General features: G+C 51.1%; 2 protein-coding genes across 2 annotated transcripts; both read right to left on the bottom strand.

Moving 5' to 3' along the window:
* Nucleotides 1-33,112: 33,112 nt before the first annotated feature.
* Nucleotides 33,113-37,776, bottom strand: RPP25L (ribonuclease P/MRP subunit p25 like). The gene is made up of 2 exons (XM_077816601.1): nt 37,446-37,776; nt 33,113-34,586 (listed from the first exon to the last, which is right to left on the bottom strand). The coding sequence occupies exon 2, from the start codon at nt 34,575-34,577 to the stop codon at nt 34,020-34,022; it is 558 nt and encodes a 185-aa protein (XP_077672727.1). The 5' UTR covers nt 34,578-34,586; nt 37,446-37,776; the 3' UTR covers nt 33,113-34,019.
* Nucleotides 37,777-104,413: 66,637 nt separating this feature from the next.
* CNTFR (ciliary neurotrophic factor receptor) lies at nt 104,414-531,900 on the bottom strand. Its single transcript, XM_077818087.1, is given in 9 exon segments — nt 104,414-104,559; nt 110,568-110,748; nt 145,140-145,303; nt 164,016-164,182; nt 165,524-165,641; nt 250,597-250,827; nt 320,028-320,109; nt 478,830-478,935; nt 531,755-531,900. Coding segments are annotated over 9 exon segments (1,341 nt in total).
* Nucleotides 531,901-576,716: the final 44,816 nt, after the last annotated feature.

Here is a 576,716-nt window from a genome sequence, read left to right as displayed (position 1 = left end):
GACTAGGATGTGTCAGGGTTCATTTATGACCCTTCCTTTAATTACTTTTGGTCTGGAATGAACTAAAAGCGCTGTCCTGTCCTGTTGTGCCATGTTGCTGTAAGCTGTTGTGCAGCTGCCATGTTCTACCCAAGAGGTGGCTGCCTTTCAGTGGTGGGTAAAATGAATCCTTTGTATAAAATGTGCCTACTGCTTTAGGATATTTAGATAAAAGGTACTGCATGAAGGTTGGGCACAGTGTGCCCGTTATGGATATTCTGTATATTGCTTCATATAGAGAGGTCACTAGAGTCCAGCACTTGGTGAGAAGAAGCAGGGTCTTGCAGTTAGCGCACAACACAAACCATCAGTATTTTCAGCCTGTTTTAGGTTAAAAAGTTGGACACAGGACTGTGCGACAGAAGACCTAGGTTCTAACCCCATCTCTGATGCTGAGTTGCCGTGGGAATCGCTGTGTATTCATTCTCTGTCTAGGTTCTGGTATGGCCCCATCCATACAGGGTATGAGTATAATGTTGTGAACCTGGGAAGATTCAAAATCAACTCTGATTCTGAAACCCTGGCATTCAGAGACTTTAAGGCCAAAGGGGACCATTGTGATCAACTAGTCTGACCTCCTGCCCATTGCTCCTCGGAGCCACATGCAGGCCGCATAAGTATATGCGGCTCCATAGAGATTAGTGGAATTGTACTCAGTGACACTAACTTTGCCCCTCTCCAGTATTACAGCTGTGACTTGCAATGACTTCCTTAGCAGTCATTAAAATGTGCTTAAAGAGCAAACAGGCTAAACTCTTTGACTCCCAGAATGAGGAGCTGGAAGTCCTTAAAGCCTGTCTAATTGAATGCAACCCACAGAAAATATCTAACATGATCTGCCTTGGCCACGTCAGTTTCCATTAGTGATTCTGACCGATTATCTCTGCTGCCATCTGGATAGCACATTCCATGCTGCTCTTCAGGTAGTAAGGCTGCAAGGAGAGCAGCATTGCGCAATCAGCCCCTAGCATGAGACAAGAAGCAGAGAGATTAGGGTGACCAGATGTCCCGATTTTATAGGGATAGTCCCGATTTTGGGGTGTTTTTCTTATATGGGCTCCTATTACCCCTCACCCCCTTCACGATTTTTCACATTTGCTGCCTAGTCACCCTAAGAGAGATTGAAAGGGGGTGCAGGGGTTTTGAATTAGACAAAACTCAGAGCAGCAAGAGAGTCCAGAGAGAAGCCGGTCTGAGTGCAAGGCTGAAATCTGGTGTGCTCCCAATGATATATTCCAGGTCACGTGCACTTGGGCAAAAGTCACTAGTGATTTTAGGTGCCCAATCTGAGGCACTTTTAAAGGGGTCTGGTTTTTCAGAGGAAGGGCGCTCAGCTAGAACTGGCTGGCACTATTGATGATAAAAAGTTGCCTTGTTGAAAGGAATGAACATTGTTATGAAACGTTTGGTTCCTTTCAAATTTTTGTTTTCAGTTTGTTTCCTAAAATAAAATTGTTTCCTTTTTGGGTTTTCTTTTTTCCTTTTCTGCTTCTTTCCTTTTCCTGATCCACCCCCTTTTTCCAGCGAGGAAAAGAAGGTTAGAGGTGAGGGGTATTTGAAACTGAAATGGAAGTTTTTGTTCAAATTTAAAAATTTTAATTCATTAGAAAACTCCTTTAGCAACGTGAAGGCCCCCATTCAGGTGTCTCTGATTAGCCACACAAAGGTCAAGTCACCTAACACTGGAGCAGGGAGGTGGGATAACCTCTGCACGTGGCTTTCATGAGCCCATTACCGGATACTGTGCCCACTTCTGGTGCCCAAGCTTCCGAAAGGGTGCTGACGATTGGAAAGGGTTCAGAAAAGAGCTCTGAGAATGATCAGAGGGTTGGAAAAGCTGCCTAACAATGAAAGATTAAAGGAGCTCAATCTAGTTAGGTTAGCCGAGAGATGGTTAAGTGGTGACTAGCTTAAGGTCTGCAGGTACCTACATGGGGAAGAGCTTGGTGATACTAGATGTTTTTAATCTAGCAGAAAAAGGCATCACACGATCCAATGGCTGGAAGTTCAAGGTAAATTCAGACAAGGAATAAGATGTACATTTTTAATAGTGAGTGTAATTAACCGATGCAACAACTTACCCAGGAAGGTGGTGGATTCTCCATCATTTGGAGTCTTTAAATAAAGGCAGAATGTCTGTTGAAACAGCTCAAACAGAAGTTATGGATTTGATGTAGAAATTAGCAGGTGAGGTGTGGCCTGTTCTATACAGATCACACCAGAATGACCATAATGGTGGAAGCCAGGGTTGGAATGAGCTCTCCCCGGCCATCTACTGATGAACTGGGGGAAGGAAAAGACCTTGGAACGTGGAACGTATCTGCACAGACACACCTTGGCGATCAGCAGACAGACCTGCTTTGCCAACGTGATCAGTTTTGGCTGTTTTGGGTTAAAATTCACCTTAGGGGCAATCAATGTTACTATCCTGATAGCAGGACTAAAGAGCCACAGAACTGTACGTACTAGGCCCTAACTGCGGGGCGGCGCGTATCGTAACTTGAGCCTGTCTCGCTAAGCAGGGGTGGTGATGAAAAGCCAAGGGGAGTACCCAAGAGGCGGGCAGAGGTGTTTCTATATGGTGTTAGAGAGGCTGTTTAAAGAACTCTCAGAGGTGACACGTGAGGTCACAGATGTTAGGGGGCTTATTCCTTCACCCACTTACTTCCCTGGGCCTTCTCGCATGAACAAAGAGCAACAATGGTGTCCAAAGGTGCAAACAATTCGATGTTTATTGGGGTGAACTTCCAGCAAGCATGATTCCAGTTTCCTTCCTTAGTGTCCCCCTTCCCAGTTCTGACACCACAGAGCCTTACACCTGTGTCCCTGTTCCCATTCCTGCCCTTAGCCAAACATGATTCCAATTGCCCCACCCCCATTCCCTGTTCCCATTTCCCCCTTTAGCAAAACATGATTCCAATTTCCTCACCCCCATTCCCTGTTCCCATTTCCCCCTTCACACACACCCACCCACTCACTTCCTGATTGTCTGTAGACTATATAGTAAAACTTGAGTTCAGCTTAGCTATACCTTAATCAATCATTTTCCTGAAATTTAACTAACCAATCCTAACATATTGTAACATGATTATGTAACCAATTATATCCCACCACCTCAATTAGTTTACACCCAGCAAAATTAATTATACAGCAGACAGGAACAATCACAGAACCAGACAGAGATTATACAGACAAACAATCGCAAAGTGGGAACTATAATGACAAAACAATACAGAAGTGAGGATTTCACATCCCAGCTATTGATAAGTGAGTTCTTGCCAGACAGGATGCTATCAAACTAAGTTTTCTTTTACATTTTCTAGGCACTTCCCTTTCTCTGGAGGGCATTATCAGGACAGGATTGTATCCTAACAGCCCAATAGCACCTTATTTCAATGAGACTAGTTTGGAATGGGAGGATGTGACCGGCCGCTTCCCAGCTTATGGCTGCCTCTGCTGCTTAGCCAAAGGCCTTAGCCTAAGCACAGGGCCTCAGACTGTCACAGTAAGAGAAGGCCCTTACACCGGCAGACAGTGATTTTGATTCTCTCTTTTATACCTCTATAACTAGCCAAGTGATAAGAATACACCTAAATTCTTAGAGTATTGGCCTTTACCGACAGGCCTGAATATCTATATCCTAACAACGTCGTACCCCCGGATTTCTGCCAGGGTTTGCCTGCCGGGCTCCCTCCCTTTGCGGCAGCTCCTGGAGCTGGTGAGCTGCAAGCTGTGGCTGCGAGAAGAGGCAGCAGCAAACAGCTGGGAGCTGCAGGGGGGGCTGCTGAGGGCGGGGGCGAGAAGTGGCTGTGTGGGACATGACTCAAGCTGTTTGGGGCGGAGGGACCTTTACGTTGTGCCTCCCCGCTATCAGCAGGTACCAGTCATCATTTGATGCACCCCATCCAGTGTTTAAAGACAGAGCTGATCAGACAACTGAAAATCCTTGTTCCTGCTCAGTTGTGACAAGAGCTGAACTTACTCATGAGCAGGTCGAGGGGCTGAGCCTGGTGTGCGGATGGCGCTGCAGTGAAAACCAGTGCAGAGGATGCAGCAGCAGTGAGTTCCCCACACCCAGTGAAACCCCAAAGAGGCAGCAGAGACAGTGGAGGTGTTCCTTGACTCCTCCCTCTCCCTCCCCCCCCCCAGTTCAAGGGGTGGAGACGAACCCACGTCAACGCATCCCTGAATTCTGGGACTTCACTGACTTTGGCCAACCAACGGTGAGCGGGGTCCAGCGGAGGGAAAGGGCAGTGGCATGATAAAGGGACTTTTATCTGTTGGAGCTTCACTCCGCAAGGTGGGAAACTGAGGCACTGCCCAGTGTTCTGTGGGGCAGGTATTTACATATGGTTTGCCTGCTTTTGAATAGCGGGTGAGGTGTTTGCCCAGATTGATGCTGCATTCTCTCTCCCTTTTGTTAGGCACACAGCGCTGCCCACGCATGGGGCAACGTGGCCTCATAGAGGCGCCTGGGATGGGGTTTAGTTTGCCCAGAGTTCTGGGTGGGAGCCCAAGCTGGGTCTGGTTTGTAATGTTAAGAGGCCCCGCAGATATTGAACCCAGTCCTTGGTGCTGCCAAAACCACCTGGCAGAAGGGTTACACTGGTTCCTTCTGGCCTGAGACTATGAAAATCACTGGTCACCCTGGGCTGTTTAGGCCACAAACATCATTACAAACATATTTTTAAGTCCCCCTTGACATGTTCAAAGTGATAACCCAGATGCTTTCCAGACAGAGACAGGATGCCTGAGAGATCAAATCCTCCACGAACTGTAACTCGCTGCTCACCTCCTACAACCAATCGCGGCAGGAAGATGGTGGAGCTATAAGACATCCTCTGAATGAGATAAGTACCCTAAAGAAAAAAACCGCCCACCCTCCAGAGGGCTGGGGGCGGGTAAGGAACACACCAGAGCAAGCCCTTTGGTCTGTCTGCGCCTTGCTGACGTCTCATTAGCTACCTCATCAGAATCTTCCCATCTGCCGTTGGCCAGGTGGTGAGGGCACTAGCCGAGGACTTGAGACCTGAGGTCAATTCCTTGCCCTGCTACAGGCTTCCAGTGTGACAGCCCAGTCCCCTAGCCTCTCGGTGCCTCAGTTTCCCATCAGTAGAATGGGGATGACCGCACTGCCCTGCCACAGAGGGGCGCAGTGAGGCAAAATACATTAAAAACTGTGATGGGCTCAGGTGCTATGGGGATGGGGCCAGATAAGTAACTTGACTGGAACCTTCCTAACACAGATTTCGCTCTCTGGTGCCTGTAGCCGTGGGCGAGCGAGCCAGGGTCCATTCTGACATGCCCCACAGGGAAGGATTCATCAGCCAGCCGCGACGTGCCAAGGCCAGCAAAGGATGGCAGAGGCAGGAGAGTTTGGTTTTCATATCCCAAGTGGAGTTTGCCACATCGGCAGCTAGAAGTTTTGCACCATTTACTGGATCAGCCACGCCTGGCTGGTCTGGAACCACTGGGAGTGGAGGGCAGGGATGGAGAGCTCAGAAGGGTCCCTTTCCAGACAACCCGCTCCTTCAAATTCTCTCTCTTCCCTTCTCAGCCTGGGATGTGATACCCTAGCAAAGCTCTGGTATTCTGCCTGGACCGTGTCAGAGCAGTAGCTGGGGGTTACACCGCGTGGTCCCTCCCGCCAACAGAAGGCAGTGAATAGAAACACTGGCCACGAATGGAAACCGAGTTCACTCAAATGGGCATGGCAGACCCTGATCGCTCTCGGAGCCATGACCCCACTGCCATCTGCCCGTCCACGGGAAGGCTCGAAAGGACACATGCTCATGGCACGCACACGTCAAGTGTGTGCAGAGGTCAGTGACCATCCCCAGTGGGGATACTGCAGCCACGTGAAATAAAACAATGAGCCTCAAGTCATCTGGACGTGGAGGCATCAGGGCAGACCAGGGCACTGGAGTGGGACCTTGGAGATTGGAAGGCCCTTGTCAAGTCCCTTCCCCTCTCACCCTTTGTCTGTTTCGCTTGTCATCTCTTAGAGGCCAGGACTGTCTTGGATTAGGTGTGTGTATGTAACACTGACAGACCCTGGGCGGCGGCAGCCGGGATCAAACCTGGGACCTCTGGAGCTTAATGCATGAGTCTCTACTACATGAGCTAAAAGACAAATCTTTTTTAGCCAAGGCTGTAGCAGGCTCATCAATCTCTAGCTAGCCACTAGAGAGGAACAGAGAACCACTCCACGCAGGCATGGATTACACATACAGCCCCTTGCACAACAGCTGGGAGCTCCTGTGCGATATCAGTGTGGTGTTTAGATGTTGCTTGTAATTATTAGAATTGGGAGCACTGGCTGTTGGGAGTCTGAAAGGACAGGAAACAGGAAGGGGGAGGGGAGGAGTTGAGAGGCTGGGAGAAAGCTACAGAGGGTGCAGCAGCATCTTGGGAAAGAGGTTTCCACTTTGAAAATAAAGTCCTGTTGAAGCTTGTTAGTACCTTGCCTGGTTGATATAACATTTTGGGGATGAGGATGGATCTTCTGCCTCTGAACCCACCTGCACCCTTTCTGCAAAGCCCAGGTGAGCCTCCAATTGCTTTTACTACCTGGATCCATATGTTTGAGACTTATCTGCTGGAAATCAGTGCTACAGAGATTTCTGAAGTAAGAAAACATGCTCTGCTAATCCACTGCCTTGGAGCAGAAGGGCAGAATATATTTTACACTTTTCCCCTTGCAGATGATAAATATGAGTCTGCACTCACTGCATTAAAGAATTTTTTTGTGCCAAAAGTGAATGTAGTAGCTAATCGCTACAGATTTCACCAGCATGAGCAGAAACCAGGGGAAACTGTAATGCAGTATATTGCTTCTCTGAGGAGTCTGATTGTAATTTGTGACTTTGGGAATATGGCAGTTGAGATGATTAGAGACCAGCTCATTGAGAAAACAACCATGCTTAATGTAAGAGAATGCTTACTCCTAGAACCACAACTTATACTAGAAAAAGCAATAACCATTGCTACTCGGATTGAGTCAGCTACAGCTGAAGCCAAAATAATGAGCATGGATATAGAGGCACAGTCCAGGCTGTGACTCCTTTGCAGAAAAGTTCACTACCGCTGCAGACACACAATTGTAAGAGGAAAACTAATGAAAAACCACCAAATCAGAAAATTCAAAATACATTAAAAGCATGCTTTCGCTGTGGATCCCCACAACACCTTGCAAGCTACACAGGATGCCCAGCAAAAGTAGCTCAGTGCAATCATTGCAAAAAGATTGGACATTTTGCTAAAGTATGTCGCAATAGCCAGTTCAATCAACAGGTGCATGCAGTTACAATACCAGATGTTACTGTGCTGAGCGTGGACAAAATCACAACTGCACATATTCCAGAACAAATAAAGTGCACTGTAAACGTTTCCGCCATACCCTCAGGCAAACCACACTCTATTCAGCTAATGTTGGACACTGGTTCAGCGGTATGTATACTACCTAATTCCATCTATCGGCATTATTTTAAAGATGTGCCTCTTACTGAACCCAAACTTCACTTGGTGTGCTATTTGAAAAACCATATTCCAGTATATGGCTGCCTGCCAACAATAGTTACTTTTGGTGATTGCTGTGTAACTGCAGAGTTCTACATTGTCCACAAAGGCACTTAGGGATTTATTGGCTGCTTCAAATCTCAGGGTAGTTAATGGACGAATTGATCTTCCTCAGCAAAGCACTCTTACGGTACACACACCAGTTTCAGCTGGGACCCAACACCAGGTTGAGGAGAAACTCGGCTGTGCTTATAGGTTTCTGCATAAAGTTAAAATGCGGAATAATGTGATGCCTGTACAACAGAAATTACAGCACTTACCATTTTCAGTCAGGGAAGCGGTTTCAGAGGAACTTAGAAAACTTGTTCAAAAGGACATTATTGAAGAGATTGATTCCTCAGAATGGGTTTCACCTGTAGCAGTGACGCAGAAGAAGGGTGGAGGCATTCGCCTTTGTGTGGACTTAAGGGAGCCAAATAAAGCTATTGTGATCGTCAAGGTTCCTTCCCCACTCTGAACTCTAGGGTACAGATGTGGGGACCTGCATGAAAACCTCCTAAGCTTACTTTTACCAGCTTAGGTTAAAACTTCCCCAAGGTACAAATTAATTTTATCCTTTGCCCTTGGAATTTCCACTGCCACCACCAAACTTTAACTGGGTTTACTGGGAAACATAGTTTGGACATGTCTTTCCCCCCAAAATCCTCCCAACCCTTGCACCCCACTCCCTGGAGAAGGTTTGGTAAAAATCCTCACCAATTTGCATAGGTGACCACAGACCCAAACCCTTGGATCTTAGAACAATGAAAAAGCATTCAGGTTTTTTACAAGAAGACTTAATAGAAGTAAAGGAATCACCTCTGTAAAATCAGGATGGTAGATACCTTACAGGGTAATTAGATTCAAAACATAGAGAATCCCTCTAGGCAAAACCTTCAGTTACAAAAAAGATACACAGACAGGGATAGTCATTCTATTCAGCACAGTTCTTTTCTCAGCCATTTAAATAAATCATAATCTAACACATATCTAGCTAGATTACTTACTAAAAGTTCTAAGACTCCATTCCTGTTCTGTCTCCGGCAAAAAAAGCATACAGACAGACCCAGACCCTTTGTTTTTCTCCCTCCTCCCAGCTTTTGAAAGTATCTTGTCTCCTCATTGGTCATTTTGGTCAGGTGCCAGTGAGGTTACCTTTAGCTTCTTAACCCTTTACAGGTGAGAGGATTTTTCCTCTGGCCAGGAGGGATTTTAAAGGGTTTACCCTTCCCTTTATATTTATGACAGTGATTGACAGCCATCCTCTTTCTCACATAGAAGAAGTATTTGCAGAACTCCGTGGAGCAAAGATGTTTTCTACTCTTGATCTGCAGACCGCATACCACCAGGTTATGTTGCATGAAGATAGCAGAGACCTCACAGCATTTATTACACATGAGGGACTATTTCGTTTTAAACGTGTTCCATACGGTCTCGCATCTGCCCCAAGTGCCTTTCAAAAAATGATTTAATTGATTCTGAAGAATCAACATGGAGTTCAGTGCTATCTGGATGATATTATCGTGTTTGGAAATACTTCTGAGGAGCATGACAATAACCTGCAGTCTGTACTAAACTGCATCAGCACAGCCGGCCTCCAGCTCAATAGGTCCAAATGCAAATTTAGACAAACAGAACTCTCCTTTCTGGGGCATACAACTTCACAGGCTGGACTAAAACCTGATCCAGACCATATCCTGGCAATTTCAAATGCTCCTCCTCCAACAGATTTGCAAATCTTACGTTCCTTCTTGGGTCTTACCTCCTGGTATGCAAAATTCATTCCCAATTATGCTTCTGTCATTGAACCATTACGGGAATTACTACGGAGAAATTCAACCTTAGTGTGGACAACCTTAGTGTGGAGGCACAAGCTGGTTTCGAAACGGTGAAAGACTTGATTGTACATAGTCCAGTACTTGCACTATTCAGTCCTGCATTGCCCACAATTGTAACTGCTGATGCTTCTGATTATGGACTTGGGGCTGTTCTCACACAACTGCATGAGGACAACACAGAGAGAACTGTTGCATTTGCTTCAAGGACACTAAGTAAAGCTGAGAGTCCCCAGAAAAATCATGGAGCAGGTCCTCAAGGAATCAATCCTGAAGCACTTACATGAGAGGAAAGTGATCAGGAACAGTCAGCATGGATTCACCAAGGGAAGGTCATGCCTGACTAATCTAATCGCCTTCTATGATGAGATTATTGGTTCTGTGGATGAAGGGAAAACAGTGGATGTATTGTTTCTTGACTTTAGCAAAGCTTTCGACACGGTCTCCCACAGTATTCTTGTCAGCAAGTTAAAGAAGTATGGGCTGGATGAATGCACTATAAGGTGAGTAGAAAGTTGGCTAGATTGTTGGGCTCAACGGGTAGTGATCAATGGCTCCATGTCTAGCTGGCAGCCGGTATCAAGTGGAGTGCCCCAAGGGTCGGTTGTGGGGCCGGTTTTGTTCAATATCTTCATAAATGATCTGGAGGATGCTGTGGATTGTACTCTCAGCAAATTTGCGGATGATACTAAACTGGGAGGAGTGGTAGATATGCTGGAGGGCAGGGATAGGATACAGAGGGACCTAGACAAATTGGAGGATTGGGCCAAAAGAAATCTGATGAGGTTCAACAAGGATAAGTGCAGGGTCCTGCACTTAGGACGGAAGAATCCCATGCACCGCTACAGACTAGGGACCGAATGGGTCGGCAGCAGTTCTGCAGAAAAGGACCTAGGGGTGACAGTGGAAGAGAAGCTGGATATGAGTCAGCAGGGTGCCCTTGTTGCCAAGAAGGCCAATGGCATTTTGGGATGTATAAGTAGGGGCATAGCGAGCAGATCGAGGGACGTGATCGTTCCCCTCTATTCGACATTGGTGAGGCCTTATCTGGAGTACTGTGTCCAGTTTTGGACCCCACACTACAAGAAGGATGTGGATAAATTGGAGAGAGTCCAGCGAAGGGCAACAAAAATGATTAGGGGTCTGGAACACATGACTTATGAGGAGAGGCTGAGGGAACTGGGATTGTTTAGTCTGCAGAAGAGAAGAATGAGGGGGGATTTGATAGCTGCTTTCAACTACCTGAGAGGTGGTTCCAAAGAGGATGGTTCTAGACTATTCTCAGTGGTGGAAGAGGACAGGACAAGGAGTAATGGTCTCAAGTTGCAGTGGGGGAGGTTTAGGTTGGATATTAGGAAAAACTTTTTCACTAGGAGGGTGGTGAAACACTGGAATGCGTTACCTAGGGAGGTGGTGGAATCTCCTTCCTTAGAAGTTTTTAAGGTCAGGCTTGACAAAGCTCTGGCTGGGGTGATTTAATTGGGGATTGGTCCTGCTTTGAGCAGGGGGTTGGACTAGATGACCTCCTGAGGTCCCTTCCAACCCTGATATTCTATTATTCTATGAGAGAAAATATTCTATAGTTGAAAAAGAAGCACTTGCTTGTGTCTGGGCTACTGAAAAATGGAGAACTTACCTGTGGGGCCGCACATTCAAGTTGCGCACAGACCAGAGCCCTTTGATGACATTGCTCACCCCAAAAGGGCTGGGAAGAGCAAGATACCATATCGCTCGATGGTCTGCAAGACGACTCTCTTTCAATTATGAACTGGAATATGAGCCTGGAAACCAAAATGTGGTCGCCGATTGCCTTTCCTGCCTGCCTTTGCCTTCACCAGATGGTCCACCGGAGGATGAGGATGTCGTGCTTGCGCTTATTACAAGCACTCTCACTGCAGTTACTGATACAAGAGAACAATTTCAACCTGCTTGTTCAGCGTGTCCAATTCAACAAAAACTATGGGAATGTCTGACAAAGAGATGGCCCAGTCACCCTAAAAACCTTGACCCAGTTTTGCTGCCTTATTTTAGAGTTCGGGATGAACTTGCTTTGTTTGATGGTTGTGTGCTATGAGGTACACACCGGCTACTTGTGCCAGAAGAATTATAGTCAAAACTCATACACCTGGAACACGATACTCATCAAGGTATTGTCCGACAACTATGGGATCTGTATTGGTGGCCAAGGATGGACTCTCAAACTGAAGCACTCATAAAATCCTGTGTCACTTGCCAAATGCATGATAAGACAGCAGTGACATGTACCCCTCCATTACAGTCTGTTCCTCTTCCTGAATCTGCATGGGAAAAAGTGGCGATTGACATTATAGGACCCTTTGATACTGCTCCAATTGACTGCCGTTATGCCATCACTTTAATAAACTATTTCAGTAAATGGCCTAAGGTAGCATTTACATCGCAAATCTCTTCTGCTACAGTAATTAAGTTCCTCTCTTCAGTTTTTAGCAGGGACGGTAACCCCAAAGAACTGGTTTCAGATAGTGGTAGTCAAATTACTTCCCTGGAGTTTGAAACTTTTCTAGCACAGAGAAACATTTTACACAGAAGGTCATCCCTATATGACCCTCAAGTCAATGGGGACATCGAATGGTTTAACAGAAGTTTGAAAGAGAGTTTGCAAACGGCTAAACTGGAAGGGCGATTGTGGATACTCTTCACTCCTGATTTCTTGCCAGCATACCGGGCTACACGACATGCCACAACGCAAAGATCACCCGCAGAGTTACGGCATGGGAAACAGATGAATACTAAACTGAACATTGCTGGATTGTTCAAGGCACGACCTGATGCCCCAAACAAAGATGATGTGAAGAAAACAGTTGAACAGAACCAAGCAAAGTCTAAGGCTTTCACGGGGAAGCGGCGGGGTGCTAAGGAACCAAAGTTTGAGTGTGGTTCCTTCGTTAGAATACGAAAACCTGGAATTTTACGCAAAGGGGACCATAAATTCACAGCTCCTCTTAAAATCATAGAGAAGGGACCTGACACCTATCGACTTTCTGATGGGCGGGTATGGAATGCTTCTTATCTTGCACCTGCCTATGCACCAAGAGGAGATTATGCCAACACCCAGTCTGCATTGGATGACTTCACCGTAGTACCAACATAACAAGACATTGACCTGGAACTGGGGCTTGAGAGACAGCCTGTCAGACCCAGACGACCACCTGTCTGGACTAGAGACTATGTTATGTATCAGAGTAACAGCCGTGTTAGTCTGTGTCCGCAAAAAGAAAAGGAGGACTTGTGGCACCTTAGAGACTAACCAATTTATTTGAGCATAAGCTTTCGTGATGCATCCGATGAAGTGAGCTGTAGCTCACAAAAGCTTATGCTCAAATAAATTTATTAGTCTCTAAGGTGCCACAAGTCCTCCTTTTCTTTATGTTATGGAGTATCTACAGTGATTTCAGTGTAATATTTCTGCCAACAGTATCGTGTCTTGTTTCATATTTGTTCCTGTGGTTAGAACACTAATGTCTATTTTAATTGGGAGACTTTCTTAAGAGAGGAGGGAATGTGGTGTTTAGATGTTGCTTGTAATTATTAGAATTGGGAGCACTGGCTGTTGGGAGTCTGAAAGGACAGGAAACAGGAAGGAGGGGGGAGGAGTTGAGAGCCTGGGAGAAAGCTAAAGAGGGTGCAGCAGCATCCTGGGAAAGAGGTTTCCACTTTGAAAATAAAGTCCTGTTGAAGCTTGTTAGTACCTTGCCTGGTTGATACAACAATCAGTAAGAAGCCACAGCCCTTGGGAGTGTCCTCCACACACAGCCCTGGCGTTTCCCGGGGGCAGGGCTCGGCACTGACACATCTAAACATTGAGCAGCAAGAGCCCCGCTTCTAATTCCCGGCAGCTTCCACTGATACAAGAGACAAACCCCCTGCCGGCTGTCCCGACTGCAACAAGAGAACGAAGTCCCCTGAGAAACAAATGATGCAATTTCTCCTCCTGTCTCTATCTCAGACTGTGGCCCACAACCCACTGGGGTGGGCAGCCAGCCTGGCGCAAAGCTTCCCAGCAGGTTGATTTGCCTGCCTGTCCCGATACCGTCCTCATCCAGCAGACCACAAGCCTCATTCACTACAGGGAGGGGGAAACGCTGGGAGGGACGTAGTCAAGTGGGGTGGATCAAATGGGGTAGCAGATACAGCCCACCCTGGAGGAAAGCTGCTAGTCAAGGGTGTCAGCGAAGCATCTTTCAACTAGGAAGGAGGATGGATACACAGCTACATGGCAAGTCACCTGGCCTCTCTGTGCCTCAGTTTCCCCATCAGTACAATGGAGATAGCAGCTCTGCCCTGCCTCACAGGGAGGTTGGGAGGATACGTTAAAGATTGTGAGGGGCTCAGTTACTACAGCGATGCAGGCTGAGGAAGTACCTAGACAGAGTGACAGGGAACCAGCACTAAATTCACTCCCAGGATCAAAAGGAGGAATAAAGCCCAGAGAGCCATTGCATAGACAATCCTGCCGCCCGCCGGGAGTCCCAGTGCTTGGTGCAGTGTGGGAACCCCACTGCCGGGTCTTCTGCGTGCACTGCTGTGGGTGCTGGAGCCAACAGCCTTGGGCTCGGGTGAAAGGATCTGCCTGCACTGGCGGGATGAGATTCCAATCATGAGGCTGATCTCTGAGGAGGATGGTCTCTGGCTCCTTGGACAGAGGCCATGGGGGCAGAGGGCACCTCGGGGAGGGGAGAGAAAAGATAGGAGCTCATGTCAGGGGCACAGGGACCCCAGAATAAAGAAGGTGTGGGGAGATTGCCCAACAGCCAACCCACATGAGATCAGGAAGATCAAACAGGGTTGCTGCAGCGTTCCTGGAAAAACAGCAAATCCCAGATTATTGTAATAAAACTAGGGGGAAAACAATTCTTCAGAGACTAAGTGCTTGTCAGCCCTTCTCGCTAGGGAAAATAACGGGAGAGATGTACCCCACATTCTGCCCTACACCAGCGCCGGTCCATGCAGAATTGGGTGGGTTTGCATCACCCTACCCTTTGCCTGACTGCCCCTGGGGGGCCGTGCTGGGAGCTGCAGGGTAACAGGTGAGAGCCAAGACTGGAGAAGTGCAAAATCAAATGAAGTCCTGATGGTTTGACTCGTGGTGCGGCGGAATCAAATATACACAAAGCAAAGATGCTGAGGACCCATTCGATCAGCCACTCCAGCTGGCGGTCAGCACAGGGTTAGGCCCTACAATCTCCTCCTCCGGCTTTTGCCCAGCACAGTCCCAAGCTATGATGTTTACACCACATCTCTTGGAGGGCTTTTCTACAACCTAATTATTTGTGTTGCAGTAGCACTGGCTGAGACCTGGGTCCCAGTTTGCTAGGCTGTGTACACACACACCCCCACACACCAAGAGACAGTTTACAACCTAAAAGGACAGGACAGACAAAGGAAAGTGATTATCCCCATTGTACAGGTTGGGAAACTGAGGCCCGGGGCGATGACGTGACCAAGAAGCCAGTGGGAGCAGAGTTCAGATCTGTATCCCAAGTCCAGAGCTTTCCCCATCCTCCCCACTCAGACACATTTAATCAACTTCACCTTTAGGACACTCTCCCTGGGACTCACCTGCCACTTCATTTCACCCCATTACTCCCCGTCTGCCCCGAATCTCCCCTCCCCTCCTGGATCTTTCCGTGCCTTCCTGCTCTTAGCACAGCTCGCTCTACAGTCCTCGGAGAACAATCGCCCCCAATTTTCTAACGAGAGGAGCTATTTTTGTCTCAATCTGCCTGCCATTCCCCTGCCATTGATTGGGGAGGGCTGCTGAAGCTGTCAGGCTGCAGTAGCATGCACTGGTGCGTGTGTTAACCAGACAAGAGGAAGGAACGTGGCCTGTCATAGCTCAGGCAGCCTACAAAGCCCCGCTGTCTGGAGCTTGGGCTTTTTTTAGACCCCGCTGCACAGAGACTTCAAGGGGATCTCCCTCGTCTTCGCCTTGCTTTCCCCTCCCATGGCACTCCTTTTCCTGACAGCCAAGATTTTCAGCACAGCCGCCTGCAGCCTAAACTTAGAGATGGCCATTTGTGCTAGGTGGTTTCTAAGATGCACCCCGACGGTCAGGTTTTCGCACAGAGAGTTTTAACTCAATCCCCTTGAAATCCTTGGGGCTACTGCCTGGATCCAGCACCCCCTTCTCAGTAACAGCCACACACATTAAAGGGCTGGAAGGACAGATTTATTGAGGAGGGATTAAAAGGGCTAAGTATGCATAGTTCATTGGGAGACAAATAAAGGACCAGCTATTCGTGTCTGAAGGAGATGAACATCACAGGAAGGAAGGGAGACTTGTCTAGGGTGGTAGAACTAAGGGCACCTGGGTACACCTGGGTTTGGGACAATTTAGCCTGAATTTCAAGACATATTTCTGATTGTGAAAATGTGCTGAGCTCCAGAGGGAAGAGGTGGGAGGTGCATAGCTTGGGACATTTCCCTGCAGTAGCCTCTGCAGTTTTAACAATCTAGCATGGGCCACCATGGGGCGGACTAGACAGGACACAACTAGACGTCTCGCTCCGTCTCTGGAGGCAAGAGGGAGAGAGACGAAAACTTTTAAAAGGGCAAAGGGGTTTCCATTTCTAAGGATGCAAAACAGGCCCACTGGGTAGGTTATTCCACAGTTGCCAGCTTGGGCTTTGGGGCACCTTCCTCTGAAGAAGCTGCTGCCGGTAGGACCCCATTATATTAGTCGTAGATTTTTTTGGGCCGGAAGAGTCTATTTTGATCATTTAGTCTGACTTCCTGGATAACATAGTTCCAAGAACCTCACCCAAACATTTCTCTGTCAGCCTATAACTTCTCTTTGAGCTATGGCATATCTTTTAAAAAGACATCCTGTCTTGATTTATAGACTCCAAGTGAAGGAGAATCTACCATGTCCCTAGGTAAATTGTCCAAGAGCTAATTCTCTTGCCTGTTAAAAACGTGTACCTTATTTCTAATCTGGATTTTTCTAGCTTCAGATGCCAGCCATAGGATCTCCTGGTGCCTTTTTCTGATAGATTAAAGAGCCCACTACTATCAATAATCTTTTTCCCTGTGTAGGTATTTGTACATCAGAACAGCCACACTGGGTCAGACCAATGGTCCATCTAGCGCAGTATCCTGTCAATGCCAGGTGCTTCAGAGGGAATGAACTGAACAGGGCAATTCTGAGTGATCCATCTCCTAGCTTCTGGAGGTTTAGGGACACCCAAGCAGCCCTATGGCTCATAGCCATTCCTGGACCTGTCCTCCAGGAACTTGTAGATGATGATGAGTTACTCCAGAATAGCTATTCTGGTACATTTCCAAATTTCCTCACTCTCTCACTACAAGGCATGATTTCCAGACCTCTATCCTCAGAGCAAGGGAGATCCAAAAGCCAACAGCCCCTCCTTAGGCAAAACATCTCCCGTTGTCTCAATTTTCATAATCAATTAAAGTTTAAAGCTAGAGCTGTAATAGTCAATAGTTTTTCTGTCAAAGCGAGTCTCCCCCCCCCCCCCGTGACAAATAGCTTTTCAAACTATTTTCAGATTTTTCATCACATTAAACCAAAAATAAAAAGGGGGGGAGGGCTAGGTTTGGGGTCCCCCACCCTTTTTTCCTCTCCTCCCCACCCTTTTCCAAAGAAGGAGAGGGGGAAAATTGATTTTGGGTTTTTTTGTTGGTCCATTTGTACATCTTAGGCAAACAAAGTATTACACTAACAAGTGGGGGCGGGGAGGGGAGAAAGAGCATGGACCTTCCTTCATCCCAGACTCCGTCCTGCCTTCCTTACAGCTTGAATAAACTTTCCTCTGAGAGGCGACCCTCGGAAGAATCCATTTCAGCTGTTCACTGTTCTAGAAAGACAGGGAGCTGAATCTCAGGTGATAAACAATCGAATCAACTGATTGAATAGACTATTAGTGTATCAAGTAAGGTCTTTTATGAATGCCTGTAACACGCTAGAAGTGACAACCAGAAGGTATGTCTAGCCTCACGCTCCAAGAAGACGTGTCTGTCCATGCCCTATGAAGGTTAAAATCTTCGCGTGCCCCACGTTCATGCCAGTGCACACACATTCTGCAACTGCATTTGCTGTAAAGAGTATATCCCTATTAATGTCACAAAAGCAGAGAGCCAACCACCACAGACACCGTTGCATTAACGCAGAGGGGCAGGAGTTTCCTATTTGGCAGGGAGGAAATGCGGTGTTAGAGTCTGATGCGATACATCAGTCTCACGCACACTGAGGGTCATCATGGGTTCAAAGGGTTTCTTAGATAACTGCGGTTTAGCTGGACGGTTGCACTCATCTGGTTTCTTGACTCCCTGCAGCCTCCATGACTTTCCTGGTCTAACATCTACCCAGGGAGCGGGGGTATTCTGGCCTCCCCAACTAACTTTAGCCAGGTCACTGGACAGGTGTCTGCCTTTGTCTGGGTGGACCTGATCCTCCAAGTCATTCATTGGCTTCTGGGAGGTGAGGTCTCTCCACATGTCACAGATTAGGGCATTAGTGACTTTCCAGGTTCTATCTGGCAAGCGTTTCCCGTTCCTAATGCTATGGGTGTGTTTGAGATACCGTGCACCTTGCCACACACAGACTAATTAATCCTCCTTCACCACGGAGGATGGAAGAGGTAGGGATTCCTGAGACAGAGCTGTATTAATCCCTGTCCAGGGAAGGGGCACACTGCTATTCTTCAGCTACTGAGCAAGATTTAAGCACTTATTGCAATAAATCAAGGCTGTAAAATCCTATACGATACAGGGAAAAGAGAGCACATGGCCGTGGGGCCAAACTCATTTTGGGGAGGGCGAGTTACTAGATCTGTGGAGAAGGATGTGAATTAGGACGACATAATGCCCCCAGCCTGCAGCTGAGCTCCCACTGGCACCAAGGGATGGTTTAAGCAAGGCTTGAAATGACTATATAAAGAGTCTAAACTCAAAGATATTTGTCACATTTGACATCACTCAGCAAGAAATTCTGTTCCTCTTTCAGACCACTGCTATTCCTGCCCTTTGCTTCTCTAATTCATCCCTATTTTTATGTCTCTATACACTACCTTCCCTGAAACAGCCACCCCCATGCCATCCTGAGAGTGTCACTCCTAAAGTAATCAACAGTGAAATAGTTAATGCTGCTGTGTGAGGGGACATCGTTAGGCTTCAGAGTTAACATTGAATGGGGTATGTGATAAATGAAGGGGGGAGCTCCCTTTTATGGACACCCAGCCAGCCAGTAGCTATAAAATCCCTCTTAGTAGCTGTTCTCTAATTGTTCTACCTGTAAAGGGTTAAAAAGTCTCTCTGCTATGCATAGGTAAAAGGAATTGAGCAGACACCTGGCCAAAAGAGTCAATGAGAAGGCTAGAACTTTTAAAACTGAGGAAAAGACTTTGTCCATCTGTTGTTCTCACGGGCAGAGGAGGGCAGGGCAGCAGCTATGCTGGAAGAAGCTTGGGCCAAGTATGAAAAAAAATAATCAGATCATACCTAGAAACTATTCATTTAAAACCCCAGCTATGTGAGTAGGTCAGGAAATGTCTAGGAAGATGCAATTCGGTTTATCCCTTTTATTTCATTATAGCTTGTGGATTCCATTGTGCTAACCCCAGGTGCTTTTGTTTTGCTTGTAACCTTTAAGGTGGACCTCAAGAAAGCTATTCTTGGTGCTTAATCCTTGTAGTTGCTCTTTTAATATCTAGTAATAGCCTGAGTTGCCAGATGTAGTTTCTTTTTCTTTTTAAATAAAATTTACCTTTTTGAAGAACAGAATTGGATTTTTGGGTCTTAAGAGGTTTGTGCACGTGTTGTTTAATTAGCTGGTGGCAACAGCTAATTTCCTTGTTTTGTTTTTTTCCTCAGCTCTTCCCCGGAGGGGGGTGACAAGGCTTGAGGGTACCTCACAGGAAGGAATTCCCAAGTGCACCTTCCTGGGCTCTTATAGGGGTTCTGCACTTAGGTGGTGGCAGCTTCTACCAATCAGAGGTCAGAGAAAAGTTAAAAGAAAAGGAGTACTTGTGGCACCTTAGAGACTAACACATTTATTAGAGCATAAGCTTTCGTGAGCTACAGCTCACTTCATCGGATGCATACTGTGGAAAATATAGTGGGGAGATTTTATATACACAGAGAACATGAAACAATGGGTATTACCATACACACTGTAACGAGACTGATCAGGAAAGGTGAGCTATTACCAGCAGGAGAGCGGGGCGGGGGTGGGGGAGGACCTTTTGTAGTGATAATCAAGGTGGGCCATTTCCAGCACTTTACAATAACAGTAGGAGGGGAAATAAACAAGGGGAAATAGTTTTACTTTGTGTAATGACCCATCCACTCCCAGTCTTTATTCAAGCCTAAGTTAATTGTATCCAGTTTGCAAATTAATTCCAATTCAGCAGTCTCTCGTTGGAGTCTGTTTTTGAAGTTTTTTTGTTGAAGAATTGCCACTTTTAGGTCTATAATCGAGTGACCAAAGAGATTGAAGTGTTCTCCGACTGGTTTTTGAATGTTATAATTCTTGACGTCTGATTTGTGTCCATTTATTCTTTTATGTAGAGACTGTCCAGTTTGGCCAATGTACATGGCAGAGGGGCATTGCTGGCACATGATGGCATAGATCACATTGGTGGATGTGCAGGTGAACGAGCCTCTGATAGCATGGCTGATGTGATTAGGCCCTATGATGGTGTCCCCTGAATAGATATGTGGACACAGTTGGCAACGGGCTTTGTTGCAAGGATAGGTTCCTGGGTTAGCGGTTCTGTTGCGTGGTGTGTGGTTGCTGGTGAGTATTTGCTTCAGGTTGGGGGGCTGTCTGTAAGCAAGGACTGGCCTGTCTCCCAAGATCTGTGAGAGTGATGGGTCGTCCTTCACGATAGGTTGTAGATCCTTGATGATGCGTTGGAGAGCTCTTAGTTGGGGGGTGAAGGTGATGGCTAGTGGCGTTCTGTTATTTTCTTTGTTGGGCCTGTCCTGTAGTAGGTGACTTCTGGGTACTCTTCTGGCTCTGTCAATCTTTTTCTCTGGAGTTCTACATAGAGTGCTTCCGCCGACATGCACAGACTGAAATTGTGGAAAAGCAGCATCACTTGCCCCATAACCTCAGCCATGAAGAACACAATGCCATCCACAGCCTCAGAAACAACTCTGACATCATAATCAAAAAGGCTGACAAAGGAGGTGCTGTCGTCATCATGAATAGGTCGGAATATGAACAAGAGGTTGCTTGGCAGCTCTCCAACACCACTTTCTACAAGCCATTACCCTATGATCCCACGGAGGGTTACCAAAAGAAACTACAGCATCTGCTCAAGAAACTCCCTGAAAAAGCACAAGAACAAATCCACACAGACACACCCCTAGAACCCCGACCAGAAGTTGCTGCAGTTCTGTTTGTTTACAATGAAGGTTCACAAAGTCTGTTTCCTGAACAGGTTAGGAACAAACAACAACAGGCAGTTTCCTTGTTTGGAAATCCAACCCTGTTTCCAGTCAGCACTCTGCCCCCCAAAAGCTCTCTCTCTGGGTTTCTTCCCAGGGTCACACTACCAGCACTTCTCTTGCTGTCTCCTGGCTTTTCTGTAGCTGACACGCAGCTGCAATCCAGTCAGTGCTCAGTCCCCCAGCTTCTACTCCCGCCTTGTCCATGATTTGGGCAGTAGCTTCTACTGGTTCAGCACTCACTAAACAAAGGGACAGTTACTTGCTCCCTTGATTAGGCTGAATGAAAGGCAGCTAGCACACACTTAACAAGGTCTGTGATTGCCCATATAGAAAAGACACACTTAATGGCTGCTACCAACACCCTCCAGCATAACAATATTAGGATGCATGCATTTGTCCCATTAGATCATTGGCTCTTAATCTGTGGCCTCCAGGGCACTTGGGAGCAGTTCCAGGTGGCCTGCAGAGATGCTTCAAAACTGCAGCAACTGTGATATTGTAAATGCTGATGCTTTAAGCAATTTGTAACCTAGCCCGGGATTCTTTGGGGTTTGCTGAGGCTTTTTCTATCATTTACACTCAAAACCCACAAAGTCCCTCTCTGCCCCCTTTGTGTGCGGGTCTGTTAGTGCAAATGAACTGTGATTAGCTATACAGATGACCCCAACATTTGAAGGGAAGCATACAGCTAGGCAGACAGAGGCACAGAGACCTGCAGTGATCCGGGTCATAGAGAACACAAATCATGGGAGAGACAAGATCCTGATAAATGTACAGCCCTAAATTCAGGGAGAGGAAGAAAACAGCAGAGAGGAGAAAAGCGGGTGAGAGGGAGAAGTAACCAGCAGCTGTAGCTCACGAAAGCTCATGCTCAAATAAATTGGTTAGTCTTTAAGGTGCCACAAGTACTCCTTTTCTTCTTCCAGCTAACATTGTGATAGTTTAGTTTCATCTTGTTTTCTTAATGACCTGTCCAGAAAACCAATCATTGCTATCTGCATCAGGAAGTGGAGGGGTCAAGGTTGGGAGTGGAGATGGGCCTAAAAGGATTTTGATTTGAAATTGTCCGTGGCATGAGAGAATTTGCAAACCACTGTGTAAAAGCAGGACAGTCCTACCCCTTCTGAGCCCTGGTCTACACTGGGGTGGGGGGGTCGACCTAAGATATGCAACTTCAGCTTCGTCCGTGTATCTTAGGTTGACTTACCTGGCCGTGAGGACAGTGGCAAGTCGACTGCTGCTGCTCTCCCGTCGACTCCGCTTCTGCCTCTCGCGAGCTAGAGTACCAGAGTCGACGGGGAGCGCGATCAGAGATCGATTTTATTGCGTCTACACTAGACGCGATAAATCGATCCCCGATAGATTGATCACTATCCGGCGCGTAGTGAAGACCTGCCCTTAGCGAGGGCAGCCATCAGGGACGCTGGGGTGGTGCGATAGGAGGTGGGGGAACTGAGAGGGTGAATCGGGACAAACACAAATGCCACATTGTCATTTAAAAATGTTTGCTGCATTTGGCTAGGGTTGTGTATTCATCTAGCCGGAAGCAGCTCCTTTCTTTTTGGTATTTTACGAGCTGTGTTTAACAGCCTGAGTGCAAAAATAAACCACATGGCAGGGTTGCAATAAAAGTAGGCCAAGAGCTGTGGTGCATTGTCTGAATGTAAAAAGCAGGCGCCTTGGGCCATCTCGTGGTTGCAGAGCTTGCTGATGAGATGCTATGCTGTTTAACAGTTTTTCACAGCGAGTGCGTTGGCTTCTCTGTAGACACAGAATAGGGAGCCTGAGCATCTGGGACGGGACCTACTAGAGTAGAGTGTGATGTTTGTTTGATCTTTTGATGCTCCCTGTGAAGGGAAAGGACCATGTGTCTCCAGATTAGCAGGGGAAGGGGACAGACACGTGAGCAGAGCTAGGCACAGCCTCAGGAAACTCACACCTGACAGCCCAATCCTATGTGGTGCAGAGCACCCCACAAGTCAATAGGAGTTCAGGGTACTCGACACTTTGCAGGACTGAATGTTGAGAATATAGGGGTGGGTTTTCCAAGATCACTCAGCCCTGGCCTAAGTCTGCTCCCACTGATGCCAATTATGGGACTATTACCAGTGGACTGTCCTAGTTTTAATTCTTGAGCCTGTGCACACATCCTACTAGATCTGACCCACTGCGGCCGAAGGGATCTTTGGCATGACTTCCAAAGGGCGTAGGAGTAGGGCCTGGATTGCTGGGCTGTCGCCCACTTCAGTCTTTTCTTTTTACTCCTTCTGTGGAGCTTTGCAGCCATTAATATCAAGGCAAGAAGCACAAATGTCCCTAACCTTATATTTTGAAGACAGGAAAACAGAGGCACAGAGAGGGGAAAAGACATGAAGAAGAGCTCTGTATGGCTCGAAAGCTTGTCTCTCTCACCAATAAAAGATATTCCCTCACCTGCCTTGTTTACCTAGGATCACACAGCAGAACAGTGAACAAAGCCAGGAACAGACCTCAGTTTCACTGATTCACAGTCCCATGCTCTAGCCTGTTACTTAGCCATTCTGCCTGTTACTTACATTGTGACAGTGCCCAGAAGTGCCAACCAGTGTCGGGGCTTATTGAATCAGACACTGTACAAGCACACAGGAAGACAGTTCCTTCTCCAAAGAGATTACAATTTAAGACAAACAACACTTGAATGATGGGAGGAGGAATGCAACCACAGTATGGTCAATTTTAATATCATAAACTGGTGGTTTAAAAAAAATAAGAAAACAATCAAATAGGTCCATCGATGGCTATTAGCCAAGATGGTCAGGTTTGCAACCCGGTGCTCTGGTTGTCCCTAGCCTCTGACGGCCCGAGGCTGGGAGTGGATGACAGGGGATGGATCACTCAACGATTGCTTGTTCTGTTCATTCCCTCGGAAGCACCTGGTATTGGCCACTGGTGGCAGACAGGATATGGGGCTAGATGGACCGTTGGTCTGACCCAATAGGGCCGTTCTTATGTTCTTAAACCCAACTGCTTGTCAAGCTGTCCAGAATTAGCTGGCTGATGTCTTAAAGGTGTCACGGCAGGAGTAGGCCTTGCAAATGGATTTGGAGGTGGAGAGGGTACAGGTTTATCCATCAGTTCAGTGAGGGCAGGAGGAATGTGGAAGAAGGCATGAAGACAGCAGTGGGAAATGCAGACAAGGGGCAGATGAGGCAAGTCTTGTTGGCAGAGAAACATGGGGAAGGGCCATGTCTATTATACATTCTTACCATTTTAGTATTGGGATCGCAGAGCACAGTATTAGGACACTAACCCCAGCACTGCCCCAGAACTTGAACTCTGTAGAGACATTTATTCCAAAGCTGGAAGAACCCAATTAAAGTCTCATGGACCAGGCCTGACAGCAAAACAGCTCTTCACATCTAAAGGGATTTCAAAGATTTTGTTTGAAAGGAGGGAAACCCCTGCCTCAGATGAACATCCTACTAATAAAAGCAAACCTGGCTCTTCCTTCCCCTTGTTTTCCTGGGCGAGGCTTTCGCTCTGCTTGAGGGATATTTTAGGAGGGATCATGAAGCCTCTGCAATTGAGGGAAAGTATGTGATCTTCAAAGGGAGGAAAAAGAAAAGGAGTACTTGTGGCACCTTAGAGACTAACCAATTTATTTGAGCATGAGCTTTCGTGAGCTACAGCTCACTTCATCAGAAGGGAGGAAAGTGAACGTCTGAAATTCAAATGAAAGGAAGACGCCTGCCTTCAGGCACACTGCAGCTCTCAATGCAAGGGTCTCGGTGGCAGCACTTGAAATAGAGGACTTCAGACCGACAGAAGCGAAAAATGGGTAGGCAACAGACAACAGCACTGAGATTCTGTCCATCCAACCTGGAGCTAGCTTACGTGGGCCCAACACAGAGTACCTGTCCATACCAACCCAGTGACATCATCATTACGTGATGTATCACTAGGGGCAGTTGCACATTTAGCAGCCTAAACAGTTTGTCTCTTTTGATTGGTCTTCTCAGAGGGACAAGAGTAGTTCTTAAATGCCCTTCTCTCCCAAATACATATAGTTTAAGAATCCAGTGCACAATATACAGTTGCCCACCTTCCAGTCTAACACCAGAGCAAACTCCTCATATGATGTCAAATAGTTCAGGGTCCAAGTTGCTTGGGCAGGAGTGCTGTGGATGCTGCAGGCTGATCGGCACAGGAAAGAGAAGGGAATTCTGGCTGATTTACAAAAGCTGGCTTTACAGGCTTCAAGGGGCATGTCTACACTGCCTCTGGGAGCGAGTCTCTCAGCCCTGGTCCACAGACTCACCCTAGTGCCTTAAAAATAGCTGCAGACATGTTGCATTGACAATACAGCTCGGCCTGTCCAGCACACCCACCACCCTCTCCCGTGGCTTCAGAGCCTGTGTTCCAGCCTGGGCCCCAATGTTTACATAACTATTTCTGGAACATGAGCAGGAGCCCAGCCCGGGAGGCTCACTCCCAGATGCAGTGTAGACATGTTCAAGGAGGCTTACCACAACCTGGAACCATTCCTTCCTGACCCCTGTAGATTAGCAATTTGAACCTTGAAGCCAGAGATTGAATTAGCCTTTGATTATCACTAGATTGTGAGCACTTTGGCGAAAGGGCTATTTTTCTGTTTGTGTAGCACCTAGCAAAGCAGGGTCCTGGTTTGTGACAGGGGCTGCTAGGCTCTTATGACAACACAAATAATTCTTAAACTGTGGTCAGCAGAGAGCTGGCTGATCACATAAGGGTGGCTCTGCTCCTTGTTTCCAGCTGCCAAATGGCACTGAGAGCTAAAAATCCATTAAATAATTTCCTATCTCCATTGCCCATGAAAGCAACTGCGGTAGTTGCCACAGGGATATTATAGGGGAGCAAGTGAGATGAGGGGTATCCACAAAACAGTCCATCAAACGGGGCCCCTCTATGCGTTTGAGACCCCTTGGTTTGGTGTGCACAATAATATGCCATCGAGAGGTAGAACACTGAATCCAGACAATGTTTGTGTGTGTCTAATGTTGACAAGAATGACACACTCTCTCTCCTGTATCTCCTGGGCAGCAGCAGTCTCAGTCCCTGTCAACCAATGGACAGAGGAAAGAGTACAGAACCAGAATCAAACTATCACCTGCATGACAGAACAAAGCAGAGCAACAATTACAGGGTGACCACGCCAACCGATTCCATTCTCCCAACAGAAAGAAGCCACGTTCACTGCTCTGATTCAGCCGTGAGGAAGCAGGACTTGCAACTGCCGCATAATTCTGTGGCTACATTTGTGGGGTTCTCAAAAAGAATCAGAAGCATGGCTTCCTGCTCTGTTAATAGCAAGTTTGCCAAAGTGTGTAGGTGCTGGAAAATTAGAGACAGCCACAGCTTCCCAGAGAAAGATTCTTAGCAGCACTGGTTCAAAGTAATTCCGTCTCTGGGTTCTGGGGCCATCACAGAGCTCATATGGTGTAGGAAGTCACAAAAATCCTCACCTGGGAATAACAGTGCAGCCTCTGTCTTAGTTTCTATAAGTCAAAAACAGTCATAAAGGGTGGGTTGATATAGTAATTTGATCTGGTAGTTTTCAAACACCTACTTAAAACTAAAAACACTTTGCAACTTTGATTAACAGGCATTACCTGCTAAGTGGTACACTACAAAGAGGATTACACATGCCATTTTTGGATCTGGCTTACTTTCAAAAGAGAATTTTAGTAGAAAATAAAAGCAATTTGAGACCTCTGGCGATAGGTTCACTAGACACACTCAGCTTGATCAGTCCCTTGTGCTTGCCTCTTTCTTTGGCACTTGTTACTTATCTCTGCTAATTAGTAACAAAAACAAGCTTCTCCCTAGATTTAAGGAAGACAGGAGCTCTGTGCCAGCAGCTAGGACTAGCATGCCTCTTCTGAAAACAAGCTACCTCAATTTAAATGAAATCTTCATCTTCAAAGTATCTCCAGCCATCATATACCTTGTTGCACTTCCACCAGAATAAATTTGCTCATTTATTTATATTTAGTCTGCCAGGTTTTCTCCATTTAAGTACCTTGTTGAATTGAGGCCTAGAGCATGGAAATACTCACACTGAAGCCAATGGGACTACTCATGTAATTAGTTATGTACATGCTTAACCTCCTTGCTGAACTGGGGCCTCAATTTGTATCTGTCTGCTTTGAAGACATACAGACACTTCATTGACACTGGGTTTTTTTTTTTTTCTTTTTTAGAGTCTGAAAACAAAAAGAGAACTTCATAAGCAGCTTCTGAGTCTCGCGAATTTCTCTCACACAAACACACGCTAGGCTGTTACTCATGGCATAATTACATGGATAAATTCTAAATCTGCATTACAGACTTCATGCAGCTTTAACTCCTGTTATAATTTCTAATCACACAATGATCCTTAAACAAAGCATATAAGATTGAGTACGTTTGTCTTCAGACCAAATCTTAATAAAAATCAGTTGAGCCTCAAGCTCTGGGAACCTGAGTAATGGGATGTAGCCAGCATCTTCAGGTCATAAATTTCAAGAGAGGCACATTATCGTATCAATCTTTGTACATCTGCCTTATAATGTGATTTAATTATTCCGGTAGTGGAGGACAGGAGAGGCAACAGAAAGCCTCTGAAAGGGAGCAATTTGTGAAAGTTTCATTTTTAGCTGGTGAAAATGATGTTACCAGGTTAAAAACCATAAGTGACATAAGAACATAAGAGTGGCCATACTGGATCAGACCAAAAGGTCCATCTAGCCCAATATCCTGTCTTCCGGCAGTAGCCAATTCCAGGTGCCCAGAGGGAATGAACAGAACAGGTTATCATCAAGTGAGCCATCCCGTCGCCCAGTCCCAGCTTCTGGCAAACAGGCTAGGGACACCATCCCTGCTCATTTTGGCTAATAGCCATCGATGGACCTATCCTCCATGAACTTATCTAGTTCTTTTTTGAACCCTGGTGTAGTCTTGGCTTTCACAACATCCTCTGGCAAGTTCCACAGATTGACTGTCGTGTGAAAAAATACTTCCTTTTGTTTTAAACCTGCTGCCTGTTAATTTCATTTTGTGACCCCTAGTTCTTGTGCTATGAGTTACACTTCCTTATTTACTTCCTCCACGCCAGTCATGATTTTATAGACCTCTATCATATCCCTCCCTTAGTTGTCTCTTTTCGAAGCTGAAAAGTCCCAGTCTTATTAATCTCTTCTCATACAGAAGCTGTTTCATACTCCTAATCCTTTTTGTTGCCCCTTTCTGAACCTTTTCCAATTCCAATGTATCTTTTTTGAGATGGGGCAACCACGTCTGCACGACGTATTCAAGATGTGGACGTACCATGGATTTTATACCGGCAATATGATATTTTCTTATTATCTCTCCCTTTCTTAATGATTTCCAACATTCCGTTTGCTTTTTTGCCTACTGCTGCACACTGAGTAGATGTTTTCAGAGAACGATCCACGACTCCAAGATCTCTTTCTTGACTGGTAACAGCTAATTTAGACCCCACAATTTTATATGTATAGTTACCTGCATGCCTCCAGCTTTCACCCTGACCACACCACACGATCCATCGTCTACAGCCAAGCTCTGCGATACAACCGCATTTGCTCCAACCCCTCAGACAGAGACAAACACCTACAAGATCTCTGTCAAGCTTTCTTACAACTACAATACCCACCTGCAGAAGTAAAGAAACAGATTGATAGAGCCAGAAGAGTTCCCAGAAGTTACCTACTACAGGACAGGCCTAACAAAGAAAATAACAGAACGCCACTAGCCGTCACCTTCAGCCCCCAACTAAAACCCCTCCAACGCATTATTAAGGATCTACAACCTATCCTGAAGGATGACCCAACACTCTCACAAATCTTGGGAGACAGGCCAGTCCTTGCCTACAGACAGCCCCGCAACCTGAAGCAAATACTCACCAACAACCACATACCACACAACAGAACTACTAACCCAGGAACTTATCCTTGCAACAAAGCCCGTTGCCAATTGTGCCCACATATCTATTCAGGGGACACCATCACAGGGCCTAATAACATCAGCCACACTATCAGAGGCTCGTTCACCTGCACATCCACCAATGTGATAGATGCCATCATGTGCCAGCAATGCCCCTCTGCCATGTACATTGGTCAAACTGGACAGTCTCTACGTAAAAGAATAAATGGACACAAATCAGATGTCAAGAATTATAACATTCATAAACCAGTCGGAGAACACTTCAATCTCTCTGGTCACGCAATCACAGACATGAAGGTCGCTATCTTAAAACAAAAAAACTTCAAATCCAGACTCCAGCGAGAAACTGCTGAATTGGAATTCATTTGCAAATTGGATACTATTAATTTAGGCTTAAATAGAGACTGGGAGTGGCTAAGTCATTATGCAAGGTAGCCTATTTCCTCTTGTTTTTTCCTACCCCCCCCCCCCCCAGATGTTCTGGTTTAACTTGGATTTAAACTTGGAGAGTGGTCAGTTTGGATGAGCTATTACCAGCAGGAGAGTGAGTTTGTGTGTGTATGGGGGTGGGTTTTTGGAGGGGGGTGAGGGAGTGAGAGAACCTGGATTTGTGCAGGAAATAGCCTAACTTGATTATCATGCACATTGTGTAAAGAGTTGTCACTTTGGATGGGCTATCACCAGCAGGAGAGTGAATTTGTGGGGGGGGGGGGGGGGGGTGGAGGGTGAGAAAACCTGGATTTGTGCTGGAAATGGCCTAACCTGATGATCACTTTAGATAAGCTATTACCAGCAGGACAGTGGGGTGGGAGGAGGTATTGTTTCATATTCTCTGTGTATATATAAAGTCTGCTGCAGTTTCCACGGTATGCATCCGATGAAGTGAGCTGTAGCTCACGAAAGCTCATGCTCAAATAAATTGGTTAGTCTCTAAGGTGCCACAAGTACTCCTTTTCTTTTTGCGAATACAGACTAACACGGCTGTTACTCTGAAAGTTGAGGTTATGTTTTCCAATGTGCATTACATTGAATTTTATCTGCCATTTTGTCGCCCAGTCACCCAGTTTTGAGAGATTTTTATAGCTCTTCGCAGTCTACCTGGGACTTAACTATCTTGAGTAATTTTGTATCATCTGCAAATTTTGCCACCTCACTTTTTACCCCTTTTTCCAGATCATTTATGAATGTGTTGAACAGGACTGGTCCCAGTACAGACCCCTGGGGAACACCAGTATTTACCTCTCTCCATTCTGAAAACCAACTTTCTTTCCTGTACTATAAACAATCCTTCTAATTTTTTGAAAAAAAAGTTTCACAAATCTGGTTCACTTTTCACCATTGACGCTATGTATAATCTCTCTGGTCACTTGATTACAGATCTAAAAGTCGCAATCTTACAACAAAAAATACTTTAAAAACAGACTCCAACGAGAGACTCAATTGGAATTAATTTGCAAACTGGACACCATTAAATTAGGCTTGAATAAAGACTGGGAGTGGATGGGTCATTACACAAAGTAAAACTATTTCCCCATGTTTATTTTCCCCCCCTTCTGTTCCTCACACATTCTTGTCAACTGCTGGTGTCAAGGTTCCTTCCCCACTCTGAACACTAGAGGACCTGCATGAAAAACCTCATAAGCCTATCTTTACCAGCTTAGGTCAAAACTTCCCCAAGGTACAAAATATTCCACCCTTTGTCCTTGGATTGGCCGCTACCACCACCAAACAAATACTGGTTACTGGGGAAGAGCTGTTTGGAAACGTCTTTCCCCCCAAAATACTTCCCAAAACCTTGCACCCCACTTCCTGGACAAGGTTTGGTAAAAAGCCTCACCAATTTGCCTAGGTGACTACAGACCCAGACCCTTGGATCTTAAGAACAATGAACAATCCTCCCAACACTTGCACCCCCCCTTTCCTGGGAAATGTTGGATAAAAAGCCTCACCAATTTGCATAGGTGACCACAGACCCAAACCCTTGGATCTGAGAACAATGAAAAAGCATTCAGTTTTCTTACAAGAAGACTTTTAATAGAAATAGGAGTAAATAGAAGTAAAGAAATCACCTCTGTAAAATCAGGATGGTAGACACCTTACAGGGTAATTAGATTCGAAACATAGAGAACCCCTCTAGGCAAAACCTTAAGTTACAAAAAAGATACACAGACAGAAATAGTTATTCTATTCAGCACAATTCTTTTCTCAGCCATTTAAAGGAATCATAATCTAACGCATACCTAGCTAGATTACTTACTAAAAGTTCTAAGACTCCATTCCTGGTCTATCCCTGGCAGAAACAGCATATAGACAGACAGAGACCCTTTGTTTCTCTCCCTCCTCCCAGCTTTTGAAAGTATCTTGTCTCCTCATTGGTCATTTTGGTCAGGTGCCAGCGAGGTTACCTTTAGCTTCTTAACCCTTTACAGGTGAGAGGAGCTTTCCCCTGGCTAGGAGGGATTTCAAAGGGGTTTACCCTTCCCTTGTGTTGAACAGGACTGGTCCCAGTACAGACCCCTGGGGAACACCAGTATTTACCTCTCTCCATTCTGAAAACCAACTTTCTTTCCCATACTATCAACAATCCTTCTAATTTTTTGAAAAAAAGTTTCACAAATCTGGTTCACTTTTCACCATTGACGCTATGTATAATCTCTCTGGTCACTTGATTACAGATCTAAAAGTCACAATCTTACAACAAAAAATACTTTAAAAACAGACTCCAACGAGGGACTCAACTGGAATTAATTTGCAAACTGGACACCATTAAATTAGGCTTGAATAAAGACTGGGAGTGGATGGGTCATTACACAAAGTAAAACTATTTCCCCATGTTTATTTTCCCCCCCTTCTGTTCCTCACACATTCTTGTCAACTGCTGGAAATGGCCCATCTTGATTATTACTACAAAAGATTCCTCCCCCTCCCCTGCTGGTAATAGCTCACCTTAACTGATCATTCTCGTTATAGTATGCATGGTAACACTCATTGTTTCACGTTCTCGGTGTACATAAATTCGTCCTACTGTATTTTCCACTGCATGCATCCGATGAAGTAGGCTGTACCCCACGAAAGCTTATGCTCAAATAAATTTGTTAGTCTCTAAGGTGCCACAAGTACTCCTTTTCTTTTTGCGAATACAGACTAACATGGCTGCTACTCTGAAAACTTTCACTCTGTCTCTCAGATATTAGCACTGGAACACAACACTGGCAGGCAAATGTTTAAATCCTCACAAATTTTTTCATGGGATTGTTTGTGTTTCAAGGAAATATTATTTATATTTATTAGAGATGAGAGCACCGAGTCATGACAAAAATAAGCTACGCAAAGTGTGTGTGATCGTGAATGCAACTTGTGTTGTGAAACATGACTTTTGTGATATGATTGAAAAGACACTTACATACTTACCTCTAAAGTTGAGCATGTGAGTCAACCTTGTGTGCTGGTGAGCATGCAGATTGAAAAAACCTTGTTCTTGATTCTGAAAGTCTCACACATAATGTGACATAAGACACACTCATGCTTCACTTCAATACTGACTTATATAAATCCTTGATTTTACAAAAGTTTACATTTGATTTCAATTGACCTAACAGTGTTATTTTAGATAAAGAGTGGCTCTGGCAGGCTCTGAAGGGAGTATGTTAGTGTCTCATTGCAGATGCATTTAACAGAAGAGAAAGTGGTAATTATGGACATCATCCAGAAAGCAATTTATAAGATTCATTCTTGCAAATAACAATCTTTGAATTACAACTACAGAATCTTTTTCCTGACCCATATTTAACTGAAACAGATATTCATAAAATGAAACAGCATAATAAGGAAACTATGAAGTGAGCTGTAGCTCACGAAAGCTCATGCTCAAATAAATTGGTTAGTCTCTAAGGTGCCACAAGTACTCCTTTTCTTTTTAAGTTATTTCCTCTGCTTCTTTCAGCAAAGTTTTGAAGCTTCAGAACTATTTCAAAAGTACGTAAACAGATTTAAGAACACTTAACTGCAAAAAGCTGCCCCACAATCCCTTTAGAGAACAGAAGCATTAACCTTTTCTGAGGCTTTAAAGATGATTTGTAATGGGAAACAACCTGTTGGACCCTTTTACAATTCTTTAAGAAGAATAAAAGTTCAACATATTAACCCTTTCCTCCTCAATCACAGCTGAGTGTGCTCAGGTTTCAGCCTAGAGTGATGCCTCTAGTCCAGTCCTCTGAACGTTGGGCCTCTGGCAAAAAGAGGAAAGGATGGAGACAAGATTTCTGATGTAAAACACAAGAGGGAACTTTATTTTAAACGCTGCTTTAAGAATCATAAAGGAATGGTAAAGGGAAAAATAATTTTTGCTTTGGTGTTCACTATTAACAATTGTATTGAACACATATACAGAGCTGTATGTCAAGATGATTTATACCAATTACTATCCTCACAAAACCCCTATGACGTACATACAACATCCCCCATCCTCCAAACAAGGAAAATGAGGAATAGAAGGGATGTGACTCCCCGAAGGTCACACAAGCAGTAACTGTCAAAGCGGAGATCCCAGCTCCTTATTCAGATCACCAGTTTCTCTCAAGGGATTAGCAGAACATACCTAAAAAAAGGGAAACTGAGCCCAAAAGCTCTGTTAGGAGGTCCAGTCCAATAAAATGCCATTGCAATAGCTAGGTAGGAAAGCCAAAAATGCAACCTCAAGCTCAGAGTTCTACAACACAGCCCACTACCCTTTCATCTCTAATACAGACACATGGCTCACTCAGACGGCGACATCTTCAAAGCCGCATCCAGGGCAACTGAAACCTACTCCATTTAATGCAGATTAGTTTTGGCTTCATGACTCCTGGCAAATTACCATTAAACAGAGTTTGGGCAATTCTGGTCTACCTGGCCTCATTTTTAAACCATAAGCCACAGAGTATCACCAGAGAGGTCTTCAACAAAAAACCTCATCAAAATAGAATGCCAGACTCGTTATGAGAATTTATTTGCCATGGCTATGACCATATCTGTTTTCACATGGCCCTCGTCCCTCTCCCAATTGTGCTAGGTTTCAGCTCTTCTCTACCAAGAAGCTCAGTCACTCTGTGTTTGGTGGTAGCTCTTGAGCCACACTAGGTGGCTTGGTTTTTTGTTCTTGACGCCATTAACAATTGCTTCTGATATATCTTTGTCTCAAGGCTTTTTGTAGGATTCTCCACGTCCCCCAACAGATCTAGGATGTTTTCCTGTGTGGCCAGGCCCCCTTCCTCCACCCTGCTTTCTCTTAATTTGTCCCTGGGACTCTGCTTTGAGCGTCTCGATCCAGAAGGCATCAAAAGAGCCTGGTGCCTGATACCCAGGCTCTTGGGAATCTAGTGCATCTTTGCTCAGCAAGACACATATGGCAGGAATGTTTCTCTTCACTGTCAAGGCATCTAGACCAGCCTCAGGGACGATGGGCTCCCAGATCTCTTCGGTCTGTTTGAAGAGCACTTTGGTGATTTGGTGGAGTCCCTTGAGCCGTCGCTTCATGATTTCCACGCAAGTGATAGTCTTGCTGATGGCTTTGCCAGAGCCAGTGAAAAGAATCTGCCTAACTGAGTCCGACTCCATCTTGCCGATGGCATAACCCATAAGATTTCTGATTTTGCTGCCATCCTTCACTTTCATCTCAATAATATCTGAAGGCAGGTTGGTGAATGGAAGGGGAGAGGGCTTCTCCACAATCTTGGATTTCTTATAATTCTCCATTACATACCACTGTAAATTAGAAGAACAGTATCAATGAATACTTCTAATTATGATTCACAAAGGCAACATACCTAAATTTACGGACTACATTATCGGACTGATAAAAGTTAAGTAGAATCCACACTTTATTCATTTGTGTTACCATGCTACCTACGAGACCTCGTCATGGACTGGGACCCCATTGTGCTAGATGCTATATTCTGACTTCTAGCATGTTCTGGAGTAGCAGTTCTCAACTGGGGCTCCGTGGGCCACTGGGGGTCCACAAGCCGTTTCAGGGGGTCCACTGAACAGGGCTGCTTGGAGCCCCAAGCCCCAGCAGCTGAAGCCTGGAGCACCGGTGCCAGAGCAGAAGCTCCCCTGACTACCCCCCTGCCAGCCCCATGCAGCTTAAACCCTGAGCCACCCCAAGGGGCAGAAACCTTGAGCCCCCCAAGGCTCCCAACCCTGCTCCAGTGTTGGAAGCCCAAAGACCCCCCCTGTGGAGTTTATATAGCATGTTGGGTGGGGCTCCAAAGGAAAAAGCTTGAGAACCCCTGTTCTAGAGTACCTAGCTGAACTCAATAATCCAAACAGTATCTTAATTCATATTTAACTACTTGTATTGTGGCAGCACCCAGGGATCTCATTCTGCTAGAGACTTCCCAGACACACAGAAAGACAGTCTCTGCTCTGAAGTTATTTACTCATGCTGCTTAGATTTGCCTCGAAATGATCAGGACACTTTTAGGCACTACAGCTACCATGTTATAGAACAGAGGTGGGCAAACTATGGCCCACAGGCCAAATCCGGCCCGCGGGTCCCTCCTGCCCGGCCCCTGAGCTCCTGGCCTGAGAGGCTAACCCCCAGGCCCTCCCCCGCAGCCTCAGTTCACTGCGCCGCCGGTACAATGCTCTGGGCAGCAGGGCTGCGAGCTCTTGCCGGGCAGCGCAGCTGCAGAGCTGTGGCCTGACCCGATGCTCTGTGCTACACGGTGCTGTGGCTGGCTCCAGTTTGGCGGCCCGACTGCCTGTCCTGGTGCTCTGGGTGGCACGGCTGTAGTACCGCCAGCCACCAGTGTTCCAGGCAGCACGGTAACGGGGCAGGGGGGTTTGGGGTGGTGGTCAGGGGGCGCGGGTGTGGTCGTGTGGATAGGGGTCGGGGCAGTCAGAGGGTGGGGAACAGGGGCTTGAATGGGGGCAGGGGTCCCGGGTGGGGGAGAATCAGGAAGGGGGTTGGATGAGGCGGCAGTGGTAGTCGGGGGCGGTCAGGGGACAGGGAGAAGGGGCGGTTGGATGGGGCGGGAGGGGCAGTCAGGAATGAGAGGAGGGGTTGGATGGGGCGGCGGTGGGCAGTCAGGAGCGGAGAGTCTGGGGGCGGTCAGGGGGCGCGAAGCAAGGGGAGCCGGATAGGGGGTAGGGGCCGGGCCACGCCTGGCTGTTTGGGGAGGCACAGCCACCCCTAACAGGCCCTCCATACAATTTTGAAATCCGATGTGGCTCTCAGGCCAAAATGTTTGCCTGCGCTCACGAGGGTGGGGGCGGGAAGGGGGTGGACGGCAGGGGGAGGAGGGGCCCCGCTCACGAGGGTGGACGGCGGGGGGGTGTGGATGGATGGCGGGGGGGGAGGGGCCCCGCTCACGAGGGTGGGGGCGGGGGGTGGATGGATGGCGGGGGGAGGAGGGGCCCCGCTCACGAGGGTGGGGGCGGGGGGTGGATGGATGGCGGGGGGAGGAGGGGCCCCACTCACGAGGGTGGGGGCGGGGGGTGGATGGATGGCGGGGGGGAGGAGGGGCCCCGCTCACGAGGGTGGGGGCGGGGGGTGGATGGATGGCGGGGGGGAGGAGGGGCCCCGCTCACGAGGGTGGGGGCGGGGGGGTGGATGCGGGGGGAGGAGGGGCCCCGCTCACGAGGGGGGGGGCGAGGGGGGTGGATGCGGGAGGGAGGAGGGGCCCCGCTCACGAGGGGGGGGGTGTGGATGGATGGCGGGGGGAGGAGGGGCCCCGCTCACGAGGGGGGGGGTGTGGATGGATGGCGGGGGGAGGAGGGGCCCCGCTCACGAGGGGGGGGGTGTGGATGGATGGCGGGGGGAGGAGGGGCCCCGCTCACGAGGGGGGGGTGTGGATGGATGGCGGGGGGAGGAGGGGCCCCGCTCACGAGGGGGGGGGGTGTGGATGGATGGCGGGGGGAGGAGGGGCCCCGCTCACGAGGGGGGGGGGGTGTGGATGGATGGCGGGGGGAGGAGGGGCCCCGCTCACGAGGGGGGGGGCGGGGGGGTGGATGGATGGCGGGGGAAGGAGGGGCCCCGCTCACGAGGGGGGGGGCGGGGGGGTGGATGGATGGCGGGGGAAGGAGGGGCCCCGCTCACGAGGGTGGGGGCGGGGGGGGTGGATGGATGGCGGGGGGGAGGAGGGGCCCCGCTCACGAGGGTGGGGGCGGGGGGGGTGGATGGATGGCGGGGGGGAGGAGGGGCCCCGCTCACGAGGGTGGGGGCGGGGGGGTCTCTGATCAGAGGTGCGGGGGGGGATGGATACGAGGGGGTGCAGGGGGGGCAGGAACAGGGGAGGGGGCATGTCTGCTTAGGGCTCGGGGAGGGTGGATATGGGGGGTCCCTGCTCGGGGGTGATACTGGGGGGTCTCTGTCCGAGGGCTGGAAACAGGGGCTCAGAGAAGGGGGGGTCTCCTCTCGGGGGCGCGGGAGGGGTCGGGCTGGACGGACGGGGAGGGGGCAGACACAGGGGAGGGGGCAGGCTGTGAGCGGCCGCGGGGGGGGGGGGGGGGCGGGAGGGCTCTGTCCCCATCCCGAGGCTGAGGGGCCGGGGTCTGCAGCTCGGGGCCCGGTGGGTGCGGGAGGGAGACGCGGGGAGGCCCCGCCCCCGCCGCTCTTACCGGTCCCGGCCGGAGCGAAGGGCCGCACGCGCCGCCGGCCCCGCGAGCCCCAGGCGGCGGTTTCCGGCTCAGGAGCGGGTCGCGCGGGCGACGTCAGGGGGGCGCAGAGTGACGGTTGGGGGCGGGGGGCGCGTGCGCCAACGGCCGCCAGTCTAGCCCCGCCCTCTCACGTGAGCATCCCGCGCCTTGTGCCGCCCGGCGGTCGGCGTCGCTCACGCGCTCGTCCCCAACGGCCGTTGTTGCGTCATGGCGCCCGCGCTCGGTTCCCGGCCGGAGTCCCTGCCCGCCGCCTGCCAGGGCAGCCAGCCCCGCCCTCCCGCGCCGTGTCCGTGGCGCCCTTGCTGCTCAGCTGCCCAGTCAGGGCACCCCTGTGACATCAGTGGTTACTATGACAACAGGTTGTGAGTGACGTCTCCCGCCGGGGATGCTCCTAGGCAGCGCCGGGCGCCCCCGAGCTGGCCGGTGCCTGGGGCAGGGGTCAACCCGCCGCCCACAGGCGTCCGCCTGGAAAAGCCCCTGCTCCTGCCTGGCCACGCAGAAGGGCCCCCAGCCCCTCTGGGGTGAACGGGGGCCAGGGTGGAGCCGCTCCAGGGCTGCTGCGGGACAGTTTGGGACAGGAAGTGACGAGCGTGTCCGTTGAGCACCAGCGCGGCGGTCCAGGTAGCCGGAGAGAGGCTGGATAGGCCAGTGGACTGGGAGTCAGGAGAGTGGGGTCTTATGTCTGGCTCTGCCACATCTGGCTGTGTGATTTGGGGCAAGTCATCTTATCCCTCTCTTGGGGACACTGGGGCACGGCCACTGGGTAACTGGAGGGGATGGAAGACCACGAGTGTGGATGAAGCCCCCTCGCACGAGGCCCAGGTGTCCTCGGCCCCCCGGCCTGGAGGCACTCACAGCAGTTATGCTGAGGATCTGCAACAATATGCTGCAGAGTCAGACGGCCTGAAACTGAGCAAGGCCACACAGGGCAGATATGGAAGAACAATGCTGAATAAAGCAGCTTTATGTATAGTTTAACAAATGATACAGAGAACCAGGGAACTAGCTGGGAACTGGATTGGCTGGCTATATGGATACTTGGGGCAGCTTGCTATTGGATAAGTATGCTGGGAAAAAGGATGTATAAAAGCCTGTGTAACTTCCTGCTCTGTGTACAGGATTTGAGATTCAAATCTCCCTGTACCTATTTGAAGCTTCAAATAAACTTTTCTGCTTCTCCACCCCGTTGTGATTATTGGGTGTAGCACACCGGGTAATGAACCACTCAAGCTGTTGTTCAGCCTCTCGGCACTGGGTGCTGGCAACACCTCGTGCCTCCGTTTCCCCCCTTCCCATCCTTTGTCTGCGGTATTTAGATTAAGCTCGTCAGGGCCGGGACTGTCTCTTGCTACCTGTGTGTACAGTGCCTAGCACACTGGGGCCCTAATCTCAGTTGCGGGCTCAAGGTGTCACAGTAATACGAATAAATGATAACAGCGACAACGTGTCACCCAGTCTGGAATCTGGCTGGGGTACTAGGATTTATATATCCTCATCTCAGAGAAAATGTCATGGGATCTTCAGTGAAGACAGGTGTTTAGGGCCTTTTGGTTTTACATTTCATTCAGAAGAAAGCACCTTCACCAAAACAGGGCCCTAGATCTTGGTCCAGGCACATTTGTTTGGTTCTGATTGAGCGAGAAGAGCACCAGCTACTCTATCACCTCAGCAACTTGGATTTTCTTTGGATGTTTCAAATCCAACTACTGACTGTCTGCCCGACAGCCGTTACGGCCCTGCAGCTGGGCCGCTGTAGTGTACAGTACTGTAGTGTACTGTAGTGTAGATGCTTCCTGTGTGGATGGAAGGAGTTTTTCCATTGCTTAATCCACCTTTCTGAGAGGAACTAGTGAGGCTAATGGAAGAATTTTTCTATCGAGTTAGCTGTGTCTACATAGGAGGGGTGAGTTGACATAACTATGTAGCACAGGATGTGACATTTTGTACAGCCTTGAGCGTCATAGCTAGGTTGATTAATTTTTAAGTGTAGATCTGGGCTCAGTCTGAAACTGCTTAGCTTTTGAGATGCAACAAGTTGTTAGTCTGAGCTGATATTACCGCAGGGCTTCTAGAACCTATGAATATCTTAGTAAAATATGTTATTTAAAGACTTAACTGCAGTAACACCACTGAAAAGGCTGATTACCAAAATAGATATAGAGTAATGAAATCATAGTTTCTTAGAGCAAAGGAGTCTTAAAATGAAATAGTAGCAATGATGAATTATGGGGAACTTAGTTTGTAGACAGTTTACCAAGACTGAATTAACTGTACAGATTATTCGATGATTAGCGGCAAAAATATAACTTCCATCTCAACATCAGGATTTTTAGCAGCACATTATTGAGTCATTATTTTTGGAGACCCCCAGACTTCAATGTGATGTGAGAAATGGGGATTTCATGCCACTTAATTGTAGCAAAGCTCTATTGGACTGCACCATGCATATTACCTTGACGGATTTTTTATTAGCTTTCCTCAACTACTTCTCTGTGTCTTGGAAATTCCAGACCAATGAGCTGATGCTGACTCAATCCATGGGGTTTCTCCATCTGTAAACTGGGCATAATAGCACTTACCCCACAAGGGTGATGCAAAGATTAGTTAATGGACTAGTTTCAGAGCTAGTGTAAATGGGTGCTTTTCAGGGACGAATTCAGAGGAGATAGTTTCATAGAGTTTTAAGCCAGAAGGGACCATCCAGTCTGACCTTTTGTACGTAACAGGTCATTAATTTTCACCCAGATGCCCATATATTAAGCTCAAAGACTTTAGTTTCACTAAAGCATTTCAAACCTCAAGAGGCTAAACAGCGTGCCATAGATAGAACAGGAAAGATCAACGTGCCACCAATTCCTGAGGCTCCTGCAATGGCAGGAAACTGATTAGATGAGTATTACCAAGAGGTCCACATACCATACTACAGAGGAAGGTGAAAAAACCCTCACAGTCACTGGCAATCTGACCCAGGGAGACATTCCTTCCTGACCCCAGATCTGGCAAACAGTTTGACCCTGAGCCTGTGAGCAAGAAACACCATCTGGTCAACAAGAAAGGATTCTGTGTACCACCTCAGAGCACTACTCTGTCCCAACTCCAGCTGTGGTCAATCTCTGATCCTTCAGAGGATGGAAAAAACAACAATTACTATCACCCAGAACACATCTAGCCAATTGTGCATCGGGCTGAAAAAATCCTTCCTGGCCCTGGAAGGTGATGTAAGCAACGTAAGTTACCTGTCAGGTATAAGATGATCAAAAAACTGGTGTAAGTGCCCAAGTATAGTAACTTGAGGAATAGAGTGGGCTTTAAAAATAGTGTAATTTATATACTAAATTAGAGTATTAGAGTAGCATCTAGAGACTCCGGTCCCATTGTGGGAGGCACAAACAATGGAGAAAAGACAGTCTCTGCGCTGAAGAGCTTACAGTTTAAGTATAAGATGAGGGACAACAGATGGATACAGCAGACAGATGGGGGGAGCACAAGAGAACAATGAGACAACTGTGAGCAGCATGATAAGCAGTGGTCACAGCAAACCAGCTGTCCCGCCTTTCCTATCACAGAATCATAGAATATCGGTGTTGGACGGGACCTCAGGAAGTCATCTAGTCCAACCCCCTGCTCAAAGCAGGACCAATCCCCAACTAAATCACCCAGCCAGGCCTTTGTCAAGCCTGACCTTAAAAACTTCTAAGGAAGGAGATTCCATCACCTCCCTAGGTAACCCATTCCAGTGCTTCATCACCCTCCTAGAGAAAAAGTTTTTCCTAATATCCAATCTAAACCTCCCCCACTGCAACATGAGACCATTACGCCTTGTTCTGTCATCTGGTACCACTGAGAACAGACTAGATCCTTCATCTTTGGAACCCCATTTCAGTAGTTGAAAGCAGCTATCAAATCCCCCCTCATTCTTCACTTCAGAAGACTAAATAATTCCAGTTCCCTCAGCCTCTCTTCATAAATCATGTGCTCCAGTCCCCTAATCATTTTTGTTGCCCTCCACTGCACTCTTTCCAATTTTTCCACATCCTTCTTGTAGTGTGGGAACCAAAATTGGACACAGTACTCCAGATGAGGTCTCGCCAATGCCAAATAGAGGGGAATGATCACATCCCTCGATCTGCTGGCAATGCTCCTACTTATACATCCCAAAATGCCATTGGCAACAAAGGCACACTGTTGACTCATATCCAGCTTCTCGTCCACTGCAACCCCTAGGTCCTTTTCTGCAGAACTGCTGCCTAGCCATTCAGTCCCTAGTCTGTAGCGGTGCATGGGATTCTTCCATCCTAAGTGCAGGACTCTGCACTTGTCCTTGTTGAACCTTATCAGATTCTTTTGGCCAATCCTCTAATTTGTCTGGGTCCCTCTGTATCCTATCCCTACCCTCCAGCGTATCTACCTCTCCTCCCAGTTTAGTATCATCTGCAAACTTTCTGAGGGTGCAATCCACACCATCCTCCAGATCATTTATAAAGATATTGAACAAAACCGGCCCCAGGACTGACCCTTGGGGCACTCTGCTTGATTCTGGCTGCCAACTAGACATGGAGCCATTGACCGCTACCCTTTGAGCCTGATGATCTAGCCAGCTTTCTATGCACCTTATAGTCCATTCATCCAGCCCAGCCTTCTTTAACTTACTGGCAAGAATGCTGTGGAGACCGTATCAAAAGCCTTGCTAAGGTCAAGGAATAACACATGCTTTCCCCTCATCCACAGAGCCACTTATCTCGTCATAGAAGGCAATTAGGTTAGTCAGGCATGACTTGCCCTTGGTGAATCCATGCTGACTGTTCCAGATCACTTTCCTCTCCTCTAAGTGCTTCAAAATTGATTCCTTGAGGACCTGCTCCATGATTTTCCAGGGACTGAGGTGAAGCTGTGACATATGTTTAATAGCAACTCTGAAGAGCACAGCTTCCTGAATAACCTTTTGTCCTTGGATTTGGCAAGCAGGACACCCTCCTCTTCCTAACGCTTGACCACCAGGGTCCACTAACCACAGCACTGCTCCAGAACCGCCTTGCAGGGCCCTGTGGAGGCTTTTATCCCAAGGCTGGAAGAACCCAATTAAAGCTTCAGGGATCTGACTTGACAGCAAAACAACTCTTCACATCTAAAGGAATTTCAAAGATTTTGTTTTAAAGGAGCGAAACCCCTGCCTCAGATGAACATCCCACTAATAAAAGCAAACCTGGCTCTTCCTTCCCCTTTTTTCCTTGGGTGAGGTTTTCACTGTGCTTGAGGGGGCCTTTGTGAAAATTTTAGGAGGGATCATAAAGCCTCTGCAATTGAGGATGACAAGCAGCATAAAATGTTAAGGGAGATTGATCTTCAAAGGGAAGAAATTGAACTTCTGAAATTCAAATGAAAGGAAGATGCCTGCCTTCAGGCACGCGGCAACTCTTAATGCAAGGGTCTTGGTGGCAGCACTTGGAACAGAAAATCTTAGACTGAGAGAAGCCAAAAAGGGTAGGCCACCGACAGAATACTGAGTCTGTCCATCCAACCTGGGCATAGCTCAGATGGTCCCAATACATAATATCTATAATGAATGTGTGTATTATTTCTCCTGTTGTGGGATGCCAGGCAGGAGGTGGGCTGTGGAAGGTTCGAGACAGAATCTCTACTGCTTCCCGCAGCTCCCATTGGCCAGGAATGGTGAACTGCGGCCACTGGGAGCTGCTGGGGACCATGCCTGCGGACGGTCAATGTCAGCAAAATGTCTCGTGGCCTGCAATCAGATTACCCTGATGGCCGCAGGTTGCCCACCGCTGCTCTGTGGTAATGTTTTCAGTTTCTCTTTATGAGAGTTTGTCCATTCCCCTAATCATTCTCACCACCCATCTCTGTACTCCCTCTACTTCTGCAGTCTACTTATCTCTACATCTGTTTGAGATGGGGTGACCAGAACTAAACTCAGTATTCCAGGTGACAACTTGCCATTGCCTTATATAATGGCATTATAATAGTTTAAGTTTTATTCTCCCTTCCCTCCTTTATGCACCTTAACATTGTTTAATTTATTGACCACTGACTCATATGCCATAGAAGTCTTTCTTGAGGTGTTTACAGTGATGCCCAAATCTTTGCCTTCAGTTGCTACAGTTAATTTAGACCCCATCAAGATGTACAAGTGATTCAAACATTCCTTTCTATGTGCAATTAGCGATGGCTGCCAAAGTGTGTCCCACACACTGGGGAATGACCCAAGGACCTCCAGAGCTAAAAGTGGGAGTTGCTACAGTTTAAGATCAAGGGCCAAACCTCAGTAGTTGGGAATTGTAACAACTCCTATCCTTTCTGGATTGGCACAGTGGGGGAACCTGTAACACAGATTCATCAGTGGGTTAGGGTTATACATTGTCATGATTCAGGGCTATCTGCTCCTTTAATCACCCATTCTCTGTGAGTGCATCCCCATCAGGCATTTGGCATCTTGCCTTCACCTGTCCTGGGATGAGATTCTGCAATTCTCCCACTCTTAGACTGGGTCCTGGGGGTGCAACACCCTCTGTTCTAACCCTGATTGCTCAGTAAGTTCCCCTGTCTTTGGCTACCTGCCAGTCTTCCCTGTGGGAGCTGTGGCCAATGTTGAATGCAGTGACCCTAAAGAGCTTTTTCAGAACAAAGTATTATTTAATCTCAACAGTAGGACACAGCACAACAAGTGAAAAGGGTTTTAAAACAAAAAAAGGCATCGACGTATATCCTTCCTACCTATTGTCTAGGTAGGCTTAGCTTATCCCAGACACACCCCACCTCTGGTCTGCTCCCACAATCTGCACCCCGGCAGTTTTTACCTCTCTCTCCGGCTCAGAGTGTACCCCTTTACACAATTCACCACGTCCTTTGTTTTCTCCTCTGCCTCTTGAGCCTCACCATACTGGTGTGTTTGGCTTTTCAGCAGGCTGGGTATGTAACAGAGGCCTCCTGATCACTGAATTTAGGGCAGCACAGAAGAGGCTAAAGGGCCAGCTGGGAGCAAATGAACACTTTCTGTCTGGTGGTTATGAGCACCTGGGTGGTAATTACATAATTATGTAATTGGTAGAAACAGGATGGACACAAGAAGAACAAATAGGGAGCAAGGGATGCTCAGAAGATGAGCTGGGCTGAGCTGAGGAGAGACGCTATGTGGAAAGTTCCTGCTACACAATGTCTGTGTTATGTGTCATGTGTAAAAGTGAAGAGGAATAAAAGATACACGTGGTGAAAGGAAAACAGGCTGTGTGTGTGTGTGACTGGGAGGTAACAGAGATAGGCTAGACAGCGCGGCACACCGGGTAGCCATGGAGGAGCCCTGTGATGGTGTAGACTGCAGAGCAGTTGATTTTCTGCATTGTCTTTTGTGCAAGTCAGCTTCTGCTGGAATTGACCCCCTGGTAGTCGTATAGAAAACACTGCAATAACAATCAGGCAAACAGACTATATAATAATCACAGAAATATTCCAGGCAGCTCCCATGTGCTTCTCATTCATTATTTTACATTTGTTCACATTGACTTTCATCTGCCATTGTGTTGTCTATCTAACTTGGTTAGGTCCCTCTGAAGTGCCTCACAGTCTTCTAACCTAAATCGTTTTATGTCATCTGCAAAATGTTGCCACGTCGTGGCTCACCATCTTTTCCAGGACATTCATATACTTACTATCAGTCCTAGTTCAGAAGCTTGTGGCATCTCACTGTTAACCTTTGCCATGAAGAAAATTAACCATTCCTACTCTTTGATTTCTACCTGTTAGCTAATTTTTGATCCATGACAATGCTTTGTTTTTTACCTCATAGCTAATTAATTAGTTTCTTTAGTAGTCTCTTGAGAGGGATTTTGTCTTAGGCCTTTTGAAAGTCTCATTAAATTATTCCCTTTCTTCTATTCCTTTATTTTACTTTGGAGCTGGCCTGCCATTTGTTGTGTGTTTCCACAGCACCAAGCACAATCGGGCTGATCCTCACTGTGGCTTTCGAGTGCTACCGCATTAACAACAATAATTTTGTTCTAGAAATAGCAATTTGGTGGCCGTCCTAGGCTGCCAGACAATGACTAAGCTCACCAGGAATGGCAGTGATTCCTTTCCTATGTAGAGCTTTTCCTCAGACTAACTGACTGAGCAGTGAATCTCTTGGAAGTAGAAAGGGATGCGCTGGGTTGTCAGCCAGAGACACGCTTTCACACAACACTACACTTCTGCTTGGGGATGTCTGCTCTCTTCTAGTCTTGCAGCTCCCTCTTGTGGGCAGCGCAGAGGTCTGTGGATGCAGGTTCTTTAGGCACAGTGGCCCTCAGTTCAACAAGACATTGGTGGCATGACAACCTCTGTAGGTTTTGCAAAGTATACACACACACAAAAGACAGACCCATCATGTATATTTCAGAGATAAGTAACATCTGCCAATGGTAGGGCTGCACATTGCCTGGGATTTGGTCCTCTGTGTCTGTGTGTCACTGATATCCATTCCTGACATGGTGGCAGGTTGCTACCTAGCAGGATGACATCTCTGCCATCTCTCTCCTTTCTCCCAGGGTCAGGGACAGGTTAGGAACAGTTTTTCCTTATCACTTTTTGATGAGAGGTCTTTTATCAAGACCATAATCAGAGCCTGTGGAATGAACTCCCACAGGAACTAAGGACCATCACAAGACATCTCCATTTCTCTGACCTGCCTTCTCCAACATCAGCACAGAGCAGTGTGTACATTAAAAAAAACAACAACAGCCAACCTACCAAAACAAAACACTAGCCCATCTGCAATCCCTACACAATTCACAGTTGTCTCCCTGGGGAGATGATATGAGGAAGAACAAACTACATCAGACAGATGTCAGTCCCATCAGTCAATGCACTCCTGGAAGGCACATAGATGCTATGGTGCTAAGGGCGGTATGTGAACTGACAGAGAGAGACTGAAGAAATCTTTCTCACATTTCCTTGTACTTGAGACGCTGGATTAGAAAGAATCATCTCAATCTCCTGGCCCCATGGGTGGGTCGATGGGGGGCTGGAGCAGAAGGAGATGGAGCCATGAAAAGTCCTTCTCTCCCCATCCTGGCTGCGTAGAAAGAAGTGCCAATGGTTTCAAACCACCTGCCATCTTCTGTCAAAGACACTAGCGCCTTCCGTGCTGGTGCAATACAACGGCGTGAGTGACAGCTGAGGCACAGGGCAGCACCCCAGGCAGGAGTGGCTGTGTGGAGGAGGTTTAACTCACAGTGCCTTGGGGTTGGAGGGGGCAGGGCGGGTCAGTCACGTTCAGCATTTGTTCAATCCAAATTTCCTACAAGCTGTTGCCACAGTTTCAATGTGCCTCCGACTGAAGCAAGCCCCTGCCGGTTCCAGTGCTACCGGCAGCCCAGTTTCAGCTCTGCTCGCGGTTGAGGGGCCCGTCTAAAATGCAGATAAAACAGACTGGAAGGGGAGAACATGTAGAGAATCAGGGCGACAGAGAAAGTCCCGCTGTGGAGGTGCCCATGGGAACAGAACTGCAGCACAGTGCAAGAGTGCGGCTTGTGTGGGGAAAGCCCAGTATTTGTATCCTCACGGACAATGCTGCACTGGGGCCAGGAGTCAGTGGCAGATCCTGGAACTAGCCCCTGAGAGCTCAGACAGTGACTAACTGCCAGCCCTGACTCATCTCTAGCCCTGACTCATCATCTAGCATTGCCTAGGGAGGTGGTGGAATCTCCTTCCTTAGAAGTTTTTAAGGTCAGGCTTGACAAAGCCCTGGCTGGGATGATTTAACTGGGAATTGGTCCTGCTTCGAGCAGGGGGTTGGACTAGATGACCTTCAGGGGTCCCTTCCAACCCTGATATTCTATGATTCTATGATTCTATGATCTCCAGGAGGGGGTAGTCACTCGAGTTAGGCTTGGATCATTCCAAGGCCTACTTCATTCCTGATGGCTACCTGGTCTGTGCAGCTGAGTCTATCTGCTCTGGAGCTAGGAGTCCAAAGAAACTGTTCAGAACCAGTCAGTCCGGTCCATCTCACACCTACTTGCTTTCACTAGGGGGAACCTCAGGAAGAGCATGCTAAGCAAAGGCAGTGGGCAATCCCACTGTACGGGAGACTTTGGCAAACTAGTGAAGTGCCTGAAACCACTATGGCTTATTGCTACAAGTAGCCAAGTCAGCAGGCTGTAAATTAGCCAAGTCAGCAGGCTTAGCTTAACCAAGGCAGGAGGGGAGGGGGGTTTTGGGTGCCACAGAGAGGGCAGCTTGACCCCACGTCCTTCCTGATAAGAATTGTGTTGAAATTGCTGATACATGCATCTTAGAAGAGCAGGATGTGCCCCAGGAATGTCTATTGGGGCCTCAAGCCTGCAAACTCTGGAAAAACCCACACCTGGTTAATCGATAATCAGAAGGAGCCTCTTGCTTGCCTGTTGGAACTGGTTGCTCTCTGCCCCCCAGGCTAGCACTCCCAGAGCTGGAGGGGGGTGATGCCCCACACCCTCCAAGCTGCGCTGGCCAACTCCAGGCACTTCTGCCGAGCAGAAATGTTGCTTCCGGCCCAGGGAGGAACCCAGTCCTGGCTGCCAGTCAAAGTGGGGGAAGCCAGGGATCACAGGGCAGGTGCCAGAGTGCTACACGGAGAGAGAGCTGGGCAGCAAAGAGGAGCCCAAGCCCCTGGACCAAGGCGCTCCTGTGACCACAGTGCCCTGGGGAGTCGCCCAGGTCACCCAACCCTAAGGCCAGCCCGGGGAGCAAGCACCCACGTGAACCTTTCTCAAGGAAGCTCTGGGCTCAGCCACTGGGGACAGGCCAGGTGCATCACAATGAACAGGTAGCCCACAGCTGCCATGGCAACCAGAGAAACAACCCCTCTCCTTGGAGACACTTGGATTCATGCATCTGAAGGCCAGAAGGGACCATTAGATCATCTATTCTGACCTCCTGTCTAGCACAGGCCAGAGAATATCACCGAGTTACCCCTGTACTGAAGCCAGTAACTTGTGTTTTGGCTAAAGCATCTTTCAGACAGGCGGCCAGACTGGATTCGGAGACATCAGGAGATGGAGAAGCCACCACGTCCCTTGGGAGGTTGTTCCAGTGGTCAATCACCTTCCCTGTTAGACATGTGTGCCTTATTGCTTGTTAGAATTGGTCTGGCTTCAGCTTGCAGCCGTTTGTTCTTGTTCTGCCTTTCTTGGTTAGATTAGCAAGGAGCTACCAAGTTCCTGGCATTTTCTCCCTGGGGCAGGTACTTCTACACCATAATCAACTTATCTCTCAATCTTCGCTAAATGGATGGCACTCCTTACTGTGAGTTACTGCAAGGCATTTTGTTTCGCCCTCGAATCATTGTTGTGGCTCTTCTGTGCACCCTCTATAATTGTTCATTATCCTGTTTAAAATGTGGACACCAGAACTGGGTGCAGTATTCCAGTATCTGTCTCACCAATGCTGTAAACAGAGGTAACAAGTCCCCTGCCTGCTGGTTGTCACTCCGCCCTCTTTATACATCCCAGGATCTCATTAGCTCTTTTTGCTACACCATCATACTGGGAACCCATGTTCAGTTGTTTGTCCACTGTGGTCCCTAAATTCTTTTCTGAGACACTGCTTTGATTTCCCTAATCCTGACTCTTTGGGACTGAAGGCTCCATTATCCCCAGCATGGGGCCTCCTGGCTGGCTGATGGATCCTGGAACTCTCCCAAATCTCTCAGACTTCTCAGCAACAAGGCTAAACCCTTGGGAGTGTCTGGAGAGTCCCTGGCTTGTGTAAGATTTATTATTCATCTACCCAAGTAAGCCATCTCCATATGAAACCTCAGGGCTGACTTTGAAAGCTCACAGCTGTCACAAGTCGTAGGGCCAGGGACAAAAATCATTATCAGAGCAAATTCTGTGTCAGCTTTCACAGATGTAGAAGCGCTGACCATACCAGGGGTGGGTAACGTACCCAGCATTCATAATCAAAGGAGATTCAGACTCGGGGCTCCTGTGATTTGGATGATACGTGGATCCCAGAATCTAAACACCCATTAAAGAATATTCACTAAAAAAAATCAGATGGAAAGTGTTTTGATTTCAGTGTGAAAATTTCAGTTTTTAAAAACCCAATTCCCCTCTGCCCCCCAACCTCCTCTTCCCCTCCCCCAACAACTTTTTTCAGTTTTCAGTGAAAGTTCTTGGTGCTCATGGCTTCGATGGGTCTTCTCCTTGCGCAATATAAGGCACAGGTGACGTCTTCCAAAACTTTGCCCTGGCCTTTTAAGTCCAGACGGTTTGTCCGTTTCATGTCTTTCACAAACCCACATTTGATCTAACATGCAGCATGTCCCTCCAGCCCCAGTTTGCCTCGTTGAGCCAAGTTCTGCCAGTTATGAAGGTCCATCTTCCTGACCCTGATGTGGATTAGCCTGTTTAATTGTCTCCCAAGGGAGAAGTGTGAGCTTCATTGTTTGGCAGTTTTAAAACCAGATAGGACAAATTCAGTGGAAAGTGTCCTGTCGGAACAATCCTGCATTGACCTCAGGGAGATGGACTGGGAGGTTTATCAGGCCTTTTCAATCTGTATTACCATTATTGCTGTTTATTGTATGTGTATGACAGTTATGCTTAGAGGACCCAATCAGGGGTCAGGGTCCTGTTTTGAAGGGCGCTGTACACACACATAATGAAAAGCCAGTCCCTGCCCCACAGAGCTTACAGTCACATATAGGACACAAGACCATAGGTGGCTAAAGCTCCATCTCTAACGTCTATGGGTCTATGGACAAAATTCAGCCCTCCTGGTGCCACTCTGTTGAAGTCCATGGAGAGGCACATAGCTGAGTTTGGTCCCCAGGCAATGCTTGTCCCAGTATAGCTGTGTTGTTTAGGGGTGTGATTGGTTTACCACTATAGCTGGACTAGTACAAGCCCTCGTGTGGATGTAGTTATACACGTATAAAGGGGCCTTATTTCACCACTGGCTCGAATATGCAGGCTCCTCCCTGCAGCCCGGCTTTACCTCCGTATGCCAATTAATGAAGAACCATCGATTTCTATAAAGGTGCCTTATCTTGGTGTAGTTTATTCCCCTTCCCGCATGGCAATAAGCTATCCCAAGATACACACATTTGCATCCATGTAACTGCATCCACACTCGGCGGGGTGGGACCACTTTAACTGTGCCCTATAATTAACGTGGTACAAGGTGAGTGTAGACAAGCCCGCAGTGCTGAGTCCGATGAACAACTGCAGTTCTGACATGCCACCGCAAGGGGGCACTGTGACACTGCTTCAGCCACCAGGAGAAGGTCTATGGAGCTGAATGTTATTTCAAGGACTTGGCTCCTGGTTATGTGTTTTAGTGGATCCTGCCACAAGACTGCTAGTGGGCGTGAGACCCTCCCACCCTGTTGCCATCAGTGCTGGCTAGTCCCCAGCTCACCCTGGAAAGTCTCCTGAGCTCTTGGAAAGGTGCAGATGGGACTTCTGGGATTTTATCCCGAGAGCAGCCACCTAACTTTTTGCTCTGCCTCCAGCTCAGATTGGTAGCAGCAGCCTTCCTGCTGCTTCCCTCCACCTGAGCCCTGCTCCATGCCATGTTACAGGAGTTTCCTTGCTCCTCCTCCTCCCGTCTATTCTCTCCTCCCCAGCATTCAGGAGCCCCTGAAACACAGAGAGCAGGGACTCTGCAAGGTGGGTGGGTCAGCGCCCAGCTGAGACTCAGGTCCTAGCCCTGTCATTTTGCAGTGTGGATACAGCTTAAGCCGCAGACCCGAGCCGGAAGGTCTGCGCAGTGCAGTATGGACGCGTGAGCATGGCTGGGAGACTTGGGTCCAGCAACTGTGAACTCCGGTTTACACTGCAGCATGGACACTCAAGTGCAGGCTTGGAAACATCAAGGCCACAAGCCTGGGTGCCCCAGACCTGGGGTTGCCATGCAGTGCAGACAGGCGCTGTGGAGGCCGTGGTTCTGAAACGCTCAGGAACTGAGTACAACCACGAGCAGAGAGACTCCTGCTAGGAGGCAGAAGAGCATCGAGGCATGCACAGCTGGTTATCATCTGCAGAGGAGTAACTGGGGCTAGGAATCAGGCATCTCAGCAGAAGTTAGAAGAAAGAAGGGCAGGGACAGAGAGTTGGGATGCTCCACAGGGGAGGAGGAAAAGCCTCCACCTGGAGCAGGTAGAAAGGCAGGAATTGAAGCCGAAGAGATGTCAGTTTCCTAGAACGTGGGGATGGGCCGGGCCTGTTAGGTTGGCTAGTCCAGCCAGCCCCATGGAAATTAGTGCAGATTCTAAAACACAAGCCCTTTTCATAATGCTCCAGGGAGAATCAAGCACTTGGGAAGATCAGTCCCAGGGAATGTAAAACACATGTAAAGATGAAATAGCGGCAACCTTCTAACAAACACCGTGAGCAGATGGGAAATCTCAGTATTATCCCAGCTGGGGCGAGCTGCAGTAATTACAGAGAACCTCTTCCCCACCCCCCAGCTGGCGTGCCTAATGCAAGTATCGACCTTGGATTGGAAGTTTAGGGTCTCAAACGGACGGGAGGGGCGAAACCCCAGAGTATGAGCTGTCAAGAGATGGTGGGGGACAGGGAGGGCTACTGGGTTTTAGCCAGAACTTCTGGCTCAGAATGGGCCAGATCGTGACTTTAAACCCAGCCCTCAGCAAAGGCTGGTGCACTGGGCCCCAGCAACACCCGTGTCTGTTTCCCCCCGGACTGTGCGGGGCGGGAGTAATTTGCTGTTGGCCTATTCCAGGAGCAAGTTATGGCACCTACCCGTGCTGGTTCTCCGTTGTCTCCACCTGCAACCCCTTTGACACCTTCTATCCACCTGTCCTGGCGATGGATAATGGGCGCACAGCATCCACTTACTCCTGCACGCCCAGTGCCAAGGTCTGGGCAGTCCATGTCAGGGTGCAAAGCAGCGCTCCTACACCCCTCGCTCCCCAGTGTGGGTGTGTGGCCCAGTGGTGCGTCTACACTGCAATCACTGGCTGCAATGGAGGTGCCTTCCTCTCCCACCTCCCAGCAGCTCTTGTATCTCCACCCGAGAGGTTTCCCGGAGACATCTCCGAGTTGCTGGTCTTCTTGCAGGAGCTCTGCAGGACCTGGGAGCTTATCTCGGTGACCAGGTCTGTAGCGGCCACCGAGGGGAGGACCTCCTAACAGAGCCCCTGCTGCACAACCCAAACCTTCGTGTGCAGCTGGCGGAGTCCCCCCGGTGCGCTGGAGGTTGGTCCTGGCTGGGGCCGCTAGAATTGGAGACCTCCTGGGCTACGATTGGAGGGACTGCGTGGCCCCCCATAGCACTGGGCCAGGGCATGGGGCTGCCCCCCCCATGTGTCTCCTGCCCCCCCCCCCCCCGCATGTGTCTCCTGTGTGCTCTGGGAGGTGAGGGCCGCCTTGCCTCAAGTGGGTCCTGCGGAGGGTGCTCCCTGCCGACCTCTAATCCCTGGCCCTCCAGAATTCATCACCAGGTCCTGGCCCCGCGAGCCTCTCCTGCCACCCCAACACATGTCCTGAGTCATGTAAACAACATCCAAACCATGCCCGGAAAACACCTGCCCATGCTCCTGCTTCACACCTGCCACCTCCTTGCCCTCCTGTCCTGTCCTGACACCATGTGACAGGACCTGCTGCCACTGGTGGAGGGCCAGGAGCCCTGGGGGGCCCGTCTGCGCCCACTCTGGTTCCACGGCCCGCCGGGGACGTCAGCTGGCAGCTCCTCCACAGAGCCGTGAACGTGGGCGTGTACCTGGCACGGTTCACGATCTCCCCAGCACCGCTCCCTTCTGCGGTCAGAGGGAGACACTAGCAGCCACCTATTCAGAGTGTGTCAGGTTGCAGCCCCTCTTCCGGCTCCTCACTGAGGGTCTGGCTGCATTTTTCCCTGCACCTCCTGATCCTTGCACACGGCCCCACCAAGTCGCGGGACTCCCTCCTGGTGTTGGCCGAGATGCCCATCCGATCACCTGCCTCTGGTAGTGTCCACCCACTCCTACAGAGTCTCCACACCCCCCGGATTCTTAACCTTTGACCTCACTCCTGCTCCCGTTTTCTCCTTCATTGTCCCGCGTACTCACTTGTGGACTGGCCTAGTGGCTCCTCCCCATGGCCTGTAGTTTTGGGTGGGCCTAAACGCCTGTCCCAGCACCTGCAAACAGTACAGGTGACTGCATGAGTAATTAGCCAGGGTTAGGGGCTGGCTTGTACCGTGTGCAGTGATGCATGTGTAGCTGCTAGTAATCTCATTAGCTAGATGAAAACCAGCTCAGGTTTGTCCACACAAGCTGCAGCTGCGCCCCATGAGTGCAGGGTAGACACACCCCTAGTGAAGATCTAGCCCAGCGGTAGTCAATTGGCAGACTGTGGCCCGAATCCGGACCTCCAGATGCTTTTGAATGGATCCCAAAATCTTTTTATTTACTTATTATCATTATTGGTTTTTTATTATTTTCTCTGGAGTCTGGACCTTGACAAAGAAATTTGGACATTGACAAAAAATAATTGACTACCCCGACCTAGCCCACAGTAAAGGCATTGGGTCAGTCTGTGAATGCCTCCGTATAGCGAGCAGTTACTCCCGTGAGTAATCCTGTTAGATGCAATGGGATGGCCTGTGTGAACAACTGCTCCCCGGGAGAGCAAGGCGCTCACAACCCGACATAGCATTTGATAAAATAGTTATTTATTTGGGCCTTTGGGGGCCATCCTGCCACACAAGCAGCATTAAATCTGGCGTGGAATGAGGAGAAGAGAAATGATCACAGCTGCCTGCCCAGCATGGAAGTCCCTTGGGGAATGGGTGAAGCCAGGGTTTGGGGATGTTACAATTTCCAGACAGTTCACAAATTGTCACATTCCCAGCTGTGGGATTCCTGACAAGTTATTCTCAGCAGGCTGGAAGCTTTCTGGTTAAATGCTTCCACGCCAATAAGTTGTGACGTGAAATACACTCCCGGAGCAGCTTCCCCAGAGAGCACTAGATTCCAGGGATTTCTCACTGCAATTTATAAAAGTTTTACTAGAAGTAATCCAAGTAAATACTGCAAATCTCCTGGCCCTGCCAAGCCAAGCTCTTGCCACATAAATTACTGCCACACAAGAGGTTAGAAGCTCTAAAACATAAAGCACTTCCCCAGCTACAAACAAGGCACAGACACCAGCTCAAAGATTTGTTCTGCCTCAAAATTTTATTGCTCCCCCAACTGTACGAGACACTATGCCATGAGGAAACACGTCGCTGACCCATCTGCTGCAGACATGTTGAGCTGTGCAATCCGTTTGGAACGAGGCAAAGGAAACTATGAATAAAAAGGTGGGATTAGCGACTAAACATGTGTTTTGGGGTTTGCAAAGGGAGATGAAATGTTCTGACAAGAAAGAAACAGCTTCTCCTGCCACTAGGTGTTATTATTACAATAATACCAGAGGCTCCAGGAGAAACTGGCTCTCCCCAACCCTGCTAGGTGCTGCTCGGTCTACTCCAAAGGCTTTGCGTTCTAAATGGACAGCACAAAGATTATTGTCCGCAGGGAACGGACCTGGATCTCTGTCAGAGCTCAAAATCCCAGCCCCAAAGACAGTCCATTCTGAGCCCATGGGGGACGTTTCCAGCTGCTCAGCAAAGGGACAAACAAATCTGCTGATGTTTCCCGCTGATGTTTTGGTCCAAGTTTTTTTCTCACTGTGTATTTTCCAGTGGACTCTTGTTACATCGCGCACGCGCGTGTGTGTATGTCTCCAAGCATCCTCCACTGGCCACTGTCACAACTCCCCCCTCTCAAGGGTCTCAGCAATACTCCACGTGACACATGGCTAACATAGGAAGCATCCCGTTGGGGGTTCATTTATTTAATATCCTCAAGAACTCTGCCCCACGTCTTCAAGCAAATCTTAAAGTCCCACCGTGAAATCCTCAACTCAACCCCATCTTTTCTACACCAGGTCTTCAGGATCTTGGCTCTCTTTTCCTCCAACATGCCTTCATCAATGGACCAGTCAGCCCAAGTGACCTCCTCCCTTCCCGGGGTTACCACAGTCCTCATCTGCCCTCCATGGGCTTGACTTCATCCCAAAGGATGGCAGCTTCCCAGCCAGTCTCTTTCTGGCCCCCAACCCTGGGTCATCACCACAGAAGCAAATTCCCCTCCTGCAGCTTTTTTCACTGGCTCTTTGACCAGCTCTGCCCCCGCAAGCTTCCTCTCTGCAACTGCCTTCTTAGCTTCTAATTCAGGCATCGCCCTGCCCCACATTAACCTCAACCTGGGTGCAGCCGTCTAGGCATCGGGGGAGCTGGGCCCATTTCACTTAAAGGGGCCACCAGCCTGTGACCAGGGCCCTCTCCATGCATTCAGGGAGCACCTCGATAGGGATGTGCCCTGCTGGGCACGGTCTGGCTACTGGGGCTCAGAGAAACACACACAATGGAGCAGATCCCAGCATGCAGCTTGCAGGTTTGGGGGTGGCTAGAAGAAATGCTGGGATGTCAGCAACAGCCTTGCAGGGCTGCAGTAATCTGCCCCCGCCTTGGAGCCAGAGCGGAGCTCGGCGGATGTGACCGGGGTGTCACGGAGTGTGGGGGAGTCCAGGCCCTGCACCCCTCTTCCTGGGATTCATTGAGACTCTCAGCCAGCCAGTAAAACAGAAGGTTTATTGGACAACAGGAACACAGTCCAAAACAGAGCTTGTGGGTACACCCAGGACCCCACAGTCAAGTCCTTCTGGGGGACCAGGGAGCTTAGACTCCAGCCCTGGGGTTCCCTGTGTTCCTCCACCCAGCCCCAAACTGAAACTGACCCCCCGCAAGCAGGCTCTCTCCTGCAGACTGTCTTCACGTTCCTGGGCAGAGGTGTTACCTCCCCCTCCCCCTCCTGGCTCAGGTTACAGGCTCACAGGTCTCCCATCCCCAGGGCACATTCCCAGGTCAACACTCCCCTCTCCCTGCTGCGTCACATAGTCACATCTCTCCCCCCTTCGAGACTGAACTGAGCGGGGTCACTGTGACCAGTGACCTGAGGAAGTTCGGGGCCCCCTCTCCGGGACAGCGCATCCGCTATCAGGTTGGCACTTCCCTTCACGTGGACCACGTCCATGTCGTAATCCTGCAGGAGCAGGCTCCATCTCAGGAGCTTGGCGTTGGCTCCTTTCATCTGGTGCAGCCAGGTCAGGGGAGAGTGGTCAGTGTACATGGTGAAATGTCGCCCGAAGAGATAGGGCTCTAGTTTCTTGAGGGCCCACACCATGGCCAGGCACTCCTTCTCGATGGCCGCGTAGTGTTGCTCCCAGGGTAGCAACTTCTTGCTCAGGTACACGATGGGGTGTCTCTCCCCCTTTTCATCCTCCTGCATTAACACTGCCCCCAGTCCCGTGTCTGAGGCATCGGTGAACACCACAAAGGGCTTGTCAAAGTCTGGGTTTGCCAGAACTGGGCCACTGACCAGAGTCTCCTTCAGCGCCCGGAAAGCCTCCTGGCACTGCTCGGTCCAGACCACCTTGTCTGGCTTCCCCTTCTTGCATAGCTCAGTGATGGGGGTGCCTATGGCGCTAAAGTGGGGCACAAATCTTCGGTAGTATCCTGCCATCCCAATAAAGGCTTGGACCTGCTTTTTGGTGTGGGGGGCGGGCCAGTCTCTGATCACCTCCACCTTGGCTGGTTCCGGCTTTAGGCGGCCGCTCCCCACCCGATGGCCCAGGTAAGATACTTCAGCCATCCCCACCTTGCACCTCTCTGCTTTTACAGTCAGCCCAGCCCCCTGGAGTCGGTCCAGCACTTGTCTAACCTGGGACACGTGGTCCTCCCAGGTCTGGCTAAAGACACAGATGTCATCAATATACGCCACGGCAAAACTCTCCATCCCCCTCAGTAGCTGGTCCTCTAGGCGCTGGAAGGTGGCTGGCGCTCCCTTGAGGCCGAAAGGCAGGGTCAGGAACTCATAGAGCCCCAGAGGGGTGATAAAGGCTGATTTCAGCCGGGCATCTGCATCCAGCGGCACTTGCCAGTAGCCCTTTGTAAGGTCCATGGTGGTAAGGTACCGAGCTCCTCCCAGCTTGTCTAGGAGCTCATCAGGCCTGGGCATGGGGTAGGCATCCAATACAGTGATGGCATTGAGCTTCCGATAGTCCACACAGAACCGGACCGACCCATCCTTTTTGGGGACCAGCACCACCGGCGAGGCCCAAGGGCTGGCCGATGGCTGGATCACCCCCAAAGCCAGCATGTCCCGGACCTCTCTTTCCAGGTCCCTGAGCTTCCGCAAGGAGGGATCTTTCCTCAACTCGGCCTGGAACTCAGCGGCTGGGGAAGGGATGGGTCCTGCGCCTCCGGTGTGGTACCCTCCCCAAGGTCAGGGTGCAGTGACCCTCGCTGGCTCTGGCTACGGGTCACAACCAGGGCGGTCTGGGGGTTGCTTGGCCAGTCCTCTAGGTCTCCCCCCATCAAAACTTCAGTGGGCAAATGGTGGTGTACCCCCACATCCTTGGGGCCCTCCTTGGCCCCCCATTTCAGGTGTACCCTTGCCACAGGCACCTTAAATGGGGTCCCGCCCACCCCTGTCAGGGTCAGGTAGGTGTTGGGCACCATCCGATCTGGGGCCACCACCTCGGGCCGGGCCAGCGTCACCTCCGCGCCCGTATCCCAGTATCCATTGACCTTCCTCCCATCCACCTCCAGGGGAACAAGGCTCTCGCTCCGGAGGGACAGCCCCGCGCCCACCCTGTAAACTGAGCACCCGGAGTCCAGAGCCTCCAGCCCTCTGGCGGAGCTGGCCTGGGGTACTCTTCCCTCCTGAGCAGGTGGTAAGCTGGCAGCCCCCCTTGTCTGGGTCGTCTGCCCCTCGTCCAGCTGAGTCCCTACCCAGTTAACCCTGGGTAGGTTGGGTCTGCTCAGTTTGTCCCTGAGCCCGGGGCACTGGGTCCGTACGTGGCCTCTCTGGCCACAGTGATAGCAGCTCAGGTCACTTTGGTCCCCTCGAGCAGGTCGGAGGGGCCCGACGCCAGGCGTTCCCCTTGGGAGGGGGTTCTCCCTATTTCCCCACTGGGAGGCCCCATGGTGACTCTCTCTCTGCATCGGGGGGGGCCTGTTCTTTTGGGACTCCTCCTGGCTACCCCCTGACCGACTGTTCACAAACTCGTCGGCCAGCTGCCCTGCGTGCTGGGGGTTCTCTAGCTTTTTGTCCACCAACCACAGCCTCAGGTCGGACGGACACTGTTCATACAGTTGCTCCAGTATGATTAGGTCAAGCAGGTCCTCTTTAGCTTGAGCCCCAGCTGTCCACTTCCAGCATATCCCTGCATCCGGTTGACCAGTTGTAGGTAGGTGACCTCAGGCGTTTTACGCTGACTCCGGAACCTTCTCCGGTACATCTCGGGGGTCAGCCCAAACTCACGGAGCAGGGCCTGTTTGAACAGTTCGTAGTCCCCTGCCTCCGCCCCTGTCATTCGGCTGTACACCTCCACGGCTTTGGGGTCCAGTAAGGGGGTGAGGAACTGGAGCCTATCTGCAGGGTCAACCCTGTGCATCTCACAGGCATTCTCAAAAGCCGTCAGGAAGCTATCTATGTCCTCCCCCTCCTTCTGCTGGGCCAGGAAGCACTTATCAAAGCTCCTTGCAGTCTTGGGTCCCCCCGCACTCACCGCAGCCGGGGCCCCACTGCTCCTCAGCCTGGCCAGCTCCAGTTCATGCTGCCTTTGTTTCTCCTTCTCCTGATGTTCCCTCTCCTTCTCCTCCTGCTCATGTTGACGTTGTTTCTCCTCATGTTGACGTTGTTTTTCATGATCCTCCAGCTCCCTCATTTTCATCTCCCTCTCCCATTCCAGCCACATCCGCTCCAGGGATGGGGAGCTCCACCGGGACGATCCCCTGCTGGCTGCCGGGGTCAGGGTGCCCTCGGTATTCGCAGGGCTTCCCCCAACCCCTCCCCCAGGCATAGGTAGGCAGGGTCTCGGGATGTCCTCTGCAGCAGTCTGACCCCTCCCAGCCCGGTAAGGCCCCAGGGCCCAGGCTGCGTCCACCGGGCGGCTTCCCTCAGGGACAGGGATCGGGTCATCCAAGTGATCCCTCTCCTCCAACTGGGCAATCAGCTGTTCCTTGGTGGACCTCGCGATGCGCAGCCCCCTCTGCCTGCACAGCTCCACCAGGTTGCTCTTCAGGCGTTTAGTGTACATCTCCCTGCTGGCCACTCGCAGGCCGGGCAGCTTCCCACGGTTTCCAGGAAAAGCCCCTCGTGTGCCAGTCCTTCTTGAGGTCACCGACTCTTTGCCAGGGTCAAGCTGCAGACTCCTCCGCCCCGGGACCGCTCGCTGCAATCCCCCGGGGGACCCTGTTACTGCAAAAGTCCTTCTCTCTGGTCACACACTCCCAGGGGTTAACCGCCCCCTGGAACCGTCTCTCTCTGACTCTTCAGCACGCCTGGTCCCCGTCAATCCCCCTTCGTTTTACTGTTCCCCAGTCACTTACTCCAGGAAGCGCCGTTCACGGGGTGCAGTACATCCCACCTCTGCCACCAGTTGTCACGGAGTGTGGGGGAGTCCAGGCCCTGCACCCCTCTCCTGGGATTCACTGAGACTCTCAGCCAGCCAGTAAAACAGAAGGTTTATTGGACAACAGGAACACAGTCCAAAACAGAGCTTGTGGGTACACCCAGGACCCCTCAGTCAAGTCCTTCTGGGGGAGCAGGGAGCTAGACCCCAGCCCTGGGGTTCCCTGTGTTCCTCCACCCAGCCCCAAACTGAAACTAACCCCTCCCCCCCCCCAGCAGGCTCTCTCCTGCAGCCTGTCTTCACATTCCTGGGCAGAGGTGTTACTTTCCCCTTCCCCTCCTGGCTCAGGTTACAGGCTCTCAGGTCTCCCATCCCCAGGGCACATTCCCAGGTCAACACTCCCCCCTCCCTGCTGCGTCACATCGTCACACAGGGTCCTAGTGAGGAGCCAGCTGTGGTCACTCAATTAGTGTGAACTGCAAAAATGGAGCAGACAATCCCCATAAAGCTGGTGGATATTCCAATACTTAGATTCACCAAACCAGCACAAAACAGCTTCTTTATTACCTCACTGGTTACTCAGAAGTGCAAGCAACACAGTTCCCTTAAAGTGATCCAGCCTCAGGCCTCCATCCAGGTACCCACGTCAAATATGATGAAAATTTCTGTAAATCTTATTTCATCGTATTAAAGAAAAGGTTCAACCAATCCCCAAGGATTGGACACGTCACCGCCCAGGTTAATGAACGTTTCAGATCTTACCCAAAGACACGCTCCAGCCAATTCTTATTAACTAAACTAAAATGTATTAAAAAACAAAAGAGAGAGAGTAAGGTTAAAAGATCAATATTCATACAGACATGAGTTCAATTCATTGAGGTGCAGATTCCTAGCAGAGATGGTAAGCTTCGTAGTTGCAAAGAGTTCCTTTGGAATTCAGTTCACAGGTCATAGTCCAATGTCCAGATCTCATATTCAGGGCATACCAGCATAACTGGGACCTCAGACTTGCAATTCAAACTTCCCCTGATGAAGCGTAAGCAGATCTGAGATGACAGAATCAGGACCCAAGGATACAATTTCATGTCTTTTGACAAGCTGGGATTCCCTCGGGGAACAAAAGGTAATTAGGATGACTTTGAAGGAAGTCCATCACTGGTACTTACCTATATGAATTATCATAAGGCCATTTGTGTGTTCCTCCACCATTCACAGTACATTTCAAAGAGAGATGAATACCGAGATATCCTGTCTTTTGAGGATTATTTATTTTGCAGGATGTTTAACCCTTTCTAGCCATGCGTCACACCCCCAATGAGAGACTGGTGTGGAAGGGTGAAATTGGAGCTCCTGGATACACCTTAAATACCTTCCAACATTGATAGGAGCTGTGTTTACATTGAATTCTTTGTAAGGCCAAATTATTGATGCATGCTTTGGCCCCAGCCAAAAACTTAGTCCATATTTTGTGAAACACTTTAGTGATTCCAGGGTTTGGTCTATATGTTGACTTAACATAGCCATTAATGTTTTTCAAAGAGCACTTACTCTGGCATTCAGCCATGAAGGCTGTGAGGTGTTGTACCTCAGTTTCCCTTTGTGCACAGCAGTTCAAGCTTGTAGTGGGTTTTCTGCTGTGTACAGTTTCAAGATTAGATACATGCACTAACTGTGGAATATCAGTATCACTAGGCCTTTTAACATAGTGTGTGTTGTCATGTAATGAAACAGTCTAACCAGGAAGGTTTTTACAACATGAGTTCTTATGTATCAGCCCCAACGTGTTCAAGGGTTTTTCCCAAAAAAGAACCTGCACTTTGTACCTTTTTACAGTTCTTGGTATCAGCAGCAAGTTAGTTACTATCATTAACAATAATATCAGTTTTATCACAAGTGTACTTTTACAATTTTTTTTGTCATGCCAAGCCTTTGGTTTAGACAAATCATTCTTTAGGTCAGCTTGTTCAATATCCCTTTTGAATCTTTGTAGCTTTCTCTTGACCTCAGGGTCTTCCTTAACATAGGCTTTGAGTTTAACCACTTCCTTGCGGTTTTGGTATTTTTGGGTTAACCTGTGGCTTTTATTTGCAAGGTTTAATCCTTCCCTTCCTCCCTGTCCAGTAGGTCAAAATCTGAACTCTTTGGTGTAACAGAATCCATTGGCTGGCTGGGTGTGTCCTTTTTGCTAACAGCTACAGGCAAGTCTTTCTCCCCCCAGTCAGTCAGGTAATTTGCATCAACACAGACACTAGCCTGTTTACTAGTTTTCAGATCCTAAACCTTTACCAATTCCAAGGCTGGATTCTGTCTTAAAGAGGCACCATCCATTTTCACTAGCATGTTAACCATCCATTTTCACTAGCATGTTAGACTCAAGGTTCTTTTGTCCTTCCCTTACCAAGCTCTGCTTCCACCTGGAATCAGATGTCAAGTCCATGAACAGACTACAAGACATATCCAAAATATCTAAAGATGAGAGTTTGCCTGCTCTCCCCTGTATTCTTGAGAAATTAACTGCACAACTGTCCTCCTGCTCTGCAGATTCAGCTGTCCAGTCTTCCCTCTGAACCTGAGATACAGACTGCTCACTCAAAGAACCAACGTGGAGACAGTCCTGTCCCAACACCATTGTCTCCCCGACAAGCTGGTTAAGCTTATAGGGCTGTTTAAACTCCCTAACAATTTTTATTCCATCTGAAATCTCCTCAAAGCTATCCACGATGGATTTTTTCAAAACAAATTCAGTGGCTTCATTTTTATTTCAAAGACTTTGGCCCCTAGGCACCAACACACTTTCCTCAGAAGAGAGACTAAAAGAAAAGGAGTACTTGTGGCACCTTAGAGACTAACCAATTTATTTGAGCATGAGCTTTCGTGAGCCACAGCTCACTTCATCAGATCAGAGAGACTGTTTGCTATCCACAATGGCCCATGAAGAGTCAATGGAAACAATTCCTTTTCACAGACATCAAAGACTTCACCCAGAAATTCCTTTCCTTCTGCAATATCCTCCACTGCAACAGATTCTTTCTGAGCTTTATTTATGTCCAGAACCGACTTTGGCACAACAGACAAATCACCAAACTCCTTCTGAGTTTCACAGACATCCAGAATCACCTCTGGCCCATCAGGAGGATTTTCACACAGCCCCGTTTCAGGCAAACTGCTAGACTTCATAGTCACAAGATTAGAGGCATTCTCTTCCTTGTTAAAAGTTTCCACACTGTCAGCAGGTAACACAGTCTAATCACCCTCATGCTCTCCTTGTGCCCTGGCAATGATATCACCCTGATCAGACAAGGTTGTCATATCTTTACCCAGTGACACACTAGCAACAGGCAAAACAGAAGCACCAAAATCGCTTGGTCTCTGGGAGCTATTTATGACATTAACTGGACGCAACCTAGCTGCAATGTCATCATCCCTAGCAGACACAAATTCAGGACCACTTCCTTCCTGGGCTTTAGTTGTATCCAGAATCAGCTCTGGGTCGGTTGATAAATTTTCAACCATCATAGGCTGACAAACTTCTTCTGTCTGCTCTACAAACAGAAAAGAGCTGGAAAAACATTTCCCTTTCACAGACAAACAGCTTGGGATCTCATTTTCCTTGTCCAAGTACACATGGCTGTTCACGGACAATTGCTTGGAGATTGGGGTAGCTCCCTTCATGGGCAAGTCATTACCCCTAACAGACACAGGAACATTTCCTTCACTGTCACCATTCTCCACACTGGTAACAGGTAAGGTGTAGGGATACCCATGTTGCACTAACTTCGCTTTCCCAAACTGCTGATTACACAAAGCCATCAGCTCAGAAGGCTGCTTATGCTCATCTAAACTTTCTTTCCCTTTCCCTCCCTTAACAGATAAACTGCTGTTTCCCACAAATAGTGTCATATTACACTGACCTACCTTAAGCACATCACTTTTACCTGGGACAGGCTTACTTTCCCAAGCTTTACTAGCCAACATTCCATCACCCATAAAAACATTACCCTTTTGTTCCTCAATTAGGGCTTTAACCTGATCACCAGCTTTAATTTGCTCTAGAGAAACATTTCCCTAAGCCCTTTCTAATGCCAGATTCACTTCTGAGATACCAGACAGACACTCAGAAATGCCTTCCACATATGAACTGCTTCTTTGCACAGACAGACAGCCATCTTCCTCAGACAAACATTTGGAGAAACCCTCCACAGGCAAATCTTTGCCCCTAGTAGACAAAGGTTCAGAATTATTTCTTTCCTGTGACTGGTTTATGTCAACCTGACTGAGCAAAGCTTTAATATCATCCCAATCAAAAGATCCTTAGGCAATAACTTTCTTACACCAGAGATAACTTCATGTTTAACACCATTCCATTCAAGAGGGATTCTGGCTAAAGGCACACTGACAGTAAACTCATAGAGGATTACAACATTCACACTCTGATTTGGTATATAATCTTCCTCTTTGACAAGATCTGCTTTAACAAGAGTGATGTTAGAAGCTGTAATTTTCCCTAAACAGCGTTTATCATTGACTTTTACATTCTCTGCACAAGTTATGGGGTTACCTTCACCCGAGCTCATAGCAAAAACATTTACATAAAAGGTGGCAGTGTTGGGGTACATTTGGTTACACACAGACAACTGCTTAGAGTCAAACAACATACCAACGTTGTCACAAACTGGATAGATTCTATCCTCATCTTTGTTGTTGAGAGGAACTGTTTTCTCAGGATGATACAGTTCCTGTTGTTCCTTTATTCTCTTGAGTTGGAGTTTAAGTCTGTCCACTTTTGCCTTAGCTCTAGTTCCTGCAATCAAATATATGCCATTTTTTGTTCAGGTTCAAAACACAGGCATTCTCTTTCAGCAGCTTCTCCTTCCTCCTATCAGCTATTTTTTGCTTTTGTTCAAGTTCTAGCTGCTGGTTTCTCACTGCAAGCATTTTCGCTGGGTCTGCTTCCTTATCACTGGCAATTAACAGATTTTTCAGTTCCTGCTATGGGCCTTTTGCTTAAAATACAACCTTCTCTGTAAGCACAATTCTTCCAGGCTTTTTCTGTCAGGATCTTGATCATGGGTCACTCACTGTAACTGATTTTTAACTCTTAAACTCTCCAATATCGAAATTAAATTTTGACAAGCATGTGGTTCTGATCCATAAACCCAATTAACCTGTGGTAATGTGTATCCAAGCATGACTACGCCACTGTGACCGGGGTCCTAGTGGGGAGCCAGCTGCGGTCACTCAATTAGGGCGAACTGCAAAGAATGAAGCAGACAATCCCCATAAAGCTGGTGGATATTTCAATACTTAGATTCACCAAGCCAGCATAAAACAGCTTCTTTATTACCTCACTGGTTACTCAGAAGTGCAAGCAACACAGTTCCCTTAAAGTGATCCAGCCTCAGTCCTCCATCCAGGTACCCACGTCAAATATGATGAAAATTTCTGTAAATCTTATTTCATCGTATAAAATAAAAGGTTCGACCAATCCCCAAGGATCGGACACGTCACCGCCCAGGTTAATGAACGTTTCAGATCTTACCCAAAGACACGCTCCAGCCAATTCTTATTAACTAAACTAAAATGTATTAAAAAAACAAAAGAGAGAGAGTATGGTTAAAAGATCAATATTCATACAGACATGAGTTCAATTCATTGAGGTTCAGATTCATAGCAGAGATGGTGAGCTTCGTAGTTGCAAAGAGTTCCTTTGGAATTCAGTTCATAGGTCATAATCCAATGTCCAGATCTCATATTCAGGGCGTACCAGCATAACTGGGACCTCAGTCGTGCGACTCAAACTTCCCTTGATGAAGTCCAAGCAGATCTGAGATGACAGAATCAGGACCCGAAGATCTTTTATACAATTTCATGTCTTTTGACAAGCTGGGATTCCCTCGGGGAACAAAAGGTAATTAGGATGACTTTGAAGGAGGTCCATCACCGGTACTTACCTATTTGAATTAACATAAGGCCATTTGCTTGTCCCTCCACCATTCACAGTACATTTCAAAGAGAGATGAATACCAAGATATCCTGAGTTTACAATTCATTTAAATTATATCAGAATACAGCATAAACAGGGACTGTTGATTACATTGTCCACCCTACTCATACATATGTAAATACACAAAAACACAAACATTATCTCCCCACATGTCTTTTGAGGGTTATTTGTTTTGCAGGATGTTTAACCCTTTCTAGCCATGCGTCACAGGGGGGAAATGTGACTCTTGTGATTCTCTGCTGCCCCATCAGCCCACCGCCCAGGGGGCAGGAGCAAGCTTCTGGATGCAAGCTGGGCTCTTCCGCTCCCTTATGCCCCATGCAGGCACGCAGGTCTGGTCACAGTCTAGCTCCAAGAGAGGTCGGCTACAGTCTCTACAGCCAGGGCCCGACCCTTCCACAACTGCAGTGCAACTGCACCGAGTGTGTTCAGCACCAGCCTGCTTCTCCAGGATGTGATGGAAACAAGCCATCTTCTCCTACCTTCGGTGGACATGGAGATCAACTGATCACCGCTCTCTGTATTCCAGCCCTTAGCTTCCCCTCAGGCTGCTTTCTTCAAGACTAAACATGCCCAGTATTCTCAACCTGTCCTCACAGGTCTAAACCTTGGAGCATGTTTGCTGCTCTCGTCTGAACTGTGTCCAGTTTGTCCACAACTTTTTTACCGTGCGGTGCCCAGAACTGGACACAGTATCCAGCTGAGACCTCACCAGTGCTGAGTAGAGCAGGGCAGTGACTGCCCGTGTTTGAACCTACGGCACTGCTGGTAATACACCCGGAATGATACCTGCTTTTTTGTACAACTTCATTCAATTTGTGAAGCGCTATCAGCCCCAGAACCTTTTCCGCGGCACTACCCCTAGCCAGTGTGTAACTGGGCACTTGATTTGTCCATCCTAGGTGTAGTACTTTGCACTTATGTAACCCTTCTGCCAGCAACACCGGCCAGGTTCAATACCTAGGGGCAGTGGTGAGCTGGAGCCGGTTCGCTCTAGTTCACGTGAACGGGTTGTTAAATTTTGCAGCTGGTTTAGAACCGGTTGTAAAAGGGATTCGGCAGACTCCGGCCCGCGGGCCACATGTGGCCCACAGGACCGTCCTGTCCATCCCGCCTGAGCTCTCGGCTGGGGAGGCTCCCCTGAGAATTTCTACTCGCCCAGCGGCCCCACGGTCCTTCAGCGGCACTTCGGCGGTGGGTCCTTCAGTGCCGCCAAAGACCCAGAGCGACTGAAGGAACCGGTTCTTCAGCTTCCGGCAGCTCATCACAGTGTAGGGGTTCCTCTAAACAGGACAACACAGACTCAGCTCCAGCCCCTACCTAGGAACCTGGGGAAATGACACACCACCCCGGGTGCCTCTGAGAGGCAATACTTCCCCTCTTGCACGCGCTGAGTCTGCGTATAGCAAGGAAAACTTTTAATAAAAAAGGGGAATGGAACCCGGCATTAATGGGGGGAAACCCCACAGCCATGATTCGAAAGCATGTGACCAGGAGCCAAACACCCCCCCCCCCCGGGCAATGGCCTTGGCCTCAGTTTACCACCTTGTGATGCAAAAGGCCGACAAACAAATGTTCCTTTAACACCGTTCCCCTCTCCCTCCACCGCACCCCACTCACAGTGGCTGGCCTGGGCCAGCGAAGACCCGGCGTTCCGAGGTGCATTCCCATGAGTCCATTCATTCTGCTGTGCTGCCTTTCACTCCACTGCTGGCCACCGGGCCGCCGGCCGCTCCGCTGCCCTCAGCGACTGCATGGCTGGCCGCTGTGCCCGCAGCTGCTTCCACCCCTCTCTCTCCTGCCACCCCTGCAAGGCCCTGGGCCCTGCCACTCAACGCGCCTCTCAGGGGTTGCAGCAGGTCCTGCAGGCTGGGCAGTTGCTCTCACTGGGCACACTGGTCCCCAGCGGCCTTCGCCCGCAGACCTGGCTTTCAGTGCTTGCAGGGCTAGTGACCACATAACAAAACAAACAACTCTCAACTGGGTCTAATGTGCTCTAATCAGTGAGTAGGGGAAGGGGTCAAATGAGACCCAGAACAGCACCCACACCAGGAGATGACAACACCTTACTGGGCCCGGGCACCCTTACGCCCTGCTTAGCGAGTGCAGCCCAGTTGAGGGTGACGGGCTAAGCACAGTTCTGCTGCCATTTACTCATACCATAAGGCTAACGAGCTTTCTTTACCCCTGCCACTGACTTGCAGGCGGTGGGTAACCTAGGTGTCAAATGGACAGGCGGTGAGGTGGGCGCCGGATGGCCGCAGACCTGGAGCCCATTCCAGCGTCTAATTCAGCCCAGTGAGCAGTGGCTCAGAGCAGCTCCTGGGACTGGACGGCTTAGCCCGGTGGCAAAGCCCAGCCCTCAGCTCGCTCCCTCGTTGGCCATTTCAGCCGGGAGAAGCCAAGGGCGGACTGGCCGCAGCTCCACTGGTGGTGGGTGAACCTCCTAGTCCCCGACCGAACTGCTCGAGGACGCGCCCCCTTTCCTCTGCCAGAGCTCCCCTGCGGCTGCCAGCCCCCCGCATCCCCAAGGGCCCCAGGGGAAAGGGCAAGCAGGGCTTCAGGAAGGGCTTTCTGGTCTCTGCTTTCGCTGAACGGACAAGCAGCCAGGTATGGCAGCCAGCGGTGCCAGCCGCAGTTGCAGGCCCAGGAGGAGACACAGCGGAGAGCAGAGAGTCTGCATTTGCTGGAGGGTGAGATGGAGCTGAGCGTATACACAACGGGCCAAATTCTGCATTCACGGGGGTAGAGCTGGAGTAACCCCACCGAGTTCCTCTGTTACTCTGGATTTACACTGATGGCAAAGGGAGCAAAATCAGCCTCCGATGGTGTGTCTGCACTGCCTGGTAAACCCGGGTCTGGGGGACCCAGGCTTGTAGATTCCGTGTTTCCACACCCGTGCTTCAGTGTCCACACTGCAGTGCAAACCCGGGTTTACAACTGCTGGCCCCAGGCCTCACAGCCATGCTAACATGTCCACACTGCACTACACAGACCGTCTGACTCAAATCCGCAGCTCATGCTGTGACCACACTGCAAAATGACAAGGCTTGGACCCGAGTCTCAGCGGGACTTGGGCTGGGAGCCACCCACTCCTTGCAGAGTCCTAGGACCCAGTTCCTGAGTGCGTGCTGACCTGAGTCACACTGGTTTATGTGCAGACAGAAGGGGTGGGGGGGTTGGGTTCAAACCTGAGTCTGAGCCCAGGGCGAGCGTGCAGTGTAGCCGTCCCCATAGGCTGCAGCCTTCCCCCGATCAGCAGTGGCCCCTCGGTAACGAATTAGGTATGCCCTGGGCACAGGGATCAATCAGACCCTCCCCAGACAGCAGCTGGAGGGCACTGTGACAGCAGAAGCCGAGAGATAAATTCCCTCTCACAAGGACAAGAGCACTATGTTTATGAAGATGATTTACCTGCCGACTCTAAAGCTGGATGAGCCTGAGAGGCAGAAGTGAGACAGGGCCAGCTCGGAGCCACTCCATACGCTGGCTCCGGGGCAGTGCTGGGACTCGGCGGGTGGGGGCCTGGCCCCGGGGAGGGGGCTCCCCAATACGGCAGGACACCTGGAGGCAGAGGGGTTACTGAGATACAGTAGCTCCTCCAGGAGATCTCACCTTGGATTGCGCCTCCCTGTGACCTGCGTTCCAGCCGTGGGGAGCAAATGGAGACAGGGCAGGAAGCAGAGGAGGCCTCTGAGCTCAGGCAGAGGCCCCACAAAGGCAGGCATTCCTGTCTGCCTCAGATCTTCAGCACTGCCGGTCAGGGTCATTCCGCCCTGCTGCTCCAGCCCTCAGCAATTCCAGGGGCTCTTAGCAAATCTGCAAGCCAGGGGAGTGAGGGGCAGCAGGTACCGCACTGGTAGGGGGAATAAAAATCACCTGCCCGTGTAGAAACACAAACCTCTCCACCTTCTGGTAGTGGAACAACCGGGAGAGTTGCAGGGCACAATTCCATCCTGAGCGCTGTGTGAGGAGGCCAGGACTGGGATAACAGGGAGGGCTGTGGGTCGGGATGGATTGGCACCGGCCGTGCTGTGTGGGGTACCCAGGGTTGGGGTAGCAGAGGGGCTGCTCGTCAGGATGGAGGGGCATTGGCAGAGCTCGGGGGCTGAGGGGGGCAGATCTAGAGTAGCAGGGACGCTGCAAGTCAAGATTGAGGCGCATTGGCAGAGCTGTACGTGGGGTGTTCTGGAATGGCCTGGTCGAGGTTAGTGCATGGTCAGGGTGGCAATACAATTCTGCGGCAGCTGGGGGTGAACAGGATTAAATGCTGGGTGAAGGCACCAGGTGGAATGCAGGCTGGTGAGATCAGGCAGGTGAGGCGTGCGTTGCAGTGACAGGGATATGGGGAAGCAGGACTGGAGCGGCGAGGGGTCAGCAGGGAATTGCACTAACAGATCTGTGCAGGCAGAACGAAGCCAGCAGCTGGCTGGCACTAGCCGGAGCTGTCGGACCCAAATGCTTATAAACAGGGCTCCCTGTTTATGTGTGCGAAGGCGCAGGGCTCAGAGACAGGCACATATCTATTACACACGGAGTAACGGCTGTATATTACAGGGCTGTAATTCTGTCAGGGAGCCCTCTGGCCACACCATAAAGTATGGGAGTGAAGCTCAGGTCGTTTATCAGCCTTGCCAGAATCCCCATGGTGGGATTAACCGCCAGAATGTGCTGCCGGGGCCCTTGAGGTGCATGTTCCTCATTACCAGACATGGGGAAGTGAATGGTTCCCGGACGCCCTGGATCCAGATTCCCATTTGGCCAATCCCACTGCAGAAACAAATGCCCCGGGCCAGAGGTCCCCAGTTGCGCACCGTGGAGAACCAAGAGCAAATAGGTGACCAGCAAGCTGCAGGCCGGAAGAGAGTCACGGGAAGGGTCTGTGGAAATATTCCATCTACCGGACACGTTCATGGGAATCGGAGGGTGAACAGTGCCACAGTGTCTAGCATGCTGCCTCAGGGCATGGTGATCCTCTGTTCCCTTCCCCCTGCTCTGGCCCGGTTCCAAGGAGGTAATAATTGGCTCCTGGCCTATACCAGCATCGCCCCGGCCCTGCTTTACCAGCTGGTGCACTGGCTGAGTAGAACCATTTTCCCCTGCCTCTCCCATCTGCTGGGAGGGAAGCCGGTGTGTTTAGATTGATTGTTACTTGAGTTTCAGGCACTTTGGTACTACAATGATGGGGACCATCAAAGAAAGCAAGCATGGATGGATGGATGATGGTTTATTAAATCTCAAGGGATCAGTAATTCCAGCAGGAAAAGAGAAATACCATGCAGCCGACAATGTTAATGCAACATTCCACTAGTGGTTCTACTCATACAAGGTCAGATGCCAGCGGCTCCTCAGCTGGCGTTGATGGACACAGCTTTCAGTGGAGCCATGCTGATTTACACCAACGAAGGATCCGTACCGGGAAATTGACAGTTTAGGCTCCCATTGAAATGCAGCTGCTTCTGGGCTAGAGGGCAGCAACCAACCAACATAGCAGCAGGAGGACAAGGTTTTGGCCAGGGACAGAAGGGCAGCCACCTGCTTTCACAAAGAATGTCAAGGGATCTTTGCAAAAAGAAAAGGAGTCCTTGTGGCACCTTAGAGACTAACCAATTTATTTGAGCATGAGCTTTCGTGAGCTACAGCTCACTTCATCAGATGCATACCGTGGAAACTGCAGCAGACTTTATATATACACAGAGAATATGAAACAATACCTCCTCCCACCCCACTGTCCTGCTGGTAATAGCTTATCTAAAGTGAGCAACAGGTTAGGCCATTTCCAGCACAAATCCAGGTTTTCTCACCCTCCACCCCCCCACATAAATTCACTCTCCTGTTGGTGATAGCCCATCCAAAGTGACAACTCTTTACACAATGTGCATGATAATGAAGTTAGGCCATTTCCTGCACAAATCCAGGTTCTCTCACTCCCTCACCCCCCTCCAAAAACCCACCCCCATACACACACAGACTCACTCTCCTGCTGGTAATAGCTCATCCAAACTGACCACTCTCCAAGTTTAAAACCAAGTTAAACCAGAACATCTGGGGGGGGGGGGGTAGGAAAAAACAAGAGGAAATAGGCTACCTTGCATAATGACTTAGCCACTCCCAGTCTCTATTTAAGCCTAAATTAATAGTATCCAATTTGCAAATGAATTCCAATTCAGCAGTTTCTCGCTGGAGTCTGGATTTGAAGTTTCTTTGTTTTAAGATAGCGACCTTCATGTCTGTGATTGCGTGACCAGAGAGATTGAAGTGTTCTCCGACTGGTTTATGAATGTTATAATTCTTGACATCTGATTTGTGTCCATTTATTCTTTTACGTAGAGACTGTCCAGTTTGACCAATGTACATGGCAGAGGGGCATTGCTGGCACATGATGGCATAAATCACATTGGTGGATGTGCAGGTGAACGAGCCTCTGATAGTGTGGCTGATGTTATTAGGCCCTGTGATGGTGTCCCCTGAATAGATATGTGGGCACAATTGGCAATGGGCTTTGTTGCAAGGATAAGTTCCTGGGTTAGTGGTTCTGTTGTGTGGTATGTGGTTGTTGGTGAGTATTTGCTTCAGGTTGCGGGGCTGTCTGTAGGCAAGGACTGGCCTGTCTCCCAAGATTTGTGAGAGTGTTGGGTCATCCTTTAGGATAGGTTGTAGATCCTTAATAATGCGTTGGAGGGGTTTTAGTTGGGGGCTGAAGGTGACGGCTAGTGGAGTTCTGTTATTTTCTTTGTTAGGCCTGTCCTGTAGTAGGTAACTTCTGGGAACTCTTCTGGCTCTATCAATCTGTTTCTTTACTTCCGCAGGTGGGTATTGTAGTTGTAAGAAAGCTTGACAGAGATCTTGTAGGTGTTTGTCTCTGTCTGAGGGGTTGGAGCAAATGTGGTTGTATCGCAGAGCTTGGCTGTAGACGATGGATCGTGTGGTGTGGTCAGGGTGAAAGCTGGAGGCATGTAGGTAGGAATAGCGGTCAGTAGGTTTCCGGAATAGGGTGGTGTTTATGTGACCATTGTTTATTAGCACTGTAGTTCACACAGCAGGCAGGTGTTATGTGGGAGGCTCCTAGGCAGAATGCACATTGCATGCAGCTCAATCTACCTGTCTCAGGTGATTCTTCTGCTGGAATTTGAACCTGTGGTTGCAGGGAATCAAGGTATTTTAAAGGTGAGTCCCAAAACCATTGCAGCAATGACAAAGAGATAGACTAGGAGTCACAGGAGACGGGATTCCATCCCCACCTCTGCTGTGCTGCGGGGCCTGGTGTGAGTCACTCACCCCTTGTCTGCATCCAGCTCTGGGGTGTACTTTCAGGCCACTGGGTTACAGTTGCTTAGCCTTATTCAGCTAATTCCTCATTTTTATGTGGAAGGGGGTGAAGGGGGGATTGCAAGTGGATTTTCCAAAGGAGGTTCTGCAGGAAATGAAACAGCAGCTGCAGCCCGTTGTACCAAACCTCCCAGTGTCCCATCAGCTCCCAGATGCCTCGCTGGAGGCCTTCCGCCCAAATACTAACCAGGCCTGAGATTCCCTAGCTTGCGCTCACAGCCTGGGCAGCTCAGCGCGTTGGTTCTAGTCACTGAAGTCCCTAAGAGGAGCAAGGACCAGCCCCAGCTCTCCCAGGCAGCCCTGCAATTAGGCCACCAGGCAACGCTGCAGCTGTGTATCACCCTGCACCATGAAACCCTGGAATAAAACATGGTTTAGAGCAGCCACGGCTCTCCCAGGCCTGGAACACCAGGTGCACTTAGGTGGTCTCTTGATCTGGTGCTTAGCAGGGCCAGAACAAACACAACCACCCAAGACAACATCAGGCTGTCCAGAGCAGTGAGCCCATCTGGTTCCAAGCGTACAGCTGCTGTCCCTTCCACTGAAAATTCACTCTGGCTCTTATAATTTATTCATCCCAGGATGCAGCTTATCCATCTGCAGTGTCATTACTGGAGATACCATTAGCTTTAAAATTTTATAAACTGCGGCGCAGGTGACAAGCTGAAAAGTTAAAGAGGGTGATTGTTGCAGGAGAAGAGGGGGATTGTTGCAGAAGAGGGTTATTGTTGAGCAGTTCTCTCCCCGGCTAAGAGATCCAAGCTCTTTAGAGGTGGTGGCAGAGATCTGTATCTACATGTGCTGGGCCTACCAACATCTCTAGATCTTTTATCTCTCTCCTGGCTGTAAAGCTGATAGTGCCCCTGGTGAGACTGATTGCAAAAGCAGCTGTTTACACCTAGAAGCATCAAGCTCCGGTGCCTGGCTGAAAACACGAATGCAGCAAGCACAGGAACGCAGGGTTGTCTGCGTATGAAGACATCTGTGTTTTGCTCCCTAGTTTGCCGTGAACTGGGATCAGGGAGACTTTGGACGGGCGACTGCAACCTAATGTTTCCTAAATACCCCATCATATTTGGATGCTGCAGTTTTGGGTTGTTCACTCTGAGACACCCAAACGTCCCCAAACCCAAACCCCCTGAAACCAAGACAGCCAAAGTGAGTGGGCTTCATTCCTTTGTGCCTCAGGCTCCTCAGCTGTGGAATTGGGATTATTTAATAGTCCACCTCATCCCGGTGCTGTGCAGTTAATTCTATCTGTCCATCCATCCTTGCCCGTCTGTCTCGGGACTTCTCTAGCCGCTGGCTGTATGCCTTGAGCAGAAAGTGCTTTGCAGTCGTTAGGTGGCATTCTCTTGGGAGGGCGAGATATTGGGCTCAGTTGTCATTTTCAGTGGTTCACAGCACTGCAGTTTCCAAACAGCCCCAATCCTCACGCAGCACCAGGCGGGTGCCCAGCGGAGGAGTTTTAGAGCAAAGCCTTGGGGCAGTTGTCTAAGGGGAGGCGAACACTCAGACTCTGAGGAACTCTCTGCGAGCGCAGGCCAGCTTCACAACCCATCCTTGCAGTGGGATTCCTCTCCACCGCTTGCCCTTAGCTCTGGCCTGGGCTTGCTGTGCCCTGTTTAAAGGTTGCTGCGGCCCCCATCCCAGGGGTTATTAATTATGGTTAATTATTGCTTAATTCACTGAGTGGCCAAGCCCAGCCCTGGGCTATTTCAGCTCAATAAGGAAGTTTAAAAGTTGCATTTGCCATTCAGTGAGGGCTGGGGGTCGCAGAGTGGGCTATACAGCAATGCCTGTAAACATGAACTGCAACCTCTTCCTAGGGTGACCAGAGGTCCCGGTTTTAGAGAGACAGTCCCGATATTTGGGGCTTTTTCTTATATAGGCTCCTATGACCCCCCACCCCCGTCCCAATTTTTCACACTTGCTGTCTGGTCACCCTACCTGTTCCCCCTGCTCCCCCAGTAATGAATTAGGCATGTGCTGGGAGTGGGGATCAGTCAGACCCTCCCCCGACAGCAGCTGGAGGTGGCTCTGACAGCAAGATTGGGGGATAAATTCCCTCTCACAAAGGACAAGAGAACTATGTGTATGAAAATGATTTACCTGCTGCTTAAAAGTCTGGCTGCACCTGAGAAGCAGCAGCTAGTCAGAGCTAGTCCACATCTGGCCCTGGGGCGATGATGGGACTTGGAGGGTGGGGAGTGGCCTGGATGACACGCCTGGGGGAGCAAAGGACAGGAAGGAGGATGCAGGGTCCCCAGGGATGGGGCATTAACTGAAGCACCTCCAGATCTCTCTGTCTCATTGCTTTTGTTTTTCATGGGAGAGAGAGTGTGATTTAGGGCAAGTTTCCTCTCCAGAAGGTTGTCCTCATTCACCCTTCATCGGGACCCCTCAGACTCGTGCCCCCCAGGCCCACTGACTCGCATGGACATGGGAGCACACCCACCCACCCAGACATGATCTTCCATACGCACATGCATCATCCTCATGTGAAAATAATTCTCCACCACCTGCACTGGGAAGGGGAGTCCGGAGTCGGCGTGGTGGCTGTGAAGCACTCCCTGAGGACAAGATGGTGCTCTCCATGTTTGAGCTGGGTGGGCCAGGCCCACCAATGGTGATCCTGCTGGGACATCAAGCAGCCAAGGACAAGGGTCAAAAGCATGAGTGGTGGGGGCTCAGAGAATCCACAAAATCAGGAACATTCAAATGACAAAGGAAGTTGACCGCACCATGAGCAGATAATCCACCCGACAACCACGGCTGTCAACCTAGAAGGGCTTGGGGAGATTAGCACAGAGCCAGATTGCTTTAATGTGATGCATATAAACTCATCCCACCAATTAACTGAGCAACCGTAGTATCTCTTCTAGACTAGGTCTTACCTCGGCCTCATTACCGCAATATTTGAGTATCTTCCAGTCGTGCATTAAGCGACATGACTAATATCTGTCATGTGCAGTTCTCTCTTCCTTTTTCTCCCCCAGAGGACAGCCATAGGAGAGTTTTGTTTTTCAAATGTTATTTTTCATGTGTCAGAGGGGTCGCCGTGTTAGTCTGGATCTGTAAAAGCAGCAAAGAGTCCTGCGGCACCTTATAGACTAACAGCCGTATTGGAGCATGAACTTTTGTGGGTGATACCCACTTCGTCGGTTGCATCCGACAAAGTGGGTATTCACCCACGAAAGCTCATGCTCCAATACGGCTGTTAGTCTATAAGGTGCCACAGGACTTTTTGCTTATTTTTTATGTATTGATCACCTGCTTCCTGCCCAACACGTGTTTGTTATTGATGGCTAGTTGAAGACATGTGCCTTGCCGTTGGAGCAGAAGGTGGGCAGCTTTGGGATGGTCCTTCATTCCTGGGGGATTTGTTCCATAGTCCCGGACCAGCCCCCAAGAAAGTTCTGTCTCCTGCACAGACGACCTTTACCCTTATTGTAGTTAGTTCCACTGTGCAGGAGGAGTGAAATTGTCACCCACGTTCCGCATCCTGGAGCTTTTGGTGACCTTTTAGATATCATGGCTTCCTAGGTTCCAAGGCCAGAAGCGACCGCTGTGAACATCTAGTCTGCCTTCCTGTAGGACACAAGCCAGAGAACCTCACTAAGTAATTTCTGCATCAAGCCCATCACTTCTCTTTGCGCTACAGCAGGGATTCTCAAACTGGGAGTCGGGGACCCCTCACGGGGTCGTGAGATTATTACATGGGGGATCGCAAGCTGTCAGCCTCCACCCCAAACCCCACTTTGCCTCCAGAATTTATAATGCTGTTAAATATATAAACAAGTGTTTTTAATTTATAACGGGGGGGGGGGGGTCGCACGCAGAGGTCTGCTATGTGAAAGGGGTCACCAGTACAATAGTTTGAGAACCACTGCGCTATAGTGTCTCTTTTTGAAAGACATCCAAGATTGAAAGACTCGAAGCAATGCAGAACCCGCCATGTCCCTGGATATCTCCTGGGCCCAGACTATTGAAAACCTTGACGATAAGAGCCAAGAAGGCCTTGAACTTCACTCTTTATTCAACAGGAAGCCAGTGTAGAAAGCAGAGGACAGGTGCAAGGTGCTCACGGCCTCCCATGTTGCCAGGGAGATGCGGTGCAGCCTTCTGTTCTAGTTGGAGTTTCCTAAGGGCGGATGGCTTCGTGCCCAGGTGTATTGCGTTGCTGTAGTCTGGGTGCGGGGCAATAAAGCCGTGAATATTGGAGGCCAGTCATCGTCTACCAGAACAGGATGGAGTCTCCTAGCCAATTGGAGATGGTAGAAAGTATGCTGAGAGCTCAGCATCATTCATGAGTCCCCTAGCCTGATACAACCAAAAGAGATCACACCCTGCCAACCATCAGAACCTCCGTCTTGCTCTTCCGTTACATTACCTTCCTACTCCCACGTGGCACAACCTTCAGCCCCAAGAACCCCAGGTGAAGTCCTTGTTGAATTGTTCCTCCCTTCCCATGGCTGCCAGATACATCACGTGGACACGAGTCGAGATGAGCAAATAATGTGTAATTCATCATCTAGTTATCACGTTTGCCTCTTCTCCCCTTTGTGAGCAGATTGCAAAATCCTTCACAGGTGCTTTCAGTGTGGAACGAACTGTGAGTTTCTCTCCCATCTGGTTCAAAGCACGTATGAATTGCGCTGAAGTGAATAGTCAAGGTCTGACATTCCAAACTCATGCTATGCTGCTGAGTCGCACAAGTACCGTTTCTAGCCCACGAACAGATGACTTGCAGGCCTGACCAACACAGGGAGAATCTGGAATATTATAAATGAACATGTGCACTTTGTCCCTCACTCACTCACTGGGACACATCTGTAAAGTGTGTCTGGGCCACTAGAGGATAAGAACGTACTAGTGCTGCTAGCTAATAGAGTCCCTTGTTTAATTTGGGTGGTAGAGGGAACAGTGCTGAAGCCTGAAGTTCAAGCTCCACTGATGATACTTGGGGAGGAGGGTGGCAATGCATTCACATTTACTATTTGTGCTAGTAAAGTGCAACTGCTCAAATATTAGGGGGAAGTGAGCACAGAAGGGCCATAAGCCCAGTCGGATGAAACGCCATCCTGAATTCAATTGGCCAGTCCCTGGGAATGTTTCCCAGCATCCTCTCATCTCTGTATATCACCCAAGCGACCGATGGTACAAGAAATGCACCCAGGGCTTGATCCAAACCCCACTGACATCAACCCAAAGCCTTCCACTGACTTCAAAGGGCTTTGGGTCAGGCTGGGGTTTAGCCATGCGGGAAGTTTATCCAAGTACTCTGCTGCCAACTATGTGCTTTACATGTTGAAATCAAAGATCAAGGCTCCGAGTCTCCCTGGCCTGCCTCTTAACGCGGCCGTCGACCCCCGGCAAAGCACGTAGAAAACTGCCTCGTCCCAGCACAACCGCCATCTTGCATTGCCATTGCAGCGGGGTCACGGGCTGCGCAAGGGGGAGGGCAGTGGAGACTCAGGCCCCAATAGGCCTCCTGTCCTCTTCTGCTCAGTCTGAAGGGCCGGATTCCAGCAGCCTTCCACAAGGGACATTCCCTTTCTTACCTGTGCTGCTGACCCCCCATCTCTGCCCCTTCCTGCCGGCTGCCTTGCGGGCTTCACATGTTTGGCTTGCAGCCGGGGAAGAGCGGGCTCTGTTCCCTTAGCAGCCCCCAGGGCAGCAGAGGCAGCACCCCACAGGCTGGCAAGTCCTCTCCATAACGGAGTCGCCGTACAGAGCTGTCTCCTCTGAACTGGAGCTGTTCAAGCACCGCCCAGCCGGCCCGTCTCAGCTCCCAGCACCCTGCCATTCCACGACTCTTTGGCGTGAGTCAAACGGCACCTCGTCCCCCTGCTGCGGTCTCGCTGCCTTTCAGTTACCTCCCTTCTGATGTGAATTTTACAGGAACTGGCTTTCCAGCCCACAGCCGCTCAGTGTCTGTTCTCCACGGCATGTCCCTCTTTGGCGCTTCGAGTCCCACGGCCTTTGGGAATCAATTTCCCCTGGAAAAACACGCTTCCCATCTACTCGGGAATCACCACTTCGCATCAGAGCAGGGACAGACATCTAGACTAGAGTCCCATCTCTCATTACAACCAGCATCTGGGGTGGCTGAGGAAGGTGCAAGACACCCCATAATGGAAGTGCAGACAATGACCATTCTTAGAGGGAGGGGCTTCCTGCCTGTTAATTAGTGGTTGGCTCCAGCTCTGAAGCAGTAGAGTTCCTAACCCTTCACATTTCAATCCTAACTCCTTCTGAGGCCCCTATCTGGAAAACAGGATTCAAAGGAGCTGGCATCTCCTTGCAGGCAAGAGTCTGTGGAACTCATTGCCACAAGCCATTATAAAGGCCCAGAGCTTAGCAGGATTCCAACCCGTTAAACCGTTATTTTTCCTATTGAGAGGTCAAATCCTTGTTTGAATCTCACTGAGCTCTTGACCTCAAGGTCTCAGAGGAGCACATGGGAAGTTTCCATGGGGCCGGAGGGGAGGGAGAGATGCACGAGCAGGCGCTAACCCTGAGCCCAGTGCAGATCCCTAGTGAACACGTCCCTGCTTGCTGCTCCTTCCTGACTCTTCCAGCAAGGTCGTGACCCGCCCCTGCGATACCCGAGCCGCGTGCTGTGGGGCAGCGCTGCAGGGAGCTGATGGGGTGAAGCGATGGGCCAGGGACGAGGCTGACGCAGCAGCAGGACCCAGCGTGGTGTCTGGAAAGGCGGCTCGTGGGTGCCAGCCCGACCTAGCGAGCAGGGGGCCCCGCTGGCCAGCAAGCTCTCCGTTCCCTGGGCAGCCAGCTCTCTGCTTTGCACTGCCGTGCCCTGAGCTGCCCTTCCACTGCAGTCTGGCCCCGTCCTGCCTCCCTAGCTCTAGCGGCTGCTCCTGGCTTTGCTGGTGCCTTGCTGGCCCCCGCCGTAGCTCTCGCCAAGCCTGGCTGCCGGTGCCAGCGGGAGTCGTCGCTCCCGTCGAGCAGCAGGACGAGTCCATTGCAGCGCGTGGCTCAGCGCCGAGGACTGGCTCCCCCTTCCCGGATCCTGGCGTGCATCTGCGGCTCCATCCCCCTCCGGCGGCCCCGCGCACCTGCACTCCCAGGCGGAGAGGGATTTACCCTGCCTCAGGCTCTCAGCACCAGGGGTCAGCCCTCATAAACCTCCACGGCACCGGAGCCCGGGCCAGCTGACTCGCCGGCGCCCACGGGGACAGCCCCCCGCGCCCCATGCTCTTCCAGGCCCACTCCTGCGCTGGGCTGATGCACGGGGACCGGGGTCATTCCCAGGCCAAACAGCCAGAGGGGGCCCCCATCCAGCGAGTTCAGATCAAGCTGCCTGGCTCAGGTGGTGCTGTTGGGGTCTGTGTTGATGGCTGCGTGTCCCCCCCATTGCTCCCCACTCCCCCCCCAGGAGCACTCTGGGTAACCCCGTTCTGTGGGAGGCAGGATGAAGTCATGCTGGTCCACAGTGAGCTCCTCCAGCTGCCTGGAGCCAGGGCAGATTGTGGGACGTGTCTGGTGACTGACGAGGCCTGAAAGCCACATTTATGCGAGGTGATATCAAGAGTTTTAATTTTTTATGAGTGAGGGGGAGCGCCCAGGGAGCCGGGGGAGGGGGGGAGAGCGGGACGAGGGACGGGGGCGAAACGCGCTTTGGTTTGGTTTGTTGACCCGCAGCTGCAGAAATGCTGCTCGGATCAAAACAACATCCCGTCCCGTCCGAGGCACAGGGAGCAGCTGGGGCCCGGCAGGGAGGAGGCTGGGCCGTGGCTTGCAGTGGCCGGCATGGAAAGGAGCCGCTACAGCAGAGAGCGGAGGCCGCCTGCGGGCAAGAAGGAGCCAGGCAGCACGTGCCAACAAGTACGCACTGGGCGTCTGTGCCCGAACACAGCTGGGAGTGACGGCTTTGCCGGGGTAGCGAGAGCCCCCTGTTATTCCAGGCCCAGACTCCCCCCCGAGACCCCGCGCCCGAACACAGCTGGGAGTGACGGCTTTGCCGGGGTAGCGAGAGCCCCCTGCTATTCCAGGCCCGGCTGCCCCCCGAGACCCCGCGCCCGAACACAGCTGGGAGTGACGGCTTTGCCGGGGTAGCGAGAGCCCCCTGCTATTCCAGGCCCGGCTGCCCCCCGAGAGCCCGCGCCCGAACACAGCTGGGAGTGACGGCTTTGCCGGGGTAGCGAGAGCCCCCTGCTATTCCAGGCCCGGCTGCCCCCCGAGACCCCGCGCCCGAACACAGCTGGGAGTGACGGCTTTGCCGGGGTAGCGAGAGCCCCCTGCTATTCCAGGCCCGGCTGCCCCCCGAGACCCCGCGCCCGAACACAGCTGGGAGTGACGGCTTTGCCAGGGTAGCGAGAGCCCCCTGCTATTCCAGGCCCGGCTGCCCCCCGAGAGCCCGCGCCCGAACACAGCTGGGAGTGACGGCTTCGCCGGGGTAGCGAGAGCCCCCTGCTATTCCAGGCCCGGCTGCCCCCCGAGACCCCGCGCCCGAACACAGCTGGGAGTGACGGCTTTGCCGGGGTAGCGAGAGCCCCCTGCTATTCCAGGCCCGGCTGCCCCCCGAGACCCCGCTCCCGAACACAGCTGGGACTGACGGCTTTGCCGGGGTAGCGAGAGCCCCCTGCTATTCCAGGCCCGGCTGCCCCCCGAGAGCCCGCGCCCGAACACAGCTGGGAGTGACGGCTTTGCCGGGGTAGCGAGAGCCCCCTGCTATTCCAGGCCCGGGCTGCCCCCCGAGAGCCCGCGCCCGAACACAGCTGGGACTGACGGCTTCGCCGGGGTAGCGAGAGCCCCCTGCTATTCCAGGCCCGGGCTGCCCCCCGAGACCCCGCGCCCGAACACAGCTGGGAGTGACGGCTTTGCCGGGGTAGCGAGAGCCCCCTGCTATTCCAGGCCCGGCTGCCCCCCGAGACCCCGCGCCCGAACACAGCTGGGAGTGACGGCTTTGCCGGGGTAGCGAGAGCCCCCTGCTATTCCAGGCCTGGGCTGCCCCCCGAGACCCCGCGCCCGAACACAGCTGGGACTGACGGCTTTGCCGGGGTAGCGAGAGCCCCCTGCTATTCCAGGCCCGGCTGCCCCCCGAGACCCCGCGCCCAAACACAGCTGGGAGTGACGGCTTTGCCGGGGTAGCGAGAGCCCCCTGCTATTCCAGGCCCGGCTGCGCCCCGAGACCCCGCGCCCGAACACAGCTGGGAGTGACGGCTTTGCCGGGGTAGCGAGAGCCCCCTGCTATTCCAGGCCCGGCTGCCCCCCGAGACCCCGCGCCCGAACACAGCTGGGAGTGACGGCTTTGCCGGGGTAGCGAGAGCCCCCTGCTATTCCAGGCCCGGGCTGCCCCCCGAGAGCCCGCGCCCGAACACAGCTGGGACTGACGGCTTCGCCGGGGTAGCGAGAGCCCCCTGCTATTCCAGGCCCGGGCTGCCCCCCGAGACCCCGCGCCCGAACACAGCTGGGAGTGACGGCTTTGCCGGGGTAGCGAGAGCCCCCTGCTATTCCAGGCCCAGACTCCCCCCCGAGAGCCCGCGCCCGAACACAGCTGGGAGTGACGGCTTTGCCGGGGTAGCGAGAGCCCCCTGCTATTCCAGGCCTGGGCTGCCCCCCGAGAGCCCGCACCCGAACACAGCTGGGAGTGACGGCTTTGCCGGGGTAGCGAGAGCCCCCTGCTATTCCAGGCCCGGGCTGCCCCCCGAGACCTCGCGCCCGAACACAGCTGGGACTGACGGCTTTGCCGGGGTAGCGAGAGCCCCCTGCTATTCCAGGCCCGGGCTGCCCCCCGAGACCCCACGCCCGAACACAGCTGGGACTGACGGCTTTGCCGGGGTAGCGAGAGCCCCCTGCTATTCCAGGCCCAGACTCCCCCCCGAGACCCCGCGCCCGAACACAGCTGGGACTGACGGCTTCGCCGGGGTAGCGAGAGCCCCCTGCTATTCCAGGCCCAGACTCCCCCCCGAGAGCCCGCACCCGAACACAGCTGGGAGTGACGGCTTTGCCGGGGTAGCGAGAGCCCCCTGCCATTCCAGGCCCGAGCTGCCCCCCGAGACCCCGCACCCGAACACAGCTGGGAGTGACGGCTTTGCCGGGGTAGCGAGAGCCCCCTGCTATTCCAGGCCCGGGCTGCCCCCCGAGACCTCGCGCCCGAACACAGCTGGGACTGACGGCTTTGCCGGGGTAGCGAGAGCCCCCTGCTATTCCAGGCCCGGGCTGCCCCCCGAGACCCCACGCCCGAACACAGCTGGGACTGACGGCTTTGCCGGGGTAGCGAGAGCCCCCTGCTATTCCAGGCCCAGACTCCCCCCCGAGAGCCCGCGCCCGAACACAGCTGGGAGTGACGGCTTCGCCGGGGTAGCGAGAGCCCCCTGCTATTCCAGGCCCGGGCTGCCCCCCGAGACCCCGCGCCCGAACACAGCTGGGAGTGACGGCTTCGCCGGGGTAGCAAGAGCCCCCTGCCGCTCACCCCCGAACCCACCGCCCCAGCGGCTGCTCCAGGCTGGGTCTGCACCTATGCAGAGGCAGCGGCGTGTATTGTGGGCACTGGGCGTTTGGGAGACGACATTGCTACGTTCTGCCGTTCTCCTGCCTTTTCACTCCTTTGGCACAGCTTTGTCCGGGATGCCCATCACCCCAGCAGCCGAGCCCGCTTGTGCGAGCCTGCTCCCTAACATGAGGGGGTAACTGGAAGGCCAGGGCCTGTTCACATACCGTGGGCAGCCGTCTCATGACATCTCCTGCCAGGCGCTTCCTGAGAAACCGGCCATTTTGGACCCAGCCAGCTCGTCTCCCTGTGAGATGCCTAGCGCGGTACTCACATTTCAGCCTGAAGCCTCCCCCAGCCCTTGCGGAGTGGGTCAGTTATCCACCCCCTGTCACCGACAAGGCCTCTGGCTTCTCCAGGGTCACGTGGCCGCAAGCCAGCGGCAGAGTCAGGACGTGAACCCAGGAGTCCTGCGGCCTGCCCCATCCGCCAGCCCCCGCAGGAGTGTGATTTATACCCAGAGGCTCTGACAGGGCAGGGTAGCATGCTGGCGTCTCACGGGATCACCCCAGAAAGGATCACACGGGCTGGAAATCTCCAGGTCCACCACCGAGGAAGGCTTTCGGTCGCTGCATTGGGCCCTGATCCCCTCGGGGACGCGGCCTTTGGAGACGCGGACATAGGCGTGGGCACTTGGGCAATTTCTTGGGAGCGTTTGACCCCTTCTCTTGCTCTCCACCTGCCCCTGCTACTTGGACCAAGCTATCGGTAATGCCAAAGCATGCAAGGAAGTTTTTACTGGGGGGCAGGGAGGGGAGTAGCGGGGATCCATATACCGAGAGGGCTCTGTCAGCTGGTATCCGAGCCATGCGCTAAGACAGCTGAAGCTGTGTCTGCCCCCGACTGCCTGGCCTGAGCACTCCAAATGCCGGGTGCCCGGGAGGCGGTCAGCTGTCAGTGATGTGCCCGTGGTCAGCGGCACTGGCCAAGCTTTGCTGGTGCAGAGAGGGCTGAGGGTGGAACGGCCCTAGTCCAGCAGTTCTCAAACTGTGGGTCAGGACCCTACAGTGGGTTGCAACCCCATTTTAATGGGGTTGCCAGAGCTGACGTTACACTTGCTGGGGACCGGGGCCACAGCCTGAGCCCCACCACCCAGGGTCAAAGCCAGAGGCTGAGGGATTCAGCCCTGGGTGGTGGGGCTCAGGTTACAGGCACCCCACCTGGCCCCGGCCGGGGTGTCAGAGCTCAGGCAGGCTCAGGCTTCGGTCCCCCTTCCTGGGTGGTGCAGTAACTTTTGTTGTCAGAAGGGGGTCGCGGTGCAATGAAGTTTGAGGACCCCTGGCCTAGTCACACCCTGCCTTGAGCCAGCGGAGTGGCCTGTGTGTCCCGGCTCTGGCCCTCAGGTCTTTGGAACAGAAACCCTCCTTCCTAGGCCCTTTTGTTGTTATTCAACTTGCTTACTGATGCCCCCCCAGGACAGCTCGTCAGGGCTAGAATAACGGGTCTTGATTGTCGGGGGGGCAAGCGGAGACCTCGGCCCATCTGGGCTCACCGAAGGGAGCAAACGATGATGGTTTATAAAACTCCACTGCAGCTTGCTATGTTTGCGGACGGAGAGACCCCACATCAAAGACTCTTTCTGCTCCCTCCGCTCGGAGGCCCCTCCATCAGGGTCAGCTATAACATCCTGTGACAGCCCCCCGCCTCTCTCCAGCCTGGAGCTCATGGAGAGGCCATTGCAAATAATACTGAGCAGGGAAGTATGGGAGCTTTGAGTGCTCCCCGCCCTGCAGGGGTGTTACCCCTGGACTACATCTCGTGGCGGTTACAGCCAGGAGGAGGCAAATACAACAGGGCTGCCTGTAGGGCCCTGGCTTCCCCTTGGCCCCTTGACGTGCTGCGGGGAGGCACCTGGCATCTCGGTGCACGCTGCCGCCCCATCCTCCGGCTCCTTCTGTCTGGGGAGTGAGAGCAAATCCTGCGCGGGCACCGCTGCGTGAGACTGAGCTCCCCTCAGCTGCCCCTGCAGGGAGCGTGCTGGGGGACGCTCCACAGCTCAGCCCTCCGCCCTTTTGGTGGTGCGTGCTCTGCACCTCGACCTGCCTTTGCTCCTGGCAGGGTCCACGTCCGGGATACATCAGCCCAGCGTCCTAGTGCATGGAAGGCAAGGTTAAACGCTGGCAACACCACCGGGCACTCGAGGGCTCTGTGTCTAGCAGGCAAAGGCAGAGCGAGATCCAGCAGCTGGATGTGGAAGCTAGAAAATTTCAGGCTAGAAATGAGGCGCACATTTCTGACAGGGAGGGGGACCTCCCTGCTGGAACACCTTACCCGGGGACAGGGTGGATTTTTCGTCACAGGGAGTCTGGAAATCAAGACGGGACGTCCCTTTCTTACAGATCCGCTGCAGCTCAAACAGAAGTGACGGGTTTGATCCCGGAATCCCTGGGGGAGGTTCTCCGGCCTGTGATACGCAGGAAGTCAGTTCATTAATTATCCCTTCTGGCCTTGGAATCTACAAATCCTGCCTCTGGAGGGACCCACTCAAAGTGGAAGTGGGAAGTCTCTTCCACACCTTGTTCAGTCCTTGGCCTCTGTGCTGAGATTGTCAAGGGCCAGTTAGTGCTAGGGGTAGGGTGGTTTGTGCCATGTGGGAACAGACCTCACGACTAGAACTTTGACTGGAACCTACCAAGCTTGTCCTGGGCAGAGGCCCTTGACCAGAATGCGCTGGGCATAGCAGCGGGGAACGTTATCACAGAGGTTGCTGGTTCCCAGAGCTGGTTGGGAAGCCATTTTCCATCGGCGAAGGACCTGCCTTCAAAATCACGCTGGGTTTGCTGACATTGCATTTAAGGGAAAAGAACAAACAACCGCAAAAAGTTCTGATGGTGTCAAACCGTCCCGTTCCTGACATTATTGGAACGAAATGTTTTGATCTGTCATTTTTGCAACAAGTTTTCATTTAGCTTCTAAAGCTCTATTTGAATGTAACATAACATTTGAACATGTGAAATTGGAACAAACCATTTCGATTAACCCCCAAAGGAAATCCTCCCCCCCCCCGCCAGAATTTTCCCACATGGAGGATTTCAAAGGTTTCCGATTCACAATGAAGCCAGATTTCAAAATCCTTCACAGGGTGGAGCAGTCGTCCGCTGGCCAGCTCTGCTAGTTACACACCGATGTGTGGTGGAGATAGGTTTGCTAGGGATTAAGGCTATCTGGATTGAGACGCGGGCAATCTGGAGTCACTGCCCTGCTCTGTCTTGGGCAAGTCGTGGCAGCTCTCCGGGCCTCGATTCCCCAGCGGGAGAAAGGAGATAATAACGCTTCCTCAGCCTTGGTCTGAGCTGCAGGCTCCTAGGGGCAGGGGCAGTGTATCGCTTTGTGCGGGTACGTCTGCACGGGGGCCGGAGGGATAACGCCCGGGTCGTGTAGGCGTACCTGCCCTCGCTCTGATTGCACCAGCACGCCCAACTTAGTGGAGTAGCTGCAGCTGCCCGGGTGGTGGCTGCTTGTGTGCGTGCCCAGTGTGCCAGATGGGCTTGGTCTCAGGTCGGCTGCTGTGGCTACGCTGCTATTTTTAGCACGCTAGTTCGTGTCTGCCCACCGGAGCTGCAAATTACACCGCCCGGCGTCAGAGCAGCCATTCCCTGAGCGGGCAGTGCCCAGCACAGTGGGGCCCAGATCCGGGCTGGGCCCGCCGCGTGCCACCGTAAGACATAATACACTAGAATACAGTCAGCCATCCAAAGGGAGGAGACGAGACCCACGTGACCCGTCGGGGGGCTGGTTCCCCTCAGGGGCCGGCGGGTTTTGGAGCATGGCACAAGCCGTGATAAGCCCTATTTGCCACGTTCCCCTTTATGTTTTCCCCCACTGTGCTGCTGTAATGAGTCTGAATTAGACCTGTGCCGTTCCTGCTCAGCCTTTGTGGGGCTTAATTAGCCCTCTGCATTCTCCCAGCAATTAGCACGGCCCATAATCTTCCCTGGGAGCCATGCAAACAAACAACAACGAAAGGAGGCCAGACTTCCGGGAGACACTTTCATTTCATGCCTAAGCCAGTACCAGAGCACCAATTACTCTGCTTCTGAGCCCACACAGCTGCATTAGCACCCTTCAGGCTGTCTCCTTTCCATCAATCATGCAGTCTCTCTGATCAGCCCAGACAGCAGAACTGGGTTATAAAGACAAGAATCAATCAGAGATGCTATTAGATAAACAGAGTGGCAAAAGCCAGATTAATGCTCAGCTGTTTCTTCAAAGCGATTAAAAACAAACCAGTTAATTGCTCATTAGGTGCCTTCAGCTCAGTCGGATCAACCTCCGGAGGGCGAGTGACTCCACACGGGGTTCAGATGCTCAGTGTTTGGGTGCCATGAGGTTCATGGTGCCATCCTTCTTCCCCTTTGGAGCGCCAGCCTCGTGTGGGATGGCATGAGAAAAGCCTGTCTGCTTAATGACTGACAACAAAAATTAGTACACCACCCCAGGAAGGGGGACCAAAGCCTGAGTGCGCCTCAGACCCGCTGCCCTGGGTTGGGGGACCAAAACCAAAGCCCGAGCTCCACTGCCCTGGGTGGGCGAAAGCTGAAACCCAAAGCCTTCGACACCAGGCAGGGGGCTGGTAACCTGAGCCCCAAAACCTAGGGCTGAAGCCCTTGGCCTTCAGCTTTGGCCCCAGGCGGTGGGGCTCAGGCTTTGGCTTCGGCCCCAGGCCCCAGCAAGTCTAAGCCAGCCTTGGTGACCCACTTTGGGGTCCCAACCCACAGTTTGAGAACAACTGGACTAAAGCATCTCTTCTGGAGAGGGAACTAGCCTTGATCTGAAGGCAGCAGGAGAGGGAGAACCCACCACTTCCCTTTGGAGCTTGTTGCTGTGGTTAAGCGCCCTCCTTGCTAAACCATTGTGTCTTATTTCTCACTGGACATGGGCTGGCTTTAACTTCCAGCTATTGGCTCTTGATATAGCCCCAAGGTTACATACCTGGCCCAGTCACTGACCCCCTGTGAGTCCTTGGCCAGGGCACCTGAACTTCCTGGCCGTGGTCCTGCCCCGGGGGAGTTTTGCGGTTGCCTTCAGTGAGTGCAGACTAAGCTCTGTGTCCTTCATTGTCTCCACCTGTCCCATGGGGATGCTCAGACTCTGTTTGCCTACCTCCCAGTGCCTACCTGGTCAGCCTGGAAAGGACCCAGGGCATGTCTCAAGGTCAGTGACCTAGTTCCGTGGTACCCTGATCAGCCCCGTATATTTTTAACAGCTGCCGGGCTGGCATGAGTATCCAGTGGCTTGCTCTGCCAATGCCATGGCTCTCCAGCCAGCCCCAAAAACCCAGATTCCTGTGACTGGCAGAGATATTGGAGGTTCAGAGACACATCAATACCCGGTGGGGCTCTTGTGAGCCTGCTGGGTCTCTAACAGGAAGTGGCTAGAGAGGTGCACGGAGAGGGACAGAGTTTAGGGGTTCACCAAGCCAGGCATGCAATCTGTTTCCATCCATTGCGCTGCTGATGGATCGGTTAAATGAAAGCATTTGAATGCACGGAGCCTTGTCTGTTTGCTCTGGGAGACAGTATCATTCCCAAGAGCTCCCTGTCCACCATTCCCATGGGATGGGCCTTTCCCAGCGGGACACGAGGAAATGCACCAACATGCAGCAGGGAGACAAACATTTACAAACACCCACCAACCAGGTTTGAGCTTGGGATGACGACTCTGCTCCTTCCATCCAGCCCTGGTTCTAGACCCAGTCTTGGCTTCCCCTGCTCACTCCTATTTCAAAGGGGGTGAAGCCAGCGGGTGGTTGGAGCGCTGGAGAGCAGCCAAGTGCTGAGGTTTTCTGACTGGGAGGAAGAGACATGTCTTGCCACGTGTGCTGAGCACACACAGCTTTCCAAGGGGAGAGACGGCAAAACATACATGTCTTGAGATCTGCAAAGTGTCCTGCTCTGCACAAAATGTCCTGGCTTTTGCACCGCCTGCCCTCAGCCGTGGATGTCTCCATTAACTGAGATTAATGGGACCTCCCCTGGCCCGTCGCTCAGCTGCTGAAGCAGCCTTCAGTATTACAAAATCTTGCCTAACATTTCAACTATATTTGCCTCTTTGACTCCTCTGCCTCTCAGTGCTTGGCTCTGTCCTTGGGTGCGCTCTTTGCAGTTCTCATGATTCCCCCCAGCTGCCTGTCCTCCAGACAGATCAAGGCCCGGTGCCCTCCACCTTTCCTTCCTTTCCCAAACCCCTCATCATTTCTGCTCCTCTCGGCTCCGTTCTCTCCAATTTCCCTGCTGGAATGCAGCACTCAGGGCTGAACCCAGGGCTCCGAACAAGAAATCAAGCATAGCCGGTCGAGTTCATCACACATTTCTCATATGGCGCTTCCAATGGCTTTCTGGAATAGCACCCCACTGCTAATGCCTGTTGCATTTCTCCTCCAATCTGTCCCCAGCCCCAGATAACCCTCTGGCTACGGATGCCCAGGGCCATCACTCCTGGGGAGTTTCCGTATTCCTTCCAGTGTGTAACAACCTTACATGTGTCAGCGTCAAATCCTGGGTGAGTGATCAAAGCCCGTTTCTCCAGTTCATCTGTTTCACATGGCATTTATGGACCCATCCATGGAAATATTTGCAGGTCGATCCTGGGGCCGGGTTGTCTGTGGGTTTAATTACCCCTTTCCCCGTTTCATGTCATTAAAGGAACTGATCCACAAATGACTGGCCTCCATTTCAAAGGCCTTTCCTGGCTTAGCCCCAGCCCTGGCCACCATCCCAGACTCTTTCAGGCCTTTGAGTCCCTTCCCATCTCAGCCCCGGAGGCCTCTACTCTGTCAGTGATCCCTGCCTTCATCACTCATTTGTCAAAGTGTCTGGCCAGCCCCCCAATCCACCAGAAAGAGCCCCCCTTTCCAGTGGCTTGGCAGTCAGCGCTCACCTTTTGGGGTTCACACTCTAACTCCCCTCTCCCTGCCCAGGATTGCAGCTCTATCCACTGACATCACTATGCCCGCTGCCTCGGCTGTATCGACTGCCTCGTTACCCCGGCAAAGGAAGACGGTTAAGTGAGATGGGCCTGATTTGTTCTGGCTAAGCCTGTGCCTTGCTTGTTGCCTTAGGACACGGTGGGTACTCGCCCATGGGCTGTGTTCAGTGTCGTTCCAGCCATTTACCAGGTCTTGACGTAGTGTCTTCTGTGCCTGCCATAAAGCAAAATCTGGGTGGGAGCATCTTCAGCCAGAAACACGCGGCCATTTTGCTTCGTGCACAAGGTGCTTACCCGCGGGAGAGATTCGCGCAGGTGAGTCACAGCATCGGAAATGGGAACCACCCTTCAGGGCTGTGAAGCCCAAGATTCATCTTAGGATGGAAGGTGCAGAACACCTGAAGCTGTGCCAGCCAGCTCCTACTGCTGCCCCAACAGCTAATGCCCTCCTTGGCTGTCCAAACGGGGGAATCTGGAGTAGGCACAGGGAGGTTATTTTATCTCTGTATTGGGCACTGGTGCGACCGCTGCTGGAATCCTAGGTCCAGGTCCGGTGCCCACAATTCCAGAAGGATGTTGAGAAATTGGACAAAGTTCAGAGAAGAGCCACAAAGATGACTTAAGGACCAGACAGCATGTCCAAGTGAGAGACTCAAGGGGCTCCGTCTATTAAGCTTATCAAAGAGAAGGTTAATGGGTGACCTGCCCACAGTCTATAAATACCTACGCAGGGAACAAATATTTAATAACTGGCTCTGCAGTCGAGCAGAGAAAGGCATCGAGAGATCCAGTGGCTGGAAGTCACAGCTAGCCAAATTCAGACTGGAAATAAGATGCAAATTTGATGACAACATGGTGGCTTCTCCATCACTGGAAAGTTTTAAATCGAGTTTGGAAGTTTTTCCAACAGATCGGCTCTAGTTGGAACAGGAACTAAGGCAGGGAAGTCTTGCGGCCTGTGTTAGACAGGAGGCCAGACTAGAGGAGCACAGAGATCCCTTCTGGCCCTGGAATCTATGAATCTGCCATTTGGTTCTGCACCTTCCATCCTATGGTGGATCTTGGGCTGCTGCAGGCTGGCACCTAAACACTGTGGGCTGGGGTAGGAGGCGAGCAGCGGTGATGCACTCACCCAGAACGGAAACCTAGTGTGGCGTCTCACCTGGGACATGGACCACCCCTTCTGGGCTAGCCAGTCAACTGACCAGCCTCGCTCCAGGTGATGGAGCTCCCGCCACGTCCTTAGGGGTGCAGATACCATAGTCTGTGAGAGCTCACTGCCGGCAAACATCTCCAGCCACTGAGCCTCAACTCCTGAACTGTCCACGGCCCTGCTCCCCCAGCCTCTCTCCTTCCAAAGCAGCACCTGGGATGGGATTGACTGTGGGGAAGCCGTGGGGACCCATTCTGCACAGTCTGGATTTCATGTTATGTGACACAGCGGTCTCTCTGAACGCTGTGATTCCCGCTTCCTCCCTCTACGGGATCCTTCTGTGAAGTGGAAGGCCGAGACGCCAAAGTTTGTAACATTCATGCACAGCTGTGCATAATGCTGCTGGGATGCTCGGCGTCCAGGCCTCTACCATTCTCCTTCCCGGGCTGCCTTCACGCGGCAGTAGGGTTTGGCATTTGTCACAGGGTAGCCAGCACCCTGCCTACCTGTGCCAGGCTAAGCACTGGGCCTAATAAAGGCTTGTAAGGGCTCAGACGGGAAGGCCCAGAACACGGAGGAAGCTCCCGAGCAGAAAGACGTCTTGAGGAGCCGGGTAGGGGGCTCAGCGGGAAAGGGAACCTCGGAAAGGCACTGAAGGTTTCCGACAGGACGGAGCTAGGCGGGCCAATGCCGTAGGGAGACCTGGTGCCAGTGAAAGGATTTTCCCAGGCAGCGGCAGGCAGGCCAGGCCACAGAGGAACTTGATGCTGCTCCAGAGAAGAGCTGCAGTGGTTTGAGCTCTATGGGTCCCCGACTCCAGAGAGGGAGCCCTTTCCTGGGTGATGGTGCGAGGCCTCGCTCCAGAGGCCTTACTGGTAAGGAGCCTGGCAGAGGAGATGGATGACTCGGGGCGAGGGGTGGGGCAGCCAGACAAATATTACTTCGCGCCCCCTCAGCTAAAACACTGGAGTTAAGGCCTGTTTTGCAAACCATATTCAGCCTTTGGTTAAATTAACTAGGCCCTTGAAGGGGCATTGCTCACTATACACAAGACTGGTTTACTTATTGATAGCCCCTAAGGGGAAACTGAGGCAGGGATAGCCACTGTGATTCTGCATCAGGCCACCAAGGGGGCATGCAGGGAGACAGGCTAGCTTCAACTAAAGGGGGTGCTTCAGGTGTGAAGGCCCCACCAGAGCTGTACATCAAGCAAACTGCTTCCCAAGCGTCATGTCAAAGATGCGATGCTCGGTGCTGCAGGAGGGTGCCCAATCGCTGAGGGAGAACGACCTCTTACCTAAGTTTTCAGCACGGTGGTAGCTGCTACCCAGGGAAGTTAGGCCCCAAATACATTTTTGGCTCTTGGCCTGAGTGCCTTTCCATGGTATGGGCACACCTTTGCTGGATCATTCTTTGGTTAAACAGCTGACCCAATCTTCTACTCAAGGGCTCGGTGTGGTGCTCCCCAGCCCCGCCGGTATGGCCCAAAACCTCTGGCCCAACTGACGCTAGATCTGTCTGCTTAGCTGGACCCAAGAGACAGCTGCTATTCTAATTGCTTTCCCATTAGGAGATGCGTTTTCCCTGCCAGGTCCCCGCCCAAAGAGCCGGCTGACATTGTAAATCACCCTGGCTTTCGGGGCTGTGAATCCATAATTAGTGCATAATTAATTAGCAGCTGTTTTCCACACTAATGACACATTAATAAATGATGAAGGCATGTTGTCGGGTAATGGAACATTAACGATGAAACATGATCCTGTGTGAAGCCTGCTGATTCCCCACGCTGCTGCAGCGGGCAAGCGGGGCGTGTAGGAAGGTGAGTTCGGAGCTAACAAGCCCCTTGCCAGGCTCCACCCCCCATGACCATGGAACCTTCCGCGAGACCCTGGCTGGCTTCACGTGTCCTTCACATGTCGCAGCTGGGTGTTTCTGGTCACCTGCCTCAGTGCTCTGGTCACCGCCAGCTTCACAGGCAGGACTAGGCCTCCCGGGCCAGATCCTGACCTATGCTACAGCCTCTTTGTCCTGCACCCGGTGTAAGGGGTGTGGCTAAGGAAAAGGGGTGTGGCTGGAGCAGGGCAATCCCCAGCAGGCACAGCAGCCCTTGAGGGAGGAGGGCTGTTACTAGTCCCCATCCCAGAGGCTGCTCACACTTAGTTTGGGGTGGATGAATTGGCCCCCAGCAGCTCCAGGGATCAGAGAGAGAAAAGTAGCATCCAGCCATTTTCCAACTCTGACCTCACGTCCTGCCCTGACTGCAGCTTGGTTGGACCCCAGGATCGCCACCCTGATGGAAAAACCCGAATATGGGCAATTTCTACACTGGGTAAAATGCTAAAAATCCCTTTTGCAAACTCGAGCGTTTTGGAGTGCTCAGAAACCTGCTTGGTTGCTACCGGGACCCAACCGCCAAGCCTGTCCGGGTTCATCCAGCCCTCGGCGAAATCGCCACTGCTGGCAGGAAACCAGCTGGAGGCTTACCGAAGAGGGCTCTTGCTCGGCATGGAGTTGTCTCTGCCGTTATGCTCTTCGGCACTAGGCGACGGTCCACCAGCACTGCGCAGCCCGGGCACCTCAGAACGAGAAAGAAGGCTGCTGGCTTTGAGCCGCAAGCCGCTGTGCAGAGGGACTTCTCCCAGACTGAGGGCGGGCTCTCCATTTTGGGGTATTTCCCTGGGGGAGGGTTGCACTGCAGCCCTCTGGCGCTGATTGTGGGGACAGCCAGACGGACAGCTAGATTAGGTCATTTCTTTTGACAGCCAAGTGCAATATTCATTTTTTCCCCAGTTTGGGCCCCGATTCAGCAAAGCATGTGCTCAGCTCTAAGCATCTGCCTAATCCACCGGATGCCACTGGGGCCGCTTGTGCGCCTAAAGCTAAGTGTCTGGGTCAGGGCTTTGCTGAGCTGGGAGGAGAATCCGTTTCCAGACTTGCCAATTTACTAACAACCTGGTTCCTTCCCCACCGAGCAGTAAGTACGCGGATTAGCATCGCTCCTGCACCTGCCACGGCACTATCATGGGGCCATGTTTGTTTCAGGTAAGAGGCAGGTTTCTGGCCAGTCCAGAAAAGATGTACTAGGAGCAGGGGCTAGCTCAGGGGTTCTCAAACGTTTGTACTGGCGACCCCTTTCACACACCAAGCCTCTGAGTGCAACTCCCCGCTCATAAATTAAAGGGGGGGGATTTAATGTAATTTTAATTTCACGGGGGCCAAGGCATAGGGCTGACAGCTTGCGACCCCCAGGTGATAACCTCACGACCCCCCCCAGTTTGAGAACCCGTGGCTAGATCCTGCCGCTGACACGCTCCCTTTGCTAAACCGTCCTCCTGGCTTGGCGAACAGCCACTTCCCCTCCGAACGCTGGCTGTGGGGCCTGCCAAAATTCCTGTTTGGGGTGAATCAAAAGCCACTGGAGTCTTAGGCGCCATCCCTGGGATCCGCCAGAGGCCAGACCCAGGGCCGTTTCATACCCCCTGCAACCATGGGTCACACTCAGAGACACCTTTGCTCTGTATTTTTATTTCCCAGCAGCAGCCAAAGTAGCCTGGAGCTGGAAGAGCTGCAGCAAGGCCCCAGTGTCATGCTTCTAGGGCAGGGCAGGAAGAGCAAACGCCAACGCGGTTGCATGGGGCGCGGCTGGGGAATGGCAGTAAAGGGACGGGCAGCCTCCAGCATCCTTCTGGCAGACTCAGTGCAGCCCAGGTAGGCCCCATCCGGCCGTAGGGCGTAACCTGCCCCATACCTGTAGAGCACATCTGACCCCCAAGCTGTAGCTTTAGGGATCACTGCTCCCCATAATGTAGACAGGTGAAAAGCAGCAACCCCGCACCAGGGATCCATCCCTCATGGACCAGCCCAGGCTCTGTGTTCTGGTTACAAGCCAAGCTGGAGCACGGCCCACATACTTGCTGGGTGGCACCATTTGACAGATACTGTCAACCCATTGGGTGTTGACCTCACCTAGCCGCTCTCCGTGGCACATCACCTGAGCCACGTGGTCTGCACCCAGCAAACGCCCAGCGCTGGCTCAGCGTGAAGGGCAGCCGTGCCCCAAATGTTGACAGAAAGTTTTGGGCAAGGGGGCAGGGCATGGGACGTGGCCCGATCAGAGAGCTGCTTGGTACTGCATTTTTCCTGGGGGCAACAGATTTCAAAATACTGGGCCCCCCAATGGAAACTCTTGCAGGTCACCTTCATTTCACCTGTACCAGCCATGGCATAGTGAGCAGCATCGCGGCAAGAAGCCCACTAGGAGCCCAATGGAACAATCAGCCCGCTGCCCGTCATCTCCCTGCCACCGCGTGTGCCAGTGGAAAGGTGCCAGGAACCTAGCAGAGAATGGCAGTGGGACAAAGCCAGCGTGCTGCACGAGGCGACCCACCGTGGCCATGCCCTGGGCTGGCGCTGGGGTTCCCCGAGGATTTCACACGCGCTGGGTCAAGCCTCCCTCCGGTGTGTCTGCTTCCCCCGGCCAAGGCCTTCTGCTCTGGGAACGTCAACTCCGAAACAATGCCCGAGGTGGGGAGAGGTCCCCATGGCAGCCTCAGCGCAGGAGCCCCATGTCCCGGGTGGCCCCAGCCAGCAAGCCGGGCCTGTACGCATGGGTGAGCACGCTCGCATCCGAGCCACGCTTGAGTCTTTGTTAGGCCTTGTGGCCGGTGCGTGGCGACTCTTGGGCACCAGCTGTTGGGTGAGGGGAGGCTAACCGCTGCAGGGGACCGTAGAGGAGGGGTTCACACCAGACCACGACTAGGCTGTTTCCCAGTCCTTAGGTGGGGCGTTTTTAAGGCACACAGAGGCATGAACACTCAATCGCTAAGTAATAAGTCTCTGCTGCAGTGGCCTCCATCTGCACTGAGCCCAGCTCGGGGGGGCTGGCCTGCACGGGATGGGGCTCTGCTCAGGGTTAACCCTGCTGACCCCAGCCAGCTGAGCAGGGCGCGGGGGAGATAAGCGGGGCTGTTCCCGGCCAGAGCCCTACTCCCAGCAATGGTGGGGCGCAGAGGCCAGGATGGGGCTTAGCAGCCAGCACAGCAGAGTTAATTAGGGGCTTGTGCTGGGATTTTATTGCCCAGTTAAACATTTAGTGCACCGCGGTGGGAGGGACGTGGCTGCAATGGCTGGAGCCTGCAAGGGGCGTTCTGGGAGCTCGTCCCAGCTCCGGCCTCTGCACCTGACTGTGCTAGAGAGTGCATGGGCCAGGGTGACACCCCTGGCCCCGCCGCCCTCCAGCAGCCCAGCCCCTGCCCCCCGTTGGCGTCTCCCTCGCTCCTCGCTCGCTGAGCGAGATTAGAGACTCCCCAGTTTAAAATCCAGCTGTGGATCTGGCCCTGAGCGTCATGGCTCACTGGGCAGAACCAGCTCCCTGGAACTGAAATCTCCTGCACTTGGTGGCTTGGCAAGGAAACCCCTAAGCCCTCACCCACATCAGATGAGAAATCAATTCAAAAGTGCCCTCCTGGGCCTTATTTCCCACACTCCCCCCGCCAGCCACAGGAGACCAGCAGCTCCCATCTACTCCAGTGGGCGTCCCAGGATGGGGCCCCAGCCCCTTCTCACAATCCCACCAGCTCTGTTGCAAAAGCCATCTCCTGTGCAGCTGCTGGCCCGAGGACACCCTTCACCCGCTCGGTCTGCACATCTCCTCTGCTCAGCCACCTCCTCGCCCGTCCCGCGCTGTCTTTGTCTTCCCCACCCTCACGGCATTTGGATTCTGCTGCTGGCTTCCCCTCCTGTTCATTGGCTGGAGAACAAATTGGTCCCACTGTATCGATGGCAGTTATTTCTATTGAGGTAGTGCCCAGAGGTTCCATCCCCAGCTGGCACCTCTTGCACTTGGCACTGTTCCCACACTGCGAGATGGCCCTTACCCCAAAGAGCTTACAATCTAAGCAGGTGAGACAAAGGGGGAGGGGAAACTGAGGGTCACCAGCTGAGCTGGGAACAGAACCCAGGCCTCCTAACTCCCAGTCCAGTGCCCTGTCCACCAGACCCTACCACCTCCCTCTTGACACCTGCCTTGTTGCAGGAGGTGGTTATTACTGGGACAGAGACCAGCTAACACACCTGCCCCTTGTGAAAGTTTAACTAGGAACGGCTGAGTCAATGCAACTTTACCATGAAATTACCCCAGACACGGATGCTGCAGTAACTTGGGGCGTCTGCGCTTCTGCTCTGTCTTCCGACAGTGACCAGTGCCAGGTGCCCCAGAGGGAATGAACAGAACAGGGAATCATCAAGTGATCCATCCCGTCACCCATTCCCAGCTTCTGGCAAACAGAGGCTGGGGACACCATTCCTGCCCATCCTGGCTAATAGCCATCGATGAACCTATCCTCCATGAACTGATCTAGTTCTTTTTTGAACCTTGTTATAGTCTTGGCCTTTACAACATCCTCTGGCAAGGCGTTCCACAGACTGACTGTGCGTTGTGTGAAGAAATACTTCCTTTTGTTTGTTTTAAACCTGCTGCCTATTTCATTTGGTGACCCCCTAGTTCTTATGTTCTGAGAAGGAGTAAATAACACTTCCTTATTTACTTTCTCCACACCAGTCAAGATTTTATAACCCTCAATCATATCCCCCCATAATGGTCTCTTTTCCAAGATGCAAAGTCCCAGTCTTATTAATCTCTCCTCATACGGAAGCTGTTCCAAACCCTAATCATTTTTGTTGCCCTTTTCTGAACCTTTTCCAATTCCAATATATCTTTTTTGAGATGGGGCGACCACATCTGCACACAGTATTCAAGATGTGGGCGTACCATGGATTTATATAGAGGCAATGTGATATTTTCTGTCTTATTATCTCTCCCTTCCTTGATGATTCCCAATGTTCTGTTCGCTTTTTTGATGGCCGCTGCACATTGAGTGGATGATTTCAGAGAACTATCCACAATGACTCCAAGATCTCCTTCTTGAGTGGTAACCGCTAATTTAGACCCCATCATTTTATATGTAGAGTTGGGATTATGTTTTCCAATGTGCATTACTTTGCATTTATCAACCCTGAATTTCATCTGCCATTGTGTTGCCCAGTCACGCAGTGTTGCAAGACAGTGTGATTCCAGTTCCAGCAGCACCAGTGTTCAGCTTCCAGAACTAGGAGGGCTAAAGGATCAAGACTGGCCTTGCACTGGGAGAGGTGCCAGGCAGAGCCGTCCCTTGGATAGGGTGTATCGGCCCCACGCTTTGGGGGACCCCGCGGGCCAGTGCCATTGACCAGCACAGTTGGTCCCAGAAGAGATGAATCCATCACTTCCACCCCGGGCCCCGCACCCCCTTTGGGATGGCCCTGGTGCCAGGTGTCTAGAATGACGTGGGGCTCTTAATCTAGTTTGATTTCCCCATCCTGATAGGTATCAGGGGCTTCTTCTAAAACACAGGGGGGGTCTGTAGAATGCCAAGTCTCTTGAACTCTGGGTAGTGCTAGAATGCCCAGAACTCCGCAACTCCAAAAGTCTCTAGAACGCTTGGGGGTTCGAGGGCTCCAAAGGGATCTAGAACTTTTTCGGGGGGGGGGGTCCTAAGGACTCCAAAAGGCACTAACACTCTTAGGGGTTCTGGAACTCCAAAAGCTCTAGAACTCTGGCTCTGGAGGCTTTTTCAATCAGTCTAATCTCTTCCCCACCCACCAGCACTGGACGGTGGGAATGACTGGAAGCATTCTACCCTCTTTAGCCCCCCATCACTGGGGTTCCCAATGGTCTAGAATACTTGGGGCTCAGCCCTGACCTTGAGGTGAAATAATTCCAGGGGCCGACAGTCATCACGAAATGATCACGTTTAATGAACAACCTCTTTCCTGGGTTGTTTTTTGTTGTTGTTGGCTGTTTTGGGGTGGGGGTGTGTGTGTGTGGGTTTTTTTGTTTGTTTTTTTATATATACATCTATAAAAAATTCAAATACAGCATGTTAACTTTTGGAATACTAGGACATCAGGTATTAAATACTGCGCTCGGAACGGGCAGGGTGCTGTCTTACAAAACAGGACCGGGGTGTGGCGGGAGTGCGGGGAGGAGAGAACGAAGGATGGGGGCAACGGACGAGCGTGGGGGGGAGATACGTTCGTACAGTTCCATTATGAATATTTGTTTTTCGGTAATAAGACAAATACAGAAACCGAGGCGCTTCCCTGTAGAAATGGAAGGGAGGTGATAAAAAGAGAGACAACCAGGCAACGGGACGGGGGAGAGTCGCAGACTTCACTGTAGCTATTGTCTCCTCGCTGATTTCGCCCGGGCTGGGGGGCACGGGTGGGGGGCTGGGAGGCGCCGGGAGTCCAGTGCAGGCGGACGGCGGAGGGAGGAGGGTCGGTGTGGCTGTTGTTCTCAGATTCCTGTTTCCTGTAAAAAAGAAAGCCCCCAATGCGCTCGTCTGCGCTCGTGAAAACAGTGCTTATGTCCTCTGTCGCACGGGGGCTGGGGGTGGGGAACCGCATCCGGGGGGACTAAACCCCCCGCTGCCCCGCCAGCCTGGGGCTTCTGGAAGCCAGTTCAGTTCTTCGGCGCCCCCCCTGAGGAGCGGGTGGAGGGGGTCGCTCCCTTACGAGGCTCATTGTGGTTTCGAGGCCCCTCCCCCGTCCCGTGTGTGTTTGACACGTTTTGTCACCCGTGTTGTGGCAGCGGGGGCAGCAGGGCGCCGTGGGCGTGAAGCGAAGTAGCGAAGCATCTTTGGCATGGCGGTTTAGCTGTATGATCCGATCTCTCGCCCAGGGCGGCTGGCGCTCTCCTCTGCAGCGCGGCCGGGGTTGGCGTCTCGCTGTTTTTTTTTTTGGGGGGGGGCATCAGGGGAGTGGGGCCGTCTCTCTCTCTCGCTCTCTCTCTCTCTCTCTTTTTGTAAAGGTTCCGCGGTCCCCCAGGCAGTTCGGGGCGGGGAAATCCTCGCGGCGCGGCAGGTCTGTCCTTCTACAAAGTGAAGCGATGAAGAGAAATGTGATACGTCCGCCTTAACGTGTGCAAAATAGAAGAGAAAACAGATTCAGATGCGGGGGGGGGGGGGGTGGTCTCCTCCGGGGGGGGGCTGCGAGGAGGGGATCTGCAGGCAGGGAGAGGAACAGAGAGAGGGGTCACCGCCTGTGCTCAGGGGGGCTCCGAAAGCAGCACACTCAAGCGCGGTACAGTCGAAAGCCACAGCGTCACAGGCCGGAAGAGACCCACCAGATCATCCCATCTGACCTGCTGTATAGCACAGCCAGCCCCCCGCATGCTCCCCCCAGAACCTGGATTAGAGCAAAGTGTTACAGGCCTCGGGAGCTTTGTATGCCACAGGCAGAGACCAGGAGTCACCGAGGAGCACCAGAGGCCAACACCTCGGCAATGGCAGGGAACTGACTAGGTGAGATAGACCCAGATGATCCCAGCAGGCGATCCATGCCCTACAGAGGAAGACAACCCCCCCACCCATCAAGAACACTGCCAATCTGACCTGGGAGAAAATGATCCCAACCCCAAATCTGGTGCTCAGTTAGACCCGGAGCAAGACTCACCAGCCAAGCACCCAAGAAAGGGAATTCTCAGGGCCATCTCAGGGCGCCAGCACACCCCAAATAGACACCCCAAATAGACACCCCAAATGTCTCATTTCCACCCCGGCCATCTCTGATGCTTCAGACCAAAAAACCCACAAACCCCGGAATACAATAGGGAAAAAATTCCCTCCCAAAGCCCTCCAGGTGGTGGCTGAAGCCCTGAAGCATGAGACAGGTAGATTTATAGCTACACAGATTGGCCCTTGCCCCTATCCCTGGGGTGCCCCCACTTTGCATCACAGCGAAAAGAATCCACAGACTGCCGTCAGAGGGCAGGGATCCCAGAAATCCTGGCCCCACTGCAATTACTGGAAGTTTTGCTATTAACTTTAATGAGGTGAGGAGTTCATCACTCTGGAAAACGGAGATCTCCCCTCACTGGTAGCAGTAGGGGGTCCCTTATTCTTTGAAACTCCGCCTCCAACAGGGAGTGCACTGCTTCAAGGCTCAATGGCAGAGCGAAGCCTTTGATTCTGAACCGTCCCCGTGTTCCAGGCTAAGCAGACTGCGTGCACGCAGGCCGGGTAGAGTTGCCAATTTTGGTTGGACGTATTCCTGGAGGGTTTCATCACATGACATAATCTTTAATTAAAGATTAATCTCTAATTCCTGGAGACTCCAGGACAATCCTGGAGCACTGGCAATCCCAAGTTTGTGTGCGCATCACGCTGTGTGTGGACGCATACGTGAATGTGTGAGTGTGAGTGTGTGTGTCCATGCATGGGCATGAGTGTGCACGATTGTGTGGTTGTACCTATGGGCATGCATGCATGCCTTTGTGTGTGTGTACATTTGTGTGCAGGGCTGTGCGTGCGTGTGTCTGTGAGTAGATCCGTATGAACCTCACAGACTCATCGACTTTAAGGCCAGAAGGGGCCATCATGATCATTTAGTCTGACCTCCTTCACGTTGCAGGCCACAGAACCTCACCCCCCACTCCTGTTACAGACCCTCTGGCTGAGCTGCTGACGTCCTCAAATCTTGCTTTAAAGACTTCAAGTGACAGAGAACCCACCATGGCCACTAGTTTAAACCAGCAAGTGACCCACGCTGCAGCGGAAGGCGAAACCCCCCCAGGGTCTCTGCCAATCTGACCCAGAGGAAAATTCCTTCCCAACCCCAAATATGGCGATCAGTTAGACCCGGAGCATGTGGGCGAGACCCACCAGCCAGACACCTGGGAAAGAATTCTCTGTAGTAACTCAGAACCCTCCCCATCTAGTGTCCCATCTCTGGCCATTGGAGATATTTGCTAATAGCATTTGCGGATTGGCCATATGCCGTTGTCGGCTACCTCTTTATACTGTCCCCTCCGTAAATTTATCAAGGTGAGTCTTGAAGCCAGGTAGCTTTTTTTGCCCCAACTGCTCCCCTTGGCAGGCTGTTCCAGAACTTCACTCCTCCGATGGTTAGAAACCTTTGTCTCATTTCAAGTCTAAACTTGTTGATGGCTAGTTTCTATCCATTTGTTCTTGTGTCCACACTGGTGCTTAACTTCAATAACTCCTCTCCCTCCCTGATATTTATCTCTCTGATGTATTTAGAGAGAGCAATCAGATCGCCCCTCAGCCTTTGTTTGGTTATGATAAACAAGCCAAGCTCCTTGAGTTTCCTCTCAGAAGGTAGGTTTTCCATTCCTCTGATCATCCTAGTCGCGCTTCTCTGCACCTGTTCCCGTTTGAATTCATCTTTCTTAAACATGGGAGACTAGAATATGTATGTACAGGTGGGTATGTTTGCTTGCTAAGCTTTCTAGTTAATTTTTAAAGTAGGTGGGAAAAGTTTTAAAAATTGTTTGGGAGCCTTTTGAAAAATTTCAGACCATTTTGTGCCTCTTCCCTTGAGAACGGCTGAATTTTTCTTTTGCTTTTTTCACCTTTTCTTAAATCCATATCTTTTTAGATTTAAAAAAGTTGCAGTTTTTCCAAACAGAAATGTTTTGGACATTGAAACCAACATTTTTTTCAGCCCAAACATTTTCAGTTTTGCAAAACACCACGGTGTGAGTCGGCTGGCCCAGCAAACGGGTTCTGTGTGTGTGTGTGTGTGTGTTTGTATCTGTGTGTGTGATTTCTGTTTTTGAAAAATGATCAAATTTAGTCCAAAAAACTCCACCACGTTTCAAACAAACAATCTTATCACGCTCTTGATTTGGGACCCAGCTCTCATTTTAACTAAGGCCCTTTCCCCCTCGCTTGCCCAGCAGATGAGATTAGAGTGAAAACGCCTCTAGGAAACCCTGGCAAACCTTCCTTCTTGAAATACCCTTTAGTCATGATGATACTCACAACACTGACCCCCGTCCCACCCCCAAATCTGAGCACTGACACCCCCTTCTACGCAATACTGACATCCTTTTGTACTGCAAAGCCCCACTGCGAGAAACAAGATTCAACCTGTCCCCCCAAACAACACCAACGAATCAAATCACCCCCCCCAATCAGCACTCTGACCCGCAAAAGAGAGATAGGCCAGAGACTTTACTACTGCTCTTGATTTTACATGAAAGGCACCCAGACACCGTGGTGATGGGCAGCAGGCTAAAACAGATTAGAATAGACAGACAGACAGATGTGCATGGGGGTTAGGTAGATAGATAGATAGATAGATAGATAGATAGATAGATAGATAGATCTAACAGGCATCTTGTGTCTCCAGTGTCCCGGGCTACATCTCCACTGGCAAGGTGTGTTTTTCTCCCAGGATACCTAACACCCGTTATCTCTGCCACTGTGCAATCCTGGTGGAGACAAGGCTCCACAGTGCGACTGCGAGATGAACTAGGGGAGGCCGACCCAGCACAGGGGTCTAGTGCTGGCCTGGCCTAGCTCCTTGCTGGTAACGCTACCGGTGCCTTTTGCGGGGTAGTTACACACACTTCGGTGCCAGTGAAGAGCACGCCAAGGACTCTGCGTACTGCGCTGCGAGTGTGACTGTCCCATTCTGGCGGCCCGTGCGTGGCTAGTTTGGCTCCAGCCCAGTGAGGACGGGCAGGAGGGATCTGCCGGAGCTGGTGAATACTTACTAAATAAACAGAACGCCAGCTGCTGCCAGTACCAATCCCGCCGCCCAGGACATGGTCACGGCCCCGCTGCCGACAACGGCCTCCTGGTCGCAGATCTTGGTGGTGGGGGGCGGCACGAAGGAGGAGCTGCTGGTGGTGGTCGTCTCTGGAGCGAGGGAAAGGAACAGCCTGCAGATGGGCCAACAGGCAGCTACGGTCTGCATCGCCTCCTGCCCGCTTCACCTTCCCTCCAAGCTACAGGCCCGCCCTGGCACAGCACGGACGGCAGCGCCTCTCCCAGGCCAGGGCTCACCATGCCAGCCTGTCTATTAAAAGCCCTTTGCCCATCCGGCAGCCTCCTGACAATACTTTCCTGGATTAGGAAAATCTGTCTGCCCCCCCATCATCTCACCAGCTAGCCTCTTGCTTTGTTTAGTCTCTCTGTGCACTTGTGTATCCAGCCCTCCCTCACCACACTAGCCATGAGCCCCGATTAATTTCCCCTTTACCTCCTCTGGCTGAAGGGGGCTGGGCATGGCTCCCTTTGCTCTGGGCACTGCCCTGGGAACTGGACATTGGCATGACCTGTCCTCCCTCAGCCCCCCACCCCCAATCTGAGGGGCCTGGCGTGCAGCCTCAGCAAGAGCTCTGCGCCCCCGCTGGGCTGGGTTATGAGCATTGCAGCCTCCTGGGTGGGCCTCAGCTCTGCACAGCTCCTTGGGGTGCCCGGTCTTTGATGCCCGTGTCTGCCAAGGGACCTGCTCAGAGCTTTCTGCAAGCCCAGCTCCACTGGGGCCCCGTGTTAAACAGAACGGCCAGCAGAGGGCACCATCCCCCCACAGAAATGTCCCCGAGGGTGCCAGGGCGGATTTGGGGATGCCCAAAGGCAGAGTGGCCAAAGCCTGCGACGGGAACCGGCAGGGGTTCTGGGGCGCCGGGAGGCGCAGCACAGGCCGTTGGCCCGCCCACGTGAAGGGAGAGCCACGGCCGGGCTGCACCTCGCAGGTCGGGGCTGGGGTGTCCTCCCCAGGTCGAAACGCGGAGGTCTCTGCTCTGGGGGGACCGGCTGGTGATAGCGGCTCGAGGGGGGTAGCTCAACTTTACTGCCATACGTGGCTGGCGTCCTCCGTGAGGGGGCCTGGGTTGAGAGAGAGAGCTCCCGGTGGGAGTGCACTCGCGTGGGTGGTGATTTGGGCTCACCCATGGGAAATCTGACCAGCCCCATCTCCCTTTGGGGTCATCCCCCATTTTAGGATGCTCCCGACTCCCATGGGCATGTGCCGTGTCCTGCAAGGTGGCACCTGCAGAGGGTGAACAGGGCCGTGACTCCACACAGGGGCCCAGGCCCTTCGCTGGGTCTGGGCAGGGGAACGTTGTGGCCCAACCGGGCTGTGATGAATGAGGCGCGAGCAGGTGCTGCCTCCCAGCCTGGTTTCCGGAGGCCTCACCTCACCATATGCACCGACCCCCCTGACATCACTGGCCTATGACATCACCAGCACGGTGGGGGCAAGTTTCATGACATCATCAGACATGTCAGTCTTCATGGTGTCGTCAGGGCTGTGATGCAAGGTCTCTGACATCACCCTCACAGCACGTCACGTGCTTTGAGACGCCCTTAGCATCAGCGAGGCCTGTCAGGAGCTTTATGACATCATGAGCACAGCAAGTCACAAGTTTCATGACCTCATCAGCCTGCGCCCCTGGATCAGCTACAGCATACTGTATCCTGGCATACAGCCCCCCCCACCCCACCCCCCAGCCTTGCACTTGGAGGTCAGTCCTCCAAGGAGGTCAGACATTCCCGTATTCCCCCCCAAGAGCAGGTCCGGGGGGGCCCTAACCCGGAATTCCCTCCGGCCCTTCTGGGGACCCCACTTCCATAGCGCTGCCAGAGTTGAATCACTGCCACTTTCCTAGCAGCAAGCAGCTGCTCATGCTTTTAGATCTAACTGGTGCCACCGGGCAGGAGCCAAGGGCCAGCAGAGTCAGTCCAACAGCTGGAGAGCAGGCCCGGGGGAACCAGGCCACTCGTCACACGCTGACTGGAACTGTCATGGGGGGCCATGGGCCAATCTTGGCGGGGTGGGGGGAGGATCTCAGCAGGTGCTTAGCCAAACCTCTCCAAGGTGTCCAGGAGACAGAGAAAGGGAGGAGCAGAGGCTAATTCAGAGGGGTCCGTTGCAGCTCAGCTATTTCAGAGCGATTGTCATCAAGAGGTGTGCAAACGGGGGGTGCGTGTGAGAACTTTGTGCGTGTGTGTGTGCATGCAAGTCATGCGTGTGCATTCAAGGTGGTGTGTGCATGCATATGGAGAGGTGTGTGTGAGTCAACCTGCAGCAACACTTGTATAGTTTGTCACGCTCACAAAGGATTAGTTAACTGAACAGGAGAAAACCAGGCGTGTGTGTGTATTCATGTGAGCGTTCACACGCCCCAGGGAGTGTCTGTGAGCGAGTATAGCTGTGTGTGTAAACGGGTGAATGCCTGCATGTTTGTAAGCATTTGGGTGTATGTTTGTGTGATGTTGGGGTGTGTGTGTCTGTATGTGTGTGACTTTGCAGGGGTTTGTGTATGCGTCCGAGGCAGCATGTGTCTGAACGGCTGCAAACTCCCGGCTCTGTCTGATAAGCGTCAGGCAGCAAAGTCCTGGCAGGTGCCGCAGCCTCCAGAGGGCAAATCTCAGTGTATCTTCCTTCAGCTTGAGAGCAAGCTGCCTGGGCTTCTTCCTCCGGACTGCAGCATCGAGTGCCTCCTCGCTCGCCTACATGCCCCATGTGAGCGAGGCTCCCTTGACTCACACAGCTAACAGCCCAAGGATTTGCACACACACACACACACAGAGTGTCAGCAGTGCCAAGGCCTTGCACACCCACGACCGGTAGTGGCAAAGATTTGTGCAGTGCTGAGAATTTGGACGCTGTCCTAGTTCTCTGTGAGAAGCAGTGATTTGTTTGCTCTGGGGATGTGGATTGCCCAACCTCCTGGCAGTCAGTGCCAGTTGGGGGAACCAAGCCGGGGTCCGCTCCAGTCCTTCTGGGAAACCGAAGGCCGACGTCGTGAATTTGGATGCGGTCCCAGCTCTTTCCTAGAAACAGGGGCTTGTTAACTTTGTGCCTTTTCTTTCTAATTGGTGTGGCTCTGAGCCATTGTGCGGGATCAGGGGAGCTGGGGGGCAGCACTCCACTGAATAATAACCTTCCTATGAATCCTTAGTGCTTCTTCGCAAGCTGGAGGCCAGAGCTGGGAGGAGCTGAGTCAGCAGAGGCCAGGCCACCATCTGACATGCCGGCTGAAACGCTGTAACGCAGCTGGGGGGAGTGCGCCCGCCGTGGGGATGGCACATGGCCCAGTCCCGGTGGAGGCCAAACCTAGTTGGCTCTTAGCCAAACCTCTCGAAGGTGTCAGGGCAAGAGACAGAAGCAGAGGCTAATTCTGAGGGAGCCTGTCGGGCTCCGTTGTTTCCGAGCAGCGTGTGTGTGGATTTGTGGACAGGTGTTTTGTGCGTGTGTGAGCAAACAGGACATTTGCACGTGTGTGTTGTGTGTCAAGGAGAGAGAGAAGCACGGGCAAGTGCTTAGCCCAGGGACTGGATAAGTTTGAATCCAAGCTCGGAAGCTGCGTCACTCTGGCCGGGGGTGAATTGCTGAGGTCCAGCTGGCAAAGGTCTCTGCTAGTTTGGGGAGGCTGGAAATGCTGCGAGCTGGGCACCCACATCTAGCTGGCTCTTTGAAACCTTGGGCTTTAACCTTCCTGTGCCTCAGTTTATCCATCTGTCCAATGGGGAAGGGGGGGAGGCGCTCTTAAGGTTAATTAGCCCGTTTGTAGGTGTGTGTGACCAGAGATGGACAAAATGCAACAGCTCGAGGTGGAGGGAGGAGGCGTCTGGCCCGAGTCACGGCCTGGGACAGGCTGGAGGGAGCCCCGTCAGATGCACTGACAACACCAAGGGGCTTGGGCCTTGTCTCACGTTTCGTTCCTCCCCACTCTCTGGCAGGAGCCCCAGTCTCACAGCTGGGCAGAGCCAGTGTGGACAGCATAGGCATTATGGGCCCACACCTAGGGCCCCAGCCCCTGGAGGCACGTGATGAATCCGAATCTCAACTGCCATTTAAAAGTAAAAACAACGAGGAGTCCGTGTGACACCTTAGAGACTAACACATTTATTTGGGCATAAGCTTTTGTGGGCTAAAACCCACTTCATCAGATGCATGGAGTGGAAAATACAGTAAGCAGTATATATATCACAACACATGAAAAGATGGGAGTTGCCTTACCAAGTGGGGGGAGGAGGGGGTCAGTGCTAATGAGGCCAATTCAATTAAGGTGGAAGTGGCCTATTCTCAACAGTTGACAAGAAGGGGTGAATATCAAGAGAGGGAAAATTACTTTTGTAGTGTTAATGAGGGCAATGCAATCCAGGTGGACGTTGGCCATTTCCAACAGTTGACAAGAAGATGTGAGTATCAACAGAGGGAAAATTACTTTTTGTAGTGACCCAGTCACTCCCAGTCTCTATTCAAGCCTAATTTGATGGTGTCCAGTTTGCAAATTAATTCCAGTTCTGCAGTTTCTCTTTGGAGTCTGTTTTTGAAGTTTTTTTGTTGAAGAATGGCCACTTTTACATCTGTTATTGAGTGTCCAGGGAGACTGAAGTGCTCTCCTACTGGTTTTTGAATGTTACACTTCTTGATGTCTGTCTTCCAAGATCTGTGAGAGTGAGGGATCGTCCTTCAGGATAGGTTGTAGATCCTTGATGATGTGCTGGAGAGGTTTTAGTTAACAGAATGCCACCAGCAGTCACCTACAGCCCCCAACTAAAACCTCTCCAGCGCATCATCAAGGATCTACAACGTATCCTGAAGGATGGTCCCTCACTCTCACAGACCTTGGGAGACAGGCCAGTTCTCGCTTACAGACAGCCCCCCAACCTGAAGCAAATACTCACCAGCAGCTACACACCACACAACAAAAACACTAACCCAGGAACCAATACCTGCAACAAACCCCGGTGACAACTCTGTCTGCTTATTTATTCAAGGGACACCATCACAGGACCCGACCACATCAGAAACACCATCAGGGGCTCATTCCCCTGCACATCTACCATTGTGATATATGCCATCACGTGCCAGCAATGCCCCTCCGCCATGTACATTGGCCAAACCAGACAGTCTCTACGCAAAAGAATAAATGGACACAAATCAGATGTCAGGAATCATAACACTTCACTCTCTCTGGACACTCAATAACAGACTTAAAAGTGGCAATTTGATCGCATTGCCCTCGTTAACACTACAAAAGTAATTTTCCCTCTCTTGATATTCACCCCTTCTTGTCAACTGTTGAGAATAGGCCACTTCCACATTAATTGAATTGGCCTCATTAGCACTGACCCCACACTTAGTAAGGCAACTCCCATCTTTTCATGTGCTGTATATATAAACTGCTTACTGTATTTTTCACTCCATGCATCTGATGAAATGGGTTATAGCCCACAAAATCTTCTGCCCAAATAAATTTGTTAGTCTCTAAGGTGCCACAAGGACTCCTCACTGTTTTTGCTGATACAGACTAACACGGCTACCACTCTGAAACCATTGAAAAGTGATGTGTTTCTGTCCTTCATGGATGCAGAGAAAAGCTTGAAAATGTGCCCTAAGTTAACTGATGCCTACCTGAGTATGCAGAGAGCCTGAAACAATAGCTCCAGGAGCTGGGGACTGCCCCCTGCACCTGGATCCTGAAACCTGCTGCCACCGGAAGGGCAGGGCCCCGGGGGCCCTGGGCTGCTTTCACTCAGTCTCATGACTGCCAGTGCTCCTGGCCTCCAGCTCTCCCATGAGGCAGTGCGCCAGCTTGACAGAGTGAGGTCTAGTGGGTTAGAGACTGGACAGCAGGACTCCTGGTTCTATCCCTGGCACTGGGAGGATAGTGGTGTCTAGTGGTCAAAGCAGGAGGCTGGGAGCCAGGACTCCGGGCTTCTCTTCCCGACTCTGCTCCTTGTGGTGTGAACTTGGGCAACCCCCTTCCCCACCCTTCGCGGGGCCCGCCTCCCCGCCTCCCATCAGCTGTGCAGCAGCGGTGAGGCCAAGCCCTTGGCAGGAGAGGGGTCAAACCCCCGGGCCCTGCTGCACCGTCCCGGCTGGGCCCCCTGCTGCCTGGCACCCTCACCTGCCACCGGGGCTTCCGTGGTGAGGTGCTTGGGCTCCTCCGTCCAGGGCGTGGCATGCACAGCGACGCTCCAGTCGCTCCACGTGCCGATGTCGTTGTCCTTGGCGGCCACCTGGATGATGTACTCCTTGCCGGCGTAGGCGTCGGTGATGGTGTGGGACGTCCCGTCGGACAGCTCCACCTGCATGGGGAGAGGGGAGGGGGCGGTCACCGGGATGCGGCCGCGTCCCTAGGGGAAGGCCTGTGGAGAGACCCTAGAGGGGAGCGGGGGGCTTGGGCAGGGCCTCTCCTTGAGTGTGGACGGGGAGCTAGGACCATGGGCGGGGGGGTGGAGCACCGTGGAGCAGAGCAACTGACCACGGCTAGAGCAGGAGGGGCCTGGGCCACATCCCCATTACAGGGCGACATGAATGCTACAGCCTGTCACTTCTGCAGGCCAGTTTCACAGGGAGCCCGAGATCCCCTGGAGTGGGACAGGGCTGGGGGGCTGACCTGGGCAGCCCTCCATGTACCCAGCTCCCACCAGCCTCAACAGGGCCTGGGGGCTTCAGGATCAGGCCTGGGGAGAAAGAATGGAAAAGGGAGGAGGATGGAGGGATGGGGATGGGGGAATGGAGTGGGAGAGGGAAGGGGAGGGACACAGGGATGGGGGAATGGAGGGGGAGAGGATGGGGGACAGGGATGGGGGAATGGAGGGGGGGATGGGGAAATGGAGGGGGAGGGGATGGGGGACAGGGATGGGGGAATGGAGGGGAGGGATGGGGGACAGGGATGGGGTGATGGGAGAATAGAGGGGATGGGGCACAGAGATGGGGGAATGGAGGGGGAGGCGATGGGGGACAGGATGGGTGATGGAGGAATGGAGCGGGAGGGGATAGGGCACAGGGATAGGGGAATGGAGGGGGGGATGAGGGAATGGAGGGGGAGGGGATGGGGCACAGGGGTGGGGGAATGGAGGGGGGGATGGGGAAATGGAGGGGGAGGGGATGGGGCACAGGGGTGAGGGAATGGAGGAGGGGATGGGGAGGGGGAAATGGAGGGGGAAGGGATGGGACACAGGGGAGGGGGGATGGGTGAGGGGGGAATGGAGGGAGAGTGGATGGGGCACAGGGGTGGGGGAATGGAGGAGGGGATGGGGAGGGGGAAATGGAGGGGGAGGGGATGGGGCACAGGGGAGGGGGGATGGGTGAGGGGGGAATGGAGGGAGAGGGAATGGGGCACGGGGGTGGGGGAATGGAGGAGGGGATGGGAGGGGGGAACGGAGGGGGAGGGGATGGGGCACAGGGATGGGGGAATGGAGGGGGGATGGGGCGACGGGGGAATGGAGGGAGGGGGGATGGGTGAGGGGGGAATGGAGGGAGAGGGAATGGGGCACAAGGGTGAGGGAATGGAGGAGGGGATGGGAGGGGGGAACGGAGGGGGAGGGGATGGGGCACAGGGATGGGGGAATGGAGGGGGGATGGGGCGACGGGGGAATGGAAGGAGGGGGGATGGGGCGCAGGGTGGGGGAATGGAGGGAGAGGGAATGGGGCACGGGGGTGAGGGAATGGAGGAGGGGATGGGAGGGTGAACGGAGGGGGAGGGGATGGGGCACAGGGATGGGGAGACGGAGGAATGGAGGGGCAGGGGAGACAGGGAACTGGAGCCGAGAGGAGGAATCGTAGCTCGGCAGGGGATGGGGGGTCGTCATGGCTGCCCGTCTGTCAGGTGCCAGAGGCTGGGCCAGGGTGGTGGCGCGAGTTCTGAGCAGCCGCAGAGCGCGCGCCAGGCGCTGCACAGCGGGAACAGGGGGACGGCCAACCTCCACCCCCAAGGCTGGTCACCGCGTCCCTGACACCAGTCTGGCGGCTCCTCTCCGCTGGGGATGGGGTGGGGACCAAGGCAGGGCTGGAGCCAGCCGCCTCCTCTGCCCTCCCCCCGAGCCCCGCGCAGGAGGGTCCGTCATTCCCGGTCGGGCTGGGCCCAGGATGCATCAGCGCTGGGGCGGCTTAGCTCCGGCCGCCGGGTCCCCCCGACCAGAGCGCGGCCCGACGGACCGGCCGAAGCAGCAGGCCAGCCGGCCTGCCCGGGCAGTGCCCGTGAGCACCAGAGTCAGCGAGACGGGCAGACACGGCTGGGGAGAGACCCGAGAGCCAGAGGGGAGGGACAGAGACAGATCGCAGAGGGGGCCAGGGCTCCGCCGGCTGTCCCTCCGCCCCGCTGGCAGTGCTCAGCCCGCAAGGCAGGGAGCGAGGGACCCTGGCCGTGCCCCGGGCACCCCCAGCCCTGCCTGCGGGGGACGCTGCGCAGGGGGAGCTGGCTGCGGAAGGCTGGGAGGCCAGGCCCGGCGTGGTCTGTCCCCACACCCGAGAGGCTGAGCCCCAGCCGAGCACTGTCTCAGCCCCAGATCCTCAGCCCCTGCTGCCCTCTGGTGCCCCACTCCCAGCCACGATGCCCAGGGCACCCGGCACCAGCCCAGAGGGGCCCAGGTCAGCCCTAGGGCATCCCTTACCCAAGGCTTTCTTTCCGGGGGAGGAGGGGGCTTTACACAGACGACGCACTCTGTGGCTTCTGGGCCGATGCAGGGAACGACCCCTCCCACTGTCAGGCAGCGCTTGGGGCGGGGTGGGGGAGCCGACGTGGCCTGTTTGTGAGGTTTCCTCCTAGCCACGAAGCCTGGAAACTCCATTGTTTTCAAATGAAAGCGGGGAATTTGGAGCACAGCTCTGGGGCGGGAGGTGAACTTGGCAGCTGCTGTGGGACCAAATCCAGGGGGCTCTGCTCCGTCATAAGCAACCCTACCATAACACACCTGGCGCTCAGCCCTGCGCGAACGAGCGACCCTCCGGTCAGGAGCAAGCCCACAGCAACGGACGGTGGCTGGCATGCCTAACCCACCTACAGCAACATGAATGCCCAGCACTCCGGCGCACCTTACGACAACAAATCAGCGCGTGTAGCCCAGCGCTCAGGGACAGCCCGCCACTAACAAAGCAGCCCGCACGTGAGAGGGAAGGAAAAGCACTACAGGGCAAGAGAGCTCGCAGGTTTAGGCTTTCGGGGGCTCAGCATAAAGGGGAAAGGAAACCGCTTCGTAAAGTGCTGGGGAGCTGTTGGTGCCAGGATGTCGGACAGACGGGGTGGGGAAGGCAAGGCCTTCCATTGGCCCCACTTCTGTGGGAGAGAGACACGAAAACGCACGGCATTCCTGCTCAAGCGAAGGCCGGACAGACTGTGGAAAGGACCCCCTGGCGGACTCCCGGAGACAGCCCCTCTCCAAGCCCCACTCAGGATTTCCGCTGCGAGCCCACGTCCCACCATACTCCAGGAGCTGGCTCCCCGGGGCTGCGGGAGGCACCATGACCACCCCGCGTTACGGGAGGGTTGACCAGCGGCTGCACGGCACTCTTGGTGCGATGGGTTAACGCCGAGCCATTCTCCCTCACGACCTCTGGGACCCTTGAGTTCGATCTCGGCCACAAGTCAAATGGGCCAGTGGGTCTCGCCTCACCCCCCAGCCGGTGTCTGTCCACACAGGTGCCAGCTTTCTTCTTGCCGGGTGGGTGCTCCACCCCTACTCTGCCCCCGAGGCCATGCCCCCACCCCGCCCCTTGCCCCAAGGCCCCACTCTCGCCACCTCTTCCCACCCCCTTCCCCCAGCGCCTCCTGCCCACTGCCAGCTGATCGTTGGGTGGTTGGCGGGTGGTGAGCACCCACTATTGAGGGGATCAGCAGAAAGGGGGAGGGGGACTGCGGGGGGGCAGATTGGACAAGCAGGGGGGCTGCAAGTCAGAATGGAGGTGCATCGGTGCAGCTCTGGGCGGGGAGGCTATGACTGGAAAAGCAGGGGGGCTGCAGGTCAGGGCTGGGGGGCACTGACAAGGGGAGTGTGGGGGAAGCTGGAAGACAGAACTGAGGCATGCTGGGAGTGCTGCACGGGGACGTACCTGTGCTGGGCCTTACTGATATGGGAGGGTCACGCCGGTTACACGTACACTGTGTTTAACAACCAGCCCTCACGTTGCGAAACCAAAGAGGCGAGGCTCATTATTCTGCACGGACAATGGCAAATAGTGAAGCCAGGGGAAATCTCTCTCCCTCCTCCCACACCACCTGGGGCAGAGCAAGTGGGTTCCTCGGTGGCAGCTGGCTGAGAACCTGGGTGGTGCAAGAAGCGGGTTTGCTCGAGGCAAACGCTGGCTTGAAGGCCCATCTCCGGAGCACAGTCTATTAGACACACAGCGCAGTAAGAGCTCAGGCCGATCGACTCTTACAGGATCTCTTGGCTTTTGCCCTTGGGCACATGACATTGGGCATGTCGACACTACAATCTTCAGTCCACCTATGTACAGGGAGAAGCCGCCCGTGGCTTCTTGCCTCCGGTGGGGAGATCCACGCCTAGAGTCCGGTCAGCTGCCGTGCTCCCAGCGGGGAGCTGGGACCCCAGGGGGCAGCAGCCCACACCAGGAGCCTGGGTGGCAGCAAAGCTGGGGAGCTGGGAGCCGGCCTTCTTGTCAGTGTCCCCGCTCCAGCTGCCTTATGTCGACCTAACTCTGTAGCGTAGACCAAGCCATTGACTGAATGCAGGAACAGAGTCAGCTACATTTCCCTGAAGGCTAGCTCAGCACCCTGGGATTTTGCAGGCTCATATCTGAGATCTCCTCGGCTGAATTCTGCACTGGAGTTCGGGGCTGGTTCTCACTTCATCCAAATCCACTTGCTTGGCCCTACTTGATATGTCTTCAGTGCTGTGCATCCCAGATCCTCCCCAGGTGTGACCCGGCACCACGGCACTGGCTTCAACGGCGCGATGTCAGTTTTTACCAGCTGAGGATCTGTCCCATTCCATTTAAAATAACACAGGGACATTATGACTTGCCATAAAGAAACAGAGCAATGGTCCATCGAGCCTGGTGCCCTGGCTCCCTGCAATGCTGGGTCAGGCCAATGGCACATGGAGTCAGATGTCCCGTCTCTCTGGCATACCCGACCAAACACACCCTCCACTCCTCTCATGGCAGGTCCAGTGCCAGGCGTGTAGGAATTAAATCCCCTGCATTTGCCCACTCACCTCCCCGCATGGCGCTTTCCTGGCCTTGGATACAGGTCAGTGTTACGTGACGCATGCAAAGTGTTTGATCAAATCCAGGGGCCATGCACTGATTCGCCTGACGCGCACGTCTGCATGTGTGGACACCATGGGACTTCCACGCAGGCAGAAGGAGCGAGGACGTGCACCGTTATCTTCCCGCCTGCCTTCCAATCACACCACATCATCTGGTGTCAGTCCCCCCGGCACCGCAGCCAGAAACCTGCAGCCCATGGACCCCCTAGATGGGCGCTGTCAGATGGCCGTCATGTCTGTCACAAGAAACCTCCGGATTAACAGGACGATGGTACCCTCCTGCGAGCCCTGCGTTTAACCCACGCGATGCCACTGCAGTTCCCATCCGCGGCACGGCCCCATGTGCAACCGGCAAGACTCGCTCACATCCCCTCCCTTCCTTCCTGGCCTGCACTGACACAAGCCATCTTCTCTCCAGACACATGTGGATAATAAACATGTCTGAGCGGATGAAGGATTGCGAGGGGTCTGACATGACCCATCTGCTCGGCTCGGGGGGAGGGGAGGAAGTTGGCCTCTGCTCTCAATTCTGGAGCTCAGGAGGCCAATGGAGAACAGAAGCAGGAGGGATAGAACCAGAGCTGGGACATTGACCATGAAGCTCCCACGTCCTTCCACCCCTCTCCCTGGCAGAGAGCACCAGCCAGATCTCAGCTCAGCCGTCAGAGGGGGGAGAGGAAGACGCTCCCTTTGTGGCTGGGGGTGCTCAGCGTGAGCCCAAATCTGTGCAAGAGCAGAGAGGGACATTATGAGCTGGCGCCCCAGGGGGGCAACTTGGATAGTGGGTGTGTGAGGTGGGAATCCGCCGTGAATCTGGAAAGCCCCTGTCAGTCTGAGGCTGCCGATGAACTGATGGGATATTCTGAGACTTCAGCTGTTGTCTGGGGAGTAACAGTGAGTAATGTGAATGACCCAAGTTGTGGAAGAGTAACTCCATCAAACTCCCTGGGGCCCCATCTGAACAAACAGCCAAGTTTTTAAAGAGCTAAATTCATCTACAGCAGCAAGGTGGAGCGGAAAAGTCCTGCCTCATTTTAGATCTCCACCCTCCCAGCACACTGCGTAGCCGCACATTGAGCCAGTGAAAACGAGACAGACACATTACACCATTGCAAGCAATTCCCGCTGGCCTGACACCCTCCCAAGGGTAAGGAAACCATTATCCAGTATGTGCTGAGAGCTGGTGACTGTTTCTGGGGGTGCACCTGGGAGGACGACTGACGGACCAAGGAGATGTGCCCGCTGAGACAGCCGGCCCAGGAATAGTGCAGTGCAAGGCTAGCAGTGTGCAAAGGGAGGCCCCCGTGTGTATCTGTGCATGCCACACAAAGCCTGGAGCAATCAGAAATTGATGAGAGCCATGGAAGAAGGGGGGGGAGAAGAGCACCCATGGGTGGGGACTGGATGGGAGAGGAGTTAGGGAAACTGAAAGTCGCAGGGGTGCTAAAGGGGGAAACAAGGGAGAACAAGGCATTGAATTTGTAGGCGTTGTCTTGATGCTGACCCGAGTAAGGAGACCCATGGGCTGGGCTGATGGAGAATGATGTCTCATTGTTGCAATGCAACCCAATGGAGATACTACAGAGACCTGGTACCCCAGAGACGGTGGTAGACAAAGAGCCAGAGGGTAGCAGTGGGGGTGTATGAGTGCTGTGCGGTACGGCTGTTGACGTGTGGATGGCATTGTGCGCAAGTCAGTAGGAGTGTTGTGCAATAGACTGTGTGTGTGCGCGTGTTTTTAAGCGTGTATGTTTGGGGGTAACAACATGTGTATACTGAAGCGGTGTGTTTGTGTGTGCCACGTGCAATAGTGTGTGCATGAGTGAATGAGAAGGAGGGTCAGTGCACACACGTGTACATGAGTGTTAATATGGATGGATGGAAATTTGGTGCGTGAAAGGTTATGGGTGAGTCTGAGAGAACGTGTGCGCGGTGGGTGTTGTGTGCATGTGAGTGTGTACAAGAGTGTGGCAGCATGTGTATGTGGGCGTGTGTTGCTGTGAGTGCAGGGCGTGTGTGAATGGAAGTGAGTCAGTGTGTGCACGGGTGTGAGTGCAGGGTGTGTGTGTGTATAGAAGTGAGTCCGCGTGTGCATGGGTGTGAGTGCCGGGCGTTTGTGTATGGAATTGTGTCGGGGCGTGGGCATGGGCGTGAGTGCCGGGCGTTTGTGTATGGAATTGTGTTGGGGCGTGGGCATGGGCGTGAGTGCCGGGCGTGTGTGTATGGAATTGTGTCGGGGCGTGGGCATGGGTGTGAGTGCCGGGCGTTTGTGTATGGAATTGTGTCGGGGCGTGGGCATGGGTGTGAGTGCCGGGCGTTTGTGTATGGAATTGTGTCGGGGCGTGGGCATGGGCGTGAGTGCCGGGCGTGTGTGTATGGAATTGTGTCGGGGCGTGGGCATGGGCGTGAGTGCCGGGCGTGTGTGTATGGAATTGTGTCGGGGCGTGGGCATGGGCGTGAGTGCCGGGCGTTTGTGTATGGAATTGTGTCGGGGCGTGGGCATGGGCGTGAGTGCCGGGCGTTTGTGTATGGAATTGTGTCGGGGCGTGGGCATGGGTGTGAGTGCCGGGCGTTTGTGTATGGAATTGTGTCGGGGCGTGGGCATGGGTGTGAGTGCCGGGCGTGTGTGTATGGAATTGTGTCGGGGCGTGGGCATGGGTGTGAGTGCCGGGCGTTTGTGTATGGAATTGTGTCGGGGCGTGGGCATGGGTGTGAGTGCCGGGCGTGTGTGTATGGAATTGTGTCGGGGCGTGGGCATGGGTGTGAGTGCCGGGCGTGTGTGTATGGAATTGTGTCGGGGCGTGGGCATGGGTGTGAGTGCCGGGCGTTTGTGTATGGAATTGTGTCGGGGCGTGGGCATGGGCGTGAGTGCCGGGCGTTTGTGTATGGAATTGTGTCAGGGCGTGGGCATGGGTGTGAGTGCCGGGCGTTTGTGTATGGAATTGTGTCGGGGCGTGGGCATGGGTGTGAGTGCCGGGCGTTTGTGTATGGAATTGTGTCAGGGCGTGGGCATGGGTGTGAGTGCCGGGCGTGTGTGTATGGAATTGTGTCGGGGCGTGGGCATGGGTGTGAGTGCCGGGCGTTTGTGTATGGAATTGTGTCGGGGCGTGGGCATGGGTGTGAGTGCCGGGCGTGTGTGTATGGAATTGTGTCGGGGCGTGGGCATGGGTGTGAGTGCCGGGCGTTTGTGTATGGAATTGTGTCGGGGCGTGGGCATGGGTGTGAGTGCCGGGCGTTTGTGTATGCAATTGTGTCGGGGCGTGTGCGATGCAGAGAGAGCGACGGGTCCCCCTAGGGAGTGAACAGGAATTATTGATGGCATCTGATTTCCTCTGGGAAGCTGGAGCGTTCCCCCTCCTCCCTGGAAATAACAAAATCTGCCCCCCCCCCATCAGCTCACCCTCCCCCGCCCCAGGCTTACGTAATCCTTTCGGGATGTAGCTTGGAGCCACGGCGGGAGCCCATGGTTTACAGCTGCGGCGCATTCCTGGGCCTCTCGCTCTGGGCCGCACATCCTGGGCTAATTCAACACTGACTTTCAAAGCCACGCACATGAGGAGATTAACACCCCCGCCCCGCCCCATGGAGGGGGAGCCCCACACGAGCTGCGGGGAGGTCACAGGCTCACAGCCCCACTGTAAGGGCCCTGCTAATGCCCCCTTGTCGGCCTGGGGCCGTGGCTATTGTGTGCTTGATCAGCCCCAGCGTGGTCCCTGCTGCTGTGGACGGGGCCTGTGGCCTGGGGATGTGGCTAGGTCCGGTCTACATGGCAAAATGCAACAGTGCAGGCCGACTGCCTGCCGATCTCCACACCTACAGCCAAAGTGTGAAGGAGACAGACCCCATCCCCGGGGTACGCCCCCCCCCCCCCCAGCATAAGGGCACGTGCTGCGTTTGGGGCTGGAGCCTCTGTTTCCATCTGTCAGCGGGGTCCATTCCGGACCCCGTGGCAGGTTGCTGCCATCTCTGCTCGCTCCACTAGCTAGATAACCCCGCCCCCCCCCATCAAACTACTGCCAACATTAACTGATACTATAACCGATTCCCCCCTCCCCCTGTGCCGCCAGACAGGAGGGAAGTCTGGGGCCCAATTCTAACAGCTGACAACGCTGATTGGGACCAAACCCCAATGCAATCCGCACAGCTGCTGCTCCGCCAGCAACGCCCCCCACACCCACAGGACTCCAGCAACCACAGCTGCAGAGCAGAACTGGGCCCGTTCCCCCCGCTAACCAACATGCAGACAGGAATATTCCACTTCTGGGGCCACCTCAGCCGAAGCAGCAAATCAGCCCTCTGCCACAAAGCACCGGAGCAGAAAAAATTCATTCGGTCTCTCTCGAAGGTACTTTGAGAGATTCCAAGGCCAGAAGGGACCGCTGTGATCATCTCCTCTGCCCTCCCGTAGAACGCAGGCCAGAGACCTGCCCCACACTAATCCCTAGAGCAGAGCTGTTAGCAAAACGTCCCATCTTGAACTGAAAATTATCCGTGCTGGAGACTCCACCACGACCCTTGGGAACAGTTAATCGCTGTCACTGTTAAAAATGGTTTCAGAGGAGCAGCCGTGTTAGTCTGTATTCGCAAAAAGAAAAGGAGGACTTGTGGCACCTTAGAGACTAACGAATTTACTGGGAGTGACTAGGAGAGGCTAAGTCATTATGCAAGGTAACCTATTTCCCCTTGTTTCCCCCCCCTCCCCTCCTCCTCAGACGTTCTTGTTAAACCCTGGATTTGTGCTGGAAATGGCCCACCTTGATTATCATACACATTGTAAGGAGAGTGATCACTTTAGATAAGCTATTACCAGCAGGAGAGTGGGGTGGGGGGAGAGAAAACCTTTTGAAGTGATAAACACCCATTTTTTCATGGTCTGTGTGTATAAAAACATCCTCACTGCATTTTCCACTTTTATGCATCTGATGCAGTGAGCTGTCGCTCACGAAAGCTTATGCTCAAATAAATTGGTTAGTCTCTAAGGTGCCACAAGTCCTCCTTTTCTTTTTACTGTTAAAAATGTAGGCCTTATTTCCAGTCTGAATTTGTCTAGCTTCAATTTCCAGCCATTGGATGGTGTTGGACCTGCCTCTACTAGACTGAAGAGCCCATGATTAAATATTTGTGCTCCATGTGGGTACTTACAGATTGCAATCAAGTCACCCCGCACCCTTCTCTCTGTAAAGACTGAGCTCCGTAAGTCTATCACTGTAGACAGTCTCACACCTGTTTTCTAACCCTTTACTGCTTCTCGTGGCTCTTCTCTGAACGTTCTGCAATTTATCAGCATCCTTCTTGAACCGTGGGCACCAGACCTGGATTCCAGCAGCGGTCACATCAGTGCCAAAATAACCTCTCTGCCCCCACTGGAGACTCCCCTCTTGATGCGTCATGGACTCGCATTAGCCCTTTCAGCCACAGTGTCACTCTGGGAGCTCAGGTTCAGCTCATTACCCATCACGATCCCCAGGCCCTTTTCAGTGTCACTGCTTCCCAGGGCAGAGTCCCCCCCAGTGGAAGTGTGGCCTGCAGTCTTTGTTCCTAGACGCTCCCAGTACCCAACAAAACCACACCCCCCTTCTACTGTCGGCTCTCTGGGGCCGGGACCACGTCTTTGCTCTGTGTTTGTACAGCAGCAACGGGCTGCGGGGCCAGGACTGGGGCTCCTCCTGCGACAGAAAGACGCCATGAACTTCCCAGCTGACCCAAGCCCGCCCCAGACTGAAAGATGCTGAAGATGCCAGTGATACAAGTCAGGGGGAAGAACAAAGCCAAAGCAGCGCCAAGCTAGCCTGCTGCGCAACCCTGCTCAGAACAATCGCGCCAGCAGGCGAGCGGCAGAGCCCGAGCACACCGTCCCCAAGCACGGTCAGGGACCCGAAACCAGAGGTGGAAACTGGAGTCACCAAGCACAGTGCAGACGCAGAGACGAGACACTGTCTGGCCAACATGACAGAGGCAAGCGTCCTCAGCTGGTGTGAACCGGAGCCGGCCTGAGTTTTCGTGGCGCAGAGGCTGGGATCTGACACTTCTACACAGTCCCGCTGCTCGGTCTGTGACAGTCCCGGAGCGTGTGCGTGTGAGCGTCGGGCGGATGGCTGGCCTGGACCGGGGAGCTGTGACTCCCCGCTCATTTGGGCCTGCCTACGCTCGCTCTGCTGGTGCCCCCAGACGGCGCTGTGTCCACGGTGGCACGGACGGTGGTGCAAGCCCAGGTCTGCACCCGCGTCGGTTAGCCCAAGAGGCCGCCCGTTCGCTCCCAGCGCAGGTGCACGTACAGGACCTGGGAACTGCCCCTCTCTGCCCAAATGTAGCCCTACCCTGTCTGCGAGCAACTGGGCCTGCGTCTCCTTCCAGGGATGTGTGAGACTCGGCAGTGCCGACGCTGGGGAGTATTCGTGTGAGGGGTGCGTAGCTGTAGCACGTGTGTTTGTGATCGTTGGTGTGACATGGGTGTGACTACGGGCGTTTGTGGTGCTGGCCGCTGCGGTATATTTGTGGTGCTGTGTATTGGTGTGTATTGCTTGGGTTGCACGCTGCTGTGTATCTATGGTGCTGTGTATTTGTGGTGCTGCACAATGGTGTGTATTTGTGGTGCTGTGTGTATTTGTGGTGCTGGGCACTGGTGTGTATTTGTGGTGCTGGGCACTGGTGTGTATTTGTGATGCTGTGTGTATTTGTGGTGCTGTGCACTGGTGTGTATTTGTGGTGCTGTGTGTATTTGTGGTACTGTGCATTGGTGTGTATTTGTGGTGCTGTGTGTATTTGTGGTACTGTGCACTGGTGTGTATTTGTGGTGCTGTGTGTATTTGTGGTGCTGTGCATTGGGGTGTATTTGTGGTGCTGTGTGTATTTGTGGTGCTGTGCATTGGTGTGTATTTGTGGTGCTGTGTGTATTTGTGGTACTGCAAGCTGGTGTGTATTTGTGGTGCTGTGTGTATTTGTGGTACTGCGCGCTGGTGTGTATTTGTGGTGGTGTGCATTGGTGTGTATTTGGGGTGCTGTGTGTATTTGTGGTGCTGTGCACTGGTGTGTATTTGTGGTGCTGTGTGTATTTGTAGTACTGCACGCTGGTGTGTATTTGTGGTGCTGTGTGTATTTGTGGTGATGTGTGTTGTTTCATGTCGCCCATGCTGCCCCACGCAGCCTCCCCCTGCCACCCCCAGGCTGGTCCCAGGGAGGCTGGGTTCGCCCTGGGACCCACAGGGCATCGGCCCCTTGGTTCGCCCTGAGCCAGCCTGGGCGTGGAGCCGCTGGGGAGCCGTGGAGGCAGGTCCCAGGCCCCGGGATCTGCTGCAGTGGAGGAGGGGATGCGGGGGGAAGATGGAGTCTGGAAGCTGAGATTTGTTTCACAAACGCTCTGATTCCCTTCGTGCCCATCCCTCGCTGTGCTGCCAGCCGGCACCCCCAGCCAAGCCCCACGCTGCGGGGCCGGCGCACGGAAAGCCTCCCAGCTCCGCCGCTTGGGATTTACGGGGGCACTCTCAGCAGCACCCCCCACCCTGCTCTGGGCTCTCCCCTCAGCATGGCTGCTGGAAGGAGCTGAGGCTTGGGACACGACGGGGAACCGGAGCCAACGGCAACAAATAGAAGTTCCGTGGAAGACCCTGGGGACTTTATTCAACTACCCCCAAGCACGGCAAGATTTCCAATAGAAACGCAGCCACACACCCCCTTTCCCTGCAAAGCTTCCCCCCCTCCTGCAGCCTCAGCTGTGCCTCACCCTCTCATGGGTCAAACTGGTCCTCGGATCTGAGTCCGTCCCCCCCCTTTCCTGTTTGATGTTGGGAAGAGGCTGGGGCAGTGCCAGGGGAGTGCTGCCGGGTGTCACTAGTCATTTGGAAACGAGCATGAGATGAAAGGGACCTTGGCTGCAGGCAGCTTAGACAGCAACAGCGGATCATTGTTCCTGGCCTGGGAAAGGCCAGCGCTGGGGTGGGAGTGGGGCTTTGCAGATTAAAGGACCAAGTTAGAGGCCCAACTGCGTGCATCACAGAGGAGGTGATGAGCGGGTCCTGCGGGGAGGGGCCGGTGAGGTGATCCCGCGGGGCTATCGAGGGGGCTGTTGTGCTGACCCAAGGTGGGTCACTTGGAGGTGGGACACAGAATCGTAGCATAGAACTGCAAGGAACCTTGAGAGGTCATCTAGTCCGGTTCCCTGCACTCAAGGCAGGACTAAGTATTATCTAGACCATCCCTGACAGGTGTTTGTCTAACTTGCTCTTAAAAATCCCCAATGATAGAGATTTCACCACCTCCCTTGGCAATTTATTGCAGCGCGTAACCACCCTGACAGTTAGGAAGTTTTTCCTCATGTCCAACCTAAACCACCCTTGCTGCAATTTAAGCCCATTGCTTCTTGTCCTATCCTCAGAGGTTAAGAAGAACAACTTTTCTCCCGCCTCCTTGTAACAACCTTTTATGTACTTGAAAACTGGTATCATGTCCCCCTCAGTCTTCTCTTCACAAGAATAAACAAACCCAATTTTTTCAAGCTTTCCTCATAGGTCATGTTTTCTAGACCTTTAATCATTTTTGTTGCTCTTCTCTGGACTGTCTCCAATTTGTCCACATGGGGGCTGCAGATGGAGGTGGGACATAGGGCCGCGGATAAGGCCCCAGAAATCTCAGCTCGTTTTTAACCCCTCTGGAAGCGCCCCTGTGCAGATAGCAGACCCCCAGCAAGTTTCCCGTCCACCAGCTTGTTCATCTGTCTGCCTTGGCTCCCGATTACTCCTTGGTGGTCAGTGCCCTCGGCAGTTATCTGTCACCAGCTGGTCCCTTCCTCCTGGACAATCTTTGCTAGGCAGCGCATATCCCCCTTGGTTTGAATTCACACCCCTCTTGGCCAGCCTGCAGCATGCAGACCTGGAATGGGCTGCCCCTGAGAACATCTCTCTCTCTCCAGGAGACATCAGCCTGCAGCTGCCAAAATCCACATTCAGTTCAGAGCAGACATGAAGTGGAGTGAATGAGCACAGCTGGATCTGCATCTCCTGTCCGCACAAGCAAGAGGCTACTGGAGTAGGGGAGAAGGTGGGGCCACCAGACAGTTCTCTCTCTCTAGGTTCTTCTCCAGCTTCTCTCATTGGGGTTGTTAAGCACCATACAACACCCGTAATGTGGGGGAAATAACATTATTCCCATTATTCCCAGCTACTCTGAAACCTGTCATTATTCCCATTGTGCAGATGGGGAAACTGAGGTCCAGACAGAGGAAGTGACTTGTCCCCAAAGTCACATATGGTATTGGTGGCGGTGCTGGGCACTCTCAAGTTCCCAGCCAAATCCTGTAACCACAGGGCCAATGCACATCCACGTGAGTGACGGAGCCAGCTTCCAAAGGGCTCTCAGCAGCAGCCACAGTGCAAGGGAACACAGGAACGAAAGCCATTTACTGGAGGAAATGGACTGAGTCCTCACGAGAGACGGGACGGGACACAGAGAGGTGACAGCTCTGGGGATGGCCCCTCTGTGTTAATGCCTTTGTAGGGAGAGAGACATAAGAGAGTCTCCCGGGGGACGGAGATAGGGGATGGGAGATGGATGACATGAGATGTCTGACCGAAAAAGCCGGATTTTCCCCTTTTTTTGGATTTACTTCATTGACTACTCTGCAGCAGGATGAACAGGACCCCGATCAGGCTGCTGGGTCCGCAATGCAGCCAGGGTTGGAAAAGCAGAGGGAGGGGGAGGAGACCATGGGCAATACGGGGGGAGTAAAATATTGCTATCCTCTACGAAGAGACCTCACCTCAGCGGAGCAGCGCCAGGTCTCGGCTGAGATCTGTCAGACAGACCGCAGCTTGGGTTCTAACCAGGCATGCAAACCTTGGCTTGTAGCTTGTGGCTTCTTTTTTTGATCCGCTCCCAGCAAGCAGGGGCCGGGGGGGGGGAGAGAGTCAGGGGTGCACAGTGGGCCCACCACAGTCCCAGATTGCATGCCGGGGGATCTAGTCACGTAGAGTGTTGGGGTTCTTAGGCATTGGCTTGTTTTGGCCTTGTTTTGAAATGGGATTAGCTTAATTTAGTCTGCAGAAGAGAAGAGTGAGGGGGGATTTGATAGCTGCTTTCAAGTACCTGAAAGGGGGTTCCAAAGAGGATGGATCTAGACTGTTCTCAGTGGTAGCAGATGACAGAACAAGGAGTAATGGTCTCAAGTTGCAGTGGGGGAGGTTTAGGTTGGATATTAGGAAAAACTTTTTCACTAGGAGGGTGGTGAAGCACTGGAATGCGTTACCTAGGGAGGTGGTGGAATCTCCTTCCTTAGGGGTTTTTAAGGTCAGGCTTGACAAAGCCCTGGCTGGGATGATTGAGTTGGGGATTGGTCCTGCTTTGAGCAGGGGGTTGGACTAGATGACCTCCTGAGGTCCCTTCCAACCCAGATATTCTTTGATTCTCTGATTTTTGGCTTATTGCGAAAGTCGGGGTGCTTATTTACCGCGTGAAAGTTGGCAGCTGTGGTTCTAACCCAGAGTTTTCTCTCATGACCAGAACCAAAGCGGAATCCAGGTCCGTGGAGGCGAGGGGTTTCCGCTGGCATCGGCCCATCATACCGCGCGTGAGATTCCCCGCTGCATTCGTGAAATGGAGACAGGCTCCACGCACAGGAACGCACAACACCCAAGCATCTGGGGATGTGCAGCCGGGACCATGCATATGCCAGCCCTTGGCTCTCTCCAGACCAAGGAATGCCTTCAGCAGGCCATGTAGCAATCCCCATGCCTCCTGGAGCCAAAGGGCACCTGAGGGGTACTCAGTGCCGTGCAGGATTCGTCTCTCGGTTGACGTGCTGTTAAACAAAAGAGGAAGGCTCCCCAGAATATCTCTATCCAGCCCTCCGCCCCCGTTCCGTGCTGCGCCTTTGTCAAAACAGACCCCCACGCTGCATCGCGCACTGCAGCATAATGAGGGTAGATTGTAATTGCAGTCATTACGCTTCCTCTCCCGCACACGCTCCCTCGCTGCTCGGATGGAAAAACACGGGCCTCGGTTTCTCTCCCGGGCCCTTCCCCCACCCCCGTGGAGTCTCTCCTGCCTTGGGGAGAAAGGAGAGCACGTTCGTCTGGCTTTGTGCTCACCTGGTGCAGAGACACCAGCCAGCGCCAGGAAGCAGGCCTGCTTCACACCAACTCGGAGTCTGCATGGGGCATTTTCAGCTACCTCGAGCCCTGCCTCTGTCCCGGGTGCCCGCTGCCCCATGCACGCTCCTGTGGGACTGCGCTGCTCAGCAAACACCTGCACTTTGCTGTGTGTCAGGGTTTCAAGCCCCCTGCCATGGAGGTGACACCGGACAGAGCGGCAAGCCGGTGACGGAGCATTTAAAGCCGCACTTCACAGTGTGTCCACTTGATGGCACCAAAGAATTTTTAAATACATTTGCCACTCACCAGCCACAATAACCCAAACTAACTGGGAAAGCCACCTGGTGCACGTCCTGGGGTCTCGGCAAGCACACAGGTTCCCCTCGGCTGAGCCCCGAGGGGCAGCGGGTGTGCTTGGAGGCAGAGAAACACAGGACTTGGTTGCAATGACGATTTAGGGGATTCCTGATTGTGGCTGCTGGGCACAGACAGACCTTGGGGTTCCCTCGGGCACCTTAGCTCCCAGCCCGTGCTGTCTAGAGTCACCAAGGGGGTCGCGGCTGTCACCAAAAGGACTGCTGAGTGAGGCACAGTAGGGTTTCTACCCCAGCCAGAACTGGGGCACTGTGCTAAGCGAGGCAAGCGTGAAGCACAAGCTGCTGAGTACTGAAAAAGGGCAGGTGAGGCCACCAGGGGGCGCCAGCCAGGCCTATTCTTTCCCCGCCTCCGTCGGTATTTGCATGTTGGACTAGCTCTGCCAATCTCCATCTTCCATTTCTTTGCCATGGCAACAAACGTGAAGGTGGAGCAATGGAGAGCCAACCAAAGCACAGGCTGTGGAAAGCAGCTTGTGAGCCCCAGTGAGCCCTTCTGGCTGCTCCCTGAGTCCCCTCTGAAGCCCGTTCCCATTGCGCCTCTCCCTCCATGGGGTGCACGACCCCTAATTGCAAGCTGCCGAGGGGCAGGAAGAGCCCCGCGGAGCCGGCTTTTGCTTTCCCTGGGGAACCATGTGGGGCAGTGCCCTCAGGCTGGGATGTGTTGGGAAGAAAAGAGATTTCCAGACTGACCGTGCAGGATTGAGACAGGCAGCCAACCCCCCAACCCCCAGGCACCTGGCTGACATTCCCCCAATACTAGCTGTGCCCACCTCTTATGCAGAGACCCAGAAAGAGGGAGCAGGGGGAGAGCGACGCTAAAGACAGCAATCCCTCCCTGTGCCCCAATCCCCAGCTTGATCCTCTGTCCTGCTACCACCTAGCTTCCTGCCCTCTGCCTTATCCCACCCCGTCACTGGTGACAAGCATCCCCCCCAGCTGCCAGACCCTTCCTCACCCCTTCAGGGATGATCCTCTCCTGCCCCAAACCCATACCCTTCCCAGTTGCCAAAGCCTCCCTCACCTCATGTGTCCATTCCCCATGGCAGGGAATCATACAAGTGGTCCTGGTTTCAAACATTGGGCCACCTTAATAAATTCAGGTGTTTTGTACCTCTCTGGTCTTTCCCCAAGCCCTGGTCAGTGCTTTCCAGGGAGTGCCCCAGCCTAAAGCAAAGAGTCTGAGGGAAATGGAAGGCAGCACATTTAAAACTGAACAAAGGAACACAAAAGACACACCTAGCCGGTGGAACTCATTGCCACAAGATATCAGTGTGGCCAACAGCTAATCAGGAATTAAACCTATCCAGGAATAGGATATTTGCATGGATAACAAGAATATCCAGTGTTATAAGAAAAATAACCGAAGAAACCCTCCTTTTTCAGGGCAAACCTCTAAACACTAGCAGGAGTTTCCCCCGGGTTGAGGAGGTTGAGTCTATTGCAGGGCTCTCGCACCTGCCTCTGATGCAGCTGGTACTGGCCATTATGTCAGACAGAATGGCAGGCTAGATGGACCCCTGGGCTGATTCTGTCTGGCAATTCCTCTGTTCCCAGGACTAATGTCTACCAGATAAACAGAGACCAAGAATTACCAGGTATTCAGTCACTCTGGACCAGAGCCATCCTGGGAACTTACGAGCTGCAACAAATTGGGCACATGCATCGTTTGATTCCTGGTTCCGATCCCTGCCTGGCTGGGAGTCACCGAAAGCCATCCCCCATCTGGCTCAGCAGCCCTGGGGAGTGGCAGTCCACTCCCTCGCTGGGCAGTGGCCACAGGAGGTTTGGTGTCCCATGTTGTTGGCATTGGCAGAAGAGAGCCAGGGCACCAAGTGGGCCAAAGAGACTGAACCTGCCCTCCCAGTCAAGAGAAGCCATGGGGCAACGCTATCATCGGGGCAGCGCAGATGGAGAGGAGGCAAGGAAGCAAACTCTCTCCTCTCAGATAACCCATCGCTAGTGAGATCTGCAGGGACGGGGCTCCTTGGCAGGCTTGGACGCCCTCTGTAGAGAGTGGGCCAAATTCTGCACTTGAGGCACTAATGGAAATCCAGGGGAACTCCAATAGGAAAAGGCTGTATCTACACCAGGGTAACTAATGGGGCTCACTGGGAGCAGTGGTGTAAAGTAAGACCTGACCTGAACCTTCACCCAAAACTCCAGCCCAACCTGATGGGCAGACAAGGGTCCGCGCTGCCTCGGTGCCCCACAGCGCTGGCTGGGTGTGGAAAGGGATTCCCCCAAACACAGCGACCCAGGCCATCCGGATGGCATTGCTGAGCTGGAACACCAGAAACAGGTCGAGGAACCCAGAGGCTTTGGGGGAACAGCCGAGGGTGGCAGGCCATGGGAGAATGGCTGGGCCTGAGTAGCCGGAGAGTGGAGTAGACGCTCCTTAGGAAGTGGTGGAGCGCTCGTGACTGCAGTGATTCCAGGGCAGTTTAGCTCAGCTGTTAGTGTGACGGGTGCAGGGCACAGCTTTGCCGCACCCAGGGCTCTGGCCGGCCAGCCCGAGCAGTCTCCAGCCCCTGGATTCAGTTTTGCACCGATAAGGCAGAGAGCACACGGAGAGCTGGGGAAGAGAGCTGGGGAAGGGCTCCAACCCGACAGACAGACAGATCGGTGCGGGAGGAGGGGCAGAGAAGCAGCATCAAAGAGAGAGAAATTCCTTAATCCGCGTCCCTGCCACACAGGGACAAAAGTTGGCGAAAGCTGCGAATGGTAATTTTTTTGGCCGGAGGGGCTGCGTTTCGCAGCCCGCTTTGTGTACCTGCCAAAAGTCACTCGGGCTGGCTGCAAAGCAGGGCGGAGATTAATGAAGGCTCAATAGCCAGTGCAATGCAGGGCGATTAGCAGTGCAAAAAAAAAAAAAAAATCCCGACTCCTTGAAGCCAGTTAGTCAGCCGTCCATGCTGACAGCTCGTGCAGGAAATCTCAGTCATTCTTCCACTGTCTGTCCTGCCCCACCTCCACCGCCCAGCTCTCCGGGAGACAATGTCCTCCCGTTTGAGTTTCCTCATCCCCCAGACGACTGCTTTTCCACCACTGCCTCTACCCGCTAACGGAGCGGAGCCAACGGGCTTTAGAACGGGGCCCAAGTCCTCAGCACAGGGATGCCCCCCAACCAGAAGCAGGGAGCGAGATGGGGGGCTCAGGGACTCCCATGGCATTAGATAGTGGAGGGTCCTCAGAGCCCTACGTCCGTGCTAGGCACCGAGGGAAATGGCAGATCCGTGCGTGGAAGGGAAGTGACTGTCGGTCTAGGCAGAGCGATATCCCCTGCTAACGAGGGCTGGCTGAGCGCTGCCTTCCGTGGGCTGCCTCCGTCACTTGTTAATAAACTCCTGCCTCTAGGATGCAATCCAGGCTTGGAGGCCGTCTCGTCAGCTCCGAGGCAGTGTGCACAGCAGAGAGGTGAGACTCACGCAGGGCCACCGAGCAGCTCGGCCAGGCCATGGGACGGCGGATTGCAATGAGCAAGGGGCACCAGCCGGGGGCGCCGTGTGACCCAGGGGCACAGTGTACATGCGGCAGGGAGGCGATGGTGCAGGATGTGGAGGGCTGGGCAGCACAAGGCCACAATGGGGCAGGGGAGGGGTGGGGCAGAGCCTGGTCTGCAGCAGAGCCTAACAGAGCGGGGCAGGATCTTGACAACTCCTGCCCCCAGGGCCCCTTCCAGCTGGGACCAGACCCTTCTTCTCCCCGACGCCCCAGCCCCTGCACTGCCTCTCCAGGCCTACAAAACAGGACTCCCTGGAGCATGGAGCAGAGCCCAGGGGAGGAGGGGGCTGGGAAGACACAATGACCCATTCGGTGACCCTGGTCAAGTCCCTTCCTCTCTCTGTGTCTCTGTAAAATGGGGGCAATGGCAGCGATCCCCACCCCCAGAAGCTGCGGGGAGGATGGAGGACTGGATGCAGGCAGGGGGACGGGCCAAGTCCCATTGGTGCTCAGCTCTGGCTCCTTGTTGGTGCTGATGACACGCCGACTGGAGGTTCGGGGTTTGCCCCCCAGCGCAGATTCCAGCTCTACAGCCCCCCACCCCCAGCCCCGGTACATCACCCGTTGGTGCAGAGAATCAGGGACACCAGTTTGTATAGGAACAGGAGCGACCCAAACCTTGGCCCATGACGCCAACTGAGCCCCCAACCTGTGGGGCATTCCCTAGCTGGAGCTCATGGCTGGGTTCCAGCCGGTGCTTGGACCCTGGGCTATAGATAGATCATTAGCTCCACCTGAGCCGTTAGGTGCTTGCTGGCAGGCTCACGGCTAACACCAGGGCAGCAGCAGACGGTTGGGGTGGGGTGTGACCCAGCAACTTCAGGAACGGCACCGAGGGGCGCTGGCAGAGCTGGGGTGGGAGGAGCCCAGGGCTGGGACAGCAGGGGGTGTGGGTCGGGAGTGGGGGCTGGCAGAGCTGGGGGAGGGGAGGAGCTCAGGGCTAGGACAGTGGGGGTGTGGGTGGGGACTGAGGGGGGCTGGCAGAGCTGGGGTGGGAGGAGCCCAGGGCTGGGACAGCAGGGGGTGTGGGTCGGGACTGTGGGGCAGGGCAAGTGGGACAACAGGGAGCTGTGTGTCGGAGCCGAGGTGCGTAGGAAGTTTGCTACCAACAGCCCCCTAGGCCTCCCTCCAGACACTGCCCTTAATCCCTCGCTCCCCATCTGGAGGTGTGCAAAGCTCGTTTAACCCCGTCCGTGCCCTGTGGCTCTAACAGTGCCCCACACGCTGAGCGGGAGGCGGCCCAGCGAGGAGTTAAACTACCTGCAGCCGACGTCCGGTCCCTCCACGGGACCCCGCGCTCCCTCGCCATGTGCACCATCCTGGGGCGAAAGGAGCTCACGAAGGCCTGCCTGTCCACTCAGCGCTTCCCCACCCCACTCCTGGCTGCCCTCGGGGTCAAAAGCCGGGGCGAAATCGCAGCCTGCGTTCCTGGTGCACTCTGGCAGGTAGCTGGGTGAGCTGCAGCCAGGCCGGAGGTCCAGACGGCCCTTCGAAGGGATGTGAACAATCCCCCACAGCGCGGGGGCGGGGGCTGTTTGAAAGGGGAAGACTTGACTGTCTCGAACCTCTGCATCCCACATGAAAATGTGTTAGCCGGCTCCGCGCCTGCTGGGTTCTGCTTTCCATTCCTCGACACCTCCCCACCCTCCTCCCTCCCTCCTGCCAACAGACAAGCTCGCAGCCTGCAGCCCGACAGGAAAGGGGGTGTCTCTCTGCATCCCAGTGTGCTGAGCCATGCACAGCCCCCAGGGAGCAGAGCTTCCCTCTGCCCCAGTGGGGGGCACCGCCGAGCCAGACGCAGGTCGGATGCAGTGAGAGCTGGCTGAGGTGACCCGAGGGCATCCACTCTCTCTTATATCCCCTTTGTTGCATTTGTCCCATCGCCTCCCCATCCCAGATGGGGCCATGGCTGAGATGTTGCTTCCCCAGCACCTTCTCCCCTCTTTCTCAGGGGTGAACGCATAGGCGTTGTTTGACTGGCAGCTCCAGTCAGACCAATGGGGCCAGGCAGGGAGGGAGTGAGGGGCAAATTCTGCACCTGCCTGAGGCTTGCAGTTTGGGGGGGCAACGCCTCCCCCCCTCAAAACTATGCCCATGGGTGGAGGCGCTTTGGGGCAGCTGTGTGGCCATGGTGAAGCATGGGACATGAAATCTGGCTGGGGAGGCGGGTGCGTAAAAGAGGATGGGCATGTGAAGCACCTGAGACCTGGGGCGGGGGGCGAGTCGGAGCGGGAATATTGCCGTTCTCAGGCGCTCAGGTTCTCAGAGAAAAAGACCCATTGCCCAGACACTTTTGGAGAAGGAACACGCTGAACGGAAAACCCATTTCCCACCAAAAAGCAGTTTGGGTGGAGAATGTGTGAGCGGCCCCAGGGCGAGGACGGGGGTGGGGGAAGCAGCCAAAGGGAAAGAGGAGGCTGCCATGAGGGGTTCAGCAGAAGGGGTGCTAAGAAAGGAGTGAATAAGCAGGGAGGGGCAGAACTGGGACGAGTCTTGAAGGGAGGACAAGAAGCCTGAACTAGGCAAGGTGGGGTTCAAAGAGCATTAAATGAGACCAGCAATGGGGAAAAAACCCATTGGATCTGTGCCCTTTTTTGCTTCTTTGCACTGGATGACGAAGGGCCGGAAGGTTATTTGAAATACACATATAAATCAATTAAAGGGCAGAGCAACACAGCCCTGACCAACCCAGGGGATGCTGTGGGTCCCGGAGAGCGAGCGAAAAGGCCGCAGCACAAGGATCAAGACAGTGAACGCTGAGCTGTTGACAGAGAAGGGACAGTCAGGCTCAGTCTATGGGCTCAGCTTGCATTGGTGTCAAAGGCTCCGTATGCTGGTGCGAGCCGGTGTGTGTCCACACACAAATCCCCTCCCGCTGGGAGAAGTGACTCTAGGTTGCAAACGCAAGTCTAGAGTGGCGGGAGTTAAACTGAGGAGCAGCAGTGTGCACAGTTCAGTCCTTAGGGCACTAGCCTAGCACTTCGGAGACCTAGGTTCAGTTGTCTGCTCTGCCACACACTCTCCGTGTGACCTTGGGCAAGACACTAAGCCTCTCTGTGCCTCAGTTTCCCCACCTGTACAATGGGGTTAACAGCACTGCCCACCTCACGGGAGTATTGTGAGGATAAATACGTTAAAGACTGTGAGGTGCTCAGATACTGTGGTCACAGGGGCCAGATAAGTACCTAAAATAGATATGTCCTGCTCCAATTTCACTAGGCCCATGCATGCAGCTCTCCCATTACATCCCCTCAGGGGTGTTTACACACAAATGCACACTGCTTCAGTTAAACCAGTTTAGCTTAAGCCCGTTCTTAATTGAGTTCTGGGTAGGTCTACTTTACAGCTGTGCAGCTGTGTCATCGTCGCATAGACGCTTCCTACATGGACAGAAGGGGTTTTTCCATCACTGTAGTTAATCCACCCTGCTGAGAGACAGTACATAGGTCAGTGGAAGAATTCTTCCTTTGTCCTAGCTGTGTCTGCACCGGGGGTTAAGCCAACTGAACTATGGTGCTCAGGGCATAACGTTTTTGACAGCCCTGAGCGACGTAGCTAGGTCAGTGTAATTTTTAAATGTGGCCCAGCCAAGGTTTCACCAAAACAAGCCTGGTGTAAATTGAAATAAGAATGCCCGCACTGACTTTAGCACCAGCTTAAGTAAATCAATTTAGAATCACTCCTTTGGTTAAACAGGTGCAGTTGTGTGTGTAGACAGCCCTTAGGCAGAGTCTTTAAAACACTTTGAGTTTCCGTTCCTCTTGGTCGATGTCTATTTAAGTCCGACGTCCAATGGGCCTTTGTTGAAGATTCACCATCCCCTTCCACAAAGGCGGGAACTCCCAAAACACATGGTTTGACACCACAGAGCTGACAACCCTGATCTCTCTAGGGGAAAACACCATGAGAAACCCTCCAAATTCCCAGGCTTTGTTTACCTGTCACAAAGAGACATGCTGGAGACTCCCAGCAGTCCCCAGTCAGTGGTGTTTTTAGTCTTTCCTGCTCTGGATGTTCCCCATAGACACAGGGATGGTTTTCAGTTATTAACGACCATGATGGTTCTGGTTTCCAGGCTCCTCGCTGGCTGAGCGCTGTGCACCCCCAAGAGGAAACGGGAATTCACTGCTCGTCCAGGCGGAGGCAGCCCGGCTACGGCCTGCAGAAGATTTCTGCTTTGCTTCAGGTTACTTGGCTTTCTCATTAACATGTCACGGGAGTAGTCATAAACAGAACCCTGTCGAGAGAGCGCAAACCCCTCCTCGCCTGACCCCCCCCTTCTCTCTCTGATTAAAGACCAGACTCCGCCATCTCTCCTGGCCTCCTCCCTCCCAGGTGGCCCCAGTGAGACCAGTGGGCCTGCTGGCTGAGTCAGACTTGACTGCAGCCGCTTACAGATGTGGCCCAAGGACCAGGTCAGCCCATTACTCAATCAGGGGGCGGGGAAACAACAACAGAAAACATGGAAATGGCAGAAGTGCTAAATGACTTTTTTGTTTCGGTTTTCACTAACAATCGGTTAGTAGCGATTAGACGTCTAATATAGTGAATGCCAGTGAAAATGAGGCAGGATCAGAGTCTAAAATAGGGAAAGAACAAGTCACAAATTACTTAGACCAGTTAGATGTCTTCAAGCCACCAGGGCCTGATGAAATGCATCCTAGAATACTCAAAGAGCTGACTGAGGAGATATCTGAACCATTAGTGATTATCTTCAAAAAGTCATGGAAGATGGAAGAGATTCCAGAAGACTGGAAAAGTGCAAATATAGTGCCCATCTATACCAAGGGAAATAAGGAGAATATGGGGAATTACAGACCAGTTAGCTGGAAAAATAATGGAGCAAATAATTAAGCAAACAATTTGCAAACACGTAGAGGATAATGAGGTGATAAGTAAGAGTTAGCACGGATTTGTCAAAAACAAATTGTGTCAGACCAACCTGAGAGCTTTCTTTGACAGGGTAACAAGCCTTGTGGATGGAGGGAAGCGGTAGATGTGGTATATCTTGACTTTAGTAAAGCTTTTGATACTGTCTCGCATGACCTTCTCATAAACAAACTAGGGAAATACAGCCTAGATGAAGGTACTACAAGGTGGGTGCATAACTGGTTGGAAAACGGTTCCCTGAGAGTCGTTATCAGTGGTTCACAGTCAAGCTGGAAGGTTATATCAAGTAGGGACCTGCAGAGATCAGTTCTGGGTCTGATTCTGTTCAATATCTTCATCGATGGTTGAGATAATAGCATAGAGGGTACACTTATCAAGTTTGAGGATGATACCAAGCTGGGAAGGGGTTGCAAGCGCTTTGGAGGATAGGATTAAAATTCAAAATGATCTGGACAAACTGGAGAAATGGTCTGAAGTAAATAGGATGAAACTCAATAAGGACAAATGCAAAGTACTCCACTTAGGAAGGAACAATCAGCTGCACACACACAAAATGGGAAATCACTGCCTAGGAAGGACTACTGTAGAGGGGGATCTGGGGGTCATAGTGGATCACAAGCTAAATATGAGTCACTGTGTAACACTGTTGCAAAAAAAGCAAACATCATGCTGGGATGTATTAGCAGGAGTAAGCAAGACATGAGAAGTAATTCTTCCGCTCTACTCCATGCTGATTAGGCCTCTGCTGGAGTATTGTGTCCAGTTCTGGGTGCCACATTTCAGGAAAGATGTGGACAAACTGGAGACAGTCCAGAGAAGAGCAACAAAAATGATTAAAGGTCCAGAAAACATGACCTATGAGGGAAGATTGAAAAAATTGGGTTTGTTTATTCTTGTGAAGAGAAGACTGAGAGGGAACATGATACCAGTTTTCAAGTACATAAAAGGCTGTTACAAGAAGGAGGGAGAAAAATTGTTCTCCTTAACCTCTGAGGACAGGACAAGAAGCAATGGGCTTAAATTGCAGCAAGGGTGGTTTAGGTTGGACATTAGGAAAAACTGCCTAACAGGCAGGGTAGTTAAGCATTGGAATAAATTGCCTCGGGAGGTTGTGGAATCTCCATCATTGGAGATTTTTAAGAGCAGGTTAGACAAACACCTGTCAGGGATGGTCTAGATAATACTCAGTCCTTCCATGAGTGCAGGGGACTGGACTAGATGACCTTTTGAGCAGACAGGGCTCAGGGAGGCTGGCATTCTGGGCACTGTCATGCCTCACCCGGCGCTGGGCAGGGCTAAACGACACGGTGGTTACAAGGCAGTGCCCGAGGGTCACGGCTTTGCTACCAGGACTCCCACTGCTGCTACCACCAAGCAGGGCCACCTGGGGCAGGGGGGCAGTTTGCTTCACCCCCCGCTCCATTTGAGAGGGCCCCCTAACTGAGCAGCATTGCAGCCTGGCCCGCGGGATTGCAATGCCACTCAGGTTTGGCCTGGCTGCTGCTCCAAGGGACAGGAGCTGCTGCCGCGGGGTGAACGCAGGGCGGGCTCGCAATGCAGCCATAACCTCGGGGACAAGCTGGCTTTGAAGGCCCAATCCTGCGAGGTGCCCAACTCTTCCTAGTTGCTAGCCATTCACGTCCAAGGGCGTGGGAGTTAAGGGTGCTCATCCCTGGGTCTCAGCCCAGCCCCTTGGGCTACGGACACAAAGCAACACATGCTGGGAGTAGCGTGTGTCTCTGGCTCTGCTACTTGCTAATCGTTAGTCTTTGGGCTTGTCTACACTGGCGTGTCTACACTGGCTTGTGTGGTTGCGGTGCAGCGCTAGGAAAGAACTCTCCCAGGGCTCTAAAAAAACCCGCCTCCACGAGGGGAGTAGCTACTGTCTACACTGGTGCTTTACAGGGCTGAAACTTGCTGCACTCAGGGGGGTGTTTTTTCACACCCCGGAGCGAGAAAATTGCAGCACTGTAAAGTGCGAGTGTAGAAAAGCCCTTTGTTTTCAGTGCGATAGAGGCATGCAGCGCACTTTACAGACATGCTCCTTGCTGCAGGACGTGCCAGACCCAATCCTCCAACACCCCAGACAGCGGGAAGAAGGGAAATCCCACTGCAGAGGCTTGGATGGTTTCTCGGGATGTGCTCCTAACGCCCCCCGCCCTGTCTTCCAAGCTGCAATGGCCCCTAATGGACCATTTTTCGTAGTGATCCGCCCCTGGGGGTTCCTCTGTCCCCACCCCCCCCAGAAACCCTGGATTCCACCCGCTCCAAGGTGGGGAGTGCATGACTAGGACCGAGTAACCTCTGCAACCAGGTTGCCTTCTAAAAGCAAACTCACCAGGCCAAAGCATCCTGGGCAAACGATGATGCAAACTGCCCCTAAGTAGCATCTGTTCCATGAAGCGATGCTGTTAGCAAAGCCACACGGCGGTGGCAAATGGAGCTGTACCGATTTCCTCCCCACTTCCCCACCTGCTACTTGCTCAAATGCTCTGCAGATGAACAGGCTTTGCCGGGGGGGGTTGATCTTCGCTTTGGTTTGCCCTGAACCAAGAACTGCAGGGGCTTTGGTAAGCAGACCGAGAGGTTCGTCTCTTTCGCTGTGGCTGCTGCCTTGCGGCTTTGCATGGTGACAGGGCTCAGCGATTCCCAACAGGTATCCAGACACCGGTGGAGCAATTGCTTCTTTGTGATCCCAGCAGGCATCAGTAATGACATAAGAACGGCCACACTGGGTCAGATCAATGGTCAAGCAAGCCCGGTATCCTGTCTGCCGACAGTGGCCAATGTCAGGTGCCCCAGAGGGAATGAACAGAACAGGGCAATCAAGTGATCCAGCCATATGCCAGCTGCATCAATAGCCCCACTGAGATTCCCATATCCCAGGGGAGTGGCCTGGCCATTGGGCTGTTGGCTACTTTGGGGTGGGTCTCCGTCTCTGAGACCAGAAATTCCACCCCATGCCCTCCTAGCAATGGGGCAGATGCTTTGAAACACAGCGCTTGGCACGGATCTGCCATGTTGCCACGTCTCCCAATTGTATTAGAAGTCTCCCATCATTGGGTGTTTTTCCTAAAGCTCCAGCTTTAGGAGTCATGAGAATAGGGGGTGGGAGTGAGGGGGTCTCAGCTTGAGAAATGGTTTCGCTTGCCCGGTAACAAACTGACTATTGAGTATGAGCATCACTGTCCTCTACTGTACAGAGTCAAAATTGCTCGACTATGTGTCACAGGGGTCCCTTTACCTTGAGTGGCAGGACTTAGGCTTTCAGAACCAGGGGCCCTGAGTTCTATTCCCTGATGCTACATGGTGGAGCAAAGTGACACTGAAGAGGTTCCCACTCTAAAGCCCTGATCCAGCAAAGCAGTTAAGCATGCGGATAGTTCCATTGCAGGGCCCATCACCCACGCCCTGCATGCTCCACACTAGGCGGGGGTGACTGATTTTGCTTGTGTGTTACATGGCTCCTCTTGGAGGTCTCTCTGGTGTGTGCATGCCATTGTGGTGTCAGCACTGCATTATCTGGGTCTTTTTATATAAACGTAGCCTCTCGTGAGGGGGGACGTTAGCAGTGTGGGCAAGTGTGCATGGAAGTGAGCCTAGGAGTTAGCCTATGGATGGTCTGAGTAGGGGTGCGTGTGGGTGTCTACATTCATGCACACATGTGCACTTTCATGCAGACAGGACCTGTGTGTGTGTGTGTCTGCAGATGTGTGTGATCATCTCCATGTGTGAGAGCCAGCGAGCTCGCTGGGATACAGTATGTATGAGTGCAGCGATTGCTGCTGCTGTTGTGAGTTAACTGAAGGAGCCTGTAAAACCAGAAACAGGCTATTAGCAATCCATTAGGGCAGAGTATCCAGTTCCAGCCTAGGTAATCCATTAGAGGAACATCTGAGCGCATTAGGAGAGCTCGCTGGAGGCCAGGACGGGGCCATAAAACAGAGGAGGAAACCATGCTAATCTGGCTTGAATTACCAACTTAAAAGCAGGAGAGAAATAAAGGATACCCTAAATATTGAATGTTTTATATTTAGGAGACAAAATGTGAGGTTCTGCCAAGAGGGGAGAATAAAAAACCTGTTTCGTCTGCAAATACATCCCATCACTCCCTCCTGGAAGCCAAAAAGGAGCAGCCCCGCTTTCCAGTCCCCTGGCTCTTTGGGGTGAGCTCATCAGGGCGGGCAAGAAGGGAAAACTGATTGCCATCCATCATGAAATTAACTCTACCTTTGATGGGCCTGTCAGCTTAGAGTGCTGGGGAAGGGACGTGTCCCCATGGAACCCCGCCTTTCGGGAGGCTAGCCCGGGCCCCGCCCCTTCTGCCCGATGCCCCGCCTTTACCCCACCCATTCCATCCCCCCTCGCACGCTGGAGCCCCAAGCCCCCAATGCAGCTGGAGGAGCCCCAGTCGAGCCACTCCAAACACCAGCCCGCTCGCCTCAGCTGTCCAGAGCTCTGGGCAGCCGGCCGATCCACCCCAGCTGCACCGGCCAGCCCAAGCCATTCCTGGCTGCTGGCTGGCCCGTGCGCCCACTGGCCCGAGGTGCCCCAGGTCTCCAGCCAGCCTAAGCCCCAAGCTCCGGGCTGCTGGCACAAGCTGAGCCCCCCGCTGGCTTCAGGGGAGAGGCGGAGCAAAGGTGGGGCCTTGGGGCAGAACGTGGGTGGGGCCTCGGCCTGGGATTGGGGAGGTTTAGCCTCCTCATGCCTATTATACCCGCTGCTCATGTGTGTCCCAGCTCTGTCTTAAGTGCTGCAATGTGCCACGCGTCCACCACACATAACAGCACGCACAGACTCCCGTGTTTCGGTCGAGGGGCAGCCTGGGGCTCCTTCTTTTAGCACACTGGTAATACTTCACATGCTTAGAGGATTGAGTTCAACCTCACAGCAGTCCGGGGGTGAGGGATGAGGTAGCAGCAGAAAGCAGCCTGGCTTGAGTCACATCTCAGGCTGAGTGCACAGGGTTGGCAATTCGGGAGCACTGCCGGCCCCAATCTCACTACTTGTGTAAACTAAGCAATTTGGATATGAAGTCACTCAGGTTCTAATGCGGAGTCACTCAGGTTCTCATACCTGCTTTAACTCCATCCTGTCCCTGCCCTGTGGCTAGAGACCCTCACTTGTTGCTACATGAAACATACTGTTAGCCTTTAAATTCCGGCAGCACAGGCCCCAGCCACACAGTGCTGTAACCAGCCCCTCCTGTATCTGCCCATCCAAGGTATCAGGGGGGCCTCAGGGCAGATTGAGGACGAATCCTTGGAGCCCTGCACTGGAGAGGGCCCCATAGCGATCTGGAGGTGGGACACAGCTAATTGCTGGTGGCCAGCGGGCTGAGTGGGGAGCAGCCAGCAGCTGACCGTCACCAGTTGCCAGGATGCTTCCAAGGGGGGGGCCACGTCTGAGCCGACCCCTCCTCTCCTCAGATGTGTGAGACAAGGGTACGTCTCTGGCCTGTACGAGGAGGGTGAGATCCCATTGGGAAGGCCCTGACCTGCTGCATAACCTGAACTGAGTCAGCAGCTCCCTGCGTCTGACTCTCCCCATCTGTAAAATGGGCACTTGGACACTTTGGGCGGCGCTCTGGGGCCTGGGGGTGAAAAGCACCCACGACACAGCCAGTCCGTTCCCGTTGATGCCTTTGGGGCAGCGTTTTAGAGCGGTCTGCACAAATCACCCCAGCACAGCAAAGCCTGAGGCCAAACTCTGTGCGCAAAGCGGGCAGTAGGGGAAGGAGCCCTTTGCTCTCGGGCGGCCATCGGACCCATTTCAGGGGGAGGGGGAATTGCTTTTGCTGCCAACAAATGATGCACGCACGCAGAGTCTGAATGCATGTTCCTGTCTACTGCCAGTCACTCCAGCGGCCCTCTTGCGACCTGCCGCTCAGCCAGCGAGTCCAGGTTGTTCTTGCAGATCTGCTGCTGTGTGCCCGGAGGCTGCTGCCCCCCCCCAGGAATCCCTCTCTTCACCCTGGGAATGTTTAATAAGTTGGCCTGCTCCCATCTCCACCTTGGCACATCCCTGCTCCCTGCTGGGTGACAGCCCCGGGGCACAAAGCAAGGCTGGGTGGGGGATGCAACCTAAGTAGGTGGCAGGAAGAAGTTCCATTAGCCGACTCCTGTGTATGCAAGGGGTTTAATATGAGGTATGGGGGTAAGTGCATGTGGGGCAGGGGGAAGATGAAGAAGGGGCCAAGAATGGTGGGATTGGGCATACGTACCAGCATATGGTTTCATTGCTTCTTGTGGCTGCTGGCAAAGTTCCATCTTTCTCCAGCTGGCCTCCTTTTTATTAACCTGCCGGGACACTTTGTGATGGACATTCCCGCGGTCAGCAGTCAGGTCGTGTACAATGGTCTTGCCATGTGGGGAGCTGAGCGCAGGAGGGCTCCTTGTGTTTGCACCGATAGCTCGTTGCACCCCTGTGTCAGCCAAACAGCCTGTCAGGGCAGCTTGGAGACCCGCATGGCTTGGGATGCACCTCCCCTTCCCAGAATATGCCCTAGTCCAGTGTACTGGTCCCTAGACCCCAATAGGGAGGGGAAAGGCTCAGGCCACCTGGGAAAGACACAGTATGCAACAGAGAAGGGACCTGTCTGTGACACTTTATACTCATTAACCATTTCCATGCCAGTCAACACCTGCTCGTCCCCTTCAGGCTGTGGGCAGAGGAACGGCCTCTCATTCGGTGCCCAGCTACTCTTCTCGGCAAATGAAACCTCAGAGCCTCTTGTTCAACTGCTGCACAGCACCCGGCTGAACTGGTCACAGTGAGAGTGACATCCCGGCACAGTACCAGGAGCTCAGGGCTGCCTCTTGCCTGTCATCAGTGCAGGCTTGGCACATGTGGTGGCCTCATCTCAGACACGCTGGTCGCTGGCCAGCAGTGTGCCAGGACTGGCATAGCAGGACTTGCTGCTGGTCAGGATTAAGATGCATTGGCAGAGCTGTGTGGGTGGGATTGTGGTGCATTGACAAAGCTGTGGCGGGGGTGGGAGGAGGGGATGTCCAGGGCTCTGTGTGTATGTGTGGGTATCCCTGGACTGGACTGGCAGGGAGGCAGGGTGTGGGTTGGGACTGTGGTGGATATGCAAAGCTGTGTGTGTGTTGGGGGGAGCCCAGGGCTGGACTGGCAGGAAGTGCTGCAGCTGTGAATTCAAGTGGCTTGAAAGAGCTGTGTAGGGAATCTTGCCTGGCCCTGCAGTGCTACCCCCGTCTAACTTTAAAGAGCTGATTGAATTAATCACTGCAAATAATTCACCTGATGAATAGCGGCATTTTCATTCAGCTTATTCACAAATCGTATTTTTCATTCTCCAGCTGGCTTGACAGACAGTCTAATAATGAGCCCAGGACCTTCGTCGGCAAATGTTGGCTGTCAGTCACTGAGCAAATTATTCCCAAACACACTTTTGCATTATTTGACCCGCTCCAGCGACTGGTGTCACGTCACTCACAATTAGGTTTTGCGTTTTTTTAAATATATAAACAAGCAATACAGAAGAATGATGCAGCCATAGCATGAGTGATGGCAGAGAGGGAAAAAGCCCGGAACATCAGCAGTTCTGGATCAGGCACCTTGGTTCTTAAAACAGGAATGCCAAGCCATGCAATATGGAGCAAAGGATTGTTTTCATCTACATCTCCACTCCCAGATGCAATGGGGAATCATCTCCAGATTGCAGCAATGAATCACATTGGGGTGTTACACTGGGGACTGACTGTTTCTTGGGGCTTGTATTTTTACTGAGAATTCTCATCTAACATATTGAGATAGTCTCACTCGCCTTGGTATTTGAGCACCATACAGTTTTTAATGAGTTTAGCCTCATGGGCCCCCTGTGAAGTACAGGGTGTGCTTATCCCCATTGTGGCACACAGAGAGGTTAAGTGACTTGCCTAATGTCATACAGGAAGTCGGTGGCGGAGCAGGGGCTTGAACCAAAGTTTCCCACATCTGAGGCTAGCATCCCTAGCCACGGGACCATCCTTCCGCTCTTAACATAGTTTCAAATGCCAGCAATCATATTTAACAGACTCCAGGAGGCTGAAAAATTGCCAAGTCCCCTTTTCTCTTGAGGCACAACATAAAATGACCGGCACTCAGACACACAATCAGACCAAGCGGGCCGGCCTATCTTGAGAGCTTACAGTGAGACAGACATAGCCACCCTGACCCAAGGAGCTGTAGGCAGCAGGATTGCTGCTGTCACTGGTGTGGACAGGCAGGTTACTCCCATCCCAAAACAAGACAGATGAAAGATCATCTGATTGCTCATGTCATTCCTGCAAGGAGCCAAAAGAACAGAGCTGGTCAGAAAAGCACTGTCTGTAATTGCTTTGTTTGAAACTTCCCCTGGGTCTTCTGATTTTTGGCCAAGTGAAACCAAATTTTGCATTTCAAACACAAATTTTTTGTTTGTTTATGAAAGTGTTCAAAAACCTAAAAAACCATATTTTTATTTGTAGGTTTTATTTGTCAGGCTCCCCTCCCCTCTTCACCCCCCTGCTTTCCAGTGGGAAAATGGGTGGGGTAAAGAGAAAGAAAAGGGGACAAAAATTCCCCCCCAAAGCCAAGAATTTCTTGATTTTCAAAAAGAGAAACAAAAATTTCAATTGGGAACAAAACTACACATTTTTGCCTGGTCAAAAAATAAGAAAACACCTAAGGACCCAAAAATTTGACACAGAAATTTTCTTTGCCTTCAAAAGATCTTTTTTCATCAAAAAAGCCCATCTGACAAAGAAACATGGATCAGCTCTACAAACGTATCTGAAATGCAGGTCTACCACCAAGCTGTTGGTCTCGCTCCGTTTGCCAGTGAGCTAATAATCTCCCCATCGCACAGACCACCACCAAACATCGCCCTAATTGGGATTATAGTCAGCCAGTCTCAGAAGAGAAGACAAAGGTTGAACGGACCATGGAGACTCAAAAATGCTGTTACCCATGCTATCCCAGGTCTTCTAGCTAACAGTGGACTTCTGTCCTAAGAGCCTCACTGACAACTTTCTTTAAAAAACAAAAACAAAAACAAGAAATAAAAGTAAAACTACGATAACGTCAAGGCACAGGCGGAGTCCCTGACAGTACAGTGTGTTCTGGCACAAGGTATTTTTTATCTCTGGTTTGGAGTCTAACATGGCAGAGCGCATTTAAATGCGGTGACATTTACACTTCAAATAGCTCTTACGTCTCAGCGGGCAAGCTTTATGTAGAACATATGTATGGAAAATAGAGACTGGCCCCATAGTACAGTGCAGAGTGGGGGAGTGGTTTGAAGGTGGAATGGGGACTTGAAAGGGACGCCAGCTCTTGGTTGCGTTTGCTGGGCCTGACATGAAGGAAAGAATCAAATGTGCGTTTTCTGCAAGCTGGTTACCAGGCAGTAACCGCGCCTTCGCAGCAATAAAGCCCCTTCCCGTTCCCGAGCACCTCCTGTCCGAGGTCCTTCCCAAGCCATAGGTCCATTCTGAGGCATTTAGTGTCCCCCTTAACTCCACTCACTTCACAGCAGGTAAGGAGAGGCTGCAGGCTTGGGCCTCACAACCCAACAACCCCCTAGCCTTCCCCCCACCACCTGGCCCTCAGTGAAGGCGATTGAGAGGTCACTCACATGTTGCCACTGGTCAAGGATGAGGGGGCGATACCTCAAGAAGAATTTGAGCGGAAAGGACTCGGGGTCAGGCCAAGAGGAAGGGTTCTGCCACCTCACTTCGAGCCTCCGGGGGTTGTTGGATACTGGCTTGGCCACCACGTTCTCTGGAGGGTCCGGCTTTACTGGAATAATACAGAAAGGTTTTTTTACACCTTATACTCTTAGTCCATTCTCATGCTATTTCACAATACAGGACTGGGGTAGCTCTACTCCAGGTACAAACACACCACAGGTAACTTCCTCCCATGGTACATTTTGCCACTCACAAAATATCAGGTACATGTGCAACATGGCCACGTAGCTTCTAGACTCCGCCTTATACTTTGTGGCTATGTTGCAATATGTTTTATGAAGCATACAGTAAATATGTGGAATAGCAGATGCTTTTCCCTGTACAGATTAGAAGCTACTACATCGAGGAGGGTCACACAGACAGATACATGTACAGGGGTGATAGACAGAGAGACAGACAGACATTGTACTTGAGGACTAGTGAGATGAGGTGACTGGTAATGAGTTATAGACACTTGTATGGTACACTTCTAAGCCGTCTGTGCTCAATCCTGACCCCAAACCATCACTTTCAAGGCGATGACCCAGGAGGTCCCTTCCAGTCTGACATCCTATGTTCCTATGAAATCGAAGGGCCAAAGCTGGTGCTCGTTACTCAGCCGAGCTGACTTCAAGGGGAGTTTGGCCTGAATAAGAATTAAGTAAAAGCCTCAGAATTTGGTCTTTGACTTTGATGAAGATTTAGGCTTCAGAAGGACTGAGAACATAGGATTCAACCCAGGTCAGTTACTGACTCTTAATAATCACCCAGAGCACAAGTCCCTTCTGTTTTACCTTCTTCCCCCAACTTTCAGCCTCTTCCCCTTTGGCTCTAGTTTGGGGTATTGGAATATTTGCTCACCTACTTCAGAGGCGTTTTGAGTGAGGAGTAATTAGCTGAAGTTTGTAAAGCGCTTTGAAGCTGAAGATGTATAAGGGTATCGATAGCAAATCAATCATTACTATACTTAGAGACAGGCCATTTTCTTCTTGGGGAATGGGGCGGTGTCCCACCAAGCATTGTTGAACTGAACTCCCAACTTCTAAAACTTTTAATTTGCTTTAGCAAATCTATGAAAGGCCAAGGTCAGTGTGAGGGCATTAGTGTGCTGCACTATTTCATGTTAACAACATAACATAAGAATGGCCACACTGGTTCAGACCAAAGGTCCATCTAGCCCAGGATCCTGTCTTCTGACAGTGGCCAGTGCCAGGTGCCCCAGAGGGAATGAACAGAACCGCTAATCATCAAGTGATCCATCCCCTGTTGCCCATTCCCAGCATCTGGCAAACAGAGTCTAGGGACACCATCACTGCCCATCCTGGCTAATAACCATTGATGAACCTGTCCTCCATGAACTTATCTCGTTCTTTTTTGAACCCTGCTATGGTCTTGGCCTTCACAACATCCTCTGGCAAGGAGTTCCACAGGCTGATTGTGAGTTGTATGAAAAAATATTTCCTTTTATTTGTTTTGAACCTGCTGCCTATGTTCTGTGGTAATTAACAGCGTGTTAATTATTGAACAGGTGAGAAGCACAGAAGTTGCAGGGCGCCTAAACCTAGCTGTGTGTTCTGTCTCTCCATTCATGCTTATACTCTCCTGGGGAGCTGGTTAGACAGATATGCCCCAGAACCTGGCAGCCGGACACATCCAGATTGCAAAATAAACCCTGCCTGAGAAAGCTGTGTGCTCCTGTCTGTGCACCAGTGTGGGCCCTTCCAAACCAAACAGGTGAGCGAATCCCTCCGGTTCTGCTCTCAGCTCAAGGGCAGTGACGGCAGAACAAGTCACTGGGCTACACGATCTCTTTCCCTCTCTGCAGCATCGCAAACAGGCACCAGCCGTCTATAGCTGCACGGAGATGGAGCAGGGTGGGAGGTGGTTCGACAACGCACTTTCACAATGGGAGAGCAATTCTATCGTCTCCGGGTAAGTGGGGACTGGCCCAGAGCCCACTGACGCCAATACAAAGATGGCCTCTGACTCCACTGGGCTTTGCCTCAGTCTCAGGGAGCAAGCCTGTGCAGGAGGTATCATCACACCAATTTTGGAGATGGCTTCCTGGCCTGTGGTACACAAGAGGCCAGGCCAATAATGGCCATCTGGCCTTCAGTATCTGCAGATGACATGACTTCCACCCCACTCTGAATACACCCCCTGGCCAATCATCTCCATGGCAACTGACTGGCCAGGTGACGATCAGTGACTAGGATTCACAAATTGGGACTCAGCAGCAGAGGGACACCTGGCGCCGAGGACCCAGTTCAACCAGAGCCTCCTCAGCCTCTCTCAGTCCCAGATCCTCTCTCTGCGGGCGTCTGATGAACAGTGGGCCTCATGCAGCTATGCCCTCTGAGCCCCACGATTCCAGGGGAGCTGCTGAGGTGATGGGCTCCCTCCAACCCCATGCAGTATTGGGGTTCAGGCTCGGGAGGGGACTTCCCTTTCTGCTCCGTCTCTGCCGTGCTCACGACCCTGCTAGCCGACAGTCCGGTGCCTCCCTAGCTGGGAACTGGAGAGGGAGCCCCTCGTGCCAGGGCGCTGGAAGTTTAGTATGAGGGAGGATGGGGCTTTCAGGGTAGCTCTTGGCCATGCAGCACTCTGCCAGAGGGGCGGAGGACCCCACGGGAATCCTCGAGGCCTTTGAATAAAACTCAAGCTGAGTGTAACGTGTCTGTCTGTCTCGTCTCCAGCAGCCTCTGGAGGAGTCCACCACCCTAGCCCTGGCTGCTGTTGGACAGTTCCACAATCTGCAGCCTGGTTCTCTCTGTCGACAGGAAGAAGCTTGGACAGGATGAGCCTAGGTTTGTAACTAGAGTGCCTTGGCTTCCTCTGGGTGCCTCCAACGGTTACTCCCCTGCTTCCTACCACAGGACTTTGGCCAGTGGTGATTCCTGTGGACAATGGTACAACCCACACAAAAGGCAGGTGGCCAAAGGACTCACAAGGCCAACAGATCATGCCCTTTATCCAAAAGTGTTATGGAGGAGTCACCGGGTGATGCTGTTATACGCAGTCTTTTTCTGAGTTCTTTTTCTGAGCATGCAAGTGCTGTTCAGCCTTTGAAGTCATGCTGCTTGTTGTTAGTTTTGTGATGTGATTACTTTTGGGTGGGAGCTGTAGCCAGCAGCAAGGGAGTTCGGTCTCTGCTCTCTAACCAGAGTCAGTTCTTGGGGGGCTGAGATTCCTGGAAGAAGGGGTTGCCTGTGGGCTGCTTGTGACCACCACTGTTCCAGGACTGTTGAATATAGTGTAAATAAATGAAGTTACACTAAGAAATTACCCAGACTCCTCATCTAACCGTCCCACAAGGCCCAGATATCTTCTACTGCTGGATAGAGGGACAGCAGCAGCATAAGATACCTGTCTAGTTAATGAGCAACTTCTGTACTGTGATTGTTGTTATTATCTGCTGGGCCCTGGCAATGTGCATGGTGCTGTACTGGACACGACACAGAAACAGCCCCTGCCCTGAGGTGCTTGCGACATAGCTGCGAAGACAGGATGCACTGGGGAACCCAGGGGAAGGAAGAACTGGGGGCTGGTTATTCTTTGCGTGGCGAGTTCCCGTCCAGCAGGCCCAGCAGGAGGCGTGAGTGGGAAGGAGTGCCTCGAGTGCAGGAGAGCGGTACCTGAGTGAGCAGGGATGGGGAGGGCCTTTGATGCAGAGAGGATGGCAGGGGACCAGTCATGGGAACGGCAGACAGAGACACAGGGGATCTTGAGCCTGCATCCTTGAGCCACAACTTCCCTCTCCCGTCGCTTCAACCATCTTGCCTGCCGCTGCATCAATTCACTGGCTGCCTCTTAAACTTCTGATCCCAGCCTTCCAGGCCCCACATCGCTCGGCCGACACCTCAGGCCCCGTCTCCTTTGATGGCGCCCCCGCCACAATGCCAGCTTCAACACCTGTTCAGCCCCTTCTCTCACCAGCGTCCTCCCTCCCTCCCGGATGGAGCACCCTGCCTCAACCCGCTACCTCCCTCGCCTCCCCTGGAACCTCACTGCTGCTGTCCTGCCTACGAGCCGCAAAGGGGGGGGGGTTGGGGAGAGGAAAAGATGAGGTCACGAGGCAGATGTGCACATGCCTGGGAGAATGACTGACCGATCCCAGCAGGGGCACCTCCTGCGCTCCCCTTATCACTCTGTTCAGCACATCACATGTTGCATCGTGTCAGGTTCGGGGGGGTTAGACAATGGGCTTGGCCTGTCTGGCCGACAGCTGGAAAGACGCGATCCTACGGGCCTGATGCTGCCAGGTGCTGAGCATCCTCAACTCCCCCATGATTTTCCTTATAAGGTTTTATCCACTGGGGAGGAGGTGGGGTGTTATAGCCAGGTGACGTGTGCAAATGCACGTGCTTTTTGGGGGTCACTTTTGAGGCACAATCACCCCATTTGGTAGCAGGCCAGCTGGGGAGGGGGGACAATTATTATCAGGCCTGATTTTCCTCTGGTGGCTTTGCCTTTTATCAACAAGCAGCAGGGGGAGGATTTGTCGGGTCTGTGCAGTCCTGAGCTACTCCAGATGGCTGTGTAATTCCTTCTCTTGCTTTGAATCCCGGGGCTTGGGGTGGACATCGGCTTCCATTAAAAGGGCCTTTGAGTCCAAACACATACGGAAAAGTATAAATCCAGCGCTGGCTCTGTGGACTTTGTGGATTTGGTTTGCAAAACAAAATATCTGTGTTGCTGAACGAATGCAGATGATTTCAAAATCCAGCTTAACATCAAGTCTGCGAGAAACCTTGGGGATGAAAGGCGCTGGGCTGGGTGAATGTGAGATATTGCGACAGGGGAAACTTTCAAACCCTCCAACTTAAATCCATTCACTTTGCAGGTGTTTCTCCTTTGCTGTGTTTGCTAAGGACCCAAACACTCAGGGCCAAACTCTCTCCCGGTGTCACGCTCTGAGCCAAATCCTGCTGTCATTTGTAAAGCCAGAGTAACTTCATCAAATAGACGGGGAAGGACTCGGATACTGGGGTGAAGATCGGTGCACATGTGCTTCAGATGGGCTGACAGCTGGATACGTGACCCCTTGGGTTTACGCCAGTATAACTGAGGGCAGACTATGGCCCCAGATGTCAGTGAAGCTGCACCAGGGATGGGCTTGGCTCTTTGTGGATGGAACGAGAGTCCCAGTGTAAGAACAAATACCAAAATAGTATCAGTGGGTGGAACAAATCCATCCATTTTGTCAGAGATTTGGTTATGAGCCATTCGCATGTGGAGCAGCCCTTTGAACTAAACTTTTTTCCCAAGCAAAATGGAGGTATAAAATGAAAGTTATACTGGTATAAGGTAAAGTGTGAATTTAAAGTGAGATAGTTCTACTGGTATAACCCTCTGAGGACACTCATTCTCGTATAAGATAATGTTGCTTGGGAAGTGGTTTAAGACAGAAAAAAGCTACTTTTATACTGGAGATTTCTGGGAGAGAATCTTCTGGCTCTGAGCAGCAGCAGACTCAGTCCTTGAGTGGGTCTGCACGTTTGTGGTCAGCAGAGAGTCTGCAAACGGCGCTCCAGTGTGTTTAGAAAACAGTGCTCCCAACCCTGAGGTCCTTGTTCAGTTCTCCCCGAATCAGTGGGAGTTTTGCCCGAATAAGGATTGCATAAAAATGGAGTCAGCCTCTCAGGATTTGTGTGAAGAACAACAGCATCCCCAATCTGCAAAATGGTGTGACAAACTGGGCTGTTTCCGCCATGTTCTCATCACAGATTTTCAGGTCAGAAAGGACCATTGTGATCATCCTGTATAGCACAGGTCACAGAACCTCACCCAGTGGTTTCTGCTTTGAGCCTAGCAGCTTGTGGTCAAACTGAAGAATATCCTCAGCTCACTGACTCTTCCCAGCTCTGGTTATCTAGGCGCCTGTGTGTCACCTCGCTAACACCAGAATATACGTTCATTCTGATTGTGCACTGAGGGGCCAGCTAGTTTCACGGAACATTTGTATCCTGGTCTCAGCGAGAGATGGTTCAGGGAGAAGAAATTATTCAGCTAGTGGGAGTTTTACCTTTGTTTCCAGTGGGACCAGGGCTCGGCCAATGCCGGATACTATGACCGCAGCTAGCATTGCTACCTTTGTTTGTTTTGTCCATCTTAGGGTGGAAGCTCTTTGGAGCAGGAAAAACGGCTTAATTTAGTGTTGAAAAGTGCCGTGTACATTTGCAGCTATGTATAAATCAGTGTCACAGTTCTAGCTCCTCTGGAATATACCAGCTGGTTTGTCTGATGGACTGTTCAAGAAGAAATCCTTCATCTTCAATCAACTAATAACTTCACAGAGAGATTCCAATGTGCAAGGCAGCCAGTCCTGAAAACCTTGTTTCCATCTGCACCACCACAGAGGAGGAACCTATTAACTAGCACAGGGGAGCCTACAGAAGTTTGGAACATCCTGGAAGACAGCAGTAAAGGGCAAGAAGGGGCAAACTTTGAAAGTCTAACAGATGCCAGCTTCAGATGAAGTGTAAAGTCTACAGCATAACTGCTTCCTATCATGCTGTAGACATTCTCCAGCTTTGTAACTGGTTTAGATCTGTTCTCAGGATTTCACTGAGGAGATCTGCTATCTAGTGCTCAAATACTATAGTGAGGGGGCCCCGACCGACAGACAGACAGGGCAGGGGTTGAGGAGTACAGAGTTCAGTTCTGGGCACCCCCTTGCCAAAAAGCTATTGACAAGCTGAAGGGAGTTTAGCACAGAGCAACAGAAATGACTGGGAGATCTGCAGGGATTGCTGTAGGAAGAACAAAAGGCATTCTTTTATACACATTAAATCAACCAACTGATCCGCTAAGAGGACTCAGCCTCGGCTCATGACCGATTTGCAAGCAGTAAAAAATACAAAAAGAAAATATAGCAAGCACTGTAGAGCAACAGGGTGAAATGAAGGACTTGCCTACCCAAGAAAGTTATACTGGGATAAGGTAAAGTGTGAATTTAAACTGAGATAGTTCTACTGGTATAACCCTCTGAGGATACTCATTCTCGTATAAGATAATGTTGCTTGGGAAGTGGTTTAAGACAGAAAAAAGCTACTTTTATCCTGGAATAAGCATGTCCCCAAAGGAAGTTATACTGGTATAACTATAGCCGTTTAATTACACTGGTAGAACAAGTGGGAACCCCTACCACTTCGATCTTTTATAATTAGATTGTACAAAACAATAACAAATGTATCATAGGGGACAAGCCTGCATTGTTCTCCATAGGGATGGGCTGGATTGAACCCTATGGGGACATACGAACCACATGGCAACCATTTAGGTCGTAGAAAAGATTGACCTTTCTAACTGACCAGGAGCATTCTTGCTAGCACTCAAACAAGTAGATATCAAACAGGGGTTCTGTGATTTTTGCAAAGACTTTGCCATGTTTATGGAGGTACCCTGAGTCTCTCATTTGATGTCTTTGGTTTCGCGCCTTCAAAAAATGTCAGTCATCCAGTCAGAGAGCAGAAACAATACCACGTGACTCAGGTAACCCACTTCATGCCAGCAATGACAAATGAGGAGCAGACCAGAGAACAGTGGAAGTAGTAAATGAATCACTTAGCTCACAATTAGTGCCTAGGCCAGGAGGAGTTCACATAAAATGTGTAGCACCCCATTTCAAAGGCTGACCCAATTCATTTAAAACAGAATCAAAATCCCTTCATGGATAATTCACTGGCAGAAAAATGGGGAAAATTCATCATATAAATAATCCTCAGCAAAAAAGATGTATTTACCAATTGCTACTGGCCCAGTACTTCTAAGAGCAGCCAGGGCAACACTGCAGTGGCCACGTAAATTTCCTTCCCGTGTTTTCATTTCCAAACTTGCCATGCTGTGTGAACTCCCTCCTTTTCAGAGAGCCCCTGCCCCGGTCAGACAAACTTGACCTCAGCTTTTCAGATCTCACCCCAGCCAGTCACCTTGTCATATCTCCGAAATTAAGCAGTCCGGCCCCATCAGTCGCGGAAAGGAGGAACTCTCTGAGTAAAACCAAGGTGCTGCAGGAAATGGAACGGATGAGGCACTCTGTGCTGTCAGTCACTACCACAGCACACTGCACTATCCGAGCCACCGTCTTTCAACCGAACGGTAAAACCGATCACTTAGGATCATTCAATATCCCGGGGCATTTTTCACAAGAGTAAGGGTATTAAACTCCACGGTTTGGCCAAATTCCAGTCTAGGTCTTTTAATTCTGCCTGCCGAAGTAGTTTAAATTGAACGGACCTGCTGTGTAGGTTGTTACAGACCCATCTGTGTAGCACGTGAGCACCTCACAGACATTAATACCGGATTCTCACAAAGCCCCTTGGAAGTAAGGAAGAATCATTAACCTCACTGTACAGCTGGGACACAGGGAGATTAAGTGATTTCCCGAAGACCACACAGGGGGCCTGTGGCAGAGTCAGGAATTGAACCTGGATCTTCCGGCTCAGTTCAGTGCCTTGACTCCAAGGCCATTTTGCCTCTCTCTGTCCTCACATTATAAATTGCTGCTCAATGTGGCCGGGCTGCCATCTGAGAAGTGGCTGTGTTTTGGGGGGCGGTGAAGTCTCCCTTGCGTATAATCTGTATGCTGTTCTGCAGAATGCTCTGGTTTCCTTTCAGGTTGAAGGGGTCAGGGAACGCCTGCCCTTTCAAGTGCCGGGATTGCATTTGAGCATGTTATCGCGTCCGAACGAGCCGAAAATGTCTTTCCCTTCCTTAGGTTGGTGGCCTGCACTCTGCTGTTCGCTTGGAATTGCGTTTGCCTTGAATTGCTTTTGATATGCGGAATAATTAGCACCAGCAGGATGTTACATTTTTAATGCCGTGTATTTTCTTTTGACAACTTGCCCAAGGCTCCCATCAGAAAAATCACGGAGGTGAGGTGGTGTTTTTTTTTCCCCCTCCCCTCTTTTGCCTGAAGAATGCAAATACCATCTGTCAGGCTGCTTTAAAGCTGTTAAAACACAAGTCAGGATTCAGAGAGGAGCTGTTCACTCCCCCTCCCCCACATACAGCAAACGGGAATGACAGTGCTGGAGTCTCTTCTCTATCAGAATGATGTTTGTACTCGTGAAAGGCTCTGGCAGTCCCCACCATATGCAAAGGACAAAGTGTCCTATGGGCAGAGGCCATGCAGCTGTCCTCCAGGCTCACTCCTCACCCCCGCTATGGCCTGCAGGGATCACTTCTCCACGGCCCATTCGGTGCTTGGCTTCTAGTGAGAAGGCCACTCAGGGCCCAAATAGCGCCTATCAGGATGGGGGTCATGTGACACTGCACCCCATATTCTTCACTGATATTACGATATGATATGATTAATACATAATGATGTATTTTATGCAAGATGGGTCATGTGAGATATCATTGGAAAGATTATGATTTACTGAATATGATTATTCTATTTGTATGCATGTATCATTTTTGTATCTGAAGTTAGGAATATTGACTATGTATCTGTATTACAAATCTGTTTACACCTGGGGAACACCCACTAGGCAAAAGACTGTCAGTCTAGATGGCTGGCTGGGAAAGGCCCATTCAAGTTAATGAACCATTAGGGAGAACACTAGGCCTAGAAGAAGATTATTTCCCACCTGGGGGCCTTCCTGAGGAAGCTACAAACAGTCTCCAAGTCATGGCAGCTGTGACACTAAAGGGACCAGAGACCAAGTCACCTGGTGCTGGTCTCCATCTTGGAATACCAGTGTTTTTCTACTGACTGGCGTGGGAACCAAGCTTTGAGACAAAGGGTTCCCTGCCTTATGCAAAAGCTATATAAGGCAAGGGAGTGACATCACTGTGGTTCTTCACTGACTCTCCCCCCAAAGAGACTCTTGAAAACACCGAAGGAACAGAGCCTGAACTGGGGGAAGTGCTGGACCCAGGCTAAAGGGATTTTTAGCCTGTGAAAGGAACACCTGGGGCTTTTAACTGTAAGCAAGTGCAGCTGGCTTCTTAGGAATCTCTGCAGCCCGCTTGAATCATAATTTAAGGAAAGAAGTTGCTACTCATATACAATCTCTTTAGTATATTAAACTTAGTTTGCGTGTTTTGTTTGTTTGCTAGGTAACCTGCTTTGATCTGTTTGCTATCCCTTATGATCACTTAAAATCTATCTTTTGTAGTTAATAAACTTGTTTTTTCTTTCTCACAAGCCAGTGTGTGGGAGTCATAACTTGGGGCAGAAAGCCGTTGCATATCCTTCTCCTCATTGAGGGAGAGGGCTAATTTCATGAGCTTACACTGTACAGTTCCCTGTGCAGTGCAAGACGGTATAATTTTGGGTTTATACTCCTGGGAGGGAGGGGCGTGCACTTGAGCAGCTGGGCAGTTCCTTAGCTGTAGCCTCCCCATGCAGAGCTGATCACAGCATCTGTATGTACTGCAGCTGGGTGTGTCCCTACCTGTGTGTGTGTGGGAGCCTGAGAGAGGGCTTGGCAGGCTGGTCACAGCAGTACAATGTAAAGGGAGCTCAAGATGGTGGGTCGGGGGGCTCAGTGGTACCCCAGGTCCAGGTGGCACCCCAGAGGGGAGGGGGAAACCTGTCACAGGTCGGATATCCGTTGAGAGCTGGGCTCACTTCACAGCTGGGCCACCAAACCACCAGATGAGGGTAGCAGCTTGTGGATGCTGGTGACCCGTTGGCGAATGGCCCCCCCAATGCTGCCTCTCTAAGGCCAGGCGAGAGTCACCAGTAGATACTGTGGTTTGTTATGCTCGGCCAGCAGGTGAGGAGTCGACAGGGGGTGAACATCCCAGCATTTTCCCTTCAGGAAATGGAGCAAAACTGCATGTTTCTAGCCCCCCACCCCTAGGCAAAGTAGGTCCTAGGTCCCCTCCCTGCTGCTGTCGAACCTGGCTGTACAGACGTGGAGGTAAATGCAGGGGTGCTGGAACAATGTGTATAGCGGGCGTGCTGAGAGCCATTGAACCAAACTGTGAACCCTGGATATAAGGAAAACCACTTCAAGCCACGGCGTGCGGCAGCTCCCCCCGCCCCCCCCCAGTTCCAGTACCTATGGATGGTAAATGACTAATTTTTCTGCCCAGACATGATGCTTTTGGTCTGTTTTACCATGGGGCGGGGGAGGGCAGGGAGGGGGAGTTTCCTCGCACGATGCTTGGCCTGACCGGATGCCGGAGGGCGGGGAACACAGTCATAGGCTATATCTACACTTGGAGCTTGGGGTGTGACTGCCAGCTGGCACAGACATCCTGGTACTAGCTCTCAGGGAGCGAGTGCACTAAGGACTGTAGTGTAGCCATGGGGGCACGGGCAGAGGCAGCGGTGGCCCAGGCTAGCCACACCGAGTTCACACCCACAGGGTTCAGGCGGGTTTGTGTTCGGCATGGCCAGCCTGTGCCGTTGCTTGCCGTGTTACCCCAGCTACGCTAGCTCGAAGAGAGCTAGCATGAGTGGGTCTGTGTGAGTTGGACTCGCAGCCCCAGCTCCAAGAGTACACACAGCCAGAGTCAGACCTCCTGTCTCTCACAGGGCTCCAATCCCACCCAGCACCCGCCCGCTGAACCCGACACCCCGCCCGTCAGTGCAGGCACAATGGCGGCTTGCCTTAGACAAGCCGGCTCTTTTGCTTCACGGTGTTTCCCAGCCAACGACCAGCGGTTCCTGACTCCTGCATGGAAACCATGGGCTGAACCAGGAAGCCATGAGATTCAAGGCCCTGCCCACCCCCGCCTGCCCCACCCCGCACAGGAGGGAAGCTCTCGCTCCTTTCCTTGGCACTTTAGGGTACATCTACACCACAACTGAAGATCCACTGCTGGCCCGTGCCAGTTGATGAGAAGGTCCCAAAGCTCGGGCTGCAGCCTAACCCCTGAACATCTAACACCGCATTTAAACAGCCTCTTAGCCCAAGCCCTGTGAGCCTGAGGCAGCCGGCCTGGGCCAGCCGTGGGTGCCTATTGCAGTGTAGACACACCCTTCGTGTCCTCTGGAGGCACAGGGGGAGTCATCCAGGCAGCCCTATAGAGTCTAAGCCCTTTCTGATGAGTAACCTCTGGCTGTCCTCCCCCTGCCCAACCCAGAATGTACTGCTCTTCACCCTCCCCAGGGAGAGGATCCTTTTGAACTGGATCACACGCCTACGGCAGCTCAGGCATGGGCTGGCTCCTTCTCGTCCCGCTGTAAGGCCTCGCCAACGTGTCTCTGCCGGCTCGCGCTGCCTATAGGGACTTCAGCGCTGCCAGGATGGATCAGACCGGGGGCCCATCTAGCCTGGTATCCCTGGTGATGGGACAATCTTCCCACAGGGGAAGTTTTCTCCTGAGCTGCAATAGCTAATGGTCAGTTTATGCCCTGAGGGTTTATAGCTCCCATGGTCACTGTATCTAGTCCCTCTCTGTGTGTCTCTGCTCCAAGGCCTCCACCTGCTCCCCCGGCCCACTCTCACTGCTCCCACCCATGAACCACCCCCTCTCTCCAGGCTCTCTCCCTTCTCTGCTGATGGCACCTGTCTGTCGGCTCCCACGCTCCTTTGGTGCAAGGAGCAGAGGCGTTTGGCTTATGGAGCATGGTAAGGGGCGCACCAGCCACCCTGGCTCCTCTCCCCACTCCTGGCTGCCCTGAGCTCCAAGCTCCTCTCCCAGCCTCAGCGAATACTGATACCTTTGCAGAAAGCATAACTCAGAAAACCGTTTCCAGGCCAGAGAGGGGAGGACAGCAGCCCGGATTCCTTACTGAGCAGAGACAGGGGCCGGAGGGTTCGAACACATCTTGCAGCCATCATTTAAAATGGCAACACAGAGTGACTCCTTGCAGCTGGATGCTAACAAGCGGCGCTATGTGACCGGCAAGCGAGGCAGCAGCAAAGGGCATCAGAAGAATGTGCCAGTCATTTTCCACTCAATTAGAGTTCATCTTCTGGGCTTCTGGGGAGGGGGTTTTCCGTTGGAGACTAGAGCAGGGGAGGGGGAGGAAGCACACCAAAGAAGGTTAGTTCTTCCCAGGCCTCTGGCTGTTTAGATGGGCCCCATCGCTGGTGGTCTGACAAGGAAACAAGTGCCAGACTTGCTCCATGCTCAACTGAGATTCAATTCAATTCCATTCAGAGGGAGTCAGGGAGAGTCTGCTAAGCTCCTGAATGTGTGGCTGGACTTCTCGGGGGAGGAACAGCCTTTAATCTGAGGCTGCATCTGAATTTACTACTGGCTGTGTCTACACTAGGAGTTTCTGGGGCCATAATTCCCAGCGGGTGCAATATCAGTGGAAGCTCTAGTATATACAGCTCTCAAGTGTGTTTACCTCCACCACTCAGACGAGGGTTAGATGACAATGGTCTATCTAGACTAGCATAAAAGGTGGATTTTTTTAGGAACATAGGACTGGAAGGGACTTGCTGGGTCAATGAGTCCAGTCCCCTGATACCACGGGCAATCCCATCATATCATCCTGTTCATAAATTTATCAAACTCCATCTTCAGACTAGTCAGGTTGTTTCCCCAAACTACGCCTAGTAGAAGACTTCACTCCTCATTCCTCTGATGGGTAGTTACCTCCTTCTAATTTTAATCAAGTTAGTTCAGTCAGGGTAGTTTAACCCTGTTGAAGACCCCACTGAATAAGAACATAAGAACAGACATATTGGGTCAGACCAAAGGTCCATCTAGTCCAGTATCCTGCCTTCTGACAGTGGCCAATGCCAAGTGCTTCAGAGCAAATAAACAGAACAGGTCATCATGAAGTGATCCACCCCCTGTTCACTCCCAGCTTCTGGCAAACAGAGGCTAGGGACACCCGGAGCATGGTGTTACGTCCCTGACCATCTTGGCTAATAGCCATTGATGGACCTATCCTCCAGGAACTAATCTAGTTCTTTTTTGCTACCAGTGTGGATACATTTCAATGCCTTTCACTCAATTTCAGAAAGATATAAAATGTGGATTTTAGCTAACACAGTTTAGCATGTGCTAAAATTCAATGGCTTTGTCTTGACTGGAGTTTTAGAAGGCGTTAATTAGATAGAGCTAGTTAATATCACAGATTTAAATCTCAGTCTAGATAAGACCATTCTGGTAAAAGCCTAGGAGCCCTCCTGAGCCTTGTTTACACTACAGCTCCCACAAGTGGAACTGCCCCTGTGGGCTGTCCTGGGTCTGAACAATCCTGGTGATGAAAGGGCCAGTCAAGGAAGAGTTGAGTCCTGCAATGACGTGTCCTAACCTAGAAGCGGGAATGGCTAGGGACAGGCCAGGAAGAGCAGGTAACCAGCTACCTGAGGTTATCTCGCACTGGTGCCACTTTCCACACCAGACAGACAGTGCGAAGGTGCATGACGAGGAACAAAATGTTTTACATATCATAGGCTGTAGGGCTGGAAGGGTCGTTGAGTCCAGCCCCCGGCCCTGAGGCAGGACCAAGTAAACTAGACCAGCCCTGACAAGTGTTTGTCTGCCAGTGACAGGGATTTCATAATGTCCCTTGAAAGCCCATTCCAGAACTTAACTCCCCTTAACATTAGAAAGTTTTCCCGAATATAAAACCAAAATCTCCCTTGCTGCCAATGAAGCCAATTACTTCTCGACCTACCTTTAGTGCACATGAAGAACAACTGATCACCATCCTGTTTACAATAGCCCTTAACATATTGGAAGACTGTTTTCAGGTCCTCCCTCAGTCTTCTCTTCTCAAGACTGAACATACCCAGTTGTTTTAACCTTTCCTGATACTCTAGGTTTTCTAAACTGTTTATCGGTTTTGTTGTTATCCTCTGGACTCTCTCCAGTTTGTCTGCATCTTTCTTAAAGTGAGGCGCCCAGAACTTGACACAGTGCTCCAGCTTAGGCCTCACCAGTGCTGAGTAGACATCCCCCCTTTTTTTTTGAGAATGTCATGTGGGACTATGTCAAAAACCTTACTAAAATCAAGATATATCATGTCCACTGCCCACCCCGCCCCACCCCTATGCACTAAGCCAGTAACCTTGTTGAAGAAGGAAATTAGGTTTGTTTGATATGATTTGTTTTTGACAAGTCTATGCTGGTTAACCTTATTGTCCTCTAGGTGCTTACATACTGATTGTTTAATAATTTGTGCCAGTATCTTTCCAGGTATCAAAGTTATGCTGACTGGTCTATAATTCCCTGAGTCCTCTTTGTTCCCCTTTTTAAAGATAGGTACTATGTTTGCCCTTTTCCAGTCCTCTGGGACCTCACTCGTCCTCCACGAATTCTCAAAGATAAGTGCTAATGGTTCCAAGATTGCTTCAGCTAGTTCCTTAAGTACCCTAAGATGAGTTTGATCAGGCCCTGCTGACTTGACTATTACTTCTAACATATGTAACTATTCTTTAACCTGTTCTTTCCTATTTTGGCTTGTATTCCTTCGCCCTTGTTGTTGCTATTAATTGTGTTTAGTATCTGGTCCCTGTTAAAATAGGCATTTAAACACCTCAGCCTTCTTGATGTCACCCATTATTAGCTCTCCTTCCCTACTAAGTAAAGGATCTATACTTTCCTTCATCTTTCTCTTGCTCCTAATGTATTTAAAGAACCCCTTCTTCATGCCTTTTATGTCCCTTGCTAGGTGTAACTCATTTTGTACCTTAGCCTTTCTGATTTTGATTTGCTTGATTTGCTAAATATTTATTTGAAGTCAAGCAAGCTCTTTGAGGCCTCAGAAGAGGTCCAATTTGGGTGATGTAGGAAGGTTTGAGTAGGTTCTCTGCCGATGACTTCCTCCCATAATTTCTCTGCCGTCTCCCCAGCTGCCTACTTACTCCTCACTGGGGCGTCTATCACCTTACTCTCTGCAAGTGTAAACATATTGTTTCTGTAGATATTCAGGCTAGAAGGGTCAGTATAATCATCTAGTGGGACTTGCTGCATAACAGTGGACATAGAAATTCACCCAGTGAGTCCTGCATTGAGTCCAACAACTTGTAGTGGAAGTAGAGGTCACCTTAGTTTAAGGAGCATGTCTTTTAGAAAGACCACCAGTTTTGATTTAACAACTCCAAGTGATGGACAATACACCACAGCCCTGGGCTAGTTGTTCCAACTGCTATTATTAGGATTAATTTGTATTACCATAGTGTCTAGGAGCCCTAGTCATGGACCAGGACTCCATTGTGCCAGGTACTATACAAACACAGGACCCACAGGGTTCACAGTTACCTCACTGTTAAGATTTGGTGCTTTATTTCTGGTTTGAAATTTTCTGAATTTAGGACCACACAGGGGCCAAATCCATCTTGGCATGAGAGAAAGCAACTCAGCTGAAATCCATGGAGTTGCACCTGCTTACACCAACCATGGATTTTGCCCACCTTTCTCTCTCCCAGACCTGACATATCCACTGCATCAAATGCATTGACTGAACATTGGGAACATCATTTACTTGCTCCCATTGCCCAATAATTGATGGTGCATTCGTGAAACCAACAAATTATTTTACTTGTTTCTGGGCTTGTTTCTCTCTATTGTTTTTTAAAGAATATTGTTTTGGTAAAGCACATACTTCCCCCAAGCCTTCTCTCCCAACTCAAAAGGAAGAAAACTTGAATTTTGATGGAAACCGAAGGCAAGCTGGTTAATTCTTGTGTTTACCTTTTGGGTCTGGTTTTGGCTCGAACCAGAAACACAAGAATATCTGTGTAGTTTCATCTTAATTGCTCCATCCAGCAGGTTATGACAAAGTCTGAGATGCTCCTAGACTCAGCCAAAGCTTTTCTAGACCTAAACAGACAGAATCAAAGCCAAATGGAAAGTGTGATACCACTGATGATGTCATTCATCTGTGGGTTGTACGGGGCTTTGGGTTCCCTTGAGATGAGGGACACTAGAGATTCACAGATACTAAGGTCAGAAGGGACCATTATGATCATCTAGTCTGACCTCCTGCACAACGCAGGTCACAGAATTTCACCGACCCACTCCTGCGAAAAACTTCTCACCTATGTCTGAGCTACTGAAGTCCTCAAATCGTGGTATAAAGACTTCAAGGAGCAGAGAATCCTCCAGCAAGTGACCCGTGCCCCATGCTACAGAGAAAGGCGAAAAACCTCTAGGGCCTCTTCCCATCTGCCCTGGAGGAAAATTCCTTCCTGACCCCAAATATGGCAATCAGCTAAACCCTGAGCATATGGGCAAGATTCACCAGCCAGATACTACAGAAAATTCTTTCCTGGGTAACTCAAATCCCACCCCATATAATATCCAGGTTCCATTCTTTTTGGGCTCTTATCATGGCACCCAACACTGTGGCATCCATGTGATTATGACCATTATTACATTTAGAATAGCAACAAGCGACCTAGTGAGGGGTTAGGCCAGGTGCCACCATGTGGGTCAACTGGCTCCTGAAGCCCAGCTGCCTGCTCAATAAGGATCCATTGTACATTACAGCTGGGCAGGTGGCTGGCTGAGATTGCTGCCGAATGGGCAGCTGGAGTCACCTATGAATTGTGGACACAGAACTTAGCACAACAGGGTGCTGGTCTAGGATTAGAGCTCCTAAGGGCTAGGATAATACACATAAATAATAATGATATCACAGCTAATCCTCCTTCTCCTGTGTGCTTTTGCCACCCAGCTCTTGCCTTAGATGAAGATTGTGCATTTATTGGGCAGGAATGGGCTTTTATTGTTTGCCTGGAAAGCACCCAGCACGATGGCGCCCTGGCTAGACCGAGGCCTCCAGGTGCTAACGCAGTGCACATGCTCAGTAACAACAGCCTGTCCCACTTCTCTGCTGTGGTTTTGGTGGCTGTTCCCTCTCCGAAGAGATGTCTGTCTCTCTCCAGGTACCTAATACCAAACCACACGGAACCCGAGACAAAGGAGCTATTTATCCATCGCTTTACGGGAACACAACTCGGCGTATAGGATTTTCCTGAATTGCTCATTGTGACCATCTGTTGCTCATGGCAAGTGATTGGGCAGCCGAGTCACCTGGGGCACGATTATTTCCACTCCCTGACTGGATGAGTGAAAACAGGGATGGAGTAAGTCTGGTGCAAACAGCAAACTCCTCTTTTCATGCACCAGTTCCCTGCGGGAACTTCTTTCTCCCTGCTCAGAATGGGAGGTGGACAGTGACGCTGCTCCAAAGGAGGCCTGCTTCCTGCCCCAAGCTGTGTCTGAGTGGAAAGGAGCTGAGAGTGCATTTTGGGGACTGCTCTGACAGCTCAGTTATCTCCTTTGATCCCGGCAGCCCGAGATGGGAAACGAGCAACACACCAGGCTGTAAGCTGGGAATCAGATGGCTCGGGGGCTACCTGTTCAAATCTTGCTTCGCTCTGTGGTGACCACATCGCATTGTCATCGGACAGCTGTTTGGTGGCCTCACTAGTGATCACAGCTAGGGCTACCAACCTGCCAGGATTGTCTTGGAGTTTCCAGAAATTAAAGGATTAATCTTTAATTAAAGATTGTGTCATGGGATGAAAACCCCAGGAACACGTCCAATCAAAACTGGCAAAACCTAGTCACAGCCCGTGTCCTAAGCAAAACGTTCAGTGAAGCATCATTTTAGTCGGCATGGACTCTCTTTCCAACAGCAGAGGAGCCAATGGGCTATATGGACCATGGAGACCATACTCCCTTCTCCTGACTTGAGGGAGTCCCTGCAGAACATGGGTAGGACACATCCATGCTCTGCCCTGGATAATCTGTGGATAACAAAGGCTCTGTTCCAGCGCTGTCAACCGGGCACCTCTCCCCAGCACTACCATCCAGGAACTAAGACAGGCAGCCTCGTGCCACACTAAGAACCAGTCAAACCGCCCGCCCGGCTCTGAGAGCCCAGCGCCGGCCAGGGAAGTTACCTATGGCGAACTCGTCAAAGGTGATTGTGGTGGCGTTTCTGCCCAGGGCATTCGTGACTGTCAAGGTCACCTTGTACTTCACCGTGGAGAACAGCTGGAGATATCTGATGTGACACCTGTTTTTGGGGAAAGCGTCTTTCTCACAGACCAACTCTCTCGGGCCATGCCTGTCAAAACCAGAAAAGAAGAGAAAACAGGCATTACCCCGAGGATCAGCACTCAGCGGGACAGGCTCACTGGGGCCCAGGATTGGTGCCATGCTGGCATCCCTGTGCTCCAGCCTGGCCTTAATTATCATGCCTCTTCTCTGCTCAGACCTGCCCTCAGCCTTAGGGAGGCTCGTCACTCCTCCATCTTCCCCTGGGCAGCCCCCTCTTTGGCTCAGACCTCAGGTGCACCGTCACAACTTCTGCCTGGATCCTGCCATCACCCCGGTGCGAAGCTGCAACCCCACCTCTCGGGGCTACAAGGTGCCACGCCAGCTCCAGCACCCAAGAGGTTACCTCCTTCCAAAGGGGATGCCCCAGGCTCACGTGCCCTGCATGACTTTAAACCTTCGGGAAAGGGGAGTTTGTGCTGATTGACAGCCCTGGAGCCAGAAACCCATTGATTCATCCACAGAACAAGGCCAGTGGGCAGCTGCAGTGCAAACTTCCCTATGCGCCCCGCTCCACCTGGATGCGGAGAGGAGCCAGCAGCTCCCTGTCCATACGCAGGCAGGGTTAGGGCCAGTGTTAATCCTGATTTGGAGTGGAGTGGACTCCTCCCTGTGAGGACGGAGATTACGAACTAATTTCACACAGGCCAGCCGGTGGCCACCTCACAGGAAGCGACCAGCACCGGAGAGCTGAAGGGCTGCCTTCCCAACTCCCTCATCCGCCCAGCCCGGCAGTGGTACTGCTGTCTGTGATGGGAGAGTCTGTCCTTTGGGCAGTGTCTAGGGACCACCACAAGTTCTCCGTGGGCTCCTGCGGGCAGGTAGCTATGTGATCATGTAGGAATTGCCAGAAGCAACACGGAAATGGATGATGCTCACCCCTGTAGCACCAGCTGCGTTCCAGCAGGCCAAGAGGGCTGGGGGAAGCCTAGCGATGTGATGGCACTTGGCCAAGACAAACGAATTTAAACCGGAATGGCTGGCAGGTGAATAGCAGCTGGGAGCTATTTCCCCATGTGGAGAAGGAGGTGGTGTGGACTGGCCCTGACGCCCAGGAATAGGATCTGAATGGGCTCAGGGGTGACTCAGTTAGGGGTCACATCCTGCACCAGGACGCTGGTTTGGATGTCACCGGAACGTCACTGCTGTGCACAGCTGGCTGGCCCATTTCTGGGACATGCAGCAACACCAGGGTATCTCTTAGGTGCTCTGTGTCTGTGCTGTGAACCTGGGGGCACTCCAAGGAGCGACTCCAGATTTATTCCAGATTTACCCCTCAGCCCAGAGACAAAATTGCCCCACACAAAGATGCACCTCTCCCCTCCCCGCCCCCCCGGACCCAGGCACTTACATGACGGTGATATTGAAGGTGTTGGGGATGTACGTGGGACTGGGCAGGTGCCAACTGCAGTAGAATCCCTTGGGGTAGTTGTTGGATCGACACATCAGCACTGGCTCCTTGGGCGAGGCTGCCGGGAAGCAGAGACCTAGATTACTAATGGGGACGTCCTCATCACTCTGGTCTGTGCGCGGAGAGGTGGGGACGTGCTGAATGCAAGAGGATTTCACTGCCGTAATTGTGCAACGGAAACTCTGACCCAGGAGGACCTCACAGGCCCAGGCAAAAAACCCAACCCCTGCCATCCGGCTTCTAACTCTAAAGACCTCCATGTGGCTTCCTGTATTGCTTGGGAGGGCCGGATTCTACGCTGCATCAGAACCTGGCCATCAGATCACCCACAGGAGGCATCCCTAGACCCGGTTCCCTAATTGGTGTGTCTACCAGCTGGCTGCCAGCCCCTAGAGAGGGCATCATCCTCAGAGCAGACACACTCGAGGTGTGTGTTAGCCCTGCAACTTATCACTGCCAAAGCTGTGCAACTCACACACACGCTTTGGGAGCTGGGCCTAGGACCCTGGAGCTTCTGCTGCCAGAACAAAAACTTCCGACACATGAGCAAAAGGAGCTCTCCCTGAGCTGGTAGCAATAATAGGTCTCTTATCCTCTCTGTGGAACGCACACACACACACACGCACATGTAGATAGTACATTCCAGCTTGTCTCGGCTGGACGTTACTCTCATGTAATGGACATAACAATCAAGCACTACCCACTGGCCAGTGACACACTCCAATGAGACAGAAGAGATTCACAGAGGTCAAGGCCAAAAGGGGCCCCTGCGATCCTCTGGCCTGACCTCCTGCAGAACACAGGCCAGAAGACATCGCTCGGCGACGCCTGCCGTGGTCGGATTTCCTCTTCTCCTGCTCTGTGACGTCAGCTTTGAGAACATGGGCAGCCCACCAGGCTGAGCTACATGCGTGCGATTGATGTGTTATACCAAGACGGCATGCGTGCAGAGAGGGTGGTGGCTACGGGGAAACTGCTGGAGCCCAAGTTTCATTGACCTGTTCTGGGGTTGAACTGTTTTCAGGGCCAGAGTGAGAAACCCCAGAGACCCACTGGCACCCATATTTAATGGAGAGCGCAGAGCCAGGGAACATCGCACCCAATGACTATTATATCCATGCACGACCGCCTGCTAATGCCCTTTCCAGGAGGAGCGAGCTTTGCTGAGTAATTGCAGAGTTTCAGTTCTGCAACCCTCATCCATCTCCCCACCTCCGCTTCCCTCTTGGTGCCTGATGGCTGAAATTAGATGGTAAGTGCTCTGGGGCAGGGACCTCATCTTCCCATCCCCACACCTCACACACCTGCGGGTGGTGCAAAATACAGAACCAGGTGTGCCGTTACGAGCTCTCAGGCACAGTGTCTGCAGCTGTCTGTGCCCAGGGCAGCCGTCACTTGTGTTTGAGACCGTGTTGTGCCTATGGGATAGCACAAGGACTGTCCTCTCTGGACAGCGTGTTCTGGCCAGACCCAGAGGACCCGGTGGGAGCACGTTGTTCCATCTGCCTCACATTATTGGGAGATTTGCACACCAGAGAGAGCCCGAAGGTGACAATGAAAGCACCAGAAGCAACAGAGAGCATGTCCTATCTAAAGAGAGGGAGGAACTGGGGCCACGCAGCTTAGGAGAGAGGGAAAAGCTGATGGTCTGTAGCAAACAAGAGGGTCAGGGATCATGCAGGCTAGTTAAACGGGCCAAGACAGGGGGAAATGCAGGGTACACGTCAGGACCAGTCTGCGTCTACACTTTGGTCAGCCGAACTGTTTCACCAAGGACAGCAGAAAACCCGGGTCATGTGAGAGAGGAATGTGCATACGCATTGGGCCAGGAGAACCCCTTCCCCTGTGCTAAGACCTGTGGCTTGGCCGTGGCTTCTTCAGAGGATTAGAGACGTTTCAGATGGGAAAGGTCTGACCATAGTTCACCCACCCCTAGCACAATGGGGGCCAGGCCCACGACTACGAAACCACAAATAATAAAAGCAGTGTAGCTGTAGCCACGTCGGTCCCAGGATATTAGAGAGACAAGGTTGGGCAGATAATACCTTGTATTGCAGAAGCTGGTCCAATGAAAGATATTACTTCACCCACCTTGGCGCTCAGATAATAAAAAGTCAGAGTACATGAGCATAATGGTCCTTTCTGGCCCTAAAAAATCTGTATCTATGCACTTTGCTGATATCTAAGCACCTGCCTATGCAGGTCTAGACAGCTCAGGTGTTTGGGTGGTATGCCAGCATGGATGTACACTTCACTCTATAACTTGCTCCCACTGCAACAGAAACAGACATAGATAGATTTTCTACTGCTTTGTCTAGTTGACCTTTAGAAGATCCAAGCCCCGGGGCTCCCACCTCTTCCCTGGGGAGCAACACCACAATCTACTACAGCTTGCTGTCAGGAAGGTCTCTGATATACGTCAGCCCTGATTCGTCATCTCCTCAGTCCTGCTCATATTCCTGAGCATGACAATGAAGAATTCCTAGCCCTCTTTGAGTAAAGACTGTCTTCCATAAGCAAAGAAGAAGAGCCAACATGGCCTCTACTCAATCTACCATCCATCGCTCCCAAATAGCCGTTGACCAGGGTTAGACCCCACTGCACATGTCAGCACTGGGCTCCCAGAAACATCAGCCCAACACCCCACTCCACTCAGGCCACCCCTTGGAAACAGAGTCCAGAACAATGATGTTCAGAGCCCTCCGTGCGACTGGTCACAGCGATGAGAGAGATGCCTCGCCCACGACAATCGTGATCTCCCCTGGCAGCGCCGTTCCACTGGGACAATGGAACTGCCAAGCCATAGGGGGACTCGTGAGCATGGGACTTGGGCCCCAGGCCTCTGCATTGGAACTCATTCCCACTATGGACCCCACGCAAACCCTCTGCAATGTCATCGCACACTCGCACCAATGTAAATACACAAACACAGTCATAGAATCATAATCATAGAATCATAGAATATCAGGGTTGGAAGGGACCTCAGGAGGTCATCTAGTCCAACCCCCTGCTCAAAAGCAGGACCCATCCCCAATTAAATCATCCCAGCCAGGACTTTGTCAAGCCTGACCTTAAAAACTTCTAAGGAAGGAGATTCCACCACCTCCCTAGGCAACGCATTCCAGTGTTTCACCACCCTCCTAGTGAAAAAGTTTTTCCTAATATCCAACCTAAACCTCCCCCACTGCAACTTGAGACCATTACTCCTTGTCCTGTCCTCTTCCACCACTGAGAATAGTCTAGAACCATCCTCTCTGGAACCACCTCTCAGGTAGTTGAAAGCAGTTATCAAATCCCCCCTCTTCCGCAGACTAAACAATCCCAGTTCCCTCAGCCTCTCCTCATAAGTCATGTGTTCCAGACCCCTAATCATTTTTATTGCCCTTCGCTGGACTCTTTCCAATTTATCCACATCCTTCTTGTAGTGTGGGGCCCAAAACTGGACATAGTACTCCAGATGAAGCCTCACCAATGTCGAATAGAGGGGGACGATCATGTCCCTCGATCTGCTCGTTATGCCCCTACTTATATATCCCAAAATGCCATTGGCCTTCTTGGCAACAAGGGCACACTGCTGACTCATATCCAGCTTCTCGTCCACTGTCACCCCTAGGTCCTTTTCCGCAGAACTGCTGCCTAGCCATTCAGACCCTAGTCTGTAGCTGTGCATTGGGTTCTTCCGTCCTAAGTGCAGGACCCTGCACTTATCCTTATTGAACCTCATCAGATTTCTTTTGGCCCAATCCTCCAATTTGTCTAGGTCCCTCTGTATCCTATCCCTGCCCTCCAGCGTATCTACCACCTCTCCCAGTTTAGTATCATCCGTAAATTTGCTGAGAGTGCAATCTACACCATCCTCCAGATCATTTATGAAGATATTGAACAAAACCGGCCCCAGGACCGACCCCTGGGGCACTCCACTGGATATCGGCTGCCAACTAGACATGGAGCCATTGATCACTACCCGTTGAGCCCGACAATCTAGCCAACTTTCTACCCACCTTATAGTGCATTCATCCAGCCCATACTTCTTTAACTTGCTGACGAGAATACTGTGGGAGACAGTGTCAAAAGCTTTGCTAAAGTCAAGATACAATACATCCACTGCTTTCCCTTCATCCACAGAACCAGTAATCTCATCATAGAAGGCGATTAGATTAGTCAGGCAAGACCTTCCCTTGGTGAATCCATGCTGGCTGTTCCTGATCACTTTCCTCTCATGTAAGTGCTTCAGGATTGATTCTTTGAGGACCTGCTCCATGATTTTTCCGGGGACTGAGGTGAGGCTGACTGGCCTGTAGTTCCCAGGATCCTCCTTCTTCCCTTTTTTAAAGACTGGCACTACATTAGCCTTTTTCCAGTCATCCGGGACTTCCCCCGTTCGCCACGAGTTTTCAAAGATAATGGCCAATGGCTCTGCAATCACAGCCGCCAGTTCCTTTAGCACTCTCGGATGCAACTCGTCCGGCCCCATGGACTTGTGCACGTCCAGCTTTTCTAAATAGTTCCTAACCACCTCTTTCTCCACAGAGGGCTGGCCATCTATTCCCCATGTTGTGATGCCCAGCACAGCAGTCTGGGAGCTGACCTTGTTCGTGAAGACAGAGGCAAAAAAAGCATTGAGTACATTAGCTTTTTCCAAATCCTCTGTCACTAGGTTGCCTCCCTCATTCATTAAGGGGCCCAGACTTTCCTTGGCTTTCTTCTTGTTGCCAACATACCTGAAGAAACCCTTCTTGTTACTCTTAACATCTCTCGCTAGCTGCAGCTCCAGGTGCGATTTGGCCCTCCTAATTTCATTCCTACATGCCCGAGCAATATTTTTATACTCCTCCCTGGTCATATGTCCAGCCTTCCACTTCTTGTAAGCTTCTTTTTTATGCTTAAGATCCGCTAGGATTTCACCGTTAAGCCAAGCTGGTCGCCTGCCATATTTATTATTCTTTCGACACATCGGGATGGTTTGTCCCTGTAACCTCAACAGGGATTCCTTGAAATACAGCCAGCTCTCCTGGACTCCTTTCCCCTTCATGTTAGTCCCCCAGGGGATCCTACCCATCCGTTCCCTGAGGGAGTCGAAGTCTGCTTTCCTGAAGTCCAGGGTCCGTATCCTGCTGCTTACCTTTCTTCCCTGTGTCAGGATCCTGAACTCAACCAACTCATGGTCACTGCCTCCCAGATTCCCATCCACTTTTGCTTCCCCCACTAATTCTTCCCGGTTTGTGAGCAGCAGGTCAAGAAAAGCTCTCCCCCTAGTTGGCTCCTCTAGCACTTGCACCAGGAAATTGTCCCCTACGCTTTCCAAAAACTTCCTGGATTGTCTATGCACCGCTGTCCTGCTCTCCCAGCAGATATCAGGAAAATTAAAGTCACCCATGAGAACCAGGGCATGCGATCTAGTAGCTTCCGCGAGCTGCCGGAAGAAAGCCTCATCTACCTCATCCCCCTGGTCCGGTGGTCTATAGCAGACTCCCACCACTACATCACTCCTGTTGCTCACACTTCTAAACTTAATCCAGAGACACTCAGGTTTTTCTGCAGTTTCGTACCGGAGCTCTGAGCAGTCATACTGCTCCCTTACATACAGTGCAACTCCCCGACCTTTTCTGCCCTGCCTGTCCTTCCTGAACAGTTTATAACCATCCATGACAGTACTCCAGTCATGTGAGTCACAAGCCTTCTACGCCCATGGAGCTCTACCGCCTCCCGGTGAGAGCCGGAGGAGGGGAAAAGGCTCTCGTCATTTCTAGTTTACACGGTTCAGGAGGTGTTCAGCCACTTTAGGGATGGGGACCGATGGACAGACAGGAATCCTGGTGGGACCTCCAGTCCGCAGAGTGCCTGCGAAGAGGCTGTGGGTGTTGATTTGATCTCACCCATGGGGAAATCTGGCCAGACCCATCTCCCTTTGTGGTCAACTCCCATCCTGGGATGCTCCTGATTCTCATGGGTGTGCGCCGTGCCCTGCAAGGTGGAGTCTGCAGCATAGACGACGACTTCCCTTCTGCCCAGTGGGTGCTCCACCCCCTGCCCTGGCCCCGCCCCGACCTGCCTCTTCCCGCCCCTGCACCGCCCCCATTCCACTCCTTCCCCCAAGTCCCCGCCTCCTTCCCCCAAGTCCCCGCCTCCTTCCCCAAGTCCCCGCCCCTTCTCTGCCTCCTCCCCTGAGCGCGCTGCTTCCCCGCTCCTCCCCCTCCCGCTGGGAAAGTCCTAAACCTCACCAAACAGCTTTTAGGTGGGGGAGGGGGGGTGGGAAGCCCTGGGAGGGAGGGGGAGAAGCGGGGACGCAGCGTGCTTGGGGGGGCAGAGGGGGAGGCGAGGCGGGGGAAGGGGGAGCTTGGCTGCCGGTGGCTGCCGAGCACCTGCTAATTTTTCCCGGTGGGTGCTCCGGACTCGGCGCCCGTGGTCTGCAGGTGTGAACAGGGCCCTGAATTCACAGGGAGGCCGACACCCCTTCTCTGGGTCTGGACGGGGGAACGTGGCAGCTCAGCCTGGTGGGATGCCGAGACGGGTGACGAACGTGGCGAGAGCCGCTCCTGCCTCCCCATCCCGTCCCTGGAGGCCTCGCCACGCCATATGCACAGAGCCCGCAGACTGGCAGAGCTTCACGAAAGCACCAGCATTGCACAGGACATCACCAGCCTGGCAGGACGGGTTTATGAGCACACACATTTCAGCCTCTCTGTAGATAATAACTAACCATGATAACCCAGGAGAGCTGTTGGCTCCTGGTACATCGCCCAGCTGAGCAAAGGCTGGGTCTCCTGGGTGCACAGCCGCTGGAGACCGTTTTGCTCACACTGAGCAGCGAGAGGCACAGCAAGCAGCTCCTGATACATTAAACCAAGGCGCCAATGGCTCTTTCTTTCCAGAGGGTGAAACGAGGAGAGATTCCCCATCCCCCCCACGAGCAAATCGCTCACTGTGCCCAGTCCGGTGTGCAGAAAACGCTCCGGGGAAGAGACCAGCCTGCGCCCGCTCCAGTGACAGTTGGGGTGGCTTTCCACATGCTCCAGGCTGGGAGTCCGCATTGCAAACCAGAGCTGCCGTGGATGCCACTGACATTCTCCCAGGGAGAAGAAGAATTTGCCCTCCTGTGCAGCCACTTCCAGCCAAAGAGAGAGAGAGAAACTGAGGCACAAGGAGCTGCAGCGGCTTGCCTGAGGACACTAACTAGGTCTCCCTACTTGCAGTCCCGAGGCCATCCTTCCCCCGGTCTTCGGGGCGTTGTGTCTGTTGGGAGAAAGCAGCCCCTCAGCATGGCACAGACCTTGGCCAAAGCACTGAGGAGGATGGAGAGGGAGAAGAAACCTGCTTTGGTATAAGGCGTGTGTCTCTCCTGATGGCTATTTCAGCCCTCAGACAACAGAGGAAGGCCAGAGTCTGGGCAATGAGCCCCACGGTTAAATAATTCAAGCAGCCCCTTTGCAGAAAACCAGTTCAGATCATCGCAAGGCCAGAGGCGATGCCGAATTCCCCACCTCTCCTGCCAGTCCCTTAACCCCTTCGTTGCCTGTGGAGAGAGCTCTTAGAACCCACGCAGCCGCAGACCGTTGGCACTACGGTCGCATGCCATCTTTCTCAGAGTCCCACGGGAGCTGGAAACAACCACCAGGCTAAAAACATGTGGCCCCTAAGTACCCGCCTGATGAAGCGCTTAGGGAAGAAGGGGCGAGGGGGGCTGAGGACCAGCCTGTTGTATCTCAGAGCTACCACATGGTGGTAGTAGCTCATCAGAACACTGTTACTTGGGTGCCACCAGCACACGGCCCACGGCATTCCACGGAGAAAAATCAAATACATGGAGTTCTGAAAGAGGGCGGGGAAGCCCTAGAGACTGGGGTACCAGGGGGCTGGCAGCGCCCGCTGCAGGGGGTGTGTGCAGTGATGGAGCAGAGCCCAGAGACTGGCAGAAGGCTGAGCTGGGGGACACACAATGATGGGCTCAGAGCACAGATGTTTGGGGTATCAGGGATGGGGGTGCTCTGGCTTTCCCCCCCTGCAGCGAGGATGTTTAGGATCCATTATTCATACGAAGAAGCTGATTCCAGCCGTCTCCTCTGTCTCCACCCCAACACTGGCTCCTGCCCTTCTCATTACAAGCATCCTCTGCAGCCCTTCGGCTTTGACTCGATCCGCGCCCCACCTCCCTTCCCAGGCCTGTAGAGGCAGTCAAAGGCTAGAGCCGCTGCTCCGAAAGGACAAGCTTATGCACTGCTCAGCAGTCTTTCCACCCAGCCACCCCTCACACTAGGCTTCTGACTCACCGGCATTCGCGTGCAGCCTGCAGTTCTTCCTTGGGGTATTTGTTCCTGGTGGGGGGGAGAGGTAGAGTGGCAGGGGACATCCGCCACTTAGGAAAAGCAAAGGGCCCAGCTAAATTCTCGGTATGCAGAGACAGCACCAGAAATGTGCCGGGCACGTGGGACCTTGTCCGGAGCCGGATACAGCGTGAAATCGCCCCGCGCCTCCCTTGCAGAGACAGCACAGAGGGATCCTTTGCCAAGAATTCATCTTCGGCTCACCTCGGCCCCATGGAGAGGCCCGCATGCTACCTGCACCACCCTGGAAGGTTGCCTGGCCTGCAAATATCATTAATTAATCTTTAACGAGACTTTAATTAGCCTATCTGAAGACTATTTATCTCCTCTGTCCGGGGCCGCAGGCCTTGTAAATTGGATCCAGCTATCAGCAATCTTTGCTAATTCCTCCATGCCCTGAAGATGGTTGGAGATTTGCAGGCTGGGCTTAGAACTTTAGTTCTGCTTTTCAGCAAGAAGAGAGGGCGTCTGAACAGCCTCGCTGCTGCATTATCACTCGGCAGCCTTTGAAGGACTTGCAAATATTGTTAGTCTGTTTGTCTTCACAGCAACCCCCTTGAAAATCCTCTCCGTCTGCCTGCTCGAGTACAGAGGTGCATGAGCACTGTGTGCAAAGAAGGAAGAAAGGATAGATAGATAGATAGATAGACGGGGGTATGGGCAGTGATGAGCTGCCAAAATCTTAACAACGGGTTCTCTCTTCACCACACGAGGGGGTCGTTGCCCACCCCTGCCCCCCCGGGACTCCTGCCCCATCCAACACCCCCCCACGTTCCTTGACGCCCTCCCCCACCAGGAGCCCTGCCTCATCCACCCCTCTCCCCTGTCCCCTGACTGCCCCCAGAACCGGGCAGGAGGGTCTCATGAGCCACCATAGTGGGTGCCCACCCCACCTCTAAGAGCCAGAGGGACCTGCTGGGGGGCGAGGTGGGGAGTCCCGGTGGTGCTTACCTGGGGCGGCTCCCAGGAAGCATCCGGCAGGTCCCTCTGGCTCCTAGGGGTGGGGTAGCGTAGCTGCAGGGGGAGCAGCGGGAGCGGCTGCTCCCCCCACTGATCACATCAAAAATGGCACCTTAGGCACCGACTCCCTGGGTGCTCCGGGGCTGGAGCCCCCACGGGGAAAATTGGTGGGTGCAGAGCCCCCATCGGCAGCTCCCGGCCCCACGCCTGGCCCCAGCTCACCGCCACTCCACCTCCGGGGGTGGGGCGGGGAGCTGCCGGTGGGGGCTCTGCACCCACCAAATTTTCCCCTTGGGGGCTCCAGGGCTGGAGCACCCGTGGAGTTGGCGCCTAAGGTGCCACTTTTGGCCGGGTAAATTTAGAAGCCCTTTTAGAACCGGTTCTCCCTCGCGGAACCACCGGCTCTAAAAGGGCTTCTAAACTTAACAACCGGTTCTAGCGAACCGGTGACAACCGGCTCCAGCTCCCCACTGGGTATGGGGATAGACAGATAGACAGATGTGTATGGGGGATGGAAAGAGAGGGAGAGATGTGGATAGGGTTGGTTAGATAGACAGACAGATATTGCCAGACTATCTTAGATCTCAGGTCCATCTAGTCCAGTATCTTGCTACCAGCGGTACTCAGTGCCATCTGCTTCAAAGGAAGGTGGTAGACCCCTGCATGGCACATTTCCTCCGAAACCCTCATAATTTAGAGGTCAGCTCATGCTCTGAGCCAGGAAGGGTTATGTTCTGTGTTCAAAATGTTTGTTAATTTTTAAAAAAATCATTACTATAACATTCCGGCGATCTTTGTGTTTCACATGCCCAATCCTCCTCTGAATCCTGCTCAGCTCTTGGCCTCTGTAGGATACTGTGGCAATGAGTTCCACAGGCTAATGGTGTGTTGTGTGACAAAGCACTTCCTTTCATCCGTTTTAAATTTGCTGGCATAAATTATCATCTGTCATGGGCTTGGGAGTTCTGTTACCAGGGAAATAAAAATAGATCCACATGTGAAGCTGGGGAAATGAGAGCCCATGTGACTTTCTCTGCATATCCCCTGCTGACAGCACAGAGTGTGCACGGCTGAATTTACGCAAATACCTTAATACAGCAGATAAGACTTTTTTCCTGTTTTTAAGCAAGGGGAAGAGCAACAAACTTTTGGAATGTCCTCTGGGCTTGGCAGCAGGTGGTATTTTTGGCAAACTCAGAGAGCAAAAGTCAAAGACAATGAAACGAGGCCGGTAACCCATCTGTGCAACCAAAGGCACATTTCCATATGAAACACTGTGGCTGCACATTGTGCCGGTGTACTGCCTTTTCTGATATCTGGGAAGGAAGCAAAGTGTACACTGGCCTGAATATTACATAGAGCTGCCTCTCTTTGAACTCCTGTCTGTCCCAGAAAGCTCAGTGTTTAAGACAGCAGAATGACCCAGTGGATAGAGCACTGAACTAGGACTCAGAAGATCTGGGATCTATTCCTGGCTCTGCCACTGAGCTACCGGGTGACCTTGGGCAAATTGCTTCAGCCTCTTGTGCCTCAGTTTCCCCACCTGTAAAATGATGATAATAACCATGGTGACCTCCTTTGTAAAGCACTTGGGATGAAAAGGCAAGAAGCAGAGTCTACAGCATCATATGACACTTGCGTGGATTGAAATAAGTATTGTCAGTAATGCCAGCTAGGATAAAATTACAGGGGCAACTGACCCGCCTGTGTCAGGGAAGGCCGTGGCCAGAGGTATGCCCCTCCTATGATGGAATCAAGGACAATGAGGTGCAGTGTGTGTGTTTGAGGTGAGGAGAGGTCATGCCTCCTTCTGAAGTATCCAACATTAAAAGAGATAAGGAGACTGGACTAGATGGAGCACCAGTCCATGGCAGCATGCCAGGAGGATGGATATCGAGTCAGGCGGAGCGCTGGTCCATGGTGGAGCATCAGGAGGAGGGATACCAGGCCAGGTGGAGCACTGCTGTAACCCACACACCTCCTGGATGCGGTGTTCTGTCCCATCTAGTGGCATCCGAGAGAGAGAGAGAGAGAGAGAGAGAGATTAATGAGTCTGTTCTAGAGCCTTAGCTAACAGCCGTATGGCTTTCAGCTCATGCTGTAGCGGCTCATGCATTTAGCTCCAGAGGTCCCCTGTTCAATCCCGCTCACCAATAACCAGGGTCTGTCGGTGTCACAAGTTGGGGCTCATCCAGGATTTCAGCTGGGAAGTCTGACGCGCGGGACGCGCTTCCTCCACTTGCGGAAGTATGTCACCCACTCACCTTCTGGGTGTGGTGTTCTGTCCTATCTAGTAGCACCGAGACCACTGAGACAGAGATTAATGAGTCTGCTCTACAGGCAGTTGGCTTTTAGCTCATGCACTAAACTCCAGAGGCCGCAGGTTCGATCCCACCTGCCAACGACCAGGGTCTGTCGGTGTAACACCAGTCTGTGGTGGAGCGCCAGGAGGAGGCATATCAGGTCAGGTGGCCAGTCTGTGGTGGTGTGGCAGGAGGATGGATACCGGGTCAGGCGGAGCGATGGTCTGTGGTAGAGTGCCAGGAGGAGGGATACCGGGTCAGGCAGAGCACGGGTCCATAGCAGCGTGGAAGGAGGAGGGATACAGGATCAGGCAGAGCACCGGTCTGTGGCGGCGTGGCAGGAGGAGGGATACCGGGTCAGGTGGAGCACCGGTCTGTGGCGGTCTGGCAGGAGGAGGGATACCGGGTCAGGCGGAGCGTCGTCTGTGGTGGAGCGGCAGGAGGAGGGATACCAGGTCAGGTGGAGCGCCGGTCCGTGGCAGGAGGAGGGATACCGGGTCAGGTGGAGCGCTGGTCTGTGGTGGAGCGCCAGGAGGAGGGATACTGGGCCAGGTGGAGCGCCTGTCTGTGGTGGAGTGCCAGGAGGAGGGATACCAGGTCAGGTGGAGCGCCAGTCCGTGGCAGGAGGAGGGATACTGGGCCAGGTGGAGTGCCGGTCTGTGGTGGAGCGCCAGGAGGAGGGATACCGGGTCAGGTGGAGCACCGGTCTGTGGCGGTCTGGCAGGAGGAGGGATACCGGGTCAGGCGGAGCGTCGTCTGTGGTGGAGCGGCAGGAGGAGGGATACCAGGTCAGGTGGAGCGCCAGTCCGTGGCAGGAGGAGGGATACCGGGTCAGGTGGAGCGCTGGTCTGTGGTGGAGCGCCAGGAGGAGGGATACTGGGCCAGGTGGAGCGCCTGTCTGTGGTGGAGTGCCAGGAGGAGGGATACCAGGTCAGGTGGAGCGCTGGTCTGTGGCGGTCTGGCAGGAGGAGGGATACCGGGTCAGGCGGAGCGCCAGTCTGTGGTGGAGCGGCAGGAGGAGGGATACCAGGTCGGGTGGAGTGCCGGTCTTTGGTGGAGCACCAGGAGGAGGGATACTGGATCAGGCAGAGCACCTGTCCGTGGCAGTGTGGCAGGAGGAGGGATACCGGGTCAGGTGGAGCGCCGGTCCGTGGCAGGAGGAGGGATACCGGGTCAGGTGGAGTGCTGGTCTGTGGTGGAGCACCAGGAGGAGGGATACTGGGTCAGGCAGAGCACCGGTCCGTGGCGGCGTGGAAGGAGGAGGGATACCGGGTCAGGTGGAGTGCTGGTGTGTGGTGGAGCACCAGGAGGAGGGATACTGGGTCAGGCAGAGCACCGGTCCATGGCGGCATGGCAGGAGGAGGGATACGGGGTCAGGTGGAGCGCCGGTCCGTGGCAGGAGGAGGGATACCGGGTCAGGTGGAGTGCTGGAGCACCAGGAGGAGGGATACTGGGTCAGGCAGAGCACCGGTCCGTGGCGGCGTGGCAGGAGGAGGGATACCGGGTCAGGTGGAGCACCGGTCTGTGGTGGAGCGGCAGGAGGAGGGATATTGGATCAGGTGGCACTCTGGTCTGTGGCAGTACATCTGTTGATATGTTCAGGCCCCCCACACCAGGCAGAGAAGTTTCCATTTGCAGCACTGAGTGAACTTGTTACCTCTCCTGTAGCCACCACCCCCACTTCCAGAGGGCAAGGTAGGGCTGCCCAGGGCCCCCAGGACTCTGCATGCCCCAGCTCTGCAGCAAAATCCTGGCCCACCCCCTTGCCTCTAGCAGGCAGAGCTCATCAGCCCATCCCATGCTCTTAAGGAGAGAAAATAAAGCAGCACACCCAGATCGATACAGGGCTCCTTAATGCTATGGCTGGAGCCGGGCCAGGCTGCCAGGCCTCTGGAGAGAGAAAGGCGGGGGCTGGGGGGGAAACAAAGCCATCAAGGGAATGTTAGAGACACTATCTGTGCTGAGGCTCCGGAGTTCCGTGGGTCACCCCCTGAGGCAGAGCCCCCCAGGGGCTGGGTTCAGAACAGTGTGTCCCACGGGTTGCTTGGGGAACTGCTCGCAGGATGATAGGGTGGTGCAAAGCAAAGTGGGGAGTTTGAGGAAATGTTTCCTGTTTCCCACCTACCAGGAATGGAAATGATGGGAACATAGAGAACAGGAGTGGCACGTGCCTCATTCCAGACGCCTCTGCGTACCCCATGGCCGCACGCAAACATCCCCTCAAAGCCGGAATCCAGTCGCTGGTGTCATGTCCCTTCCCCTCAGTGGTTGGTAGCTGATGACATTCTGATCACTAAATCCATCCCTGGCTGCTCTCCAGCTCCTCCAACCATTTTTTGTCCTTATTTCCAGTCATAAGGCCCAGTTCTCTCCTGGGGACAGCCTGTGCAACCCTGCAGCCAGTGGGGTGCCGGGGGCTAGAAACCAGGGCAGTCCCCAGCCCATTAGCTTCAGGAGAGCCTATAATGCTGCCTCCTCTGGCACCTCCAGAAGCAGGCGTATATGGGGAGTTGACCTCTTCCACCCTCTTTAATCTGCAATAAATATTTACTTCTCTGCCTTCGCTTCCTGTCCAAGAGATGGAGAAATTAATCCAGCTGAGGATCTTTAGCTACTGCCTCAATGCAGACAGCTCCTGCTCTGTCGGTCTGTTTACCAACCTCTCTCAGTCACAAAGCCAGCCACAAGCCATAGAAAACCCCTGCGGGTTTAATCTCGTGGTCAATGTCTATGTTTAACTGAGTCTCCGCTTCTCGTATCACACCTCAGGCTTCACACACCTGCTTCTAATCCGCCTGTCCTGTCGCATGAGCGCCTGGCATTTGTACGGAAAACACAGAGCCAAATTCATCCCTGCTATAACTCCAGTGGAGTCATCTCAGTTACACCAGGGATGAGTTCAGGCCAGTTAGCATTTCCTTCCTGCCTTTCCCCAGGGGATTCGCTAATCAAAGGCTTGCTGTGCTCACCCCTTCTCTGTGAGTTACTTGTCCAGGTGATTTGCTGTCTAGATGGCAGCATCTCTCCCATGCTGCAAAGGATAGACAGTCCAAGCCAGCTAGAAAGCCAGTACCGCAATGCCCTGCCATATGCACCATTATCTGATGGGGCATGGTAGGAATTCACTGTTGAAAAACTCTACAACATTAAAATCTTACTTGTCTTTAAAATATCCAGTATAAACCAAATTCCCTATTATTTGTATGAGAGTAATACTTACAGGCCTTATTGTGCTAGGTGCTGCCATAAGGAGCAGGCCCTGCCCCCCATACAGCTTAGATTATAAATAGATCAGGGAACACAAAGGAAGCAGTATTGTCCCAGTTTTAGAGAGAAGTGACTCGACCAAGGTCACAGAACACTTCAGTGGCAGAGCTGAGGTCAGACCTCAGGTCGCCTCACTCCTAAAGCACCTCACTATCCATTGGACCACGCTGCGAGCTTACAGATGTTGGAGTACTGTCGACTAAATATGCTGTCAGCATGAATTTGGATGAGGCAAAGCCCTCACAGGTGATGGAACCACCAGTCATTTGTGCCGATCATCCTAAATGAACCCGTCCCATATGGGGCTGTCAGACGCAGCATTCCACTCGTGACACGGTTCACCCGTAAAACAATTCTACGGGGCTTGGGCTGCTGTATCCACTGCCCTGCGTCTTGCATAGTCCCTCGCGCCTGCGCAACGGGAGTGTGAAATGCTCCCATTCTGCTTTGGTGGCGCTGGTGTGAAAAGACCAATTCCATGCGATGCAACGCAATGGAGAATAAGGTCCTGTGTAGATACATGGATCGACTAGCAGATTTCTGTCTCACTCCATCTGTAAAGCCACAAAGTCTTCATACTTCGAGTCCCACTGAGCAGGGAAAAAAACGTAACCAATCCATTTGAGAAACCGCTAAAAATGATCGACAGTAGCTTTTCCTGGCCCTGAGGGCCGTGAGATAATGGCCATTAAAATCATGGCATATTTATATATAGAAAAGCTATTTTAGGTCATTTTGAGAGGTTTCTGAAATGGATCAGTTATAATTTTCCTCGCCAGCTGAGAACTTAATGTACTAAAGGTGCCTGGCTCTAGAGGTGGAGGGATACGAAAAATAGTACCAATAAAAGGTTTAAAGACTCTCCAAAACATTTCTGTAAGAGGCTTATTTCCTTTATCACACATTGCATATACAGAGCACAGGATGACGAGGGATTTTATTGACATGAATTTGAGATGACCTGCATAACTCATCATCCCTAACTCAAGCCAATAAAACCTTCATAAGACAAGGTACCATCATATATCTCCTCCAGAAACATAAACATTTGACACTGTGTGTGTGTGTGTGTGCTGTGATATTAGATAGATCTTGGCCTCCTCCAGGCCTCACTGTGGATAATTTACACAGGTCTGCAGTCACAAAGCCAGCTGAGCCTGCTCCCTAAGGCTTTCATAGAGGAGAGCAATCTCTAGATGGTGTAGGACTGGTGTAACTGGTACTACACCAGTCCTTCCTGCCCCCTTAGGTAGGAATGAGGCAGTAAGGTGGCATGGCTAACGTTCCAATTGCTGGAGTAGTCCTCTGGAGGTTGCTACAGAGGGGCATAATTCAAGAGTGTTGAATTGAGCTCAGCTGGGCCTGGGGATCTAGGAATGTGTGTGTGTGTTTGCACACACCTAAGTACCTCCATATACACAGAGTGTAACCAAGCAGAATGTACAGGCTATCCCTATCCACATACACATGTATATGGTACTAGATCTGTGCCTCTCACTAGATGCACCGTTGGTGCCCTTCCTCCCTTTGATAGTAGCACTTGTTGCTGCAGAAAACGTATGTTATTTATTCTAATACAGATTTCCTGAAAATGGCCGGTTTCTAGAGGGCCACTGGGAAATTAAAACTATGAATAAATCATATTTCTACAGCTGATAACGGGAGCATCTGTACAGACAGGAACGGGTTCTCACCAGAGTCCGCCTGCAAATCTCTGCTCTGGAGCAGCTGCAGTAGTAAATGAAATAATAATTAATAATCATGTTCGTGTACATTGTACCTTCCCCTGAAATGTCTGAAAGAGCTTCTGGGAGCGAGCACGTCTGAATGTGCAGATGTGGGAACCAGAGACACCAGAGGTTGAGATTTTGCTGTAGGTGATGCTGGTGTAAATTGCTCTGGTTGCACGTTGCCGTGTGACTTTCGGTTCTTCGGTGCGTGTGGAGGGTGGCAGCATTATTGAAGTGAAAATGAACATGCTACAGAGTTAATGTGACACTGTGACAGTGATGGGCTAATGCTTGGTGATTAGCACTGCATTGCCTATGAATGCTGACATTACTTATAAGCCCCTTGTTTTTTAGGGTGTGTATTGGGAGGAAATGCACTTTTGCAACTTAAGGTAACGTGTTTTGCAGTGGAATTTTTGAGGTTTTTAAAACCAATTCAACGAATGTCAATTGTGAGGGAAACTAAGGCTCCAGGGATGGAGAGGAAGGATGGCCCAATGGTTACAGCACTAGCCTGGGACTCTCAGGAGATGTGACTTCAATTCCCTGCTCCATTACAAACTTCCTGGGTGAATTCGGACAAGTCAGTCACTCGGCTACCCAGAAGATAACAGCCCTGCCCTGCCTGGCTGGGAGGATAAATATATTCTAACAAAAGAGCGTGAGGTGTTCAGATACTCTGGAGGCTTCTATAAATACCACAGAGAGACAGAGAGACAGACAGGCAATGCTCTGGAGAGAGAGGAGCCGGTCTGATAATTTCATTGGCTGAGCTCCCAAGACCCGCAATCAATAATCCTTAAGCCCTAGTCAGGGACCTTCTGGCCCTCATCCATGGCTCCAACAGTTTCTTCTTGTGAGCTATTACCTATCATGCTATTGATACACAACGTATTTGTTGTTGGACCTCACAGTGTAAATAGCAGGACACTCCAAAACCTAAATCCCGGTTTCCTTATAGATCTGTGGATCGATCCAGCTATGGAATTATGGATGTATGCATCTGTTGTGCCCAGATACCCAAGGATGGAAGCGTGGTCTAGGTGTGTCCCCCATCTTCAGAACCTTCAATTCTACTGTGTTCCAGAAGTGAGTCAATTTCCACATCTCAAAAATCAGGAATTTTTCAGAAGGAGCCGAACAAAAGGGTTGACTCAGCAAAAGATAAATTTCTTAAAGGGCCTGTTTCAAAACACTCACAACTCACAAACCAAGCAATGGATGCGCTCTTGCCCTTTCAGAAAATTCACCCTGAGCTCCAAGAGTAAATGCCATACGTCTAGGGAGAAGACAGTGTGTTATTTAGGCAGAACCAGAGGCTGAAATCCTAACTTTAAGCACAAATCTCATTGCAAGCTCCCACCATAAATGCTGCTTCTCAGTAAGTAAATCTGATGATGGATTCGCTCTTGTTTATTTCACCACATGCTGACTGAGCCTACAGTATTAAATGCAGCTTGTCGCAGAGTCAGCGTGAGTATCACTTCAAAACACTGGCCCAGCTTCTGAGCGCTGCTAATGGCTCCTGAAAGTTCAGGTCATTAGCAGGAAAGTCTGCTCAATGAGAGAGAGAAGCAAATCAACAGCCGCGGCACCCGTGAGCCTGCTCTGAGGACAGCTTGTGACTGACAAACTGAATCGCTCTTCTCCGTGGAAACGGCCATCCCATCCAGGCTAATGTCAGGGGCCTTGTAGGCAAGGCAGGCTCCTGCTTTGGCCAGGCAGGGCGAGGGAGAGGCAAGCAAAGCAAAAGCACAGGAGGCCGGCTTGACGTTCACTGGTGCGGCATCGGAGCACTGTGATGCGAAAGGAAAAGCCTGTGGCAGGAGGTGACGACATCCCACCAGCCCTGGAGCCCTTTGGAGACTGGTGTAGCATCTTGAAAGCCCCCATTTGTGGGGAGGAATAGCTCAGTGGTTTGAGCATTGGCCTGCTAAACCCAGGGTTATGAGTTCAATCCTTGAGGGGGCCATTTAGGGATTTGGGGCAAAAATTGGGGATTGGTCCTGCTTTGAGCAGGGGGTTGGACTAGATGACCTCCTGAGGTCCCTTCTAACCCTGATATTCTATTCTATATAGATCCAGCTGGAAGGACATCCCAAACACAAAGGGAGGCAATCCTAGGCCCGGCCCAGTCCCTCATCTCTCCTGGTATATCAGCTCACTGAATGATCAGCTTACTATAATCCGTGCGCCATTTACTCTGCAATCAGACCATGGTGCCAGGACCAGGGCGTGGGCGCTCTGACTTAGCAGTTAAGAGCCGGGGACAGGAGCTGGGGGCCAGAGCCAGAGTAGACAGGCCATTCGTTCAGTTTTAAACTAGACAGTCCTCTTTTTGGGTGCTCTTGTCCCCGACACAAAAACAGACACGGTTTGTCCAGTATCGGACGGCGGAATGACGCTTTGCCCCCTCTGGCATGACCTCACGTGCACAGTGTGTGCGAGGTCATGCAAGTGGGCGAAAGGCAGCAGGTCCTTCAAAATGGTGCCTGCCCTGCAGTGTGACCTTGTATGCGGCCAGGCCCACGCCATTCCCGGAAGTGCTGGAACATCTGGTATTCTGGCCACCCTACGCCGGAGTCAGGAACCAGGAGTCGAGCCAAGGGGCCGAGTCAGAGCCAGGAGTCAATCACCAAAGCCAGGGGTCAGAGCCGTATTCAGAAACTGGACAAGGGAGCAGGGCTGTGGTGGCCTGGAGCAGGACTGGAACAGGCCAGGCGCCCGGCTGGAGCAGGGCTGGGGTACAGGAGTGATCGCAATGGCTGGGGTAAGCATTAAGCAGCCAGCAACCTGCTGCTGAGCTTCAATGCAGACCGGTTGGCCCCTTTCAGCCAGTCAGGCAGACTGGCCAATCAGGTAATTCTCCTACAGCAGATCTGGGCTCATTAGCCTGCCCAAAGGCTGACATGGCTAGCCCCAGGCTCAGCAGGGAGAATTCACCCCCATGGCACCTGAAGTGTAGGGCCCCAGACACAGGCAGCCTACAAATGATATCCAGCCCTATGCAGAGGGTCGGCTCATAGGGCTTAAGTGGAACTTAAATGGCACCTAGGGTCTGCACAGGGTGGATTTTGTTCTGTTCATGGTGTTTGCACAGAGACATTAGACAAAAACATAAATCCTCTTGCTGGAAAGTAGCCATATAACCCACCTTTATTTCTTAGAATCCAGAACCCTAACACATGAGAACCCAAAACAGAGAGAGCGGAAGCAGGCTGCTCCCTAAATGAAAATCGTCCCCATCCTGAAAACCACCCTGACTAGCAGGAAGAGAAGGGCCTGCAGCAAGTGGAGGCTGCATGTGCTCGGAGCCTCACAACACACACGCCCTGCCCTGAGGAGCTCGCTGAGCCAAAGACAGGGTGATGGGTTGAGCAGAGGTATGGCCAGGGTGGAGAAAAGAGGGGTTGGTGGCAGTGGTGGGTTTTGAGAGGGCAGAGAGAGGGAGGGGTATGGTGGAAGAACGAGGCCCACTATGACTCAGGAGCAGGCATGATGCTGTGTTGTGCCCGACACCGTCACCTCATTTCATTGCAATGATGCCCCACGCCTTGCAGCCCGGGGCCAGGGCGTCGGGTGGGCTGCGGAAACCACCGGGCATCAGGACTGACCTGAGCATTCCCTGCTGGGGAGCAGGGTACTGCGGGCGCTTATCTGCTGTCCCTGCTGAAGGGGAGAATAACCAACCTTCGCGCTCCCTCCCTCTGTCCAGAGCCTGGAATATGCAGCAGCTTGTCTGGCGCCGCTTGGCATTCCCACGACGCAGCCTCTCCCCGAAGAGGGGAACCCGCTGCGCATGCTGCTGATCCTGGCTGCGGGGGAGGATGCTCTATGCCACAGCTCACAGCCCAGCAAATACGTTTCAAGAGCTGACAAGGGAGGGCAGATCTGGAGCTTGGGAAGCTGCCCGGATGCCCTCTCTGAGGGGCAGCCTGTGAGCTGCCCCCTTCCCTGGGCACTCAGTCCGGCTAACGCTGCTCCTAACACTCACCACAGCCAAACTCTCGCAGACCCAAGTTCAAAGGAGATGAGGACAGAGCGACGGGCAGGGAAGAGAAGAGGGCACCGGGGGGAGGAGAAGGAGTTCCGCCTGCTCTGTGTCCGACAGGCCTGCCTTGCGAGGCATGGAGCCACCCTGGGGAATTCCTGACTCTGAGCCTGGGCATGAACACCAAGCCGGCGCGATGCCACCAGCTCATCCCATGGTAGACGTTTCTACGGCTCCGCCCTCCCCCCTGGCTCCGCCTTCTCTGTGCCAGGAGTATGGATTTGCAGTGATGCTGCCCTGATGAATTTGCTGCCTATGTCGATGGAGAACACGCGCTCCGACAGGAGCATTGCTGCTTGTTCCTGGCCTAGGTGTGGGAACAGCTGCCACGGACACGCCTCAGCATCCACGTGGGGGAAGCTGTCAAGAGCTGTGCAGAGGAAACCATTGGACCTGCACAGCCCAGGAACTAAGCTCCATACCCGTGAGCTCCATTTAGTGGCGGAGTATCTGTTAACCAACTCCGTACATCTCTACCAACATCTCTTTCACAGAGCACTCCTGTCAGAGAAGCGAGTTTTCAGGAGGGGTTTGAAAAAAGGGAGGTTTTGATCTACTCTCTGGGCGGCTCTGCTGGGAGCCCTGAGGAGAGAAGGTATGAAGGGAAGGGATTTTTATTTAGATCTTAGTTAAAATGGGATTTCAGAGGACTCCTGACGACGCCCCCCTATCGCTGCAGTATTTGAACCCTGCCCAGTGCCCAACTGCCTCCCGAGAACCACAATTTCCATACAAATACAAAGCAAATTTTCCCTACGAGAAACCTTCCTTTTCCCCAGCTCCTGGCACCAGCAAGCCAGAGCGTAGGGAAATGTATGCCCTGCAACCGCCTGCTAGCCCCCTCCCCTACCTTGCCCTAGCTTCCAAAGAGACAATCAATTCTCCTTGCCGCTCCAGATGGATATGACGGGGAAAAATACCAGGGATAATCAGACACAACAGGGGCCATCAGCAAAAGCCATGTATCCTCCACAAAGCTGTCCCACCAGAACTCCTGGAAATTATATATTTATCCAGGATGATCCTCTAGAGAGGCCATCTAAGCAGTTTGTCATGTAATGAGCCACCGGGCCCCAAGGATATTAGCCTCTATCCCTCCCAGAGGAGAGGGGCACGTACAGTACGGCAGTAAGCAGCAGCCCTCCAAGCAGGGCCCTGCTCTCGGCTTCCCTTCGCCTGAGTCCCCCCCCTCCCCGCCCCTCCTGCAGAAGGATTTCCACTCGGCTTTCCCTGCTAGCCAGGGGAGAGAGAGGGGTGTACGTGTGAGGTCTCGCCTCAATCCCCAGAGGACAGAGAGGAAGTATTAGGGGGTCTCTGACCCTGCTGATGGGGGGAGGGGAAGTTATGTATGCCTCTCTTCTCTCCTCCACATGGGAGGACTGACTAGAGAGTGGGGAGAGGGCCACAGCGCCGGTTAGGGACAGAAAGGATCTCGTCTATTGGTGAAATGCACCCCTAGCACTGAGGAGCAGCTCAAGGTCTAGGCTGCTTGGAGGCCAGGGGTGGCACACGGGTCTTGGGCAGGCCCTTCGGCCCAGGGGTGAATTTCACCTAGGGGTGGGGGTGTTGAGCAGGGATGAGGATAGGGAGCTGCTCCAGTTTGTCCTGGGATGAGGGAAACCACTGGGGGTGAACAGAACTGTTGTGCTTTGTCAGCCCCTCTCCCCCAGTCCCCAGAAAGAACCAAACCCAAAGACTTGGGGTGGGGAGGCTGAGGGCAGTTTCGTTAATTACAGACACCCCATGAGAAAGGCGAAGCTGGGGCCGGAGGAGTTTCATGAGGCAGGCTGTTCCAGCTGCATAAACTTCAGCAGCCCTCCGCGCTTCGCCCCCTGCTGTTTGTACCTAGGTAGGGCGTGCACCCGGCCGCTCCATCCCCAGGCCAAGTGAGGGTTATCTGCACTACACCTATAGCACGCCGGTGCCTTTCCCAGCCAGCCCGCAGTGCCACAGAGCCAGAACCAAACCCAGCACAGCAGGCTCTGGTGTGGAGGAGGTGGGCAGGGTCCTGGACCAGAGTGAGTTGAATACCACCCCCAGCCCCGGACCAGTGACTGTTTTCACAGCGGGGGTCGGATTGCTTGGTGCCCTGGTGTCACGATTCACGAGCGTTTGGACGGTTGCTGGGAGCGTGGGGAAACATTCCCCAATTCTGACTGTTTCTCAGGTGTGTAATCCTCCTGGGAGAAGCAGCGCTCCATACAGGCTCATCTCACTCACTACCTGTTTGTCTCTTGGCCTGAAAGATGCCAGCCCTCCAACTGGGTGGCAGAAACACACAGACAACTTGTCTTCAGGAGACCACTGAGTAACCAGCGCTCGATGCTCACTCCCAACCCCGCAAATGAAAGGGCTGAACCGTGCAGTTAGGTGGCCAGCGCTTTGGAGCAAGCAAAAATCCATTCAAAGGGAGCCAGGAAACGGGCTCAGAAACAATCTGTGAATTAGAAGAATAAGGCGAAAGTAAGAACGGCTCTAACAGGTCACTGGATGAGATCCTGCCTGACTACCCTGAGGGCCAAACCTGTGGTGGGTCAGCCCTGCGTGGAGTGAAGCCAACCCAGGAATTCTGCTCGATCCACGATTCGGAAGTCGAACTGATGCGGCACTGGCCTGAGGCGGGCAGGCGCTGGTGACGGAGATGGGGTGGTGTCACTAAAAGCCAAAGACAGCGGGCTGCATTTGTGCCCAGAGCTCTAACTGCTCCCTAGCAGGTGGGACCACAAGGGGGTGGGAAGGAGGGGACACGGGATGTGTGTGTGTGGCAGGCCAAGCGATCAATTCAGGGAGCAACTGGGAAGGGGGGCGGGATTCCTTCCTCAGAGAAGAGAAAATGAATAAATAAAGGGAATGAATCTGAGCTTCTGAAAGTGAAGGTCTGAGAGCGTTGGCTACAACCAGGTGGGAAATGAGGCCTGATGGCCAGGCTTCCTCCAACACAAGCACCCCCCAAAGCGGACCTGCCTCATCCGCTTGTATCTCAGCCCCAGGACCACCCCGGCTCCAGCTCTCTTGATGCACTTTCATCCTGAGCCACAGCCCGGCCCACTCTCCCAGTCCTGGCCTCACTCCCGGCTTTGCCAATGCTGCTCAATCCCGATGTGCAGCCCCCCTGTTATTCCACGCCTGGGTCCCCCACGCAGGCTGCCAATGCACCTTAATACCGATCCGCAGCCCCTTCTGCTATTCCAGCCCTGGGCTACCCCTAAGCAAGAAGAACCAATGGCCCCAAACTGCATGGCCCTTTTGGAAAACGGACAAACAGCCAGTGCTAAGCAGTTTGATGACAAGTCAGCCACCACACTCATGTCCCAAGAGAGGCAGTGCAGCTTCCCCCGTAGACCTTCTCCAGCTGCAAGGGGCTCTACTCTGACCTGGAGAGACCACCACCAGGGTGAGACAGTCTCCAGGGCACATTCTATCCCTGGCCTCTGCTAAGTCACACAGAAGAGGGACTAGCTGGCGCCGATCGGGTGATGTTTTTGTAGAGGATTGAGATCACCAGTTCATTCGTCACTAGTCACTGACCAACGGTTACAGCCGTCAGCCCCGAATGACCACCGAGAGCATGATTAACGTTCCCCAGGAGCTCCACCAGCCAGCCAGCCGCCGAGGGGAGCCTCAGCTCCTAACCAACGGTTTGGAGGTGCTGGGTTTCCTGATGCAAAGGCTTCTGGGGGTTCCAAACAGGCCCCGCATTGGCCCCCTCCACGAACCTTCAGCTCGTTTCCTGCCAGAGCTGTTCCTTTCCCAGGGAGGGGGAGGCACCCCCGAACGGGTTAAAGTCTGGAGTCTGCTCAGAGCCCTCCTCCGACTGGAAGGACTGGGAGGAACTCCTCCACGGCCCCTGGGGATGCCAGTAATTAAACATCCAGGACCACTGCCAAGAACTCCAGATGTTTAATTAAAAAACCAAAGCTCACCTCTGCTCACCTGCTCCGTGCAAACGGCGCAGGTCTGGGAGCCACGGCAGAGAGCCCTAGCCTGTGCGCCATGAGGCTGCCCGGGGCATCCGGCTGCCACGAGGCGCCCCGCTGCCCAAGACCCCCCACCAGCTCAGGAACCGGAGAGGGAGGCGAGTCTTTTCTCCAGTACAGCGGATGTGGCAGCAGCAGCCCGTGGAGGAGAATGTGGAGCCAGGTTCAAAGGTAGCCAGCTGTCCAGAGGCGGAGGGTCTCAGCCCTACAGGTGGAAATGCCTGGGGAGATGGCCAGGAATTGCCCCTCCCTCTGCAGGTGGCCTCAGCGACTCGCAGCCAGGCCTCGTGAGATGTCACGAGCACCCTGGGAGCCACTGGAACAAGTCCCAAGAAACCTCCTCTGCTCTGAGCAGCTGAACGTTGGACCACAGTGTGAATGTTGCCGAGAGTCTCTATTCTGCTCCTGCTGCCTTGGCGTCCCCTTCCCTCCACTGGCGGCGGTCTCCCCTGGGCTGGGGAGAATGGGAGTAACTCTTCCCACCACCCCGTTTGCAGGAAAGGTTTGACCTGAAAATGCTGTTAGCACCTTGCTGTTTAACAGGGGAACTTGGCGCCGGTGAAAGGCGCCAGTCTGGCAGCCCTCGAAGCTGAAGCAACCGAAGAGATACAACACAGCCAGCCATGGTCCAGGCTTCCCTGACAACCTGCCTCAAGGCAGCCCAGACTCTGTTCCTCTTCTGAGAAAGCCCAGAGGAGGGTCAGGCAGGGCCAAGTGCAGCGGTCTTTGTGATACAATCGCCTGTTCTCTAAGCACCGCGCCCCTTTCACATAGGCCACCAACCAACCTTCCGCGTTGTTGGCCTGAGCTGGATTTGAACCAGTGCCCTAGAAGCATCTGCAGAAACAATTACCTAACGCCAAATGAGCGATCTGCAAAAGCACTTCATCAAAGAGCGATGAGCAAAAGCCATCCCGGCCCCCAGGAGATGGGGATGCCATAGCACTACGGAGCAACCTACCTCTGGGTCAGGGACAGACACTAATGAGAAATGGACACAGGTGATCCAACCCTGAATGCAGTGTGTGATCCGACCCTAGATGGGTCCTACCCCACTCTGTGACAGAGACCGGAGGGCTCTAACTTCATTTTACACCTGGCTAGCACTCAGAGATCTTGTCCTGCCTCACTTAATTTGTATCCTGTCCAGGAGAAAAAGAAGCCATGACATTTCATTCTTTAAAATAAATTCCAACCTGTATCCTCCCTGGGATCCCAGGGGCCTGGGCTCCAGGTACAGTCCATGTGATTTTCACAGCCTGCTGACTGGACCCAGGTCAGCCTTACTTTCTTCACCCCAGATGAGTAATCTTGGGAAAGTCCCTGATCAATGTATCTCAATAAGGAGCTCAGTCCTTGCAAACCCATATTCATGGGCACCGTCCCTTCTGTTTCAATGGTTCAGATCCTTGACTGCTGTAAACCAGAGCAGCTCCATTCAAGTCAGTGGCACTATTCTATTTGCACCAGTAAGGATATGGCCCGAGGTAAGGGTTTGCACCAGCGAGGCTCCGACTGTATACGTCACTGCGTCGCGCGGTGTCTGAGCGTCCCCTTTCAGAATGCACACTGGGTCAGCACAGGGCTCGGCTGATCGGTGTGGTCAGCTCAAACCCTGCTGTGCTAGGTGCCCTGCGCTGAGAAGGAACCTGGAGTGGAGATTCTGCCCTGCTCCTTTGCATGGCCGCAGGACTGGCTTTACTACCCCTGCATCTCTCCAGTACCGGCATTTCCTACCCTCCTTGGCAGCCTGTTCTGTCGCCGAACTCTCCGGTTTAGCCTACCTTTGCCCTGCCACAACTTTGGGCCTGGGCCCCCCTGTTCTGGGCCCTGCAGCTGAGAGATGGTTGATCCCTGTCTGTTTGCGTAGCTGGAGCTAATTCGCAATCTCCTTTCCTCCAGCCTGGGGAAGGTTCCCTTCAATCTTTTCCTTACCAAAGTTTATTTCCCAATCCCCCTTATGGCACTGGCTGGCGGATTCGTAAGGGAAACGTAATGATCATTAGCTCTTGGCTCTCCCAAGCAACAGGAAGGGGCAGCGTGCGTGCCACTCAGCCGCTTTCCCAGCCCTGCGCTGCTGCAGCAGCCCTTCATTATCATAATCTCCTTCCCAGCTCACTCCTTAGTCTCAGTGACAAGTTTATAGAGCTCAGGAACTTTGAAAAGTCCACGAGATTTGGACACCGCTGAAGGGCTGGCGAGCGTCCAGGTGCTTGTTGGCTCTGGGACAGGAGCTGGGAGCTGGGAGATAAATACCTAGGAGAGGATTAAAGGAAGCGCCTGGAAGTTGCTCTGGATCTGGCTTCTCCTCTCCCCCTTTTCCATTTCATTAGCGATGGGCTGGTGGTTCAAAGGCACATTCCTCAGGCAGGAAAAGCAAGGCTGCTCCTCTGATTAGCTAATGCATGGGGCATTCGTTCCCTGTACACACCAGCCACCTGAAACAGCTTCGCCCAGAACAAACTAATGAAGCCATGAAAAAGGTCAGTTGCAAATATTTTTATCTCCTAACAGCAACAACGATTTCAGTGCAGGAATTAGTGATGTGCTGGGACTCCTGCCCCCCCTTCAAGCATCAGCCAGTCTTTGGTCCCCGCAGAATCCCCTTCATTTCGATGCATAGCCCTTAAACAAGGCCTAGGGTGAGAGAAATAGAGACGTGTTTCACAATCCACATGTACGCACCAGCTGTGCACCGAAGTTCCTGCACAGCTTAGGAGCTCTGCAGGAGTGAGACTGTTGCACTGTGGAGTTTAGGAGACAGGAACATAGGAGTTAGCACGTCGGGATCAGACCAGGGCTCCATCTCGTTCAGTATCCTGCCTCCAGCTGTGACCAGCCCCAGCTGCTTCTGAGGAAGGTGGAAGAGCTCGTAGTAGCAAGCTAAGTGTCCTCTTCCCATACCTCTTGGCTATTTACAATCCTTATTATTGTGATTCCGCATGTTCTTGCTTATAAATGTCCAGGCCTCTTCTGAATCCTGCCTCATTTGCATCTTGCGAGTTCCATGGGCAAATTAAATCCGGATCTAATCGGCTTTTGGAAATAATAAATACACCCCTGACTCAGCCGTCCTTAACTCAGGCAGCCCTACTTCATCCATCCACAAAACCCAATTTGGAAGGGATTTTCAAGGGGTCGTCATTTTAAAAGCTTTACGCTGATTTTCTTCCAACATCAGCTTGTTGCGCAAATCTCAGGCAGGGTTATTAAGCCGAGTTGGAAGTCTCTGCTGCCTCTCAGTTAGAAGAGTTAAACATTTTTGACTGGAACAAATGAAAAGCTCTTTCCCCCCAGCACGCCCATTAGAAAGCTGACAATTCACAACACAAAACAAAGTGGGAATCATTAATTAAATTATCCACAAGGCGTGTGTCATCCAGCCCTAATTACTACATGTGCCGTATTTGTAAGATTGTTTTCATTCGTCTCCTTTCTTCCTTCTCTAAACCGTATTATGCAGTACACAGTACACTAAATTATCTTAAGCTCTCCTCTAGGTCATACACCAGCTTCTAATCCTTTAATCAATTCTGTTGACCTTCTCTGGATTCTCTGTAATTTATTGATGACCTTTTAATGATGAGACACCCAGAACTGGATGCCGTTTTCCTAAGTGTATCCACACCAAATCTGTATACAGAGGCATTGTTACCTTCTTTGTCCTATAAATGATAGGCCTGGACTTGCTACATACGCTAGGTAACAGTGACTGTTATTTGCTGGCTGTTCATTACCACCGAGTTAAAGGAGCAAATTGACTAGACCGAGCCAGCTGGGGGCGGTAATAGGGCTTGTGATAAATATTCGCTTGATTTTTTTGTTAACATCAATAGTGCCACTTTTTAAAGGATTTACATTTTGCCCCTGCAGAAGCACATATAACAAATCCTCATGTTCCTGCTGATACTTTAAAATAATATGCCACTCCCTCTGCCCTTCCCAACCTCCAAACTACGGGATGATTCCCTCTCTCTCCATCCAAAAGAAAGAGGCCACCCACTGAAACGGAAAGATAGCACAGAGTAAACTGATACAAAGAAATAATATTTTTACACAACACATAATTTGCCTGTGGAACTCCATGCCACAAGACCTCAAGGAGTCCAAGAGTTCAGCTGGATCCAGAAAAGGATTGTGGATGTTCATATGGCTAAGGGGAACATTCAGAGTCACATTAGACAGGATAAAATGTTACCAGGGCTATAAACCCTCATGCTTCAGTGTATAAACCAATCACTGACAGTAGTCAGGAAGAAACTTTCCTTTAAGGATTTGTCAATACCTGCCCTTTCCTTTTGGTAGTAGCTGCCACTGGAGATGGGATAACCAGCACCTCTAAGGCATTTTTCAGGTGTACGGACATGGAATGATCACACTACCTGGGTCAAAGTTAGGGGAGATTTCCCTAGCACCTTCCACCCAGAGATCCCCAAATCACAACAAACTGCATAGACGTCACCCCTCCCAAACAAAGCTCGTTGCAGGCACAGAGCTGCAGCAGCTCACAGTAAGTCTGACCCAGGGCCATCATTAGGCATAGAAAGCATAGGCGGCTGCGTAGGGTACCTGAAAATTTGGGACACCCCTGGATTTTAGTGTCCACCCTTCCGTCTCTTCCCATCCCTGTTCTGAACCTTCCTGCAGGCTCCCACCACAGCTGGCTGCTGCAGCCTGGTTGCTCTTACTCCGGAGGGGATCTAGTACTTAAAAGTGAAAAAGCCTCCAGCCTGCCAGACCTATTAGCACAACATTGAAACTGTTAAAGAGCCATTCAAGGGGTAATGAAGCCATTTAACAGGCATTTGCCAACCCCAAGGTACATACTGTCAGTTTCTGAATTTACTGACAAAACCAGTTGTGCATTACTGTAATATTCATGCAGAACTAGTCTACAGGACCTTAGTTTAAAACTAGTTTTAAAAATATTTCATTAGTGGGTTGCTGAAGATTATAAAAATCACATCTCTAAAAAATCCTTGCATAGATTTTTAGATGCACAATCTGAGTATTCATCTTTAGCCTTAAATGCTTGGATCTTCAGACATATAGTTTTTTAAATAAATCCTTCAAAAGACCACCTTTATCTAAAATACACATGTGAACCCGGGCTGCCATCGGGCATAGGGGCACCAGTTTAATAATACTGCATAGGGCCCCATAAATCCTAAGGACGGCCCTGGTCTGACCAAGCATGTTGCAAGACAGGAAGTGAAGTGCAATCCCACCTCCAAGTGAAACGGCAGCGGGGCCAGAGCGGGGAAGAACGTACTTACTCCCACTCTTTGGAATTTGACCGGGGCCCTGTGTTTAATACCCCAACGCTTGGGGAAAGTACCAGAGGAAGTGCCACCAGTGGACAGGACCCCTCCCTTGTCCCATCTGAAAGACGGCACCTCCAGGGACCCCCTGCCCAGCGCCATGCCAAGGCATCGGCTGGGTGCTGACTCAGGAAGAGGAGAGCCAGCTAATGAATAAAGAAAAGGAGTACTTGTGGCACCTTAGAGACTAACCAATTTATTTGAGCATAAGCTTTCGTGAGCTACAGCTCACTTCATCGGATGCATACTGTGGAAACTGCAGAAGACATTATATACACAGAGACCATGAAACAATACCTCCTCCCACCCCACTCTCCTGCTGGTAATAGCTTATCTAAAGTGATCACTCTCACTTATCACTTATCTAAAGTGATCACTCTCACATTACAAAAAGAAGGATTCTAGGTGGACTCCTCCTGAAGGTCGAAACAGCAGACTGGACTTCTACATAGAGTGCTTCCGCCGACGTGCACGGGCTGAAATTGTGGAAAAGCAGCACCACTTGCCCCATAACCTCAGCCATGCAGAACACAATGCCATCCACAGCCTCAGAAACAACTCTGACATCATAATCAAAAAGGCTGACAAAGGAGGTGCTGTTGTCATCATGAATAGGTCGGAATATGAACAAGAGGCTGCTTGGCAGCTCTCCAACACCACTTTCTACAAGCCATTACCCTATGATCCCACTGAGAGTTACCAAAAGCAACTACAGCATTTGCTCAAGAAACTTCCTGAAAAAGCACAAGATCAAATCCGCACAGACACACCCCTGGAACCCCGACCTGGGATATTCTATCTACTACCCAAGATCCATAAACCTGGAAATCCTGGGCACCCCATCATCTCAGGCATTGGCACCCTGACAGCAGGATTGTCTGGCTATGCAGACTCCCTCCTCAGGCCCTACGCTACCACCACTCCCAGCTACCTTCGAGACACCACTGACTTCCTGAGGAAACTACAATCCATCGGTGATCTTCCTGATAACACCATCCTGGCCACTATGGATGTAGAAGCCCTCTACACCAACATTCCACACAAAGATGGACTACAAGCCGTCAAGAACACTATCCCCGATTAATGTCATGGCTAACCTGGTGGCTGAACTTTGTGACTTTGTCCGTACCCATAACTATTTTACATTTGGGGACAATGTATACCTTCAGATCAGCGGCACTGCGATGGGTACCCGCATGGCCCCACAGTATGCCAACATTTTTATGGCTGATTTAGAACAATGCTTCCTCAGCTCTCGTCCCCTAACGCCCCTACTCTACTTGCGCTATATTGATGACATCTTCATCATCTGGACCCATGGAAAAGAAGCCCTTGAGGAATTCCACCATGATTTCAACAATTTCCATCCCACCATCAACCTCAGCCTGGTCCAGTCCACACAAGAGATCCACTTCCTGGACACTACAGTGCTAATAAACGATGGTCACATAAACACCACCCTATACTGGAAACCTACTGACCGCTATTCCTACCTACATGCTTCCAGCTTTCACCCTCACCACACCACACGATCCATCGTCTACAGCCAAGCTCTGCGATACAACCGCATTTGCTCCAACCCCTCAGACAGAGACAAACCCCTACAAGATCTCTATTAAGCATTCTTATAACTACAATACCCAACTGTGGAAGTGAAGAAACAGATTGATAGAGCCAGAAGCGTTCCCAGAAGTCACCTACAGGACAGGCCCAACAAAGAAAATAACAGAACGCCACTAGCCGTCACCTTCAGCCCCCAACTAAAACCCCTCCAACGCATTATTAAGGATCTACAACCTATCCTGAAGGACGACCCATCACTCTCACAGATCTTGGGAGACAGGCCAGTCCTTGCCTACAGACAGCCCCTCAACCTGAAGCAAATACTCACCAGCAACCACATACCACACAACAGAACCACTAACCCAGGAACCTATCCTGGCAGCAAAGCCTGTTGCCAACTGTGCCCACATATCTATTCAGGGGACACCATCACAGGGCCTAATAACATCAGCCACACTATCAGAGGCTCGTTCACCTGCACATCCACCAATGTGATAGATGCCATCATGTGCCAGCAATGCCCCTCTGCCATGTAGATTCATAGATTCATAGATATTTAGGTCAGAAGGGACCATTATGATCATCTAGTCTGACCTCCTGCACAACGCAGGCCACAGAATTTCACCCACCACTCTTACAAAAAAAAACCTCACACCTATATCTGTGCTATTGAAGTCCTCAAATTGTAGTTTAAAGACCTCAAGGAGCAGAGAATCCTCCAGCAAGTGACCCGTGCCCCATGCTACAGAGGAAGGCGAAAAACCTCCAGGGCCTCTTCCAATCTGCCCTGGAGGAAAATTCCTTCCCAACCCCAAATATGGCGATCAGCTAAACCCTGAGCATATGGGCAAGATTCATCAGCCAGATACTACAGAAAATTCTTTCCCAGGTAACTTGGATCTTACCCCATCTAAAACCCATCACAGGCCATTGGGCCTATTTACCATGAATATTTAATTACCAAAACCATGTTATCCATCATACCATCTCCTCCATAAACTTATCGAGTTTAATGTACATTGGGCAAACTGGACAGTCTCTACGTAAAAGAATAAATGGACACAAATCAGATGTCAAGAATTATAACATTCATAAACCAGTCGGAGAACACTTCAATCTCTCTGGTCACGCAATTACAGACATGAAGGTCGCTATCTTAAAACAAAAAAACTTCAAATCCAGACTCCAGCGAGAAACTGCTGAATTGGAATTCGTTTGCAAATTGGATACTATTAATTTAGGCTTAAATAGAGACTGGGAGTGGCTAAGTCATTATGCAAGGTAGCCTATTTCCCCTTGTTTTTTCCTACCACCCACCCCCCCCAGACGTTCTGGTTAAACTTGGATTTATGCTGGAAATGGCCCACCTTGATTTTCATACACATTGTAAGGAGAGTGGTCACTTTGGATGAACTATTACCAGCAGGAGAGTGAGTTTGTGTGTGTATGGGGGTGGGGGGTGAGAAAACCTGGATTTGTGCTGGAAATGGCCCACCTTGATTTTCATACACATTATAAGGATAGTGGTCACTTTGGATAAGCTATTACCAGCAGGAGAGTGAGTTTGTGTGTGTGTTTTTTGGAAAAGGGAGGGGGGGTGTGAGAAAACCTGGATTTGTGCTGGAAATGGCCCACCTTGATTATCATACACATTGTAAAGAGAATGGTCACTTTGGATGGGCTATTACCAGCAGGAGAGTGAGTTTGTGTGTGGGGGGGCAGAGGGTGAGAAAACCTGGATTTGTGCTGGAAATGGCCCAACTTGATTATCATACACATTGTAAGGAGAGTGATCACTTTAGATAAGCTATTACCAGCAGGAGAGTGGGGTGGGAGGAGGTATTGTTTCATGGTCTCTGTGTATATAATGTCTTCTGCAGTTTCCACAGTATGCATCCGATGAAGTGAGCTGTAGCTCACGAAAGCTCGTGCTCAAATAAATTGGTTAGTCTCTAAGGTGCCACAAGTCCTCCTTTTCTTTTTGCGAATACAGACTAACACAGCTGTTACTCTGAAACCTGTCATTATGCTAATGAATAAACACGACCTCTGCTTGCCGCACCTTTGCTCTCCAAGCAGGTCTCTTGTCTGGGCCTAACACCGTGTGACAAGACCGCTGCCTATGGAGGTGCTGTCTGACCAAAGAGACTTTTTATCCTCTTCACTCAGAATCCACAAGGTCCCAGTTCACCTGTCCTTGCCAGTCACTACTGCAGGAGTTCTCGCTCTTGGGATGGCAGAGTCCGCAGCCCGCATCTCCGTCTTTAATCTCCTCCCAACAGGCCGCGCAAGCAACCAACCCAACCTCTTCGCCAAGGAAGCTGAGGAGATTCCCTCTGAGCCAGTCAAACACCACTTCTTCTCTGGCAGCCTGAAGGGGTTCCAAAGAGATGTCCCCTCCACATGCTCCTCCCTTCAGACTGCTCACAGCTAGAGCGGGGCAAAATGTTTCAGACTAGTCGTTTATTCACTGGAAAAGGCAGTCGGGGGTTGACAGAAACTATCTGAGAATTCGGGTCGAAACTGGCAGATGGATTCGACTGGAAAAACTCAAAGAGAAAACATGTGAGAGAAGAAGTGGAAATGTTTTGTTCGAAATTGAGCTAAAAACAAAGAGAAAGGATAAAAACCACCCAAATATGATGCAAAACAAAAAGAAACAAAAACATGTTTCAGGTAGAACAAAACATTTAGTTTGACCCCAAATTAATTTATTTTATTTTTTGGTTTGGCCACTGAAGTGAGAAACCAGTGATTCACTCAGCTGTGCTCTCAGGTAAAGCCCTAGCACAGAGTGCAAAGCAGCTATTCGCACTGATGCCATTGCAGCCCTGGATCTAATTGGGGCAGATTCCCAGCACGGACGAGGCCTTCGCATTGTACTCGATGCAGCATAGAAGCTTGGCAGGCAAAACCAGTGTGTTGGATTTTTCCTCTCCCAAGGTCACACAGTCTTGGGCTCTCAGTAAGATCTCACTGAGGCTCCCAAGGATTTTGCCGGGTATTTGATGGGATTTCAGCAGCCTCTAAGTGCGACTTCCCAGAGAGGAAGAAAAAACCCCAAAGCTTTAGAAGGAAACATTATGAGCGGCTTTGAAGGATTTTGCTCCCCTCTCTGAAGGATTGCACAGGAAATTGCTATTAGACAGAGGGAGAGGAGCGAGCGGGGCTAGGGAAACGTGTGAGTTCGCCCTGCCTTTGCACTGACCGCAGTCTCGCTAAGGCAGCCGGTTTGGGCCGGCAGCTCAGGCTGCGCAGGGATTGGCGCAAACCCCGGGGTGGACCCGACACCAGGACAAAAGCAACAGCTGACATTCACAATGGAGCACTCCGGCTGCTCCTGCTCTGGGATCGGTCGAAGATCTCCCCTTTGCTAATGCCCAGCATGCAACAAACAAGAGGGAACCCGTCTGACCCCTTCCCCCAGTCTAGAAGGGGGGAAGCTCCCTTCCCCCAATAGAACAAGAAGAAACACCTCTGGCCACCTCATCTTGTTCATTATACTATTTACTTAGGGGCTGCCATTCCTGGCACACAACAAATAATGGCTACAGATGATGAGTAAATGCTGGAGTGAGCGGGAACCCCCAGGAGGATGGAGGGACAATATCCCTGCTACACATAAGGTGGCAGAATCATGGTTAGTGGAGCAGCGGAGGGAGGGGCTGGAAGACACCTTTGATTTCTTGCACAGATCTGGACGCTCTGTGCTGCTGAGGTCAGGTTTTTGGCACGTTCTGAGGGTAGGGCTCAAACCATCAAGCCAACAGCCCTTCAAGGACGTGGCCGGCGTTGACAAGATCTGATGTGACTGGACGCACAGGAGGTCACGTTTTCAGAGCCGTATGCAATAGCTGAGCAGTGCTGAAGGAACGAGGCCTGGTGCATGCATCCTACACAGCCCAGCTTCTGTGCCTGGCTTGGGAGCTCTGGCCTGCAGTGGCACTGAGGATTTTGGAAGTCCCCGCAAGATGATAATGTTTGAGGCCCAGGGTTATTTTTTGCCATTTCCCAGGGCAAATTTTGCATGTGCGGCTACCATGGCCTACATGCACCATAACAACAACTGCATCCACATGAAACCCCTGATGTCAGCTATCCGGTTGCATGCAGGACTGCTGTCACTGCATGCAACTTGGCAGCGACTGCAGGTGTGAGACATGAATGTGCATTTCAGAAGATGCAATTCTAATTTTTGGTCCAGAAATGAAAGAGGGAGGATTTGGGGAAGAACCCAGGAGAAGGGGAAAAAACATAGTCTCTTCCTTCCTCTCTTCCCATCCTGCCACTTTAATTTGAGACTTGGTTAGGTCTCGGCTTTAAGGCAGCAAGTGGCTTGCAAACGAATTGCCACATAGTGTGTCATCTGCATCGTTTAATAGGATACATTTTCCAGAGCAAAGGGGAGGGTGGAAATGTGCACAATAAATGTCTGGCACCTCTTCTGAAATGCTAAACCCGTGGCAATAGATTATATGTGAGAGGCTGGGTTGTAACCATCATCTGCAAGGGTGTTTCTAACAACAGTGCAGCTGGCTTCAGATGTCAAACAATAATACGCAGCACTTAATACCTTCCAAGCCCTTTACAAAGAACGGATGGGATCCAGGCCCCATGGCAGTTAACAGGAGATTTGTCACTGGTTGCAGTTCTAGCCAGATCTGACCCATTAATTCATCATCGTTGCTAACCTCCAGGAGGTAGGTACAGAAGTATTGCACTGGGCTCTTCTGAATGGAACAGAACTGCTCTACCGTGGGTCATGGGCTCCCAGCAAGAGATTCCGTGGCAGGGGCCTGTATTTGGGAAGCTGGAGCAGCTTGGTTCTAGCCCCACAGTTTGAGCGGTCGACAGATTTGTTACAGGTTTCAGAGTAGCAGCCGTGTTAGTCTGTATTCGCAAAAAGAAAAGGAGGACTTGTGGCACCTTAGAGACTAACACATTTATTTAAGCATAAGTTTTTGTGAGCTACAGCTCAGTATCACTCAGACCGTTTTACAGTGGGCGCCCAGAGAGGTGACGTGACCCAACCCAGGTCACAGAGGGAGTCCGTGGTGAAGGCAGGAACAGCACCCGGGAGCCCTGGCTCCCAGGTCCTGTGGTTCAATTGGTAGAACACGCTGGATATCAGGAGATCTCATGGGACCCAAACAAGTCATGGTATTGCCAGCCGCATGTTTTATCCCTCGCTGCATTCTACATGGGATGGGCAGGTGGGGAATTTAAGCATGCAGGTCCTGGGGAAGGCCTATGAAACCAAACTATTTACCCCTTCACATAACACAAGACCCAGGGCTCCCGCAATGAAATTAGTAGGGAGCAGGTTTGAAACAAAGAAAAGGAAGTATTTCTTCACACAACGCACAATCAACCTAAGGAACTCGCTGCCAGGGGATGTTGTGAAGGCCAAAAGTATAACTGGGTTCAAAAAGAACTAGGTAAGTTCCTGGAGGATAGGTCCAGCAATGGCTATTAGCCTGGATGGTCAGGGGTGCAATCCCATGCTCTGGGTGTCCACAGCCTCTGACTGCCAGAAGCTGGGAGTGGGTGACAGGGGATGGATCACTCGATAATTGCCCTGTTCTGTTTATTCCCTCTGAAGCACCTGGCACTGCCACTGTCGGAAGACAGGACACTGGGCTAGATGGACCCTTGGTCTGACCCAGCGTGGCCATTGTTATATTTTTATGGTCTAAGGATCATCCAGCCAGTAGGAGGGGAGGTCACACTTCTCTCTTCTATCACAGGCGCCCAGATACTATGGTGATGGGCAGAAGCATAAAACCCTACAGTTCTATGGCAACTACAAGGCCCGGCTGCGCGGGTCCCCCATGGGTCTAGCTGCTGCAGTTCCACCTGGGGGAGGGCGGGGGCTGGCGTTAGCACAGGCCAAACAGTTTCAAATACAGGCATTGCACCCACAAAACATGCCTTGGCAGGTGCTGAGTGCAGGGAGTTACTACAGGGCCACCGCACCCACAAGCAATGGAGGGGTGTGTTCCCAGTGGGTGGCTGTGTGCGGTCTGGGCTTGCACCATGTGCACCCCACGGCGTGGGAAGGGCCATCTGCTAGTGAAGGAGAGGTCCCAGGACTCTGGCAAACCTACCCGCTCTGGATCCTTCCTCTGCTGCTGCAGGCACAGGGGCCTTTCTCTCCTTTCACTGCCGGAACACAAGGTGGAGTTGACCCCTGTGCAATGGACTGGTCTCAGTTCTGCTCCAGGTTTCCGCGCAGCATCAAAAGGTCCGGGGAACAACGAGCATGGCAGTAATCAGCTGCTATTCTACTCGATTTGGTTTTTTATCCCATGCCCATCGCTCTTGTACCTGTGCATTAAGTGACTGGCAGCTGCTGGCTCTCTCAGCCAAGGACTGCAGGGCTGGAGGAGACTGCCTCCCTTTGGCAGAGGGGTGAGGTCCACCAGTGGTGCTGGGAAGTGTGGCCTGCTACTGCCCAGGCTGTGCTAAGCCTCTGGGTGGAAGGCCAGAGCTGTCAATCCAGCCCCTTTCACCAGAGCTCAAACTCCCCCTAGACCACGTAATGACCCACTCCCAGAGCCTGCATTAAGGGAGCAATTAAAAGTTGCAGGATGTGCCCTGCCCATGCCACTCATGATGGCCACTCTTTCGGAAGCCACCCAGACATCCACGCTCACCCCTCCCCGCCACGGACCAGCGCTACGGCTGAAAAAACACTTCTCGCAACAGTTGTTTCCCTGCAGCCCGAGCAGATGTTCTGGGTTCTGTTACATGGGATGGATCCTGCTTTGATTTATTGCTGGACGTGACTTCTGGAGATTCTCAACCCCAGCTCCCTCTTGCTCTCCCTCCTGTCTATGTTCTTTTACGTTCGCTTTGCGGTCTCCCCGACACTCTCTGCAATAAACAGAAACTCCTTTCCAGTGTAAACAAACACACAGAACACCCCAGCAAGCCGCACGGTGCTTGCTCTTTAATTCCCCTCCTTATTGCTAATATTCTCTGGGAAAATGTTTTTTTTTAAAAATTTCCCCCCCTTCCTTGCATTTTTTCGCAGAGATTTATAATGTGTCGGCCCGACTGGAGTGGTCTAGCCCGCTCCTTGTCACGAATGTGCTATTAAAAGTAACTCTAACAATATATCTACATAAGTAAAGCCACACAAAATACCAATACCTGATATACACACCACCTCCCAGAGAGAAACGGTTGGAAAAGGAAGGTAGGCTACCTGGAATTCTGCCTTAGCCTGGGAATTACCCAGCCACAAAACATGGGCATTGCCACTATTAAACCCAACTATTCAAAAGCTTTCCAAGAGGCAGTACGTCCCCACAGGCAGGGCACCAGCCGGGGACTCAAAAGACCTGGGTTCTAGTCCCAACTCTTATGCACCTAACACACAGATCTACAGTTCTGCTGGCCAGCCCAGCGTAAGTTGCCAGCTGAGATGCTCCATCAGGGGACTTTTTCAAAGCAATCGTAAGTTAGGATTTAAAAGCACCTGGAGTTAGGCTACATCTGCTTCCAGTGATTCCAGTGAGAGAAAAGTTAGGCAAATGTGGCCCCACCAGTAGGATTTAATTTGCCAGTTGACCCTCCTCAACTGCTCTGAGGTCAACTTGAAGCTCAGCCTGAGCCACTGACTGCAGGAGAAGGGAGTGAGTTCTTACCGTGCACTGGAATTGCTAATTGTCATGTTATTAGTGCTGGTCCGGAACAGGGCCTCACCTCCCACTAAGGTTTCAGAGGAACAGAGATCCCTGCTCTGACCAGTGCAGATGAGTTTGGAAGGACACAGCCTGAGGTGCAGATTTCTGGGGATAACTGGATTATTGGAGAACGTTCCCGTCTGTTAATTTGGAAGAGTTATTAATACTGATAAGGCCATGCCAAAAGATGCTAATGGCTTACCTGCGAGGGGTGCATGACGGATAAGCGCCCAGACCCTGGTCAAGGAGATCACAAGGGTTAAAGCCCTCTTCCTGGTGAGGCAGTTAAAGGTCTGAGGTCTCCTTGTATTGCACAACAGCTGCTCACAAGAAGGGCCAGATGCCAGCCTCACCTCTGAAACCCTGTGATTCCACAGGAGGGGCTCGGAGCCAGAAGGTTTCCCTGGTGTACAGCTCAGGGACAGGGGCAGGAAGAGGAAACAACATGTTCAGCTTTTAGATTGGTGTGAGGCCCTAGAGAGAGACAGAGGGATAATGCAGCTACTTCTCCAGACAAGTGCCTTAACTGAGGCTTCTGCTAACGGGAATTGCTTGCCTGTGTGCAGTTCATTACCCCCTCTGCTCTAGGACTCAGGGGAACTGACCTGCCGGGCCCCAAAATCTGCTACCACTCAGATTAAACTGCAAGCCCTTGCTCTGAAGTAGTGCGAGGTGGTTAAATAAAATCTAGGAATAAGGAGACAATTTCCTCACTGTAGATGCTTAACGCTCTGGGAGTAGTTTAGGTCAAGACACAAAGATATGCAGGTTATATTACCCCTGTATTTCGCTACTGGAATCCTGCACCCAGTTCTTGCATACGCAGGTGAAGAAGGATACTGAACAACCAGAAAGGGCTCAGAAAGGAGCGACAAAAATGATGCGGGCTGTAGAAAAACTGTCTTATAATGAGAGACTTCGGAAACTTGCTCTATTTAGTTTATCCAGGAGAAGGTTAAAAGGTGACTTGATCTAGGTCTACAGTTACCTACAGGGGGAAGAGATTTCTGATGATAGAGGGCTCATCGGTCTAACAGACTAAGATCTAACAAGATCCAACAGCTGGAAGTTCAAGTTAGGTACAGTCAGACTCAAAATAAGGGGCCAGTTTTTAACAGGGAAGATAACTAACCGCTGGAACAACGTAGCAAGTGTTGTGATGGATTCTCCATCCCTGGCAATCTTTACCTCAAGAATGGATGTATTTACTAACAGATATGCTCTGGTTCAAACAGGAATTAGCGTCGGGAAGTCCTGCGGCCGGTGGGATGCAGGAGGCCAGACTAGATGGACTGCAATGGTCCCTTCTGGCCTATGCTTTTTGTGTAGCAACTATTATAATCCTGCCGCAAATAGAAGAAGTAAATGCTTTCCATTTGTTTAATGGAATGAAGGCAAAATGGTAGCTTTGTGTAGAGTAACTGCAGCCAGACCCACCTCGCAGGGTCCTAGAGCCAAGACTCCAGCCCGAGCCCTGATGTCTACACAGCAAGGAAACAGCCGCGCAAACCGAGCCAGCTGGCACAGGCAAGCCGCGGGTGTCTAGCCGCAGTGTCCACAGACCCAAAGGGTTCCAGCCATGTACACCAGGCAAAGATCTGGGCCAGCATGTTTTATTTAGAGAGCTAAGTGCCACAATACTGTTAGGAAATATCTGTTCACGGTAACAAAGATTATAAACTGTCATATTTTTGCAACACGGGAAAATAAAAAGCTTGTTTCCTGAGGGAAACAGTCATTCGCAGCAGTTGGAAGTGCCTGTGATTAGATCCTCTCTGAAGAGTTATTTTTAAAATTACCAAGAAAACAAGGCAGATAAGTGGAACTCTGCATGCAAGGCCTGCGGAGGGAGGATTTGCAGCCAGGGCCAGGAGATATGAGATAACTCAGACTTCACCAGCCTGTTGCCAACTGGCCTCTAGCATCTTTGGTAACATTAGAAATTGTCCAGCTGCCAGTGTTATCACCTGCTGGAAACTGGTGACAGCGCCTGGTTGTAAAAATGTGATGATGGCTGCTTGCTCTCGGCCGTCCATCCGTGTCTGCGGATTTGGTGTCGTCTGTGTCACACCTCGTGGCCGGAGTGAATTCAGACAAGAGCCACTCTGTCTCCCGAACAGTCCAAGTGCTGCCGTGGAGGACTCCTTTGCAAGGCTGTGAGCTGTGTTTTGATAAGATAACGAGGCCTGTGCCGGGCGATCTGCCTCGTGGAGAACGGCAAGTCCTCTTCTCATTGCTCCTGCGACACTGCTGGGAGCTGTCTGGCACAGTGCCGGTTTGACACGACACACACCCCATTCGCCTCCATTAACATCCGACTTGTGAAATGCAAAGGGGCCCTGTCACTAGACGCTCTGGACGTTCGATAGATGATGAGATCGGCCCATCGGTCGGTGGCCACCTTGAGAAGCATGCTTGTCGTTACCACCAAAATCCACCTGGGTGCACTGCCCTGGCTGCTCAGGACCATGGCCCTGGATACAGGAGGGCTAGTTCTGGCTTACTGCTTACACCATGGTCACACTTTTGCCTTCTTTTCCAGCCAAGCCCACCAGAGTAGCCTTCGGCCGTTTCCATCACAAACATCGCTCCACCAGGAACCGAGCCGGCCTCGGCGTCCCAATACCGCTACAGCAACAAACTCACAACAGGCATTCGGACTGAACCGGTGCCCCAGATCACCTGCCGTGACAAGGCGTGCGCCTTTCTGCTGAGTCTAACCTTTCTCATGCCTCACCAGGGCAAACCTGGGGATGGGACAGCTTTGAGAACCTGTCACAGGTATGTTTAAAGTCTCCACACTGGGAAAGGCTATTAAAGCTCCCCTTTGTATTCTCCTGGCAGCACCTAGCACAGCGGACCTATGTAAATCACAAGAGTGTAATACCTGTGACCCTTGGTAGAAACCAGGGCCAAAGAATCTGTCAGATGCCCAAGTCTCTGTCTGGATAAGAACAGATAACATTTTGCACATAGCAAAAATAGATCTGAATTAGCTCCTCTGTACTTAGTAACCCTGAAATACAGGCAGCCAGTTTTTCCTCTCCAGTGGACACAATATAAGAACTGGGTCACACTTTGTAGGAAGTCCCCGTTTACCCATGGTTTATAAAGATCATTATTCAGAAGCGCTGTATAGATGTTATGAGCAAGTAACAGAGAAGAGTAGTCTGGGTTACAAGCATCGCAGCTCCGGCTGCTACAGATGGCGATAAGCGACTGATTGACCGGTTGGACTCTATAACAATTGATTAATTATTTATTAAGACATCGATTACTAATTTATTAGCCCTTTAGAAACCAAGTATCAATGGAATTTTCAGATAAGGTGTGACTGATACATGGCTCTTCTCATTTCACCAGGAGGATGCGTCGAACCTCATCTGGGCTGATAGATCAGTACTGGAAGCCGGTTGCTTCTCCTCAGTCCTTTCCAGAGCTTTGCCAGATTTGTCAGTCCAAGTCCAGAGTTCTCCTTGACCCAGACCATCATGAAGACGCTTCATTGCCGTAGCCAGAGAAGGAGTCTCGAGTCCATGATAAGTAACCCTAGGAAAGAATGCGGCAGCCTCCTATTTTGAGAACATGGCCTTGACCTTTGCCTGGTGGCCCGTGAAGACCACATGGTCCAAATACTCCAGGGAGCACCGGAAAAAGTTCCTGTTTGTTCTTGTCAACAGTTCAACGCTCATCCTCCAGCCCTAGTTGCAGCTACATTCCTCGGATGTTCATTTTGTATTCCGGCTGCTCACCGGGCGCTCAGCTACCACTGTATAAAACCTACAATAGGCCAGAATTTATTATTATTTGTATTACAGTGGCACCAGGAGACCCCCACTAAGATTGCGGCGCCTTTGTGTGAGGGGCTGCACGTGCTCAGAGTAAGAGAAAGCCTTGTCCCGAAGAGGTGGCCAAAACAGACAAAGGGAGAAAGCGAGGATTATTATCCTTATTCTACTGATGGGGGAATTGAGGCACACGAAGATTACAGAACTGGCCTTAGCTCACACGGGAAGTTTTATGGCAGAGCCAGGATTCAAACCCGTGGTGGTAGTCCAGAGCCTTGGCCACAAGAGCCAGTACCTAAGTAGCAGGGTGCTCCTGACACTCAAAATCTGCCCAGGATGCGCTCTGGAACAAGGGAAGTGCTGATGCTCCCCCCAAAGAGAAGCAGCACTACCAGCATGTCCCCTTATGCGTCCACTGTTGCTCTCCTCCTGGGACATTTCCTTCGCGAATGCTTGGCTGAGGCCAATTTTGCCAAACAAATTTGACCCCTCGCTACTGAACCCAAGAGACCTTCACCGCAAACAAGCGATTGCTGTTCTGCTCGGTGGCTTCACAATCACTTGGAAACCTGACGGCGCTGCTCCTGCTTACGAGGCAGGGGAGAGAGACCTCTTGTGTCCACCTGCTGCTCCAGATCCCCTTATTTCTGAGAGCAGAGGGCACTATCCTCCCCTTGAAGCATTTGTGGTGTCTGCCTGGCTAGTTCGACAGTGATCTCTTCCATTGCTACCTACCTCCCCCTTGGGGAGAGTTTCCCCAGCACTGCAGCTAAACCGGTTTTACCTCTTGCCACCATGAGAGTTTCTGGCTGGTTCTGCTGGAGCTTTGCAAGCTCCAGTTAGCTCGGTAGGATGGACAGTTGGGTGCCCATAGCATTCCACGTAGGTCAGTACAGGCCCCGTCATGGGTCACTGGGTCCTCTCCCTCCCCCGGGAAAGTCTGTGTTGTTATCCTTGGTCTGTCTGTTCTATACGCATTAAGAGCTTCTCCTCTGGCCCCGCTCAAGAGCGTGGGCACAACTTCTGGTTCTCCAGCGGGGCGTTTGCAGATACAAATTATTCAGAGCATTCAAATGCAGGAGCTCCGCTGCTTCCCGTTCACATCCAAATGACCCACAGGGTTGCCATGATGGTGATTTTTATTTAAATCGATATTTTCTGTGATATCCCAGAAGCACTGGCTGCCAATTATCTCTCTCATCAATCAGGCTCTCCGCAGCAGCAATCAGATTTCCTTTCTTTGCACACTCCTACGGGTGGCTGCCCCTTTTCCTTGCGCCTCCATCTCTCTCATTCTGTCTTTGCAGCTGGCAGGCTCCATCCTTCTCCAACTCTCTGCGCCCTCCAGGGAGCACCCAGCTTTCTCCCACTGCAGCCCCTGGGGGATCTGAGGAAGACACGCATGGTCCAGGGAGAATAGAGTGATTTCACTTGGCAGTGCCACCTGGTAGGACATTGGCTAGGACATTGCAGCTCCTTCCTCCTTCCTGTGATTGACCCCGGTGGTTGCTTGGCTGACAGCAGTGTCGCAGGGCTGTTGTCATTTTCTTCGTCACCACTGCTAAGCTTGGAACTCCGGAGATGAAATTCACCCCTGTGCACTAAAGTGGTGCATAGGGTTGAATATTACCCTCAGAGAAACAAACCACACCAGCTGGAGGTCAACAACAAACTCTTCTTGATGGTGTTGTTCTTGGGCAGAGACCAAAGACTCTCAACCCGTGACACCGAGCTGCAGAACCTGATGGGAAATAACCCATGTGTGAGGTTCAGGTCACAGAAGCCATGAAAGGAAATGAGTTTATAATGGCAGCCCAAACCTTCAGCTGAACTAATTTATTAAACATCACGGAAAATTATTTCATTGTTTTAAAAAAAAAATCAAACCCCAAATCCCCAAAGAACACCCCCTCGCCCCACCCCGCTTCTGCAAACCATCTCTGTTGGTTCAGGAATCTAGCACATCTTTCGGCTTTCAAGCCAGCATAAATAACTGAAACACTGTTTTAGTGCATCTGCTACTCTAGGAAAGTAGTCACTCTTCTTCGTATGCTAATGATTTGTTATGACTTGTATTGCCACAGCGCCTTGGAGTCTTAGCCAGGACCAAGCCGCCGTTGTGCTCGGTGCTGTACAAAGACAGATCTTGTCCCAAACAGCTTATAATCAAGAGATGACAGATGGATACAGACCAAAAGAGAGGGGGTGTACTAGGAAACAATGAGGCAATTTTGGTCACCATGAGAGGCAGTGGGTTCAGCACATCAGCCACCGGACCGACGTCTGGTTTTTTGTAGGCACCACGGAGAAGGAGAGTTTTACGGACGGATTTGGAGGTGGAAAACGAGTCCATTTTGCAGCTGTTTATGGAGAGCTCTTCCCACAGGTGATGGGCAACATGGCAGAAAGGATGAAGGGGCTAGTTTTAAAATGTCACAAGTGGTGTAACAAATTGACACCAGTCACACCCGGTGTGGCTGACTCACGATTTTATCAGGCATCTCATGATATTTGGTGTTTTTCCTAAATCCCCAGCTCCTGGAGTCATGGTGTATGGGGAGATGTCAGCAAACCAGTAAAATGCCTGAAACCACTATGGCTTATTGCTAAAAGCAGCCAAGTCAGCAGGCTTAGCTTAACCAAGGAAGGAGGGGAGGGAGTTTTGGGTGCCACAGAAAGGGCAGCTTGACCCTGCATCCTTCCTGATAAGAATTGTGTTGAAGTTGCTGATACATGCATCTTAGAAGAGCAGGATGTGCCCCAGGAATGTCTGTTGGGGCCTCAAGGCTGCAAACTCTGGAAAAACCCACACCTGGTTAATTGATAATCAGAAGGAGCCTCTTGCTTGCCCACTGGGACTGCTTGCTTAACAAGTTTTCTTTACGGGACATGTCATTCTATTACTAATGTATAAAACAATGGCATCAGCAGAGAATCGCAGCTTTCATTTAAGTTTCCAGCCTTCCTGCTTGTGGTGAAAATCTTGAAAACGTGACCCCCTAAAGACCCCAGGAGGGAATTAAAAAGAACCCCATGTACAGTATTTGGATTTTTTAAAAAAATCTCATGATTTTTTAAACTGATCTCATGATTTGTTTTGAGGCCAGGCTCATAGTTTAGCAACACTTGTGGTTGGCAATACCACACCCCCTCTGCCTGGGCGAAACAGAGAGCAGAATCTGGCCTAAGCCTTAGAGCAAGAGAAGCCCAATGAGTGCCGAATCCAGGGAGTACATGAATTACTGCCCCTTGAACCACAATTCCCAGAAAGCTCGAGGAAATGACTTGCCTGGGTGTTTCAAATAAGCCCCCAAAACGGAACACAGCCAACCAAGGCATAAACATAATGGCAGATCAGTGGATTATGGATTTGCAGTGTCAAAATAATTGATCAAGACTTGCTCTAAAACCGGCCTTTAGAATGGGATTGTTGCTGCCATCCATATATTATATTTGATGAAACCAAGTTAGCAGCGTTTTTATCTGTCAATTAGGAACCATGAAGCAGTTATTAAATAGAGCCGGAGCTCTCCTTGCTGCTATCTCGGGCCGCACGGCAGACACATAACAGCCTGTAATGAGGCATTAAGAAGCAGCGGTTTTGTTTCTGATTGGATTGGAGATGATAAGCCAGAGACGGGCAGCTGCTCGCTGGGGAGTGGATCCGCAGCTAAACGGCCGGAGAGAAACAGCTGCTCTCGGAAAGATCAAGATGCAAGTTCCACCCCCCGCTTAAAACGAGGCTCCGAAGAGCGGCCGTCTCACTGCGATCGTTAGCTGGGTGGAAGCTGGCTAGACCCTGAATTTAATTAAAGGCTTTCCCAGAGCGCGCGCTGAGCACGGGGCAGGTCGGCCACTCCGTCGGGCCCCGGCGCCAGTGGGTGGGTTTGGAGAAGAAGCAGGCAGGCACCAGGCAGCGCGCTTTGTATGGGAAGAATGGGGCTGCCACACATCAGTGTCGGAGAGAGGGAGCAGGGAAAACATCTGCTTGGAAAATACATAAGTGACGTCGACTGAACTCGCCCCTGCTCCCCAAGTGTCCGATGCCCTGGTGGGGGGAAGCTGGGCGGGGGTGGAACAGCTGCTGCCCACATGGGCTTCTCCACCTCCGCTGTCATAACACCGCTCTGGGAGACAGGCCACCGAGAGAGATGGACCCCAGGGCTGGCAAGTCCTCAGTCCCACTGCAGAGCGGGGCTGCACCGGAACCGGTAACCCAGCGGAGAAAGGCGCCAGCACCGCCCATCCACAGCCACCCCCCGAGTTCCTAAAGGGCAGCAGGGCGAAGGCAAATTACGCACCAGTAACCCAGCCGGCCGCTCCACGCCTGGGGAGGACAGGGGTTAAAGGAAAGACTTGGGTGTGTTATTACCCTGGTTCATTACAAACCGATCCCCTTCCGTGGGGCTGTGCCCCCCGGGGCCGGCTGCTGGGAACTCCCCGAGTTCCAACGTTCTAAACCAACGCAGTCTCCCCAGTAGGCCCCATACATTGCCCATGGAGTTGAGGGCACCTGCATTTCAAACCAACTGTCTGATGTTGTGTTGACGCTCAGGCCCCTGCGTCACCCCAACCCCAGGGGCCTGCTGGGAGGTGACAGAGGGTCTTTAATCTTGACATCTCTGAGGAGAACAAGAATCACAGGTGAGCCGTCTCCTTTTCTCCACCAGGCACCACAGCTATGATGGTTTCTCAGCTCCTAAAGCGACTTGAACCCTGCACACATGTCTCTGTCGAAAGGGTAGCGACGGTAACAAAGTGCAGACGGAAAAGAGAAATTGCAAAGGGTCAGTTTGAAAGGAGCAGCCTGGGGAGGGGACCAGTAGGGGAGGGACTCTGATGGGAGTGGAAGGGAACCAGGATGGGTAAATAACTTCCATCTGTGTGGAACCTAGCCTACGCTGGAGCAGGAGCTAGTAGACCTGATGCTCACTCAATCACTGGAACAAAGCCGCTGTGAGAGGGAACTGCCCTCAGACATACTGAATGGTTCAGGAGAGGGCTAACAAGGAGCGGAGAGCCGCGCGTTGTCAGGGTGAGACAGCATGAGAACACGCAGTGCTGTTCAAAACCTCTGTGCGCCTCCACACCGTCCCATCTCCAGGGTGCCCCATCGGGCCTGCATGGAATAGGGATGACACAGTCTCCGGGCCCAGCCGGCTCGCTGGATGCTGAAGTCTTGTGCCTTAAGGGAGTCCAGGCCCACTGCCGATCAGATCAGCAGAAGCATCGGGCACTGCTCCCAGACCAGCTCCCAGCAACATCTGGGTGCAGGCCAGATGCTCGGAGAAACCTGGTTCACCTCCCCCAGGAAACCTCAGGCAACTGCCATGTCTGTCCATAGAATCATAGAATCATAGAATATCAGGGTTGGAAGGGACCTCAGGAGGTCATCTAGTCCCACCCCCTGCTCAAAGCAGGACCGATCCCCGATTAAATCATCCCAGCCAGGGCTTTGTCAAGCCTGACCTTAAAAACTTCTAAGGAAGGAGATTCTACCACCTCCCTAGGTAACGCATTCCAGTGTTTCACCACCCTCCTCGTGAAAACGTTTTTCCTAATATCCAACCTAAACCTCCCCCACTGCAACTTGAGACCATTACTCCTTGTCCTGTCCTCTTCCACCACTGAGAATAGTCTAGAACCATCCTCTCTGGAACCACCTCTCAGGTAGTTGAAAGCAGCTATCAAATCCTCCCTCATTCTTCTCTTCTGCAGACTAAACAATCCCAGTTCCCTCAGCCCCTCCTCATAAATCATGTGTTCCAGACCCCTAATCATTTTTGTTGCCCTTCGCTGGACTCTCTTCAATTTATCCACATCCTTCTTGTAGTGTGGGGCCCAAAACTGGACACAGTACTCCAGATGAGGCCTCACCAATGTCGAATAGAGGGGAATGATCACGTCCCTCTATCTGCTCACTATGCCCCTACTTATACATCCCAAAATGCCATTGGCCTTCTTGGCAACAAGGGCACACTGCTGACTCATATCCACCTTCTCGTCCACTGTCACCCCTAGGTCCTTTTCCGCAGAACTGCTGCCTAGCCATTCGGTCCCTAGTCTGTAGCTGTGCATTGGGTTCTTCCGTCCTAAGTGCAGGACCCTGCACTTATCCTTATCCCCATGATGGGCACCTTATGGCAGTGCACGGGGCATGGCTTGCAGCAGGCGGGGTGCTTCTCCGAGCTGCCTCTGGAATAAAGAGAAAAGCACAGGGACAGCAGCCACGGCTTGAAACACACTCAAGCAACCTAACGGGCCACCAAGAGACCATGCCCCCGCTGCCTGGTGCCACGCAAAAGCATTGTTGGCCACGGGTCCTGAGCAGCAGTGAGAGTCAGGAAGAGGAGAAAACTTGAGGAACGTCAGAGCTCGGACTACCGGAGAGCACTGAAAATGAGCCAAAAACTCCTCAGGGTGCTGCAGAGGGGACAGAGGTGCCCTTACCTGCTCCGCGACGAAATAAACGCACAGCGTGGTCCAGCAGACAAACAGGCAGCAAGGAAGGGGAGGTCTGGGCTCTCCACTCTCTCCGCCAGAGAGACAGATAAAGCCAGGATCAGGTCACCCCTGCTGGAGTGCACTGGAACCACCCCCGGGGCAGTGGCCTGTGGGCACAGAGCTCCTTGCAGGCTCCAAAAAGCAAGGCCTGGCCTTGGGGAAGTTAAAACAATGGCTGTTCCGCATTGTGTGAGCCAGGCACCCCGCCGCCCCCAGCTCCAGGGGGAATTCTGCACCCCGCTGCTACCGCTGGGGGAAGTGCTGAGCAGTCAGCGCTGCCGTGATCTGTACCACCCATGGAGATGGCTACCTGGGACACGAGGAAAAGAGACGAGCCCAGAGCAGAAAACACAGTGTTTTAACCCCACAAATAGGTCTAGGGACCGGGCTGGCTGGAGAGGGGCACACAAGCCCCATAGGCAACAGCGTGAGATCAGCTTTGAGAAGCTGAGAAATGCAGGCAATGAGGGCTTTGAGCACCCAGTTCCCACTGCAATTCACGGAGCATCCAAATCCCGGAGGGCTGGCAGCTACAGTGCTCTCAGCTGAAGTGTTCTGTGCCGTGGGGCGTCTGAGCCACAGGGCGAAGTCTTCAGACCCACTGCAGCCTGAGGCTAGAACTGTGTGCGACCTGCCATGGGATGCAAAGCTAGGCAGCCATTCAGGGCTTCACGTACGGGTTGGAACGTACCGACATGGGGGTGTGTTTGTGTGTGCATCGTTTGCCTCTGCGGGTCAGAATCAGAACTGCTCACTTGTGTGTCCTAGGCCCTATACTCCCAGCCATGGACGATAAGCCCCATTAGTTGGGGTGGTGGGTGCATGTGAAGCAAGAAGACGCACACGCTCTCTCAGCTGTCACTGTGACGTTGCACGTGGTCAGGCACAGTGCGGCAGAGAGAGCACTGGGAGGTACTAGGCAGTGGTGGATTGATCACAGATCAGTCAGATCCTGCCAGCCTCCCCTGCATCATCTTCCCCCAGCCCAGCTCTTCCCTCTCTCTCCTAGTAACCTTTTTTTTGTGTGTGGGGGGGGTTGGTATCCATTATTTGGGTAAACTTAGCGCAGCTGGTGAAAGGTGCTGCACTGGCTGGAGCCCTGGGGACTGACGGCCACTGGAAAGATCCAGCCAGCACAATGGGAGTGCAGGCTCCACCCCCCAGCCCAACGGGAAGGACTCGTTTTCCTGGTTTGCGGTCTCCAAGGGGCCCGGCTGTGAAGGTGGTTTGGGTGAGGTGAACTCCTAGATGGAGACGCACCAACTCGTTAGCACAGCCGGCAGCCCTGTCCGTCTTCACAGCATCCACACCTCCAGCTGCCCCATGCCCCTTTGCCTTTCGTGCCTTTCCCCCCTCGGACTACTGTGTTTCGCTGCGCCCATCACCGGGGCCCTGCGCTGTCTGGGCCACAGTCCCTGCGGGGCGTCTCCAGTGGTTATGCACAGAGGCTCCAAAGCTGCCCCATTGATTTTGGTCTCTCAATCTAGAAAATAAACCAATTTCCCAAACAATGAGAGAGCTTTGCCCGTTAGCCCCAGTGCAGCACGAGGAAGCAGAGAAATCCGAATGGGATTAGGATAGAGCCCCCTGCTAGTCCAACCGTGATTAACGGCTTCTGAAAATACCTTCAGTCCAGCAGTTAGATTTCCGCTGGCGTGAGATGTAGCGGGAATTGGATGCGTTTTTCCGCCCAGACTACCTCTGCTCTGGGAGGGATCAGTGGAGGGCAGGCTGGGGGGAGGGGAGGGTTTTGATGTAGGTCCCGCCACTGCCACCTCCACTCACATCATTATTTTCCTTAAATTTGACCAAGAACAAATTCTCGGGGACTAGCGGCGGCCATGTATTGAGGGATTATGAGATTAGAAATGCCACTGACGCTGAGCGGAATCACTTTAATTCTTATCTGATGCCCACAGATGTAGGCAATCAAAGCATCCCCGCCAGGTAGAGCAACGAACGGCGATTCAGAGGGAGGAGAACAGGACGCGGCCCTCTCCCGGTGAGGGGAGAAGTAGGCGTTCCCGGAGACAGCAGGGCAAGATTGCATCTCCGCTGCCAGGCCTCCCCCTTTCATTATCTTTTCCAAGGGCGAGTCTGTCAATTCCCTGCCAAGAACTCTGCTGAGCTGTAGGCAGGATCTGTTTCAGTTTGCTCTCTTCTGGAAGAGCCATCGCTGTGGCATGTTTCCTGTCCCGTCCACCTGCTGGCTGGACCATGCTGTGAGCCGGCTGGCTTGGAGGATGCACGACGGGGCATCCAGTCTGCAAACACTCCGGTGTCTGTGTCTCATGGTTTTTTAATTCTCTCTCAAATAAACACACAAGTCAGTTTCATGTCTGTGAACGCCAGGGCTTGGACTTCTGCCGTTAGCACACCCAGTGCAGGCAGGGCTTGTGCAGGCTTCCCACATACACAGCTCTAGCGAAGCCCTGTAGCCCGACTTGGTACTCCCCCACTTCCATCCTTTCTGAGAAGCATCCAGCCGTTTGGGTGCTCAGCCGCAGGAAAGGAGGGGCAGATGCTCTTGCGGGATTCCTGGTGCTTCTCCCTTCCAGTTGGGTCCGACGCCGGTAGCCCAAAGGCAGCGGGGAAGTGAAAAACAATGGGGCAAAATGATCTGTAGGGTTTTTGAATGTCAAGGAAGCCTGGCTGATGCTGGCCAAGTTGGTTTGGCCAGCCCCTCATGGTAGCCAAGGAGGAGACATGGCACTGTCCCTCAAGACAGCTCCCGAGCATGGATCAAAACTCTGCTAGCCTGCATCCCTCATTTACCTTAGTCCCACCAGTTTCAAAGGGGCCACCTGCTCCAGAGAGTAAAATTCCATAGAATCTGGGCCTAAGACCCAGAGCTGTGGGGAAAGATGATCTTGTGGCCCAAACATGAGCCAGAAGTCAGGTGATGGTAGGGTGACCAGATGTCCAGATTTTATAGCGACAGTCCCAATATTTGGGCCTTTGTCTTATATAGGCGCCTATTACCCCCCACCCCCATCCCGATTTTTCACACTTACTGTGTGGTCACCTTAGGTGAAGGGGGTTGAGTACCCAGAGCATGAGTTGGCTCGGTCCAAACAGACCTCCTGCGCTGGAAGGAGCTCTGCAACCAGGCCCAGCCAGGCCCAAGGGACAGGAACCTGGGCTTGCTGGAGGCAAAACAGAACTGAGAGAATGAGCTTCCTGTATGGGCCACTAGGAGGTGCTGACCGGCCCACCCCACATAATTTGCACAGTGGGGGTGGGAAGTGGGTCAGTCAGTGATTGAGCCTGGCCTGTTGTGCCCCAGCGAGGGGCACACACCCGCACATGTTTCACCACCAGGGCTGCCTGCAGCCGGCTACGCGGCCTGGATAGTGGCTAGATCCGGCAGCTGCCCCCAGCTGCCTTCTCTTCTGCCCTTGACTCGGCGCAGAAGCCTGTGTGGCCGTGGGACGCCTCGGCCAGAGGCCACCTGTCCACGTTCCAGACCCGCCCCAGAGAGCTGGGTTGGGACAGGCTGGCCCGGCAGTGCCTCCATGTCCTTAGTGTGCATTAAGGGCACCGGAGCGCTCTTGGCCCATGCAGCAAGCTGGGCAAAGGAGGGAGAGATTTGCATAAAGCTTCTCCACAAAGAGGCCGCGCTCCCATCCAGCTGCCTTTTGAAGCCGCATTACCTCATGTCGGCTCCGTATCAAAAGCCCTCGGTCAATTTCCTCCTTATAAGGAGATCAGGGGACTGTCCTCTTGTTATTGCTAAGGTTGCTCACTATTTTTTCACCCCCCTCCCCCCACTTTTCCACTTTCCTTTCTTATCCTTGGCTTTTTCATTTCCTTGTTTCCTTCCCCCTCTCCTGCAGACACCTTGACAATGAGCCCGCCTGATCTGCCCCCTCTCTTTCCAGGCTGTCTCTGCCAGATGAACTCGGGAGCACAATGCAGACGAAGCCACGAGACGTAATAAGTTTTGACGGACCAGGCAGGCTGGGGGAGGGGGAAGGCAGGGGAGTGCCGTGCGGGAAGTAGCTCATGGCTTCGGCATTATTCCTGAGCCCTAGAGAAGTGGGGCTGCAAGGGGCTTACTGCCTTCCCCTGCCATGCGGCATCTCGCCCCTTGCGAAGCAGGGCAGCTCATTGCCATCGGAGCAATTGACAGAGAAGCTGGTAATGGCCATTGACACTTTGCTTTCCTTTCCTTTCCCGGCCGCTCCGCATAGCAACATAGGGATCCTCTGACCAGATCAGACCCAGGGTCCAGCTAGCCCAATATCCTATCTCTGGGACAATCGGCCCCCCTTGCAGATCTCATCCTGAGCCCTATTTATTGGAGACTGGCTGAAGCCTAGAAAACCCTGATGCAGGAGATTTAATATCCCTTCCAAACTGCGCTGGTCTTAGCTGTTATAACTCTGGCTAGGCATATCCAAACACACGTCGCATTCCCCATTTGGGGACAAGCTCAAATGAATCGGGTCCTTTGCACTGTCTACCTCCCTGCAGAAGAAGAAGGATCCACCCATCAGAAACGGAATATCTGCTGTGCTTCCTGTCTACCTGTCTGTTTGCCTGTCTGTCTGTCTTCCTGTCTGTTTAGATTTGAGAGAAAGAGAATAAAAGGGGCCATGACAGAGCAATAGGGTCTGGTCTAGAGGCTACTGCGGGCAATGGGAATATTTCCACTGATTTCAAAGGGCTTTGGGCCAAGCTCCTGCAGAATAATACATGGTGGAGAGAAGATAAACCAGGCGCTCCTATTTCCCCTGTCTCATAACACAAGGACAAAGGGCTACCACATGAAACTGAAGGGCATCTAATTTAAAACCGATAGAAGCAATCATGGTACTACACAATGCATGAATAGCCTGTGGAACTCATTGCCACTGCATTATTGAGGCAAAGAGCTTAGTGGGATTCAGGAAGGACTGGACATTTATGTGGATCGTGGGAACAGCTTCTAGAAATGGTTATTGCAATAAACTAGGCCAGAGTGAGGAAGGCAGGGTCTGCAGCAGAGCTAAAGCCCTAGAGCCCTAAACCCCGCCTTGCCTGATCCCCTCCTTGCTCCACTTACTGCCCTCTGGTTTGACCCTTGGCTTTGGCTCCTGACTACTGACGTCCACGCCAACCACTAGGCCAGACCGCCCTCATCCTGGTTGACTGAGAGGCAGGCACCTACCTCTCACTGATCGTGGGGTTCGGAGGGAACGTACTCTGTGGACAGGTCATTCCATAACTGCCCACTGGGGGGATTCTTGCCCTTTCCTCGCAAGCACTTAGTGTCAAAGAGAGGGGGCTGTGTGGAAGGTGTGCTCCGGTTCGGCATTCCATCCTGTCCATAGGGACTGGCTAGCTTTTAAACCACTGCACTCTAGGCTCAAATCATTTGTGTTGCAGCGTCATAAGACAACCTTGTCCTATTGCATTGTAACCTCCCACGGTTTGTCCTGCAAATCGCCTCGCTGAACACCGGCCGTCCCTTTCAGACTTGGTCTGGGCCACCAAAATCAGAGCCACTGCAGATCCTCTAGCGTTTGAACAGGGGCACGGCAAGGCCTCCCCAATGCAAATAACCACAGAGATAGACCAGAGGCAATATCTGACACAGGCCAGAGAACTTAATCCAGTTCCCCTGTACTGAGCCCAGTAATTTCTGTTTGACTAAAACATCCTCCAGAAAGGCAGGCAGTCAGCTCTGAAGACATCAAGAGAAAGAGAATCCACCGCTTCCCTGGGTAGTTTGTCAATCAGCCTCACACTGTTAAAAATGTGCGCTTTATTTCCCATTGGAACTGGTCTGGCTTCAGCTTCCCGTCATTGGTCTTTCTTCTGCCTTGCTCCACTAAAGAGCCCATTAGCACTGGGTAAGTTCTCCCCGTGAAGGTTCAGATCCACTCTTACCAAGTCAATTCTCAATTGTCTTTTTGAGAAACTGAACGGATTGAGCTCCTGAAGTCTCTTTTTTTTTCAACTCCCGAATATTTTTATGGCTCTTCTCTGCACCCACTGCAGTTTTTCGCTATCGTTTTCAAAACAAGGACACCAGAACGGGATGCAACATTCTGAACTGGTCTCCCCAGTCCTGTATACAGAGGTACAGACTCCTCCCTGCACTTACTCACTACTCCCCTATTTACACAGCTACCGATCATGATTTAATTGGGGATTGGTCCTGCTTTGAGCAGGGGGTTGGACTAGATGACCTCCTGAGGTCCCTTCCAACCCTGATATTCTATGATTCTATGAGTCCTTTTAGTCACAGCATTGCACTGGGACCTTGTACATGGTCTTTTCTGAGTCACAGCTTCCCAGGATACAGTCGCCGAGCTAAACAGCCTTGTTTTCAAGGGACAAGTTTACATTTTTGTGCCGGACCAGTTTCAGAGATAGATGTCCATGTTCAGGTCACAGTGGAATACCCCAAGGGAAGGCTACTCCCATGTTCCTGAGGGTCTCTGATATTTTGTTTCTTGGGAGCACCGTTCTCAACACCGTGAGTTATGATTCTGGCGAGCCAGCGAGAACCACAGGGGTCTGAAATACGTCTCCACAGATACACACACAGAGGAGAAGTGGCTATGCAATTGTCTGCCACCCCAATGCCTTCGATGCCTTCCCACTATTCAAAACTCCTTTGAAGCACTCAAGAGGACTGAAGTTCCTTTGTAACAGCTTAAAATATATCTGAAAGCATTGAGTGGTGTGTCGTTAACTTGCAGAACTCACTGCAGCTGGACCCCCATGAGGCAAAGGACACACCCGCTGCAATCTCTCCAAGAAGGGCTTTTGATCTTCCTGCATCTATGGAGAACATGATTCCCCAGCTGTCATCAGGAAGCAGTTTCGCCATTGGGATCAACTAGGCACAACAATGACAGGTCACTGTTAGCCCTTCTCTTTGCTAGGTAACTAGCTAACAAAGGGCAAAACCCTAGTGTAGACAAGGCTGTTTTAATGAGTTAGCAGGTTTGAGATTAACCCTTGGTGCCTCCCTGGCATTCATCTTGACCTGCTAACACGTGTTAAAACTACAGCTGCCTTGTCCACACTAGACTGCTGCTGCGTTGTAAAACATACCACCCCTTTTCCTAGCATAAAGAAAAGATGATGCAGGGCTACAAGAACCACTGATGGGTTTCGGCATGTCAATATACACCTTAGCCCTGCTGTCTGGAGCATTCAGAACCTACTGTCCCTCGGGTGGGCTCGTTCCTACCTATAAAGGTTTATAGGGGTTGCCCCTCACCATGGCATCTGAGGGCCTTAGGGCCACGTTAGGTGAAGATCACTTTGAAGACTCATGTCTGTCTGGGCAAAAAGGCCAGGTTTATTTTACAAGCAATGGAGAAGAGAACAAAAGGACTCTCCCCGGCTGCACCGTGCCATGGGCCAGGGCGGCCCTTGAAGATGAACGAGTCATTCAGATGCTTGCTGCTTCCAGCTGCTGGGTGGGATGCACCGACAGCCGCGCGGGGACCTCCTTGCTGGTGATAGGGACTGAACGCTGGTGACAGGGACCCTGAAAGCCAGAGCCTTGACCGGAGACATCATTCAACTGCCAGGGATGTCCCAGCTGACTGGGGAGCTCAGCTCTGGGTAAGGAGAGTGACAGAGCAGGAGGAGACAACCTGACAGAGCTGGACCGTGTCTCACCAGCTCCTCCTGGAGCTCAAACACCGAGTCACCTGGCCTGGCCCGGCCTGAGGAAGGGAGGCAGGGAGGGAGGGAGGGAGGGAGGGAAGGATGGGCTTGAGCCAGTGCCAACTCCAGGCAGGCAAAATAAATACCTGTCAGCTTTGCTGACTGCCTCTCAAATCTCAGCTGCCTGCCTGCTCGCCCCCAGGTTCTATACGGCCCCCACGGCTGCTGTGTGGAGCTCCTCTGCCGGGCCGATGATCTGCTTCTGAAACACTGATGTTCCAGAGTAACAGCCGTGTTAGTCTGTATTCGCAAAAAGAAAAGGAGTACTTGTGGCACCTTAGAGACTAACCAATTTATTTGAGCGTGAGCTTTCGTGAGCTACAGCTCACTTCATCGGATGCATACCGTGGAAACTGCAGCAGACTTTATATATACACAGAGAATATGAAACAATACCTCCTCCCACCCCACTGTCCTGCTGGTAATAGCTTATCTAAAGTGATCATCAGGTTGGGCCATTTCCAGCACAAATCCAGGTTTTCTCACCCTCCACCCCCCCACACAAATTCACTCTCCTGCTGGTGATAGCCCATCCAAAGTGACAACTCTTTACACAATGTGCATGATAATCAAGTTGGGCCATTTCCTGCACAAATCCAGGTTCTCTCACCCCCTCACCCCCCTCCCAAAAACCACACACACAAACTCACTATCCTGCTGGTAATAGCTCATCCAAAGTGACCATTCTCCCTACAATGTGCATGATAATCAAGGTGGGCCATTTCCAGCACAAATCCAGGTTTTCTCACATCCCCCCCACCCCCATACACACACAAACTCACTCTCCTGCTGGTAATAGCTCATCCAAACTGACCACTCTCCAAGTTTAAATCCAAGTTAAACCAGAACATCTGGGGGGGGGGTAGGAAAAAACAAGAGGAAATAGGCTACCTTGCATAATGACTTAGCCACTCCCAGTCTCTATTTAAGCCTAAATTAATAGTATCCAATTTGCAAATGAATTCCAATTCAGCAGTTTCTCGCAGGAGTCTGGATTTGAAGTTTTTTTGTTTTAAGATAGCGACCTTCATGTCTGTGATTGCGTGACCAGAGAGATTGAAGTGTTCTCCAACTGGTTTATGAACGTTATAATTCTTGACATCTGATTTGTGTCCATTTATTCTTTTATGTAGAGACTGTCCAGTTTGACCAATGTACATGGCAGAGGGGCATTGCTGGCACATGATGGCATCTATCACATTGGTGGATGTGCAGGTGAACGAGCCTCTGATAGTGTGGCTGATGTTATTAGGCCCTGTGATGGTGTCCCCTGAATAGATATGTGGGCACAGTTGGCAACGGGCTTTGTTGCAAGGATAAGTTCCTGGGTTAGTGGTTCTGTTGTGTGGTATGTGGTTGTTGGTGAGTATTTGCTTCAGGTTGCGGGGCTGTCTGTAGGCAAGGACTGGCCTGTCTCCCAAGATTTGTGAGAGTGTTGGGTCATCCTTTAGGATAGGTTGTAGATCCTTAATAATGCGTTGGAGGGGTTTTAGTTGGGGGCTGAAGGTGACGGCTAGTGGCGTTCTGTTATTTTCTTTGTTAGGCCTGTCCTGTAGTAGGTAACTTCTGGGAACTCTTCTGGCTCTATCAATCTGTTTCTTTACTTCTGCAGGTGGGTATTGTAGTTGTAAGAAAGCTTGACAGAGATCTTGTAGGTGTTTGTCTCTGTCTGAGGGGTTGGAGCAAATGCGGTTGTATCGCAGAGCTTGGCTGTAGACGATGGATCGTGTGGTGTGGTCAGGGTGAAAGCTGGAGGCATGCAGGTAGGAATAGCGGTCAGTAGGTTTCCGGTATAGGGTGGTGTTTATGTGACCATTGTTTATTAGCACTGTAGTGTCCAGGAAGTGGATCTCTTGTGTGGACTGGACCAGGCTGAGGTTGGTGGTGGGATGGAAATTGTTGAAATCATGGTGGAATTCCTCAAGAGCTTCTTTTCCATGGGTCCAGATGATGAAGATGTCATCAATATAGCGCAAGTAGAGTAGGGGCTTTAGGGGACGAGAGCTGAGGAAGCGTTGTTCTAAATCAGCCATAAAAATGTTGGCATACTGTGGGGCCATGTGGGTACCCATAGCAGTGCCGCTGATCTGAAGGTATACATTGTCCCCAAATGTGAAATAGTTATGGGTAAGGACAAAGTCACAAAGTTCAGCCACCAGGTTAGCCGTGACATTATCGGGGATAGTGTTCCTGACGGCTTGTAGTCCATCTTTGTGTGGAATGTTGGTGTAGAGGGCTTCTACATCCATAGTGGCCAGGATGGTGTTATCAGGAAGATCACCGATGGATTGAATTTTCCTCAGGAAGTCAGTGGTGTCTCGAAGGTAGCTGGGAGTGCTGGTAGCGTAGGGCCTGAGGAGGGAGTCTACATAGCCAGACAATCCTGCTGTCAGGGTGCCAATGCCTGAGATGATGGGGCACCCAGGATTTCCAGGTTGATGGACCTTGGGTAGTAGATAGAATATCCCAGGTCGGGGTTCCAGGGGTGTGTCTGTGCGGATTTGATCTTGTGCTTTTTCAGGAAGTTTCTTGAGCAAATGCTGTAGTTGCTTTTGGTAACTCTCAGTGGGATCATAGGGTAATGGCTTGTAGAAACTCGTGTTGGAGAGCTGCCGAGCAGCCTCTTGTTCATATTCCGACCTATTCATGATGACAACAGCACCTCCTTTGTCAGCCTTTTTGATTATGATGTCAGAGTTGTTTCTGAGGCTGTGGATGGCATTGCGTTCCGCATGGCTGAGGTTATGGGGCAAGTGATGCTGATTTTCCACAATTTCAGCCCGTGCACGTCGGCGGAAGCACTCTATGTAGAAGTCCAGTCTGCTGTTTCGACCTTCAGGAGGAGTCCACTTAGAATCCTTCTTTCTGTAGTGTTGGTAGGGAGACCTCTGTGGATTAGTATGTTGTTCAGAGGTATTTTGGAAATATTCTTTGAGTCAGAGACGTCGAAAATAGGATTCTAGGTCACCACAGAACTGTATCATGTTCGTGGGGGTGGAGGGGCAGAAGGAGAGGCCCCGAGATAGAACAGCTGCTTCTGCTGGGCTGAGAGTATAGTTGGATAGGTTAACAATATTGCTGGGTGGGTTGAGGGAATCATTGCTGTGGCCCCTTGTAGCATGTAGTAGTTTAGAAAGTTTAGTGTCCTTTTTCTTTTGTAGAGAAGCAAAGTGTGCGTTGTAAATGGCTTGTCTAGTTTTAGTAAATTTAAATTTAAAATTAAAATTGATTTAAATAATAAATTTAAAATTAAATTTAGTAGATTTAAACTTGGAGAGTGGTCAGTTTGGATGAGCTATTACCACCAGGAGAGTGAGTTTGTGTGTGTATGGGGGTGGGGGGGATGTGAGAAAACCTGGATTTGTGCTGGAAATGGCCCACCTTGATTATCATGCACATTGTAGGGAGAATGGTCACTTTGCATGAGCTATTACCAGCAGGATAGTGAGTTTGTGTGTGTGGTTTTTGGGAGGGGGGTGAGGGGGTGAGAGAACCTGGATTTGTGCAGGAAATGGCCCAACTTGATTATCATGCACATTGTGTAAAGAGTTGTCACTTTGGATGGGCTATCACCAGCAGGAGAGTGAATTTGTGTGGGGGGGCGGAGGGTGAGAAAACCTGGATTTGTGCTGGAAATGGCCCAACTTGATGATCACTTTAGATAAGCTATTACCAGCAGGACAGTGGGGTGGGAGGAGGTATTGTTTCATATTCTCTGTGTGTATATAAAGTCTGCTGCAGTTTCCACGGTATGCATCCGATGAAGTGAGCTGTAGCTCACGAAAGCTCACGCTCAAATAAATTGGTTAGTCTCTAAGGTGCCACAAGTACTCCTTTTCTTTTTACTGATGTTCCACTGTCTCTTGCATGTGGCATCTTGTCTGCTTTTCAAAGTCCCCAGCAAGGGGCCTTCCGTGATTCCCCAGCCTGAGCCAGCTTGCTGTCAGCAAGCTTTTCCGGATAGATGCCCTAAGTTACCCCACTCTTCCGAGCGCTGCACCCACGGATCATGGGCGACTCACAGTCCCCTTCCTGCTCCCGCTGCAATACGTGGCTAAGCTCCAGCATCTCTGCTTCTGTGGCATGAAGCACAGCCTCCCACACCTTATCCTGTCCCGCCTCAGCACTTTCCTGGCTGCTTCCATCTCTCCTCCCACGCTGATCCCACCGCACGCTGGGTCGCTGCTCGTGCCCTTCGTCGAACTCTCTCCAAATCAGCAATACTCGTTGGGTAACATGGTGTCCAGGAGGACACAACACATTCTGAGCCCCAGCACACCCAAGAGAGGGAAACCATGAGCCTCTGACAGCAAAGCCCCAGATGACGCTGGCCTTTTCTGCAGCCATATGGCCACTGCAAACTCAGGACTAAGGTGTTGCTCACTCCCAATCTGGACCTCCCTCCCAGCCCCACTGATTCCCCAGTTCCCCTCCCACAGGGAACTTCCAGCTTTGGGATGATTTTGCCCTAGACCTAGATGATTGTCATTTTGGTGTCTGGGGATGAGGAACTCTTAGCAAACCCAGGAGCCAGATCCTCAGCTGGTGTGACCCACCCAGATCCATTGTCTGCACCCACCAGAGTGGCACCAGTTTACATCAGCTGAGGATGTGGCCCAAGCTTTACGTCAGTTAGGGTGACCAGCAGCCCCGATTTTATAGAGACAGTCCCAACATTCAGGGCTTTGTCTTATATAGGCACCTATTACACCCCCCCCCGACCCATCCTTACTGTTCACACTTGCTAGGTGGTCACCCTACCGTCAGTGGCCACAGGGTGCCGAGCTGGGGAAGGGAAACCAGTACGATGATTCTGAAAGAGAATATATTTTATAGCCTCTTTATGAGCTTCTTAACGATCAAGAAAAACTCCACTACCATTTAAGAGCTGAGTGAAATGCTTGGCGTCCACCGCAGTCCAATGCAAACCGCAACAGAGCTTGGAATGAGCCTGCCTCCCAATTACTACCTTCTAAATGCTCTCCTGATAATATGGCTATTTTAGGGACTGATTCAGGTGAAATTCCACCTCTGCTGCCTGTGGATGTAGCTTTTTAGACAGAAAAGTTGGCGGAATTCTACCCGGCTTTCCCTTGTGAAAATGCAAGACTCCCAGCCAACAGGTAACCACCGGGACTTGAACCTGGGACTTCCAGCTCCAAAGCACAGACCTATTTCCCTTAAGCTAAAAGTTTAGCTCATTAGGTAGCAGCAGACAGTGGTTCGCTGTTGTACTGTATGTGGATTAGGCACCAGACAGGGATACAACACACACTTTACAAGTACCTTACAGGGAGTTGCAAAGTGGGGGAAAGTAGCTCCAGGCACGAATCAGCTGATTTGCTGGAGGCAGTTCATTAAAACTTGCAGCTATAAAGCCCTTTTCAAATGGACAATTAAAAAATGAATAACAGAAGTGAGAGCAATCCCAGGTGTGACGTGTTTTAGTGGAAAGGGGACTTTTTCTCCGGGCAGTTTTGCTGGCAGTGAGAATGCGTGCATCTGGCAGATCCTGGCAAATTGTCTGCCGCACCATGAAAAGGCTGAAAAGTAACAGACATGCACTGAAAATAGGAACTAGAATCCAAGGAATGCACCAATGATCGTTTAGGGCAGCGATTCTCAAACTTTTCCCTATCGCGACCAACATTTCCATATTTAAACTTCGCCAAGGTATCCCTGCCGCTAGCCAGGACCCCTTCCACTTAGCAACATGGGAAGGACAAAACCGTCACGACACCCTGATGCTTGTCTGTGAACCCCAGATTGCAGAAACGTGCAGCACGAAGCAGAAGAGGCAACGGCCAGACAAAGAGGTCGAGCTGATCAAAAAGGGGAACCAGCTTTTTTCATGAAAGATTTTGAAATCCAAAGTTTTGTGATTTCCCCCATCGTATCTCAAGAAATAATCCATGCTAGTATTTTGCAGGAATCTCCTAGTTAGGTGTACCTGGGTAGGATATGATGTAGCTTGATTTTAGGAAGGCTTTTGACACAGTCCCATATGACATTCTCATAAGTAAACTAGGGCAATCCAGTTTAGATCAGTGGTTCTCAAACTGTGGGTCGGGACCCCAACATGGGTCGCGACCCTGTTTTAATGGGGTCTCCAGGGCTGGCTTAGGGCCTGGGGCCGAAGCCAGACTCCCTGCCTGGGGCTGAAGCCCTTGGGCTTCAGTTTTGGTCCTCCCACGCAGGGCGGTGGGGCTCAGGAGGGCTCAGGCTTCAGTCACCACTCTTGGGGTGGTGTAGTAATTTTTGTTGTCAGAGGGGGGTCGCGGTGCAAGGAAGTTTGAGAACCCCTGATCTAGATGAAATCACTATAAACTGTGTGCAAAAGTGGTTGGAAGACAGTACTCAAAGAGTGGTTATCAACGGTTCTCTGTCTCTTCCACCCCTAGGATTCTATAGGATCGGAATGGATCCACCCCAAGCCTTCGCCTACAACTTGGAATGACTCATTTTAGATGTTTAAGTTTCTTGAAAGTGACATGGCAAATTCAGTTTGCAAAAGCAGGAGTGTTTCCACTGGCAATAAGTGGATCGCACTAGGAACTTGCAAGGAATACCCAGCAATGGATTATTTCTCTGTTGCCTGGCACTTTGTGCAGTCATTTACTTCCCAATTTACAAAAAGAAAAGGAGGACTTGTGGCACCTTAGAGACTAACCAGTTTATTTGAGCATAAGCTTTCGTGAGCTGCAGCTCATTTCATCGGATGCATTCAGTCATGTAGCTCACGAAAGCTTATGCTCAAGTAAATTGGTTAGTCTCTAAGGTGCCACAAGTCCTTCTTTTCTTTTTGCGAATACAGACTAACACGGCTGCTCCTCTGTAACATCCCAATTGAGTAGCATTTTACCGCCTGCTTTGCACGGGTGTAAATATTTGCCACGCAGGACGCCAGAGAACTAGGAATAAGCGCCTGCTCTCTGCCTCATACCAACTTCCCCGAAAACATAGAGTCTGATTCTCCCCAGCTTTACACCTTATGTCACCACTTACACCTCTGCTCCCACCTCAGAATTCTCCTCTGGCGCCGGCGGGCGTGTTTGACCAGGCTGGGACATGCTGGGAGCCCGTCGCTCCCTCCACATACAGAGACACAGAAAGTGCCCAGCAAAGTTGAATATTAGGCTTCTGATTTAGATGCCAGTGTGGAACCATGGGCTGCAGCTTATCCGGACAATTTCCCCTTACCAAGCGGTAAAGGGGTAATTTCTTGGGATATTGGCAGTGCCGCCCAGAGCCCAGCTGGGCTGCGGTGGCTGGAGCAAACACAGCCCCCGCTCTATTGATACAGAAGGAGCTCATGGCATTCCCTGGAGAATTATCTTGTCATTCCTCCCAGTTGCCTCAGGCCACCCCTGTGGGTGATCACAGGGCCCAGGAATCAGTCCTCTTGTGGTTGCTTTGCAGGCCTGCCTCAAACCGCCAAGGCTGGCCCGCCTCTCCTGCAAGTTCTCAGCAGCTGGAAAAGCAGTAAATCAGGGAGGAGCTGTCTCGCTGAGGGCCGCTCGGCGGTGGGTTCCCCTGGGGGCCTGGTAGATGGAAGGAGCTTGTGTGCATTGCAGCAAAGTGCAAATTGTGCTGTGCATGAACGGCCCGGAGTCAATGACCGGAGCGCTGGGGCGGGAGAGCCGTTCCACATGCTGGCCCAACACCCTCGGCCAAAACACGTTGCTTGGCTTGACATCATGGGGGGAGGAGGGACGGGAAGGGTTAGAGGACAGTGGCGGAGCTTGGAGTGGAAAGAAAGGCTGCCAAAAATAGCCTCCTAGGCTTTCCATTATCTCTCCCCACCCCCAACCGGACGGCCAGGCTTGGTCAGAGGAGATAGCTCATTTCACAGTCACTCTAGCCTCAAGCCCTGCAGGGCAGGCCGGTGAGCAGCCAGCGGTGAAGGGCTCAGACGCGCCCCTATGGAGCCGCAGGACAGATTTTCTCCAGGGCTGTCGGACGCACGCAGCACGTGGGGGAAGATGGGCACTGCTCGGAGCTGCAGACATGTAGCATGCTCGAGGGGCAGCCCTACAAGGTCCCAGTGGATCCCACAGGGAGCCCAAGTGGGTACTTGTAGTGAGGACCATGGCACTGGGCTGGGAATCAGGAGATCTGGGTCCTGATCCTGGCTCTGCTGGTGAGCTTGGGCAAGTCTGTGTCTCTGTTCAGACCGTGAGTTCTCTGAGGCCGGGACTCTCTCGCATTATGCCTGTACAACAATGAGCACAAACAGGGCCCATTCTTGCTTGGAATTTCTGGACTCTTGTAATAACACGAACAACCCAGGCTTGCTGTTCGAAAGGGATTCCCTTTGTCGGTGTGTTTACGGAAGAGTTAAGAGCTCAGAGCTCTGTTCTGGGCAGGGAAGGACTAGAGGAGAAGTGGGCGAGAGCTGGATTGTGTATTTCCACATGTGGAGCTGGGGCCCTTTTCTGGGGTGGCAGGATGACGTTTATCCCACCCAGAGGAAGAGAACAGCTGACAAGAAGCCACCACAGTGCAGTGTTGTGCTTGGGTGGTAAGTCTGGGGAAATTGGACAGACAGCAATGGACCAACTTAAACTAAAACAATCTACGCTGGCTGCAAACCGATTTAAGTGAGTCCACACAATGGTTTGTACCAGTTTAACAACATTGATCCTCCCCCCCCCCCACACCCCCCGCATTTTAAAGTGGTGCAATGTGGGCATGTAAAAAGGCCTACAGCCTCAAGATGAGAGCATCACGTAACCCCGAGTTAGTGTTGCTAACAGCACCAAAGAATGGTGCTGCTGGGTCTAGACTCAGCAGACTTCGCTTTTCGCTCCTGACACTGTTCATCCCGTGAACGCTCGTTCTACGGGACTGTTTGTTCCCGGGCTGCTTGGTGCAGCAATACGCCTGGAGCAAACAGTCTGTGGTTATTGATGGGCCATGGTCACGGCTTATATCCCCTAGGCAGCATCGTCCTGCTTCTGCTACTCTTAGGCCTGGCCTACACTCAAAAGTTATGTTGACTCAGCTACGTTGCTCAGGGGTGTGAAAAATCCACTCCGCTTCGAGATGTAGCTAAGCCGACCTAGCCCTCGGTGTAGCCAGCTCTGTGTCGACGGACGAATTCTGCCATTGCTCTAGCTCCCACCTCTTGGGGAGGGGGATTATCTACACCCATGAGAGGAACTCTCCCATCGCTGTAAGTAGTGTCTTCCTGAAGCGCTACATTTGCACAGCTGCTCCTCTGTAGCGTTTCAAGTGTAGACAAGCCCTAAGTCCTACATTAGCCTCTTTTCTTTTCACACCCTGGATGCAAACAGGAACATCTTCCTGCAATATCATCCAGCTGCTGGTTGCCCCCGTGGGTTAGAAAGGAAAAGAAAACAAGCAACCCGGGCCAAACCTCTTTGGAACTAGTTCACGGCAGCCTGGGGTGGGAAGCCACAAGTGTCACTATGTCACAGAGCCCGAGAGGAGGGCAGTGCAGAAATCGCCTGCTAAAGGACAAAGCGTCTGGCTGGGCTCTGTGAGATGCAGGGCTCTCTGCGGCAGCGAGGCCTGGCTGGAATTCACCTCCTGAGCTGTGTTAGGGTGGCACAGTTGGCCACACTGATGGCTCCTGGCAAAGGGGTGTCCTTAAGAAAGGGACTGTCCCCACAGGGATAACGCTTAGTGGATGCCAGTCTCTAAACCAGCCATCAGTGACTGGATAGCGGCAGGGATATAACGCAGACTCCCTCTCGTGCACTGTAACAAACCCTAGGAACCACATGCTTGTCACCGTGCTGCGTACCACAGTCGCTCAGAACTTTACGGTGGAAGGAGAAGAACTCAGATCCTCCTGGCTCCAAAAGTACCAGCCCTGGAGCTAAATAAAGATGGCGCCACCTTTGCTGTTAGCTCTATAGGGGCTAAGACACATGGTCAAAGAGGTCTAGCAACTGGCACTGGTGCAGCTTGGTCTTTTCCAGCTCCCTGAGAAGTGTTTCTATGCCAGGCATGCAATGCACACGATGGGCATCTGTCGTGATGTTACAAGGAGGAGGGAGAAAAATTGTCCTCTTTAACCTCTGAGGACAGGACAAGAAGCAATGGGCTTAAATTGCAGCCAGGGCGGTTTAGGTTGGACATTAGGAAAAACTTCCTGGCAGGGTGGTGAAGCACTGGAATAAATTGCCCAGGGAGGTTGTGAAATCTCCGTCGTTGGAGATTTTTAAGAGATTAGATAAACACCTGTCAGGGTAATACTTAGCCTGCCTCAAGTGCAGGGGACTGGGCTAGATGACCTCCGTGACACTCTGTACCTCGTGGGAACACCCTGCATGCCCATGTTCATCCTTATAATATGATTGTATGGTATCCAATGCAAAGTTTGTCATGTCTTTGGAAGGCTCAGGATGCCCTGAGCATTGTTGTTATAGTGATGTTATACATTGTAATTTCATGTATATAGTTATGAGGCTGAAAATGTGTCCTCATGGCTTAAAGCAAGCCCAGGCAAAACTCTCCAGGAGCAGAGGGGCAGTTCACACCTCATCATGGCATGTATGGGACAAACCCAGCCCAGCCTCACAGGAACACAGGTCACTGGCCTAGGCAGCAACAAAGGATATGTTGGACTCTCAAGTGAGTCACCCCCCTTCCTTTGGTCAGTTTGGGAGTACGATGAGGTAATGCTCACCTGACTCTGAAGGAGAGAGGGGGAAGCCAAGAGGGAAGAAAGAACATGTTAAAAGGGAGAGACATTTGTCATGCTCTCTCTCTTTCTTCCATCTCCATCTACAGACACCACACCAAGCGACTGAAGTGCTAATCAAAGGGGACAGCCTCGCTGAAGGGTGACCAGCCAGCCAGTGGTGAGAAGGATCCAAGTTTGTAAGGACACTGTAAGCATTAAGATCAGCTTAGAATGTGTTTTGCTTTTATTTCATTTGCCCAAATCTGACTTCTTGTGTTTTGACCTATAATCACTTAAAATCTATCTTTTGTAGTTAATACATTTGTTTGTTTATTCTACCTGAAGCAGTGCGTTTGGTATGAAGCGTGTCAGAGGCTCCCCCTGGGAGAACAAGCCTGGTACATATCAATTTCTTTGTTAAATTGATGAACTCATATACGCTTGCAGCGTCCAGCGGGCATAACTGGACACTGCAAGATGGAGGTTCTTAGGATTGTGTCTGGGGCTGGAGATATTGGCTAGTGTCATCCGGTTGCACAATCCAAGCAGCGGCTGGCCCAAAGTGCTCACTCACGTAGCTGGGAGCAGCTTCCATGCTAGAGGCTGCGCGTGAACAGCCCGGGACTGGAGGTTCTCACTGCAGAGCAGGGTAAGGCTGGCTCCCAGAGTCGGGGATTGGAGTGACCTAGCAGATCACCGGTCCAGATAACATCAGGGGAACCTCACTGCTAGGATACAGATATTCAGGCCTGACTGTAAAGGCCTCTCCTTTAAGAATGTAGGTGTATGTTTATCACTTAGCTAGTTATAGAGGTATAAAAGAAAGAATCAAAATCACTGTCTGCTGGTGTAAGGACTGTGACAGTCTGAGGCCCTGTTCTTAAAGTAAGGCCTCTGGCCAAGCAGCATAGGCAGCCATAAGCTGAGAAGCGACCAGTCACCTCCTCACATTCCAGCCTAGTCACATTGAAATAAGGCAATCTGGGGCTGTTAGGAAGGGGATCCGATCTATCAGCACCAGATAAAGGGAAGAGCCTAGAAGATGTAAAAGGAAATTTAGTTTGATAGTTTTCTCTTTGGTAAGAACTCACTTATCAATAGATACACCTGGGAAACCCTTATGTCTTTATAGATATAGCTGGGAAATCCTCACTTCTGTATTGTTTTGTCATTATAGTTCCCACTTCATTATTGTTTATTTGCATGGTGTCTGTCTGGTTCTGTGATTGTTTCTGTCTGCTGTATAATTAATTTTGCTGGGTGTAAACTAATTAAGGTGGTGGGATATAATTGGTTAGCTAACCATGTTAGGACTGGTTAGGTAAATTTCAGTAAAATGATTGGTTAAGGTACAGCTGAGAATATTACTATATAAATTGGGGCAAACAGGAAGTAAGTTGGGATTTGAAAATAAGGAAAAAGGAACTTGGATTTAAGCTTGCTGGAAGTTCACCCCAATAAACATCGAATTGTTTGCACCTTCGGACTGCGGGTATTGTTGCTCTCTGTTCATGCGAGATGGACCAGGGAAGTGAGAGGGTGAAGGAATAAGTTTTCTAACGGTCACAACCTCACAAGGTCCCTTCCAGTCCTACAATTCTGAGCTAGCTGGCCCTGGAGGAAAGCAGGCTCAGGCTTCATCATGACAGCAGCTATTCCTCAGCCTTACTGATGAGCTGGCAACATAAGAGTTAATTAGTGACCCCAGATGGAGCTTAATTAGAAAGACTGACCCCAGCTGTTAGGCTTGAAATAAGACAAAGGTTTCTAACCATCGGAGGAGTGACGTTCTGGAGCAGCCTTCCAAGTGGAGCAGTGAGGCCATAAACCTACCTGGGCTTCAAGACTGAGCTTTGGTAAGTTTATGGAGGGGATGGTATGATGGGACTGCTTACAATGGCATATGGCCCATCTGCAACTGCTATTACAAATATCTCCACAGGCCAGAGATGGGACACTATATGGGGAGGGCTCTGAGTTACTACAGAGAATTCTTTCCTAGCTCTGTGACTGGTGGGTCTCACCCACATACTCAGGGTCTAATTGATTGTCACATTTGGGGTCGGGAAGGAATTTTCCCCCAGGTCAGATTAGCAGAGCCCCTGGGGGTTCTTCACCTTCCTCTGCAGCATGGGGCACGGGTCACTTGCTGGTCTGAACTTGAGTAAATGGAGGATTCTCTGTAACTTGAAATCTTTAAAAGAAGATTTGAGGACTTCAGTAATTCAGCTGTAGGATATGGGCCTGCTACAGGAGGTGATGTGGGAGGCTCTGTGGCCTGTGATATACAGCGGGTCAGACTAGATGATCATGATGGTCCCTTCTGACCTTAATGCCTGTGATTGAAGCAAACAGAGCACCAACTAAACAGAAGTGGGAACTCAGTAGACGGGGCAACCTGGGAGCTAGGGAAGGGCCTGAAGGAAGGCCTAGTAGTTTGGGTCTGGCTGTGGCCATGGAAGCAGAGCTGCAGGAGAAGGGTTAATCCCTGTGGTGGGGCCCCAGAGGAGAGAAGAGCCCCAGGGACCAGGGAATGACACAGAAGCCCAGGTGGAGTGGAAGGCCAGTGTACATGGTACTTGGACTCCCAGCAAGGAAAGGGCTGTGGGGAGGGATCAAAGAATTTATTGTTTGGAGTCAAGTCCAGCAGGGGCAAAGGACCCTGAAAGGGGTCTGAACTGCTGGGTGACTTGGCCTGAAGACTGACCCACAGGAGATGCAGTGAGGGAGTCCAGGGAAGAGCCTGGCTGGAAGTGGTCACCATGGAAAAATTGGAGAGAGTCCAGAGAAGGGCAACAAAAATGATTAGGGGACTGGAACACATGACTTATGAGGAGAGGCTGAGGGAACTGGGATTGTTTAGTCTGCGGAAGAGAAGAGTGAGGGGGGATTTGATAGCCGCTTTCAACTACCTGAAAGGGGGATCCAAAGAGGATGGATCTAGACTGTTCTCAGTGGTGGCAGATGACAGAACGAGGAGCAATGGTCTCAAGTTGCAGTGGGGGAGGTCTAGGTTGGATATTAGGGAAAACTTTTTCACTAGGAGAATGGTGAAACACTGGAATGCGTTACCTAGGGAGGTGGTGGAATCTCCTTCCTTAGAAGTTTTTAAGGTCAGGCTTGACAAAGCCTTGGCTGGGATGATTTAGTGGGGATTGGTCCTGCTTTGAGCAGGGGGTTGGACTAGATGACCTCCTGAGGTCCCGTCCAACCCCGATATTCGATGATTCTATGATGAGAACGTAGCCACCAGAGCGCTGTGAGAGGCAAAGTCCCTTGCAATGCCATGTCCCAGCCTGAGGGGGAGCCACAGAGATGAGGACACAGGTTGCCATCATCGAAGTGTTTAGATGTCATCACAGTTATGAACATGGGACAGAGATAGATCGATAGAGAGATGTGCATGGGGTTTAGACAGACAGACAGATAGAGATAGATAGATCTGATCAGCTGTCTAAGATTCTGACTGTGCACGTATTGAATCCCCATATTCAAACACCAGGTTATATGTTACTGCCGAAGGTACATATAGCATACGGGGCATATACATAAGGCCACTATTCCCAGACATACGAATGGTATAATACTGACCCCATTTTAAATGTATAGTCAGAGACTCTGACTTGCAAGCAGTTTACAAAGGTGTAGGAATTCCCACCTCTCTAGTTCCATACCGTATCTCCAGCTGTCATATGAAACGAGGGGCTGCATTCCACACCTCACCTCCCTTGTGCATAGCGTAACCACGCAATAGATCATCACCCAGCAAGGAGCCTGACACCCTGGAGAGGTTCCCGACCTGCTGCTCTCAGCTGGCTACTCCACTTTGGCATGGGGGATTGCCCTAGCTGCACAAAATAAAAACTGGACGCAGAAAATCATTTCCTTCCAGACAACCAGCACAGGAGACAAGATGGCACTGAAGGGGCAGGTAGGCAGCTAACGCCCCTGTGGTTTAAAAGTTACCAGCTGGGACACTTGGCTTGTCTCGTTGGAGATTAGACTGATGAGAGACACAGCAATGCTTCACAAGCAGGGCATGCTCAGAGTGGGTGCAGCGTCTCGAGGCTTCTAGGACAGCCACTGGTGCACTTTGCCACCAACCCGCTGGGGATCGAACCAGGGACCCACACAGCACAGCTTGAGCGAGCAAAGCCTCCGAGGATGGGGGCTGTAACCCCTCGTATCTTCTGTGGATCAGCACTGAGAGGGACTGTAACACCCACCCACTAGTGGGTCACGCTTACGCCAGATGCATCTGCGGCCCTGGGTGTAAATGGTTCGTAAAGTTGATATACAAGGGCAAAGGAGTGACGCTCACGCTCAGCAGGTGTCCAAAGTGTTTGCAACAAAAAACAACAACAACCTCCACGGGTGTATCAGCCAGTGAGAGATGTAGCAGGAGTTTACAACAAGACAGCTCCATTGCTACTCGCATCTACCGTGCCCCATCCCGAACTAGCAGGGGCCAGGTCCTCCGCTGGTGTGGGCACTGCACACATTTACACCAGGAGAGTATCTGAGCCTAGAATACCCAGGCCCATTCCACCCCCTCATGTCAGCTCTGCGTAAGCTACTCGGCCACACCACTGACGTACACCCCTTTCTACCCAACGTACACCCCCGACTGCAGCCCAGTGGTGATGCATTTACTGCAGAATGCCACCAGCAGAAGTGAGATCAGAGCCGGGCCCAGCCCCCCTAGAGGCAGCTTGCCCTGCTGAATGTCATCTGGTGTAAATCCAAGGAAGACTCTGGATTGGGCTCCACCCGACAGCAGAATCCAGCCCCAGCCAGCATATGCTTCCAGAAAGCCTGCTGGTACAAATAGGTGGGCACATGCCATGCCTGCCCTGGGGTACAACATTGAATTTCCTGGAGACGTGCCTGATAGCAGGTTTGTCTTGTTCCCCACCAGGCTTTTCAGCTGTGTTGCGAGAGGAGCCCTCTGACCAACGAGCTGCTGAGTCCGTGGGACCCGGACAGATCCCAGGGCACGGTGCAAACGTTTCAAGGTTAGCTACACCCTGCACTGAGCCGGTCACATACAGCAAAGATCCTTTGATGGAACACAGACCCTAGTGCGGAGAGAGCGAGCAGCTTCCACTCCCGGGATAAGATCATCAACCATTTTAATAAGGGAGTCCCTCCCCAGCCCCAATTCAAGTGAACACTGTCTTGTTTAGTTGGCAGCAAATGCTAAAGACCCCCGGGGAGCTTGGGCGAGGAGGAGGGGGAGAAAAGGGACATCTGTTTAGAGCATTTCCACTCCATGCTCTCCCAGGCTATTGCTATCGCTTGTTGTCAAAATTTATCAACTGCGTAATTGTTTAAACAGCATTAAAGTGCTTGGAGCAAGAGCGACTGGAAATTGTCCTGCAGTTGCCTGTAGGACTGATACTGACAGCTCAGGAGGATCGGGGAGGGGAATGATCCATGAGCTGCCAAAATCCTCCAGCTCACGATCTCGGGGGGAACACACCCCGGCTTGCCTGAGACCCCCCCCGCTTTCCTCTCAGCTCCCCTCCTTGTTTCCCAGACCCCAAATTCTCCTCCCCCACCGCAGAGCCCTGCTGCGATCCCATTTATTATTCTAAATTATTTACAGCAAGGATGCCAGATTGGGAAACCACAGCTAATTACACTGTCATTCAGGCTAAAGTACGCCCAGCTTCACCTTGGACCGAGCGCCCGGCAAAATAAGCTATTTGCTGCATCCCTCACTGTGTGTCTGAGCCCCCCTCCCCCACTTGGGACTCATCAGGTGAGCTGTGGCAGAAGGGGTGGGGATGGGGAAAGTGGTAGGGGGTGTGGAGATGGGACACAATGAAATAGTTCTAATCCCTTTCCACTGGAGAGCCAGAAAAAGCTTTTCAAGTGTTATTTGAGGCACCTTTTACATGGGGGAAACTGAGGCACAAAGAGGGTAAGGACCACTCCTCCAAACCACGGGGAGCTCAGCACCTCTCAAAACCTAGCACTAAGCGACCGAGAAGACCGAGGAATATATCACGTCTCCCTCTCCCAGTCCTGTGCTTTACCCCCTCTGATTTCTTGCCAAGAAGTGGCTGCAGGGGTGGGGCGAGCAGGGGGAGGGCAAGGGCGTGGTATGCTCAGAGGCCAGGAAGAACCCCACTGCTTCCTGCTGACAAAAGGAGATGTCTCCTCATTGGGTTAGTGTGTGGACAGCCCCGGAGCGCCAGGACTGGCGGTGTGTTTACCATTCCCAAGACACGACAGGACTTTCCCCGAGATCAGACAGGTGAAGAACACACCTGTGGAATGGGAATGCCAGGCAGGGTCCCTGCCCATCGCCACCCTGCACCCTGTGCGTACGTCTACACTGGGCTGGAGGGGTCATTTCCAGCTCAGGTGGCTACAGCCGCACAAGCGCTGATTGAGCTAGGGCACTAAAACCAGAAGTGGAGCAGCTGCCGCCCGGGCTAGCCGCCCCGGTGCAATCCTGTCGGAGATCGCGGGTATGGAGCTCTGCCGCGGCCCGCACCAGGGCAGCCAGACTGCTGTGCATGGAGCACTAGCTCCATCAGAGCTAGCCCAGATACGACTGCCCGAGCTGGAACGCAGCCCTGCCCTAAGGGGAGCAGCCGGGCTCTTAACCCCAGCAGAATAAGTTCCCTGAACGTCCGTACAGATTTCGATGGGATCTGACCACCCGTGCATGCCACCGGCCAAACAGCAGACCACAAACCTCGCAGTGTAAGCCCCCCAGGGCTGATGCCTGCCCCCACGGGTAACTGGTCTGGGAAAGGCGAGGGAGGGCCCTGGAGATAAGGGCTATATAGAGGGGCACCACCAAGCTAGGAGCAGAGGCTGGTGTTTCTGGCCTGCCAGCGGGGAGCTAGGAAGACGTGGGCAGCAGGGGGGTGAGAGGTTCTCTCCCATCCCTGCGAGCGAACCCCGTGGCACAGGCGGACACCTGGAAACTCAGCACCCGCCGGTGGCAGGAAGTTCACAAAAATATTTTGACAAGGGGCACTTAGCCGAGCCGCAACCCCGCAGAGGGGAGCCCAGTGTAAACAGAGCGCCGGATCTCCATGCCACCGGGGCCCCCATCACGCCCCGCTCGCTTGGTGTGGGACGTCCCTGAGATGATGCGGCTGGAGCTTCTCTGGTTAATTGCCGTCAGCACTGCAGACAGCTCAGAGAGGGAAGGCAAAGATGGGGGTGGGGGGCTGTGGGAAGCTGTTTAGACAATGGTTTGGCTTCTTTAATTATTGTGCTGGGTTTGTCATGTTAACAAGGATAAACAAGTCGGGGGAAATCTCCCAGCTGACGCCAGGGCTTTGGCATTCACAGGGGGCGGGGGAGACCAAGACAGACCTGGGAGGTGGCGGGGAGGGGGAATTTAGTGTTCATTAAAGCGAGAGGCTGGGGACTGGGCTGCCATGGGGCTGCCAGGTGATGGCTGAGGCTCCTCCTAGCCTGCCAGCCCCATACACCTAAGTGTCTCTGTCCTACTAGCACAGACCAGAGCACCGAACTGAAAAGACTGGCTGCCCTGCCTACCGGTGCAGGGGGAGTTGGGGTGCAGGAAAATCCCCCCTGGGGAATAAGATGAGAACCTCAAACTCATTTTGCTCGTGCCCCCAAATCCAGATGGAAACCCAGGTTTTCAGGTGACCAGCTAGAGCTGTGAACTTACTCACCACCTTGGGGTTTCCGAGTGAACCCCGCTGACTGGTCCTGACTCACACTGGGGCAGCTGAGATCGGAGTGAGGATCTCGGTGCGACCGAGGACCCCTCCCCAACACAGTCACTAATGTCCAGAGGAGTGCTTCCGGGGGCTTTGGATCAGGGCCGCAGTGAGGCAGGCCAGCTTTAGCGGCTGCATTTCAAGGATGGGGAGGGTAAAAGAAAACCTACAGAAGCAGCAGATCATGTCACCCAGCTTGAATCAACCTTGATGCCAGATGCCCACAGCAGCCCCAAGCCTGCCACGGCAACGGACACTGCTTGGCCCACATTGGTGGCTGCAGCAGAGAGGGCGAGGACTGAATGGGTCATAGGGACTGAATTCCCCTCTGCCAGTGGGGCAGCTTTGGGTGTGTGCTCACCCTCCCGCTCTCTGTGCTGTAGCTGTTCTGTGGCTAAACAATCGCCAGGGTAGATGCCAGGCAGCACTCCCAATGCTAAGGCCAGGGCTACCCTATAAACTCACGTCGGCATAGCTATGTTGCTCAGGGATGGGAAAAACCCACGCAGTGAGACCGACCTCAGCCCTGGTGTAGACAGCGCTGTGGCGCCGGGAGAGCTGTATGTGTCGCCAAGCCCTAACTGAATAGTCGAGGGGGTGACGTGGGGAAGTGAAAACTGAGGTGGATGGGGGGAGATGGCTGCACAGCTGGGTGTGCAGTCCCCGGGCGGGGATGGGGTTACTGTGCACGTCTTCACTGATGCAGGCACCGGGCAGGCTACGACAGCAGCCAGGGCCAAGCTTCTGTTCAGAGACCCATCCCCCTGCGGAGCTCTCTCTCTTCCCTCATGCTTTATTACTTGGGACATTAGGACAGAAACTAATTACGACGGAGCATCAGAATTCCCGTGAGAGGCCTCTGCTCCGACTGCTTGTTCCACCTCTGACTCAGAGTCAGTCTCTGATCTGCCTAGGCATTTATACCGTCTTATTATTGCAGCAGCTCGATGCCCAAAGACAGGGAAGATCTGCCAGCTCGCAGCTTGGGCCCAGTCCCGCGAGCCTAACACAGGCAGGACTCTGCTGGAAGGTGCTGGGAATTTTGCCTGAGAAAGGACTGCAGGCCCAGGTATTTTGTCCAAGGCCCTGGAGCGGATGTATGGCCTTTCCTACTGCACTACGGCCAAAGTTCAAAGCGCCCCAGGGTCTGTTCAGAGCACCAGAGTCAGATCGGCTGAATTTCATGTAGCCTCCAGTGGATGAGACCTTCAAAAACTCAGCTGCTGTGTGCACACCTTCATGAAGAGAAAATATCAGGTACTAACGGGCTCTCTAATCTAGCCGAGAAAGGTACAACAAGAACTGACAGTTGGCAGTTTAAGCCAGGCACATTCAAATGATGCAGATTTTCAACAGTGAGGCTGGTTAATCATTGGACCCAAGGCCCAAGGGAAGTGCTGGATTCTCCACCTCTTGATGTCTTCACACCCCAGCCTGGTTGCCTTTCGGGAAGGGAGGCTTTAGCCAAACCCAAGTTATCGGGGTTACTATAAGGGTAACCGGCTGAAACTGGTCTCGCTATACACAAGGTCAGACTAGATGATCTGATGGTCTTTTCTGGCCTTAAAATCTCTGAATCAAAGATGATCTATATAAATATAAGGTGCTGGTACTCCATCGGCTCTCCATGGGGTGCCCAAGATACTTGGTGGAACAGAAAGAGCAGGGAATGTCAGATTTCACAGGGTTATTAGCCCGGACAGACAGGCTCTCCTGAGAGGCCTAGCACACTGGGCTTCTTAGAGACCAGCAGAATCTTTGATGGGGTCTAATGAATGCTCCTCTCTTTATGATGAGCCCCCACTGCCCCCTGCCTGCCGTGGCATGGCTCAGAGCTCCCGGCCCCCCTGGCCCTCGCAGCTGCTCTGTGTTTACAGCGGGAAGAAAGGATATTTTTATTGTTTCTGACATCGGCTGCCCCGGATTATCATAGTGTACACGGCAAGCCAAGTCAGCACCACTCTGCTAGGCTGCAGCCGGGCAGCTTGCCTGCGAGGGAAGGGAAGGAATGCGGCGGTGATAACATGTGTGCGGGGGGGCGATTAGACCCATTCAGTCAGCATTTGGAAAGAGCCTTCTCTTTCGCTCTCACACCCCTTGGCAGGGCCAAGCGAGTCCTGCCGGGGGACGAGGTGGAGAGGTTACCCCTTGCCTTTGAACGTGTTTGTTTGTCTAGTTCTGCTCCTAATTCCATTAGAGCTAATTGCATTTGGGACTGCGGTCTGGTGTCATGTTTTGTTTTCTTTTAAAGGCTGAGATATTAATTTGCATATCCTTACCCAGCATGCCTTTCCCGGCCCTCAGCACTGCCAGGGCCTGAAATCTGTGCATAAGCAGCGAGGTTCGTGGGTTGAGTTTTTGAGCCCTGAGTGATCCAATCCCCTTAGGACTTGGAGGCTGAATTCTGAGGGTTGTGTGTCCAGTAAAATGATCTGTATTTAGATTAATAGCACATCGTAATAACCTAATCTAATTTGTAACACTCCCACCACTGTGGTTTATTGGTGAACTGTGGGTCACTCCTATGCCTCATCATTATCTCTCTGTAGGGGATACTTTGCTGATGTATTGAGGTGGCAATTAACACAGCAGTCCCATGCTATTCTACTTTATAGGCCCAGCCAGATTAATCTCACCTGCAGGGATCCCCAAACCTGCTGTCATCAGCCCAACTACAGACAGCATGGTGCTGAGGGACATGGTGGTCCTGAGGACACGGAGACTCACTGAGTGTCCACCCAGCACCTTTTCCAGTCCAACAGCACCGGAAGAAGGGGGGTTAATGGTCGCAAGCAGTCAGGGCTTCGTTTCCCTCTCCAGTCTGCGAGAGAGCATCCCCCTGAGTCATCCACAGCATCCCCCGAGTCACCCCACTGCATCCCCCCCGAGTCGCCTTGCAGCACCCTCCCCGAGTCACCCTGCGGCACCCTCCTTGAGTCACCTTGCGGCACCCCCCCCCCCCCGAGTTGCCCCGTACACTCCCCAGAGTCACCCCACAGCAGGCACTGACTCACTGGGCCATTAGGGGCAGCAATGATTCAAAAGGGAGAGTGCCCCCTACTGTGACACCCACACACCTGCATGCGGTACAGAGCCCCACTAGCATGGTGCTGGGACATTGGGGTCAGCATTGACTTTGAGGGGAGAGCGTCCCCACCCCACTGCTCCAGGCGCACAGCGCCCCCTAGTGCTGCCCCAGGGTGAGCCCTCATTTCAAGGTGAGGGCTCACTATACTGAGTAGGGTTGCCGCCTCCAAGATACAAAAAAACAGGAGCCAGCTATTACTTACAAGGCAGAGACCGCTCTGCTTCTCACATCATACCACGGCACTGGCCAACCAGCTGCGCCTACCCCCACTGCCCAGCCCAGTCTCCCAGGCCAGGCCCAGCCTCTCTCTTCCCCACAGCTCTGGGCCCCCAGACTCCGGCTCCCAGCCCCTGCAGTTGGACACCCCACTGGCTACCAGGCAGGCAGCAGGGGGCAGTTCAGTCTTGCAATACCCCTGCCTTTGTGCCAGCACTTCCTCTTCAGCCCGATGAATCTGCCACTACCCTGCCCCCATTTGCCACCCACTTGCTGGTCCTGGCCACCCTTCGGTGCCATCTGGCTGGGATGCAGGTACTACTCCCATCTCTGAGCAGGCTTGGCAGAGAGATGCATTATCATGCGATTGACAAAACCCGGCATTTTTACTGTCCCGGGAAGACTTGCAGATTTCTCGTGGTGGCTACCTGGAAAACGGGCCGATCCTGGGAAACTTGGGCTGATGGCAACCCTAGGAGCAAGTCACCCACACTTCTCCCTGCAGCACAGCACCCCCAATGCTGAACCGGGGCACTGGGCTCCGCACTGACTCTGAAGAGCCAACCACCCGCCTCCCGCAGGCTGCCCACTCACACAGCTGCAAGACGGGGGCCACACTCTGTCCCCCGCTACCTGAGCAAAGGACACAGCAGCACCTCATCAGCTCCTCCTACCCCCTGGGGCAGCGCAGTAGGGTGACCAGATGTCCGATATTAGGGGCTTTGTCTTATATACACAACTCTACCCCCACCCCCTGAAAAAAAAGTCCTCCAATTTTTCACACTTGCCATCTGGTCACCCAAAGAGTTCAGGGGCATGGCCGGGCAAGGGATCCGTCCCACGAAGGAGTGGGTAGGCTGGTGGTTTTCATGGAGATGTTTTTCTTTTTCTCTTTCTTTCTTTTTTTCAAGGGAAGGGAGCGGGGAGCCCAGCCCCAAACCGCAGCTGGAGCCCAGCTGAGGAGCAAAGCGACTTCCAAGGCAGAGGAACAGGGGGTTGTTATTATTTATTAGCAGCTAATGCTTGATTGTCCACTAATCAGGCCAGAGAATACAAACGCGGGCCATCCCGGCCCCCCGCTCACATGTGGTTTCTGTTGCGTTGCCTGCCTTCCCCTACCCTCCCTGGTTGGGTTTTGTTTGTTTTTCTGTTAATTTGGTTGTTTTTCCATGTCGTTTTCCGTCAAACCGCATGTTTTTCCCCTTCATCTCGCCAGCCATTTAGTGACAGGCAGCCGGGGAAGGAGTCCAGCACGGAGCCCTTCTCTCCAAGTCTGGTGGGTGGCCCCCTGCCAGCTCCGGCACTCTGCGGAGTCAAACGTGCTGCATTCCATTCCACGCGGATCCAAGCGCTCACCTGCACTGCAGGCAATTAGGGACATATGGGACAAGCGGAGCTGGCAGCCTCCCCCTGGACAGATCCCCTAGCAAAGAGCAGTCACGGGCTTCCAAAGCGACGGACTCCTCCGGGCTGGCTGCTGTGCCACGCTATGGTGCACGCCGTGTCTGGTTCCCGCACGCTCCCGCTCACTCTGCAGCTTCCCCCGTCTTCTCTCTCCGCTCCTCCCCCAGCCTCTGGAGAGCTGACCTGGGATCTAGCCCTAGCTGTACTCTCACTCCCGATGCATCTGGCTTAGAGAGCGCTCCCACCTGGACACCGACGCAAGCCGCCCTGGCTAGAATGAATGGTGGGCGACCCTGACTCTGGTTCAGCAGCTCCTAGGGGCTGAGGGAGCGTGCTCATGGATGCATTATTAGACCCAAGCTAGCTAGATGTGTCCAGGGATGGAGAAATTGGTTCCCTCCAGGGTATGGGTGACCTAGGAGCTCCCTTTCTGGTATCCATGGCCATTAACTCAAGCCCCCCTTCCATGTTGCCTGGGAGGCCTTCCTGGTCCCATTTGCACAGACACCTCACTCTCCTCTTTTGGCCGACCTTCTGCCTCTAACTATCCTCTCCTCTCTGGCCTGTTAAAATTATTTTTATAACAGACTATAAAAAAGAGAGCCATGTGCCAAACCTCAAGAGCACATTATTTCCTAACATCTCTGTTACAGCCACTCCCCCGCCCTCGGGCCCTGCGTTGCCTAACTCGGAGCGTGAGCTCTGGCTCAGCCGGGAGCTTGTCTTCTAGCCTTGCTCTGAGACGGCTCAGCTCCCCCAGGGTGCTCCGGTTCCACCCCCTTTCTGACCCCGCGCAATCCATCGCACAGAGCTGTGCTCTTCAGGAGAGAATTCCCTGGATGGAAAGTCCCATTGCATCCCCGTCTCCCAGCATGCCTAGCCCTGCTCACCCAGTACAACCCCCTGGGCAGTGGGATGCCAGTGGAAGCACCAAGAGAACCTAGTGTCCTGATTCCACAGCCCCGTGCAGCCTCTTGGGCGTAAATGGGAATCACTCCAGCGAAGACAGCACTTGGCTGTTCCGAGGCTCAGCCTGGCCCGTGGTTAAGCGGCTCTCCAATATCTGCGCAATATGTTATGTTCACTGTGCTCTAAGACCTTCAACTACACGAGTTCAGTGACGGCCTGATTGGCAAGTACCCAACCCCCAGGGCAAACAGCAAGAGGGACGTAGCCTGAAACAATTGGCCCAGGGGGCCATCCAGTCCCGTTCTTCATCTAGGACAGTGGCCAGGGCCTTCAGAAGGAGGAACAAGAAAGCCCATAATGGACAATTCCAGAAGGATCTGTGCTTCCCATTAGTTCGTGGCTGGTTTGATCCACACCTGGCCTTGCAGTCACACAAGTCAGGCAGATTTAAATCTGCACGTTTGATGTCCGGGGACTACCTGCCCATGACACCATCCCTTGAGGGGCAGGATTTCCTATGCACAGAAAGTGGCTCCACGTGGCCTGCTCCAAGAAGAGGCTGTGGCTTTAAAGGATCAGTGGGCACGGACCTGTTCCTGAGTGGCTCTTTTTTGAATGGCCAGCCAACGACATGAGAGGATACTGAAGAGGTGGATAATTGTGCCTGTCCCCGGAATGGGAAATCCCTTTGCAGTGGCTCAAACCCAGAAGCCGGGGATGCTTTTGGATGATGGGGCGGACTGGCCTTGTGACCATTTGCACTCTCCCTTTGAACCCTGCCCTGCCCAGGGTGGGGAAGAGGCCAGCACCAAGCTGTGAGCCAACTCTTGAGCAAGGGCTCCAATTCTGAGTCCAACCTCCGTAGGGTGAACCCCAGTGCTGAGCTACGCTGGGATTTCAGGCAGGGCTGGGGGCACCTCTACAAGGCCCAGCTGGGCCTGCAAAACCCAGGCTGGGAAGCTGCTCTGAGCTCGGCGCGGCTCTTGTTTTCACGCTGGGTGAAAGGAGGGGGTCCTTGTCCACTCAGGGACATGCCCCTCTGCAGTAGCATGTCTCTGCACTGAGGTTATTAATTCCGCGAGAGGAAGAGGCAAGTGAGTGGGGTAGGGGTGATGGGGGAGGGGGGGAAGGGAAGGAAGAACTTGCAGAGAGCTTTCAGTTAAAATCCAGGCAATTAAATTAATTACCAGAAAAAGCATCTCACCTGATTAGTTCCTTGCATATTTAATTACATTAGCAACATCGGGCATTCGCTTATTTCTTTATCTCCGGCTCTCTCTGTTGGGCTCGCAGCCCCGGCACTGTCCGAGCTCTCCCCAGCCTGCCACAGCCCAGGTAAAGCTGGGAGCGAGTGAAACCAGCAGGATATTGGCGCTAAAGCCGACCCATTCCCACGGGCCCCTGGGGGGATTGACGGGGATTATTATTAGTGAGGTGCTTAGCAGATGTAAAAACCATTGCAAAGTCAGGGCTATGCCACAGCTGGAAAGGAGCCTTCGGAGGCGAGAAGCTGAGCCAGGCCCCCTCCTTCTCTCCAGCCCAGATCTGGGCTCCAGCTTCCCCTTCCCTGCGTGCAGAGCTGCATGGCAGCCTGACGTGCAGCCCAGCTCAGCTGCTCCCACCCGGTTTCCAACAGGAAGGATTTCTGGTGGGCGTCAGGGCCTCTCCTGGGTTTAGCCCCGCTGGGGGGAAGAACCCCCTGGCAGGCACAGGGCGACACAGTGCCACGGTGCCACGTTCAGCAGAGTCGTTCAGCAGAGTCGTGGAGGGTGTCATGCCCTCCAAAGTCACCCTGGAGCCAGAGAGGCTCTGAATGGGGGGGGTGGGGAGGGGTGGGCGCTCTGCGCTTTGGGAGCCTCACAGAACGGGCCCCAGGGGTGAGTCCAGCCTGAACGAGAGTCACTTACTCGACAGGGTTGCCGGTAAATGATGCACCCACTCTGGCCTCTCCATTGCCACATGGCCTCATCAACCCACCATCCAGCCCCTCCACAGCTTCTCTGCCGCCTCCCGCCCCCTCCTCCCCATCTGCTGACTCATCTGTAGATTTCCCCTCCTTCTCCCTAACTCCCCGCACTCCTGGATGACTCCAGCAAACCACCCTCTTGCTGCCCCGTTACCCGGCAACTCTTGATAAGGTGCCGCCGCGGGGGGCGGGGGGGGCCTTCACCCACAACAAGTGGCTCTCTCCTCATTCTGTCTGCCATGCTCTTTGCCGGCAACCACATGCCTCTGGCCTCCCTGGTTCGCAGGCCCAAAGCCCCAGGGTTGATTTGCTGCCTTTGATCCCCTCGTTGTACTCAGCTGGGTCTGGTCCCACCCTCTCCGGACAACATCTTGCTGACATCCTACAAGAACAGATCCGTCGTGGCCTCCCGCCCTTGGTCCACAGCCTGTCCTCGTCCCTGCTCATCACACACACCAAGGATTCTCATCTGATCTGCTCCTCTAGCCCTTCCACCTCTCCCCTGGACATCAGCCCCTCCTAGCTACTGAGCGTCCTTCACCCATGGAGGAAAGAGTCAATGACCAGATCCTAAGGCATACATAGGAGGGGGAAAAGTTAAGGTTACACCTGAATTCTGGCATTTCCTGACTTGCATGTTCCTCACTTTACAATCTGAATAATGTCTGTTTAGTACGTGTGTGAGGCGTGTGTGTGTGTGTAGATTAATATAGCATCATCCCGCCACAGCGTTAAACTTCACAGGTGGCATGTGACTGGGCTGGCTGCTTCTGACGTGCCCCCTCGTCACCAAGGGTCACGCTCCAGGCAGCCTGCCTCAGTTTCCCCTCCGGGACTGTGCAAATAAAACTTCCCGGCAGGCTTTTTCTTGGGCAAAAATATCCCTCCTTGGGGACTGGGTTTATTAATATAAAAGAAACTGCTAATAAAACTCATCCCCCCCCTCCCCCCAAACAGTCCATTTGTAAGTCCACAGAACCCAAGGGTTTTCTTCCCCTTCCCAGGCCTCCTGGCCTGGAGCAACTCTCAGGGTCTTCCCTGCAGGAGCCTTTCCTCACTGTCTGCGGACTCTGCTACAGCTTCCTGGGCTTTCCCCTTCACTGCAGCCACCTGCTGCCCTTTTAGGGAACTACCTGACTGAACCCAAAGGTGCCTATTTTGTGATGTGGGCTGGCTAGACCCAGCCCTCTGGCCCGTAAGGGGCGAGCCACCCCGGTACACGGCTGCTCCAGGATTGACGTTCACCACTCACGGCTGGTGAGTTAGGCTGCAGGCGCCTTTCATGTCAGATCATTTATCACTCCTAATCAGAAACGCCCCGCTGGCCCCTTGGATGGACCCAGTAAGGTGAAACAAGTGTTTAGAGAAAAGACCCACGACACACCGGGCTGGATGGCCCGAGCCCAGGAATCTTGGCCGATATTGTCACCTACACACGCATCCCGTCCTGTGAAATACACAGTTGCCATCACCTCTACGCTCCGAGTCCTGTGAATTCTAGTGTCTGTCGTGTGCAAACACACGCCCATAGTCTCCCATGCAGGAACTATAGTCATTAATGCCTCGCTCCAGCCACTCATCTGAGACGGCCCCACCGCGGCACAGCCAGAATTGCCCCTTAGAGCTAAGCATGCTTTGCTGATTGCTGGGAGAATCTCTCCCTTCCCTCGAGTCACAACAGCGGACGTGAGTCCCTTATTCCTTTGGGCTGCACCATCCCGTGAGCGTGGATGGGGGAGCATCCCCTTGCGCCTAGTGAGCCAAGCAGCAGTTAACCTACGATGGGGGGCCAGGCTGCTGCCAGACGTGGGGAGGAGATGCCCGGTGCTGGGTTGTGTTATCGGGGTACGGTGCAGCTCTCACGGCCTATCCCCAAGGAGGGGTCCGGACCTCGCGCTAAGGCGTACTCACTTCCCACTTTCAGGTAGGTCTGGTATTTGAGGTGCCACGAGGAGCCTTCGTAGCAGGCGTACTGGCCAGTGCGTGTGAGGTCAACATTGCGCAGCACCAGGCGCGAGCCGTTGAGGTGGGACTCATCCATGTCGGTGCCGTTGGCCGACCAGGTCACGGCCGCGTCCCAGTCCATCGCCCCGCACTGCATGGTCACATCTGCGCCCAGCCGCTCGTACTGGACCTGCATGTCTGAGGAGACAGAAGAAGAATCCCGAGGTGAGCTCTAAGCGCGTCTAAGCAAGCCACACTCGGGGGGTGTGGAAACGGTGGGGCAGCTGAGAGAGAGAGAGAGAGAGAGACCCCGGAGCTACCCTGGAAGAAAGTCTGAGCATTAAATCACCCCCCAGAAGGAGGCAGGAACGGCAGCATGACATGAGCACAGCCCCGGAGCCAGGCCTGCGCGGGTTCTAGTCACAGCTCTGACACTGACTCACTGTACAGCTCTGGGCACATCCTTTAAATCCTTCTTGATGCCTCAGCTTCCTCACCTACACCACACTGGCCTTCCTCACCTACACTGACACGGGCCTGCTCACCCCGGTAAGCTGCTTGGAGTCCCTGCTCAGTGCAAAGCCCTATCCTCGTTAGCCCCACTTTCCATGGCAGAGCTTACAAAGGCACGGAGAGCTCGCGCGGCTCAGCTTAGCGGGCTGGACACTGACCTGGCATCCAAGCCCTGTCCATTCCAGTGCTATCAGCCTCCTGGGGGACCTTGGGCTGGTAGCTTCAGCAGGACAAGGGTCCCTCCCTACCGCTGAGCTGGGCAAGGCAGGTAAAGGAGTTCCCTTTGTTTGCAACCTGCTTTAACAATGACAATCATTCGGGCTTTTCCTCTGCAGATCTCAGTGACCTTCCCGGGGGGTGGGGGGGCAGAGCCATCGTCCCCATTTTACACAAGGCAGGAGGTGCAGAGTGATGAAGGGACAAGCCCACTGTTGCACAGGGAATCTGGGGCAGAGCTGAGAAATGACCCCAGGTGTCCTGATAGGGTGATCAGTCAGCAAGTGTGAAAAATCGGGACGGGGGTGGGGGGGTAATAGGAGCTTATATAAGAAAAAGACCCCCAAATCGGGACTGTCCCTATCAAATAGGGACATCTGGTCACCCTATGTCCTGACACCCCCATCCAGCCTGTGCCCTCGCCCCGATACTACGAGCTAAGTGATAGCTTGTTATGAGCAGCTGCCTGTGCCCCAGCAACGGCGCCAACCCGTTCTACGGCCTGGTACTCCTCGGCTGGGGGACGGGTGCTACCGGGCAGCCAGACCGAGTGACGGGGATTGGGAGTTAGAGGCTTCTACCAGGTCATTTGTCTCTCACCAGGCACAGACAACAGTGACGAGAATGGCCTCACGATGGGCAGTGGGAATCCACTGACACCGGCGTCCAGGGTCAGGCCATCGAATTATATGATTTTAGTGGAGTTGCCTAGAGAGGCCTATTCCGCAGTACCCATCTGCTCGTCCTCTGGGCTGGGGAGGCTAAATCTCTAGTCTCTCTGTCGTTGGTCCCTGTGTCTGGGAGGGAGGGAGATGTAACGCCCAAGGCTTCAGGGTGGGACAAATACTGCCGAGGCAACACTGCAAGAGAGGGGACGGGTGATTGTTGCTGGTGGTACAGGGTGGTTATGAACAAGGGAGAAAGCCCAGGCATTAGGACAGGGAAGATGATGATTACGCACGAGGAACATTCATTCACAGGCAGTCAGACTCACAGGCAGTCAGTTTCCGTGTGGTAAAGCTGGTTGGAAAAATTCGGATGGGACATGCTTTCTGTGGAGCTTGCTGGTTCAACATTCAAGCATTTCGTGGATACGGCTCAGTTTCAGCAAAGGTTCAATGGAAGCCAGGCAGCGTTTGAATCCTGCCTGCCAGGAAGGTTTCCACTGGAAACTTGCCTGGTTTCCTGCCAGCTCACCCGCCCGGCTCCTTGGCACCCTGCCTGGTGGGCTGACACGGAGTTGGGAGTCTCAGCTCCCACGGTCACAGCTCCTCAACAGACTGGGCTTCCAGTCTCCCCATGTGGTCTGACTCAGAGCTGGGAACCCCAAGGCTTCCAGGGCCTGTGGCATCCTGCCAGGTGGACTCATATGGAATTAGGGACCTCAGGGAGCCCAGGGTCCACAGCTGGCCGATTATGCCGTGTGGGCAATTTGCGCATACAGTCATAATAACTGTGTGTGCAAAGCTGGGGACGTGGCTGTGTGGACGTTTTTGCATTGTTTTGAAAACCAGGACCTGGACACAGGGAGTGTGGGTGAGGATTGTGACTGTGCAGGACATAAAGCAAGGCATGGACGCTGCCTGGAGGATCTTACGGTCTAAAGAGATGGACAACACAAGTGCACTGGGTGCCTCTGTGTTTGACAGTTACCCGAGGGACCTCAAGAGACCCGGGCAGTAGAGTTCCTCAGGAGACACTCAGAGACTGAGTGGGTGGGACCGTCCTGCTGTGTGACAGCTGATGGGAGCGATGGTCTGTCGTGGGACCCTCCTCAGCCAGCTGGGCCAGGCATCACACTCCCACCCGTGTCCGAGAGAAGGCAGGCTGACGCCAGAAGCTGAGCAGGAGTGCTGGAGCGAATGCGTGTGGAGAGAGCAGTGGAATCCCCCAGGGCCGGGCCGGGCTGGGGCCGGGGCCAGGGGGAGCCCTGAGGGGAAGGGGTAATGGCAGTCTCCTACATCCTAACATGCTCAGTTAGGTGGAAGCCCGGAGTTGTAATGCCATGAGACGTACTCAGATCTGGGTGCTCAGGAACGCGGGTCTCCCTGTTCCTGGGAACCTTCCAAAACAGCTCAAAATCCAGCTACACATAGAAACGCAAAGGGTCCATTAGCATAATATGGGAAGTAGGGGTATGGCTGAAGGGGCATTAAAGAGAAAATTTTATACCCACATACAGAGATCTTCCGTCCTCTCCTCCCCCCCACACACAGTAGCCCAGCTCTGGGTACCCTACACACAGCTCTGTCAACATCCCTCCACCCTGATCTGCAGCACGGCTCTTATTCCAGCTCGGGGCTCCCCATATTCAACTCTGTTGCTGTCCCTCAACCCTGACCTGAAGCCCCCGTCGCCATGGTGTTCCTACCCCTTTCGCAGGAGCATTTCTCAGCCGTCCTCAGTCCTCACTTGGTTCTACTTGGAGCGTGCACCCCTCTTGGGCGGGCACTGCCATCGGCACTGGATTGCCCGCCCGAGCTTGGCTTCAAACCCACACTGGCAAAGGCGAGAGGCCAACTCCCCCCCCCCCTCGCTCCCTGCTCTTCCACCTCTAATGCTGCTTTTGGATCGAGACCGATCGGCGCACAGCTACCGCATCCGATGCCGCTGGTGGGAGCCTGAGCGGAGAACGCACTGGAGCGTGACAAGCAGGGAAATCAAACCACCGGGGCAGCATTCTTCTTCTTCGTTATTTGTACAGCTGCAGTGCCGAGGGGCCCTAATCACGGATCAGGACCGTACCAGCACAGGGACTCCTCCTGCGCAGTCACTTGTCCAAGCTGCCCAGGTCTCTGGGTATGTCGGCATAGCAATAAAACCCCCACAGCAGCGAGTCTCAGAGGCCGGGTCAACAGACGCCGGCTCCTGGGGCTTGCACTACAGTGTGAAAACTAGCCATGCAGACGTTCCTGCTCAGGCTCTGTGACCCACCCCCTCGCCGGTCCCCCAGCAGGAACGTTGACTATTTTTAGTGCCATAGCACGAGCCCAGGTCTGTAGACCCGGTCTCTGAGCCTCATGGCTGTGTTTGCAGCGTGCTCGTACCCTCTGCGTCCTGGAGGGAGGCTGGGCAGCACACAGAGCTGCAGAATGGCCTCTGGCCACGCGCTTCCCTCTGCAGAGCAGCCCTGACCTTCCTGACAAAGCCACAAGTGACCACTGCACTTCTGGGCAAAGCTCGCCCGCGAGAGATGCAGCGTGCATCTGGGACGCGATTCCAGATGGAGGGCTGTGGCTGCACGCAGAGCAAGCACCTGCGGCGTGGAGGGAGAGCTAATCTGGGGACGGGTGGGTGGCCAGCTGTGAATATTTGCGTATATGGGATGTGAGGGTCCGTGTGTATATGAGGACGGTATGCAAACGCGGTGTGTGTCTGTGTGTGGGTGAGTGAGAGAGATTGGACAAGGGTGGATGCAGAGTATGAGTGTGCACGGCAGACTCATGGCACGTGCATGTACGTCGGGGTATGCCTGTGCGCATGGGGTCTGTGTGTGTGCAGCCGAGCCGTGGGTAGGCAGGGGGTGGATCTGAGCTCTCTCTGCAGGTTTCGGCACATGTGCAGTCAGGCTGGGAGATGCCGCTGTGAAGTCGCTGGTGCTTGCCTCTTTGGAAAGAGAATGTGCGGGACCCATTTTTGGCAGCCACGGCACACGTGTTTCTCTTCACTGGGGCTCTGCTAATTTATGTCCCTCCCTTCAAGGCAAGATGCTGACCTGAGCTCTGTGTAAAACCCCAGGGACAGAGTGTCTCCCCGGACGGTAGGTGCAACCCCCACGTGGCTGGTATCCTGTGAGGGGAGATTCAGCGCTCAAGTGGGACCAGAGCATGAGGCTGGTACTAAATACGGCTCTTCCCTGACCTACATCCCCTTAGAAATGCCTCTGACAGCAGCCAGGTCCCAGGCCGCGCTGTGGGGAGAGTGCAGACATGCCGAGCCACCCGCTCCTTGCCCAGCGTGCCGCTACGTAGGGCTGGAAGGGGGTGGCAGGTCATTTCAGGGAGGCCACGTCCACTGGCACACGCCGGGCACAGCTGGTGTTGGAAGAAAGCAGAGAATGAACGGGACTGGCTTGAGCTCAAATAACTGTTGATGCGGCTTCTGGAGAGGGGAAAGGATTGCCATATGCATGGGCAGGGGCAGAGGGGGGGCCATGCATGGACCATCAGGAAACTGCTCTGACTGGACACTTTGGATGGGCCAAGGTAGCTGCCGCCCCTTGGTGGCTTTTTTTTTTGTCCGGAGGAGAACTTGGTGGCTTCATTAGGTGCTCCCACCACCGTGGTTCTCAACACCACCCCCTGCTGGGACCCTGGGGGTTCCCATCGCCCCACTGGGGCTTCCTCCTGATCCTGAAAGGTAGAGACAGGGACCACATGGCATCCTGGTCTGTGTTTCTTTGCCCTGAGCAATTCCCTAGGCTCCTTACACTCATCCCACACCCCCTTCACCTTCAGCTTCCACCTTAGTGCTCTGCCTCAGGGCGCTTTCCTGTGGCCGGCCTGGCAAGCTAAAACGGATTCCCAAATGGCCTTGGACGCGCTTAGGTACCATGGTGATGGGCACGCCACCAAATGAAAGAGAAGAAAGAAAGGCTTGACTGGAGACTGGTCCATCGATCCATCCAGGAGGTGAGCTCCAGCATCTTACTCAGACTCCTGCACCCATAAATCCCCCTGGTAGTGTTGAACAAAGCCATTATCCTTTGCTCCCCTCGAGCCTCTTCTGTTGCATTGCCCATACAGCAGCTGCTGGGTTTGACCCCCACAAGGCAGCCGAAGCTGGGCAGGTGCTCCCTGTTCAAGGCCTGGGGACCCTTTGGGAGGAACACCGAGTGTTATTGCAGCCCGAGGCAGGGGAGGGATCCTTTCAGTGAGAAGGCTGAAGGAGTCCCCAAGGGGGAAGGTGCTGGGCCCGTTGAGTTTGAAAGCTTCCCATCTGCTGGTCCCGGGAGGGAGGTGGAGGAAGCAGAGGGTGCTGACGGAGCGGCTCGCAGGTCCCTGATGGATGCTGTGCTTCTCTGTCACCCTCCAGACAGTGGCTGAGGGGGTGTCTGTGGCTGGAGGGGGACGGGGAGAGGAGGACTCTTAAATTGCGTTCCTATTGGCCCATAAATGAGCGGCCCTCCGAGGCTGGCTGCTAGCCGCCAATGCTCCGGCCGTAGGGAGGGATTAGGGAGCTGTTCCCAGCACTGCGGTGCATTGTCCCTGCAAGTGGCGCTCTCTTGCCAAGTCGATGATTGAAGGCCCATTACGCCCTACGGACCAGGGAGAATCCAGCAAACCACACGCTCGTCTCTCTGCCTGCGTTCCAGAGGCGCCCGTGGGAGCAGAGCCAGAGGGCTGACAGTGCAGTCAGCACGGAGCAGGGCCGCTTGCCACACTCATCGGCGGGGAGCGGAGCCGCTGGCCCGGAAAGGGGACTTTGACTGAGCTTGATCAGCTTTCACCTGCTTTTACGAGGCAGAGGGATAAACCCAGAGCCAGCCTCTCTGAACGTGACCGGGCTCACTGCACGGAGCAGCGCTGGATGTCAAGCGTTGCGTCAGATCACTTTGAAGGGGGCCCAAACCAGCAGCATGCCAAGCCAAAGCCTTGGCTGCCAGGTGCAGTCCGGGGTGTGCGTGGAGCGTGTTTACATTCACACAGCACCAGACTGACGCAGCCCAGAGACCGACTGCCTCTGCTTAGCTGCAAAACAGGTACAGCATGGACAGCAGCCAGCACACAGCTCCCACGCAGCCACCCACGGGGGTGCCCCCGCCCTGCTCGGGGGGGATCCGTGCTCTGGAGTTCACCAGTCCTGGCTCATTCTTCTGAGATTGTCAGCAAACACATTTCAGAGCATCAGAGCTGCTACGCTGGGGTCAGACCAATGGTCCATCCTGCCCAGTACCCTGTCTCTGACAGTGACCCATACCAGAGCTTTGGGGGAGTTATGGAGTGATCTGCCCTGTCTTCCACTCCTGGCTTCTGGCAGTCAGAGGCGTAGGGACACCCAAAGCATGGGGTTGCACCTCTGAACATCTTGGCTAATAGCCATTGATGGACCTATCCTCCAGGGACTGATCCAGTTCCTTTCAGAACCCCTTTTTGGGACCAGTGGGAGGGACGGGGAGCTTGTAGACCTGACTCTGTCCTATATTCCTTGTGTGACCCTGGGGGAGAGGCTGCCTCTCCCGTGCCTTGCCCACTCTACACTACAGGGGTAAACTCACCCACAGGCCGGTGAGGAGAGGGTAAAAGCCACTGGCAGCTGTCAGGTGCTCAGCTACTGTGGGGAAGGGGCCACGTTAGTGCCCAGCGAGAGAAGTTGCTGATCATCTACCAGGTGATAGCAGCTGCCTCTTGTTACTAGGGGTCCATCTACCCCCCAAATTCAGGTGTGACTGTAGCCCAGGCGGACACGGCCATGCTAGTGTCAGCCTAGCTGGCACGGACAGCAATAGCAATGGCGAGCCAGGTACAAAGCCAGCGTGCCCGGCAGGTTTGTACCGGAGCGGGCGGCCAGTGCCACCACAGCTGCTCTCGTTAGCCGCGCCAGCCCGATGAGCGGGGGGGACGCCCCCCGGCGCGGCAGCCACTCCTTCACGGGCGCGCCCCCGGGGCAGCATGAACAGAAGGACGCGGCGTTGGGGAAAATGTCTCCACTGGGTTTGGGGCAGTTCTGGAGCCCCAGCACGTCAGGCCGTTGAGCCTTGGTTTTTTTTGCATTGACTCGCCTGGAGGCCTGGGAAGCCCCTTCCAACCCAGAGCCTCAGGGGATGTGGGACAGGAGAGAGACCAGGACGAGGCCGTCTTCGGTCCTGGGGCGGGGGGGAAAACCAGACCAAGGTTCGTTGCACGCAGAGCGGTGGCCTGGGGGGGAGTCGCCAAGTGCAGTTGATGCAGCATTCAGGGCTTTCCCTGGAGCGAGTACAGGGCAGCATCCGGGGGCACTGCCAATACTGAGATCACCTCTCCTAGTGACCTTGGCCAAAGGGCCAGAGTGGGCCCTGCAAGAGAGCCTAGCTGGGACCAGGCACGAGTGCAGAATTCCCCTGCAATCCAGGACTGCTCCCTGCTAGCGTGACGGCCCCACCCTGGCCAAAGGGGGGGTACATGTGCAGGCAGAGACGGACCCCTAGCCAACCTCTCTCCCCACATGCTGGCATGCACAGAGCCACCGCAGCGAGGGTCAGCGAAGGGCAGGGCAACAAGCGACTGATCGGAGGCAGGCGTTAAGCTGCCCTGCCCCGCTGCAGGGGAGGACCAAGACTTCAGGCTGCAGAGCCACTTGGTGAGAGACCAGGTGGGCGATTCTGTAGAGCATTAGTCACAGGAAGCAAAGGGAGACCTGGGATGCCACCTGTGGCCAAATGGCTTTGTGAGCACGTAAAGGAGCAGCTGAAAGCAGCTCTTCTGCGACAGACACTAGCGAAGGGACGAGATGAAGCGGTTTGGGAGGTGGGGCCTTTGGGAGGGCACTTTACCCGTTCCTGCTCAGCCGGGGCCCCTACACTGAAATTACCACTCTCCCTCTGAAAGACTCTTGACCGGCTTCCAGGCCAGCAAAGGCAGGACAGCTAAAGCAAGCAAACCCAAGCAAAAGCTCTGCGTGAGTGCGTGCAACCAGCCGGCCTGCACACATCCCAGGTGTGACGCATGTGGGGGTGCTCAGCCCTGAATATTGGTCTGTACCCCAAAATCTAGGGCACGCAGCAAGCCAGGCTGCCCAGAGCAGAAGCAACAGGCAGATATAAAAAGAACAGGAAGGGAACCAGCTTCACCAACAGGAAAATACTGGTGAATGCAGTTCAGAGAAGCCCCCAGTAGCAGTGCAAGTGGCAGGCCCGATGACCGGCCCTCAGCCACCCCCCTGTGGGTTTCAGGTGGGCCGGAGAGGGCCGCGGGATGTCAATCACAGTGCACTGCCCTGATCTCTGCCAAAGGGCCCGGCGGTGTTTCTATCACACATGCCATCTCCCGACCAGGCTGGGGGCAGGGAAGAGCCCTCCTCACTGCCCTCCGAGAAGATCCCCGCTCTGGAAACCCTGTCCCAAGTCGTGCGTTCCAGGCCTGAGCCCCATCTCCTGAGATGGGTGGGCCCCCTCCAATGGGGCAGTCTGGGAACCCACAGCACCTCCACAGGGACAGAGGCACCCCGCCCAACCCCTGCTCCAAGCACACGAGGCAGCAAGGGCCTTCTGCCACTCCCACAGGAGGAGCAGGGCACACGGGCGGCCTGTGTGCACCTGCCAGGAGGCCTGGCTCCAGCAAGGCTGAATCCTGAAGAGGCCAAATGGGCCCGTATTACAAGCCCCGTCCCCCTTTCCTCCACTTGCGTGCTACGCTGCTTTCCACTGCCCTGGCAGCGCAGGAAAGTCACAGCTCCCCGTGTTCTCTGCCTGTCCCGTGCGAAACGCTCCCCGCACCAGCCAGCACGCCCCGCACGCTCGGCTGGGTATTGTGGCTGCTCAAGGAAACCCCCAGGGGCCGGCTCCTGACTCGGTGCGGATGGGCTCAGCCCCACCGATGTGACCGGAGCTCAGCCAACACACGCCCGCTGCCGATCCGCCCCGGGGGCTCTCCCAACTCGTCCCAGGGGTTCTCCAAAGACAAAGCAGAAAAGAAGGGGAGATTTTTAACATTCCTGCTGGAAGCGGCCGCTCCAGCCTGTTGAATGGGGCTCATTGTGCCAGGCTCCCTCGCGAGCAAATTACCGGCATTCATTCCCGAGGGCCCCACCCCGTTTGGCTGCCATGGCAATTTACAGACTGACTTGACCCAACTGTTCTTGCCGCAGTGGGCACGCCCTTCTGCCCACACACAAGGTGGATTCGCTGCTTGTGGAATCGAGGGGGGCAGGGGGCACTGTTCACAGACAGGTCCAGCCCCAGGCAGCCGTGCTTCAATATTGCTCATAGCATCGGCCTCACTGGCAGGCTTCAAAGCCTTTTGCTTGAGGCGGCGCAGTGTCATTGGCCTCATTTTACAGCTGGGAAAACCGAGGCACAGAGCAGGCGAGTGAGTTCGCCCAGAGGGCGCAGAGGGGGTCAGTGACGGGACTGAGAATTGAATCCAAGTCTCGTGATTCACAGGCCTTTCCCCCGGCCACTGGAGGTGCATCTCTCTCCTGGCTGGGTCTGACCAGCCACAAGCAACGCTCTGGGTGGCGAATTAGACGCCTGTGGGTGTATTCGTATAGAATAAATTTCTTATCTGCACCGTGCCGGGGGAGGGGGGTGCTGAGAGCTTCACAGGCAGAGAAAAGCAGATGGGCTCAGAACCCCTGACTTTCAGGCTAAACTAGATCAACAACACAACACAAAAATAGCAACAGGCCTGGGGGGGTGGGGGGTGGAGGGAGAGAAGGGCAGGGCAGGGACGAGCTGGGGGGAAAGACTCTAGTAAACACGAAGAGGCGATGGCTGCTGGGAGAAAGGTGGTTATTCCCACCTGAGCTGATTAGTGTGGCAAACTCTGCAGGCTTCCCTACTCAGCTCTCCTGACTTGCAGCCCCGCTGTAACTCCAGTCCCAGGCTGCTCACTCAGCTCTGCCGGAGCTCTGCAATCCCGCCCTGCAGCCCCACCCGGCTAATCGAATTCTGGGCCCACTCTATAGATTGCCAGTGCGTCTAGTCCTGGGTCCCCTCATGGCTCAACCACTGCATTTCCACACTGGCTTGCAGCTCTCCCTTCTGCAGATGCACCCAGCCCAGTCCTCTAGCACCCCTATTGATTCCGCTCCTAGGCCCCCTCTCCCCACAGCCCTGACTGGCCAGGACCCCTACCTACAGCAGCCCTGCTTTCCTCCAGACCAGGAATCCTGCCAAGTTGCATGTTACGGTACAGACAAAACAAGCACAAGGCCCAGGCTGGGCTGCTCAGCCCCCTCTCAGTTGTGCTTGAAATGGAACGGCGGGTTTAATTCTTGCTATCAATCCCTTTGCTCACTTCTGCTGCACTTTGTTCCCACCCGGCCTCGGTCGCCAACAGAAACCTTCCCTTGCGGGAGGAGGAATGTCATGCAAAGGAAGCCAGTTCCTCCAGGAGTGAGTTCAAACCAAATCTATCTTTGTAAGGAAACAGACGTAATTAAGTGTTGTAGATGGAGCCAAAGATATGGACCGTTCCAGGTTTAATTTGTTCATTAATGAAGAACTGCAGTAAGTGAAGCCTTGTTTCCTTTGCAGCACTTTGGTAAATCCCCAGAGTCAGCATCTTGGCTCTCCTGACAAGGAAAAATAATTAGCGAGAAACTTTAATTAAGAGATAACAGATGGGTGCTAAAGGACTTCCACTTAATCACTCCCAGATAGCCTGGAGCCTGAACTTGGTTTACTTCAGGGGAGTCGTAAATGATGCATCCCCCCTCCTACGGAGTGCTTACGGAGATTCACTGCACTAATCACGGCTGGTGAACATGACGAGCGCTAGGCGTGCAAGTCTGTGAATCTGGGGCCTGGTGGGACTCCGAGGGCTCGTCTCAAGAGGGATCAGAAATGCAGCTCAGGGTCCTTTCTCCCCAGGTTGACCCCAGATGGGTCCTCTGCTCGTTTCCAAGCACAGCAATCAATAACTTGCCACAATTCCTTCCCTCGCTCTCCTGCAGACCAAGACCAGGTCACGAGAGGCAGGAGCTGCCTTCGGGGACTCTGCGGCTACTCAGTTTCAAAGAATCCATCCTGGTGCTCTAGTGACACAATGAGCAAAAAGAAAGGAAACCCTCGGACTGGGACCAGCGTCAGGGACAGAGACTGGAGACTGGCCCTGGTGGGATGGCTGGAGAGTCAGTCTGGGACAAATGTTGGATGCTCCAAGCTGTCTACTAGGAAGGAGACTGTATATCCCCACACTTCTCCCTCTCTGCTGCTGGTGGGACACCGAGCTAGAGACTGGCATGGCAGAGAAGGGGCTGATCCTGTTGCTCATCACCAAGCGACTGAGATCCAGGGAGGACAACGGCAGCTGTAGAGGGACTTGTCTGGACTCAAGAGAAGCCTGGAGAGCTGCATTATGTGGAAATGTACGTGCTGGCAGTCTCCCTCCATCACTGGGGAATCCATATGAGTAGCAGACCTTCCCCACTCAACCAGTCACAGCGGGCTCAGACCATGGTTCCAGCTAACCCAGGAATCGATATCCAACAGTGGCCAGTTCCAGTTGCTTCAGCGAAAGGTGCCAGAAACCTCCTAGTAGGTGCTTATGGGGCAACTTGCCCAGAGAAGGTTTCTCCTGACCCCAAGAAGTTGGCTTATACTCTGAAGAAAGAGGACTTAGAGCCCTTCCAAACCCCTGGTTTTATAAAGTCCGTACTGTTGTAACTTGGGGTGTTCTTGTTTCTGGACTAAATGTCATGTGGGGGGCAGGTAGATAGGGAGGGTTGGGCAACGGGGTGTACGGTATGTAGGAGTGCGCGTGAGGGGGTGCACGGTAGGTAGATAGGGAGGGTTGGGCATCGGGGTGTACGGTAGGTAGGGGTGCGCGGGGGGGGTACACGGTAGGTAGATAGGGAGGGTTGGACATCGGGGTGTACGGTGGGTAGGGGTGCACGTGGGGGGTACACGGTAGGTAGATAGGGAGGGTTGGGCATTGGGGTGTACGGTAGGTAGGGGTGCATGGGGGGGTACACGGTAGGTAGATAGGGAGGGTTGGGCATCGGGGTGTACGGTGGGTAGGCGTGCGTGTGGGGGGTACACGGTAGGTAGATAGGGAGGGTTGGGCATCGGGGTGTATGGTGGGTAGGGGTGCGCGGGGGGGGTGCACAGTAGGTAGATAGGGAGGGTTGGGCATCGGGGTGTACGGTGGGTAGAGGTGCGCGGGGGGGTACACGGTAGGTAGATAGGGAGGGTTGGGCATCGGGGTGTACAGTGGGTAGGGGTGCGTGGGGGGTACACGGTAGGTAGATAGGGAGGGTTGGGCATCGGGGTGTACGGTAGGTAGGGGTGCGCGGGGGGGGTACACGGTAGGTAGATAGGGAGGGTTGGGCATCAGGGTGTACGGTGGGTAGGGGTGCACGTGGGGGGTACACGGTAGGTAGATAGGGAGGGTTGGGCATCGGGGTTTACGGTGGGTAGGGGTGCGCGGGGGGGTGCACGGTAGGTAGATAGGGAGGGTTGGGCATCGGGGTGTACGGTGGGTAGGGGTGCACGTGGGGGGTACACGGTAGGTAGATAGGGAGGGTTGGGCATCGGGGTGTACGGTGGGTAGAGGTGCGCGGGGGGGTGCACGGTAGGTAGATAGGGAGGGTTGGGCATTGGGGTGTACGGTAGGTAGGGGTGCACATGGGGGGTACACGGTAGGTAGATAGGGAGGGTTGGGCATTGGGGTGTACGGTGCGTAGGGGTGCGTGTGGGGGGTACACGGTAGGTACATAGGGAGGGTTGGGCATCGGGGTGTACGGTAGGTAGGGGTGCGCGGGGGGGGTGCACGGTAGGTAGATAGGGAGGGTTGGGCATCGGGGTGTACGGTACGTAGGGGTGCACGGGGGGGTGCACGGTAGGTAGATAGGGAGGGTTGGGCATCGGGGTGTACGGTACATAGGGGTGCACGGGGGGGTGCACGGTAGGTAGATAGGGAGGGTTGGGCATCGGGGTATACGGTAGGTAGGGGTGCGCGTGGGGGGTGCACGGTAGGTAGATAGGGAGGGTTGGGCATCGGGGTGTACGGTAGATAGGGGTGCGCGGGGGGGTGCACGGTAGGTAGATAGGGAGGGTTGGGCATCGGGGTGTACGGTACATAGGGGTGCACGGGGGGGTGCACGGTAGGTAGATAGGGAGGGTTGGGCATCGGGGTATACGGTAGGTAGGGGTGCGCGTGGGGGGTGCACGGTAGGTAGATAGGGAGGGTTGGGCATCGGGGTGTACGGTAGATAGGGGTGCGCGGGGGGGTGCACGGTAGGTAGATAGGGAGGGTTGGGCATCGGGGTATACGGTAGGTAGGGGTGCGCGTGGGGGGTGCACGGTAGGTAGATAGGGAGGGTTGGGCATCGGGGTGTACGGTAGATAGGGGTGCGCGGGGGGGTGCACGGTAGGTAGATAGGGAGGGTTGGGCATCGGGGTGTACGGTAGGTAGGGGTGCGCGTGGGGGGTGCATGGTAGGTAGATAGGGAGGGTTGGGCATCGGGGTATACGGTAGGTAGGGGTGCGCGGGGGGGTGCACGGTTGGTAGATAGGGAGGGTTGGGCATCGGTGTGTACGGTAGATAGGGGTGCGCGGGGGGGTGCACGGTAGGTAGATAGGGAGGGTTGGGCATCGGGGTGTACGGTAGGTAGGGGTGCGCGTGGGGGGTGCATGGTAGGTAGATAGGGAGGGTTGGGCATCGGGGTGTACGGTAGGTAGGGGTGCGCGGGGGGGTGCACGGTAGGTAGATAGGGAGGGTTGGGCATCGGGGTATATGGTGGGTAGGGGTGCACGGGGGGGTGCATGGTAGGTAGATAGGGAGGGTTGGGCATCGGGGTGTATGGTAGGTAGGGGTGCGTGTAGGGGGTACACGGTAGGTAGATAGGGAGGGTTGGACATCGGGGTATATGGTGGGTAGGGGTGCGCGGGGGGGTGCACGGTAGGTAGATAGGGAGGGTTGGGCATCGGGGTGTACGGTAGGTAGGGGTGCGCGGGGCGGTGCACGGTAGGTAGATAGGGAGGGTTGGGCATTGGGGTGTACGGTAGATAGGGGTGCGCGGGGGGGTGCACGGTAGGTAGATAGGGAGGGTTGGGCATCGGGGTGTATGGTGGGTACGGGTGCGCGGAGGGGGTGCACGGTTGGTAGATAGGGAGGGTTGGGCATCGGGGTGTACGGTAGATAGGGGTGCGCGGGGGGGGTGCACGGTAGGTAGATAGGGAGGGTTGGGCATCGGGGTGTACGGTAGATAGGGGTGCGCGGGGGGGTGCATGGTAGGTAGATAGGGAGGGTTGGGCATCGGGGTGTATGGTGGGTACGGGTGCGCGGAGGGGGTGCACGGTTGGTAGATAGGGAGGGTTGGGCATCGGGGTGTACAGTGGGTAGGGGTGCGTGGGGGGTACACGGTAGGTAGATAGGGAGGGTTGGGCATCGGGGTGTACGGTAGGTAGGGGTGCGCGGGGGGGGTACACGGTTGGTAGATAGGGAGGGTTGGGCATCGGGGTATACGGTAGGTAGGGGTGCGCGTGCGGGGTGCACGGTAGGTAGATAGGGAGGGTTGGGCATCGGGGTGTACGGTAGATAGGGGTGCGCGGGGGGGTGCACGGTAGGTAGATAGGGAGGGTTGGGCATCGGGGTGTACGGTAGGTAGGGGTGCGCGTGGGGGGTGCATGGTAGGTAGATAGGGAGGGTTGGGCATCGGGGTGTACGGTAGGTAGGGGTGCGCGGGGGGGTGCACGGTAGGTAGATAGGGAGGGTTGGGCATCGGGGTGTACGGTAGATAGGGGTGCGCGGGGGGGTGCACGGTAGGTAGATAGGGAGGGTTGGGCATCGGGGTGTACGGTAGGTAGGGGTGCGCGTGGGGGGTGCATGGTAGGTAGATAGGGAGGGTTGGGCATCGGGGTGTACGGTAGGTAGGGGTGCGCGGGGGGGTGCACGGTAGGTAGATAGGGAGGGTTGGGCATCGGGGTATATGGTGGGTAGGGGTGCACGGGGGGTGCATGGTAGGTAGATAGGGAGGGTTGGGCATCGGGGTGTATGGTAGGTAGGGGTGCGTGTGGGGGGTGCACGGTAGGTAGATAGGGAGGGTTGGGCATCGGGGTGTACGGTAGGTAGGGGTGCGCGGGGCGGTGCACGGTAGGTAGATAGGGAGGGTTGGGCATTGGGGTGTACGGTAGATAGGGGTGCGCGGGGGGGTGCACGGTAGGTAGATAGGGAGGGTTGGGCATCGGGGTGTATGGTGGGTACGGGTGCGCGGAGGGGGTGCACGGTTGGTAGATAGGGAGGGTTGGGCATCGGGGTGTACGGTAGATAGGGGTGCGCGGGGGGGTGCACGGTAGGTAGATAGGGAGGGTTGGGCATCGGGGTGTATGGTAGATAGGGGTGCGCGGGGGGGTGCATGGTAGGTAGATAGGGAGGGTTGGGCATCGGGGTGTATGGTGGGTACGGGTGCGCGGAGGGGGTGCACGGTTGGTAGATAGGGAGGGTTGGGCATCGGGGTGTACGGTAGGTAGGGGTGCGCGGGGGGGTGCACGGTAGGTAGATAGGGAGGGTTGGGCATCGGGGTGTACGGTAGATAGGGGTGCGCGGGGGGGTGCACGGTAGGTAGATAGGGAGGGTTGGGCATTGGGGTGTACGGTAGATAGGGGTGCGCGGGGGGGTGCATGGTAGGTAGATAGGGAGGGTTGGGCATCGGGGTGTACGGTAGGTAGGGGTGTGCGTGGAAGCCGCTTTTCAGCCTGCTCTCCGCCAAGCACAGTCTCTTGGCTCAGAGGTGTGACTCTCGCACCGGGTGAAGCCCTTTCCGTCCCTGGTCGGATTTAGTCTCCACGTGTGTCTGTGCCATGTTGCTCTTTGCAGTGGAGGTAGCGAAGCCGCCCGAGAGACGCAGGGGTGGGAGACGTCTCCTTGTCCCCTCTAGCCGTTCATCTGGAAGATACACAGGCATGTTCCCTCAACGCTAATGCTACAGTTATGGGAATTTTCTTTATAGGAAGGGACACTTCTGCAATCAGTCAAATATGCCGTTGTCACAAGAGATAAGCCCGTCCGCGGCTCCCCTTGCGCTCTCCACGACTGTTATATAATAGTTTTGCGCGGCAGCTAATGAATCCTCAGCCGCAGAGTCCGACCGAGGGAACGGAGAAGGGGAGCCACGGCCGAGGGACTTGCAATGCGTAGAAGCTCCTCGCAAGCATTCAGAAAAGCAACCCTGGTGTGTTCAGGCAGCAATTTTGCTCTACCAAGGGAACAGCTGATGAGCACCTGTGTCTAGCTGGCCTCACTCTGCTCGCTCTCAGCTATGAAGCTTCTCCATCTCCATCTCTTGATGTCTCCAGATCCAGCCTGGTGGTTTATCTGGAAGATGCTTTAGCCAAACACAAGTTACTGGGCTCAGTACAGGGGTGACGAGGAGAAGTTTAATGGCCTGTACTGTACAGGAGCTAGGCGACCTCATGGTCCCTTCTGGTCTTAAACTCTATGAATCAATCAAATGGTCACTAAGCAGCATCCAAACTGGGTGGTGGAAGGACCAGTGCCCAGTGGGGAACGGCGCACAGCTCTCTTATGGAACAGGAGAGTTACAGCTTGGCACAGGACCCACAGTGGCCTTTGTACGTCCTGCCCAATTCCCGATCCACAATGGAGCCCATCTGGAAGCTCTGCTGACATACTTCATAGCATCTGAGCCAGTTGCCAACATCGGAGCTCATCCTCGCTGCACGCCGTTGAGGCCAGGAAGTAGGGGGAGCAGAGGTCCCGATTTTACAGGGACAGTCCCGATATTCGTGGCTTTGTCTGATACAGGCGCCTATTACCCCCCAGCCTGTCCTGATTTTTCACACTTGCTGTCTGGTCACCGTACGAGGAAGCCGCCCCCTCAGCTGAGGCACAGGGCGGGAGATCCTTGTTTTCAGAGGTCCACTTCAGCTGAAACCAATGGGAGCTTCCAAAAATCAGCCCCTTGTCTGAGGTCAAGCTCAGACCCAGTTCTCTCAAGTCCCATCCTAGCTCATTAACTACAAAATCATCCTCCTGCAGCCCATTGGCGGTCTCTGGTCCCTCCAGGAACAGCCATCGCGAGCGCCCTCCAAACATCAAAGGCAGCGCCATCCCTCCCCGAAGTGCGTGCACGCAGTGGCTGCATTCTGTCCTGCTCGGCGGGAAGTCCGACCGCAGAGCTGAGCGGGGAGCCCAGGGCAGGACGGAGGGGCACTGGCAGAGCCGGGTCGGGACAGGAATGGCAGGTCAGGAGCGGGGTGTTGTGTCTAATGCAGCCCTTCTAAAAACACAGGCTGCCACCTGTCTGGGGCTCCGTAGGTAGGCGGCACCGCAGTGAGTTAGCAGGCAGTTGAGCGGGGAAAGCTCTAGTGACAGGGCAGTAATAAAGCCTCTCTTGATCAGCCCATAATAAGGAGTTAAACCTGCCCACTGTCGGCCTGCGTGCATGTGTGTCTGTCACTCTGCGCCTAGCACAAAATTCACCTGCCATATCGACCCCCCAGATCTGTTCCCCCGTCTTTAAGGGTCAAAGAGTGGACTGGGCTGGGCTGCACTGGGTCAGAAGCCTGTTCCAGGAGCTGTGCTTTATACAGATAATGTGTAAGGCTGGTGGCAGTTGACACGTTGCTTTTAATCTCGGGATTTTTAAGTGCAACTGGTGATTTTTTAGCCCTTGGCTTGGCAATGCTGAACCCCCCCCTTTGCACTCCCCTGCCTTCCCCTCGGTTCTGTTTGCCCGTGAACCGGTTCTAGCGCAATCCAGGATCCTGCCTTCCCGTGCCCCCGCCGCGTGGCATGCTGTCGTGGCACTCCTGTCACACCTGCAGAGGCCTTCTTTGAAACCGCTGCCAACCCAGCGGGGTCGATGTCTGATGCCTCCCACAGACCCATTTCTGAAAGGCTGAGACTCTTTTACTCCGGCTAGAAGAGCCGTAAACCCTGGACACAAGCCGGCCCTTCCCCCTTTCCTTTCTTCAGCAACACCTCCCCATTCCCCCAGATGCCGTCCCTGGATGGCGGTGATTTCTGATGCGTTGATAGGACCCGGGTGTCCAATTATTCCTCAGCTGTGAGTGAAGACTGATGCTTTAAGAGATCAAGTTTCCAGTAGGAAGTCTTGGGAAAGCCTTCCCCTGGCTTACCTACTTCGTACATTTTTGCAAAGGAACGTCCGCTAGAGCTTCCACAGACGACACGAGTACTGCAGAGACCTGTCTTCCCGGCTTGCCAAAGGCCTGCCAAGGAGGGCTAGTCTACCCCAGTGCTGCCATTACAGCCTGGGCCTGGGCACCATCGCGGGGCTAGCACTTGAGAGACCTCGGATCAAGCCCCCAGCTCTGCCACTGGCCTCACGTCACGGTGACATCTCTCTTGAGCCGGCCTAGCGCGAGCGAGAGCAGCCACACGGCGAGATATCACTGCGTCCACCGCTGGCGCTGAGCTCACTCGTGCATGGCACAAAGACTTCTGGGGGCAGCTCCCACGGTTCTTAGCACTGCCGGGAGCTGAGATGCCCTATGAATTCTTCCCCAGTGTACTGGGGTGGGGGGGAACTTGTCTGTCCCTTCTGGGTGGAGCTGGGGAGGGGGGAATTGTGGGAAGGCCCTGGAAGACTAGAGGCTCTCAAGTGGAGCTAGCCTGCGTCCACCCTCCAGAGCAGTCATGTTAGCAGCTCACGAGCCGCGCTAACTCCAGCTTAGGCCCGTACCGCCCTTGGGCCAGGGAACTCAAGTTAAAAGCACCACTGGGCTTGAGTTAAGCGTGTGTGCGTGTGGATGGGACTCGAGTTAACTTGGCAATGAAAACAAGCCAGAAGTATCCTTAGACAAAGGATTTAGGTCACGAAAGCAGCCTCAAGGAATCAAAGGGATTTGGCACCTAAGTCCCATAGGAGTTTGCAAATCACAGTCACAAACACACGAGCAATCCCATCCCTGTTCAGCAATGGAACAAACCCATAGGCTTAACTGTTAAGCATGCATTTAAGCTGATGTTGGAGGGGGACAGAGGGCTCTGAACCCTGCAAGATGGAGCTTTAGGTGCACACTAGGTTAAAGGCCCTTTATCACCACGTAAGCCATGTGCCTGGGGCGTGAATTTCTCCATCAGTGATCCCATCTACATTCACACACTGAAATAATGACCATGCCCTCAAACAAATACACTTGAGTGGATGGTTATTTGCCTCTGGGACGCTCATATTGATGTAACAACAAGGATCAGGATCCAAATTCCTCCCATTGAAGTCTGTAGATTACCACCAGGGACCATGCAATATAAGCGTGTTAAAATAAACTCTCAGAATTAGAGAAGTCAGAGGCGTAAAAGACCTGTTGGGTCCACTTCAGTTTACCCTCCTGCTGCCAAGACACTATTGCTCCCTACAGTATCTTTGCTATTTCTCCAGTTTAGTTTTACACACTGTACAATCTGTGCAGGACCAAGTTACGAGCATTGTGTGAAAACCAGAGCGCTCCATTTCCAGACTCTGGGGTGTGCAAATGCACAACTGTGATGTTACATTAATTTTTTTTTTGCACTTAATAGCTTTAAAACTCAGCCCCCGAGGCTTTTTCCATCTGTCTATTTTCCTGCCGCAGGCTAATGCTTTGTCACTCATTCAGTACCAGTCTTCGTAAAATCACCATTAAAGTCAGATTAAAACATCAGACCTAGAGATGTGATTACTTGAACGAGTCCCTTTTAAAAAACCAACTGCCCAGCCCAATTCAATAGTACGTGGGTAACATTTCTAGACAGATGGCGAGTAAGTAACACTAAGGATCCCAGCATAGCACCGTCCACTGTCATGTGGTCAAGATTTTGGTAAGGTGCTTGCACAGATTGCACCTGCAGAGGCTGCCTCCTCTATGGTCTTTCTGATTCTCACATCAGGGCAGAGAGCCAATGCTCAGGACTTAGCGGACAATGCTGTCAAACAATGCGTGAGGTGGAACAGAACCCAGCTCACTCGCTGCTGCGTCCTGCTAGCACATAGCACAGGAGTGAGAACCCACTAGTACAACAGGAGCGTACAACAGAATCACAGAATCAGCAGATCGAGGGAAGTGATTATTCCCCTCTTTCGGCACGGGGGAGGCCACACCTGGAGTATTGCATCCAGTTCCCATTACAGAATGGATGTGGACAAATTGGAGAGAGCCCAGCAGAGGGCAACGAAATTTTACTAGGAGGGTGGTGAAGCACTGGAATGGGTTCCCTAGGGAGGCAGTGGAATCTCCTTCCTTAGAGGTTTTTAAAACCTGGCTTGACAAAGCCCTGGCTGGGATGATTTAGTCGGGGATCGGTCCTGCTTTGAGCAGGGGGTGGGACTAGATGACCTCCTGAGGTCCCTTCCAACCCTGATCTTCTGTGATTCTATGTGTGACCTGCAGGCACGCAGGGAAGAGACCATTTCCCCCAAGTCACTTTTCTGACTCAGCGCTGAGTCACTCACTTCCCTGACTAACATTTGCACTTTGACAGTCTCGTGTCACTTTTATGGGGCAAACGCTAGGGGCCTTACTCAGACAAAACTCCACCTGCTTTCCCCCCAGGTAATTAAAAAACAAGGAAAAGGTCTCCAGATTGGGCCCAGTAACAATGACATGTTAAATTTGTATATTGTACCTGTTGCTCCCAAAGGGTCCCAACGTGTTTTACAAACAATTACACAAACAATTGTGGAATGCAGCCACCTCTATGATGGAGGGAGACAACACGTTTCGTACACACAACACACTGCAAAACAGTGGGGAGAGGGTTACTTTGACCACAGACGCTGGGGGAAATCCCTTATTCTATCCAAAAGTCCCTGTAGCTTGGGTAGGACCTTGGCTTTTACAGTCTCATCTGAGGAAGATGGGCAGGTTTGGCATCGTTTAATCATATTTCATAGAATCACAGCATTTAAGGCCAGAAGGGATGATTAGATTATCTAGTCTAACCTCTGGAACGACACAGGCCAGAGAAGACACAAACTTAGGACCATTCCCTTCCTGGGCTTTAGCTGAATCCAGAACAAACTCTGAGACAACTGCACGACCCTCAACCATCATAGGCTGAAAGGCCCCTTCTGTCTGCTCCACAGACAAAGAAGAGCCGGACACACTTTCTCCTTTACCAGACACACAGCTTGGGATCTCTTTCCAGTTTCACCCAGTTACGTCTGTATTGAGCCCAATAACTTGTGTTTGGCTAAAGCATAACTTCAAGAAGGGAAGCCAGTCTGGATTTGGAGACATCAAGAGCTGGAGAATCCACCCGTTCCCTTGGGAGTTTGAGCCAATGGTTAATCCCCCTCCCTGTTAAAAATGTGCACCGTACCTCCTCATTCAAACGTGTCTGGCTTTAACTTCACTCTCCATGCCCTACATTGTCCCTTGGGTGTTCTACATTTGACTAGATATCCATTGCTGCTGTCTGGCAATGGTTCCAGGTGAAGATTTGCCATGGCTGAGTGATTGGAGAGCCTTCTCTCTCGTTGATACTCACCTGCTCGTGGCGGTTTGAGAGCTATTCCTGGGCTCATCCCCTGTCACTCTCAGACTTGAGCAGCACTGCTGCACTTTTACAAGAAACGGCACCAGGCGAGAGAGGTTCAAAATAGGCTTTGCTCCCTGTGGTCAACAGTGTCCTTTCCTAGTCAAACACCACGCACTTGGCTCACACAAACAGAGCATCCTGTCTTTTCCATTGTGCAGGACAGGTGCAGGATATGTTCCATTTAAGGTTTCCCTGCTGGTTGAGATGGATCCCTTACTAGACTAACTCAAAGACCGCAGAGCTCAGACAACTTAAAATGCAGCCACCCTTTGGATGCTGTTTGTGCCTGGAATCAGAAGCAAGCCCGGGATCTCTAGCTACAGGTTGGCAGACGCATTAGGGTTCTAAAACAGACACTTGAAATTACAGATTCCCAAACAATACCTCCTCAAGGGAGTTCTGCATTGCTAAGGAGTTCTGAGCCTCCTGCCCAACTCGCAAATCCATGGCGTGCCTGAGCAGCTTCGTCTTGCCTTGCCAACACTGAAGTACTCAGGATGGCAGGACCACCCGTTAACATTCTGGTCAGCTTGGGGAATAACAGCACTACAGGAGGTCTCCCTGGATCTGCATGAGACAGAATGCTCCCAGGACCCCAGTGGCCAACCTTAAATCAATGGCAACACGATAGGCAGATTAGCCAGGGCCTTCTGCTCTCCCCCAGATACCCACCCTGCCCACAGGATACTTGCCATGGTGGGGATCTTAGATGTCAGAAATCAGATCCATAGATTCCAAGGCCAGAAGGGACCACTGTGGTCATCTAGTCTGACCCCCTGTAGAACACAGGCCAGAGAACAGCCCCGCAAACAATTCCTAGAGCAGATCTTTTAGATATTACATTATCTGTTACATTTACATTACCGCAAATTACTGCAGCCCAGCAGAGAAACCCTGACACACCCCTCATGGAAGATGAGTTAATTGAGACTATTAAGAATATGAAAGTGGGGAAAACCCAGATGGTTTCCCTGCTGAATTCTACAGACAGTTCTGTGATGCTTCCCTGGAGGTACCCAGCTCTCACTACACATACCGACAGGCTTTGAGAGCTACAGCACACATTGGTTTTTATCACACGGTTGAATGCCTATGTATTAGCCAATGGGATTTTCTTTCTTTCTTTCTTTCTTTCTTTCTTTCTTTCTTTCATAATTAATCTTTAAGGGCAATAAAGAACTCTATGTGATGACCACACCATATGATAATAGAAACTGCCAGTTCTGTATCAGACCAGGAATCCATCTAGCCTAGTATCTCTAACAGTAACCAGTACCAGCTGCTTCAGAGGAAGGTTAATGTCATGCTGCAGTGGACAATTATGAAATAACCTGCCTAGAGGGAAAGTTTTTTCCTGACTCCAATAGGTTAGTGCTGGTTTATGTCCTGAAGCATGAGGGTTTATATCCCTTCTAAAAAAAGTCCTATATAATGTGACTGAGGATGTTCTCATTATCCATAAAATGCCTAACCATTTTTGAATGCTATTACTATCTTGGCCTTATTGGTATCCAGTGGCAATGAGTTCCACTGGTTAATTATGCATTGCTGAAAATAAATATTTCCTGTCTTCAGTTTTAAATTGATTTCCTTTCAATGTCATTGAACTCCTGGCTGTAAGCATGGCCGAGTGGCTACAGCACTAGCCTAGGTTCAGTAAGGTTTCCTGTGTGAACTTGGGCAAGTCACAGTCTCTCTATTCCTCAGTTCCCTTCTGTACAGTGTGGATAATGGCCCTGCCCTGCCTCACAGGGGTGTAGTGAGGATAAATGTATTAGAGTCTGTGAGGTGATCAAGTAGTTGTGGCCAAGTGGTTAAGGCAATGGACTAGAAATCCATTGAGGACTCCCACACCCAGGTTCAAATCCTGCCTTTTTGCGGGGGAGGGATAGTTCAGTGGTTTGAGCATTGGCCTGCTAAACCAGGGTTGTGAGTTCAATCCCTGAGGGGGCCATTTAGGGATCTGGGGCAAAAATTGGGGATTGGTCCTGCTTTGAGCAGGGGGTTGGACTAGATGACCTCCTGAGGTCCCTTCTAACCCTGGTATTCTATGATTTTCAGATCTAAGGGAATGAGGTCACTGATGTACTTTAGAAAGATAGACTCCAGCCTGGGTCAAATTACAGCTCACTGGGAAATAGAGGCACAAAATACAAATATTTAAAAAATAATTTTCTCCGATTTCCCCCCCCCAATTTAAAATACAGAAATTAAAAATGTCATAATTTCAAAACTGAAGAAAAAAATGTGTGTTTTTATTGGATGAAAAATAGGGGGGAAGGAGAGCGGAATTTGAAAATTCATCTACTTCTTTCCTTTTTTTTGAGTTTTTTTTTCTTTTCAAATTTTGAGGAAAAAATGTGGCTAGCTTTCTGGCTCATCTTGGATTTGAGACCATAGGACACTTCAGAATTTAGATCAGTGGCCCAATTAGAACACAACTGTGGCCCATATGACATCCTCAGGGCCATTCAGACAGGCTGTATATTGTGTGGAAGTGGCCCACATAACACATAGAGAGCTGCATATGCAGCCCACAATGGTAAATTGGTTGAGAACCACTGAAAGAGAGTCACAGAATCCAAGGGCAGAAGGGACCACTGTGAAAGATCTGTCCTACAATAATTCCTAGAGCAGAGCTTTCAGAAAACATCCAATCTTGCTTTAAAAATTGTCGGCAATGGAGAATCCACCACGACCTTTGGTAAGTTGTACCAATGGTTAATTACCCGCCCATCAAAAATGTACACCTTATTTCCAGTCTGAATTTGTTTAGCTTCTATTTCCAAACACAGGATTGAATTATACCTTTCTCTGCTTGATTGTTCTCCGTGTAGATACTTATAGACTGTAGCCAAGTTGCCCCTTACCCTCTTTGTTAAATTAAACAGATTGAGTTCTTTGAGTCTATCACTGTAAGGCAGGTTTTCTAATCCCATAGTCATTCTTGTGGCTCTTCCCTGACCCCTCTCCAATATATCAACATCCGTCTTCAAAAATACCACCGTGGTGAAACAACAAAGTAAAAGAAATTGTGAGATGCAAAAAGGCATCCTTTAAAAAGTAGAAGTTAAATCCTAGTGAGGAAAATAGAAAGGAGCATAAAGTCTGGCAAGTGAAGTGTAAAAATACACTAAGGGTAGGTCTTCACTACCCGCCGGATTGATCTGTCGGGGATTGATTTATCGCGTCTCGTCTAGAAGCAATAAATTGATCCCCGAACGCGCTCCCCGTTGACTCCGGAACTCCAGCTCGTGAGAGGCAGAAGCGGAGTCGATGGGGGAACGGCAGCGGTCAACTCACCGCTGTCCTCACAGCCAGGTAAGTCAACCTAAGATACGCCGACTTCAGCTATGCTATTTGCGTAGCTGAAGTTGCGTATCTTAGTTCGACTCCCACCCCTAGTGTAGACCAGGGCTTAGGAAGGACAAAAAAGAATTTGAAGAACAGCTAGCCAAAGACTCAAAAAGTTACAGTAAAAATATTTTTACGTACATCAGAAGCAGGAAGTGTACTAAACAACCAGTGGGGCCACTGCATGGTCGAGATGCTAAAGAAGCAATCAAGGATGATAAGGCCATTGAAGCAGAAACTAAACGAATTCTTTGCATTGGTCTTCACTGTAGAGGATGTGAGGGAGATTCCCAAACCTGAGCCATTCTTTTTAGGTGACAAATCTGAGGAACTGTTCCAGATTGAGATGTCATTAGAGGAGGTTTTGGAACAAATTGATAAATTAAATAGTAATAAGCCACCAGGACCAGATGGGATTCACCCAAGAGTTCTGAATTAACTCAAATGTGAAATTGCAGAACTACTAACTGTGATTAAACTATCGTTTAAATCAGCTTCTGTGCCAAATGACTGGAGGATAGCTAATGTGACACCAAATTTTTAAAAGGGCTCCAGAGAAGCTCCTGGCAATTATAGGCCAGTAAGTCTGACTTCAGTACCAGGCAAACTAGAATCATAGAATCATAGAATATCAGGGTTGGAAGGGACCTCAGGAGGTCATCTAGTCCAACCCCCTGCTCAAAAGCAGGACCCATCCCCAATTAAATCATCCCAGCCAGGGCTTTGTCAAGCCTGACTTCTAAGGAAGGAGATTCCACCACCTCCCTAGGCAACGCATTCCAGTGTTTCACCACCCCCCTAGTGAAAAAGTTTTTCCTAATATCCAACCTAAACCTCCCCCACTGCAACTTGAGACCATTACTCCTTGTCCTGTCCTCTTCCACCACTGAGAATAGTCTAGAACCATCCTCTCTGGAACTACCTCTCAGGTAGTTGAAAGCAGCTATCAAATCGCCCCTCATTCTTCTCTTCTGCAGACTAAACAATCCCAGTTCTCTCAGCCTCTCCTCATAACTCATGTGTTCCAGACCCCTAATCATTTTTGTTGCCCTTCGCTGGACTCTCTCCAATTTATCCACATCCTTCTTGTAGTGTGGGGCCCAAAACTGGACACAGTACTCCAGATAAGGCCTCACCAATGTCGAATAGAGGGGGACGATCACGTCCCTCGATCTGCTCGCTATGCCCCTACTTATACATCCCAAAATGCCATTGGCCTTCTTGGCAACAAGGGCACACTGCTGGCTCATATCCAGCTTCTCGTCCACTGTCACCCCTAGGTCCTTTTCTGCAGAACTGCTGCCTAGCCATTCGGTCCCTAGTCTGTAGCTGTGCATTGGGTTCTGGTTGAAACTATAGTAAAGAACAGAATTGTCAGACACATAGATGAACATAATTTGTTGGGGGGGGGGGGAATAGTCAACATGGTTTTTTGTAAAGGGAAATCATGCCTCACCAATCTACTAGACTTCTCTGAGGGGGTCAACAAGCATGGGGACAAGGGGGATCCAGTGGATATAGTGTACTTAGATTTTCAGAAAGCCTTTGACAAGGTCCCTCACCAAAGTCTCTTAAGCAAAGTAAGCCGTCATGGGATAAGAGGGAAGGTCTTCTCATGGACTGGTAACTGGTTAAAAGATAGGAAACAAAGGGTAGGAATAAATGGTCACTTTTCAGAATGGAGGGAGGTAAATAGTGGTGTCCCCAGGGGTCTGTATGGGGACCAATACTATTCAACATATTTATAAAGGACCTGGAAAAAGGATAAAACAGTGAGGTAGCAAAATTTGCAGATAAAACTATGCAAGATAGTTAAGTCCAAAGTAGACTGTGAAGAGCTACAAAGGGATATCACAAAACTGGGTGACTGGGAACAAAATGGCCAATGAAATTCAATGTTGATAAATGCAAAGTTATGCACATTGTAAAACATAATCCTAAATATACCTATAAAATGATGGGGTCTAAATTTTAGACCACTCAAGAGAGAGATCTTGAAGTCATTGTGGATAGTTCTCTGAAAACATCCACTCAATGTGCAGCGGCAATCAAAAAAGCGAACAGAATGTTGGGAATCATTAGGAAAGGGAGAGATAATAAGACAGAAAATATCACATTGCCTCTGTATAAATCCATGGTAAGCCCACATCTTAAATACTGCGTGCAGATGTGGTCGCCCCATCTCAAAAAAAGATATATTGGAATTGGAAAAGGTTCAGAAAAGGACAACAAAAATGATTAGGGGTATGGAACAGCTTCTGTATGAGGAGAGATTAATAAGACTGGGACTTTTCAGCTTGGAAAAGAGATGAATAAGGGGGGATATGATAGAGGTCTATAAAATCATGACTGGTGTGGAGAAAGTAAATAAGGAAGTGTTATTTACTCCTTCTCATAACACAAGAACTAGGGATCACACAATGAAATTAATAGGCAGCAGGTTTAAAACAAACAAAAGGAAGTATTTTTCACACAACACACAGTCAATCTGTGGAACTCTTTGCCAGAAGATGTTGTGAAGGCCAAGACTATAAAAGGGTTCAAAGAAGAACTAGATAAGTTCGTGGAGGATAGGTCCATCAATGGCTATTAGCCAGGATGGGCAGGGATGGTGTCCCTAGCCTCTGTTTGCCAGAAGCTAGGAATGGGCGACAGGGGATGGATCACTTAATGATTTCCTGTTTTGTTCATTCCCTCTGGGGCACCTGGCATTGGCCACTGTCAGAGGACAGGATACTGGGCTAGATGGACCTGTGGTCTGACCCATTATGGCCGTTCTTGTGGACACCAGAACTAGACACAGGACTCCAGCAGTGGTTGCAACAGTGCCAATCACAGAGGGAAAATAAACTGTCTGCTCATACTCAAGAAATCCCTTGTTTAAGCATGCCAGGATCGCATTAGCCCTTTGGGCCACAGCGTCGCACTGGGAGCTCATGTGTAGCTCCTTATCCACCACAACCCCAAACCTTTCTCGGAATCACTGCTCCCCAGGACAGAGTCTCCTATTCGGTAAGTACGGCTACAGTATCACGGGTTTCATGAAAGTCTCAGATGTTAGCATGTAGATGGTTTCAGAGTATTTTGAAGGTCCCATTGTGCTCATTGATATGAGAGTTTAAGTTCTCAAGTTCTGGATCCTTTTTTTCATTTAGAATTTTGGTTTTTAAGCCTTCTAAAAAGATTCAGAAAATATCTTTGGCCGTGATTCAGCAAAGCACTTACACACGTGCTCAATTCCATCCCTATTCGGCAAAGCACTTAAGCAAGTCCTTAATTTTAAGCACGTATTTAAATGCTTTGCTCAACTGGGGTCTTTAACCCCAGGGGGGGAAAAAGGGGGGAACATTCCTTAGTTCTATGGAAGTCTCCAACCGTGTCAAGAAAAATATGGGACTCTCCTCTGCAAAGGAACAAAATGAAAAATCAGAATAATGACATGTTGTTAAATTAAACACTAGAGAAGAAAAGATCCCTGGGGGAGAGAAATTCCCCGAACAAATGGAACATTTCATTACAACCTAACTCATGCTGCTTCCAACTCTCTCCAGAGGAGCTGTCCTGGCCCTTTAACATGCAGAAATTAATTAGTTTTTTTTAAAAAACCCTCTTCCCCTGCACTTGCATCCTGAAACCAAGCAGGGTTGGGGAAAGAAAATTCTTGGCTTCCAGGGTGAAAAACCAGTTTTGAAATGAGTCTGCTGTGAAAAGGTTGATAGGACCAGGAGGGGGATAGAGAGAAGAGGAGGAAATGAATAATAGTAGCGGAGAAAGAAAGGACTCAAGACACAAGCACAAAGCAGCTATCGGAGGGGTAGAGAGTACAAAAAGTCCAAGAGAAGAGGGTGAGCAAAGGGAAATATAATCCCTGCTTCAAATCAATGCATAGAAAGCAGCTATCTGAGGGAAAATGCCTTTTCTGTCCCAGACTTGAGGTCATGAATAGAAAATAATCTCAACTCTAATAATCTCCGGTACCAGGCAACAATCCTTTTTATTTTCTAAAGCACAGTGAAAACTATATACACATAGCTTTATCTATCGATGGGTGCACCCTCACGCGCAGCACCGGGCAACCGGCCCGCCTGGCTCCCTTACTGAGTTGACAGAGAATCCCGGGAGGTTGGGATGGGAAAGGCCCGTGTCCCCATCTACCAGGGGGACAGCACAGGACTGTTGCCTCCAGGGCTTTCTCCAGTCCAGTTTTAAATGTCTCCGGCGACGAGGCTCCCCACGATCTAACAGGCCTCGCGGTCAGAATATCATTCCTGCTGCTCAGCCTACGGTTCCCATTCTTGCTTTCTCAGCTCATGACCCCTGGGTAGGCCCTCTTGCTCCGCCACACACAGCGCCTCCCCCGCCGGGGTTTGCATGCATGCACACATCACCGTGGAATGTTTTTTGGGGGGAGCAGCACTTCCGGGGGTGGGAGGGGGGAGATCTCCGTTGCTTTTCTTGACCCTGCGGCCATCAAGGCCCCCAGGAGCAGCTCAGCACAGGAAAAGTGACAAGACGGGACATGGAGTGGGATGCAAACAGCAAAGGGTGGGGTTTTGAACTGTCCTTTTGCTCAGGGGAGGCTCCCGTGATCCTCTCTCACGCTCTATAGCAAACTTTACTTCTCCCGACCCCCTTTAGGGAGCATGAAGCCCACACAAGGCTCAGGTGTAAGCTCTTATTACTGCTTGCCTTACAGCAATGAATGCAGTCCTCAGCCGAGATCAGGGTCCCTGACCTGAGCCAGGGCCTGTGGGCTCTACTGCAATACAAATAATTAAATAACGAACAACCTTTTGGGCCGCATATCGTCTACCAGTCTTTGCTCCCTCTGCAGTTCCAGCGGAGGCAGAATTCTGCTGGACAATCCGGCTGTTTAGTGGTGCTGCTAGACAGCTGTGGAATCACAATCAGAAGTGACTCCATTTAGAGCAGCACACAAAAAGAAAGCACAATTTATATCTCGTAAATACTGCCCGCACTCAAAACACTTCCATGGGCAACAGTTCCAGTGAGAGACGGCACCTGGCACCATGCCACAACAGCAAGGAAAAGAAATGCCAAGCCACCTAACAGCATGTACCCATGCTGCACCCACCCCCCTACCTCCTACCCCACCCCATGCCAGCTAGCAAGCACCCGCTGTGCCAAACTTCTCCCTCCAGACACAGCAAACCACTCCCCCAACCTTTCCCCTTCTCCCCCCACCCCTTTCTCACACTACCCCTCAGTAGATAGGGACGTGCCATGCAGTAGAAAAGAATTCTAGCAGAATCTGCCTAAGTTGAGCAGCGAACTGAAGCTGCACGGTCCACAGCGGCGAATCCAGTGAGAAAGCACAGATTCACTAATGCTGTGCGAAGAAGATAAAAAAAAAAAATCATTCAAATGTTGTAAGCACACGCCTGGGGTGTCCTGGGAAGCGAGGGGCACAAGGGATTGTGGAATGCAGCGTAGAACCGTGACCAGTCCCTGTGTTCCCCCGCTCCTCCAGTTCTGCCTGGTCCTTAAACACACTGCAGAAAGGCTGGGGGAGTCTCCTTGTCCTCAGCACCCTCGTAAGGGCCAGTGTGTGTCTAGCCTGAGTGTTCACAGCAAATGAGCAATGGGCTGTCCGGTCACACATGTCTAAATGCTCCATTTCTTATAGGGCCAAAGAAACGCAGTCTAAACTAGTCCTCAGAGCGTACACAATGCCAGGAATTCTTAACCAGGTCAACAATGCAAACTTGCAGCATGCTAGAAGAGACTGTAACATGAACAAGTCTGTCCTTCATTTATGGCGGTGTGATCCATGAATTCTTCATTCCTACTCTATGATTTAGAGCAGGATGAATAGCATAACAGGATTAGATCTGCCACCTAAATTCTGAAATGTTCCTTCTGGGTATATATCTAACAATCCCATTGACAGATCAATAGAAGGACTTCTGCCGTCATCTCAGCTGGCTGCCAAAAATGTAATTGCAAAAACCTGGAGAAAGAAAATGTACCATGGATAGAAAGTGCATAGAACCACAGAGCTCTGCTTGTACTTATCAATGATCAACAGGCTTGGTAGAGTTCGATTTCATGTGTTTATAATTTCAATGGATAACATTGACATTTCTTTTTAAGCTTTTTAAATTTTTATCGATATACATTTTCACAGTTGCAGAAAATTATGGGGTGGGAGTCAGAGAATTATTTCATGACCATAGACATCGGAGATTCAAAAAAGTTAAAAACAGTTAAAACTCAAATTGTCAACCTCGCATGTCAAGATATACAAAGTAAATAGCCTTAGGTCAACAAATCATACCTGGTTTTACTATTCACTCACTCGCCAATTTGCAACAAACCTAATTCAAACATCTGAATCGCTGGATTTTGACTCTAATAGTTTCTCAAACAGCAGTTTTCTTACTTTGCCTATCTGTAAATTTCCGTTATTCATAGAATCATAGAATATCAGGGTTGGAAGGGAACTCAGGAGGTCATCTAGTCCAACCCCCTGCTCAAAGCAGGACCAGTCCCCAATTAAATCATCCCAGCCAGGGCTTTGTCAAGCCTGACCTTAAAAACTTCTAAGGAAGGAGATTCTACCACCTCCCTAGGTAACGCATTCCAGTGTTTCACCACCCTCCTAGTGAAAAAGTTTTTCCTAATATCCAACCTAAACCTCCCCCACTGCAACTTGAGACCATTACTCCTTGTCCTGTCCTCTTCTACCACTGAGAATAGTCTAGAACCATCCTCTCTGGAACCACCTCTCAGGTAGTTGAAAGCAGCTATCAAATCCCCCCTCATTCTTCTCTTCTGCAGACTAAACAATCCCAGTTCCCTCAGCCTCTCCTCATAAATCAGACCCCTAATCATTTTTGTTGCCCTTCGCTGGACTCTCTCCAATTTATCCACATCCTTCTTGTAGTGTGGGGCCCAAAATTGGACACAGTACTCCAGATGAGGCCTCACCAATGTCGAATAGAGGGGAACGATCACGTCCCTCGATCTGCTCGTTATGCCCCTACTTATACATCCCAAAATGCCATTGACCTTCTTGGCAACAAGGGCACACTGCTGACTCATATCCAGCTTCTTGTCCACTGTCACCCCTAGGTCCTTTTCTGCAGAACTGCTGCCGAGCCATTCGGTCCCTAGTCTGTAGCGATGCATTGGGTTCTTCCGTCCTAAGTGAAGGACCCTGCACTTATCCTTATTGTACCTCATCAGATTTCTTTTGGCCCAATCCTCCAATTTGTCTAGGTCCCTCTGTATCCTATCCCTGCCCTCCAGCGTAACTACCACTCCTCCCAGTTTAGTATCATCCGCAAATTTGCTGAGAGTGCAATCCACACCATCCTCCAGATCTTTTATGAAGATATTGAACAAAACCGGCCCCAGGATCGACCCCTGGGGCACTCCACTTGACACCAGCTGCCAACTAGACATGGAGACATTGATCACTACCCGTTGAGCCCGACAATCTAGCCAACTTTCTACCCACCTTATAGTGCATTCATCCAGCCCATACTTCTTTAACTTGCTGACAAGAATACTGTGGGAGACCGTGTCAAAAGCTTTGCTAAAGTCAAGAAACAATACATCCACTGCTTTCCCTTCATCCACAGAACCAGTAATCTCATCATAGAAGGCGATTAGATTAGTCAGGCATGACCTTCCCTTGGTGAATCCATGCTGACTGTTCCTGATCACTTTCCTCTCATGTAAGTGCTTCAGGATTGATTCTTTGAGGACCTGCTCCATGATTTTTCCGGGGACTGAGGTGAGGCTGACTGGCCTGTAGTTCCCAGGATCCTCCTTCTTCCCTTTTTTAAAGATGGCAATTGATGGCAATATTTTTTGTCGGTTTGCATGTGTACGGTGGAATCAATGTTTACCGACATTTACCAATAAAAATCCAATCTTTCCAAGTCTACTTTTAACTGCTACAGTTTTGTTAATGTGCTTTGATAAATAACCATCAATATGATCCATCAAAATTATAAAAAATATTTAAAATTGAATTTTACCAAGCCTTGTGCTAAACTAGTTGCATGCCTGCAAGAAACATCCAGACGATCCAGGAAGTTGGACAATCTGCCTTGCTTTCATAGAGTCACAGAATCACAAAACTGGAAGGGACCTCGAGAGGTCTCTTGTCCAGCCCCCTGCACTCGTGGCAGGACTCAGTATTATCTAGACCATCCCTGTCAGGTGTTTGTCCAACCTGCTCTTAAAAATCCCCAATTATGGAGTTTCCACAACCTCCCAGGCAATTTATTCCAGTGCTTAACCACCCTGACAGGAAGTTTTTCCTAATGTCCAACCTAAACCTCCCTTGCTGCAATTTAAGCCTATTGTTTCTTGTCCTGTCCTCAGAGGTTAAGAAAAACACTTTTTCTTCCTCCTCCTTGTAACAACCTTTTACATACTTGAAAACTGTTATCATGTCATAGAATCATAGAATCATAGAATATCAGGGTTGAAAGGGACCTCAGGAGGTCATCTAGTCCAACCCCCTGCTCAAAGCAGGACCGATACCCAATTAAATCATCCCAGCCAGGGCTTTGTCAAGCCTGACCTTAAAAACTTCTAAGGAAGGAGATTCCACCACCTCCCTAGGTAATGCATTCCAGTGTTTCACCACCCTCCTAGTGAAAAAGTTTTTCCTAATATCCAGCCTAAATCTCCCCCACTGCAATTTGAGGCCATTACTCCTTGTTCTGTTATCTGCTACCACTGAGAACAGTCTAGAGCCATCCTCTTTGGAACCCCCTTTCAGGTAGTTGAAAGCAGCTATCAAATCCCCCCTCATTCTCCTCGTCGGCAGACTAAACAATCCCAGTTCCCTCAGCCTCTCCTCATAAGTCATGTGTTCCAGTCCCCTAATCATTTTTGTTGCCCTCCGCCTGATTCTTTCCAATTTTTCCACATCCTTCTTGTAGTGTGGGGACCAAAACTGGACACAGTACTCCAGATGTCCCCATTCAGTCTTCTCTTCTCCAGACTAAACACATTTTTTCAATTTTCCCTCATAGGTCATGTTTTCTAGACCTTTAATCATTTTTGTCGCTCTTCTCTGGACTCTCTCCAATTTCTCCACATCCTTCCTGAAATGTGGTGCCCAGAACCGGACATAATACTCCAGTTGAGGCCTAATCAGCGCAGAACAGAGTGGAAGAATTACTTCTTGTGTCTTTCTCACAACACTCCTGCTAATACAGCCCAGAGGATGTTCACTTTTTTTGCAACAGCGTTACACTGTTGACTCCTATTTAGCTTGTGGTCCACTATGACCCCCAGATCCCTTTCCGCAGTACTGCTTCCTAGGCAGTCATTTCCCATTTTGTGTGTGTGCAACTGATTGCTCCTTCTTAAGTGGAGTACTTTGGATTTGTCCTTATTGAATTGCATCCTATTTACTTCACACCATTTCTCCAGATCATTTTGAATTTTAATCCTATCCTCCAAAGCACTTGCAATCCCTACCAGCTTGGTATCATCTGCAAACTTTATAAGTGTACTCTCTATGCCATTCTCTAAATCAGTGCTGAAGATATTGAACAGAACTGGACCCAGAACTGACCCCTGCAGGACACCACTCATTATGCCCTTCCAGAATGACTCTGAACCTCTGATAACTACTCTTTAGGAATGGTTTTCCAACCAGTTTTGCACTCACCTTATAGTAGCTCCATCTAGGTTGCATTTCCTAGTTTGTTTATGAGAAGGTTATGCGAGACAGTATCAAAAGCTTTACTAAAGTCAAAACATACCACGTCTAGCGCTTCCCCCCATCCACAAGACTTGTTACCCTGTCAAAGAAAGCTATCAGCTTGGTTTGACATGATTTCTTTTTGACAAATCCATGCTGACTCTTACTTATCACCTTATTGTCTTCTATATGTTTGCAAACTGATTGCTTAATTATTTGCTCCATTATCTTTATGGGTACAGAAGCTAAGCTGACTGGTCTGTAATTCCCCAGGTTGTCCTTATTTCCCTTTTTATAGATTGGCACTATATTTGCCCTTTTCCAGTCTTCTGGAATATCTCCCATCTTCCATGACTTTTCAAAGATAATTGCTAATGGTTCAAATATCTCCTCGGTCAGCTCCTTGAGTATTCTAGGATGTATTTCATTGGGCTCTGGTGACTTGAAGACATCTAACTTGTCTCAGTAATTTTTAACTTGTTCTTTCCCTGTTTTAGAATCATAGAATCAAAGAATATCAGGGTTGGAAGGGACCTCAGGAGGTCATCTAGTCCAACCCCCTGCTCAAAGCAGGACCAATCCCCAATTAAATCATCCCAGCCATGGCTTTGTCAAGCCTGACCTTAAAAACTTCTAAGGAAGGAGATTCTACCACCTCCCTAGGTAACGCATTCCAGTGTTTCACCACCCTCCTAGTGAAAAAGTTTTTCCTAATATCCAACCTAAACCTCCCCCACTGCAACTTGAGACCATTACTCCTTGTCCTGTCCTCTTCTACCACTGAGACTAGTCTAGAACCATCCTCTCTGGAACCACCTCTCAGGTAGTTGAAAGCAGCTATCAAATCCCCCCTCATTCTTCTCTTCTGCAGACTAAACAATCCCAGTTCCCTCAGCCTCTCCTCATAAGTCATGTGTTCCAGACCCCTAATCATTTTTGTTGCCCTTCGCTGGACTCTCTCCAATTTATCCACATCCTTCTTGTAGTGTGGGGCCCAAAACTGGACACAGTACTCCAGATAAGGCCTCACCAATGTCGAATAGAGGGGAACGATCACGTCCCTCGATCTGCTCGCTATGCCCCTACTTATACATCCCAAAATGCCATTGGCCTTCTTGGCAACAAGGGCACGCTGCTGACTCATATCCAGCTTCTCGTCCATTGTCACCCCTAGGCCCTTTTCTGCAGAACTGCTGCCGAGCCATTCGGTCCCTAGTCTGTAGCGGTGCATTGGATTCTTCCGTCCTAAGTGCAGGACCCTGCACTTATCCTTATTGTACCTCATCAGATTTCTTTTGGCCCAATCCTCCAATTTGTCTAGGTCCCTCTGTACCCTATCCCTGCCCTCCAGCGTATCTACCACTCCTCCCAGTTTAGTATCATCCGCAAATTTGCTGAGAGTGCAATCCACACCATCCTCCAGATCTTTTATGAAGATATTGAACAAAACTGGCCCCAGGATCGACCCCTGGGGCACTCCACTTGACACCGGCTGCCAACTAGACATGGAGACATTGATCACTACCTGTTGAGCCCCACAATCTAGCCAACTTTCTACCCACCTTATAGTGCATTCATCCAGCCCATACTTCTTTAACTTGCTGACAAGAATACTGTGGGAGATCGTGTCAAAAGCTTTGCTAAAGTCAAGAAACAATACATCCACTGCTTTCCCTTCATCCACAGAACCAGTAATCTCATCATAGAAGGCGATTAGATTAGTCAGGCATGACCTTCCCTTGGTGAATCCACGCTGACTGTTCCTGATCACTTTCCTCTCATGTAAGTGCTTCAGGATTGATTCTTTGAGGACCTGCTCCATGATTTTTCCGGGGACTGAGGTGAGGCTGACTGGCCTGTAGTTCCCAGGATCCTCCTTCTTCCCTTTTTTAAAGATTGGCACTACATTAGCCTTTTTCCAGTCATCTGGGACTTCCCGCGTTCGCCACGAGTTTTCAAAGATAATGGCCAATGGCTCTGCAATCACAGCCGCCATTTCCTTTAGCACTCTCGGATGCAACTCGTCCGGCCCCATGGACTTGTACATGTCCAGCTTTTCTAAATAGTCCCTAACCACCTCTTTCTCCACAGAGGGCTGGCCATCTACTCCCCATGCTGTGATGCCCAGCGCAGCAGTCTGGGAGCTGACTCTTCTAGTCTCTTCTGATCCTACCTCATTTTCACTGGCATTCACTATGTTAGACGTACAATCACCACCAACCTTATTCATGAAAACAGAAACAAAGAAGTTATTAACCACCTCTGCCATTTCCACATTTTCTGTTATTATTTTTCCCCCCTCATTGAGAAACGGGCCTACCCTGTCCTTGGTCTTCCTCTTTCTTCTAATGTATTTGTAGAATGTTTTCTTGTTCTCCCTTATGTCTCTATTTAGTTTGAACTTGTTTTGTGCCTTGGCCTTTCTACACGGAAAGAAGGTTTCCGAATGCAAGATGACTTAAGGGCCATTGGGCATCTGCAGCTCACAAACCAATTGGCGAGAACTCCCTTCCAGGAGCAGCACCTTGTAAGCCAGTGGGTTGGGAGCGCTTGCTGCCACGGGGAAGGGTCACACAGTCTAGCCCCCTGTAACCTCAACTTCCATGGCATCTTATTTCAAGAGATTTAGCTAGTTTGAGAGAAACGTGTGATTTCTGGAGAGGAAGAGAGGCCGCTGGGTAGAGTGCCAACATGGGACCCCGGTTCAGCCACTTTCGGCATGTCTGCAATGGAGCTGGAGGTGTAATTCCCAGGGCGGCAGCCACATCCGTGCCAGCTCTGATTGAGCCAGTGCGCTACAAGTACCAGGGAGGGGCCAGCTGCCCTGCGTATAGCCCCATCCGAGACTCTAGGCGCACACGAAGGTGGCTAGCTGCTCCTGCCACTCATGCGGCCATGAACACACTTCGCGTTTTAGTGCCCTGGCTTGCTCGGAGCTAGAGCAGCCACATTTCCTCGAGCTGGAATTTACACCCCCGGCACCATTCGTTAGTCTCTCTGGGCTGCAGCTGCCTAGCTGTGAAATGAGGCAGAAGCACTTCTCTCCCACACAGGGTGTTTGGAAGTTGCTCAGGTGCTCACATGCCACACGAAGGGGGACGAGAGAGAACGCAACTTAGCAGCCACTTACCCATTTTTATTCCCGGGGCAGCTCCCAGGTGGGAGCCTGCAGACAGCCCTGCCCCACTGAAGTCAACGGGAGTTTCTCTTTCCGCAGGAGCGGATTTCGGCCAGCACTGAGCAATTTTGAAAATCCCCCTCATCAACTTGTTTCTTTTAAAACAATTATTTACGTGTTTTAAAACTCCAGGATCTTCCGATCATTCGGTGAGTTTCCCTTCTCTGTCTCGACAGTCACTGCAGCTGCTAGGTAGCTTCTGGAGAGTGCTGGCTAGTTATGTAAATCTAGTTGCAATGATTATGTTGTACCACTCTGTTGCTGCTTACCTTCTAATTTCGCTGCAGCTCCCACCTTATAATTGTAAGTGAAGTACAATCAACGCTAATTAATTAAGGGCCAGAACCTGCCAACCATAATCAAATTAAGTCATACGTTATCCTGCAAGCAGCCCCATTGATTTCGGTGGAGCTTCTTGCATATTGAGGTATATTTCTCTACACAAGGAAAGGGAAAGAACCTAGCCCTAAATTATTTGAACTGGATCCAAAAAGAAGACACTAGAAAACACACTGCAATCTGAGCTAGAAAGGGCTAGACAAGCCCCCCCCACCCCTTGCTCTAAACTCAGATTTGGCGGGGTGATGGAACTCTCCTAAGTGTTTTCTCCAGTCTGTGGTCTTCTGCATTATCCCCGCAGGCTGCACCAAGGTGTTCTTGAGGGTTATCTCTATGGAGGTAGCTTTTTATCTTTCTAAGCACCTTGAGGGAATGTTACCAGCTATGTGGGGTTTTAATTCTTCTGAACTAAGAAAGTAAGAGTGCAAAGTGATGGCCATTACTGGTGATGAGTGAGGAACAGGCCAAGTCCTCAGCTGGTGTCAATCAGCAGAGTGCCATTCGCTCTAGGGGAGGTGTGACACTCTGTGCCCCAAAGCAACACCTTGGCACCCCCACATTCACCATTGTCATATAATTATTATATGTTTTGTACAAAGTCTGCCTTGTGAGTTATCTTCTAAAAGTCTTGATCTGTTGAACATAAATGTCCTGTTGGATTGTATGGGCTGTCATTTTACGTGAAATTATGAAGTTTTGCTATGTGTGTGTTACTGAAAGATGATGTCAAGATGGAAACACCCACACTAGCCTTTCAGGTACAACAAGAAAGAAGCTAAATAGTGCTAATAGCCCATCAGTGAAAACAATGGACCATCGAAGAGCTTATCCTCACCTGTGGAGCTTCAGTCAGCCTATACACAATAGCTGCCATGACTCATCGGGAGCAGGCAAGGGCTTGTGACTAGATCACATGATATTGAACTCCATTTTGGTACCTGTATTTTTCCACGGACTGGGCTTGGAACAAAGAGGTTCCCGCCCTATGGAAGAAACTATATAAGGGGGAAGTGACATCTCCATGGGGCCTCACTCCCCACACAAGAGAACATCTGGAAACACCTGAGGAACAAAGACTGAACCGGGGGAAGTACTGGTCCCAGGCTAAAGGGATTTCTAGCCTTTGTATGGAAGCTTGATGGACTGTTTATACTACTTAACATAGTAAGACACTGCTTGATTCAAATCCTATCTAGTGTATAAAACTTAAAGTGCGATAAATGTGTAAATGCATGATTGCGCAGATGGTGTGGGAGAGAGGGCTTTGGATTCTTCGACCATGGAATGTTGTTCCAGGAAGAACGGTTGCTAGGAAGAGATGGGATCCACCTAATGAAGAGAGGGAAGAGCATCTTTGCAGGGAGGCTGGCTAACCTAGTGAGGAGGGCTTTAAACTAGGTTCACTGGGGGATGGTGACCTAAGCCCAGAAGCAAGTGGGGAAGTGGGATACCGGGAGGAAACACAAGGAGGAGGGTGCAACAGGGGAAGCCTCCGGATTCATAGTGAGAAAGTAGGGCAATTGGCTAGTTATCTTAGGTGCCTTTACATGAATGCAAGAGGCCTGGGAAACAAACAGGAAGAATTGGAAGTCCTGGCACAGTCAAGGAACTATGATGTGATTGGAATAATAGAGACTTGGTGGGGTAACTCACATGACTGGAGCACTGTCATGGATGGGTATAAACTGTTCAGGAAGGACAGGCGGGGGAGAAAAGGTGGGGGAGTTATACTGCTCCCTTACATACAGTGCGATTGCTCAGAGCTCCAGTATGAAACTAGAGAAAAGCCTTTTGAGAGTCTTTGGGTTAAGTTTAGAGGCGAGAGCAACAAGGGTGATGTCGTGGTCGGCATCTGCTATAAACCACCAGACCAGGAGGATAAGGTAGAGGAGGCTTTCTTCGGACAACTAACAGAAGTTTCCAGATCACAGGCCCTGGTTCTCATGGGGGATTTCAATCACTCTGACATCTGCTGGGAGAGCAATACAGCAGTGCACAGACAATCCAGGAAGGTTTTGGAGACAGTTCAGGACAACTTCCTGGTGCAAGTGCTGGAGGCACCAACTAGGGGTTGTGCTTCTCTTGACCTGCTTCTCACAAACAGGGAAGAATTGGTAGGGGAAGTAGAAGTGGGTGGTAACCTGGGCAGCAGTGACCATGAGATGGTCGAGTTCAGGATACTGACAAAAGGAAGAAAGGAGAGCAGCAGAATACAGACCGCGGACTTCAGAAAAGCAGACTTCTAACTCCTTCAGGGAACCGATGGGCAAGATCCCCTGGGCGGCTAATATGAGGGGGAAAGGAGTCCAGGAAAATTGGCTGTTTTTTAAAGAAGCCTTATTGAGTGTGCAGGAACAAACCATCCCGATGTGCAGAAAGAATAGCAAATATGGCAGGCGACCAGGTTGGCTTAACAGAGAAATCTTTGGTGAGCTTAAACACAAAAAGGAAGCTTACAAGAAGTGGAAACTTGGACAGAAGACTAGAAAGGAGTATAAAATATTGCTCAAGCATGCAGGGATGTAATCAGGAAGGCCAAAGCACAATTGGAGTTGCAGCTAGCAAGGGATGTGAAGGGAACAAGAAGGGTTTCTACAGGTATGTTAGCAACAAGAAGAAGGTCAGGGAAAATGTGGGACGCTTACTGAATGGGAGAGGCAACCTAGTGACAGATGATGTGGAAAAAGCTGAAGTACTCAATGCTTTCACAGACAAGGTGAGCTCCCAAACTGCTGCACTGGGCAGCATAGTATAGGGAAGAAGTGAGCAGTCCTCAGTGGTGAAAGAACAGGTTAAGGACTATTTGGAAAAGGGAGACATTCACAAGTCCATGAGGCTGGATCTAATGCATCTGAGAGTGCTGAGGGAGTTGGCTGATGTTATTGCAGAGCCATTGGCCTTTATCTTTGAAAACTCTTGGTGACTGGGGGAGGTCCCAGATGACTGGAAAAAGGCAAATATAGTGCCTATCTTTAAAAAAGGGAAGAAGGAGAATCCGGGAAACTACAGACCAGTCAGCCTCACCTCAGTCCCTTGGAGGATCATGGAGAAGGTCCTCAAGGAATCCATTTTTAAGCATCTGGAGGAGAGGAAGGTGATCAGGGACAGTCAACAAGGATTCACCAAGGGTAAGTCATTGCCTTCTATGATGAGATAACGGGCACTCTGGATATGGGGAAAGCAGTGGACGTGATATACCTTGAAAGAACTATGGATTGGATGAATGGACTATAAGGTGGATAGAAAGCTGGCTAGATTATCGGGCTCAACAGGTAATGATCAACAGCTCGATGTCTAGTTGGCAGCTGGTATCAAGCGGAGTGCCCCAGGGGTCTGTCCTGGGGCCGGTTTTGTTCAACATCTTCATTGATGATCTAGATGATGGGATGGTTTGCACCCTCAGCAAGTTCACAGATGACACTAAGCTGAGGGGAAAGGTAGATACATTGGAGGGTAGGGATAGGGTCAAGAGTTACCTAGACAAATTGGAGGATTGGGCCAAAATAAATCTGATGAGGTTTAACAAGGACAAGTGCAGAGTCCTGCACTTAGGAAGGAAGAATCCCATGTACTGCTATAGGCTGGAGACGACTGGCTAAGCAGCAGTTCTGCAGAAAAAGACCTGGAGATTACAGTGGAGAAGCTGGATATGAGTCAACAGTGTGCCCTTGTTGCCAAGAAGGCTAACAGCATATTGGGCTGCATTAGTAGGAGCATTGCCAGCAGATCGAGGGAAGTGATTATTCCCCTCTATTTGGAACTGGTGAGGCCACATCTGGAGTATTCCGTCCAGTTTTGGGCTCCCCACTACAGAAGGGATGTCGTCAAATTGGAGAGAGTCCAGTAGAGGGCAACAAAAATTATTAGGGGGCTGGGGCACATGACTTATGAGGAGAGGCTGAGGGAACTGGGCTTATTTAGTCTGCAGAAGAGAAGGATGAGGGGGGATTTGATAGCAGCCTCCAACTACCTGATGGGGGGTTCCAAAGAGGATGGAGCTCGGCTATTCTCAGTGGTGGCAGATGACAGAACAAGGAGCAATGGTCTCACATTGCAGTGGGGGAAGTCTAGGTTGGATATTAGGAAAAATTATTTCACTAGGATTGTGGTGAAGCACTGGAATGCGTTACCTAGGGAGGTGGTGGAATCTCTATCCTTAGAGGTTTTTTAAGGTCAGGCTTGACGAAGTCCTGGCTGGGATGATGTAGTTGGGGATTGGTCCTGCTTTGAGCAGGGGATAGGACTAGATGACCTCCTGAGGTCTCTTCCAACCCTAATCTTCTATGATTTTATTTCTTAGGTAACCATTTTTATCTGTTTGCTGTCACTTATAATCACTTAAAACCTATCTTTCTGAAGTTAATAAATCTATTTTATATTTTTTTTACCTAAAACAGTGTGGTTTGAGTGAAGTGTTTGTGAAAAATCTCAGCTCAGTTAACAAAGGTTTTGCGCATATTACTCTCCATATTGAGGGAGGGGCAAACTGGGTAATTGTAATAATCTTTATTGGTCGGGCTTTTGACCAGAGCAGGACAGTACAGTTCTGGGATCCTAGGCTGAGGAGGTGGGAGTATTTTGGCTGTAGCCTCTCTATTGTTCGTTCACGCAGTGGCTGGCCAGATCATTCATGAACACAATTGGGTGTGGCCCCTGACTATGGATGTTGGTGGAAGGGAAAGCTTGGAGGGCTTTGCAGCTTGTCACAATGTCACAGTGCAAGAGGGAACCCAAAGGTGAGACAGAGGGCTCGGCTGTATCCCAGTTCCCGGGGGTGGAGGTATTACAGGACTCTGGCTAGATAGGTAAGCAGGCAGATTCTAAAACATCTTCCTCATGGGCAGCTTTCCACAGGCTTGCAGATGACAGAATTGGGGCCAGGTTCAGCTACACATGCTCATGCTGAATAGCACCTTACTCCATGTGGAGCCATATTGAACAGGTGTGAGATATCTTCTCAGTCCGAGCAAGGGTGGCAGCAGAACCTGGCTCATGACCTAGACGTTCAACGAGGGCGAGCGGAAACCATTTGAATATTGCAGTGAGTATTAATGTCCTGGCCGGGAGCCCCGGAGTCGGGTGGCCCAATGCCAGACATGAGCATTCTTGACTTTGGAACAGTGCAAGAGCACAAAGATGTTCCAAGAATTGGGGGCACAGTGCTGGACACATGTCATTAGCTGCTGCTGAAAGAATGGGATTCTGTTCAGAAGTGCAATGCCAGGTCAGACCAAGTGAATGCTGAGGGAAGGGGGGGAATGTCACTGGGCAAAGCTGGTTCAGCTTCTGATGGGTGGATGGCTAAAGCAGAGAGGATGATGGTTGAAGCCAGAATTGATTCTTTCTCTTTGCTCCACTAGGAGATTCTGAACTGAACCATGCTGTTGTTCACCTGGCTCTGATGAGCCCTTTGCAGCTGCTCCAGCTCAGACTCCTTCGTTGCAAGGCACCAGCATGGTACCTTGTCAATGCTGGCCCAGTCAGGCCTGGTCAACGGTGGTGGAAAGATCTGAGCCCTCAGAACTCAACTTCTTCTTCTTTATTTTATTACGTATGCACCATTATCCACAAAGGAATCCTTATAGATAAAAGAACATGGACAGATCTGTCGCTCTGCTCTGAAATACAAGCTCCAAACTTCTGGGCAACTGGGCAACCATCTACAACGCCTGTCTATGCCACGCCGAGGCCAGCAGATAACACGAGAACTCCTCCAAACTCGGAGAAGCAGCGTGGTGCTCATGTATCTCGCCACATTGACAATTCCTTCCCATGTCGCTGTGTGTTGCTCCCCTCTTGGCCGCTCAGATTGCCCTGGCAACCAGTACAGCTTGTGGTGGGGCTCCATACTCAAGTAATCAGACTCCATGTTCTGATGCAGTAGCCGGCTTTGCACAGGAAGTATCAGGTGTAGGTGTGCGTAAAACCAGGAAAGGTGGTGGGGAGTCTCAGCCAGAATCTGAGTTCTAATCCTCCCCTGACACAGACTCCCCAGGTGGTCTGGGGAGAGTCACTTCCCTCACTCCCATCCATGCCTCCGTTTCCCAAACCTAACATGGGAGGTGACAATACTCGCCAGAGTGCTGTGAAGAATAAGTGGTTAGTGTTTGTTCCATCACTTTAAGAGCCAGACCCTCCGGTGGTGTAAATTGGAGTAGCCATGCTGACACCACTGGATCTCCACTGATTTACATTAGCTGACGACCTGGCCCGTCAAGTGCTAATTACTGTGGTTATCGGCACAGACGCCTCCACATCTGAGGACACTCAGTTATGCTGCCTCCAGACTCTCTTCTCAGGATGCCCTGCCCCTTCACAAGTAAAGCCGAGAACAGCAACAGCTTTCTCCCAAACACACCACACCACACCACACCACACCCCGTCTCCTCTACAGGAAATGTGTTCCTTTTGTGGCACACGAACTTTACTGAAATCCAGCCACTCCGGGCTTCGCGAAAGCTACCAGCAATTCCAGCAGACTTGAATTGCGAGCAGCATGTCACCCTCTGCTCCACTTCCTTCACTGGTCTAGAATATTGGAACAAGTTCAAGGTCTCGGGCCTTATCATCAGGGTGCTGCAAGGCCTGGGCTCAGGGTATCTAAAAGAGCCCAAAGCTCCGGGATGAAGACCAGCGTCGACAGCTTCGCCCCTCTGGCCCAGGAGAACTCTCAGTAACAAGAGTAAAAAGCTCATCTGTGCAGGGACAGAACTTTCCTGGGGCCGGTCCCAGACTGAGGAATGACCTCCCCCAGGAACGAAGGACCATCTCAAACCCTCCTTTCTTCCGCTGAAAGAGCAAGGCACATATCTTCAACCTACCTTCTGTAACCAACGTGTAGTCACGTGCGTATATTGTATAGCATAAAAAGAAAATTCCAAATCAAAGCACCCCTCTGCATACACTTCTCCCACTGGAGAGACGATGAAAGAACGAACACATGGTGGATGTTAGCCATGTTGCTTAACACACACCTGTTACTATGGTGATGAGCATGGTATAAGAACCTAACTGCCAATCCTGCCGACTCAGCCGGGGATCTGAGAGTCAAGCCAGGTTCATTTCATGCCAGGAATCATCCCCAGTCATAAAGACCCTGCAAGCCACGTTCTTCCCACAGCAGAACCCATACCACCCCTTTGCATTCAGTGGGTTTGCACTGAATCTTCAGAAGCGATTCGGCAGCTGCTGCACCATAAGTAACTTCAGCCCCCTCTCCTGTAGCCGCCCTACCTCTGCATGGCTCAAGGGGGGGAAGCAGCATCAAACATGGACTTTTGCCGCTAAAGGCAGCAGCTCTGTGTGGTACACTTGAAGCAGAGCTCCTGAATAAGGAGGGGCCCATTTTCCAACCCACTGCACCGAGTAGGACTGTACTTTAACACATACATGAGTTGATTTTCTAGCTACTCCTCTCTCGCTGTGAACATCAGTGTTATCTAGCCATGCACAACCCATGCTTGCCACCAGCCCGAAGAACCTCTCGCCCCACACGCTGGGAATACATCCACAGACACTCATTTCATCCCCCTTTTGCTCTGCCCCACACTCTCCAGCTCTGTACCGTCTTCCATGAAGCATCCAGCACCTACAAACCCCCTTGCCCCCCGCCCCGCAACTTCTAAGCTCTCCTCTTAGTCCCTCTTTAATACTCACCCCATCCAGAAGAACTGCTGCCCTCCTCCCCCCGCCCCCCTTCAAAGCAGCATTAACGAACTCATCATGGAACTAGCAAGAGACGCACTGAAGTCTCTGGCTCAGCCACTGTGCTTGTGTTTGTTTCCCAAGCATTGTGCGTGGTCTGCTTAGACTGGTCTTCATAGCCGTGACCCGGCTTTCTTATGGACGGCGGCCAGCCCTGATGTGGGCCTCCATGCTCTAGTGTCTGAACGCACTGCCTGAGGTGGACGGATGGCAGGAAGGCAGGTGGTGCTCTGCCAGTTGACACCCTCCCATCAGGCTTTGATCTTGTGCATGGTGCCTGCAGCATGGATTCTCCCTGCCTGAATTAAGCGTGGGATGCATCTCACAAAACGACACAGAGCTGCTGCCACCAGGACTGACCCACGGGCAGCAGTTCCCGCTGTCAAAGCACTACGCTCTGTGTCAGGGACCAGGAGTCTCACTTCTCCTAGTGCCCTGACAATGGCCCTGAGAGCAGCGCAGGAGGGCATAATGCACTGCCCCACCCTCCCCTACCCCAGCCCTCGGTATACACATGGACAAAGCTAGAGGCAGGTCCAATTTTCCGCCAGCCAGCTTGACGGCATCTCTTTAAACAATTAGCATCTAGTTTCCACCGGCACCTGGTAGCAGCTGAGCCTAAAGAGCAATCATTCCTAGCTAATCCAACACCCATGGATCGATGGTCCATACACCGAACAAATAACACTGCGAACCCCCTGCCTCTATCACTGCCGATTGCTTTGCAGTCTCACTTCAGTTCTCCACCTGATTGGCCTTCCTGATGCTCTTGTTACAAGGTGACACGCATCACTTTCCCCCTCTGTAATGAGCCTGCCCCACACATCCTTTTCAATCTTTTTTGAAAAAAATCTATACCACAATTATATCAGCATCTCTGTACAGATCGGCTCCTTTTCGCACCGCGAGGGCCTGACAATGCAACAGGAAGCTGCTAAAACTTATCTAGCTGTACAGGCCCAAACTCCAGCATATTGGGGTTTGAGTTTTGGGGGTTTATTTAAATCTAAGTTTCTCCTACTTGGCTGATACAGCCACTGTTGGGGCAGGGGGTCGATATGCTTTATCCCTGGGATAAAGATTTCTGAGATTTCTGGCTAATTTCAGAGATTTCTGGCTAATTGCACAAAGGATTAGAGCTCAAAAAGTCTCCCAATACAAGGATTATGCAAAATATAATACACCTCTGCTCTTCTCAACATGCATTAGGGGCCTGGTTCCTGAGCTTTGCTCATTGCTCCTCGGCTCCTAATCTGACCACCTTCCTACCAGGTGTGCACGAATGATGGTTTGGTCTCCGTGTCTCATTTTAGCTACATTCCGATTGTCCAGGGCTCTGCACAGTGGTGGCCGTTTGTCGCAGGGGGATTTCACCAAAACACCCCACAGAGGCTGGTGGCACTGGCTCACTGCAGGCATAGTATTGACAGTGGATGAGACGTACAGGCTGCCTCTAGGCAGCTCTGCTGATGAGTCCTGCCCTTCAGTACCCGGGTTCCATACACACACGGCTCTGCTGGTGCACATCAGTCCCGACCTACAGCCCCTCTGCTATTCCAGTCCCGGGGTCCTCTGCAGACAGCTCTGACCATATCTCTGAGTCGTGACCTGCAGCCCAGCTCTTATTTCAACCCTAACCTCCCTACACAAACACCTCTGCCAATGCACCTAAATTCTGACTTGCAACGTTCCTTTTTTCTGTCTTGGGCTTCTACGGCCAGCGGACCTCAACCCTGAGCAGAAGCCCCCCTGCTATTTCAGCCCTGCTTCTGCCTGAGCTGCCGCTAGGTTGAAATTGTGCTGAAATACACGATGAGTTAAGCTATGGTTTTAGATGAGGGAAGCAGTTCAGAGCAAGTAATTAATAACTGGAACTTTCAATCCCAATTTGAACTGGGCACGTGCTGGTCAGTGTTTGGACTGGACGGACTGAAACAGGGACACACCCTGTTCCCACTGGCATCTGTATATGATAGTCTGGAGCAAGAGTCCCATATGCCTTTGGGTGCTCATTCAGCCAAACAACTGAACTGTTTGGGATTTCCACTCAAACCATGATCACCTCTGCATTTCTACAGACCCGTCACTCCAAAGCCCTTTCCAAACTTAACAACCCAGCTTGCACATTTTACACCGGGATCACTGCAATGCAGCTACTGCTGGGGTGGAACCCAGCAGATGTTGAACAGCTACAGCTGATTGAATATAGTCTGTGAATATTCCCTCGGAGGCCAAGCTACTTCTTGATTCAGCCACGTTCAAGCCCCCGCTATTGGGAACGTTCACGCAGATGGGGTTTGGTGCACACAAGTGTTTGGGAAATTGCTGCTTATTCACACACAGGCAGCAGGTCGGGGTTAGGAGACTGGCTCAGCCCCACACAGGGAGGCAGAGCTGGGAGGAAATCTCGGGCAGCCCCGGCTCCCAGCCCTATGTTCTGTCTGTGCTTTGATCCTCTGCTGGATTTCCCATACAAATGCAGATCCAACCCATTCCTCACTCGGTGGAAGCCAGAGGGGCGCTTGCAGGTCATGCTTCCGCACGGCCTTCGCATTCCGCATGTCAGACCTGGGGCAGCAGAAGCTGCTGCTCTCGGAACTGGCTGCTCTCAGGCTGGAGGGAGACCCCTCTCAGGGCTGGGCACCGTCGCTGTTGGCACTGTCCAAGCACTGGCTACTGCCTTCTCGCACACAGCCTGGCCCTGCTGCGGCATGGGTGGTCAGGCCTAGTGGGTGGAGCCAGAGCTGGGCCTGGTGGGTAGGACTGGAGCCCAGGGTCAGAGCTAGGATTGAAAGCCAGGAACCAAAGCCAGGGGGTCAGAGCGGGGCTTGGAATCCAGGGGTCAGAGCCGGGATCTCAAGCCAGGAACCAAAGCCAGGGGTCGGAACTGGGGTCAGAAGCCAAGGGTCAGAGCAAGGCGAAGGAGCAGGGTCTGTGATAGCAGCCGGTTGGGGATCCACCTAGCTGCAAAGGCACCTTCCACCAGGTGTCCCCTCCAGGCTTCAGGAGTGCACCTGGACCAATCAGGGACCTGGCAGCTCTGCCAATCTAGCCCTCAGCGGGCGGCACAACCGGCAGACCCAGGGTCCCACTCCCCTGCACTCTGAGCCCGAGTCCAGCCCCTGGGCAGTTTGGGCTCTTTCACCAGAGCCCTGCTGCCTAGCACAGCCCTCTTTGCTGGGGTCAGTCCCCGTGCCAGAGGGTCTTGCGCAGGGCTGGCATACTTGGTGCCTGCTGCATAGGTGGGCTTCCCGTTCCCAGCAGAGCCTTTCCCAGGTGATTTGCAAAACTCAGCGATCCTGCGAAACTGGGGACCCCTTTGTCCAAACCTGGTCTGCTGGGTCCTGTGCTTGAACTGGGCTTTATCCAAGAGCGAGCCCCAGGGATTAGACAGAGGTTGCCAAGCCAGCCGATTGCTGGGGATGCAGAGCTGAGAGGCTAGATCCCAGTGCCCACGAGCCAGCTCCCCTCCAAGCAGTGTCCTCTTCTTCACAGACACTGCTTGTATTCATCCAGGTGGGATACAACCAGGAGTGCCCCTCCCTCCCCTGGCCTGCTCTCCCCCTGCCTCCCTCAGAGGGGGACACACTCTTTCTTTTATGAATTAGCAAGCTGGCGTCTCTTACTGCTTTTGGCTCCCTCTGACAGGCTCTGGCAAGAAGCACAGCAGAGCCGCGCTCGCTCCGACAGTCAATACCGGGCCCCTCTCCAGGATAAACACCCATTGCTCTCTCTCTGCTGCAAGTGCTGCGGCAGCCAGATCCTCCAGGACAGGATGCCCCAGTTGGTGAATACTCACCACGGACTAAGGAACATCGCTTCAGCTGTTAGTTGGAGGTTCCCTAGCTTAGCCCCGCTTGGATGGGGCTGGGGGCGTCACACAGAGACTCCAGAGGCAGCATCTGTCCCAGGTCACTTTGAATTTTCCTCCTCAGGGCTTTTCATGTGTGGAATTGAGAGCTCGTCAAACAGGGAGAGCAAGAGAGGATAGTCGCTGGTATCCTGGGGACAGGTGCGGTGGTAACTCCCACGGTGCTCTGCTGATTCCACGTAGTCCCAAGCTGCGGACACCCTGGCTATCCGAGCTCCCTACACACAGCTCTGCTGTGATGGAAATGGACCATTGAACCCTACTCTTTGGTTCCGGTCTCTTAGTTGGCTTTTGCTCAGTGACAATACTTCGCTTCTCACCCCATGACTACTTAGTAGCCTCTTGTCAAAGCCGTTTAAATGTCTAAATAAATTATGCCAGCCGGTTCTCCTTTATCCACTCCTTTATTGACACGGCCAGAGAATTCTATCAGATTGGTGAGGGACAATTTTTCTTTGCACTAACGGTGCTAATTAGACCCTATCCGATCACAATGTTCCTGGTGTTTTATGATTGTTTTTAATGATCATTTCACCCAGTTTGCCAGGTACAGATGGGTTACTGGTCTGTCGTGCCCCAGATCACCCTGAGACACTTTTTGAAATACAGGTACATTTGCTACACCCATTCTCTGGAAGAGCAGCTGATGAGAGACTGAAAAATATTTTTGTTAGCATCTCAGCCCCTTCATGTTTGCGTTCCTTCAGAACCCTTGTATGGACCATCATGGCCTGGGGATTTATTGCTTTATAAATGATCGGTTTGTCTGAGCATCTCTTCTTCTCTCATCTCAATCTCTGAGAGCACCTCCTCTTTATTACCAGGAAGAGCAGGTGCGGGGTAGGAAAACTCCAACATCCTCCTGGGTGAAGGCTGGTGCAAAGAGAGCAGTTAGCATCGCAGCAATGTCCTTATCTTCTTCCATTGCTCCCTTTAGCCCCTAGTGTTCCAGCAAATCCACCAGTTCTCTCACGGGCTTCCTACTTCTGATATATGCATCGAAATCCCCTAAATTGCTTTGCAAATCTAGCCCAAGTTTGATACAATAATAAAATAATTTTGGGTATGAAATAAGCAGAGTCTCAGCTTTCCTGGGTTCCCTTCGGCTTTCCAAGTACACTTCTCAGTTACCTTTATTAAAAGGTCCATCTCCCTTTCACAGTGTTTCCTGGTGGTTCCTTAACACAGGGTTCACCGGAGACAAGGAGGGCTGGAAAACCCAGGTGGTGCATGTCAGCGTGGTTAAGGACTGAGGAGAGCAAAGAGCAATGGGGTGGAGGGACGCTGGATGGCTCAGGGGTGTGGAATGGGACCTGGAGCCTTTCACTTCCCCGATTCACTGCACATCCGGGCTGGATGTGAGTGAAAGCCGGGGCAGCCTACGGGAAAGGAGACCAGGCTTTGTCCAGCTCATTAGCAGGTCAGGGTCTGAACCACAAAACCACCAGCACCAACCGGCATCCTTGCTGCTGGTCTCAACACAGAGGGCTAGGAAAGGGCAGCATGGCCCAGTGGGGATGCAGTGCACTGCACTGGGACTCAGGAGTCGAGGGTGCGGGTGGGGAATGGGGTCTGCCTGGCTAGAGCAGCAACGCGCTCCCTCAGTATCTGCCTGGCAGCACAGCAAGGCAGCAGAGCCTGCAAGAAAACATCAGCACTAAAAATAGGGTGTCTGCGGTAGGGACTGACCACATTTATTAGCGTGTCCGTGACCCGCCTGACCACCAGGTCAGCCTGGGAGAGCTCGGCAATAATGCACTGTGCATCTGGTCAGGAAATCTCCTGAAGCATGGGGGGGATAGATGTCCAGGAATAGAAAGAGACATTCCAGGAGCTGTTGTTTTATTTTGCTTTGCAGACAGGGAAGCCTTGTGCCTTTCAGGAGCTGCCTCTTGGCCTGCAGAGAGCCAGGAGTCTGGTGGAGGAAGGGTGGAGAGCAGAAGGGAAGGGGGAACTGGAAAGGAGATGGGGAAGCAATCCGAACCGGTCATGCCTCCAACTCTGCTCTGAACTAACTGTTGGTTCTGGGCTTCCTCTTATCAAACCGATGCATCAGCTGGGGGAAAAAGAGGAGGGGACCAGGCAGGCTGACCTAAGGAGACAGCTGGGAAAGATTAAAGCAGCATGGGGGTGTGGGGCCACAGACATTCATGGGATCCTAGGTGTCCTAACGTCCCGTCCAGCATGTGATGGGACAACGCTGGAATGTCAGTGTGGATGGGGCATCACTGCCCTATGTGTGAGTAGCCTGCAAAATCCCAGACAGAGACAGAGAGACTGTGGCTCCGGCAGCGAAGAAGGGAATCGCAGACTGTCGGCTCGGAGGACAGGGGAAGTGGAGAGGGTGAACAGCAGTGGTTATCTGTGCTAGGCCACTAAAGGGATAGAGGTCCCTTGCAAACACAACAGGCAGCCACACGTCACTTGGGCTAGCAGAGACCTGGACCCGCTCTCAGGTGCCCACGCGGACCCCGGGGGGAGGTTAGCTACACATGCAGAGAACCTAGAACAAAAGGCCCTGAAAGCGTCCCAGAGGGCACCAGAGAGGGCAGAACCCACCCAGAGAAGAAGCCCCCCTGGCTGGCAAGATTTCTGACCCACAGGGAGGACCTGATTGACAGTGCAAGGTTAATAGGCAGGGCCCACTGGGCTGAAACCCACGGTGCAAGACGAGGCTGCTGCACACAATTCAGTGCCCTCCCCACAATTCGGCCCCATGCTGAGGGAGGGTGAAATCCTTCACTTGGTGAACCCCATGTCAGACCCACATCCGACTTCACTTTCCACAGCACCGGGAATACATGCCAGGCACAGCAGAGACCCAGGGGGACAGCTTGGTCTTCCCAACCCCCAAAGCCCCTAGGGTTGCACTGTTCACAAAACATCTTTGCTTCCCAGCTCTTTGGCAGACCAAGGGTATTTCCCCTTGACATCCAGAGCCCCCCCACTGATTTCCCAGCAGTCTGCTCCAGACGGGCTATTCCTCTTCCTCATTGTGTTAGGCTGTCACTTCCCTGTGCGGCTGTCACAGTAGGGCAAAGATTGCACATGGCAGGGGGCAGAGAGACGGTGCTCCAGGGCACTGCACGGGAACCTCTGCGTTCCTGACACCCGCATGCAGGAGGTCCCCGTACATTCCACCCCAGGGCAGGACGTGCTCCCCCATGGGCATCGGGAAAAGGGCAGAATCTGGAAATGGGCAGGACAAAAAGGGGAACATGGAGGCAGCGACACTGGGATGTTTCCCTTTGAACAGCGGTGTTAAAATGATTTAAACAGACTCCTTGAAAGGGGAAGCTTGAATTCTAATCATGGTACAAAAGCAGCTGGTGCCGAAGCTTTCATATGAGGGGTAACGTGTCTTCAGTGACTCACACTGACTCACGCACCTGTGCATGAGGTGCGTACAGTAACAACTTGCGTGCCAGACGGGGGGACGATGCAGGCAGAACCATAGACCCTTGTGGAACAACACCGGCTGCCAACAGCAAGTGGGATGTTGTCAGCAAAGGCGGGGGAAGATCTGGGGCGCAACAAGCCCTCACTTTTTTGAGGCACCCTCCTGCACTGGGAATGAGGAAAGCCTCTGTCCGAAGCCTCCGTTCTTGAAGTCCCATGCAGGGGGCAGGCCTTTCAGATGTGTCTGCCACCCCAGGTCTCCCTTTTGCAGAGTGTATGTTCTCCCTCTGTGCAGAAGGCCCCAGAGGGCTATCTGGACACGATACAGAGTCTGAGCCACAGCTAGGGCTGGCTTGACTATGTGAATCAAAACAGTTTATTCACAAAATTTGTCTCTCCTCATCCCTCCCCCCCAGCTTGTTCATCATTTCATCAGGTGTGGTGAACACTTTCCCAGAACATATCTGAGCCTATGGATTACTCTCCAGTTAAGTGCTTGGCCAGTTGTTGCTATTTGAGCTTTGTGACTGGCCAAGCTAAGTCAGGTGGCCTTTGATTCTTCCCCCTGATTGGATGAGCTAACCCTGATGCAGCACTTCTGACTAGAACCAATTTAATTTCTTGATTGACCAACTCTTGTTCCAGGGCCCCAAGTTCCTTTGGAGGGAAAGTTCATGTGCACAGAATTTCAGCCACAAGAATGCCTGTGAACAGTGAACAGTCAAAGTCTAAGCAGGCTTCACCTAACCCTAACAGGAGAAAGGGTTTGCAATCATGATACACTTGGCTCTCAGGACAAAAGAAATCTGAGTTTGGAATGAGTCTCATATGGTCAGCCAGCTTGATAAGGAGAACACCCGGAGTCATATTAGGAAGGCTTAAAAAATGTAATTGCTAATGGGGACTTAGTTATAAAACGAGGACTCCTTGTTAAATGAGGGTGTTTCTTTTGGGGTCCCCCAGGGATTTGTTCTGGGCCCAATGGTAGTCAACAGCTTTATCAATGACCTTGAAGAAAATATAAAATCATTGTTGGTAAAATTTGCTGATGGCCCACAGGGTGCTGGGGTGATAATAATGATAAGGACAGGGCACGCTGGAACCCTTGATAACTGGGCATATTCAAACAACAGCCTGTGTTTTAATACGGCCACATGCAAGTTCATACGTCTAGGAACAAAGGCTGCAGGTGACGGTTACCGGACGCTGGACTGCGGTCAGGATGGCAGTGACTCTGATAAGGACTGAAGGGTCATGGTGGAAAGCAGCTGAATATTAGCTCCTGGAGCTTTGCTGCGGGCAAGAGGGGAATACCAAGTAGGAGCAGTGCGGTGATAGGTGACAGCCAGGAGACAGAGCTTTCTTGGGGCCAGACCCAGAGTGTGGAATTAACTCCCCCAGGAATTAAGGGCCCTCCCAAACCTCAAGGTCCTTCTGCTCTATGCACAAGGTGCATTTCTTTGACCTTGCCTTCTCAAACAACCATATATTATATATATAAAAACTCCATAGCAAAATGCTCCATTACACACACTTCTCCCCCTGGGCAGAGCAAGAGAGATCAAACATGTGACAGATGTTAGTCACGTTGCTTAATGCATGACTGGAAAACATTCATATACTACAGTGGTGAGTGCGGCATAAGAACCTGAACCGAATAGAACAGAATAGCTCTGTATACAGAATTGGGGAGAACATTACTGGAACGCTGTTTCTGTTCTGGTGTCCACACTTCAAAAAGCATGTTCAAAAATTAGAAAAGGTTCAGAGAAGAGCCATGAGAATGACTCAAGGAATGGGTTTCAGAGTAGCAGCCGTGTTAGTCTGTATCCGCAAAAAGAACAGGAGTACTTGTGGCACCTCAAAGACTAACAAATTTATTTGAGCATAAGCTTTCATGGGCTACTGCCCACTTCATCGGATGCATGCAGTGGAAAATACAGTAGGACGATTTTATGTACACAGAGAACATGAAACAATGGGTGTTACCATACACACTGTAACGAGAATGATCAGTTAAGGTGAGCTATTACCAGCAGGAGAGAAAAAAAAAACTTTTGTAGTGATAATCAAGATGGGCCATTTCCAGCAGTTGACAAGAATGTGTGAGGAACAGTAGGGGGGAAAATAAACATGGGGAAATAGTTTTACTTTGTGTAATGACACATCCACTCCCAGTCTCTATTCAAGCCTAATTTAATGGTGTCTAGTTTGCAAATTAATTCCAATTCAGCAGTCTCTCGTTGGAGTCTGTTTTTGAAGTTTTTTTGTGGTAATATTGCGACTTTTAGGTCTGTAATCAAGTGACCAGAGAGACTGAAGTGTTCTCTGGCTGGTTTTTGAATGTTATAATTCTTGATGTCTGATTTGTGTCCATTTATCCTTTTACATAGAGACTGTCTGGTTTGGCCAATGTACATGGCAGAGAGGCATTGCTGGCACATGATGGCATATATCACATTGGTGGATGTGCAGGTGAATGAACCTCTGATAATGTGGCTGATGTGATTAGGCCCTATCATGGTGTCCCCTGAATAGATATGTGGACACAGCTGGCAACGGGCTTTGTGCAAGGATAGGTTCCTGGGTTAGTGTTTTTGTTGTGTCATGTGTGGTTGCTGGTGAGTATTTGCTTCAGGTTGGGGGCCGTCTGTAAGCGAGGAGTGGCCTGTAAGCAAGAAATGGGAAAACTGCTTTACAGTAGCTCAATCTGCATGGGCAGTCAAGAGGAGACTTGATCGAAGTCTGTAAATATCTACACAGAGGAGAAGATTTCTGATCGTGGGGTCTTTAATCTTGCAGACAAAGGCATAACAAGACCTAAAAAGTGGAAACCGAAGCCAGACAAAATCAGACTTTGAAATTAGGTGCAATGTTTTAAGTGGATAATTAACCACTGGAAAAATTCACCCAGGATTGGAGAGGGTTCTCCATCATTTGAAGTCTTTAAATCAGGAGTGGATGCCTTTCTAAATGAGATGCTTCAGCTCAGACAGAAATGATGGGCTTGATGAAGGAACCACGGGGTGAAGTATTTCAAGCTGTGCAATACAGGAGGTCACACTAGAGAAGTATAATGGTTCCTTCTGGCCCTAAAATCTATGCATTTATGGAAAAACCAAGAGATCTAAACCATCATGCCTTTCGGGCAAGAGCTAAGCTCTAATGACTGGGGGCTAGGAAGGAAGTATCCCTGAGTACAGGTGTGATAAATGAAGGGGAGGGGAGTAGCTCCCTTTTATGAACACCCAGCCAGCCAGTTAGCTATAAAGTCCCTCTTGGTGGCTGTTCTCTGCTTGCTTTACCTATAAAGGGTGAAAAAGTCCCCCAGGTAAAGGAAAGGGAGTGGGCACCTGACCAAAAGAGCCAATGGGAAGGCTGGAACTTTTTAAAATGAAAAAAACCCACTTTCCCCTTTGTCTCTGTGTGGTTCTCTGGGAAAGAGGGGAACAGGGAGCAGTTATGCTGTGAGAAGCTTTGAGCCAGAGAATAAAATCATCAGATCATATCTAGAACTACTTTTAACAATGCAAATATGTAAGTAAATCAGGGAATGTCTAGGAAGACGCGATTAGGGTTATTTCTTTTATTTCTTATTGGCTTGTGGACTCCTCTGTGCTAACCCCAGATGCTTTTGTTTTGCTTGTAACCTTTAAGCTGAACCTCAAGAGGGCTATCTTGATGCTTAATTTTTGTAATGGTTTCTTTTAAGATCCAGAAAAAGCCTAAGTTCCAAATGTATTTCCCTTCTTTTTGTTTTTAATAAAATGTCCCCTTATTAAGAACAGGATTGGATTTTGTGTCGTAAGAGGTTCGTGCACAGGTTGTTTAATTAGCTGGTGGCAACAGCTGATTTCCTTTGTTTTTTCTCAGCTCTTCCCTGGAGGGGTGTGTGTGTGAAAGGGCTTGAGGTGCCCCACAGGAAGGAATTCCCAAGTGTGCCTTCCTGGGTTCCAAGGGGGTTTTGCATTTGGGTGGTGGCAGCATCTACCCATCCAAGGTCAGAGAGAAGCTGTACCCTTGGGAGTTTAATACAAGCCTGGAGTGGCCAGCATTAATTTTTAGAGTCCTTGCAGGCCCCCACCTTTGGCACTCGAAGTGCCAGGGTGGGGAATTAGCTTTGACAGCAGGGTATCCCATAACTGCCTCCTGGCAGCACCTAATGCTGACCACTGTCAGAGAGAGACTCGTCGGCTGGACGGAGCCCTGCCCTGATCTCGTACCTTCAAAGAAAGAGAAGATCTTTTCACCGTCAGGTAATTTGGGCCCAACTCTCGACTTGGCAATTAATAAATAATCCAGTGGAGAAAGTTCTCTGGGTTTTCAGTGCAATAGAGGAACACAGGATTTGCTGAACCAGATTAGACCATTGGTCCTGACTCTGGTACCTGCCAATGCCAGCTTCTTCAGAGACAGGGAAAAGAAAAAAACGTCTCTTGCAATTTGTCACACTGCGCTGTGCAGAGGGGTTCCCTCCTGACGCTGCAGGGACCAGCTCATGGCCTGAAGCTTGGGGGTGATTATTCCCATGGCCCCAAATCCACTGATCCTTGGCTGAGCTATAAAACACTGCTTTCCCCCTTTCGAAATAGTCACCTCACATTCTGTGGGACACACGCAAAATCCACTCATGCCTCCTGCTGCTGGCTTTGATCGAATGGCAGAACAGCGCTGCCGTCATGACCTGTGCTGAAAAGGAACATGCAGCTGGCCCCAAGTGTTATAACGGAGAGTAATGGGATTAAATTAAGCAAAGGCCGCAGTCAGATCCACCCCTCTGGGAAGAGCATTCCCAAGACACACGGTAGGACAGTGACTTACATTTACTAGACAGTCATGCCTTTTATCTGGGAGGATCCTAAAGCATCTACAGTACGATACAGGCTGTAGGATAGAAATATAGCTATTGAAACTGGATCAAAAAAAACCCAAGGGAGGAGAAATGTCATGATTTCTGGGTATTTTGAAAATGTCTCCCTTAATTTAAAAATTCAGAAATGCTGAAACGCCCAAACGTCACATGCTTTCCCCCAGCTCTATAGCTGGCTGAAAAAGGAGGAGAAAGAACTGGGAAAATTTCCCTTCCAATGGGAAATCAACCCGCAAGGCCCCGACTTCTGTTACTGCTTGGCAGAAGGAAAAGAGTATTCCAGCAGATCCCAACTGAGGCCAGTGCCCCATTGTGCTAGGTGCTGTGTACACACACACACTCTGAGTCTCTGAGGAAGTGTTGTTCTCCCCCATTGAACCAAGGTGCTCAGAGATGAAGTGACTTGCCCAAGGTCCAAGCGTCACTCCATGTGAACTGAACCCATGTCTCAATTCCCAGTCCAGAGCCTTAACCACAAGACCGCCTTTCCTGTCTGAAAGACCCGCTATGATGGTTGCCAGCAATAGTGGGGTAGTGGACTCGATGACCCAAGAGGTCCCTGCCAGCCCTACACCCTGTGCTCTATGGGACCCAATATATTAAGCTGAATAGGAGCTGTGGGTACTCAACACCCCTGGAAAACAAGCCAACATACTTAGAGGTCTCCTCACCTCTCGCTTTCTACTCTGTTCAGCTCTTCCTCTGAGAGACACGAGATTCCTGTCCTCAACAGCTCGTGTGTCTGTCCGGCCTCAAGGAGAAAAGTCTATTATTCAGTATCAGAGAGACAGTGGACATACGTGGGCCTGCGGGCTTCTTCCTACCCTTGAAATATGCATGTGTGTTTGTGCAAAGGCAGGTACCTTGCAGCTGCTTTAGATAAAGGCACCATGAGAGCCATGAAAGCCTGCATTCCAGATCCAGGCAGCACCTCCGCCTTTCATCAGCCTCAGCTGCCATTTCGTGGGGCTGGTTCAGGGAACACAGCATGTAACACTCTCTGCCAAGGCCAGAGCCAGACTAACGGGGAAGTTCAGTCCTGCACCGAGGAGTCAGCATGAGGCCTGGGCAATGCCTGCCCCTTAAAAACAGGGCAGGTCCCAGGCTTGCTGCATGCCGCCCAGAAGGAATTTGCAAATTCCATTGTCTGGTTTGATTTGACCCACATTTGCAGGGCCATTTCCCGGTCCCTCCAGGCATGTGGACCAGTCTTTGTTCGCTCAGGTGCCCGGGAGAAGCTCTCTCTTGGTGCAAATACAGGTATGAGTGCCCGAGCTACGCACCTGCTGCCCCTGTTGCCCCATCCACAGAGTGGGAGTGAGGCGACATCTCCAGCCAGTGCTCAGCCTCAGATCCTGGAGGAGGGCGTCTGCTGCGGGAGCAGATACCGAGGTGGGGAAACCAGCACCAGGCCACAAGAACCCTCTGGAGCCACTTCTCTGCTCAGGGCTGGGCCACGTGTGGGTTCCCAGGGCCAGCGAGCCCAGCCGCACCTGTAATGACCATGCTAAGTGGTAACATGATGTAAAATGTTGCATCCGATGAAGTGAGCTGTAGTTCACGAAAGCTTATGCTCAAATAAATTGGTTAGTCTCTAAGGTGCCACAAGTCCTCCTTTTCTTTTTGCGAATACAGACTAACACGGCTGCTACTCTGAAACCTGTCATGATGTAAAATGGAGGCTAGTGGATTCAATCCATGCCCAATGCAGCCAAGTGAAAAAGCGGGCATTGTTCTTTACAGCCAGGCACTCCACACCACCTCAGCACTCGGGCCAGTAGATGAACCATGCAGGGATCTGGACTCAGCGTTTGCAAACCCCATCACCGTGCAGTTACATGGCAGGAGAAAACTAGATGTACAGATAGCCATAAGGCCAATAAATCTGGTCTCTTTCTTTCTCTCTCCCCCTCACTCAGGAAGGAAGCCAGCTCCTTTACAATCTGGGCTGCCCATTCATAGCCAAATATCACGCTCTCTCCTGTGCAGAAGAGACTGGAAAAGGCCATGGCTAGACAAGGAGCTCTTTGCTAGCATGGCTATACTCGTCCAGCAAAGCGCTGCTCACGGAGATGCAGTCTGTACCAGCAAAGCCGCACTTTTGCCGGCAGAGCTTATTCCAACCCCCTGAGCAAAACAAGCTATAACGACAAAAACGCACTTCTGCTGCTATAACTCCATCTACACGAGCATCGTTCACAAGTCACATCCCTGACAGAGGGACGCAGCTATGCTGGGAAAAGTGTGTGGTGTAGTCCTGGCCTGTGTGACCTAAACTGTCCGAGGTCTGTTATTTCCTATGGGCATCTCCCTGAAACTGTCCCTCCCTCAGAGAGAGTCAGTTCATTGCTACTGCTCCTAGTCATCCAACCGGAGGACAAAAATCATACCCCGAGGACTTAGGCAGCCGATCCCAGAGCTCAAAATCCCCCAAGCCTAGCTATCTTGATAAAAACTACTCAAACAATGACAAATTTCCAGCATATTTTTGAGAGAGACAAGGTGAGGGTGAGGTAATGTCTTTTACTGGGGCAAATCGTTCTCTCTGTCGTCCACAAGCTTGTCTCTGTCACCAAAAGAAGTTGGTCCAATAACAGATATCACTTCACCCACCTCGTGTCTCTCGTACATTGGGACCAACATGGCTACAGCACCACTGCAAACATCTCATTTTTGGAATTCACCATTGTTTCCCTGGCACAAAATAAAGGCAAAGCCCAGTGAACAAACCGCTCACCGTGATGAGCTCATCCAGGGCTAGCTGATCCCCCAAATTCTGATTAGCCGACCCCAAGAGGAGTGGGCAGAGCTACAGGAGAGCTCCTTCTCTCCCAGTCAAATGAGGGGTGGTGACAGAAATAACTAGGAAGGTTGATTGCTCATTGGGCAGGCAATTTGCATTACCTTGCTGTGCATTCTGAGGGCTGCTTACAGGCTAATGACTTTGTCTTGGCTGGAACGCGGTCAGCATTTTTAACAAGGTGTATGCAAATGGGCACTGCCAGGAGATTTTGTAGCAGAACGGATTGCAAAAGATTACCACAAGGGCTGGAAAGCGAGAGAGCAAGAGAATAAATAAAATCAAATCTCTCTCTCTCTCTCCCCCAGTTGAGGAATGATTGGGGTTAATTGCTCATCGCTGGTTAGTAAGCTAAAAGAGATAGCAGCTTCTTTGTGCATCAATAAACTAACCTCAGATACTCCGGCCTCAGAAGTTCATTCATTTCAAGAGACTTTTATCTCTTTATGGCCTCTCCTAAGTGAAAACATAATTACTGTTTAAACGTGAGTTAATTCAGCAGGGTAAAGATCAATAAAGCAGAATTACTCCTTTCAAACAGAGAAATCACAATAAGGGACAGATGTGTATGTAACTAGTGGATAGCTAAATGATAGGGGAAGGGAGAGATCATGTGGCTTGGGGTGGGGCATTCCAGGTTTGGGGTATTTTTTTAGTTCAATATGTTATACAGTAGTTGACTGAGGTGTTCGTATACTCAGTCTTAAGAGTTTTGCATGGCCACCCATCACCATAGTACCCGAGTGCCTTCCATGCTAAAGAGATTGACCATCGCAAATTCCCCAGTGCAACTTCATACAGCCCCTGGATCTTAGATTCAGAGATTCCAAAGCCAGAAGGGACCATTGTGATCATCCAGTTTGACCTCCTGTAGAACACGGGCCAGAGCCCTGCCCCACACAAATTCCAAGAGCAGAGCTTATAGAAAAGCATCCACTGTTGACTTTAAAAATGTCAGTGACGGAGAATCCACCGGGTCTCTCTTTTCCAGATACAGAAAGCTCTGGTTGGGATTGGGTGTTCTCTTCTTTGTGGTGAGGGGATGGGGAAAAAGGGGAGCAGTTGATGGGGGGAATGTCATTCTGGTCATGATGGGGGTCAGGATGGACTCCTTGTATCTATGGAAGTTGCCTAGGTCACAGTGGGCAGCATTATTATATCCCCTGTTTTGTTTTGTTCCCCCCACCCCCATAATGTAATGTACCTACAAAGGGAAACAGCAAAATAACAATATCCCACAGACACAGAGAAAGAACCACAGATGAAGAAAATCCAAGAAGAAAATTAAGTAGCACAGTCCAGCAGATGGACCGGGGCTCAGGACTCCTGGGTTCTAGGGCTGGCTCAGATGCTGACTGGCTGGGAGACAAGTCACTTCATGCCTCTCTTCCCCTTCCATGCTTTGTCTTGTCTACTCAGACTGGCACCGTCTCCTGGAAGTGTCACTAATTCCTATAGCATCCAGGGATTACATAACCCCACAGGAAGTGGCTCCTTGATTTGGATCCCCCCCCCCCCCCAGCCAGAAGGTGCAAGGGGCACTCATGCAATCACAGTACTAGCTCTGGGGTCCCCTTTCCCACCTACGTATATGCCTCGCAGCTCCATCGCAGACATCATCACTAGCGCCGCAAGCGGGTCAGCCCACGGTGTCCTGACGTAGGTGCGAAGCTGCTGCTTCGTCTACAAACACCCCGGGCTCCTAGATCTTGCAGAACCTCCGTGGGCCTGCAGAGGGCTCTGGACCCTCGTTTGGTCACCTCCTGTATTGCAAACTTTTGCTCCTCTCTGTCTCGGTTATTTATAGGATTTCTCTGGGACTCCTTATGTTTCCATCCACAAGTTTGTTGCTAACAAGTGCAAGGCCTGATGCTTAGACAGCACAGGGCTGGGTGCATTAGAAAGACCATTGTCTGGGACAGAACAAGAGAGAGGATCAGGGGTTGTGCACAGCACAGGTGGAACAGAGCATGAGCGTGCATATTGTCAAAGTGTGCGTGCAAGACTGAGGTAGCGTGTGTGTGCGAGGGCGAGTGTGTGAGAGAGAGAGTCCGAAGCCAGCTCTGCATGGTGCCCAGCTCGGCCTTGTTAATCCTTTTTCCATCCCCCCCATCCCTGGCAGGCAAGAGCTGGAACAAGCCAGGCCGAAATAAACCAGTATTCTTTGCTGTAATTGTGGGTGTTTCGTTCCCTCCCTTTAAACTGGCAGAGGGAGGGTTTGTTCCAGGGGCTAGAGCTCCTGACAGCTGGTTAAAATTCACTCCTAGGCAGAGACTGGCTGGATAGAAATCCTTCCCCTAACCCCACATGGTCTGCTCCCACCCCGGAGCTCTGGGAGCCTGCAGGGCAGCCTGGAACTCCCCCCATGTGTACCCTGCTGTCTCGCCTGGCCCTCTGCTCCCCTCCCCTATGCCCCGGCGACCCTCCACCCTCCTTGGTCTCTTCCTTACCACCAAGCCTGCATGGTCCACCCCGAGAGTAGGCAAGCTGTCAAACTCAGCAGGGTGGCATCCATGCCAAAGCCTCGCCTTGCAGTCTGAAGAAGCATGTTTGCATGGCAGCCTGCCAGTTCCAGACTCCCTCTGCCCTGATCTGACCCACCCCAAGTCTCTGCCAGTCCCTCCCAAATCCTGTCTGCCTTCTTACCCTGTAAAACCACCCTGGTGTTGTTGCTAGGCTGTGGAGATAGATTTCAGACCCCAACAGGACCCTTCTGATCATTCGGCGTGACCTCCTGCATAGCACCTCCCCCAGGGATTCCTGCATCCAGTCCAGCCACTTGTGGAAAGAGACATCTGACTCCAAGTGTTGGAGAATTCACCACCTCGCTTGCTGCTGAGCCGTTCCAGTGCTTAGCTACCCTCGTTGCTAAGCATTTGTCTCGTTTGCCCCCATTTAAACTTGGTTGATGTAAGCTCTCAGCCATTGGATCTCATCCTGCCTTGGTCTGCTAAATTAAAGACCCCTCCAAGGCAGGAATGGGGGTCCATCCGCAAGCCCTCTGCGGTATCACTCAGGTGGTGAAAGTCTTTCTGAGAAAGGGAGCCGATCAGCAGTGCTGACCCATGCTGCTGTGTTATTCCTTTCCCCCCAGCAGCAGCTCTGTCTACAGGAATACTTTTAATCAAGGGTGGACACACGGGGATGGTGTCTCTGACCCAAGCTTGTGTCCTCATGCCACACTATTGTTGCCTGGTAAGCAACAGTCACTATGCGGAGTGGATCTCTCCTCTCACAGGCCCCGGCTGACATGTGATTGTTTTGTCACCGGGTCATCCGGCTTATTGTGCTGTGTGGGCAGGACTCTACCTCTGCCTGTACGATGGGTTTGGCTGCTCCGCCATCCACCCACCTCGCCGGGTGTTAAGGCATCCTGCCCCAGCTGCTGATGGTGCCACGCCGTGTGCCTGGCCTTGGAGCACTCCAGCCACTGCAAAGGCACGAGAGGGCACAGGTGCCCAGGTTTCCCTGCCATGCACCAATACACACACGTTCCAGCAGCAGCATCAGCGCAGATGTACACGCACTGCTGACCTGACACACGGCTGATATTGTGAGAAAAGTCACGTTTGTTGATTCTCCCTCCCCGACCTGGGTTTGAACCAGGGAACGTCAGCATGAGCTGCTACCACTTGAACTAAGGGAGCAATTCTGTTAGCTAGTAGCAGCAGTAGACTGTTATCTTCCATGTGGACCAGCCACTAGAGGGGGATGCAACACCTGTTGTCAGTATGTTACACAGACTGATCTAAAAGTGGAGTCTGAGGACATAAACACACAAAGCCATGTCTTAAGCAGCAACTAGAACACCCCTTAATCACTCCACAAAAAATACTAGCACTGATAGCTGATTGTGGCCCCTTGCCAGAAGTAGATTATCATCCAGTGAGAGCAGGGCCGTCCCTGTGTCACACCCAGGGCTAAATGGGGACTGAGAAGGGTCAAGGGAAGCCGGGAACTCCAGATAAGGACAGAGCTGCTAAGCCACAACCATCTCAGGAGCCTCTGGCCTCAACTGTTCAGGTGCCCACATCAATTATGGCTGCCTCGGCTTCCCCCTTCCTCCCCCTTCCAGTTAAAAATGAACATTGCTCAGAATCTATTTAGCTACGCAGTCCCGTGAGGAGGCTTCCCACTTCTGTCAGTACTAACCGTATCCTGAGCAATCACACACCTCAGCCTTGTAGGGAAACTGGTCGGGAGAATGGGACCAAGCAGGAGACATTTCATATTTATATTTATTTATTTAGGGCCAGACTTTGCTGCCCTTTAGTTGAGTACTACCTTCCCATTTGAATGGTCCCTCTGAAATCAGTGGGGCTATTCACCCAGGGAAGGAACTGCTCCATGTGAGTTAGGGTATCAGAATCTGGCCCTTATCTATCTGTTTTCTGTTTTTCTTATAATAGGCAGAACGGGTAGCATCACCTCTAGTTAAGGTTGCCCACCACTTCCCACCACAAGACCTTGTTTTCGGTTGCTTATAACTTAGCCAAACTTTAACCGCTCAGGCTGTGATTTTTTCCTGCTGGGGCGGCAGTATCAGGCTGCATTATTTTGAAAAGTTTCAGCAAAAATCGTCCAGCTCTTTCTGAGATCATGATTAGGGAAAAATACATGCCCACGGTAAGGTCATTATTCTGACCGTTTTACTGAGAAAAATCTAACTCCGCCATGCTTTGGAGCAGGGACTTGAAATTTGGCAAAGGGGTGGCCTTTGTGTCAGGGATGTATCTTTTGCTGTTTCCATGAAAAAACAAACAAACCAACCCAAGTACATTTGGCCAAATAATGAGCCTTTGAAAAATCTGTTTGCACATGGCCAGTAGACACTCGTTAGAGTTTGGAAACTAAAGTCTCTGAAGATTCCATCTGCACTGGGCATGCTCCAGCCCAGGACTGCAGGGGCTGACCAGGAATTTCCCTGCAATTGCTGCTCCTGGCTGCTGTGACTCCAGGCAAAGAAATGCAGAGCAGGGAGCCTGTCTCTCCTCTGCACTCACTGGTCCCCAGTTCCCCACCCCGCCAGGGCCCAGGCCTCATGGAGGAGGAAGCTGCCTGACTTAAATGCAGATAGGACAGGAGCCAGACTTGAGGTGTGGGAGAAACAATAGATTGGGACAAGGAGATTGGAGGACAAATGGGGAGCTGGTGATGGGGGGTGGGGAAGACTGGGAAAAGAGACTGGGAGCCAGAGGTATGGGGAACGGAGCTGGGGAGACTGGGAACTGGGGGAGAGAGTGAGATTGGATGTGGAGTCTGGGACTGGGAACAGAGTAGGGAAAAACTGAGATCAGATGACGAGTCCAGGTATGATGAGAGAATGGGATTGGCTGGATAAGAAGACTGAGATAAGGAGCCTGGTGGGAAACTGGAGTGGTGGAAAGACTGCGACTTGAATGGGAACTCTGGGGGAAAAACTGGGACAGGCTGGAGGAATGGGCAAAAGGAAATGGCCTGCATGAGAACGGGAGCAGAAGGGTCTATGACCACTAGCAGACACTCCCCCTTCTCCAGAACCTGGAATGGAACCCAAGATTCCTGTGTCTCCACCACCCTCTGCTGTCAGAAAATAGCCGTGAAAGCCACTCACAAAGCATATACCTTATCCCCCTCTGGCGGCTGGTTCACACAGATGATGACAACCTACTACTGCCGTCGGCTATTTCATTAGCTCCCATGGCAGAGGTTTGTGCGGTGGGTCTAAATGTTCCAGCCCGACAAAACACGCAGGAACCAGTGTGATGCCATGTGATGGAATTTTTGTTTTTTTCAGTGTGCTTCTACAAAAACCTAGGAAATTATGCACCAAAAACTACCTGAAAAGAACATTAAGGTTGTGAAGTCAAGCGCTCAAAGGATAGGAAATGAAACATTCTGAGACACAACCAGAACAAAGGGGCCAAATCGCTTGCTTGGGTGACTTAAGCCTTAGTTACATGCCCCGGCAGGATAAAGTGGAGAATCCGAGGAGTCTGGAGGCCAAGACCAAATGGCAGTGCTGGGGTTTGGGGTCATGTCGGGTGACTTGAGAGCCGTCGCGCAGTGGGTGTTAGCAAGCAAGCAGCCTAAGCCCCTTCCAGCCCAACACCATCCTTATTAATTCATACGGCATTTTGTAGGAAGCTTGCTAATTGCTAGCACCGAGTAAGTCAGGAGGGGACGCTCAGCCCAGTGTGGCTGTAAGCTCCTGTGCAGAACGGCTTGTCAGAGTCTCTTTGCTTAAGTATTTACAACAATGTGTTTCCCCAAATGCTTCCTACTTTATTAAAGCTGAACACCCACTAATCACGTTATAAATAGGGAGGTGGCCATTGCCAAGGGCTCTCGCTGCTTTACTGGAGTCGGGCAGCCCTGCGTGCTGCCTCTCCTGCCTTTTCCTCGCAGCTGAGATTCCCCGTCTCGGGATTTATTTAACGGGGTGTTAAAAGGGATACAGGTGCTCAGGGAATAGCCTGCAAGGGAGAGGGGTACATTGGGGCACATGGGACAGGCCTGGGGGGGGTCTGGGCAGGAAGGTGGGGCACCAGGATGTGGGGGAGGATGTCGGAGGATTCTGCCTAAGTTCCATTATTCAGGATTGAGGCCCGTATTCATGGCATGGGTTGCTGAGGGGAACATCTGGATTTAGGCCTGGTTTCAGAACAGCTCTGCCTTGCTGTCCCCCAGGGCTCCCCAGCTCCCTCTCTGAGGCCTCCAGCTCCCTCCTAGCTCCCTCAAGGCTGCAGAGTCCCTTTTGCCCTGCGGCACCCCCTTGGGTTACGCCCCAGGGAGCAAGGCCTGCCCTCTCACAGCGGGTTATGCTGCTGGGGAGCAGCTGCCACAGAGGGACAAGATGGAATGACGTGCCCACTCCACAGGGCCGGGGAGGGTCAGACTGCAGAGGGCATATGGCCAAAACCCTCGACCCCTCGGCTACCAGGCAGCCACACAAAAAGTAGAACTGTATCCGGCACCCGCAGCACCTGCTGTGCATATTCAGGGGGCTTGAACGCCTGTGACATGCCAGCTGCCCTGGGTCAGAGTCAGAGACCGAAGAGACCCACCTAGGAAGCATAATGATACCAGATCCTGATCAACATTCACGGAGAGTCTCCTTTAATGCTTAGCAGTCTACCCAGCGAAGGTGCGCAACCGTCCCCCTTTGCCATCATATCTGTGCCCCACACAGTCTGTAGTGTCTTTATCCTCCCAAGACCCCTGTCGGGTAGGGAGTGCCATGGTCCCTATTTCACAGCTGGGAAACTGAGGCAGGGACAGACTAAGTGACTTGCTCACGGTCACCCAGGAAGTCTGTGGCAGAGCAGGGAGTTAAGCCCGTCTCCCCCAAGCCCCGGGCAAGCACTCTAACCGCTGTGCCAGCCTTCCTCCTGTGTGGGAGCCTAGGACACATGGTTGAGCAGGGCTGGTTCCGTCCAGCAGAGGTCAGGGGTGCACATGCCCACCCACCCGCCATCACAAAGCTGTGGCTCTCCAAAGAAACAAGGTGGACAGGGCTGCAGGCTGGCCTACTAACCCGCATGAGGTTATTTTCACACTCCCCCAGGTTGCAGCCCTGCCTGTCCTGCTGACTCAGAGCGTGTTCCGGGAACGGTGCACTCAGCGACGACGAAAGCCCAGGACAAAAGAGCGATAGCCACCCTTCCTCAGCAGCCAGGACAACGCAAAGCAGCTGGGCCCCCTGGGAAATCTGGCCCCGTTGTTCTCCTGGTTACAGCTGTGCCCAGGGAATTGCACAGGGTTCTGGGGCTCTGCCGGCTGCTGTCGTGACTCGCACACTACCAGCGACTCCTTGTTCTCTCTAGAATGGAAACAGGCCCTGTTTATCTCAGCCACTGGTGATGGGGACTCAGCAGAGAGCGACTCTGGGCATCATAGCAAGGGACAATGGGTGCATTCTGGTATGACTGGCCATGGATCACCCCTGGCACCCCCACGGGGGCGCTTTCAGAGGCTGCAGGCAGTGTGCTCAGAGGTAAGCAGTGGGGATACTCTGTGTCCCTGCACTGGCTTGTTATGGTCACCCCCTTCCATTCTCCAGCGCCACCCCTACAGCAGCCGACGAACCCAGAGTGCTCATAGCACAGGGCATGGCCGGGCACCGTCCTCCTCAGCGCAGCGGGGTGCGGAGGAGAGGACACGAAAGGAGATGCGGCACACAGCCCTTGACACAGATACTGCAGACTGAGCACCCAAATCGGACCGGGAGATAAGAGGCAGCGAGCTACGAGAGATACATAATAAGCAGGTTCCACGCTCTCGCAGAGACAGAATTCTTTGCGGGCCGCGGGGAGGGAGGCTGCGATTAACTTACCCAGCTCGCTGTGCCTCTGAGCATACACCATCACGACTGCGGCGAGCACCATGCAGCAGGCTGACGGGACAGGATTGGCCATCTGTGGAAGCAAATGAGAGGGATGGGTCAGGGTTTGTCCCTCGGGCGAGAGCGCTCTGTACTCAGAGGAGAAACTCAACCTCCATGCGCCGGCATCTGGCTCGGGGGCACTGGGTAGCTAGTGGCACTGTCTTGCTGAGGAGGGATGTCACTGAGGCCTGGTGGTCCTTAAATAGCCCGTGCAACTTTCCACTAGAGCTGGGGCGTGAGCTCTGGGCCCTGCCCTCTGTTACTTTGGAGTAACTCCTACGGACTTTGATAGGAACAGCACTGGTATAGCTGAGAGCAGAACTGAACACTTAGAAATATCCCTTACACATTCATATGGGCATGTTATTTTCCCCATCCCCTTCTAAGCTCCAACACTCCCCCCGCACACAACCCTGTTGGGTAGGGTTGCTGTGCATTGTTAAGCAGCTGCAGCACTCCACACCAGAGGTAGATGCCTCTGAATGGTGTGGCAGACAAACATCAGAACGGCCACACTGGCTCAGACCAAAGGTCCATCTAGCTCAGGATCCTGTCTTCCGACAGTGGCCAGTGCCAGGTGCCCCAGAGGGAATGAACAGAACAGGGAATCTCAAGTGATCCGTCCCCTGTCGTCCAGTCCCAGCTTCCGGCAAACAGAGATTTAGGGATACCCAGAGTGTGGGGCTGGGTCCCTGATCTCATATCCACACATTACAATAGTACTCCCAGAGGACGTTTGGAATCAGGTCCTATTTATGAGCTAGTGAGCCAGCTCCAATGCCCTCCGCTGCATCTCCCCATGGAGCCGCCCGTGCCCAGGGGCTGGATCTAAGACATGAAAGGAGATGACAGAACACTGCAGTAGCTGTTGGTGTCTCATTTGAAATGGCCTTAAGGCACCACGGACAGGGCACTGGCCTGAGACCCAGGACACCTGGGTTCTATTCCTGCCTCTGAACTGCTGGGTGACCCCAGGTAAGTCACTTCCCCTCCTGCCCTTTGTTTGTCTGTTTAGATTGTAACCTCATTGGGGCATGGACTGTCGCTGGTGGTTGATGTGTACAGCCCGATGGGGCCACTAGGTTTTACAGTAATAGAAATAATAAATAGAATCAGTAACAATTGCACGCCTCCTCCACGTATCTTTAAGCCTGTGCTTTCCTCTGTAGTACGGTTATTATTATATTAACCACCAGACCTGTACTGGACATTGCACAGAAGATGGGGTGCCGGGTGTAAGCCAAGTGAGGCAATTATCCTGCTCAGCCAGGCTGGGGCCTGGTCTCTGTTAGGAGCCCTGGGTTAGTCCTGCATGTTAGGAAAGCCTCAGACGCACTGGAGAGGGGAAGAAGCAGGAAATGCCTGGGGAGTAGGAGCTGGGAGGAAAGGTGACAGCACTGGGCTATGTTCTGTCTGGGGAGCAGGGAGCGTGAGAACCGCCTGCAGATACAGTCAGGGTCTTTTCCTAGGGGAGAGGGACCAGTTACATGGAGTAGGTCCATGAGGAAGTCATGGACTAGAGGTTCAGCAGGGATGTTAGGGGAGCTGGAAAAAGAGTGAAAACGAGTCCGGTGGCTCGTCCAGACCCCGCCGACCATGTCAAGAAGCCGGCACATGCTTCGGCACAACTGGCGCGGCCTAAGTAGACATGTGCTAGGGAAGGTGATGGGGGCACAGGTGGGTGTTCGTGTGTGGGTGAAAATGTCTCCCTCTACTCCAAAGAATCCCCTCCAGCATCATGCATGCTGCCTGACCCCACCAGCATGTCCCTCTCCACAAATTAGAGTGGCGAGCCAGCAAGGAGGGTGCAATTCAAGCCGCACAGCTTGGCTGGAAGGTTTGCCTTGCCTGGGGCTGTGCTGGAAACAATGTGAGACAGAGCAGTGCAGCCAGCCACTGTCCCCATTCTGTGCGCTGAAATCCTACCAGGAGCTCGGGCACCGTACTCCTCAACGCAGAGGGAACAGCCTGGTGTCTTGCTGAATCGAGAGGGAAGCTGCTGGGGACAGTGGAAGGGCACCTCTCCAATCCCCCAGACCAAGGTTGCTGGCTGCCCAAGGTGGTGAAATAGGTTTGTTTGATGGTGCGGGTCAGAACTGGGTGTCGCGTCGCCTGGTTAGAATCCCCCCATTCAGCAGCTTGCCACCTTTGCAGGCTGGGGTGCTGGAATAATTTTTATACTGGGGGTGCTGCTGATGGAAACCGTATCTTTGGCATTTTGGTTTTTTTACCACTTTTACCACTTCAAGCCCAGGGATGCAGTAGCGCCCCCAGCAACGCTAGTTCCAGCACCACCAATTGCAGGGTAACGAGGGGGTGAAATGGGCATAGGGGAGTGGGGGAAAGGCAAAGGTTAAACAGAAAGAGTCAAGGGTTTAAGACACTGGTATCCCCTTCACAGCCACATTAGAGCTCTCTGCATCATCCCTTCTAATCCCCCAGTCCTCTGTGCAGAGAGGTAGGCACAGAAGGGCAGGGAGTGTGGGGAGGTGTCTCTGTGCCCCAACCGCAGCGTGCCAACTCGGTGCTATCCTTTTCAGGGCTGTGGGAAGCACCCCTCAGAGCAAGAGCTGAGCTGGGAGCAATTGAGACTCAGCTGCAATTTGTGCCCGGACTTCCTCTGGAGGTAGCGCAGCGATGCACCACCTCCTCAGAGGGGCTTAGAGACCAGTCTCCACCTAGCCCTCCGCATCCATATGGCAGCCAGTGCAACGGGGGCTCCTGGCCCAGAGAGTGGGAAGATGCAAACGCTGCATCAAGCGAAATGTGCATGCAAACCACCAGGCAATCAGGGAGTCCGGTTTCATGGTTCACGCCGGGGTAGACGGCATGAAGAGGGAAAATAAATTAGCCTTTTAAAATTATTGCAGCCTCAGTAATCTCAGGTGCTAGGTCACTAATGCGTGGAAGGTTTCTCTTGTAACACGGAACATGCTTATAGGCTCTTTAGCCATATGGCGCCCATTTAACCTCCTAACAGGGTAGCAGTAATTGGCCCAAACAGCAAAACATATTCCACATAAAACACGCAAGCTATGGGAGCCCATCTGGACGCAGCCTGGCATATCACCACCCTTTACAACACCAAGTTCAAATAGAAGGATCAATGGAAAAGCCTGGGAAGGGGGAATCTTGGAGTGGGGGAGGGAGGTTGAAGTGCCATGAACAAGCACAGAGCTCACCCTCCTGGGGTTCACAAACCTTTCCCTCCTGTTTAAACTCACTTCCTGCTCCTGTCCCCTAAGCAGGGCTCACTGCTCTGCTGCACAGCCACCCTCCCTTCCTAGCAGGGATGGGAGAAGCCCCGAAGCAGGCTGCCACCAGGTGACACCCTACCCAGGCAGGGCACTCCAGTGGCTAGTGTACGGAGACCTTACCAAGTCCTGTCACAGACTTACCACTCTGCAGCATCTCCTCCTGGCCAAACCCAGCACTGCAGCCCCTCTGCCTCACCCTCCACCTGGACTGGGCTTTGGTGGCCTGGGCAGTTACTCGGCCCTCCGGCCTGGTCACACTGAGGCTCCCAGACCTTCCAGGGTAAGAGTGTCCCAGCTCAAAGGAAGAAAAACTCCACCCAGGCTCCAGTCCCTACAGATTCTTCTCCCCCTCCTGGGCTCTGGCCTTCCAGGGCTTACCACTGCCCCCCCGGTTTCATCCCTGGAGTCTCTCCTCCTAGGCCTGCTGAAGGAGGCTCCTGCTCCGCAGCTGCCCTCTCCCTTCACGGGCAGTCCCAAGGCAAGACTCCTTCCTGCAAGCCCCTCTGTGGTTCCCTTCCCAGAGAGCAGAAACTTCCCACTGCCTTACCCCTGGGTCTCTCCTCCCTATTGCCCTGCAGTCCTTCCTTTATGCTTCTCCTGGGTCAAATCCTTAATTACCTGATCCCTTCCAGATGCCACAGAATGAGCTAATTGGAAGGGGCAATCCACCTGGAGGAAGGGTGGCAGGGCAGGGCCCTGTATTTCTACACTGACTAACCCCAGGTGCTAGTTCTGGCTCATGCAGAAATGACAACAAACAGAGCCCTCAAAGGGTAGTTGGCAACCAGGAGACAGGCCCCCGGGCTTAGGGTCGGGTGATGGGAAAGTCCGATGTTGCAAGATTCATTGGGCTTGAGTCTCTGTTAAATTAAGACGCTTTTTTGCAGCATAAAAGTGGCTCAAAGAGAAGTCCCCAAGAATCCCTCCTGCTCAGGGGCATTCCGCTCTGTGCCCCCAGCCCCTGGCATAGGGGGTGGATCGAGGGCGTGGCCAGAGAGTGTAGGGCGATTCTCTGCTTCCTGGGAGCAGGCGTAGAAGGGCGGAAGGTAGAGCATCCCTGAGGCTGCCGTCTCTCCCCGGTGCAGCCCTGGAACACATAACGCCCCCTCCCCGGCCCAGGTTCAAGCAGAGAGTATCTCAGAGTCAGGCCCCAGGTGCCAGCTGTGCCTACATTCTGACAGCACATGGCCGAGGCTTCCCACATTGTCTCCAAGGGACATTCAGTAAAAAACCCCCATTAATTGCATCAGCTTTCAGCTCAAAGTCAGTCACCATCGGCTCAGGGCCTGGTCTCCAGCACCTGCCATGACAGTCCATTGCAGGGCGGCTGCCAAGCAGCAGCAGACACGGGAACCCAGTGTGATCCAGCCACCCTCACAGTGCTAAAGATTTTATTGTGCAACGTGTAGCTAGGTGTCCTGTGGGGAGCTGCTACACTACGAGGGCCACGTGATTATACCAGGGGCTGGGTCATCAGCACGGGATTGTGAGCAGAATCATTGGAACTGTGGGCATCATTTGCAGGGGAGACTTTATTCCACTGATTTAGCCTCTCTCTCTGTTTGCCATTACTAGGGAGTGGGCTGTGACTGTCTTCCACTTACTCCTTATTCTCCCAACAGCCTTTGTGACTATTTCTTGTCCTGGAGACCTTTCAGGGGCTGGTTCTGACAATTACACGGTCTTCAAAATGCAAATGTTATTGGTTAGTTTTAAATGCACACAACTTAGGTCACATGTTTTGGGTTTTGTGCCCTAAATGATCTGGAAAAAGGGGTAAACACTGAGGTGGCAAAATTTGCAGATGACACAAAACTACTTAAGATAGTTAAGTCCAAAGCAGACTGCAAAGTATTATGAAGGGACCTCACAAAACTGGGTGACTGGGCAACAAAATGGCAGATGAAATTCAATGTTGATAAATGCAAAGTAATGCACATTGTAAAACATAATCCCAACTATCCGTACCGTGACAGGGTGGGGCCAGATGGCTACAGGAGAGTAACAGAAGGCAGATATATTAGCCCCAGGTTAAGTAGGTCCCTTTTCCCTGGGTAAAGTAACAGCGAAGGTTCCAGAACAATCAGGAACCTTCTGGAGACAATTAAGACAGACAGGCTGATTAGAACACCTGCAGCCAATCAAGAAGCTGCTAGAATCAATTAAGACAGGCTAATCAGGGCACCTGGGTTTAAGAAGGAGCTCACTTCAGTTTGTGGTGCGCTTGTGAGGAGATGGTAGCAAGAGGCACTAGGAGCTGAGAGTGAGAACACAGACTGTTGGAGGACTGAGGAGTACAAGCGTTATCAGACACCAGGAGGAAGGTCCTATGGTGAGGATAAAGAAGGTGTTGGGAGGAGGCCATGGGGAAGTAGCCCAGGGAGTTGTATCTGTTGCACAGCTGTTCCAGGAGGCACTCTAAACAGCTGCTTTCCACAGCCCTGGGCTGGAACCCAGAGTAGAGGGCGGGCCCGGGTTCCCCCCAAACCTCCCAACTCCTGGTCAGACACAGGAGGAGTTGACCTGGACAGTGGGTTCACGAAAACGGCCAAACTGAGGGCTGCCGTGAAGCTCCAAGGCGAGCAAATCCGCCAATAAGTGCAAGACCCACCAAGGTAGAGGAGGAACTTTGTCACAGTACAAAATGATGGGATCTAAATTAGCTGTTACCACTCAAGAAAGATCTTGGAGTCATTGTGGATAGTTCTCTGAGAACATCCACACAATGTGCAGCGGCCGTCAAAAAAGCGAACAGAATGTTGGGAATCATTAGGAAAGGGAGAGATAATAAGACAGAAAATATCATATTGCCTCTCTATAAATCCATGGCACGCCCACATCTTGAATACTGCATGCAGATGTGGTTGCCCCATCTCAAAAAAGATATATTGGAATTGGAAAACGTTCAGAAAAAGGCAACAAAAATGATTAGGGGTATGGAACAGCTTCCATATGAGGAGAGATTAATAAGACTGGGACTTTTCAGCTTGGAAAAGAGACAACTAAGGGGGGATATGATAGAGGTTTATAAAATCATGACTGGTGTGGAGAAAGTAAATAGGGAAGTGTTATTTACTCATAACACAAGAACTAATGTGTCACCAAATTAAATTAATAGGCAGCAAGTTTAAAACAAACCAAAGGAAGTATTTCTTCACACAACGCACAGTCAACCTGTGGAACTCTTTGCCAGAGGATGTTGTGAAGGCCAAGACTATAATAGGGTTAAAAAAAGAACTAGATAAATTCATGGAGGATAGGTCCATCGATGGCTATTAGCCAGGATGGGTGGGGATGGTGTCCCTAGCCTCTGTTTGCCAGAAGCTGGAAATGGGCGACGGGATGAATCACTTGATGATTACCAGTTCTGTTCATTCCCTCTGAAGCACCTGGCATTGGCCACTGTCGGCAGACAGGATCCTGGGCTAGATGAACCCTTGGTCTGACCCCATATGGCCGTTCTTATGTTTTTACTTGGATGAGCTTAATTCTTAGTGTTGGATTTCAGGGATAGGGATTCCCATGGCTTATCCATTCAGAAGTCACTTGGCATTCCTATTCTCTGACACTCACTAGGAACTGGCTCCTCCCACAAACGTGCCTGCTGGTGACCTCAGTACTAGAACTGGGATCTCAAACTTATTCAAAATGTCGACCCCATCTTCAAAGAGAGAACGTCTCATTGCACCTCCCACAATGCGCCAACCTCCACTTCTCCTCCCATTGGAAAGCACCCAGCACCACTTCCCTTCCCACTGGGGTCACCTTCACCCCACCCCACCCTTCACCACGCCCCGGCCTCCCTCTGTCTTCCCATCGGCTGTTGTGTAACATCACGGTAGCTACCAGCAATTGCCTCCGGAAGAAGTAACTTTACAGAGATATTGAGTGAATTTGTAGCTACTTGTAAAGTGATTGAGCAGCTGGAAGCATGGAGGAGCTTTCCAGTGCGTGTGAGCAGCCAGCTCCCCGCAGCCAGGGACCCTCCATGCTAGACTCCAGTGGGTGGCTGCTTTTGCTTCTGCCTGAGACTAGTGACAGCGGGTTTACTGTTCAAGTGTTTGACCTGCAGTGATGAGAACAACCGGACTCCAGCTCACGCGTCCTGGTAGCACTTTACACTGACAAAGCACTCTGCAGACATGAATCCGCCCTAACAAACTCAGCAAGGGCACGGCTCCCGCACCGCAGCGAGATTGATGCACCGGGCAGGGGTTAGGCTCAGCGGGTTGCTGCTTTCTCACAAGCTCAGTGAAGGGTGGCCAGAAGACAGCCACCTCCGTTCAGCAGCCCTGGCAGCGTGCCTGACGCTGCTGCACGGATCTTCTCTCGTGGCAACCACGCACAGCTGCCGTGCCCCAGCACAGCAGCTGGGCCCACAAGCCTGCGCGCTGCGCTCCTGTCGCCCTGGGCGAATTTGGAAGGGAAAAGGGTACGGGCTGAGCACAGAGCAGAAAGGATGGAAAGGTCGCTCCCCTGAAGGAGAAACGCTGCCAGAGGCATGGCCCGCAGCCTGAGGGGGTGCGAGGTGTGGGGCAGAGAGGGCCAGTTCCAATGCAGAGCACGGCTTTGTAAAGAGCAGCGTGGGCCTGGAGGGGTCAGATCAGACCATTGGGTCCATCTACTCCGGTATCCTGCATCTGGCAGGCACCGTGGCCAGATGCACAGGAGAAACCATGACCCTGCCGAATGCATCTAACTGTGCAACGTTAACGTGTGCGAGCACGTGCATGTGTGGAAAAGTCCCTTCTGACCTCTGCAGCTATAAGCCTGTGCCCTGAAGCGTAAAATCTGATTACAGTCCCCTTATGTTAACTTACATCACTACCAGCTGGTCAGCACGCGAGCCAACCCTTCTCTGCTGCCCATTCCACAAGGCAAACCCATGTGCTCCCCTGCTTCTCCCCAGCCTCTCTGCCATTTAAAATCCCTACTCTTATTCCTCTTGCTATGACCCTCGGGCCTAGAAGTCGGCCTGGGGCCCCAAAGAGCTGACAAGCAAAATAAATAAGACAGACAAAGGGTGGGAGGAAAAGAAGGATGACTGTCCCCATTTTACAGATGGGGAAACTGTGGCCCAGCAAGTTTAAGTGATTTACCCAAGGCCATACAGGGAATCTATGAAACAGCCTGGAGTTAAACCAAGCTTTCCTGAGTCCCAGCCAGCCCTTAACCACACAGCCACCCTTCCTCTCTATACACCTGTGTTGAAGCCATCCATTGTTTTCAGTACCACAGCTGGCTGGAAAATACAGGGCTTTTTCTGCAGAAGATTTTGACAAAAATGATTTTTTTTTTTTTATTTTTGTCAAAATTTTCTATGGAAAACGTTGATTTTTTTTAGCTCAGTGTTTCGGCTGAAACCCAAAAACCTTCTAAGTTTTGAGCATTTGTTTTTCTGAGACTATCAAAACGGTTCATGGAAAACAGACCATTTACACACACACATGCCCACACCCATACACACGCATTTTTGTTGAAAACTCTATTTTCTGTCCAAAAATAAAAGGGCTGGATATTTTTCTGCCATGCCGAGTAAGTGTCCTCTTGGGGGCAGGAGCAAAAGGAGAACATCTCTAGGTCTGGAGGTCCAAAGGTTCAGATGCCTGACAGACCCACGGCTGAATCTCCTGAGACCAGAGATCCGATAGGAAATACCACGAGCGCAGCTTTCCTGGTGATATTTCTGCTACTTCAAGATTTTTGTCCAGACTGGAAATAACACAAAAAGAGCACCCCGCCCCCTCCAAATTTTAGATGAAGTTGAAAAAATTATGAAACAGGCAACATTAACCAAGGTTTTCTCAAACCTCCAGAATTTATCTCCAGTTTTGAGGGAAGCGTTGAGCCAGTTCTGACCTGAACAAGCCTACCCATCTGTAGCAGTGATTCCCCCGGACCCTGGAATAAAAGCGTGGGTGCTTCCTTCCCTGACCCAATACCCTTCCGAGCCCCTAAGGCTCCAGCACAGCACCCATCTGTAAAGTGGTGCACTCCCGCTGCAGCAAGCCTTGCTGATCCTGCCCTGCCCGAGTACAACCAGATCTCCTGGGGAGGAGCGTTACCTATTTGAATGCCCAGCGCATTCGCAGCACTCTGCACATCAGGATTGTTTCGCTTCAGCGTCTTCCCAGACCCAAAGAGTTGGCGGAAAGGCAAAGAAAATCCCCAGCGCGAGGAGGATGGAGCACGTACGAACTTGCTGAGCCAGCCAGCATTCCGGCACGCAGCCCCCCAGGAGCTAGGGAGAGCAAACTCACCCGGCTGCACGCCCCGCTCGCTCTCCTAGGTGTCAGACACGCAGCGGGGAGGAGCAGCGTGTTCTCACCGGCAGCTGACACGAGCCAGTGGAGCGCCCCATCTTGGGGCATGGCCGTGAGCCCCAAGCAGCAGCCCCGACTGCTCTCTACTGAACTTGCTCCTCAAAGAGCACATGGTTCCTTAATTCAACTCAAATATGGTTCCAGTGTCCCTCTTGGTGCCACTTCCGAGGTTTATAGACTCCAAAGCCAGAAGGACTCATTGTGATAATCTAGACTGGATTTCCAAACTACAGCCTCTCACCGGGGGAGTCTGCATTTCTGGATCTCGTGCTTCACTCTGGAGATGTGCCTCACGTGGGGAGTGCTCAAAGTGAAGTTAATGCTGCAGGAAGGGGTGAGATTGGGAGTCTGTGTAGACTGAAGGCCTCTATTTATCCATAGAATACGTATTGCCCAGAGAGCAGCCCAAGATTTTCCCCACATCCCTTTCCCTTCTCAGCACACCTCAGCCCTGACCCGGAGGCACACACGTCTAGAGGAGAGGTGGGCTTGCAGTCTCCATGGCCCGTTCAGCTCTTGTCCGCTCTGCTGAGAGTGCCAGCGAGGGGCCTCCTTCGTGCCAGTTGCAGAGGTGGGTTTTGTGCCCCACTAAAAGAGAATCAGACATGGACACAAGTGTGGCCATATGGATGCTTTTATTTCAGTTTACCCAAGCATATTTCAGCTTGGCTTAAATCCATGAGGAATGCGTGGGAAGGGGGAGGGATAGCTCAGTGGTTTGCACATTGGCTTGCTAACCCCAGGGTCGTGAGTTCAATCCTTGAGGGGGCCATTTAGGGATCTGGGACAAAAATTGGGGATTGGTCCTGCTTTGAGCAGGGGGTTGGACTAGATGACCTCCTGAGGCCCCTTCCAACCATGATATTCTATGACGACACATGGCTTTGCACTGGATTAACTAAACTGGTGCAAGTTTGTTGGGAGGCAAGGCCCTGGATTGCTTCTTTAAGTAGGGGGAGGCTGCTGGTGGGGCAAGTGGAGAAGGAGAAGATGGAGCTCAGCTACCATGGTGATGGGTGCGGGAGAACAGGACAGAATAGAGTGCGGAGAGGACTCGGCAGGAGGCGAGCGAAAAGAGATCAAAGATCCAGGCGGAAGGTGGAATGCCACTTTATCTATTGAGTGAATGGGGCAGATGTCCTGCCCGGAATCTAATTGGGGCCGAATATCAGATCCTGTGCAAATTCATATTAGGGACTGAACTGGGGCCACCAACTCCTTTAGCAAAGGCCACTAAAATAGCTCACAGACGGTAGGATGTGGAACTTGGAAGACTGGTTTGGTGACTTAGGAATGAAAGTCTCCATGACCCATTCTCCTTCCCCAGGTGCACAGAACTTCCTCTCATCCAACAGCATTGCAAAGGATCTGGTCTCTGAGCATGGTCCGTATCATAGGACCTTTCCTAGACGCCAGCTCATCCCTTGTCTCTCGCCACGGGGCTCCTAGACCGCAGCTCTACCAGTATATCAGCTGTTTCCTTGGTCTCCATGTCCAACCACCTCGCAAGCTCTTTCCTTTGGGTGCTTCTGGAGACCTATGTGTATTGGGAAGATGGACAAGGAGGAGCTGCTAAGGGCACAATTCCCCAGGCAGTGCTTTATTAGTGATGGCCACACTGGGTCAGCCCAAAGGTCCATCTAGCCCAGTATCCTGTCTTCCGACAGTGGCCAGTGCCAGGTGCCGCAGAGGGAACGAACAGAACTGAACAGCCAGTGGAGAAACTGTCTCGAACCTGCTCTGCACCGACTTGGCTCAGTCCATTCCTTCTGTCTCCGGCACGCTCCGGCATGGACGTTGGAGCCGGCTTGGGAGCCACAAGCCCTTACGGCGCAGTGCTCGGAATGCCAAAAATCTGCGCAAACTGCCCAGGGCTGAATAGACCGCCCCAATCTCACTGCTGTCACTCAACCGCCGTGTACCGCACTCTTCTCCCCAACGGCAAAAAGATGGAAGGGGGGCAAGCGTGCAAAGAGGGGGCAAAAAGATGGAAAGGAGGGGGGAGGAGCAAGTGTCTTTGGGAACCTGAAACCATCAAGTGTCATCTCTATTCCTCTAAAATCTGCAGAGAATCCCCAGGCTGGAAAGGGGGGGAATAAAACCCTTGCCTGTTACCTTCTTATACAGGAGCCCCGACATGTCCCTCTTAATAGGCCTTAAGCTCCAGGCCTAGCAGAGTCCTTGTCAGACCTAAACCTCATTTTGTTGCTTAAAGGGAAAGAAAAGACGGGCATTATCATCTTCCTAATACATGCTTCAGAAAGTCTTACCTGCAGATTTAGAGATGCTTCCACTTGAAAGGGTTCCTTTAATCTCGTTGAAACACCCACTGTCAGCACAACAATTAGAGCCGGCCTCCCAGACTTCTCTCGCCCAGAGGATTACAACAGCCAGCTGGAATTAACACACCTGCTGCTTTCCGAGGTTCTTCCCCACCCCCTCTACCCCCGCTACCTTTTCTCCTTTAGAATATGGGGTTGTTTTAAATGACAGGAGGGGAGGTGTCCAAGCAACGGTCACAAGTGAAGAGGCAAGTCCTCAGATTCTTACGTGTATTGCAGAAAGACAGAGAGCCCAGCCAAAAGTGGGCCCAACTCTACTGGATCCTGCCCCAAAGAGCTTACAGTCTAAACAGACAAGATGGATAGAGCAACAGAGGGAAAGAGACTTGTTCCAGGTCATGCGGGTGGAGAGGGGAGAGAGTCAGGATTAGAATCCGGGTCTCTCAACTCTCAGTCCTGTGCTCTACTCACTGGACTATGCTACCTTATTGCAAGCAAATCAAGCTTTGACCCAGGGTCCTTCCAAGACAAGAAAAGAGGGTGTGGGCATGTGTGTATGTGGGGGTCTGACATGGGTAGGAATGCTGCACCCAGGCATTGAATGCTGGCTGTGAGACTGAAGAGTTAGGCTGTTTTTCAGGGAAAGGGGAGGGGAAGGATGTCCTTTTGGCTGAAACTTTATAGGAGCTTCCACAGGCCCACAGATGGATTTTGGAGAGAAAGTTTGGCTAGCTCTGTTAAGCTGTTTGGAGTCAATCTGGTTCTAGCCAGGAGCTGAAAGGAAGAGAAATAACAGGCTTGTGGCTAAAGCACTAGCCTGGGCTTCAAGAATCCTGGATTCAGTTCCTGACTCTGCCACAGGCTTCCTGTGGGACCTTGGGCAAATCACTTCATCTCTGGGCCACAGGTCCCCATCTAGGGCTGACTGTTGCTCTGTGTTTTGTACAGCTCCGAGTGCAATGGGGCTTGGTCTGGGTTGGTGCCTCCCTGTTAAATGGTCATTTAAATAATAACACCACCACATAGGAGAAGTTCTGGAATTGTCCAAAGTTCTAGTTAATAATTTGGAGAGGAGAAGAGCCACAAGAATGATTAAAGGCTTAGAAAAGCAGCCTTCTAGTGATAGACTCAAGGAGCTCAACGTATTTAGCTTAACAAACAGAAGGTTAAGCAGTGACTTGGTTACAGTCGATAAGAACCTACCTGAAGAATAAATATTTGAGAACTGGCCCTTCCGTCTAGCAGACAAAGTTTATAACAAGATCCAATGGCTGGAAGTTGAAGCTAGACAAATTCAGGTGGGAAGTAAGGCTGTTGTAAAGAAGTAAGTAAGAAGTTGATGCTAGACAAATTCAGATGGGAAGTACATTTTTAACAGTGAGGGTAATTAACCACTGGAATGACATATCAAGGACGGTGGTGGTGATTCCATCATTGGCCATTTTTATATCAAGTGCAGATGTTTTTCTAAAAGGTCTCCAGTTCAAACCGGAATCATTTTGGGGCCACAGCCTGTGTTCTACAGGAGGGCAGACTAGATGATCACGGTGGTCCCATCTGGCCTTGGAATCTATGAAACGACCAATAGGCTGAAATATCCTAAGAAACGTGACTGGCAGCAGAACACAGCAGTAATTTCAAGGGAAAGCCCAACCTCGTGGTATTTCTATCCTTTGTTTTCCAGAACAAGTTGGTTTAGATGCATTTCAGACACACATCTCAGCAGCACCCTGAGTTCAAGCAAGCTCCCACTGAAGTTAATAGGAGTTTTGCCCAACTAAGGGCTGAATAAAATCAGAGCAAGGAGCTCAGGATTTGGCCCTTAGGATCTGGATGCTACTCAGAACCATACCTGTGACGATGTTCAGCTCCATCCCGTTACGGACGTCCCCTCTTCACAGTCACCTGTTGCCTGTGACTAGAGAGTAAAGCTCTGATTGGCCTTCCGAGACTGCTATCACCATCCAGTGACAGATCCCCTCAGAGCTCGCTGGGGTACCCACTCTGGACATATCAGTTCTAGCCAACTACCGGTCCAATGGCAAGCCTCCTATTCCTGAGCAAGCTCAGAGAGAAGCTGGACAAAGGCCAACTACAAGCTCATCTGATTGAAGTCAACATTTTAGACCTAGCACAATCTGGATTCAGGCCAGGACACGGAACTGAAATTGCTTCAGTGGCATGGAAGAATGATCTCCTGTCAATGGGTAGTGGACAGACATCCACACTCATCCTCCTGGACCACACTGCAGCATTCAGCACTGTTGACCATGAGTTTCTGTTGCCATGCCTGAAAGAGGTGGCAAGGATCTGGGGTAACATGCTAGAATGAATCCTTCCTGGAGGGATGCGACCAATGAGCAGAGATGGAAAACTGTACCTCCACCACTAGACTGCTCACTTGTGGAGTCCCACAAGAACCAATTCTCTCTCTGGTCCTATTCAACATCTACACACAGCCCCTAGGTGAACTGGTTGGGGATGACATGACTCAAAGGTCAGCAATATGTAGATGACACACAGCTCTACCTATCCTCTGCCACATGTAACCACGCCACCACCACGGCAAGGTGATCTCCTGGGCATGAAGCCTTCAGAGCTTAGGAAACTCCAGCCAGTACAGAATGCTGCAGCACGCTCCTCAGCCACACAGGCTATCACAAGGACATCAAACCTGTCTTCCACTCACTACGCCAGCTTCCCATCAAATAGTGAATCAAGTTCAAGGTCTCGCTCCTCATCTTAAAGGTGCCCCACAGCCTGAATCCAGAGATCTAAAAGAGCCAAAAGCTCCAAGATGAAAACCGTGGTACAACCGTGCTCCTCTGGTACAACAGAGCTCCTTACAATAAGGGTAAAGCTCACCTGTGTGGGAGATAGCTCTTTCTCAAGTGCTGGTCCTGGACGGCGGAATGACCTCCCTGCAAAACTAAGCACCATCCCAAACCTCACCACCTTCCACTTCAAGTGCAATGCACAGTTCTTTGACCTGCCTTCTCTAACAAAATACAGAGCAACAGGTATATTTAAAAACCCTACCAACACAAGACACTCCATTGCACATACTTCTCCCCTGGAGGAGAGAACAAACACCATGCAACAGAACAGATGTTAGTTACGTTGTTTAATGCACCACTGGAAGGTGCTCAGATACCACAGTGATGTGTGCAGTAGAAGAACCTGAACTGAATAGAATAGACGCTACCAGCACCATCCAAATCCTTGACCCCATGAAGAATGCATCCTTTGTCGCTTGCCATATGAACCTCCACCAAGCAGATCTTGAACAATGGCAAGAACAGTATGAGCGGGCAACCTTTCAGGGATCGTCTCAGCTGGGCCCGACTATAAATTGCCTTTGGCTCAATGGACATTGCCTTAACTCCGGGTCCATGCAGATGCTGCTGCGTGGGATAACATTTTTATACACACACATTTTGCACATGCAGCCGCCTGGCTCTGCCACAGTCTGGTCCCATCTCCCTTTCAGAATCGTGTAATGGATCACTTCCCTTGGCTTGTACCTGGCCTCTCAACTGTATTGTCACATAATTAACTGGTCTATCTGAAAACAAAGGGCACCAGTCCAAACCCGGCCATCTGTTCAAGCACTGATAAAAGCCATCGCAAGTCGCAGCATACTAATAGCGCGGCATATCTGGTCTGGTTTAGAAACCAGCTCTGTGAAAATGCATGGGAGGGTGAGAGGAGCCCTGAATTCTGATGTTCTCTGGTTGCATCCCTGGGGAATATCAGATGGGAAACCATTCATCATGGGCTCCCAGTGAACTAGGAACAGGAGTTCAGCTGAGATAGAATAAATAAGCCAAAACCTTCACTCAACATTCAAAATCAGCGGGTTGGGTTGGGTTGGGTTAAAAGTGACCCAAGGTGGCTGTGCTGTTTCTTTCTGATTTTTTTCTTTTATTCAACTCTGCCATGCTATCAGCTGTGGCGTCCAAGCTCCCTGCAGCAAGTGAAATTGCCAGGTAACTGGAAGCAATTGTATGTTTTCTTCTGTTAAAGAAATGTCAGATAAGTTAACTTTACAGAGTTCTAGATTCAGCATCTTTTTCTGAAGCTCTTTCATCTGCAGCAAGGGCTTGATGTCAGTTACACCCAAGACAAATCTTGAATAGCTGGGTACAGTCTGAACATAAGGCAAGCCCTCTCTCATTGCGGGATGGATGTCGGTGCCCTCAGCCTACAGATATGTCTGTGCGAGAGCTCTGTATTTTTACTGTGCTGACTCAGACCAATTCTGCCCTCAGGTACCCATTGAAATCAAGAGGAGCTGGGCCAGCAAACCTGAAGGCAGACACAGATTCACAGATTCCAAGCCCAGAAGAAACCATTGTCTTTATCTCATCTGACCTCCTGTGTAACACTGGACAGGGAACTTCCCCAAAATAATCTCCAGAGCAGAGCTTCTAGAAAAACATCCCATCTTGATGAAGAATCTACCACAGCCCTTGATAAGTTATCCCAATGGTTAATTACTCTGCCTGTTAAAAATTTGCACCTTATTTCCCACCTGAATTTCTCAAGCTTCAACTAACCGTTCTCTAAATTGAAGATCTGATTATTAAATATTTGTCCCTCATGTCGCTACTTACAGACTGTAATCAAGTCACCCCTTAACTAAACCAATTAAGCCCCTTGAGTCTATCACTACAAGACAGGTTTCCTAATCCTCTAATCAATCTTGTGGTTTGTCTCTGAACCCCCCCCAATTTTTCAACATCCTTTTTGAAGGTTGAACACCAGAACTGGGCACAGAATTCCAGCTCTGCCAGTGCCAGACACAGCCGTAAAATCACCTCTGTGCTCCTACTTGAGATTCCCCTGCCTATGCATCCGAGGATCGTGTTAGCTCTTTTGGCCAGAGCGTCACACTGGGAGCTCACATTCCAAACTGATTATGCATCATGACTTCCGGATTTTTTTCAGTCTTTGCTTCCCAGGATAGAGTCCCCCATCCTGTAAGTATGGCCTGCATTCTTTATTCCAAGATGTCATTTACATTTAGCCATATTGTTTGTTTGCATCCAGCTTAGCAAGAAATCCAGATTGCTCCGTATCAGTGACCTCATAGACTTTAAGGTTAGGAGGGTCCATCATGATCATCAAGTTTGACCTGTTGCACATTGCAGGCCACAGAACCTTACCCATGCCTGAAAGAGACTCCTAAGCTCTGGCTGAATTACTGAAATCCTCAAATCATGGTTTAAAGACTTCAAGTTACAGAGAATTCATCATTTACGCTACTTTAAACCTGCAAGTGATCTATCCCCCATGCTGCAGAGGAAGGCGAAAAACCCCAGGGTCTCTGCCAATCTGACCCGGGGGAAAATTCCCTCCCAACCCCAAATATGGCAATCAATTAGACCCTGAGCATGTGGGCAAGACCCACCAGGCAGATACCTGGGAAAGAATTCTTTGTAAAAGTGGCAAAGAGTTCTGTGGCACCTTATAGAATAACAGACGTATTGGAGCATGAGCTTTCGTGGGTGAATACCCACTATGTCAATTTTTACTACTACAATTCTTTGTAGTAACTCAGCCCTCCTCATCTAGTGTCCCATCTTCGGCTGTTGAGGATTTTTGCTATTGGTAGTAGCCGATGGGTCACATATCACTGTAGGGGCAGTCCCATCATACCATCCTCTCCATAAACTTATCAAGATCCATCTTGAAGCCAGTTAGTTTTTTTGCCCTCACTGCTCCCCTTTGGAGGCTGTTCCAGAACTTCACTCCTCTGATGGTTAGAAACTTTCAGCTAATTTCAAGCCTAAACTTGTCGTGGCCAGTTTCTGTTTGTTCTCGTGTCCACAATGGCGCTTAACTTCAATAACTCCTCTCCCTTCCTGGTATTTATCCCTCTGATGTATTTATAGAGAGCAGTCAGATCTCCCCTCAGCCTTCTTTTGATTAGGCTATACCAGCCAAGCTATTTGAGTCTTCTTTCATAAGGTAGGTTTTCCATTCCTCGGATCATCCTAGTCGCCCTTCTCTGCACCTGTTCCAGGTTGAATTCATCTTTCTTAAACATGGGAGACTAGAATTGCCACAGCATTCCAGATGAGATCTCCCCAGTGCCTTGTATAATGGTACTATCAACTTCCCTGTCTCTACTGGAAATACCTCCCTTGATGTATCCCAGGATTCCATTAGCCTTTTTCACAGCTGCATCACATTGACAGCTCATAGTCATCCTGTGATCAACCAAAACACCGAGGTATTTCTCCTCCTCTGTTGCTTCCAACTGATAAACCCTCAATTTATAGAAAAAATTCTTGTGGTTAGTCCCTAAGTGCATGAGCTTGCACTTTGCACTATTAAATTTCATCCCATATTTGTTACTCTAGTTTATAAAAACATCCAGATCTTCTTTTATGATATTCGGTTCCACCTCTGTATTGGCCATACCTCCCAACTTTGTGTTATCTGCAAATTTTATTAGCACGCTCCCACTTTGTGTGCTAAGGTCAGGAATACAAATGTTGAACAAGGTTGGTCCCAAGACTGATCCCTAAGGAGCTCTACTAGTAACCTCCTTCCAGCCTGACAGTTCCCCTTTCAGTGTGACGTGTTGTAGTCTCCCCTTCAACCAGTTCCTTATCCACCTTTCAATTCTCATTTTAATCCCCATCTTCTCCAATTTAACTAACAATTTCCATGTGGAACTGTATTAAATACCCGACTGACCTCCAGGTAGATTAGATCTACTGCACTTCCTTGGTCTCAGAAATCAGTTATCTTCTCAAAGCAGGAGATCAGGTTGGTCTGGCACGATCTACCTTTTGTAAAACCATGCTGTATTTTATCCCAATTACTGTTCACCTCTATGTCCTTAACTACTTTCTGTTTCAAAATTTGTTCCTTTTCATTATTTCCCACTTCCCCAATCTTTGTGTCATCTGCAAACTTTATCAGTGATGATTTTATGATTTCTTCCAGGTATTTAATAAAAGTGTTAAATAGCGTGGGTCCAAGAACAGATCTCTGTAGGTCCCCAGTGGAAGCACACTCATTCAGTGATGATTCCTCATTTACAATTAGATTTTGAGACCTATCAGTCAGCCAGCTTTTAATCCATGTTAATTTTACATCTTTTTAGTTTTTTAATCAAAATGTCATGCGGTACCAAGTCAAATGCCTTACAGAAGTCTAAGTATATTATATTATTTCAATACTATTACCTTTATCAGCCAAATTTATAATCTCATCCAAAAAGATATGAAGTTGGTTTGACAGGATCTATTTTCCATAAACCCATGTTGATTGGAATTACCTATATTACCTTCCTTTAATTCTTTCTTAATCAAGTCCCGTATCATCTGGTCTATTATCTTGCCCAGAGTCAATGTCAAACTGACAGGCCTATAAACACCCAGAATATCCCGTTTATACTTTTAAAATATTGGCACAACGTTAGTTTTCTTCCAGTCTTTTGGCACTTTCCCAGTGTCCCAAGAGTTAGTGGGAATCAACATTAACGGTGCATTAACTTGAATGCAAGTTATTTGGACTTGCTTATTTAAAACCTTAGTAGCTGCTGTTTAACATCCTCCTGAGATACTAGTGGAAAGGAAAGAGCGTTATTGTACAATATGACTATATCATCTGTTTTTCCCCAAAAAGAGAACAGAAATATTTATTGAACACTTCTGACTGTTCTGCATTATTATTGATAATTCTGCCATTTCCATCCAGTAACAGAGAAATACCATTGCTGGGATTCATTTTGTGAGATCAAATTCTGTTTTTGCTGGCATAGAGTTGCAGTAAATTGACTGAAATCAATAGAGTTATTCAAGATTTACACAAAATTTGACCCAAAGAGCATATTTGTCACCACTGACAATGGAATGCCAGAGCTGCTGAAGACCATGAGACTGTGTGGAACGTTCATCACTAGTAGAGCTGGGCACGTCATGGATATTTTGGTTTACTGGTAATTCTGGAAAATTGGAAAACCCCGTTTTGGGTCAAAAAATCGAAACATCTTAATGGGGGAGGATTTTGTTAGGGGTGTGGAGAGGGACATGAACAATTTGCTGAAACTGACATGAATTCACGATGCTCAGGAAGTCCAATAAAAGATATTACCTCACCCACCTTTTCTCTCTATGAATTCACAAAACATTTCAGTGATGGAAATCTGCATTTTTTGCCAAAAATATTTCAGCTGTAAAATTTGCCCAGCTCTAGTGGCTACAGAATTTCAGAGGACACAAGCACTTAAAGAGCAGAGATGGCTCATGTGATGGATGCTGACGATTTTGCTTGCTCAGGGCACCAGATTTTGCTCCTTGCCCTCTTGCCATCCCTTTGTGTTTCCAGACTGGCAGGTTTAAGGGGAGTGACTGGAGCTTTCTGTCAGAGGAGAGGGTGAAGGAACAACTGGAGGACACTGTCTCTGATTGGTCTGTTCCCGGGGCATCTGGTCCAGCAGCACAGACGCTATTAGGAACTGAAACTGGATCAGGATTCTGAAAAGGTGAATCAAGAGGGTGAAGTGGGAAGATGATAGAGAGACACAAGGAAGGAAGGAAGGAGAGTTTACAGCCAGGCACAGGGTGATGAAAATGAAGGTGTGAGACTGGAAGACTTATTTACACTGTAGCGTGGCAATGCGGTAACCTCAAGACAGCAAGCCACGCAAAGTCAGGAGGACACAAGGTGAAAACATTTGTCTCCGAAGGACAAACGTGGGGGACCCTAATCCCCATCTCTGTTCTGTTGCAGGGCTCGTCCTAAGATTGCTGCATCACTCGATGAGCCTAGGGCTGGAGGTCAGTCCTGACCCGCGCCCCCTCCGACTGCATTCAGGGTCATACGTCATGACCAAATGAAACTTTGGGATGTTGGTGGGAGAACCTCACAAGGTTCTAAAGATGAGGAGCATGGTATAAAAACGAGAGACCAAATACAGGGATGCCTGGATAGATGGTGTAGCCTGTAAGTATAGGTATCCTATGTAAGGCAGAATCAAAGTATTGGTAAGATAGAGCAATAACGCAAGAAACCTACAGGCCTCTAAGCCTGCAAGACAACAGCTTAGTCTGAAGAATGGGGCCCAAAAGCCTTTGCATAAGTCTTAGCATGAGTAGCTGAGTGATCATAAAATACCATAAGTCAGCCTGGTGTCATAAACCAATAGGACTGAACTGCTGACAGATAACCGCAAAATACCAGTTAGTGCTAGATTTGGAAATTTTAGGATAGGAACATCCGAGGATGTTCAACTGCAAAAACGTTATGGTGACCAACTGACGTGTATGATCATGAGTTTGAGGTAAATAACATAACAGCCTATGAGAAGAGAGCCCCACAATGTTACCAGGGTGAGGAAGATTAGATACGGACTAAAGAGGCCGAACAGCCTTATGAATATTCATGTCAGCCACAGAACCCTATAATAAAGCCGTCCATGGCGTAAGCTATTCGGACCTTCTTGGCATGCAGATAGGACCACTCATGGATCACATGTCTCACCACCTTGCAGGTCTCTGAGGGCATGGTGTGCGTATATGGATGCTCTGATGCTGGTTGCTTTGAGCATTCTGTATTATCTCTAGCTACTTTGCTGGGCTGGATGTTTGTGCTTTTGCTAACTGCTAATAAAAATATTACAAGGACACAACATCTTTCCTAAGGGTAAAGGAGGACTTGTTGCACCTTAGAGACTAACAAATTTATTTGAGCATAAGCTTTCGTGAGCTACAGCTCACTTGTAGCTCACGAAAGCTTATGCTCAAATAAATTTGTTAGTCTCTAAGGTGCCACAAGTACTCCTTTTCTTTTTGCGAATACAGACTAACATGGCTGCTACTCTGAAACCTTTCCTAAGAGTGACACTCTCTCATGCACTCTGGAGTCCTTGTAATAAATCTAATCCTTCTGGATCTTGTCACAAGGCAGGACCTGCCAAACTACAGAGTGTTAATTAGCATTTCTAAGTGATCGCTATAACTAATACACAATCAATAGAGCAGGTAACAATGGCTCGAGGGCTAAGATGGAAACACCCTAAATTACAGCCAGAGAGGAGCAGCTAACAGTTCTGATGTTTATCAAAACTTCTTGCATCTGCAAACTGAAGCTGGCAATCCCACAAGAACAGCCCTTCTCATGTGGCTTCCGGTACATTCTGCATCCATTCGGACTGGAATTATTACAGGAGCAGCGCCTTCTCACTTTATTTTGGCACGTCAATTTCTAGTCTCCAGACACCAACATGAGACTTACTGGGAGTGTAGTGTAAAAAAACAAAATGCAAACTGTTTAGGAACTCAGAAAAGGGGTTGATTGGGGTTCAGTTTGAGAGTTCTGGGCAAAGGTTCAGGCCAGTGATTATTTTTTATGGGACCCGTGTTGCCAAACTCTGCCCCGCCCTGCCCCAATTTTGCAGATGACCCCAGAATTCTGCCTTAGTGATGTTTGCGGCCAGACCACTTTACAAACTCTCCAGTGCCCCTTAACAACACAAGCCCCTAAGGCAGAGAGAACCAGCGCGGCCCCAAAGTGTCTCACAGTCACACGCTGTCCTAACCAAAATGAACAGGAAAGGAAAAGAAGCCCCAGATTGAAGCACTAACATTTCGTTTCCAAAATCCTTCCCTGGCTCTGGCACAGACCTGCTTGGAAACATCACGGCCGCACACAGCGTCCAACTCGCTCCTGCATTTGCTTTTTCCATCAAGGCATATCAGGTTGTCTTGAGGGCTGCGTAGCTGATGTGCAGCTGGGGTCCATGCTCCACGGGGACGTGCAGGGCAGACTCTGGGGCCTCGTCAATCTCAGGGTGAGCGGTGCTGGCTCAAATAGGGTGGCACTGGTGTAAATTGTGTCCTTGGTCGCTACACTGGGGCAGCTACCCTGGCAGCGGCCATCCCGGCACAGAGAAGGCTTTGGAGATGAGGCATTGGTGGAACAGAACAGAGCTTGTTTTATTGGCATCCTTCATATACCACGTAGCCCAGAGCGGTGCTGTAGGGGCTGCTAGTGCTGGTAAATGCACTCACACGGCAACGGCTCCCACGCAGGCTGGGGCATCGCGGCCTGCGTATTGTTGGCTGGGAACTGGGGTTAATCCCTAAAAAGGCCAGGGGATCTTGAACTGTCTCCTGGAGGGCAACCAGAGACACCAGGGAAGGGACCTTGGTTTGACACCTGCCCTGCAGCCCGGCAGCTTTAACAGCGCAGCCCGCCCCTCACCCCAGTACCATGCCTGCAGCATCCGTAGTGGGTAGGAGCCCGCGGCCGGGGGAGGGGGCTTGAAATCACAGTCTGTTTGCCCACAGAAAGACACAGATGCTACCAACCAAGCCATTCCTCCGCCCTGCAGTGTGGAAGAGGATTTGTTTGGATAAGCTGGGTGCAAGCTGTCGGATCTCTGTGTTGGCCCCAGGGTTTGCCGTCACCTACTGCAGAATGCACAGACTCCACTCCCTTCACACCCAGCCTCCAAGGGTACCAAGTGCTCACTGGGAAGCACTTCGAGAGGGATCCTGTCTCCCTGGGGTCGAATCTCTCCCAGAGCTCACGCTGAAGCAAAGCAGCTCTTCACCCCACGCTGGGCTGAGTCTTAGAGGCGCAATCCAGGCCTAAAATCGACTAGCACAGCAAACAACCAGCCCTAATGAACTGGATCCTAGAATCCCAGGACACCCTCTTCTTTGGCAGAGGTAGTTCTGCACATTGAAATGGCTAGAAAGTCTGTGTTACGGAGACATGTGTAAAACCTCGTGCCAGACAACAGGGGAGGCCAGAAGCCAGATTATTAATTCTGGGTGAAATTAAAACACAAGCAGACTATATTTTTAAAAGCGTCTGATAGGGGAGAAGCTATTGAAATCATTTGTGATGCTGCTTTCAAAGATAGGTTTCAGAGTAACAGCCGTGTTAGTCTGTATTCGCAAAAAGAAAAGGAGTACTTGTGGCACCTTAGAGACTAACAAATTTATTTGAGCATGAGCTTTCGTGAGCTACAGCTCACTTCATCAGATGCATACCGTGGAAACAGCAGCAGACTTTATATATACACAGAGAATATGAAACAATACCTCCTCCCACCCCACTGTCCTGCTGGTAATAGCTTATCTAAAGTGAGCATCAGGTTAGGCCATTTCCAGCACAAATCCAGGTTTTCTCACCCTCCACCCCCCCACACAAATTCACTCTCCTGCTGGTGATAGCCCATCCAAAGTGACAACTCTTTACACAACGTGCATGATAATGAAGTTAGGCCATTTCCTGCACAAATCCAGGTTCTCTCACTCCCTCACCCCCCTCCAAAAACCCACCCCCATACACACACAGACTCACTCTCCTGCTGGTAATAGCTCATCCAAACTGACCACTCTCCAAGTTTAAAACCAAGTTAAACCAGAACATCTGGCGCGGGGGAGGGGGGGTAGGAAAAAACAAGAGGAAATAGGCTACCTTGCATAATGACTTAGCCACTCCCAGTCTCTATTTAAGCCTAAATTAATAGTATCCAATTTGCAAATGAATTCCAATTCAGCAGTTTCTCGCTGGAGTCTGGATTTGAAGTTTCTTTGTTTTAAGATAGCGACCTTCATGTCTGTGATTGCGTGACCAGAGAGATTGAAGTGTTCTCCGACTGGTTTATGAATGTTATAATTCTTGACATCTGATTTGTGTCCATTTATTCTTTTACGTAGAGACTGTCCGGTTTGACCAATGTACATGGCAGAGGGGCATTGCTGGCACATGATGGCATAAATCACATTGGTGGATGTGCAGGTGAACGAGCCTCTGATAGTGTGGCTGATGTTATTAGGCCCTGTGATGGTGTCCCCTGAATAGATATGTGGGCACAATTGGCAACGGGCTTTGTTGCAAGGATAAGTTCCTGGGTTAGTGGTTCTGTTGTGTGGTATGTGGTTGTTGGTGAGTATTTGCTTCAGGTTGCGGGGCTGTCTGTAGGCAAGGACTGGCCTGTCTCCCAAGATTTGTGAGAGTGTTGGGTCATCCTTTAGGATAGGTTGTAGATCCTTAATAATGCGTTGGAGGGGTTTTAGTTGGGGGCTGAAGGTGACGGCTAGTGGAGTTCTGTTATTTTCTTTGTTAGGCCTGTCCTGTAGTAGGTAACTTCTGGGAACTCTTCTGGCTCTATCAATCAGTTTCTTTACTTCCGCAGGTGGGTATTGTAGTTGTAAGAAAGCTTGACAGAGATCTTGTAGGTGTTTGTCTCTGTCTGAGGGGTTGGAGCAAATGCGGTTGTATCGCAGAGCTTGGCTGTAGACGATGGATCGTGTGGTGTGGTCAGGGTGAAAGCTGGAGGCATGCAGGTAGGAATAGCGGTCAGTAGGTTTCCGGTATAGGGTGGTGTTTATGTGACCATTGTTTATTAGCACTGTAGTGTCCAGGAAGTGGATCTCTTGTGATCTTCCTGATAACACCATCCTGGCCACTATGGATGTAGAAGCCCTCTACACCAACATTCCACACAAAGATGGACTACAAGCCGTCAGGAACACTATCCCCGATAATGTCACGGCTAACCTGGTGGCTGAACTTTGTGACTTTGTCCTTACCCATAACTATTTCACATTTGGGGACAATGTATACCTTCAGATCAGCGGCACTGCTATGGGTACCCACATGGCCCCACAGTATGCCAACCTTTTTATGGCTGATTTAGAACAACGCTTCCTCAGCTCTCGTCCCCTAAAGCCCCTACTCTACTTGCGCTATATTGATGACATCTTCATCATCTGGACCCATGGAAAAGAAGCCCTTGAAGAATTCCACCATGATTTCAATAATTTCCATCCCACCACCAACCTCAGCCTGGTCCAGTCCACACAAGAGATCCACTTCCTGAACACTACAGTGCTAATAAACAATGGTCACATAAACACCACCCTATACCGGAAACCTACTGACCGCTATTCCTACCTGCATGCCTCCAGCTTTCACCCTGACCACACCACACGATCCATCGTCTACAGCCAAGCTCTGCGATACAACCGCATTTGCTCCAACCCCTCAGACAGAGACAAACACCTACAAGATCTCTGTCAAGCTTTCTTACAACTACAATACCCACCTGCGGAAGTAAAGAAACTGATTGATAGAGCCAGAAGAGTTCCCAGAAGTTACCTACTACAGGACAGGCCTAACAAAGAAAATAACAGAACTCCACTAGCCGTCACCTTCAGCCCCCAACTAAAACCCCTCCAACGCATTATTAAGGATCTACAACCTATCCTAAAGGATGACCCAACACTCTCACAAATCTTGGGAGACAGGCCAGTCCTTGCCTACAGACAGCCCCGCAACCTGAAGCAAATACTCACCAACAACCACATACCACACAACAGAACCACTAACCCAGGAACTTATCCTTGCAACAAAGCCCGTTGCCAATTGTGCCCACATATCTATTCAGGGGACACCATCACAGGGCCTAATAACATCAGCCACACTATCAGAGGCTCGTTCACCTGCACATCCACCAATGTGATTTATGCCATCATGTGCCAGCAATGCCCCTCTGCCATGTACATTGGTCAAACCGGACAGTCTCTACGTAAAAGAATAAATGGACACAAATCAGATGTCAAGAATTATAACATTCATAAACCAGTCGGAGAACACTTCAATCTCTCTGGTCACGCAATCACAGACATGAAGGTCGCTATCTTAAAACAAAGAAACTTCAAATCCAGACTCCAGCGAGAAACTGCTGAATTGGAATTCATTTGCAAATTGGATACTATTAATTTAGGCTTAAATAGAGACTGGGAGTGGCTAAGTCATTATGCAAGGTAGCCTATTTCCTCTTGTTTTTTCCTACCCCCCCCCCCCCCCCCCGCCAGATGTTCTGGTTTAACTTGGTTTTAAACTTGGAGAGTGGTCAGTTTGGATGAGCTATTACCAGCAGGAGAGTGAGTCTGTGTGTGTATGGGGGTGGGTTTTTGGAGGGGGGTGAGGGAGTGAGAGAACCTGGATTTGTGCAGGAAATGGCCTAACTTCATTATCATGCACATTGTGTAAAGAGTTGTCACTTTGGATGGGCTATCACCAGCAGGAGAGTGAATTTGTGTGGGGGGGTGGAGGGTGAGAAAACCTGGATTTGTGCTGGAAATGGCCTAACCTGATACTCACTTTAGATAAGCTATTACCAGCAGGACAGTGGGGTGGGAGGAGGTATTGTTTCATATTCTCTGTGTATATATAAAGTCTGCTGCAGTTTCCACGGTATGCATCTGATGAAGTGAGCTGTAGCTCACGAAAGCTCATGCTCAAATAAATTGGTTAGTCTCTAAGGTGCCACAAGTACTCCTTTTCTTTTTGCTTTCAAAGAGCCATTCCTAGCAGGACCCTGGCATAAGAACATAAGAACGGCCCTACTGGGTCAGACCAATGGTCCATCGAGCTCAGTATCCTGTCTGCCGACAGTGGCCGGTGCCAGGCGCTTCAGAGGGAATGAACAGGACAGGTAATCATCAAGTGATCCATCCCCTGTCATCCAGTCACAGCTTCTGGCAGTCAGAAGCTAGGGACACCATGAGCATGGTGTTGCATCCCTGACCTTCCCGGCTAATAGCCACTGAGGGGCCTATTCTCCAGGAACTTATCGAGTTCTTTTTTGAACCCCGTTATACTTTTGGCCTGGCAAAGAATTCCCCAGATTCCCTGCGCGTTCTGTGAAGAAATACAGGCAGTCCTTGACTTTACGATGTTTGACTTACGACGAACAGTACTTATGACTCTTCTGAATTGACACCCTGATTCGACTTATGACAATTGGTTTAGACTTTACGTCACTCAGTCCCGCAATTGAGTAGGTTGCGGTTCTGAGTTACAATGCTTTGACTTATGATGAAATTTTCAGAAGCCAATTGCATCCTAAGTCCGAGGACTGCCTGTACTTCCTTTTGTTTGTTTTTAACCAGCTGCCTATTAATTTCATCGGGTGACCCCTAATTCGTGTGTCATGAGAAGGAGTAAATAATACTTCCTTATTGACTTTCTCCCCACCAGTCATGATTTTACAGACCCCAATCATATCCCCCCTTAGTCGTCTCTTTTCCAAACAGTTCAGACCCAGTCTATTTAATCTCTCCTTGTATGGAAGCTGCTCCATGCCCCTGGTCACTTTTGTTGCCCCTCTCTGCACCGTTCCCTATTCCAATATATAGTGGCCTTCACTATTGCGTAATCTACACAAATACAGGCAAGCAAAGAGAGTGCCAGCCAGCCTCCCTGATCCCCAGGCAGGTTTGCCAGGAAGCCAGATTGCCCCCGGGGTGCAGAGGGGAATTTAGGTCCCTCCATGTCTCTTGGAGATGCCGTCTGACTCCTTATACTCTGTTGCGGGGACATCCCCAGGCCCAACATCCTGCCTGCTTTTCCACCCAGGCAAAACTCCCTCTGATGTCTCCGGTTTACAGCGTCTTGGCTTCACTTCACTTATAGTCCTCCCACTGAAGCCACTGGGAGCTTAGCCTGAGCAAGGACTGAGTAAATCCTGAGTGATGACTTCGGGATCAGACCCTGTGTGATGAGGAGTGTCCATCTATAGAGACAACCTGGTTCTATGACTAGTGGATCTGCTGCCATCTAGGCCCACTTGGGAGCCAGGACTCCTGGGCTCTGCTTCCAGCACTGGGTGAGCTTGGGCATGTCTCTTGAAGTGGCAGTTTCCTGATCTGGTAGGTAGGATGGCCAGGCGTCCAGTTTTCCACCCGAAAGTCCAGTCGAAAAGGAGACCTGACAGTGTCCAGTCAGTAGTACTGACTGGGCACCCAAAGTTTGGTTACTGCAGGCAGGGGAGGACGGGACTGGGGAGGCAGCCCCTATTCAGCCAGGGCCACCTCCTACCTGGGTCGGGCAGCTGCAGCTCCCAGCCCCAGCTTGGCAGGTAAGTCCCTCCTGACCTGGGTGGGGGCAGGGGAGGGGAAAAGCAGCGAGTGACAGGGTGAGGTGGGAAAAGGAGTGAATGGTGGGTGAGGCCTGGGTGGAAGAGGCGGAGCCTCAAGGGCAGAGGCGGGGCCTCAGGGGCAGAGGCGGGGCAGGGGAGGATCCAGCACTCCTGCTGGAGCATCTGGTTTTTTAAATATTGCAAAGTTGGCAACCCTAGCGTGGGTGTGAGACCCACCTCAGCGAGCAGTGTGACGGAGCCCTGATTCATTCAAGAGCTATGGGCCCATCAGAGGAAAGGCCCTACCCAGCCACATGCTGCCACTGCAAGCCAGCCCCCTGCAGCAGAGCGTAGACCTCGCCCATCATTTACCGAGATCATGGTAGCAGCTAACCAGGCCAGGTGCCTTCCAGCGGCAAACAAGGCCTGTGTTTAAATGGCTATTTACATGCCTGGCAACAAATTAATATCCTCCCCAACACGTACAACCCCCCCGACCCCTGCCCTGGGACCCACTCAACCCCCTGCCAGAGCGCAGCACCCCCTCACCTACCCGACCCCCATCTTCCCTTGCTGTGCAACCCTCCTCCGCTCCCCAACCTCGCTCTTCGCCCTCACTCCACCGGGCTCCTAGAACCTCAAATGCTGTTTCCATCCCCCTCCTACGCGAGCAAACAGCTGGTAAAGTTGCCAGGGCCGTGCCCCCACCCCCACCTACCCATCATTAGGCTGCCTTAATTGCTGTCCTGTTTAATTGCACCCTGTTTCTATCCTCAAGGTAGTGAAGAGGGAAGGTGGGGTATCAGGGACCTGCCCGATCCCACTGGCCTCTCTAGTCCCTGACACCTTGTGCCCACGCATCCCCCCAACTCTCACTATGCTGGGGGTAAACAGGGCTGGAGGTTCTCTCCTCAGCTGGGGTTTCCCAGTCAATCAAAGAGATGGGGGAGGAGGGGAACGCAGAAGAGATAATAGAGGGCAAATTGTTCCTACTTGCTGCTGGCTCAGAGTTTTCCTCCACACGCAGCATCCAACTCCAAACATCTGCACCGCACTTGGGCCAGCAATTTACAAACAACGCCACTCGCATGGCAAAGTTTCCTGGACCGCGTTCACTGCCCCGCCTCAACGCCGGCCCTCCTGAGAGACGGCCGGGCGAGCAAGGTCTGTGCCAACCGCCCCCGGGGGCTCCGTGCGTGTCCCACTGGACGCCACCAAAACAACCATCCCAACTGGCAGCCTCTGCAGCGAATAGGTCAGAGGCGGCCTGAGAGAGCCAACTCCCTTCTCATCCGGAGGACGGGGCTCTCAGGGGATGGGGGAGGCATGCTGAGGGGGCAGTTATTTTGCACCTCTTCTGCAGGAGGTGTTGATCTCCAAGGTAGCTAAGTGGGTGTAAAGCAGGGGAGTCCGAGCTGTCGCAGCAGAGAAGGGACAGTAGCAGCTCTCACTCCTCCTGGCACAGTTCACAGCTGCAGGGGACACACTGGGCAGAGAGCGTTCCTGTGGTGTCAGGGCTGACCCCACTGCTTACCACGTCCTGGGTTCCTCTTGCTTGGCCCAAAGACTCTGCCCATCAGCTCCACTCTGGTCCCACAGGAGAGGGGCTCAGCCCACCGATCCCCCTTGGCTGATTTCAAAAGGCTGACACTAACCCCTGTGCCCTGCACAGAGCCTTGGGTGCACAGCGGTACTGGGCAGCACGCTCTGCTACTCAGCAGGGGCTGAGATCTGGAGCTGTCCCCTGGCTGGGCCATGGCTGGAAGCCCCAGGCTCTCGATCTGGCACGTTTCTGCCCATGCAAAATTTGCTTTTAAAAAATAATCATTGAAAACCCCTTAAAAATCCAGTGATTTACATCCATTCAACCTACCTATGGGTCCCCATCCCCATAGCATCTGAGGGCCTCACAATCATTAACACATTGCTCCTCCCAGTACCCCTGTGAGGTAGGACAGGGCTGTTATCCCCACTGTACAGATGGGGAAACTGAGGCACCGAGCGACTAAGTGTCTTGGCCAAGTTCACACAGGGAGTCTGTGGCACAGCAGAAAACTGAAACTAGGGCTCCCACGCCCTAGGTTAGCAGCCTAAATACTGAGCCATCCTTGCAGTCAATAGGTGAAGCCTACATTAAAGATGGCAGCAGCAGCCAATGGGTTTCACCCACAGAACCTGTTCTTGGATAGAGAGTCCCCAACCTCAGCTCACCGCCACTAGCTGCTGCATGGCGTGGAGAGGAGGGAAGGGAGCCAGCCAGCAGAGCAGGGCAGGTGGCTGTGCTGACCTTTGTTCTCCTCTAGGTTTCCCAAAGAATCAGCGGCCCCATGGGACCGGGACTCTGAATCCGCCAGGCCGGCTCTGGAGTGGAGTTGGGTCTCTGCCCTCTCTGGGTGCCAGAACAAAGACACTCTTTGAAAACTATCCTCCCTCTGCTCCCTCCTCCTCTCCCATGCATCAAGCACAGACGCCTTCTGGCAACTGTCTTTCCTTCAACACCACCTCAGCTTACAGTAGGACCTACATAACTCAGCTCCAAGCCCTGGCGCCCCCACTCCTCCGCCTCTGGACATCCTCCCTGCTCAGCTAATAACTCTGGATTTGTTACAGCAAGGACTGCTGCATATAGCAGACTGGGGCTGCCTTCTGCTGCTGACCTGGCTTGCCCTCTGTCCCTGACCAGCACAATCGTAAAAGTGCTCCACGCGCTTCCCCCCACCTCCAGGATACGCGGTGTTTCTTCGGGCTCTTCAGAGGTTACAGGCACAGGGCAAAGGGACGTGGCTTCCTTCAGAGTCCGGCCGGCTGAGACAGACACAGCAGCAGATCAGAGCTTTGCTTTGAGAAAGCCCAGGGAACAGCTGGTGAGCACATCGGAGATGCTCTTGGCCCAGGCAGAGCTGACACATGGAGAGCCAGTTTGAGCTCACCTGGAAGAGATCTGGCTTCGCTTTGAATCCGTGCATCCTCCATGACCCCTGGATTCTGAAGTCACTCCTTAGCGAGGCATCCAGCGCTGGCTGTGAATATGCTCTGGGGTTTGGAGAGAGGGTTTTGTTGTTTTTTTTAAACCCGCTTTCACTTTCACAGGCAGCAGCCTGAAAGGAGCCAGGACCCACGCACGAGGCCCAGCACCCTTTCCCTAACCCTAGCCCCCCACCCCTGAATCCCGACATAACCATTAAGCTGGTATTTGTTTAGTGCAAACCGATGAGGAGGAGAGAAAAACGAAGAAAATGGAGTGGGCTGGAAGCAGCTGGGCTGAAATCAAAGGCAAAAAAGTTTCTCGCCCCAAAATACAGGAAAATTTAATTATCGAGGACAAAACACCATCTGTTTGTGTGGACTGTGACCTCGCGCTGGCCCCTAGCTTTAACAGCTCTTAAATTAGCATGTTTGTTAGGGGGTATTAGTGCTCCACATCAGGGAAGGAGTTGCAGGGAAGAGTGGGATGGTTACACAAAGTGCATCTTAGAGGTACCTAACGTGAGAGCATGGGCTCCAGATTCCTCTCTCCTGGGACTGCTAATGGGGAGTCCTTTCAAGGCCAGGAATAATAATAATGCAGACCAAAAAGAAAACAGGGTTCAGTCTAAAACAGAAAGGTGGGAGAGCAATAGAAAGCCCTGAAATCCTATTCTGTCTCGGCACTGGTTTTGTCAGAAGCATAGGCTTTATTATCCAGCCAGTCAGGAGGAAAGTTAGACCAAAAGGCACAGCAGAGGAATGAGGGCAGCTTTGTCAGCTGACCCTGCGCGGTGCTAAGCCCTTTCATTTCCCATTGGCCCCCAATCGGTCCTGAGACTAGAGATGCTGGAAACCTTCTCACATTTCAATTAAAATGTTCACTAATGGGGGAGAAACATGGATGGAATTTCAGGCAGTGTTTTTCAACTCACTGCCGCTGTGAGCGCTCTGCACCTGGGTAAAGCAGGCCTCCAGGGTCACCCCTTGAACCCCTCCAACGCCAGGCACCACAAACAAAGGGCAGCCGTTGACAATTCTGGCCTAAGCATGCGCTGGTTTTGCACATCTCAGCCAACCAGCTGGGTTCCAAATCTGCTTTAGGGATCAAGCTAATAGCTTGGTAGAACTTAGGCTGATGGTAACGTGATTTTGCTTGGATCGCAAACCCTGCTTTGCTCAGGGGACATTCCGGGGCTGAAATAGCAGGGTGGGGTTGCAGGATAGAGGCGCACCAGCCGAGCTGGGTGTGGGGGAATCCGAGATGGGAACACCAGGGTGAGGCTGCAGGTCAGGACTGAGGGGCACTGGAAGAGCTGGGGTTGCTGGGGCAGGACAGGCATGGCAGGGTGTGTAGGGCTGTGTGTGTGTCTGTGTGTGTGTGGTGGGGGGGGGCTCAGGACTGGAACGGGGCTAGGAGTGATATACACTGGAAGGAAGATCTCCTCTGGACTGGAATTGTAGGGAGTGCTGCAGCTCAGAGACTGGCTTCTGCTCTCACTGTAACCAACAGTACAACTCCCATTAACTCCAACAGGGGCACGTGGCAGCCCCAGGATCAAGGAACACTAGCACAGCTGGAGCGGGGAGGAGAGAAGCCAGTGAACTTTGCTGCAAGCTTTCCAACCTGCTCTGACAGCTCATTAAATTTCAGCCGAGCCACCACGACTTGCTATTTACACTCTGGTGGTCCCCAAAGGAGATGCTCAGGGTCAGGACGCTGCACAGACACCCAAGAAAAGACCATTCCTCCCCCAAAATGCTTCTAGTGAGGAATGACAGCCTCCAGAGATGCAGAAGACACCTGGTGCATCTTCATCCCAACCCAGGCCTGTCCTGTACAAACCACTCAGCCCGGGAGCTTCCAGAGCGCTGCGCTCAGCTGACAGAACCCAGATCTGATAAGTTCCTCGAATCCTGCCTTGCTCAGGCCAAGCAGCTGGTCCAAGGCCAGTGGAAGTCAATTGAAAGGCTTCTGTTAACTTCCCTGGGCTCCGGAAGAAGCTGAGTCCAGTAAGGCTCTGTCATGATAAACGATTGTACTGTCTGGGCTCTAAATTCCAAGCAAACAAATGTCCAAAGGGTGCTAGAAATATGCCTCAGCTGCCCATCTGAGATATACCTCATATCGGGTGTTGTGGAAACCATTGTCACAAGATACAACAAACCTTGAAGCTGAGGTTCCTTTAAAAATGTATCCCCATTATAGAGAAGGCCCTGTTGCTTTAGAGTTAATTTATCACCATTATCACATGAATCCTTGATTACTGGATGGTGACCAGGCCTCATCACCAGCTCCATCTCTTTCAGAGGTTGCAGCCAAAGAGGGAAGATTACAGAGGTACAAGAAGCAGACTTGGGAAAAGGGTGAAATGCCTGCAAATTGCATGGAAACTCTTTAAAAACACCACAATAGAGGCTCGAACTAAATGTATGCCCAAAATAGAAACAAAACAAAACAGTAAGAGGATCAAACAATGCCACCATGGCAAAGAGCAGAGTAAAAGATGTGGCTAGAAGCAAAAAGGCATCCTTTAAAAATTAGACGTCAAACCCTAGTGAGGAAAATAGAAAGGAGTGTAAATTCTGGCAAGCCAAGTATAGAAGTATCATAAGGCAAGCCAAGAAAGAATTTGAAAAGCAATTAGCTAAAGATACATACACTAACAGCAATTTATTTAAAGTACATCAGAAGTGGAAGCAGTGGGGTCACTGAACGATCGAGGTGCTAAAGAGGCACTCAAGGAAGGCAAAGCTGTTGTGGAGAAAATAAATTAATTCTTTGTATCGGTCTTTACTGTGGAGGATGTGAGGGAGATTCCCACACCTGAGCCATTCTTTGTAAGCGACAGGTCTGAGAAGCTGTCCCAGATTGAGGTGTCATTAGAGGAGGTTTTGGAACAAATTGATAAATTAAACAGTAATAAGTCACCAGGACCAGATGGCATTCACCAAAGAGTTCTGAAGAAACTCAGTTATGAAATTGCAGAACTAACAACTGTGGTATGTAACCTATCGCTTAAATCAGCCTCTGGACCAGATGACTGGCGAATAGCTAACACAATACAACTTTTTAAAAAAGGCTCAAAAGGCAAACCTGGCAATTTCAGGCTGGTAAGCCTAACTTCAGTAGCGGACAAACTGGTTGAAACTGTAGCAAAAAACAGAATTATCAGACACAGAGATCAACATGATTTGTTGGGGAAGAGTCAACAGTGCTTTTGTAAAAGGAAATCATGCCTCACCAATCTATTAGAATTCTTTGAGGGGGTCAAAAAGAGTGATTCCGCAGATATAGTGTTCTTAGACTTTCAGAAAGCCTTTGACAAGGTCCCACACCAAAGGCTCTTAAGCAAAGTAAGCTGCATGGGATAAGAGGGATTCACAACTGAAGGATACAAGGATCCTAAAAAGACAGGAAACAAAGGGTAGGAATAAATACTCAGTTTTCACAATAGAGAAAGGTAAATAGCAGGGTCCCCCAAGGATCTGCGCTGTTCAACATATTCATAAATGATGTAGAAAAGGGGGTGAACAGTGAGGTGGCAAAATTTGCAGATGATACAAAACTACTCAAGACAGTTAAGTCCCAGGCAGACTGTGAAGAGCTACAAAGGGGATTTCACAAAACTAGGTGACTGGGCAACAAAATGGAAGATGAAATTCAGTGTTGATGAATGCAAAGTAATGCATATTGGAAAACTTAATCCCAACTCTACATACAACATGGTGGGGTCTAAATTAACTGTTACCACTCAAGAAAGATCTTGGAGTCATCGTGGAGAGTTCTCTGAACACAACCGCTCAATGTGCAGCAGCCGTCAAAAAAAGCGAACAGAATGTTAGGAACCATTAGGAAAGGGATAGATAATAAGACAGTAAATATCAGAATGCAACTGTATAAATCCATGGTATGCCCACATCTTAAATAAGTACAGTTCAGGTTTCCCTGTCTCAAAAAAGATATATTAGAATTGAAAATGAGACAGAGAAGGGAAACAAAAATTATTAGGGGTATGGAAAAGCTTCCGTAGGAGGAGAGATTAAAAAGATTGGGATTGTTCAATTGAGAAATGAGATGACTAAGGAGGGATATGATTGAGGTCTATAAAGTCATGAATCGTGTGGAGAAAGTGAATAAGGAAGTGTTATTTACTCCTTCACAGAACCCAAGAACCAAGGGGGTCACCCAATGAAATTAACAGGCAGCAGATTTAAAACAAACAAAAGGAAGTATTTCTTTACACAATGCACAGTCAACCTGTGGAAATCATTGTCAGGAGATATTGTGAAAGCCAAAACTATAACTGGGTTAAAAAAAAAATTAGATAAGCTCATGGAGGATAGATCCAGTAATGGCTATTAGCCAAGATGGGCAGAGGTGTAACCCCATGCTCTGGGGTGTCCCTAAATCTCTGACTGCGAGAAGCTGGGACTGGATAACAGGGGATGGGTCACTCGATACTTGTCCTGTTCTGTTCATTCCCTCTGAATCATCTGGTACTGGCCACTATCAGAACACAGGACACTGGGATAAGTGGACCACTGGTCTGACCCAGTATGGCCATTCTTATGTTCTTAAAGTTGGGGTTTTTAAGTAAGCTCCCAAAAAAATCAATACTGGAGAAACTTGGTGATAGTGAATCATTATTCCAGCCCCAATGGGAATGGAAAACACGTTTTCTGTTCCCAAGCCTAGTGGCTGATTTCTTCTCCAGTGTCAAGTCAAATAGAGCTGCTCTTTTTTTCATTTCTCATGGTTTATTGGGTGCAGTAAGGAAGGTAGGTATGGTACTGGATTTTTGCCTAGTGTCAGCTGTTGCAGGAAGCAGACATGCTTTGTCACTGATTGTTTAAGCCATCTGACATCCACATTCTAGTGAATAATAACAGTAGATCAACTTATATTTCTGTGGTACCCTTATCCCAAAGAAATCAGAGGCACTTTATGTACTGTATACTGCTATCACTGTAATAACCATTGTGTTCACCTGGGGGATGAAACGTAGCTGCTGTTTTATAACAATGCTACTCAGCATCCGAGGGCAGAAAATGAAGAAGGATTGCATGTCCAATTGAAACTGGAGGGGTATTTAGGCAGAAACAGAATTCAGACAAACTGCTCTATGAAAAGTGCGGTGGGATCTTTAATGGCCAGAAATAGTCAACACATCCACCCTACTTCTCACTGAAAAGACAGCACATTCCTTCATGACACCAGATTCAGGGAGAACAACACCGTCAGCTGAGACACCAACAACGCTTTCTGCGGTGCCTGAGTTTGCCATGGAAATCTCCCAGTGGCCCACGTCAGCCCTACTTGGCTTCTGAGATCTCTCTAGACCACAGCTCAAAGTGACAGAGCTGGAGGCAATAGCTGCTACTGTCCAGCTGTTGCATTGCAATTGTCTGCCGGTGTTGTTGCTCCCAGGCAGGCTGTCTCCTGCCCTTCCTACTGAGAAGAGACAACTGTCAAAGCGGTGTGCTAAATATGGAAGAGAACATGCTGGGAACCTCGCTTTAGGAGGGGAGGTTAGGCAGAGAGTGCATCCAGCTTTGGGCACCCTGTTCACATGGAGCAACTACTCCTGGCAATGCGTGCTGAAATACTGTAAACCATTTGTGAGTCAGTCACTCCTCAGAGGCCTGACATATTCACTCCACCTGAGACACATGTCAAGATATACAACCAAAAGGTAGCTAGTTACGCATCTTCAGTGAAATTAACCAAAGTTGACTAAAAACATTGGAAGCCCCATTTACCTACAAATCAGCAGGGGGTGGGAAGTCAGCAGGAAGGGAAGAACAGCATTAGGTCATCCTGAGTCTGGTGACAAACCAGTGAGTTTGGGAAGATATAAGGCGAGAGAAGAAGCCATTTTGGAATCCATCACTGGGCAGACACAAGGGGCCAGAGCTTCTGCAAAGTGAGAAAGGTCAGGGTCCCTCAGCCAAGGGGGTTGAAGTCTCTGGGAACTGAACATAAGTGAAAAACCTGCTTACGCAAAGATCTTTTGTCTGGGAAAAGAAGGGAAACCAGCACCTTGTACTTTTGTGGAAGGTCCTGACCGAGAGAGAGTCGACCATGGCTGAGAAGAAAAAAGATTGACAAGAAATCTACCCTGAACCCAGGCTGTAACTTGTTAAGTCTGAGCAATATTTTACTTGTATTCATTTGTAACCACTTTTGTCTTTATCCCTTGTACTGGAATTCACTTACCACCACTCTTTTTTTGATTAAATAAACTTGTTTTACTTTCAATCTAAACCAACCCAGTGCTGTGTTTGAACTGAAGTGATCGCTCACAGTGGTTAAAATAATATGCCGTGCTTTTGTCTCTTTAAAGGAGCAACGAACCTTATTAATTATCAGAATGTTCCAGGAGAGGGCTAGACACTTCAGGGCACGTGGTTCAGGGAAATTCAAGACAGGCTGCGTGCTGTGGTCACCCAGCAACTAGTAAGCGAGGCTGGTGGAGACCAGGGTGGGGCTGTGGAGTTGTAGGCAGGCTTCTGGGGTCAGAGTGCTGAACCAGGGCTCAGCAACAGACACCCAGGGCACTGCACGCTTGTCTGCTGGCTGTTGGTGCCTGGGCTGTGAGCCCAAGAAGCAGAGTATTTAATCACCCACGGTGACAGGGCTCGTGGTGACACAACCCCTTACAGGTGTGAATTGCATCCAAAACATGATAAATACCCTGGGTAACTTTCGCAGGACGGTATTCCAGCCCAGCTTCCCTTCCCAGATTAGCTAAAACAAGGAGCAGCTTTACTCCTGGCATAGCTTTAGTGAATTTGCCCCAGGGCTGAGACAGGCCCATAACATATACACCTGTCAAAGCAGCTGACGGGTCACAGCTGCAGGGAGGAGAGGGAAACGCAGACTGTAGCTGGAATGCAGGCTTTTATTTTTTAAGACTGCATGCTCTTCAGGGCAGGGACCGTGTCTAGCTGTGTTTGTACCATATCATTCACTCAACCATTCCATTAAAACCACGCCACAGAGAGAGGGCTATTCTTTAAGCTCGTCCACAGGGGCGCAGCTAGAAATTATGGGATACAACAAAGGGAATGTTGTGATTGTTACAGCCAGATCTATTAGAGGGTTGATGGAAGCCCTGCTGCTGTGAGTTATTTAACCCTGGATGCTAGACAGAGTCCCGGGGCATAAGCTGTAGGGTGCACTGGCTGTAAGGCTGTGACCTAATACCAGGAGGTATTTTCCATGTCTAATTATAAACATTAGCTAATCTGTTTCTGCTGCCTCTAGAGGTGTCTGCTGGCAGGCTGAGGTAATAAAATGGAGGGAGAGAAATCACCCAGATTTTAAAACCTATTTACTGAAGTTTATGAACCAGGATATTACTTGGTGCAACAACTGCTTTGCACAGTTCCACGTTATCTCCTGACACAATCTAGAGACGCGCGTGGGGGCCTCCACTTAGAGCAGAGGATTGTAGAGGGAAGTTCTGTGCTTGCCTCTCCCACAACTTGCTGCATGGGTGTCATTTAATCTCATCGTGCCTCAGTTTTTGCCTCTGTCAAGTAGGGATAGTAACGCCCACCCGCCTCCGAGGGGCATCATGAGCCTTCGTCAGCTGAGCTCCACAGTCACAAGCGTCTGCGTCTGTGCAAATTGTTATTGTGACCACTATATTCTGCGTGGAGGGGGAGGTGTGTTCCATCCACATACCGATGTATAGTCAGCGGGGGCTCCAACGGGCATGGCTGTCAAGGTCTTAAGAGAGCTGTCGAGTGGCACAAGGAGCTAAGAAACTCCGATCCCAAGGCACAGTTGATCAGATTGTCCCCTCTGTCCCTCCCCACCATAGTGTGTGTATTGTGTGTGTGGTGGGAGGGAGCAGGCTCTTCCTCTGAAACTCACCCATTAGCCCCTCTCCATTCCTGCCTCTGAACACCTCTTGGATGGGAAGGGGGATCCTGGGGTCCCTGGCTGGTGTAGATTGGCAGAGCTCTACTGAAGCCAATGAATTCCTGGGTGATTTATGCCAGCTGAGGATCTGGCCCGCTGACCCTACACTTAGCAGAGCTGAACGAGGAAGGGGCAGAGATCAGGCTGCAGTGGATGGTCTGTTAACACGCTGGAATTGATGGGCAGCCATGTCAGGCCCAAGGTTCCTGAGGGGGCCCATGGGCTTTACTGGGGAAGGGTCAGCAGGCTCCCTGGCACTGCTGGAAAAGCAGGACAGCAGGATCTGTGCTCATCTCCATCCCCGCCATGCAGCCAGGCCTCTCCACGGGGAACTGATTGCAGGTGAAAACTGCTATATTGACATTCTTGGAGTATGAAGCTTGGTGCTCATCCCCACAGCAGGTACCCCCACAGGGCAGGCTCCCTCTACTCGTTCCAGGGCAGCACATCACTCTGCCCAGAAGGGATCCTTGCTAGAGGGTGGCAAAAGGCATTGCACTACCCAGGGCCTCTCTGATGAGCAGAGCGCCCAGGCCGGCTGGCACAATGATGCAGACGCCTGCACCCCGGGCACCAGGCTGGGTCTGACCAGGTCAGTTTGTACACTGAGCAGCCACCAAGCAATGGCTGGCACTTGCCTGGGGTGGAGCTGAAGGCATGACTTAGAGTTGAAGGGCTGCATTCCCCCTTCTAGGGCCTCTGTCCACTGGGGTGGAGCGAGTCCCTTTGCCCAGAGCACAGGGAGGGGGGACAAGCCGGGGTTCGTGGTGACTCCTGAGTGGGCCCCCCGCAGTTGCCAATCTCAATCCCACACCCGTTCACTGCCTCAAGCCCTCCCCACCTTGCAGGGGCAAGGACCTCCCCCAGGAGTCCTTGCCCCTGGTCCCAACCGGGTCTGCTCTGACAGAATCGCTGCCAAGGATCGTGGGGCGTCACCTGGGTGGGCAGCGGCTGAATGGGAGGCCCCGGTACGAAAAGGCGGCGAAGACGCCACGTTAGAGCAAGCGACACAGTTTGACCGAGCTGGGGGTAGAGTGAGTGGCTGCTGCTTTCAGCGCCGTGGCAGATGGGTGGGTGAGCATGCGGGGCTGGCGGCTGTGTCCTAGAGCTCTGGCCTGTGCATGGTCACTTGATCTGCAGAGGCAAATGGCCCTTGCTCACAGGTGGGCCTGGGGAAAGCCCAGCGGGGCGGGGGCACGTGGCAGGATTCAGCTTTCGCTGCTTCTCCTCCAAACACTGGGACAAATGGCCTACAGGGCTAGTGAAACAAGGGGCCGGCGAGACTGATGGTCTGAGCTGTGCACGTTCCCAGCTCCCTCTCCCTGACCCCAAGCATTCTGGACCACATCCCAGACTGCCCGCTGGCCACTGCATCCACCCCGGCCTCCTGGCTTCCTCTCCCAGATCCGCTCCTTCCCCTACCTCCCTGATTGTTCATCTTCCCAACCCTCCCCACCCCAAAACAGGTTCAGGGTGGAGGTGTGTCTGGCTGCCTGCTCAAATCAAAGCTGGTGCTTCCCCTTCTAAGTCTGGGGACTCCCATACCCAGAGCCCACGATACCTGGAGACAGGAGTGACTGTCAGTTGATTTGGCTGTGGGACAGCGGGAGGGAGCGAGGCCTTACTCTTTACACTGTGATGGAACAGATTAGCCAAGGCGAACAATGCCACCCCCTCTCCAGAAACAGTGGTGTCAATGTTCACTTCTCCCCAGCGTGTTCTCCAGTGGAAACATCCCCTGAACCAAACCTCACCCTCTCTTAGAAGACTCCCCAGTTCTAGAGCCCCAGGGCCCATCTCAGAGTGTCAGAGCCTACAAGAGACCACTGTGGTCATCCCATCTGACCCCCTGCATTCCAGGCCATAGGGATTCACGCACTGGGGCGGAGCTAGAGCTCACCTTCTAGGCAGACACCCATTCTCAGTTTAAAGTAGGGCCTAAGCAACTTGCCCAAGGCCGTACACAGAGTCGGTGGCAGAGCCAGGAATTGAAGCAGGTATCTCTAGGGCTAGCCTGATGCCTGACCCACAAGGTCCCATCCTTGCTCTCCACCATCAGATCAGTCATCCCTGTCCTCATTCACCACCACTCCTGTCAGCATACAAACAGCTCCCAGAAACCCGTCCCTGCCACGGTGTCTAGGAGAAGGGAGACCCAAACTGCTGAGTAGCCGCACGATCTCACTGCTGCCTGCCGTGGCCTGCCTCAGCCTGTTCCCTGTCCCCATTGGGAGTCACTCAGCCTGTCCCCATCGGGAGTTACTCTCACTCGCTTCCACCTTTGGCTGTAGCTCTCCGGCTGGGGCCAGTATCTTTGTAGCTGTTGTACGAAGTGCCCGGAGCACTCGGGGTGCTAAAGCCAAGGTGCCAGCACAGGGCTGCTCCCTGCAGCAGCTTCTCTAGTGCTTCATCCAACCTGATCTTATAGGACCAAAGAGACAGAGCTTCCAACGCTTCTCTCTCCTCCCAAACCCTCCTTAGTCCTCACGTCCTCGGCCATGCCACCTTCTCTGTCAGTCAGGCCCGCAGGTTGCCTGTTATCTCGTCTCTCACACAGGCCTTTACCTCCCGTCCATATGAAACACAACCAATAGTGTCGCATGGTTTCCTTATACTCTCCCGTTTGTTTGCCTGTATCCGTCTGTTGCCTTTTGTCTTAGACTGGAACCTCTTTGGGGCAGAGACTGTCTTTTAGTTCTGTTTGTACAGCACCTAACACACTGGAGTCCTGCTTCATGACGAGGGACCTTAGGTGCTACGGTAATACCAGGTAATAATAATCGGATCATCTCCCTGGCCTGCTGTTCTGAACACGTCACTGCCTCTCCCTCTGCCTTTCCCAACGCATCACGTTCCTGCTCCTTGTCCTCACCTTCAAGGCCCTTCGTCGATCTGCCCCTCCCTACTTATCCATTCGCCTCTCATTGCACTGACCCCAAACCCGACTGTTCTGCTAACGACTTGCTGCCCTTCCAGGGACTTGACCTGCAACCGTCTTTGCTCCTCCCCCACATTGATCCCTGGGCGTGGAACACCTTCTGCACTGATCTCTGCCAGGAAAAGGCCCTTTCCTCCATGGTCTCGTCATGGAGAGGCTGAGACACAGGTGGGTGCAGAGGGCGTGAATATTGTTAATTAAAAATTAAAACTCAATGAATATAAAATACAAACATATTCAAATGTACAGGCACTACTCCCCCCTTTCCTACCCTGATCGTCTTCTTGCACTGTAAGATTTTGGGGCCGGAGTCTGTCTTCATGCGGGCGCAGACAGCGCCTACTGCGTTGTGTGTGATCTCCTCCCCCTCCCAATGACGACAGCAGCAGCTTTCCTGGGGAGTGTCTTTCACCAGCTCTCAGACCTCACCATCCTGATACTCATCCTAAACCTTCCTTTGCCCACTTTCAGCCCAGCGACAATGCCCCATGAGCAGCCTACATCCTCCAAGAACCATAGCTCCAGAGTGCTCATACCTTCCCCACACATCCCATCGTATTTGCTGAATCAAGCTTTCCATGCAGTCCTGGACCTTTAAGTTTCCAACTCCCCTGCAGGGTGAATTCCATTGAACAACACCAAGTTCCTCTTTAAAGAGAGACACTTCTTTCCAGCACAAGAGGAGGAATTTTAAAGAGCCAGGACTGTGTTTAGTTCTTTCACCCTTTCCTTATAAGTTAATCCCTCTGCAAGAAAATGCACCAGCCTCCAGCCTACTGGGTCTAATTCCTCTATGGGAAAGTACGGTGGGATCCCAAAGCAAACCCACCCCCTACCCTACTATGGGATGTAATGCCGGATGCAGAATACTTCTAGCAGCCATGGCCCCCTCTCCAGGCATCAGGACCTATTGCGGGAGGATCCAGGTAACATCCCCCAAGAGGAAATTAGATTCAACTCTCTTCTTCTTAGCGTATGCGCAACATGCTTCAGGTGGCCCATATCCAGGATTCATCACCGAATTTGGTCCACTAGCTTCCCTGGCCCAGATACTGACAGGGAGTATGACGTGAACAAAATTGCAATATGTTTCCTTCTCTACATGGCGTATGATGCAAACTGCTTGCACCTCATAGGGAAGTATTCTAAAGAGAGGGGTTATGAGGAATGCAGTATAGCTGGCACAGAGAGTACAGGAGTCTTTAGGATGAAGTCCTCAGGAATGGGACCATAACGCCGAGGTGGTCCGAAAGCAGTCATTCACCCAATGAACAGAACTCCATCCTTCCTGCTATATTACTGCTCTTCAGTAACCATTTAGCTGCAGAGAGTCATTTGCATCCAGTAGAAAACAAAACCCTTGGGAGATTCATCACTCCAAACTTATATTTCTAGGAGGAGGGGGAAAAACGAGGAAAGCAAATCACTGGTGGACCACTAACAGACTAAGGTCCTAACTCAGTGGGCCAGGGTGGCAGAATTGGGTCTGAAATATCGTGGCCCGTTTCCTACCTGTGTTATATTTCTAATGCTGCCTTCTCTACCTCTCTGCTAAAGACTTTCTGCCATTGTTCATCTTTCCATGGTCTGTCTTCCTTCTCTTATGAAAAATAAAAGCTTCGCTAGCATTCTGTACTGATAAACCGGGGCATTAGTCACACTGCAATATCTGAGGCCAATAAATAAACATCCCCATTCAACACACGACAGTGACAAGCCCCATATACATACCTAGGGAGACAAATATATTCTATCGCATTTTTCTGAGAACAATGTGTCGTTTCTAGCAAAGTGGTGTTGTACAGGAAAGAGCCAATCACAGCTTACAACCGCTGCTGTTTGACATTTTTCAACAACTGAAATTGTGATGATTTTTTTCAACTTGCAAAAGTAAAAATCTTTCCAGATTTGGAGAGCCTCTTTCTGGTTTCCCCCTCCCAATGACATCACTTCCTGCCTTCCCCTATGGCACTTCCTCTCCATCTTCAGGCTCCCATGCTGCAGGGCTTTGATAAGGGCAACATTACAGCCTGCCCTGAGCTCCTTGCATCCGAGTTGCTCTCTCAAGCAGGGAAGAGAGGAAAGGTTTCAGTTTAAAACCAAACCAAAGCTCACTTCCTTGCTTCCTTCTTTTTTTAATAGAGAGGCTGAGGACAGGGGAGTGGGTTAGTTTTGATCTGCAGCGAGTTATAAACTTTTGAAGATTTCCCCATTGCTCTCCCTTGTTCCCCCACTTTCTTCCGGCCTCGCTTCAGAGTTTGACAGGCCCATTAGAAATCTATTCCCTCTGGCCCGACCCTTTCAGAGCGTATTAGTCAGACAATCCATTAAAGCTGGGCACATTCTTTAGCTAATGCCCTTCTGTGAAATTAAAGGAGGGTGGAAATATTCCATCAAAGTCAGCCACATCACCCTTGATGAGTTACTGTAATTCTATGCTGCAGCCAGCCAAGGAAGGAGAAAAAGAGAAAGACAGAGAGAGAGAGAGAGAAAGAGGAAGGCGGGGCAGGTAATCAGTCCTCTGCCATACGCTGAGAATGAATATTAGGACGTCAGGCCTGGCACGGTTGTTATGGGAACCCAGCACCAGGAGTGAAGCTGCTCCAGGAAGAGCCTCAGCAGTGCTCACTGAGCTGTGGCTGGGGAAGGCACGGAGATGCATTTTCAGAATTAATGTCAGAACCGGAGGTCCTGGTGCTACCAGGGAAGGTGTAGGGGCAACTGCCCACAACAACAGCCAGTGTTCTGCAAATATCTGCCTGTCATCCCAGGAGAACATCTCCAGGCGTCCAGCACGGCTTGGCCATTGCACCGAGAGCCGGCTCATGCGACTGCATTGCCAATGCACAATGTTGTATAGCAAAACGTCCACCACAAGTCTCAAAGCCCTTTACAAAGGAGGGTCGGAACCATGAGCCCCCCTTTTACAGCTGGGGAAATTGAGGCACAGAGCAGGAAAGTGACATGCACACGGTCTCACAGATCAGTGGCAGGGCTAAGAGGAGAATCCCGGTTTCCCGGCTCTCAGTCCTGGTGCGCTGCTGTACCTGAATAAAATAACCAGCTCTCCTTTCTTAGGGTCTGGCTCTCGGTAGGCTAGGGAAGGGTGGGTAATATTAAGGCAGGGCAGACAGGGGAATGCAGGGAGAGCAGTGGGGTGAGAAAGCAAAGTGGTAGAACTGAAGGCAGCCTGCCCCACCTGTCGTGACAGAAGGATGGGAGCCCGGTAGTGGAATGAGAAACAGCCCTTCTGAACGCGCTCCCTCTTCGCCGCTAACCTGTTCAGCTTTCCTGCCCTGCTTCTTCCCGCCATAGGCCACAACCCTGCCAGGCCTCTTCGTCAATAGAAGGGTTTTTGGCAGAGATTGACGGTCCCCCCACTCTACGGCCTGGTGGTTAGGACGCTGACAACCCACATTCACTCAGAGCCAAGTATTTTATCCCAGAATCAGGCAACGTAGGGACGCAAAGCTGGGTTTTCCACATCCCGGCTGGTGCCCGGACCGCACAGGACATTGTGACACCATTCTGTTTCCTCAAAAGCATGCTCCAAAATCTCACAACCTGGGAAGCTGCCATCTGCCTTCAGCCCTGGGGCCCAGTGCCCTATGGCTCCACACATGTCGTTGGGAGAGACGGGCGCTTGGCAGGACTGGTCCTGCATCTGGCAGTGGCCGCCTTTGTCCTACTGGATTCCTTCACTGGGGAGAGGGGTTCTTAGTGGTCTAGCCACCATCACCTGCCGCCTAACTTCCCATCAGACAGGGCCACGGTGTGCAGTGCTCCCAATAACAAACGGCCTGGAGCATTTCCCTTTGCCATCCCTGTGCTCCCGCAATGCGGCAGTGAGAGGCAGGAGTAAGTTAGCAGTTGACGAAAATAGCAAGATGTAAGGGAGACCAAAGACTCATGTAGAGCAGGGCGGCGTAAGGGGCTCCCTCCTGTGTCTCTGCCCACACCCACCATGCTGGCTTGGGATGGGCCCCTATTCTTAACCAACTGTATCCAACATAGAGCCTTGAAGAGGGTGGCCCCAGAATGAGCCCTGCAGGAGTGCCCCAGTGGAGACAATGAGAGCTGGTCTTGCTGGCTGAGAGTGGCTCTTATAAATGAGAGACAAGAGCGGGTTCCCTCTAGCTCATCCCTTCGTCAGAGCTGGATAATGCCCTACACGCTATCCCTCAGGGCTTGGCCCAGGTTGCATTTTGGCTGTGGAGGAGCTTAAGGGAGCCTTGCACTCACCTCTCAATGAGTTGCAGTGGGACTAATGCAAGGCTTGGACCTCTTTCCTTGGGCTACAAACCCACAGTCCAACAGCCCGCTAAGCATTGCTTTTCTCCATTCCATCCCAGGTAAATCCCCTCAGGCAGGAGCTCTCAACCTTTCCAGAGTACTGCACCCCTTTCAGGAGTCTGATCTGTCTTGCGCACCCCCAAGTCTCACCTTACTTCAAAACGACTGGCTTACACAGTCAGATATCAACATACCAAAGTGTCCCAGCAGAGTATGACTGACAAATGTCCGACTTTCTCCTTTTGACCACAGAATTATAAAATAAATCGAATGGGAATATAAATATTGCACTGACATTTCATGCACAGTTTGCAGAGCAGTATAAACAAGCCACTGTCTGTAGGAAACTATAGTTTGTCCTGACATCGCTGGTGCTTTTTATGTCGCCTGTTGGAAAACCAGGCAAACGAAGTAAAAGCTTTTTTATCCAGCCCTGGGGGGAACGGTGGTGCCAGTAAGTGAAAAATTCCAGTTAACTAAGAGGGAGGGAGTTTGGATGCGGGAGGGGGTGCGGGGCATGGGCTCTGGGAGGGAGTTTGGGTTTGGGAGCGGGGGCTCAGGGCAGGGGGTTGGGGTGCAGGAGGGTTTCAGGGTGCAAGACCCTGGGGTGCTCACCTCAGGAGGCTCCCCACAAGCGGCGACCTGTCCCTGCTGTTCCCAGTCGGAGGCATGGCTAGGCGGCTCTGCGCTCTACCCCCGCCCCACCCAGAGTGCTGGCTCCGCAGCTCCCATTGGCCGGGAACCGTGGCCAATCAGAGCTGCATGAGGCGGCGCCTGTGGGCGGAGGCAGCGCGCAGAGCCGCCGGGCCGCACCCTAACTCCCTCGCGGAGCCCGCACCCCCTCCCGCACGCTGAACCCCTCCCGGCTGTTTCTCCGCCTAGGAGCAGCAGGGACATGCTGATTCCGGGGAGTCACGCAGAGCCAGGGAGGGAGCCTGCCAGCCCTGCGCCAACCGAACTATAAACTGGACTTTCTGTGAAGATTAGAAATGCCGGTTTAGAGAGCTTTCTGGATAACACAGCTTTTACTGCATCTAGATGAGCTGATGTACCCCCTGGAAGACCTCTGCATATCCCCAGGGATACATGTGGCCCTACTTGAGAACCACTGCCCCAGGGGACCACTCCACGCAACGCCTCTGCCTGCTGCCCGGCAAATTTGTACAGGCAATTGTCACAGCGCTTCACCAGCAGCTTTTCCCTGACTCCTTTTAACCTTTGGAATACATTTGAATACTTTCAGCCTTTCCCCTGTAAACCAGAGTCCAGAATATGCCCTCAGCTATGTCTGCGCAACCCACGCTGGCTCCAGATTTGCATTAGTTCATTGAACTGTTTACGCCGGTCCTAATGAAAGTTTCATCAGCACTGAAAGTAGGAATAATAAAGCAGGGGAAGGTCCTCCAAGATTTGAGCCTTCGCCGAGTGAGTGCAAGGAGCAAGACTGAGCAGTTCCTGAAATGAGCCTCTGGATCATCTCTCTCTGCCCCACTGCATTTCCTTCAACCATCGACTGCATTCCCATCTTGTTCCAGCTCCGATGGATCCTATCTGATTGTGTCCCATCCAGCTTCTTAGATCTCTCCCGTTGCCAAGCGAGCATGCGCTTAAAGAGCCAAGGTTGTTGGTCTCCCTACACCCAGACAGTGCTGGCTCTCGATATAGCTACTGAGTTATTACTAATAAACCACTGGCTTTTAGTGCAACCACACATGGGACTCTCTATAATTCTGCCTCCCTCCTGCACCTCCCCATAGCAGAGCGCCAGGGAGAGGGGAGGACATGGGCAGGGGGAGGGGGGGAAGGACTAAAGGAAGAGACAGCATTCGTGAGTCTCCTCTGCAGTGAGGGGATGTTTGCTGTGGGCCAGCAGGCCTGGATGCTCTAGGAACGGGAGACAGGAGCCCTCTCAACAGGACAGGGAAACAAGCTCCCTTAACAGTACAGAAGCAGCAGAAAGGTTTTAAAAAATTCAACTACGTTACTTGTCCCAGGACAACGGGGCGAGTCTTCCCCATCAGCCCTCCCACCAGCTGTGCAGCTAGTTCAGGGCAGAAACCGCAACGCTGCGTCGAGAAGCTCACCTTGCACCCACGCTTGCCAATGAGAGCGGTAAGCAGGATGTCACTTCCCTCCTCCGCGCCAGGGAAGATGAGGCATGTGACATCAGGCCCAACTCCAGATCAGATGCGTGCATGAGAGACAAGACTGTTTGGAGAGGTGTTTACGGGGAGATGTGAGTGAAAACCCTGGGAATGCAGGTTTCACTGCAGGGAGGGTCGACCAGAACAGATCAGAAAGCAAAATCAAAAACCTGAAACCAATTTTGTTTTGGCTTTTCAACAAAAAGTGACCAATTGTTCAGTAAAAACAAAAACATGTCATTGAGTCAAAGAGCCATTTTCCACTGGGCAAAAACTTCCAACAGACAATTTTGGAGCAGCTCCATGGAACAACTTCAATGGGCAGGGATGGCGTCCCTAGCCACTGTTTGCCAGAAGCTGGGAATGGATGACAGGGGATGGATCACTTGATGATTCCCTGTTCTGTTCATTCCCTCTGGGGCACCTGGCATTGGCCACTGTCGGCAGACAGGATACTGGGCTACATGGACCTTTGGTCTGACCCAGTATGGCCGTTCTTATGTTCTTTTGAGGCACTGGGGTCAGGAAACAAGGGAAAGAGAACTGGGGTTGGGGGGTGCCAGGTCTTGCACCTCTAGCTTGTTTTGAGTGATATCTTTCATTTGTGTCTCCAAGTTCCTTTAACTCCATCCAAATGTGGTGTTCCTTCCTTTTACTGTTGGAAGTTATTTATATCCAAAATAAAAACTCACAGAACTGAGATTTCAGAGAGAGTTACTCACAGTAAAGGAAGGAATCCCATGGCATTTGAAGTTTCTTGCATGTGTCCCTCTCATTCTGGTTCCTTGTCATATCGTGCAACCCACGTTTGGAGAGGAAGGATGGGCTTAAGGACCAGGCTCCAGATGAGCACTTCAGAAACCTCTGCCATAGAATTCCCCGTGTGCCCTTGGCCAAGTCACTTAGACCCTGATCCACCATTCACTGAACTCCAAGGGCCATGGGATCACGCTTTCAATCATTCTAGGCCTCAGGTCCACATCTGTAAAATGGGGATAATAATTCCTCTTTTGCCTGTGTTGGCTGTTTAGACTGTAAGCTCTTTGGGGCAGGGACTGTTTCTTACTATGTGTTTGTACAGTACCCAGCACAATGGGCCCCAATCTTGACTGGAGCATCTAGGTGTTCCTGTAATACAGCGGATAAGCCACACCCCCCTTTGGGGCCTCAGCGGACTGAGAGGGGTAAAGGGAAAAGTGGGAAGGCTCCTGAGCATTCCTGGAAACTATGCCTGGCCCAGGAAGCTGAGTGCCATGAACGGCAGGGAACGGGGTCAGTGGGCCGGGTGGCGCAGAGCTGAAAGGCAGGTGGAGGTGACCCGCAGTGAGAGAGGTGGAGAGAAGGGAGAACTCTACCGCAGACTTAGTTACAGGGTGGCTAGTTGCCAATTGTGACTTAGGGTTGCCACCTGTCCGGATTCTACCTGGACAGTCTGGTTTTTGGCTTCTGTGTCCGAGTGCCATTTAGGGTTGCAGGGGCCGGTCGAAAAGGGGACCTGGCAACCCTGAATGGCAGCTGAACCAAAAGTCCGGTTACTGTGGGGCGGGAGAGGCGCCGGGTCATTAACCCGAGACAGCCTCTGCTCAGCTGGTGCCGGCTCCTACCTGCAGGCAGGCTCCTTGAGATGATCCAATGAGTGACGGGGGGGGTGGAGTGAGTGAAGGGACGGGACCTTGCGGGAAGAGGCGGAGAAGGGGGCGAGGCCTTGTGGAAACTTATCCTTGTGGATAAGTGCAGGGTCCTGCACTTAGGAAGGAAGAATCCAATGCACCGCTACAGACTAGGGACCGAATGGCTAGGCAGCAGTTCTGCAGAAAAGGACCTAGGGGTGACAGTGGACGAGAAGCTGGATATGAGTCAGCAGTGTGCCCTTGTTGCCAAGAAGGCCAATGGCATTTTGGGATGTATAAGTAGGGGCATAGCGAGCAGATCGAGGGACGTGATCGTTCCCCTCTATTCGACATTGGTGAGGCCTCATCTGGAGTACTGTGTCCAGTTTTGGGCCCCACACTACAAGAAGGATGTGGATAAATTGGAGAGAGTCCAGCGAAGGGCAACAAAAATGATTAGGGGTCTAGAACACATGACTTATGAGGAGAGGCTGAGGGAGCTGGGATTGTTTAGCCTGCAGAAGAGAAGAATGAGGGGGGATTTGATAGCTGCTTTCAACTACCTGAAAGGGGGTTCCAAAGAGGATGGCTCTAGACTGTTCTCAATGGTAGCAGATGACAGAACGAGGAGTAATGGTCTCAAGTTGCAGTGGGGGAGGTTTAGATTGGATATTAGGAAAAACTTTTTCACTAAGAGGGTGGTGAAACACTGGAATGCGTTGCCTAGGGAGGTGGTGGAATCTCCTTCCTTGGAAGTTTTTAAGGTCAGGCTTGACAAAGCCCTGGCTGGGATGATTTAACTGGGAATTGGTCCTGCTTCGAGCAGGGGGTTGGACTAGATGACCTTCAGGGGTCCCTTCCAACCCTGATATTCTATGATTCTATGATTCTATGAAAGATGGAGAAGGGGCGGGGCCCAGAGGAAGAGGCGGAGAAGGGGCGGGGCCCGGAGGAAGAGGCGGAGAAGGGGCGGGGCCTCGGAGGTCTGGTTATCAGCAATTAGAAAGGTGACAACCGCAGTGACCCTGCAGGGAACCGTGACAGAGCCAAAGTGCGCCCCTCGGTGCACAGCTGCAGAGCTGCCAGACTCTGGTCACTACAGCGCAGAGAGTGGTGACCAGGAACAAGGGAGAGCTGAGGCCTCTGCACACGGTGACGTAGCTGCTGTCTGTTCCGGGATGGACGATTCCCCCTCCCTCCCTCCTCTGCAGCCGTCTCTCAGAGAGGAGCTGCTAACTGGAGGTAATAACCCTAACTCAGGAGGGGTTCCAGCGGTGAATGTACCAGTACTGAAAGCTTCAAAAGAGCCTGGGGCTCGGGGCAGACGAAAGCCCTGCTTAGCCCGCTGGCTGGGCACCAATTAGGGGAGACTCCCAGCACAGATACCGGTCTCACTCTGGGCTTACAAAACTCTGCCCAGCTTGCTGAGCAGCTTGCAGACTGCAGCTGCTGCAGTCAAGCAGCGCGAGGCTCTTTTCTACAGCTCTCGGGGAACAGGGGGGAGCCTGGAATTCGGGACTCGGAGCGGCACTTAAGAAGCTTGATTTATTTATAGAGCTGGTCAAAATTTGTCCTTTTGATTTTTGAATTCTGGACAGTATAAAAAAAAAAAAAGTTCCCCTTCTGAAGCTTTCAAAACGGAAACATTTTTTTTTTTCATCTTATAAAATTTGTCATGGTTTCGAAAAACTTTCCAAACCACCGAGAGAGTCCCATGTGAGATGCAGCTGGAAGGAGCATTACCAGTTTTTATACGCATGCTCATCCAATCAAGGAGTCAGGAAAACGCCACCTGACGAAGACACGACATGCACCCAATTAAAAGTTGCACAGTGGGAAACTGGAAACACGAGCAATTTCAACACCCCCCCACCCCCCGGTGAGAGCTGGCGCAAGGATGTCGACACCCCCCCTCGGTGAGAGCTAGCACAAGGATGTCGACGCAAGCTGGGAATCACACCCCTAGCTGCAAGTGTAGACGGAGCCAAAGAAAAGCAGTTTTACCAAGGACACCTGAGAAGGGCTGAGCCCTGGCCCGGGCTGGAGGAAGAGCCTGGCGCGACGTGCCTGCTCACGCTGATGCGGAGCCGCGTCAGCAGCTTCCCACATGCAATGTGAAATCCTCTGGGGGGCTGGGGCGAAAGAATCCCTTGCATGACGCAGGAAGGATGGCTCTGGGGTTCAGGCACCAGGAGATCTGTCACCGATTCCTCACGTGTGTTTAAGCAAGTCACAGAGGGTACATCCGCACAGCAGACGGAGGTGTGTCTGCAGCATAGGTAGGCACATCTCAGCTAGCTTGGGTTTGGCTAGCTCCAGTAACAAGAGCAGTGAGGCCCCAGCGGCATGGGCTAGCCAATCAAATATTGCCCGGGGGCCCGAGTGGGGCTGTGCTGCCATGGCTTCCCCGTTATTGGAGCCAGCTAGCTCGTGTACGTCTCCACATGCAGCGGTCTCACCTCTGGCAGCAGTGCAGACAGACCTTGAATGTCTCATCTGTAAAATGGGGACACCGATCCTGCCTATCCTGGGTACTTACCAGGCCCCCATCAGCCTTCCAATATGAGGCATAGGGGCAAACAACTTAACGAGCTTTAAGATGGAGCTTGACAAATTTAGGAACAGGATAATACGATGGGGCCTTCCTGCCGTCCCCAGGATCCAGCAAGTCCCTTCCAATCCTCTGTTCCTTGTATCTGACCATTTCACAGTCTTGATTGTATGTATTCCCCCAACCCTTCCGGTGTCGCAGGGCAGTGCTGTTATCTCGATTTTATAGACAGCAAACTGAGGGCCAGAGGATATGTCCGCACTGCAGCTGGGAGGTATGATTCCTGGCAAGGCTCGACATACACCAATGCTAGAAGCCTAGGTGACAAACAAGAGGAATTGGAATTGCTCATTTATGAGCATAAATTTGATCTAGTTGGTATTACTGAAAGCTGGTGGGATGACTCCCACGATTTGCATGTTGAAATCAAGGGCTGTAACCTATTTAGGAAGGATCAAGTGGCCCAAAGAGGAGGGGAAGCAGCACATTGTCAAAAATGGCATTACCTGTTTCTGAGTCACTGATAACGCAGAAGAAAATGATCCCAAATGCTTATGGATCAATGTCCTGACAGACAAGGCCCAAACATGGGGTATTAGTTGGTGTCTGCTCCAAAGCACCAAATCACTATAGGGAACAGGATATCCGGCTCCTTATGCAGTTATCTATAATGTGTGGGGAAAAAACTTTCCTGATCATGGGGGACTTCAGTTTGAGTGACATATGCTGGAGAGCTCATGCCGCCAGTACTAAAACATTCTTGGAAGTTCTACATATTATAGATGACAATTTCCTGCCACAAAAAGGGCTGCCTCCAACATGGGTGAATTTTATATTAGAGCTTGTCTTCACAGATAAAGAGGAACTGATCACAGAACTGAAATTAACTGTTGCTTAGGTACAAGTGATCATCACTCAACCAAATTCAAACTGTGCAAACAGGAAAAAGTCCAGACCAGTGATATATATACTTGGTGCTTTAAAAGGGCCAATATCACAAAGCTGAAAACAATTATGAGTCAAATCAGATGGGAGGAAAAAATTAATCAGAAAAAATCTGAACGATAATTGGGAATTGTTTAAGAACACTTTACTAGCTGCCCCAAAAGTCACAATCCTGCAATCAAGAGAGGAAGCCGTAGAGGTTGAAAAAATGATCTGGTTGAAAAGGGAAGTGAAGGGAACTATAAAAGAAAAGGAATAATATACAACAAATGGAAGAAAGGGGAGGTTGATAGTAATGAATATAAATCACGAGCTAGGAATTGTAGAAAACTGATAAGGGAAGCAAAAGGACACAAGGCAACACCTATGGCCAGCAGAGTTCAGGACAATAAGAAGGAGTATTTTAAGCATATTGGGAATAAAAATAATTCTAACAATGGTATTTGTCCATTACTAAATGGAAATAGTAAAATTATCAATAATAATGCAGAATAGGCAGAAGTGTTCAATACATATTTCTGTTCTGTAACTGAGGAAAAATAGATGATATAGTCATATCTTATGAGTACACTGTTATCATTAGATTGGTATTTTAGGAGGATGTTAAACAGCAGCTACTAAAGAAAGATGTTTTTAAATCATCAAGTCTGGACAACGTGCATCCAAGAGTTTTAAAAGAGCTGTGTGAGGAGCTCACCAGACCATTAATGTTGATTTTCAATATGTCTAGGAACACCGGGGAAGTGCCAGAAACCTAGAAGGGAGCTAACGTTGTACCAATATTTAAAAGGAGTAAACGGGATGACCCAGGTAAGTAATGACTTGTCAGTCTGATAGCCATCCCAGACAAGCTAATGGAGCAGCTGATATGGGACTTGATTAATAAAGAATTAATGGAGTGTAATATAATTAATGCCAATCAACATGGGTTTATGGAAAATACGTTCTGTCAAACTAAATTGCCAGAATCTTTTTTGATAAGATTTCAAGTTTGGTTGATAAAAGTAATAGTGTTGATGTAATGTACTTAGACTTCTGTAAGACATTTGATTTGGTACTACAAGGCATTTTGATGAAAAACTAGAAAGATAAAATTAACACAGGCACTCGTTACATGGACTAAAAGCTGGCTAGCTGATAGGTCTCAAAATCTAATTGTAAAGGGGGAATCATCACTGAAAGAGAGTGTGTTTCCAGTGGGATCCTGCAAGGATCTGTTCTTGGGTCCATGCTATTTAACACTTTTATCAATGACCTGGAAGAAATAAAAAAATCATCACTGATAAAGTTTGCAGAGGACACAAAAAATTGGGGAAGCAGCAAATAATGAAGAGGACAGGTCACTGATACAGAGTAATCTTGGCGCAAACAAACAATATGCATTTTAATGTGGATAAATGGAAACGTACAAAGAATGCAGGCTATACTTACAGGACGGGGGCCTCTATCCTGGCAAGAAGTGACTCTGAAAACGGTTTGGGGGTTACGGTGGATAATCAGCTGAACATGAGCTCCCAACGTAATGCTGTGGCCAGAAGGACTAATACAATCCTGGGATGCATAAGTAAGGCAATCTTGAGTAAGAGCAGAGAGGTTACTTTAGCTCTCTATTTGGCAATGGTGCAGTTGCTGCTGGAATCTTGTGTCAACTTCTGGTGTCCACAATTCAAGAAGGATGTTCACAAGCTGGAGAGGATTCAGAGAAAAGCCAGGAGCATGATAAGAGGACACAATTACCGGACACATAGATGAACATGGTATGTTGAAGAAGCGTCAACATGGCTTTTGTAAAGGGAAATCATGCCTCACCAATCTATTAGAAGTCTCTTAGAAAGTCACAAGCATGTGGACAAGGCTGATCCAGTGGATATTGTGTACTTAGATTTTCAGAAAGCCTTTGACAAGGTCCTTCATCCAAGGCTCTTAAGCAAAGTAAATAGTAATGGGATAAGAGGAAAGGTCCTCTCATGGATCAGTAACTGGTTAAAAGATAGGAAACAAAAGGTCAGTTTTCACAGTGGAGAGAGGTAAATAGCAGGGTCCCCCAAAGGGTCTGTACTAGGACCGGTGCTGTTCAACACATTTATAAATGTTCTGGAAAAAGGGTAAACAGTGAAGTGGCAAAGTCTACAGGCAATACAAAATTACTCAGAATAGTTAAGTCCAAAGCAGACTGAGAAGAGCGACAAAGGGATCGCACAAAACTGGGTGACTGGGCAACAAAATGGCAGATAAAATACAATAATAACTGCAAAGTAATACACATTGGAAAACATAATCCCAACTCTACACACAAAATGATGGGGTCTAAATTAGCTGTTACCACTCAAGAAAGAGATCTTGGAGTCATCGTGATAGTTCTCCGAAAACATTAGCTCAACGTGTAGCAGCCGTCAAAAAAGAATGTTAGGAACATTAGGAAAAGGTTAGATAAGAAGACAGAAAATGTCATATTGCTTCTATATAAATCCATGGGACGCCCGCACCTTGAATAGTGTGTGCAGATGTGGTCGCCCCATCTCAACAAAAGATATACTAGAATTAGAAAAAAGTACAGAGACGGGCAACAAAAATGATGAGGGGGATGGAGCAGCTTCCACACAAGGAGAGATTAAAGAGACCGAGATTGTTCGGTTTTGAACAGAGACGACTAAGGGGGGATCTGATCGATGTGCATAAAATTATGACTGGCGCGGAGAAGGTGAATACAGAAGCATTATTTACCCCTTCACATAAGACAAGCAGGGGTCACCCAATGAAATTAATTAGGCAACGGGTTTAAGAGAAACAAAAGGAAGCACTTCCTCACACAACGCACAGTCAACCTGTGGAACTGGTTGCCAGGGGATGTTGTGAAGGCCAAAAGTATAATGGGTTCAGAAAAGAACTAGATAAGTTCATGGAGGATAGGTCCAGCAACGACTATTAGCCACGATGGTCAGGGATGCAACCCCACCTCTGGGGGTCCCTAAATCACTGATTGTCAGGAGCTGGGACTGGACAACAGGGGATGGATCACTTGATAATTGTTCTGTTCATTCCCTCTGAAGCATCTGGCACCGGCCACTGTCGGAAGACAGGACACTGGGCTACATAGACCATTGGTCTGCTCCAGTGTGGTTGTTCTTATGTTCTTAAGGATTAAAAAACATGCCTCATAGTGATAGACTTAAGGATTTCAATCTATTTAGCTAAACAGAGAGAAGGTTAAGGGGTGACTTGATCACAGTCAGTAAGTCCCTAAATGGGAAAAAATATTTAATAAGGGACAGTTCAATCTAGCAGAGAAAGGCAACACAATCCAATGGCTGGAAGCTGAAGCTAGACAAATTCAGGCAGGAAATTAGGTACACGTTTTTAATAGTGACACTGATTAGCCATTGGAACAACTTACCAAGGGTCGTGGTGAATTCACAATCCCTGGCAATTTTTAAAGCAAGATGGGATGTTTTGCTAAACGCTCTGCTCTGGGAATTATCTGGGGACAGGTCTCTGGCCTGCGCTCTACAGGGGGTCAGACGAGATGGTCACAATGGTCCCTCCTGGCCTTGCAGTCTGTGAATCTACGACACGGGATAGCTCACCTTGAGCGAGCCTGCTAAAAAGAGTGGTGTGAACATTGCGGCAGAGGTGGTGGCTCGGGCTCACCTCCTGAGTCCATGCCCACCTGACTCCCCGGGGCCAAGCGGAGGCAGCTAGCCTGAACCACTGCTAGTGTAGCAAGGTCCACACTGCTGTTTGTAGTGTGCTGGGTCAAGCAGTGGGCTGGGGGTCAGAGCTGCCAGCTGCCATGTGCAGATGCACCCAGAAAGACCAAGTGACTTGTCACACAATTGCACCCAGAGTCTCGGATCCCAAGTTAATACCCTCACCACTGGACAATCCTTCCTTCTCCCAGCAGGGATTATTTCTTCCTGGCTGTCTATACAACACACAGCACAATGGGGCCCTCATCTTCGTGAGGGCCTCTAGGCACAACCCGAATAAAACACTACAGAAGAACCACAGGCTGGGAGAACTTGTGCATTGTGTGGCATGCTACTGCACCCTCTGGTCTTGAGGGAGGCTGAGCCGACCCTGACCGCTCTTGACACACAGCCCTGGAAATCAAGGCTGGGACCCAGAGTGGCAGTACTGTGACTGGAGCTGTGAAAAACCTGGGGACAGCCGGTCCGTTACTCTGGCGTGTGAGTCCAACACTCCAGTCTCCCTGTGAGAGGGATGCTCCTTCCCGAGCTGCCAGTCCGCAGTGTTGGTAAATTATTAATCACTGAAATGAGGCACATCAGGATGCAAGTCCTGTGTGTGTGCGCAGTTCAGCAAACCCCAGCGGGAGGGAGAAGATGGGGGCAAGGACCGCTGACAGGCTGATGATTAATGGAAATGTAGGGAGAGAGTGACACTTTCTGCTGGTAAAGTTGCTTCAATTAAAGCCATCAAGCGGCCTAAGTATGGGAAGGAAACAACAAGCAACAGCCCCCCGGCACGGCCCCACATGTGTTGCACCTAACGGCTCTGCTATTCGAACCGGTCTGACCCCTTCCTTTATTTTCGCAGGTGTGAGTTCACATTCGAAAACAACCGTGTCTGCATTTTTCCGGCCCTCAGTTTGCTGCATGTGGGAACAGTAGCTCTGGGACATCTGACCTCCTGATGTACGGCACAAACCAGCAATTAGATAGCGAACAACTACCACGGAGATCCTCTGGGCAACATTCGCTCCCTGCGCGCGGGACCAGCTGAAGGCTCTACGCACCGCTTATGCCATCAGCATAGCAGCAGATTGCAGGCAGTAAAATGAAGATGCAAAAAAGATAATAAAATAAAAATGCCGAAACTCTGCCTGACTCTCAAACTCACAGAAATAGTGAGTGATGTGGCCCAAAGTGGCCTGATCTCATCGTCACAGAAGAGAGTGCACATGCATGGTCATGGGATCCTGGTGCATAGCTGGGACATTGACGCACTATGGAACACAAATAAGTCATAACACTTAACTGGGCATCCAGCATCCTCAGGACCAGCAGAGAGGGGGCAGGAAAGGGTTCAGTCATGAGCTAGAGCCAGAAGGAAGGAGGATGTTTAAAGAACAGGAGAATGTTGTGGTTAAGGCTCTGAGACCTGAGTTTGATTCCAGCCTTTGCCGCAGACTCTGGGTGCGACCTTGTCTGTAGGACTTGGTTTCCCATTGGTACCGTGAGGACAGTGATGCTTCCTTTGTAGACTGTGAACTATTCGCAGCCGGGACTGTCTTGCTAGGTGTATGCAAATTCTCTAGTATAACAATGGGGCTGTGATCTTCCTGGTGGCCTCTCGGTACAACTGTAATACAGACGTGGCTTAGGAAATTCAGTTCAGTACATTATTCAGTGCTTTGCCACTCTGGTAATGACGGGTGTTTTACCCAATCGCATTTGAGGGCTCCATGTAACAGTTGTACAGTCGACATGGCTTAACAGACTGCTGTTTATGAGACATTGCAGTATTTAAGAGACACATTTCTCTCAGAGCTGCGCATAAAATTTGATAGCTAAATAGCTGTAAATGCTACTGAGGTCTGACAACTTGAAGAGGAATAGAAGGTCTGTCATGCAGGGTATCAGCCAATATGCTCTGCACCACAGAGCCAACGAGATTTCCAGTCTCATAAAACCCTTGTTATATTGGAAGTGAGAATTTGTGCAGTGCATATGAGCTCTTTTTTATTGGGCTGGTGTGATGCTGAGAAAAAGCAGTTAAAGTTGTACAAGTCCTCCTTGGAGCGCGATTGGAGCGTCTATAAATCAAAAAAGTTATTCCGAAAGGCGTTTACTAAATAACCCAGCTTTAATTCAGTCTCGGCTTGGTTTACGGGGCAGGACTGAGAGAGCTTACACGGATGCTCGCAGGGGCGGAAAGACACAACATAGGTGCATAAATATCTTAAGGGAAGTCATAGGAAAGGATCATTCTCATTGCACACTCACGACTAAGTACTGTCCGATTCAGACTGGAGCCCTGCTGGGTGAGGCATCGTACAGACGTGTAGGTAGACATGGCCTGAAAAGCTTCTGCAGAGTAATGGATAGTTACACAGGGCCAAATTCTTTTCTAGTGGAAAAGAGCCAAACTCTCTCAAAGACAATGGAGCTGCATCCATTTACACCAGCAGACAATTCAGCCCAACAAAACCTCATTGGGCCTATCCTGTCCGCCTTCTTTGGGCCGGTGGAGGATTATTTTCTACAGCCTTCTTGCTAATTTTTTGTCCAATCCACATGTCCCCTGTGCTGGTGCTTTCCACCCCTTCCTTGGCACAAAGGAAGTTTGAATGCTGGAGGAGATCATAAAAAAGGTACAACAGAAGGCAAACCAAAGGAACTAAGCCAGGGAGCTTTATGTGCTAGGGAATTAATTCAGGTTTTGGTTCTAGCTACAAAGGTCAGCAGCTCTTAACCAGACTCCCATCCTGGCCCGCTTTGTGACGGTAACACCAATGGTAGTTGTCGTGGTCTCTGGACTTCAGCCTTCCAGCATAGGCACAGCTCAAAAAGTTCAAATTCCAGAAAGTGGTTCTGACCCCACATAACTTCCACTGACTTCACCGGTGTCACTCCTACTTACAGCAGCGTAGGTGAGACCAGAACCAAGCCCCAGATGTTCCTCTGAACCCAAGCCAAACCTCTCCTGCCTGCAAGGTCCATATGGACACCACCCGAGACCAGACTCTTCCCACAAAGACTCCTCTGCTGGGGCAGGGAAAGCTGGCCTAGGTTGCCCATTGGAAATGAAGCATTTCCGAACCTCCATGAGTGATTTGATGGGTGAGGAAGGTTCGGGCTCACGTTATCCCAAACAACTCCTTCATCTCAATTCAAGAGCCATGTTGTTTCTGTCATCGCAGCCTGGTTTCCTGGTTAACCTGCCCTTCCTGCGGCTAAACTGGTCTGCACAAGAGGCTGGCAGCGATGGTAGTAGCTATAACTCTGACATCAATTACCTAGACTAATGGAAACCTTTGTGGGTATGTCTAGACAGACAAAAAAAAAAAAGACCCACGGCAACAAGTCTCAGAGCTCAGGTCAGCTGACTGAGACTTGCTGTTCTATTTTTCTTTTTTGCTGTGTAGACGCTGTAACGATGCTGGTTCTGGCGGGAACCAAACGAGAGTGCCAATTCAGGACAAATTGCTTAAAGCAGGGCAGTTACAGCCCAAGGCTGGGGTTTCTGTGCACACCAAGACAAACCAAACCAGCCAAACAGAGAAGATTTTGGTTTTACCCCACTGGCTAACCACAAGTCACACAAGAAATTCCCTCAGACACCCCAGTTTCCCAGTATCCCCACCAGTGCCACTCGTTATGGGGACAAATGGTTATGAAAACCAATACCCCAGTAAAAGAACAAAGGTTCTCTTGATCCCAAAGGGCCAAGCTCCAGACCCAGGTCAATATACAAATCAGATCTTGCCCACAAATCTCGCTGCCGCTGATCCTTTAGAATCTAAAATCTAAAGGTTTATTCATAAAAGGAAAAAGATAGAGATGAGAGCTAGAATTGGTTCAATGGAATCAATGACATACAGTGATGGCCAAGTTCTTGGTTCAGGCTTGCAGCAGTGATAGAATAAACTGCAGGTTCAAATCAAATCTCTGGAGAACATCCCCAGCTGGGATGGGTCCTTCAGTCCTTTGTGTAGAGCTTCTGTTTGTAGCAAAGTCCCTCCAGAGGTAAGAAGCAGGACTGAAGACAAAATGGCAGAGCTGCAGCAGCTTTTTACAGTCTCTTGCCATGTGGTCTCTGCTTTCTTTGTCCCAAGGACAAGCTGTCCATCCCACGGCCTGGAAAAACCTCAGAGTTCTGTCCAAAGGCAGATCCCTGCATACCTGGCTGAGTCACAAGGCGTGTCTGCCTTCTCTCAATGGGTCAATTGTATAGCTGATGATCCTTAATGTGCCATCAACCGGGCTAGGCAAAGCTGACACCAACTTGTCTGGGGTGTCACCCAGAAGCATAGCATAAGTTTGAAATATAGACAGTACAGAGCCAAAATTCATAACTTTAACTAAAAAAATGATACTCACATATAGACAGCATAATCATAACCGTGCCTTAGACACCTCATTTGACTCCCTTTATACAAGATTTGGTGCCACTACAGGACTTTGGTTGCAACGATGATCTATACAGTCCCAGTTCAAGTCAATAACGTCACACCCCCAATGCAAAATTGATGCAGGAAGGGATGACACAAACATCACTGACTGCATCCCAAGAGCTCCCCATCCTTGGTTCTGCCTTACTACACTAGTATTGGGTTAGAAGCCGTACCAGTGTAGAACAGAAATGGTTTATCAAAGTCATGTTCAATAATATGATTGAATCTCTTTACAAACTCAAGGTAAAACTTGGTTAGAACAACAGTGGATTGGATCTGCTTTTGCAGCATGGTTCCTGTATGTCTCATGTGATTTTGCCAAGAGCTAAAGAACATAGCTACCTTATCCATACAAGCTCTGGCAAATGTTTGAAACCCAATTAACATCAAGTCAATGTAAATATTAATGTTCTTCATAGTATAGGAATCTTGACATTTAGCCATGAAAGTAATACGGTAGTGTGCCTCAGTTTCCCTTTTCATACAGCACATCAGGTCTGGAATGTCTTTTCCCCTGTGAAAAGTTCCAAGACTGTTTACAGGCATTAACTGTGCAACATCAGCATAACAAGGCCTTTTAACATAAAGGGTGATCTTATGTATCACTTTTAACATATTCGAGGGATTTTCCAAAAGATTAGGCACATTGTACATTTTTACAGTTTTTGGTAATAGCAACACATTAGTTACAAGAATTACCATTAGCAATAACAATAAATTCATTGCAAGTGTCCATTTATAACCATTTCTGTCATGCCACAGCTTTGGCTCAATACCATTGGGGTTTAGGCCTTTTAGGGTCAGCCTGTGGCTTCCCTTTGCAAAATTAAGGTCTCTCTTTGCTCCTTGTCCTGAAGAATCAAACCCTGATTTCTCTTGCTTAACAGAATTCACTGGCTGATTGGGTGTGCTCTCTGTGCTAACCGCTATTAGCAAGTCCTTCTTTTCCCTATCAGCCAAGTAATTTGCATTACCACAGACAGGAGCCAGTTCACCAGTTTTCAGATCCTTAACTGCTATTGATCCCAAGGCTGGACTGTGTCTTAAAGAGATACTATCCATTTTCACTAACAAAATAGACTCCAAGTTCTGTTGTCCTTCTCTTACCAACCTCTGCTTCCACATGGAATCAGATGTTAAATTCACTGAGAGACTACAAGTCATATCCAAAGTGTCTAGAGATGAGAGTTTACCTGCCACCCCCTGAATTCTCGAGAGACTAACTACACAGCTGTTCTGCTCTGCAGACTCAGCTTCCCAGTCTTCCCTCGGAACCTGAGACACAGATGGTTCACTCACAGAATCAGCATGGAGACATTTCTCTCTCAACAACCTTGTCTCCCCAACAAGCTGGCCAAACCCAGCCACTTGGTTATAGAACTGTTCAACTTTCTTACCAGCTGTCACTCCATCTGAGACCTTCTCAAAGCTCTCCACACTGGATCTTTCAAAAAGGAAAGTCAGTGGATCCATTCACAACAGAAATTTTCTGGCTGTTAGAAAAGGAAACTTTCTTGATTAAATCACATTCACACCCTTCAGTTGCAGTAAACTGCTTGCGCAGACTCCATGAGGATTCCTTTCCCCCAGAAGCTTTTCTAAGCAGCAATTCACAGCTCACAGAAATTCTGCCTTTACCCTCTTCACCTAGGGCTTGCTCTAAAGGAACGCTTCCCTGAGCAACAACAGACTCTTTCTGGGTCTCACTTACATCCAGAATCACCTCTGGCCCATCAGGAGGATTCCTAAACAATCCCCTTTCAGGCAAACTTATAGACTGCCTAGATAAAAGGTTAGAAGCATTCTCCTTCTCTTTGCCAGACACAAGCTCAGGAATATTTTCCTTCTTGCTGCAAGTTTCCACACCCTCAGTAGGTAACACAATCAAATCACCTTTATGCTCTGCTTGTGCCCTAGCTAGGGTATCACCCTGATCAGACAGAGTTGCTAAACCCCTTCCCAGCCACACACTAGCAAAGGCAAAATACAAGCACCAGAATTGTCTGGTCTCTGGGATTTTGCTAAAATACTAACTGGATACAACCTAGTTAGAGGGCCATTCTCCCAAGCAGACACAAACTTAGGACCATTCCCTTCCTGGGCCTTAGTTGAATCCAGAACCAACTCTGAGACAACTGCACTATTCTCAGCCATCACAGGCTGAAAGGCCCCTTCTGTCTGCTCCACAGACAAAGAAGAGCCGGAGACACGTTCTCCTTTACCAAACACACAGCTTGGGATCTCATTTCCCTTGTCCCAGCACACAGGGCTGTTCACAGACAACTGCTTGGAGATGGGGGTAGCTCCCTCCGTAGGCAAGTTAACACCCCTGACAGACACAGGCATATTTCCTTCACTGTCACAATTCTCCACACAGGTAACAGATAAGGTCCAGGGACACTCATCTTCCACTATCCTCGCCTTCCCAAACTGCTGACTAGACAAAGCCACAGCTCACAAGGCTGCCTAGGCTCATCCAAACTTTCCTTATTCTCTTCTCCCTTCGCTTGATCTAATTCCAGATTTGCTTCTGAGACATCACATAGACATTTAGAAACTTCATTCACCGTCAAACAGCTATTTCCCACCAGGTTAGAGTCCCCCTCCCGCTGGTCAGAGCAATATAACATACCAACATTGTTATAAACTGAAATTTCAAGAGGATACAGTTTCTCAATTGCTTTTTTGACTTCAAGCTGAATTCTGGCAGTTTCTTGTTGCAGCTGGTGAACCCTCTCCTCAGCAGCGATCCTTTGCTTTCTCACCCACTGAATTTCTGCTAGTTTCTGTTCATGCTCAAGTTGCCATTTGTTTGCTGCCTTTTGCATTCTAACTGCTTCTGCAGCTTCTGTAGCATCAGGTAAGGGCTGTGCTCCTGCCTCCTGATCACTGGCCATTAACAGATTTCTCAGTTCTTGATTTGTAGCTTTCTTTCTAAAGCTTATCCCCTTTTCTGAACACAAATGTTCCAGGGCTTTCTTGCCAAGGCCCTCACATGCTCTTTGCAACTGCTCTTTAACCAACCAAACTCTCAATACCAAAATTCAAATTTGGATAACATGGGGTTCTGACCCAAAGCTTAATTGACCTGATTCTGTGGATCCTGCCAACTACGCTACTATAACAATGCTGTTCTGGGGGGACCCAACCGAGAGTGCCAATTCAAGACAAATTGCTTCAAGCAGGGCAGTTACAGCCCCAGGCTGGGGTTTCTGTGCACACCAAGGCAAACCAAACCAGCCAAACAGAGAGGACTTTGGTTTTACCCCACTGGCTAACCACAAGTCACACAAGCAGTTCCCTCAGACACCCCAGTTTCCCGGTATCCCCACCAGTGCCACTCGTTATGGGGACAAATGGTTATGAAAACCAATATCCCAGTAAAAGAACAAAGGTTCCCTCGATCCCAAAGGACCAAGCCCCAGACCCAGGTCAATAAACAAATCAGATCTTGCCCACAAATCACGCTGCTGCCAATCCTTTAGAATCTAAAATCTAAAGGTTTATTCATAAAAGGAAGAAGATAGAGACAAGAGCTAGAATTGGTTCAGTGGAATCAATGACATACAGTGATGGCCAAGTTCTTGGTTCAGGCTTGCAGCAGTGATGGAATAAACGGCAGGTTCAAATCAAGCCTCTGGAGAACATCCACAGCTGGGATGGGTCTATCAGTCCCTCGTTCAAAGCTTCAGTGTAGCAATGTCCCTCCAGAGGTAAGAAGCAGGACTGAAGACAAGATGGAAGAGCTGCAGCAGCTTTTTACCGTCTCTTGCCATGTGGTCTCTGCTTTCTTTGTCCCAAAGACAAGCTGTCCATCCCATGGCCTGGAAAAACCTCAGAGTTCGGTCCATAGGCAGGTCCCTGCATACCTTGCTGAGTCCCAAGGCATGTCTGCCTTCTCTCAATGGGTCAGTTGTGTAGCTGATGGTCCTTAATGGGCCATCAACCAGGCTAGGCAGAGCTGACACCAACTTGTCTGGGGTGTCACCCAGAAGCACAGCATAAGTTTGAAATACAGACAGTATAGAGCCAACATTCATAACTTTAACTACAAAAATTATTCACACATATAGACAGCATAATCATAACCAGCAAACCATAACCTTTTCTTAGACACCTCATTTGACCCCCTTTATACAAGATTTGGTGCCACTACAGGACTTTGGTTGCAACAATGATCTATACGGCTTATCTATCCCAGCTTATGTCAAAAACATCACAGACGTACCTGTAGAGGAGCCAGGATTGTAGAACATACCTAACACAGGGGTGAATCCCAACAATCTCACCTAGGGGACTGCCCATGGAGCTAATGCAACTTCTTCCAGAGTAAGGCCTGACCAGGATTTTAGGGTTCAGTAGCAGTTTTGGGACCTAGCCTCTTTCAAGGTATTTCTCTGGTCCCCATCCCCATGCCATGTGTTCACCTCACAAACATGAATGGGTTTATCCTCTCAGTACCCCTGTGGGGCAGGGAAATTTTATTCCCATTTCACAGATGGGGAACTGAAGCACAGTGTGGCGAAGTGACTTGCCAAATGTGATGAAGAGTCTGTGGCAGAGCTGGGAATTAAAACCAGATCTCTCGTTTCCAGGATGATGCTGTTCACCACAAGACCACCCTCCAGTGTCCCTCTGAAGATCTGAGTTAAATCAATCCAAGTATGGGCTTTCCCAAGGGCTAGCAGGGCTCAGTATCTGTCTATTGTGAAAATGAAAATCTTTGGGTGTGTATGGGTTCCTCTTTTCCCAGCGGTCTGGAATTCACTCAAGCGGCATGAATCTGGTGAACACTGCTTTCTCTGTAAGTACGTGTGTGTGTGTGTAAACCAGCGTTCCTCCCTGTGGGAAACTCTCTGGAAAATGCAAAGTGATGAAGAAAAATGGCTTGCTTTTCCATGAACCTACAAACCCTGTTATTTGTCACCTGGTTTTGCCAGCAGCACGGGTCTTTTCCCACGGTCCTAGGAATCAGCATGTTTCCAATTCACTTCCACCTACGGTATTGAATAACAGTAACCAACTGGCTTCGTTCAGCAGCTGCTTTGGAAAGCCAAGGGAAAGGGAGGCAAGGTTCACTTAGCAGGATTCAGAGAAGGAGTCAGCATGTATAAGGGGAGCACAGGCATCCACAGTCAGAACAGTGAAGGCTAAAAAACTATACAAGAGCTTTGCAAGGGATCTAAACTGTTCTGCTCTGAGGCAATCACTAACTATTGGGCTCAAGAGGATGCTTTCCTGGGGACTGACTAATTCTACTGTACGGTTGATTGCACCTTGCTCTGAAGCAGCGAATGCTGCCCACTGCTGGGGAAAAGACACGGGGCTAGCCTGAAGCACCGGTCTGGTCTAGTTGGCAATACCTATGTTTAAACTGCAGATGCTGGAAGCGTGACATGGTAGACACTTGAGAACGAACCCGGGTAGCTGGTTACCGTCGCTGATGAAGGCACGGACCTGGCTACTACGTTGATAAAGGAGGCAGATGGAATCTCTGCCCTAGTGGGTCAGCGCAGGAGCCTGTCACCTGTGAAAACTGGATTCCCACCTGGATGAGGTCAGGTGTGAAAAGGAGTTCGGAGCTCTTGCTCACTTAGCATATCACAAATACGGCTGTGGATTTGACAAAGGCCGTCACTGCTCAGCATAAACCAAGGACTGCCATAGAAGGGGTCACGGGGCTGCATGTCAAGACTGAGGTGCATGAACAGACCTATTTGTGGGGTGTGAGGGAGGCGATGGACTGGAATAGCAGGAGGGTGGCTGCAGGTCAGGAGGGAGGGGCTTTGGCACAGCTGGGTGTGGGGAGCCCAGGGCTGGAATGGCAGGAGGTGGGGCTAGGAGTTGGGGTTCGGCTCCACGGAGCAGCTGGGAAGATTATACAGCACCTGCCTGCGCTGTACAGGGCTATAGGCCCACGGCTGTCCTGCCATGTCATGAGCAGTAAACATCACTTGTTCTGGAAGTGACAGGAGAGCGGAGTTAGTGAGGACGTGAGCTGGAGGGTGGGGAAAGGAAGAAGATAGAAGGGTGACGCCGAACCCAGAAGACAAATGAGTCTCTCTGGACAATTAGCCCCATCAGTCTGTTGCCTGGATCCCAGCAGTTCAGAAATCCCTTCCCAAGGTGGCGGCTCACTCTCCCCTGGCAGCCAAGACAAAGTTCTTGTCAGGCTGAGTGAGACGAGGAACTAACCTGTGCCAGTAATCTCTGAAGGGCAGCTTCTTTTCAGGCTTTGGCTGATGGATCACCTGCCCACGGAGTCACCTGGCCACTCCCCATCCCGCCTCAGAGATGCCGGCCCGATAGCAGTGCCAGCCGCAGTCTGTCACGTTGCTCCCTCCAGATGGGTTTCACAACACAATTCTTCGCTCCGCGGAGTCATGCAGACGCTGGCGGATAACCTACTCCAGCTGATGGAGACGGATTCCGTCCCAGGGCCCCTGCTCTCTGGGAGACGCCTTGTTAGCCTGAGAGAGCTGGCCCGAAGGACAAGTCGGAGCTAGCTCATCTTCTGCCTCATGTTCCCTTCCGACCCCACCACAGGCCCAGAAGTGACTGACATGAGACAATAGGATGAGCCATTTCAGATGAGTCTAGCTCCTGCCCCAGCCTCCCTGAGGGGGTAACCCTGACTAGCTGCATCCTGCACGAGGCGATGTCATCTCTGAATAACTCTCTCTTGGCTTGCGCTAACTCCCGCAACTCTGCAGTGCATCTCCGAGCCTGTCATCTTTCCACCGCCTGGATCTCAGTCATCAGAGCAGAGGGAATAACACAGCCTCGCTGAGCTCCTCAAGCCCAGGCTCCGTGGTAACACGCACGGCTGCGTCTCCATAGAGCGGGAGGAAAGGCAGTACAGTGGGCAGAACTAGCATTCTGCATTGCAGTCTATGGCTCCCCTTAATGCAGGCCTACGGGTTCTACCTGCTGCCCACGGAGGCAGCCTTGGCTGGGGGAGCAGAGGGCAGAAGAGTTACGTCAATCTTATCCCAAGTGCTTTCCAGCATGGGGAGACACAACCGAGGCACCAGAGCCGACAGCTCATTGGAAATACTGCCGCATGGCGGTCAGAAAAAGGGAAGAAGACCCTCTCTCCCTGCCACAATGCAGCCTAGTCACAGTGATAATCCAGTCATGCCATCGCATACGGTGATGCATTCCGTTCTAGCTACCTAAAGTACTTACCTAACGCCCGTTCCCGCAGCATCTGTGCACCTCACACAATGGAAGTCTGTGGAGGAGCAGGTCTGCCAAGTCCCAGCTACCTGCGGCACGCTCCTTCCGGCCACCCTGCCCCAAGAGGGGTGCAGCAGAGACGGAAAGGGTTCTGCAAATACCAGTGGTGAGACCCAGAGAGACTTCCACAGAAGGAGACAGTGATGGGAGAGCAGGCTAAGAGGAGGGAATGGGAAAGAGCATGTGGAATAAGGAATGGGATCAGGATGGTAAACCGGGCAGTCCCTTTCTCATAAAACAAGAGGCTCATCCAGTGTAATTAAAAGAGATACAAGGTCATACTTTTTCTTTTAACACAGTGCACAATTAAGCTTGTGGAACTCTCTGCGCTGGAATATGGGTGAGGCCAAGCACTTAGCAGTCTTCAAGAAAGGCTTCGCTATGATAAGGATACCCACAGTAAATCGGGATGAAGCATCAATAATGAAAACAAAACCTCCCACATCCAGGCATAAAGCAGATACCAACCGAGGGGAGTTTGCAAAATCTTCCCCAGTAGGCAGGTGATTCTCCGATTCTCCCTTTGAGTGATTGTTCCACCTTCCTTTGCAGCCACTGGTAGTGGTTAGCATCACGGATAGGATACTGGATGAGATGGACCCTGATCGGTTCAGTTCAGCAATAGACATCACTATGTAGCACTTATGCCAGTCCTTCCCCTCAGGCCTGGTCTACAACATACTGGTAAGCATTAGCTTGACAGGAAGGTGTCTGTCGTTATGTTAGTTAGAGGCAGAGTACGTTTATGGCTCTGTTTAATTAATACATTGGACCTCTCGTCCCCAATCCTGCCAATGTCTCCTATACCACCAGCTTTTCCTGTGGAATCTGAGAATAACTGGTTTGTTTACACCATATACACCAGCCCTGGAGCAGAGGGGTCATTTAGAGCTGGATTGAGGAGGGGAAAAACATCCCCACAGAGCAGGAAATCCATATTCATGAGATAAAGGACAGCGGAGTGCAGACTAGGCCTGGCCAAAGCCAGGGTTCAAATCCTGCCTTAGGTCATGCTGGAAGAGGAGTTTGGTTGGTTTCAGCCTAACCTGTGTCATAAAATCACCACACACGTTGACAGGCGTAGCTGTCCCCGTAGGAGACCCTGGCGACTGTGCTCTGCTTTATCACGGGGGAGACACAACCATGCTGTGCTCTCCTCTGGTGACTTGATTTTTGTTTTTTCTTGTTATTCATTTCCTTACTCTAAAAGAAAAGACGGAAATGTCAGGTTTGGGGGAAAAGAACAGCAGAGGACGGACACTACCTCCTCGGGTGGGGGTTTCAAATTGCCCAGAATTGGCCTCTTTACTGCCAATGATATCAGCAGTGAATCTCCGGCTGACACTGATGGGCCCAGAGATAGGCCAGCCTGGGCCTTTTAGCAAATCCCGCTCGAGATGATTTCTTTGGATCACACCTGATCAGCACCAAGTAGCGAGCGAAGAACCATGCCGCCAGGTAAGCAAAGAGACGCCATCGCTGGGTGTATAACAAAGACAAACTGCCCCTCCCCTTTCTCCCAGATTGCAAGCAGATGTGTGTTTAAATGATCTGCTGCTAACTACCATGCTAAGCAACGCGCCTTGGTCTGGGAATGAGTTTAGGAGCAGGACCAAGAAATATGTGTTAAATGAATGATGAGAGGATTAGCAGGAATTCAGCAGGTCCTGGAAGGGTGAAATGTCACCAGTGCAGAAAATGCAGGTCACTTGTGTGGAGATTTCAGCTTCCCAAAGGGGGGGGATAAATCTTTGGTTTACACCCATTTCACAGAGAAATTCTGCCATTCTCGAGAGCTGGGAGTGCACTGGAAGCTCATGCTGCTGCTGCAGAGGGAAGATTTTGGCCTCCAGGGCTGTCAGACCTGCACCTTTGACCAGCACTAAACTCCCTTAAAAATTTAGACCGCATTTTGTTTGTTTTACAGGACGAGACTTATGCTCCTCCACTTGGCCCTTGCTGGAGGGAGGTTTTCTGCAGAGAAATGGGAAGAGGTTAGCCGGTGAATATAAAATGCCTTTTGAAAAACAGCCCCAAATCCAAAAGGCTTCTGCAAAGCATTTCCCTTCTGAAGATGTGTTTTCCTCCTCCGTTCCACACTGTGTATTTGATCACATGTGGAAGGGTCAGAAGGTGGGACTGCAGAAGAACTCAAAACTCAGCTATTAATTTACCTGAGCCTAGCCCAATCTCACTGTATCTCCTGAGGCCAAATTCTGCTTTTGGTTTACATCAGCGCAGCTCTGATTACAGTTAAGGGGCCATACTATGGCCTCACTTACAGAGCTGCAAAACTGGAGCAGCTCCCATGAAGTCCACAGGGAAGAAAGCTCAAAGAAGGCCTGATGAATCAGAGGAACGGGTGCTCTCTCAGGAATAGAGCACAGGCCTGCAGGTGAAGAGTCCTGGGTTCTAGTCCCATGTCTGCCACTGACCCACTGCAATACCTTGGACAAGTCACCTTGCATCTCTGTTTCTCCTCACACCCTTTGCCTGGTCTACTTAACTCATAAACTGTTCAGACCAGGGACTGTCTTTGATTAGGTGTGCAAACAGAAGCTATCACAAGGGAGCCCCAATCTCTGTTAGAGATGCCACTGCAGTTGAAAAGAACAGAACAGGAAAGGGGAAAAAAATGAATATTCATGAGCAAAGGCTGCAGACTGGACCCTGCGGTAGCTGGGTCCATCCCTGGAGCCAGGGCGGTCACTTTATTTATAAATTTATTGCTATGTTGCCTCAACTTCCCACTTCTTAAACCCTCCTCCCCTGCTGAGGAGAGACCATGGGAGCGCCGGGCCCTAGCCCACACTGGCCCTCCAGCTGCAGTCACCCCAGAACAGCCCGCAAGGGGATGACGGGACAACCACAGAGCAGAGGGAACGGCAGCCTGGCAAAGCCTCACTCTGAACCCAAAGCCAAGCCTTGGCTGACATCCAAGGAAAGGTGCAGGGCAGTAACCTGAGTAAAGGGCTTCCCTGGAGTAAGTCAGGACACCCGGCAGGCTGCTCTAGCCTATCGCAGCCTCTGCACAGCTGCATATGAGCTGCATCACCACACAGAATTTCCATAGGGCTGACCACGACTTCCTGCCCCCTATACCGGTGCTTATGATGGGGGCGGTGTAGCGCAGCTTACGTGGGTCCTATGCTGCTCCTGTCCTGGAGGAGTTCTCCCCAGCCCCTTGCAGGTCACTTATGGTCCCAGAAAGCACCGGAGCAGCAGACAAGGGTTGGAGAAGGTGCCCGAATCAGATTCTCAATCCCTAAACTACCCATTTACTGCATCAGGTTTCTCCATGGGAAATACACAACCAAGAGAGTCTCTAAGAGACGCGGCTCGAAGCCTAGCACACGGGCCATACTTCGGAGAAATCGACTGTAATTTAAATGTCATCAAAACGTGACACTGGTTTGGTGGCTGGTGCACCGAGACCATAGCCTACCATGCTGACCAATATCACCTCGTGGTTTCAGCTGTCTGTATCCATTTGTTGTCCCTTGTCTTATGCTTAGACTCTTATACTAGCTCCTTGGGGCAAGGACTTTTTCTGTATTTGTCCTGGGCCACAACTAGCGCTCCTAGTCACCGCGGTATGAAGATTATACATGGAAAATGTAACTGACGTATTTATTAAAACATCTAGTATTAAAATGATTCATTTGGTCCAGATGGACAACCAGAACTAGGCCGATATTATCCCTAAAACCAGGGTCAACACAACGGATCACGTGGCATGCAAGCCACAATTCTGATTTTCTCCTCTTCAAGAGGAGAGACTCGCAAACCCTCTGAAAGCGTGCTTGCTTTATTGGAGGACAGATGACCTTGTGCGGCTGGGACTCAGGACACCTGGGTTCAATTCCTGCCTCTGCTACCGGATCCCTGAGCAAGTCACTTGATCTCTCTGTGCTTCAGTTCCTTCCTAAACCACAGGGTTGTGGTAAGATTAAATTCCCTAAGAATGGGAGACACTCAAATATTACAAGCTTCAGAGGGGTCACCGTGTTAGTCTGGATCTGTAAAAGCGGCAGAGTCCTGTGGCACCTTTCAGACTAACAGACGTACTGGAGCATGAGCTTTCGTGGGTGAATACGACAGTGGGTATTCACCCACGAAAGCTCATGCTCCAATACGTCTGTTAGTCTATAAGGTGCCACAGGACTCTTTGTCAAATATTACAGTGATGGGGAGCCAGATAAGGACCTAGAAATTCTTCAAAGTTCCCTCCCAAAGCAGTGACCTAAGCATTCAGAACTCCACCTTCCCCATGTCTTGCAGCTGGTGCACTATAATGTCCATCCTCATTTCATTCTTAACATCCTGTTGGTTGCCACAAGAAGCACGGTTATTAGAAATGATCACTAAGCCACCATCCCCTCTGGATTTCCTAGTGCATTTCAACGTCTAACCGTCAGTTGGAGCTGATCAAAAATTTATGACTGAAATATTTCCTCTTGGAAAATATGGTTTTGTCAACATTGAAATTTCCCCTCAGGAAAATGGCAGTCCCCCCCCAGTTTTTGATCGGGAAAATCAAAATGAAAACGTTCATTCCAAATTGACATTTCAAAAGGAAACTTTTTTTTTTTTTTTTGAAATGTCGCTGTGAAATGAAAAATTTCTTTTTCAACCACGGGTCGGAACATTTTGTTTGGATCGAAAAATGTCAACACTTCTCCTTGGGGTGTTTCCCGTTGAAAACTTTTGGGGAATTTTTTTGTTTCATGAAAGTTGCGATATTGCAACTTCGTGTTTTGATTTGGAATGGAATTTTGAAACAGCAAAACTTCCCTCAAAAGGGAAATTCAATTCTTGGAGCACGTCTTTTAGACCACAAAGTGCTTTGGAGCCGGGACTGTCTTTACTGTGCGTATTGCACTGGGTTGAGCGCACGGCTGGCACTAATCAAATCATCAACAACACTGCGGCGGCAAATGGCCTGGGTTCCTCCATGCGGTGTTCATATGGACACACTGCACGGTGGTCTTCTGCAAACGTTTCCCCTCCTCAACACATTTGGGAACGTACTTTTCCAACGAGTATTCTGAGAGATGCACTCTGTTCAAACTCTACTTTCAGGGCCATATTCCTTTTGCATGCACATCGAGAGCAACATTCACTCATCCCAGCATGCAATGGGAAAATCAGGGGAATGAGTCCTGCCAAGCAAACCCACAACCCATTCCAGAAAGCAAACTCCCCACCAGGACAAGGAGTGATTTACCACCCTGAACAAATGGAAGGACGTTAATGAGTCTGGAAAAGGACATGAGTCATTGAACAAAGGCGCCTGCTTTTCCAGCACAGATGTTGAGTTATTCTCACCTGAAATGAGTTTTTGGACAGCTACATTGCACACACCATTCCAACCGGAGCATGCTCAGGTCGCTCTCTCCTGGACAGGGAGTTATCTCAGAATTTAATAATGGAAAAACAGTTATGATATGTACACCCACCCAGAGACACTCACACAGCAGCTCAGCGGCGTCTCGCAGAAAGCAGCCGGGGAAAAACAGCTACATTTAGCTTGCGGCTTGATAAGAAATAAGGACCTAAGGAATAAGCTCATCCACAGCCAGATATCAAACGCCATCCATGTGGCTGTCATCGCCAACCGGAAGTCAACATTCGCCATTGGGCACCAGATCAAGGTCCCTGGGCTGTTGCAGTTCTAGTTGTACAGGACTGGCAGTAAGGACTCCGAGGGTCTACTCCCAGCTTCCAGGGAGAGAATGCTGGCTTTTTACTGGTAACTACCACTGGGGTGTAGCGACGATGTTTCTGAGCGGTTCCAATGTGCCGTTATACACCGGGGATTTAAGCTGCCTTGCTGTTTTCAAGTGGGTGGGTGCATGGGTGGGGTGGGGTGGGGGGTCACTCATTATAGTCTCTGAGATCTTGGCCAAACCTGCCTTCTAGCCACAATATTATATTTTCCTTCTCTAGCATCTACCATCCAAGGATTTCAAAGCCCTTTACAAATGCTAATGAATTAGCTGAGCCTTCCCCCTGCTATGAGTATTATCCCCATTAACAGATAGGAAAATAAAGGCACAGAAAAGTGAGTGACTTGCCATGGGTCACAAAGGAAGTCTTTGGCAAAGCCAGGAAGAGAACTCAGGAGTCCTGGCTCCCATCTTCCCTCCCAAGTAGAGCTGGAAAATTAGTAGATGCTCCCAGCAATGGAGAGTCCGTCATTTCACTCCGGAGACAATTCCACAGTCTACAGACCTGCAACTTTATCACCAGTCTACGTTTTCCTTCACTCATTTTCAGTTTAGTAGCGGAAAGGTAGGAGATTTAATGAGACAAACCTGGCTGCTTATGAGAAGTTAGATTTGAGTCAGACCATGAACAGAGCTGTGGTTTAGATGGAGACAATATTTCATAGCATCCTAGAATCCTAGAACTCAGGATGGAAAAATTCTATTAACTCTCTCCAGGGGCTAATGCAGGATTGTTCCCCATTTTCTGGTGTCTTGCCCAGTCCAGCGATTTGATCAGGACCAGAGCTCAGCAAAAATATGAAGTTTCACTTTGTGAACTGCCGTGTGTCAAATAAAACGCTGGGGGTTTCAGCGTGTTTTCTGCAAGAATTTGTAATTTCTCTCAAGGACAAAATTGTAGCTCTTTCACCTGCTGTGCACAAGTCTTGGAGCAAAGAACTGCAGCGTGCCGGGCTGCCAGGAATCGCAGATCAGCAGGCAGACGGGCCAGGGCGAGATGTCTGCAGCAGTATAACGTCATTAGCGACATTGCAAAGAAAACCCTTTTGTGTCAGTGTGCTCTGACCAAACATTTGAGAATAAACTGCAACAGGTTCTGCAGCTGAGACTGTAAGTTCTTTTAGGGCAGGAACCATCTTTTGGTCCTGTGTTTGTACAGCACCTAATACAAGCAGGGCCTGATCCCTGACCGAAGCCTCAAGGTGCTGCTAAAATACTAAAACAAACAATACTAGTAATTTTGCAGGCAAACCTTATCCTGCCGTCAGTGCAGGGGACTGGACTAGAAGATCTCTCGAGATCCCTAAGATTCTGTGAATCTATCTTTCCACCACTTTGGCTGGCGGTGTGAAAGCAGTTCTGATCAGAAGCTAAACATTACGGTAATCGAGATAACAGTTCAGGGGCCGCTTGCGTACAGGCTTTGTGTGTCGGAATGGCGCAAGAGAGGAGAACACAATGTTGTCTAGAGAACAGAGCATTGGACTGGGCACTCAGAAATTGCATCTCTGGCTTTGCTACTGGCTTGCTGGGTGACCTTGGGCAAGTCACTTCACTTCTGCCTCAGTTTCCCCAACCATAAAATGGGGATAATGCTACAGCTCTCCCTCTGTAAAGCACTTTGAGATCTGCTGACGAAAAGTGCTATATAAGAGCTAGGTTTTATTCCTAGCAGCTAAGAGAGCTCTCCTTTTGCTCAGGAGATAGTGCCTTGTTGTTTGGGAGCTGACAGGTCCGTTTGTGATTTATCCATTTCTGAAGAACGCAAGTTTGTTCCAGGATGCTGGACAGAGTCCCTTACCTCTGGGGCAGTGTTTGGATGAACAGAACAGGGGACTGGCAGAAGCTCAGCAGGGGACATAACTACACACAGTTTTGTTAAATGTCCAGTGGTTACATGACACTGCCAGTATATCTTTTCTGGGAGCCTGCTAAGGGAAAATGGATCTTTGGGTAAGGGGACTGTTGCCCCCTTACTAACATTCAGTGGGGGTGTTTTGGTTGGCTAGCTCCCAGTACTAAAAGGGGGAAGAGTCGATGAGGAATCCGGACCCTGAGACTGACAGGCCCCAGGTACAATGGGGAGAGACCAATGGTCCAGGTCAGCCTGAATGACAGGGCGAGCAGGCTAATCAGGGAGTCAGGAGGCCAGGGAGGTCCCATCCTCCATGTGAGCTGGATTTGCCTGGCTCAGACAGAGTGGGGCCGAGCTAAGGAGAAAGCAGGGGTCCAAGCTGAGCTGTGCCAGATCCAGAGAGAGCAGACCCTGTCCTGGGAGCAGAGCTGCAGCCCCAAAGCCAGAGGCACAGCCCAGATCGAGCAGACTTGCCCTGGGAGCAGAGCTGCAGCAACCAGAGCCAGAGGGGCCAGAAAAGCAGCCCAGGAAGCAGGTCAGGGCTGGGAGCAGAGTCACAGAAGCAGCCTGCAGAGCAGACCTGTCCTGGGAGCAGAGCTGTAGCGACCAGAGGCAGAGGGGCCAGAGAAGCAGCCCAGGGAGCTGGAGGCAGAGCAGCAGCCGTGCAGAGACAGAGTGGTGGAGCTGGGGCTGGAGCAGTCCGGAGCCGGGTGCGGTGAACAGCTGGGGAGAGCGAGGGGGACCCTGGGCAGCGGGCCCAGCACAGGGAGACGCCTCAGCCAAGAGGCTCTGCAGGCCAGGCTTGGATCGTAACCCCGACAGGGCGCGGGCCACACTAGGCAGAAGGGTCCTGCCACTTAGAGCCTGAGAGCGTGTGGCCACCACCAGAGCGAGTGTCCAACCTGCAGCATCCCTGCAGCACAGCCAGGGCTGAGCAGGAGGCCTGGGACTTACAAGGAGCAGACTGTGAACTGCCCGGACGTTCCAGAGACGCCGTTTGTGATGTTCCCTGCCACAGAGCGGGGTGATGTGTTTCCTTTCACCTTTCCCATTTCCCATTTCCCCTTATTCTTTTTAAATTTAATTGTTGATTAAATAACTTGCATTTGCTTTAACTTGTATGTAATGGTCAGTAGGTCAGAGAAGTGCCCAGTGCAGAGAGTACCCCGGAGTGGGGACACCCTAGCCCCTGTCCCAGGTGACCACAGGAGGGTTGGAGGTTGAGCCCCCCAGGAATCTTGGGCCCAGCCTTGTTGGGGTTACGAGGACTCTGCCAGACAGGAGAGTGGAAGGGGAGTCCTCAAGGGCAGGGAGGCCACTGGGTAAAGGAAGTGGGAGCAAGGACTCAGATCCTTTTGCTAGCCCGCTTCACCAGGGTAGTGCAGAAGCCAGGAAAGTTCCCCACAAGAGCGGGACTATTTCCCCGCTTACATTTGCTCTCAGGAGACATTGGGTTCTGCCCTGCTGCCTGTCTTCACTGTATCCCATAGGGAGAGGCGGCCACACTCAAATTTGCAAAGCTAGGAAGTTACTGAGGAAGCAGAAGGCTGGATTGTGGAGAACAGTCACTGCTGTGTCCTGTGCAGTGTTGTTGTAGCCGTGTGGGTCCCACTCTTACTCCCATTGCACCTGGGCAAGGTCGTGCCAGGGATAACATGTCAACGGGCTACATTTCCCAAAGAAAAGGAGAATCCAAGCTGCACATGCAGAAATGGTCAGCCATCAGCACGGTGACCTGCAGCGTGCACCTCAATCCACGCATCACCCGTGTTGTCCTTGTTTCCAAACTTCGCATCGGGGGGTGGGAAGGGGAAACTCTGCAGCAAGTCAAATCCAGAGCCCTGAAATTAACACAGGCAGCGTTGTGACATGTTCTCAGGCAACAGCGTCATGTCGTGACATGATTTTGCCCCGTCACCAGGTGCCGAAGCAAGGCTACCAATAGGATGAGATAATCAGTGTGAGGTGAAAAGATCCAGTACCAAAAGGCGACAGGCCTGTATTCTGGGCAAAGCGTTGGGATGAGGTCTAGGGCATGCTGTGCTAACAGAGGAGAAATGTGAACTTCCAGCTGTCTAGATCTGGATTTGCACTGGATCAATGGCCCTGCTAGCGAGACTCCGTCCAGACACCTCGTTTGGAATGCTTGCCTTGTTCCTTAGAATAATAATAATAACTCTGCTCTGCTGGCAACTCAGCTGCTCCTGTCAAGGCTGAGTCAGCAAGCATAAGAGACGCTGGGTGTATTCTCTTTCTGCACAGAGAGCAGCGCTTTCCTTTCAGACCTGGACAAGCAGTCCTTGTTGGCGATGCCAGTCCTGAGCCAAAGGCAATATAGGGGCTGGCTTTGCCAAAGAGTGTGCTAAGCAGCCCCTTTTTTTCAGCCTCTGGGAGGACATGCCCACTCTCCCTGTAACGACCTTAAGTACCCCGTCAGTGTGTTCCATTGAAGGGGGCATGGGCATTGCCTAGGTGCGTGACTTCAGGAAAGCCAACAGCTTTGTGCCTCCATTTCCCTCACTGTAAAATGGAGATACAGACAATTGCCAATCTTTAAAAGGCACTTTGAGACCTTCGGAAAGGGGCTACTGTTTGGTGCAAAGCCAGTCATAAGGATCTTCCTTTAAGGGCGGGGAAGAGGAGGAGGGAGAGAAAGCAAATAAAGGGACCTGCATTTCCCAAGCAGGATCTCAGATTCAGGAATTTTCACCTGCTGCCACAATGCAGCCACCTCTGGGAAAGAACACGGAAGTTGTTAAACTGCACACTGTAACGCCATGCAGCACAACAACAGTTCAACGGAGAACGCTGTATCCAACTAATTTAGGCAGGCCCACTCTAACGGCCTGGATTTGTATCTCGCCAGGACCTCTTGCACGAAGTACCAGGGGAACTTTCCTTGTCACAGCTGGTCAGGACCTGGGTATTTACATCCCATCTGAAAGAGGCAACTTCCAGAACTGCAGCCCGGCTGAGCGCTATCCGAGGTCTCTGGCTGTGACCTGAAACAGAGGGAAGAGCGCCTCCCCATGGTGGCAATTGTAGTGACAGATTGCGAAGACTTAATAAAAAGAACAGCTTTCTTTGCAGGACTGAAGAATAGGAGAACCCAGGCTGGGGGGAAATAAACGAAGAAACATTCCCCATGTCTTTCTTAGATGACGGATCAGGAAACACACTGCCCGGTACATTGCACGTTCGGGATGTGGCAGAGCACCAAGGACATCTCATATGCTACAAAGCTGGATCCTCTACTGCAGCTGGGATTTCAAATATCGGCTTTGACCTTGGTCATATATTTTACATAGTGAGTCGTCTACACTGGAAATAGCAGGGAAAGGGCTGATTTTTTTTTTTTAAGATTTAAAGCATGGTCTTAAAACTGGGGAAACCCCAGTGGATGGCCCATCTTCCTAATTATGCGCCATTCCCCATTTAGAGAAAAGATACGTCTTAAGAGATCTAAGGCAACATGAAGCAGCAGCCCACAGTAAAGAGATGAGGATAAAAATGTCATTTGCTTCATCTTATCTGCAACTGATCTTGATTTTTTCCTTCAGGGCCAAGACTGAAGGTCGGTTTGTCTATGGGCACGGAAGGGGTGGGATAGGAGAGCGGGCATAGGCAGTTTTTACTAGCAGTTCATTCACACATAAGGGACCACTCATCAGGATCTCCAAGGTGGAGCCAGACATCCCTATCCCCCAAAGGAGGGGTCTGGGGCTGGTGGCATGGGGAGAAAGCAAGCTGCATCTTCATACATAGTGTAGCAAATTATTCCGGGGGGAATTCTGCAACACTGCATATGCTGAATTTGCATGGAAATTAATGTACGCGCAGAATTTCCTCCCCCTCACCCACCACAGAAATGGGCTGCTGGACTCGGCAGAGCCCAGCTCGCAAACAGAAGATACTGCCGGGGGGCATGGGGAGGGAGCTAGAGGGTTCCTGGCCACAGCAGTTCCCAGCATGCCTTGAAGGAAGGGGGTGACATGCAGGAAACTCCACACAAGCCTGGGACCCAGCATCAGGCAGTTTCTCCCTCTGGATCCCTGGGCTCTGGGGGGTAGGAGGGACGGGTGTCTGGGCTGGGGGGGTGGGTCCGTGGCTGGGCTCTGAGGGGAGATGGAGTGTGGGTGTCTGGGCTATGGGGCCACCCCACAGTTGGGCTCTAGGGGGAGGGAGCAGCGAAACAGGAACTGGGTTGTCGTAGGGTTTCTTTAACTCTACTCCTGGGGGAATTGTTGTGCGTGTCTGTATTGTTACAGACAGACTTGGTGACGGGTATTTTGAAATAAATTACCAAAACAATTGACATTGGTGTGATTCTGTAGCGTTATTTTGACAAAAATATCCAGAATTGCACCGAATTTTTCATTTTTGGCACAGAATTCTCCCTGGCGTAGCAAGTGCACGCTTTCAGGCACTTCTGTCCTGCGTGCGTTGTCTGCAGCCAGCACATTGCTAGGCATAACTGGTCTCTTCCCTTCACCACCCACCTCCCAAGGACTGTGGCTTCAAAAAAGTTTATGCAAAGCCCTATAAGAGCCCCTTCCTTCCTCACGCTTTCAGACTTCCCAAGGAGAACTGCCCACACCAGAGACAAGAGCGACTGTGGAGGGATCGAGAGAGAGATTCTCTTTCATAAACGGCCTGTTATTACTCTGTGCTCACATCCTAGAGGCCCACACTAATTGGTCTGATAGCATTGTCCTTCAACCTACATGTTTACACTGGGCCACCTTAACAGATAAATAATTCAATTCCCCACTCCCCCTCCCTACCCCCGGCCAGGGAATAACTGCCTCTGATAGCCTTGATTTGCTAAATAAAACACTCCTTGAAGGCTCCCTGTAATAACATTTGCACGGAAAATTGACATTCGTCCTCCTTCCCATCAGCCCTGATGCTTTTGTTTGAGAGTTAATAACTTTGACGCTTGGCTGGGCTATTGATCTCTCCAGGCACAATTGGTTTTTTGGTCCAAAATACACAAATAAATTAACGAGCAGGTGATGGTGCAACCCTAATGAACTTGTGCAGGCCACTGCGGCTGGGACGTAATGTGGGAGCTGGGCTCCATTCATCATCCAAGAAGCCCTATGGATAGCTGCTTAGACGTTTATCTGCAGAAACAAATAGAGCAGGCTGGACTCCCCCAGCACCCTCCAAAAGAAGGGCTGACGCTCAGGAACGGAGCAGCAGATTTCATGGGCCAACATGGAAAGTTCACGCTGTAATGCTCGGTATCAGCCCAACGAGGTTCTGACGCATCCCTGACGCAGCGAACAGAACCTACTCGCGGCGGAAAGCTTTGCTGCAAATTCTGCAACCCGGCAGGTCAGTTTCCCAGCTGAGGCCGAAGCAGTTGAGGTGGAGTCAGGTATTTAGCGAGCATAATTTGTTTATCTATGCACTGTGCACACACCAGCTTTGCTGGGTCAAGGGCAGTAGCATGGAGAACGCAGGCCTGTTGAAAAGACACCACCCTCACAGGCCCCTCACCCTCTCTGGGGACTCTTACTACTCTAGGGTTGCCAACTTGGTAATATTTAAACCTCTCCTGCCCTGCTTCTTCCCTCTGGGGCTCCGCCCCTGCCCCGCCTCTTCCCCCCCAAAGCCCTGCCCCTGCCCCACTGCTCTTCTCCAAGGCCCCATCCACTCCTCTTCCACCCTCTCCCCTGTCGCTCACACCCGCCCTGCCCGGGTCAGGAGGGACTCACCTGCAGAGCCAGGGCTGGGAGCTGCAGCTGCCCGATGTAGGTAGGAGGCGCCCCCAGCTGACCCGGCACTGCCCCGCCTCCCCCACCTGCAGGGACCGTACACTGTCAGGTCCCCTTTTCGTCTGGACTTTCCGGTCAAAAACCAGGCGCCACTCTCAGCCCAGCTGACGGCTTAGCAAAACCATTTTCCTCTTCCTGCCTCAGCCCCTGAGTTTTGCAGCTAGACAAACCCTCTTGCCCAACAAAGGGGAGGCTGGACATCCGCCCTCCCTTCATGTACCTATTCTCCGTGGCGGAGCCAGGTCTGGCAGCTGGTAGAGAGGGCGATGGGTCATTGGGGATAGGCTGGAGAGCTAGCGGTGGACCCGGCTCCCCAGTCCGGGCATTGTGACCTGGTGCATGGGGTCGCAGCCACATTCAGGTTTGGCCCAGCCGCCACCCTCCCGTCATGATGGAGGGGTGACTGGGGAGCGAGTGGTGTTACGACCTGGCGCACAGGGATTCAGCACCACAGGACCCCATGTGCCAGGTTGCAATGCCCGGAGTGGGGAGCCAGGCCCAGCCTTGAAGGACAGGAGCTGTTGCTGTGGGAGGTATGCGGGGGGCGGGGGATAGGACAGGCTTGCTCTCCCATCCCATGTGAAACTTTGTGTCCTACACGCCTTTCGTCTATTGCATCATATGCTTGAAAAAGTGCCACACACCCCTAAAGGCCACAGGGGTGCAGGTCGTGCCCCCAGGCCCCACTTAGCTCCACCATGACCTGTTCGGCAATGCAAAGGAGACCCAGAGCACTGAGTGCATCTGGCGGGCTCACCCACTCAGCCTCCCCAGCAAGGAGCCGGGTATTGTGAATTAACCTTTTTCCTGGGGAGAGGAAGGATGCACTCGGGTAGCATAGCTCTTGCTAAGGGAAGGGTCCTCCTTCGCCCTGTTGTGGGACGTTTCTCTTCCTCCCCCAGTCATGCCCCAGAGGAAAGCTGGACTGCAATTTCCCTGACAGAATAGCTTCCCATTGGAAAACGCATCTCGGCAGGGGGTTAGACTAGATGACCCTTGTGGTCCCTTCTAACCCTGTAGCTCTATGATCTGACAAAAGCGATACCTTTTGTGGGGACTTAGCAATTAGGGCAAAAGATCTGATGGGAAACTAACATGTTTAGTTTTGACTTTATAATGTAATATAATATAATATAAATGTGTTTTGAGAAAATTACATGAAATATTTCACATTTCATCTCACAAAGAAGTCCAAGATTTCGACTTTTCGCTCCAATTCAGGACAACGTTTCAAAATCTGGGTATTTCTTGTGGGGCAGAATTCCATTCTAAGAACATAAGAATGGCCACACTGGGTCAGACCAAAGGTCCATCCAGCCCAGTATGCCGTCTACTGACAGTGGCCAAAGCCAGGTGCCCCAGAGGGAGTGAACCTAACAGGTAATGATCTAGTGATCTCTCTCCTGCCATCCATCTCCACCCTCTGACAAACAGAGGCTAGGGACACCATTCCTTACCCATCCTGGCTAACAGCCATTAATGGACTTAGCCCCCATGAATTTATCCAGTTCTCTTTTAAACCCTGTTATAGTCCTAGCCTTCACAACCTCCTCAGGCAAGGAGTTCCACAGGTTGACTGTGCGCTGAGTGAAGAACTTCCTTTTATTTGTTTTAAACCTGCTGCCCACTAATTTCATTTAGTGGCCCCTAGTTCTTATATTATGGGAACAAGTAAATAACTTTTCCTTATTCAGTTTCTCCACACCACTCATGATTTTATAGACCTCTATCATATCCCCCCTTAGTCTCCTCTTTTCCAAGCTGAAAAGTCCTGGCCTCTTTAATCTCTCCTCATATGGGACCCGTTCCAAACCCCTAATCATTTTAGTTGCCCTTTTCTGAACCTTTTCTAATGCCAGTATATCTTTTTTGAGATGAGGGGACCAATACGCAGTATTCAAGATGTGGGCGTACCATGGATTTATATAAGGGCAATAAGATATTCTCCGTCCCTTTTTTAATGATTCCTAACATCCCGTTTGCTTTTTTGACTGCCGCTGCACACTGCGTGGACGCCTTCAGAGAACTATTCACAATGACTCCAAGATCTTTCTCCTGATTAGTTGTCGCTAAATTAGCCCCCCATCATATTGTATGTATAATTGGGGTTATTTTTTCCAATGTGCGTTACTTTACATTTATCCACATTACATTTCATTTGCCATTTTGTTGCCCAATCACTTAGTTTTGTGAGATCTTTTTGAAGTTCTTCACAGTCTGCTTTGGTCTTAACTATCTAGAGCAGTTTAGTATCATCCGCAAATTTTGCCACCTCGCTGTTTACCCCTGTCTCCAGATCATTTATGAATAGGTTGAATAGGATCGGTCCTAGGACTGACCCTTGGGGAACACCACTAGTTACCCCTCTCCGTTCTCCCCTAGCTCTACCTGTGGGCGGCTCAGGAGCCTGAAATGAGGGCCCTACCTTCCAGGCAGAGGAAAGAAAAAACACTCTTTTACTGACACAATAAAAAATTCGACTAGATTAGTGAAGCACAGGTTTCCTCCGCAATAGCCACGGTGGTTTCTCTCTGACTAGGATCATTTAGCATGCAGCATTGTTGTAGGCATGTCAGTCCCTGGATATTAGAGAGACAAGGCAGGTGAGTAATGTCTTTTATTGGAAATATTTCTCTCACCAACAGAAGTTGGTCCAATAAAAGATATTACCTCCCCCACCTTGTGTTTCTAGGATCATTTAGGTCAGTGTTCTCCAAACCCTTGAAAGAAGACCATCACTTCAGGAAAATGAAACCAGCCGTGCTGTCCCCTCACACACTGGAGTCCGCCAGGTAGGGATAAACACCTCTACATCTCTTCACTCCCTGCAGTCCCACATGATCCTTCCTCACCTCCCTCCCTTGCTTAGAAAATGCTTCCAAACACGACACTTCCTCTGCGTTCTTCCATGCTATGATGAGAAGTAAAATAAGGAGCAACGTGGCCACTCAAAGTATCAGCGTCTGAGTTGGCAACCACAGCGGTGACACTAGGTTCTCCACAGATTCAGGCAGACAGCTCTGTATCAGTCACCTTCTCTTCACATTTAGGTTTTCTTTGTAACCATGAGCGCTAGAGACATGGGAGTTCTTTCGAATGAAACAATTAACACCCATCGATTCTATCCCAGGCTTCTTGTTGATATACGAAAATATTTTTTTTTTTTTGGTTTTCTGCAATTTGCATGTAGGCACCTAATTGCTCCTCAAAAGACTTTTCAGGGGGCGATAGTTCATGGGAAACAGTTTCCCTGTATGCAGTGTAGTGGTAGCTGTGTCAATCCCCGGATATTAGAGAGGCAAGGTAGATGAGGTTATCTTTTACTGGACTAACTTCTGTTGGTGAGAGAGACAAATTTTTGAGCTTACGCAGAGCTCTTCTGCAGGTCTGGGAAACTTAATCACAGTGTCACAGCTAAATACAAGGTCTACACTCTGTGAAACTGATTAAGTTTCCCAAAGTCACATTTTCTGTAGGACCTTTGATGACCGGGAAAAGCCTCAGTATACAGCTGGGTATCAGGCAAGAGGTGGGAAGCATGAAGCAGACACATGCCGAGTTTTCCAGGTCAAAATCTATTTCCTTTGCTAAATGTGTATGATTGTTTCAAGAGGATTTCAATGCGAGTTGCGGGTACTTGGATAGATGGATTCACCGGTTCATCTAGCTTTACTGCAGCTTCGATAAGTGTTTCTGTATCCTCCACTGCAATTCTCCATCATAACTTCCAGCCCCAGTAACAACTCCTCTGTCGCTCCCAACGGATCTGTCTATGCCTTTCAAAGCAATAACTCCTCAATGAACAGCCAGACCTGCCAAGTCGACTGCATTTCCTCTGCAAACTACTGCTTTTTGACTCTCTGTATGGACTTCCGGGGGCTCTTGACCAATTTCTCTCTCCCCCGGCTCCAGGCTTAGAACTAAGGGGATGAGAGTGGGGTGTAGGGGTGGGTTTTATTTTTGTTTTTTAAAGAAATATCTCTGGCAGTAAAGGTTTCAGTCATCTTCCATTTCCCTGACTTCTCTCATCCTTTAGATGGTACAACTCCAGATCCCTCAGTCATGCTCACACAAGACAGCACTCTAAGGAAATATTTCTCTCTCTTTCTAAGTCACCACTTCTCAGATTGCTTATTTCATCCCACTGATATCTGAAGTGTCTTATAAGCCCTTCCTGGGTCTCCTCTGGATAAATTACTCAGGCTATTCCTTGGGGCTAGAGAACAACACTCAAATAATTATTAAGAAATGGGAATGCATTGATGGACCCCTGATTTCCAGAGTACAACTTTTAGTTGTCATTACCAGTTCTTAAAGAATCCCAGTACACAATCCTTGCCTTTCAGTGGTCTTGATCTCAATCATGTGTTCAGTAAGTTAGGGTTAGATCAATCCCTTTGATTATTATTTCTTGTTTATTGCACAATGGGGCATAGAGGCACCAACTAATGCTGGTCAGGAAATGTTTTTTTCATCAAATCCCCACAAAATATTTCAGGGTTTTTGTCAACCCCCAGTCCCCCAAAAAACCCATGTTGCATTTGTGAGGGCTTTTGGGGGGAAGGGGAGGAGAAAGGTTGACAAAAACATGAATGTTTTAGTCAAAAATGAATTTGTGAAAAAAATCACTTTCATCCCCTGCCACCCCCCAACACAGAAATGGCACTTCCCTGCCATATCCTTGGCAGATCTTCCTGAAATCAGTTTAAGGATCTTTGTGGTCCATTATATTAAATGAATCGTGTATGTGTGTATTATTGTGAGCCAGGATTGTAACCTCTTGAGGGGGGAGATACGACAGATGTGAGACCTGGGGCTTCAAAGGACAATACTGAACAATGTGCCAGACAAGAATGGGCTGTGGTTAAGTGTTGCTCCTGGGGAATTTTTAGGAGGAAGAGAATGCAAATTCCCCACCTCTGATTATACAAAAACCCAGCCTTTGAAGCTATGCCCTGTAGAACAGGCCATTATCTGCTGATCACTGGTTACATGAGGCCAAAATGAAGGGTCCAAACTGCTTAAAAGAAAAACTGATCTATTCATGGTTGTTCTGGTTCTGAATCTGAGACAGTTCTGAACTTGTAGCCGTTGGCAAAACCCAGTTGTGGGTTTCAAAGGCCTGACACCAACCAGAGGGCTGAGGTTAGAGTTGTGGTGATCTGTGGAAAACTTCTTCCACTTAGATAGGTTCTTTTGTTGTTTGTAACCTGTTTTCTCTGTAACATTTTCACCTTATGAATAAACGTGCTTGCTTAGAACGAGCTGTGTGGTAACTTGTCCCTGTGGACAATTATGCTATTCCTAGTCTCTGGAGAGAAAGCAAACCTGCCTGGCTGACTCGGAGTATCCGTGTAGGCAAGGAACTGTGCAACCTGGAAAATCCCGTTCAGGAAGGAGAGAGACACAAGTCCTTACCCAGGAGAGGTGGTGGCTGAAAAGCTGGGAACCTAGAGTGGGTGCCCTGGCTGGACCAAAAAAGGGGTGCAGTGAAATATAGGTGCAGTTATACTGAACAGTGAGACCCCCGATTTTTTTTAAGACTTTTTTTCGTAAAAAATAAAATTCTACCAACTCTAGCCCCACCACACGAGGTGCTCCCTGTAAACACAGAGAGAGCCAGCCCCTGCCCAGAACAGCTGGCCATCTCAACAGACCAGCGCCCAGAACAGCTCACCATCTCAACAGACAAGACAGACAAAGAATGGCCCAGAGATCACAAAGCAGGTCTGTGGCAAAGGTAGCAGAGGGCCCCGTTCTCCCAGGTCCTAGTCCAGTTGCCCATCCACTACACCAACACGTTGCTTTTTACACTTCTCAGGACAAGAGACATGTCTTATTTACCTGGAAAGTGCCTAGCGCATCTCTGGTGCTGTCAAGATAAATAAGGAGAAGAAGAAGTGCGATACTGTGCAGCTCTTTTCTGTCCAATAAAATGATTTTCAAAACCAGCCCCAAATACACGAGCTGAACATGTTGAGGAGTATTCACTAAGCGACGTGCCCCCGCTGGTCCACTTGGAACACGTTCGTGGTTCTCCATAGCTGCCCAGCAAAGCTACTAATCCCAGTTCTGCCTTGGCACTGGTATGGAAACCTTGGCTTCAAGGAATGTCTGGAGAGGAGCAGCTCTGGAAATGACCCAGAGCGACAGAGGAATGGAGCCCAGTAAGAAAGCACAGGGCTGAGCAAACAACCAACACATCAAAGCCCCAGAGGTTATGCCTCTAGGTTATGGATTCTCAACGTTTTTCTTTCTGTGGCCCCCGAAACATGCTATAAAAACTCCACAGGCCCATCTGCGGCCTCTTTTCCTGCATAGCCAGTCGAATGAAAGCTGTATGAAATGGATCGTTATACAGTTAAACACACACACATATATCTTCCTTTTCTTTTTGATAGGAACTAGGTACAAAAATAAAAAAACCCAGAGTATTATTTTTGTTTTACTTACTCAGTGTGAACCTTGTCTCTGGTGCCGACCTATAGGCTGCGTGGCCCTCTGAGGAGAGTCAGGGGGTGGAGGTGGCGCTCCCCCTCCAAGCCCTGCTGTCTGGGGCTGAAGCCAAAACCTGAGCTCCACCGCCCAGCGCTGAAGCCCGGTTTATTCTGGCAGAACCCCTGAAACCTGCTGGTGGTCCCCCAGGGGGCCACAGAACCCTGGTTGAGAACCGCTGCTCTAGATCAATTGTGGCTAAGTGCCCTTCCCAAACTGTTCTCAAACCTAATCCACACATCAAAGAGAGAGTCCAATCTCTCCCCCTTCTTGTGGGTTCAGTGTTATTCATACAGAACTTAGTAATAACACAACATGTTGGGAATCAGCAACCAGTACAATTACCATGACAGACCACATGGAATTACAAAGCAGTCAGTCTCACTTGCATACCTGGAAAGATACTGGATGAAATTATTAAGCAATCAGTTTGTAGAGGATAATAGGGAGATAAAAAAATAGCCAATATGGATTTGTCAAGAAGAAATCATCCTAAAGCAACCTAGTTTTCTTCTTTGACAGGATTACTGACTGAGTGGATGAGGGGAAGCAGCAGACACGAGAGATCTTGATTGCCCAAAGGTTTTTGACACACTCCCACATGACATTTTCATAAGTAAACCAGGAGAAAGGGATCTAGATACAATTCCTATAAGGTGGGAGCATAACTGGTTGAAAGGCCGTACTCAATGAGTAAGTATCAATGGTTTGCATCCAAAAATATTTGAATAGTGCCAGATCCTTGCAGAACTCTGAGGACGTATCATGCGGAGTTCTGCAAGGATCTGGCACTATTCAAATTTCCCTTAATGCTGTGGATGATGGAGTGGAGAGTGTGCTTATCAAATCAGCCAATAGCACCAGCCCGGCAGGGTCTGCAAGCACTTTGGAGGAGCATATTACTGGGGTGTACTAACAAGAACACCGTATGTAAGACACAGGAGGTAATTGTCCCATTCTGCTCGGCATTAGTGAGGCCTCAGCTGGAGCACTGAGTCCAGTTTTGGGCGCCTCACTTTAACAGAGATGTGGAAAAATTGGAGAGAGTCCAGAAGAGAGCAACAAAAGTGATAAAAGGATTAGAAAACTGGACCTGTGAGGAAATGTTAAAAAACTGGGTCTGATTAGTCTTGAGGTGGGAACTGAGAATACATGAAGGGCTGTTACCGAGAGAACAGCAATCAATTGTTCTCCAGTCCACTGAAGGCAGGACAAAAAGTGATGGGCTTAATCTGCAGCAAGAGAGATGTAGGTTAGAGATTACAAACAATTTTCTAACTCTAAGAACAGTTAAATTCTGGAACAGGCTTCCAAGAGAGGTTGTGGAATCTCCATCACTGGAGGCTTTTAAGCACAAATTAGTCAAACACCTGCCAGGGAAGGTCTAGATTTCCTTTGTCCTAAATCAGCGCCAGGGGACTGGACCTCTCGAAGCCCTTCTAGACCTACATTTCTCTACTCTATAAAGTTAAACTCCGCCCTTCTTCCAAGCTGGTCGCACCCAGATTCCTCCCTCCAGACTGCTCACCCCACACCCTATATCCTATCATCTTCCTCCAACCTCCCTTCTAACCAGGTGGTGTAATGAGCCAACCTGCCACACGGAGTGATCAGAACACACTGAACCCTTTCCCAGTGTGATCAACACCTGCTAACTGGATGGGGTGCTTCAGACAAAAACGCTGCCAGCCTGTTACAGGTATATTTTGATGTACCTGCACACACGTGTGCAAAATCTGAGCTGGCACCCATGACCCACATAGCATTGTCCAGTGGCACCTCTGTTGCCATCAAATGAATCTAGCTTTTGAAGAAACCATTACTCCCATGGTGCCCAGTTAGTACAAAATAATTAAGCTACATAGGGATCTGTCAACTGCCAAAATCTGAAAGCGAGACAGAAGATTTTGTGGCTGATTTCAGATTGGATTTTCCAAAGTTGTGCCAAGCAGAGCTAGCCAAAAACTTCCACCAAAAATCGTACACATTTTTTGGGGGGAAAGCAGGGCGGGGGCAGAGGAGGGCAATGCTATTTTCTGGCCAGTTGATAGAATGGCTGAAATTTTCCAAATATGTGAAATTAAAAAAAGAAATGACATTCTAAATTTTTCAACCTGCTCTAGTGTTGACTTTGATCAACCTCATTCAGAAGCAGCTGAGGCTGGCATGAAACTTGGAAACGACTTTGGAAAGCTTCTGAAAGAACATGTGGCCCTGTACAGCCCTCCTGCTGGAGGGAGAAAGATAATCCAGAGTTTAGTCCTGGCTCGGCTGATGACTTCGTGCAGAATGGGGAAAAGTGTCTCTGATTTATTCACGTTTCTGTACCGTGCTCTTTACCATAGTATCTGAGTCCCTTCCAGCAAAGGCAAGGACTGCGCTGCGCAAACGAAGGAGAGCCACATACACTGATATTTATCCAGTATTAAGAGTCAAAAGAAGGAAATTCATGGCCACTCTGACCTGTCGGCTTGTTGATGGAACGGAGGACAGAGTGTGACCCATGCAGTGTCAGATTCTCAGTGCTCCCTTTTCCATGGGATGCTCCTAAACTGCACGTGGAAAACAAGCAGCTGGACATACAAAAGGATCGTCAGCTGGTGACAACAATGCAGAAAGCCTGACATCCTCACTCGGTTCTTACCCACTCAATGGGAGTTCCACCGAGTACAAGATAGGACACTGGGCTAGATGGACCATTGGTCAGACCCAGTCTGGCCGTTCTTATGTGCTTACAAGCCAAGCAAGGACTTTAGGCACCAGGTTGATGGGGCTTGGGGATGAGTGTCCAGCTGCAAAGAATCATAGAAGATCAGGGTTGGAAGGGACCTCAGGAGGTCATCTAGTCCAACCCCCTGCTCAAAGCAGGACCAATCCCCAACTAAATCATCCCAGCCAGGGCTTTGTCAAGCCTGACCTTAAAAACTTCTAAGGAAGGAGATTCCACCACCTCCCTAGGTAACCCATTCCAGTGTTTCACCACCCTCCTAGTGAAAAAGTTTTTTTCTAATATCCAACCTAAACCTCCCCCACTGCAACTTGAGACCATTACTCCTCATTCTGTCATCTGCTGCCACTGAGAACAGTTGCGTATTCAACATAGAGGCTCCAGGCCTCCTGCACTACGATGGTGGATCCCCAAGACACAATATGGAGGGGAAGACATTGCTTACCAGTACTAGCTGTTCTCTGAACACTGCCCATCCCCAGCCCACCTCCCCAGTCTCAATGGCCAGTCTCCATGCACTGTAAATGGGCCTGACAAGAACTCCTGCCTCTGGACAGTTGGGGATTCCCCCTTCCGAAGGGAGTTTTAGGGTGTTTTATTGCCACCACAGCGACTGTTACGCCACCCCTCGACCTGTGGTACAGGGGGTGTTGCCAACAGGCAGGTGGCATGTCCACAGGAAACGGCTGTGCACGGCCAGGTTATCCCCACTGTCCCAGCCCAGAAGATCCAGCACAAGATACTGACTAGACAGTGAAATGTACGACTCACTGGTCTAATTTTCATTGCCCGCAGTGACTGAAAAGCAACAAATGACAGAAGGCTGGTCTTGTGCTTCAGGTACTTTCTGAGATGCAGGAGATTGTCAATTCCTGCCTCTGTCACAGACTCCCTGTGTTACCTTGGTCAAGTCACTTCATCACTCTACGCCTCAATTTCCCCATCTGTAAAACGTGAATAACATCACATCCTACCGCACAGTTTTGAGAGGAAGATTCCACTTATGTCTGTGTGACACTCAGACACTAAGTTGATGCGGCATGTAAAAGTCCATACAGAGAGATCGACAGAGAAGTAAACAAAGACTTGGTGAAAACAATAAACTCATAGACTTTAAGGGACCATCATGATCATCTAGTCTGACCTTCTGCACATTCCAGGCCACAGAACCTCAACCCCCACCCCTCCTGTAACAGATCCCTAACCTCTGGCTGAGTTACTGAATTCCGCAAATCATGATTTATAGACTTCAAGTGACAGAGAATCCACCATTTACACTAGTTTAAACTTGCAAGTGACCCATGCCGCAGAGGAAGGCAAAAAACCCCAGTGTCTCTCCCAATCTGACCTGGGGGAAAATTCCTTCCCAACCCCAAATATTGCAATCAGTTAGACCCTGAGCATGTGGGCGAGACCCACCAGCCAGACACCTGGGAAAGAATTCTCTGTAGTAACTCAGAGTCCTCCCATCGAGTGTCCCATCTCAGATTGGTCGTTGCAAATCACTGTTGTTAGCAGTCGCAGATCAGCCACATGCCATTGTAGGCAGTCCCATCATATTGTTGCCTCCATAAACTTATCAAGCTCAGTCTTGAAGCCAGTTAGATTTTTTTGCCCCCACTGCTCCCCTTGGAAGGCTGTCACTCCTCTGATGGTTAGAAACCCTCACCTAATTTCAAGCCTAATCTTGTTGATTGCCAGTTTATATCCATTTGTTCTTGTGTCCACATTGGTGTTTAACTCCAATAACTTCTCTTCCTCCCTGATGTAGTTACAGAGAGCAATGATGTCTCCCCTCAGCCTTCATTTGGTTAGGCTAAACAAGGCAAGCTCTTTGAGTCTCCTCTCATAAGGTAGGTTTTCCATTCCTTGGATCATCCCGGTAGCCTTTCTCTGCATCTGTTCCAGGTTGAATTCATCTTTCTTAAACACAGGAGACCAGAATTGCACATAGTATTCCAGATGAGGTCTCCCCAGTGCCTTGTATAATGGTACTAACACTTCCCTGTCTCTACTGGAAATACCTCGCCTGATGTATCCTAGGACTGCATTAGCCTTTTTCACAGCCGCATCACAGTGGTGGCACATAGTCATCCTGTTATCAACCAATACGCCCGGGTCTTTCTCCTCCTCTGTCACTTCCACTTGATATGTTCCGAGTTTATAGCTTATTATCCTATAGTTCTTACTCTTTAATTATCTCAGGCATCACGGGGAGAAAGAAATTTCTTAAAAACATACGGGCCCAAACCTTATGTTCTAATGCATGAAAACTCTCCCTGAAATCAACTGGAGTTTTACCTGAGTAATATCAGTTTGGATTTCAAGATCTGGCCCATGTGAATTTTAACTTGACAGCATCCCTTTGAGGTTTCAGAGTTTGAACAGTCTCGTAAGAAAAACTTAAAATCCACCCTGGTAAAAAAGCATTTCACATACACCCCAATCAAAAATGAAACACACCAGAAAACAGCAGAGAGTACTGGACATCTTCAGCAGAGCTGGGCAAAGGGTGGACGAAACCGACTTGTGATTTGTTTTGACCAGGCGTGGGGTATTGTTACTTCTCCACAAACATTTGGGCAACTGTTTTTTGTGCATCAAAGCTTGGGGAGGGGCAACTTACTTGTGAGAACAGAGCTACCCATACGTGAATATGGAGATTTGTTCTGGACTCAGCCACCATCTCTATATCCATGGTTACTTGGTCGGAATGTGACAAGTTAAAACTGGATGTAAAGTCTGCTAGACAGCCAAACAATTTGGATTAGTTCCTCTCTCCCCATGAGTCAGGAAGGAACCAATATAGTTTAAACGTTGGGATCTGTGTGCGTATAGCCAAATAGAATGATTTCCCTTGGGCAAAAGGAGGACAAGAGGAACATGCAAAATAAATATCTTTTAATGGCCTAGGCCTTCTTGCCTTTGAGGTCTCTCTGTTTAGAAGGGCTCCTTCTTTCAGAGCAATTCAACACATTGCTAGCACTGCTCCTGTTTCTAAAGGTTCGCTTCTCCAATCTGAGACTAGCTATCACTCCATGTGACTTTGGCGACCCAGAGCTCGACCAGTGGAATCTAACTAGTTAATACCCAATTCCCGAAAACCCAGAGGCCCAAATACATTTGTAAACACTATTGAGCGAACAACTGCAAATAATAAATGGATTTTAAAAATCGGGACTGGTTGGCAGACAATTCAGACAGAAAATGGGGCCAAATGCAGTGGATAAATTGCTCAGCGTGAGTAGTTTGACCAGCCATTATTCATAACTAATGCAGTCCTAGTAAATATAAAACAGAGGCCAAATCTGCCTGTATAGATCCAATGACCTCATCTGTTTTCATCCTAGTTATTGAAGAGAATGAGAGAAGAGCGCATGTCCTGCAGAGGATCCTTCTCTCCTCCCCCTTCAGCTTTCTTGTGGGGGTGCCACAGGGCTCTGTCTTTACTCCCCTCCTCTTCTTCCTCCACACCTTATCTCTGGGTAATCTCATCCACAAACACACATTCAGCTACCAGCTCTAGGCTGAGGTCTCTCAGATCCACCTCTCTGCTACAGACCTGTTTCTTTCAGCCCATCTAAAATCTTAGCCTGTCTCTCTGACAGCTCCTAGGCATGTCCAGCTGGCAGCTCAAACTCAACATGGCAAAAACAGAGCTATTTTCTTTCCCCCAAAACCTCCCTGATATTTCCTTTCTCCATCGCTATGGACAACACCCCAATCCTGCCTGGAGCTTGGGTGTCATCTCGAACTCGGACCCCTCTCTAGGTCCTTGCATCCAAGCTGTGTCGAAGTCTTGCAGATTCTTTCTGCATTACATCGCTAAGATACAACTTTTCCTCTCCTCCCACGTGGCTAAAACTCTTGTCCAGGCTCCCATATCTTGTGTCTTGATTCCATCCAACATTCTTCAGTTTGGCCTTGACGAATGCAGTCTTGCCCCTTTCATATGCATCCAGAAGGCTGCTGCGAAGGTCATTCTCCTAGCCTGTTGTTTTGACCATGTTACCCTCATCTCTGCAACCCTCCACTGGCTCCCTCTTCTCTGTTGGATCAAACATAAGCTCCGGGCCTTCACTTTCAAGGCCTTTCAAACAAGCCCCTTCGTGCATTCTCCCATGTTGCCCCTCACACTTGGGAGATGCTCCCCATAAACATCCACAAAACTAACTCATTAGCCACTGTCAAGACCCTCCTTGGAATTCTGCTTTCCTGTTATGCCTTCAAAAATGCCAGCAACAACTTGACAACAGACTGCTGGTGGGCTGAGACCACTGCCTATTGGGCTGACCAATATTATCTCATGGTTTCCGAGCCCTCCCCCATCTGTCTGTATCCAGCTGTAGTCTCTTGTCTTAGATGGTCAACTCTCTGGGGAAGGGACTGTCTTGTTCTGTGTTTGTACAGTGCCTAGTGCACTGGTTCGTGGTCCATGGCTCTGTTTGTACAGCGCCTAGCACCATGGGGGTCATGGTCCATGACTGGGGCTCCTAGATACTTTGGTATTACAAATAATAAATGATAATATTTGAAAAAAATAGCACACAATCAACATCTCTTTCCAACGTACACCCACGTGCACACACTATGACATATACACAAACTCACTTCACGCCACCCCTCCCCCAGTCTCTCTGCATCCCCTTTCACCACTGAGGATGTGGGAGACATATCTAACCGTGACACACTCTTTTCAGGTAATAAAAATGAGGCATTTTCAGAGACCGAGGGATCACATAAGACACATAAGAACGGCCATACTGGGTCAGACCAAAGGTCCATCTGGCCCAGTATCCTGTCTTCCGACAGTGGCCAGTGCCAGGTGTCCCAGAGGGAATGAACAGAACAGGGAATCATCAAGTGATCCATCCCCTGTTGCCCATTCCCAGCTTCTTAGGGACACGATCCCTGCCCACCCTGGCTAATAGCAACCGATGGACCTATCCTCCCATGAACTTATCTAGTTTTTTTTTTAACCCTGGTATAGTCTTGGCCTTCACAACATCCTCTGGCAAGGAGTTCCACAGGTTCATGGTGTGTTGTGTGAAAAAATACTTCCTTTGGTTTGTTTTAAACCCACTGCCTATTAATTTAATTTGGTGACCCCTAATTCTTGTGTTATGAGTTACACTTCCTTATTTACTTTCTCCACGCCAGTCATGATTTTATAGACCTCTATCATATCCCTCCCTTAGTCATCTCTTTTCCAAGCTGAAAAGTCCCAGTCTATTTAATCTCTCCTCACATGGAAGCTGTTCCATAACCCCAATCATTTTTGTTGCCCTTTTTTGTACCTTTTCCAATTCCAATAGATCTTTTTTCAGATGGGACGACCACACCTGCACGCAGTATTCAAGATCTGGGCATACCATGGATTTATATAGAGGCAAAAGAGGAGCTGCTGGAACAAACTGATAAATTAAAGAGTAACAAGTCATAAAACCAAGGGTTCTCCAGCAGCTTAAGCAGGAAATGACTGAAACTGCTAAAAAACTGCTAAAAAACATCAAAATCAGCTGCCATGCTGGAGGACTGAAGGATACCTATGTGACACCAGGGACAGGCACGACACGCTAGCGGTAGGCACTAGAGTCTAGGTCAAACAGGAATGAATGCAGGAAAGTTCTCTGGTCTGTGTTCTGCAGGACGCCAGGCTAGAGGATCAGAATGGTCCCTCCTGCCCTTGGAATCCGTGATTCCTGAGAATTACAGAGCAGCCCGTCATACTCCAGAAGAGGTGAATTGAAACGCGGCTCCTGGGGGTGGGGGTGGGGGAATGGGAAAAAAATTCAAGAACATTTTAGTCGTTACACCCAGGGTTTTTTTCCCCTGGTCAAAATTTTTCAGTATTTCAGTATTTCGAAATAAAGGGGAAAAAACTGGAAAACTTTTAATGAAATTATTTTCCCCATGTTTTTTAAAGCAGCTCTAGTTCCAAGCCGCTTCCATGGTTAGCTTCTATTTTAGCACCCCTAAAATTTGGGCTTAATCAAAGTAGTTGGTTCTGAGGATTGCCATCTTTATTCTAAACACAAAGGAGAATCTTTCTGTAAAGGGCACCGAAAATTTATTAAACTGTTTTTGAATTACAGGCCATTAAAAATTAACCTATTTTGAAACACTGGCTTTGCAAAACAAATACTGTTCTTTCATCAGTAATCTCAGAATATAGGCTAACCACACAGCCCTTTGGAAAGAGAAACATAATAATGATACCTGTACACATTAACAGCAATATTGATCTAACTTCGGACGCAAGTCCACGTACATAAATAATTTTAGCATACATCAATACTGTTTTACACTCCATTAAGCAGCATTATTCTCAAGAAACAGAAATTATAAGTACTTTACCAAAGGATGCCACTGTCAGTTGATAAATACAGTAATGATATTCCACATTTAAAAGCGCCCATTACAAGAACATATTTAGTTACCTAAAACAATTTAATGAAAATAATACATAAAATAAATCCACTGGTTGTTATGTTGTGATGAAATATGCATTGCTTTATTTGTGATAACAAAGGCTTTATTATCTGCGCCGTTTAAGATTTATAAGAACACCTCGCTCTTTTCATTAGATCTCAAAGTGCTGCACAGTCTATAATGTATTTATCCTCACAACAACCATGTGAACTACTGAAGCGTTATTATCCTCATTTTAGAGATGAGGCATTGAGGCTAAGTGACTAGTCAAAGGCCACATGGACAGGCTGTTGCAGAGAAGGGAATCAAGCCCAGCTGTCCCAAATCCTAGGCTAGTGAGGCAGCTTTCCTTCTAATCACCATTTCATTGCTTTGAACAAGTTAAGATATTGCTGTCACACAGCAACTTTAGCTGACGTTTTTAACTAAGTGTTCTGGTTTTGGACTCAAGACAGAATGACAAAACACGAAGACGAGCAGGACTGAGAGGGCCAGCAGGGCTTCTGCAACGGAAACCTGCCTCTCTCACCTACTAGAATTTTTGTATGTGCCATCGACACAGTGAGTAGAGGAGAACCAGATGCCTAGTTTAGTTCAGGGGTTCTTCCCCTTCTTCCCCCTTCTCCCGCTCCCCGCCTTTCCCCGCTATCAAAACTCCATGGCCCACCTGTGCCACAACAACTGTTTTCCTCCTTATAAAAGCCAGGGCTGGCAGTAAGGGGTAGGAAGCAGGGCAATTGTCCAGGCCCCATGCCACGGGGGAACCACAAAGCTAAATTGCTCAGGTTTCGGCTTCAGCCCCGGGTGTTGGGGCTCAGGGCCCCGAGCTGCAGTCCTGTGCAGTGGGGCTTCAGCTTTTTGCCCTGGGCCCTCGTGAGTCTAAGGCCAGCTATGCTTGGCGGACCCCCTGAAACCTGCTCACGGCCCCCAAGGGGGCCCTGGACCCCTGGTTGAGAAGCTGGATTTTCCCAAAGGCTGTGACAAAGTCCCCCACAAAAGCCTATTAAGGAAACAAAATGGTCATGAGTTGAAGGGGAAGGTCTGTCACCAATTAGAAACAGGCTAGCAGGCGGAAAACAAAAAGTAGAAATAACGGGCCTGTTTTGTAAGTGGTGGAAGGTTAACAGCGAGGCATCGTAAAGTTTCAGACTAAGATTATTAATGGTTAGAAAAGAGCTGAGCAGAGAAGAATATGATAGACTGCAAAGACCTTCCAAAAGGCCTAACAAAGTGAGACAATCAGGAAGCACAGTCACACATGAAATTCAGTGTTGACAAATACAAGGTAACGCACGTTGGAAAGAATATTTTGAACTAATCGTACACGTTGCTGGGTTCTAAATTAACCGTAGCCACGGAGTGAAAAGATCTGCCAGTCATTGTTCAGTGTGCAGCAGCTGTCAAAACGGCAAACAAATATCAGGCTGTATCAAGGATGTGACAGAAAATAATAGAAAAATAGTCTAATAAAACAGTTATTTATCCAATGGTATTAACTGACTTGGAATACCATGTTCAGCTCTGTCCATTGTCTCTCTAAAGAGAGGGAGAGAAAGGGAGGATGTTCCGAGATGGGGAATGCAAATGATTAGCTACAGGGAAAGACTTTGATATGCATAGAGGTTGAAAAGGTTGAGACTTTAATTTGGAGAGGAGATGAATAAGCAGGAACGTGATGGAGAAATATAAAATTATCAGGTGCAGAAAGGTAAATCAAGTGCTCCCATATACCTGCTCATAACACACGAACAGAGGGACAGTCAATGAAATTGAAAGGCAACAAATTTAAAACTGCTACAAGAAATAGATATATTACAAAGTTCATGGTGATAGCCTGCGGAACTCATTGACACAAGGTATCGTGGAGAACCACAGCTTAGCTGGATTCAAAAAGGTTTAGACATTTACGTGACTAGTAAAAGCATCCAGTTACATTAGATATGTTAAAAGTTGATAAGGGACATAAAACCCAAAGCTTCAGAGTATAAAGCAGAAACTAATTGATGCGACGACACAACATTTATAGGCAGATTATTCCATAATTGTCCATTAATAATAAACAACAATATCATCTAGCTCTTATATAGCTCTTTTCACCTGTGGATCTCAACATGCTTTACCAAGCAGAGTAGTATCATTATCCTCATTTTACAGATGGGTAACTGAGGCACAGAGAGGGCAGGTGACTTGCCCAAGGTCACCCAGCAGACCAGTCACAGAGCAGGGAATATAACCAGGTCTCCTGAGTCCCTGTCTAGTGCTCAATCCACTAGCCTGCACTTCTGTGCAAAGTAGCTGGTGCTGGCCCCTGTCTGGGACCAGATACTGAGCTAGCTAGGCCATGGCTCTGCTCTGATAGGACAGTTCCTATATCCTCAGATGAACACACGTACACAGTGTTCTAGGAACTGCCAGACTGGGCCAGATCCCAGGTTCACGTAGTCCGGTGTCAGGATGCTTGAGAGGAAGGTGCCAGAAAAGGTGCAGGAGGAAATTAAGGGGTAACCTGCCCCCAGGGAAAGCTGCCCCCAGCTCACCATCAGTGCGAGGTCGCTCAGCTCATGCTCTGAAGCAGAAGGGTTTATGTATTAGCCAGGATGGGTAAGGAATGGTGTCCCTAGCCTCTGTTGTCAGAGGGTGGAGATGGATGGCAGGAGAGAGATCACTAAATCGTTACCTGCTAGGTTCACTCCCTCTGGGACACCTGGCATTGGCCACTATCGGAAGACAGGATAGTGGGCTGGATGGACCTTTGGTCTGACCCAGTGCGGCCGTTCTTATGTTTCCTGCGAACCTCTTGGCTATTTTTTAGTATTTACTATAACACCACTGGATGGTTTTAGTTATAGCCCCGTCTAATCCCTTTTATCTCAAACACAATCTACAAATCCTTAATCCAGGCTTGATACCGCCTGCAGCATGTTCTTTCTTCCACCAGTCACTCTACAAACACTAATTCATCTTCACAACAGCCCTGTGGGAGGGACGCCACTGTTATGAACACAGCTATACAGACACGGGAAACCAAGGCAGGGAGATTAAGGCCAACATTTATGTAAGGTAACCACTACTTTCCACTTTATGCATCCGATGAAGTGAGCTGTAGCTCACGAAAGCTTATGCTCAAATAAATTGGTTAGTCTCTAAGGTGCCACAAGTACTCCTTTTCTTTTTGCGAATACAGACTAACACGGCTGCTACTCTGAAACACTACTTTTGTGTGCTTCGATTTGGGACCAGTACCGGCCCAACCCACAACTGGGGTCAATGGGATGCTCTTACGCCCCTGACAATGGGGTCCAGGACACCTCGAAGTTGGATTCTGAAAAATGGAGCCCCCCGCAACGAAAACATGGGTCTGACGTGACTGATGGGTCAGTGCAAAAAGAGAGTCCTCTGACGGACAGGTTAAACTCTGACACTGAAAGGTCCCAGCGCCATGTTGCTGAGATGCAGTGTTATGGATGCCGCCCAGACATCGAAAAGCCCCATCGGGAATCATATTCTTTCCATCTCCAGCATTGCCCTAACTGCCCCGCCCCTGCCCCGACCCCCTTGCATTTCACTCTGCCTTTTTCCAGGGCCTGGTGATTTCCTAGCTGATGAACGCATTAGAACGCATTACCACCTCGTTCTGCAACACCTCGCAGCCGCTCACATTTCAGGCAGGGCGACAAAACGATGAAGTATGAAAATCCCTTTCCTTTCCAACCTGGTCGTCCCGGCGTCGCACGAGCTGCTCAGACAAAAGGGCTGGGAAACTGCACAGGCTGAACACGAGCATCTGAATCAAACTCACACCATATGCAGGTGGCGGGGAAAGAGAGCTCCCTTCCCCCATTCCAGACCTCGCTACCTCCCCGCTGCAAACTCTCCCTCTGCAAGCTAATGCATGGCCAAAGGCCAGCCTGTCTGCATTGAGAGAGGATCTTTCTCTGTCCGCTCTGCGCAGCCCGATATCGTCTTTGATCATGGGATGCCACTGGGAGAGAGACAAATACTGATAGGGTAGCACAAGGGATCGGGTACTGCCCATTTACACTGGGGGGGCTTGAGGAGCACCAGGAAGGGCAGCACCAAACTCCAGCCATGGATTTACCTGTCCCAGTTGCACAGAAGGGGGGTGGGGAGTCAGAGTCTTCTGAAAGGGACTGCAAGAGGGTCTCTAATTTTGCACCCACAGCCACCAGCGATTGGCCGTAAATGTCCGACTGCCCCATTGCACCCAGAGCGTCTGAATTCTAGCATTCCCACCCAGGTGACAGCACCGGAGGCTGGGTACCTGCGACTGACCCAAGGAGCAAAAAGAAGGCCGGATCCAGCAAACCTTACTCATGTAAACAGTCTTTATCCACATGTGGAGTCACATTGACATCAGTGGGTCTGCTCCCTGGAGACGGGTTTGCAGGATCTGGCCTATGAAGCCCTAGGAGCAGTCAGACACCCGTAATGATAATTCTTGGTCTGCTCAGCACCAGGTACTGTAAATACCAGCTTAGAGGTTCAGCTTGTCCCCAGGCAGGCTTGGAAATGTATTCTGGCAATGCATACCCCCTCAAACTTCCCCCACTCTAGAAGCTACAATATAAAGAGAGGGCTTTGTAATTCCCTCTCAAGTTAAACAGGCCAAACTTTAGCCCCTCACGCAGGGCCTGTCTTGGTGGTGTGGGTGTGTGTACCTGTGAAACCATGGCTCCGTTTTGTTCTGTGTTGATGCAGCATGCTTAAAAAAAAAAAAAAAGACAGACAGACACAGACACATACATACCGCGCCCTCTCCTGAAGACTTTATTTTTGTTCTTTCTTCTTGCTGTGTCCCTCACTTTAAAGCATCAGATCACAAAGGCCAGGCTGAAGCGCATGAGTGCTGGGGATAAAGCATTCTGGCTCAAGGGGATCCGGCTTTGCAATAATCTTCCAGAGGCGATCTGGGGAATCCAGAGTCTGACCATCCGTAGGAGACGTTGCAGAACCTCTCTCCTTGAGCAGGTCTTCCCACCGTGACACTCACAATTCAAACACCCTTTTTATTCTCCTCCCCTGCCCCCCAAAAACCCCTATCCCAAGCAGAGTGCTGACCCCGAAAAGGGAGAACAAAGACTCCACGGAATCCACTGTAGACTTCACTATTACTATTGATTTTACATGGAAGGATAGAGAGAGAGATCTCATATTTAGAAATCTTGAAACTCATCCATCTGTAAGTACAGTGACTCTGGATAATGAAAAAGCTCCTCCGAAGGTGCTGAGCTCAGCAGATTTCTCTACAAATGATTCCTATTAGAGTCAAAAATGGCATCGCCAGTGCCTATTAGACAGTCGAAGCCTGACATAAAAGAGGCATTAAAGAAAAACATATGTTCCTGCCACCCATCTTTATAGAGTAGTGAGGAACTCAGATGGGCTTTAATGGAACCACCATCTATCACTGACCCAGCCTAATGCCCACACCCCTCGCAAACCATTGCAAACAACAGGTCTCCTCCTCGGCTGAAACCAGGGACACATCAAAGGCTTCGGAAAGGCCGGTGGTCAGATATCAAAATAATTGGCGCCTTAGGATCTAAGGTTCTTCTATGGACCTCATTGCTGTAGGGTCTGAGTGCCAAACAAATATCGGCTGCGCCTTCAGAGCAGCCCTGGGAAGTAGGGATGCATCCATATCCCCATTTTACAGAGGGGAAACTGAGGCACGGTGAAGTTCAGTCTGTGTGCAAAGTCAGGCTTAAACCCAGATCTCCCGAAATACCGGAGATAGATAGGGAACAACCTCAGCATTCAGCTGCACCTTCTTTTCCCACTACAGACAGCACAGATAAGTCCCTCTGCATTCTTCACCTGCAATCACATCCTCATATGGGAGCCAGGCCCTCTCTGTGTCCATCACCCTCCCTCCCAGGGGCACCGTGCGCATGTCCCCTCCCCAAACGCCCTCAGTTCTCCACCATCCTGGCGTCATCTGCCTCCGCCATTATATCGTACCTATAACATTACACACAAAACACTATGCTAGATGAACGTTAAGGTGGCAAAGCCAATCACCCGGATGTCACGAAATGCCGGAATTAAGACTTGCTTGGGCAAACTTAATTCAGCCACCTTGTGCGCAAGCATGAGGATACAGCCTTTAATTCCACAATCATGCATTGTTTTTTCCACAGGACCCCTGTCTCATTCAGGGCACAGGATGCACCTGCTCTGGGGAGGAATCCGGGCTGTGCAGTGAAGGAGGCCGCAGAGGCTGGAAGGGGTGGAGTGAATGCAGCAGGGGAGGGCAGGAAGAGAAAGGATGGACTCCTGGCTCAGGCAGTTGAAGGCAACCCTGGAGAACTGCATTCCAACCCCACTTCTGCTCCCTACCCACTTTCCACCAAAACTGCCTCCCGGGCCCAGTCTCCCTGTTCCAATCTACTTCCTCCACTCCAGCCTGGCTCCTGGCTCCTCTGCATTTGAGTCAGGCAGCTTCCTCCTCCATGCTGCCTGGGTGCCAGCCGGGGAGGCATTGATAACCCAGAAGAGACAGGCTCCCTACTTTGTCAATTGCAGGGCACAGCCTGCTCAGCCTTGGCACCCACCAGTTGGAGGATGCCCAGTCACTCTGCGGGGAGAGGGGAGTAGTGCGTGGGCCAGCTGGTTGATGTGGGAGCTATGAGGCACTGGAGCATGCTCAGGCTGACAATCTTGGGAGAACCTAGCTTTCAAACTCTAATAAGCCTCTTCTGAGCATGTGCAAACTCAGATTTTTAAAGGTTCACGACGGGGGCAAAGTTCATGGGAACAGGAAAAGGCACATCGTGGGCACTGGGGTGACTCCCCTGCTCAATTTTAAGTCCCCGATCCAAAGCATGGGGGTGCTGGAGGTCCTCAACAAAACACTGGTTCAAAAATATATATATATTTTTTTTAATAAGGGCCAAACCCTAAACTTTTCTGTACTCTCGTTGCTGGAAATGGCTGAACGGTCTGAGCTCAAACTTTCCAGAAAAATTCAGCCTGAAACAGTCACTCGGCATGGTAAAATTTAGCCTCAATAGTTATTGACAAAATTATAAGCAACTGGAAACAGGGTCTTATCATGGGAAGCGTCAGGCAACCTTAACAATAGGTAATGCTACCAGATCCACCCAGAATATTGGGAAGGGAGGAGAGGCCAGGGTACACGAGGCAAAATTATTGGGTGGAGATCTTTGTATATTCTGCTCCCCCATACATTTCTGATCTCTCTTCCTTTCTCCCGGAGAGCTGCTATCATTTCTCTTTGTATCAGTCACCTAATGTAGGCCTCGAGCCTGCAATCTGAGCCGCATGGCTCTTGTGCCCAAAGGGAGACGCACAGAAGTGCACCCGTGCAGGACCAGCTGCAGGATTGGGGCCGCAGACTGTACAGCTCTTTGCTGTGCGGACTTGGTCTTCTTACACATCTGCAAAACATCGTGACAAAGCTACGGTGCTATTTGGAAAAAATAACTGGTGTAAATCAGCATGGATTTCAGTGGAGCTGCATCCATCGCACAAGCTGCAATGCTGGCCCATTGGCTCCAGGGAGCCTGATTAATACTAGCTGAGGATCCGGCCCATTGACTCCAAGGGAGCTCTGCCAATTTACACCACCGGAGAATATGTCCTAATAATTAGTAACAACATAAGGTAACAGATCAGTGACAGGATCAATACAGATTCTGTATAAAAAATAAAAGAAAAACAAACTTTTCACACAGCAGCAGTCTAGACACCATGGAGAGTGCCAGGAATGACTGGAGAGACTGTATTCCTCTGTGAACACTCCAGCTGGGATACGGGGTGGGGCCAGGACTGTGAGCCTCCTCCCGCATTGAGAGGCCCCTCCCCTTCTGAGCAAACCCCATAGGTGTGCCGAGCGTGATCCGGTGTGAACACCTCGTCCCAAAAGTTTAAACTCTGAGGTTTCCACCTTAACCGTGGAAATATTTAATTTCATGCTGGAGCCGCACCGGTTTTGCAAAGGGAAGAGACAAGAAGCCAGCTGTTTTCAAATGAACCCCGAATGCGCCTGGAGCACCAGCCACCCCCGGGGCCCTCCGCTCAGCTCCTTCGCCGCCTGAGAACGGCTTTCGCGTCGGCGAGGAGGCTTGGTTTCAAGCCTGAGAGTCGCTTGACTGACGACCCTTTTGACCAGCAGACAGACACTTTCCATCCTGCTGCTAAAATGAAAGGTTCCTTTGTTCAGACACATCAGTGACTTCCACTGCGCTGCAGAAACATCTACCGCCAGGGACGGGAAACCAGGCGGCAGCTGTCTGCAGAGCACCGGGTACCCTGTGCGGAGCAAGGAGAGGAGGAGTGCGAGAGGAGGGAGAGATGGGGTGAAGGAGAAAGAGACGAAAGGAGGAAGATGGGGAGGGACTAGGAGACCATGAGGGAGGAAGAGAGGTAGAATGAGAGGGAGGGAGAATGAACGGGAGTGAAAAGGGAAGATGGGGCTCGAGGGAGGAGGAAACGCACAGAGGACACGTCCCTACTGGTTCAGAACAGGTTTGGCACACGCCCGCAAAGCAGCCCTGACCAAAGAGATGGACATGAAGGGGGCCGGGAGGAAGAGGCAGGGGAGGCTGCAATAGACGAAGGAAGGTCGGAAAGTTGAGACTCCCGAGGTCTGTGATGAAAAATTAAAGGATGCTCAGCCCTCGGCCGATGGGGGGAGAGCAACCCGCTCCAGTGTCCCGGCTCACATCAGCCCTTTATGTACCAGGGTGCCCTGGGGCGGAGAGGAGTTTGAGTCAGCCCCTTACAGAGACGCTAGACACAACATGCTTAGGTCTTGGAGGAGGCCCTATACCAACCCTCTGGCCCACGGAGGAGGGATTAGAACAGGGGAGAGCTAGGATGACATCCCACCTCGCCCCCTCCAGACCCATCCACGCACAAACATCCCCAGCACGCCCGGCGTGGGAGCACGGCCAACTCACTTTGCACTGGAGCCAACCCAAGGAGCCAGTCTACAGGGAACCAGGCCCCATCCCGGCGAGGGATGAAGGGAAGTCTGTCGCTGGAAACAGGGCTGCTTGGGGGCACTAAGCCAAACCCGCGGGGGTCCTCGCTGCTTTCTGACTCGGATGAGATCCCACCGTAGCCCTGAGGGGAGTCACAGCTGAGCCGGTGGCCCCCTCACTCCCCCCACCCACGCACCGCCCGGGAGCCAAACGCGTGCGTTAGCGGGGTCGTGTGCTGTTCGCACTTGGGCTGGCGCCGTCAAAGCAGCATCCCAGAGAGACAGCCAGGAGGGGGGAGAGGGGACCCGCTGCCAAACCTCAGCTCTTCATAATAAAACAACATGGCCAAACAATTGCTCAATCCGGGGTCAGGCCGGTCCCAGCTTGTGGGGAACGAGCGGAGGGGGGCACTGCATTCAACCCCCACAGTAACAGGGGGAGGGGGGGCAGCCGCTCTGATCCATGCAGAAGCCCCCTGCTTGGAGCACCCCCTCTGCTGGGGGCACTAGCGGGGGGGAGATCCCTGCTCACAGCAGCTGGTGGGTTACTTATAATCACTCACAGTGCCGCCCCATTGTGCGGGGAGAGCCAGGCCCCTCCTCACGGAGCAGGACCAACTTTGGGGTCAGGGCAAGGAATGGACTCCAGTTCCCAGACGCATCCACGACTCGTTCCAGCCCCTGTTCTTAGAAAGCTGCTGGAACAGAGCCGCGCATTTCCAAGATTTGGGGAGCAGGGAGGGGTTTTCATTCCCTTCCTCCACCCCCCCCCCCCGCACGCCACGTTTTTTGGGGGGAGGGGAGAACACAAGCTGAGGTTTTGGGGGTGGGGGGGGTGAGCTCTGGAAAAGCGAGCGCGGCGGGTAGCTGGGAGGCAGGGTTTCAGCACCTGCTGCTGTGAACTCGGCCGCTGACCTGAGAGGAGGTGACGCAGGGGAAAGGATTCCAGAGGCTTTTGGCAGCGTGCGGCGTTCAGCGCACGCTCGATGGCTCCTTTGGGTGCCGACAAGAGGCTCAGCGCATGAGCTCAGCGTGCAAGGCATTACGGAGTCACGTGGGCGTGCGGGGCTCCCCTGCGGACACAGGCAGCGGGGCTGGAATGTCTGGGGGGGGGGGCGGGTGCACGCCCCGCACTCTCTGTATGTGCACAAGCACCGTGCGCAGATCTCCTTGTGCATGCAGGCGTGCTTGGGGCTGTAGCCCACGAAAGCTCATGCTCCAATAAATTGGTTGGTCTCTAAGGTGCCCCCCGTCCTCCTGTTCTTTCTGCGGATACAGACTAACCCGGCTGCTGCTCTGAAACCTGACACACAGTGATGTTCTCACTGCGTGCGGCCGGGTCTGAAGGCGTGTGTACACACACACACTCACACTCACACACACACACACACCCCCAGAGGCCTTCTCTCTGCGTGTCTCCACGTGGGTGCACGTGTGGGTGTGTGTCCGAAGGTTCTGCGTGTCAGGGCGTGCGTCTGGGGCTGCCTGTCTGGGTCTCCTGCGCCCGTCTCTTTGCACATGCGCGTGCCCCTGTGCAGATCCGCCCATTTGTGCGCGACTCTACCTGCGGGACGTGACTGACATTAGGACGCAAAAGCTGCTCCCCTGTTGGATGACACGGCCGTGACGTTTTCTCACAAACACTTTCTGATTGTTAAACCAGGGTTCAGCGGGAGGAATGGAAAGTGGATTAACAACCCCCCCCTCTCCCCCCCCTTCCGGCTGCTGTCACTAGCCCAGGCCTTTTTGCCAAACCCAGCCGCTGCCAGAGGGAAGAGTTGGAGGATTAACCCCTCAAGCGCCGTGCTCGGGGCAGGTGGTGCAGTGGGAATGCAAAGCTCCGCCGAGCAGGATGGGAAGCGTCTGTGACCCTGGGGGGAAGACTGAGATTTGGAGAGGAACCCGGGGGACAGCAGCTTCGCCACACGGTTTCGATCCATCAGCTGCAGCTATGAGAGTGACTTTTCGGAGATTCACAAAAGCTGCTCCCTGCTCCGAGGCCACTACAATCTGTGTAGAGATACAACAGAGAGTTTATCTCCCCCTATGGGCAGAAGGCGGATTTCGGTGACTTTTACCCACTGCCCCAAAGCAAAAACCTGCCACTTTCCCCAGAGGAAGTTGCCTTTAGTTCCCCTAATAAAACCCCATGGAGCTGGGGACAAGGAGAGGGGATTGCTCCCCTTATTGGCTGCTAAGAATTCCACCCCTCTTCCTTGCCCCCCATTACAGCTCTGCACAATCTATGTGCTAGGCGGAGCTGACTGGGTGAACGGACGGGAGAAAAGAAAACCTTCACGTCAGAGGGAGACAGATGTTAGAGATGGGAGAGCCCACGCAGCTCCCAACAATGCATTTTCTGCGTAGGGCCCCGGAGGCGGGGGGGCCTTTTACTCCATGCAAACAATCTGCCCTTAAGGGATAGAGCCAGATCTCCAGCGTAATTGCATCCTTTAGCCCATGGGGCCACCCTGACCCATTCTCCCTCTGCCTGCCAGCTCCTAGCTTGAATACAATGAAATGTGACTTAAATGAAAGCACTGTAGTGGTCTTACTCCCTGGATCCCACCCTGCTATCTAATCAGTTGGGAAACAGCAGTAACCCCTCTGAATGGAGATGGAGAGCTTTGCTCCTACTGGGACAGGCCATCACTGCTACCCGAGCTTCCTTGCCTTCTCCTCTACTCCGCCCAGCATGGGGAGGAGAAAAGGTCCGGGGCTTCAACAGAGATGCATAGCAGCTCTCCTGGCTGGGGAAGAGTGGGGAAGTGGATGGTGTCCTGTCTCTGTCCGGAGAGGGAAGGAGAAGTCTGTGGGTAAGCCGTGCTGTCTGGTGAGCTGAAGGGAGGGACCAGCCGGCCTTGCCGCACCCACCTGGGGAATTGAGCCATCTCCCTCCTGATGTTCCTTCTTTATTGTGAAATGATTTTGTGCCAGACACATTTCACTAACCGGCGTGTTGCACGTCTGTGCAAAACTGCCCCACTCTGTAGAGAGGGACCAATCCCTCCGTGATCATTTCTACCCCAATCCCTCCGTCCCGCGAGCGTATTTCCATCATGCCCATGCACTGCTATCCTCCAGCACATGCGTGCACAGACGCAGACATTCATGCACACAGAGTCTGTCCAGAGTTCAAGGCTGCAACATTCTAAGAGGGAGGTGGAGGCCGGGTTGCTGGCACGAATGGCTGCCAGGTTCTGCAACAAAGGAAAGATCAGGTGTGAATTTCACCAGCGATACCATGCCTTTGTGGCAAAGGGGAACAAGGACTGTCTGTGCTGCTGACAGAGGAGTACAGAGTCCTATGCAGTCCTCCCCCACAGCACAAAAATTCAGGAAGCATCAATTGTCTCCTCTGACTTAAGCGTCATGTATTATTTACCAGGTGCCTCTCAACTCAGTAATATCTGTCCATCTCCCTGGAGCACTTCTGGAAAACAAATGCCTAGTAAGCACCTGTGCAGGACCCAAGGGTCTGGGAGCATGCACCAGTGCACCAGGATGCAGCTAGCCTCTGGGAGCCAGGAAGCTCCTGGGCCTCTCCCGCAAACTCCCTTAATGTCCAGGACACAAACATCCCAGCTTTAGTTTAAAATGAAACAGGCCCTAGCCCTTTGCTCCAGCAAAGAGAGCCTGGAGGACTCAGAGCAACCAGCTTCGTCGTGGTACCAACCCTACATCACCCAGGCCTGGCCTTGGGGAACTGCATACCCCACAGCTGCTGATGCCTTGCTATTCTGCCGACTCCCTGGCTGGGGGTGATGATGGTGGACAGGAGGAGAGGGGGGCTGAGTTTGTTTTGCTGGTCCATTAACAAGGCTCAGGCCAGTTCTGCAGGTGAGCGCATGCCCTGGCCTGTGTGAGGGGACATCCTTCTGTGCTCGGGCAGTGACTGCCGGTCACTCAAACCGCGGTTTGAAACCAGGATTTTAATACCGAAGCGGACTCCCCGCCCACCGGAGCCGCAAGAAGAGCTCCACTAGCTGGTGCCAGCTGCAGAGAGCTGCCCTCCCCAGATCTGTCACAGGCTTCACAAGCCCACACACCTGTGTGTGTCTGCCAGCACGGGGGGTGTGTGGGGGGGTGTGTCTCTAAGTGTCTGCAGGGGCGATCAAACACACTGGATGTGGCTCTCTAGGTGTCTGCTGCTGCTTCTCCTGCGGGCAGACTTCACTCTGGGGGATGGGAAGGCTTCAGCTCCAAGCTACGCCACAGCCTGCATGTAGGCAATTTGCAATTAACTTCTTTTGACGCGGCAAGGAGACAAATGACTGTAATTTACAAATAGACTTTATCTTCAAACGAACGCCTTAACCGACGCCGATTGATTTCTGCTCCCCCTTTGGAGAACTTCCTGCAATTAAATTGTCACATCCCTAATACCCATGTAAAAACGAGCCAGATACTGCATTTCGATCAGCACCTCCCCGGGCAAGGAGCACAAAACCCATTTGCCAAGTTCTCTTTTGCTCTCGAGTTCGGCAAGAGATCAAATTCAGCTAACCGCTAGAAAGTGGAGCTTTTATCTGCCTCTCTGGGGCTGCCAGCCAAGTCGCACAGACAGCTCAAACTATGCCAACCCTGTCCTGGCTTGTCTCTGATGGACCCAACTCATCTGGGAGCTGGGCCTTGCAAGCCAGCATCTCGGCTCAGGGCACATGCACAGAGCCCAGCAAAACAGAGGGCTCCCGGATGAGCAGCTCAGCTGGGAGCCCAGGAGAGAGAGTGAGTTTCTTTTTTTATCTGGTCTCAGGGCTTAAGCCAGCAGCAAGACAGACGCTTTGGGACAAACCTCTGCTGAACACTCCACCATGGGCACAGGGACTAGGAGTGTGGGGGGTGCTACAGCACCCCCAGTTTTTGTGCAGGGTCCTGCCTGTCACCCCACACTCAGGGTCCGGCCCCGCACCTGGGGTCCTGACTCTCGGCTGCGGGACCCGCGCCCAGGGCTCTGCTCCCGGCCCCATACACAGGGCCCTGGCTGCAGGAAACGCACCCGGGGCTCTGTTCCTGGCCCCGCACCCGGGGCTCTTTTCCCAGCCCTGGATGCGGGGTCCCAGCTTTGGCCCCCTTATCCCTGTCCACACACACCCCCACCCAGCCACAGCCCTGCTCCTAGCCCCAGCTCTGGGGGCTGGGGGGGACACAGACTGGAGTAAGGGGGGTGAGGTAAAAAGTTTGGGATGGGGACCATTGGCTTTCAGCATCCCCCCTGTAAAAATGTTCCAGCACCACGGCGCTCCACAGGGGGGTACGAAGATCTGACCTGCTCTGGTGCCAAGCATCCGCAGTAGGGATTAGCGCGGGTCCAGGGACACGAGGGCGCTAGTATAGACGGGCCCTCAGCCTCTTGCCACCTCCCTGTGGTCTGTTCTCCCGGTGACCAACTGGGGACAGTTCACGCATTTAAACAAATCCCAGCTCACAGTGAAACTCTGCAGGCCTGGCCTCCAGCTTCCAGCTAAAACTCCATCCACAGAGGGACAGAGACCCGAGGGGCCTACGCTCTTAGCCCTGGCAGTACTGCCATCTTGGATCCGATATCTGAACCTCTCGCTGGAGACCTAAGCTATTTAGAGGGGGGAGGCTCTCTGTAGGAGCAGATGAGGTGGGAATTGCTTTTCCCTCCCAGGGCCAATTATGCTTCATCTTTTAATAGCTGGGATGCTATCATCACCATGGCTCCAACTCATTTTCCCTCCCCCCAGCTCAGCGCTAACGATGCTGTGGCAGAAGCACAGACTCAGAGACTGAGTGGCCCAAGGCAGCGCTGCGTCAGCCACCGGCCAAGACGGGATTGTTCCCTGCATTGTATTTTCCAGTGATTGCCCCAGATTCTCCCCCCGCCCTCCCCCCCACACACCCCAGGCACATAGCGATTAATTCTACTGTGGGTTCTGCCAGGGCGAATCCGGAGTGACTCCTCAGAAGACACATTGCGGTTTATACCCTGGGGTTGCTAACAGCCAATGGGCCAGATGCTGCGACCCTAAATCATGCAAAGTAGCACGTTTGACTTCAGTGCAACGCCTCACGTGAATAAGGCACCAGAGGACTGGAAAAGGGCAAATGTAATGCCAGTCTATAACAAAGGGAAATAAGGACAATTTGGGGAATTACAGACCAGGCAGCTTAACTTCTGTACCCGGAAAGATAACAGAGCAAATAATTAAGCAATCAATTTACAAACACGTAGAAGATTATAAGCTGATAAGTAACAGTCAACTTGGATTTGTCAAGAATAAATCATGTCAAACCAACACATTAGCTTTCCTTGACAAGGTAACAAGCCTTGTGGAAGGGGGAAGCAGTAAATGTGGTACATCTTGACTTTAGTAAGACTTTTGATACTGTCTCCCATGACCATCTCATAAACAAACCAGGGAAACACAACCTAGATGGAGCTACAATAAGGTGGGTGCATAACTGGTTGAAAAACCATTGCCAGAGAGAGTAGTTATCAGTGATTTACAGTCAAGCTGGAAAGGCATAACGAGTGGGGTCCTGCAGAGATCAGTTCTTGGTCCGGTTCTGTTCAATATCTTCATCAATGATTTAGATAATGGCATAGAGAGTACACTTATAAAGTTTGCGGATGATACCAAGCTGGGAGGGGTTGCACGTGCTTTGGAGGATAGGATTAAAATTTGATTAAAATCAAAACGATCTGGACAACTGGAGAAATGGTCTGAAGTAAATAGGATGCAATTCAATAAGGACAAATGCAAAGTACTCCACTTAGGAAGGATTGCACATACACAAAATGGGAAATGACTGCCTAGGAAGGAGTCCTGCAGAAAGGGATCTGGGGATCATAGTGGACCACAAGCTAAATATGAGTTAACAGTGTAACTGTTGTAAAAGAAAGTGAACATCCTTCTGGGATGTATTAGCAGGAGTGTTGTAAGCAAGACACGAGAAGTAATTCTTCTGCTCTATTCTGCGCTGATTAAGCCTCAACTGGAGTATTGTGTCCAGTTCTGGGCACCACATCTCAGGAAAGATGTGGACAAATTGGAGACAGTCCAGAGAAGAGCAACCAAAATGATGAAAGGTCTAGAAAACATGATCTATGAGGGAAGATTGAAAAAATCGGGTTTGTTTAGTCTGGAGAAGAGAAGACTGAGAGGGGACATGATAACAGTTTTCGAGTACATAAAGTGTTGTTACAAGGAGGAGGGAGAAAAATTGTTCTCTCTTTCTAACCTCTGAGGATGGGACAAGAAGCAATGAGCTTAAATTGCAGCAAGGGCAGTTTAGGTTGGACATTAGGAAACAACTTCCTGTCAGGGTGATTAAGCACTGGAATAAATTGCCTTGGGACGTTGTGGAATCTCCATCATTAAAGATTTTTAAGAGCAGGTTGGACAAACACCTGTCAGGGATGGTCTAGGTAGTATTTAGTCCTGCCACGAGTGCAGGGGACTGGACTAGATGACCTCTCGAGGTCCCCTCCAGATCTACTATTCTATAATTCAGCCCAGCGTGACCCCGCAGTTTCTGTTCCCAAGGTTGTCCTCAGGATAGAAGCAGGTACAGTTCAGTCTATGCTGTTCTGGGCTAGTCCGAGTAGGGTTGTCTACTCCTAAGTTGGGTTCTATTGGTCTGTTGTCCTGACGTGCAGCCTGAATTTTCCTTTGCACAGTTCCATCCCGTTACTTTGGATTACGCACCACTGACCACAGCCCTGCGCTGTTCCTCTTCTTCCTTGGGCCCTGGTCCAAAGCTCACTGAATTGCCAAGAGGCCTCTCATTGGCTTTGATGGGCTTTGGATCAGCCCCTCTTGCCGACACCCTTCTGATAACCGCAGGCTGTTATCACATCCCCCCTTCGCCCGCTGCTTAGCCAAGCTACTGCAGTCCTCTCATCTCTCCTGTATCAATCCCCGTGGAAACCTGATCGCTAGGAAAGCTTGGCTTTGTCCTTCAGGAAAATTGTTCTTCTCTAACGACTGAGGGAGCAGCCCCAGGGGTCCTGACTCCTTTTGGAGGTATTCCTGGGTTTGTGGTGCTGAACACCCCTGGTGCAGGAGCGAAGGGTATGTCTACACTGCAGCTAGGAGTGAGCCCCAGCGAGTCTCAGAGCCTGGCACAGGTCCTGACTTTTATTTTCACCCCCATTCCGCCCTGAGATCCTGCCCCCACACTCTGTCCCTCCCCCGAGGCCCCACCCTTGCTCCTCCTCTTCCCACCCCTCCCCGCCCCCTTCCCCAAGGCCCCGCCTTCGCTCCGCCTTTTCCCACCTTGCCCCGCCCCCTCCCCTGCCTGCCGGCTCGCTGCTCTCCACCCTCCCCCAAGCGCCGCCTGCCAGCCACCAAACAGCTGATGGGTGGCCCTGCCAAACAGCCGGGGCTGGTGGGTGCTGAGCACCCCTTATTTTTTCCCATGGGTGCGTTAGCCCCGGAGCACCCACGGAGTCAGGGCCTATGAAGCCTGGGTCAACAAATTCAGGCTCGTGGGGCTCAGGCTGCTGGGCTAAAATTAGCCAAATGCTGCGGCTCAGGCTGCAGCGTGGTTTCCGATGCCCACCCCTCCTCCTAGCTTCCCAAGCCACCATGTCTCCACAGCTATCGTTAGCGTGGTAGCCAGAGCTTGCTGAGCCAGGCTCTGCGGCTTAGTGCTGTGGGTGGTGTAGACGAATCTCCAGCATTGGTCGCACACCGAGCCCTTTGCACTGCAATCCTCTGTAATTAATCCAAGCCCTTGTCTTACCGGCATTGGGCTGAAATGCAGATTGTGTCTTAACATTGGTTTCAGAGAAGCAGCCGTGTCAGTCTGTACTCGCAAAAAGAAAAGGAGGACTTGTGGCACTTTAGAGACGAACAAATTTGTCCTTTTCTTTTTGTCTCACCATTTTGTATTGAAAGCACCCCCCGCCCCCCGGGTGGTGGGTGCATGTGGGTCTCTCTTATTGCCCCACAGGGTGTGAGGAGTGAGACAGATACAGAGCAGGAGAGGGAGAACACTGGAAAGCAAGTGTGAAACACGTCACAAGAGACTAGACTCCAGGGGATTCGGAAGGGAGATCAGAGTCTTAGCAGAGATTGGGGGCCCAGGCTTAATTCCACGCTGGCCACTCCAGGAGCTAGCAGGCGGCTGTGGTTTGTTTCGCCGATACAGAGAATAGCTACAGTGTGATGGGGATAATCTTTCCCTTGCCAGCTACTGGTACTTAACCCACTACAGGGCAATAGGCAAATGACTGAGCAAACAGCACTGCATTGGCAACAAACATGGCTGCATCACTTTGCTGTGCGCGTCCCACTTAGCATTTGATCCGCGAGACAAAAACAGCTGGGTTGAGGTGTCCCGCAAAACAATATCATGTCAGTTGAGGACAGCATCTGGCAGGGGGCGAGTAAAGTAGGGTACAGACTGAGCCATTCCCACCAAGGTCACTGATTCAACTCCATACCAGGACTGGGAGTGAAAGAGTTCGTATTATAAGCAGCTTCTCCATGGGATTTGTGATAGGCCATCACTTAGGGCTGTAGTCTAGGACTTGGGAGACCTGCGTTCAGTTCCCTGCTTTGTCACAGCCTTTGTGTGCGACCTTGGGCAAGTCACTTAGCCCCACTGAGCCTCAGTTTCCCATCTGTGCAATGGGGATAATAGCACAGCCCTGCTCTACAGAGGGGCGTGAGGATAAATGTATTAAAGATTGGGACGTGCTTTAAGAAAAGCACCATAGAAAAGCCAGGTCTGCGTATTATTATATAGTGTCCCCTTGGAGGAAATAGGGTACTGCAAGGAGGTATGTTATGAAGCATAACAGACACATGAAAGTAAAAGCCACAGTTATAAAACTTCAAAAGGGAGGAGGTTATAGAGGGAGTCTGATATTAAATCTATCATTGGCACTGCTGAAAAGAAACTTAGAACTAAATTATGTCTGCACCTGCGTGTAAAATGCAGCCACCTCTGGGGTGGCAAATGGCATCTGTTCAACAGTGCATAGCAACAATACACAGCCCAACAAGAGAAGAAAATGCTGCATCTCATGGGATCTGCAGGGGCCAACTGAAGAAGACAGAAAGTTATTTTCCCAAAATGGCTCTGAAGGTTGCGAAAGGCTTTCATTTCACATCACAAGCCGGACTCTCCAGTAGACAGCTCCCCTGGTACACTACCTCAGTGCAAAACACAACCAACGCTGCTCAAAGAGCAAAACACAACCAACGCTGCTTCCTCCAGCATGCTGAGTGTCCTTGGCCATCTCCCAGGCAACCCCAGCCCTGCTCAGCTCAGGAGGGCAGCGGAGAGCTTGGTCCAGCTCTTCTCTGCTAGGCAGGTACATCACACAAATCCCCATTCTGCTGGGCAGCCAACGACAGGCCGGCTGTGGGGAGTGCATCGGCCTGTGCCCAGGGTAGGAATGTGCAGAGGGGAGCTACCCGACTGACGTCCCTTGCCATACCTGTTCTCTCCTGAAAGCTGTAAGACTTCGCTCTTCAGGGACATAAGTCAGGCAGCTGCCAGCAGAGCCATTTGGAAAATTAAAGGAATAAATCGTTTCCTTAATTTGAAAGGGTGGCAGCAAGCAAATATACCTTGGGAATGTGCCAGAAATGAGAAATGAGCAGGGACCCAGTTTCAATGCAGGCTTTTGTTCGAGGAGATGGATACAGCTGGCATATGCCCCTTTGATACTAACACGCACTTAACCACGTGTTACTCTTAGTGCTTTGCTGTTATTTATTTGTATTCCGGATGTGCCCAGAACCCCAGTGCTGGACACTGCACAGACCTTGACCAAGATCAGCGCCCCAGTGTGTCAGATCCGGCACAGAACCAGACTGAGATCAGGACCCCATTGTGCCAGGCACAACATAAACCCTGATCTACACGGGGGTCCCCGCTGTGCCGGGTGCTGCACAGACCCTGACCGAGATCAGGGCCCCTTTGTGACTATAGCTAGTGAGTTGGAGACACACTGATTCATAACTAAAAGTCCGGGAGTGGCTTGGCTTCTTGGGTGGCGATTCACGTCAACGCCCCAAGCGTTGCCAGTTTCAGCCCAGGATTAATTCAGTCAAAAATCCTCCAGCTTAACGAGCTCCAGTCAGCCAATCAGGCAGCAGAAGCTGTACTGTGTGACAGGCCATACACCCTGAGAGGTGACGCATGTGGCTGGTGAATACCCCCGCTGCCCCACCCATAAACAACTCAACCAAGCCACCCCGTGAACGCCAACAGGCAATGGAGCTGCCTACAGTGAGCCGGATCTGCCCGGAGGCAGTGCCCAAACCAGCCCGCCACAGGAGGGCTACCCCGCAGTGCCGGCCGCACTCAGGAGGAGGGATGGTGAGCCTGGGAGGTCTGGTGTGCATGGGGTCTGGGCATCCTTTATGGTTCCCTGGGGGTGGGCTCAGCCTGCTCCACCAGCCCCTGGACAGGGAAGAGGAGGCTGTGACCCATCTCCTCTGGGACTATGTTCAGTTCTGGAATAATTAGAGGTCACCCCCTTCCCTCTCCCCCACCCCAAGAGATGCTGCCCCCGACCAGCCACTGTGCGGCGGGTGGAACTGAGTTACCGCACAAGCCTGGCAGAGGGGCCACGGGAAGAGCGGGGAACCCCAGGGGATGAAAGACAGCGAGGCCCCCCCAGAAAACATGCATGCTCACCCCAGTGCGCCAACAGAGCCTGCAGCCGCAGAGGTCTGGGATCCCAGGGGTTCCTGACCAGGCACTCCAGCAGCACAGACATCAAATGGAGCAGGGTTAGCCCATTGCTAAACAGTTCTAGAAATCCCATCCAAAGGCCCAGGAAAGCTACAAGGACCCTCGCTACAATGGACTTTCCCAGGTCAATCTTAGCTGAGGCAAACTTCCTGTGAAGTCAACGGGCCCCATTCCATTCTCACTAAGCTCCGGCTTTCCACCGGCTGAGCTCCCTCGAATCCAACGAAGCCACTCCCGAGTACGCGGACAGATAGCAGAACGGAATCAGGCTCAAGGCGAGTATGGGGGAGCAAAGGCGGAAGGCACTCAGGGGGCAGCTCAGAGTTTGCAGGGAACTCCGCATGCTGCTTAGCCAATCACCGAGGCACGGCTGAGCTAGTCAGAGGGGGGCAGAGAGGACAGAGCAGCTCCAAGCTGCATCCTGAACTTCCTTAAGACACTCGCATTGTCTTCTTGCTTTTTCTCCTTCTTCCCCTCCCCCCCTTTTGGACCAAAGCAAATCCCCTAATCCCAGCTCCTTTCCGCCAAAGATGCATGCACCTGCGAAGTGGCTGGTGCCAGCATGCAAACCGGAGCCAAGCACAACGACCGGGCCAAAGAGCCCTCATCGCGCGGAGACCAGCTTTAAAAAACAACTGTATTTCACCCAATCCCTGTTCATCTGGCCTGCATTATTGCTCCAGTTGTGTTCCCAGCCCAGAGGATCAGCCGAGATTTCTGTGTCTGCAACAAGACGCTCGCTCTTTCCTGTTACCTCGTGCGCCCCTTCGCGTTCAACATAGGGTGAAACCGGCCCCTGGCCTAGACACCACATAAACGAATGTCCTGGCATTTGTTCCATTCCAGTCACTTCCGCACGGTGTCCTGAACGTGGCCAGCGCTCTGGGAGAATGGGTGGGGCCACAGGGCCACGCTAACAAAGGCGCTTGCATCGCAAGTGGGCAAAACATTCACAATGAAACGCGTAAAACGCACGCCTCCTTGCCAACCCCCAGATGGTCAGACTCCAAAACCTGTCTGACCGGCCACAGAGCACAGGATTTCACCCAGCCATTCCTGCCTCCAGCCGAGCGGTAGCGGGACTACGGGGTGTCTTACAGCAGTGGTTCTCAACCAGGGGCCTGGGGCCCACTGTGGGCCTGTGAGCAGGTTTCAGGGGGTCCGCCACACAGGGCCAGAATTAGACTTGCTAGGGCCCAGGGCAGAAAGCCAAAGCCCCACCGCCTGGGGCTGAAGCCAAAGCCTGAGCAACTTAGCTTCACAGGGCCCCCAGTGGCGGGGGGCCCCAGGCAACTGCCCTGCTTGCTACCCCATAACACTGGCCCTGGCTTTTATATGCAGAAGAAACAGGTTTTGCGGCAGGAGACGGGCTGTGGAATTTTTACAGCATGTTGGGAGGACCTCAGAAAGAAAAGGGTTGAGAAGCCCTATCTTACAGCCGTGTCTTAGCTAGGAGCCCAACCCCGCTTTCTACAGGCCATTACCCTCTGATCCCACTGAGGGTTACCAACAGAAACTACACCATTTGCTCAAGAAATTCCCTGAAAAAGCACAAGATCAAATCCGCACAGACACACCCCTGGAACCCCAACCTGGGGTATTCTATCTACTACCCAAGATCCATAAACCTGGAAATCCTGGGTGCCCCATCATCTCAGGCATTGGCACCCTGACAGCAGGAGTGTCTGGCTATGTAGACTCCCTCCTCAAGCCCTACGCTACCAGCACTCCCAGCTACCTTCGAGACTCCACTGACTTCCTGAGGAAACTACAATCCATCGGTGATCTTCCTGATAACACCATCCTGGCCACTATGGATGTAGAAGCCCTCTACACCAACATTCCACACAAAGATGGACTGCAAGCCTTCAGGAACAGTATCCCCGATAATGTCACGGCAAACCTGGTGGCTGAACTTTGTGACTTTGTCCTCACCCACAACTATTTTACATTTGGGGACAATGTATACCTTCAGATCAGCGGCACTGCGATGGGTACCCGCATGGCCCCACAGTATGCCAACATTTTTATGGCTGACTTAGAACAACGCTTCCTCAGCTCTCGTCCCCTAACGCTCCTACTCTACTTGCGCTATATTGATGACATCTTCATCATCTGGACCCATGGAAAAGAAGCCCTTGAGGAATTCCACCATGATTTCAACAATTTCCGTCCCACCATCAACCTCAGCCTGGACCAGTCCACACAAGAGATCCACTTCCTGGACACTACGCTGCTAATAAGCGATGGTCACATAAACACCACCCTATACCAGAAACCTACTGACCGCTATTCCTACCTACATGCCTCCAGCTTTAACCCTGACCACACCACACGATCCATCGTCTACAGCCAAGCTCTGCGATACAACCGCATTTGCTCCAACCCCTCAGACAAACACCTACAAGATCTCTATCAAGCATTCTTATAACTACAATACCCACCTGCAGAAGTGAAGAAACAAATTGACAGAGCCAGAAGAGTACCCAGAAGTCACCTACTACAGGACAGGCCCAACAAAGAAAATAACAGAACGCCACTAGCCATCACCTTCAGCCCCCAACTAAAACCTCTCCAACGCATCATCAAAGATCTGCAACCTATCCTGAAGGATGACCCATCACTCTCACAGATCTTGGGAGACAGGCCAGTCCTTGCTTACAGACAGCCCCCCCCCAACCTGAAGCAAATACTCACCAGCAACCACAAACCACACAACAAACCACTAACCCAGGAACCTATCCTTGCAGCAAAGCCCGTTGCCAACTGTGCCCACATATCTATTCAGGGGACACCATCATAGGGCTTAATCACATCAGCCACACCATCAGAGGCTTGTTCACCTGCACATCTACCAAAGTGATATATGCCATCATGTGCCAGCAATGCCCCTCTGCCATGTACATTGATCAAACTGGACAGTCTCTATGTAAAAGAATAAATGGACACAAATCAGAAGTCAAGAATTATAACATTCAAAAACCAGTTGGAGAACACTTCAATCTTTTTGGTCACTCGATTACAGACCTAAAAGTTGCAATTCTTCAACAAAAAAACTTCAAAAACAGACTCCAACGAGAGACTGCTGAATTGGAATTAATTTGCTAACTGGATACAACTAACTTAGGCTTGAATAAAGTCTGGGAGTGAATGGGTCATTACACAAAGTAAAACTATTTCCCCATATTTCCCTCTCCCCCTCCCCCCCCCCCCACACTGTTCCTCAGTCGTTCTTGTCAACTGCTGGAAATGGCCCACCTTGATTATCACTACAAAAGGTTCCCCCCCCCCACTCTCCTGCTAGTAATAACTCACCTTAAATGATCACTCTCCTTATAGTGTGTGTGGTAACACCCATTGTTTCATGTTCTATAAATATATCAGAGGGATAATTGCTCTCTATAAATATATCAGAGGGATAAATACTGGAGAGGGAGAGGAATTTTTTAAGCTCAGTACCAATGTGGACACAAGAACAAATGGATATAAACTGGCCACCAGGAAATTTAGACTAGAAATTAGATGAAGGTTTCTAACCATCAGAGGAGTGAAGTTTTGGAACAGCCTTCCAAGGGAAGCAGTGGGGGCAAAAGATCTATCTGGCTTTAAGATTAAACTCGATAAGTTTATGGAGGAGATGGTATGATGGGATAATATGGTTTTGGTAATTAAATATTCATGGTAAATAGGCCCAATGGCCTGTGATGGGATATTAGATGGGGTGGGATCTGAGTTACCCAGGAAAGAATTTTCTGTAGTATGAAGAAAAGGAGTACTTGTGGCACCTTAGAGACTAACCAATTTATTTGAGCATAAGCTTTCGTGAGCTACAGCTCACTTCTGTAGTATCTGGCTGATGAATCTTGCCCATATGCTCAGGGTTCAGCTGATCGCCATATTTGGGGTTGGGAAGGAATTTTCCTCCAGGGCAGATTGGAAGAGGCCCTGGAGGTTTTTCGCCTTCCTCTGTAGCATGGGGCACGGGTCACTTGCTGGAGGATTCTCTGCTCCTTGAAGTCTTTAAACTATGAATTGAGGACTTCAATAGCACAGATATAGGTGTGAGTTTTTTTGCAGGAGTGGTGGGTGAAATTCTGTGGCCTGTGTTGTGCAGGAGGTCAGACTAGATGATCATAATGGTCCCTTCTGACCTAAATATCTATGAATCTATAAATCTATGTTCTCTATATATATAAATCTCCCCACTGTATTTTCCACTGAATGCATCCGACGAAGTGAGCTGTAGCTCACGAAAGATTATGCTCAAATAAATTGGTTAGTCTCTAAGGTGCCACAAGTACTCCTTTTCTTTTTGCGAATTCAGACTAACATGGCTGCTCCTCTGAAACCCCTTGTATTAGTTACCACGTTAGCTAACATGAGTTAAGAACACACCTTTTTCCCTACTGAAGACGCCCAGTCTTGATTCAAAGACTCCAAGAGACAGAGAATCCACCATTTCCCCTCAAACAGTTGTTCCAGTGATTAACCCCCCTCTCCATTAAAAGTTGGTGCCTTGGTCCCACTTTGTAGTTGTCTGGCTTCCGCTCCCAATGAGTGGATCTTGTTTGGTCATCGATTCTGAGGCCAGAAGGGACCAATGTGGTCATTTAGTCTGACCTTACTGTACAAACACTGGCCACAGAACTTCCCCAAAATAATTCCAAGCACAGACCTTTTAGAAAAAAACATCCAATCTTGATTTAAAAATGGCCAGTGATGGAGAATCCACCTCAGCCCTTGGTAAATTGTTCCAGTGGTTAATTCCCCTGTCTGTCAAAAATGTACAACTTATTTCTAGTCTGAGCGTGTCTAGTTTCAACCTCTGCCTTTTTCTGCTAGATTAAAGAGCCCTCTGCTATCAGAAATTTTCTCCCCATGTTATTTATACACCTGAGATTGTAGAAGCTGCCTAGGAAATTTAGAGCACAACTCCCATCCATTTCAATGAGAATTATGCATCTAAATCCCCTAGGTCTGCTTTGTAAATCTCAGCCAAAACTTTGGGAAAAAAGTCACGTTAAAAATAAAAATAAAAATAAAAATAAAAATAAAAATAAGGAGAGAGACTATTCTGGACAGAAGATGAGCCCTATTTTTGTGCAAACATTGTTTTGGCCAGAAAAACATCCAGAACACAATGGTTTTGCTGTCAAATGACAAATTTTTGCAAAGATGAGAAACTTCAGAAATTACACACACACACACAGCAATCAGCAACATGTGGAAAGGAAACAGAAGAAAAGGCTGGGGAAATGTAATGAACTCTCACAACTCAGCACTATTTGCTTCTTCATGACACGTGACCAAGGCTAAGCAAATGCCTCAGAATTATTTCCCATGAACTCACATAAGGCTGAATTCCGTTCACCTGCGTGCGCTCTCCCCAAGTTTGCGTCTGCTTGCCAGAGGCCGTCCAGCTCTAGGTAAGAAAGTTCATGGAAGCAGCAAACCTTTGAAAATAATTACAGAAAGCAAATTCTGTGGTGAGCACTCTTAGCACAAACCTGTTTCAGAGAGCTACACTCAGCCATTACCATTGCTTATCAAATGCACTGAAGTAGTGCCCAGAGGCCTCCACTGAGATGAGGGTATACAAACAGAGAGTGAGAGAGCGTCTCCTCCCGGGAGAGCTCACAGTTGAAATAGGCAAGAAGGGAACTGATGCCCTGATAGATTTTCAAGAGAACTCTTCTCTGTCTAAGCACCTACCATGAAGCAGCCAGATTTCCAAATGCATTCAGCAACCAACGGCTTGTTCTCAATGAGAGCTGAGCACTTCTGAAAATCTGGCTCGAAGTGACTTGGTCCAGGGCCAGACAGGAAGTGGTATGGCAGAGCTCTGAACTGACCCTAGATGTCCTGAGTCCCAGCCCAATGCCTTCACCACAAGACCAGCCTTCCTCCAATCAGGGAACAGATGCAATACCACATGAGCTGCATATCAATCAAAAGTAGCTACTGCAGCTCAAATTTCCAATACGGAAAACTCCCAACAAACTGCTCCTGAATGACCTACAGGGACAAGAGCTACTAGCAGAAATTATTCTGTAACTAACTTGGAATAACAAAGAAAACTGTATTATTATGCTTCATTTTCACAAACACACATGGTCCCTGCCCCAGAGAGCTTCCAATCTACTTAAACAGCTTCCAGTCACTACGCAGATTGAAAAAGGAGAGATTCCTTGTAGAATGATCTGCTACTAAAGACTGGTTCTGATCTATATATGACGTATAGAACCATAGAATATCAGGGTTGGAAGGGGCCTCAGGAGGTCATCTAGTCCAACCCCCTGCTCAGAGCAGGACCCAATCCCCAACTAAATCATCCCCGCCAGGGCTTTATCAAGCCTGACTTTGAAAACCTCTAAGGATGGAGATTCCACCACCTTCCTACGTAACCCATTCCAGTGCTTCACCACCCACCTAGTGAAAAAGTTTTTCCTAATATCCAACCTAAACCTCCCCCACTGCAACTTGAGACCATTGCTCCTTGTTCTATCATCTGGTATCACCGAGAACAGTCTAGATCCATCCTCTTTGGAACCCCTTTCAGGTAGTTGAAAGCAGCTATCAAATCCCCCCTCATTCTTCTCTTCTGCAGACTAAACAATCCCAGTTCCCTCAGCCTCTCCTCATAAATCATGTGCTCCAGCCCCCTAATCATTTTTGTTGCCCTCCACTGGACTCTTTTCCAATTTTTCCACATCTTTCTTGTAGTGTGGGAACCAAAATTGGACACAGTACTCCAGATGAGGCCTCACCAGTGTCGAATAGAGGGGAACGATCACGTCCCTCGATCTGCTAGCAATGCCCCTACATATACATCCCAAAATGCCATTGGCCTTCTTGACAACAAGGGCACCCTGCTGACTCATATCCAGCTTCTCCATATGTAGCACCAGTATGTGATGTTACATCATCATTATGTGAGCAGTGTTATGAGATGAAATCCTGACTCCTATCAAGAATGGTCGCCTCATCTCAAAAAGATCTATTGGAATTGGAAAAGGTTCAGAAAAGGACAACAAAACTGATTAGGGGTATGGAACAGCTTCCATATGAGGAGAGATTAATCAGACTGGGACTTTTCAGCTTGGAAAAGAGACGACTAAGGGAGGATATGATTGAGGCCTATAAAATCATGACTGGTGTGGAGAAAGTAAATAAGGAAGTGTTATTTACTCCTTCTCGTAACACAAGAACTAGGGGTCCCCAAATGAAATTAATAGGCAACAGATTAAAAGAAACAAAAGGAAGTATTTCTTCACACAACTCACAGTCAACCTGTGGAACTCCTTCCAGGGGATGTTGTGAAGGCCAAGACCATAACAGGGTTCAAAAAAAAGAACTAGATAAATTCATGGAAGATAAATCCATCAATGGCTAGTAGCCAGGATGGGCAGGGACGGTGTCCCTAGCCTCTGTTTGCCAGACGCTGGGAATGGGCAACAGGGAATGGATCACTCGATAATTACCTGTTCTGTTCATACCCTCTAGGGCCTCTGGCATTGGCCACTGTTGGAGGACAGGATACTGGGCTAGATGGACCATTGGTCTGACCCAGTGTGGCCGTTCTTATGTTTTAAGTCAATGGCAAAACTCCCTTTGACCTCAGTGGGCCAGGATTTCCCCCATGTTGTGAAGAAGCCTATGTCACAGTGCCCAAAATAAATTCACAACTCATTCATTGCCATGCTAGCTCAGCTCAGAGACAAGGATCACCCACAAACTGGTGAGCAGAAGGCAAATCTGGTGTCATCGCCACAGTCCATTGCTTTTCGGAGTATTGGGTCTGATTCCCAATTCTAGCTGATGGTGGCTTTTTCCAGAGGAGCAGGCATGCCAGTCCTGTGCTGGCATGGGAGTGCCGTGCGGCCTTGAATAAATCCCCTCTTCCATCTGGGTCAGAGTTCCTAGCAGCACAGAAAGCACTCGCAACAGAAGCTGAAATGCACCGATGGAAAGAGAAGGTTTTTGGAACCTCGGCAATGGGAGAAGGTTCATGGTTAGTCCTTACATCCTCCGTGCCAGTCATCTGGGGAGAAGACACCGGCTAAAGGACCCCGTCTTGTCCTGAGCTCACTTCGACTGGCTCCAAAATGAAGCTCATTCTAAGCCTTTTGAAAATAAGCCCCCATGGAAAAGTAAAGAGGGAGCAGAATTTGCCGCTAGAAGAGATCCTGAAGCTGCAGGCAATGATGCTTCCATCGGCCAGGGAGAAAATATACCTCCAGATGGTTAAATTTCATAGGGGGAGAGACAGAGAAACCAGGAATGAAAAACAAATCCCCCATGACAGCACTTGCCAAGGGGCTTCCACACTGCTTTGTTATCTGTCGGCCAGGTAGGCATTCAGGTGGGCCCCTCCATGAGACAGCGCATCTTCCCCTCACATCCAGACCAGTGAATGCCCCTATGTACGCACTGCAGGACACAAGCTAGGGAAAGAAGACATTACACAGGGGGCAGCCAAGGCCACGGCAGCTCCACAGCCAAGACAGGCACTGCACAGCTAACCAGAGAACGTGCAGCTCATGGCAGGCATCACAGAATGCATTGGGGTTTCTTCACTTGCTCCACATACTGGGGCTAGATTGTAATGAGTTTCCCCAGCTGATGTCTGCAGGACAGGGAAGGTGAGAATGACCCACACCTAATGAGCATGCCAGCCTTCCAGCCCCGCTGCGCCCTGTGCCAGCTTGGATCTGCATGCCAGTATGGAGACAGGCATGCATCTGCTGCTTCTCCTGTGCGCCATGACTGAGGATGGCTTGGTCTTGTTCCCAACCATCTCCCCTAGCCCCAGTTCCTATGTAGCTCAGAGAGAGTGGCTGTTCTCTAGTGGGACGGGTCCAAAGTACTGAGATGCCAACTGTTCTGGTTTGCACATGGGCTGCAGGGCATTCCAGAGGATCCTGCCCCACTTCCTAGGGCACTACTGCCACCAAAAGACAAGGCTGGTGCTGCCCAGCAGGGAGCTGGAGGCATTGCCCAGTGGGATGGTGCCCTCTGATCCCACCAGACTGTAGGGAAAAGAGAGGAAGCATCTTCCTTTGTTCCGCACCAACCCTCTCTCTCTGGCTGGTTCATGATTTGTGCTGATGGGTTCTAGGGTCATGCTGGGCCATCCCCAGGCTCTCCTCAGGGCTTTCAGGGGAAAGAGGAGAGAGGGGAATGCAGGATGTTATCCCAGTGGTGAGATGAACTCGGCACTTTGATGCTGTCTAACTTACCCAGGCTGGGAAGTAGTGAGTAGCCACCACTGATTTCCCCATGCAGCTAGTACATCTGCCTTGGGATGCTGGAACTTAAAGGAAAGCTACAGCCAAGCCCAGCAATGAAGGTGTTACAGGACCATTCTAGACACAGGAGCTGCTTGGGAAAATATCAGTTTACTGTGGGAAATTTTTTTTAAAAAGTTTCCCCTGAACTTTCTGCACTTTTATTTTTTACATGCCCTAACCCCACCTCAACATATTTTGGTTTTGCAAAACGACTAAAAAAGTTTGAAAGGAACAAATGTTTTCTGCATTGACAGAAAGGCCATTTTCCATCAAAAAATGTTTGTGATGGGAAATTTTAGACCACTTACTTCATTTCCCCCAGCTCTCACTATCTCGGTCCTGCCCCATTGAGCAAAGCCCAAAACTTCAGAGTAGGAACTGAAGCGGGTCTGAGTACAGGGAACTGCTGTGAACAATGCTTTCTAGATCCTTCAGCCCCTTGTTTGATTAGCAGCTCATTTGCAAACAGATCCTGAGTCCCTTTGAACATATTTGCTCTTTGTAAGTATTTGCTGAATAGGTTGGCTGGACCAGTGGACTGTTTGCAAAGTAGCTATTATTCATCATTGTGGCATGTGGTTGGTTGCCTGAGTCACATGAGGTAGTTTCCGCACCCCGATTGGATGACTCTGGTTTTATTTTAGACAGAAGAAGAACAAACAATAATGCACTTTGCAGTATGAATATTTGGACAGACAATCATGGATAGAAATGGTCATGGGACATCATTTCCAGCCAGTGCCTGGCAGCTGTCAATAACAAATGGGAAGAGACGTGAATTGCAACAAACCAAACTCTTTGCTCACTTATTCACAAAGCCATTCCCCTCCACTCCCCTGCCCCCCTTTCACCAGTTCTAGTGGAAACCAGATGCTGCATCAGAGACCTGCTTCCTTGGGAAAATAAATGACACACAATAAAAGTAAGGACTATTCAGGCAGGATCCCTGGTGCTCTGCATATACAGTGTGCAGGGAGCTCTGCGAATGACATCTAGCCAGCTCTTGCTGAGGCTCAGCACAAGCAGAGACAGGGTTTTAAAGCTCTTTGGAATCCTCCAGGGACTGGTGAGAAGTCGTGTTGCTCTCCTGTTAATCACTTGGAGGGAGTCGGAAGCATGGGGGAATGGAAGAGAGATGTCAGCAGGATGTCAGTCTGTCTTAGAGGCAGGTCAATAACAAAACCCCCAAGCACAGGAACAGCTTCCCCTACCACAGCGCAGCAAGCCCGCAACCAAGAAGGCAAGACTGGCTGCACCATTCTGAAACGCTGTCAACAGCGGTAGGACGCGCTGCCAGAGAACTGGCATTACTGCAGGTCGTGGGACATGATCGCTCGGGCACCCTCAGTCAAATAGCCTCGGCTACCGCCTTACCGTGAACTTGCTGGTGGCCAGAATAATCTAGCTGGCCACAAGCACCTGGCAAAATACATATACTGGAGTCAGTTGCACCACAAAAAGAACAGGAGGACTTGTTGCACCTTAGAGACTAACAAATTTATTTGAGCATGAGCTTTCGTGGGCTACAGTCCACTTCATCAGATGCATAGAATGGAACATAGAGTAAGAATATATATATACACACACACACACACACATATAGAGAACATGAAAAGGTAGAAGTTGCCATACCAACTCTAAGAGGCTAATTAAGATGAGCTATTATCAGCAGGAGAAAAAAAAACTTTTGTTGTGATAATCAAGATGGCTAATTTCAGACAGTTGACAAGAAGGCGTGAGGATACTTAACATGGGGAAATAGATTCAATTTGTGTAATGACCCAGCCACTCCCAGCCTCTATTCAAGCCCAAGTTAATGGTATTTAGTTTGCAAATTAATTCCAGTTCAGCAGTTTCTTGTTGGAGTCTGGTTTTGAAGCTTTTCTGTTGCAAAATTGCCACCTTTAAGTCTGTTACTGAGTGACCAGAGAGGTTGAAGTGTTTTCCTACTCGTTTTTGAATGTTATGATTCCAGAAATGCAGCCATCTCTGGGGTGGGGCATGGTTGCTGTTAAAGAGCCTGCTCCTGTTGATGGGACAAAGGACAGCAGGTGTGGACGTCAGCAGGGTCTGAATGACTGTGGCCAAGTCATTTAATCTCCTTGTACCTCTGTTTTGCTATCTGTAAAACAGGGATAATATCACCCCGCCACACAGAAGTGCGGTGAAGCTAGAGCCAAGAGATGCCAATACTACAGCACCGAACTCCCGTAAATACCTTCAAACAGTCCGTGTCTAAGCACCTTTCGAATTCGGCGAGCAGGACCGGGCGTTAGAATCCCGCTGCATTACCCGGGCAGTGTCTTTGCCCCACCGCTGTGGCTCTGGGGTTTTCCCTCTGGCATTACAACGGATGCATCAGCAGGGTATCGTACTACAACTGTCTCCGCTGTTTGTGCCTTCAGATCCCTTCTCAAGGCTTTCTCCCTGTTTTGACCACAACAAGCAGCGGGCAGCAGTTTAGCCATAAGGGGCAAAAGTCAGTCAAGATTTTCAGAGCTTCGGCAATGGCCTTGCGAATTCACAGTTGCATTTCCATCCGGCCGTGCTGGCACATCTTCGTGCAAGCAGCCTTTTGTTCACTGTAGGGTTGCCTACTCGGTAACATTTAAAACCCGGACACTCCAGCAGGGGTGCTGGAACCTCCCCTACCCCGCCTCTTCCCCCGAGGCCCCGCCCCTGGCCGCCTGTTCCCCCTGAGACTCTACCCCACTATCCATTCCTCTCGGGCACTCACCCCACCCCCTGCCTGGGTCAGGAGGAACTCACCTGCGGAGCGGGGGCTGGGAGCTGTAGCTGGATACAGATAGGAAGTGTCCCCAGCTGAGTAGGGGCTGATGCGGGTGATCACCCGGTGCCTCCCCCCGCCCGTAGTAACCAGACTTCGGGTGTCCGGTCTATAGATCTGGCTGGACGCAGTCACGTCCCCTTTTCGACCGGAGTTTCTGGTCGAAAACCAGGCAGCGGGCCACCCTAGTTCACTGGCGTGTTCCAAGAAAGCAGAGGCTCGCAGGGACCCACCTAATGAATGCATGCAATCAGGCAGGGGCAGACCGGTAGTATTATTTATTATTTGTATTCCCATAGCACCTAGAAGCCTGCACCATGGCCTGGGCCCCATTGTGCTAGGCGCTGGACAAACACAGAACAAACAGCCCCCCGCCGTAAAGACCTCACAATCTAAGTATAAGACTAGTGATAACAGGTGTATTAGGAGGAGCATTGCCAGCAGATCGAGGGAAGTGATTATTCCCCTCTATTCGGCACTGGTGAGGCCACACCTGGAGTTTTGGTCCCCTCACTACAGAAAGGATGTGGACAAATTGGAGAGAGTCCAGCAGAGAGCAACGAAAATGATTAGGGGGCTGGGGCACATGACTTACGAGGAGAGGCTGAGAGAACTGGGGTTATTTAGTCTGCAGAAGAGGGAGGGGGGATTTATATCAGCCTTCAATTACCTGAAGCGGGGGGGGGGGGGGTCCAAAGAGGATGGAGCTCGGCTTTCTCAGCGGTGGCAGATGACAGAACGAGGAGCAGTGGTCTCAAGTTGCAGTGGGGGAGGTCTAGGTTGGATATTAGGAAACACTATTTCACTAGGAGGGTGGTGAAGCACTGGAATGGGTTACCTAGGGAGGTGGTGGAATCTCCATCCTTAGAGGTTTTTAAGGCCTGGCTTGACAAAGCCCTGGCTGGGATGATTTAGTCGGGGATCGGTCCTGCTCTGAGCAGGGGGTGGGACTAGATGACCTGCTGAGGTCTCTTCCAGCCCTGATCTTCTATGGTTCTGTGGATATGGACAAACGGGGGAGTGCACGGAAGCAATGAGACAACAGCGGTTAGCGTGCCAGGCAGCGGGCTCAGCACACCGGCAGCTTGAACATTGTCAGGTTTGTCAAAGGCCTCGTGGCAAAGGAGAGCGTTGAGGAGTCATCTGGAGGAGGACAAGGAAGTAGCGTCATGGATGTCCATGGCGTCGCTTCCCAAGCATGAGGAGAAGCCAGGAAAAAGCAGGGAGGGGCTTGTTTGGAAATGTAACAAGTGGGTGACGGAGGCTGGCTTCAGAGGGCGCAATGACAGCACACTACCAAATGAGAGACAGGGATGGACCATGAAGAGCCTTGCAAATGGGATTGCCTGCTAGTCCTCCGTGCCCCAGTGTGATCCCTGAGCACCATCGGCTCCTGCCGGGGTGCTAAAACTCCTGGGAGAGCCATGCACTGGCTGAATCTAAACCCAGCTGGAAGGGTAAGTATGGGGGGTGGGGATGCTGGGGGCTTCGCTTGCTGTGACTTCTCACTGAGCATGCACAGAGAGCTACAGAAGCTAAAGATAAGGATGCAGATACTGCTGCCCTGGGGCTCTCTCTCTTTGAAGCAGATGAGGCCAATCCTGCCAGGATGCACAGAGTTCAGGCTCTGGAGGGAGCTCAGGGGATGTTTTTTCCACTAACATTTCCAGGTAGTGTGTACAAAGACGTGACATATTCATACGCTGGGGTGTTCCTGTACTAGGATACAGGTTCAGCATGGATAGTCTGGGTCTTCTGCAAGGGATGACATCATCGGCCTAGTTCTGATCTCGCTCACCCCAGAGTAAATCAGCAGGGTCTACGGCCATCAGCTCAGGATTAAACAAAGACTGTGAATGGCAGAAGTTTCAACTGGAATTTAAAAAGAGAAACAAAATGGGGAGGCATGTTACTGCCACCATCTTGCTCAACATTAGGGATTGAACTAGGTACTGCCAGCTCTGAAAACAGTCCTTGCTTGAGCTAGCCAGCTAGTCCCGGTAGAGGGGAGGGGGGCTATAAGAGACCAGATTGTCTGTAGCTTGGGCACAGAGAGGGACGCGTCACTCACCCGGACGTGACATTAGGTTTTGTAAAAGCTTGCTGTCACAAAACTGAAATGATAGGCTCAATTTGACCTGACAGCGTCCCTTTTAAAGTGCTTTTCCTGTGGGTGAGAAGTGCCCAAACGACATCCCCAAAGAATGCACTTTTCTGTTTATCCCGAGATTAGATCCCATGTCAGCATGCCCTATGCATCCCGCTATTGCAGCAAACTCCTAAGCCAGCCAGCAGATCACATGGGTAATTTGTTTAACTCAATTGAATTATTCAGAGCAACACGCAGTTCTGGAGGGTAACTAACGTTTAGAAATCAGCATGGAAAAGCCAGGCCCTCACATCCAATTTCTGGTGGCATCTAGGCTGAAAATATTGTGGGAAGGGTTACTGATTCGCCTGCCACAGACCATTCCTCCCTCGCTGGGGATCTTAGCAGACAGGCCAAGGACTGAACAGGCTCGAAGATCAAAGAGGCCAGACTGCTGTCTCCCCACACAGTGGTGCATTGGCAGGGGGGAGCTTGCTGCCCATGTACTGCGGACCCCATGGATGACAAACACCTTTGGTCTATAGGGCGGCCGACATGGCTCCTCTCGTCAGCACTAAACTCACTTCGGCCTTCCACAAATAAAACCCAGCCCAACATACCTTTAAAAACAGAAAAGATCAAGGAGGAGGACAGACCGAGGGAAGATCCACAAACACATGCAGACAGCAGACTCCCAAACAATACTCTGCCGAGTCTCATTAGGGATGATTTATAAGGCCGATGCCATTGTTAACCTTTGACCACATCCTCCCCACTCCTGCTGGGCATCTCATGGCCCACACGTGATTGTACCAGAGCAGCCAGGACGATGATTTCATTTGATCTTCCCTGTTAGGCGCTTTGGATGGGAAGCATTCGATCAGCGTACTGCTGCAGCCTACCCATCCGACTGGCCCTTCGGATGAGATAGAGAAGTTCTCCGTGTTCTTACAGGATACGCACACAGTAACACAATGCTGGCCGCAGAACTCTTCGACCCAGATACCATGAGCCGAGACCTTTCTTTTGTGATTGGCACGCCCCAGGTCGGACGCATCCATTATTCACAGCCTTGCCAAAGACTTTAGACCAGTGGGTCCCAAACTCTTTTCCCCAAAGACCCCTTTGGCATCTGACTAGATGTCCTGCACTTCTTTCATTTTTGGTACTTCCGGAACACCCCTGCCAGTGTGGCAACAAGCCCTCTGCCCTACTCCCCTCCCCCCCACCCCCCCCCCAGCATGACCTTGAATGCACAGGGAACCCCTGGTTTAGACAATTTGTTTTCAGTGTTAAACTCAATTAACAAACTCTCCATACGGACTCTTCTCTATTTATGTTAGTGGCCTAAGCGACGGGGCCAGCTCTAGCAGGTTTTTCATGAGTCTGGCGATATTTAGTGTTTTTCTGAAAGCTCCAGGGGGAGTCATGAGAATCTCAACTTCCAGGTTTAAAAAAAAAAAACGTTCCTAGCCCTCGTGGTTGCAGAGAAAAGCTTGAAAAGTGTCACCCAAATGCCTCCATCACGCTCAACCTGAAGGCAAATAAAAAGAACCCAAACGGATTTTTTAAATGGCCTGATTTTTCATGCAAATCTCGTGATTTGGGGCCTTACATGTGAAGTCACACGGCAATTTTTCAGCTCCCTGACTGGATGACTGGAACTCAGAGGACTAGTGAACAGCACACTAGGGGGGCGTGGAGGAATGTTCGGGGGGGGGGGCGACCAGCCCCTATGGGGGTGGAGAGGGAGTGCCCCCTAGCCCCACTATGCTCTCAGCTCTTCTCCAGCCGTGGCCCTGGCTTCAGCCCCTGGCTCCCAGCCTGGCCACAGCTCTGGCCACAGCCTCGGCCTCCTTACCCCTGTCCCCTCCCCTCCCCGGGAGCTGCGGCCCCACCCTTGGCCCTGGCTCCCAACCGCAGCTCCTGGGCAGGCCCGGACAGGGTGAGGGGCAGGATGTGAAAAGTTTGGGGACCACTGGCATGGGGGCAAGAATGGGGGGTAAAAGGGCTGTGGCCAGCACACCCCTGCTTGCAGCTGATCCCCATCCGGAAGGGCCTCTGTGGACCATAGGCAGACAGTGCAAGAGAGAACAATTTTCAGGCTACTTTAACTTGTGTTGCAGACTGGGCTGGGATCTGGAAGCCCCTGGGCCAGGGACAGCCACCATTGCCTTCCCCAAGCCAGACCTGGAGCAAGTGTGGCTCAGCTGACCTGGAGAACGTGGCCCAAGATTTCTCCATGGATCACAGCGTGAACTGAGCTCAGCCATGTTACCCACACAAATACCCACAGAAAAGAGTCTTGTCTGGCCAGTGGTGTCATCTCACAGACACACACACACACACACACACACACTATCTGAAGAAGCGGCAAAATTTTAACCTCAAGCCCGTTTGCCAATACACCCCTGCAAAAAATAACCCCTCTTGCCAGTGCTGGGCTGCACTCACCGTGTGATAGCTGGTGGGCTCCTCCCCTGGACTCACTGACGCTCGTTAGACAGCCGGACTTTGATTGACTTCCTCAAGTCTCGCTGGGCGCAAGGCAGTGTGTATATATAACTCTTTGAAAAATGAAATTACACGGCACTGCACAGCTGCTTTGAGAGGAGAGAAGATCCGCACATGTGGGAGTACATGATGGGTCTTTGGAAAGGGCTCGTTTTCAGACAGCGCTTGGTTTTTGGCAGCGCTGTAGGGCATTTGTTCCGAAGCTGTGTTTACGCGCCTTTGATCAGACGTGTTTAACTTTTCTAGTGCGTGACAGCAGCAAAACAAGTTTGATATGTGGATAATGAAACACTTTTTCTTTTCTTTTTTTTGTAAACCCTTAACAAGATTTTTCACATCAGCAACTAAACAGGGGATAGCGGCGGCATTGTAACAACTGCTGCGTGTTAACAACAAAATAACCACCAGCCAGTTCTCTTGTTAGAGCTTTTCATCTGAACCGGCTGCATCCTCACCCGGGCAAAAATCACACCTACATCTGCGGGAGAGTTGTCTGAATGTACAGAGCGAGTGCAAAGACATCAGGCTCCGGATGACTTTGGTTGTAAATTATGGCCTCTCTCCTGTTGAAGAGGATAAACCCCGCAAGGATCTCTGTAAGCTTAAAGCCTGTATCATAGAATCACAGAAGATCAGGGTTGGAAGGGACCTCAGGAGGTCATCTAGTCCAACCCCCTGCTCAAAGCAGGACCAATCCCCAACTAAATCATCCGAGCCAGGGCTTTGTCAAGCCTGACCTTAAAAACTTCTAAGGAAGGAGATTCCACCACCTCCCTAGGTAACGCATTCCAGTGTTTCACCACCCTCCTAGTGAAAAAGTGTTCCCTAATATCCAACCTAAACCTCCCCCACTGCAACTTGAGACTATTACTCCTTGTTCTGTCATCTGCCACCACTGAGAACAGCCTAGATCCATCCTCTCTGGAACCCCCTTTCAGGTAGTTGAAAGCAGCTATCAAATCCCCCCTCATTCTTCTCTTCCGTAGGCTAAACAATCCCAGTTCCTTCAGCCTCTCCTCATAACTCATGTGTTCCAGTCCCCTAATAATTTTTGTTGCCCTCCACTGGACATTTTCCAGTTTTTCCACATCCTTCTTGTAGTGTGGGGCCCAAAACTGGACACAGTACTCCAGATGAGGCCTCACCAATGTCGAATAGAGGGGAACGATCACCTCCCTCGATCTGCTGGCAATGCCCCTACTTATACAGCCCAAAATGCCATTGGCCTTCTTGGCAACAAGGGCACACTGTTGACTCATATCCAGCTTCTCGTCCACTGTAACCCCTAGTTTCTGCAGAACTGCTGCCTAGCCATTCAGTCCCTAGTCTGTAGCGGTGCATGGGATTCTTCCGTCCTAAGTGCAGGACCCTGCACTTGTCCTTGTTGAACCTCATCAGATTTCTTTTGGCCCAATCCTCTAATTTGTCTAGGTCCCTCTGTATCCTATCCCTACCCTCCAGCGTATCTACCTCTCCTCCCAGTTCAGTGTCATCTGCAAACTTGCTGAGGGTACAATCCACACCATCCTCCAGATCATTTATGAAGATATTGAACAAAACTGGCCCCAGGACCGACCCTTGGGGCACTCCACTTGATACCAGCTGCCAACTAGACATGGAGCCATTGATCACTACCCGTGGAGCCTGACGATCTAGCCAGCTTTCTATTCACCTTATAGTCCATTCATCCAGCCCATACTTCTTTAACTTGCTGGCAAGAATACTGTGGGAGACCGTGACAAAAGCTTTGCTATAGTCAAGGAACACCACGTCCACCGCTTTCCCCTCATCCACAGAGCCAGTTATCTCATCATAGAAGGCAATTAGATTAGTCAGACATGACTTGCCCTTGGTGAATCCATGCTGACTGTTCCTGATCACTTTCCTCTCCTCTAAGTGCTTCAGAATTGATTCCTTGAGGACCTACTCCATGATTTTTCCAGGGACTGAGGTGAGGCTGACTGGCCTCTAGTTCCCAGGATCCTCCTCCTTCCCTTTTTTAAAGACGGTCACTACATTAGCCTTTTTCCAGTCATCCGGGACCTCCCCTGATCGCCAGGAGTTTTCAAAGACAATGGCCAATGGCTCTGCAATCAGAGCCGCCAATTCCTTTAGCACTCTCGGATGCAACGCATCCAGCCCCATGGACTTGTGCTCGTCCAGCTTTTCTAAATAGTCCCGAACCACTTCTTTCTCCACAGAGGGCTGGTCACCTCCTCCCCATGCTGTGCTGCCCAGTGCAGCAGTCTGGGAGCTGACCTTATTCATGAAGACAGAGGCAAAAAAAGCATTGAGTACATTCGCTTTTTCCACATCCTCTGTCACTAGGTTGCCTCCTTCATTTAGTAAGGGGCCCACACTTTCCTTGACTTTCTTCTTGTTGCTAACATACCTGAAGAAACCCTTCTTGTTACTCTTAACATCTCTTGCTAGCTGCACCTCCAGGTGTGATTTGGCCTTCCTGATTTCGCTCCTGCATGCCCGAGCAATATTTTTAGACTCTTCCCTGGTCATTTGTCCAATCTTCCACTTCTTGTAAGCTTCTTTTTTGTGTTTAAGATCAGCAAGGATTTCACTGTTAAGCCAAGCTAGTCGCCTGCCATATTTACTATTCTTTCTATACATCAGGATGGTTTGTCCCTGTAACCTCAATAAGGATTCTTTAAAATACAGCCAGCTCTTCTGGGCTCCTTTCCCCCTCATGTTAGTCTCCCAGGGGATCCTGCCCATCAGTTCCCTGAGGTTGTCAAAGTCTGCTTTTCTGAAGTCCAGGGTCCATAAACAAGCTCTCTCCAATTTGTTACAGTTCCAAGCTACAGAGCCTTGGCTCTTTAGCTGAAACTTCAGAGACGCAGGCTTTCATGTGTGTTAAGGTCCCCCCAGTCCTGCCCCGGTACCCCCTGGCACTGATCTGCAGAAGAAATTATTTGTGAGAGCCACCAGCTGCAGAACTTTTGCTCGAGCTGTAGCAGCTCGTGCTGTGGAGGTCCTGGGTTCAAACCCCAGTGTGTTGGCCAAGGGGACGGCTGTCATGCTTGGAGATCTGGAGGGCCCTACTTTCATTTCCTCCCCAGAGGAAGCAGGTTCCTGCCAGATGTCAGAGACACAAGGGTATCCTCTGCCCTTCTCCTTGGACACACAGCTCCATGTAGGTCCAGGCTGTTTTTGGTTTCCTGGCCATGCCTGCATCTTGTCCCTTACCCATGCCTGCATTTCCCCAAGATCAGGTATCTCACACCTTGATGTCCTATCTGGGTGCCCATCCTGACCTGCTCAGTTCCTGACTGCACCATGATTGCTGTGTGCCTTGTCGACTGGGAACCAACCTGTGCCTGTCTTCATTCCCCTCAGGTCTTTAGTCCCAAGGCCAGAAACTTGGCGACATCACAGAAGGGGAGCGAAACGCTGGGTTACATTTTGCTCTGGTGTAAACCTGGAGAAGCTCCATCCGGGGAGTCCTCTGGGTTCACATCGATGGAAGTCAGAGCACACTTTGGCTGGCTCTTACCAGACAGATCTGGCTTAGGGATATGATAAGGCACCAGAGACCAGGACCTTTATGTAAAGCAAAGTTCTGCTCTGTCCTCAAACCACACTGGCCGAAGGTCAAAGATTGGCAAAATTCACTCCTGGAGCAGTGATGGGTCAAAGGTCCCAGATCTAGTGAGCCAGAGGTATAAAACTGGGAGCTTTATGCCATTTGGGGTAGGAGATTCCCAGCTCCCTAAAGAGACACCCAGCACTTGCTTCTAGGACTGGAAGATCCCAAGACATCAGACACTAAACCCACAGCATTATGTGTAAGAAAGCTGGATTTGGGCCACCACAATGCATAAATTCTAATTTTCATCTCTTGCTAAGCCTTGTGCAGTTGGGCTCATGGTTGCGGTGATGATCTGGCTTTACAGGCCGAGGCCTAAACCGATATAGTACCAACAATTTTAAAAAGGACTCTCTGAAATGTTCCTAAAATAGATTTTCTGACAAGCTTGTGACACACAGACAGCATGGTGCAGTATAAAGGGCTTATTTGCCCTCATTGGGGATGGCACGCAGGCCAGAACTCCATCACTATCTCAACACCTACGACCAATGAAGCCATCCCAAAAACATGCCAGTGAAACATATGATATCCTCATATAGTCTGCCGATGCAGGGAGAGCGAGTGAGAGCATGTGCTGTGGTGTGATATGCACGCACAGCGGCTGCCATTCAAAAGTCCAGAATTTGTCAATGGTCACTACAAAGAGGTATCTGAGATAGCACTATCCCCCCCAGACTTAGAATAGGAAATAATTGTGAAGGATGTTGGCATTTTCATGCTGCCACCGTATCGTACAACCTGGAAGATATACGCAATCATGTGTGAAAGAGATGGTTTCTCCACAGGTGGACACGGAAGTGTATGTTCAGCGGTGATAAATATTTAACATGCTTTTAGTCCTGAAAAGGCCTAGCTCTGAGGCCATCAGCCTGTAAGTCAAGACCAGGGCTGATTAATGGGTTAAGCAGCTCCCAGTTATGGAAGGTTAGGATCAATCCCAATTCTCTGCTATTTGTTGAATCTTTAATGCTTTTTATCGGGAGTGGAGTTTCTTGGCAGAGGTTAGCATTTTAATAGGGCCACTTTAACTGCATAGATTTTAAAGGGATAAAAAAAACCCGAGGTTTTCATGCGGTCACTTTGTTAAATGAAATTTAAAAAAAAAGAGAAAATGTCAAAAAAAAGGTTTGGAAAAGCCCATTTTTCTCCAAGGCAAATTTGCTGCTTTCAGAGTCTGGCTTTCCCCTCACTCTGAGTGCGTGGCAGGGCTGTGAAATGATCAGTTATACCCTTCCTCAGCAGATCTGAACCACAGCTACTCCACCAGGAACAGTCATTTGTTCCTTCCATCTGCAGGCTTCACAGAAGCTCCTTGGAGGAGCCAGGACCTAATTGTTTGGATGAGTCTGATAGGCAGGAACACCATGTTGTTTGTTTAGCATGTTATCACTTTAGCAGAAGGTATCAAGAAAGATGCTAGCACGAGGGTAGCATCATGAGGGAAAGAACTATAGAAGGGAGAGAGAGAGAGAGAGAGAGAATGCGAGGCAGGTGGTAATGACACAAGAGGAAGCAGGTTTCAGAGTAACAGCCGTGTTAGTCTGTATTCACAAAAAGAAAAGGAGGACTTGTGGCACCTTAGAGACTAACCAATTTATTTGAGCATAAGCTTTCATGAGCTAGGAGGCCAGTCCTTGCCTACAGACAGCCCCCCAACCTGAAGCAAATACTTACCAACAACCACATACCACACAACAGAACCACTAACCCAGGAACCTATCCTTGCAACAAAGCCCGTTGCCAACTGTGCCCACATATCTATTCAGGGGACACCATCACAGGGCCTAATAACATCAGCCACACTATCAGAGGCTCATTCACCTGCACATCCACCAATGTGATCTATGCCATCATGTGCCAGCAATGCCCCTCTGCTATGTACATTGGGCAAACTGGACAGTCTCGACGTAAAAGAATAAATGGACACAAATCAGATGTCAAGAATTATAACATTCATAAAGCAGTCGGAGAACACTTCAATCTCTCTGGTCACGCAATTACAGACACGAAGGTCGCTATCTTACAACAAAAAAACTTCAAATCCAGACTCCAGCAAGAAACTGCTGAATTGGAATTCATTTGCAAATTGGATACTATTAATTTAGGCTTAAATAGAGACTGGGAGTGGCTAAGTCATTATGCAAGGTAGCCTATTTCCCCTTGTTTTTTCCTACACCCCCCTCCCCCCAGACGTTCTGGTTAAACTTGGATTTATGCTAGAAATGGCCCACCTTGACTATCATACAGATTGTAAGGAGAGTGGTCGCTTTGGATGGGCTGTTACCAGCAGGAGAGTGAGTTTGTGTGTGTATGGGGGTGGGAGGGTGAGAAAACCTGGATTTGTGCTGGAAATGGCCCACCTTGATTATCATACACATTGTAAGGAGAGTGATCACTTTAGATAAGCTATTACCAGCAGGAGAGTGGGGTGGGGGGAGGTATTGTTTCATGGTCTCTGTGTATATAATGTCTTCATCGGATGCATACTGTGGAAACTGCAGAAGTGAGCTGTAGCTCACGAAAGCTTATGCTCAAACAAATTGGTTAGTCTCTAAGGTGCCACAAGTACTCCTTTTCTTTTTACAAGAGGAAGCGTTATAGACATCTTCACCTGAATGTCTTGCTGCCAGCTCAAACATGACATGGCCAAACCCAAGTGCTTGATCTTTTCTCCCAAGTCTTATCGGTGATGACTTGTAAACTATGTTAAAATATCAAGCTATGACTTTAAGTTTCTAAAGGGCTTCCTGGTCCTGCTTGCAGGGTAGGGGGTCTCTGGAGGGAAGCATGAGATCTGGGTCTTCAGAGTCAGGTTGCAAAGAGGCAGCCTTGGTCAAGGTGGGTGAGTTGTGCCTTGCTGCCTTAGGGAGCAGCCTGCTTTGTCTCTCTCGTTTTGGGGTTCTTGTTCTTCAGTTCTGGATTCTAAGCAATAAAGTTGTGTTATGTTGCAACCTTCCAGCAAGAGTGTTTATGTTTTTATCCATGCCTCTGTGTGTATGCTATGAACATAATATGATCCACTCCTCCATCGCTGTTGGAAACACCATCACCCTCTCCTATCAGTCAGGCCTATAACCAGGGCATCATCTTTGACTCAGCCCAGTCTCCAGACCCACAACATCCAGGCTGTGTCCAAACCTCACTGCTTCTTCCTCCATAAGCACCTCTCTGATGCAGCCTTGTCTCTCTGCCCCACGGCTGAGAACTGCCCAGACCCATTTTGTTCTTCATATTATTGACTGATAATGTGATAACCGCTGGGAGTCCCCAATCATGGATCAGGGTCCCGCTAGGCTTGGTGCTGTACAAACACACCATAAAAACATGGTCCCTCCTCATCTCCCATTTTGACACTCCCATGATGCCCTCCTTTCAGACCCAGTGTTCAGATCATGTTCCCCTCCCTTGGCTCCCCGACTTTCTCCGTCACATCCAAGAAGAAGCTTCTGGTCCTGACCTCCGAGACATGTCTGGAACGGGAGAGAGGAGCTTTCCTGACTCTTCTCTCTTATCACATCAGCCCCATGCCCTCTCTTCCGCTCGGCCTGCCTCCATCGCCCATTTGTCCACTGCTCTCACCCGTACTGCCCCTTTGCACACAGAGCTATCTATCCCCTTCCAATCTCACCCACTTCTGCTGTGACACCGGTGAGAAACCGGCAGCAAATTACAGCCAGGAAGTGGGGCAGGATGGGCTGCTGAAGCTGATCCTCTTTATTCAGCCTGTGAAAACACCTGTACTCATTGTCACTCCCTCCGTCCTCCCCGTCTCCCCTGGTTACGGCTACTCATTGCACCTTGTCTTCATTAGTACGTAAGGTCTCTGGGGCAATGGTGCTTTCATGGGGCCTGGCAGGCCCTGGATCGCGGCCTCTGGGCGCTCCCAGTCACGCAGAGAGTCCTACCGACAGACGGGCAACACGAAGGGCGAGTGAGAGAAGGAGCAGCCACAACAGAGTGAGTGAAAGAGAAATGCGCACGTGCGGCGCAGAAGACAATCGGAGATGCACGAGGAGGAGAGCTTGTGCATCCTGGCGCAGGTAAGAGCCGCCAGCGTTCCCGCCGAGCTGCTTAGATGGGATCAAACGCCAGCGTGAATGGGGAAATTCAGGTGCCTAATGCCAGGCAGCCAAGGTGGCATCGCCTCACCCCTCCTTTGTACCGCATAGGCTGGAATCGAAGCTGAAGCTTCCGGGAGCATCTTTTATAGGAGGCCTTTGTTCTTTCCCACAAGAGGGACTGTATTGTACCTACCTTTTCACACACAGAAACCCCATGGACTTCAATGAGCGCCCTTGCCCTGAGCTTGCAGAATGGAGCCCTAGGAAAATCAAAGGAGTTTGGGAGCCAAAATTAGGCTCAAAGCTTCCTGCCTCGGGGCCTGTTGCACATGCGGTGAGTGCACTAGCTGGCCCTGGGAGAATGCAGGAGGGGGAAGGGGCTTTGTTTTTAGCTTCCTGATGCAGGGACTGAATCGAATCCCGCCCACATGGGTAGCAGTAACTCTAGCCGAGTCTAGGTGAGATCGGAACGAGGCCCTCAGCATTCACCCCAAGGATCAGAGACTGGGGGCGGGGGGCTGTTATACCACTGCAAACTCATGCTGGCTGCTCTGGATTTCCTGAGATCAGAATCAGGCCGAGCGAGAGGAGTCTGTGATGGGATGGCAGCAGGAAAACGGGAGACCCCAACGTGGACACAACTCTTCCAAAGCTCAAAAAAGATATTCGGGGTGAAGGTTCAAATCCTCTTTGCTCATGACGCATAAATTAAGATTGGACGTTTTTCTAGTTCAACCACCAGATACGAGCTGGCTGCAGCAGGGCCTGTGTTTCACAGAGGGTCAGACTCGATTATCACAATGGTGCCTTCTGGCTTTAAAATCTATAAACTGGATGCTTCTTCGTCCTCATTTTAGAGTTTTCTTCTCTCAAAGGCAGTTACAGAGACACAAAGGTCTCTCTGGGCTGTAGTTAAGATCCTTTCCCAGTAGCTGCGTCACTGCGGACCCATGCACCAGAAACTTCACATGTGTGAACTTCGGACAGGAGAGCGGGTTTTTCGCCACAGAAACAGAGCTTGCCCCATCTTCTGGTATTATGATCCTATGGAACTAAACTAATCCAGGTTGCACAGGGCTACACGTACACCTCGCATACACCACGCACCAGCTCCCATGTTCACTGGCACACGCCCATTCACACCACACCATGCGGCTCAGTTCACACACCGCCCCACTCACACTTGTTGACACCCATTAACTATACCCATCCTGTCTCGTGCCCCACTCCTCCCATGCACACACCACACACTTCCATTCACACAGTCTCTCCTCCCCTCACATTATCTCCTGCCATTCCATACCCTCAGTGACACACACGCAATCACACATATCACACTCCCATTCACACCATGGGTACCACTGGCCTTCAACTACTGCACATCAGGATCACATTTCGACTCTTACATGCAAACCATTTCCATGATAATTGTCTTTTCTCATCCACTGTTGTAAACATGGATTAGGAGCCGAGAGAGAGACGAGCCTTCACTGTGGATTAACCTGCATGTTGTTTTTTGTGACAACACCAATATAAGATCCAGACTTCTGTCCCTTGCAACGTGACAGCTACCAAACAGCTGGTTCCCAGCTCCCTCAATTAGAGCTTCAGAGAGATTCTATGAGCCACTAGCCTCTAGCCCTCCCTGAGAAGCTGCTGCAGCTTCGAGTCCTTCCAAGCACCCAAATTCCTCGGCATTCCCATGAAAACCTGACGTCTGCCTGCACAGAGAGAATCAGTGCGTGCTCTTGTGATTGGCTTTAGTGCACCAAGGTGGGAGCTGCCAGACAATCTCCGGGGGTTGGAGGCAGGGCAGAGAGATCTGTGATGCGGGGACTTGACTGCATCCCATGGGCAAGGAATAAGTCAGGGTTCGACGCCCTTTGTGCCACGTAGACTGGGGGCTCAGCCAGCCCCAGGGTGGCCCGTTCAGACTCAGTTCCATCTCTGGGATACACTCGCCCCGGCACACAGCTGGGCACTCAGGCTCAGCCACGTGGCCCTGGACGTTCCCTCCCCCGTGGGGTCAGTTACACCCAGCTCGGTTCTCCCAGGCATAGCACTTCACACCCGCCTTGCACGCTGCACAGGTATACACAGCCACGCAAGCATCAGGACAGGGGAGAACCCCCCCACCAGGTGCAAACCTGTGACACAGCTCAGCTCCTCCTCCCTCCCCTGGCTGAACAAGGGCAGGGCAGGGCAGGGGCAACACCTGGGTTGTGCGGCAGGAACTGAATGTGGAATGGGCGGAGGTCTGAGGCCCTGGGAATGGCAGATCCTTCCTATGGGCAGCACAGAATCGGGCACAGCAGCAGGAGCTGGTGAGAGGTATGCCCGCAGCAGAGCAGAGATAACAAGAGGGTGAGTCCGATACACCACCACCAGCTGATGTGCATATGGACGGGGCGGGGGAGTGGGTCAGGGAAGAGCTGACAATAGCAATGCCTGATGTAGTGGGTGTATTTTTCCCTCCAAGGACAGACAGACCATTGCTTCCCCAGGTTCTTCGGCGTGGTAACTCCCCTCCCCCCGTCACACCCCTGCCAACCCGATCGACTTGTTTACAATCCACGCTGCATATCCCCAAGCTCCCCCAGCCAGGAATTAGCTCCAGAATGGTAAATTACACGAGCCAGAAGGTTTGATGGAACGAGCCCATTGGGTGGCTTGGAGATGCTATTAATGGAGAACTTTCACTAATTGCTTTTGTGTAATTGGGGGCTGCTAGGCAGAACTGGGTAATAAACGAGACCCAATTACATTTTCTCTTGGTATTTATTTTATTAAGTCGAATTCATCAGCTGATGAAGGGCCCCAAGACAATGGCTCATGGCCTAGTGGAAGGGTTGTTTAATTCCCCGCTTGGGAAAGCACAGAGGGAGCTTTTCCCAGGTGCACAGACTAAACCTCTGCACCACAAAAGAAGCCCAGGCTCCCACCCCCATTGTCTGTCCCAGCTAATGTAAGTTCGGGGCAGGGACTTTCTTTTCCTGCATGTCTGTGCTGTGCCTGGCACAATGGGACCCCCGACACAACAGGGGCCTGATCTCAGTTGGGTTCTGTGCAGTCCCTGGTCCAACGGGGGCCTGATCTCAGTTGGGGTCTCTAGGTGCTACCATAGCAAATGTAACGAGTGGCTGGTACATCCACAGAGAAGAGTTAATAGTTTGCCTTGCACGGGTTCATGGGGGCGGCCACAGCTGCATCTCTTTCTCCCATCCCTACTCCCCACCCTTAACAAACCTGGGCGGCAAATGCTCATAGTGCTCCTGTGAGCGCTAGTCAGGGGGCCCAGATAACGCACCTGACAGTGCACAGAGGCCTGTGCCTGACATACCCAGCCAGCTGGGAGGTGTGGCCAAGCCTGCACATGTGGTGAGGACAGCGTTTGGAAGAAGCAGTATGGAGCAAGGCTGCAGGAGAAGTGGTTTGTACTCCAGATCACTCGGCCAATTGCCACGCATGCTGGATGGCTCCTGCACTCAGCTGCTACCGCTTTGCTCCCTGCTGGCGTATGCCTCTGTCATGGGGCAGAATCCTACCAGAATCCAGCCCTTGGCTGTCCAGCTCATCCTGCATTCCCTGCACCAGAGAACATTCACATTACGGCATCACCTGGGCGACAGACTTCAGAGTCTCTCCATTCATGAAATGGACAAAGTGAAACCCATACACGCGCCCTGTCTAACGGAGCAATTATCTATGGCACGCCTCGCTGCAGTGTCTAAGCACCAGGGTATCCGAGGCACTGCTTCAGAGTCAGTGAAGTGACTGCTAGGCAAATTCGAAGGTGGGGGGGTGGAGGTGAAGTGTTACTTTTCTTGAAAAATTATTCGTAAAAATTGGTTAGTTTCTTTAAAAAGACCCAGATTTATGAATATTCTTGCAGACTTACAGGCCATGTGAGATTCGCCAAGACTCATGGGTTCACATTATTCATGCTGGCTACTGAATAGAATTCAGGAGCATTTTCACAACTAAGTATTGCATGAATCACTATCGGTCCTAACTTTTATACCAGACAGGGGGTTAGTTGCTTTCCATTGCAGGCCTGTCTAAAATATTTCAGCCAGGCAGGCAGGGAGCAGACAAAAGCACCATGAGGCTCAGCTAACCAACCCCAAATAGCTAGCCATCAAAGCAAACAGCATGTGAACCAACTATCTGGCAAAACTTTTGAGGAACTGGTCTGTCCCTAGGGACGCAGGACGGGTTTGTGCACAGCTGGTGTCCAAGACAGAGGCTAGATTCAGGGTGAACAGCATTATCAATAACTAGCGCAACCAGCTGGACTGTTAGCACTGGGCCAAAGTCCTCAGCCCCCCTACTCAGGATTTAGCCACTCTTTCCTCAGCAAAGTCTGCTGAAGAGACCCCAGGATGTAACCAATCAATTATTTATCGTTGTTGTGGCCAATCACTGAAACGGTCCATTTGGAGAATGACTTCCAGTGCTTCCTTGAGGAAATCTTTAACAAGACTGGTTTTAGAATCAGAGAAATGTGGGGCTGGAAGGGACCTCGAAAGGTCGTCTAGTCCAGTGGCTCTCAACCAGGGGCACGTGTACCCCTGGGGGTACACAGAGGTCTTCCAGGGGGTACATCAACTCATCTAGATAGCCTGTTGGAAAACTGGGCAACTAAGTCAAAAGCACTAGCGAAGTCAGGACAAACTAAAATTTCCTACAGACAGTGACTTGTTTATACTGCTCTATAGACTGTTCACTGAAATGTAAGTACAATATTTATATTCCAATCGATTTATTTTATGATTATATGGTAGAAATGAGAAAGTAAGCACTTTCTCAGAAACAGCGTGCTGTGACACTTTTGTATTTTTATGTCTGTTTGTGTAAGCAAGTAGTTTTTAAGTGAGGTGTAACTTGGGGGTACACAAGACAACTGAGACTCCTGAAAGGGGTTCAGTAGTCTGGAAAGGTTGAGAGCCACTGGTCTAGTCCAGCCCCCTGCACTGAGACAGGACCAAATAACCTAGACCATCCCTCACAAGTGTTTGTCCAACCTGTTCTTAAAAAAACTCTGATGGGGAATCCCACAATCTCCCTACGTCACCTATTCCATAGCTTAACTCTCCTTGGAGTTAGAAAGTTTTTCCTGATATCTAACCTACATGTCCCTGGCTGCAAACGAAGCCAATTCCTTCTTGTCCTACCTTCAGTGGACATGGAGAACAGCTGATCGCTGTCCTGAGTATAACAGCCCTGAACATATTGGAAAACTGTTATCAGGTTCCCCCCTCAGTCTTCTCTTCTCTAGACTAAACATGCCCCGTTCTCCACCTCTTCTCTGGAGAATTGCAGTCGGACCCGGCCCAGTACCAAACCACGAGCTAGAAACACAAATCAGATCTTAGCGTGAAGGGAGTGAACCTCCATTCCCTGGCCTGTGCATTGCTCCTCTCCCGGCCGTACTGCTCGGCGTGCCGGTCATTCAAACTCCTGCCAGGGAAGGCACGTTTTGGACCCTGCACACAGTCCCGCAGTGGATTGAGCCGTCAGGTTTGTAGCTCCTTAGAGCCAGGGAAAGTGACCCTGACCAATACACAGTCATGCACATCAGCTCTCCTCACGCCTCTGGCCTTATCAGCACCTCCGCTGCCCCACCCCCTTCCCAGCTAGCACCACCCATGCCCGGGAAGGGGGCAGGATCGCAGTGAAGGCTGCCCAAAGAGGGCAAACTGGGTGCATGATAGAAGCAAGGAACGGGCGCCAGGCTGTGGCTGATTCATTCAGGTTAGGGACTGTTCTGTCGATGCCACCCAGAGTCTGGGTCTTTCTCAGCTTCCCCTACGGCATGTTTTATTATGAGGAGAACGGGGGGGACTTCCCAAAGCCCAGAGCAGCACCTTAGCCAGTGCAGATGTACCATTTAGACTCAGTCTTCAGCCTTGTCCACACAAACCGAAACGTTACCCCAGAGGAAATCAAACCGATTTAGCTAACCTAGGGCAAACTCCTTGGGGACACGCTTCTATCAGTTTGAAAATGGCTCTACCGGTTTAGCTGGTGCTTGTGTAAATTTATCAACACAAATTCAATGGATATAAGCCAGCTTTACGTCAATTTAAGAGCATCTGTAACCCACACTCCTCCTGGGTGTGGTGCTCGGTCCCCTCTAATGGCACCGAGACCACTTAGAGATGAAAGAGTCTGCTGCTGCCTTAGCTAAGGGCCATGGGACTTTTAACTCTTGCAGTAGAGGCTCATGCATTAGCTCCAGAGGTCCCAGGTTCGATCCTGCCCACCAACGACCGGGGTCTGTCGATGTTACACATTCACACACAAAGTCACACCTGTTGAAGAAAACGAGTTCGGATTCGTCCATTTAATGAAACTGGTGCCGGGTGTGTTTGTATGTGTGCTCACCTACACGTACCAGGCCTTAACAATGGAGCAGGAAATACTGTCAGGAGCAAGCTTTCTTGTGCCGTTCCAGCTGCTCCCCGGGATCAGCCAGGCTGGGGGCGAGCCCGTGGAACAGTCCACTGGAGTGGGTCAGGGATGCTGCTGCTGGTCTCAGAGGCACAGCAAAACAAGCAAGCGACTCAGGTTCCATTCCTGTCTCAGGTGACGATTCAGATCAGTTTCTTGTTTTATCCAAGGCCTTTGGGGAAGGGCCTCTTGTCATTTTGCTATTTGGCCATCCAGCACCCAGCGTGGAGGCCTTCAGGCCCATCTACACAATGTAAATTATGAGTTCTGAGGGAGCCTTCGAAGGAAAATTAAATCTCATTTTCTGAAGAGCCCTTTTGCCCATGTGGCTTGGCTCCCCCCTGAGAGCAGCACGCTTCCCGGCGCACTCGGCTCCTTTGTTGCTGTGGAGATGTGCAAACATGGGAAATGCATCACGCGGTGGAGAGAGCCGGCCGAAGTCCACAGCTTAAGCAGAATCCGAGAGGCAACAGAGGCAGAGAGAGGCGACGTGATGTACCCAGCATTCAGCCACCTGGGGGCAGAGCTGGGATTAAAACCAAAGAGCTCCCCCCCGGCCCCCACGTCATACTCCCCGATACGGATGTTGCTTTAGCACTCCGATATCATTGAAGACAGAGACAGAAAAACCTCAGCCCAAGAAGCACAGCTGCCTACCTGTTTGTCTGCTTACCGAGCTCTCGCTGCTGCTGCATCTGAGTAGCCTCCCAATCCCGATCAGATTGCACCTTCTTGGCACCCTGTCAGGAGGGGGGGGGGAAGGCGTTTTCCCCATTGTGCAGATGGTGAACCAAGGCACAGGGAAGACTCGCCCAGATTCACGCAGGGAGGCTGAGCCGGGAATCGAACCCACATCACGGGTCCCAGCCCAGCGCTTTAACCACGAGACCCCATGTCATTCCATGCTACCGGCAATGCATGGGTGTATGGGTGTGTGTACAGATGTGTGTATTGCTATGAAACCAGGCAGGCGGTTCTGCTCTCCCTGATTTTCCAGGGCCTCACCTGCACAGCACATTACCACACAAACCTTTTCTCCTTCCTATGGGCCCACCTACCCCCCTCACCCTTTCCCTCCTCACCCTGTCTCCAGTTCCATCTCAAGCCCCTCTCCCCGGTACCCTTTCCTGCTTCAATTTGCTCCCATATTTTACCACTGAGCCTGCTGTCACTCACATAACCTTGCCTGTTTAGTAATTTGTGGCAATAAAGTGTCACTGTAGGGAAAAAATACAGCATCCCAGTGGCGTATAAATCTCCAGTCCATAAATTGCACAGTCCCGGCACGTGCCCCTCCCCTCTCTTTTTATGTAAGTGTAACCATCTAGGAAGAAAAGGAGCCATGCTGGTGTGTGATCTTACAGGAGAGCGGCGTCCTAGCCGCCTTCGTTAGGGACCCTGACGAGTGCAGAGTGGCTGGCGTGTGCTCTGGAGCCATGGGGCCTCGGCAGAGGCAGCCAGTAATCAAGAGATTCTTACTAATGAAGAAATGAGTTGCTGAGACGCACTAGTGACTATTCCAGGCTCCCTCCCCGCCACCCTGTATCGGCCTCACTACACCAGGCTGCAAAGCAAACACAATCCAGGGATGGATTAAGCAATCCAGGGTCCCACGGGCAGCATGATGTGGACCCCCCTTCCTCTGCCCCTGCCCCCACTTGGAGAGGCCCCTCCCCAACCGGAGAGGCAGGGATAGCAGCATGGGGCCCCCTTGGGAGTAACATGGGCCCCCCCCCCGATTCAGAGAGTCCAGGGGAGGAGCAGGGTGGCTCCCCAGCACGTACCCCAACAATCATGGTTTATTTGCTGAACGCGTGGGACTCAGTGCACCTTTCTCCTCCGTCACACACTAAATCCTCTACCAGGATGCTGCTGGCACGGGCTCCCCAGAGAAGTGGGCCCTGGAGCTTGCACCCAATTGACACATCTGGGGCAACTCCCATGTCCAATCTACTGTCACAGGCTCTGTGCAGACTCAGGCAGATACCCCTGCATTGGTTACATTCAAGTCACATTTTCAAGGTTTCTTTGCAAGCATGTGGGCTAGAAACTGTCTTTTAGTGGGAGCGGAGATTCCGGTGTAATCACAGGAGCTGGGTCCGCAGGCACTGGCCTATGGCTTCGCCTGCCCCTGTCAGTAACAGCAGTAAGGGGCAGACCCCACCCACCCTTCTCCCCCGTTCCTTCTCGGATTGCAAAGGGCTCTGCCCAAAGCACAGAGCAGTCCAATGCTGCTGCCAGCGGAGGGGGCAAGGCTGGGGACCCTGCATTGAAGCAGGGGGAGGAGGGAGTGGTGCAAACCCTTGCAGAGCCAAACCCAAGGAGAGCCACCGGTGCCGAGGGAATGTGGGGGCGCGCCAGGTCTGATCCACCCGCCGTTCCCCAGCCCATGCTGGGGGAGGAACACGCAGCACTGCATTGCCAGCACACGTTGTCCCCAGCTGCAGGAGCTAGGAATGGGAAAGGAGGGTCTTGGGGCATCCAGATGTGGAGTGGGGCCAGGAGAGAGAGCGCTCCCCGATCGATCCCCATCCCGCCTAGAGCGCTCAGTCCGAGTCACCGGGAGGACCTGGCTGCTGGAAAGGAGAGAAAGGGAGCGAGAAGAGAGGGAGGCTGGCACGGAGAGCGTGAGAGGAGCTCTGTCTGTTGGAGGCACACGGCTACGGCATGGCGGCCCTCGAGAAACGGCCTGGCCCCAGGCTGGCACCTTCTTGCTGGGGTCTGGACTGCTCTTTGCCAGACATGGGAGAATGACACTCTTGCTGAAGGATGCTACTTTTACCAGAAAAATACTGTTTGCAATAGGAGATCCAGCATCATCAGTAAGGGTTCTACCACACGGCAGGTCTCAGCATTCTCCGGGGACATGCGTTACTCCGTGGCTATTGCTCACAGACATTCCCCTATCAATTTTCAAACTATCAATACCAGTAAGAAATACAGTCATCTCTTTCATGTCTACTGGACAAGAGGAATGGTTTGTCTGACGCGCTCAGACATAGCTACTGCTAGGAAAAACCCATGAGCCACAAAAGCAATCTAGGCTACGGACTATCCATATGCACCCACCAAGCAGTGCATCCTACCTTGCTTGCTTTCTTCTTCTTTATAGCCAGCAGTATCTAGTGTCATTTTGCTGCTATCCTTCTGGCTGTCTGCACGCTTGCAATTTGTTTCGTGTACACAAACACACACAATCTCAGGATAAGAGCACCAACACGTACCCATCATGCAGAAAGCTAGGGGGTCCTATATCAAAGTTCTGTCCCTGTTCTGGTGTCCGCACTGAAATCCCGAACATTGCTTATGACTATAAATACACTTGTGAAATTTCATAGCCCGTCTAAAGCCCATACGTGGTTTTATCAAGAATGCATTTGCTTCTAGTCTCGCCCACTCGTCAACGGGAAACACGGGCAACAGCTAACAACTCCCTGGAGAGGGACAAAACCCAAACAAATGGAGAGTGAAGGATGTTTGGAATGTTCTGCATGAGCATTAAAAACACCGTCAGGAAGAGACGCGTCCCCCCACGGGCTCAGGAATGGTGTGCGACATGGGGAGAAATACGTAAGACAGGCATGAAAATGAACATGCTGCCAATAGAGATGAAACCCATCAAACAAGCCGCTAACCACCAAACCAGACAAGTGCAAATGACCTCCTATCTTCCCCCCTTCCCATGTGCCATCCGCAAGTGAGAACAGACAGCGCCGGCCATTCAAAGCCGCGCAACGTCGCACAGGCTGCAGAGCAGAACAGCAGCATATGGACAGCTGCCCCAAGTCACACACGCTCTGGGATGATGCCGTGTGATGTGCCACCAAGGCTGAATGAGGCAACAGCCATTCACGGGAGCAGCTAGGGGGCAAGGAAAACAACAGAGCATAAGCCACCCCAACTCTCATACATGAGACAGGACAGGAGGAGAGATTCTTCTTTGGCTTCTGCACCCCCATCCCCAGTTCCCTGTAGAAACACGGGCTCAGTCTCCCCTCCCTTACACTGGTCTCTATCACTCGACCCAAGCGAGGACTTCAGCAATTTCCTGCAGAACAGGCCCGGAACGGAACTAACCCCTTTCACTTTTTAGCCTCTCCACCATCCCTCACTGCTCCCCAGGGGGAAAATAATGCTTGCACCCACAATTGCAGGCACACTGAGGATCCCGACTGAGCTGATTTCCCAGAGTGGCTCCAAGCAGCCAGCTGTTTTGCCCTCCCGGCGCTAGTTCTAACCCCCAAGGGCGCCACTGGGTTTGGGTGGGAAGGTCTGTACCCAGAGCATGCTGCGTCCAGTGCAGCACAGCATAGTAAAGCATGGGACAAGCATGGCACAGGCATGCAGATCATCAAGCCATTGAAACCCGCCTGCCTGAGGGCTCAGCTTAACACTCCGGCCCCATGGAGAGTGCTAGGAAACGCATTTAAGACCCCGGAGAGACATTAGATGATGACTTTGTCCACGGGCTCATTTGTCCGTTCAAAGACTGGCGCAAGGAAGTGTGGTCCAGGGTTGAGGGGGCTAGTCTAGGACACCTGGGTTCAATCCTTGGCTCAGCCACTGACTTCCTGTGTGACCTGGGACATATCATTTAAATCGACCCCATGGCTCATTTCCCCACCTGTAAAATGGGGAGAGGACCGTACCTCCCTGGAGAGGGTAGAGAGGCTAGAAACTATAAGGACCGTGAGGCACTCAGATACCGTGGTGCTTAGCGCAATGTACGTACCCAGAGAGAATACCTGTTGTGGCTGTGAAGTCCTGAGTGGCCACTGGTGTGTAGCATCGTGATCAATACAAGGTTATTCAGAGGTCCCAAGGCCAGAAGGGACCATTGTGATCCGCTAGTCGGACCCCCTGCAGAGCGCAGGCCAGAGACCTGCCCCACCATAATTCCCAGAGCAGGGAATTTAGCAAAACATCCAACTTTGATTTACAAAATGGTGAGCGATGGAGAATCCTCCATGCCCCTTGGTTAATTGCTCCAGTGGTTAGTTCCCCTCACTCCTCTGTTCTTCTCCACCTTGGGTAAGTGGGTAATTCAAGTGCTGCTGAACCCCTTGGTATTGACACAGATGCAACATGTAATTCCAGGTCGCTACTGCCTTGCAGAGTAATGAAGATCCTTTCCAAGGTGACCACTCCCTGAGACTACTTTTCATTTGCACCTCGCACTTCAGGGTCTGCTAGCTACCAGGCAGGCTCCAACCCAGGCAAACTGAACTGCAGTGTGCATAGGAGAGGGGGGAAGACTGTGGGGACTGGTCCTCCTGCCAGGCGGGCATCTTCCCTCAAAGAGTGCGGCAGGGCTAATCCGGGGTGCCGTTTATCACAATTCATACAGAAGCTCCTCTCCCACACACAGGCAGATGCAGGAGAGGTGGAAGCACCTGTAATTGGGACCAGCCCCGTGCAAAATTCATTCCAGGTAATGAAACAAATGATCCCCAGACGGATGGATTTGCAGCTCCCCCTTTCCTTGACCTATTGCTGTTTGGCTTAGACAGCTCAACGTGGTCTTATCAGCAGATCAGCTTGCAGCTGCGGCGCTCTGCCAGCCTCCCTTGTTCCAGAGCACTGGGTAATATATATATATTTTTAATATTTATGGGCCAGATCACATGCCTTATGAAGCCAGACCTAAATCATTCCTCCACCCGCCCGCACCTTCAAGATCCTGTGGAATGTGTCTGCCATTAAACACACAATTAGCCTGCATTTACAAATCTGCAAAAGGCTCTGGCCAGCCATTCATCGCTCACCAGTGGGGATTTTAATCCTCCCACCAGCTGAGTCCATCTTGTTCACCGTCTAATTAGCCACAGGCAAGCCAATTCCATCGGAACCGGCTGCAGGGCCACGAGCCACCACAGTACTACAGCCTCGTCCTTGGAGAGAGGGAGACGGGCTGGGGTCTTTGGACCTGACCGAAGTCGAGCTCCCTTTGCAACAAGAAAATGTCTGAGTCCTGCCAGCTCTGGGAAACAGGCAGGCCAGCTGCTGCATGCCCTCAATTTCCCTTGACCTTGGTGAGAGGTCCTGCTGACGCTGCGGGGGCCGAAGTGGGAAGACGGGGACATCCCTCCCCTCCTTAGAGCCCCGCAGACCCAGAACTGTGCAGAGGAGAACACGCTTCTTGAGGGCAGTGAGAGCCATGCGGCATCCCCTCTCCCCCAGCCACGTGGCCTTTGGGAGGGAGAAGCCAGCCCAGGGGCAGGTCAAGCCAGAACTGTTTGACGCTGCTGATGTCAGATTGTTTCCCGACGTTTGCACCCTGAGCGTTCCACCCTCTGTGCCGATTGACTGCTTGCCTCAACCCTCACCCACGCCCCACCTTCCACCTAGCCAATTCCCGGCTAGCGTAACCCCATGGAGAGGATTTCAATCACAAAACAAATGCGGAACTGACATGCCATTTGCCCCCATTGTAAATTGGTCCCTCTGCTCGTGCGGCAGACCCCTCCCCTCCATCTTTTGTCTATTTACATTGCAAGCTCTTTGGAGCAGGGACTGTCTCTTGCTTTATGGGCTGTCCAGCACCTTGCACAATGGGGCCTGATTCTGCACTGCCATAATCCACAGATAAAGCCCCCCAACACCTGGCGAGCCTGGAGCTTTCAGACCCTGCTCTTGCAAGCTGCTGGGCAGCGCCAACGCCAAGGAGTTGGTCGAATGCGGCCAGCTGACGTCAACAGGAGCTGACCACACTCAGCACCCTTTGCGGGAGGTGCTCTGCTCCTGGCAGGATCGGATCCCAGTTTCTCTGGTTGGCATACATGTTCTGCACGCATCCCACTTCTCCCACTAAATGAGCATGCAGCCAACAGGCTAGAAGAATACCAGCCCAGCAGGGATTAACAGAAAGGCCCAGATGGAATGTGTCCAATGCTGACGCAGGCCTCAGGAATGATACCACCTTGGAGGGAATCACTCCACAACCAGGGCTGGATCGGTGTTTTGATGCTGTATGACTGCACCAGGAAAGGGATAGGATCAAAACAGATCGGGGTGCGTCGGGTATCCCGGATGGAGAGCCAGGAGCACCACTGCTCAGAACCACCACTAACCCAGGCCCCTCTCCCTGCTGCCTGGCTCGGGTGATTCTAAAAGCAATGTGACAGAGCCGGATTCCTACTCCTCCACTGCTGAGCATCAGTGAGTGCCAGGGGATGTATCATTCAGCAAAGCCAAGGAGAGAACAAGCAGTGTTTAACCATTAGCATGTGTGTAAGGAGACCCTTAATAAACTATTTTCCCTCGTTCCTGTCTGCCTTGCTCCGGGCCACTAATCCAATTGAGCAGAGCTCTGCGCTTGTAACAAAGCTGTGATACATTTGTCAGATCCCTGACTAGACCCATGGCTAATTTTACAACACTAATTTATCTTAGCATATTAGATCGCTTTAATTTCGTCCTCCCGGATCCCATTACCACCGCCGTACCTTGTAGCCAATGTGTACCGGGAATTGCTGTTATTAGCAACGCACTCCACTGGAGATGCCCCGCAAATAACGGGAGCAACAAGCAATCCAGCCATCAGGCCAGCATGCACTGAATCAGAAAGGGAAGCAGGCCAGCCCGCCAGGAAAAGGAGGCGGCAGAAAGAGGAGGAAAAGGTGGCACCTGGACATAGACAAATGGGACGAAATAAAGGCTCAGGGTCAAACTCTACTTTTGGTGACGCTGGAGTAAATCTGGACCGTCTCCGCCGGCAGCAAGGGGGCCACGTTAATGTAAACGTGGAGCCACTCTAATGCTTGCAACTGGGAAAGCCGGGGTGTAAATGCAGAGCGACTCCCCCGTGTTATGCAAACAATGGCAAGTCCAATTTGGAAAGTCATCCTGCCCTGCAGTCTAGGGACAGATACATATTTTTTAAATGCAGCCACCCAGAACTATTAACGACCTCACTGCTTCTGACGGGGTTCCAAATTCAGTTCAAGGAGTTCTCCCCTGCGTTAGTCAGAACAGTCCCAGAACACCTCTGGGCAACCTCATTCTACCCGTCCAGACTGTGATGACCCGTTCCTGTGTCACTACACAACATCTGCACATGGTGACAACAGTCTTGGATCGCAACGCTGAGAAGGAGACAATTCGATCTAGGGAGAGAAGGGCCAGCTGCTCCCCACAACAGGCTGTGTCAGGGAGGCAGAATGCAATTTCTTATGTGCTGAACACTGGCCAGAGCAGTAGGTGGAACCTGCCTGCCAAGGCTAGAGGTGATACTCAGCCAGCGAAAGCCATCAGGAGTTGGGCTTTTCATCAAAGATGGCGCAGCATCCCTTGCACTGGTTCGGGACTGACTGAGACACCTGCCTGTTTGAAATAAACAGAACAGGAAAGCAAAGTTGGAGAGTCTCCCAAAAAAATGCTGACCCTGCTCAGCTTAAGAACTAACGTTGACGCTGCTTATCCAAGAATCAAGCCCAAGTCCTGCTGGCAGGAAACCTTCCTCCAGAGACCCCTGCCGTGGGCACTCTGAGATCTGCACTTTGGTGTGTCGCCCACCTGAAGCCGGATGTCTCTTCCCACGAAGCTAAATAACTCAACAAACGGCAAAAGCACGGTCTAAAAGCTCCAAATAAATAACAAGTCAGCACCTGCCTCCTTGGCAGTCAGCATCAGGAGGAGACGCCTGGAGGTGCGGGACACGGCACACTAGATTCCGAGCTCCTGGACCGCTCAGTGATGCACATTCTGGCAGTGATGCTCAAAGTGAAACAAATGGGTCTGTGACTAAACAACCTCTTACCTTTCCACCGGTCTGAATTCCCAGGGGCGTCCCCGATTTCTCATCAAATTCCTCAGGATTCCTCCACACGCTGCACTTGACCCTGGTGGGGTAGAACTGGGATTTCCTTTGAAAAGGAAAGAGAAAACTACTGTCAGAGATTGGCACTTCTACTTTGTCACCACCATTTTTCCAGGTGGGATTTCCCATGCTCACTCCTCTGGGTGGGGACCCGCTTCTGGCTGAGACTTGGTAGCTGATGGCCAGACCAGCTTGCGCAGCTCATCTAGGTAAAAAATAATTCTCATAGGATTGTTGCTGCCCCACCGCAAAATGTGTGTTAAATTTCATTAGTTCAACGTATACATAAAACGTACGCATACGACGACACATAAAAGGACTGCAGTGGGGGAGGTGTCCGTTTGCCCTGGCCTGGTCTTTGATCCGATTTAAAGAAATAATATGAACCAAACAGAACCAGCAACAACACCCCTCAGCCAGAATAAAAACGCCGAATGCAAAGAAATGACAAGCCACATCCCCTTAGGTCTTATCATACCCAAGGCTCCCATCCTGCATGTGCTAAACTTTACCTGCCGTGGTTACATCCCACGGACTTCAGCGGGACTGCTGAGAGCTTGGCCAGCCTGTGAGCACACGTACAACCACATGCCATTTGCCAGAGAAGCACCTAAGATTGTAAACAGAGTCAGGACTGGTTCTTTGTTTCTCATTTGTACAGGACTCAGGGCAACGGGGTCCCAAATCCAAATCAGGGCCTTAAGTCATTAGGGTAACAAATGAGGAGCATAAAGGATAGCCCCAAACTTACTACTGGCATTTAATGGATCGGTCACACAAGACAGTTTGGGTGAATATTCAGGCTCATTGGCTTTCCTTGGTGCTTTTTTAATGCTTTGCATTAGGGGATATTCTGTGCACAGCACATTTAGATGCTTTGCAATAGGCCAGTGGCTTTCAACCTTTTTTCATTTGTGGACTGCGAAAATATTTTGACTGGAGGTGCAGACCCCTTTGGAAATCTTAGACATAGTTCGCGTTGAAAATCAGCACAATAGGCATCTCTGCCTCGTTTTATCACCCACACCTCACACCGTCGGTGCTGCAAAAGGACTTTCCCGGGAGCAGCAGCAACTTTAGGAAACGTTCGTGTCCCATCTGCATTTAGGGGACAACCCCAAAGCCCTGGGAAATCGACAGAAGACTTTCTGTTGACTTCAACGGGCCATGGCAAGGGTTAAAAAGCCCAACCCCAAAGGCCTGTAAACGATAAATAAATAAGTGAAACCTCATTGGGCATCTGTGCGGCTGATTGAGAAACTCTCATTTGCAAAGCGCTGGGAAATAATTAAAAAGTTTTCCCGGAGCCTAAGGAGGGAAGCGGCCCGTTTGTCACGCCAGCAGCGCGTGGCACGCTGCAATTTATCACGCCTGTCAGGTATCAGGCGCTGAAATATTTAACTCCGTCAGCCCCGAGCCGAGCCTGCGCCGCGCCCCATCACTCACAGCAGACTCTGCCGGACATATGGGAGCCACTGATCAAGGGAACTGGCAATGATGGACGGAGATGACGGAGGGCTCCCCCGCCCTTCGCCAGCTCAGCTGAGAGGCCGACGGGACTGTTTTACAGCTCTGAATTGCAGATGAAATACACAGACAAGGCCAGGTTGGAACTGAATCACAGCGCCAATTCGTCACCACGTGTCAGAGAGCAGTTGGTGCTGCCTAGGGTGATGGCGGGAGGGAAATGGGAGAGAGATCATGGATGGATGAGGAAATTCTTAGTTGGTTCCTCAGATCCATCCACAAAGATGCAGCTCCCAAGGGGTAAGCAAGGAGCACATGACGCAGGACACTAAGGGGGAGCTTTAGCCAGGACCCTGACCAAGACAGACCCCTAGGGAGACACCCAGAGCCAGAAGAAGAAAGATATCAAGGCGTCATGTTAGAGCAGTGTGGTCCGGGGACAGGGCACTGGGCTGGGAGTCAAGGCAGCTGAGATCCATTCCTGGCTCTGCCACTCAGTGCCCTCGGCCTCAGTTTCCCCTCCTGCCCTCTGTCTCTCTTGTCTGGTTAGACTGTAAGGTCCCCAGGGCAAGGGCTGTCTCTCCCCAGGTGAGTATGTTGCACCCAGCACAATGTGGCTTAGATCTGAGCTGGGGCCTCTACCTGCCACTGTAATACAAAGAATTAACACTAACCAGGTATTACCTGGCTAAACCCCAGGGACACAGCAAGACGACAAGATAAACCCCAGGGAAGTTTCCATGAGCCAGAAGAGGGACAGATGCCTCTGGTTCAACCTGGACCTGGGGCAGGATAGATTCCTGGAGTGCAAGTGAGGAGATTGATTATTTACCGGGCACCCTCAACGCTCTTGGCCCCGTACAGTTATAAAGACAGTCCCCGGCTGCAGAGCTGACAAGTTTAGCTGGACCAGTCCCAACATCAGAATAAGATAGATGAGGATTAAGACAGTAGCCGGACCCACAGGGCACCACGGGACCAACCCAAGGAGTGCACACCCGGCGTTTAGAGCAGGCGTTTGTCCCTGGGTACAGAGGTGGAACACCCACCTCCCCTAGAGAGGGTCACTGCTGCCTCACCATGGGGCCACAGACTAGATCGGGGTGGGCAAACTTTTTGGCCCGAGGGCCACATCGGGATTGTGAAACTGTATGGAGGGCCGGGTAGGGAAGGCTGTGCCTCCCCAAACAGCCTGGCCCACGCCCCCTATCCACCCCCTCTCACTTCCCGCGCCCCTCAGAACCCCTGACCCTTCCAACCCCCCCCCCCCGCTCCTTGTACCCTGACCACTCCCTCCCGGGACTCCCCTTCCCTAAAGCCCCCCTGGGATTCCACCCCCTATCCAACTCCCCCTGCTCCCTGTCCCCTGACTGCCCCGACCCCTATCCACAAACCTGCCCCCTGACAGGCCCCCCCGGGACTCCCATGCCTATCTAACCCCCCCTGTTCCCAGTGGCCTGACCGCCCCCGCAGAACCTCCGCCCCCTGTCCCCTGACTGCCCCCCGGGGCCCCTTGCCCCTGATCCAACCCCCCCGCTCCCCGCCCCCTTACCATGCTGCTCAGAGCAGCAGAAGCTCGCAGCCCCGCCGCCTGGCAGGAGTGGCCGACCAAAACACTGCCCGCGTGGTGCGCTGAGGCTGCGGGAAGGGGGACAGCGGGGGAGGGGCCGGGGGCTAGTGTCCCCGTCCGAGAGCTCAGGGGCCGGGCAGGACAGTCCCGCGGGCCTTAGTTTGCCCACCTCTGGACTCGATGACCTCTTGAGCGCTCTTCTTCCCCTCCATTGCTATAGTTGCAGGAAAAGAGGGAGGCCCATTGGCAAGTGACAAGACGGGGGAGAAGTTGCACTCAGGCTGTCCCGTGGATAAATAGAAGACTCCAGTCTCCAGGGACTGCCAAATCTAGGACCCTTCACCAGCAAGAAACCCACTTTTTGTGATTCTTGGGGGGAAACCAAGCACACACACACACACACACACACCTGTATTGTGGGTATTTCCCTGGCAACAGGAAGGAAACCATAAGAATGGCCACACTGGATCAGACCAAAGGTCCACCTAGCCCAGTATCCTGTCTTTCGACAGTGACCAATGCCAGGTGCCCCAGAGAGAATGAACAGAACAGGGAATCATCAAGTGATCCATCCCTGGTTGCCCATTCCCAGCTTCTAGCAAACAGAGGCTAGGACACCATCCCTGCCCATCCTGGCTAATAGCCATTGATGGACCTATCCTCCATGAATTTATCTAGTAGTTCTTTGAACCCTTTTATAGTCTTGGCCTTCACAACATCCTGTGGCAAGGAGTTCCAAAGGTTGACTGTGCACTGTGTGAAGATATACTTCCTTTTGTTTGTTTTATACCTGCTGCCTATTAATTGCATTTGGTGTCCCCTAGTTCTTGTGCAATGAGAAGGAGTAAACAACACTTCCTTATTGACTTTCTCCACATCAGTCATGATTTTACAGACCCCAATCATATCCCCCCCTCCCCCCCCATCATCTTTTCTCCAAGCTGAAAAGTCTCAATTTTATTAATCTCTTCTCATACGGAAGCCATCCCATACCCCTAATCATTTTTGTTGCCCTTTTCTGAACCTTTTCCAGTTCCAATATATATTTTTTGAGATGGAGCGAACACATCTGCATGCAGTATTCAAGGTGTGCGCGTACCATGGATTTATACAGAGGCAATATGATATTTTCTGACTTATTATCTCTCCCTTTCTTAATAATTCTCGACATTCTGTTCACCTTTTTGATGGCCGCTGCACATTGAGTGGATGTTTTCAGAGAACTATCCACAATGACTCCCGGATCTCTTTCTTGAGTGGTAACAGCTAATTTAGACCCCATCATTTTATATGTAGAGTTGGGATTATATTTTCCAATGTGCATTACTTTGCATTTATCAACACTGAATTTCATCTGCCATTTTGTTGCCCAGTCACCTAGTTTTGGGAAATCCCCTTTGTAACTCTTCGCAGTCTGCCTGGGACTTGACTACCTTGAGTAGTTTTGTACCATCTGCAAATTTTGCCACCTCACTGTTTACCCCTTTTTCCAGACCATTTCTGAACATGTTGAACAGGACTGGTCCCAGCACGGACCCCTGGGGGACACCACTATTTACCTCTCTCCATTCTGAAAGCCATGAGGTGCCTGCGACACTTACAATGCAGACCACTGAGTAATTCTGTAAACAGGCCCCGGCTTTGTAAAACCCTGAACGAGGACCCAGAATCTTTTGCAATTTGTGGACAATTTCAGGGGGAAATTCTAGATTGACAGGATCCAACTGGGCTCGCTTTAAACCAGAGGCATTTAGCTAGGATCCCACCAGGAGCTCCATATGCACTGAATGTAACATACCACCCACCCACCCGGCTACCCTTGATGAACCCTGGGAACTCACACTATCACAGGACGACTAAGCAGTACACCAAGCTGTGGCCTCCAACACACACAGATCTCAGAGGCAAAAGCTAAGTTGCACACACACCATGACGGACCAGAACTCCCGGTCTCTAACTACAGAAATGCAGTCCTCTTCCAAAGAAAACACCATCCATCTCCTCTTCTCAGGCCTCCAGTCACCACCCTGTTCAGCCAGCAGAGGGTGCTGGCTCACACCCACACACAACATAGACAGCACCGAGGTATATCTGAGCAGTCCTGATTCATTTTCCATAGACCACAGCAACCAGCACTCCCAGAAACTATGGGGCCTGCTTCTCGTCTCAGCGATCCTGGTGGAGATCAGGAGAAATCCCCTTGAAGGCCATGGAGTTCCACTAGTGTAAGCGAGAGGAGAACTACACCCTGGGGCTTACATGAGAAGCTCGGTCCAGTATAGGGCTGGAATGTGTATTTAATATTTATTTTAATATATACGTGCACGTAGATGTTGAATCCCTGCGCTGTGTGAAACTAATCTCAACCCTTTAAACCATGGCACACAAAACACATGCACAGACACAGACTTTTCAGATTTGGGCCAAATTTAGGTGGATTTTCATAGGGACAGCAAAAGGCCCATCCCTGACTCCCGCGAGACACCCCACTGCTAAATAGCACGGCCTTGTTCCAAAGGGAAACAGTTGTAAGAATCATAGGTCTGGAAGGGACCGTGAGAGGCCCTCTAGTCCAGTACCCTGCACTCATGGCAGGATTAAGTATTATCTAGACCGTCCCTGACAGGTGTTTGTCTGGGCAAAATAACGTATTCTTTTCACTAACTTCATCCTGAGAAAGTTAAACTGGTTTTGCTGAACTATTCCAGAACATTTCATGCTGAAGCAGACACCCTAAATGGGAAATTTCAGCCCTAATGGTTAAAGTTGGTAGTGAAAAATCACTGAAAATAGTCTAATCAACTGTGGTGGGCAACCTTGATTACAGGCATCACACCTATAATAAGTTACACACCCACTTATTGACCAAAAGAAATCATTTTCCCTGCCTAAAGCCAGTTGCTCTAGAAAAGCTGACCTCACTGGTACCAAGAAATGCAGAGGCAATAAATCCACAGGGCCCTACAGCAATGCTGTGATGTATTCGCTAGCTGGTGATTTTGGTCTTCTCCATTTGCGGGTGCACAACCTGAAACCCCCCGGGAAGGGGCTAGAATTCTTCAAGATAGGTGCTCAGCACTGTCTGAAATTCAGGCCCCATGGAGACGAGGCAATCCGGGAGCAGAGTCGCCCCAAATCAATTTGGAAATGTAGGAGTTGGTTCTAAAGCACTCCCACTGGTCAGGTGTTGGGGGTGCTGCCTTGTGGTGGAGTGATCAGCTCTAGAATGGAAGCAAAGAAAAAACACCGTTGCCTCGGTAGCCGTCAGGACAGCATGGCATTTTTATTTGTCTCTGCCTTCGCTCCCATAAATAAAATGACAGGAACTTTATTTATTAGCTTAGAAAGGCTGAGAGATGAAAAAGCAGCTGAATGGGGGAAGCCAAGTGAAGACCAAGGAAGATTTTCAACCTGGGGAACAAGAGAAACGAAGCCCTGCTCTGTCAGCGGACAAAATCGGAACCCCTGCGGCAGGCCGCATCGACGAATGGGACGGGGCTCAGGACCTGCGACCAGCACGGCATGTCTTCAGCTCTCCCAGCAGCTTGCGGCTGGGGTTCTGCGGTGGGCCACGAGTCAATGGGGACATGCTGTACTTTGTCGGCAGGCCTGATGGGCTGAAATCACGAGTGCAGGGGAGCCACTGTGGAGTGAAGAAAGGGCCCCGTTCTTCGTCTGAATCGATGTGAAGGGGTGGGGAGGGGCTGTTTAGCAACCAGGCTGAAGGATCTTGCAGAGCAGCAGCATTTCAGCCTGGCTCTGAACAAGAGCTCAAGAAATCGCCCAGCAAAGCAGCACAGACAAAAGCCCCGTCTATTGCAGGTCTGAATTCTGGCAGTAACCCCAGCCGGAGAGGGCCTCCCACTCAGCAAGGGTGTCCCCCAGATTTTTTGCATGGTGAGCACCATCAATCCCTGTGGAGCCATCCATGCTGCAGCCACTAGCCCCAGTGCCTCGCTCGCCACGCGCCACTCTCAGCCCCTGCGCCTTCCAGCCCGGCCTGCCCAGGTGCAGCATCGCTCCCCATCCCTGAGAGGAGAGGCAGGCTGCTGGAAGCAAGGTGAGGCCGGGCAGGGCCCCAGGGGGAGCCCTGGGGTAGGAGCTGGCCCCACAGCAGCAGCGAGGAGGAGCCATGTTGAACACCCCAGTGCCCACTCAGGTTTGGCCCTGCGGCCTCCATCGTGATGGGGGACCCGCAGGCCCGAAATTGAGCAAATGGCACTGTGACCTGATGCCCAGGGGTCAGAGCATCGCTCAGCTTTGGCCCCGCAGCCCCCCCTTCATGAGGGAGGGGCTATGGGGCAGCTTCCTCTCTTCGCCCCAGCCCCTGGTCTGCACTGTGCGTAACCTGCGTGTGGCTGTGGGCACCGCACCCACTTACGGGCAATTGGGTGCCCGGCCGGTGTATTGCAGCCAATGAAAAGGGAAACCTCTTCTCAGCGTCTCCTCCCACGTCCACGGGTGTAAATCAGGAGTAACTCCAGTGGGGTCCAGGAGTTAACGCCGGTGTACAGGAATCGGGGCCTGCATTTCAACACCTCTCCCTGTGGCCAAAGAGAGAAGAGTGGTCGTGCCCACGTGAACCGCTGGGCTCAGAAACCGACCTCGGATAAATCTGAGCCCTCTGCAGTTTGACTGAAGCCAGTGCAGGGGCAGAAGGAGCAGCAAAATGCACTGATGACGCAATTCACTGCGAGTTATTCGCCTGGTTCTTGTGCTTGATGGGGCAACACCCCCATTGGCTCCCCTACGGACACCTCACCCTGCTGAGAACCAGGCTACTTATTTAGAGGCTGACAGACAGGGCATGGCTTGCATCCAGCTAGCACAGGTCACAATAGCAGAAAAGATAGCACAGCCCAGGACGTACCCAGAGCCCGGGCCAGACTTGTGCTCTTTGCACTGCTCACCGGCGGAATCCAGGCTAACTCGCACAGCGTGTACAGACCCACAGAGTCGCCCGCGTGACATTAGCTGTCAGCGCTTCGGGGCAGGGGTTGCATGTGTCGTGCGGGGCACCGGATACACGACTTTAAGTGAGGAATCCTGCTGGGCCGGCTTTGCAGAAATCAGGGCTAGTTTCCCAATCCCCACAGGAGAAGTGAGAAACACCAGTGCACCCAGCAGAGATGGCGACAGCTGCATTCCCGGGGTGGGTTAAAGCATCTTTAGCTGGGCTGCCGTGTGCTGAACAATACTGTCTGCCAAACACTCATCTCCTTGGCTGGAGAAGGCGGAGAATCTGGAAACGACAATTCAATGCATCTGCTTTGCTGAGAGCTTCTCTGCAGGCAGGTGTGGAAAGAGATGGGCGGATCTCACCCAGACCCTGACATGTAGGGTTTTCTCAGATCTTAGCGTAAACCACCGACTATCCCCCCCAGCAAAGACTCCATGCTACTCAGGTGTGCAGCTGCATCACGCATGCCCCGCCCTAACCACCACACTGATGTTGTGGAAACAGGGCTCATGCACGGGCTGAAGGTGGGACAGTGAAGTTCAGAGACAGGCAGTGCCATCATGTGGCTCCTGACCGCTGCAGTAATGGGCAGGCCACCTGCCATCCATCAGCAAGCCTTCATTCCCTGCCCCACTGAAAGCCTCAGCCACCAGGCATGCAGGAAAACACACTAGAAAAGCCACCACAGCCAGGCAGCCTGCGCCAGGCCCAGGGAGATGAGCTAATGGTGACCTAATGGGTCTCTTCCATCATTCTCATCTGTGGTCCCATGACTCAGGATCATGCTGATCAATACGAGGCCATTTGTCAGTGAGACCAGCATCATCCCCAGCTGATTTCAGACGAGACATCTGGCCCTGACTCAGCCAGCGTGATGTCGCTCCTGCAGGGTCCGTGCACAAGCCCAGAGGTGGTGCAGAAGATTGAGGGGCATTGCCATTTGCTCCTGGCCGAGAAGGCAGAAGATAGACCCATCTGCTTGGTGGGTGTCCCTGGGGACAATGCCAAGCGGGGATCCTAGCAGCGTGTCCAGAGCACGCTGCAGAAGCTCCACTGAGGCCAGGAGTGTCAGCTGGGAGGACGCCAGTACTCAGTGGTTAAAGCAACTGAAACAGGACGAGGAGCTGTCACCGTCCCAGACTCCCAGCCGAGGAGAAAGGAGAGCTATGCTGGAGCCTTGTTCAGCCAATCTCGGGAGAGGAAGACGAGCTGCCCTCCTCCCCCTCCGTACTTTAACCTGGTCAGTACCCAAGCAGACAATGCCTCCAACGCGCTCTCTCAGGATCTCCGGTCCATCTCTCCAGCCAGGGGATTCTCACAGGTGGTATCTGGACCCCCTCCCCAGCCAGGGACACACTGTACCTGAATTCTGGCCTAGCTGTAGGCAGTGGGGGTAGTTACGATTCTATCCTGGTCTAACCAGTGCCTCCGTGAAGAGGTATCAGGGCGCTCTCCCTCCATCCTGAGAGGTGGACCAGCCAGGTGTCTGCCTGGGACACCCAAGGGTGCGATTCCTGGACAGCTAAAGGTGCAAGCCAGGGCCGATTGTCACTGCCTCCCCATAGGTACTGTTCACCACAGCCAACTCCTTGAGGCTCTCCCATAGCTCTGCTCGGAAAGGGGAAGGCCCAGCTACTGGGACACAGTGCTCAGTAGACAGGCAGGGTGACCTAGTGGTTAGAATGCTCGCTCGGGACACAGGAGACCCGGGTTCAGCTCCTTGCTTTGCCACAGACCCCCGGTCACCTTGGGCAAGTCACTCAGACCTTGCCACACCCTGGTGGCATGCGCCACCCTGAGGTCCGTGCCCGGGTGCCTCACGCATTGTATGGGGAGAGTCAGGCACCAACTGCAGAAACTTTGGAGCCTGCGAGATTGGCTGGCAGCTCAGCAGTGGTTTTGTGAATGCCAATGGTACCTAAATGCTAGACGCAGGTGCCCCAGAGAGGCATTTAGGCCCCTAAGTCTCTTTGTGAATCTAGCCCGGCATCTCTGTGCTTCGGTTCCCCATCTGTGCAATGGGAGTAGCAGCCCTGCCTTGTCTCACAGGGGCGTGGCAAGGATAGATATATTAATGATCGTGAAGTGCTCATGGCAGCAACCGGGATGTAGGCTGCCATGCCTAGTGGTTAGAGCAGGAGTTGGTAGCCAGGAATCGGACCCAAGGGTCAAAGCCAAAGCTAGAGGCCACGTGTCAGAGCCGAAGTCAGGAATCAGAGCAGAGGATTGGGACCAGGTTACCTGGCATAAGGAAGGGCTGGGGGCAAGGCTGGGGTGGGTCTGGAACAAGGTTGCAAACAAGCAGGCACACGAGCTATCACAGCTGTAGGCAAAATGTTTTCAGAAGCCACTGAATTGCTGCTGGGTTTAAGGGCCAGTCTGCCGATTCTTTCCACAAGTCAGGCCACGCAGCCAAGCAGGCAGCTTGTTACAGGCCAGCTGCGCTTGTTAGGTTGTCTGGAGACTGGCTCTGCAGCAGGCCCTGATTCCTGACCCTGCAGATGCTATGGTGACAGGTGCCACAGAAGTACCTCTTTTTGTATGAGTTCATAGAATCACAGAAGATCAGGGTTGGAAGGGACCTCAGGACGTCATCTAGTCCAACCCCCTGCTCAAAGCAGGGCCAACCCCAACTAAATCATCCCAGCCAGGGCTTTGTCAAGCCAGGCCTTAAAAACCTCTAAGGATGGAGATTCCTCCACCTTCCTAGGGAACCCATTCCAGTGCTTCACCACCCTCCTAGTGAAATAGTGTTTCCTAATTTCCAACCTTTCCAACCTCCCCCACTGCAACTTGAGACCATTGCTCCTCGTTCTGTCATCTGCCACCACTGAGCCAGCTGAGCTCCATCCTCTTTGGAACGCCCCTTCAGGTAGCTGAAAGCAGCTATCAAATCCTCCCTCACTCGTCTCTTCTGCAGACTAAATAAGCCCAGTTCCCTCAGCCTCTACTCATAAGTCATGTGCCCCAGCCCCCTGATCATTTCCGTTGCCCTCTGCTGGACTCTCTCCAATTTGTCCACATTCTTTCTGTAGTGGGGGGCCCAAATCTGGACGCAATACTCCAGAAGTGGCCTCACCAGTGCCGAATAGAGGGGAATAATCACTTCCTCGATCTGCTGGCAATGCTCCTACTAATGCAGCCCAATATGCCGTTAGCCTTCTTGGCAACAAGGGCCCACTGCTGACTCATATCCAGCTTCTCGTCCACTGTAATCCCCAGGTTCTTTTCTGCAGAACGGCTGCTTAGCCATTCGGACCCTAGTCTTTAGCGGTGCATGGGATTCTTCTGTCCTAAGTGCAGGACTCTGCACTGGTCCTTGTTGAACCTCATCAGATTTCTTTTGGCCCAATCCTCCAATTTGTCTAGGTCACTCTGGACCCTATTCCTACCCTCCAGCATGTCTACCCGTCCCCTCAGCTTACAGTCATCTGTGAATTTGCTGAGGGTGTAGATCCATCCTATCATCCAAATCATTAATGAAGATGTTGAACAAAACCAGCCCCAGGACCGACCCTTGGGGCACTCTGCTTGATACCAGCTGCCAACTAGACATGGAGCCATTGATCACCACCCGCTGAGCCCAACAATCTAGCCAGCTTTCTATCCATCTTATAGTCCATTCATCCAGCCCATACTTCTTTAACTTGCTGGCAAGAATACTGTAGGAGACCATATCAAAAGCTTTGCTAAAGTCAAGGAACAATACATCCACTGCTTTCCCCATATCCACAAAGCCAGTTATCTTATCTTAGAAGGCAATCAGGTTGGTCAGGCCTGACTTGCCCTTCGTGAATCCATGTTGACTGTTCCTGATCACCTTCCTTTCCTCCAAGTGCTTCAAAATGGATTCCTTGAGGACCTGCTCCATGATTTTTCCAGGGACTGAGGTGAGGCTGACCACTCTGTAGTTCACTGGATTCTCCTTTTTCCCTTTTTTAAAAGGTGGGCACTATATTTGCCTCTTTCTAATCGTCCAGGACCTCCCACGATCGCCATGAGTTTTCAAAGATAACGGCCAATGGCTCTGCAATCACATCCGCCAACTACCTCAGTACCCTCGGATGCATTGCGGAGTTGAGTAGAACTTACAGCAAAATTAGAAGAGGAACAGAGACCGCCCTATGCAAAGGGGGGAACTTGCAGAGAGCAGATGTGGGAGAGTTACAGGAAAGAACAAATGGAATGGAAAGTAAATTGGGTGAGCGTACTTACCCACACCTAATACAAGAACAAGGGGCCAGTCAAAGAAAATGAAAGGTGGCACATTTAAAACTGATTAAAAAAAAAATTCCGTTAAGGTACACCGCTCGCCCGAGGAACTCACTGCCACTAGCTATCATTAGAACGAAGTGCTGGGGGGGATTCATAAAAGGAGTCAGAGTCTATATGGATTATGAGAGCATCTCCAGATCCATAGGACAGGATGTACAAATTTTTCTGACCCAGAACTGTGAACAGTTTCTTGCGGAAAGTTAAAAACCTGTTTTCTTTATATTTCCCATGAAAAAAGTCAACACCCTGAAAAAAATGTTTAAGACAGACCACAAAACAAGAGAGTTTTCTGTCAAAAAATGTTGGATGGGGAAATGTTGCCTCACATAAATAAAGGATATAAACCCCCCTGTTTCAGAGTCTGAGAACTGAGCGGCATTGTAGCCAACATTCCCCTCCAGATATTTTGATTTCAGTAACATGTGACATTCTCATAAGAAAACTAAGGAACTGTGGTCTACAGGAAATTACAGTAAGGTGGGTGCATAACTGGTTGGAAGACTGTACTCAAAGAGTAGTTAGCAACCGTTCACTGTCAAACTGGAGGGCATATCTAATGGGGACCCGCAGGGGTCAGCCCTGAATCCATTCCTATTCAATATTTGCATTAATGACTTGGATAATGGCATGGAGAGTACGCTTATAGAATTAATGGAGGACACCAAGCTGGGAGGGGTTGCAAAAACTTTGGAAGACAGGATTAGAATTCAAAATGACATTGACACATTGGAGAATTGGTCTGATATCAACAAGATGGAATTCAGTATAGACAAGGGCAAAGTACTACACTTCGGAAGGAACAACCAGAATGCACTGCACAGTGGGGAATAACTGGCTGGGTGGTAGCCCTGCTGAAAAGGATCTGGGAGTTATAGTTAGGACCCTACCAAATTTACGGTCATGAAGTCTGGTCTTTTGTGTGCTTTTATCCTAGACGATGCAGATTTCACGGGGGGGGAGACCAGCGTTTCTCAAATTGGGGGTCCAGCCCCAAATGGGAGTTGTGGGGGGAGGGAGGGTCACCTGGTTATTTTAGGGGGGTTGTGGTATTCAGAGCTGGGCAGCCGGAGAGCGGCGGCTGCTGGCTGGGCGCCCAGCTCTGAAGGCAGAGCCCCGCCAGCAGCCGCGCAGAACTAAGGGTGACCACACCATGCCACCCGTCCTTCTCCGCTGCTGCCTTCAGGGCCGGGCGGCCGGAGCGCGGCAGCTGCTGACGGAGGGCCCCGCTCGGCAGGCAGCAGCGCAGAAGTGAGGGTGGCGACACCCTACCTGGCATCCTTCCTTCGGCGCTGCTGCTGGCGGGGCTCCGCCTTCAGAGCTGGGCTCCCGGCCAGCAGCCCCCGCTCGCCAGCCCCCCAGCTCTGAAGGCAGCTGCGCCGCCAGCAGAAGTGCCGAAGGAAGGGTCGCAGTACCCCCCCCCCACAATAACCTTGTAACCCCCACACACACACACACACACCCACACCCACAACTTCTTTTTGGGCCAGGACCCCGACAATCACCACACCGAGACATTTCAGATTTAAATAGCTGAAATCATGAAATTTAAGATTTTTTAAATCCTATGATCATGAAATTGACCAAACTGGACCGTGTATTTGGTAGGGCCCTAGTTATAGTGGATCGCAAACTGAATACGAGTCAACAATGTGATGCAGATGCAAAAAACGCTACTATCCTTCTGAGGTGTATTAAGAGCAGTCTTGTATGTCGGACACGGGAGGCAACTCTCTGGCTCTACTTCACACTGGAATATGTGTCCAGTTTGAGGTGCCACACTTCTGGAAAGCCGTGGGCAAATTGGAAACAGCGCAGAGGAGAGCAATCAGAATGATCAAAGATTCAGAAGACCTGGCCTGTAAGAAAAGGTTACAAAAACTGGGCATGTTTTGTGTTGAGAAAAGCAGACTGATGGTGGGAACCTGCTAACAGTCTTCCAATATGTTCAGGGCTGTTATGAAGAGGACAGTGATCAATCGTTTTCCGTGTCCACTGAAGGCAGGACAAGAAGGAATGGGCTTAATCTGAAGAAAGGGAGAGTTAGAAAGATTTTCCTAATCTCTAACCTAATGCTCAGGGTAGCTAAGCCCTGAAACAGGTTTCTGAGGAAGGTTGTGAACTCCTCAGCATTGGAGGTTTTTAAGACTAGGCTGGACAAACACCTCTCCGGGCTGGTCTAGGCTTACTTGGTCATGCCTTAGCACGGGGGGCTGGACTAAATGACCTCGTGAGGTCCCTTCCAGCCCTACATTTCTAGAATAGGTCATTCTTTAACTGTCCACTGCAGGGATCATGCAGCTTCACCTGAAGAAACTGGAGGCCACTAATGGAGACATAATACCAGACTAGATGGACCCCTGGGCTGATCTGCTCTGGCAGTCCTCCTGTCCTCTCCCATCGCCACCCAGTGTGTTTGCACCTGTCTCACCATGAGTAGAAATCCCTCCTGTAACTGCTCTGCCTTCTTTTGATCCTTTGCCTCCTAAGCTGGCGTGCCAAACTCACTGCCATTAAAAGCCTCCAACTCCGTAATGACAACGGGGGCTAAAGACGAACATCACCTCCTCGTCTCTGCAGATTCAGTGTGGGCACAAACCTGCTGATCCCAAATGAAAAGTGAGGAAACTGGAAACACACCCACAGAACCAGCGACTTTTCCAGCTAAACTAGAAGGTGGTTGGATCCGGAGGCGGTGTGGGGGGGGGGGAAACAAACCCAGTGGCATTGATCCTCCTCCTCTCCAGTTACCATCTGTATCTGATAATGGTATTGATCGGGAAGTTCTGGATGCTTCATTTCCTTGGCCACCCCCAGTGTATCTGTCAGCTGTTACCGAAGTAGAATCTGTTGAGGATCCTTTGGTGACGGCTGTTGCAGAAGCACACGCACCGACGCCGGGAAATACAGAACTGTGTTAAAACCAGTTTTTAAACCCTTCTATCCTATTCAGGCCAGGAAGCTGGTTATTTGCATGGATTTACTCTGGGTGCTCCAATGTTTAGCTAGTGAGCCGGCTAATCTGTGTGCAGGGAAATCCCTGGAGGCTCAGGGTCTAGGCAATCTACATCATTCATCATTTACATTAGCTATTGTCTTAATCCTCTTTAAACTGCTGTATAATATATAAGGGGAATGGATGTTCTGCAAGGGCTAAAACTCACATGCTGGAGCTAATCGGCTTGAGCGCATGCTAGAATGGCTGATACAACAATGTCATGGAAGAAAAGAGAACGTATTGAACCTCCCAGAGCGGATTTGTCTCCCTTTTTCTCTAGGACATTTCGAAGGCACCTGTCGCCCTGGTATGTAGCTTAAGGGCATAGCTACACAGCAGCTGTGAGGTGTAATTCCCGGCTCGGGCACCAGCTCTGCTGGAGAGAGCATGCTAACAAGGAGCAGCGTTGCCACTCGGGGCAGCCAGCCAAGCACACACCTAGGACCCCAGCGGGGGCTGTTGTGGATGGCTGGCCTGAGCCACCGTGGCCACGCTCTTTTCAGCATGCTAGCTCCCGTGCTGGGAAACGCACCTCCCAGCTGCCGAACAGACGTACCCTGAGTCTCTCTCGATGGAAAAACATACCATGCTCCCCCCGCCCCCTCACACACACACACGTACAATCATCTCTGTAACCATTCAGCAGGGTAAAATATCTCAGGCGACTATTTTGAGCATATGTGAACGGGCCTAAGCAAAAGCTGAATCCTGAGGGCCGCACTCACACCAGACTCTCACGGACCTCAGGCCTGGGACCGTCTCTCCCTTGGGGCGTCCGTCCACTAGAAGAAAACACTTTGTTCTAGGAATGCGAGGGAGTTAGCTTGGCCAGCAGAGAGTAGACCGTGCAGAGGGCTGGCACCCGAGGGTGGCGCTGGATAGGCCCAGCCGGATGAGAAGAGATGAGAGGTCTCTGGGACAACACAGAGTTTAATGTTCGGTAGAGCTTCGCTCCACAATGCTACAGCATCCGAGGAGACAGAGAACGGGCTCCTTTATGGGAAAACACAGAGTTTAAGGGCGTGTGTGTGTGTACACACCAATAAGGAAGTAGCACATGAGACTTTGGTTCCCTGCCGGCTGGAGCGGAGGGAGCTAATAGACAGAGGAGAGCTAAATTGTCTTTTGAAATGCTGTATCAGTATTCACGTTACAGAGGCTGCTTCCAGCAATTTCAGCTTATTAATAATAAATGCTACATAATTACAGCAGACTTGCTCTTGTCCTCTTCCGGGTTTCTGTCAACGTCTGCTTAGCTCCATGCAGCCCGCAGCCAGCCAGCCCTCCGTGGCTCCCCCGCCTGCCAAGGCAAAGGATAGCCACCGGTGGCTCTCAGTTCTTCAGGGCAGGGACGCAGCCTTCTTATGTGTTTATAGCCTACCCAGCACAACGGGGCTCCGCTCCCCAGTGGAGGCCTATGCAAGCTACAGTAAAACATAGCACAGGGAGGAGGGTGCAGCTGTCCACTCCTGCCCGTATGGGTATGTCCTGACTACCTGCCTAAGCACCGTCACTGTTACTGGGTGTATTGCAGGACAGCCCAGGGTCAGGGCTCTGTTGCGTTAGGTGCTCTATACCTAGCAAGACATGGTCCCTGCTCCAAGGGGCAGCGGTGGCCCTGTTGGGGAGGGGTATCTTTAGAGACCGTTCTCAGAGATGCCCCAGCTTTGTTCTTGGTGTCTGCAATGAGCGTATGCTGCTCGGATAAGGACGACGCGAGGAAGAACCAAAACACCGGGCTCAGCCGGCTGCCTGCAGCCAGGCGCTTCGCTCTTTCCTGCATCACTGACAGGGGGCCCTGTCGGGAAGTCTTTACTCCCCAGCACTGCTGTGTGAGATTTGCCCCAGATTATTACATCTGGGGAGTGTGATTTGCACACCTCCACAGGGGGCACTCCTCACTCGGGATAAGATCCCTGGACTCCGAAGCTGTACCCGGGGGTTCAGATGCAGGTGGTGACGTTTGTGCTGGACAGACACGCACCCACGTACCCGTCCTTCAGGCAAGGTGTTTTACAAGCGTAATTGTCTCCTGCATGCCTCCTCAACCTGTAGTTTGCTGGGAATACCTGGACTCCTCCCATCTACTGCGAATACTGCGAACACGCTCCCAGTCCTCTGAAACCTCCAGTGACTACTGGTCCTTTTCAGTAGCCAGCACAAAATCTCCCCTCATCATGGCTCTTGCACATGCCAGCCCCATTCCCCACCGTCTACACTCCTCTCTAATGAATTCTCCAGCCTGTTTCCTACATTGCTTTGCTCGCTGGTCCTCTTTTCAGCAACCCTCAACCCTGCTTTTCCACAAGATCCTTCTCCCAGTGGGCAGAGCCAGCTGGCCTCTGCCCTCAATCTCCTGGCACCTAACCAAGTTTATTGTTGGTATTGGCCTGTATTGACTCCAAACAGCTGAGGCCCTTTGGTAGGACAGACACTCTACAGAAATACACCCCTTCTGAGCATGGCTGGTAGCTGTGCAGATGGGGGTTAAAGACCCTCCGGCGCGTCTTGGAAAGAGAGAGAAAGAATTTTATGGCATCTGCCTGCAAACTGAAATTCTGAGCCGACACTGCTAGTAACGTAACAGCAGCATTCATGTGTATCAGAGCAAAGGTCTAATCCACACCTTTAAGACTGGCTCTCTCTTTTGCTGGCTTTTCAGGGGAGGGCTTATGCCCCATAGCATGGAAGAATAGCACTACTCCGAATGGGATTTGTGCGGGAGACTCCAATACCATACTAAGAGCGCCCAGCGCAAATGTACTTGACTCATAACCCCTTATTATGGACATTTCTAGACACGAGAGCCACTGGAGAGTGAAAAACCGCCAAGCAATTCAGATACAAACCCAAAGCTATGTTAAAGGAACATTAAGGTTGGTCAACTGAGCCCAGAAGAGTCAAGAAACCAAACAGTACGGCTGCATATGTCACCTTAACTCAGCCCCCCGGCCACACCATCATGAGCCATAGTTCTAAGCACATCAGCACAGACTATTTCTCAAATACTGCAAGGCAGGGCACAGGTTTTTCAACACACTTTAATGCAGAGCACCCTGTAACTCCCACATCCCTCCATGCGTCTCAGTCACACCGGTCCCATATTGTATTTATTGACTTGGAGGTTTTATATCAGATTTCTCTTCTCTCTCACGTTTGGTCTCCCCGCCCCCCAGTGCCAATACACAAGGCTATGCCCTATTTTCACCATCATTGCTGACCGTTTGCTGCGAAAAACATGGACTTTCAAAACCAAAGGAATAGGGCTGTTACTCCCAGTGTTCTGAGCATGCTCAGAGAAAAGCTGGAGGGGTGGGTGGGCTGAGTGGGCGGAGGTTAGGAGGGGAACGCAGGGGAGAGGTGTAGCTCTCTGACGTGACACCTGCAGACCAGGTGTCTGAGGGCAGAGGAGAGGAGGGGAGGCAAGAACCACAGAAGCTTAGGAGAGAGGGGAGCCAACCCTCTGCATGCTCTTCTCCATGGAAAGGGTGCGGTTTACTAAGCAGGGCATGCTCTTTGAGAGGCAGCATGGTCAGTGGCCTGGGACCCAGGACACCTGGGTTCTATTCCTGGCTCTGCCACTGACCTGCTAGGGGATGATAGACAAGTCACTGATCCATGCCTCAGTTTCCCCTCCCAATCTTGTCTATTTCAACAGCCAGCTCTTTGGAGCAGGGGCTCTCTTCCTGTGCAGCACCTGGCACAATGGGGTCCCAGGCTCAGTGGCAGTCTCAAGGTGCTACTGAAATACAGGTAATAATTGTGTCACCTGCCAGAGTGGGATTGAACCATCGGGGGGGGGGGGTTAAGAGAAAGGTGAGCCAATCTGCAGCAGGGGAGCTGCCATGCTGGATACTCCAGGGTGCATGACAGGAGCAATCCCTCCTCCCCAGAGCTTGGGCAGCACCCCAGGGGGGACTCTGCATTAACAGAGCAGCTCCACCCCCAAGGAAGAGGAGTCTCTTTGCTGCCCAGAGAACTTGGAAAGATGGAGCCCGCAGCCTACGTCCCCCAGATATCCTGCCCACCCCATGGATGGTGGAGCAGGATTGCCCATTTACAAGCTCAACAACAAAATAATTCCTAATTGTTACTAGGCTTGTTTGAACATAAGAAGGGCCATACTGGGTCAGACCAAAGGTCCATCAAGCCCAGTATCCTGTTTTCCAACAGTGGCCAATGCCAGGTGCCCCAGAGGGAATGAACAGAACAGGTTATCATCAAATGATCCATGCCCTGTCACCCAATCCCAGCTTCTGGCAAACAGGCTAGGGACACCATTCCTGCCCATCCTGGCTAATAGCCATTGATGGACCTATCCTCCATGAACTTACCTAGCTCCCCTTTGAACCCCATTATAGTCTTGGCCTTCACAACACCGTGTGGCAAGGAGTTCCACAGGTTGACAGTGTGTTGCATGAAAAAATACTTTCTTGTGTTTGTTTTAAATGTACTACCTATTAATTTCATTTGGTGGCCCCTTGTTCTTGTGTTATGAGAAGGAGTAAATGTTCAAAATCTCAACAAGTTTCAGGGGATTTTCACTGATCCCCACCAGCTCTATTAACAATAACTAACTGCTGCAGGTTCCCTTCAAAGAACAAACTTATTCCCCTCTCTACAATGATACAAGCTCAACGCTGTTCTCTCTCCCCTAGTCCCCCAGCTCACCGCTGATTCCCCTGGAGTTAATGGGCCAGAGAGGGTGCCAGCCGCCTGGGTGAGGACATCAAAGCATGTGATATTGCTTGGGCAATGAGGCAGAAAGTGAGTATGCAAATGAAGGACGGTACCTACTCCCTGCCCCAGGGAACAAGCAGATGACATTGAGCATGTTGGCATAAATGAATCTGAGGGTATTGAGAAACGAGAAGCTAACAAAGAAAAACTGTGCCCAACGACAAAGGGAAATGTATCCTGTACCATGTGCTGGGTTATAACAGAGGATTCCATGTGTCTGACCTCCTTTGTAAAGCACTTTGAGATCTACTGATGAAATTAGGGTTGCCAATTTTGGTTAGATGTATTCCTGGAGGTTTCATCAAATCACATAATCAATAATTGAAGATGACTCTAATTCCTGGAGACTCCAGGACAATCCTGGAGGATGACACCCCTGGGATATGTGCTATATAAGAGCTAGAGATGATTATATCATTATTAAAACTAAGCTGGCTCTTTACTAAGAGAACTATTTACAGAGGTGCTGCAGCTAGCATTCCAGCCATGTGCACACAAACCGACTTCCCGGTGTCTCCTCCAACCCCTTCCCTCCTGCAACCTGTGCTCTTCCTTCCAAGTTCCATGCTACTGGAAGAGCGATGGAGAAATGACACTGACCAGCAGAGAGCGGTGTGAGAAATGGAACAGTGGGGTGGCAGGCACCAAGGCGGGCAGCTGTGTGGAGGCAAACAAGGTACTAGAACGTCCATGGCAGGACAGGTGAGAGGCAGAGGTGGCGGCTGCAGTGGGATAACTGAAGGTGCTGTCGTGAGCGCAGCAGTGGTGGGGCCTCGTGACGCGGCGGTGGCGGTGTAAGCGACCTGTAAACACCGCGATCGCTATGGAAGTCCCCGTTTCCGTTTGCAGCGACCGTCTTCTAAGCTGTCACACACAGCAATGACAGCAGTGGTGCGGACGTCCCGGCGTCTCCATCGGGGAGGCACTCAGCAGGTCGTGCGCCCACAGTGATGGGGAAGAGGGCATTGGCAGGACTCTGGTATGTGCATCCTAGTGCAATGCACACCCATTTTCCGGCCATGTGCTCTTTGCGCTCCTCCTCACACTCTTCGTCCACCTTATCCTGCTTCTGCACTGCAGAGTCCTCTGCTCTTCCAGTCCTGGCCCCTCGGCCCACACACTCAGCTCTGCCAATGACCCCCGGTCCTGCCTCTCAGCACATGGTCTTCCAGCCGCATCTGAAAGCTCTATGGATGTCCTTCTGTCCTCCCCCATAGCCTCCCACGCTGCTCTTCCAGTCCTGGTTCCTTGAGACACACAGTTCTGCCAATGCCCCTCTGTCCTGACCCACTTGCCCCTCCGCCATTCCAGACCCAACCTGCCCTCTACCACCTCTGCAATTGCCCTTATCCACACACCACCCACCTGTGGTAGGCCTGCCCGGAGCGCTTCCATGAGGCTCCCGCCCTGGCCAGAAATGAGTCCCTCTCAAAAGCCAACTTGTGCTACGGTGCCTGAAGTGAACCAAAGTGGCTCGGCTAGAAACTGCCTCTTGCTAATCCCATTCCCCTTGCTTCTGTCTGCTTGTCTGCCCTTCGCCTGGGAGCCCCAGGAGCAGAGAACAATTTTCCTCAGTGTTTGGAAACTGCCCAGCACAAAGCAACCTCTGCAATAAACAACCAATCTCAGCACTCCAGCGACTAGGGACGGCGGGGAGATGGTAGGTCCTCCGGGGACAGGACGTTCCATGGTTAACAGACAGGAGCCCAGTGTATCACTCCCCTCTCCCCCCGCTCCCCCACCATGCATGGCAGTCCTCAGGCAAAGCCCCCTACCCAGCCACCGGAGAAAGGCCACTGGCCTGGGGAAAGCTCCCATACGGACAATGACTGCACAATTCCAGATGCCAAGCATCTCCGTGAGCCCTGGCCTGCTGCTTTTAAATGTCAGCAGTAAAACCAGCTGCACACGAGACAGCATTAAATGGAAGAGGGAGAAAAGGGGGGAGGGAGAGAGAGAGACGAACGGGAGAACAGACAGCTCTGCTAATAGCGAGTCAGAAGTCTCAGAATCCATTTGAAGCACGTAGGGCTTAATTTAACGTAATGGTTTTGTCAAACACTGGCAACTCTGTTAAAAGCACAGGGGAGCTGGTGATTCACATCTAAGCAGCTCGGTCTTCCCTGGTGGCTAGAAGTCTGCTTCGGAAGTCCCCATGGAACCCAGTCGGGCTGCCCGGAGAGGATGGGCATAGGCCCCGACCAGAATGAGTCCCGACGGCCATCCACCGGAGGACACTGACTTGGGCTGCACTGCATTGGCTTATACAGGACACAAAGGGTAGGTCTACACTGGGTTTCCAGAGTGGGCAGACACACATGTGCTAGCTGAAAATACAAGTGTAGCCAGAGTGGCACAGGCTGCAGGAGGAGCCAGCCACCCACCAAGCATGTACCCATAGTCCTGCACTGTAAGCAACCTCGATCACAGCTAGCGTGGGTTTGTCTGCCACACCTCCAGCTGCAGCACGGAGGCCCCCAAAGATACACAGAGTCCCTGCACTGCGACTCTTGTGATTTTTTTCACCAGTCTCATGCTATTTGGCATTTTCCCTAAAGTCCCAGCTCCTGGAGGCATGGGATGGGGCGAGCATCTCAGCTTGCCTTCCTTGTTTTTTTGGAACGTTGCCAGACCCCATGATGGTAAGGAAAACCTGAGGAATGTGACCCCAACAGACTCAGACCCCATACGGCAGAGAAAAAGAACCACAAATTTGTTATTTTTAAAAAAATCTGGAAGTTAAACCACCCCTGATTTGGGGGCAGGGGGCAGACTTATGATTTCTGAACACGTGGGGTTGGCAACACCACAGTCCCTGCCCCGAAGGCCATCCCATCTGAGACACAGAAGAAGAGAAGGAGATTCCTTGTCTCCTCCTCCCTTCCCATGACCTGTTTATTTCACGCACCCGTTGAGTTGCATCTGTAATGGTAAGCACTATGGGGCAGGAGCTGTCCCTGTTACCGCTCAGTACAGCACCCAGCACATTGCGGCCTCAGTCCTTGATGGGTGACCACTAGATGGCGCTACAGTGCAGGTCATCAGAGGCGGCGTGGATGGTGGTGGTGGGAAGCTAGCAGGAGCAAGGACCATCCTCCTCTGCCGAGCCTTGGGGGAGGCCGCGGCCCCCAGAGCTCCCACTCCACACACACACACACACACACACACACAATGGCCTTGCTGCCTGGTAACAGAAACACCGGCGAGACACTAAGCAACTGGCCCAGGGAGCCTGGGGCAGAAGAACCAGGAGCTAAATGGACATCTCATGAGTTTCAATCTAGTGCCGTTTCGACCAGGCTGACCTGCCCTTCCGCCTTCCTCACCACTGGCGAGGCCCCCGCACCATCGGGGCCCCTGTTTCCCAAACACTCCCCCCCCTCCCCCCCGACTCTCAGGGGAGATCCTAGCCCTGCCACAGCCGCCATCTTGCCACTGACATCCGACGAGGGGGCAGGGCTGCCGACACCACAGACCCCTGTCCTGGGACTGCGGTTCTGGGCGGGTGGTACTGGGAGGGCAGCAAGAAAGCCAGGGGCATGGGGACAGGGACAGTGAACTCTTCATGTCTCCTCCTCCACCCCCCAAACACACACACACTTTGAGAACGGGATTCTGAAGCTCTGGTTTGCTGGATTTCATCACCATAAGAACATAAGAATGGCCCTACTGGGTCAGACCAAAGGTCCATCTAGCCCAGTATCTAGACAGTGACCAGTGAATCCTGCCCCCGCTCTCCCGCATTCCCTGGCAGCTGGATGGCACCTGTTTATCCTCTCCCATGGGGTTTGCATTAAAGGATCTCTGGTGTGGGGAGAGCCCCCACTAATCCCTTGTGAATGCAACCGTACCAGGAGGGGCATAACAGAACAGCAAAGAGTCCCAGGCACCATCCACCGAGCTGATTAATAACGGAGTTCAGGGGAAACAAACTCTAAACTTCATGCAGGGGGCGCCCTGGGTCCCTGGGACAGCCCTCACCTCCCATCCTCCGCACCCCAGGACCTGGGCTCCCGTTTGATTTAAGATACCAATGGAAGCGGGTTTAAAGGTCTCAGCCTGGCCCTTGACTCCTTAGTGGGAGTTTTTCCACATCACAAAACCAGCAGACAATTCAAGCTTTGATTGACAGTCTTTCACCAGCAGAGGCCCAGGGCTGGAACAGGAGGGGGAAGGGGGGACCACGGGTCAGCGGCGGAGCTGGGCGCAGCGAGCCCAGGGCCGGAATAGCAGAAGGGGGCACAGGCCTGGTCAACACAAGACACTTTTGCCAGTAAAATAATGTTGGTTCCGGGCGTGATTTTTACACAGTATTTTTATACTGTCTGTAGCCCAGGAGAGGAATAAGTGCAGGGGAGGGGGGCAGGATTGAGGGGCACCGCAGAGCTGCCTAAGGGAAGCCCAGAGGGATGGAGGAGGGAGAGCCTGTGGGTTGGGATTAAGGTGCATCGGTGGATCGGAGTATGAGTGACATCGGGACTGGAAAAGCGGGGGTGGGGGCTACAGATCAGCAATCAAGGCGGTAGGTCAGGACTGAGGTGCTGGGACAGAGCCGAGCTTGGGGGTGGACGGCGTGTGTGCACGCTCGTGTGCAGGGGGCGTGCTCACACAGTCCTTAGCTGTGTGCGGCGCCCCTTTCGTATCCTCTCTTCGCGCACTGTAAAATTCTCCAAATGGAAAGAAAACCAACAAACTTCCTTTGCTGCAATGGTCTCCTCTGCAGGGAAGAGCAAATTGTTCACAGAAGCATCCATGGCCTCTCTGCTGCGGCTCCTAAAGCCCTGGGATACGTAACCAGCCCTTCTCAGGATGAATCTCTCTGCTTGGTAGGAGCAGCCTGCCTTCTCCACCGACCAGTGGCCCCCTCTCTTCTGTTCCCGCCCACGCCGCTCTGGATTTCTCTTTTCTAACTTCAATGGATTTCGTCCAATGCTTTGTGGGGGGACATCACGAAAAGGGACAATTGCCCAACGCCACTTGTCCACTGCGGCGGCCTGCCGTCCTCACAGGCTTTGCAAAACCAGCATGGAAACGGACTAGCCCCAACACGTGATCTGCTGACAGCTCAGCTTGATCAAAAATCTAAGGATATTGTATCACCCATCCCAAACCATATATAAAATATAGATAAGTCAGAGTAATCACTGCCACCACACGCTACACCAGCCTGTCCTTCCGAAATGATACTTAGATAATACTTAGTCCTGCCGTGAGTGCCAGGGACTGGACTAGACGACCTCTCAAGGTCCCTTCCAGTCCTGTGATACTTCATTTCTCCCCACTAAGTTCTCATGGGGGAAGGAATGTGGGGACCCAAACCCCACAGGTAATTTCCAGCCTGTCAACTTTATTATTTTGGCCGGGGGGAGGAGGGGAGAGAAATAACACGGACAATAAATAGTAATCCCTCCATCCACCAAAAAAAACCATTTTCTTTAAGAAGAAAAATTTCCAGCTACTGCTTTAAAATGCAGCCGCTGCCGAGAACCCCTTTTCCATGACTTGCCAAAAGAGCAATTCATCCTCTCCCTCTATTCTGCGCTAGGTAGAGCAGACCCCCTTTGTTCATCTCCCCGCGTTCTTTTGTCCGACCCTGAAAGCGTTGAGCGCTCCTGCCTGAGGAATGTGAAACTGATGTGATGGGACAGGAACAATGCTCCAGCCCCGGGCTCCTTCAGAAGGCAGATCAAAGCCCCTATTTGCATGGCTTTCCATCGCCAGCCTGTTCGCTCTCTCCCGCCTACGAGATACCAGGGCTGCTCCAGCGCCTTCATTGTCCTTGGGGCCTGAATGAGATTTGCCGTTCTCCTCTAAATTACGCTCCCAGGGCCCTTTGCACCTGTTGCTGGCTTGCCCCTCTGGGAGGAGACACCACAAAAATAGCACAGGGGAGACACACACACACACTTCCCCCCCCCTCCCCCTGAAGGCGGGGGAGGGGGGGGAGAGAAATTTGTATCTATGGACGTCGCTTGGAATAAACTAAGAAGTATTTAACTTTGCCATCAAGAGGCCACGTGCTGGGGCCCACCTGATCAGGAGAGCGTGGAGAGGGCCCGCAAGGTGGAAGGACGGCAGCCCCCCAAGGAGAGGTGAGGACGAGCAGATAAATCACAAGCCATGGGCAGCGAGGCTCTGAAGCCTTGGGAATAATGGGCCAGCGCGTGGAGCACATTAGCATAGAAAATAGGACGGTCCTTTGACAATGGCAGGGCACGAGCATACAGACGCATCCCTAGGCTGACTCTTCGCTGGCCCCAGGCCAAGCCCGGAAGAGGCCAGGGAAGCCAGGGCCAGGGGAGGTGACCCTGACTCTGGCACTTGGGCCCTTTTGCTTTTCATGTTTCGCTTTCCTCCAGACCAGCTAACGACGGGCAACGGACCTCGGCTTCCAAGGGGCACTCTGGTCACGCTGCCTCTGGGGCCACAGACAGTGACCCACCCTGAGCAAGCCCTGGTGGTGCTGATCCTGCGGCCTCCTCTGAGAGGGAAAAGTCACCTAAGGATGATGGTCTCTCAGCTAAACCCAGCACGACCCTGGAGGTTTGCTCCAATGATCTCACCTCACAGCGCCTTTCATCCAAAGTGCTTTCCTATCCGACTGCACAAAGGGAGGGATCCGACCCTGAGGTTACTCTGGTAAAACTCCCTGGGAAAGACCTTAGTTTGTGACCCTCTATGTAAATCACTTAGCCCCACCAGCCCCTCCCCTTGCTCTGTCATGCAGCCGTCTCAAGCATCTGTGGGCCGGCACCTACAACCACTGCTCACACAGAGAACAAAACTCCCAATAGCCCAGAAAACGACCACCCGGGGGAAACCCAGTCAGAGGGTAACAATCCAAACTGGAATTTGGCCAGGACTCCCTAGCGGACACCCCAGGCCAGACCCTTTGACTGGGGTAAACTTGGAGTCACTCCACTGACTTGCACCAGCTGAGGATCTGGCCCCGACAAGCAGCCAAGACCTCGGCTTCATGCCTTCTCTAAAAGAGGGCAACTCTGGTGGTATCCCTGCCCCCGGGGGCATTTCTTGGGTGCAGCTTGAGAAGGAAGAAAGCCAGTTTCCCCCCCACTTTCCAACATCGGTGTTTTGCCTGCAGTTCCCCATCCAAGTCCTAACCCAGCCTGGCTCTGTGTTCAAGAGCAGATTTTAAGCCACAGCCCATCCTGGGCCCATGCTACAGCAAGAGTTCCCCACCTCCGGCGCAATTCTAGCGGAGTCAATTTCTCCATAGGGCCCATGGGCAGCATAGACTGGGTAGCAGCTCCTCCCACTAAAGGGGTGCAAGAAAGGCTCCCCTTCACACCTGGCCAACTCTGCTGGCTGGTGCAGAGAAGATGAGAGGCCAGCAGCAGCTCTAGAGGGAACAGAGCCCGGAGTTCCCCAAGAAGAAAGTAGCTAGGTACCCATCTGCTTGCCCCTGACCCCACGAGCTCTGTAGACTACAGAAGTGTTATTACAGCATCATCCAAGCAAATCCCGATCCAACAGCCAATCCCCCATCCCTCCGTCACTGAGCTGATGGAGCAGCAGGACTGGATATACCAGCACCTGCTCTCTGGGTTCAATTGCCTTTGTCGAGCGGCGCCAGGGTGATGAGGACCGTATAAGTACCTAGATGGCTAGAGAGAGAGGTTGTTTCAGGGGCTCGCTAACTCGTTGCCCTTAATTCATTCCAGAGTCAATTCTTGACCAGCCACCACAATGCGTACGTACATGCTTCTTTGCTTTCAATTCGGCCAGCAAAACCCATTTACCAAGCCTGTCTCCTCCGGTTTCCATCAAACCCACTGGATTCTCCTCTGGTGAAATAAGCAAATTTACTGTAACACCTTCCTTTGTACAAGAACAGCTAAAATGAGAGTCCTTCTGGTGCCTAACTCATTCCCTTCGCAGCAGGAGCTAAACGCGGCTTGTTTTGGATTGTGAACTGCTCTGACTTTTTGAAATGCATGAAAGTACCAAGGCAGGGGGGGAGGTCTATTTATCTGGGAATGATGTTTCTAAGGAGAAGATTTATTTACCTTGCAGTTTACCGTGGAGAAGCTTAGGTTAGTAATTTACTGGGTGAAGGCGCTTCAGGCTTTGGGTGAATGTTACCATGAGACCTAAACATCTTCCTGTCCTGACTTTGTCATTATTGTCAACACTCCAGCGTCAAATCGCCTGCATTTTAAATTCCCTGTTTAGTTTGAGTCATCAGCTTTTCCCCTCAAAACCCCACTCAAGGCCTCCCATTCCTGCACTTTACAAGCTTGACAACTGCAAAGGCAGTATAAACTCTGATGGAGAACTTTACACCTGTGCAGACTGGCGGGCAAGATGTCTCAGCACCACTCATGTCCCGCCAAGTCAGAGCATACGTGGCACATAGACCTTGTGTTGGTCCTTCATGTGGGGAGGTGGGACTGCACCCTCAACAAGCAGGGTTTGGAGCATGCATAGCTGATGAGCACCACAGGGAGCTTCCCCATAAGGACTGGTATTGTTAATCTTTTGTATTTTGAAAACACTGGGCCTGATTCTCAAGCACCTTGCCTCTTGCCTGGTCATTCGCACCCATCATTTGGTAGCATTTTGACCAGGCTAAGGCTTTTCCATTACTATTATTGTGTATTTGTGCAGCAGCAGCACCAAGAAGCCAGTTGTGGACCAGGGTCCCATTGTGCTAGGAGCTGTGCAAACAGAACAAAAAGATGGCATCTGCCCCAAATGTAGAACCATGGGCTCAGATTTCAGAACGGTAAGCACCCAGCTTTGCAGTCAGATTTTCCAAAAAGTTCAGCACGCAACTCGCTGAGCCTGTTTGAAAATCTGCCCTTTGTCTTCCATATGCAAACAAGTAAGCAAATTAAGACCTGAAGTTTTCAAGCTAGAAAACATAGAATCATAGGACTGGATGGAACCTCAAGAGGTCATCTAGTCCAGTCCCCTGCACTCATGGCAGGACTAAATACTACCTAGACCACAACCTCCTGAGGCAATTTATTACAGTGCTTAACCACCCTGACAGTTAGGAAGTTTTTCCTAATGTCCAACCTAAACTGCCCTTGCTGCAATTTAATCCCATTCCTTCCTGTCCTAGCCTCAGAGATTAAGAAGAACAATTTTTCCTCCCTCCTCCTTGTAACAACCCTTTATGTACTTGAAAACTGGTATCATGTCCCCTCTCAGTCTTCTCTTCTCCAGACTAAACAAACCCAAGTTTTTCAATATTCCCTCATAGGTCATGTTTTCTACACCTTTCATCATTTTTGTTGCTCTTCTCTGGACTGTTTCTAATTTGTCCATGTTTCCTGAAATGCAGTGCCCAGAACTGGACACAATACTCCAGTTGAGGCCTCATCAGCGCGGAGTAGAGCAGAAGAATTACTTCTCGTGTCTTGCTTACAACACTCCTGCTAATACATCCCAGAAGGATGTTCACTTTCTTTTACAACAGTTACATTGTTGACTCATATTTAGCTTGTGGTCCACTATGATCCCCAGATCTCTTTCCTCAGGACTCCTTCCTAGGCAGTCATTTCCCATTTTGTGTGTGTGCAACCGATGGTTCCTTCCTAAGTGGAGTACTTTGCATTTGTCCTCAATGAATTTCACCCTATTTACTTCAGACCACTTCTCCAGTTTGTCCAGATAGTTTTGAATTTTAATCCTATCCTCCAAAGCACTTGAAACCCCTCCCAGCTTGGTATTGTCCGCAAACTTTATAAGTGTACTCTCTATGCCATTCTCTAAATCACTGATGAAGATATTGAACAGAACTGGACCCAGTACTGATCCCTGCAGGGCCTCACTCATTATGCGCTTCCAGTTTGACTGTGAACCACTGATAACTACTCTCTGGGAACGGTTGACTAAACAGTTATGCACCCACCTTATAGCAGCTCCATCTAGGTTGTATTTCCCTAGTTTGTTTATGAGAAGATCATGCAAGACAGTATCAAAAGCCTTACTCAAGTCAAGATATACCACATCTACCGCTTCCCCACTATCCACAAGGCTTGTTACCCTGTCAAAGAAAGCTATCAGATTGCTTTGACACAATTTGTTCTTGACAAATCCATGCTGACTGTTATTTATCACCTCATTATCTTCTAGGTGTTTGCAAATTGATTTCTTAATTATTTGCTCCATTATCTTTCCAGGTACAGAAGTTAAGCTGACTGGTCTGTAATTCCCTGGGTTGTCCTTATTTCCCTTTTTATAGATGGGCACTATATTTTCCCTTTTCCAGTCTTCTGGAATGTCTCCCATCTTCCATGACTTTTCAAAGATAATTGCTAATGGCTCAGATATCTCCTCAGTCAGCTCCTTCAGTATTCTAGGATGCATTTCATCAGGCCCTGGTGATTTGAAGACATCTAACTTAAGTAATTTTTGATTTGTTCTTTCCCTATTTTAGACTCTGATCCTACCTCATTTTCACTGGCATTCACTATATTAGATGTCCAATTGCCACCAACCTTCTTGGTGAAAACCGAAACAAAGAAGTCATTAAGCACCTCTGCCATTTCCACATTTTCTGTTATTGTCTTTCCCCCCTCATTGTGTAATGGGCTTACCCTGTCCTTATTCTACAAATACATTAGAAGCAAGAGAAAGAGTGTTTTCTTGTTACCCTTTATGTCCCTAGCTAGTTTGATCTCGTTTTTTGCTTTGGCCTTTCTAATTTTGTCCCTACATACTTGTTAGTTATTTGTTTATATTCTTCCTTTGTAATTTGACAGAGTTTCCACTTTTTGTAGGACTCTTTTTTAAATTTTTTGGTCACTGAAGATCTCCTGGGTAAGCCAGGGTGGTCTCTGGCCAGACTTCCTGTCTTTGCTACGCAGTGGGATAGTTTGCTCGTGCCCTTAATAATGTCTCTTTGAAAAACTGCCAACTGTCTATTGTTTTTCCCCTTAGATTTGGTTCCAATGGGATCGTACCCACCAACTCCCTGAGTTTGCTGAAGTCTGCCTTCTTGAAATCCATTGTCTTTAGTGTGCTGTTCTCCCTCCTACCATTCCTTAGAATCGTGAACACTACCATTTCATGAACACTCTCCCACAAGCTGCCTTCCACTTTCAAATTCTCAACCAGTTCCTCCCTCTTTGTCAAAATCAAATAGAGACCAGCCTCCCCTGTAGTAGCTTTCTCTGCCTTCTGAAATAAAAAAAAGTCTCCAGTACATTTGCAGGGTTATTTCCCCCACAGATGCCTGGGTAGCTGAAGTCCCCCATCATCTCAAGCACAGGGACTTGGTAGGGATTTTGTTAATTGTTTAAAGAAAGCCTCCTCCACCTCCTCTTCCTGGTTTGATGGTCTGTAGTAGACACGCACTGAAGTCTGTCAGCTCATGCGCTTGAAATTCCCCCTTGCAGGAACCTGTATCTTTCCTTCTCCTCACACCGACGTTTATAATTTCCAGAGATCCCTTTCGGATTTCTTCGTCCGCAGTAGCTTGTGCATTTCCTCCCAATTTAATATCTGTGAATTTCATTAGCTTGATCTTTATGAGAATTGCCTGCTCCTTCTAGAACAGTCATGCAGACATTAAATACGAGTGGATCTAATACAATTCTTTGCAGTGCCTTGCTAGCCCCAAAGGGCTGGGACCTTTATTGGCTCACAGCTGGGCACAAATTACAGTATTAGGGCCAGGAAAAACCCAGATTTAGGGGATTTTTTTAATGCAAAGCTATTTATTTGAAAGAATTACAGACAGGCAGCAAAAGGTTATACAATGCTACTTTTTAATAAGCCTTAATTTTTAAAGCAGAATTTCTTAGTAACCATGTTGGCCCTGCAAGTATTTTGACTGGCAAACAAAGCTGGTAGCACTACTGATTTTAGATGAAGGCCTTTGTTTTTTTCATCTTTTTTAAGCACTTGGTTTGTTAAGTATTTCCTGGAGCAGGCTGTTGGCTACCCTGGGTTCTTTGTTTAACAGCATTACGGGCCTTTTTAGGTGTTAATTAGGGTAAGAGTGGAGCCTATGATATTCTTTAATAGTTATACCCCTTTTTCAAGGAGTTACATGTTCTCAAAGTATGCTATGTTGGCATTACATAACTTGTTTTTTAATTAATATTTTTGGAAAGGACTCTATGGACAGACTGAAGGCCGACTGACAGCCGACTGACATTTACTTTTTTATTAATCGTTTGCTTATTAATTACGTTTTGAGGCAACTTTTGTGGCGGTGCGGTTTTACAGGGTTGATTGACCCAGATTAGGTAGTTCTAAATTTACCATTTATACGTTGTTTGGGTAATTAGTTTGATGAACACGACTGACACACAAGTACATAGTTGGGTCAATGTTCAAGTGCAATTGTAACAGCGACAGACCCCGGTCGTCAGCAGCCAGGATTGAACGGGGGACCTCTGGAGCTTAGTGCATGAGCCTCTACAGCATGAGCGAAAAGCCAACTGGCTGTTAGCTAAGTCTGTAGAGAAGACTCATTTAACTCTCACTAAGTGGTCTCGGTGCCACTAGATGGGACAGAACACCACACCCAGAAGGTGTGTGGGTTACACAATGCTAGCTTTTTTACTTTTTATAGGGTCTCTTTGATGCTGAGAGAACCCTGCTTCCAGAATTCTTCAGAAAATTTAAACGTACCACCCTTTACCCCACTCATGCTAACCCCAGGGATTTATAATAGTTGAACACCATCCCAACAGACACCTTCTGGCATCTGAATACATTGTCCTTTATTGCAATCTTTGACCCAGCCAAGGACTTTAAACTTGCCCTTTGTTGGACAGCTTGTTGATGTGTGGGGCTGGCGGGAGGAAGGACTTTCAGGCTTGTCAAAACCCATAAGATACAACAACAACAACTCATGTTTTTGTAGACAATGGTCATTCTTGCCTTGCCTTTGTCATGAAAATGAAATCTGCAGCACAGCCTGTTCTTGGCTACACGTGAGCTACAGAGGCACTGCCCATTTCCAAACGGAACGAATGCCCTAGAAGTCCCAGTTTTACCCCACGGAGAATGGGAGCGGTTTACTCAATTGTCATTGAAAGCGGTTTGCTGCCAGTTAGTTACGGGGGCCCAATTTTTGTGAGACTATAAATCAGGAGTAAACCCACTGGAACCAGCATGCCAAATTCCCCCCTGCACTGGTGTCAGGGCCGGGGGCGGGTTGCAACTCCCCTAATTAATCCCAGGGCAGGCTAAAGCAGCCCTCAGGGTGCTCTAACTTGTTCCCTGGATTCAGCATTGGGCCATTGCGTCATCAGGGCACACGGTTGCTTCAGCCAAACTTCCTCCCATGCCCACTTGCTCAGTACTCCCTCTCCCTGACCTTGGAATACCCGCTGTGCCGGAGGGCTCCTGCAGAGGCAGCGCAGAGCTCGGTCAGAGAGTCAGAGAGTTTAAAGTCAGAAGGGACCACCATATCACCTAGTCTGATCTCCGGTATATCACAGGCCAACACCACCCAGCACCTGCAACTAAACCCAAAACAGCCTAAATGAGATCAAAGTATTATAGCCCACAGGAGACTAAACTAGGATGTGCCACAAGCACGGAATAGGAGGGACCAAGTTGCACCAATGCTCAATGCCTCGCAATGGCAGGGAATTCAATAACTGAGATAATCCCAGCAAGCGACCATCATCCACACGCTGCAGAGGAAGGCAAAAAAATCCCAAATGGTGATGTTGGCCGACCAGCTCATGCCAATGTACCCGTGTCTCAGTTGAATATGGACTCTGGATATGGGGAAAAACTGTGGACGCGATATACCTTGACTTTAGCAAAGCGTTTGATACGGTCTCCCACAGTATTTTGTTAGCAAGTTAAAAAAGTTTGGACTGGATGAATGGACGATAAGGTGGATAGAAAGCTGGCTAGATCATCAGGCTCAATGGGTAAAGATAAATGGCTCTATGTCTAGCTGGCATCAAGCAGCGTGTCCCAGGGGTCGGTTCTGGGGCTGGTTTTGTTCAACATCTTCATTCATGATCTGGAGGATGGGATGGATTGCACCCTCAACAAGTTCATGGATGACACTAAGCTGCAGGGAGAGGTAGATACACTGGAGGGTAGGGATAGGATCCAGAGTGACCTAGACAAATTGGAGGATTGGGCCAAAAGAAATCTGACGAGGTTCAACAAGGACAAGTGCAGAGTCCTGCACTTAGGACAGAAGAATCCCATGAACTGTTATAGGCTGGGGACCGACTGGCTAAGTGGCAGTTCTGCAGAAAAGGACCTGGAGATTGCTGACTCATATCCAGCTTCTCGTCCAGTGTAGGGTACCCTTGTTGCCAAGAGGGCTAACAGCATATTGGGCTGCATTAGTAGGTGCATTGCCAGCAGATTGAGGGAAGTGATTATTCCTCTCTACTCGGCACTGGTGAGGCCACATCTGGAGTATTGTGTCCAGTTTTGTGCTCCCCACTACAGAAGGGATGTGGACAAATTGGAGAGAGTCCAGCAGAGGGTAACAAAAATGATCAGGGGGCTGGGGCATATGACTTACAAGGAGAGGCTGAGGGAACTGGAGTTATTTAGTCTGCAGAAGAGAAGTGAGGGGGGATTTGATTGCAGCCTTCAGCTACCTGAAAGGGGGTTCCAAAGAGGATGGCTCTAGACTGTTCTCAGTGGTAGCAGATGACAGAACAAGGAGGAATGGTCTCAAGTTGCAGTGGGGGAGGTTTAGGTTGGATATTAGGAAACATTATTTCACTAGGAGGGTGGTGAAGCATTGGAATGCGTTACCTAGGGAGGTGGTGGAATCTCCCTCCGTAGAGGTTTTTAAGGCCCGGATTGAGAAAACCCTGGCTGGGATGATTTAGTTGGGGTTGGTCCTGTTTTGAGCAGGGGGTTGGACTAGATGATCTCCTGGGGTCCCTTCCAACTCTGGTCTTCTATGATTCTATGAATACTGACAAATACAGAGCTGCAATTAGTCTGGCTCATCACTGTGGTAGCAGTGTTAAAATAGGTAGTAGGATTATAAAAACATGTTTAGACTTTATTAAAAGCTTGTGAGTTGCTGCCTGCGTTCATCTTACATTAATCCTAGTGTAAAGTGCTGACCTCCCACAAAAGGTGTTACGCCCAGCACCCATCGACACAAGACGGACTATTGTGCGACATTAAAGAGGACAAAAGTCAGGGTTATTCTGCTGTTCCCCCATGAAGAGGAGTCTTGCAAGTGGATTCCTCCCATCAGCTGAGTTTGCAGCTCACAGCACATGGGAGGAAAAACACCCTAAAAAGAAAGAACTGGATCTCTGTGCTGCTTGAATTCTGGTGAGCAAGGTTTTCTAAGCATAAGTAAGAGATCCTCAGTGGCTTGGCCTTAAAGGACTTATGGAGCTATGAGTATAAAAGCTCCTCTTACCTTTCAGAACTTAAGATTGTAACTCATTTGCAAATGGACTTTTCCCTGCTTTAACCTTGTAAATAACTCTCAATTCCTTTTCCTATTTAATAAATCCGTATATAGTTTATTATAGGATTGGCTACATGCATGGTCTCTGATGTGAGATATGAGGTGCAACTGACCTGGGGTAAGTGACTGGCCCTTGGGGACTGGGAATAACCTGAATATCGTGGTGATTCTTGGTGTAAGGGACCATCTATCACAAAGGTAAGCTTACCCATATGGTGAGACGGATTGGAGTACCTAAAGGGACTGTGTGTGACTCCATGTTTAAGCTATTATAGGGCCTAACAGAGGAGCTTACACTTGGTAATTCGTTGGTTCAGTCTAAGTATAGAACTCACAACCAATTTGGGGGTTGTGCCCTGCTTCCTAAAAGTCCGCTCACGCTCGAGTCACAGCAGGACAGCTGAACACCAAAGTGATGGCCCATCTGCCCTGGGCAGGAGATTCCTTCCCAACCCTAAATATGGCAGTTAGACCCTGAGTGCATGAGCAAGAACTAGCTAGCTAAGCGTGCGTGAGAGAGAGAGGGAACACCCGGTGGCACTGCAGAGCCCTGGCCCAACCCATCCAGGTTCATAAATCAACAATAAATTGAGCTCAGTGAAGTCCCGCCAGCATAAACGAGACCAGGGCCAGACTTTGTGGATGCCAAGGCAGCTTTGGTTGCAGTAGAAGAGTACTGTATATTGTTAGCAAGCACGGCCATGCTGCCAGACTCTGCCAGCTAAAAGCTAGGATGGCACCGAGGCCAGAGAGCGGTGGCAGATGGAAAGGCTCCCGCCTGTGGGAGCAACTAGTGGAGTGCCGCAGAGGGGCGACCACAGGATTTACTGGAAGGACAAAACTGGAAGGGTCAAGCAAATACCTGAGCAAACCGAGATCCAAGGGGACGTGGGAGAACGAAGGCCTGGGGCAGAGAAGTGCCTCGTGCATTTCAGTGCAAGGAAGTGTAAGTGGTGAGGAGGGGGCTGAAATATGTCACAAGAGATTAAGCCCAAAATGGTCACAGGGCAACAAGAAGCAGATCAGGGAAAGGAACTGGGGGCGATAGGGACAGAAGGGCAAAGCCATCAGCTCAGCGCCAAGAGCAATCCCAATCCAGAGGCGGGTGGGCACGCACAGCCACAGCTAGCCGAGCAAGACACCCTCTCTCCCCAGGGTCCCAGTCCCCTCCAGCTCAGACTGTTGTCCGAGGTCTTGTCCCTGAGCTTACAGCCATTTTCCTGCAGCTTGATCCCAGGACCGACTGCAACAACTCAAAGGCAGCCTCCCTAGGGCTGTATTTCATGCCTGCTCTGGAACGGTGAGGTCCCTGCAGAGGCAGCCTCTCCCTCACTGTATCCCACTGCAAACACTTACCTGCGTTTTGTCAGTTACTGCGTCTAACCCTCTCCCCGCCTGCCACCACCACCCAGAATTCTCTCTTCCCCCGGGGTACCGGTGTTGTAGATCATTTCCCCCTCCTCCCTCAGATTTACCAGCTATCCTCTTTCTAAGTCGAACGCGATGCTTTTTAGACACAGCCAAATGCAAGGTCATACATCTAGGGACAAAGAATGTAGGTCACACTTCGAGGACAGGGGTCTGTCTCCGGGAAGACAGCGAGACCGAAAAGGACTGAGGGGTGGTAGTAGATAACCAGCTGAACATGAGCTCCCAGTGTGATACTGTGGCTCAGAAGGCAAACACGATCTTTGGACAGATAAGCAAAGGACCATCAGGGAGGTGACGTTACAGCACACTGTACAATATACAGCATGGGTGAGACCATTCCTAGACACTGCGTCCATTAAGTATGTTGACAAACTGGAAAGAGTTCCAAAAAGAGCTAGGAGAATGATCTGAGGTCTGGGAAACACTGCCTCACGGTGAGAAATGACAGAAGCTCCATCTATTTAGTGTATACAAGAAAAGATTCAGAAGTGACTTGATCACGGAATATGGGGGAAAGATTTCTCAAAGCAGGGGCTCTTCCTTCCATCTGCCTGTGATGTTCCCCTCTGGGGTCATCCAGACTGGTGATCTGCTAGGTCACTCCAATCCTTGACTCTGGGAGCCAGCCTTACCCTGCTCTGCTGTGAGAACCCCACTCCTGGGCTGATCACGCACAGTCTCTGGCATGTAAGCTGCTCTTTGGATTGTGCAACCAAATGACACTAGCCAACATCTCCGGTCCCAGACACAACCCTAGGAACCTCCGTCTTGCTGTGTCCAGTTATGCCTGCTGGATGCTGCAGGCTTATAGGAGTTTGTCAATTTAACAAAGAAATTGATATGTACCAGGCTTGTTATCCCAAGGGGAGTCTCTGACACGCTTCATACCAAAAGCACTGCTTCAGGTAGAATAAACAAACAGATTTATTAACTTCAAAGATGTTTTGACTTATAATCACTTAAAATCTAAGTCCGATTTGGTCATATGAAATAAAAGCAAAACGCATTTTAAGCTGATCTTAACAGTTCCAGTGCCCTTAAAAACTTGGATGCTTCTCACCACATGCTGGCTGGCTGCCCTTCAGCCAGGCTCTCCTCTTTGATCAGCACTTCAGTCACTTGGTGTGGTGTCTGTAGATGTAGGTGGAAGAGAGAGAGAGAGAGCATGGCAAACGTCTGTCCCTTTTATCACGGTTCTTTCTTCCCCCTTGGCTTTGCCCCCCCCCCTTCAGAGTCAGGTGAGCATTACCTCAGCGCAGTCCCAGACTGCCCAAAGGAAGGGGGTGACTCACTCAAGAGGCCAACAGATCCTTTTGTTGCTGCCTAGGCCAGCATCCTTTGTTCCTGTGAGGCTGAGTTGGGTTTGTCCCATACATGCCCTGATGAGGTGTGAACTGCCTCTCTGATCTTGGAGAGTTTTTGCCTGGGCTTATTTTAAGCCATGAAGACACATTTTCAGCCTCAACTATATACATGAAATTATAACCTATAGGATTACTATAGCATTACTGTAACAATTACTATAACATCACTATTACAACAATGCCCAGCACATCATGAGCCTTCCGAAAACACCTGACATGACGAACTTTGCACTGGATACTACACAATCGTTTTACAAGTATGAACATGGGGGTGCTGGGTATTCCCCTGAGGTACAGAGCATCATACCGCCAAAGGCAGAATGAGATGCAAGGATCAGAAGCTGAAGCTAGACAAATTCAGGCTAGAAGTAAGGTGCAGATTTTTAGCAAAGATAATTAACCACCGGAACTTTCCAAGAGAGGTGGTGGATTATCTGTTGCTTGGAGTCTCGAGATCAACATTTGGATGTTTTTCTACAAGATCTGCTCTAGCTCAAACAGAACTTATGGGCTTGATGCAGAAATGATTAGGTAAGTTTGTCTGACCTGTGTTCTCCAGGAGGACAAGCTAGATGATCACAAGTGTCCTTTCTATGATGAAAGTCTCCGAATCTCCATTGCCTGTCTCTCTGTGTTAGTTACCTGGCCATGCTGGTGTTTGCAGTTTGGTATGTGGGTGGCATTTCAAAAGGCAGCAAGGATGGTCCAGTAGCTAGAGCATTAGCCTGGGCTATGGAAGATCTGGGTTACTGTCTGGAACCAATCCCTGCAACAAACCCCATTGCCAACTCTGTCCGCATATCTATTCAAGCGACACCATCATAGGACCTAACCACATCAGCCACACCATTAGAGGCTCATTCACCTGCACCTCTACTAATTTGATATATGCCATCATGTGCCAGCAATGCCCCTCTGCCACGTACGTTGGCCAAACCAGACAGTCTCTACGCAAAAGAATAAATGGACACAAATCAGACATCAGGAATTATAACATTCAAAAACCTGTAGGAGAGCACTTCAACCTCTCTGGACACTCAATAACAGACTTAAAAGTGGCCATTCTTCAATAAAAAAACTTCAAAAACAGACTCCAATGAGAAATTGCAGAACTGGAATTAATTTGCAAACTGGACACCATCAAATTAGGCCTAAATAAAGACTGGGAGTGAATGAGTCACTACAAAAACTAATTTCCCTCTGCTGATACTCCCACCTTCTTGTCAACTGTTTGAAATGGGCCACTTTGATTGCATTGGCCTCATTAGCACTACAAAAGTGATTTTTCCTCCCTTGGTATTCACCCCTTCTTGTCAGCTGTTGAGAATAGGCCACTTCCATCTTAATTCAATTGTCTTGTTAGCATTGACCCCCCACTTGGTAAGGCAACTCCCAGCTTTTCATGTACACTATATATATATATATATATATATACACACACACCTGCCTACTGTATTTTCCACTCCATGCATCTGATGAAGTGGGTTTTAGCCCACAAAAGCTTATGCCCAAATCAATTCGTTAGTCAGTCTCTAAGGGGCCACAAGGACTCCTCGTTGTTTTTACTACATACACTGTTACCTACTGTGTAGGATCATGCCCGCAATGTGCTACAAGCTTCCCTGACGTTCAAGGAGGACACCAAGGAGTCTGCTCTACGGACAGAGGCAGGTGGACAGAGGTTTGGGAAAGAAGACCAGCAGGAAGCTGACTTTTTAATACTGGTCAGCTAGCTCCTTTGTAGGCAGCACAGGAGATGCAGCACTTACAGCTGGACAGAGCAGAGGAAAGATGTTCCATATACTTCCCTTTGTCCCTCTCAGCAGCCACTTTGCAACCACATTATACCCGCCCTGCAGTGTCCATACTAAAAGCAATTAAACCCTGTAAGATTTCTTGAGACTTGGCATCAGACACACCCCTAAGGTCTGGCTCTATTACTGCATTCTTTCCATCCACTACATCGGCCTGTTTATCTCCAAAACCATCCAGACTGTCCGGAACGATGTTTGCTTTACAAACCTTATTGCTGTTTATTACGGTTTATTATTTCCCATGGATATTTACAGCTTGTTTATATTAGTGCTATTAGCTTCTATCCTTAATAAAAAGTATTTACTGGACAGTAATTGCTAGGATCATTTTCCTTCTTTCTTCAGAAGACTGCTTCTACACCCCCCTGCATCTTCTGGGACCTTCCCAGATCTTGATGATTGTTTTTTAAAAAAAAATTAAGTGCCAGCGATTAGCTAAGTTCAATAGCTAATTCCCTCAATACCCCAAAGGCCACTTATCCAGATCAGCTAACCATTCAAGAAGTTCCCAATATACCCTCATCCTGGCATTTATCAATAGCTATTTTTGTAAGGTCTTCCTCACTTCTTTAACAGTAATGGTATACACAGATTTAAAGAGGAGATGAGTATCTCAGCCATTTTGGGACTCACATTGATTTCTTCTCCTATACTTAACGGGTCTGCTTTCTCATTGGTATTTCTTTCCCTCCTGCCAGATTTGAGAAAACCCTTCTTTGTTCCCCACAGCCTGTCTGGTTAGTGGCAACTCACTCCATTCAGACTGAATCTGCACAAGCGCGACTGAACCACAGCTGCAGCTACGCCACCAGACGCCTCCTACATCATCGGAAGGGGTTTCCCCGCCAATGTCACTAAGCCACCTTGCCAAGTCACGGTCAAGGGAAGAATTTCTCCCTCAGCCTAGCTCTGTCTACACTGGGGGTTAGGTTGACTTAACTACAGCTGTCAGAATGCAACATTTTTCACAGCCCTCAGCAACACAGCTAGGTCGATCTAATTTTTAAGCGTAGACCAGGCCTTAGGTTGCTCTTCTCTTTCCCTTTCAAGCCATAACACATCCTCAGTATTCTCCTTGCCCCAAAGCAACAGCAGCGGGGTCTTCGGCCGTATGTTCTTCCTCAGCAGAAAAATGTTAGTTTGTTCCAACTGGCATTGTCTTCTTGGGGTCACCCACCTTTTAGCAGATTGAGCACTTTCAAGGGCGGAAGGAAGTGTTTACAATCCTGCTTCTTCCATGGTCATAGCTTTTAAACACTTCCTCCTGCCACACCTCGTTCTCTGGATTTCTTTATTCCCCTCTGTGTGCTTTGGTGCAGTTAAGTACATTGGCACTGTTGCTTCCCCTTAACGGATTTCTTATCTCACAGTCACTAGTAACTTATGATCATGGCTACGCACAGAGAGGTTGGATAAAAACATACATCCTCTTGCTGGAAGGCTGTAACGTGACTTTAATTTCTTAAAATCCAGAACCCTAGCACACAAGGATCCCAAAACAGAGAGAGACAAAGCAGGCTGCTCCCTAAAAACAGAGGCACAGCTCACCCACCTTACTCTCTAGACTGCCTGTCTGCTTACAGCACAGATTGCATGCTTCCCTACAGAGTCCCCTAGCCTGCAAGCAGGGCCAGGAAAAAACCCTTAAATTTAAAGCGACAGCTTACAGTTTTAACACAGTTTTCAATGCACCACAGTGACACAGCTCTCCTACTATCCTCAAGTCTGTGTCCCTTTTCAGTTCCTCCTGCTCAGTAAATAGTCGAGCCAGGTTGGATTTTCTGGGACATAAGCTTGTCCACTACATAGAAGAGAAGCCTTCCCAGGATGCATTTCTCACCAGACAGGTGTCTGGATCAAGTCCCCTATTCGTTGAGTAACCTGCAGGGGAGGCGATTTGAATGCTCTTGGCCTGGAGGTGCCCCCTGCAGTTTTCCCTTTGTTTCATTGCGTCTGGTTCTCCACCACACTCCTCACTGTCAAATTTCATCTGAGTGGCCCTGAAAATAAACCACTTTTGACACAGGCTGCCACCTCTGCTTCCCTCTCTGTCACTCCTTTATAGATTGCCTCCATCTGTATTGACATTCCAGTTAGGAGACTCATCCCAACAGCATCCACTTACGTCCTCAGTTATAATCTCAATAGCAACCTCTGGTCTTTCCTGCTCTCTCCCCACCCCTCCCGGCACTCCGATAGCACTCCTCAGCACTGAAGCTCTGCCGAGACCCCTGCAAGAAATCAGCCGGCCAAGGACTGCCAGGTCAGGGGCAAACCCCTTCCCCAAAAGAAGGCTTGTAAGTAACTCAGGGCAATCCAGCTAGGTACAGAGCTGGCCAAGGTAGCCACATGTTACTGCCATTTCTCTCAGCGTCTCTCCATGTCCCCTCCTACTTTCTGCAGCATCCTTTCTTATGCCGGGCAGGAGTCGGGTCTTCCTCTGTGTTCGCCGAGCCCAACGGGGTGCCCATCCTGATTGAGCCCTCTGGGACGCTACCAGAACACGAACAGTCGCAGCAAAAGGACCCCGGTTTCTGCCTAGCTGTGGCAAGCAGCCTCCATGCTTGCCGTGTTGGCTACACAGTAGCCAGCCGCTCCTATTCCCACTCCTGTTATCCACGGTCAGCATCACAATGGCACTGCACGGTGTCAGTGGAGACCAGCACCCCGTGAGTGCACACAGCGGGTACGTCTATACAGCAGACGAAGGGCAGACTGGGGCGCGGGCCAGCATACCCATAGTCTAGCTAGCGTGGGTAGCAACAGCAGTGAAGACATGGAAGCATAGGCTTCGGCACAGGCTAACTGTCCCAGTCAGGGACCTGCTGGGTATGGACTCAGGGTGCCCAGCTATGCCTGTATTTCTAGTGTTATCAATGCTAGCTAGATCGATCCTCGTGGGGGTATGTGTCCCCAGGCTAAAATCACACCTTCATGTGCGGGGTAGACTCCCCCAGAGAGAGAATGCCCCTGCTCTAGGGAGCTCACAATCTGAATAGACAAAGGGTGGGAGGGGAAACTGAGGCACAGAGCGGGGCAGTCACACAGCATGCCAGGGGAAAAGCTGGGGATAGAACCCAGGTCTGCGGGCCCGCAGCCAGGTGCTCTCTCCACTGGGCCGTGCTGCCCCAGATGACACCGCAGCTCATCTTAATGGCCGAGAATGCAACAGCGCAGGATTGGCGGCTGCAGGGTGTTGGTGGTTGGGACCCCGCGTTACAAAGAGCGGAAGGCACAGCTATGCAGCAGCAGCATCCGCTCGCTTCAGTACTCGGGAGGGGGCTGGGGGGCACTGGCAGAGAAGCGGCTGTTTGGATTTCACATGATCTCTACCTGTCCTTCACCCTCAACAGCGCTTCCTCCCCGCACTCAGAAATAACAAGCAGGGAAAATCAAAGGAAAATATTATTTTCCAGAGCACTTCTGATCCGTATTATACACGCTCATCACCAGCAAAGGATCTTGCGCTGGTATCTCTCTCCCAGCGCCAGCCAAACAAGGGAAAATGCATTATGTGTATGTGTGTGGGCGGGGAGCTAGACAGAACAATAATACTGACCAAATTAGGTGACTTAATAGGTCTTTGATGTCTGACTTTTCTGTGATTCTATGAGGGAACACGGCTTACTGGTTAGAGCAGGGGATGCTAGACATCAGAACTCCTGGGTCCTATGTCCACCTCTCATAGGCAGTGTGGTCTAATGGTTAGGGAAGATTTTAGCAGCCAGTATTTTAGCAGACAAGTTACTTAAAAAAAAAAAAAAAAAAAAAATCCACAAACCCCACACAGCACCAATAATGAAATAAACTCATGCTGCCTCCTGGTTGTTTTTTTTAAAAAACCTCCTTTCATTTGGATTTCTTTCCCTCCATCTCCTGATGTACCTTCGCTCCTGTATCTATGGTCTCCCCCACCCCCCAAGTTCATCTCACACCAGGTTAACACTACTTTACATTTTCCAGTTCTCCTGGCTCCTTGACCTTCCCCTGCTTTCTCTCCTAAGACACCCCTTTCCAGTCACTCTCTCGCTCTCTCTCTTCCATTTCAACTTGCTAGTTATTTTTATTCCCTTGTCCGTTGCACATCTAGCTACTCTCTACAGCTGCCCCCCACAGCCCCCTTTCTTGATACTTTCACCCTCTCCCTTCCAGATGTGCCCCCCTTAGCCAGCTATTGATATTTCAGGCATCAGACCATAGCCCCTTGCGCCCCACATGCCATCCCAAAAGGCCCCCCACCACTGAAGAGCTATACTCCTGAGATCTCTGGGCTGCAGGGAGGTGGGCCGGAGTAGGGGGCGGGTCTAAATAGAAGCAGCAGGAAGAAGCAGCTGATTATTCGTATTGCAGGAGCACCTCGGGGTTCCCCAGTCAGAGACCAGGCCCTGGCGCGCTAGGCGCTGTATGAACACATACACGACAAAGACAGTTCCCGCCCTGAACAGCTGACAACTGCAGTACAAGACAGGACAGAGACTGGGGAAGTGGGAGGAAACCATGAGGCAATCCTGGGGAGCGTGAGCTCTCTGCAGGCCTGCTGGGAGAGGCAAGCCCTCCATGGCGAGATGTCCTGGGCTGCAGAGCAGTCCGGGCAGGGAAGGGATGGGAGATCAGTCGCATGGGGCAGGTGGCCATGAGCAAGCGAGGAGGAGTCAGCTGCTTTGCTGGGGAGATTACATCACCTGCTGCTCAGCATTTGCTACGCATTCCCCTTTGCGGCTGATCCACAGGGGATGGGCACCAATGACAGCCCTGGATCCAGAACGGGTCTCCTTCTCCAGTCCTGACTCATGCTTTCAACACTGGACATGCCCAGTTCAATGCCTGGTCTTGGCCAAGATGGACTCCAGAGCCCAGAACATGCTGCTTTTCCTAATATGCAGCCTCAATCGCTCAATTTCACCCCAATTCCCCTTTGCTAGACCAGCTTTTATTACTGCAAAAGAGCCTCCTCTCTCCCTGCAGCCTGCTCTCCCTCCCGCCTCCCCCCTTCACCAGCACTTGTCCAAACCGTACATCATTAGTGCTCTTACTCTGCCCTCGTAAATCAATCCCCTGGTTAGAGAAGAGGAACAGAAAACAAATTCCCTCCTGTTTCTCAGTGGTGTGGTGGCTAGAACTGCAAGCCGTATTGCAGCTGTGATGGACCAGCATCAGACACAAAGAGGGAGGCAACTGCCTCCCTGCTCCATGACACCTTGAAATTGCTTGGTTAACCTAGGACTCTCCCGGAATTCCCCCTCCTACTGAGGAGTCACGTTTTGGAGTAGACTTGGCCATTTATCACCCAGATTTCTAACCTCTTTGCCCCTTCTCATTAGTCCTCTCTCCCCACTCGTGTCTGGAGCATCTTCAGATTCAGCCTTATCTGCCAATGTAACTAACAGGTCATTTACCTGGCTGCGGGAAATCCTGGAGGATGTACAGGAAAGGAGAGAGAGAGAGAGAGAGAGAATCCAGATATGACCTAACAGGGTTTCTGTTTTGTTTTTTTTTCTTGCCCTGCTGCTTATTTCTAAGTGCTGGGATTTATTTATTTATATTGTATCCATCTCTGCAAGATCCAGGTCCATTATGGAAATTAAAAGGAACTATTGTCAGCAGTAGGCATAGAACAAACCGGTGTCTCAAACACCCACCGAACAGGTATATACCTTCTTGCTATTGGCCCAACTCCAAAGAGAGCTGGAGCCTATAAAGCAGGTCCCACGCTAGTGTCCTAACAGTTAGGCGGTGGGCTCCCATGGCCAAAGGGAAGGCTGCCAGCTAAGAATCTGCTGTTCTCCCCCTGGTATTCAACACTAGTGGGCACAAAAGCCATTATGCAGAATAGAAGGAGAGGTAGCCATGGAGGTAAGCAGGTCCTGGGCCATTCAGAGCTTTGCAGCTCCTAACCAGCCCCCAGAATTGGGCTTGAAATTGGTTTCCAGGAACAGCTGTGGGCAAATCACTGGTGTTTTAGAAGGTTGGGAGGAACCCTTGCATATTGACTGGCAGGACTATAACGTTAGAGATAGAACTGGTCCAAACGTTTTTTGGGGTTTTTTGGACAGAAAATGCAGTTTCTGGAAAAATCAAAATTTTTGTGCAGGAAAGTTTAGATTGTTGCCAAAAATCTTTCAAGTTTCCCATCAGGAAAATCAAAACAAAATTTTGCATCAGACCAAATGATGAAGGGACTGTTTCAAATGTTTTCCTTTTGTGAAAGCATTACTGAAATGGTTATTGAAATGAAATTTCTGTATCCATTTTGATTTAAAAAAAAAAAAAGCCATGAAAAATGTCAAAAGTTGACAGATTTTTGCAAAAAACTTTTTAAATAAAAAAGGCCATTTTTCAACAAAAGCACTTATAAGTAGAGGAAGAGGGAAATGGGCTTATTTAGTCTGAAGAAGAGAAGAATGAGGGGGGATTTGATAGCAGCCTTCAACTACCTGAAAGGGGGTTCCAAAGAGGATGGATCTAGACTGTTCTCAGGGGTGGCAGATGGCAGAATGAAGAGCAGTGGCCTTCAGCTGCAGTGCGGGAGGTTTAGGTTGGATTTTAGGAAAAACTTTTTCACTAGGAGGGTGGTGAAACACTGGAATGCGTTACCTAGGGAGGTGGTGGAATCTTCCTTTGAGGTTTTTAAGGTTAGGCTTGACAAAGCCCTGGCTGGGATGATTTAGTTGCAGCTGGTCCTGCTCTGAGCAGGGGGTTGGACTAGATGACCTCCTGAGGTCCCTTCCAACCCTGATATTCTATGATTCAAGCGGTATGGTGCAGGATTGGAGTCGCACGGCTGCAGGTGCATCATGGGAGATGTAGTCCGTCCAAGGATCTCAGTCCATGGAGGAGAACGGGGTAACAGACCTGAACAACAACAACTCCCATGTGGCCACAGAGGACAATGCAATTTGCTATTGAATGGACTAAACATTTCACGTTAATTCAACGAACGAAACAAAATATTTTACCATTTCTGAGATTTTTCTAAACATTTCATTCTACAAAACTTTTTGGATTTTCAACTTTTTGTCCCAATTTGGGCCCAAACCAACTGTTGAAATATCAGAATTTCCCACAAGTTGGAATTCTGATTTTTGCTCAACCCTCGTCTGGGCTCTAGATGAAGATAGAGCAGGGTGTTATCAGCTAGAGGAAGGAGAAGGCAGAAGCTACCCTGGATTTGAGACAGTCAGGGGTGTTCAGCCTCAGGAGACTCTGCAAGTCCCTTCCTCTTGCCCAGGCACTGAAGATGCTGGTACCTGATTGTTTGTGGGACCATGGAGACTGAGTGAGGAAAGTCCTGCCTGCTGTAGTGAGCGTGGCTGGAGTTTTCCTGCTGCTGCTGTCATTGTGGTGTTATTTGAAACACCGCCAAATACCACCTGGAGAATCAGACAGGTGCCTTTTTAAATACACACTATGAATTTAGATAAATGAGCAGCAGAGGCAGTCCCGCTGTGTATACAAAGGAGCCCCTGAAGAATAGCTTGAGTACATGAGTAGGCCTAGAACCAGCTCCCTTGTCTGGGTGAAGCAGAACCCACTGGAGGAGTAAGCAAGCCCAGAGGAGCACCATTGAATTTCTGGGCAGAGGGAGGGCAGAACAAGCCATAAACCAATGACCCACCGTTGCTGCCGCTTGAACTGGAGGGATGACCCCCAACGCCAGCCCTGTTTGCAAGCCCTGGTACGTCCCTGGGTACGTCCCTCTCTCTCAACCCAACCCACTTGCCCCTTCTGACCTTCCACCCACTCAACTATTATTCCTGTATTTACAGGTGGACGCAGCACCTTTCGCAAGCCTCGAGAATCACACCTACAGGGATCGCAGCCATCTCTGGGCTGCCATTCTGGGAACCAGCAGAACCACCCTGCGGTGTAGAGCAGGATGTGAAGACGACCCTATCTACCCAAAAGCCACTGGCAATGCAGAGGCAGCAGAAAATTCCCAGAGATAGAACATGGCCAGGGGACAGAGGCTCATGCCTCTCCCATAAGAAGTGCCAAGAGCTCTCTAGTGGTGAAAGGACTTTAAGGTTTTCTGTCATATATGAAAAAGGTCACAGCACCCCCTAGATCTCCGGGGATAGCTCCGACTCAGATGGGAGAGCGACACCTACTGAGGGCTTGTCTACATATGAAAGACAATCTGGAATGAGGTTGCAACAATCGGGGTCCAGATGATGGGTGTGAACACCAAAATGGAGAATAGGGGTCTGAAACCCAAAAAATAAGCAATTGAAACAACTAGTTGTATATAATGTTATTGTGTATAAATATATGTCAAGTAAGGTCTTTAAAGAAAGCTTGTGATGGTCTGAACTGGATGGTCACTAGGAGATAGGTACACAGGTTGTGTGTGTGTGTGTGTGTGTGTGTAAAAAAGACGGTAGTTTAATAAATTTAATAAATGTGTTAGTCTCTAAGGTGCCACAAGTATTCCTGTTCTTTGTTGTGGATACAGACTGCTACTCTGAAACCTGTAGTTTAAACCAACTCCAAAATACTTCTACCCCAAGCAGGTGTCTGGTGTGCAAACTGTGGGGAGTGTGTGCACCAAAGTGAAGTGATAACTGGGTCAGATAAATTCTACCAATTGCTCTTTCGGGGGTGACTAACCACAGGGGAAAGTCAGAGTGCCTGACAGTTAGGAACTTGGGGAGATGGATTTGTGGGGGCTCAGGACCAGAAGGGCTGGTGGATCACCCTGCAGGGAGTAACTAGGTGAGCGGAAGCCAGCGTTGAGACCCCTAATGCGTATAAGGTTGGCAAATGCTGTCAGAGCTCGGAGTCACAGTAGTACAGCATTAAGGCACGCAAAGTTACAGGGCAGGTGGTGACAACCCCTTACTGGTCTGGGTGATCCCCAAAATGTCGCAAAAGTAGGGTGTGAACTGAAACCAGATTAACTCTCCCTGGTTAATTCCATGTATGGGTGCTCTTATTCCAGAATAAAGACCACCATATTCCAAATGAGCTTAATCCTCTGGAATAATGACAGGTTTCAGAGTAGCAGCCGTGTTAGTCTGTATCCGCAAAAAGAAAAGGAGGACTTGTGGCACCTTAGAGACTAACCAATTTATTTGAGCATAAGCTTTCGTGAGCTACAGCTCACTTCATCGGATGCATCTGATGAAGTGAGCTGTAGCTCACGAAAGCTCATGCTCAAATAAATTGGTTAGTCTCTAAGGTGCCACAAGTCCTCCTTTTCTTATTCCAGACTAAGAACATCCATACGTGGAGTGAATCAGGAATAGCTATTCCAGAACAACTGGTCTTGTAGACAAGCCCTGAGTCACCAGCACCCACTTCTTTTAGTGGAAGTCTCCAAATATTAACCTGGCCAGACTTTTCTCAGCTAATGAGATGTTATGCTGAAAGGTCCTGCCAAATAAAATCTAGGGTAGGGTTTCTCAGTCTGTGGGTCACATGGGCCATGACCAGACTGCTAAATGCAAAGAGAGGGCCCAGCATGGGAATAGTTCAAAACCACTGATCTAGGGTCTGCTCCTGCTCCCACTGAAGTCACTGGAAAAGCACCCAGGACTTGACCAGGGGCAGGAGCAGGTGCTGAACCAGGTATCTGGAAATCGGTTTCTGCTGCAATGTCCTCCCTAAATGCCATCCCTTCTATGGCAGCTGCCACCCAGGGCACTGTCCCTCCACAGCTCTCATCCATTTGTCCCTGTCCCCAGCTCCGTCCAACAAACAACCTGTAAAGAAAGCCCATTCTGCCATCTAAGCAGGTGCTCACTGCAGCCTGCTGGGAGCCCCGGGCCATTGCATGCGCTGGGGGAATCCAGCTGAATGATCTCGCTGCATCAACAAAGCCCATCAGGATGCAGCGGAGATCAGTGGACCAGCTGGGTCCTTCTGGCCCATCCTTCTTTGGGGGAAGAGATTTTACTGCGGAAAGCGGTCAGGTAAATTCTACCAATCTTATTGCTGGGAGGTGGGAAGAGCTTGATTAGCACTGTGTTATCTATAAGGTTGTTCCCTCTCCTGACCTTCCCTCCCGCCCTTTAGTGCTTAATGCGCCGAAATAACCCAGTGCGCACTGACAGAACTTCATGCTGCCGCAGGGCACAGAATCTTAGGGTTGGAAGGGACCTCAGGAGGTCATCTATTCCCACCCCGTGTTCAAAGCAGGACCAACCCCAACTCAATCATCCCAGCCAGGGCTTTGTCAAGCCTGATCTTAAAAACTTCAAAGGAAGGAGATTCCATCACCTCCCTAGGGAACCCATTCCAGTGCTTCACCACCCTCCTTGTGAAAAGTTTTTCCTAATATCCAACCTAGACCTCCCCCACTGCAACTTGAGACCATTACTCCTTGTCCTGTCATCTGCTACCACTGAGAACAGCCTAGATCAGAGGTGGGCAAACTATGGCCCATGGGCCTTATCCAGCCTGTAGGACTGTCCTGTCCAACCCCTGAGCTCCCGGCCTGGGAGGCTCACCCCCGGCCCTTCCCCCACTGTTCCCCCTCCCATACAGGCCTGCGAGCTCCAGCTGCTCTGAGCAGCATGGTAAGGGGGTAGCGGCGTGCACACGGCAGTGGGGTGGTTGGGTAGGGAGTCCCAGGGGGCGAACAGGGAGCAGGGGGCGGTTGGATGGGGTGGAGGTTCTGGGGAGGTCAGGGAACGGGGGGATTGGATGGGGGTGGGGGCAGTCAGGGGACAAGGAGATGGGGGGTTTGGATGGGTCAGAGGTTCTGAGGGGGACAAATCGGGGGATGGGAAGTGGGAGGGGGCGAATAGGGAGTGGGGACCAGGCTGTTTGGGGAGGCACAGCCTTCCCTATCCGGCCCTCCATACAGTTTTGCATCCTGATGTGGCCCTCAGGCCAAAAGGCCCTCAGGCCTTTGCCCTCCCCTGATCTAGATCCATCCTCTCTGGAACCCCCTTTCAGGTAGTTGAAAGCAGCTATCAAATCCCCCCTCATTCTTCTCTTCTGCAGGCTAAACAATCCCAGTTCCCTCAGCCTCTCCTCATAAGTCATGTGCTCCAGTCCCCTAATCATTTTTGTTGCCCTCCACTGGACTCTTTCCAACTATTCCACATCCTTCTTGCAGTGTGGGGCCCAAAACTGGACACAGTACTCCAGATGAGGCCTCACCAATGCTGAATAGAGGGGAATGATCACGTCCCTCGATCTGCTGGCAATGCCCCTACTTATACATCCCAAAATGCCATTGGCCTTCTTGGCAACAAGGGCACACTGCTGACTCATATCCAGCTTCTCGTCCACTGTCACCCCTAGGTCCTTTTCCGCAGAACTGCTGCCGAGCCGCTCGGTCCCTAGTCTGTAGCAGACTGTAGCATGGCCCTTTGGAACATCACAGGGACAGACTGGCGATTAGAACTCAGACCCTCCAGCTCTAAGAGCACAGCCCCCTGCCCTGCACTTGAGCTACGGGAGAATCACTATCAGCCATTAGCAGTATAGGGTCCTATGACACACTTTTGAGCCATTCTGATTCCATCCAGAAAAGGGCAGCTGTGTTCACACACACATTAGCCACTTCATTGGCATTGGAGCCAGGTGCGCCTTTACATAGCTAAGCAATGACACACGGGCAGCATGGCCCAACGCCAACTGTATTGTACAAGTGACCTCAACAGGCAAAGAACGGGCTATCAGGTTAGTACAGTAATAGAGGGGTAGAGTCTATACCAGAGGAATGGGGTCAGGTATTCTACATGTAGCAACGTGCTGCTCTATAACCAACAGCCTCCAAGCTGGGCCCGACGTATTCCTTACGAAGAAATAATGAAGCGAGCATAGCACTGGTGAGAAATGGCAGCCCCACAGCCCTGGAGATGGAAATCCTCCAGTCGCCATTATTTATAAGAGCGGCTCCAAATTTTTGGAGCAGAAAGTTCTTATGTTGAAAAATGGCCTTTTTTATTTAAAAACAAAAAAGTGTTTGCAAAAGTCTGTCAACTTGTGACATTTTTCATGGCTTTTTTAAAATGAAAATAGATACAGAAATTTCGTTTCAATAACCATTTCAGTGATGCTTTCACAAAAGATTTGTTATTTTTAAAATGATGAAGGGTCTGTTTCAAATGCTGAGAAAGGAAAACAGTTTCAAGCATTTCCCATTTTGCCATGAAATTGTTCTGCCAGATTTTGACCTGCTCTGCCATTTGTCAGAGTCGATATGGGTGCTCAGGACTTCTGAAAATCAAGCCAGCTAGGGAGGTGCCTAGGAGAGACAGTGTAGCCTCGTGAATAGAGCGCCGGACAGACTCAGGAGACCTAGGTTTGATTCCCAGCTCTGCTGCTAGCTTGCTGGGTGACCTTGGACAAGTCACAGCCCCGCTCTGTGCCTCAGTTTCCCCAACTGTAAACTGGGGATAATGAGACTGGCCTCCTTGGTGAAGCACTTCAAGATGTAGTGATGAAGAGTGCCTGGCAAGAGCTGGGTAATATTATTAAATAGATTTAGGAGCCTAACTTTAGGTGTCCAAAATTTCAACGTTCTGACCCAGATGAGCCACCAAATTGCAGCCAGTGCCTGGATCAGAATATAAGAGGACAGAACCGTGCAGACACTGCTGCCTCTAAACGGGCCCTCTCTGGACGAGGGTAACTGGGGCCCGGCTAACCGGGACTGGATTTAAATTGGTGATCCAGGTGGAAGGTTCATTTCCAACCCCCCGAGCCAGCCAGCCTCCTCCCCTCACCTCCACCCACCAGAGACGTTCTGCTCTCCCATTGCGCCTCACTCCAGTACCGTCTCCCATGCCTGCCACAACTCCAGCTCTGTAATGCATGGCTCAAATACGTACTGGAAGGAGAAAATGACAGCGAAGCCAGTCGGCTCCTTTGTCCTATGTTCCGTATTCTTACCATCTCTCTGTATTTCCTGTCTTCTGCGAGGGGTCCTCTGGATGTCACTGGCTTGGGCAGGTGGATCTGAAGTGGCCCCAGCTGAATTTAGCCGGGCATTTCCCCAGGGATTCAGAGAGCTCTGGACAAACCAGGTCGCTTTGCATTTGAAAGCCTCATGGAGGGAGGGGGGCCCAAGACACCCTTTGGCAGGCCCCAAGCCTAAGGGAAGAATGCCTGGGCCAGCAGATTCTGGGAGGCAGGGCACAGCAGAGCTGTCCATCCGCCACTGCCTGGCCTCTGCACTTCATCCCTTCCCCTGACAGCTTCCACCAGTGGGAACGCCCAGGGAGCCAGCTCTGGGTATTCTGGGCTGTCATTTGACTGACAGCTCACTCTCTCTCTCTCCAGCCCTATCACAGAAGCTGCCTCCGGACTATGGGCTTCTTAAACTGATCAAAGCTATTTGGGGGGAGGAGGGATCCTCTTTCTTCTGCCTGTTAATCTGCGTGGGCAGTGTCCAAATCTCCCTCTAGTATACACATGCTCGGCCGTTTGCAGGGCTGCACGTCACATGTGCTGATTAGAAATTACAGCCCTCTATAAAGCAATTTGACCACCCACAGCCCAGAAGTTGGCGGGGGGGGGGGTGTGTAACATACTGTAATGACAAGTAATGGAGAAAGCAAACCTCTCCGACCGGCTAGTAATAGCAGCCCATAGCACTTAATGGAATGCAGGACATAAAGTTTAAAGGCCAGATGGCCGCTAGTTAGGTCTCAGATCCCATCCTGGCAGCACAGGGACTGTTCAGAGCTAACAGGGACATCAGCACTAGTTTCTCCAGCAGGGCAGGGCTAGGCAGAGCCATGACCACATGCCTTCCAAAGGGAGTAGCGTATGGTTGCCAGGCTCCCCCAGAGGTGGTATTATCATCATCATCATCATCATCATGTGTCTGAGAGCCACAATACCGTACATAGCCACCCTACCGGAAAACAGCCAACTCCTGGAACCATGGAATCTTTAATAGCCGCATATGGGACATCCAGCAGAGTGCCACCCTTGTAACAGGCTGGGACACTTGGTGACAACTACTGAATTCCCGACATCCAATCCCACATCTGTAGAAGTCTCCCTTCCCCAAGCACTGACCTGGGTTGTCCCTGCTTAGCATGTGAGAGCAGGTCAAGTGCATGGTGTAAGTGCAGGGATGCAGGACCACATGTCCGCTTGTATAAAGCCCCGTTGGTGTTAAAGTCACAGGGCAAGAACCTGGCAAGTCAGGCTACGCACACAACACAGGCCAGGGCGCTCAGGCTGGTGAACCCTCTGACACATGTCAACAGCTTTATCACCTGCCAGCTACCTGCTGTTTGCTGCCTATGGGACAGGAAGGAGAGCCACCATCAGATCTTTGACGAAGCTACAGGCATTGACGGATCCTGCCCTGGTGCAAAAGTCACTTTAATGCACGATGAGGTCATAATTAACAAGCTAGCGCCATTGCATCTGGGGATGGATGATATGGATAAAATGAGAGCCAGCATCCTTTAAATCCAGCCTAATTCCTACATCCAGTTCCTAGCCATGGAAAAACTCCTGCAAGTCTCCTCTCCCTCCACTCAAGGGCATGCTTTCACATTGTCAAGGGCCCAACATGCAGACCTCTGGTGCCTGTTTGCTTCTCTAATTGCAAATTCCTCTACTTATTTACACAGATTCACGTTTATTTCCCAGTTCAAGGCATCTCGGTGTTTTATTCCCCCAGTACTAGAGCCCCGAGCAGCTTTCCTGTTTCCATCTTCCGAGCCCTGTGCTGATTAGATGTTAAGAGCTAGATCTACTCTCTCTCAAACAGGCATCTCTGAGACGCCCATCACTACCTACCATGCAATAACAAAGAAGCATGCACTATCAAGAGCCCATGAGCAACCCTGCAACAGCAATCATGGCTACGATTAAGTCTATGCAACCTCGGCACATGCAACCCTACTACTGCCAATGGGTGTCACCATCACAGCACTCACAAGCAGGGCAACCATGAGCTGGTGTGACACACAATAGTGGACAATGCCTTGTGCAGTTAGAGTTCCCAAGGGGGTTTGACAAACCAAGAGCCAAGCACGAGCAGAACATGGTAAACGCTCCCTTCCAGCCGCTGTGTATCCCATTGCTCTGGAGACCCTTCTGGGGCACTGGAGATAGGTTTGTTCCTCTGCACACAGAGATCAATATAGTTCCTTTGTTGCCCCTGCTGCAAGCAATTTGGCCTTCAGAGCCAGCAATGAGCTGGTATCATGCATGCTCCCAACCTGGGTCCTTCAGAACAAGTTAGGGCACCAAAGAAAGATGCCGATCTAGGAGTTTTGCAGCCAGTCCCAGCCTGCTGGCATCTCAGCAGGAAGATCTCAGCAGAGCAAAGAGCAGGACCTCAGCTTTAGAGCTACAAAGTCATTTCAGCTCAACCGATTTCCTCCAGGGAGCAGCAGGACACAACCGAGAAGGTTGCCAAGGCTAACTTTGGAATTTGCAGGAAAATTATCATTGCAAACGGTTTGTAGCTGGGCTGGGTCAGGACAGCCAGCAAGGGGCAAAAGGGACTTACAGCCTTTAATTGAGGAAAGGTTTGGAGGGGATGGGGCTGATAAAATAGACTGATTTACACATTAATTCCTCTTCCCCCAAGTCTGTGTCCCTTCTGCTTCCCTCCTAAGGCAATGCCGATGCTTCACTCCCCCTCCTTGCAGTTTGGATGCTGCCCCTCCAATTGACGGGATGTTTCACAGCTCTCTGTATTCTGAAGGGTGCCTGCTGATTGCACTAACATGCTAAATCTATAGAGCAAAGCCCTTTACATCAGCACCCTGAGAAGAGGGGACCCATGGCTTCCTCTAAACATTTAAGCAAATAGTCTTCCGTGAGGCTTTCTAAGAGACCCTGAACATTCATACCAGGGATCTTACTCTCACTAGGCTGTAAGCTCTTCAGGGCAGGAATCGTCCTTTTGCTCTGGGATTCTCGAGGTCCTTGACACCACTGTTCTCAGGGCCCATCTTCTGAGACTTTCTTCAAACCCTACCACCCCTCAGTTCCAAAAATCAGATGGAACCGGACCTTGAATGGAGTTGAACCTCCCATGCTGATGAAAGTTTGGGATTCACCCTTCAAGCTTTCGTAGAATGGTTTCTATTATGGTAGCCCCTAGAGGCTCCAACTGAGATCAGAAATCCATTGCTCTGGGTGCTGTGCACCCCCTTGGGGATTGTCTATACTTGAAACACTACAGCGGCACAGGTGTAGCACTTAAGTTTAGACATGACCTACGCCAATGGGAGGGGCTCTCCTTTCGGCATAGGTAATCCACCCCCACTTCCAAGAGGCGGCAGCTTGGCTGACAGAAGAATTCTTCGGTTGCCCTAGTGCTGTCTACACCAGGGGTGAGGTCGGTTTAGCTACCCCACTGAGAATAGAGTCAAATATAGTACAGATCTTACATGATTCAAACTGTGCCAAAAAATCTCTATGGATAGAAATTTGGAGCTTGAAGTATCAGAATATAGCAGTAGGGCTGTACGACAGACCAACTGACCAGGGTGGTGATGGGGATTGTGAAATGCCCAGGGAGATTAGAGAGGCTAGACATACAGAAAATTCAATAGTAATGGGGGATTTCAACTATCCCCATATTGACTGGGTACATGACACCTCAGGATGGGCTACAGAGATAAAGTTTCTTGACACCTTAGATGACTGCTTCTTGGAGCAGCTAGTCCTGGAACCCACAAAGGCGGAGGCAATTCTTGACTTAGTCCTAAGTGGAGCACAGGATTTGGTGCAAGAGGTGAATAGAGCTGAACTGGTTGGTAATAGCGACCATAATATAAATTAAATTTAACATCTTTGTTGGAGGAAAATGCCAAAGAAGCCCACCACAGTATCACTTAATCACAAAAAGGGGAAACTACACAGAAATGAGGAAGCTAGTTGAATGGAAATTAAAAGGAGCAGTCATAAAAGTAAAATGCCTGCAAGCTGCATGGAAACTTTTTAAAAACACTGTAATAAAGGCTCAATTTAAATGTCTATCCCAAATTTAAAAAATGTAGTAAGAGCCACTGTGGCTAAGCAACAAAGTAAAAGAAGCGGTTAGAGGCAAAAAGATCTCCTTTAAAAACTGGAATTTAAATCTAGCTGAGGAAAATAGAAAATAATATAAACTTTGGCAAGTAAAAGTAGAATTAGGCAGGCCAGAAAAGAATCTGAAGAGCAACTAGCCAAAGAATCAAAAACTAACCAGCAAAAATTTTTTTAGTACATCATACATCATAAGCAGGAAGCCTGCTAAACAACCAGTGGGGCCACTGGACGATCGAGGTGCTAAAGGAGCACTCAAGGAATATAAGGCCAAGAAGGAGAAGATACATGATTTTTTTGCATTGGTCTTCACTGCAGAGGATGTGAGGGAGGTTCCCGCACCTGAGCCACTCTTGTTAGGTGACACATCTGAGGAACGGTCCCAGACTGAGTTGTCAACAGAGGAAGTTTGGGAACAAATTGATAAATTAAGCTGTAAACAGTCCCCAGGACCAGATGGTATCACCCAAGAGTCCTGAAGGAACTCAAATGTGAAATTGCAGAAGTACTAACTGTGGCACGTAACCTATCATTTAAATCAGCTTCTGTATCAGATGACTGGAGGACAGCTAATGTGACGCCAATTTTTAAAAAGGGCTCCAGAGGCAATGCCAGCAATTACAGGCCTGACTTCAGTACCAGGCAAACTGGTTGAAGCTATAGTAAAGAACAGAATTCTCAGACACAGATGAACAAATTGCTGTGGAAGCGTCAACATGGTTTTAGTAAAGGGAAATCATGCCTCACTAATCTACTAGAATTCTTTGATGGGGTCAACAAGCATGTGGACCAAGGGGATCCAGTGGATATAGTGTACTTAGATTTCCAGAAAGCCTTTGACAAGGTCCCTCACCAAAGGCTCTTAAGCAAAGTATGCACTCAGGGGGTAAGAAGAAAGGTCCTCTTATGGATCAGTAACTGGTTAAAAGATAGGAAACAAAAGGACAGGAATAAAGGGTCAGTTTTCAGAATGGAGCGAGGTAAATAGCAGCGTCCCTCAGGGATCTGTACCGGGACCAGTGCTGTTCAATATATTCATAAATGAACTGAAAAAGGGCATAAGCAGTGAGGTGGCAAAATTTGCAGATGATACAAAACTACTCAAGATAGTCAAGTCCAAAGCTGACTGCGAAGAGTTACAAAGAGAGCTCACAAAATTGGGTGACTGGGCAACAAAATGGCTGATGAAATTCAATATTGATAAATACAAAGTAACACGCACTGGAAAATGTAATCCCAACTCTACATATACAATGATGGGGTCTAAATTAGCTGTGACCACTGAAGAAAGAGAACTTGGAGTCTTTGTGGATAGTTCTCTGAAAGTGAAAACATCTACTCAGTGTGCAGCAGCCGTCAAAAAAGCTAACAATGATAGGAACCAAGAGGAAAGGGATAAAAAAAAAAAAAGACAGAAAATATCATAATGTTTCAAGATAAATCCATGGTAAACCCATACCTTGAATATTGCGTGCAGTTCTGGTCGCTCATCTCAAAAAAGATCTATTGGAACTAGAAAAGGTTCACTGAAGGGCAACAGAAATCATTAAAGTTATTGAACAGCTTCCGTACGAGGAGAGATTAAAAAGACTGGGACTGTTCAGCTTGGAGAAGAGATGACTAAGGGGGGACATGGCAGTATTCAAGGTGTGGGTTTATGACTGGTACGGAGAAAGTGAACAGGGAAGTGTTATTTATTCCTTCACATAATGCAAGAACCAAGGGTCACGCAATGAAATTAACAGGCAGCAGGTTTAAAACAAATAAAAGGAAGTATTTCTTCACACAACGCACCGTCAACCTGTGGAACTCCTTGCCAGGGGATGTTGTGAAGGCCAAAACTATAACTGGATACAAAAAAAGAACTAGAAAAGTTCATGGAGGATAGGTCCAGTAATGGCTATTAGCTAAGATGATCAGGGATACTACCCCATGCTCTGAGTGTCCCTAGCTTCTGACTGCCAGAAGCGGAGAGTGGATGACAGGGGATGGATCACTTGATGATTACCTGTTCTGTTCATTCCCTGTGAAGTACCTGGCACAGGCCACTCATAGACATTAAGGTCAGAAGGGACCATTATGATCATCTAGTCTGACCTCCTGCACAACGCAGGCCACAGAATTTCACCCGCCCACTCCTGCAATAAACCTCTCACCTATGTCTGAGCTATTGAAGTCCTCAAATCATGGTTTAAAGACTTCAAGGTGCAGAGAATCCTCCAGCAAGTGCCCTGTGCCCCATGCTACAGAGGAAGGCGAAAAACCCCCAGGGCCTCTTCCAATCTGCCCTGGAGGAAAATTCCTTCCCAACCCCAAATATGGTGATCAGCTGAACCCAGAGCATGTGGGCAAGAAGACAGGGCCACTGTCAGAAGACAGGATACTGGGCTAGATGGATCATTGGCCTGACCCACTATGGCCATTCTTCTATGCTCTTACGTTAGGGGAATGGATTTTTCATGCCCCTGAATGATGTAGCGGGGTCAACGTAACTTTTTAGTGTAGACCAGGCCCCTGTGAAAGACAGTCCCTGCCCCCAAAGAGCTTACAGTCTAAACAGACAAATGGTGGGAGAAAGGATGAGGAAGCAAAGTACAGAGAGATGAAGTGATTTGCCGAAGGGGGCACCAGGAGTCAGTGGCAGAGCAAGGAACTGAATGCAGATCTCCTAAGTCCCAGTCCAAAGTATTAGCCACAAGACCTTCCTCTTTCTCTCACTGGAGTTTACCTATATTTATAAATCAGTGCCCATAAGCCATGGCGATGGCCCCTTTAGACATGCAGAGAGACATAGACAGGCAGGTGAGGCAGATGAGCGGGTGGTTATATGATAAGGACTGATCAGTAGGGAAGAGTGGAGCTGGGCAAGGACTTGAAGTCGTGCAGATGTGCTGGAGTCGGGGGAGGAGGTAAAGTGCTCAGATCAATAAGCACGGAAGATCATTTTTGCAGCTATATCTGAGTAGGCTGGAGGATTAGGGGTTCGCCAGCTTGTGAAATTGGTCTTCAGAGCTGGGGTCCTTTCAGACTACAAAACACACACACACACACACACACACACACTTCCACCTGCAACTGGCCAGGAGATTGCACCCATCCTAGCAGGCTCAGATCTGACCCATATGACCTGTGCACAAATCATAACATCCAGACTCGGCCGCTACAGTGCTCTGTACCTGGGGACAACGCCTCGTGTCGTGAGGAAGCTCCAACACAGGTCACCAAGGCAACAGTCACCCCAATACGCTGCTCTCTGCACTGGCTCCCCAGTGAGTGGCACCCAGCTCAAGGCCTCAACCTGGTCTTCAAAGCTTTCCTTGGAACAGACCCTGGCAAATGGAAATGCGAACAGGCCCCAGCTCACTGCACGAGAGACCTCCCCCTTCATCCAACAGCACCCACCTTCGCTAAAAGCGGAACTGCTGGCCTGGCCTCTGCTGGCATGGGCAGAACAGAAATCGTCCCCCGCAGGTGCCCAGGCACATGGTGCCAGCAGGGACACAGACAAGAAGCTAGAGAGACTGGGGAAGGGGAGCTGGGCGGCCAGCGAGGAAGAGGCTGCTGTGATCGAGATGGGACCGAACGAGAGTTTTCGCTGTTGAGATAGAGAGGAAGAGTCAGGTCTTTGGGACCATGTAGTGGAAGGAGTTGGACACATCACCTGGCTGTGTGGGGCACAGGAGCACTGAAGACAGCCCTCAGTGTCGCGTATGTACATAGGCCAGATGCACGGTGTACACATACACACACTGATGCATTATGTGCTCATGTGTACACACACACCACACACACACTGCATTATTGTGCCCTGTGTGTGTGACCCACAATGTGTTTATGTACACACAAGAGCACATAATGCATCTGTGGATGTTTAACTCTGCGTGTCCCCTTCCTATGGCACGGTACCTGGTGAATGTGATTTTATAATACACATTTAAGCAATTCAAAGAACAAATTCAAGGGCATGTGCCTTATAATTAAGCAGCATTTCTTTCTTAACATGCTGGCAAGGTGCCTGCAATTAGCAAGCCCTTGATTCACTGCAAATTCCCCACAGATCAAAAGCACCTGATACGGTACATCTGTAGGTCCCTCCGTAACCCAGCAAAGCTCTCTTTCCCCCACTCTATTTAAATCCTGGTGCGATTTTCCACACCTTTCAACTCACGAACACTTAATCGGACACCCTGGGCCCAGCTCAACGGGCCAGACCAGAGCCGCCGGTGTAATTGGCAGTGCAGGTGGGCTGAGGCGGACGCAAGCCAGGGCGAAATTATTCTCATTAAAACAGCGAGTGAGACGGCGCTCAGCTCGGCTTGAGGAAAACTGCTTCCCACAATGGCTCCGCCAAGCCAGCCTAGAGGAAAGCAGGGGGAAAGAGCCAGCGTGGCGTGGTGTGCTAACAAGATCCCCTGGAAATGCAAACGATGGTCAAAGCAGCCGCATTAACACGGCGTGGGAGACTAGGGAAAACATGGAATTTCCCGGCCCGCCTTTTTGTCCGCCACAGGCTTAGGCTGGTGCATGGGACTATTATGGGGATGGAAATGTTTTCACATGGTTGGGCAAAATTCCTCTCACTTTCCAGTCTACAAAGAACCCCGGTGGGGCTTAATAGGCTAACACAAACACAGCCCAATTCCAGATCGTTAACGTGGGCAGAGGGCTGTGGGAAGCAGGACAATTAGGGCTCCCGTCTGAGCTCCCAGCTCACCTTGGCACAGAGCCGCCCATGGTTCCTCCCACATTATGCAGCTCATAGATTGGCACTTTCAAGGTGGAGGAGTTCCGGGGCTGGGCGAAGAGCATTCCAGGTGTGAGGACGGGTGACCAGATCGCTGGGGTCTTCCCGATGGCCAGGCTGATGGAGATTGCCCGTACACATGTGAGGAAATGCAGCTCTTCTCAAGTGGAGGGAGTTCATCGTGTTAGCTAGAGCAAGGCATGATGCAGGCAGCCACTGGGTCAGCTTCCTCTAAGCGCTTCTGCTGACGGCCCTCAGTCCCAAACTGCCGCCACCCAGCTACTCCAGCCCTGCCCGCCTCACACAGCTCTGCCGACAACCACAGTCCTAACCCCCTTGTGTCCCAGCCCTGGGCTCCCCGCACAACTCTGCCGATGCCCCACAGTCCCAACCCCCGATTGTTTGTTTTAAATCTGCTGCTTATTAATTTCATTGGGTGACCCCTAGTTCTCGTATTACATGAAAGGGTAAATAACTCTTCCCGATTTACTTTCTCCACATCATTCATGATTTTCTAGACCCCTGTCGTAGCCTACTTAAGATGTCTCTTTTTCGAAGACGAACGCTCCTGGTCTTTTTAATCTCTCCTTGCATGGAAGCTGTTCCATACCCTTAAATCATTATTGCTGCCCTTCTCTGTGCCTTTTCCAATTTTGTATTTGAGTTCCCGCAGAACCCTTGGGTGATACCATCTGGTCCTGGAGACTTACTGCTATTTATCAATTTGTTCCAAAACCTCCTCTACTGACACCTGAATCTAAGACAATTCCTCAGATTTGTCACCTAAAACGAATGGCTCAGGCGAAGCGATTCCCCCGTATCCTCTGCAGTGAAGACTGATGCAAAGAATTCATTTAGCTTTTCCACAACAGCCTTGTCTTCCTTGAGTGCTCATTTAGCATCTTGATTATCCAGTGGCTCCACTGATTGTCTGGCAGGCTTCCTGCTTCTGATATACCTAATTTTTTTGCTGTTAGTTTTTGTGTCCTTAGCTAGGTGTCTTCACATTCTTTCCTGGCCTGCCTTATCAGGATTTGATTTCCAATTTTTAAATGATGCCTTTTTGCCTCTAACCACCTCTTGTACTATGCTGTTTAGCCATGGTGGCAGGGTTTCTTAAATCCTCTTACTGTTGGGGTATTTTTTTTCCATTTGGGGGTACACATTTAGTTTGAGCCTTTATTATGGCATTTTGAAACAGTCACCATGCAGTTTGCAGGCATTTCACCCTTGTGACTGTTCCTTTTAATTTCCATTTAACTAGCTTCCTTGTTTTTGTATAGTTCTGCTTTTTGAAGTTAAATGATATTGTGGTTGGTTTCTGTGGCATTTTCCTCCAACAAAGATGTTCAGTTTAATTACATAATGGTCACTATTACCAAGCGGTTCAGCTCTATTCACCTCTTGGACCAGATCCTGTGTACCACTTAGGACTAAATGAAGAATTCTCTCTCCCCTTGTGGGTTCCAGGACAAACTGCTCCAAGCAGCAGACATTAATGATGTCTAGAAAGTTTATGTCCTGCATGCCGTCCTGAGGTGACATATACCCAGTCAATATGGGCACAGCTGAAATCCCCCATTATTATTGCATTTCCTGTTTTTGTAGCCTTTCTAATCACCCTGAGCATTTCAGTGTCACTATCACCACCCTGGTCAGGTGGCTGATAGTGCAGTCCTACTGCCATATTCTTATTCTTTAAGCATGGAATTTCGGCCCACAGAGATTCTATGGGACTGTTTGATTCACTTAAGATTTTTAGTTTCTTTGACTCTATCCTGTCTTTCATATAGTGCCCCTCCCCCACAAGTGCAAGCTACTCAGTCACTGCTATGTATTTTGTACCAGGGCTCTTCTCTGATCCCTCCCCAGGGATCTGTAGGTCAGACCCTATGGGAGCATCATTCACAGCTTTTTCAATGATGTGCAGTGAGACAGAACTGGCAAGCTGGGAGTCCGCTTCCTCAGACCCTCAGCAGCCCTCATTCTCCTCCTCCACCCTCTGCCTCTCCCGCAGAACTCCTTCATTCAGGACCAGGTTCTGACCTCATTTACACCAGCGCAGATCTGGTGCCACTCCCATTTACACCAGGTAACTGGCCTTCCGTCCCCCCCGCAGTCTGGAGTCACAATGGAAGGGCCTGGGATCTAGTGTAAAGCGGAAGTAACTCCCTCCCCCCACCCCCCCCCCCCCCATCAGTGGAGTGACTGGGGTAGAAAAGAGCTGGATCAGGCCAAGAGCCCAATTCTTCTCTCATCTACACCAATGTAGAACTGGAGTCACTCCAATGACTCCAGTGGTAGATTTGACTGAGCAAGGACTGAGCAAACCCTGAGTAAAGACCTCAGGATTTTGTCTGGGGAGAAGGCACGCGGCCCAGATCTCCTCACACTTGCACCAATGTAACCCCATTGACTTCACGGAAGCTGCTCCCGAGGTACACTGGCACAGCCAAAATGGGAATCTGGCCACTGCCTCCTTTCTCAGGCCCTGTGGACACCACCACCCTCCTGCCTGTCCCTCAGGCCCGTAGCCTGGGCGCCATCTTGGACTTGGACTCTCTCTTGGTCCTCATATCCATGCTACGTCTTAACCGTGCCTATTCTTTCTGCACAAAGTCTCCACGACACAGCCACACCTTCCATCCCCGCAGCTAAAACTCTCCAAGCGCTCATCCCCTTTGCAACTGCAACTTCCCTGTGTGTGTCCCATCAGAACGCTGCCGCAAAGATCATTCTCCTAGCCGGTCACCCTGACCATCTTCCCCTCCTCTTTGCATCCCGCTTCTCTCCACATTCAAGGCCCCTCACCACCCACCCCTCCTCATCTCTCACTCACCACTGAGCTTTGGACTCCCACCCCCCCAGTCAAGGGGGAGTGGGGCCTGAGCCTCTATTTGCCAGAAGCTGAGAATGGGCAACAAGGGATGGATCACTTGAGGATTACCGGAGATTACTGCATTGTCCCCAGGGCCTTTGACACAGTTCTGATTCTATCCAGTAAAGCACCTATGCTGGCCAGTTAATGCCACTGGCCTAGACTGTTCATGGACCAGAGGTCTATGCAAGGTGTGGTGCGGGGGCGGGGGTGATGGAGACAAAGTGGTCCAGGGGAGGAGCGGGAGGGAGATGCACCCAACCATGCCCTATGGAAAAGATTACACAGCCTGGGGCTTCACCGAGCCACCCCCTTCCCCAGGGACCCTGCAGGCTGCCACAGTCAGAGTGGTTAGTTCCTGGACAAGGGGCATGTGTCAGACATGGGGTGGCTCTGTAGCCTTTGCCGCAGGGGAGATGCAATGGACCAACATGGGGAAATTCCACAAGAGAATCCTCGTGGATAATTCCTGCCCTCAAAGCCTCTCTTGTAGGAGAGGGCCTGTCAGGTCTACTATTACATGAGGATGGGGAAACTGAGGCACGGGCAATAAACCAACCCATGCAAAGGCATGCAGAGCCACGTGCTTTGCCCTAGCCCTAACAAACCACCATGAGCTGCACTATCTGCTCCAGTATGATGCTGCCTAAAGAGTTAAGAGCTCTGCCCCATCCGACCCTGGGCTGCACTTGTTTTTAGTTGTGTGTTTCAGACAGCGCCAGGTCTTATTTATAACATCATAAAACGGTGTGAAGCTTTACAAGGCAGAGCCAGTTAGGTGTTCAGACACTCTGCCATCAGGAGAAGGTCAAGCTCACCGGGCACCGTCTCTCTCCAGTGGTTAGAGAGTCTCTTCCCACTTCCCAAGGCTCCCTCTGAGGAACCTGACTGAATGAGGGTTTGCAATAGGGGGCTGGTAACAGAATATACCATTTTTGCTTTGCAATGCACCAGGACTTTGCTTGCAACGAAGAAACAGTGGAATTCTGTGATTTGTTTTAAACAACCATGCTGCACATGCAGGAGCTTCCAAACTTTCTGAGCCGTTTTGATCTACGCAGCCACAGCAGGAGACAGGCATAAAGCGCCAGAGAAACAAAAAGGAGTTTTGCTTTATCTGTCATGCAAAAAGACAGAGGGGGAAAAAAAAATCCAACCCCCAAATGATCCTGCTTTCAAAACATCTTGTCAGCCAGCCCCCTCCTCCTCCTGTCTCTCTCACGCTGAGAAACAGCTTGTGCGTGTGCAGGTGTAGCACACGGCATACTCACTCGCACAAGCCAGGGTGGGGGTTCAAACAGATGTGTCCTCGCTTCTCTGCGGCTCGTAATAACGTCACCACACAAAAGGCTAATGAAACTGACACGTGGAAGGAGTGACTCCTGGCCCGATGTGGCTCATGGCAATTCCAATGGCCTCAGCTGGGGACCGATACTTTTAGAACGTAAGAAAGGCTACACAGTGTCAGACCAAAGGTCCATGTAGCCCAGTGTCCCGTCTTCCAACAGTGGCCAATACTAGGTGCCCCAGAGAGAATGAGCAGACCAGGTAATTATCAAGTGATCCATCCACTGTCACCCATTCCCAGCTTCTGGCAGACAGAGGCTATGGACACCATCCCTGGCCACCCTGGCTAGTAGCCATTGATAGACTTATCCTCCATGAACTTATCTAGTTCTTTATTGAACCCTGTTATAGTCTTGGCCTTCGCAACATCCTCTGGCAAGGAGTTCCACAGGTTGACTGTGCGTTGGGTGAAGAAATACTTTGTTTTAAACCTGCTGCCTATTAATTTCATTGGGTGACCCCTAGTTCTTGTGTTATGAGAAGTAGTACACAACACTTCCTTATTTACTTTCTCCACACCAGTCATGATTTTATAGACCTCAGTCATATCCCCCCATAGTTTTCCAAGCTGAAAAATCCCAGTTTTATCAAACTCTCCTCATACGGCAGCCATTCCACACCCCTAATTATTTTTGTTGCCCTTTTGGATCACCCAATAAAAGTAGCTCCCTGTTTGCCATTCAGTTTTGTATATGCCCAGTCCTTAGCGAGCCCAGGTCTCCCAGCTCACCCTTTCCACAGGGGATGTACAGTCAGCATTGCCAGGTCTGTATCCATCCTGTGCTAGCTGGCCACACTGTGGGGCACCCAGTTCAAATCTCTCGCGTGGGCAACAGACTCTCCTAGCTCAGCCACTGGAAGGGAGAATGGTTACTGCCCACCCACCTTTACACTGCCCCTGGCCACCTAAGCGATCCCAATGCTCACTGCACCCAGCACTGAAGTGCAGCCACCTCCGAGGCAAAATGCAGCAGCTGCTGAAGCTTAAGCGCTGAAATAGGGCGGATGGTGGTTTCTCCATCACTTGGGGTCTTTAAATCAAGACGGGGTGTCTCTCTAAAAGATCTGCTCTAGCTCCACCCCAAAATGATTGCCTCACTGGGTGAAAGCCTCCAGATTGTGTTATGTAAGGGGTTAGTCTGGGTGAACCTGATTGTCCCTTACTGCCTTAAAAAAAAACAAAAAAAAACCTATGAAATGCAGCCACCTCTGGGTGATGACGTGTTCAGCAGCCATTTGGCAGCACACACAGATTACTTCTTCACTCAGTGCCTAAATGCAGCCACCTCTGGGGTGGAACATGGCAGCTGTTTAGCTGCTTGCAGCAACACTGCACAAGAGCTAAGCCTTGCTCTGGCATTCATTTTCCTCTTCTTCCTGCCCCAACTCCCTCAAAGTCCCAGTGACCTGAGCAGGCTGTCCCAGAGCCCATTAACACTGCTGTGTCAGGGAACTGGGTGGGAGACCTCAACGCCTTCTCTCCCTAGCACTCAGATTGCTACTTATCAGGCACTGACACTACCTAATTTAGTCCTTTGACTGTCCTTGCACAACGTTTATATTCATGCTAACTCTTTCCCTTCCAACGCTTTCCTCCTCCATTCAGCACAGGCTGGCTCCTTAGTGTAGGGTGACTCCACACACCTATCTGTGTGCACTTAGTTTGTTAGTAGAAGGTTGCTCACACACACTGGGGTGCTCACACTGGTTTGGGAGTGCAGGGTGACTCTCGCACAAGGGCGCATGCACTGGTTTTGTTAGTGTAGGGTTGCTCAAATGCACTAGGCTATATGCAGTGGTTTGTTAGCATAGGGTCGCTCACACCCCAGGGGGCATGGCTGGGAGGCTGTTGGCAGGCTGCTCACGTACATTGCTGGACAGCGTTGAATTTCCTTCAAGAGCTCTGAAGCTTTTGGTTTGAATTTTAAAAAAAACACTCCCATAAAGAACCAGCTTCTTTGTAAACATACGAGAAAAAAGGAGATTCTCTGAGCCTCTTGACCTGGACGACGTCTCCATAATTATTAGTCTGTGTTTATCTTCAGCTAAACCCAAACTATTGAATAAACAGTGTCAAGTTGGTTTTCCTGAGCAGGTGATTATCTTCTCTGGCTCCTCTAATGAAAATGATCAAGGGGCTAGTGACCTCACACTACACACGCTAAATAATGCAAGATGCTTTGGGATTAGACAGGCAAATCATAACCCTGCTTTATCTTATCACTTCCTGAACAGCTCCAGGCTTGTTTTCAATAGCGTTTGGCAGCGTTAACCAAATGCTATCTCAGCGGAAACCAGAGCAAAGCGATCCTGGAGAGCTATGTAGAGAGACAGGCCCTCCATCAGATTTGTAGGGAGACCAAGAACTGCAGCAACAGAGGTTTTTGGGGGGGGAAATCTTAATTGCTGTCCAACTTCATGGCCTGCAGGGTGACAGGGTGCTTGTCCATTACCTGAACCTCGATAGAGAAGAAGGTGGTTAAATATTTTGGGTAAGGAGAAGAGGACTCAAAGCCATAAGGAGGAACCTATAACAAGGTTCCTTCTACAGACTGGAAAAGCTACAAGCAACTGTCCTGCTACAGGACAGCCTAAGGAAGCGGCTTCCCCTGGGGACAGGTTATTTGACCGCTGGCTAACTGGAGTAGGTCTACGCAAGCAGCAATCACACCCCGTAACTGCTGTAATAGCCAAGGGTGGATCAATTCCTGCAGCAGCCTGGAAGCATCCCAGAGTGCAGGGCATCTATTCATCAGGGACTCTAAGTGTGCATCTACACTGCAATAAGACACCCCCAGCTGGCCCACATCAGCTGACTTGGGCTTGCTGGGCTATCAAATTGCAGTGTAGATGTTCAGGCTCGGGCTGGAGCCCAGGTTCTGGGACCCTCTGCCCTCATGGCGTCCCAAAGCCCAGGCTCCAACTATAGCCAAAATGGCTACCCTGCAATTCTACAGCCCTGTGAGTCTGAATCAGCGGCCACAGGTGTTTTATTGCAGTGTGGACATGCCCTATGCACCCAGACATCTGCCAGGTATCGGGCATGGCACAGCCTGCAGGGTTAACTGGAGGGATGATGATCCAGAATGCAGAGGACACAACTACCGTCACTGAAGACAGAAAGGGTCTAGAGGAGAGATCATTCTGAGTTTGCTGCCCTTCTTGCAGACGGGGAGGAGCTGGCTCAGGAGGGGAACACTTTAATGACATCTAGTGCCCACATCCATGAGTGGCCTGAATTCAGCATGGCAAGGGAGGACAGTAGCACGAGGATGGTGGCTTTCAGTACGCAGATTTCGCTCTCTGCGCCTCCAAACACACCTTCCCCTCTCCGGCCACTCCCATTCAAGCTGCCAATCTCAAAACACAAAGTGATGGCAAGAGGGAAAGAGGCAAAATCTGGTGCCCTAGATCAGTGGTTCCCAAACTTTAACAACCTGTGAACCCCTTCCACTAAAACCTCCTCCTAAAAATAATGAATATTTCCAGGGATTTTCTCCTTTACCCGAGTATAAATTATAAAAGCAGTGATCTTGGAAATATAAAATTTGGTTTTATGACACGCTTGTTACACACTATTATTAATTATTTATCAATATAGTGTTATTACATTATGAAAACAGCAACACTATTCCAAGATCTCACTTTCGTAGCTTGTATCACCTTGAATAAGGCTCCTAGGTTTCATCAAGGAGTATCAGATGGGAAACAACATGAAGGGATTTAAGAAGCCAACTCAAAGAGTTCCTCCTACACAAACATTCAGGTCTTGAGCAGTCCAGGCAAATAACACACGTTACAACGAAGCTTAAACTGGTTCTTCATCATAATTTTACAAACACTAGCTGCCTATTTAATTTTAAAAAATATCCACCTCCCTTTCTTATAAGGAGTCTTGAAGTTTAAATCTCCTCAGTGTGATAGATATGCTTGCTTTGATCTGCTTAGCTCTTGGAAGTCCAGGGGCTCTGGGCTGCTGGCCCCCGTGCTGCCCAGGGTCCCTAGGGACCGCTCTGTCCGCCATTAGAGAATTCTCTCCCCCCCCGCCCACCCGCAAGGACCTGCTGTAACATTTAGCGAACCCCAATTTGGGAACCACTGGTCTAGATGATCAGAGTGGTCCCTTCTAGCCTTGGAATCTGTGAATCTAGGCCTCGGCTGATCTCCTGTATAACACTGGCCATAAACCTTCCCCAAAATAATTCCTAGAGCTGATCTTTAGATTTAAATCAGTGATCCTGGCAAACAGCATCTTAACGACGACATCAGATACAAAATGCTAAAATGGGAGGAGTTGCAAACACCTATAAAGATTTTGAAAGAATACAAAGGAAATGAGAACAAGTAGAAATACCAGCATGATCGAATTATGAGATTCAGCGTGGGACAAGAGAAGATAATGCAGCTGGGGGGAAATGACCCACAGCAAAGATACCCTAGAGAAAACAGACGCGTGCGAAGTAGCAGTGGCCGTTCTGACACTGAAGTGATAGTGGCCTGCCAGGTAGACAGGGGTTGAAATGCAACATGGCAGAAAGCAGTGCTAACGTGACCGTGGGCTCTACCTGCAAAGGCATCCTCCATCAGCACATAGGGTATAATAGCCACTGCCTATACAATCCGGTCAAGACTACGCATGGGAGACTTTGATGACTCCTGGGTGACTTGCCACTAGAAGGATGTTGATCAGTTGAAGGGGAATCATTTATATCCTTCTTGCCTGTCTAGGGAACTGTAGGGACGAGGAAAGGTTACATGGGACAAATTTTTAGTGAGCAATGATCAAGGGGAAAACCATAATTATCTCTCTCCCTAGGTGTTTAGAAGGTTGCCCTCACCATGGTATCTAAGTGCCTTCCATAAGAAGTTAACATAACACTCAGAATCTCTCCTTCTTCCAGCCTGGACAGCAAGAGAAGTCCCGAGTTTGTTGGTAGCTGAATTAAATACAAGTGTAAGGGACCTGGATCCTCTGCTGGTGGATGCTAACAGAACGCTGCTGAGGTCAACCGCGTTATGACAATTTTCACCAGCTGAGGATCCGGCCCATAAAGATGCTGATGCATTTGAGAAGACTGTCCCGGAAAAGCTAAACCCAGGTGTGGGGTCAAATGGCTGAACAGTATCATCCCCGAGAAGAGAATTACATTGAGGTGGGACCAGAAGGAAAATCTAGACTATCTCAAGATCAGACCACAGAATTGACTCCCCAACAGGAGAGGTGGGACCTCCAGCATTTGGGACATTTAAAACTAGACTGGCTAAAGCAATAGAAACTATATTGTAGACAAAAATCCTGCATGGACATGCAGGGAGAGAAACTAACAGAACTTTCCCTTTCACATGTCTATAATAATCCTTAGCTCTTTCCAGCAGTAGATTTCAAAGCTGGTTAGAAAGGTGCCATTAACCTCCTTTTACCAGTGGCATAGAGAGAGAGACACATGACTTGCCCTCAGGTTGTACACCAAGTCTTAGAAGCTGGGAATGAGCGACGGGGGATGGATCACTTGATGATTCCCCGTTCTGTTCATTCCCTCTGGGGCACCTGGCACTGGCCATTGTCGGAAGACAGGATACTGGGCTAGATGGACCTTTGGTCTGACCCAGTATGGCTGTTCTTATGTCTCCTGACTCACAGTCCAGTGCCCTCCCTACTGGCCCTTCCTGCCTGCTTAGGACACATGCTTACAAAATTCAAACCTGGAAATTTACACTTGATACTTTTTCTTCTCAAAGACGTGAGTTCAGTCTAGACAGATTCAGACTGGAAATAGGCATACATTTTTAACACAGAGGGCAATCAACCACTGAACAACTTAAACAAGAGCCGTGCTTGATTCTCTACCACTAACAAAATTTTAAATCAAGACTGGATGTTTTTCAAAGAGATTGACTCTGCTTCAAGCAGGAATGACTTCAGAGCAGTTCTCTAGCCTGTGTTACAGACCAGGTTAGACTATCAGTGAATTCCATCCAACAGACCGGCCTCTCTTTGTGCACAGGACAGACAGAAGCAATGCAGGTGTCCTCCCCACACGGCTCAGGAAGGCTTTGGGGTGACAGGCCCTAGGGACACAAGACCAGTTTCCCCTGCCCACGGACAGTCGAGCGCTTGGCCTTTTGGTGAAGGCTGCCAAGAAAGCAGCTGATAGGTGTCAATTGCGCCGGGGGTTTTTAACTGATGCAGGCACCTGACCTGTGGGGTACGCGCTGAGGCTCCCGCCCACTCATTGCGCACACGTCACCCACACGGGTGACAAATTTCAGCCCCCACTGACCTGGGCCGGATTCGAATGGAACAAAGAAGGGGCTGCAGACAAGAGTACTCCCCAGACTCCGATACACAGCATCTCTGCTGTCTGAGAGAGTCTCCTGGCCCCCAAAACACAAGCGAGCGTTAACCCTTGCTGGCCTAGCCCTGCTCAGCCCCAGGACCAGCAGGCGGCGTCCCCTCTGCCTCCCACATCACCAGACTGGGCACTGCCGGTCGCATGACAGGGTCTTTATTCCACAATACCAGAGGCAGGAAGGGCCCCAGCCAGAGGGAGTTTGCAGGGCTAGCGTCTGGGGAAAGCATCTTTCTGCTGGGCAAGGCTTCGGCAAGGGAGAACCTATGTGGAGGCTCCGAATGGCATTTCCGCTGTCACCCTTCACATGGTCAGTCACCTGAAGGATCAGCAACAGACACACAGGCAAGGCAGGGGAGTGTGGGCAGTGGAGAGACAGTGTCCCCTCTGCACAAACACAGACCGGGTTCAAATAATAAACTCATGTCTTAACCGAGTTGGGCCGTGACCACAGGAACAGTGGGTAAGGGGATAAAGCAGAGGACTGGGACTCAGGAGATTTGGGTTTCTGTTGCCTGCTCTGTCACAGGCCCCCCTTTCGTGACCTGGGGCAAGTCACGGAATCGCCCCATACCTCAGTTTCCCCACATGGGCAAAGATGCCTCCCTATGTCACAGGGACCCTTGGGGGTTACATGTCACCATATGTGATGCAGGGGGGTAGGTTGCCATGACAACTCCTATAAACAATATACAGCCATCCTGGGTCTTTCCCCCATCCTTTCTGCCCAACGATCTCAGAGCATGACCCAAGCTGCAGTTGGTTCAGACCTACCTTCCTGGGAGTGCCCCAGACCCCCACTCCCGAGGGAGGTAGGACAGAATGACCAGCCCTCTCTTACGGATGGGGAATACTGACCAATCCACAGATGGGAATGGTCTCCCGGCAACCTAGGATCCCACACTGGTCAGAGGACTGGGGGGGATGCAGGAGGGTGTCATTTGGTGCCACTGTGCATTTGCCTTCGACCCATCCAGCCAAGGATCTCAAAGCAACGTACCAACATCCTAACCCCGCGCGCCAGGAGGTCACCATTAAACAATCAGCAGCGTGGCCTAGTGGATATGGGAAGGAAGTCAGGAGACATGTGTGCTCTCCCTGCCTCAGGCCTCCCATGTGACCTGGGGCAAGTCCCTTTTCCTCACTGTCTGTGTGTCCCCCTACCACCCTTTGCCTTCTTGGTTTGGACTGGAAGCTCTTTGGGGCAGAGACCAAGTGTGCGCCCAGCACAAGAAGGTCTCCAGATGTTATTGTGATCCAGACCCACCATCTCTTTGCAGCACAGATGTATCCAAGGGGTTGTTCCGATTAGGAAAAGTGGGGGTTGGCTAGCAGTGTTAGCTAACTCTGACCTTTTTCCTAGCATAGATCCATGTAATTTCCTTTTATCTCAGTATAGCTGGTCCGGGCAGGAGTGTGGGATGGAACCCAACCCAGCAGTTAGCTGTGCCTACACTTGGGAGAAGGTCACAGTTAGACTGAGGTTCATTAGCACAATTTTTAAATAATGTTCAGTGAGGAATTAATTCAGGGAAGTCCCATGGCCTGTGCTATGCAGGAGGTCAGACTAACGATCGCAACAGTCCCTTCTGGCTTTGGAAACTAGGCTTCTCACCACCCTTGGGACAGGACATCCCTGAGAGAACTCAGAGCCAAGGGGGTGTAAACTACGGGTACCTGATGTCTTGATTAATAGCGGCTACTTAACCGTGTTGTCAGACATGTCCACAGGCACCTGGGAACTCCCAGCTGTTGCCAAGCTGCGCACCCGTGGCCCCACTGCGACACTCAGAACTTCGCCGAACCGGAAAGCCCCGGCCTCGATTATTGGAGCTGAAAAAGAACCTCTGCTGGCAGAGCTGGAGTTATGGCATGCAACGGAGAAGTCCTGATGCCACGCAAGGGGGCGGCAATGCTGTTCACCCACACTAGCCCATCCATCATGGTATCGCCCCTAGTTCATGGATGGGTAGAGAAAGGTTCAGAGAGGAGAAATGACTGAACATCAGAACGGCCACACTGGGTCAGACCAAAGGTCCATCTAGCCCAGCATCCTGTCTGCCGACAGCGGCCAATGCCAGAGGCCCCAGAGGAAATGGACAGAACAGGTAATTATCAAGTGATCCATCCTCTGTCCCCCATTCCCAGCTTGTGGCAAGGAGAGGTCACATGGCGAATCCACGGCAGAGTGGGAGTCCTCCGATTAGAGCATTCGAGGCCCTGCGGCCGTGATATTATAGTACTTTGTTTCACTTCTCAGACAAAAGCCAGATTCCCCAGCCTGGCCAGGAGCCTGTCAAGTTACTAACATTATCTGGACTGAAACGAGGGTTGCCCAGGATTGTCCCGGAGTCTCCAGGAATTCATCTCGAATTAAATAATAGGTCATGTGATGAAATCTCCAGGAATACCTCCAACCAAAATTGGCAACCTGAACAGGAATGACACACTGGCCTACCCTCCAGAGCCCCTGGAGCGACAGGGGAGACAGGAGACAGAAAGGCCTCCATCGTCCCCAGAGCACAGACCATCCAGCGAGTACTTTTGCGGACTCACAGGAGAGCACTGCTTTAGCCCCTTCTGCGACGAGCAGGCAGGCAGGCGTCATGGAGTACGCACGTAAAGACGAGTCTGTGGAACACATGCGGGCTGGAGTGATGGCACATGCATAGGGTATGGGTTACGAGCAAGCAGCTCCGTAGCGCGGAGCTAGGAAGCTGTCAAAAAAAATATCAATCGCTGTCCAGCACAGCTGGAGGTCTAGATGAAACCCTCTCCTGTTGCTCCCGGATTTCAGCGCGGGAGAGCATTGGGAGAGATTCTCAGAAGCAACTTGTGATGCCCCGAAAGGCCCTGAGCATCAGACAGTGCCAAGAACCCACCCTCTGAAACCCAGGCATCTAAACTTGTTGACCCAAGAACTAAGACCCTCCTCCCCCAAATCATTAGTTATTTTTGTTTCAGAGTAGCAGCCGTGTTAGTCCAGATCCGCAAAAAGTCTAAGGTGCCACAAGTACTCCTTTTCTTTTTGTAGTTATTTTGGGGGCAGCTTGGCCAGGACACTGAGGATTGTTCCCTAGAACTTTCCACACAGGGGGCTCACGGCGCTTTCCAAGTAGTCATTGATTCAACCTCACGCTCCTGCTCGGAAGGGAGGAGGGTTTAATCCTCGTTTCAAAGACAGGGCAAGCGAGGTCCAAAGGCGTTCAGTGACTCACCCAAAGTGGCCCGGTGGCCGAGCCTGGGCTAGAATTCAGGCCCTCTGAACCCGAGTCCTGTGTCCTAACCACTGGAGAGCACAGGCTGCCTCTTCATTGCCAGCATTATTTTTAGACCGTGCAGGAACAGGCCGACAGGAGAACGCGGGCGTTTGTACGAGCAGCACGTTTTATGTCATGAATGAAGAAGAATATCCTGCTACAATGAGCCCAGTGTTCAACTTGCCTTCTCCACGGTGTCCTATAGGCAGCAGCGAGAACTCCCTTTGCTTCCAATTGGAGCCTAAGGACCTCCACCCCACCCTTGTAAGTGCAGGAAACTTTATGCTTCTTGTAGCTGATCAAATAAAGCATCAAACAGCCACTTTGCGTGCATGGCTTTGAACAGAGGCAACCCTAGGTCAGTTTTGCTAATCTACAGCTCTGTCCTGGGGCAACCGCAGCCGCACTGCACTCTGTGAAAAAGGCCTTTCACGACACCCTTAAAGAGCTCATTAGCGGACAGAGGCAGAGATCAAAACGAGCATCACATCTTCTCTTGCCCCAAGCCGGCCCGGTGGGCTTCTGCAGGGCCGGGGGGACACGCTCAGGAACGGCCCAGGAGCAGTGTGGCACCGCTGGGCCATTTGGGGTGAATACAGCAAGCGTGATAAAGGAACCACATGGGCTAACTTTCCACAGTACGCATCTGAGGAAGTGAGCTGTAGCTCACAAAAGCTCATGCTCAAATAAATGTGTTAGTCTAAGGTGCCACAAGTCCTCCTTTTCTTTTTTCATGTTTAGTAAACATACAACGTGCAAAGCTTAGCTATGGAGACACACTGCAGGGGTCTGTAACACACAACACAGCGAGTGCCCGCTGGAGGGCTGCCAAACTATTTAAAGGGATACTAACCAATTCCCAAACACCACAAACCACCCTCCTCATCAGCACCTTTGATGCTCAGATCGGAAGCCACTGAAGACCCAGTACTACTGAGTGCCAAGAGTCCTTCCAAGTCAGTGGAGTTACTCAGCATTTACACCTGGGTAACTAAGAGCAGACAGCTCCTCTAGTTAGTATTTATTTGGGTTTAGACACATTGCTAACACAGGGCTGTGCCTGGTGATGCATTTGCTCCAGGACGCCCCAGATGTTGCTTGCAAATGCAACCCAAGGTGCAGCAGTTCAATGCAACACAACTCGCCCCCCAGCAAAACGGGACAGTTCATGAAGCAGGATCCCCTCCAGCAATTCCCTACTCCCATTTCCAAGTGCCTGGGAATAACACTGGTCTTTTTCCCTGTGCTTTGGCATCCCCCACTTCCAGGCTATCTCAGATCAAGCCAGGGAGCCCTCACTGAGTTCACCCAGCCAGCAGCCCCATTCCTGTGCTCAAGTGGGGAATCAGCTGGAGCATAAATGCAGGGCTCTCTCAGTGGTGGCAGCATAGCACGGGGAAGGAGCTGGTCATAGGTAGGCAGGTAGCTCTTAAGCCTTCTTTATGTATTGCTCCACTGTGCGGTTAAAGCAGATCCACATGGGGATCAAAGGTCACATTTTGCCCTCAATCACTCCCCCAGCTCCAAGCAGGCCCCAAGCCATACATGCGCCCTGTCACGATGAGTCCATGGGACTCGGCCAAATCTACAGCAGTAAAATTGAGAGCAGCATCAAACCCAGTCCATGAAGCTGCAAGTGCATGACACATCCATCCAGAAGCCTGTAGGTGACTCAGGGCTGCTCAGAGACCCGTGGGGCTGGAGAGCTCTGGCCTGGCAGAGTGCACCCAGTGACATGCTTGAGGAGTGCGTGCCAAGTACCCCCTTCTTGAGACTGGTCCACATGCAGGATAACAGCCTACTACTGCTACCGGTTGACAGAGTTCCATCTTTCACACAAGTGGCAGTAGTCTGTACGTTGGCAGCGAAGGCATTGGGTTCAAACCTTGCTGACAACCTAGGGGCTGGGAGTGGGGTCGTCAAACTGGCTTTGATGATGAGTGTGGCAGGGCCATGTCCATGACCCCACCATCATTCTATGCCCTTTGGGGTGCTCATTGCTTAAACTGCAGCACCCCATTCCTGGGATTGTTCCCAGCCCTACGAATATAGCAGCTGAAAACACATTCTTTCCCCCACAATGCCTCTCTCCACTTGTGCATCTGCATGGTCCTGGTTGCACTTCATGGAACTGTAGGATTGGACGGGACCTCGAGAGGTCGTCTAGTCCAGTCCCCTGCACTCATGGAAGGACTAAGTATTACCTAGACCACTTAATTAAGCCTGAATATCCCTGTTGAGGTAGGTAAATATTATCCCATTTTAAAGATGTGGAAGCTGAAGTTAAGTGATTTGACCAAGGTCACACAGGGAGTCAAGAGCAGAGTCAGTGAGAAGCACTCAAGAGGTTCCATGAGTCTTGTTTTAACCACTGGGTCACGCTTCTTGCTAGGTCCATATCAGTGACCTAGCCCAATCCATCCCTGCTTATTGTGGTTTGCACTGACCCACATTCTGATGTAGCCCATGTATTCACAGATCCCAGGCACGCTCTGGGCTCATCCATATTAATTACAAGTTCCACAGGGAAAAAAGCCCAGCTTCTTGCCTAGCAGCATTTCCAGCATCAGAAAGAAATCCTGCCTTCAGCGTCTCCGCCTCACCTGGCATTTCCAGCGGCACTTTCAGCCCCTCGCTTTGTGTGCGTCGCACGCTGCTTACACCCAGCCAGCTCCACACTGCTCCGAGATATTTAATGGCTCCCATGGCCCTCCACAACGCTCAGAGATGGGAGGTCACAATTCCTAGAGCAGTCACAGTGCCTTCAACAACTGCAGCTTCCTTACAGAAATGCTTGATCATGATCCTCTGGCTCCTTTAACCCAAACAGGGACAGACGGCGCAATACCCAAAAGGCAAGAGAAAGGCGATTTCCCTGGCCACTGGAGCGAACATTAATTCTTCTGTCGGCCACAGCTTTCTTTCATCCAGAGAGCTCAACGTGTTTTATGAGCAGCAATGAACCTGGCAACAACCCTGTGGGGGTGCTGAAAGTCACCGGCATGAGAACCACTTCATCTACCAGGGACATTAGAAGCTGCCTCTCCTGCCGAGAGCCCTTCGACAATGCACGGCAACACAGAACCGTCGGGACTGGAAACAACCAATATTCCAAACAAATGGCACTGCCAGGCTGGGAACCAGACTCTCCTGGCCACTCACTCTCTTTCTCAAAGCATCACTGGCGATCAGAACCCTAGCTCCAGAGCTCATCGGCCTCCCGCAACACAACTCACCTCTCAACACCACGCTGGGGCGCTCGTTCAGGGCTCTCCCAGAGGGAGGGTTATCGTTGGCAGGGGGCTCCTCTGCCAGGGCTGATGGAACCTGACGGAAAGTGCACTTTTAACGGGACACCTGTCAAACCTCTACAGAGAGAGTTCAAAGTCGTTCCAAAGTCCTCGGCACCCTGCCAATCTGTGTGGCTTTAATATAAACCAACACATTTCTAAGCATTTTTCTTTCCTCTGTTGTGTGAAAGACCCACACAACAGCTGGGGAAAGGATAATCCATACACACAAAGGAGAGCCAGCAAAAGTGACTAGACTAGTCAACGTGCTGTCAGAGACACACAGTAAACAAACTGACAACATAGAGAAAACACATTTTCATTCTCTAATCTCTTTCGGTTCTAATCATTTTAGGTGCAACATGCAAAACCAGTTGGCAAACACTGTCTAGACAGAACTGATGTTTGTGATGAATGTCAGCATTTCTCTGAAATATTAGTTGAGGGCTAATGATAGACAGACAGTAGCTCCTGCAAATATTTCAGTATTTCATCACAGAAGGCATTTAATTTCTAAATCGTTAGTTTTAAATCTTTCAAAATATTAATAACAGTATAAGATTTTTAGCGTAGAATCTGGATTTCTGATGTCATGAAATGTTGAACAAACTGTAGGTACCTGAAGATTTTCCACTTCCTGCTGTGCAAAACTTTAAGTAGATAAACACTGGAAAAAAATACTTGCAAATATAGCAAAGTTAATAACTATCAAAATTCATGAAAGACAGTGAATCATCCCAAACCTGCATATAAATACGTCTCTTTATAAGGTTTGCTGCAACAGGAAAAATGCATTCCAATACACAATAGATGTTATATTTTATAGATTCGTAGAGTAATAAATGTTAAGGGCAGAAGGCATTATCACCATTATTTGTGTATATATATATACACACACACACACACACAAACATATGTACAAACACGTTTACACACACACACACACACACCCATATATGGGGACACATGTGCATCCTATTTGAGATAGGAAAAAAAAAAGTTCATGAAATCAGCTGTGTCACAAGGTTTCTGCTGTTCTGGGACATGACCGTGTGGAAACAGCATAGGGGAATACATCATATCACCGCCCCAGGTCGAATCTGAACCCACACAGTGATCCAGCCTTGAATCTAACCTCAAGTGCCAACCCTAACTTCACCCCAGGTCGGAGCACGGTTTCCTTGCTTGACCACTCGAGAAAGCTGAAATCACACTCTGCATTTCTTGAGTTTCCAATATCCCCCAGAGACACCAAACCTGTCCGGCCCTTCCGTCTCCTCTGTCTCTCGGAAAAGAAACTCACCTAGGGCTGCTGTACCTGACCCCAGTGCTTCAGCCACTGAGGTTGCAGCGAGCACAAAGACATTGATCCAAGGTCTCTCAAGCCAGGTTTTACAGAAACAGGAAACCAATATGCTCCATCCACTGGTAAAGGCGGGAGGGATTTAGGAAAGAAGGCGGCAGTTTTATCTAGATGGGAATCTGGCCTGTGCAGTGGGGTGGACGCTCTACTTACAAAACACACCATGGGGCCTTCAAGGAGCCCGAAACGGTCGGGCAGCAGCTCACTTTTAAGCCTCTTCCAAAAAACATTCTAGCAGCACCTGTGCCCCCTGGTGGCATTCTAGGGAACTGGATCAGCACCAGCTCAGGGGGAATAGCACCACCAAAGTGAACTACCAAACCGCCTTAACGCGGCACCTGGGTTATCCTCAGCGGGCTCCCACGCAAGTTCTGGCCAGGCCTGACCCTGCTGGGTTTGAGACCCCTTAAATCATCCCAGCCTGCCGCAGTGCAAATGCATAGCGTCATTCTGGTGTGTCCAATGATGTCATTTCCTGTCAGTCACCGCTTTCAAAGGAAGTGATGGTCAATGCGGCAGCAGCTGGTAGAGGGGCGGTACTTCCCAAGGGCGAGATCCTGACCTGGGGCCCAGCCCGGGACCACCTTCTGCAGAACACCCCCTGCCGGGGCATCAAACACCTGCCGGGGCATCAAACACCTGCCGGGGCATCAAACACCTGCCGTGTTGAACTTCCCCTGTGCTCTAGTGACCTGCCTCGCCATCATGTCACGATGCCCCCTGGGGACACAAAAGGAGCAGGGGGCAGCCACGAGGGCCATTTTCCAAGAGATCACTCCTGGACAATTCTTCCCGGGACTGACATTACCAGGGAGCTTGCTCTTGCTGCTGGAAGTCTGCAGTCCGGTAACAAAGAACCTCAGAGAAATCCACAGGGGCAGAGGTATCTCACCACTGCAGTGCCAGAGTCCAGCTACCCGATACTTGAGCTGTCAAGGCCTTTATCATGAACAGCAATGTGTTTCAGTCCTTCTGTGCCAAGGGGCACCCAGCATCCCCTCACATCACCCCACCCTGGCCAAGCAACCAAACTGACAGTTACTGCTGGGTACCAAGGATACCAGAGGGTACACAGGGGCTTCTCAGTCGCTCGGACAGAGCGCTCAACTAGGCTGGTTTTGTAGTTAAGGCACTGGATTAGGACTCACAAGACCTGGGTTCAAATCCTGGCTTTGCCATAGACTCCCCATGTGATCCCGGGCAAATCACTTAAATCACAGCAGGCCTCAGTTTTCCCATCAGTAAAATAGGAAGAATACTCCTCCCCCTCTTGCATACATTGCTTATTTTGTCTATTGAGACTGTAAGCTCTATGGGGCCTGGGATGTCACTTCCTCCATGCACACGCAGTGCCTAGCACACCAGGGCATTGCTCTCAGATGGAACGTTTAGGGGTTGGGGGAGTACAAATAAACCACACGGCCAAATTTGGGAGCAGGGAGGAATTTTCACCATGGCCGCCCATTGATCAGGGGACAGAGGCTGGACAGCCATCTGTCTAGGCTGGTTTAGCCGCAACAAAACTCTATGCTTGCTTGGGGACCAGAAGTTAGAACAGAGTGGACGTCTTCTGGTTTGGTGCCGCCAGAGCTTCTTGTCACAGAGAAGGAACCACTATTCCACTAACCGTCCTTCCCTGCGCAGCTTTGAGGCAAACGTACCCAGAACAGACAGCAGCCAGGCCTGGGCACTGCATCACCAGAACAAAGTGGTGAAATTGGCAGGATTTCTGAAAAGCCAAGAACAAAAACAGTGCAGGGGAAGGAGGGATTGATTGACATGGAAAACTTAGAAGAGCTAGGATCTGTCTCACTTGGCGACACAAGCCCTGACGGGCCGGGCTGGATGCTAATCTGCAAAGGGGGTGGAAAGATTTAGCGCAGTGCATGGGGGGCTCGCTAGCTAGAGTGGGTTGACATTAAGGAGAACTTTGGGCTGAGCGTTGGGAGAAGCTTCCCCAGCGGGAGATCTAGTTAGTGTCACCAGGGGAAAGAACGGGAGCCCATCTCTTGGGGCATTTAAAGGTGGCACTAAAATTCTCTCTAGGGACCAGCCCTGCATTGGTGCCCAGGAGCGCTTCTCATCCCGGCTCATTCTAAGAGCTGTGGGGCTTTAATCCCAGCCCCCAAGCACCGGTGGTGCCAGTGTCTAGGGAAAGGGGGCACTTTCTCCCAAGCCGGCCCCCCAAGGAGAGGCAGGGAAGGGCCAGGTCTGGGCAAGGCCCCTGCCACTCTGCTCGCTGCCTGGAGAGGGCGCCGCATGGGCTGCTGGCAAAGGCAAACAAGCGCAGAGCTCCAGGGGGAGCACTCAGATACTGACCTGCCCCAGCACATCATTCAGCCAGCCCCATTGGCCAGGCGCGGTGGCCATGGCACTGGGAGACACGTGCCCCTGAGTGCGCCAGCCCTGCCTCGCAAGCCGAGGGGATATTCTTCTCTTCCTCCTTACATATAAGGACTCACAGCTGTGGAGAGCAGACCTACGTGCCCCGAGAAGCACATGCTCTCTGAAAGGGGCTCAGTTAGCAGGATGTCGGTGCCCTAAGGATATGCCAGGCTTTGCACCCCGGGCTTTGCACCCCTAGCAGGTGATGAGGACCCTCATGGACTTGGAGCTCAACCCCTCGTGGGATCAGGCTCTCAGAGCCTAATTCAGACCAACACGATAGGATTGTTCCAACCAGCCCTGGCCCTAAAGGGCCCTACGCAGGTGCAGAGAGTCTCGAGTCCCATGCGCCTATCCCTGCGGCAAACCCACGTACTAGGCAAAGTTACCCTTCCGCAACAAACTCACTGTGCGCCCAGGCAGTAGGGAGCCGGAATCAGAGGGGCCCACATATGTGGGGCTCCCAGGGGGTGGGAATCTTCCCGTGTCTTTGATGCCAGCTGTGATGCAGCACGAGCTAAAAGGTGCACCAGCCCGTTGGACTCGACCGTGAAGCCAGGTGGAGGGGTGAGGGGGGCAGCCAGTAACATGGCAGAACACACACCAGCAAATCCCGCACTTAGGTACCCAGGCAAAACTCTCATAAAATCTCAGGGTTGGAAGGGACCTCAGGAGGTCACCTAGTCCAACCCCCTGCTCAAAGCAGGGCCAATCCCAACTAAATCATCCCAGCCAGGGCTTTGTCAAGCCTCTCGCAGAAAGTCCAGGGGGTTTGACCTGAACAAAACAGAGTAAGGGAGGTCCAGGCCAGGCCCAGGCGGAGTGCAAGCATACTGCTTTCCCAAGAGCACCATCCCCCAGACACTTTCTGCAGCTCATGCGAACAATACACAACCCAGCACACACCTCTATGATCAGGGTACGCGGAAAGCTTAGGGACTCAGGGTGGCGGACACAGATGTGTGTGTGTGAAACCAGGTCCTGCAAAGTAGTTCCAGTACTCCAGCTTGGGATAAATCACCTAGCAGTGGAAGAACAGTTCCCCAGCCGCTCCAAATGTTAGTTTCCGACAAACACCCTCACAGAAAGAAAAGCATCCATTCCCAGCACAGCACTCCCCTGATGGGTACTATTTTGATGTAACTTTGGGGTGGTTGGTGGTCGTTTTAGTAAGAGCAAGGAAAAAGCAGATTTCACTATAATTTACAAAGAACTTCAGGGCAGCCTCAGCTCCAGCATTTGCAATCACGGACACTGCTGCGAGACGGCACAGGAAAGGGAAAATTGCTGCCCAAGTTTCAGCCCGATGCCGGTTGCAATGGCTGCGCATTTGGGAGGTTCTCCCCACAGAACTTCTCAACTTGCATCACGGTCACTGCACAGCCCTCAGCCCAGAGGGCAGGGGGAAGGGGCGCGAAGGAGGCAGAAACTGCCCCGAAGAACAAACTTTATCACACATCTCGGCGCGGCGGGTGCTCGTTCCCAAACATCGCCCCGCAAAAGTCCACCCCAAGCCAGCACCGGCATGGCAAGAGGGGGGAGAAACGGGCCAGCAGGAAACAAGCTTGTCGAATTCTTTCCCAAAACATTCCAGATCACCCCCCACCCCCACCCCCCGCCTCAGCCTGACCCCTGGACAACACACACACCATCACAAAGGCCGACTGATAGGAACAAAGTCAGAGGGCTCAGCAGAAGAGGGAAAGGTTAGTGCCTCAAAGTCTGTGTGTATCTCACACTCACACACACGCCTGCCGCAAAATGTCTCTTTTTTGGTTGTTGCTGAGAATCCATTCAATGCTTAAATAAAGAATAAGCTCCAACCCCTTCTCTCCTGCCAAGGCCCACCGCCCCATGCAACAATTTTAGACTTCAAAAGGGGAGGAATATTTTTCCAACACAGCTTTAAGAGGTTGGTCTGGGCTTGACAAGAACCCTGTGAAACTTCCGAGGTATAGGGGGACGCTGCCTTCCCAAAAAAATAACCCTTCCATTTGCAACTGGGCATGGCAAAGCTAAGCCAGTCTTCGAGCTCCAGGGGCATGCCTGTCCAGGGAGCTCCAGTCCCTGGCAGAGCAGAGCTGGTCCAGTCCCTTTGATGTTCCTGTTTAAAGAAGTGCTTTTAGGGAAGACAGGCCCTGTGTCTCTTCCCACACCCCAAATCCGGCCGGGCGCAGGGGCCTTGGAGCCCAGCTCCTGGCAATTAAACTCCTGTCTCCACCCAAGTTTGGGAGAGTTGAGGGAAACTCCGGTCCACCCAAGGTGGGAGAACAGGCATGCGGCCGAAGATGGTTGATAAAAAAAAAGAGACAGAGGGCGAGGAATGGGGGGAGACAGTGGGAAGAAAAGCCAAGGAAGGAAGAAAGCATTTCCGCTCGAACTAATCAATCAGAAATGCAGAATAGCTTCCGCGGAGGACGCCTGACACTGGGTCGCTGCCTCCTTTGACCCCTGGCCGCCACAGCCGAGCCGACCAAAAAAAGATTAGAGAAGCGCCAGCTAATTGTCTAGCCAGGGAACCGGGCTGCAAATCAATCGCGAAAGGCAAAGCTTCCACTTTCCGTTCACCACACCCCGCTCCCTGCCCGTCTCCTCGCTTCAAAGAGCGCGCCCGCGCCGCTGCCGGCTCCGCGCCGATTGCCCTGGCTTTTTGCACAAAAAACTAACGACCCCATGTAGCCCCCCCCCCCCCGGCCCCCCTTCCCCCGATGCCCGTGTTGAACGGCAAGCCGAGAGCAGGGCTGGGGACCAAGCAGCCCACCCGCCAGACGCATCAGAGAAGGGGTGGGGGGGGTCCCGAAAAGCCGCGCACCCCAGTGGGCACCTTGGGCGACCCTGCAAGGAACCCCCCGGCCCCTCCGCAGAAGCCTCCCGGCGCTGCATGGAGGGATGTCCCTGCCCAAGGCAGGGCGCAGCCCCCCGCGCGGGAAGGGGCCGGATCCAGATCCAGGGTGACCCGACTTTGGGTCTTGTCCGGATCCCAGCGCCCGCGGTACTTACAGCGCTTCCCCGCCCGCTGCCGCCGGCGGCCTCCGCTCCAGCGCCCGGCACGCCCCAGCCTCGCTCCTCGGACGATGGAGCCACCAGCTTCTTCTGCACCGGCTCGAAGGGTTTTAGGCGCTTTTAAACTCTCACGCGTAGCCCATGTGACCAGGGAAGCCACTGGGAAGAAGCGCTGGGAACCAGCGAGCGGCCGAGCCCTGCACCCCCTAGCCAAGGGTTTTAGAAATGCTCCTTGCAGAACAACGCACCCCCCACCCCACCCCCAGCGCTGGGCAGGGCGCGCCCCCCACCCCCCCCTCCAGCGCTGGGCAGGGCGCGCCCCCCACACACACACCCCACACACACCCCCCAGCGCTGGGCAGGGCGCGCCCCCCTCCCCACACACACACCCCCACCCCCCCTCCAGCGCTGGGCAGGGCGCACCCCCACACACACCCCCTCCAGCGCTGGGCAGGGCGCGACCTCCCACACACACCCCACACACACACCCCAGCGCTAGGCAGGGCGCGCCCCCCCCCCCACACACACACCCTCCAGCGCTGGACAGGGCGCGCCCCCCCCCCACACACACACCCTCCAGCGCTGGACAGGGCGCGCCCCCCACACACACACCCCACACACACCCCCCAGCGCTGGGCAGTGCACACCCCCACAAACACCCCAGCGCTGGGCAGGGCGCACCCCCCCACACACACACACACACCCAGCGCTGGGCAGGGCACCCCCCCCACACACACACACACACACCCAGCGCTGGGCAGGGCACCCCCCCCACACACACACACACACCCCAGCGGTAGGCAGGGCGCACCCCCCACACACACACGCCCAGAGCTGGGCAGGGCACACCCCCACACCCCCACAAACACCCCAGCGCTGGGCAGGGCGCGACCCCCCCCCCCCCACACACACACCCCAGCGCTGGGCAGGGCACCCCCCCCACACACACACACCCCCACACTCCCAGCACAACACGAACACCCACAAACTCGGGCCCGGTACCAGCGCAGCCAGGCGTGAACAAGCGCCCACCCGCCGTCCTGCACACAACTGTCCCCAGCCCCACACGGACACGCCCTCCCACCCCACACGGCTCCAGGGCGACCTGTCCCAGGCCCCCGGAGAAGAGGGGGCCAAGAGGGAAAGGGAGAAAAGCCAAGCCAGACGGTGCCACCCTTTTAAAGGCTCCACACACACTCTTCTAGGGTGACCAGATATCCCGATTTTATAGGGACTGTCCCCATATTCGGGGCTTTGTCCTATATAGGCACCTATTACCCCTGACCAGATTGTTCACACTTGCTATCTGGACACACCCACAGCTGCCTCCCCTCCCCCCCCCCACACCCAACGTCTACACACCTGAACCCAACTCTACACACACACACCCCTGACTCTCCATAAACCCACAACCACACACCCTGTCCACACACCCACACCTACACCCAACTCTCTCTCTACACACACCCCCCCCAACTCTCCACACCTGCACCCAACTCTCCACACACACAGCCAACTCTCCACACCCCCAACTTACACACCCCCCACACCCATATGCACCACTCTCTCCATACACACACCTCCCTCTCTACACACACACCCCTGACTCTCCATAAACCCACAACCACACACCCTGTCCACACACCCACACCTACACCCAACTCTCTCTCTCCACACCCCCCCCAACTCTCCACACCTGCACCCAACTCTCCACACACACAGCCAACTCTCCACACCCCCAACTTCTCCATACACACCCCCCACACCCATATGCACCACTCTCTCCATACACACACACCCCTCTCTACACACACACACCCCTCTCTACACACACACACACCCCTCTCCACACACACAGACACACACTGCTCTCTCCACACGTACACACCCCTCTCTCCACACACACACCGCTCTCTCCACACGCACACACCCCTCTCCACACACACAGACACACACTGCTCTCTCCACACGTACACACCCCTCTCTCCACATGCACCCCCCTCTCCACACACACAGACACACACCCCTCTCCACACACACACACACATCCACACTGCTCTCTCCACAAGCACACACCCCTCTCCACACACACAGACACACACCGCTCTCTCCACAAGCACACACCCCTCTCCACACACACAGACACACACCGCTCTCTCCACAAGCACACACCCCTCTCCACACACACACGCACGCACCGCTCTCTCCACACGCACACACCCCCCTCTCCACACACACAGACACACCGCTCTCTCCACAAGCACACCCCCCTCTCTCCACACACACAGACACACACCCCTCTCTCCACACACACAGACACACACCGCTCTCTCCACAAGCACACGCACGCACCGCTCTCTCCACACACACAGCCCCCTCTCCACACACACAGACACACACCGCTCTCTCCACAAGCACACACCCCTCTCCACACAAACACACGTACACACCCCCCTCTCCACACACACAGACACACACCGCTCTCTCCACACACACAGACACACACCGCTCTCTCCACACGCACACACCCCTCTCCACACACACACCCCCCTGCTCAGCAGGTTCAAAAATCCCCCGGCGTCTTTGGGAAAGCAGCTCCCTCGGAAGCCTGGGCTGCAAAGCCACCTTCCTCCCTTTCTCCTTCCAGACAAAGCTGGCAAGCTGCTCGCCACGCAGGGGTGTCCTGTCCATTTACAAATCAATACCGACCTCCGGAGAACCCTGCATTAAACATGAGCCCTGGCTGAGCGAGATGCTGCTGTTCCCAGCGGGCGGCTGGGGGAGGCTCCTCCGGCCCCTCTCTTTAGGATGCTCCTTTGGGGGCAGAGTGCTCAGGACCGGGCTCGCTTTGGGGATTTAACAGAGGGAAGCTGCCGAGCAGGGGAGGTGCCGTTTCAGGCTGGCTCTGCCGAGAGGGGTGACACTCAGGGAGCCCCTGCCAGACTAGTGCCACTTGGCGACAAGTCCCACACACGCGTGCAAACACGTAGGCAGACACCACAGGCGTAGGTGCCCGTAGGCAAGGCCAGGCACAGGCAGGGCAAGGCAAAGCAAGGCAGCTGCAGGTGTGCACACGGGGGTAAAACAAGGCAAGGCACAGCAGCTACAGGTATGCACAAGTGCATGGGGGCAAGGCAAGGCAAGGCACGGCACAGCAGCTGAGGAGTGCACAAGCATGCCCAGGGAAAGCCAGGCAAGGCACGGCAGCTGCCGGAGAGCACAAGCGTGTGCAAGGCAACGCAAGGCAAGGCAGCTGCCGGAGAGCACAAGCGTGTGCCAGGCAACGCAAGGCAAGGCAGCTGCTGGAGTGCACAAGCGTGTGCAAGGCAACGCAAGGCAAGGCAGCTGCCGGAGTGCACAAGCGTGTGCAAGGCAACGCAAGGCAAGGCAGCTGCCGGAGTGCACAAGCGTGTGCAAGGCAACGCAAGGCAAGGCAGCTGCCGGAGTGCACAAGCGTGTGCAAGGCAACGCAAGGCAAGGCAGCTGCCGGGGTGCACAAGCGTGTGCAAGGCAACGCAAGGCAAGGCAGCTGCAGGGGTGCACAAGCGTGTGCAAGGCAACGCAAGGCAAGGCAGCTGCAGGGGTGCACAAGCGTGTGCAAGGCAACGCAAGGCAAGGCAGATGCCGGGGTGCACAAGCGTGTGCAAGGCAACGCAAGGCAAGGCAGCTGCAGGAGTGCACAAGTGTGTGCAAGGCAACGCAAGGCAAGGCAGCTGCCGGAGTGCACAAGCGTGTGCAAGGCAACGCAAGGCAAGGCAGCTCCAGGAGTGCACAAGTGCACGTGGGCAAAGCAAGGCAGGCGTAGGTGTGGACAGGCAAGGCAAAGCAGGCACACACGTAGGCAGAGGCGGATTAAGATTTATTGGGGCCCCGAGCACAAAGAACATTTGGGCCCCCCACACTCTGGGGGCCCAGGGTTGCCATGGCCATCCACCATTTAACAAGGGGTAGTAGCCTCAGGCAGATGTGGAGCAGTGGTGGCAAGGTGATAATGTGATTAGCTTCCCCACCATGAAGCGCAGCCCCGGCTGGTGGTGCCAGCCTCTTCAGGGAGTGGGGTTGAAATGGGCCTTAGCCCTGCCTTGCCATGGGGCCCCGCCCATGCTCCTCCTCTCCCCCCAAGCCCCGCCCCCTGGCTGGGCCAGAAGCCAGAGCCAGGCTGTAGTAAGAGCCACCCAGGGAGCCTGTGCTGCTGTGGGGAGCCCCAGACCCTCTATCTGCCCTGGGCAGCACACCCCAGGGGTGGGGGATATGGGCCGATGGGGCTCTCAGGCCTCTCAGCCCCCTGCCCAGGCTCTGGCTACCGGCCAGTCGTGAAAGAGCTGGGACAGTTGCAGTTCTCAGCACACAGCCCCATTACTCAGGGAGTGCATGAGACAGAGGATTATACTTAAATATTCCTTTCAGCACATCCACAGTCTCATCATCCCCTTAGCATGGCTCATTTTGCCGCACAAAACCCAAATGTCCTTCCTCTTTTTCCTACAGTGAAAAAAAAACCACTGATGAATTTCCACTTAGAGCAAATCCATACAAATCCATGAATTGGCTGTAGAGGGGAGGGGTTGGGGAGAGATTTTGTTGATGTTGCTAAAAGCCACTGGTCACTGGTCAGAAACAATGACATTTTGTCTGGAACCGAATTCCTGCATAACTTGTTTGTTAGTTATATAACAGTAATGAATACGAACAGATGCTGGTGTGTGATTTCTTTTAACATGGAGACACCGTTACAAACCCGTGTCCACACGGCCCTTGACAGGATGAGACTCAATCTAGTGGCAAGGAAAAAAAGAAGATTGGAGACCGCCATCCTCCTGCAGCCTTCGTCCGCCTTCATAGCTGTTTGGAGAAATCCTCTCTTCGTCTGCCTGCTCTGGCGTTGAGGACTTGGGGGGGTCAGATCACTGTTCATCTGGAACCTCAGCTTCGACCTTGCCGATAATTATTATTTTTATGGTAGCACCTAGTGGCCCATTGTGCTAGGGGCTGTACACACACATAGCGAGAGACAATCCCTGTCCCAATGATCTTACAGTCAAAGACAGGAGACAGAAAGCTTGGTGGGAGGGGAAACTGAGGCACGGAGCAGCAAAGCCATTTACCCAAGGTCACACAATAAGTCAGTGGCAGAGCTGGGAGTAGAACTCAGATCTCTGAGACCCAGGCCAGCACCCTCGCCACCGGGCCATGCTGCAGATAAAGTGCGTGCTTCCAGGCTGAAATATTCACAAAATGAAAAAGTGAAGAGCTGTTTGGCAGCAGCCTCATGTGCAAAGTGAGGCTCAGTTGTCACAGATACTGATCAGTGCCATAGAAACAACCAAAGCGACAAAAGGAAAAGATCTGAGCCTGGCAGGAAGCATTCCGAAACCACAGTGACACGAGCCATGGGAGTGGGCGACTTAGACAGGAAGAGACAGCAGGAGACGCAGGGCTGCTGGGTGGGCATGGGCAGAGGGTTTCGCTGGGAAGAGAACTGAGGAACAATAGGTTTCTTAGTGCATTTCAGGCTGCTGAGAAGTGCCAGGCCGACAGCCCTAGATACGGAAGTGCTCAGTTATTCACCAAGCGGCAGGGCAAGCTTTGTCCACACACTGATTCACCCTGGCCACCCCAGAGAACGCTGGTCTCCACAGTCCAGCCTTAAGTCCTTTGCCCCCAGCTGAGGGTACCTGGGTCGCGGAGTGCTAGCAGGGCTGAGCAGTTGGTGTTAACATGATGAACAATCATCAGAAAGTCTCGCTCGCCCATCGGGACCCCAACTGGCGTAAACTGGCTGTGATGCCATTGCAGTCCATGGGCCCGATCCCCCTCTGGTGTAATTAGCATTGTGTTCAGTTCTACAAGCATTGAAGTCCCCTCTATTCGACACTGCTGAGGCCTCCTCTGGAATACTGTGTCCAGTTGTGGGCCCCGCGCTACAAGAAGGATGTGGAGAAATTGGAGAGAGTCCAGCGAAGGGCAACAAAAATGATGAGGGGGCTGGAGCACATGACTTATGAGGAGAGGCTGAGGGAACTGGGATTGTTTAGTCTGCGGAAGAGAAGAATGAGGGGGGATTTGATAGCTGCTTTCAACTACCTGAGAGGTGGTTCCAGAGTGGATGGTTCTAGACTATTCTCAGTGGTGGAAGAGGACAGGACAAGGAGTAATGGTCTCAAGTTGCAGTGGGGGAGGTTTAGGTTGGATATTAGGAAAAACTTTTTCACTGGGAGGGTGGTGAAACACTGGAATGCGTTGCCTAGGGAGGTGGTGGAATCTCCTTCCTTAGAAGTTTTTAAGGTCAGGCTTGACAAAGCCCTGGCTGGGATGATTTAATTGGGGATGGGTCCTGCTTTGAGCAGGGGGTTGGACTAGATGACCTACTGAGGTCCCTTCCAACTCTGATATTCTATGATTCTATGAAGTCCATGAAGCCAAATTTACATCAGCTGAGAATCTTTCCAAACCAGTAATTCCATATCTTGTGGCAAACATCTGACTGCATCATCCAGCGGTTAGACAACTATCCTGCCAGCTGGGGCAATGATTGGTGGGGAGTCATTTATTCAAAGGAAAACACCAATGTTCCTGGGGTAAATTATCTGTATGGAAAACTCCAATTAGTTCTTGCACTTCAGCATCCCGGCTAAATGGGACAAACTTCAGCCCCTCTGGTTTGCGGCTGGGGTAGATGCAATTCCCTAACTCACGCCTGAGACATCGACAGAAATATCCCCTTCCAGGAGGGCATCTCGCTGCTACGAGGAAGGAGCAGAGTGGATGGGGGCCTTGGGGAAAGCTTCCCTGCAACGCTTCAGGTGAACAGCAACATAGAAAATTGGGCTTAGATCCTTGTTTCCATCTTATGCACAAAAGAGATTCTTTCAGGGGGAAATAAACAGTGGCCAGGAAAAATACAGAGAATGCAAAGAAAGAGCTGACCTGATATATTACATACCAGCAAGAAAGAATTATCAGGCAAGAAGCAACAGAACACAGGAGCCAAGAAACCAGCCAGTTATTTACCAACCAGATCTGCTCACATTCTCAGAGAAAGTTCCATGCAGGAAACAAGAGGGAGAGAGAGAGAAAGGCAGATCATAAAGAGACTGCAAGAAAAGGAACTCCACAGCCTGCCGCTACTTGTGGATTGATTAAAATTCCTCAGCAGTCATGGCTTGAGAGATTATTTTATGTGCCGCTTCACCTCATCCTCATTAGGTTCCCCAGACTTCTCGCTGTGGGTTTCACTGTGTGAAACAGCTGTAGCTATCTTTGTGCGTGCAGGTACGCGTGCATTCTCCGTGGGTCCGCACACGCCTTCTCCGTGTTCGTGTGTGTGAACAGAGGCATATGACTTCCTTGTTTCAGTGTGCAAACTGAACCATGTTTATGCAGAGTGGGTGTCTGTCCGCATCCCCACAGCGTGTGACTCAGTGAGCGTGTGGGGTATACACAAGGCTCCATGCATGAACCCATCCTTCTATCAGCAACAGCACTGACTCAGACTGTTGAATCCAGAGGCTGGGAAAAGCAGGCTTCAGAGACCACGGCGCAGCACCCCCCCAGCCATGATGAGCATAAACCTACTGGCAAGCAAACATTTTTATTGGAGCGTTTATGGTCCCTGTGTCTGGCCTGGAAGCAGCCCGGCAGCCTGCACACCAGTTTGTGGTCCCCCCGGATCCTTCTGCATCGCAAGCACTTTGCCTATAAAAGACATCTGCCTCGGGCTGTGCGTTTGGCCCTTTGGGAGAAGGAGGTGAGACACGAGTGCTCTGCCCCTGGCAGAAGCCGCTTGCCTCGCCCACACACACAGAGACGTCGCTCCCCAGCAGCTGGCAGCCTGCCCTGCGGCCTTTGCGGGGAAGTGTGCATGAGGAACTGCAAGTCAAATCCCTGGCCACTTCAGATACATCCTCTTGTGCACCAAGAGAAGGCGGCTTGCCCAGTGGTTAGAGTGCCAACCTGCTGCCTGGGAGCCCAGGGCTCAATCCCCTGCTCTCCCACAGACTCCCTGGGTGACCTAGGGCAAGGCACTGAGTGTGTCTCTGCGTCAGTTCTCCATCTGTACAATGGGGCTAACAGCACTGCCCTGCCTCACAGGCCTGGGAGCTGCCGCACCCCCTGGCTTGAAGTGGTTTCCGTTATATACAGGGTTCACAGTTTGGTTCGATGGATCACTATACAAATTGCTCCAGCATCCCTGCTCACAAGCGTGTTGTGAGGATGAAGACATGAAAAGACTGTGAAGCGCTCAGATACTATGGTGATAAATACCCAAGACTGATTATTTTTTTTTGAAAGAACTCTGCTCGGAGGAAAAACAACCCCAACAATCAGACAGACAGACATGCAGGCAATCAGAGGGAGGGAGCTGGGCTGAGACTGAGGAGTTAACAGCAGGAACATAATGCCCTACATTTTCCACCTGAGATTGGACTTGCTTTCAGCTCCCATTCTGTAATAACCCCTCCCCGAATCCCTTTCCCCAGGCAATGAGCCTGGTGCTCACCCAGTGATGACAAGCAAACCCAGGCCTATGCTTCTCTGAATAGCACCCCCACCCCCTTTTCTCCAAGCCGTCGAGTTGGTTTAGGGGTTTGGATGTATCTGAAAGCAAACAGCAAAGATGCCATTTGAACATATTGCTGGAGATGGGCCAGCTCTGAGAATTGTTTTGGGGCAGGTGTCTGGCCTGTGTTCTACGGGGCATCAGATGAGATGATCACAGTGGTCCCGTCTGGCCTCGGAATCTATGAAGATGGTAGGAAAAATTTCCATGAACATTTTCACAGTTGGGTTTTTTTGGTCAAAATTTTGGACACTGGACCACCAGCCCTAGCAGAGTTAAACACTAATGGACCTGCTTGTCATCTCCTTTATAGGGTCTGTCTACACTGCAATGAAAAACCCGTGACTGGTGCTTGCCAGCTGACTCAGGCTCGTGGGACTTGGGCTAAGGGGCTGTTTAATTGCAATGGAGACCTTTGGAATCGGGCTAGGACCCCAGTTCTAGGACTCTGCAAGGTGGGAGGTAGAGCCCTTCTCCGGACTGTTTTTAACCCTGTTCTCACCCGCTCCTGCTATTATGGCCGCGGATCCTGCAGGCCCCGCAGGATCCCAGTCCCACTGCAGGGCTCTACACTGGTCCCATGCAGGGCTCCAGCGGGAGGGCCCCAGAGATCAGGCTCCAGCCCTGCAGAAATGAAACAGCCCTGCAATCAGACACCCCCGAGCTTGAGTTGGCTGGCATGGGCCAGCAGCCGTGGGTATCTAGTTGCAGCCTAGACATATCCAGCGTGTGGTGTAGGAGACACCCACCCAACTCCCTGGAGTCATGCTGGTGTGAAGAGGAGAATCAAGCCATGGTCTTGGGCACGATCATTTAAAAAACTACATTCCCCCAGGGGTTTTGCTCTTCTCTTTAATTCTAGTGCTCAAATTTAGGAGGAGGGGGTGAATATTAACACCCCCTTCCCCCAAAAGGATGTATACTCTCCCAAATCACTCTCTCTCTCTCTCTCTCTCTCTCTCTCTCTCCTTGTGGAATTGCTAAGCTGCTTATCTCCTCCCTGGTGTCTAAGCACCATGGGGAGAAACCATGAGCAGAGAGAGAAAGAGAGAGAGAGTGTGTGGTTCTGTCTCAGGGGCACACTCTGAAAAGCGATGGGATGCTCTAGCTGTATTTATTTTAACCTTTTCACTTTCTCCAACTTCTTGTTTCCTTTCTTTCCTGGCCAGAGAGAGACAGATGCGCGCTGCCCCCTACCCGCCCTGTGAGTTCTGGTTCAAGCCAGCAGTTCGGCCTCTTCCCGAGCTGGCCGGGGATCTAAATACCCTTCTCTTTCAGAGCCTGGATCCCCCCAACAGACCAACTCGTGCAGCAGGTAGGGCAATGTGGCCCTTTGCTTCGGCTTCAGGGCCAGGCTGTCCCAGGGGATTGGAGCTATCGGGATTTTTCCCAAAAAAGGTGTTTAGTCAAAAAGCGGCCGTTTTCCCACACACAAAATGTCTGGGAAACATTATCACTGTTACTCGGCATTTTTATTTTGCCAAATTTGTTTTCAAAATTTTTCATTTTGACCCAGAAAGAGCATTTTCGTGTGTGTGTGTGTGTGTGTGTGGGGAAAGGCTTTCGAGATTTTGATTAAAAGATATGATGAAAAGTGTAGTGAGAAATGGGCCCATTTCAAACTCGCTGAGATGGAAACACCTTGGAACTGTCAACATTTTTTCAGGAAATTGTCTTCCCGTGTCCCAGCCAACTGCCCTGAGTGTTTCTGCCAATGTCAACTCCATGGTGCTAAACCGCTACCAATGTCCCCCGTCTAGACAGGCCCCGCTCCCGCCCCTGCACCAGCCCCCCTCTACCAGTCTTAGTGGGCTGCAGCGTTCCCTTTCCCCCCTGTTTATTTGATGCATTGTTTTATTCATTCGCTCCAGCTTCCTGTTCTCACAGCATTTGTTAAAACCTCCATGAAGGCCTGATCAAAAGCTCAGTGAAAGGACCCGTCACTCTAAACTCGGTATTGCTCAGAGAGTGGGCTTCACAGGGCAGGGACTGTGGGTACCTCTGTTCCCCAGCACCCTCAATTCTCCCTTCTCTGCTCCTGGATATTCTTGTTATCCACGGCTCCTTTGCCATCTTCCTGCTCTTACTCCTTCCCCCCTTGTCCTCTTCCATTCCTTTCTTCCATGTTGCTTTCCCTTATCCCTCCCCCCGCCCCCTTGATTCAGCACCTCTCTTTGGGTCCATCGCCACAAGGTCTCTGCATCTCTCCCTCCTCTCAGGCCCAGAGCTGGGACCAGCACCAAAAGACTGATGTCCATGCTGTTTCATAGATTAGTAGATTTCAAGGCCAGAAGGGACCACTGTGATTATTTTGTCTGACTTCCTGTAGAACACAGGCCAGAGACCTGCCCTCAAACAATTCCTAGGGTAGATCTTTTAGGAAAAGAGTCACTCTTGATTTAATTATTGTCAGCGATGAAGAATCCACCACAACCCTTACTGCCTTCCCCGGGCTCCTCAGTTCTGCTGGCTGAAGACAGCCCTAAAGTCGCAGGGGCCAAGGAGCAAAGCAGCAACAAAATATTCAGAGTAAATGGTGGAACTCCTCTGAATTCAAAGGGCTTTCCATGAAGCTCAAATTCTTCAGGGGAAGGGCCCTGTCCTTCCATGAACATAGTCCAGCGGCTATGGCAAGAGCCCAGCAGCTTGTAAAATCACCAAGAAGGGCTCGGAATTGAACTGGGTGAGACATGGTTTTCCCTGTCCGGAGAGAATTTTTGAGATTTCATCAATAGTTTCCCCTGAAATCTCAAATTTTCTCGAACCAAAAATCAGAAAAAATAATTAGACTGAGTCAATTGGACCATTTCGTTTCGATAATTTGGAACTGTTTTCTTTTGATTGTTACCTTTGATAATGTTTTATACTATAAAGTAACGTACATTTCAACCCTGAACATTCTGTTTCCAAGTGAGACAACAGAACGTTTCCACTTAGAAAAGGAGCAAGGTTTCCCTTTCGATGACACTTTTTCATTCCGAAAATGTTGGAACTGGACATTTTGACCATTTCAAAACTTTGTTCAAGATCTTTTCGCAGTGGGAAATTGCAGGACGTGACCCTTCCCCACGGTTTTCGTTTCAATGAATTAGGATTTTCCGACAAAATCCTTTTTGCTGAAAAATTCCCAGCCAGCTCTGAGTCTTTTGCCACCTCCCTAAGCAGGCTTCCCATTTATTTTTGATATGAGAACCATGAGGTTTCTTCCCACGTGGAGATGATTCATGTCACCTGTTCTGGGACCACATGGTTCTGGGCTAGCTGCTGTAAGGTACTCACCACCATGAAACCTAAACACTGATATATTGGCCCGTACAAAATTAACTTGGAATTTGCCAAGATGACACCAGAGCTGTGCAAAATATTCACAGTGAAACATAAAACCTTCATAATTCCAGATTTTTAGCCATGCATTCCTGAAAGGTAGTGAAAACCCTATGATATCTTGTGGAAAAGTCTATGAAATGTAGCTTTTTGCTAGTTTTTCCACTCGGAAAGAGGGATCAGTGTTAAAAATGATCTCAAAAATCTGTAAATTTCATTCAGCTAAAGATCCAACCTCACATGAAAACATGAGAAAACTAAAGTCTTCCCCCTGTCACTTTGATGCAAAAAAGAGGCCATCCTGACAAAACCCGGAACCAACTTGGCAAAAAACTTAGAGCT

The sequence above is a fragment of the Eretmochelys imbricata genome, chromosome 5 (genome assembly GCF_965152235.1).
Source record: "Eretmochelys imbricata isolate rEreImb1 chromosome 5, rEreImb1.hap1, whole genome shotgun sequence".
Taxonomy (NCBI): Eukaryota; Metazoa; Chordata; order Testudines; family Cheloniidae; genus Eretmochelys; species Eretmochelys imbricata.
The sequence above is the reverse complement of the archived record's forward strand: the minus strand, read 5'-3'. Positions and strand labels throughout refer to the sequence as shown.

Coding starts and splice junctions, on each gene's coding strand:
- RPP25L (XM_077816601.1), bottom strand. CDS start 34,577: ATGGAGAATTATAAGAAATCCAAGATTGTGGAGAAGCCCTCTCCCCTT.